Source organism: Pipistrellus hanaki (assembly GCF_964339955.1).
Source record: "Pipistrellus hanaki genome assembly, chromosome: 16".
Lineage (NCBI taxonomy): Eukaryota > Metazoa > Chordata > Mammalia > Chiroptera > Vespertilionidae > Pipistrellus > Pipistrellus hanaki.
The window spans coordinates 26,317,716-26,855,313 of NC_140518.1; the positions used below are offsets into that span (position 1 = coordinate 26,317,716).

The 537,598-nt window shown below is 42.8% G+C and overlaps 2 protein-coding genes and 2 pseudogenes across 5 annotated transcripts; 3 read left to right on the plus strand and 1 right to left on the minus strand.

Moving 5' to 3' along the window:
- Positions 1-32,849: 32,849 nt before the first annotated feature.
- LOC311611193 (elongation factor 1-alpha 1-like) lies at positions 32,850-34,732 on the minus strand (annotated as a pseudogene). The gene is made up of 2 exons: positions 34,000-34,732; positions 32,850-33,909 (listed from the first exon to the last, which is right to left on the minus strand). The product of its transcript is annotated as an elongation factor 1-alpha 1-like (transcript).
- Positions 34,733-40,250: 5,518 nt separating this feature from the next.
- CA10 (carbonic anhydrase 10) lies at positions 40,251-402,998 on the plus strand. 2 transcript variants are annotated; one of them, XM_084863086.1, is made up of 9 exons: positions 40,251-40,390; positions 109,957-110,031; positions 187,530-187,672; positions 324,091-324,276; positions 381,770-381,865; positions 385,387-385,459; positions 396,703-396,857; positions 399,107-399,281; positions 401,735-402,998. In XM_084863086.1, exons 1-9 carry the CDS (start codon positions 40,330-40,332, stop codon positions 401,755-401,757), a joined length of 987 nt encoding a protein of 328 aa, XP_084719212.1. In that variant the 5' UTR covers positions 40,251-40,329; the 3' UTR covers positions 401,758-402,998. The 2 variants fall into 2 exon arrangements, with proteins under 2 accessions (XP_084719212.1, XP_084719213.1); XM_084863087.1 differs by lacking the exon at positions 324,091-324,276.
- LOC311610478 (kunitz-type protease inhibitor 2-like) lies at positions 261,601-262,565 on the plus strand. Its single transcript, XM_084861779.1, has one exon. The coding sequence runs from the start codon at positions 261,785-261,787 to the stop codon at positions 262,538-262,540; it is 756 nt and encodes a 251-aa protein (XP_084717905.1). The 5' UTR covers positions 261,601-261,784; the 3' UTR covers positions 262,541-262,565.
- A 132,043-nt stretch (positions 402,999-535,041) lies between the features above and the next one.
- LOC311610748 (large ribosomal subunit protein uL14-like) lies at positions 535,042-535,452 on the plus strand (annotated as a pseudogene). The gene has a single exon. The product of its transcript is annotated as a large ribosomal subunit protein uL14-like (transcript).
- Positions 535,453-537,598: the final 2,146 nt, after the last annotated feature.

A 537,598-nucleotide genomic window follows, 5' to 3' on the forward strand; every position in this document is an offset into this window, starting at 1 on the left:
TCCTATGCTCCAGTCATACCCAGTACCCTCCAGGTAACTGAATCCATTCTGCTCAGTCTCCCTCTGCCAGAATACTCTTTTTTTCCTCCCACTTAAAAAATTTCCTTTTTCAATGACAGTTTACATTCAATATTATTTTGTATTAGTTTCAGGTGTATAGCACAGTGGTTAGACAAGCATATGCTACAGTGTTCCCCTCAGTAAGTCTAGTTCTGACCTGGCACACACACACATACACACACACAAACACTATATTCCCTATGTGTACTTTACATTCCTGTGATTATTTTGTAGCTACTAATGTGTACTTCTTAATCCCTTCACCTTTTTCACCCAGCCCCCATCTGCTTTACCCCCTGCCAACCATGAGTCTGCTGTCTGTATCTATGAGTCTGTCTGTGTTTTTTTGTTTATATTGTTCTTTAAGATTCAAATATAAGTGAAATCATATGGTATTTGTCTTTCTGCCCAGAATACTCTGGACCCATGGAATACCTCTTTATTTGTTAAAACCCAGCTCATGCTGTTTGACACCATTGTCTTAAAAGAAAATTGAAAACTCTTTAGAGGCACAAATTAATCTTGAATTGGTATCTGTCGGTATATGAGCAAGACGTCTTGGGCTTAAGGAGAGTCTCTTCTCTTCACCAGGAAGGCAGCAAATTCCCTAAGGCCAAGGACATATGTGTTCGGATTATTTCTGACTCTTTAAGGTCTAATGCAGTGCCTGTCACAGAATAGATGATCAGTAAATGTTAAGTAAATGAACAAAACCTACCTATAAATACTTCAGCTGAAATCTAAACTGGAATCATTTGAGATTTTTAATCTCCACTGATTCTGTCCTACCCTAATCCGGAAAAGGACCTCTCAGTCGTTTTGATCATTTCATTCCAAGACCACACGACCCCAGGGGAAATACTAGGTCAACTGTGACATGTACTATGGTGTTTCTTTTTAAATTATGCAAATAACCATCTGTTTAGATACTATTTTGGACTCATTTAATGGGTATAGTTTAGAATAAAGGGGAATCTAGGAAAAGTGCAAGTCACTTTGGACCCATAAAAATCTGAGTGGAAACTGATTGATTTCAAGTTATAAAGGGTCTCAATTTTAATGGCCCATCCTTTCTCTTTGGTCAGAATTCTAAATCTTTATAATTGCAGTTTAAGCACCTGTAGTCAAACCTTAAATGTCTTTCTCATTTAAATTCTAAACATTAAAATTCCAAACACCTCGATTATGTACTAGTAAATGGTAAAAGTAAGGGGCAGCTTTTCTTTAAGTTCTTTTTTCTCACTACCTTCCTGTGCTCCCAATTATGGTTATCTTTTATGCCTCCAACAAGGTGGCTGCTATTGATGCTATTATTCTAGCTGCTTATCCTGAGCCTTTTTAAGGTACCATAATGCTTTTACATTGTTAGAATCTTCATGTCTCCTGAAGGCCACTAAGAAAAATAGTTTTATAATAGATCTTCTTCAGTTTCTCTTGTCATAGCTATAGATGCGTGTGTACTCTTGCTGTATAATTACTAACTAAATATCATACTATTTAATGAAAAGGTATGGGCTTGGAACTCAGAAGACAAAAATACTACACAGTGATAATGTGGTCTTAAATAAATTGCAATCTCTCAAAACCTTTGTTATGCCAATCTAAATGATATCCAAATCATAGAATCAATTGAAAACCTACAGAAATAATATATAGAAAAACCATTTTTTATAAACCGCATTGCAATATACAAATGTTAAGTGTTATAATAATAACTAGAGACCCAGTGCACAGATTCATGCACTGGTGGGGACCCTCGGCTTTGTTAGCAAGTAAAATGTTTTTTTGTTTTGTTTTGTTTTGTTTTGTTTTGTTGTTTTTTTGTGGGGAATTGGGCCAAAACTGGCTCTTCCATGGGTTCCTAGATTTCAAAAGGGCACAGGCCAGGCAGAGGGACCACTGGTGCATGATCAGGACTGGAGAGGGACAGCCGGAGGGCTCTAGGGCATGTCCGACCCATCTTGCCCAGTCCCAATTGGCTGGACCCCAGCAGCAAGCTAACCTACTGGTCAGTCAGAGCATCTGCCCCTGGAGGTCAGTGCACATTATAGCGACTGGTCAAATGGTCTAATGGTTGGACACTTAGCATATTATTATATTATATAGGATTGGAGCACTAGCTGATTAATACTTGGCAGAAAAGTTTGAAATTTTCTCTAAACAAGGATATATATGTTCCTTGGCAGAAGAACCAGAAATTTTGTGTTTCTCTGTATTCACAGTGAGAAGACCCACTTCACTGAAGAAATAAATTACTTATTGCTCTAATAGTTTGCCATACTGTTGGATTTTCCCCACTTTTATAACAACTTTACTTGTGCTAGAATGTTCTTTAAAAGAGCAATTTTCTCAATTAAAAGGCCAGTAATCATGTAGAAGATTTTGTTCCCTATCAATGACACCAGTCCAAACCATGTACACTATATGAAAATGTAGTTACAAGGTGATGAATGCACTCAGCTCTTCATTCACACTTTCTTGATTAATTGGCCACTTCTCTGGGCAACTGGCAGACCCAGAGGTGAAGGCTCCCTTATGCCCCAGGGGTTTGCTGAGCTCACTCCCTAACAGTATGTTGGGAGCAATCTGGGAGCATCCCAGTAGTAACTGTAAAGCAACTGCCCAACTGATCCACAGGAATCCCACTGCCTAAGTTCAGTGAAATTCTTTCCAAAATGGAGTGTTTCTAGATTAACAGCCTTGGGCATTCCCCCACAGAAGATTACATCAACCTACAAAGAAAATAGAGAGATGGATCCATTTCCCGTGACTAGATGGGATAACATATTCAGTTTTAATTGACTCTGGAGAATCCAAGTCAATTAAACTAAGGGTACAATAGGAATGAAAAGCTGCATTATTTTACTTGCTTGATTAATTTGTAAAAATAGAGAGGAAGAAATGTAAAATTTCAATAGTCCCAGGGTATTTAGATGTGTCATGTATACCAAACTGTTTGAACCATTAGGAGTTGATTTCTTAAATCAGCTGAAAAGAGAATCTGAGTGTCCAATAGTCTGAGTATTATATTGGCCTATAAAACATTCAATCATCTCTGGTCAAATGAGCAAAGCACCGCCATGTAGGTTAAGTGTATTTATGGGAACAGAACAAAATGTCCACATATGTTTTGAGAGGATGAATTTAAAAATAAGAATTTTGAGAAAAACATGAAAGGATCAATTTGACATTAATTAAGCACCAACTAGGTTCCACAAACAGAGAGAGGGTTCAGAAAATTAAAGCACAAATAAACTTCCTAAAGAGATTCTTAAATTCTAAAGACACACAGACAATAAAGAAATATAATTTATTTGCTATGTAAACATTGTCTTGGGGGATATTGAGGAGGAAGTGGTTAATTTTGTGAAAAGAGAAAACAATTATGGAAGTTTCTACAGAGACACTGAGGTGAGTCTTACAAGTTTAATGAAATTTCAGCAGACAGAGATGAAGGGGACCCAATTCTGGGTAAGAACGCCATCATAGGGTTCTGAAAGTACATGGAATGTGGGGTTGAGAGCAGCTCTATCTGGCTAGCTTATAAGGAACATATTAGTAGAGAAAAGTAAGAAAAAGATTGTGTTTATTGATGCCATATTTAAAAAAGAATTTATCCTGTACATTTTGAGCTTTGTACTTTAAGAAATAGAAAACTAAAATTTTTAAAGAAAGGATATTCCATATCCAAGTTGGCAAAGCAAAACCAAATTAATTTGTTAAATAAAAAGAAAGGAGAAGTAGAAACACATGTCCTGAAGTACTAAGCTATCTGCATTCTGTATCAAAACTGATGATGCTTTGCTTATACCTTGCAATAATCACTGGTTAATAACTTATTTTTCCTACTTCATCATCCTTTTATTCAACAAAAACTTACTAAAATCCAAATTGTGCTAGATTTATGGGGCACAATGTTGATCAAGTCCAAAATAGTCCTGGACTTCATGGAGATTAAAGTCCATTGGGGAGATAACTATTAAACATGTCAAAGAGATCATTATAGATTGTGATAAGTGCTACTGCAATACTGTGCTAAAGAGCCACAACTCACTGGCACCGAGTTACAAAGATTTCAGATTGAGCTCATCACCACCATCCTAATCAAGCAACTGTGGAAGTTACCTTTTATAAAATAATAGAACTACGTTCTCCTTCTCATACCTCTGTCAGTGAATTTTGAGTAGCATAGCCACAACACAAACCATTATAATATCTGCAAGGATTTTTTTGCTATTTCAAGCATTTATAAATTACTGGAAATCATTATATTTTGCCAAAGAGAAACAGTCAGGCTTTTCTCAGCTGCAGTCTGTGAAGTGTATGGGTTCACTGGTGAAAGGGACAGATGGTTGAGCTAATGTTACTAATTACAGAGAGAAAAAGTCCACTGTTGTCCTAAAAATGCAACAGAATCTATCCCTTTATTGTTTTGCAGTGACTGTTTAGCTCAAGTTTTAATTGCTCCAAAATTGAGAAAAGAATAGTTTAACATCAGAAAATTTCCCTAATAACCTGAAAATACAAGACCATATCTCTATATGTGACTACTGGCCCATTTACTTAACAGCCCACTTCACCTTATTTGGTCTGTGATAGACTGAGAATTTAACTCCGTGTTCCCATGTCATACTCCAGGGATGGAGGTAAAGGTTGGCCTCAATACAAAAGTAACAACAATCTAGTATAGATTCTGATGAGATCATAATTTTCTGTGACCACTCAGATTTTAATGGAGTCGTTTTAAAGTGTATAACTAGCACTCTTTCATGTTTTGCTAACATTGTATTAGTTTGCGAGGGCTGCTATAAAAAAAAAAAGTCCCACAAACTGAGTAGCTTCAACAATAAGAATGTATCGACTCACAGTTCTGGAGGCTAGAAGTCTGGGATGAGGGTAGGGTTGGCTCCCTCTGAGGCTGTGAGGCAGAATCTGCTCCGTGCCTTTGGCTGACCTTCTGGTCATTTGCTGTCAATCATTGGTGTCCTTTGGCTTGTAGATGCTTCACCCAGATGCCTGCATTCACCTTCACATGACTTTCTCCTCGTGTGCTCTCATCTGTCTCCAAATTCTCCCTTTTATATGGATGCCTGTCATATTCAATTAGATCCCACCCTAATTACCGCATTTTAAATTGAGTGTCTTTGTAAATACCTTATCTCCAAATAAAATCATGTTTTCAGATACTAGCCATGAGGACTTCAACATATGAATCTGGGGGAGACCCAGCCTGCTGGAAAACAAATCAGTTTCACTAAAAAAGAGATGTTGACAGGAAGCCAGGAAGGCTGGTCAACAACCTTAATTGCTCTAACCTTTAGTTGAGATATTGTTAGCTGAAGCAGAATCTACCTTGTTGGTCCCATGTAAGTTTCTGTTATTTCCTGCCTAAGGGCTACATGTAAATTTCTGTTTATGTTGCCTAAGATGTTTTCCCCAAAGCCTCAATAAAAGGGGATGGCAGGGCCAGAGCAGGGAGTAGTTCTCCCACTAGAGTTGGACTACCGCCTGGCCCCCCATATTGCCAAGTTGAATTTCTTCAAGTCTCTTCATTTGTGTGCAGCCCTTCTCCAGAACCAGAACCCTGAATTGGAACTTAGGACCGTGAAAGAGAGTCCTATACCAGCCCAATCCAAAATTAACATGCTATGAGCTGAAGAACAAATTTTCCCATCAGCAACAGAAATTTAGCATCTTTGCTACAAAAGCATTAAATTAGTTTACTTTTTTTCACCCTCACATCTGTGTGTGTGTGTGTGTGTGTGTGTGTGTGTGTGTTTTATTTCCCATGCAACCTGTACTTGATCATTTTGAAATGTCCTAATTGTGAGACTGTTGGAATATGAGGTGTGTAGCATACAATGTTGGGGGCTCCCCAGCTCACCACAAATACCCCTTTTCTGATACTGACCCCAGGCCATAGGGGTATGTCCCAGAAGCCTTGTCCACATATGACCTCACCCTTCTGACCATTACCATTTAATTCAACGACAGACACCTAGCCCAAAAGGATGCAGTGAGATGTTGATATTTGAATGCCAACATTTGAAAACTGAGAACGCTTAGAACTGATTTGTTGCTACCTCAAGGAAAAGGCCCCAAACTTCTGTGGATACGGTGTCCATACTGTCTTCGTTCCCTTCCCTGTGAGCCTCAGTTCACAGGCTCAATTCTGTAAGAATCACATTATGGTCACAATAAAATGTTTTTTGTTTTTTTTTATGTGCTTAATCCTCCCAGGGTTATTTTAGGCTGCATGTGACCGAAAGAATCTTAACAAATAGAAATGGCTCTGCGGTGATCTATGCTGCATCTCTGCATTTCTGGTCCTTTAACCCATCTCATTTATTGTGGTTCATGATTCCAGATGATGCTCTTGGCACCTGTTGATCATGTCATTGGTCAATCTTGGAACTGAGAGAAAGAGTAAGAGTTTGGGGCAGAAATGTACCCCTACTACTGGAGTAACAATAACAAGTATGCATTTTACCCACGTTGGCTCTAAAATATAATCTTTGTACACCTAATTTTTTTTAATGATAGGATGGACTTCCAGGTTTATTTTCTAATTTAAAAATAACTCAAAGTAGTAACAGGCATTTCAAATACAAGTCTAAGGGTGACATAGTTCCCTTTTATTGAGGGGAAAATTCTCCATCAGAGTTTCTGCTTCTATGATCCACAGAGGTGAGAGCAATTGCTGTTGCCTGTGAGAAAGCACATACTAAATGAGGACAGTAGTGCACAGCAACCTAATCCCATGTGTTCCACTCATTCTCAGCCAAGTGTCCCTCAATACCCAGACATTGCACTCAAGACCTCTTTAAGGTTCTGTTATCATTTGTGTAAATAAAAGCCAAAATTAAAACAGGTCTTATTTTTTATTATTATATCAAGTTTCTCTAAAAGAGTTCCTAATCAGTTTGCTGCTATTTAAGACATTGGCAAACATGTCTGGAACTCTATTTGGTCCATGGAATGAATAACAAAGGGAAAAGTTTGAGGTGCATAAACCTTGTACAAGAACCATAGCTCAACAGAATAAGGAAGGATTGACTTTCAGTCATGACCCTAGTTACCCAGATGAGTCCCTACTCTACCCAACCCCCTGGGAGAGAAAGAGCTGTATCTCTAAAACTTTACAATATGTCTCTGAGAACTTATCCATGGCTTTACATCAGACAATAAGAGATCAGCCTCATTCATGATATCTCCATCAACCTGCTCTTTTACCTACAGATCTCCTAAAGACTTCTTAGCTCAGGACTGATGGAAGAAAGAAACTATGGGAACTCATTAGAGGGAGAAAAGAAAGAAGCTAGCTTGGTATGAATGAACTAATATAGAGAATCAGCACCCGATGATGGTGAATCACAGTTCAATCACAATATTCAGAGGCTGTGGTGACCTTGAGCTTATTCTAACAGTTTGCTCTGTGTCTACACCTAAGGGGAGCCCTCTGTTATCAAATGCAATGTCCACGTGGAGCAGGACCCCAGGCAGCATCAAAAGCTTCAAGTGACAATGCGCATCTCTGAAATAGGTGACTGCTAAGAGCTGGGCAAGATGTCAGGGTTTCAGCAAAGTGTCCTGGGCTCCCTAGAGAAACCAACATGCAAATCAGGACACCAAAGCAGCCGTTCAGGCCTAATGCTGGACAAACTAATGATAAGGAGAAAAACAGTAAAAGCATGGATATGGGTCTTCCAAGTAGGTTGTCTAATATGCTGCAGGACAGAAGGAATATTCCCAGGCTCCATCACCTGGAGTCGCTAATTTTGCAAGTGTGAGCCCCCTGCCCCCATCTTGCTCGCATTTAGCCAAGACCTAGGCAAGGTGCGCCTGTGATAGAAATAGCCTTCAGTGTCTGAGCTGACTCATGTCAAAGGAGGCAGAAACTAATATTTCCGAGCATGCTATATTTACCAAGACTCGTTTCATTAGTCTCTTTACCCAGACACCTACACAATACACATTTTCTCTATGTCCCCAAAATTATGTAACCCTCGCCATCCTTTATATAAGAGTGAGCTTCAATGTTACATGATAAAAGCTGTTTTATTTTAGTACCTATTCTATCACAGGTACTATGTTAAGCATTGCACATACAGTGCTGCTAATTTTCACAACATTGCAGATTCAGTGTCCTTATCCTCAGAAGAGATAAGCAACTTATTCAAGGTCAGAACACAGGGCTGAGAGGAAACTCAAGCTCGTCTCACTCTGGTGGATGTGTTTCATGCGCTACATTCCACCGAGAAATGTTTAAAAAGGATGATTCATTATGATGTGATTTTCCTTTGTGAAGTTTGTAATACAATCAATTAAACATGAGCTCTTCCCTTCCAATTGAGTTGGGTTCAAATGCACGTTTAATATATTTTAAAACATTTGTCATATTGAAAAGCAATTTGCCCAGAGCAAGCACTGATCAGAAATGAGATTTGGGATCATGTGACCTTGAAAAGTCCTTCAAGGACTTTTTGCTTGGGAAAGTGCCCTCAATGGTAAAAAGAGAGCGAAGATTGAGGGGTGGCAGTGAGGGTTCAAAAATAAAAAATTAAACTCTCTTCTAACTCCCCCAACTCTAATATCTAGCCAATACTTTAAAGTGCACCCTCTTTGTGTATTTTCAACACTATCTTTTGCAAAGCATCCATAAGGAAGAATATAATTTCAAATTTACTTTTAAAGAAAAAAAAAGAAGTCTCCACCTGCCTGCATATCACAAGTTAGTCGACTCCTTTCATTTGCACACAACTTGAAAGAAGAGCAATTATAATATTTGAAGTTGACCACTGAAATCCATTGGAAGCCTGGCGACCATTGAATATGAATAAGTGCACATAGCAAAAGAATCCAATTCTTGTCTTCAGCTAGAAATGGAGTTTCCACATCATTCCATGTAAAAAACCAGTGTCTTGATTTTAACCACAAAGAAATGTCATTAGATTATTTGAATGAGAAAATGGAGAGTAGATTTAGTCATGTCCTTCACAAAAGCCTTGGCGGCGGCAAAATTAGCCAAAGGAATGGCAGTAAAAACATCCACAGACCTTAAAATAAGGAGGCCATTGACTGTTCCGGGCAGACAGCTGTTACAAAATCACCCATCTCACTGCCTTTGTGGCCTCAGTTAAGGGCTACATAGAAGACGGAAGAAAAAAGAAGGAGAGGGAGGAGATGGAAAGAAATACATAATGGACTGTTTCCACTGGGTAATTTTTCACATGATGGTGGGTGCAGATGGTTAGAATAGTTCCCCATGACTTTGCAGTCTGGTCTGAGATTTATCACTGGAATTAATTCCTGCCTTTCTTTGAAGGGCATTACACATTCCATTCCTACCATTTTAAATAATAAATTAATTTTAATGCATTTTTGCTCGAGCTTGAATGAGAAAGATGAAGAGCAATTGACAGGCTCTGAGTTTTTAAGAGCACCTTTCAACAAGATTAAAAGCAAGAAGACATTCCAAGTTGGCATTTCTAAAAACAGAAAGTAGCCATCTGTTGGGGCTATAGAATTATCCTACTCTAATGTACTTGGTTCAGTACAGTAGACACAACTCAAGGTGCACTTGGACCTTGACCAAACTGATCCTTGGACAAAGCCACAGCCCCATGTGCTTCTAAGCAACATACATAGATGCTTAGTTAAGATTCCCCCCTCTCTCTATTTTACAGAAGAAAAAAAAAAGAGGATACTTCCAGACCTAGATGATATAAATACCTCCAGTGAGTTCACTAGTAATCTTAATGATTTTCTGGGTTTCACTAAAGTTTTTTTCCAGCTAGCAGGTGTGACTAGGGTGGGAGTGGACAGCAAGATTGCTTTGCTCTTTATAAGGTAAATGCTAGGTTGAGACTTGAGTAGAGAGAGAGCAATGATGGCCTTACCGTCTAGTTTTATTTTGCTTGCTCATTTTGTTTTGTTTGTCTTTTTGGTTTTTGCTTTCTTCTATCACCTCTTTCTTGTTTCTAAATCTTCTTCATCTACAGTCCCTCTACATTGTACTTTATTGGAAACTGTGTTGGGAAGGTATTTCTCAAAGAGCCCTTTCCTATTATTTCTGATCAGCTCCTGATGAGTGAGTTTTCTGAAGGCAAGGTAAAGAAAGAGCTAGAGTGACCTTCTCTTCCACCGAAGGCAGAGCTCTGTGATATTTACAGCAAGTTTGTTGACATCTAAAGAAGACCACTCATCTGAAAATATAAGCTGACTCTTAACCAGCTTTAATGAGGGGTCTGCCCCCACTGGAAGCAGCTCTGAGAACACAATGCTGTGCTCAATTGCTCAACAATTAATTAAAAACTGAGATGTTCAAGAAGAGATCTGGCCAAAACTGGTTTGGCTCAGTGGATAGAGTATTGGCCTGCAGACTGAAAGGTCCCAAGTTCGAGTCCAGTCAAGGGCATGTACCTTGGTTGCAGGCACATCCCCAGTAGGGGGTGTGCAGGAGGCAGCTGATGGATGTTTCTCTCTCATCGATGTTTCTAACTCTCTATTCATCTCTCTTCCTCTCTAAAAAATTCAATAAAATATATATATATATATATATATATATATATATATATATATATATATATATATATATATATATTTTTTTTTTTTTTAAAAAAAGAAGAGATCTGTGCAAACACTGTTGGCTGGCAGACCTTACCTCCATTCTCAAGCTCCTCTATTATTGTATAGTAGGGGTGTCGAACTCAATCAGAGAAGGGGCCAAAATCTAAAATCCAGCCTAAATCGCGGGCCGAGTGGTTTACTGAACAGTCATAAACTGACAATGTCATAAACTGACAGCGGAGTGCAGTGATGACAGCGCGGTGCGGGCCACATTGCAAGGCCTGGCGGGCTGGATTTGGCCCGCGGGCCTTGTGTTTGACACATGTGGTATAAAGGCTGAGAAAGCTGAATATTTCTCTAGCCTTCCATGCAGCTCAAAGTGACCATGTGAGTTCCAGACAGTGAGAAGGGAACAGAAGTCAGATGGGGGTTTCTTAAAAAACTAATTCTCTCCTAATGAAAAGAACAAATAAGGCTTGTTCCTCCTCCCTTACCTCCCTTCTCTATACTTTGGATATAGGTGTGATGTCTGCAACTGCTAGAGCTGTCTTTGAGTCAACAAGCATAAGGGCAAAACCAATGTGCTAAAAATGATGGATTCAAAATAGAAACAGACCCTGAGTCTTGGACAGCATTATTGAACCAGCAATTTACCTCCATATTTCTAATTGATAGAAAAATGGGCTTTGATTTTTTAGGACACTATTTTCCTGGGTGTTTTGTTTTGTTTTGTTTTGCAATTGAAGTCATTACAAATAATAGAGAAATAGTTATTTTGATATTGAATAAACTACTTATCTGAAATATCTCAAAATTGTTTTTTAGCACTTTTCCATATGAGATCATATGGCCACATATGATATCATTTAATCTACACAACAAGTAGATAAGGCTAAAACTGTGAGCCAATTAAAGGTGGTACAGCTTAATCTCAAAGGGTTTAAATAATTTGTCTAAACTCAGAAAAACAATGTGATAGAATTTATGACTTAAGCCCTTAGCCTCTGACTCCAATTCCCAATTGACCCTACTTTGCTCATGTTGGAACTCAAGTTCTTGTCTTCATATAGTTATTACATTTTTTAACAATCCCTGAAGAGCTTCTTTTAATCAGTCTTTAGGAGATGACAAGAAGGGATTTACATTGGTCTGGAATGAATTAAGGCACAATGATAAACCCTGTTGTTTTAAAAGTGAATAGTATGAAATATCCTATTTTGAGGATCTCATAGACCAATAGAAAAGACAAACATGAGCACCGTGAACATAAGTTACTCAAAATATGATACAGAGTGGTCATAGAGGATATATGCTTATTATAGTATAGAAATACTAATTCTTATTTTGGGGAAAGTGGGAATGAGGGGTGGGTGAAGAAAAGTGACAAGAAAACAAACATAGAGCATGTTATTAAGCAGTCTCATATGGCTGTGCACATTTCGGGGAGTGGTGACTTTGGGGCTTCGAAACTAACCAGGTCTAGATCCTAAAGATTTTTGTAGTTTCTGAAGCTTTGTATTTATACAAGTGGTTAAGACAGATTTCAAGCATGATCATATTACATGTAGGATTATATTTTTGAATACTCTTCTGTTATCAAGCAGCAAACTTGAAATAGATAAAACCATAGACAGGGAGCAGGAATACAGGACAATCTTTCTAGCAAAAGATCATAAGGTCAAAAATTCAAGTAATGTCTGTGGATTGGGTAGGAGGAAGCAGATTAGAGATATATAAAAATCTTAGCATCTAAGGGCTATCATAAACACTTAGACACAGTTGGATGGTTGTTGCCTAAGAAGGAAGAAAATGGGATTATATGGACATTTCGGGCTTGGGCTTCTAAGGAGATGGCAGTGCCATTTATAATAGGAAACACTAAAGGAGAGAGAGAGGGATAGAATGGCATAACAAATGAAATTCTATACTGCCTATATTGAGTTTGGTAGTCTTTTAGAACATCAAGATAGACATGTTTATAAAATAATTGGAAATAAAAACCTGTAATTCAATGAATAATTCTGGTCTAGAGAACTGAATTTCTGCAGTTATGGAAGTTAATAGAATCTCACTGGGATATATGTAGAGACAGAAAAGAAGAAAATAGAACTCTAGAGGAACATTCAGAGAGGGCGTAAATGCATAAGATCCAGTACTGAAAATTAAATAAGAGAAATCATATGAGTAGGAGAAGATCAAGCCAACAAATAGAAATTGTTTCCAGAATGCCATGGGATAGGTCTCAAGAAATTAGAAAGCAGACAATAATGATCTTAGCAATAATAGATGACATTATTTAGCACTTACAATACATGCAACATTGCCTTTCATCTCTGCATTGTCAATGGTTGTGAAAAGGTTAAGGAATATAAGGGCTGACCCTTTACAATTGGAATTCACCACAGCCAATCAATAGTGACCTCTGATCTTTGAAAAAAAAAGTTTCAATCAAGTAGTAAGAGTAGAAGCCAGACTGCCTTGAGCTGAGAAGTGAGTGGGAGGTGAGGAAATAGAAGACAGCAAGAGGAGTCTATGCTTTTTAAGACTATTGACAGGAATGGAAAGAAAACACCCCAAGGTCTTGGGGTCATTTCTGTCACACAGCGAAGACTCTAACTATGAGAAATGAGTGGAAAGAGAGAACTATAAGAAAAGAGAGAATGGGGTGCTTCTGCAGGGTCTCTGAAGTAAACAGGATGACATCATTGCACTCAGGGAGGAAGAATGAGCCCTGAATGGGAGAAGCACACATCTTTGAGGATGGTGGGAAGGCAGTATGTCCAATACAGAATAGTCTGGGCTTTTAGGAGGGATGTCTGATATTGGGTTCCCGTGGAAGCAGACTTTGAGATTTGAGTTTAGGTGCAAGTTTACTTGGAAGTTGATACAAGGAAGCACCAAGAGAGAAGTGAGGAAATGAGATGGGAAGAAGAGGAAGGGAGTGCAGGGTCCAGGATTAAGTGGGCTCCTGCTCTGGGCAACCAAGGTTCCTTTCCCTGTGGAGCTCCAGGAAATGGTGCTGATTAGGCCTCAGGAGGAAATGACTAAACACACAGACAGTAGTCGGAGAGGGCTTTCACCAAGAGATGATTACTGACATGCGATCTGAAGGATGAATAGGACTTCCCCAGCCATGAGAGGAAGAGGAAGAGGCATTCCAGCCAGTGGCATAGAAGGTATGGAAGCAATGAAGCACCATGATTGTGGATAGACATGAACTCTATTATAAGTGCATGGAGTTGGCAATAAGGAGCCATAGAAATTTTAAGCAGGAGAGCAATATGATGGACATATTTTTTGAAAAATCACTTTGACAACTATGTAGAGAACAGTTTGTATTGATTTTCAGCAAGAGAGGTGGAAACTGGGAACAGGAAGGCCAGTTAAAATGTTGCAGGAAAACCCCCATTTTTGAGATAGAGGTAGCAGCCTCCTTTTGGACGGGGTGGTAAGGGTTGTGGAAGGGATAAGAAAATAGAGGACAGAAGTGCTACTCCGGGAGCAGCCCTAAGGTGGGTTGAGCAAGCCCACGAGTACTCCAGGCAGTGGTCAAGGTTCAGAATTCAGCTTACAGCTCAAGAAGATGTTTTTGTAGAGGAAAGGGATCCCAAGCAGCCTCTGGGGTAAAATAAAGCCTGCACACAGCGCTTATAAATACATAAGCCATCCAAACAGTCTCCCTCATTCAGCTCAAATTAAATACAGTTACTCTTGAAAGGTTAGCGAGCAGGGCTTTGGCTGAAGTGTTCCTTCTCACACTTTGTTTTAATACTGAGCTGACAAACCGCCTTCACTTTGAGGATTTAGCTCCCTTCAGATGTAGCGCTGCGAAGTCATAACATTTCAAGGGGGTGATTAGTGGTAATGGGGAGAGGAGGGTGTGCAGTGCCAGTTCGGGGAGAGGAAGCATCTCCAAGGCCAGCTGAACGCCCCTGCAGGCCAGGCCTTCATGGTGCCGTCAGCCCTCCCTCTCCCCAGCCCCCTGGTGAGCCACGGAGTGCAATTCCACGCTGGGGACAAGGCTGGGTGGTCGCAATCACGCAGCCCAGTGGTCCGCTCTCAGAGCAAGTCTGAGAGAGATCCTCAGAGAGCAAACAGGGGCCCACAAAGGGAAAGCTGCCTTCTGATTTCGCTCTGGGCTTCCAGTGATCTTGTCCTGACAGCCACCAGGCCCTTGTCACTGAGACATGAACAAAGCAGCTTAAGGCGGAGCAGGCAGCCCCTTGGGCAATCAGACTCCTCAGAGAATGCAGCCTGCCCTGTTTTGGTGCCTGCTCTGTGTACTCCACTGGCAAGGTATTTCTGAACTCACAGCTGGCACGGGCTTTCCAGATCCATTGAGAAGGAAGCCTGCAGGAAGCTTGGGGATTCTGAGGGCACAGAGGAAGGGCTGGTGGGGGACTTAGTGAGACAGCAGCATGCATAAGTCTTTCATTCATGTTGGCTGTTCTTGTGACATGGGAGGGAGGGTAAGTTCAGGCTGTCATCATGAACAAAAAATTCTGTGAGGCAATCATGCACTAACAGAGAACAAAGGTAGAACAAGATGCTCCTTTACTTCCTCTTTGATCACCTACTAATCCATACAAGGGCTCACCTGGAGTCCCTTTGGTAACGGTTCTCTTGTCTTTACCATCCCTCCTTCTTTCTGCCCCTCGACTCTTTCCCCCAAGTTCAGAGGTTCATCCTAGAGGAGGGGTAACAGACCTCTTTTCTGAATCTGGGTAGTGACCATAGTTCCTTCTGCAAAAAAAAAGAATATCTTATTAAGATAAACTTGCCGGGACCAGTTTGGTTCAGTGGATAGAGCATATGCCTGCGGACTGAAAGGTCCCAGGTTCAATTCCGGTCGAGGGCACACCGTGGTTGCGGGCACATCCCCAGTAGGGGGTGTGCAAGAGGCAGCTGATTGATGACTCTCTCTCATCTATGTTTCTAACTCTCTATCCCTCTCTCTTTCTCTCTGTAAAAAATCAATAAAAAATATATTTATAAAAAAAAGATAAACTCCTCTCTGCACTGTATTGCCTTCCTCCCAGAGCATAACTTGAATGTATTATTATTATTATTATTATTATTATTACACAACACTGTCTCTGTTTCATCCTTTTTTCTTACTAAACACCTGTAATTCTATGAGGAATAAGAAAGGGCAGGAAAGGATGAATGGAAAAGAAAATATGTCCTACCTACCACATTACTGTTGCTGTTCTGATTATTATGATGATTATTATTGCTACATCATTATTATAGTTGTAGGTAAGAGTTCTCCACTCAGAACCAAACTCCAGAAATTGAAGGAAAAAAAATGCTTGTGTTTTTATCAAATAAACATTCGTGCCCTCACCTTTTTTTCCCAATGAAAAATTCAAAAACGTATTGGTGGTTGCAAAGTTTAGTTATGATAGAAAATAACTTTTTTAAAGTGGAAAAAATAGATATAAAAAGTATATCGTAGCCCAATAGCCAGTATCAGAAAAATAGTGGCAATGCTTTCAACAAGGTGAGGAGAATTGGTTTACAACACATTAAATCCAGGCATTAGGAGAGATTAAAAAAAAAAAAAAATTAGGAACCAGATCATTGGGAAGCTGATTGCAAAGGTGGTTCAGAACTGGAAGGAGTACTTACTCAAAGCTGAGCCAGAAAGGAAATGACATGGAGCTCTTTCTAACACCCCTGCCTGGAGCCAGGATTGGTTTTGGAATCAGGGAGTCCGTGGTTACAGGCTAGGATTAACCAGAAATAACCACCCTCCTCAGAGGCCATAGGAAGAGAGAGCTGATGTCCCTAACATCTGTTACTAAATATGTATGTTTCCCATTTGGTTGCCGGAAGAAATCTCTCAAAAACAATGAAAAATAAAACTTTTTAAATCATGAGTATCACAGTGTTTCTTGGGTGCACATTAGTATTTTATTCTCCGTTAAACTCTGAATCCTGCTTCCCAAGCCTCAGCCTGACCCCAGAGAGGGGGAAAATGTGAATTCTCACACTTGAAAATAAATACCCATCAAAATATATTCCTTCCGTGTTCAGATCATATAGCATGGTATCTGTATACAATTAGGTCTAACACAGGAGCACAAACCTCCTAATGACATTTTGGACCTGCTGTATTTTTCTTCTTTACCTTTCAGAGAAGAGACCGTCACTGATGTATTATTTATCTCTGCTCAGATCCCGGGGAGGCTTCAGCGGTAAAGCGTATGGACATCATTCTCTCCTTGCCTCACAGCCAAGGTCAGAGGGAATGGAGGCAGTGGGCATGTCTGCACAGAGGCCTCTCTCCCCTGTTCTCTTCTCCACAACGCAGTCAAGGGGATGCTTTGAAACAATGGTTCTCAACAGGGGGCCTCCAAGAGACCTCTGACCATGTCTGGAGATATTTTGTATTATGACAATGCGGGGTGGGGGAGCTACTGGCATCTAGTAGGTAGAAGCCAAGGGTACAACTAGACATCCTACAAGGCACAGGAATCTTCCCCACAGCAAACGCCCATAAAGCTGATGTTGAGGAACCCTGCTTTAAAACATGGGTTATATCATGTCACTCTTCTGCCTAAAACACTCCAATGACTTTCCACAGCACTCAGAATGAAATTACATATTTATAAGTAAATTAGCTAAATAAATAAACAGTAGCAAGATTTGTTTGCCATCCTTGAGAATCTTATTGAAAAAAAAATAGATTAAGTTGAACTGAAAGAGACTATGGGATAAGTATAATAGGATTTAAAGAGAAAATTCAGGTGTAAAGGTAGCTGGGTGTAATAGGTGTGTTAGAGGTGGAGGAAGGGCATTTCAAATAGCAACTAATGAATGCCATCAAAGGAACAAGAGTGAGAAAACACAGGGCATATGCAAGCATAGACATTCTGGGCTAGTAATTTCAGAGACAGGAGAGAATTGTAATGGGAAAGAATGAAAAGCCAGATGGACTTACTTAGAGCATTTTAAATGTAGGAATGAGGTTTTTAGTGATATGAAACCATTGAAGATTTCCAGGCCAGGTAACAAGTTGAAATCTGTGCTTTAAGTAAATTTTCTGGCCACATAGGACACTACATATTACAGAGGAATGGCTGGAGGCAGGAAATATGAGACTATAAAAATTCCCAGTCAGGGCACATGTCTGGGTTGTGGGCTCCATGCTAACTGTGGGGCGTGCAGAATGCAGCTGAAAAATGATTCATTTATATTTATTTCTCTCTCTTTCTCTCTCTCTCCATATATATATATATATATATATATATATATACACACACACACACACACACACACACACACACACACACACACACATAGTGATCTGAGCCATGGCCAGTGTGTCTCAGTTGGTTGGGCATTTTGCCGTGCACCAAAAGGTTGCCATTTAGATTCCCATCAGGATACATATCTAAGTTGTGGGCTTAATCCCTGATAGGAGGTATGCAGAAGGCAGCCAATTATTGTTTTGCTCTCACATTGATTTTTCTCTCTCAAATCAATGTTCTTCTCTCTCTAAAAATCAATAAAAATTCTTAAAACAAATAATAATAACTTGAGGGTGATATAATTTGTACCTGAACAAGAGTGAAGGCAGTGAGAATAGGCAGACAGGCAGCAAATAGTCATGATTTTTAAGGGTTTCAAAATTCATCCAGCAGCAATTAGTACATGCCTACTAGTCCAGAAAAAGACCTTGATACTGAAAACATAGAAAAGAAATAATATTGGATTCCCTACTTCAGAACACCTAGCTCAGTGAACATCATTCATTTATTCATTCATTTATCCTTCATTAAATATTTCATTCCTGCCTATATGTGCCAGGCACTCTTTTCAATGTTTGTGATTCAGCAAAGAACAAAAACAAACAGCTCCTTATAGAATGGATATTCTGGTGGGGAAGGCAGACAGTAAACAAGCATGTAATGAATTAATAATAGATCACAAATTTTAGTCCTCTGATTTTAATAAGTACTTCTTGAGAGCCTAGCATATACTCAGCATTCTTGGAGGAGGATCAAAAAATATATTTGAAACATAAGCTCCAAGTCTTACAGTCTTGCTGGCAAGACAAGACTAATGCACAGCATACAGAAAGCTATATAAGATAGCAGTTTATGAAGCATATGGCCTTAATTTAATTGACCCTAACAAAAACTCTCAGAGGCAGGAATATTGATGTCTCTGTTAATAGAAGAGGATGCAGAATCTCAGTGATTTACTAGTCTGGTAAATCAGAACTAAAAAGTGGCAGAAGTGGAACTTGTACCCAACTCTAACCATCAAGCCACTATCCTGTTCATCACCAGGAGTAGATTTAAATCTATTGTCAGCTGTGGCCTCCTGAGGCCAGATATGTGCACTGTTGAATGTGTCTTTGCTAATGCACTTTTTATTTCAACCCATATTTCAGGTGTGATCTGATGACAAGGGCCTTCCTTAATGCAGTATCTAATTGTGGATTGTGGGAGGCAAGGAAGTAACCAGCGCATGGAGGAGTGGGATTTTTTTTCATCACCTTCTTTATCATCTCAGCATCAGGGTCCATTTGGGGAGCTGCCATTTAGGACATGGCTTCCAGAAATGTATTTCATCATCTCAACCTTCGGAAGTGTTGTGAATTGGCAGCAAGTTTAAAGTAAAGTAGCTTGGAGTAGTATTGGGTGTCCTGTTGTGTAACAAAAACAGCCCAGAATTTGGAATCAGATTATCTTCATTCGACTCAAATTAAATGCTTCATAAAACGTGACTTTGGGAACCAAATAACCTTTATCAGCCTCAGTATCTTCATCTATAAAATGAGAATTGCAACCATAAAGTACCACCAATACCATGTAAATGGCATTAGATAAAGCTATAAAAAAATATACTGTCAAGGTTGATTCCCTTTGAGGCATTTTTTTCTTACATATTACCTGTATGACATGAGACAAATAAAAAGGTAAATAGATTTAAAAAATGACTTTTCCTCATTGTTGGGAGGATGAAATGAGGCAAATTTTGTATTATAAAGATTTGTATGTTGTCACCACTGTTGTTATTCTCGGAGAACCATCACCAGGAAATTCTGCCTCACAAGGTGGTGACAGCCAAGTCTGTTTTTCCAAATCCAATGCATCTGCTCAGAACCAAAGAGAGAAAAACACCTGGGGCTCAGAAGTGTAGTCTTGACACTCGTTTTATAATTATTTTCTTAATTATAATTCTAAATTCAATAAACTCATTCTCTTAAGAATCGCAAGAACATACAAACAGATTATCTACAATGCTATCATTGAAAATAGTAAGGTCCTAATATCCTAGTTAAAAGACTAGATAAAGGTATCAGGTGTCTTGTGATACACTCTCCTAAGAGCTACATGATTCTTAGATACTAGTACTGGTCCCAGAGAATAGAACCCCAGGCTGAATCCTAACAGGAAACAGCAAGTTAATGTTCATCCATTTTCCTTAAAGGTCCAAAAAATCCGTCTGAAATTATTTGCAAGTAGTTCATTCTATATGCCCACCAAAAATGAATATACACTTAACAGCTGTTAGCTCAATTTTGAAAATTAAATGCATTTTAATCAATACTGCCTTATAATCATTCAAAGTGTGTGTATACATAATTCAGGGACATCCTATATATCAAAAAGAAAAGAACAAGTCAGTGTTTGGGTAAAACACTGGCATCCCATAGGCTATATTCTATGGTAAGCTTTTCAGCTTGAGTGATTTCCCCTGAAATATTAGAAACCAATGAGCTTTGTTTTCATGTAAGAACAACTGGAATACATTTGTAGATAACTAGTCTCATCCCCAAATATTTTTGCATACACAACTGAGTCTTCAGTGCATGTCCCAGACTCCCACTTCTACCAAAATAATAGACTACATAACCAGGAAATGTCCTCATTAAACACACCTAAACAGTCCAGATAAATATATTAAATATCCTTTAAACTCAGAACTAAAATTGTGAGAAAGTAAGAGAAATTCTTAGGGACCAAATATAAAAAGAATACTGAAAATTCAAATATACGTAGGTGAGCAGAAGTTTCAACTGCCCTAGGAGATACTGTCAGTCTCAATGATCTGTTTTATATGGTTGTATTTTATTACCATGGTAGATGAAACCTGGGGCCGATGGGAAACAGGGAAATGGAACTGACGCTTGCACAGAGCTCAGACCCTTGACAGATGGATTAGTTAAATATATCAAAAATACTTTGTGTCTGCATAGTATTTGAATGAGAAAGCAGGTTTCCTTTAAAAAATTCATAATTATGAAACCTGTCACATACAAATTTGGAGTTGAATTTATACCACCTGCACAGTGTGTGGACATTAAACAAAGAAGAGAATGTTAAAATTGATCCCATTTTGTAATACCTCCAAGCTCCAGTCAGAAGAAAATTTAAAACCACCTGAGAGAAATGCCTGTTAGCCAGGTCATACAGAATTTCCACAGGGAAAGCTATCTAAGGAAGCTCTTACATTCAAAAATATGAGCACATGAGTTAACACCCCACCATGAGCAAGAAACACACACACACACACACACACACACACACACACACTTAGGCTACCAAAAAATATTTATTGTGAAATAATCTAGAATTATAAATTATTGTATTTAAGGTGATTAATTATACAAAAGAAGGCATTAGAACAAAAAATAGTCTATGAACAAGAACAGATATAATTGAGAAGCAACCACATAACACTTCTAGAAGTAAAAAAACAAACACTGATCATTTATATTAAAACTCAACAAATGGGTTAAAGAATAAATTAAATACAACTGCAGAGACCTGGAAAATGCACAGGAGAAAATTACTCATCATGAAACAGAAAAATTAAAAGACAAAATATATGAAAGGGAAATTAAGAGGCTCAGAGTGTAGATACAAGACTCACCATATATCTAGTAGGATTTCCAGAGAAATAGTTCTTTGTGACCTTATATATAGGCAATGGTTTTCTTAGCTATGATACCAAAAGTATAGCAAACAAAGAAAAAAGATAAATTGGATTTCATCAAAAGCAAAACTTTGATATCAAAGGACACAATCAATGAAGTGAAATCTCACAAAATGAGAGACCATATTTGCTAATCATGTTTCTGATGAGGAACTCTTCTTCATCATTTAGAAATATTTCTCAACAATAAAAATACAAATAACACAATTTTTTAATAGGCACAGGATTTAAGTACAAAATTCTCTGAACATGATATACAAATGGACAATAAGCACATAAAAAAAATACTCACCATTGTTACTCATTGGGAAAATGCAAACCAAAATCATGAGATACTACTTCATTCCACCTAGAATAGTTATAATTTTTAAAAAGGAAAATTATATGTATTGATGAGGATATGGAGAAATTGTAACCTTCATACATTATTGGTGGGAACTTAAAATGATGCAGTCACTTTGGTAAATAATTTGGAAGTTTCTCAAAAACTTGAACAAATGTCTACACAAAAGCTAATTCAGTAGTACCCTCTTATCCATGGTTTCACTTTCCATTCAGTTACCCAAGATCAACTATGGTCAAAAAAATATTAAATTTCCCCAACCATGGACATCTTCTGCTCCTGACATCCAACCATGGACATCATCATGACTCAATGACCCAGTATCACCCAAAGCTGGTGCTCCTTCTGAGGTGTCCTCAGAAGGCCGATGGTAGCAAGATGATAGATCAAAAGGCCTGCACCATTCACCTCACTTCATCTCATCACCTGGGCATTGTGTCATCTTGCATCATCACAATAAAGTATTTTGAGAGTGAGAGAGAGACCACATCCACGTAATTTTTATGATAGCATAGGATTATAATTGTTCTACTTTATTAGTAGTAATTAATATATAATTGTGCTTAATTCACAAATTAAACTTTATCATAGGTGTGTAGGTACAGGAAAAACATAACGTATGTAGGGTTTGGTGCTATGTGGGGTTTCAGACATCCATTGGGATATATATATAATATATGGCCATCTGTGAAAGAAAACCAAGGCACATCAAGGTTCACAGACTGGCCCAAGGTCACAACATTATTTAAAACTGTGTCTGAGATCAGAAACCACTAATCCACTGCCTCCATAAAGCCTGCAGGGAGGCCTCATCACCCGCCTCACCTCAACCTGGGAGGTTGCCTTTCCCTTGTCTCACTTTCCTGTAGCATTCAGCTTCCCATTCACTACCTGTGTTTGCTTATGAAGGGCTTTGCTTCAATGATTAAGGACCAAAAGCAGATAATTACCCTGTGATTTGCAAGCGGTGCAGTGGCTGGTATTTCTAGCAGTCCTATTGCCGAATAAATATTACCTGTGTGCTGTGTCAGCTTCTTGCCCACCTTGAGAGCAATCTCCCTGTTAGTTTTATGGCACATTAAGTCTCCTTTTGGAATGAATTGGGTTTGTATGAGTGGGATTGGTTACATCGGAATAAAAGAGTAAACAGTGGGGATGCACTGGAAAGCTATAAAAACAGAAGCATTAAGAAAAGGAAAGGAGGGAGGAGGAAGGGGAGAGGTATCTGAAGGAGAGGTAACGTGATAGAAATGGGGTGACAGTCTGGGAAGATTATATTTAATGCAGAGAGTGTGACTGTTACACCAACGGTGAGTCAGAGGATAAAATAACACTTAGCTCCACAGGAAGGAAATTCTTCGGGGAAGGGAGAGGGGAGAAGAGAAACGTTAATATTTATTAAACGTCTACTGTGTGTTTGTCCCTGCACCTTTAAGGCAGCTTTATGGCCTTATCGGACGCCCCTGAAGTCTCCTAACTTGCCTCCCACATTTTTTTTTAATATATTTTATTGATTTTTCACAGAGAGGAAGAGAGAGGGACAGAGAGTCAGAAACATCGATGAGAGATGAGAATCATTGATCAGCTGCCTCCTGCACACCCCCCACTGGGGATGTGCCCGCAACCAAGGTACATGCCCTTGACCGGAATCGAACCCAGGACCTTCCAGTCCGCAGGCCGAAGCCTTGGTATGAATTTCAGTACAAAACTGGAGCCATTCAAATGCAGTTTCATTTACTATTTACAGAATACTAGGGGGTCGCAGCAAGGTCAGAGTCCCTGATTTAAACCATCTTCTAATTTTGAAATTGTATTGTGTTATAGTTATAAAATTACTTTATAATGCTCAGTGCAAGAAATACAATGTATACTCTATTTACTGCTATGGGGAGCTTTCTGTGTTGTGTCATTAAGTTTTTAAAAATTAAACAATGTATGTATGATATACATATGTCTCCCCCCACCATTATTCTGTCCACTGAAAAGACCAGAAACAATGACCAACCCAGGAGCAATCAGCAACCCTACTCTTCAGATTATGGTCTTAACTACCAGGCCTCTGAGAGATTGTTGATTCTGATTCATGGACAGCATTTGTATAAGATGAGCCTTTAACATCTCATTATACCAAAAAGAAAGGAAGTTGCCAAAGACGACATTCCTTTTTTCCTTACTAACATATTCTGCAAGCAAATAGAAATGCTGTTTTATTACTCACTGTTTGGTGTTTATATTAGTTTTTCCCCCATTAGAATAATGCACACAGACACACATACACACACTTCATGAATTTGTGGCGGATAAACATAGACCTGATTACATTTGAAGGGAGAGAAAGAGTAAACCCATTAAAAGTCCATTTAGATAAATTAAAAACTGCCCTTTATGTCTACCGTCAGGTCTGCTGAAATCCACTCTCGCTTAGAATGCTATTATATGCTATTGATTAACTTGAAGTCTAGGTAAAAGGTTTGTGTTGCCTTTAATAGAAATTAAGCACAGAGGCAACTGGACACAATCAGCTACTAGACTATTTCAATTACACAATATATAATTGTATTAAAACCTCTCACAATTTTTAAAAAAAATTTCCTTTATGAAAAGTTACACTTCTATATCTTTGATGTTTTATTCATCGGTGCCTAAAGGTTCACAGTCGTTGTCTCTTTATTGGAGACTTGCTTTTAGTTCTATAAAATAACCAGCGTTTATCCACGTAATGTTTCTTACCTGGAGTTCTACTGGGCCGGAATAAACAGTCTCACCTGCACCTGCCCTGGTTCTCCTGGCGCAGGTCTCTGAGGCAGCATGACATTCAACTTTGCATTTTAGTCAGCCAGCAAGGGTTATGTGAGAAATAGTTCTCTGCCTATAGAATTACAGTGAGGATAAATGCGCCTGGACCAGAAAAAAAGTATCCTTTTCAGCTCAACCAGGATACAATAAAAGGGAAGAGCCTGACTACATACTCTGTTGCCTGTTAATGAACGAATATTCAAACGTGGTCTTTGGACCGTTGCATCAGAGCCACCTGGGACACTTGCTAAAAAGGGAGGCCGGAAGTTTCCACCTCAGGTGCGGAGTCTGAATCTTGGGGATGAAGTCCTGGCATCCGCGTGCCCTGCAAGTCTCACAGGTGATTCCTATGGTCATTAGCACTTGAGAACCACTGACCTGGGTATGAAAGGCATCACTAAAATGAATTCACTTCTCATCTTTTTGGATGATTTTAAAAGGACGGCTTGCAAATATGCTTTTTCTCTGTGCAGAAAGAGTTGAAGAGTTAATAAGAAGAATTTGCCACAGGCATAGAAGAATATTTTCCCTTTTCCCTCTCTCTCACTAACTTGCGGAATAACAAAATAGAAGAGGGTAGAATAGTGTTCAAATTTGCCATTCCTCCTGCTCTGGATTTTTCTCTCACTTGGCCCCAGTGTTTCCCATTTCTACCATCCTTCCATCTTTAGCTATTTTGGTTGGCTTTCCTATTTATATTTCATGATCCTGGCCTATACGAGCTTCTGTATAAACAAACCAAGACTCTTTTACAGTGTGTGTGTGTGTGTGTGTGTGTGTGTGTGTGTGTGTGTGTAAGGGAGAAAACACATCTTTGAAATTATAACAGTATGTTAACGTGCTCTGATTACACAGTTTCCTCTTTAAAAAAAAAATTCCTGTGCAATAGAGTTTCAATTTACCAGGCCAAATATTTCAGTATTTTTGCTGTCAATCAATGTAGCTGCAATATATAATTCAATCACAATGCATTTCTTTACCCACTGAACAAACATTTGCTGACTTTTTAGATTAATCTTTTGGCTGAATAACTGGAGACATTGTCAAACACCTAGTGGTGTATAATAACTAGATTGAGCCTCATCCCTCTGCCCAAGGCATTAGTGAGGCAAATTTCTGTTTATTCAGCTCTGTTTGATTAGGTCAGGTCATCAAAATGGGACTCTGGTGAAAGCTTGAAATGACATGTCAATTCATTGGTTACATTCCTAAGGAAATTCTATACACGTTTCTCTTGGGAAATACTTCCTTCTTAGGCCCCCGTGAAGCCAAGTCTCCAGCAATGTCACTAATGGGTTCAATATCTGTTAGCAAATAAAAGTTGTATTTAAGCCTTGCAGACCTATGTATATGAAGTAAATGAACTTTTAGAGAATATCTAATATATCCTTTAATTTTTTTTTGTTTTACTTATAAGGAAACAAAGGTACTCAGAGATGGAAAATTCTTGCTCAAGGCCAAATTCTAGGTGACAGGGTCAGGAAAGTATGAGTTTTTAGTCCAGTGTTGCATTGGTTACATTACCCCTTATAATGTGTCAAGGGGATATGTCAGGATGCTATTTTCTACAGGTCAATAAAACTTCTCTTTGGGCCTGTTAGAGAAGGCAGCTAGTTCATTAAGAAAGGGGGCAAGCCAAAGCCGGTTTGGTTCAGTGGATAGAGCGTCAGCCTGTGGACTGAGAGGTCCCAGGTTTGATTCCGGTCAAGGGTATGTACCTTGGTTGCGGGCACATCCCCAGTGGGGGGTGTGCAAGAGGCAGCTGATCAATGATTCTCCCTCGTCGATGTTTCTAACCCTCTATCCCTCTCTCTTCCTCTCTGTAAAAAAATCAATGAAATATGTTTTAAAAGAAAGAAGGAAAGAAAGAAAGAAAGGAAGGAAGGAAGGAAGGAAGGAAGGAAGGAAGGAAGGAAGGAAGGAAGGAAGGAAGGAAGGAAGGAAGGAAAGAAGGAAGGAAGGAAGGAAGGAAGCAAATGGAATGGGACATTCAGCCTGTGTCTGATTCACTAGGGAACTGAACCAGACTTCAAGCTGATTCATTGGGAAGCCATAGCATTCACAGGCTCACCAGGGAACAAGAACAGACAGGACAACCATGAATGGAAACAGCTAAGAGAGGGTTTCAGCATTAAACAGGTAGCTGTGGAAAATCGGTCTGAGTGGCCCCTAGCCCCAAGGTGCTCTAATAGGTGTCCCACCCGTGTTATCACTACTCAGAACACTTCTGAGCTTTACAGATCGCTTTCAAAATCTGTGACTCATTCCTTAGAATGTACTTATTAATGACAAGTTCAAGTCCACTGAAGAAAGTGAAGGATAAAGCTTGTTGATACATTTTCTTTTTTCTTTTTTTTAATGGTTGTGACTGTAATATAGCCATTTTATTTTGGTATGGCTTTTGAAATCCATTTTCAGATAAGAATCCCAGTACTATTTTGAGAAAGGATAGAATTGTTGAAAAAATTCTTTTCTGGGGGTTTTCCTTTGAAGGACAAAATTATTTGGACATGCAAACTTTTCTATGTGAATAAAAAGCACAATGAAAAATTCTAAGGTCATTGAATTACTTTGTAATCTCGCTTCTTATATAACATTCATTAACCTCCATAATATATGCAGAGTGCTCTAATTAAATATCTCTCATAACATAGTTCATAACAATAACATTTTTAGTGCCTCTATTTTTGAAGATCAGAGGAGTTAAGTGTGTTGTCCGTAGTTACATAGAAAATAAAGGACAAAGTGCTTTATTTACATAGAAAATAAAGGACCAAGCCCAAAATTATCTGATACTAGGTTCATGACCATATTTTTCACTCACGCTCTTCTGGAGTGAAAATTTCAACTGCACTGTAGAATTCCAGGCCCCACCAGAGGTACACAGAAAAAATAATTCTGGGCAGTTTACATGTCCCCTCCAGCTGTATGGTAACCTCCCATTCAGCCTCCTTGTTTGGACTGTTCAGGCCATAAAGCACAGTAAAAAATGTCGGAGATGAGTCTCCTCTCCCATAACGTGGGCCTTTTCTTGCCAGTGTGTGGAAGGCAGTGATGGATTTTTCGTGCACTTTATAAATTGTCATACCCTTGTTATTTTGTTTTCCCAAATCTATTTACATTCCGTGGTTTTATGTTAAGCTTGGGTTGCTAACTCGCACATTTATTCTCAACTTAATTGAATTTTTATTACTCATGATAAAATTGGTGTTTTGCATTTTGCACAATATTTCTCTGCTGTGGGATTTCATAAGGTACAATTATACCGGAATCTGGGTCTGGGGCAATTAATTATTAATGAGCGAAGATATTAATGTTTATCTGTAACAAATGAGAGGCTACCTTTGCCTCCCTCAATTGTCACAGTATAGCCTGGGTTTTGATGGCCTTTCTTCGCCTTAATCAGTAAATTCCTATAGATGGGCTACCATAGGTAGATTATGTAATATTAAGAGACCTTCTAAATCAAATTCTATACCCATACATATGTACATACATCCCTGCATATATAGAGCTATGCATACAAATATATACATATACATACACATATGTATACATATACATATATATATATGTATGTATACACACATATAAAAAGTGTTTTACACTGATGTTTTCCCATCATCTTCACTCCCTGTGAAATAGGGGAACTCAGTATCGTCTCTTAGTTTTAAAGATGAAGAAACTAAGGCCTGGAGATTTTAAATGAGTTACCCAAGATCACACCGTCAGTGGCAAAGCCAGGACTCAAGCCAGTATCTCACTGATCTGTCCACAAACATTGAGTGTTCAGGGGCTAACATAATGACCCCATGTATTTAGGGCTTACTCTGCACCAGGCACTTCGCATGCATTATATCATTTATTCCTCAAAAAACAGCCCAGTAGGGTAGGTTAATCCACCTCTTATAATAGTAAAGAAAAAAATATGACAGAGTCAAAAAACAAAGCAACAACTAAAATTCAGGCTGGGGAATGTTAAGTAACTTGCCCACACAACCTCTAAATGGCAGAGCAGTAACTTTGACTCATGTCTTCTGATTTCTATTTGAGTTCTTCAAATCTCATCTTCATGATGTTATTTCCTCCCTGATGACAATAAGAAAGAAAAAAGAGGTCTGGTTAGTGAATAACAAATAAGTATTGCTTAAAATAAAAATATATGTTTGTATAATTGTCTATTCCCCTTTAACTTCAACTTCCTAAGCTCCAATTCCATCCAGCCAATCAGAGATCATTGCCTTGGCTATAGGGGAAGGAATATAGAACAGGATGCATGAGAATCATAACTTGGCATATATACACTACGTGTCTGGAATATGAGGTTTTAAAACTCTTGGTTGCACAAAACACATCAGCATTTTCCAATTACAGTTCTGTATCGATTTAGGTTAATTAATAATTATTAAGTGCCCATAATATATTCAACGCTTTTTGTTATACTATTATATGTAATTATCTCAATCATTTTACGGGGAAGATGTTTTATCCTGCTTTTGCAAAAGAAATTCTAGCTTAAAGGGCTTAAGTACTTTTGAAATCCCATAGCTGGTAAATGGGAGACTCCCTGTTCAAACACTAGCCTTCTGATTCAAAGTCCAGCACCTCTTACTCCACTGCATTCTCCACAGTGCCTATGGTTAGCACTCCTTTAAGGTTAGAGAGACTCACCTCTGCCATCAAGCTTTGCCCAACTATTATGGTTCATATTGGACATTCCCTTTCTGGGTTCTCATAATGGTCTCTATGCCTGTGGGTCAGCTGTATTGTCTCTTTAGATCAAGTCTAACTCAGATTCAAGTCTCCAGACCAGAAGACATCTCTTGTCTTTTTGCATTTCCATTATTATCAGGCAGGTTCTAGGGACATGGAAGTCAGGCACCACCCTTGATGCTGCTGACTATTTAGGAGCTGGTCCCAGGCATGGTTATGAGAAATGCTCGGCTTTTGACTACAGTGGAGTCAGCCAAGGCTAGGGGTGAGGTGCCTAATTCAGAGGTAGGAAAAAAAAGGACTGTGGGGCAGGCTACTTCATTTCATAGGGCAGTGAGAGATGATTACAAAAACCGATTTGGGAAGATCTGTTACATATAAAGTTGTAGGTAAGATATCAGAACTGCTGGTGATTCAGAGAGAAAAGTACTGCTAAGTCTCATCAAGCACTGCGAAAACCAGCAGACAAACAACTACTTCAATTTCAAATCCCTTGGCTGTAACAACCGAGGAAGGTCTCAGCATCAGAGGCAAATCTGCTCCCATCGAAGTCCTGTCATTGTTTGGCACAGTAGGTGTGTTGTTACTCTCCTACTAGGGTTTAGTCCCAAATAGTTTCATACTCTTCTCTGTGATGTTATGCTTTGCCAACAGGGGGTGCTAGAGATTGATTAGAAGGCCAGAAGCTGGAGAAAGGACTCATCCATTAAGTTTAGCATCAGATTTCTCTGTCTCCTCCACAGCAGCTTTTGCTTCAGCAAGCAACATTTGGTCCACTTTCCAGTTTTTTCCAGGAGTCTCAGAATCAGCCTTCACTGCCCTGAATCAGAGACAACAGCACCAGCTGAACAATACACCTTCCTCAGAGGGATCTGAGTTACAGCACCTTCCCTTGAGAGGTCTGGCTCCAGACCTGTGGGGACCCCTTTCCCAGGCTTCTCCATTCTGATAACCACAATGTCCTTGCTTTGTCTCCCAGGTTATAATAGTGGTAGCTGCTTCAGTTACTCTCTCAGTATTAACTCAGTGTTTCCTGATGGCTTTTGGGCCCTAATTAACCCTTCCTTTACATTAATTTGTCTCAAATATCACGATTAAATAACTATGGGTTTCGTGTTCCTGACAGGACCGTGGTTAGTTCACTAGGTTTGCACTATCTAATTTAGGTTTCCATTAGAGTTACCAGAAACCTCCCACCCTACATGGGGAATGGTTAGGCAGAGGTTCTCAAGTCCCCTTACCTTTAGTTACCTTCCCTTTAAATTTGGAAATCACTTCTACACAGGGATGGGCATATCCAGGCTGCCTCAACATCGCACCCTGCTGGTTTAAAGTAGATAGCTGGTAGCAGGTGATGAGAGGAGGTTCTTCTGATATAAGAATTCAGTGGCCAAATAGTTCATATTAAAATCAGCCACTGAACCATTGTAGATCTTACTTCCTTATACCCATGAGCCTATTCAAGTTTTCCATTATTTGATTGTGTAACACTATCACTCTATACCTTCTTAAGAGTCATTGTAATTCATGTATATTAAAATCCATTTATTTTGGAAAATGTTATAAAATTCCTGAAGGTAATTGAGAAATCTTTGAAAGTAGCACTCACATTCTGCTTGATAAGGAGCTTTATTCCATTTCTTTTGTTAATTACAACTATTGAACAAACTAGCTCAAGAAGTTATTGATTGAGCCAAATCCAAGAGTCTGAAAATTATTAGGGCAACACCCCCACAATTACTACCACCTCCTTCTGAAATTCATTGATATGATAGGAGAATTTGTTCTGCTCATTTGCTTTCAAATGAAAAACCTAAAGTGAAGAGGGATGGATGCTAGTCTGTTTCCCATTTCATGACAAGGAACAGCCACCAGTAACTCTTATTTTATCATGAGAGAAATTGATTTGAAATGAAAAAAGACTCTTTTTAAAAATATATATATATATTCCACTGATCCCTTACGGAAAGGAAGGGAGAGGGATAGAGTCAGAAACACAGATTAAAGAGAAACATAAATCAACTACCTCCTGCATACATCCCATGGGGATGTGCCCGCAACCAAGGTACATTCCCTTGACCAGAATCAAACCTGGGATCCTTCAGTCTACAAGCTGACACTCTATCCCCTGAGCCAAACCAGTCAGGGCAAGACTCCTTTTTTAAAATAGTTGGTCCTTTAATATATATTTAAAAATTTTTCAGATCCATTTGAAAAAACATTTTTTTCCTAAATAATAATTTGGGGGAAATTAAAATAAAATATATTTTCCATGTAATATTTATGTCCACCTTCTCCCAAGAGGAAACTTAACATAAGGTAATATCAGCTCATAAGTGTTTTTACAGATTCTGTAAGAGAAGGTAATGAAACAAGACGAAAACCATCACTTTCTTATGTGTGATATGTTATAGTACCTGACAGTGGCATATTTCTATTTTTTAATAAAGGTGCTAGTCATACAACCTCCTTTTGGTCTCAACTGCTGTTAACTCTGTCACTGGGTTGTGGCTACTCATTCCTGTCCTGGTCCATCTGCCTGGCAGGAGGTTCTTCTTGATTTAATATGCTCTCCTCTGTCTAGCAGCAATCAGAGAACAGATTCAGAACTTTTTTTGTTTCTTATCATGGTAACTCAACTCTTCTTTCTTTATCAAATCCACATAGTAGTACTGGGGGGAAGGGGGTATCCTGCTGTGAAGTTGGATAAAAATCTGGAAATCCCATGTTCATGAAAAGAAAATAAGCTGGATGTGGAGACCTCTACAGCAGGGTTCATCCTTTGTGATGATTGAATGGGATTCCTTTTAGAGCCTCTGAGTTAAAGCATTCCTTGCTCATTAAACATCTCCAATGCTTTGAATGAAAGCAAAGTTATTTCACACAAGCATTTGATGTTTAATACCATTGGGCTGAGGGAGGGGACAGGTACTGTTTTCCCAAAGGTAGACAGCAATGCTGATGAGTGTGCACCTAGGACTGAGAGCAGGGCCAAGAAATCACTCTTTAAATAAGTGTGTGCAGGAAAATCATGGGCCCTGGAGCTTGAGGCATCTCATACCAGCATGAAGGACCCCACATGAGACCTCTGGCAGTGCTAGGCAGTGTCAAGGCTGGGCAGGGAGTGAGGAAGGTCCATGGGTTTGGGAAAGAAAGACTTCATCAGATTTACTTTTGACCTGGGCTTTCAAATATCCAGAAGGGGTCTGTCTTTCACAATCCCTGTGTGAAGATTTTCCTAATAAATGGGACATATGACTCTCTAATTCAGCATGTAGAAAACGATGAATAGTCAAGCAGAATGTGTTTTTCAAGGACAAAAGAAAAGGCAAGACTTAATACTTGTAATTTTAATGCTAATCATTGAGGAGGTAATGTGAACAAAATTCCTGGTGAATATTTTTTTTTTTCTCATTAAACTGTTTTTTTAATGCGTCTCAAAATTCTGTGACAGATTTTTGGTCATGTTGTTTCCATTAAAAAGTACTGATTTAAAAACTAATAACTTAAAAACTGCCACACACACAAAAGAACCAAATGGTCCACAAAACATTCTCCTTTCCTTCTGAAGGTTTTACGATGCATTGTAATCATTAACCAGTCTTTTACTATTAAACTTAAATGGCCAATTGAGACAAACAGTTCTGAGACCGTTCTTCCACCACTGATTAAGACTGGGGTGGCAGCTGCTGGGAATAATATTCATTTAGCCTTCTGAGCTTTCTGGGCAGACTTGGTGACTTTGCCAGCTCCAGCTACCTTCTTGTCCACTGCTTTGATGACACCCACAGCAACTGTCTGTCTCATGTCACGAACAGTGAAACGGCCCAGAGGAGGGTAGTCAGAGAAGCTCTCAACACACATGGGCTTGCCAGGAATCATATCAATGATGGCAGCATCACCAGATTTAAAAAACTTGGGGCCATCTTCCAACTTTTTCCCAGAATGACGGTCAATCTTCTCCTTCAGCTCAGCAAATTTGCAAGCAATGTGAGCTGTGTGACAATCCAGCACAGGTGCATATCCAGCACTGATCTGACCTGGGTGGTTCAGGATAATCACCTGAACTGTGAAGCCAGCTGCTTCCATTGGTGGATCATTTTTGCTGTCACCAGCCACACTGCCACGGCGAACATCTTTGACAGACACGCTCTTGATGTTGAAGCCCACATTGTCCCCAGGAAGAGCTTCACTCAAAGCTTCACGGTGCATTTCAACAGACTTTACTTCAGTTGTAACATTGTCTGGAGCAAAGGTGACCACCATGCCGGGCTTGAGAGCACCAGTCTCCACTCTGCCCACAGGGACGGTACCAATACCACCAATTTTGTAGACATCCTGAAGGGGGCAGGCACAGGGGCTTGTCAGTTGGGTGAGTTGGTGGCAGGATGCAATCCAGAGCTTCAAGCAGTGTGGTTCCAATGGCATTGCCATCTTTACGGGTGAAAGATGGCAATGCCATTGGATGCCATCTTTACGGGTGAAAGATGGCAATGCCATCTTTACGGGTGAAAGATGGCAATGCCATCTTTACGGGTGAAAGATGGCAATGCCACCTCTACTTCCATCCCTTGAACCAAGGCATAGTAGCACTTGGCTCCAGCATGTTGTCACCATTCTAACCAAAAATTGGCACAAATGCTACTGTGTCAGGGTTGTAGCCAATTTTCTTAATGTAGGTGCTGACTTCTTTAACAATTTCCTTGTATCTTTTCTGGCTGATGGGTGGCTCAGTGGAATCCATTTTGTTAACACCAACAATCAGCTGTTTCACACCCAGAGTGTAGGCCAGAAGGGCATGCTCACGGGTCTGTCCATTCTTGGAGATGCCTGCTTCAAATTCACCAACACCGGCAGCAACAATCAGGACAGCACAGTCGGCCTGAGATGTGCCTGTAATCATGTTTTTTATGAAGTCTCTGTGCCCTAGGGCATAAATGATGGTCACATAATACTTGCTGGTCTCGAATTTCCACAGGGAGATATCAATGGTGATACCTCACTCCCATTCGGCTTTCAGTTTATCCAAGACTCAGGCATACTTGAAGGAGCCCTTCCCCATCTCAGCAGCCTCCTTCTCAAATTTCTCGATGGTTCTTTTGTCGATCCCACCACATTTGTAGATGAGATGGCTGGTAGTGGTAGACTTGCCGGAATCTACGTGTCCAATGACGACGATGTTGATGTGAGTCTTTTCCTTTCCCATCTTGGGTTTGAGTTAATGGTGGTTTTCACGACACCTGTGTTCTGGCGGCAAACCCGTTGCGAAAAAAACCCTGGTGAATAATTTAAAAAGCTAATGCATTAGTTGCTAACTCCAAAATTTATACAGGCTGATATGGGAGCAGGCTGCTGTCCTAATTAAAGCCTTTCTTTAAACCGGAGAACCATTATGAAGCTAAAATCCACTATATTGATCTATAACTGCTACCCGAAGGTACTGCAGCTGGTGTAAGTTCTTGCTCATACAAAACTTCTCTGAGAAAGGTTAATGTAGAAGAAATCTACACCACAAAACCACAATACACACACACACACACACACACACACACACACACACACACACACACACAAATGGTAGGATTAAGATAAAAGTGAATTGGATAGAAAGAAAAAAAAAATCTGGGAAAACATCTTCCACTAATTTGTATGGATTTAGATAACATGTTTTCCATGATTAGCTGCTGCAATGTGTTACTCAGTAACAACAAAAGAATGACAGAGATGGAAGGCTGTTGGAGGAGGTAGGTCATTGAGAGGATGAGACAGCTGGTTGACCCAGGAAGAGGATCTGGGAAGTCAATCTCCTCACACCTCCTTGGAATGTAAGTTCTGCCCGCCATCCTCAACCTAGGATTCATTTTAAGGGCAAGCCTTGAGAGAGGCAGGTGTTTTTGAGACCATCTGGATGATATACTAGTATATTACTGAACACAGTAATTTCATTTTAGGATCTGGCAGTCAGATGCAGTGATCTACTCCTCTTGTGACCACCCAAGTTCATATGCAAGTTTCCTTGCTTAGTAAAACGGCCATCTACTACTCTAGAGCAGTCTTCCACTTTTCTAGATTGCTTCATGCTCTCCATGTACAGGGGCCAGTGTGGGAACCAGCACAGGTTTTAAAATAAATAAGTAGGAAGGCTGGAATCAAATTCTGCCTCCACCTCTACTTCTGTCTGTATTTGAACTTGGACATATCACTTAAACTCACCTTAATCTTCCATCTTCTCTCCTGAAAATTAAGGGACTTAGAGTAGATCTGTTCTGAAATTATATTAATGTGCACTTGAAATATACTACTTGACATGTACCACATATCAAAAGATTGTAGTTATTTAAATAAGCAAGCAAGTAAACCTATTCATGTTTTTTTTTTTTTTAGCAACCACTTACAAAGTGCCTGCAATTTATCTGTTGTAAACAAGTGTCCCATTTGTAAAATCTTGAGTTCAGGAAAAAGCTGGATGTTTTGTGTGTTTTTAAAAAAATATATTTTATTGATTTTTTTTATAGAGGGGAAGAGAGAGCTATTGTAGAAACAACCATGAGAGAGAAACATCTATCAGCTGCCTCCTGCACACCCCCTACTGGGGATGTGCCAGCAACCAAGGTACATGTCCTTGACCTGAATTGAACCCAGGACTTTTTAGTCTGCAGGCCAACACTCTATCCACTGAGCCAAACCGGTTTCAGCAAAGCTGGATGTTTGAGAGAGAGAGATTAACTGTAATGAAAAGAAGAAAGGTATAGCATCAGGTTCTAGATCAGAACATGCTAATGTAGAAAGTCAATGTTGAGGGACTGTTGTGTTCAGTGCTGTATTTCAAGGAGAGAATTGGCTCTTAGCAGGCACTCAGATTTTCATTAGAAATGCTTGTGACTACTTCTAATTCCCAGTGATCTTTTCTTTCTCCCATTTCTACTGTAGTTAAGCTATAAATTGCATGTTCTACTCTTACAATCCATCCTGTCTTTAACTGAAGTCTAGCTGTGTCATGTGTGGATTCTGGTTCTAAGCACAAAAGGACCTCTCAGGATGATACTTTTAATTTCACAGAGCATGAGGGGAGATGGGGTAGCGTGGCCTCTGAGTTTGGAATGCCTGGCTGTGGTTTCTACACTACGAATTGGCAGCCGTGAGGCCGCAAATAGCTTTTCTGGGCCTCTGTTTTATCATCTGTAAAATGGAAGTAATAATATTTCTCTTATATGGATGTTCTGATGATTAAATAAAGGAATCCATGTAAAGGATTTGGCAATATGCACATAGAAAACAATGCATGCAGTTATTTTTACTTAAATACTACCATGAATTAATGGTTTTTATTTATTTTTGTAAATTTTTTAAAAAGTAAAAGTGCTTGGCAGCAGATAGCCTAAATATTTTTGAGAGGGCTTGAAGGCGAGCTACATACTGAAAGGGGGAAAATGAAGTATTACTGGCTTTAGCTCTTAAAGCAAATGGAGGGAATGTGGTCTTTAGGCTTTTTGAAAACAAGGATTATGGATTTTCAATTACAAAACTCCAGCATCTTGCTACAGGGCTTGACATATATCAGGCACGCCCTTGATATTTGCATAACTCATTAATAAATAAATAGGTTGGTCTTGGTATAACAATCCAGGCACCCTGCTTCTGCTTCCAGAGAGGTCTTTCTTGCTAGCCAAACATTGGGCTCCCAAATGCAGAAGGCAGGTCAACCCCTCCCTAGGCTGGAATCGGTGCATCTTTGGCAAACTGCTTTTTTTTTTCTCTCTTCAAAAAGTCCTTTCGTGCAGTGGGCTTGCAAGGCTCAGGGACAAACAGCCCTTCTGCACCGCGACCCCCTCCCTGCCATGTTTCCCAAGTGGGCTCATTCTCACTACCTGAGGTGCTTTTAATGTTCCCAGGTCTCCATATCTTCCCTTCTGAGCCTGGAGCTCTGGAAATAAGAATCCTGGGCTCTCTCCATCTGGGTCTAGATTTTTAATGCCTTGATCACCTGGGGTCCTTGGCTGTCGCATCAGAGAGCAGATCCCTGGACCACACCTCCTTCTGAAACAGTAGGCAAAGTCTGCCAGGGGTTCTTTTCCAGAATCTCTGGAGGCAGCAGGACCAAGCAGCCCTGTCTCCCAGGGTGAGCCCAGCTTAGGAAGCTCCTGCTGTTACCTCGGCTCCCTCCCACATCCCCTCCGCCCCCGCCGCCTCCCGCCACTCAGCCCAAGGACAGCCAGACTCCTGGGCAGCTGGCATCCTTCAGTAATCCCGGGAGCGCTGCAGGGTGACTCCTTCGGCTCCCGCACCGCACCCTCCGAGGCCACACAGCCTGGGAGACTCGCTCAACTGACTCAGCGCGGATGAACCGTCCCCTCTTCTCTCCTCCGGCTTCCCTTTCACTCATCCACCCTTTGGATGCTGCTAGCAGACCAAGGCTCACATTACCAAGGCTTCTAAACATTGAAAATAAAATTGTGCAAAAAATCCCCTGTGGGTTGTGCGTGTGCGTTGTGGTGTGTGTGTTTGTGTTTGTGTGTGTGTGTGTGTGTGTGTGTGTGTGTGTCCATCCGCGCTTGTGCAAAAAAAATCTCCAAAACGTCACAGTTTGCATTCCGGAGGAGCGCGCCCAGAAATCCGAGATCTTCCCAGGGATTCCCCTACCCTGCCTCCTCCGCTGCAGTTACCCCCAAGAGGTAGGTCTGGGGCTTTCTCCTCCACCCCCTGCTGCAGCAGGAGAGGGGAGAGACAGCCCCTGCGACCCCCCCCCCCCCGCCCCAGCCCTCTTCTGGGGCGCACAGTCCCGGGTGCAGGGATCCTTTCCAGTCCCCCCGCATCCACCTGGCGAGCGGCTGAGCAGGTGCCAGTGCTCCCCAGGCCTCGGGCAGCCTGCGGGGCGGGAGACCCGCTGAGCCCGCGCTCCCGGGGGCCCGGGCGGCGGGCGGTGCTGCGGCCGCTCCCCCCTCCCGCGGGGCCTGCGCCGGCCGCGCCGCTCCGGGCGTGAGTGCGCCCGCGGGCTCGGTGGGAAGGGCTTCCCCGGAAGCGGCAGAGGGTCGGGGCAGAGAGTCTGCGGGGACCCCAGCAACAGCCCCCAGAGCACAGGAGCTTCCCGAGAGAAAGCGATTGAAAGCCAAGAAGGGAAGCCCGTTCCCCCAAAGCCCGGGGCGCCCACAGCCTCGGGTCCCCCTGGAGCCGGCGGAGGCGCGGTTGGCCGCGGCGGCTGCAGGCACCGGAGTGGGACAGAGGCTTTTCCACTTTCCGGGGAGGGAGGGACTTGCAGGCAAGAGCTGCACCTGCTCTAGGAGCTGCTGAGAGGACTCCGGGGTAAGTCGGGTCCTGGCCCCGGAGCGGAAAGGGGGAGGTGAGGTGGGGGGTGGAGGGAGGAAAGGGCAGGAGAGGAATGAGAAGCGGGGGGAGGTAGGGGACAAGGGAGCAATTATGCAAAAAAAAAGAAGAAAAAATCCCCCAATATTCCAGCGCAGCAGCACTCCCAGGAAGAGTCCCTCCCGGGGCTCCCGTGCCAAAGTGTGTGTGTGGGGGGGGGGGGGGGGGGGAGAAGGGGGCTCAAAGTTCTCTTTAAGGAGAAGAGAAACTCCCCAAACCTAGGAGGGTGACCGAGGCGAGCGGGGCGGAGTCTGAGTCGGAGCGGGGCTCAGGCCCCGGCGGCTGCCGCGGTGGCCGGCCCGCAGCTCCGACTCCCAGCGCCCCGTCCTCCTCATGGCCGCGGGGAGCCTCCCCTCCGCACCCCGCCTCCCGCCTCCCGCCGGCGCCCCCGCGAGCGGCGGGCCCCAGGACCTTAGGTTCCCGGGTGGCACGGAGGATGCTCACCTGGTCGGACCTCCCCCTCGCCCCCCTCCCTCCTCCTCCCGCCCCCACCCGCTCCCCTCCCCTCCTGGCCGGGCAGCGTCGGGCTCCGTAGGCGAGGAAAGAACGACCCCTGCAGTTGCAGTGCCGGAACCTCGGCGGCGGCGGCGGCGGCGGCGCTCATTGCGGGCGCTGGGAGCCAGGGATCCGGGAGCCAGGGTTCGGGGAGCCAGGGATCGGGGAGCCCCGGGAAGCAGCCGCGGAACGGCGTGCGGAGCCCGCGGGCCCCAGACGCGCTCGGGTCCCCGGCTCCTCGCGGTCGGCGATCGGCGCCCTGGCCACGCCGCCGGGGTCGGGCTCGGCGGAGGCGGGCTGCGCGCGGACCTGGGCGCTGGGAGGACCGGCGGCGGCGGCGGCGGGTTCGGGCACTAATCCCTGCCTCTCTCGCCTCTCCCTCTCGCCGCCTCCCTTCTGCTGCGCCTGCTCCTCCCCCCGCCCCCCGGAAGCAGGAGAGGACCGGCCCCGAAGCGGAGCGGCAGCCGCCCTCGGACAGACCATGCCCCGGTGAGCGGGGCGGACTTCGAGGGCAACTTGGTGCGGACCGCCTGCGAGCTGCCCGGGCCCCGCCAGCCGAGGAGGAGCGGCAGCAGCGCGGCCCGGCGGGGGGCTCTCGTCTATGCCTTCTTGGGGCGCCCGGCGGCGGATCGGGGTCTCGTTCGTGCAGACGGAGCCGGGCGCTGGTGGCGGCTGCAGGTGGCTGCCGCCGCCTCTGCTGCTGGCGTTGCTTCCTCCGCCGCCCGGGCCGGGAGCAGCGGAGACCTCTGAGCGGGGACACCTCCTCCGGGGCGGCAGCCAGACCTCGGACATGTGTCAGCACACCTGGGGCGCCGCGCAGCCCTTAAGCCCGAGGGGATCTTTGCCGGAGCAAGTCCAACGGCGATATTGATCTTGGGGGTGACTGTCCGTGGACCGGCCGCCGTCCGGTGGGAGTGCGAGCTTGCACACTCGCCCAGAAGTGTGTGAGTGTGTTGGATGTGCGTGTGCCTTGCCGGGCTAACCCCCCCGCCCCCCGTTTTCCCGTCGAGTGATGCACTTGGAATGAGAATCGGAGGATGGAAATAGTCTGGGAGGTGCTTTTTCTTCTTCAAGCCAATTTCATCGTCTGCATATCAGGTACGGGGACGCGCCGGAGTGGCGGGCGGGTTGGTGTGGTGTTGGGTTTGGGGTTTGTGGGGTCCTATTGTGTGCAAGGCACTGAGGTGGCCTCTCGGGCTGGGATGGGGCGGAGAGGATGGTGGCAGGGACCTGCTCAGCTCTGCAGGTTTGCTGCCTTCGGAATTATAAACCTTCTGAACCCAAGGATGGGTGTGTGTGTGTGTGTGTGTGTGTGTGTGTGTGTGTCCGGGGTAGTATCCGCATGGAGTTCTGGAAGGTACAAGGGGTGGGGGGTGAGGAAGGAAAGGCAGATGACTGTTGATTTTCAAGGCTTTCTGGCTGAGAACTCTGGCGCCGAAATCTGAGCCTTGGCCACCCCCACCCCCAACCCAGGGCTTTCAAAGTTCCCAAACTTGGTGGTTCTGGCTGGCAAAAATGGACACGGAGCCCTGCCCTGGGGATCAGAGCACTTTCAAGTGACTGCGGGAAGATGCGGGAGTGGAGACTATTCCTCAGGGACCAGAGGGAGGTGGAGGTCCTCCATTCCTTCCCCCAAACCCATCAGACACAGCGGAGATGGTCTGAACCATCCTAGCCCGCCGCCCCCTCCCCCCAATAAAAGCAAACCCCATCAGAAACAATACAGCATCATCAATGCCACTCTAAATGACAGTCCTTTGGAATGCCCAGTGGCAGGGGTGTGCTGGCTGAGACTCACTGGCCTCCGGCTACTTGTGCCAGCCTTTGGTGTTAGCAGCAGAGGGCAAGCAAGTGGAGGGGAGTGAGGTAGGGCTAGTGTCTGCCTGCACCTGTGTGTCTCTGTGTTGGAAGGGATTCTGATTGCCAAGCAGTGTCTTTGTTGGTGCAGGGGGGGAGGGGGGGATGGTTTGGAGGGGAGCAGTGAGAAAAAGCCTGGGGATCAGCAGTATTTCCCAATGTAGTGCCTCCTCCCCTTGACCGTGTCCACCCCATTTCCCTTCACACCTGTCATGGAGGTGCCCAGGGTAAGGCCCCTTTGCAGCGCTCCCCTCTGCCTGCATTCCCTCTGCAGAATTGGGGACGCAGCCAACTTGCCATGAAGTCACCAGAAGAGGAGAGCAGGAACCCTGCCCCTGGGAGCAGGCACATTTGAGCATCCCTGGGGGACGGGCATGTTTCCTGAATCTTCCTCCAGTCCAGCAATCCCCACCCTCCGATTCTGGATAGTAAAAACCCTTGTCTGCTCTAACGCTGGACCCAGATCCAAAGACCGTTATTCAGCTGCAATGTTCTCTTCATAGAACAGGAATAGGAAATATTTTATTCAAAATTGCTCCCTTTGGGGCTTGGTCACCTTACTAAGAAATCAGAGGTATACTGTGAGCCTGGAAGATAATAAACAGTGCCCTGAAATCCTCTAGTGAGACCTCTTTTACCGCATCCTACACCTGAAGGAAAATTCCTAGGTTAGGTGACTTGTAAAGGTTTATAGCTGCCATCTATCCAGGAATGAACTGGGTAGCATCTCCCAAGGCCACAGTTTGCATCTTTCTCTTCTACATGTCTATTTCATCCTCTCTCTCTCTCTCTCTCTCTCTCTCTCTCTCTCTCTCCCCTCATGCATTCCACATTTCATTGGTTATAAAACACCCTTTCCCTACCTCTCTCCAGCATCATACATAATTTTTACTTGAGACGAGCCATCTGAGTCCCTTTAAAACTTACCAAGGGTTAACATCAATGAGGCTCCACCCCCAGCATCCTTTCTTTCCAGTCCCTGCCTTTGGCCAGGCCATCACAGGAGACCCCTGAGAATGGGTCTGTCCTTAGCCTCCCCCTAATGGGATACCTGTCACAGCTCTCCATATCCTGAACCTGGTCTGATATATCAACAACTACATTATGTAAATAGGAGCATTAGAAGGAGGTTCTTCCCAACCCAGGAGGGGGCCATGGAGTACAAGGCCTTTCACATGTGTTTACTAAGTAATCGTCATTGCTCGGTAATGAGGGGATAAAAGTGTAAGCGAAATTGCCAGCTATTAGCTAAACACAGAAAACTAGGTTAGCGTTGCAAATGCCTAGTTAGGATCTGCGCTAATTTGCACTTTATGAAGACATTTAGGCAGAGAGGCACCATTATGGACTCTGTATTTACACATCCATACAATTCGCTTCCAAGGGCTATCCCTCCAGGGGCCAGGTGGCTTTCACCCTCGTAAACAGAACTGCTCACTAAGAGACGTCCCTGTGTGTCACAGGTCTGATTAGGAACATAATTACAACTCACAGTTTGGGGGGCTTTGTTTTCGCCCCCACACATCTGGCAGCTTTAAGAAGTGCAGGAATGCAATGCACTAAGGTTGAATAATTGCAGCAGGAGCATTTAGTAGGTCTTTCTTCTCTGTTTCCATGATTTGCAGTTTTAATTTGCTCACGACTGAGCTTTACCCAAAGGAATATAACCCTTATTGTAAAACCTACTAAATCTTAAAGGAGTTTTAAAAAATATTTAAAACAAAACACCTCTCTGCCATCTTGGGATGAATTGCCCTACCCTGGAAATGGATATGAATTCTTACAGAGTGATCAGGTCATCACGAATGGGTGCAATACTAGGGTTGGCATCATTCCTGAGGAATTCCAGACTAGGAAGGGCCAGCACAAGTCTGCACTGTGAACATTTTGCAGAAGGAAAATGAGGGGAGTGGATCTGGCCTGTAAAAGGTATACTGACTAAATTTCAGGCAGTAGCACTAGCTTTCAGGAATACTCGGGTGCTTTGTAGCTGAGTGTTTCGTTAACCAAAGCTGCCTACCCTCCCTCACTCCATCCCAATCCCCCAAATTAAAAGTATATACCTACAAGGAGCTTTCTCCCGAGGGCCTGTGTAGACATAGCGCTTAAAATTCAGAGCTCTGCTCTTGGTAGGTTTGATGGCTCTGCACTAGTCATTTGGTTTATGATGAAGCTGTGATACTATTTCCCAAGGCTGTTGACCCTGCAGGGTAATTGTAAGGAACAAAACACTCCTTATAAAATGCCTAGCGTGGTGTCCAGAACGCAGTCACCACTGGCCGCAAATGGGACTGAGGGTCTGCTTGGCCAGGCTCAGCTAACTAGCTGCTGAGGGAGTACCATGAGTGCCTTCCATCTGAGGGATTCTATCCATTCTGGCTACTTAAGGACAACTCAGCTAGGCTGACGAGGGAATACCAGGCCTGGGAGTTCTTGGGGCTCGTTATTAGGCTCAGATCTCATTTTATTGAAAATGTAAGGCAGCCAAGATCTCTGAAGTGATGAGGGGGAGGGAGGAAAGGCAGGAGCAAGGGAGAGAGAGAGAGAGAGAGAGAGAGAGAGAGAGAGAGAGAGAGGGAGAGAGAGAGAGCGGGGGGGGGGGGGAGATGATTTTCCCCGATGCTAGCAAGAGCTCCATTCCATCCTTACAAAAGCAGTTCACATCTGCAAAGAATGAATGCTTAGCAGCACCAGGAGAGAATTTCCTGGTCCAAAAACAGCTGTCTGATTTAATTTACTCAATGCATCTTATTTCCTTATGTGTAACTTTACTTAGGCAGCTTATTCATAATAATAACAGCAATAACGATTATAATTATGTGGTGCTTTCACATATATTATGTAATATTGCACATATTTTAACTCATCCATTCTTAGAGTAATTTTATATGTAAGGCAACCAACGCCCACAGAGGGTCAGCCTGGAGGATTCACAGCCAGGTCTAACTGAGGTCAAATCATCTATGTTTTGGTTCAAGGTTTCTTTTAAATGTTGTTATACCGTATATATTTTTTATGTTTTCAATGGAAAGAATAAACTGTGTTAAATAGATGTAAGTCTTAGAGAGTTTGAAAGTGGAAATTAGGGGGATTATAGTCTAGAGCTAGAATTAAGGGAGCATTTGAGTGCTACATGACTGCCAATCAAACCGACGAGATTATTATCCAAGTTTGCCCCCCAATGCCTTATGATACGCAACCCCTAATTAAGCAAAGAACATGTCATACATTCTTTGCCTTATCTGAAAATTCAAATGGTTTCCCTTCAGCTTCTTTACATGTAGAAAGGGGATAACAGTACATACCCCACACATTTGTATATGGATGAGACTAGATAATGAATTCAGTGATTCTGGCAGTGTCTGAGGCTAGCAATAGTGTGCTTGCCGTCATGTAAATATTTTTTCCCCCTAAAAATCTGACATTGCACAGGATTGTGAGGCCAAGATAGAACAGAGCCTTTAGTTTCCTTCCCTGCCACTTCTGTAAAAGCAAAAACAGAATCATTAGCAATCACATTTTATCGATTGAGTTTGAGTCCTCCTTTTAAGAAGGCCTTTGCTTAACAGCTTTGAAATGTCTCTTCATTTTGTTTCCCAGACAAATGAGACTGGCAGTGCTAGGTATGGGTGCTAGTCATGGGTGGCACTCCCTTTACCCCTGGGAGCCCAATATGAAGGTGGGGCTTGGAAAGTTGAATACATTGCCTGGGAACAAGGTAGTGCTTGTTAGCAATATGGCTTCTTTACACCTGATGATGTTGTTGGCAATATGGCTTCTTTACATCGAGTTTCCCATGGATGCCACCTAGCCCAGTCCCTGACAGGTGCCATCGTCATAGATGAGACTCTCTTGGCAGTGAGATGCGATGAGTCTTCCTGAGAAATAGGAAGTCCCTGGGGATGGCTTGCTACCCTGGGTCATCAGTGCCTACCATCTCAGCTTCTCACCTTAATAAAGCATTATATATTTGGGCCTGGGGTTTAAGTTAAAAAAAAGAGCTAGGCACCATAAAGTGTATGGACGCAAGCCATTGTAGAAGCAGTATGGAAGTTAGAAGACTTGACTTGCTCATGAAGTCTTTCTTAATTGTCTAGGTGAACTTTAGCCCAGTGGTCGGCAAACTGAGGCTCCCGAGCCACATGCGGCTCTTTGGCCCCTTGAGTGTGGCTCTTCCACAAAATATCACAGCCTGGGCGAGTCTATTTTGAAGAAGTGGCATTAGAAGAAGTTTAAAAAATTTGGCTCTCAAAAGAAATTTCAATCGTTGTACTGTTGATATTTGGCTCTGTTGACTAATGAGTTTGCCGACCACTGTCATAGCCCCTTAGTATCTCAGTTTCCTCATCTGTAAAATTAACTCAGCTTTGCCCATTTCAAAGAACTGTTCATAATATTATGGGATGATCCATGCTTAAGATATAGTTTTTAAATCAAAGTTGAGATATGGACACACAATAGTTTTATATTCTATATGATAAAGATGTAATATGCAAATGGTCGTTATGCTAAGGACAGGATCATGGATCAGCAGGAGGGTGGAGCTACCTGCTACAAGCAGGCAGTGGAGAACTATAAGAGGGATCAGGGCAGCAAGTTATGAGGGGGTAAAGGGGTGGAGGGAGCTACAGGAGGGTGGAACAATGGGCAAGAGAGCTATTGGAGGGCTGCAAAGAGCTACTGTCTACAAGTGGGTGGCAGAGAGCTATAGGAGGGGGCAGAGCAGCAAGCTATGAGAGGGGGTGGGGAGGGGGAATGGGAGGAGCTACAGGAGCTTGGGGCAGCTGGGGGAGAGCTACTGGAGGGCAGCAGTGAGCTACTGGCTACTGAGGAGCTACTGGTGCAAGAATTAGTGCGTAGGGCTACTAACTTCATAACATAGAAGGATAAGGCTTAATTGTTAAGATGTAGTTTATACTAGTAAAAGCAAAGTTATAATGCAGAAAATGTATCATGAGGTAAAACAATAAGAATAATACCTAATGGTTTGGTAAAGGGCTTAAACGCTACAGAACAGAGTTAAGTGGAGAATTTTGATAGATTTTGGAGGTTGGGAATAGGAGAGCTGGAGGAGACTATATTATCAAAGAGAGAGGAATATGAATGTGTGAGATATGTAGTGAGGACTGTCCCTAATGGAAAATAAAAAGGTTCACTTTGGGAGATGCTGGAAAATTGGGATGAACCCACTCAGGGACCTGTTGAACTGAGAAGCTATGCAACATCCTAATATATTTAATCTCTTGGTGGTTTTTATTTTTCTTATATGGATCTTTGCATTAATCTTATGGACTGAACTTGGTTAAATTTTGTTTGAGATTCTAATATTTCTTTTGATCTTAAATTTGTGTGGCATGTATCTAGCTACTGCTGTACTTTTCATAGGTTGGGCCCTATTTGGGATTGTAGACAGTTGAGATTTGAAAGACTTCAGCCTTTCTCCTCTGCAGTATGGAGATGATACTTCCCGAAGTTGTTGATCCTACAGGGTAGTCATAAGGAACAAAACACTGTTTTTAAAATGCCTGGCATGGTGTCTGGAATTCAGTAACCACTGACCAAATTACACATATCATGTGAGAGTAAGCATGGGCTTTGCTACTAAGATAGGCCAACATGTGAATCCTGCCTTCTATTGTACATGCACTCTCTGTGTGTGCTTGGAGAAGTCCTTTACGTTCTCTGAGCCTCTGTACCATCTGTAAAGTGAAGACTGGAGAAAAAGTACATAGGATCCTGCCACAGTGCCTGGCTTATCGTAGTCACTCAGTGAATTGGAGCTGCTCAGAAAATTATCATCATGGTCAATTATCAATAAGAGTGCTTGCTGTTGACACTTTGAACCTGTTATTGGAAATTCAAATGAATTATTCAGTCATTTCTTCAAATTGCTAGCTAACTGTGTACAAGGCAGAAGAATCACAGAAAAGAACAATACCTGGTCCTTTGTATAAAGGGCATAACACATGTTATGCCCTTTGCCCACTTAACCATTCAACATTTATGGAGGATGCCCCATGCTGAAGGTACTGGGGATCCAGCAGGAATAAGTAAGACATTGCCCTTTCCCTCCTGGAATTCATAATCCAGTAAGAGACTAACTTTTAAAATATTGATAGTTACACTAGAATGTGGTAAGTATTGTAATGAAAGGACATACAAACAGTGTTTGAGTAGCACAGAGAAGGGACATCTGACTCATTCTGGAGGTGGGAAGAGTAGAGGAAGGAGAGTAAGTAGTGTTAGTTAGAAGGGGTTTAAGCTGCCCCTGGAAAGACATTAAAGTCTGGGCTTGGAAGATTTTGGCTGATTGACCAGGAAGAATGTGATTGGGGAGGGATGATCATAGAAAACAACATTTGCAAAGACAGGGAGATCATATAGGACATGATGAATTTAGGGGACTGTCAAGAAGTCAATATGGCAACTACTGGAATGGAGTGTGATGGATGAGGCTGAACATTTACAGAATGTGATCCCAATAAGAGTAATACCTTGCATCCAATCATACTCAGTAAAAAACACCCTTTTGCCTCTTTGTGGAGGGAAGGCATCCTTTTAAGACCCAAGGGGTAGGTCTAGTTTATCCCTTTTCTTTGTTGGGAACAGAACAGTCAGGGTTAAAGCTTTTGGCGCTGGTCCAGCTGTGCTCCATTTGGCCCAAATCACTAGGTATTTTCCAGCATTCCCTCTAGTTCCAGGTGGCTTCTCAGAAGCTTTGGACATAACCCAGACACATATGACAGAATGGACCTCTTCTCGCCCTAGGAAAAGGAGCTGAGACCCCATTGGTTGGTGCTGGAGTTTGCAATGTGTCAATTATCTCATTCTGCTGGATCATTGAATCTGTCTCACAGCTTTTTGCAGTTTTCATCTCATGTAAACTTAAAACTTTAAAGGATTTCTAGCAGGGGTTGGGGTGGGTAGCTGTGGGTGGTAAGAAATGTTATGATAACAAAGAGATCATTCCTGCTTATTAGCGAGATTGGACTGGTAATGGCCAGCCAGTGTTAGGGTTGGTTGCATTCACATGAAGGTGCCATCAGGATGGCAGAGGAGAGAGGGTCAGGGAGAGGTGGGGCCTTAGTCACAGTCATTGCAGAACTCATCTTTAACTTCTTCCAATACTTCATGCCCAGTGGCTGAAGGGGCTGGGATAGGAAATGAAGCCTGTGACTTTCAGGTGAGTTTTCCAGAGCCAAGTCCTGCTGGCTTCATAGCACAGTTGGCAGCAATGCCAAAGTTGGAACGAACCCATTCACTGAAGGATATGAATCAACATATTCCTGTTCTGTGGTCCCCTCTTCTACCACACACAGACTTACCTTTCATCCTCAAGGGAAGCAGTTTTGACAGCAGCACTTACTGAATGGGCAAAGGCCATTCCTCCTCCACGAGATGGAAAGAAAAGTAAATAATCGCACGAGATTCTTGATCTAATAAAGGTACATATCTACAGATGGCTTCTCTCCCATTCCCAAAGGATTTAATGTATGCCTCCAATGATGGAGGCAATGGCCAAGCAGAAGCTAAAATGTAGGGAGTAAAACAACCATGATTTTTGCCTTGTAGAGTGTATATTTAGGGATACACACATATTGGTGTCTTTTCCCATTGCCCAGCCCAGTACCTAGCATTCAGTAGAAGCTCAATAATGAATTAATGAATTACTATGTAAATGAATGACAAGGAGTGATTTAGAATGGCTTCCCTTCTTTAGCAGGAGACTGGGAGACAAGATCTGAGACTAGGAGGGAGTGGGGATGAAAACCTCTTTGCTAGCTGCCCTCTTGCTTCTACTGCATGAAACCTTCTCAGGGAGCAACACATTCAATGGTTTTCTATTTCCTTCTCAGGCTTAATTCATATCTGCATTTGGCCAACCAGTGTTATTTGGGGACGCTTAGCAGTTGGTTTAAAATGTATTTCAGCAACTTTGTGTTCTATGATGCCATACTAAAAGCCTTGAACTAGGATGGTCAAGAATCAATGGATGCATCCTTGTTCTTTTCTCCATGTCATCTCTGTTCCTATTAAAGGAGATTGCTGAGGATAAGGTGTTTTCATATTTGGATCTAGCTTGGGGAAAACCAGCACAAGAGAAAGCTCACTGCTCCTTGGTTGAGTATTGAACTAGACTAGAGGGCCCGAGGGAAAAGCCTACCCCACTCACTCTTTCACCTTGGTGCACAAGCAATCCAGGGAATGGCTCTGGTCTCCAAGGTGTTTCAGTCTTGTGTCTGAGAACCACTTCCCCATCCAGCTGTTTGTAACAGAACTGTGGTGTAGGTCTACTAGTTCTTACCAGGGAGGAGAGCCAGGCACCTAGAAATGGAAAGAACAGTTGTGCATTGGCAGTTCTTGGCTGTGCATTCTGCCTGTAATATCTATGCATTCTGGCTAGTTGATCTTAACAACTGTGAAGAAATGGTCAGTTGGGTCTTTTCATGTTTGCTTGTTAATATAATTTCAGAGGGGAGGTTATAGAACAAAAGCTCCTATTATTAACCTCTTAGCAGGTACCGTGTTTTCCGGCGTATAAGACGACCCCCTAATTTTACAGTTAAAACATAAGTGTAGGCCTATATTCGCTGTATAAGACTACCCCCCACTTCCGAGGCAACACCAGTTCTTTTTTTAATAGACCACCTCTCTGACTCTGGCCAATATGAGCAGGCTTTTTATGCATGCAAATTATACATGTTCTGTACCTGAAGCTACACTGTGTTCTAGTAAAAAGCCTGCTCAGATTGGCCAGAGTCAGAGAGGCGGTCTATTAAAAAAAGAACTGGTGTTGCCTCGGAAGTGGGGGGTAGTCTTATACAGCGAATATAGGCCTACACTTATGTTTTAACTGTAAAATTAGGGGGTCGTCTTATACGCCGGAAAATACAGTATATGGAGATTATACTGATGATTAAAGGTGAGGCACCTGTGAGTAATGCCTTCCTATTGTGTGGCCTGGGTGTGAATAGCAGTATGTCACTGTCTGTCTAAGTCCTATAATGCACCCTCATGATACCAGCTTTAAGTCTCAGTGGCTCAAACCCCTGTAGAATGAAATATAAAGTGATGGAGTCATTATTTTTGTGTCCATGACAAGTTCTATCCTGTTTTTCTGCTGTGGTAAAGTTCTCTGTGGCCTTTTCATTTGGTGCTGCTAAATGAGAGTCCTGTGCAATCTTAAATGTAAGACTTGGTGCAGTGCCCCAATCACCCTTCCTACTTTTAGAGCCACTGAAATTAGAGCTTGACTAAGCCAGGTAATGTGCCACCTCTAAAGGCAAGATGGTTTGAACAAATTAACGAATGAGAGTTTTGTTTACCGTATGCATTTGACCTTGAGGCCAATCGTGTGTTCAAGTGAAACATTCCTCATTGATCAGAGCTTCTTGCAGGCCAGAGACTGTATTTGCGAGTGTTTAGTGTCACAAACATGAATGATGAGCCACTGAATTCATTTTAATGCTAACAATGCTATAACAACAGTATCCAAGAAAATTTGGGAAAACAAACTAATTTTTTTTTTTTTTTTTACTAAGTTTGCAGTTATAATCTGTACTTTTTAAAGAAAACTTTACATTATGTCTTACGTATTCCCCCTGTGCTGCTTCCTAGTTAAGTTTCTTCAGGCTACTCTGGACTCTATTACAGATAAAACTCATAATCTCAGTGATATAACATAATAGACGTTTATTTCTTGTTCACATTACTAGTAATTGTCTGTTGGTTGCTGTGTATGTGTGAGTGTGTACGCATACATTTGTGTGGAAGGGGCTTGGTTCGGGGGAAAGGAATTAAAGGGAAGGAATGCTGTCTTTGTAGTGACTCGGGCTTCTCAAGGCTGATGGAGACTCTGCTTGTCTTCAAGATATGGCTCCCAATGTTATATATATATTATATTTTTAATAAGTCAGATCAGAGATAGGAAGCTATGGTCAAGAACAAGCAAAATACCTTTCCTAAGTCCAGAACTTTGAGATTTCTTAAGTATTGTTTCTAGAGTTTATTTCTATAACTTTTAGAGAAGAGTGAATAAAGTGGATGGCAGAAAAAATAATTGGGATGCCAGTTAGAACATGTTCAAGTGACTGTTAGCTTTGCCACTGCTTGCTCAGTGGTGTGGAGGAAGTCATTTCACTGGTCTGGGTTCTTGTTTTCTCCTTTTATTTATTTATTTTCAGGGGCTAGCTTATTTTTATTTTATTTCAGAGAGGAAGGAAGTGGAGGAGAGAGATAGAAACGTTAGTGATGAGAGTCAACTATTGGCTGCCTCCTGCACGCCCCTAGTGGAGATCTAGCCCACAACCCAGCCATGTGCCTTGACCAGCAATTCAATCATGACTTTCTAATTCATAGGTCAAGTACACTCAACCACTGAGCCACATAGGCCAGGCCCAATTTTCTCCTTCTAAAAGGGAATGTTGAATTAAATAATATCTAGTACCCTTTGCAACTTTATAGTGTTAAGAGACTTAAAAATTTTTATCTAAATTTGCTGTTAATGCTGAACTCCAGTTTTTGAGATATGGGGGCAGCATGGTTAAATAACAGGATGAACTTTCAAGACTGAGTGAGCAGAAAGGTGGCAAATGACTTTTGAAATTGGCAAGCATAAGCTAAGGCATGATGAGAGAATGACTCAGACTGTTTGTGGAATGATGATCTTGTCCGAAGCTCTCTAGAAAAGACTCTGGGGGTCATCATTGACTGCCCTATCAAGGATTTACTGAAAACCTTGGGGTCTGTGTATTAGAGTCTTAGAATTTAATCTCAACCCTACTGTTACTTGTTGTGTGACCTTGGGACATTACTTAAGATGCCTAATCCTCCCTATTCTCTCATAAACTGGAGGTGATAATATCTATCTTTGGAGTCCAGGGAAACTGAAATTCAGAAATGCAGCAGAGTGCTTGGCACTCAGAATGGATTTGATTAATGGTGAGTTTTGCACTGTTATGACTGAAGCTAAAAGAACAAAAGACGTGTTGGACAAAATTAAGAAGGAACTTGGCAGTCTCATGTAAAACATGGGGGTTAAATGAGCCAATTCATGGGCAAGTGTTTAGCACAATGCCTGCACATAACACAGCATCCTTTGAGGTTGGTTGAATCTTATTCACTGGGGGAAGATAGGGATGTCTGGGGAATATTTTAAAGGTAATAAGAAAAAAGACAATCGTGTCTTTTGCATAAAACGATCTTCAGAGTCCATTTCCTGGGTCTGGCCCACACTTTTTAATAATTAAAAAAAAATTAATGCCACATATTTTCATTTTATAGCTGCGGTTTAGACTTATCAAGGCCTCTAATATAGGTGCATGGTCTCCTGTGACCCAGTAAGAACTTGGCTTTGACAATGGTGGCATAAACAAAACCCCGATTCATTTAATGTTTTCCCTGGTTGATATACTTTAGTAAATGATGGTTTATTGTTCAGAACAAAAAAGGAATGAGGCATTATGACTCAATTCACTTACAGTAAAGCTATAATATTTAATAGAACATGTTTTAAAACAGTCACTTGTTTGTTTTTACAGGAATTTGGTCACTCTATTTTTTTTTCTTCATTATTCAGTCTTGCCAGCTTTGCCAAAGCACTGATTTATACACATGGCAATCTTACCCATGTATCTTTTTTCAACAAATTCTCAACATGAAAAGATAGTTTTGATTTATGTTTCCTTTTCACTTGAGAGAATGATTTTTAAAATGATAATTAAATGCTAGGCTATTCCTGAGATTGCAACATGATTCCTTTTCAAATACATCTGATCTGAGGACTTCAGCAAAAGACATAAAAGGAAAACCAACAAGAAACAGGACAGATGACAAATGCTGCATGTATTGATGTTAAGTAAAGACAAGCAAACTGTGTCCTAAGTGTATTGGTCTCTAGGGAGCCAGCTTTGGAGCTTTTCTGAGTGTTTGGTATTTTTATCGGATTTCCCTCCCCCAATCACTTCAGTGGAGGCTGGATTACCACTGAGAATGCAGAGATTAATGGCCTGTTGTGACTAATCCACCTAACCCCTACTCCTGTATCTCTGAAATTGATTGAGTATAGAGAAGCGGAAGATAGACCCACACCAGCTAGCCTGATTTTAGATCCCAGGGAGTTAATGAGACCTAACAGCTCTAAGTTCATGTAACCAAGAGCCATGGAACTTGCATGGAACACAGTCACTTTCTGCATTAGGGAATTCTTTTATTCGTTGCTCATTAGATTAGATCCCAGTGCGTTGTTTCACAGACTTTTTTAAAGGCGAACATTTTCACATGATTACATTAAAAAAATTATAATACTATTATAACCCAATTTAAAGTAATTGAGAGAAAAAGAGAAAAAGGGAATCACATAACCTGAATGCAACTGTTGTTACTAGTTTGTTCCCTCTAGGTTTTTATTGGCAAGCGTTTTTATTTATTTGACGTTGCATTCCACTATTCTGTTTGGACAAAAAATCATGGGAGATAAATATATGGTTTGTGTGCAGTAAAGCAAGGCCCACCTAAAATGTAGACAAAAACAGTGGGAAAATAATTACATTCATAGATGGATAGATATGGCATTGATGAAAGCCACAATTTTATGCTAAATTAGTGAGCTCAAATTGGATGAAATCTGAACAGAATTGAAATTTCTAAATCTTTAATTATGAAAATGTTGCTCTTGAAAAAAATAATTAGTAGGAAGATAAGAAATGTAATAATAGTAGTGGAGGTTTTTTAGTAGAAGGAACACTGGAAGAGACAATTCAAAAAGGATTTTTTTTAAAGATTCATTTAACTATTAAAACACAGAAATTTGTTTAAATATACTGAGAAGCAATTTAGGTGAGTGATTAAAAGCTTACACAGAGGCAGACCTAGGTTTAAACCCACTCTCTCCCTCTTCCACACTGGATGGCTTTGGGCAAGTAAACTTCTGCATCTCAGTTTTCTAATCTGTAAAATGGGGATAAGATAGAACCACCTCAGGGATTTTTTATGTGTTCAATGACATGTGAAAGTAAGGCACTTGGTATGATATTGTCAGGCAGACAATGGTGGCTTAATAAATGTGACCCCCCAATAACACTATATTCATAACATGTAAGATGCAGCCAGCCACATCCTATTTGTAAAGGATGAGCATCCTCTGAGTTGCTTGCTTTTGTAGGGAACTTTGTCCTAGAAGCTCAGAAACCTTCAATACCTCCCTCTGACTCTACAAAAAGAGTTCACACCGTCAACACTGGTCCTCTATGATATCCCAGAAGCACCCTTTGGACATGGCTCCAATTTGCCAACTCACTCTTCTGTGAACACCTTGCACATACATACAAGGTATGTGAACACCTTGCACATACATTTCCATCAGATGGAAAACTCACTGTGATCAAGATTCATCTAGTCTGTGCTGTTCCAACTCTTAGCACAAAATCATGATTGGTTGGGTCTTACTCTACAATTTATAATGATAATTACAAGATTCACTGCAGATATTCTAAATAATACTCATTAATTTAAGTTGTTTCCTATTCCTCAACCCACCTACCCCCTCTTAGAGATACTATAGCATCTCAGGTCAAGGCTCAGCCAAATCTAGCCAGCTACCTAGTTTGTAAACACAGTTTTTTGGAGCCGAGCCAAGTTCATTCACTTACATATTGTCTATGGTTGCTTCTATGCCACATCAACAGAGTTGAATAGTTGCAACAGAGACAAAATTGCCTGAAATGCTTAAAATATTTACTGTCTGGGCCTTTACAGGAAAATTTTGCAATCCTTAATGCAAATGATTGATTTGGATGCTTCCAAGAGGTAGAGTGATAAACTGCGTTGCTAGGTAATTCATTTCTTCAATGGAAGATTGTCTAAATTTTAGGTGATATATTTTTTTATTAAATTATTATCTGTATACATATTTTAACATTGCTCCATCCCCCATACATACCCTCTCTCCCCAGAGTTTTGTGTCCATTGATTGTACTTATATGCATGTATCCAAGTCCTTCGGTTGATCTCTTATCTCCCCCAGATCACCCTTTAGCCCTGGCCAGCTTTTCTCAGTGGGTTAGAACATCAGCCTGCAGAGCAAAGGGTTCGATTCCCGGTCAAGGGCATGTACCTCAATTGCAGGTTCCATCCATGGCTCAGTGGAAAGGCATGCAAGAAGCAACCAATCCATGTTTTTCTTTCTGTGCCCTCCCCTCTCTTCCACTCTGTCTTAAAATCAATGGAAACTATATCCTCAGGTGATGATTTTTTTTAAGTGTCAAGGATTTAATAATTTCAGAATTACTTTGACTTTTGTGGCTATCTTGCCAGTTTTTACTAGCCCAAATGGGGTTCCTTATGCACCTCTCACTGTCAGGAACCGAAAAAGAAATCTTCGTTTGTGCTGGTTTGGCTTTCTAAAGCTCCCTTCACTGTCAGGAGCTTGGCATCGCTCTGGCCTTGCCCAGACAACATTCTGGGGGAGCCACCCTCCCCTAAGGGATGATTTGTGCTGGGGATGGCAGCTTGGCAGGGAACGAGCAAGCTTTCTGAGAGAACAGTTCTGCTGCCAGCCCTTTGAAAAAATAACCTCTGCGTTTGGGAATATGAAGGTCAGACCACATTCAGAAATAAGCACGTCACCTGGAAAGACAAGCAATTTTGGGAATGACAACCTGAAAAGTCAAACCTTTCCCCCCGGTGATTGAGACAGGCCAGACACGTAACCCGAGCCATGATTGGCTTCTGCACTTGGATACGTTTCTTCCCAATGACCAAGCCCGATGAGCATTGCAAAGCTCTGGGAGATGGTTGCTGGCCTCCCCAGACAGATGAGGAAATGGAAGTGGAGAGGTAGTAGCTTCCCCTGGCCACAGTGGACATGGGGTCCGTCATGGACCCCGCAGGACTTGCAGGAGCTGATTTCCAGCCCTCTTAGGCATGGCATTTGCAGTGAGAAGCCCCTAAAACAAATTTTCGAATACTGCTTCATGGAGGCTCTTCTGGACCCCAGAGCAGGGCTTGGCAAGCAAATTGTTTTTATAAGGCCAAGGCCGGGAGCTAAGAATGATCTTTACATTTTTAAATGGGGGAAAGAACTCAAAAGCAGAAGAATATTTCATGACACATGAAAATTACATGAAACCAAATTTTGGTCCATACATAATATTTTATTGGAACACAGCCACATCCACTCGTTTATGTATTTTCTATTGGCTGCATTCACTTTACAACAGCTGATGTTGAGTTATCTTCACTGAGCCTCTGGCTGGCAAAGCCTAAAATATTTACTCTCTGGTTCTTCACAAAAACAATATATTTGCTAACCCCAGCTCTAGAGGGCATGTAATGTAATAGTTAAAATCAATTTATTGAACTATAATATAGTATATAAAATGCACTCATTTTAAAATTACTGTTTAATGAGTTTGGGGGGGAAAATACAGTCATGTAACCATTACCACCATCAAGATACAGAACATTTCCATCATCCCTTTCATTTCTCTGTGCTCTGCATAGTCATTTTGAAACTGAAACCCAAGGCTTGACTGCCTGCCACCTCGAAAGCCAAGCAGGTGCTGGTGAAAAAAGGAAAGAGGTTTATTCACCTGCAGGCAACCTGAAAAGATGGGGGACCTTTGTCCAAAGTCTATCTCCCTATCTCAGTGCAGGCAGAGGTTTTTATAAGGAGGCAGAAAGAAAGCAGAACAAACAAATCAATGGGAAGGGGTTGAAAAGTTTTCTATGTGCAGGCCAACATGGTCCCATTTCAATAATGATCTTGAAATTGTTCAAGTGATTGTCCTGGTTCTATCGTTGAAGGCCAGCAAATCTCCTAGACCTGGGATGACTGAAGGTTGGAGTTTGTATCCTCTAAAGTTAGTTCCTAGAATTCTTATATAAGCAAGCTGTTTATCTATAAGCTACATATTAGTCAGAATCAGCACTTACAGGAACAATGTCAAAAGAGTGGTGAGGTGTGTTGTAATTCCCCACTGTTAACAATTTGTTCTCCCATCCTTGAATTCAGGCAACCAAAGATATGATCTCAGTCAATAGTAGCGGCTTTTAAATGTTTGTTTCTTGAGCATTTTGGACCACTAGAGACTGTGTTAAAGAAGAGTGGCTGTGGGAATGTGGGAAAATGATTTTATTATTTCATTTGATAATTCTTAATTCACTCTAAACAGCCACTTAACTGTTTGTAATATTAGTAGCTGACAGGTATCATGCCAAGAGCTCTTTATTTATTATCTTATTTAATTGCTTACCCTTATAAGGGAATTCTTATCCATCTCCCATTTTATTAAGAGGAGACAGAGACACCCAGGTAAACTTGTGAAGGGTATACAGCTGATAAGATACAACCTAAGATTTGAACTCTGATAGTATATCTGAACCCAGAGCATGAATATGCCATGCACTTATTCAGTTTTCTCTACAAGCTTACTAGGGGATGAAGTAGCAACATTTTATAGAAGAAGAAATCTCAGAGAGGTTAAGCGACTGGTTCATGCTTACTAATTGCCAGTCAGGATTTGAACTCCTAACAGCAAGCAAAAGGCACAACACAAAGAGCAACTGAAAAACATTAGTTTGAAAAATCATCCTATCCTACAGAGAGCTGTGGGTGAACAAGCTGTAGCTAATGCAGAGGGGGAGAGATGGCCGTGGGTGGAAGAAGTCTTGAGCCAGATGTCATTTTGCTTTCTAAACTAATGGATATTTCAAGACTATTTATTTCATATAAGCAACTAATGGCAGCAAAATGCTTTGCAAAACCCTGAGGGGTACGTCCATGCTGACCAGCATCAATAATCAAAGTCTCTCTTCCTAGTCCTTCACAAACAATATTATATCTACCGTGGTTTGCTTAGATTGAGCAGAAAGCGAAAATCAAAGTGAGAGGAGAGCCACATAAGGTGTCGCTTTTCCTCCTCCTCCTTCTCTTCACACCTGCTATTACAAAGGATGCTGCAGCTCACCAACCCCTAGTTTGAATGATTACCAGTAAACAGCGTTTCTTCAGGGCCTTTTTACTAAGCACTTGGCACCTAAAAGGTACTCCCAAATAGTACCAGTTGTTCTAAGTGCCTAGGAGCACCCCATCAGCCTCTATGCAGGCTTTTCTTACTACCCAGGTCAGGAGATTATGTCCACTGGAGTCCTTAGTTATATATAACAGAACCCCTTCAAGAATAGTGTCCGCAGAGAAGAAATTCATTAAAGCATCGGAGGTGCTTACTGCATCTGCAGGTGGGCCAAGGAACCAGAGTTGAAGACTACACTTATAAGAATATGCTGTGGGATTGGTCTGGAGAAGACCCCTCCCTCTGCCTCTGCTGAGGAGAGACGGCCGAATCCCATTACTGCCGTGTCACTAGACACCACTCGTGTCCAGAAAGCTGGACAGTTCTCCTCCAAACGTACCAGAATATGGATTCCACATCAGGACTACTTCCTCATGTTGTTCACTCAGAACTGAAGTCTCAGGCATGTGAGGTTGGCCAATTCCAGCCACGTTCTGTGCCCTCTGAAAAGTCAAGTTCAGGACTCTACCTGAGTGGGATTGAACACAAAAGGCAGGAAATTAATACTCCAAACATAGTGGGATGGCTGAATAATGGCCCCCTAAAATGTCCATGTCCTAATATTAGTATTCTGTGAATATGTTAAAAGGGACTTTGCAGGTGTGATTAAATTCAGGGTTTTGAGATGGGAGATTATATTGAATTATCCAGGTAGGCCCAATATAATCACAAGGATGCTTATAAGAGGAAGATCAGAACCAGAGAAAGTAGAGGTCAGAAGCAGAGGCTGAAGTGATGTTCTGTGAGGATGGAATATGGCCTGCAAGTTAAGCAATGCAGAAGTTCTCTAGTAGCTAAACAGGGCAAGGTAAGGATTCTCCCCTAGAATCTCAAGAAGGAACACAGGCCTGAGGACACCTTGATCATAGCCCCCTAAGACTCATTTCAGACTTCTCAACCCCAGAATTATGATGATAATAAATGTGTGTTGTTTAAAGCCAATACATTTGTAATAATATGTCACAGCTGTAATAAGAAATGAATACACATAGGAAAAGTGTTCAAAATGTGACGAGAAGCCAGAAAGCATGACCAATGTCAATAGAGCAGCATCGAAAGAAACCTAGAAAAATTGTTTCCTACATTCAAGTCACATAGGGTTTCATCGCCCAACTCTGAGAACATTCTAATATAATCCTGGAAGCCAGATTGGGTGAACACGCTGAGTAAGTTGCTTTTGATTATTCAGCTTGTGCACCTACTTTATTCATCCCATGATTTATTCAACAAATGGTTTACTCATTAAATAAATATTTACTGGAGTTAAGTGCCAGCCACTGGGAAAAATCCCATGGTTACAAAGGAAAATCAGAATAAGACTTAGAGCTAATAGTCAAGAAGTCCAGAGACACTGGGTTTAGATTGAACTGATTTCCAGTTGTTTGTTTATATCAAATCCCACCAAAAATCCATGTTAGGGTGGTTTGGAAGAATAGGAGTTAGGATGTCCAGATTTTTTCAGAAGAAGAGTCCTAACAATTTATATATAAATGCATATAACTGGAATAAATATATCTCAGTTGAATATCTATTATAGTAGTAGCCAACCCTTATTGAGTGCATATGCAGTTTATGTGATTTATCTATAATAATAAAAGGATGATATGCTAATTATACTGGACTTCCTTCCAAAGCTGGGGCTGTGAGGGAAGCCTGGGTCCCGGGTGCCAGAGGGAAGCCAGTGACAGCAACCAGGGAAAGGAAGGCCTACTCTTGCCTGAATTTCGTGCATCGGGCCTCTAGTTTTCTTATAATTGTCACATCAACCCCATGAGGTATGGAAAATTATTATTCCCATTATACATTTGAGGAAACTGAGCCTTAGAAAATATGATCACATTCACATTGCTAGGGAACAGAGCTGGGATTTAAGCCTTAGGTCTTTTGGCATTTGGATACTTGTTGTGTGGCTCTGCCTGCTTGTGTGCTAAGCACTGGGTTAGGGGCTAGGGATTCATATCAAGGTCCCCAAATAAGTGAATCTCAAAGTTTAATAGGTAAAATAAAATAAGCTATGAGAATGCAAACGAAGAACTACACAGCTTTCCAAGGTGACTGATTTTAAAAGGGAAAGCCCTCATTTGTAAATACAATTTCTGGTGCATTTAGTTAAAGATCTTATTAGTTTACAACTGCAGGAGAAGCAACCCCTGTGTTGCTTTGACCAAATTAGGCACAAAATACATTCTAGATTATGTCAATTTTAAAATAATATTAAATAAGGAAAAAAAAATATATAGATATAGATATAGATATAGATATAGATATATAATTATACTGTCTCCTTTCTCCTTCCATTCACCTGTAGCTGTAAGCTCAGGTCAGCGCTTTGGCCAATGGTATTGTTTACATTTATGCCCCTTGAAGCCTCTTTTCAGAATGTGTAAGGGTCAGAGCGGTAGCCCTCCAGGATCTTGTTCTTAGGTGAGTGCCTTCCCTCTGCAGCAGCTCATCAGCACCCACAGAAAACGCTGAGTCTGGGCAGAACTGTAGCAAGGACACACAGACACCACTTATCACTCCCGGGCTGAGTAGGTAGGCTGTGTAAGGTCTCTTGACCGCTGTGCCAGGAGCTATGTGTTACCCAAATGACGCCCAAGTGTTCTGTTCTCTGGGTTCTGGGCGCTGCTGCTTTGCTGAGTTACTGCTCAGCAGTCCTGTTGACAGATGGTGTGCCTTGCTCATTAAATCAGGATCCTCTTCACTCCAAGGGCCCCAGGCATGTTGGGAAATAGACTCGGTGGTGTTTTCCAGTGCTGGATGGTCTGCAGCTCAAAAGCATGAAGATAAATATTCTACTTCATTGTGCATCCACTAACTCAAGCCTTACTGAGTCTATTCCCTTCACGTTGACAGGGCACATTTAGAAGAGTGAAATGGAGTGCTCTCAGACACCCAGCTCCTCCACCCCTTACTTTCTCTTATACTATACAAGCTTGACTCTTTTCTCTGAGACTTGTCTCCACACAGTGTTTTATATCAGTTATGTATCATACCCTAAACCCAAAAGAGCCCTTTCTAATCCAGTGTTCAGGGCTTACCTTTGTTTTTGAGGCAGTATTTTGAACACTTGTTGGAAAAAAAGAGGGTGCACATTTGTAAATCAGTGTAGCTTCAGCACAGATAGCAAGCATGACTACAAAACAATCATGTTAATATGTTCTGTATTTACCTTAAGAGCGATGGGAAGTTATAAGAGGGCCTTAAGCTGGGGGCCGTGGGGGCGGGGGGTGGGTTCACAGGATCACATTTGAGGCTTAAGAAGACATCTTTGGCCACAGATTGGGGAATTGACTGGGAGTGAAGTAGTATGAGGAAGGCATGTGACCTTGAAAGAGGCTGTTGGGAGACTCTGCCAGTCTAAGTTGGAGATGGAGGTAAGCTGACAAATGTAGTGTTGGATATGGAGAGCAATGCAAAAGTCAGGAGCTGTTTAGGACATGGAGTTTAAGAAATTGCATGTGGTGGGAATGAGGGAGAAGGGGGGTCAGAACAAGACCCACTTAAAAAATATATATATATATTAATTGATTCTTTACAGAGAAGAAGGGAGAGGGATAGAGAGCTAGAAACATCAATGAGAGAGAAACATCAAACAGCTGCCTCCTGCACGCCCCCTATCGGGGATGTGCCCGCAACCAAGGTACATGCCCTTGACCGGAATCGAACCTGGGACCCTTGAGTCTGCAGACCGAAGCTCTATCCACTGAGCCAAACCGGTTTCGGCAAGACCCACGTTTTTTGCTGATGAACTGTGTGGATAGCAGTGTCATTCATGGATCTAGGTCACAATGGAAGAGGGGAGCCAGAATGCATAGCACTCACTCCGCATTGAGTCACAGAGAATTGCAAGCCACCATGAAAGGAAGAAGAAGATGTGTAGAGTTGGGGAGCAGGAGAAAAGGAGATACTAATAATGAAAGAAAGAAAACATGGTCTCCTCTACTAAAGAGTTTACCATGTAAACTAGTACTGGCCATACCACTATTACTGTTGATTGCTTAGCAAATGTCTAAATCTTGACTAGCCTTCAATTCTTACAAAAACCACCTTGATAGGTATCATTCATCATCCCTGTAGAGCTGAACAGACTGAGGCTCAGCGATATTAAGTAATTTAGCTGGAGCTAGCCATTGGCTAAGCTCTGACTTGAACCCAAGTTTTCCTGGCTCTAAAGAATTTACTCATAAAGCCTAGTGAAAACTGTCACCCAAGGGGCAAATAAGTGGGTGCAGAATGAGGGTGATGAACATTAAGAATAAAGTGCTGGGATAACAAAGAGTCTGATAGAAGGCTGTTTCAGGGATATTTCTTGGAGCAGTTGAGGTCCGCTGGTTTTGAATGGGGCTGTAGATGCCAAGTCTCTGCGTGCAAGGACATTAGTTTGAAGTAGGGAGCAAATAAATGGGATTAATAACACGCAGGGTGAAGAGGGCATTGGAGGTAGCTTTTTGAAACAACATTCTGCTTATAACCTTTGATGAGGCTACTTTGCCAGTGAGATAAATGCTAAGTTTGGCCCACGTGACTCTCATGACCTTTATAAATTCCATTCCTGTCTCCCCTCTATGTGTGCCCTATACTCCAGCCATAAACGAACTTCCCTCCCTCGCTGCTTCTTTTCCTTCTGTGTTTTCTTCATTCCTTTCCCCCTGCATTCCTTCCTTTTTTCACTTATTTATTCAATGTCCATAAATTGAGCACCCTAGGAACTATACTACACCTTGAAGGTCTTGGGGACATAAAGATAAAATCCTCAAGGAGCTCCGGGGTGGCTATAATACATTGAGTTCATAACTCGTGGTGTTATATTTTGAAATACACTATTCCACACGTTGGGTGGTATGAAAAGAGACCAGAAGGGGGTGTGGCTCTGTCTAAAAGAGGTAGACTTTGAACTGGGGATAGGAACAGGTGGAAATTGTCAGATGTACAGAAGAGTAGGGCTTTTCTGTCAAGATTGATAACATGTGCCTAAAAAGGCAGCAGGTATAGGAAACCAGTGTTCTGCAAACATCAGTCTGCCCTGTTTACCATGTGACTGCTATTTTTTGCCTTGTTAGCATCCTTTGCATTTTTCTCCCCACATCCCGAGGCCTCTCCTTTTACAGTCTTCTCTTCTGCTTCCTTTCACCCCTTTGCTGACTCTCGATTAAACTCTTCATTGTGGCTCTCTGACAATTTCTCCCCTGCTTTGCTAACCACTTTAAAAAATAGACATTTAAAAGCCTTCTGTGGGTCTCCCGCTAGGTTATGGCTGTCCTGCTGTGTGAATCGACGTTCCCTGCCCAGAGGATGCGTGCCCCACTGCTGGGGCTCTGGAGGCCGGGAGGCTTGCATAGAGGTGTACACCGTGGGCTGTGCCCACTGACAGCTTGATGTCCGCTCCCAGGGTCAGTCACCTGCCGTGTGCCTGCCTTCAGCAAAGGGCAGAGCACCAGACTGCTTGCTCACCAACAGGGTGAGGCCTGCACAGGGAGTGAGGCAGCCTCATGCCATATGGATCAGGTCCAGCCTGACTCCCAGCTTTTTTTTTCTTTTCCATCTTTGATGTCACATGATGCTTATCTGCATATTCAGCCTGACCATGGTTCTCGGGGCCACTCCAGAGCAGAGCTAGGGCTGGTTCAGCCATCTTACCCTGTGTATTGGACTCTGTTCCAAGGCACACTTGCTGCTGTCTTTCTCTGGTCCTGTGCCTCAGCTGAGTCATGAGATTGCACCAGCACCTGGGACCAGATCCGCAGTCTGTGGCTTGGTTCTGTTGGATAATTGGACTATGTGCAACTGACTCTCCCTGTCCCCAGTGCCTTGCTTCCTGCAGGCATCATACAGGGGCCTTAGCATCTCTAGGCTTTGGGCACAGTGTTCTCCCTAATTTTGGTTCTACTACCCATTGACTAAACTCGCTAGAACCCACTAGACTCAGGTTGTGGGAGCCCAGGAAAAGAGGCTGAATTCTGAATACACAGTGTGCCTTCATCCCCTATGGCTGCATCCCATATACAGGCCAGGAGCCCAGATATCAGCTGTTGTTGTTATTCATCCTAATTATTCTGAATTAGAGGTGTAGGGTCCCTATGCCTGGCCAGCAATCAGGGTCCATCTTTGGGCAACCAGCAGGGCAAATGGGCCCTGGCTCATACCCGCCTTGGCCTGGCACTGTCACTCACCTGCTCCCCTCCCCACCCCCCACTGTCTTGCTCTCAACAGGGCCCATTGGGGCCTGCAGTGCCTCAACTGTGGACCACCACCAGTGCTGCATCTCCTCACCTGCCATGTCCCGCATTGCCCCCTGGTGGTCAGCACACATCTGACAGCCGGTTAGTTGAACTCCCAAGGGTGGGGACAATTTGCATATTACCCTTTTATTATATAGGAAGGAAGGATAAGATAGCCATTAACATGTACCTCCTCTGCCCATTACTGTGCTAAGCACTGGGTAATTAGCGAACATAGTTTCACAGTGGCTCCATGAGAAGGGTGTTCCAAGGTGCTAAGACTCCAGCTCAGGCAGCCCTGCTCCAAAGCCCTTTTCTGACCCAGAGTCCACTTCACTATCTGCCTCGACTGGAGCATGTCCTCTTGTTGTCATGCTTAGAGCTTTTCCAGCCAAACCAACTTTTAGTAGCCTCTTGTTCTGGGTCTGCTTCCTCAATGCTTCCATAGCTCTTACAGACAACTCTTGTTCTAGTCTGGCCCCTTCCTCCGTAATTGGAAATGGCCAGTTAAGTAATTGGACCATGTGCAGCTGAAGCTCAAAATGATCCTAGTATGGACGTACGGATTCTTAAAGGAACATTAGTGTCAACTTGTATACCAGGCAGCCAATGACTATTTATTGTGTAATATTTCTGGGCTTAGCTGTTCCCAGTGTTTTACAGGGATTGCGTGGAAGGAGTGCTCAGTGGTTAAGCCCAGAGCCCAAAGATACTAGAACTGCATAAACTTGAATACTTGTGTCATCACATAGTATTCATGTGATCTTGTGCAAGATATTTATCCTCTGTAGGCCTCAGTATTCTCATCTGCAAAAGGGGGATAATAATAGTACCTACTTAATAGGGCTCTTATAAAGATTAAGTGACTTAAGTCTTGTAGAGCATAACTATACACAGTAAGTATTCAATAACCATTTGCTCTGATGATGTTGATGACTATGGTTAAAGAGAACATAGCAGTATTGTCCCTGTTTTAACAAGCATTTAGTCTAATGAGGCAGACCTTAAATCACACAGAACAAAATGAGACTATATATAATTAAATATTAGTATGGGTAATGAATATCAGAAATTTAATAAGGTTCTCGATAATTCTTGGGGGAAATTGGTAAAGGCAACATGGAGTAGGGACTTGACCATGGCTTTGGGGCTGAGTAGACTGGAGAGAGACATGGGGGCTGCTTCCTTTAATAGGAGCACCGATAGTCCTTCTTACAGTGTTTGTTAGCCAGATTTCCATCCAAATAAACAAAGCCCTGGATTCTAGGTCTAAGCTGAAATGTGAGGAGCTTGCATTAGTCAAGGGAGTAGAGTGTGCTTTTCCCTTGGGTAGCAGAGCATGGGATGGAAGGTGATTCAAGAGATGATGCCCAGCAGTGGAAATGGCCTGGAAGCTGGACAGTCAAATCAAGCTTCCGCTGAGCCGTTGAGTTGAAAGACAAAATAAAGGCATGGCCCCAAATATTGGAAAGTTGTTATAAATGCTAGGAGAAGAGGGCTTGGGATGAAAGATAGAAAATGGAGCATGCGGATGGAAAGGAGCAATCTGGGAAGGGCTTTAATTGATAAATTAAGGCAAATAAATTCTAATTAAGGCATCAGATGAATTAACTCAAATTAAGGCATCAGATCTTGCATCAGTGGAGTCTTAGGGGAATTGGCCATAAGGCAAATGGTTGCTAATGCTAGAGATGGGATTAGAAGAGATCCGAATCTAGAGATTTTGATGTGAGAATCAGCCCCAGGACAAACACCGCAGTAGGTGGCCCATGAAGACCATTGTCAGATTCAGCTTGGAGGACACTCAGTGATCTTGACTTATATGGGAAGAATTCTATGAGATTGAATGGTGACTATGTCTTTCTTGGAAAATATACTCATTAAGTTTTTGTTGTGTTGGAGATACTATGCTTTTTGAAACCGTGATGGAGACAGAGGTGACTTGGCCACACATCTTTCGGTCGAGAGGCTAACAGTCTAAAAGACAAGATAAATCCTATTCACAAATAACTAATATAAGGTAGGAATCAGCACCTGATATAAAGAGGGCAGAGATCAAGAACCTTAAGAGGGCAGAGAAGGAATGATTGCTGTATGGAGCCGAGCAACTCACAACCCCAAAGCCGGCATGGGAATCACCTAGCCCATGTCCAGATTTCTGTACACCACTTGACAGATGTTGTGATCCCGGGCAGGTATATGTAATCTCTTTGACTGTATCCTCAACTGTAAAGCGTGGATCAAAGTGGTACCTAACAGAGCTATTTCTAGGATTCACTGAGATACTGCATACAAAGTGTGTGCCACTTAATAAATGATAGTTGCTATTAATTCCAGTGGACTATTTCATTAGGGTCACATTCCAGAGAAATGTAGGTCCAGCGGATATCTGATATCAGAGATTGAGGGTCAGCTGAAAAGGGCTCAGTAGCACAGAGGAGGAATTAACTTTAGTGTATTAAAAAAGAGAGAATTATTGCCAGGCTGAGCTCCTTTCACTCTCAGAATTTAGTGGCTGAATGTATGTACATAACTCCCAGAGAGCTAGAAGGCACCAGCTTCTCCTTCCCCACCCACTTCCTCCCTGAATAGCACAGAGATGCCTCCTAACTGGAGTGGAACTGGTTGGTGAAAGTGTGCATTGGTGTTCCATTATCAGACATCAAGTCTGTAGCATCTATTAAAATCTAAATAAAGAGGCCCAACACTTCAACCAAGTAAATAAAGTTGAAGTGTTGTCCCAGTACGCCAAGGTTGTAGGTTCAATTCCCAGTCAGGGTACATACTAGAATCAACCAATGAATGCATAAATAAGTGGAACAACAAGTCAATGTTTTCTTTTCTCTCTCTCTCTATAAAAATCAATCAATCAATAAAAAATTTAAATACAGAAACAATGTGAATGTTCCTGAAGCCACAATCTCAGTGTGTACTATGGAGATATGCACATATATGTGCAATAGGAAGCATGTACAAGATTTTCCTTGTGGCATGCTTTGAGCATAAAGACATTGGGTACCACCCAAATCTCAATCTGCCAGATGGGATAAACTGTGATGAATTAAGAAACCACGGTGGAGCTACATCATACAATACTATGCAACCATGACCAAGTTTGGGGAAGAGCCCTTTATCAGATATGGCGGGGTCTCTAGAACATAAGTTAAGAAATAAACTTCCTGGACAATATGTGTAGTGTTCTATTTATATAAAAATACACATCGATGTTTGTGATTCCATATGAAGAAGTCTAGAAGGATGCACACTACATTGATAACAGAGATTATCTCATGGGGAGAGTGAAATTATGATCAGGGAGCTGAGAAGATTAAGAGGAACTTGAGCCCTACAAATACTGTCAGAATTACTGTGAAGATGTGTTCATATTTTATTGTATAATTGCAAAAAAAAACAAGCAAAAAACAAGTGTGTAAGTAAAATAAGCCTGAAGTATTCACTCCCATTAGCCATGTTCTCACCTCACTCCTAGGCACATTTCAAAATGGTGGCCATTAAGTTTTTTAGCAAATGCAATAGAGAAAAGTTGTGGCTTCATTTATTTTCATATACTAACCCTTTCTGAGCTGAGCTAGTTAAAAAAAAAGAGTATGTTGCCATTTTTAAAAATTTTTCAAACAGTTGCACAATTAAATTTGGTTCCTAAATTTCATGGAGAATGATTTAATGTTCTCCCACACATTGCTGGCATGCAATATGTTCTAAATAAAAATGAGCTATGTGGAAATATAAATAACATTTATGTGCAATGGACAGCCCTCTTTAGCTAATTTTGTGGCTTTGTTTTTACAAATAGACATGAAAATGCCCATTTTAAATGTACATTTAGACAGGAAAATTGCCATGATCACAATAGTATAAGAAAAAAGAATGGTCCCAAAGACTGATGCTTTCAAGTGCACAGCGAGAACTCAGGACTCTTCCAACCATGTAGATATGTTGGCCAAACATTCAGATGAAGACTCAAGCTGACAGCCATGCATTTGTTCATTTTCAAATGTCTAAATGACTGATGGACTTTCCAGATTCACATATTGACTTTTGGAAGACGTAAATAAAGACTACATTACATCCAAATTAAAATAATAATGGCCTATACTTGATATGTATTCAAAAGCACATCCATATTCTTGCATACCTGAACCTTGTAGAAACCTGGCTGGTTATTCAGAGCTGATATTATTAACACCATTTTACAAACTATGACATTGAGTTTCAGACAGATCTAATAGGTTTGTCCAGGATGGTATAGGCAATATCATAGCCACTGGTTTTCCTCCTAGTAGTGTTAATATACATTACATTATATGTTTATCTTTTTTGTTCTGATCTGACTCTCTTCCTAGAATGAAATTTTTATTAAGGACTTGGCTTTGCCTATTCTCTTCATTGTCTAGAATAGCACTTAGCATACAGATAGGAAATACTCTACAAATAGCTATTGATTGATTAATTGATTGAATGAATGAATGAATGAATGAATGAAATAAAGAAAGACCTGAGACTGAGCTAGCATCTAGTTCAGCATTCTTTCCACAATCACCCCAAACCTTTATAGAGTTGTGATAGCAATCTCCCATAAAGAAAACCCAGGAGAATCTGATCATACAATAGAATCTCTTCATGGACCCTTTCTGGGACAGACAGGAAATCTATCAAAGAAAAAAAATCAGGGGTGACATTGAGAGAGTCAGTCACAAAGGACCTATCATGGTGAGAAGGCACCAAGATTTTCCCAAAGGCAGCGTCTGGTTAGAGGTGGGGAGAAATGATGTCTTTGATAGTGCAGAGATTGGGAATTATGGATTAAAAATGACTTTGTTTTTAAAAACACAACCCCTCGTCAAACAGAAATGGAGAAATTAATGTTAAATTTGCGGCTTTCCAATTTCAGTCTCTCTTGAATAAAAGCCATGGCTTTTGAACCCAAGGGGATATTTAACTTGTTTAATAATGCTTAACTAAAAACCAGCCTCCATTCCACTATATTAATTCCGGGGCTTTTTCTCTTTTTTAATAAAGTGGGTAGCAGTATTCTGGAATGCTCAATCAGAAGCCAATAGTCTTTCTAGTGATACAAAGGTGCTTAATAATTTGAAGAGGGGCAAGGGCAAGGGCAAGGGTGGGATAAATGAGACACTTGCCTCTGGTGCAAACCAAAGGTGAGACAAAAACCTCATCAATTGAGATAAGTCATATTTTAATGAAATATTTTTAAGAAATCAAAATTAGTGTGAAAAAAAAACCCCGTGGTGAACAGAATATCTATATTTTTAATAAAGACAGGATCACTAATACTGATTTTTGCCTTTTGTCTTAGGTTCCCAGATGGTTCATCACAGCACTGTCAAATCTTATTTAAAATTCTGATATTTTGCTTACAATGGTTGCTTTGTAAACAGAAATGGATATGCATTCACTTGGATATTTTTTAAAATAGTGTGTAAAAATGTTAACCATCTGTTTTGCTGAATTTGGGGGTGCACCTTAAAGTTTGCCTCCCTCCCATTACCCTAGTCCCAGCATCTACGGGGTTCTTTATGAGTACTTTGACTCTGCAGCAATTTTTCTGGGATGTGTGTGTGTGTGTGTAACTCTTCTCCCTCTCCAAGCTGTGTTAATGTCTGTTTGGGTAGTTCTGATGGAAGTATCATATCTGTAAAGGGGTTTTTGCTTTAGAATAAAAGGCAATGGGAAGTGTATTTTTGTGGAAGAGGTTTTGGTTTGCTGATCCCAGGACTAGGCTAATAATCGCTACCTTCTGAGCGATGTGCTAGAACTGGGGGAGGTCAGGGCTGAGTAGGTCAGGGCTGCTAATGACCAGCTCTTGCCTGCAGGTTCCTGGAGGTGGTTAGAGGGGAGGGCAGCACAGGTGTGCACAGAGGCAGGCCTGTGGTTTGGGAGACAGATGGGCTTTCTTTTTGTAACAAAACTCATGCTTAGTTGAGTTCCTCATTGTAAGTCATTGTGAGAGGCCTGGTGCCTTAACAGTGATTGGAAATTAATAGCCTGCATTTTATTTTGCCTTGACATGTGTATGTAAATAAGATAGACAGGAATGCACTCAATTTTTTTTTCTCCTTTTATGTCATTGCTGGGGATGCTTATTGGGAGACTGCAATTCTTTTCTTTTCTATGAAGGTCTCTTTCCAGTGAAAATTATGGAATGAGTTCATGGCTCCCCATTGCTAAGCCTGTGGGAGTGGTCTGTGGAAGAGCCATTCGGCAGCTTTGTTCTGGGTACACAATCTGCGTTCGTTTGTGTGCTGAGCAGCAGTCATGTTCTTTGAAGCAATATCCCACATCACTTACACCTTCTCCCTGTTAATGCTGATGAACAGGTTTGCCAAAATTAGCGGAATCAGGGGGAGCTCTGAATAGTCTTCCTTGTGTTTTCATTTCATTCAACCAACCAACCTAGAGGTGATTCAGAGAATGTGAATCCTTGGAGAATGCTCCTGAGAAACTCAGTACATTCGCCTCAGGGCTGCAGAATAGTTGGTGGTCTGGCGTTTTGAGACTACCTGCTCCAAGGGAAACTCCGACAGTTACTTGAGTGGATTAGATGCCAAACCACAAACGCATAGAAGCAGAAGCCAGTCAGATTCTAGGAGGAGGCACAGACGGCAATAGGAGAAGGTCTCAACAGGACAAGGGAAGATATCTAGGTAGACATACAGTCATTACCTGAGCAGTCATCTCATAGACAAGAGCCCATGATGGGGGCAGAGTTAGTGCTAGAGGGTCCCAGAGGTGGGAGGGGCCTGGAGTGAAAAGACTGATCTAGTTCTCAGAATGACTGACATAGGTCAACACAAGGAAAAAAATCTGGGGTTCTTTGAAGCCAGGAAGTGATAGGTAGAAGGAGAAAGTTCAAACCAAGTTATTAAAACAAAGTCCTCTGGGTGGAACCAGGACTGGAGAGGATACACACAGGACCAGAACCGAGACTTCCAAACAAGTACACTCTGACTTGTCAACTCTTTCGTTGTAGGGCCAATGCTGGGCCCAGAGGAGGAGGCAGGGCTGCCCCTGTACATGGCAGGTTAAGTAAGAGAGAAATGCAGGACCGGGTATGACATCTTACTCTCCTTAGGTGCTATGTACCAGGGATGCTTTTAAAAGTCTCACATGTCTTAACTCATTTGGCTCTAATCCAACACTATGAATTCAGTATTATTATCCGCACTGGGATAAGTAACTTGCTCCAGTTCATAGAGGCAGAAGTGGCACTTGAACTCAGGCAGTTTGGTCTTGGAGCCACAGTCTTCACCACTAGGGAGTTCCTATAAGCAGGTCGTCACATCACCAGAATTAGAGCTTCCGGGGGTCTAAAAGGAAGAGACACCGGGGCATATGGTTCAACTGGCATTTGGTGACATGTCTAGGAATAAAACCCTTTCCTAAGCATCCTGAAAAATAAGGATGCCTACAGTGAAATGAACTGGTGATTGTGATGGAGAAGCTTCATTCAGAAGACTCATTCTCAAGTTTTCCAGCTTGGTCTTCCCAGAACATTCTAGAATTCAGCCAATCCTGTTTCTTTCTGCTGAGTCTGAGTTGTGCTATGTTCCATTAGCTTTGGGGTCCTTGGAAGCTGTTCAGTACCCCAACCCCTCATAGAGCTTTGGCTGTGGGAGTTGTCCTCTTTTCCAGGGCCTCCCCCAACCATGTGTCCTGGTTTCCATCTAAATCTCTTGGTCCAACCTGCACACTTCCTCCAAAAACATTGCAACTGAAATTAGACAACAAGGTTCAGTGGCTGGTTAATGCACATGGTTAGCCTGGGAGGCTAGTTAATTCCTGTTCATTTTAGACTTAAACACCTTCAATTCTCACTTGAAATGTAAATACATATTTAACCTTGGTGATTTATCTTTCTTCAGTAAGAGGAAGTTGGAGGGCCATTTTTTTCTCTTTTGTATTGGTTAACCAATGCACATGTCCTGTGGATCTTATTCTCTGAAATTTCCATAATGCTATCTGAAGAAAGCCTTTAGCAACTAATTACTGCACGGTGGTATCTTTTCCATTGTTGCCTTGTAAAGTCATTGAACTCATTAACTGCTGTTTAACTTTTCATGGACTTGTCTTGTAGTTCCAGGTGGCTTATTAACTCCCTAGGACAGACATTGTATCTTACAGGTTTCTTCCCATGGTTCCTGGGGCCCTGCTTGCACATATTGGCATTAATATAATTTTTTTTTTGCTCATGACACTTACCTTTTATTATTGAACCCTGCTAAGAAGAGAGGCCAGGTGCGCAGGAAGGAGGGGGGAAGAGAGAGAGAGAGAGAGAGAGAGAGGAACGTACTTGTCCATCTGTGTTTTTTGAGGGCTTGTCCTGCCTTCCTTACATTCCTACCTCACAGAGGCTGTGCCCTCTGTGCCGCTTGAGCAGCTAATCTGTACCCACTAATAAGCCCTCTTAGGCATTCGGGGTTGGTATTTTAAACCACAGTCCCTGGATCATATGACCAAAGACCCTAATTGATTTTAAAGGTGAGAAAGCACTGTTAGTTGGGAAAACAGACTCATTATTTTGTCAGAATTGTTAGGCTGGCCATTGAATGTCTTAGTAGGAGTCAGAGGAAGGAGATTTGAAGTCTCTACATGAGGTTTTGACTGAATTCCTCTTCCAGGAATAAAGTGAGGAAAGGAAAAGAATGTTTCCCTTCTGCATGGCTGCTATGGATTCCCTAGAAAGTGCTCTGTCTGCATTCGCAGTGAAATGATGCCTGGAAGACATTCCAAATTTACATACTGGAATTTTGTAAAATTCCAAATTTACAAACTTACATACAGGAAGGTGTCTGGTGGTCAGTCTCCTCTTGGCAGAAGGGCCACTGATGTATGTGGGAAGAGGGAGGAGGTTTGATCTTGCTGTTTATAATAATGATGGCCAACAGTCATTGATTCATTAATATATTCCAGACACTTCTAGGTGCTTTGAAAACCATAACTCATCTGATATTCACATCAACTTTATTTGATAGAGAGTATTATCCTCATGATAATGATACTAAAGAACTTCCTCAAGGTAGCAGAACTAATAAGTGATAGAGCCAGTATTAAATCCCAAGGAGTCTGACTGTAGAGCAGAGATCAGCAAACATTTTTGGTAAAGGGCGAGATAGCAAATATTTTTGACCTTGTGGGCCAAGATGGTCTCTGTCTCCCCTATCAACTCTGCTACTGAAGCATAAAAGCAGTCACAGAGGATATGTAAATGATGGGCATGGCTGTGTTCCAATACAACCTATTTAAAAAGCAGACAAAGGGCTCCATTTGGCCCACGCTTTGCCAGCCTCAACTCTAGAGCTCAACTGTCTGCTCTTCCAAAGTTAGAATCTGCCCCCCCCCCCAGCATGACTATGAATATACATGTGAGAGATCAATTATTTTGTGGGTTATCCATTCCAAAGAGGGGCTATTACTGTTTTTCTTTTTCTTCCTTTCTCAAATACCTTGTGGTCTTGATAGAACTAAGTTGAAACCGGATGAATTAGGGCAACAGACTCATTTGTTGCACATACCTGAATCTTTCCAAAGAAAACTGGTTCCAGACTTTTATTTCCTTGACTTCATGATGGTGGAGCTGGGGTCCAGAGTCCCTGTGCCCTTTTTGTATGAGGGCACTCACTCTTAAGGGTCTCCTAGCACCTGCTGGGATTCATTTTCTGAATTCAATTTTGTCCCTACTGATAGAATTTCAGATGAAAATGCAAGAAAAGAGCTGGTCGCTCAACCTGGTTGGGATCCTTTGTGTTTGTCCCAATCGCTAGAACAGAAACAAAATCTCTACAAGAGGCTGATTAGTTCAGAAGAAGATTGTGAGGGTCAGGAGATTTGGAGAACGTTGAACATAAGGTTGATGCTAGAAGAATTCATATTAATACTAATCATTGACCTTTGTAAAGCACCTTACAATTTCCAAAGTGCTTTTTCCCACTCCTGTTGGTGACCAGCCCCTTCCCTCAGTGCCTGGGGATTTGTCTTAATGGTGTTTCAGAGTGTAAGCCTGCTGATACAATATAATGTGAGCAGGTACTGGGACCTGAGCCCATTACTTATTCATGCATTTGCTGATGGAGGTGGAAATCCAAGCATGACATCAGTAGATCCAGAAGGTTATGCCTTTACATCTTCTATCTCTTTAAATCTGGGTCCTTGCATGTCAAGGAGAAGAAAAAAAAAAATACATCATTTAAAAGTGCATCTGTCACTTATGTGCTTGGAAACATGTCACAGTGCGTGGTGAAACATTATTAATTCTTTTTGCCTTCGAAGAATAATTCATGCACTTACAAGTGTAATCTGCATCACAATGAAATATTTGGATGTAAGCGTAGGTGTAATTAACGCCAGAAAAATCTCTGAAACAAGGGAAGTAAGGAAATTCACTGTTCAGTTGGCCTCAGACATAATCAGTGTGCCAAGGAGTTTAGGGATACGCCGCAGCCTTGTGTCGTCTTAGTAATTATGAGGGCCAGTGAAGGGGAGAAATGTGAGCGACGCTTCCCGAGATTTTGGACCTGTGGCTGAGACTTGAGCTGCTCACACTGCTGTTGCGTACTCTCCATAATTGGGATCCTTTAATTTAATTGAGCCCCTGTCATAGCAAATGATCAGATCTAGACATGGGATTTATAAATATAATAATAGTGTAGTGGGTGATGTTGGGGCCCTGCCCAGAGCTCCCTTACGCAGTTGCTATGAAAATTGGCTGTTGTCAGCTCACAGCTGCCCTCTTCTCCAGAGAATGTCCTTAGTTAAATGGGAACTGCTTAGCCACGGAGGATGTCTTCCGCACCCATCCCCCCAGTAGGGGGCAGTCTATAGCCAATAGATTGATATGGAAGGGGTGGATGGGCAGGAGGGTACAATAGGCTGAATCCATTCCAAGATGCATCCAACTCTTTGGTGCGATTTATACGCCAGAGTTCTCTGTGGGATACAGGCTGAAGCTAGATTTCAATTTATCTCCTCCTGCTGCCCTATCTTGCTTCCCTCATTCCCTCATTCCTGAGACCTCCTCTTCAGTGAAATCATAGGCCTTCATCACCTTATCTCAGATTTTACCTCTGGAGAGCCCAACTTAAGACACAGCGCTCCATCACTTATTGCAGTGGTCAGCAAACTGTGGCTTGTGAGCCACATGCGGCACTTTGGCCCCTTGAGTGTTTAGCAAAGGCCAGCTTAGGAGTACCTAATTAAGTTATTAACAGTGTACCTACCTATATTGTTTGTTTAAAAAAATTTGGCTCTCAAAAGAAATTTCGATCGTTGTACTGTTGATATTTGGCTCTGTTGACTAATGAGTTTGCCCATCACTGACTTACTGCATCCATTACCAGGGGCAAGGCATTGGCTAAGCAATCTACATGTATTATCTCATTTGTTCTGTACAGTAACTGTCACTGTTGAAATGGAGGTTCAGAGAGGTTAATTAGAGCACCAAAGTCCCATAGTTAGTAGAGCTAACTTTCCAGGACAGGTTTGTTGGACTCCATATACCTCATTCTATCCAGCTGCCTGAGCTGAGTAAGACACATGACCATACATGCTCCCTACCCACAGGAGCTTACAGTGCGAGAGTTGGAGAGAGCAAATGCAAAGCTATGATCAGAGAGATGCAAGAAAGGCTATGGGCATTCAGAGGAGGGAGCGCTCACATCCAGTTGAACAGTGTGACTGTAGAGATTTTATCACATGCTTACACAGACACTGTGCTGAGCTCTCCATTTTTCCAGCTGGACTCACGCTGGCATCTAGTCTGGTGTATTTTAAGCTTTGTACTTGCAGAGTAGTCGTGTGGGTGAGATGGAGGAGGTATGAGCACACATTGTTATGTCTTATGAACTCCTACATAGGCCTGTTGCAGATAAAGCCTGTGAGTGTGGTACAGAGGGGCCATGGGCGGTGTTGTCTCCTGATTCCAGAGACAACAGGAACAGGATCTCAAATTCTTCAACAGTCGGCTAGGCACAGGACCCCTCTTTGACATGCCCTTCTCTGAAACTGGCTACCTGAAGGTCATAAGACATACCTTCAATGGACCTTTTGGACCTCTAGTCTAGTATGATGATAGCAGAGATGGAAAGAGTGAGATTTGGGACATATTTTGAAGTAGAGTTGATAGATTTTTTTTTTTTTTGATAGATTATTTTAGACTTGCCCATGGGATTGGATGTGATCTGCATGAAGCTTCCTCTCCATTATTTTGTAACCCCCAGGAACTAGTAGTGGCCAGTCTATGCCCAGGCCTCATAGAAAACAGAATTTAATCTGCATTCATCTGCATAGCTCGCTCCCAACTAGGCAAGGATTGGGAAGGGACTGTGACTTCCTGTGGTGCTTCCCATTCAGTGCATTCTAGGTGCCTATTCACACTTGGGGGATCGTCACATTGAATAGAACTTTTGTTTTGGAGAAGTCAGGATAGAATCAAACTCAAAGGTTTCTTTTCCCATCTCCGATGCTCTGATTTCCCCCTGGTAACCCATGGTTTAGTTCTCTTTTTCTCTCCTTGGAAAGAAGAGACATACATACATGCATGCATACATATAATATTAACATCCTTAGAAGGACTTGCATGTTTTTCTTAAAAAATCCATTAGAACATGATTTTAAATATCTGGGAACAGTACTGATTACCTGGGTATTTTGGTTTTTAAAGGCGAGGTACATAGTTTCTTCAGTTGCACCTAAAAATAGGCCTACTAATGCTCCTATCAATCCCTTCCCATTATCCTTTTTAGACACCAATGAAAGTATGCATTTGACTGTGTCTGGTAGAATACATGGCTACTTAAATGTAAGGAAGTTATTATTTTTGTTTTTAATTCTTGTCACTTGGTGAATTTTCACTGGGCGGGATCATTGCTAGGTCAATCCGCTTTATGATTTATGTGGCATTTTCTGTTTTCCCTGTGGTACAGAAGCATTGCTTTGTTCTGATTTTCATAGATGCGCTCAGCATTTGTTGCAAAGATGGAAGATTGCACTGTGCTCACTTTGCCTGAGCTAATGTCTCCTTTGAACTGTGACCAGGGAGTGGGGAGTCCGGCATCACTGATGGAAGCAAAGGTCACTGATGACATTGCAAATCTGCTTTGTAGAAGGAAGTTGTCTAGCTTTCTTCTGAATGTTGCTATGTAGGCTCTCTGAGGCTGCTTTCCTTCCTTGGACTTGAAGGGCCTCATGACTTCATTTTCTCAAATTGTAAGAACCCACCTCTAGAGTCTAGTGCTGGATATTTTTATCTCGTTATTTTTCTAGACAATGAAAATGTTAGGATTTATTCAAACTGTCTGTTTGGAGGTGATAGGTTGTTGCAAGTATGAATAGCTATGTAAGGGAATCTATATATATATGAAAGCCAAGCAACCAGAACTCTGGAACCACCAGAATAACCAGTTGCTATGATGCAGGCCAACCAATAACTGTGGCAGGCCAACCAGCCCAATGGGAGGGGGGGGGGTGTCACGGTGGGGAGAGTGGGGAAGGAGTGGCCAGCCACTCGAAGCCCCTCCTCCCCTGGATCAGGGGAGGGACTGACCAGCCAACCTCCCATGTCTTCTCTTTCCCACTGGCCTAGCCTGATCAGCCCCCATTGGGGTGGGCTGGCCGGGCCCCAGTCATGCACGAATTCATGCACCAGGCCTCTAGTTTTCCAGAAAAACTTCAAGGGGGAAAAATAACATGTAAAAGCTTTTAACTGGAATTATTCTTGAAATAATGTTTTTCCCTGGCATTTATATGTGTGCTCAGGCTTAGTATGACTTAGGTCATAGTGTGTTAGAATTCAAAGGAACACTAGAAATTCCATTCCCTCCTTTTTTACTTTATAACAAGATTAAAAGTCAGAGCCAGGACTAGAACTCAGGGCACTGGGCTCCTAACCTGGGGTACAGGGTCTATACCGCAGTCAGAGAGACTGAGAAAGACCCAGAGGTCTGCCTTACTCAGCCCTCTCTTTTCAACAATGAGAAAACAGGTCCATATGAACTCTGGTCTCCTTTCTCCTGGCTGTGTTTCTTCATAAATCACCAAATATATGAAACCAGATGATCTCCTTTCCGGAAGCAGAAAATGCAAAAATAAGGAGACAGTTGGAGATTCAGTACCAATGGGTCTCTCTACTATTCAGTTAACCTCTAGAAAATATTTTGGATTTTAAAAGCCCAATACTTTCTAAAAAATAGTGTTAGTTTTAGTAGGACATGGTCCACACCAGGTTTATGTGCCATCTTTATGGCCAGTAGAGGGCGATCATGTTAATACAATCTTTTTTGAGCTGTTGGGCTTTCAATTAATGCATGGCTATGAATAAACAAAACAAAGAACCAAGTTAGCTTACATGCTTTAAAACAAACCCTTTAATCAATAGCCACTAACGGGGGAAACACGTTTTGCTTTATATACTGTAGTCATTCACTGTTCGATGGAGTATTGCAGAGTTATAGCACACAGCCTGTAACAGTTCAATAGTTAAGCCCCTGTAATCCGGGCAGCTTGCTCCTCCATCACTATGGGGGCTCCGATGGCCATCAAGTAGAAGACCTGGGTATGGTACTTGCCATGCATTTTGGTAACATTCATAGAATTTTCATATTGACTACAACAAAAAAAGCTACTCTCTGCCAGAGTGAAAGGACCTCATATCAAATGTGATGGGGAGCAGCTCTTAATTCATTCTTCATCCCTCCCTCTCCCTCCCTATTCAATTTTCAAGGACTCAGCGATAAACAAATCAGCAGTGTAGGATTCCACATCCCTGGCGCGCGCCTGGGGAAGCATAAATCAGGGCTGCTCTTGATTAGAGCCATGGGCAGGTTGGCAGCATTTGGAGACAGAATGAATGGCCCCGTGGCCAGTGAGGTTTTCACCATCTTGAGACATGGGCAAAATCAATGTGAGTGCCAAGGCAAATACAAATCCCCTGGTAATTCCTTAATGCCCACATTGGGGAGGCATTCTGGAACCCCCGATGTGTGCCAGCCACAGTGTTAAGCTGAAGAAACAAATATGTTCAAGTAAGACATTTAGTCTCATTTAAGGAGAGACCATTAAGGAGAGATCCAGTTGGACTATTTTCTTGGATAATAATTGTATTAAAAATCCTAAAAGAATATCCACCTTTATTGAAATTTTATTATGTATAGTTCTAATATCTGGCATTTATTGAACATGTACTATGCACTAAGTCTCTACTAAACACAATATTTCATTGAATCCTCAAGATATATTTAGTCCATTGATGCTGTTGAGCATCTCCTGTGCACAGGGGCATTAAGTAATTGGCCTAAGACTATGTCATTTGTGTGTGAATGTGCAATGCTTGCCCACAATAAGAGCCAAACTAATGCTTACAATGCTAATAATAATAGCTACCATTTCATGAGCCTTGCTATGTGCCACATGTTATTGCTAAGTGATTTTCATCTTACTGAATCCTCATAAACACGTCTGCAGTAGCTATTGTTCTTAATGTCATTATTAGGTGAGGGACTGGTGAAGTACCTCACTCAAAGTAAAATGGTAGCAAGTGCAAGAGTAAAGATGTGAACTTGAGTCTAACTCCAGAGCTGGAGAACTTCAAGGAAGCCAGTAGGGAGTATGAGAATGATCTGGGAAGAGATTCATTCACCCAATTCTAGAGATTTGACCTTGTCACTAATAAACATCACCTGGAAAGGTATTTTGTTTTGTTTTTAATGACACATTTGTCCTCATCCCAGATTAATGGGACCAGAAACTCTGGAGGTGAGGGGCTAGACTTCAGGTGAGTCTCCTGTGCAGCCAGGGTGGTGAACTAATTTCAAGGGTCTTGGGTCATGGGGCTCAGGAACTTGTAGTTATTGTTGTTAATCCTCATCTGAGGATATTTTTTTCCATTGATTTTTAGAGCGAATGGAAGGGGGCGGGGAGACAGAGGGGAAGAGATACATAAATGTAAGAAAGACACATTGATTGGTTGACTCCTGCACATCCCCTGACCAGGGCCAGGGGTGGAGCTTCCAACCAAGGTAGGTGCCCTTGACCAGAATCAAACCTGGGACCCTTCAGTCCATAGGCCGGTGCTCTATCCACTGAGCAAAACTAGGTAGGGCAGGAATCTGTATTTTTCACATTCACACCAGTGAGAAAAATTGCCCAAGCTCTACTATTAATTAACCTAAAGTACATCTACACTACTGGGAGAAAGAAAATGGTTGTTTTTCACCAGTGCAGCATATGGTGAACTGAGGGAATGAAATCCCCAGCAGGCCAAGGCTGGTGCTTAGGGAGGCCAACTTAAGGAGGTGCATGATCTCAGGATTGACAGAGAGCAGTTGTGCACCCTTGACACCTCCCTTGCCTCACGTGGGCCTACCGCCTTGGAGACATTCAGGGCAGTCACTAAGAGAAGGAGAGAGGGGAGATAAATTGAGATAATTTTAATAAGGTTTGGATTTAGGGGTGGGACAATGGATATTTTGTCAAAGCTCTCCCAGTAATTATTGTCATTTGTCTTCTTGTTTGAGGAAGAAAGATAAAAGGAAGGCAGAGCAGGTGATGTGTTCTCTGCCCTCTGTAAGGGGAGCCGAAGGAGGAATGAGCAAGTACTAAGTGCCTAACTTATGGGCCTAATCTCATCTTCTTTAATTCCATTAGCCTCCTGAGACAGGTATTATTTTATTATTATCTTCATTTTATAGACAGCAAATGGAATCTCAGAGAAATGTGGTCATTGGCCCAAAGCCATGGCACTTTAAGTGAAATGTCACACTCCCACCTCTCACCGTTATTCTTGGCATATGACGTTCTTCTTGTGTTTTTTATTGTTGATGTTTTAATTCTTGTGTTTTGGTTTTGTTTTTAAGCATATGTGGCCCATCAGAATGGAAGCTCCATGAGAGAAGGGGCTTTTCTTGGTAACTAAAACAGTGACTGAGTGCTCGACACTCCTTATCAAAGGAGTGAAGGAAACATTATGAAGGTGTGTCTGTGAACCTTAGCTCACAAGAGAATTGCTTTATTTTAGCAATGGAACAGCAGACAGGTTAGCAGAGGCTCAGGTGCACTGTCAGGAGCATGTTGGGTAAACTTCTCTCTAAACCAGTGGTTCTCAACCTTTCTAATGCCACGGCCCTTTAATATAGTTCATGTTGTGGTGACCCCCAACCATAAAATTATTTTCATTGCTACTTCCTAACTGTAATTTTGCTACTGTTAATGAATAGGTCTTACAGCCTAAGACCATCGGAAAACACAGATATTTACATTACAATTCATTAACAGTAGCAAAATTACAGTTAGGAAGTAGCAACGAAAATAATTTTATGGTTGGGGGTCACCACAACATGAGGAACTGTATTAAAGAGTCTCAGCATTAGAAAGGTTGAGAACCACTGCTCTAAACTGATCTGATTGAATAGCCACTGGGTTGCAGACTCAACAGCCTCCAGCTCACCGTGGATACAGTACAAAAACATACTGGCACAACCACAAGGTGAGGGAGAGTTGACTTTAACCTCAGTGCTTCCTAAAGGGACTTCGGAGACTTAGGTCAGCATGTGTCCTTGGCATGACATTGGCCAGAAAGCTATGTGACATTGGGCTGGGTTGTTGGCAGTGTTGTGCCAGGATTAGGGGTGATGTTAGTCCCATCATGTTCCAAGCTGTTCAGACCGTTGCTACTCAAAATATGTTCCTTCATCTGGTAGCTTTGTCATCGCCTGGCCAGTTGTCAGAAACAGAATCTCAGGCCCCATACCAGACCTTCTGAATCATCATCTGCATTTTACCAAGAACCTTAGATGTTTCATTACACACGTAAAAGTTTGACAACCACGGTGCTACTATTTCTTCTAAATATCCTTTTGGGTTTATAACTTATGAGTGATAATGACAAGCCAGAAAAAGGGTGGAACTGGGATGGTGGGAAAACCTAAAACCTGGTAACAGGTGAAGGTTGGCACCTCCTAGGGAAGACAGTAAAAATATGGAAAAGGCCTGGGACCAACCAGAACAGAGGCCTGCTGTAGTACAGGAGCAGGGCCCACCTTTGTCACATCTGTAATTAAATTATATGGTGGGGATTGTCCCTGGGAAGTGCCTCCGTGGCCAGGTATGCAAATTAGATACTCAAAGGACTTGTGGCAATAGCTGTTTATAACAGATTTTATACAAAAGTCTTAATATTTTAATAAACAGTGTGGAGAAACATTACATGTCTGTTGAAATCATCCTTATTCTGGGAGGCCTTTGTTTCTGGTACATACCCCTCTTACTGGGCTCACCATGCTACTGTGTTATTAGTTGATTCAATGTCTGCCTCCCCTACTAAACCACAGCTTCTTGAGGTCTTCATCATGTCCTTGGTGAGTAGTTAATTAATGTTTGCTGAAATAAATGAACGCATGCATGCATGAATGAAGGAACGAACACACAAATAAATATGAGAGAAAGGGAAAACTAAGTCTGTGTCATCCCAGAATGCAAAACCAGTGTACTGGATAGAAATAGCAACATATATTTTAGTTCAATCTTCAAGAAGAAATTTCTGAAAAATCGAGATGTGAGAAAATGGATTGAGTTTCTCTGGGAGGAGTCAAATTCCCTGGCACCAGAATTATTAAAATAATCTAATAAATCATTTCCTGTACACATTGTATAAACAACCCTGCATATGGATTGAGAAACTCAAATAGCCATAAGTGTATGAAAAATTTGCTCAGCCTTACTGGGATTCTGGGGGAATTAAAATCACAGTAGCATACCATTTCAAACCCCTCATGTCGGCACACATTTAAAATCTGATTACACCAACTGTGGGCACAGGATGTGGTGCTTTAAATTGTTATAAGCATTTTAAAAAGATCTAATTTAATTCAAGTTAGGCACACTCTATAATTCAGCAATTCTATTTTTTGGCTTTCATTCTAGATTTTTAAAAATCAGATATCCTAGTCAATAGGCAAGATTACACAAGGATATTCACTGTAGCACAATTTGTGAAATCCAACTGTTAGTGTGGGTTAGTGTGGGGAATGGACAAATCATTGATAATTTATACAATGACAGACTACACAGCAGCTACAATGAACAAATTGAGTCTGCAATGTGAGCAAATAATGAGAAAAGCAAGTTTGAAAGGATGGATGTGACTGGATGAATTTAATTTAATGATACCCCAAACAATAGTATGCAGGGATGAGGGATAGTATGCCAGTGACTTATATACCCATTTCAGACATGAGATTCTTTCTTGGGGTGGGGGGGGGGACGAGGATAAAGAGGAAGGATGGGGAGTGGAACTTCAGCTCTACCTGTAATGCTTCATTCTTTTATTTTTAAAGAAAGATCCTAGCTCATATAGCATACTGTCCATTTTACTTCCAAAACAGGGGTGGAGACATTGGTGTCTATTATATTATTGCCTGAGCTTTTTGGTATCTTTAACCACATAATGAACTTTAAAAATGTAAATGGAAGTTGAGGGGGTGGACGGTAAGAGCGTCAGTTAGCTTCTGTTGGAAGCTTGTTCACTCTCTCTGAGCTGGTTTCCATCTCTATCTTCTCTGATCAGACATGCTGGGGCGTCCTGAAACTTTTTCTCTAAGGGTAGAAAAAGAAGACAGACCTGAGGCTCTGAGTTCCATGGTCATTATCCAGCCAGGGCTTCTCCTTGAGTCCCTTTTCCTGGTAGCAGGTGGTCTGTTTTCATCAGGGGGAACACGCATCAAGTTGCAAAAAGGAAATGTAGGTCAGAGGAAATGTGGCAGATGGAGAGCAGTGAGGTCCTCGGGGTGTGGTGGGGACACTTGGACCTGCTTCTTCACTGACCTCAGCTCACAGGCAACCAGGTGAACCTTACCACCATGCTTTCTTTTTAAAAAATATACATATTTCTTATTATTGATTTCAGAGAAGAAGGGAGAGGGAGAGAGAGATAGAAACATCAATGATGAGAGAGAATCGTTGATTGGCTGCCTCCTAAGCACCCCACACTGGGGATCAAGCCCAGGCATGTGCCCTGACCGGGAATCCAACTGTGACCTCCTTATTCATAGGTCAACACTCAGCCACTGAGCCATGGCAGCCAGGCCCACCGTGCTTTCTTATACTTTGCACATGCATTATCCCATGAGATAGTCACAACACCTGTGAATGGCATCCTAATTTTAGAGCTGAGGAGGCAAAAAGCTTCAATAAATTGTTTGCTTAAGTTCATGCAAGTAACCAAAGGAAGCATAGACCCGAACCAAAGTTTTAACTCTGAATATTATCGTCTTTCTACCACTTTTCAGTTCTGCCCATAGCACCTTCTTCATCTAGTACATTGTTTGTGTTATGCACTTCCCTGCATCCAATGTGGTTTTGAGGGGGCAGTAAGCTTATATAAAAATATTTGCCGAATGGAAATGGGATTGGAGTTTGGGGACTGGGGAATAGAAATAAATACCCTAAAAACCCAGGCCAGGAGAGGGATTAGTTGACCTAGTATTGAATTAGAGTGTACTTCCTGGCACAAGTGAGACAGGCCAGGATATATGGTTTTATTGTCTGATAAATTGAAGCTTGACAGTGTGACTGGAGAGGATATTCTCCCTGGAACTTAATTATACAAAGGGAAGGTCACATCAACTCTTAGACAAGAGAGCATTGTACCTGCAGTTGTATTTCTCTTCCCCATGCTCTCTCCTCATTGGGAGACAGATGTTGTTTCCTTTGCTTGTTTATTGCTTTTTTATTGAGATATTGCATAGGAAATGCACAAATAGTAATTGTACATCTATATGTATTTCCATGTAACCATCACCATCATAAAAATGTAGAACATTTCCTACTAGGTTCAATAGGATCCCCCCCCCCCCCCCCCCACACACACACACACTCCTCAGTCAATGAGCAACTTCTCCACAGTTATGACTTTTCTCAATATTGACTTGCTTTGCCTGTCCTTAAACCTGATATAAACAGCATGGAACAGAATGTGGTCTTTGTATCTGGCTGCTTTCACTCAGCAGTTCTGAGATTCACCCCTACTAATGTACATACCAATTGTTCATTCTTTATTGGTGTGTAGTATGCCATTGCATGAATATACAACAACATATTTATTCATTGGACTGAGTAAAGGCATATTGGTGTTTGCAGTCTTTGCCTATCATGAATGAAGCTTCTGTAGACATCCTGTGCATGTCTTTAGGTAGACATGAACACCAGTGCCCTTTGTATATACTCCCAGGAGCGAAATTGCTGGTTTGTAGAGTAGGTGGGTTTAGTTCCAGTTTTAACTTGAGGAGATATTGCAAACAATTTTTCAAAGTGGTTTTGCCAATTTAGACTCCCAGAAGCAGCAGATGAGAATTCCAGTTGCTCCACAGCCACGCCAATACTTAGTATTGTCAGTTTTTTCATTTTAGCCATTCAAGTGGTGGCTAGTGCTATTTCATTGTGGTTTTAATTTGCTTGAGGAGTCATGACACTGAGGAAGCTTTCTGTATGCTTCCTGGCCAATTGGATGCTCACTTTTTTGAAGGGCCTATTCAAGACTTTTCCTTGTTTTAAAAACTGTGGTTGTTTGCTTTTTCCCTGTTAACTTGTAAAAGTATTTAATATATTCTGGATACAAATCATCTGTCTGGGTGCATCTTCTAATCCATGACTCGCCCTTTAGCCCTTTTAATGTCCTCAGAAAGCAGAAGTTCCTGATTTTAATGAAGTTCAACCTTTTCTCCAGTGGTTAGGCCTATTTGTGTCCTGTTAATGAAATATTGGCCTATCCTGAAGATATCTTCATATCACTTCTTCTGGAAGCTTTGTGAGGGGTAATTTTAAGCACATGAACTTTCTAGTTGAATCACGGTTTCAAATCCCAGCTTCCCTATTATCAGATGCATATCCCTGATTAAGTAATTCTGAGCTTTAGCTTCCTCATGAGTAAAAGAGATAAAACCTACTTAATGAATTCATTGTGAGAATTAAGCAAGATATGCATGTAAAGAATTTAATACACAGAAGCTCAGCAAATTTACTTATCACCCTTTCCCCATTCTGTCACATAAAAGTTGGTAATACTTTGGAGTATTTGTCTCTTGCACTAAAAATATTAATAAATTAAACACGTATTGAGGATGCCCTGTTAGAGGAGCATAGTACAGATGCAGAGAAAGACTAAGGCCCACTTGGGTGAAGAGACAATGACAAGGGAAACGTGAAATAACAATACAAAAGTTAAGTAATAATTAAAGCTCTTATTAAAGATTAAAGGCCCATTGCATGATATTCATGCAAGAATAGGCCCCAGGCCTCACTCCCAGCTGCCTAGAAGCTGGCAAGTCCCCGCTCCTCGGCCATCTGGGGCCTGGCAGCCAGCACATCCTGGCTTCTGTCTGGAGTACCACTCCTGTATCTCCCTCCACCACCCCACTTCCCCTCATAGCAGGCTTCACTCCTCTGTGCCTGCATATGCAAATTAACCCCCATCTTCCTTGGGTTGATTTGCATACTCACTCTGATTGGCTGTGGGCATAGCAGAGTGATGGTTAATTTGCATGCTCCTCTTTTATTAGGTAAGATTATTCACAGCAGAGTACAAGATAAACTGCCAAACAAAAAAAAAATTCTGTAAATATTCAGAGAGGAGCAGTTGTCTCAGTCTTCAGAAGTCTTTCACTTGGTTGGTGATAATTTAGCCAGGATGTGAACAAGCATTTGTAAAGGTCGAGGAATTTTCTCGGATGGGGTCTATTGACAGAAGCAAGAAAACACATGGCACATGGCATGTGTGGGAAGTACTTTCCTAGTTGGCTGGAGTGGGAGATTGGAGATGAGGATTGGGAAATAATACTGCGAGTTGGTTCATTCATTAAGTCAACAGTTATTTATTGAGCATCTACTTTGTGCTCTATGATGTTTGGTTTTCTCAACTGTGCGCTCACATATATCTTTAAAAAGGAAAAGACAGAATAATACATATACTAAATAATGTATATATGTGTATAAATGTATTTTACAGCCACACAGAGAGGAAGAGACAAAGACACAGAAGCGTAGAGACACAGAGAGTGGTAGCAAGAATCAAAGGAGAGAGAGAAGGTTGTTTTAATCTACCCCTGCCATAGAGAGATGCATCAGCACGTTGAGGTTTGGGCAGAGTTTTAAAAGCACCAGAATGTGAAGCACATACACAGCACTCACCTTTCACAGGCCCTTCCAGGCCACATTTCACCATGCAGCTGCCATCCTGTTAGCAAGACCTCTGCTGGCCATGGAGATAGTCTTTGGGTTTGCTGACACAGAATTGAATGCTGGCATAAACAAGGAAGCCACCCACCCCATCCCGAGTGTGGTCCCCTGTCTTTACAGGAGCAAAGTGACATTGAGTCCAAAATGTTATGGTTTCTGAATTTAGGGCTTGAAATAATACTCCATGCTGCCTTGGTTACTAATCGCCCTTCAGGAGGTTTCTCGGATTTGACATGTATCTTTTTATGCATGAGTCAAAATGAGTAACTGTGAATGGGGGATTGTTTAGCCAGCAGCACCGCGGCCAGCGTGTGAGGGTGAGCAGTTATGCTCAGCAATGAATGTCCTTTGGGCTTTCTTGTTCCCGTCTGTAGGCCTGAAAATTAAATATTAATGTTGAGGAGACTCATTCTGACCACGAAGAAGAGAAGTTGTTAGGGTCTTGACTGAAGTCTGAGTCACAGGTGCTGGGAAGCTCAACACACAGTGGGAGGTTTTGCTTTTATATTTTTAATAACTTTTTTTATTCTCATCATAAAATATATACGTTGCAGGATCCTGGAAAAGACAGACAAATAAGAGTTAGAAAATTAACCCCACTGTATAATCTTACCACCTGGAATAGCCTTGCTCAACTTTTGGTTGCATTTTCACCCAGATTTTACTGTCCCTTCTCAAAGTTAGGATCATGTTTTATATACCATGACCACCACCACCACTACAACCCCCCCTCACCCCAATGCCCTGTCCACATTTGTATTCTGCTTTTTTCACATAGTATTTTTTGGTGAGGATCTTTCTTTGTCTTCAGATAATCTCCAAAAAACATGATTTAATACTGCATTGTATGAATGTTCCATGATATATTTACCTAATGCTCTTCTGTACAACATTGGGTTATTTGTAAGTTTATTAATAAAGATGTAGTCAGAGCCCTTTTTGTTTTATATAAATCTTTGTTGCCATTGGCTCATGGTAATCTTCCCTAAGGGGCCTCTTTATCTTTCCTTCAGGAAACTCCAGCCCTTCATAAGTCTACACAAGTCTGCACCTTAGGTTTACTAGTAAACCAAGTTACAATTATCACACATAGAGGCGTGACCAACATTTGTTTTCATTTCCCTGGATGTTCTGTGAAGGTTGGGCTATTGATCTACCTAGAATGCATAAACAATGTTTAGGTTTAAGGGGAGAAAGTGATCTATACTCATTTAAAGTTATTTTATTTTTGACCCAGAAAAATTGTATTTAAATTTTTTTTTTACTTACTAGAGGCCCGGTGCATGAAATTCGTGTACTGGGTGTGGGGGGGTGTCCCCCAGCCTGACCTGTGCCCTCTCACAGTGTGGGAGACCCATGATGGATCACCCTAAAGAGGTAGGACCCGTCCACCCACCCAGGGCTCCTCGATGGATTGCCCCAAAGAGGTAGGCTGGAGTCCCAGAGGGGTCCCGCCTCTGTGGTGGGTGCAGCCATCTTGTGATGACTTGAGATCATCATGGCATGACGGTGTGAGAACCACCTAGGCTTTTATTAGTAAGGTTTTTTATATTTATTTTATATTTAACTTTTTAATCTATTAATTTACATTGTGACAAGCATATCTAACCATTTTTTGTTAGTCAATTTTCCTAGAAAATTGCCCACTTCGCTGACATAGATTTTGATATTTTTGTTGTCATATCTTATTAACAAATATGTTAGGGAATATTCCAGCACCATCAATGCTATTTCATTGCTTTGTCTGCCAGTTGCTTACCAGTAACTTATCATATTATTATAGCTTTATAAGGTGTTGATCTATGAACACGTAGATACCTAACAATATTTTAACGTCTTATGTGTTTATTCTTCCATATAAACTTTGAAAACAGTTTAAGTTGCTAGATTATTAAATTAGATTATCACTAACACTATATATCTATTTAGGAAGAATTGGCATCAGCCTCCAACTTCTGAATGATGAAAGGATCTTATTGATGTCTATGTTACTGACTTGTCAATCTTACTCATCTCTTCTGAGGTTGTTTATTTCCCAGCTAATGTTCAAAAATAGGTATTTTAAGATTATCTAATAACATGTTTATTTTTAACCATACCTATTTCCCGATACTTATTTTTAAATCATAGATTTTTTACCAGAAAAGTACAAAGAATATGTCAAATACTTCCCACTACTCTAAAATAGTAAACATTAACATTTTGCCATATTTCCTTCAGATATTTTTAATGAATAACATTTGTAGTAATCTGTGTGCCCCTTCCTAATTCCAACCCATTCTTCCTCCTTCTTTCAAGATATAATCACTTTTTTAAAGATAATAGTATCTATTTTTTATATAACTTCACTATGCACATGGGTATAAATTTTATAGTTTTATTTTATGGTATGTATGTCACATATAATCTATTTGTGATATATGTATAGTTATATGTGACTATATTTTGCTTTATAAAGTATCTATAATAATAAAAAAGTAATATGCTAATTAGACCAGACATTTTCCGGACATCACTCCAGATGTCCTTCCTGATGAAGCCAGGGCTAGAGGAAAGCCAACCCAGGTCCTGGGTGCCTGCCAGCGGCCAGAAGAGGGAAGCCCAAGTCCTGGGTGCCAGAGGGAAGCCAGTCCGGGTCCCAGGTACCTGCAGGAGGCCCGAGGGAAGCCAGCCTGGGTCCTGGGTGCCTGCCAGTGGCCAGAAGAGGGAAGCCTGGGTCCCGGGTGCTAGAGGGAAGCCGTTGCCAGCAGCTGGGGAAAGGAAGACCTCTTGCACAAATGTTTGTGCATTGGGCCTCTAGTGCCTATTATAAATATCCTATATATACTAGAGGCCCAATACACAAAATTTATGCATGGGGGGTGGTGGGGGGATGTCCCTCAGCCCGGCCTGTACCCTCTCCAATCCAAGATCCCTTGGGGGATGTCTAGCTACCTCTCACAATCTGGGACTACTGGCTCCTAACTGCTTACCTGCCTGCCTGCCCGATTGCCCTAACCCTCTGCATGCCTGCCTGATTGCCCCTAACTCCTCTGCCTACCTGCCTGATTGCCCCTAACTACTCCCCTGCTGGCCTTATCACCCCTAACCACCTTTGTCTCACCCCACACCTGGGACCCAGGATTACCTCCTCCAGCCAGTCACAGGCGCCCAGAACTCGGGCCAGCTTCACCTGGACAGGCTGCAGGGGACCATGGATGGGCAGCTTCGCCCAGGCTGCAGCCACAGGTGCCCAGGTCTGTGGGGCATGTGGCTTGTCCCTCTCCTGGGCCAGGCCACAGGTGCAAGTGCAGCCATTGGCACTCGAGACTGCAGGGCGGGCTGCTTACCCATCTTCCAGGCCATAGCCTGGCTGGTCCCCATCCCTCCCTCAAAAGCTCATTTGTGCCCGGCTGGTCCCCATTCCTCTCTCCCCAGTGTTGAGTGTCTGAACCATTACCTCCTTATGGCATTCGGGCATGACAACCATTTGCATATTAGCTCTTTATTATATAGGATACCATATATACATTTCAAGTTATCAGTGTTTTACAAATTGCTTTTCCCTGAATATAATTTTTACTTATAATTATACTTATAGATCAAATTTATTTAACTACTACACAGCATTCCTACAGATGAGCATTACTATTAACCTATTCCTACACAGATGAATATTTAAATTGCTTCCATTATTTACTTTCAATCCTTTGGTGTCATTTTATTTTAACCATATTGCTAAAATATAGAATACTTTATTTTTTGAGTTTATTATTTGAGTGTGTTTCTTATAATAGTTGAATTCAAAACATTTGCATTTACAGTGATGACTAATATATTTGAACGTATTTTTCCATTATATTTTGTTTCTATCTCTGTGGTTTTTCTTACACCTCTCTCCCTCCTTCTCTTTTTGCGTGTTCTCTCTCTCTCTCTCTCTCTCTCTCTCTCTCTCTCTCTCTCTCTCTCTCTCTCTCTCTCTCTCTCTCTCTCTCTCCTTCCTCCATTCTTGACTCTACAAAATTATTTCTCCTCATTTTCTTAGTTTGGAAGTTCTTTGTTTCATTTGACAGCTAGGATAGGCAAATAATTTTTTCTGACTTCTTTTCAGTAGTTATAGTTATTATTCCCAACCCCTGTATTGATTGTTCAGAGTTTTCAGGCATTCTAGAGAGTAAATTTATGCCCATGGGCTTTGGCATCCAACAGACTTCATTTAAATCCTGCATTTGCCATTTAATAGCTTGTGACCATGTACAAGTTATATGATGTTTTTTTTTTAATCAATCTGCATGATGTTTTCTCTATTATAGATTTATTTTTATTGAGTGGCATGGCATGGAATGTGAGGGGTGCCTAGAAGGGTGTCTGGCATGCAAAACTCACTGAATAAAGGACAGCTTTTATTTATTCATTATCATTTTAATCATCCTTGTCTTATTTCAGATTAGGATGGAAATGCCCATTGATTTATTTCTCCCCTTTAACCCCGGTAATTCAACTTCTAAGATGTATCTGAAGGAATGAACTTCACTTGCAGTAAAGCTTGATTCACAAGAATATCTTTATAGTTTTCTGAATAGTTGTGATAGAATATTCTGGTAGAAGAGTGATGGTGGAGGGGGTTACTTGGTCTTTTCTTTGAGAACCCATCGTAAACTGTCTTTACATGATGAGTTTTTTAAAGATGATCTCAGCTATTTGCTAGAGTCCTCCTGCTTCCTACTTGCCCCTTTTCTAATGGTGTCCCCAGTCTTGGTCACTTGGCTCTTAGCTCTATTGCTATCTTGAGTCCTGTTTTATGCCATTGGCATTTGATGACCTTTTTTTCTTCTCTTTTCTATCTTTTTTTTTTTTTAATTACCATTCTCTGAAGAAAAAACTTGTGTTTATCTTCTAACTGTTCAGAAGAAAGAGACATAGAGATTAAGAGCACAGATTGGGGAGCCAGACTGCCTACGTGAAAATCTCAGCTGCACCCCTTCCTACCAGGGAGACCTTGGGCAAATTACTTACATCCCTAATCGTTGGTTTCTTCACTGATACAATGGGGACTATAAAATTAACACTAAAGAGGTCTTGGTGACCTTAATGAGTCACCATGCATAGTGTTCAGTGATGCCTATGTGTAAAAGCTATTTAAATGTTAGCTCTCTTCTGTATATTAAAAAGGCTAATATGCTTTTTTAAGTGTTCTTCCCTACGTCTGGGTAATGACGTCATGTAGCCACACTGGGCTTCCTCTCCCAAGAGCCCACTAGCCTCCTTGCAGTTTCTTCAGCCCAGAAACACAACTTGCTTTATAGCCAGGTGGAAACATTTCACACTTTAACTAATGTATGTGAAGTGTTTTACAGTGCCTCATCTCATTTGATCTTCACAGAAGTTCTGGAGTAGGTAGATAGGACACTAGGTAGAATCCTATTTTCTTATCTTTATCTGGAAAACAAAGATTTAGAAAGCCTAGAAATTTGACCCAACTGAAAATAAGTAAGAAATGGTGGACCTTGAAAATGACTTCGGGTTTTCTCACTGCACAGAACATAGTAAAACACTGCTGCAGTTAAATAGCTTACCCTTTGATCTCCCTGCATGATCTACAATAATAATCTGCTTTGGGGTGATATTGACTGCTATATTGCTGACAATTACTTGAAAGAAGTTGGGGAGCTTCCCTGGGCTACAAAATAATTCAGCTAAATGATAAAGCAGGCCTAATTAAGCAAGTTTATTCTATATATATAAAAGGCTAAGTTGGCTCACTCATGCACCATACGTATAAAGCTCTTGCTGATGCCAATTGCATGCGTGTGTTTCCATCTGTCATTGTCAATCTTGAGTTTGGTTGACACTTCTATTACAGAGGAAGGGAAAATAGTGATATTAAAATATTTCTTCTACTTAATTTCCTTTCAATATGCAATTTGTTCCCCAAGCCACTAATTATTATTTACTATTTCTTCTCTTTTTAAAATCCATTTTAATTAATTTTGGATATATATATATATATATATATATATATATATATATATATGGAGAGAGAGAGAGAGAGAGAGAGAGAGAGAGAGAGAGAGAGAGAGAGAAACAGAAACATCAAAAATGAGGGAGAATCATTGATGGACTACCGGGAATCAAACTTTGACCTCCTGATTCAAAGGTTGATGCTCAACCACTGAGCCACACTGGCTGGGCTATTCTTCTCTTGCCCAACTCTTAGCTAAGAACACCTTTGAATTCAACTCAAGCTCCAAATCCTAATGTCTGCTTGTCCTGACCTGTGATCATACCTTCATACTGTACACTCACCAAGGCCAACATCTCTTTATCTAGCAGCCATGTGTGAGAATACTAGTGACACAAACACATGTACATGAACTACAAAAGCACTCAGCTAAGGTCCACACTGTGTGCTTCATGTAGAATCCTGCAATCTTCCAATCCTATCTCTTTTACCTTGAACATTAGAGCTTCGTGTTTGCTCCAGGAGCACACATACTATTTCTGTGTCTGGTTGTGCCTACCTTTTGAAATTCACAATTGGATGACCCTGGATGTTCCAACGAAAGTGGATGTAGAGTAGGGGTGTCGAACTCAATCAGAGAAGGGGCCAAAATCTAAAATCCAGCCTAAATCGCGGGGCGAATGGTTTACTGAACAGTCATAAACTGACAATGTCATAAACTGACAGCGGAGTGCAGTGATGACAGCGCGGTGCGGGCCACATTGCAAGGCCTGGCGGGCTGGATTTGGCCCGCGGGCCTTGTGTTTGACATATGTGATGTAGAGAATTGTGGAGCATTAACCTAATTAAGAAAGAGCATTTGCTTACATTCTATGCAAAATAAGGTCTGGGGAATTATGGCCAGGATGATGAAAGCATGTTATTGACTGAGCTCTATGTAATCCTTCATGTATTTTTCTAATTTTTTTGCATGGTGATTTTTTTTTTAAGCCAGTGGTGCTGTGGCTCTCAGGACTGGCATCTGCCATGGTTGGGTGATTTAAAAAGTATTTTTTTGCATGGGCTTTTTCTTTCTCTTCATTTATTGGTTTTATTATTATATACTGTGTGTAACATTTGTAACTGAGATAGGATGTTCTTGGCATTCCCAGAAATTTGAGAAAAACCTATTGTTTGAGAAAAAATAGTCATTTGAAAGTACATTTGCCTTTGTGCCTTTAGAAATTAATTTTTGAAGAGGATCTCAGAGAAAGCAGGCTCTCCCATAGATCCTCCCTTTTCATCCATAACAATCTGTCTTTGATTTACAACTGAGTAAACGTTGAGTGTGCATCACTCAGAGTTCTAGAGGTGGATGATGAAAGAACAAAAGAAGCTTTCTGGAACTTAGAATGCGGGAACTTTCCAAAGCTGTTCTTTGTCTCGGTTTTCTGGGGCCGAGAGGGTGCATTCTGTTCCTGAACCCTTTCTGCAGGCCGATAAGACAAAGTCATCCTGAACATGTTCTTTGGTGAAATTAGTACACATGTCATTAGAAAGGCTGGACTTGGCTGACTATTGAACTGATAATCCCGAGTACCTAAAGGCAGGTGTTCTGTTCAACTGACAGCTAATCTTTACCTTTACAACTCATTTAAAAATCCTTCTCTAGCCCAGTGTGGCCCAGTGGTTGATTGTCAACCCAAGAACAGGAGGTCACCATTGGGTTTCCCATTAGGTGTTGTAGGCTCAATCCCCAATATGTTGTAGGCAGCCGATCAAGGATTCTCTCTCATCATTGATGTTTCTTTCTCTTTCTCTCCCCATTTCTCCCTTCCTCTCTGAAATCAGTAAAATATGTATATATTTATTTTAAAGTTTTCTACATACTTGGAAGAGAAGTGTTTGATCAGCGGATGCCTTAAGGCACAGCTTGAGCTCCCTGCCATAACTTCCTGAAGGCTTTCATTGCCCTGGGTCTCAAATTCTCCATTTGACAAATGAGGGGCCAGACAATAGGATTTCAGAGCTCCCTTTCACATCTGCAATTCTATGTCATATGTTAATTTTTCTGAACAGGCTAGTCCATATCTAGGGGGAAATGAAATATGGTTAGATAATTTTATATGATAATTATAATTCATTATAATTAATATCTTATACTACAACTCATTCCAGTAGCCATTCTAAACCGTATAGAAAGGAGGCGAAGAAAGCCTTGAGTGTCATGTTGAATATTTACAGATGGGAAAAAGTTACTCAGAGAAGAGGGATCCTTCCCCCATGTAATCCAAGGCTTTAATACTTTCAATAAGCTTATTTAATTGAAATTTGCCTCTTTTTATCTAACATTTAAATAAAAGGAAAGGTACCTGGATCATCAGGTTGATAGTAATGTGTGTGCTTCCCCCTTCCCCTCCCCCCCCATGGTCAAATAAATTGTTGTTATTGATTTATCAGCTGGGAAATGTTGATGAGACTAGCAAAAGAAAGAGAGAGTGGATATAGGAGGGGAGGGAGAAGGTACCATTCTTGAATTAGGTTAAATAAGATACATGATGAAATAGTTATCAATATGTGAATGATCTTACATGAATCTAAATACCCTACAAGTAGGTTCTTCAACGTGGCATGGCTTTCACTTTATGTGCCCAAGACTGTGCAGAGATGGCCATATAATTTATCATTTCAACTGGGGCACCTTTGAGAGCAAAAAGCGTCCTATTTATTATTATATTTAAACAAGGGTAAACTAGGAAATCCTTGGCAAATCAGAAGTTACAGTCACTCTAACTATGTAAACTTCAAAACACATTTCTTCCTCTTCTTGGTTCATCCTAGGGAAATGGGAAGCTTTACATTTTCTTGAGCATCACTGTGGGATGTGGAAGATTCTACAGGACTTACATTCCTCCTCTCCAGCCAAACACCATTGTGAAATCCACAGCTGGGCATTGCCTTTTCCTCTGTTACATTTAATAGTAGATATAATCAGGAGATGAAGTTCTAATCAATGAAATGGGAGCAGATGTAATGAGTATTATTTCTAGGCTTAATTCCATGACAGTTACTCACCAGAGAGTCTGCATGCTGTCTTCCCATCTGCCTTGAATGGCATGGGGTTTTGCATCATATATTGCAGATAGCAGAGCCACAAGACAGAGCCTAGATTGGAGAACTGTGCAGCAATCAGGAAAAAGCAGTTTTGGGTTTTGGGGTGTGAGAAATAAGCTTGTACTATGTCATTGAGATTTTAGACTTTACTTTTTTTAAAAAATATATATATTATTGATTTTTTACAGAGAGGAAGAGAGAGGGATAGAGAGTTAGAAACATCGATGAGAGAGAATGATCAGCTGCCTCTTACACACCCCATACTGGGGATGTGCCTGCAACCAAGGTACATGCCCTAGACCAGAATTGAACCCGGGACCTTTCAGTTTGCAGGCTGACGCTCTATCCACTGAGCCAAACTGGTTTCAGCTAGACTTTACATTTAACAGCAGATAAACTAGTGTCATCGTCACTAGCATTATCTTAACTAACATATTGTATAAATGTTAGCCTCAAATAGAGTAATCACATTTCTTTTTTCTCAAACTGTGAGCCTCTCCAAAATAGAAATCCCAAATAGGTATTCAAGTACAGTGAGTACATGCTAAATATTTTTTGGACTGGATTGAATAGAATCATATTGAATTGGATTGATATGAAATAAAATGTACATAAAATGAAAGAAACTAGTCACAAGTCCACACCTAGCTTCAAGGGAGGTAGGGAGATGTAGTTGTTATTATGAGAAGTCATGTGCCTTACTAAAAAGCCAGGGATTCTCTTGTTAAAGAAAAGAGGAACCCTAACTGGTTTGGCTAAGAGTATAGAGCGTCGCCTGCAGACCAGAAACTCCAGGGTTCATTCCAGTCAAGGGCACATGCAAGGGTTGCAGACTCAATCCAGGGGGTGTGTAGGAGACAGACAGTCATTTATTCTCTCTCATTATTGATCTTCCTAATTTTCCCTCTCCCTTCCTCTCTCAAGTCAATAAAAATATTTAAAAAGAAAAATAAGAAAATGGATTTTGGGAGATTATTAACACTATCATTGCCACAGGGACAAAAGACAATTTTTGTGATCACCAAGTCCTCGAAAATAGTGAAACCCTATTGAGAGGGCTCTGGAGAATTTAAATGGGTTCTGAATGAAAAATGCAGGTAGGAAATATAAATTTATGAGTCATTCTCATTGGTAGAGTGAGATAGAACAAATGATCAACACCAGTTTCAACTCTCCCAATAATTCAAGTTCCAAACTTTACTTTCATCTTTGTTATTTAAATAATAGGGCTCTAATTTGGCTTGTCTGGACAGCCCAGCTATGCTCATCATGCACTGGCTGTGGAGTTTGTAAACTATGGGACAGCCGCTGCCATGTAGTGCATGATCAACAAATATTGAGTTCACCATAATCTGAAAGAAGGACCAAAAAAAGATGCTAAATTCATAATATATGAAAAAATAAATTGCCCTGGGTGGTAAATCGGCAGCGGGGCTGGGTTAGTCATCCCATACACCGAAAGGTTGTGGGAGTAATTTCCAGTCAGCTCAGGGCTGATAGCCAGGTTATGGGTTGATCCCTGATTGGGGCTCTTACAGGAGTCTCTCCCTCTCCCTCTCCCTCTCCCTCTCCCTCTCCCTCTCCCTCTCCCTCTCCCTCTCCCTCTCCCTCTCCCTCTCCCTCTCCCTCTCCCTCTCCCTCTCCCTCTCCCTCTCCCTCTCCCTCTCCCTCTCCCTCTCCCTCTCCCTCCCCCTCTCCCTCTCCCTCTCCCTCTCCCTCCCCCTCCCCCTCCCCCTCCCCCTCCCCTCCCCCTCCCCCTCCCCCTCCCCCTCCCCCTCCCCTTCCCCCTTCCCCTCCCCCTCCCCCTCCCCCTCCCCCTCCCCCTCCCCCTCCCCCTCCCCTTTCCCCTCCCTCTCCCTCTCCCCCTCCCCCTCCCTCTCCCCCTCCCTCTCCCTCTCCCTCTCCCTCTCCCTCAACAACCCCACCCCTAGTCCTTTCTCCCTGAAAATCAATTAAAAAACCCTATCCTTGGGTGAGGCTTAAAATTAACTACTTGATTAATTAAGCCACATGGCCTTTGCCTAAGGCTAGCATCTTGCCTGTGGCCCGCCATAGCTAATTGATTCCAGTGGGTCATTTTGTAGCTCTTTCTGCAGCCCCACTGGGCCTTGGGATTTGTTTGGCCTTTGTCCTAACAAATAGCAGAGGTTTCCTCTCTGAGTTGTGGGAATCATTTGTTTCTTGGCTCCTGGTCTTCTGTTCTATTTCCACAGATTCCTTGGTGACTATATACTTTGACTTGCAAATATCATGAGTGTTCTCAGGGGCTCCAGCACTCTCCCTTTTCAGTCAGGGCCAGCTTTTTCCTTCCTTGAGTTGGCTCAGAATTTATGGGAGGGAGTATGCAGGTTAACACTGCTTCAGGCTGTGATTTTTAAAAATATAAATATTTTATTGATATCAGAGAGGGAAGGAGAGGGGGAGAGAGAAACATCAATGATGAGAAAGAATTGTTGATTGGCTGCCTCCTGCATGCCACCTACTGGGGATCCGAGCCCGCAACCCAGGCATGTGCCCTTGACTGGAACCAAATCCAGAACCCTTCAGTCCATAGGCTGATGCTCTATCCGCTGAGCAATACCAGTGAGGGCATGATTTTTTTTTTCCATGTAAAATTTCGCCATAGCTTTTGGTTTCTTTTTCTGGGCAATTTTCTATTTTTTTTCCATACTCTCTTTCTGCCTCTTCTTGCACCCTCTATTTTCCCAATATCAATTCCACTAGCAATCAATAATAAAAGTAATGGATTTATTAAGCACAAAATAGTATATACATTAGCACATTTAGTCCTTAATGACAGTCCTTTAAGAGAGTTAATCCCAATTCTCAGATAAGGACAGTGAAGTTTGTCTTATTGTTTTTTTATTTTAACTGAGTATTTAAAAGTTGAAATAATTTGCCCAGGGTGACACAAAATTTAGTAGTACATTTGGAATTAAACTCCAGGTTGATATATACTTTCCATTATTTCACTCTCCTCGAAAAAGATACAATTCTACTTGTTTCTTTTTTTCTTTTTTCTTTTTTTAAATTTCTTTATTGATTAAGGTATCATATGTTTGTCCTCAACCCCCCATTCCACCCCCCCCCCCCCGAGTCAGGCCCCTACTCCCTTATTGTCCTTGACCACTGGTTAGGTTCATATGTGTGCACATAAGTCCTTTGGTTGATCTCTCCCTTTTATCCCCACCCTCCCTTTGAGGTCCAACAGTCTGACCCATGGCTCCTTATCTCTGGGTCTGTTCTTGCTCATCAGTCTATGTTGTTCACCATTTCCCCTAGATGAGTGAATGTCCTACTGGAAATATACTTATAAGAATCAAAAACAAGACAAGCAATAATCGTTATGCTGAAAGACACATGAGTCAGTTCATAGTGAGTTTCTTTCTGGGCCACCAGTTCTTTTGAGATCCAATTTCAATGTCAAACAGTTCCTTATGTGTACATGTCAGCAATGATATTTCAGTTGTGGAAGGTGGGCAAATGGTGTTTTTTGTTTGTTTGTTTGTTTGTTTTTTAATCATTTGACTTAGCCTTGCTGAATTCAAGCTTTCAAAAGAGGAGATTTTTACTCTCATTCATAGCTACTTGTTGAGATTGATGTTTTTGTATGAACTGAGATTAATCCCACAATTGACTAATACATTGATTTTAGGAATTAGAAATAGTTTATCAGCTATAATGTAAAATTGATATATCAATACCCTTTTAGTATTCTGAATACAACACACACACACACACACACACACACATTCTCCTTATCACTATGACTTATGAGAGTCTGAGCAAACCTGGGCATGGACTTGAATTTGGGGAGTTTGAAGTTTCATTCATCTATTTTAAAACGTGAATAGACTTTATTACAGAATTGATCTATAATACTCATGCACAATACATCTATACCTGATTCCAAGATGATAAATAATAATAAAAAACATGAAATACAAAATGTGTCCTGACTTTGATGAAATGTTCCTCTCATGAATTTGTGACAAGAGAATCATTTATTGGACAGAGTTACAATGCTTCTTGTTTAGTTGCCTGTTTCTCAGAAGTCAAAATGAATTTTTAATGAATTAGCATTCTGTCATTATTTATTTATCTTAAGGTTACCCCAATATTTTCCTTTTAAAAAATAATCACATTAAAATGGCAATGCAAATTGATCTAACCTTAAAAAAAAAATTTTATTGATTTCAGAGAGGAAGGGAGAATAGGAGAAAGAAACATCAATGATGAAAGAGATGAAAGAGAATCATTGATCAAATGCCTCCTGCATGTCCTCTCCCCCCACTTCCACTGGGATCTAGCCTGCCACTCAGTAATATGTCCTGACAGGGAATGGAACTGTGACCTCATAGTCCATAGGTTGATGCTCAACCACTGAGCCACACTGGCCAGACTTGATCTAATTTTTTTTACAAAGTAACTTAAATACAGTTATGCCTTGTCCTTCTTGCATACTTATTTTGTTATGCTGCTCTACAAAAAGATTCTAAAGGAGGTGGAACAAAAGAAATTCTAGGCTACAAAAACTAAATTTCTGTATTCAAACAACCAGACGCCCAATAGGAAGGGCATAATTGGGAAATTGTGGCATGTTTACTGAAAGGGCTGTTATATACACATTAAAAATAAAAATGGGGAAAACAACCCAGAAAGTAATGTTTGATAAAAGAAGCAGAAAACAAAATTGTAGCTACACTCTTACAATTACTTAAATTAGAGATAATCTTTTTATCTCCTGCTTTTGTGTCCTGCTGTTATTATGTAAGTTACATGATTCTTAATATCTAAGGGCTATCACTAAACTTACTTCAGGAGAAAAGTAGAGATGCGTCTAAAGGTGAGTGTTCTTATAAAACTAGTAAATAGCATTTCTAAATGGAGCTTATGCTTTCTCCCCTTCCCAGATTTACGAAACATGTATTAAATACTGTGCCTCGTGCACCTATTACATGTACTGCCTCATAGCAGACAAGACACCACATCTACCTTGAGATAGTTTTAATTTAGTTCAGGAGACAGGCTATGGGAAAATACAGATGAGAAGTATATGAAGAAATTGTTGCAACCATGAGAAGACTAGAGAGATACAACATCAAACTGCGATGTGGGATTCTACAATAGATGAAATCTTGAAACAGAAATAGGACATTAGGTTCAAAATAGAAAATCTGCATAAAGTTCACATCCCTGAGCTCTATTCGAAGTCTCTATTGGACTCTCTACACATTTTTGCATGATTCTTTTTTTTAAAAAAATATATTTTTATTGATTTTTTTACAGAGAGGGATAGAGAGTCAGAAACATCGATGAGAGAGAATCATCGATCAGCTGCCTCCTGCACACCTCCCACTGGGGATGTGCCCGCAACCAAGTCACATGCCCTTGACCGGAATCAAACCTGGGACCTTTCAGTCCGCAGGCTGACACTCTATCCACTGAGCCAAACCAGTCTTGGCTCGCATGATTCTTGATAACCTCTTTTAAGCTCATGGTTTTAAATAGCAGTTATATGCCAAGAATCATAAACATGTGTCTCATCTTGACCTTTTCTCAGAACTCATTTTAGATCCAACTGCCTACTTGCCACCACCCATAAAGTTCATGAGCCATTGGAAACAGACCTTCATGCTCCAAAGTTACTCTTCCCCCGTCTCCCTTGTCACCTCAGTGACTGTCCACATGGTCACTCAGGCCAAAAAAGGTGGAGTAATCCTTCACCCATGGTCTTAACTTCCCTCACCAGACCCATCACTGTGCCTATTTACTCTTCCTCTAAAAAAATATGTAGGGTCCAGCCACTTTTATTTTCACCATTATTATCCCAGTGGAAGTCACCACCATCTCTCTCCTGGACCACTACCAGCAGCATCAAGCCTCATCTGGAACCCTTCTACCCATGCATCTCCTGTGGCCACTTTTATTGTCCTTGAAAAAACCACACTTCTTTCTGCCTTCCTAACATCTTTGAGCTCATGTGAAATACTATCACTGTTGACCTTTATGAGGCCAGATCTTTTCTGTCATTTAAATCTCAGATCTAGTGTCATAATCTCAAAGGTCACCACTGTCACACCATCTACTGTGTCCTTCCAGTCGCTCTATAACCTCATCTGTTAAATTAATGTTCTCTGTCTAATATTCTCCTTATAGCTTAATCCATCTATTTACTTTTTCTGTCTCTAGGAGAATCTAAGTTCTTGGAAGAAATGGGAATTTTGTATTCTTAATGTACAGAATAGTGCCTGACAATCATAGGTGCTCAATAAATGCTGGATGAATGAATGTAGGTCGTACATGAGGAACAGACACTAACGTTCTGAAATTCACAGAGGCCAGGGATTACAGTGGGGCTGGAGTGATCAGAAGTTTCTTGTAAAGAGTGGTAATTGATATGGCTTTGAGAATGAGTAAGACTAGTCATGAAAAGTAGATAAAGAGGGAATTCCAGGGGGGAAAGGAATTACCTCTTCAGTGAGAAATGCAGTTCCATAGGGAAGCATCTGCTCATGGCTCCTACTGTCACGTTATAACTGAGTAACCACATGTGCTCTGACTGCCTCTCCCAGATTCAGGCAGTCCTCAGCTCACGTCGGATTGGATGAATGTCATTTTGTGGTTATGCCGCCACCTCCCATTTAGTTATATATTAAAAAAAAAAAAAAAAGTTCCGTTATCTTAACATATGTACATATCATTCTTTCCAAAAATCGGGACTTTTTTAAAATGCCGTGGGACGCAGGACAAATTGTTAAAAATCTGGACTGTCCCACCAAAAGCAGGACGTCTGGTCACCTTATACATATGTTCTTTATGTTTTTTATTATTTATTTACCACAAGTAAAGGTCAGGAATTGTTATGTTTCTTCTAATTTGTTTTTAACTGTCTCACTTCATTACTGCTGTTTGTGCTCCACGTGAGTGACATAGGTGCTTATGTAGATGGGTGCTGACTTATGGCAAAAATCAAGTTACGTCATGTTACGTCACTCCATAGGAACAGATCTCCCACGTAACCTGCTGTATTTGGCTCCATCTTTCCTTCTGGTCAACCACCTGGCACGGGTGTAATTGTACAGACCCAGGCTAGAAGCTCGTTTTGCAGTGTGTATGCTTACAGTTCGGTGCGTTTTGACGGAGGGTGGGCTTTTATTAAGCAATCTCCCTCCTTTACTGTCCCTCCTTTACTGGCTCCTCTGTTATGTCTTGCACCATTTTCTTCCCTCCCACACCAGGGTGCGCTCAGTTGTTGCTCTTGAGTGTTGTGTTGTGTTGTTGTTGTTTTTTCCCCCAGGTCAAGAGATAACTGTAATGTCCACATGCAGATGTTTCACAGTTGTGTTTTCTTCATACCTAAGTTAAGTTAGTTAACTCTGTCTTGAAGCTCATGCGTGATAGGGATAGAAATATACACACAAACACACACTGGTAAATAGAGGAGAGTTGTAAATGTTTATCTCAAAGCAGGTGAAAATATAATTACTTTATCCGTGGAAGCAAGTGAGATTCCCAAGAGTCATCCAGAAATATGCTTTATGGACTTGTGGGAGGAATAAAAGGGCTTCCAGAAATAGGTCATGTCCCTAATGGTTAGTTTGAAAAGCCCAGCGTGAGATTGTGGGCAATGTTTGCAGGAGGTCCCTCCAACTTTGGTGGTTTAACCCAGTGGTCGGCAAACTGCGGCTCTTGAGCCACATGAGGTTCTTTGGCCCCTTGAGTGTGGCTCTTCCACAAAATACCACAGCCTGGACAAGTCTATTTTGAAGACATGGCATTAGAAGAAGCTTAAGTTTAAAAAAATTTGGCCCTCAAAAGAAATTTTAATCATTGTACTGTTGATATTTGACTCTGTTGACTAATGAGTTTGCCGATCACTGGTTTAGCCCAATGGAAATGGGGGTGAGGAGGGCCTATTGAATTTTAGGCAGACTCTAGTGAATAATTTCAAGAAATCTGGAAAAGATTTCATATTACACATACTTTCTACAGTGTTTATTGTTCAGATACGATTTACATGTCATTGGAAACTCAGTTCCATTCTTTTTATTTTCTCTAAAGTAGCTTACATCTACGTATTTGAATAAGAAGCATAATTAGATAACAAAATCCCCTCGCTCTAAGACAAAAGTTAGAAAATTGTGGCTCACAGGCCAAATCCAGTCCTCAGTCTGTGTTTATAAATAAATTTTATTGGCATACAGCCACACTCATCCATTTATTATCGCATATGGCTACTTTTGTGCTGTATTTGCAGAGTTGAGTAGGTAGGGCAGGGATAGGATAGGTTTCGAAGCCTACAACATTAACTATCTGGACATTTACTAGTACAGTAGACGTTTGCTGACTCCTAATACCCCATACTTTTTAAGTGGCTTCTCTTCTCTGTGCCTCAGTTTCCTCATCTGCACAGGAAGAGATTGGAGCAACCAACTCTGTATCCCTTTCAAAATCTGGATATTCTGAGTTTCCTTTCAAAGCTCACAAGTTCCCAAATTGCTCCAATGAGAAGAATAAAATGGAAATGGCTTTTCTTTACTGCCCTTGCTGTGTGTATCGCCTCATCTGGCAGTGATGACAACTTTTATTGGCAGCATAATGTCTTTGATTAGACACCTGAGTTTCCCCAGGGGCTGGCTGCATGTGAAATGGAGAAATCCTGATCCATAAGCAAAGAGAAGCAGGGAGCCCAGCGGAAGCTAAGGCTGTTTTCCTGTTCACCTGTTAGCTTGGAGAACTCTCAAGCAGCTCCCCATTCGCTGCAAATCAGATGTAAACAAGATGACTAGTGAGGGTCTGACCAGGAATGAAAGTGGGAATCCAGCACTTCTTTGGTGCTCTGTCTCAAATAAACTGCTCCCAGCATGGCACAGAACCTGAAAGGAGGTACCTGTTCTGTGTGATGTTCTGCCTCTCCACTGGTTGAAGAATGTGAAGCCAGACTGGGCCTTGGAAAACATGTTACATAAAATGCCTTTATTTTCTCAAACTCAAGGCTGCAGGGAGCATATTTTGTAATTGATAGACATTGGGTCCCACTCAGGCTGACTGATTTGGGGAGATGGAGTTGGGTCCTTCACAATACATGTTGAAGGAGGCTGAGGAAAACTCTGCAGTTCGATCATCCTAACACACCTGATTCGGATGGTCTGACTGTCCAGCCGCTGCTAATGCCTTACATCAGCCCACTTAATGGGAGCTGAAGAGGCGATGATTGGAGATGAACAGAGTAAAGTATTCTGCAATTTTTTGAATGGGACAGAGGTTTTTGGTAAAACTTCGGTTACTTGTCATCCTCTTAATGATCCAATGACCATTTTCTTCCTTTGAAATGATGTCTCTTAAGTGGACGCTTCGCAGGCGGATAGGTCTTCCTTACAGGGGTGTGTGTGTGTGCCTGTCAGTCTGTCCGTGTGTGTAAGCACATGCACACGTGCGCGCACACGCACGCGCAAACACACACGAGAGAGAAAGAGAGAGAGAGAGAGAGAGAAAGAGAGAGAGAGAGAGAATATGAATATATCTAATGGGGTTCACGCGGCATTACAATTCAGATACATAGGGAAAGATGTATCTTATCCATTTAGTTAAAACTTTATCTTCTGATTAGTGTTTAACACGTTTCACTCTATCTCATTTAACATGGAGAGATAGTGCTATATATAGCCCCTGTAGGTCAATGAGTATCAAGAGGGCTGCCACTGGAATATTTGGAAATGGCTGAGGCAACTTGAAAATTTTCAATTAAAGAGGATCTCAGTAGCTCCAACCTGGGATGCACAGAGAATTGCAGTACAGTTGACAGTTCCAAGCAATGATAAATTGTCCCGTATCCCCGCTGACATTCAAGTGAGTGAAAGCTATGTTCTCTATCTGAGCCTACAGTTATACTTCATTTTGCATCTGAACATAAAGCATCTCTTACACAGCTCTGATATACCAGTTCTTCAGCCATGTAAATCAAGGGAGGCTGGTATTTCATCATGTCCCAAACTTTGCCAAGAGTTGGTTCACTATTTTGGAAAATCACACACACCACTGAGAGAGTGCTGCTTGTGGGTTCTGGAACCTCCAGTACAATACAACCTCACTATTCGCACCTGTTTCAACCGTACATCCAGCTGCTTCATTTTATCTCCTAGTGCATCACACCCAAGTATTTGCAAATTGAAATACATATTTTATTATGATTTATCTCTTTAGATAATAGTCAAAGCATTACTATATATATATATATATATATATATATATATATATATATGAGATTATGTGTGTAAGTTAGCAGTCAAACTTTTCAGTAAAGAGCCATGTAGGAAATATTTTAGATTTTGTTGCCAAATGGTCTCTGTTGCAACCATTCAACTTTGTTGTAGTAGAAAAGCAGCCACAGACATTATATAAATAAATGGGCATTGTCTGCGGATCAATAAAATTTGATTTTTAGACACCAGAATTTGCATTTAGTTATGATTTTTACATGTCACAAAAATTATTATTCTTTGAATTTTTTCTCAACTATTTAAAGTTGTAAAACCATTCTTAGTGCCTGGACAGATCAAAAAAAATTACTGGGACATCTTTGGCCAGCCGATGATAGTGTGCCAATTTCTCTTCTAGTGACTCATGCTAAAACATTTACATATTGAGACACACATCATTGGTTATAGTTCCTTTATTTCTCCTTTATATTTTATAACTAATGCACTATGTTAATTTTTCAAAATTAATATGTGTAAATACTATAAACAAAGATTTTTGTGAAACTACTTGATAGCCCTGGCTGATGTGTCTTGGTTGGGCATCATCCAGTGCACCAAAGGGTTGATGGTTTGATTCCCAGGTAGGGCACATGCCTGGATTGTACGCTCAATTCCTTGGTAAGGGAGGGGGGGGTAGGCATAAGCTCATCAATGTTTCACTCTCTCTCTCTCTCTCTCCTTTCCTCTGTCTTTAAAAAAATCAATTAAAAATCTTAACTAAAACTACTTGGTTTTAAAAAATGTAAAACACTTTTTGAATGCTATATAGATCTTTCCTTGGAATGATGAAATATATGCAAAAGAGTGTAGCTTCTACAACAGCTGGCTCTGAAAATTAAAGAGAAGTCTATGTTTATGGTTTCAGTTGTTCAAATGACAGGCAAAGATCCTGATGGGATAAAATTTGGTGATTTTTTACGAAATTCAGAAGTTCCTTTTTTATAAGAAAATTCATCCCGATTAATCTCTAGTGTAAAGCCATTTGGTGATATCCACAGTTCCGTGCTTTTGAGCTTTCAGACATGTGTGTCTTTTCCAGGCCTGGGACATGCTCCATGTCCAGCAGAGCTATGCTGAAATATCAGTTCTTCCCCCTGCCCCCAGTAGGATGTACTGTCTGTGAATTTAATTATCATCAAGGTGTGTGTTACAAGGTGCTTGTTTCAAAACAGGGCCACTATGTTTGAATCATTAGGTGACACCTTATCTCATAGATTTCTTAGCCTTTGAGATTCCCCTCTAGCTCCTAGGAGGACCTTCCAATGAGTTGGGAAGGAATAGAAGGGTGAATTATATGCAGTGGCAAGTTCAGTGGTAAATCAAAATCATTCTGAACTGTAGAAAAATGTCCTTTGTCCTTTATCCACCTACTTGGTGAACTTTGCAAGTATATTTTCTTGATCTGATATCTTGGTTTGGTCATGCTTAACAGCTTTCACATCTCCTCATCTTTCCCTGGTGCTACTAATACCTGGAGTCTCTGTGGACTCTTCCTCTTGGATCCCTGGCTGGACAGAATCCCTCCAGCCTTTGCTTGAAGTCACTTCTCTATTTGTCTTCTGCCCCAGAACAGATGCACTGGCTTCCAACTTTCCAGCCGCCTGCAGGATCTTCCTCAAGAGCTATGGGAACATCTGGCCACCATTCATGCCATGTAGGAAGTCAGAGTACTGGAAAATTCACTCTACTTTGATGCACCTTGAAATGTGATGTCTTTCCAGAGCCTTAAATAGAATATTTGTTTCTCTTCTATTTGTTTCTAAAATCTCCTACACCAACTACCAGCTCCAGGAAAAGTGGGCTTCTCTTTTAATTGTCCTATGTCATAAACCCACCTTCATGACAGAGCTGCATGCCTCGGGGGTCTTATTGTCATAGGCAGGAAAAGCATCTCCTCTGTACAAGGGAAGACACGGGGCTAAGCAATTGCAGCTCCTATGGGAGCTAAAGCAACTCAGCAGATCCTCCCTCTACACAAAGCATTGCTTTCAGACCCATTGTTTTGTATTGTTTTTCTCTGACCCTGAATGAGTAGTCGGAACAAGGAGACTGAAAACAGAACAAGATTTAAAGAACGGACATCCAAGCAGAGTTTTAATGTATACTATATACTAAACAAATTATAATTATGGTCTGAAATTATATTATTTTCCTCCATTGGGACTAAGCTGAAATGTGAATGTGATTGAATTGGTGAAGGGTTCAGCACAAGTGTTTGTGTCACCATACTTTGGGATGTACCCCCATATGAAATAGCATAGCCCCAATTCGCCCATCAACTGTCATGAGTGTCAGATTATTCTGAGGCCATGTCACTATGAACTCACAGATCCCTGTGGGATGTCCCATTGTATTGGGATTGCTCCTCTTCCTCCCTAAGAAGTCAAAATCCCTCACATGATTATTAACCTTCTTATCTTCATTCTTCTGGGAACTGAGGAGAGCTGGCTGATTGCACCCTTCCCACTTCTAGTTTGGCTCTCTCAGAAAACTCCCTACCTCTCCATCCCTAAGAGTTCTGTGCATCTGTAGGATTTTGTAGGATTTTTGCCTGGCTTGTGGATGGGATCAGCCTCCTCTCAGTTCCAGCAGAGGGTGTGTTGTGTGTGTGTGTGTGTGTGTGTGTGTGTGTGTGTGCAGGGAACAGAAGAAGCAAAGAGCCAAGTCGGAGGTAGAGACAAATGTCGGGGGAATTCAAATAGGCTTAAATATATAATTATAGTCTATTTCTATTAAATAGAAATATCCTGGGTGCTTTTTATAATACTCCATGACAACATATTTACAGGCTAATGATCTAATTGAATAGAAGGAGGGGAAGGGTTGCTATTGAATTTGTTAGTAGGACTTTTGGGGAGAAAAGTATTATTTTATGTTTATTCATGCTTCTTGCTTTGACAGCCAGGACATAGCACTTCTCTGCTATTATCTTAGTTTCTCTTCCTTGTTTTTCCTTTAGCTCAACAGAATTCACCAAAAATCCATGAAGGCTGGTGGGCGTACAAGGAGGTGGTCCAGGGAAGCTTTGTTCCAGGTAAAATATTTATTCTCATTTATAAGAAAAGAATTTGAATGAAATATGTTATTATTTCCAGAGTTTTATGTTTGCTACATGGCATGCGCTGTATTGCAAAAGGCAGTATACTCTGACTTATGTGTTAGAATGAATACTCCATCAAGAGAAAGTGTATTGAGCGAGTGGCTATTTAACCAAGACCACATTTTTTCCATCTGAGTCTACATCCCAAGGTCCTTCCACCTGCAAGTGGCTCTGTCAGGGAGAGGGTGATGGAGGACTGGGGGTTGAAACTCTGTCTGCTGGAATTTGGTGAAGTGCGAGAGAGCCATTTCTTAACATCAGTGAAGCAGGGAGTCTGGAAAGGATGGCCATGGCCATGTGGCCTGCTGGGACGCATGCTGTCATCGGTGTCACTCCAGGAGCATCCATGGTCAGCACTTAGCAGATTAGCCAAGCCCCAGCTAAAAATAACAGGCAAAGAAGATGCTGTCAGCATGGGGGGGAGGGAGGGAACTGGAGACAGGTTAGAGGCAGAAACATACTGTGACTTTAGTTTAAAAGCAAGGCGGAGGGTCCCTACCTTTCCCCTCTCCCCTTATCCTAGCTGTGGTCCCCATCCTTCTGCTGTGTTAATGAAGACTTTGGTGGTGAGAGAAGTATGGGGAAGAGCAAGAAAGTTCAAGAGAAGAATGGAAGGGAGGGAAGGCAGGTGAGGTATTTCAAAGAATTTTAACTGCTTATATAGGAGAGGGTAAAACACAAAGCTTTCAAGAGGAGCCAATGTGAGGTCCTCACTCAGGCACTGAGAACAGATGACCTCTAGTGTCAGTGGGGGTCTTTGTAATTGGTGGCAAGTGGAAAGAACAGTGCTCCAGGTCACCTGGCTCATCCACATGGTCAATGTGATGTCATCTTCTCCCATAGAGTTCACTACATTAGCTGTGTGCCACGCTGGCACAGCCCAGGGTGAACCTGAGTAGGGGAGGCTGAAAGGCTTAGAAAAGACAGACAAGAATGAAAGCTGGGTTTCGGTGGGATGCTGCCGCCTCATGGAGAGACAGTGCTGCACCCCACAAGCCATGTCTTTATTTTATGGCAGATGCCACGAGGCAAAGTAAGGGTGTGGTCAAGATGTTTACAACATTCTCATGGGTTTCAAATCTACTCAATTACATGCACCTGAACTCTATCAAGCCCACATCACCCAGGCACGTGGGGCCACGTGTTCGGACCATAGGTTCAAGCTGACAACTACAGCTGTTGGCTCTAACTGTGCTGGGAGGGCTCTGCCCTCCACACTGGGACTTCCAGTGGACACGAGAGGACTGTGCCCTCTCATTAATCCAAGGCTTGAACCTGTCCAAACACTGTAGCCGCGCCCCACATAGCTGTGCAGAGCTAAGCAAGTTACCAAGCTTCTCTTGTGTCCCTTTTCTTACTTGTGTTGTGTGAGTAGTGCGTGGTCTTGGAGCTTTCCAATAGGAGGAAAGCAGGCATGGTGAGGGAGAGGGGGGGCTCAGGAAAACGCCAACTGACTGCCAAACAGCCTCATCAACTGACATTATTAACTTCATAAATTCATTATGGTATGTTTATTCCTTGGCTCAGTGGGATAGGAACTGGACTTGATTAATTCACCCGGAAATGATCAGGTTTCTAATAATCTTATAACTACTTAATTAACACAAGTTATGTTCACATGGCACGTATAGATACATGATATTTTATACTACAACTGGGAATGTCCCTGTCCAATGGATGGAATGTTTATTTGTTTGTTTGTTTCCTGGAGAATGTGCTGTTTATATTCAAGATATCCTGGAAATTACATTTTTAAATCCTCACCAGAGAATAGCCTTCTTTTGATTTTAGAGAGAGAGGAGGGGAGAAAAAGAGAGAGAATCATCAATGTGAGAATGAAATATCCATCAGTTGCCTCCAATATGTTCCCCGACAGGGGATCGAACCCTCAACCTGTTACGTGCCCTTACTGGGAATCGAACCCACTGCCCTTTGGTATATGGGACAACACTCTAACCAACTGAGCCACCTGGCCAGGGCAAGATATCCTGGAAATTACATGTATAATTACCTTCTTGTTTTGGTATTATGGAATTGGAGCAGCTAACAGCATTCCTCCAGGTTATAGTAAGTCTTGCTTAACTAAACTAGGCATATTATAATGTTATCTATAGTGACTAAAATGCTCATGGACAACACTGGCTAAGCACTGCAGGCTTCTGCTTTTCTGCCCCACCTTTTTTTGATGATTTTCCCCTCTGTTGACATACTCTTTACGTGTGTTTAAGGCCATATTTTGAGTTTATTTCAAATTATTTTTAATTACAGGAAATAAATTATATTTTCCCCTTTATATGTTGATTTAAGATCGAACTTTTCCTCATTTTCAGTTTTAAATGAGATATTACATATAAAGCCCCCTGTCTGGGGTGCAGAAGGTATAGAGGTCTGAGCATGGACTCTGGGATCATACATGGAGTTGAGTACAGGTTCCAGGGCTTCCTGCTGGTGTAACTGTCAGCCTGTTGCCTACCCACTCTTAGCCCGAAGTCTTCATCTGTTGAAATGGAGATAAGGACTAAATTAGCTTCATGAGATTTTGTGAGAATTAAATTACACAAGCAGGGAAAGTGCTATTGGTGATATTGGTACATGTCAGTTTCCTTGGTATAACTATCATTCTCTTACCACCATAGCTGGATATTTGATACTCATCTGCTTCAGCAAAGGCGGGGGGCTGAACTTTGGAAAATATGATATTGCAAATGAGTGTCTCTCCTGATGCCCAGAACATGGAAGGTGCTTAGTAAAATGCTCCTTAAATTCCTCTACACAGTGGCCAAGTGAGAATTGACTTTATCATCCTCTGTATTTATCACTCCTGATGACCTTTGACTTTGTGATAAAGAAGACTGGTATCTGATTATTTCACTTTCTAAAATTTGGGAACTTTAACTCTGTTAAAAAAAATATATATATATATAGGAGTCATGAGAATATTTGAATTAAGTAATTGTACCTGAGGCTCTAAGATCAGACGGACTCCAGATGACCTATTTTATCTGAGCTTATGCTTTAGGGCAAACAATGGACCCTTTATCTCTAATTATTATTGCTGAATATAAGGCTGAGAGGATTCTTTACTTTGCCACTGGGATTTTTTTTTCCAGGTTATGGATGTGTGAAAAAGAAGAGAACTTCACACGGCTAGACTACTTGGTCAATTTTATGGTCCCCTAAGTTCTTTACAAGAATGGCCAGAAGTAATTAGCAGTTGGAATAGCAGTTGCGAATCTGTGACTTCAACAAAGATTGTGGTGGATAGAAATACACAATTTCTGTAGCAGTAGCAAGCACAAGGTTGATTTAGCACAAGAATAGCCAACTTGGGCCAAAACCGGTTTGGCTCAGCGGTAGAGCATCGGTCTGAGGACTGAAGGGTCGGGTTCGATTCTGGTCAAGGGCATGTACATTGGTTGAGGGCACATCCCTGGTAGGGGGTGCGCAGGAGGCAGCTGGTTGATGTTTCTCTCTCATCGACGTTTCTAGCTCTCTCTCTCCCTTCCTCTCTATAAAAAATCAATAATATATATATATATATGAATAGCCAACTTCGGTTAATTCAGTAGCATTTACAGAGTAGTCACCTGATATTGAGCACCACATAAGGGGCTGTTGATGAAGAGGTAACCAGTATATCCTTCTTCTTATTCAAAGGTTAACCTACAGTCTAAGGAGAAAGATATGCCATAAACCCATGACTCAGTATAACAAGGGATCTAATAGGATTGGTAGAACATGTAAAGAAGGCCATAAAGTATTGGGATTCTGCCTGCCTGGTGTTTAACAGACATTTACCCGCTTAAATTGGTACTTTCATCCAATCCCATCCATAACCACAGTCTGCCTTGCAGGCAGAGCCCCAATTTTATTTGAATGGGGCCAGAGAAGGAGCCCCTCCCCAGCCCCAGGAGATTATCCTTGGCTAATATCTACAACAATCATGTTGGCTAATTTTATATGTCAACTTGGCTAGTCCACAGTACCCAGACATTTGCTCAAACATTATTCTAGATGTTTCTGTGAAGATAGGTTTTAGATGAGATTAACATGTATAGCAGTAGACTTTGAGTAAAGCAGATTACCCTCCTTAATGTTGGTGGGCCTCATCCAATCAGTTGAAGGCCTTAAGAGAAAAGGATTGAGGACTCGCAAGGAAGAGGAAATTGTGCTTCCAGAATCCTTGGGCTTTGGGGCTGCAACATTAATACTTCCCTGGGTCTCCAGCCTGCCAACCTGCCTGCAAATTCCAGATTTTTCAATTTTCACAATTATATGAACCAATTCCTTAAAATAAATCTCTCTCTCTGCATGCATGCGCACATACACACATACTCTCTATAGGTCCTTTTTATCTGGAAAGCCTGACTAATATCCTAATATAGACATGAACATATGATAAACAGTGCTATCCATGGCTTGTGAGGGAAAGCCTGCTGATCAAACTTGAAGATAAAGCCACACTGGTGATGGCAGAACAGAAAGTTGGAAAGAACCAGCATCTTTTATGGCCTATTGAGCGTTGAATTAACCATGGCATTGCCTCGGCATTGATTTTCTTAAGTGAGAAAACAAACCTCTTATTGTTGGAGCCACTTTGAATCAGGCTTCCTGTCGCTTGCAACCCAATGCATTCTTCCAGGTTAGGTTTCTCAGGACACCGTGGAAGGAAGGAAGTTGGAACTGGGTCTTGACTGTGTTTAGGATTATTCCAAGTGGAGGAGGAGGAGAGGGTAGGGAATGTCAGAGTAAACAGCACTGGCAAAGAAGATTGAAAATGCACTTGAGGGATGGTGGGTACTTCTGAGTATCCAAAGGGCAGGGTACACAGTGGAGCCTGGCGTGTGAGAAGGCCAGCAAGGTCCTTAGAGGCAAGACAATGAAACTCTCTGTATTCTAATTTCAAGAGCTAAAATACAATCCCTTTAAAAATAGAGGTATTGACCCAACCGGCATGGTGCAGTGGTTGACATATGAACCAGGAAGTGATGGTTTGATTCTGGTCAGGGCACATGCCCAGGTTTTGGGCCTGATCCCCAATGTGGGACATCATGAGGTGTATTTTTTTCTTTTCCTGTTTTTTTTTTTGTTTTTGTTTTTGTTTTTTTTATCATCCAGGCAACAGATGGTAAACACCTATACTAAGACTGTGAAACAAACAAACAAAAACACAAAACGGGTTAATTGTGGGATTTGTTTAATAGCATTTAAAGTATAGATCTCTCACACATGTACATAACACATTTATAACTTAGCATAAATATATACATACACTTAACACATTTCAGAAAAATGTGTGCCAAATATTCACATTTCATTTATCCAAAACAGTAGGGAGATTGGGCATTCCCTCTAGTAGAGGCACCATGCTAGGAGCTAGGATTTCAAAAAGAGATGGCCACACTTTAAGTGTCTACAGAGAGATCCCAAGAACAATGGGAGGACAATAAACAGTTATAAGCAAGTTACTCTTCCTCGGAGATATGACAAACACCATGGGATCGTGACACCGAGTTTCTGTCTGAATGATGAACAGAGGAATTCATAGCTTCATTTCTGACCAGGATGGCAGAAGGGCGCTTTGACTCAGTGGCGCCATCCTCTGGTGTGTTCTTTAAAATCGCATGGGAATGTTTCGCCCCAGCTCATTCAACATGCAATTTCCAACCCTTCCTTAGTGGGTAGTTTTAAAAGCTTAAGATTGTTAGAAGATGAGGATAATTGCACCTGTTGGCAGCCACCTGTGGTTTAGCAATGATGCCTAATTACCTGTGTTGTTCAAAATGGCCAATTTTCTTTGCTTAAGAAAGGCTTATATTAGACACTGGTGAGACAAACAAGAGCTCGCTTTTCTCCCAGCAGTTCTCCCAGTAGGGGATGCTTGCTGTCTAGGATGGCTGGCCTAGGATCATGCATGACTCTCATTCCTCATGGTAAATGGTGCCTACTAGTTAGAAAACTAAATATTACTTTTCTATTGCTGTGTAACATATAGCCACAGATTTAATAGCTGAAATGGACACACATTGATTGTCCACAGTTTCCTGGGTCAGGAATTCCAAGTATGGCTTCGCTGTGTCCTCTGCTCAGGGGCTCACCGTGCTGCCAAAGGTGTCAGTGCAGCTGTCTTCTCATCCGGGGCCAAGCTTTTGCAGGTCCTTAACAGAATTCAGTTCTTTGGGGGTTATAGGACAGTGGCCCTAGGCCCTACAAGCTGTCCATTCCCCACGGGTAGTTCACAACATGGCTGATGGTTTCTTCAAGGCCAACAGCGAAGTGTGCTGCCTCAAATCTTTCCCTTCCTTTCTGGGAAGGCCTTGTCTCTCTTTTTAAAGTTAGCCCCACCCAGAGTAATCTCCATTTTGATCAACTCAGTGTCACCTTTGGGGACTTCACTTACATCTGCAAAATGTGACCAACTCACAGGGTTGAAATCCCAGCGTTTCCTAAATCCCACCCCCTCTCAGATGGAGGTTTTTCATGGGGTGTGTACACCATTGTGACCTTCCAATGTGAGTGGACATTGTTCTAGCCTAACGTCTTCAAATTGAGAAGTAGGTAATAATATTCTTTGGGTGGGATATTGCTTGTGCTGCCTTTACTTGTAAAATATCCTCAAGAGAAAACTGGAGCTGGCTTTCCCCACCCCACCTTATGGTGGTGACCACCAACCATAAAATTATTTTCGTTGCTCCTTCATTACTGTAATTTTGCTACTGTTATGAATCATAATGTAAATATCTGTGTTTTCTGATGGCCTTAGGCTCTACAACAGCAGTTCTCAACCTGTGGATCTTGAGGAACTGTATTTAAGGGTCGCGGCATTAGAAAGATTGAGAACCCCTGTGTTAGAGAGTGGTGCTGTAGTCTATTGTTGAAATGCAGAAACCATTCAGTCAGGTGGGCAGGACAAGATATGTAGAGACTCCTGTGGACAGCAGTGCTCAGGGGCCCATCCACATGTCACCCCCAAATTGCTCTTCCAACTTTTCCCCTGCCCTCCTCTCCCTGGCTCTTTTACCCTCTGGCCTTAGAACCTAGCTTCTCATATGTCTCCGCACTAGCTTCTCATATGTCTCGCCCACGTTGTTGTGCTTAGTGACCTTGCCTTTTGGCCTCAGGCTCAGACTCAGGGTTTGTTTCCTATCCTGTTCCTGACTTCTTACTCCATCTTCGATCCACAAGTTCTGTTGACTGTGGTATCAAGTGAAGCACAGGACATAGGCTCTCCCCGCTCAGGCATTCACTACCTGGCCACCCCAACCCCCACTCACTCTTCCTCTAAAGCACATGTGTCAAACACAAGGCCCGCGGGCCAAATCCAGCCCGCCAGGCCTTGCAATGTGGCCCGCACCGCGCTGTCATCACTGCACTCCGCTGTCAGTTTATGACATTGTCAGTTTATGACTGTTCAGTAAACCATTCAGCCTGCGATTTAGGCTGGATTTTAGATTTTGGCCCCTTCTCTGATTGAGTTCGACACCCCTACTCTAAAGGGAAGAGAATCCCATAGCCCCCAAGCTGACCTATCCTCCAGCATCCTTCAATACACCCCAGTTGAGAGCTATGTAAAATCATTACATTGGTTTCCTGTGGTTGCTGTACAGATGAACACAAATATATATGTAATTCTAGAGCCAGATGTTCTAACATCAAGCCCCTCTTAATAACCCACTTTATGACATTAATTCCTCTGCTTCAAAAAATATATATAAGCCTTGTTTTGTTATAGCATTTAATTTTAATTTCTCTTAGAGAGAAAACTTGCATTTTACAGAGTCCTGTGACATATTGTTTGATCAAGGGAATACCCTCTGCTGTGGGAGCCAGTCAGTTCTTACTGTATAAGTTCCTGTTTTATGTTGAATTTCCTTGAGCAGGGAGTCGGTGGGTGAGCACCCCTGTCTCCATCCCTGAACTTTGCTTCTGTCATTACCAATCTTCTTCCTCCTTTGGGCCATGGAACCAGCAAGGAATATCAGCAAGTACAAGCTGGCTTAGCTGTTCCATGAAATCGTAGGCAAGTCACTTAGTATCTCAGTGTCTTGATTTCCCCACTTACAAAATCAGGATGCTGAGTGACATGATTTTTCAAAGACCCATTCTGGCTCTAATATTCTCTCTGAGAGTTTGCTAATGCGATGCATGATTGGTTTGGGAGATATATTTAGCAGCATTAAGAAATAGAATATTGATTTTATTCACAGGATAATCGTGTTATGTTCTCAATATCAGCGTTTGGAAATGGAGTCGGTGATGTAAGTGTGTCTCTCCAGATTTCTGATCTCTCATCTCTAAGAGAAAGCAAATAAAATTTAATGGATACATTCACCTCAATATAAGAGGGTGAGGTTACACTGACTCATCACCCTCAATTATACTAGTAAATATCTCAGCTGTAGTGTTTCCCAGAAATTGGGATGTGTGGTAATGAAAATATACTCAGAGCCTGATAGGTGCCAAACACCCTGCTAGACATTGGGGACCCAAATGGGAATAACCTAATGCTCCTTATCTTAAGGAGAGCCTTGACAAGCTTAGAGACAGACAGGCCAGTCAGGGTTACCATTTACCTGGTCAGGGATGTGAGATAGGAGTGGGGAGATAGGAGAAAGCAACTAACTCTGCCTTTGGGATCAGAAAAGGCTTCGGGAATGAAAACTTCTCTTGAGATAGGTCTCTTTTGTTGTTGTTATTGTTAATCCTCACACAGGGCATTTTTTCCCCATTGATTTTTAGAGTGAGTATACGAGAGAGAGAGAGAGAGAGAGAGAGAGAGAGAGAGAGAGAGAGCGAGCGCGCGCGCTCCATGTGAGAAAAACACATTGATTGGCTGCCTCCCAATTGAGACCAAGGATCAAACCTGCAACCCAGGTACATGCCCTTGACTGGGAATCAAATGAGTGACCCTTCGGTGCACAGGCTAATGCTTTACCCATTTAGCAACATTGGCCAGGGCAAGATAGATCTTAAAAGATAGGTAAGTATGTTAGGATGGTGAACAAGATGGAAATGAACATACCTGGCAGATTAAAATTAATGGAATCTGACCTTCTGCTAACTAACATATTGTAAGCTTTTTGTAAGCAGTAGGCACTCCTATTTGTCATCTCATCTATGACAGTGCTACTCTAGAGCTGTGTGTTAGAGAGTGCACTGGGCTCAGAAGATCATGCTTTTGTGTCCCACCCAGTCATGCACCGACTGTATGTTGCTGGCAAATCACCTACCTTCTCAGAGCCTCGGTTGACTCATTTGTAAAATAAGGATAGTAAAACCTATATCTGAAACATTTTTGTAAAAATAAAATTGTGTACTAGACCCTGATGTGCCTTATGGACTCTTGAGAGTACACAAAGTTATTGCTATTTTTGTTAACATAATTTTGCATTCGGCTACTTAAGGTTGCCAGAAAGAGACTTGCTTCGTTATACCACTGCTCTAAGGTCCTGCTACCTCCCTTTAATCCAAGGAGGCCCTGGAAACCTTTAAAAGGTTAGCACATTGGACACAAAGATGCAACTTGAGCACAAATACACATGAAGCCTCCTCCTCCTATAGGCTCTACTCCAAAGAAGGCTTGTTTGTTGTCCGGTTGCAGCCATCCAATGGGGAGCATTCCTGTTGGGTGGGCTTTTGCACTAAACCTTCTCAGAGGTACATGGCTCTCCTAGTACCACACGCTAATCCCTGGTCCAGTCAACACAAGTGTCTCTAGCCAGTCCACCTCTTGGGAAACACTTCTAGATCTTGCCAGTCAGAGGTGTACCAATGGAGGCTTATTGGCAGGGGTTCCCTCTGGACGCAGGCAGAAGGGACACCAGTTGTAGAGAATTTAATAACAATGCTGAAACCCACCAAACGTTTGATCTGCTTTTTATTACCCTCCATGTGATAGAAATTCTAAGAATGCCAATGATAAAATAACCACTCCGTGAAAAAAAAAAATTGTATTGGTCTGAGCTCTAAACAATGCCTGTGGTTGTTGTGTTTTAATAATAAATGTGTAATCTTTAAATGAGTGCGTTTTTGTTACTTATTCTTTAATAAGTGCTGTGTCTACAAAGAAGTTAATTAGAGGGATTCTCCGTTATTCTATTAGCTTCTAGCACACAGGGACTCAACTGCTTGCATTGGTTCCCAGAGGGCAAGGCTAAGGGTCCAGAACTAGTGGAGTTCACTCTGGGGCAGACCCTGTCACCTTCCCCACAGTACCACGTGTTCCTTCCTGAATTTAAACGGCTGGTTCAAAATAAATGACGCCAGCACTGCGATTGTACACACAGAGACCCCAAAAAGTGGATTACTTCAATTATGTCATGCTGGGGGACTCTTTGGAGTTTTCATTTGTACTTAAAATTTAAAACACTGAAGCAGAAAGTGAACTGCGAGGCATAATATTTTTTGTTTCATAATGGCAATTTTCAACTCATCCATGAACTATTTGATTGAATCTGAAAAGAATGCTTTTATCCTTGAAATTTTAAAGTTGTTGTTTGTCTTAAAACTAAAGAAAAATAGTTGTTATTGAATGTTGTGTGGGATTATTATTGAAAATAATTATGTGGTGGGTTTGTTTGTTTGTTTGTTTGTTTGTTTTGAGAGAGGGGGCATTGAAACAAATAATCTGCTCCTGAGTAAAATACTTGAGGTACGCCACTGTATACAGCCTTATGTTTAGTAACTTTACAATCACAGAAAGGCCACCCAAGGGGTGGGGAACCCAAACGCAGAGTTCAAGGCCGCCTTCTGGCAGAGGAACACCTGGTTTCTCTGAGTGATGCTGACTGAGTTAATATCCCTGGCATCGGCCTCATTATCTCCTGGCTTCCTAGCTAGCTTAACTCTATTCTCCCCTCCTCCTGGCACAGCCTCCCAATTGAAAGACATGCCTCAGTTACCTTCAGGGCCGCAGAGACATCTTCTGTGAAAAGCAGCTCGGTGAGCTGTTGGGAGGTACCTTATCAGGGTAAACACTGCTCATTGAGTTGTTGTGTGATAACGGGGTGTTTGCAAAATTGGCAGCAGGATGCTTCACACTCAGGTTATATATTCCTTGTCAGGTGGAGGATAATCAAAGGCAGCAACTATAACCCCCAACTAGGGATCCTACTTCTTATACCTACAAAAGGATGACAGGGGGGTGCCTGCGGACTTTGTTCCAGAATGTTAGCTTCTATAGCATTCACAAAAAGACAGACTGTATAGCAAAAGCATTATGCAGCAAGTATCCAGCATGGGATGCTTTTAACTTTGCAGATTTGGCAATAGGGGGGAGCCAGTACCCCTCCTTCCATTTCAGACTAATTTTCAGAGTCCCAGTGTGTTGATAAGGACTAGAAGGGGGGCTTCCTTTACTCCTTTTTCCCCACCCCCAACCCATTCCATGCCTCCTTATAACTGGCCCCCACAACAGCTGTGGTGATTTTTGCATTCCAACTCCAAATTGCCCTTCAACCTGCCCTCTCCTTTTCAGCCCAGGCTCCAATTGTCAATGGTTCTCCTTTTTAAAACTTTTTAATTGATTTTAGAGAGAGGAAGGGAGAGGGAAAGAAAGATTGAAAAACATCACTATGAGAGCTAGCTTCCTGTTGGAGATCAGGCCCACAAAATGGGCACATGCCCCGACCCGAGAATCAAACCATGACCTCCTGGTTCATAGGTAGATGCTCAACCACTGAGCCATGCTGGCCTGGCACTCCTGGAGACTTGACTGTTTTTTTCTCTCCGGAATGATTGTTCTAACACTGTCGTGGTTGCCCAGAATTATGCCTCATTTTAGAGTGTTTTATATTTAAATCATGCCTTTCTTGCATTTATTTTTGCTGGGGAAATGCTACTCAGGTTGATCAGAAAAACTTACACTTTTATCTTATCAGTATGAAAATATGTAAGTAATATATCACAATATTATTATACATTATATATATCATTTTATAGTATATCAGTATCACAGTAGTATATTTATACTGCCTGAATTTTAATTATGCAGTTTGTGTTATGGCAGCTACTTTTTCTTGAAGTTTGGGTTTGGATAACTCAATGATTGTGGTGCCATCATCTGGATTAGTGGACTGTGATAAGTGTGGGTTTGGAGTGGGGAGAGTCCAATATTCTGTCTTTGCCATGTTGACTTTGACGTGCATGTGAAACATTCAAGAGGAGGCAAGATGGTGGCAAGAGAGTTGTAATGGGATATGCACATTGGCTTCCTGCCCACACACAAATGGCATTTAAAACCAGATCACTTATTGGGGTGATCACTTCATAAGTTGCAGAAATATCTAATTACTATGTTGTACACCTAAAACTAATGTAATATTGTATGTCAACTGTAATTGAAAAATTCTTAAATTATTTTTAAAATTTAAATATTATCCAGGTTGATTTAATTTTACTCCATTACCAACATTTAAGATTCCTACTTTGTTTATTATCAATATCCTACATTGTCTTCCATTCAAAAAATATTGAAAACATTAACCTTTCACTTAATTTTAGCATAGGTCTAATAAGCATCATGTATATCAAAAGGATGACTCCCAAATAATAGTCACCACTTTGAACACCATTGGCATTTTCTGTGTCTATTTTTAACTCTGAGGACAATCTTGACAGGAAGGCATCATTAACACCTTGTTCTAGATCTAGAATCTGGGGCTCCAGGTGACTGACATACCATCCCACCAGAAAGGAATGAAGCTATAGCAAACATGGAACTTCAAATGCTATTTCTGCCCTTTATATATATCTCTATTAAAAATTCTTAAATAGACTTTCCTCTTAACAAACAAACAAACCAGCGAGTGAATGAGATTGCTTAAAGAGAAAATATAGTTCACAAATAGATTAGAAACCAAGAAAAGCCAACATTTTAGGAGATGGGCAGAGCAGGAGGAAGTTTACCTACTATGACAAATCACGTTAACATAGGACTACATAAGCATTTGTTTGATTTAACAAACATACCACACTTAATCTCTTGCCAGGAATGATTCTAAGTATTTGGCAAATGTTAATTCATTTACTCCTCACAATCATTCCATGAAGTGGTTATGATGATTAGCCCCAATTAAAAATAAGAAATGGAGGCATATGAAAGTGTAGTGTTTTACACAATGTCACATAGTAAATGGCAGAGTCAGGACTCTAACCCAGATAGTCTGCCTCTAGTATTCTGCCTCAGTACTTCTTAGCATCCTGTGATCTCACCTCGGATTAGGGAGACCCATTCTTAATTTGGCCAGAAGTGAAAGTTTCTTCATCTAATCTCTATTATGAGATCTGCCCTCAACATCTAGAGAATGTAGAGAAGAATTTAAAAGCAAACCGAAGCGCAAATTATGATGATGGAAGAGGATCTGAGACTCCAAGTACCTCTAACATAGAGAACATCATTAGTGCAAAACAAAAATGAGGGCTGATATGTAGACCAGTATTGATAACCTTGCACTTAGAGGTCCATGGTTATAATTGAGCACTGAAAGCCACACTTTCTCTCCAACAGAGATGTAGTTTTTCTAAGCTGTTGATTTAGAAGGTCACTCAAGAATAACTCAAAAAAGGAAGGTAGGATGTTCATCTTAATGCTATAAGGAATCTTTGTTATTTCCCAACCATGGGATCTCTGATAGGTGACCATCCACACTCTGCTCACACATGTTCTGTGTTTAGTCAGTGCCACCTCTGGGGGGACCTGTTCTAATAAAGAAAAACCTGATTACTTAGAATCTTTTCTGTACCATTCAGACAACTATCTCTTTCTATTTATATATCTATTTCTATTTATGTATTTCTATTTGTATATTTCTATTTCTATTTATATATCTTTCTATTTATATATCTTTCTATTTAAATATCTCCCTCCTATTTATCTGCTTTGTCCCTCATATATATATATATATATATATATATATATATATATATATATATATATATATATATATATATATATGCCTAAATGACCATTACAATGGAACAACCAGAACAGCCAGACTGACCTGTGGACCAGATGCTATGATAAGCACTGACCATCAGGGGCCTGCCCCCTAGTGGTCAGTGTGCTCCCACCAGGGAATGCCGCTCCGCCAGAGTCAGGGTCAGGGCTGGCGAGCATAGCTACAAGTGGCAGCAGTGGCAAGCACAGCAGGCCGGAATGAGTGAGAGTGGCACAGTGCCGGCTCTGGCTCCTCCCTGGCTGCCTGCTCCTTGGCACATGGCTACATCCCTCAGGGGATGTCTGACACTGCCTGGGGATTGGGCCCAAACTGGCAGTCATATATTCTCCAAGGGGTTTCAGATTGCGAGAGAGGGCAGGCCAAGATGAGGGACCTCCCATCCCGCATGCACGGATCCATGCACTGGACCTCTAGTATGGTATTTAATAAGGTGACCAAACGTCCCGCTTTTGGTGGGACAGTCCCGATTTTTGAAAATCGGGACTTTTTTAAAACGCCGCAGGACGCGGGACAAATTGTTAAAAATCGCGACGTTTGGTCGCCTTAGTATTTAAATAATTGACAACTACTATGGGGTTCCCTTCAAGTCTTTTTTACCTGGATTAAAATCCTCTGACTTTTTTATAGAGCATGGCTTTCAGACCCTCTCACCAAACTAGCCATTATTCTTTAGAAAAACTCTAATGTGTTACTTTTACACTCAAATATGATTGCCAGAAATATTCTAAATACACAGTGAATGGGTTAATGGTTTCCCAATGCCATCCAAAACTGGGCTTCTGTTAATGCAGTGTAAACCGGTATTAACATTTTTCCTAATATGGAGAGATTTAATTTCTAGGTTTAGCTGAACCACAGGCAATATAAAACACATTTATTTCTCACCCGTTGATGTATGGGTTGCAGAGGTAATCACAGAAAGCCACGGTTCATCCATCTGTCTGACCTTTGGGTGGTTGTTTGTGCTGATATCAGATTAAAATATCAGTGTAACTTTCATTCCCTGAATCAAAGCAAGTGCCTATTGTTTAAGATGATCACTTCTCCTCTGAAATTTCCTATCAGGTGCCAGCTATAAGGGATAGAAGTATTTTTTAAACCCTATGGACAGTGAGAATGTAGAATCAATCTAATATTTAGAGGAGAAAGTTGCTCATCTTGAGCTTTAATGCTGTAATAAGGATACTTACAGACAGAGAAGTGCTCTCTATGTATGTTCAATCTCAGAATCATTTCAGGGTCAGGAAAATAAATATTTCTCCAGATTCTTAAGGACCAAGTTGGAAAAGGGGGAACGATTAAACCACATTTCACACATCAAATTGATTTCACAAGAGTAGTCATAAAATGGGAGAGTTGTGAACAATTTTAGAAATCATTTAATTCATTTTAGAGGTGAAAAAACTGAGACTGAGATAAGGAAAAGTATTTGCATATGACCACATAAATGATCTGTGGCCCAACAGGCCTTCTGAACTTCTTAGCCCCAATCCCAGCCAAAATTCTACTATAGTATTTGGAATGTTTCTTGAAAGACATCAGAGCTTTAAAATTATTTCTAAATAGGGCTTAGAGGAACACCATGGGCTTAATTGCCAGCACATTAGTATGATTAAGACAAAAAGAAAAGGATAAGCAAAAATTTGTAAGAAAAATGTCTCAAAGAGTGTAGGACAGGGAAGCAGTCAGGAGGACTAGAATTAATTATCTTTTAGTGTGTGGAGCCTGTCTCAATTTTCAGAATGCTTGCAAAATATGATGAATGCTTTGCCCCCCTGAGATAAGTAGGCAGGACAGATCTGATTTCATCCCCTGAGGAGTCAAAGGCTCAAAGTGGGTGAGTGATTTGAACAGAGTAACTCAGCTATCATTTGGCAGAGTCATGGTCAAAGTCTAGGCCAGTGGTCAGCAAACTCATTAAGCAACAGAGCTAAATATCAACAGTACAACGATTAAAATTTCTTTTGAGAACCAGATTTTTTAAACTTAAACTTCTTCTAATGCCACTTCTTCAAAATAGACTCCCCTAGGCCGTGGTATTTTGTGGAAGAGACACACGTAAGGAGCCAAAGAGCCGCATGTGGCTCTGGAGCTTCAGTTTGCCGACCACGGGTCTAGGCTATTAAACATTGTTCAGGGTTGTTCCCACACAAAGATTAATTATGATGCACCCTTTAATTACAAATTTACCTGCTCTTGCATCGGTAGTTCTGTTGCCCTTTACTAGATCAATTAATGGACACTGGGTCTCTGTTCACATCTGCTTTACATTTAATTTGCTCTACTCTTGTGCATTCTAATTCATGAAAGCAACGTGGCATCACACAAAAGCAGGCTCACCGTAGCGCTGCCACTTACTCGCTGTGTGATTTGGGCAACAAATTAGTAGCCTCACCAAGCTTCTGTGGGCTCATTCATGAACTGGGAATCATAACACCTACTTCACAATGTTTGCGTGAGGATAAGATGACTGACAAGCAATGTGTCTAGTGGGTACTTGGTGGCTTCTTTTCTCTCCTCCCACTTGCTCTCCCCAAACTTCAGTTCTGTTTATCACCTTCAACTCTCCAGAATAAAGTATTACTTCTTTTATGAATTTTCTTATATGTGCCTAAATTATATTAAAAATTCTTTTAAAGCATGTCACATCGTTCCCTCTATCTATTCAATGGCTATTGATTGAGCGCCTTCTGTATACCAAGCATTGAGATGCAGTAGGTACAAATGGATAGAATATAGACCTAGGTAAGTGTGGTCCTTCACCTTGTGATGCTTACATTCCAAAGCAGAGGCAGGGATTTAAACAGGTAAGTAAACAAATGAAGTATAATTTGGGAAAAGGTGCTGTGAAGAAGATAAACAGTGCCCGGCTGGTGTTGTTCAGTGGTTGAGCATCAACCTACGAACCAGGATCACTGTTTGATTCCCAGTCAGGTCACAAGCTCTGGTTGCAGTCTAGATCCCCAGTGGGAGACTTGCAGGAGGCAACTGATCAATAATTCTCTCTCATCATTGATGTTTCTATCTCTCTCTCCCTCTCCCTTCCTCTCTGAAATCAATAAAAATTCATTTTGAAAGGAGGAAGGAAGGAAGGAAGGAAGGAAGGAAGGAAGGAAGGAAGGAAGGAAGGAAGGAAGGAAGGAAGGAAGGAAGGAAGGAAACAGTGTTGGGGCAGAAGATAATGGTATGTGAGCAAGGTTAGAGTGTGGCATGGTGCAGAAATTAAGCTTAAAGTATGATAATTTTTTGTCATTTGGGAGAAAGTTAAAGGAATTCTAGACTGAGGGAACAGAATGACAAAAGGCATAGAGGTTTGAAAAGTCTGGTATTTATGGGCGAAATACAGATCATCAGCATGGCTAGGCAATCTTCATGGAAGGATGTCTGGGAAAAGAGTGTGGACTAGCGTCACCTAAAGCCAAATCACAGAGGACAGTCCTTGGGCTTAAAGTGAGAGTAAAGAATTCAAATCACTATTCCTTAAATTCTCAGGAGGAGAGTTTGCTGTTGGCTTGTTTTTGGGAAAATGTGTTGGTTCTTTGACTAATTACTGCCTATCACCTTTACCTTCTTATATGCAAATCAGTGGTGTTGCATGAAATGTATGATGCAGTCCACTTAGAATTAAGCAGATTTTAAAATTGCATATCCTGGTTTTAAATTCCAGTGTCACTCAGTGATCCCTATCTTATTGGATCTTTAGAGTGTCTATATTGTATCTCCTTCTTGAAACTTCCCTCTCTTAATTCTAGGATAATATCTCATAAGTCTTCTCTTTCAACTTCTCAATACTAGGCATTGGTGTACACCCTCTTCTCTACAGAATATCACTGGGTCATGTGATTCACTTCTATGGATCCTCAACTGCCAACTGGGAGATCCCAAATTGACATAGCCAAGACCTTCTTGAGCTCTAGACAGTTTCACTTACATAGATATCCTACTTATTTCCCAATCTGACCTCATCATCTTTTTTTTTCAGAATCTGCCCTTCAGTCATCCACATCATCCATCTCTATCATTCTCCCTTCCTCCATTATAATCCAAATGCTAGATTTTTAGTCTTCTTCATTGGTTATGTAAAAAGAGGCTGTTGAAGACACTTCTTCATTGTCTGGCCTTGCCTGTCACATTATCTTCACACACACCTCATATTGCAGGTCTGTTCATAACTATGAACGTATTCTGCTCTGACACCCCACCGTCACAATGCTTATAACAATCGCTCATGCTCATTAAAGGCTAGCTGTTTCAGGCACTATGCCAAAGCACTTTATATTTATTACCTTATGTAACCCATGCATCAGCCCTATGCAGCAGGCTCTTTCAGTGTCCCTGTTTTTGGGAGAGGACACTGAGGTTTGGAGGTTAGATAACTTACCCAGGCTTGCATTAAATAAAAGCCAGAGCCAGAATGCCTACTGTTAGGCATGATGCTATGCTGCTTGTCACATGCGTTACACAAGCTGTTCCCCTGCCTGGAATTTCCTCTTCCCACCTGTTTATTTTGACTGGTTGACTACTATTTATGCTTTCAGATGCCTCAGGTGTCATCTCCTTCAAGAAGTCTTTTCTGTGGCCCCACTGCTTCCTATTCTCTTAGAATTCATACACGCTCTATCATCTATTATCCAATTTTCTTCCACTAGACCTCTAGCGCATGTCACATTCTTTTTTTTTCTACCCAGAAACTAGCACAGCACCCAGGATTTAGTCCCAGCTTCCTACATAACTTTAGAATAAGTTTTTGATTGAAGCCCCAATTCCCTCTGTCACTGGCTATGTGACCTTGCATAGGAAATTGAGTCAATATCCCTGGCATTTTTCTTCTGCAGTATAAAATAAAGAAGTTGGATCAGAGCAGTGGTTCCTCAAGTATATGTCAGTATCAGTATCACCTGGGGACTTGTTGGAAATGGAAATTCTCCAGCTCTACCCCAGATCTTCTGAATCACACTCTCTGGGAGTGGGGTCCAGAAACTTCTGTTTGCAGGAATCCCCCCTGTGATACTGATGTGTGGTCCTATTGAGAACTGCTAGACTAGGGGTTGGAAACTATGACCTAGGGGCCTGTTTTGTACAGAAAAGTTTTGACAGTATCTCAATTAAATGATAGGATCACCGTGGGACCTTTTCAGTTCTACACTTAATCAGCAGTGAGTCCAGTGTGATACCCCTGATCAATAAAGGACTGCCAGTCAGTAGACTTGGGTTCTGGACTACATGGTCCTACCTTGCTGTAATGTAACTTATTTCTACTCTCCAAAGCTCAGTTTTCTCATCCTGAAAAATGACTTTGGAGTAAGGTTGCTATATAAGTCAGGGTCCAGTTAGAAAAGAAACCCAACCATGCCTGGTACCTCAAACAAGGGGAATTTAATACAGGAAACTGGGGTACACAGACATGTGAAAGGTAAAAGTGCACAGATACTTGGTTCTGGGCAAAGGGGCAAGCCAAGGCAACTTGACATGAATACATTGGGAGAGAAACTCCAGTGTTAATAAGGAAGAGGCCACAAGCAAGAATTTGGGGATTGGGAGGTGAGTCCTAAAGGACTATAACTCAAACCAAAAAGAAGACAGCGTGATGAACTAAGAAAGCATTGCCCTGTGTCTCATACTTGGATGGCCAAATGGGGCACCACCTTATGGTTTCTTGAATTAATGAAGGGCCCTGGCCCTGTAGGTGCTTGGCATATCAAAGAAGCTGTGGCCCAGCAGGAACTAGGATACTCGGAGCAATGCAGTCCTATAGTGGAAGACTGCACTGGGCTAGTACTCCACTGAGGAGTGTAGGGCCCTGCAGGCTGGTGCTGGGATTGCTAGCAAAGCTGAAAGGTGGAGTCATAGCTGTTTGTTGTTGCTGCTACAGTATAGTTGACAGAGGCTAATGCTGGAAAGGGGCCTCCTGCTCCCTCCCTCCAACTTCCAGTTTCTCACTGATACCTTTCATTGGCAGAACCTAACATGAGGCCAGAACAGGGAATAGAAATGGGGAGGGAGGGTTTTGGAGCTGAGACAGGCAAATAACCAGCAGGGTCATTTTGATGACCTTTCAGGTCTATTTCTACTTGGAGAATTGTAATACATATATTGATCGCATAGAAAAGTCATGGGTACAGTCATGCCTTCTTCACCCACCTCATACATAATAGGACGTAACCATCCTTTAAGCCTGGTATTAATCATGATCCCTGATGGCAGAACTCTAAAGGGGCCTGTTTACCTCTGGAACATTTTAGACCCAGACAAGTATAAAGCAAAGGAATGTTGTTTGTTTTGTTTTGAGCAACAGTTATGTCTCAGGGACTCATTGTTTCCCAATGCAATGTTCACCAGTAGATTGAATTTCAGTTCTCCCAAGAATGTTCTGAGTCCAGACTACTCTTTTGTCATTTATATTCACCCTCATTCACTCTGGCTTCAAGGGAGGTCTGCAGGCTTCTAAGGACCTTTGCTTCTCTCCTAAGTACCTCTCCAGCCCCATCCCAACTATCCTGTTCTCTATGGACTTGAGCTGTGCCCCAGACTAATTGCTTCTCTTTAGCAAAATATAGTTCTTACTTTGTATTGAAGAGCCTTTCAAACACTAATTCATTCAATCCTCATAGAAACCCCATGATGCAGGTGCTGCTATGAGCCATATTTTGCAGGTGAGGAATTGAGACTTGGAAAGGTCAAGTCACTTTCCTGAGGACACACAGGTGAAATGGGAGAGCAGGATTGCACTGGATGCAGACAGTTTAGCTTCAGACCCTACGGATCACCACATTAAAATATGACGGACTCCCATGTCTACCACATCTGAAAATGCTGCCATATTTGTTTTATCTCTTTCTCTTCTAAGAAATAAAGGTACAATTATAGTTAAAAGCATCTGTGAACCTCTCCCTAATCTTTATTTTCTCTCCAACCTAAAGCAAACACTGGCCAGATTTTATATACATAAAATATATATACTGAGTGGCCAGATTATTATTATTTCTGAATGCATAATACAATAATTTGGCCACTCAGTGTATATCCTATAGGCTAATATGCAAATTGTCTCCTCGACCAGGAGTTCAACGAGCAGGCAGGCTGGCCAACCGCCCATGTCCCCTCCCCCTGGCCAGGCTGGCCAGACCTAACCCCTGCACAAATTCACGCACTGGGCCTCTAATACACACACACACACACACACACACACACACACACACACACACACACACTGAGTGGCCAGATTATGATGTGTTCAGAAATCATAATAATCTGGAACTCAGTAATATTACTATGCAAAAATTTTTCCATACACATTTACTATATTTATATGTATCCTTCAAACAATTTATTGTACATTTTCATGCTGTCAATCTTTACTGCGATGGCATCCTATGATATAATACATATCCTTCTGCAACTTTTTCTGAGATTGGTTTTAGTAACCCAGAAATGTTATTCCTGGGTTTTAGGGTATACACCTCTTCAGTTTTACTAGATACTCCTGCAGTGCTTTCCAAATTGATAGTACCATATGGGAGTTGTTAACCAACATCCTTCCCAACACCAGGTGTTATCAGGCTTCTGCATTTTCTCCGTCTGATGAGGCTGAGGTAGCATCCTGTTTGTTTTCTTTGTGTTCGCATGGGTATGAACCACACGATGCAACTTTATGCTTCTCCTCTTGGTGCTTGCCATTTTGCCTGAGTTGTTTTCCTATTTCTCCATTTAGCATCATCTATTTTCCTTCATGACTCAAATCAGAAATTCCTCTGAAACCCCTGGTGGCCCTCCTACCCCAAATGCATTTTGCTGCTTTCTGTTTTTCATTCCCCAACATTAAGATCCTAACTAGAGTAATGCTTCTGTCAGTCGCCTTCAATAAGTATGAAGAGTGCCCCTTTCGTTCTCAAAAGTGGCCCAGTTTGGACAGTGAACATGTGGTGGCCTCGATGTTAACTCCATAATGGCCTTCGTTGCAGTTTATTGACCTCCCATGTTTGCCCGTTTTCTCCCCTTGCAAGTCTGAGGTGTCCTAGACCCCTGGTTTCTTCACCAAAGTGCCAGTAGTTGTTCAATAAATGGCCAGTTACTCCTTTATCATCCAGAGGGATGGTTTTCAGTCAATCATGTTTTATTTTCTTTAAATGAGGCCTGAGTTGGCCCTAAACCTTTCTTGGGATAAGCAGCAGGATTATCTCATTTCCTTACTAGCCCTCTGACAACAGGAAGGCCCCAAGAAGTCAATCACTGAAATCAAAGAAGGGGGCTGATTTATGCTTTCATTTCAGGTCCTATTTATGAATTAAATTTCATGAGATAATTAGAATAAGCCATGGTGTTTCCAGCATGTGAGAGGAGGTACAAAGGCTTATGGGTTCAAATTATTTGTGAAGCTGTCATGTAGAAGTACACAGAAAGGGAGTTGATCTTCAAAGAAGGTGCCCTGCAAAGTGAAAAAATATAATAATAATGTGATATTAATAGCCTTTGGTTGTCAAGGAAATACTAGCTTACCTGCTTCTGTTTGGTATTGTGGTTCATTTCACTGTATTAGGTTTAATAGAAAATCACATACCCCGTTGTATTTCTTCACCATAGCTGGGATTTAAAGCATTCACTGGGTGTAGCAGTAGTGGGTATTCGTAGAATTGCGTATTTGAGTTTGTGCATCGAGATGACCTCCCTGTCAGGTTTAGAAGGCAGAACAGTCAGTGCTTTTAACTTAATCCTTTTTTATTTGTGTGTATGAGATTAGACATGTTGGCTGAGCTCATGTGGTTCATGTATTTTTCAGACTTCTTCCAATTTGAAATTCCTTCCCCCTTTGTTAAAATTCTGTTGCACTGAAAACATATTCATGGCATCATAATATCTCTAAGATTCCAAGGGAGTCAGACACTCTTGATTTCTCATTTTTATCAACTTTATCAGTTTTTATCAACTTTATCCATTCAATTTTTGGACCCAGCAAAAGAATTACAACAGGAGACATTTATGATAATGATATCATTGGGAGGATAAAGTAGGAAAAAAATGGAGAACTGTAGGTACCATTGAGTAGAGGATTCTGGGATTGGAGAAAAAATAGGAGCATGTATTAAGCCCATGCTATGACCCACGACTGTGGTTGGCACACTGTGGCTCATGATCTACATGTGACTCTTTGTCCCCTTGAGTGTGGCTCTTCCACAAAATACCACAGCCTGGGCGAGTCTATTTTGAACAAATGGCATTGGGAGAAGTTTAAGTTTTAAAAATTTGGCTCTCAAAAGAAATTCAACCATTGTACTGTTGCTATTTGGCTCTGTTGACTAATGAGCTTGCAGACCACTGACCTAGGAGTTCTGTGAAGAACTTGCCCTTATTATTGTCCTTGGCCCTTAAGATGAGAGAAACCCTTGGTTTTTTATTTTGTGAAATTTAGTATTGGAGGAGGGAGGTGACTTCCAACAAACCATCATATGATCAGTGACAGAAGCCAGTGCACTTCCCAATATACCATAGTGAATTGGTGACCATTATAAACTTTTTAAAAGTGTAGACATTTGCATTATTGGATGAGGTTAAGTAAATGTGTTTGTACTTTTCACATCCAAGAATTGAAGTACTTGTCAGCCACCTCCTTATAAGTCAAATATTTTATATTTTCTTGGTACGTGCCTTGATATACACCCAGGGACTGCATATGGAGTAGACAGAGGAATGGAGTCCGTCCTTTGCTTCCATGTGACTCCTCTGGTCCCATAGGGCTAACACAAGTTTTCTGTGTCATCCTAAGCAATTTTTCTCACTTCTTTCCCTCCACTGGGACTGCTCTGAGTACACACTCCTGTCTCACTTCATTTCATGAATGTTATCCAACAGTTTTGCAGCTCATCATTAAGACAGAAAGGTCAACAGGCCCTACTCTATGATCTTTCAAAGGCTGATAGCATGATGCAAGATGAATGCATCCTCTTAAATCTGCTTTTAAAGGCCAGAAGCACTCATGCATTTCTGGAAGAGGGTAACGACATCAAAATTATTACTAGAAGCCATTCCCTGCAATCACCAGGGCCAGCTGGGATTTACTTCTCAGCTGGATAGAAGCCTGTCACCACAGCCTGTTTCCATCCTAGGTGGACTCAATTTTAGAGTGTGAAGAGCAAGTCATTCATTTTTCTGTACTTTGCAGCAGAGAGTATGCCCTCCGTGCAAATGAACAGTATGCCCTTCTTGTTTGACATAAAAAGTCTTGACCTTTGCCCAGCTGGCATGGCTCAGTGGTTGAGTGTCAATTTTGAACCAAAAGGTCACGGTTTGATTCCCGGGCAGGGCACATGCCCAGGTTGCCGGCTTGATCCCCAGTGAGCAATGTGAAACAGGCAGCTGATCAATGATTATCTCTCACCATTGATGTTTCCCCCTCCCTCTCCCTCTCCCTCTCCCTCTCCCTTCCTCTCTGGAATCATTTTTTTTTTTATTTACTGGCTTTTGAAAAAGTCTTTGTCTCCAACAGTATACATATAAAATATGTGAGATATCCCTAACCAGTTTTGCTCAGTGGATAGAGCCTGCAGACTGAAAGGTCCCAGGTTTGATTCTAGTCAAGGGCATGTACCTTGAGAGGTCCCAGGTTAAAGAGGGTGCAGGCAGGGCTGAGGGACACACACCCCGGGCCTCTCTCTCTCTCTCTCTCTCTCTCTCTCTCTCTCTCTATATATATATATATATATATATATATATATATATACACACACACACACATATATATATACACTTTATATAGGGGGAAAATACTTATTTTTATATGGTATGTATATTTTTGTTTTCTGTTGCTTCTCTGTGTGTGTCTCATTCCCTTCTCTGTCATCATCATCCTCTTTTTCACTCACAACTTGAAAAGCAATCATCAAATTCATTTGGCTCAACAGAGTGGCCTGTCACATTCCAAAAAGACTGATATTTTATCCATGTTTCACTTCTGGACAATCAAAAATATTTTAAGATAAATGAGGACAGGAAAGGTGTTCATGAATAGAAATGGTAGTGTCCTGATTTTGTCTACTCCCATCTAGGTGACTTATCCATTTAGTTTAAATGGCAGTTATATTTTTTTAAATTATCCCCTTTTAAAACATGCAGTGTGTTCAGAGCAAAAAAAAAAAAAAAAAAAAAAAACCAAATAAATAAAAATAAAAAAAAAACATCTAGGCCCCTGAGAATGAGCCTTAGGAAATTGCTTTCTATTATCAATATTTTTCAGCAACAGCCATGATGAGGAATGTGTCCATACTGAAGTATGTGCTGTTTCTCCTTTGAGACCTTGCTTATTAATCATTGTGAAATTCTGAGCCATATACACTGACATTGAATCCTCCAAGCTCCATGACAATGAATTAACTTTATTCCCTCCCCGGTACTATTAGTTATGAGGGACAAGACCATGATTGTGACATGTCTTGTGTCCCATTGAGTCTGTTTGGGGTATCGGTCCCTCTGTTTTTTCAGATGGAGCCCAAGGAACATGGCCACTTTAGATAAAACAAATATTTTAAAAGCAGTGAATACTAGACTTTCTTTTTATTGTAAACAAACAAACACAGAAAGTCAGTTGTAACATGTCAGGACCGAGTGCTCTGATATCCTCTGACTTCTTTCTGACAATAATGATAATCAGTTTCATGTCATGATCATCATCACAATCACCAATACCTTCAGTACAATTATCGTCATTATCACCATCACCATTCTCAAAGCTCTGACTTATTAAGCAATTTGCTATGAACAAGGCACTGTTCTAAGCACTCTGCATATTTATTATTTCCAATCACTACAAGCCTGCAAAATAATTATGCATAAATTTCATCATTTAAAGAAACCTGAAACTTAGCGTCAGGAAGTTGTTTGCTTTTTGAGGGAGGCCTCATCCGTATCTGTGCAGGAGAAAGAGGTTTGAAGGGGCCCCAGAGTGCTTTGGGTGTATCTGCCCATTTATCACTCTGCTTTTCCTTTGACCTGGTTCACTTCCTCTGCTTCTCTTTGGTTCGGGATTTCAGGCAGTGGCTTTGTCACATTTGACTTCAGCTGGGGATTTGGCACCTCTCTAATTCCCAAGGGTGCACAGCGAGGGTCACAGTGTCCTAGAGCCAAGAGCAACTAAAGAGTAGAACGGCAGAAGATAGGATTTTATTTAATAGGCTTGAAAGTATTGTTTTATTTGGTGCCTTGAGGTTGGCTCCCATTTCACATGGTGACTATGTATAAGTAAGACCAAACAGATTGCGTGTTCAGTCTATGACTGGGATTAGTACAGTATAAGAAATATCACCTCAAAAGGGAATGTTCTTCTGGCTATTGAAAAATCATTTATATCGGATCAGTCCTTTTGCTGAGAATTAGATAACATACCAAAACTATTTTTAAAATGTATCAGAAAGCAGCATCATAGAGTAACCAAGGTTGCCAAGACCTCAGAAGCCAAGGGCTTCAATAGCCAGAAGGAGAACACTGCCTTCTGAAGAATGTTATTGATTTGTAAGGGTTCTAGATGCTAACATTATGTCATGTCAGTTATGTGGCCAGCCAGTATCTTCTTTTAGTCTAGGACTTTTTATTTTGTTTATAGGAGAGTTTAAACTTTTAATGTCACATTTATTCATTCATCAAACTTTTCTTTTATAGCTTGTATATTTTTTGTCTTAGTTTATAAATGCTCCCCTATTTTAAGGTTATAAAAATACTCTATACTTCTCTCTAGATTTTATAATTTTGCTTTTCACACTTTGGTATTTTTTCTATTTTTGTTGTAAGATAGGAATGCAATTTTTTTCATACAGTCAGTTGACTCAGTAATATTTATTTATTAAGTAGTGACCTCTTTAGTCTATGCTGAGTTTTAATGCCACTTTCATCACTTCTAACTTCCAATATGTGCATGCATGTGGTTGTGACCATTTCCTCTGTCATCTTGGTCTAGTTGTCTACAATTTATATTTGAATTCAGTCCCAATATCTGGCTTAATGAGTCATATTCCTTATACTTATTAATTTGTCTTAGTTCTTTACTCCTTCATACATTTGGGAGTTGTAAATATTTCATTAATTTAAAATGTATGACATTGATTTTTTTAAAGAATTTTCTACTTTTTTATAACATGGAAGTTTAACTCTATCTTCATTTATTATGTGGTCATATATATGGTAAAATTTCTATCATATTTTTATTTGTTGTGTTTTATCTTTGCTTCCTCTAGCTTCCTAGAATTCTATTTGTATTCATTGAATAGTCATCCTCAAACTTGTACCATGCACACACCAAACCAAAATTTAATCAGTATAGTATAGTATAATAGTCTGTGCCTAAATATTTAAGTACCTTAGCTATTTCATACACATTTCCATTATAAAGTATGAAACCAGCCACCCTAAATTATAGACCATTGCATGAAGAAGAAGAGGAAGAAGAAGAAGAAAAAAGGGGGAAGAGAGTAGGAGCAAGAGGACAGGAGAGAGAAATATCTAAATGTACTTTGTAAGGTAGACATTTCTTCCTCGTTTGTTTTAATAGTGTCTCATGTTCTATATATTGGTTAATATAACTGAATAACATTTTTCAGCATTGTCTTCCTGTTATGATGAACTATTCCCCTTGATCAAAATCAGCTATAAAGGATAAATGCTTAAGCAATTGAGAATATAAATTTTGAAATTGCTCAAAGTATATGAACCAGAGCATACTGCCATGTTCATGACCCCAAGGACGAACTACTTCCTTTGACCTGATAATTTATAGAGCTGCTTCTATAGCCTTTAAGCCCAAGAGACGTTGCTGAGTGAAAAATGCTCATTATCGTCATTGTCACCATCATCATAATCATCCTATATGATAAAAGCCTAACGTACTAAGTGTCCAACTGTTCATTCAACCATTTGACCAGTTGCTATAATGCACACTGACCAATAGGGGGAAGATGCTTTGACCAGTAGGTTAGCTTGCTGCTGGAGTCCAGCTGACGGAGACTGAGCAAGATGGGCCAGACACACTCTGGAGCCTTGCCCCTGTTCCTTCCTGGCCTCAATTGTGGGATACCCTCCGCCTAGCCTGCACCTTCTCAAAATCCGGGACCCCTCAGGGAATGTCGGAGAGCCAGTTTCAGACCAATCCCAGGAACCCAAGCCAAGGGAACCCACCGGTGCATGAATCCATGCATTGGGCCTTTAGTGTAAATATAATGACCAATGGTCATGATAAGTGACCACAAATTATACCATAGATAGTAGGTGCATATTACAGTATTAGGAGCCATGCATACTTTTCTCTAACCTTCACTAATAGTCTGCAAGGTCTGGATTACAATTCCCAAATTTCAGACATGGAAAGCAAGGCTCCGAAAGGCTAAATGACTTTCCGAGGCTGGACAGAAAACTTGATCTTCTAGGCTCCACTACTTGTTCATTTGCAGTATTCCTCTCTGCCTGCTGCTGCTCATCATTCTCTACAGCAAATTTACTGAAACTTGACCTTATTCCCTGTTCATAGAATTGAAGCTTTAATTACATATCAAATGGTAGAATGAATTTAGCACTTCCATTTGGTGACATCAGCTTTGCTAAATCAAATTGAAACAAAACAGCATGCATTTTTCTGAAATAAAAACATGAATAAATGCTCCTTGAAAAAATATTTTAAAAAATCATATAGGTGGCTTAATGTTTTGCTTTAAAATGTGAGTTTTGGGTCACAAATTTTTCTTATCCCTTTAATATTAAACATCTCATACTTGTAAATTCAGAGGAGAAATGCTCTCAGACTGCAATGGACCATTGCTTTAGAGATCCCCTGTGGAAGAGTCAATTCTGCTTTGAAAGAAAGGAAAACATTTGATGCTCATAGGACATATTCTCTCAAGTGACATTTTAAAACCATAGTGTAGGCACCTTCATGAAGGCCTGGTGAACGTAGTGACTAAAGAGTGAATAATTGGAAAATTCCATTTTTAAGTGTATTCTTATGCTTTAAACTATTTATTTAGCAGCAAATACCCACTCCATCTTTATAATCTACTATGTGTAAGACAAAAATTAAACAGATCCTAGTCTAAGAGAGTTTTATCATCTTATAAGAACAGGAGGCACACTGGCTGATTTGGCTCAGTGGATAGGACGTCAGTCCGTGGACTGAAGGATCCCGGATTCTATTCCAGTCAAGGACACATGCATGGGTTGTGGGCTTGATCCCCAGTGGGGGGATGTGCAAGAGGCAGCCTATCAATGATTCTCTCTCATCATTTCTCTCTCCCTCCCCCTTCCTCTCTGAAATCAATAGGAATATATTACTTAAAAAGAAAAAAAACACAAAAAGAAAACAAGAGGAGATGAGATAGATGAATATTAGTGGCAGAAATCTTCACTGAGTACTTTTGTGCCAGACACCGTGTACTAAGTGCTAAATCAAAAAAAGTAAAGAGGTACTTCCTGTCCTCTAAGCTCCCTCAGTTTGATGTGTAGGTGGGGGACTGAGGAAAAGGTGAAAGAGTGTGGGCAAAGGCTAGAAGAGGCATCAACTAGTCTTTAGAAAAGGGAAGGCTATGCCAAAGCAGGAGTAAGAAATATGCTCAGATAGCCCTGGCCATGTAACTCAGTTAGTTAGAACCTAGTCCCAATATGTTGTGGTTTGGCTTTCATCCCTGGTCGGGGCACATACAAGAGGTAACCAATGAATACATAAGTCTTGACCACTCTCTTTTCCTCTCTCTTTCTAAAAAAGTAAATAAATAAAAAAAGGAGACAAAGAAGAGAAATAAGTTCAGATAGAAAGGCCACTACCTTCATGTTTAAATTCATTTTTTTTTTATTTAGTAAGTTCAAATAGCTTAATATATGTAAATTCTAATGAGCCGTGAGATGAAAGTACACTTCAAAAATTCTCTAAGAGGGAAGTACTAGAAGATCGGTAACTTCTGATTTCTAGTCAGGATGACACTGTACATTCCTATTTTGAGCCGCCTTCTGCTTCAAACACATGGAAATAACAGAAAAAAAACTAAAAGAGACATTAGCGTTCTCCCTAAATTCTTAACATACTTAAAGTGTAAATTGTTTAGTTTCTCTACCATTGTTCCCTCCAAGAGACAGCTATTAGACATTTTGGCACTCCCAACTTCCAAATAATTTTTGCCTAAAGCCTCATGTTTTCAATAAAAAAAAAGTGCTTTTTTGTATGATATTTTATCTAATCAAGGATTCTGAACATGCTCATCTTAAGTTTATTTTTAATACTCTCTATTATTTTCATTCCATCCTGTGTGTATTCAGATCTTAATTGTTGATTTTATTGAATTTCTTTGCAATAGCTTTCCTCTAGGGTTTTGGAACCTTGTTTGCAAAGGAAGCCTTTGGAAAGAAGTAGTAATGAAATAGGAAACAAACAAATAAGAGATAATCAATACTGGCTTTTTGAGAAACAAAGTAAATAAGCAGATTGATTAAGAAATAAAAGAGATTGCACAAATGAATGCTATAAGTAATGGAAAAAGTAATATGACTGTAGATATAGTGATCAATAAAAGGAATTTAATACTATTTAGATCAGTTATTTAAAATGTTAGGAGATAGATAATTTCCTAAAAATGGAGAAATAATTAAAAATGCTTGAAAAAACTGAATCAGTAACCATTATAGAAATATTTTCCGTGGACAACTAGAGATAGAAATTTACTTATGAGTAATAGTGCTCATATAATGTACACTGTATCAGGGAACAAGGAAAGCTGCCCAACATATTATCTGAGGCTACTATAGTATTAACACCCAAAGCAGATAAAAACAAAAAAAAGTATAAGCTGTTCTCTTATATGGCCCCATATGCAAACACTAGCAAATTAAATACGACAGGATATTAAAAATCTCATTTAAAACTAGTTTTTCCAGAAAAGTGACAATGGATTTTTACAATGAAAATTCATTAAAATTTTCTACATAATTAAGGGGAAAATTGCATTGTCATCTCAATGGAAGCAGAAAAAATATTTTTGAATTTTAGCATTATAAATAATGAAATTATTTTTTAATTAGGAATCAAATAAAACTTATTTAATCTATTGAAAGGTATACACCCAAACCCTATATCAAACACCTTATTTATGGATGAAATGTAAATAATATTTTCCATGAGAACAGATATGTGATAAGTACTCAGTGCCACTGCTAGCATTTGAATTTGTTACTCGAGGTCTCAGCCACAAAAAGACAAGAAAAGTAAATAACCTGTAGAAGAATTACAAAAGAAGAAAAAATGAATTGTTACTTTTTAAGTGTGATATGGTTATCTATACAGAAATTTAAATACCCTATCTAATAAAGAGGGAATATGCTAATTTACTATCACACCCTCACAAAGATGACAGCACCCACAGCCAATAAGGAGGGAATATGCTAATTGACTTCCATGCCCTCAAAAAGATGCCAACACCCACATCCACAAGATGATGGCTCCCAGTCCCCTCAGCCCAGCTGGGGTGGCAGGCGCATGGCACACCTGTCATCCAGGGCTGGCCTGACACACAGGCAAGCCTCATATGTTGGCTGCCCAGCCACCCTGGGAAGGCCCAAGGTTCAAGCAAGCCTTGGATGGCAGTTGCCCAGCTGCCCAGGGCTGCCCAAGGCTCAGGTAACCAGGGCTGGCCGAGGCTTGCTCTGCTGGCAGTGGCAGCAGCAGAGGTGTGATGAGGCCATTGCCTTTCCCTGATTGCCAGGTTGTCTTCTACTCCTGAGGGCTGCCCAGACTATGAGAGGGGGTAGGCTGGACTGAGGGACCCCCCCTCCAGTGCATGAATTTTCATGCACCAGGCCTCTAGTATATATATAAAAGAGGATTTAAAGTCAAATTGTTAGAGTACTTCACAAGTTTACTGGACATAAGATTAATGTGTAAAAGTAATGAAAGTATTTTTATACATCCCCTAGAATAAAATAGAGGATAAAATAGGGATAAAAGATTCCATTCATAATAATGACTACAAGGAACCTATACTATGTGTATAATATGTGTGAAAGTTCTTTAACAACAACAACCAAAAAGATTACTACTTGTATTTGAAATATCCAAATTACTGGGGAAAGGGAAACACTATGTACATCCGTAGCAAGAGTTCATATAATAAAGAGGCTCATTCTCCCCAGATGAATCAGCTCATTAATAGTTTAATTAAAATCCCGAGAGGATCCAAGAATCACCATGACATTTTTAGAAAAGATATGTATGCATGAAAACTTACTGTACTTAAAATAAATGAACTAGATATGCCCATTTCAACACTGATAAATCTCAACCAACTTGTGTGAATAAGCAAGTTTCAGAGTAAATCCTATATGGTTACAACTCAACAAACACTATGTTGTGTGTGTGTGTGTGTGTGTGTGTGTGTGTGTGTGTGTATATATATATATATATATATATATATATATATATATATATATATATGAAATACAAAAGCAATGGCCAGAAAGAAAATCAATTACTTCTAGTGAGAGAGGTGAAAATGGGCCTAAAAATGATGAAAATGGATCTTCCACTGTTTTTTCATAAAGAGAGATCCATTGAAAGAATAGCATATGTTAACCATTTTTAAGTGTGTGTGTGTGGGGGGGTGGATACATGGCATTTTTATATTATAGTCTGTATTTTTGCTGATATTTTATTGCAATCATTCATAATTTGGGGCACAGTTGGTTGGGATTTAAGGGTCAGAGAATAGAGTAAGTTGTACATTGTGACTCCCATCTTTTCTGCTATAGGGGGCTGCTTGGTTTAATACTGTAGCATCCAAGCTCTGTCCACATGGGATTTTATGTTTAGGTGAAAGCAGAAATTATATTAGGAGATACTTCCTTTTAGAGAAACAAAGACCAGGATCTTTGATCATTTTGCTGTTGATCGGGGATTTGGGAGTATGTGCCTTCAGCATCTTTTTCTCCCTGGGACTCATTACTTCACAGTCATGATCAGGTGATGGAAGGTGCAATTTGGCGTTACCGCTAAGACCATGGGAGCTCTTTGTGGGATAAAGATGTTTATACTTAGAGCAGTTTTTTTTGCATACTTTTTTCACCTTGAGCCCTTACCTCAGTTTCCCCTCATCTTTATCATCTCTTCATTTGTCACTCTTCTCCTTCTATATCCGGATGTTCAAAGTAAACCTGGTATATGGACTCACCATTTTCCAGTTCCTGGTTGTTTCTCATGTGACGAGTTAGTATGGGTCAGTAGAGTCAAGAGAGCAATATAGTTTAGGGGAATTTCTCCAAAACCAAGAATTTTGGAGGATATAACAGGATCTATTTGAAAAGCTTATCATTACGTCAAAATTGCAAATCAATTCCTCACCCCACCCCCAGTAGAGCTACTTTGTACATGAAATTCTGGTTAAGAGTTTCCATCCATGAAATGACTTTGACACACTGCTCTCCAACCCAGTGAAGTAGAGCTCTCCCAGACCAGATGGAACATTCATCTTGTTTGCTATTAGCAATGTGCCCTAAAGAGCCATAATGTTTTATGAATATAATGCCAGAAACACACAGTGGGTGGCTGATAGTTAAGCCAATCACTTGGCTGGGGAGTGGCCCAGTGGGCTGCCCACCCTTTTCATTTCAATGAACCTTGGAATTATAATTGCTCAGAAAATAACTCTCAAGAGGTAGGTCCTAATGGAGATTAAAAGTTTTTTTAAGATTCCAGTAAGTTCATAATTAACATTACGACAGTAGCATAGAAGCATAATGAAGTGTACAGTTTATTTTGGAAGCCACATTTATTCTTATGGCTTTATAAATTATTTTATTCATGTATTTATAGAATCATTAAGTTTTTAAAGGGTCAACTAAACTACTACATTATATTTTACTACATTTTATGGGGAGGGATGATATCCTACAGTGATATTCACAACTTTGGGGACTTATGAAGGTCCAGATTTTAATGTTTCTTGTATATACTTCAGAATAAATTGCTAATATACCAGTGAAGTTCAAAAGCATTTAAGTATTTGGGACTCTTAAGGTTTTGTTTGTTTTAGACAAGTTTGAATAAAAAAAACTAAGGGCCTTAATTTTTGTCCTGGTTTTGGGATGTTTGAGAACAATTAGTAAATTCAGGAATAGAAGAACCATAAGAGCCACAAGAAATTATCTATTGAATAAGAAACAGAGATCAGAAGAGAGAACATGATTTCCTAGGATTGCTCACATTATGGGCCAGAGTTTGATTTAAAAAAAATAAATAAAAGAGGCTAAAAATAAGTTAGTATTTTGATAATTTATACTAAAAGTAGGATTTGTTTATTATTAAAGAATGTGACATATCTGTTATTTTGTAAAACAAGAACTAGACTGGTTGGCTACTATCTATCACTATTTCATTCTTATTTATTTGAACCTTTTTGTGCCTCACTTTCTCTGAAATTTTTGAAAAATTCTTGCTAATTGTTGAATTTCTTAGATGACATAGTGTGAAAATAACATAAGTGGCATGTCAATTAATGCAAAATGTTTAACTTTATTCCAGGTCTTGGTTGTTACCTCATTTCAGTAGCCACAACTCTCTTGTTAAAGTCTGAAGCACAGAAAGGCTGTAGTAAAAAAAATCTCTATTGTCAACTTCTAGGAAACCATATATATGTGTGTCTTTTCCACAGTGTTGGTTATAAATCACAGATTTGTTGGAATCAGCAAGATATTATACACTTATTCCCAAAATATACAGCTGACTCTCTTATTAACTGGGCAGTTTTGTGGTTCAGATTCCTAATAAGGTAGACACTTCTCTTTGTTCCTTTTGATTTAAGAGATTATAATATGAGAAATGCATTTCATTCACTCTTAAAATGCACAAAAAATGCACGTGCATAGATAAAATGTATTGTTTGCAATTGACTTCTAAAGGATAACATAGAGAAATTATATACTCACCATGGGGATTTATTCTGGTGCTGAAACCAAGATATTAAATTATACCTTTAGAAGAAGCATAATTCAATGAATTTTTATGATCTGTAGAGATAGGTAAATTGCATTGCAAATGATAAATGAGTTTTCAGCATCAAGATCCACGAATAAATCATTAAAAGTAGGTATTTTGATTTATTAATATAACTAGGAAGCAGCTCCTTGGGATGCGCATGTTACTTTTGGTGGTTGTCCTGGTAAGAGACAGTTAACTTATTTATGTGTTGTTGTTGTTTTCTTCTCCTATGTGTAACTACTCCTCATATTTTTAGGGAAGAGTTTACTCCTTAGAAAGAAGGTTCCTTGCACAGGAAAGTGGGAATAGATGCCAATTTGATGGACTCAGTGTCAACACATAGTTTAAAGCTGATCAAATTCAACAGGGCAGTTGGAAGATTTTTTTCTCTGCCTTTCTCTGCTTGTTTTATTGTCTAGCTGAGATGCAAATATGAAACCCTGTCTTAAGCTTCTCTTACCCCTGTGCCATTGGAAAAAGAATGAGAACAGATGGGTGTGTTTCCTTCATCTGCTACTATCCAAAACTGTTAAAAATTATTAAACAGGAAAACAAAAGGTTTCATCTCCTTATTCCTCTTACAGACACTAACTGGCCATTTATAGATCAGGGACTATTCTAGAGTCTGATGCAAGAGAATGATCAAAATGCAACCCCTGCTTTCAAGGAGGTTACAGTAAAGTGAAAGAACCAATTCTCTAAACTGGGTGTCACCTTGTAGTGTCTGTGCACTTGATAGAGGACAAGACACATGGGAACCCACAGGTCAGGCATGTAACCAGAGGGCATCCTTCAGGGTCCAGCATGGTTGCCCAAGTTAAAAAAAAGTGGTGAAAAAAGACTTCCAGGAGAAGGTGATGCTCAAGCTGAATCTTGAAAGATATAAAGAACAGACAGGTAAGGATATACCTACAAGGGGAGTGACATGTGCCATGGTCCACAGGTTAAAAGAAGTATATTCAGGGATAAGAAAGGAGCCACATTCCTGGCTGACATGTCTCAGTGGTTGAGCATTGACCTATGAACCAAGAAGTCACAGTTCGATTCTTGATCAAGGCACATGTCCGGTTTGCAGGCTAAATCCCCAGTGTGGGGCATATAGGAGTCTTCTGGTCAATGGTTCTCTCTCATCATTGATACTTCTCTCCCCCTCTCCCTTCCTTTCTAAAATCTGTATATATATATTAAAGGAGCCACATTGTTCTTTGCTGCATATTCTTGTTTTCTTTTTTGCAACCCTTTAAAATCAATTTTTCTGGGCCTTACAGAAATAGGTCTCAATCTGGATTTGCACCAGAGAACGTTGTTTTTTAATCCCTGGCATAAGCCATAAGAGAACCAGCATTACTTAGACTCAGTATGGCCTAGTGGATGAGACTGTTAACAAAAAAAGGAGTTCTCTGACATGTCAGGAATGGTATAAGCATCTTATTTAATATTAGCTTTCAGTCCTGGGAGCAACGTTATGAGAAAGGGATGATATGTATCCACTATTGAGAATCCGAACATGGGAACACCATCCCCACTTCACCTTTAGCCCCTTGGTTATCTACTGTCTGAATTTCAGTACCCATTTACCATTTACCTGCTATGTAACATAAAGCAGATATTTTAGCTTCTAAATCTTTAAGCCTCAGTTTCCTAATCTCAAAACAAGGGATAGTATTTTTTTTTTTGGGGGGGGGGGTTACTTGTTTCTTGATGAAGATTAAATAAGCTAATATGTGTAGACAATGTCTACCATGTCACATATGCTTCATAGGTATCAGCTTTATCATTATTTCAGTGGATCAGGTTATTGGTCCTTGTTCTATTGGTCCGTGTAAGTACTTAGTAGCCATGTGACCTCAATCAAGTCATTTATATACTTTGTGCTTATTTCTTCCAAGAAAAGTGGGTGATAATAGCAAAAGATAAATCTTTTGAAGAGGAAAAACATATTGCATTCTTCAAGACAAATATGATTGAATTGGATCCAGCCATTATTTCAGATTATCCACTCCATTAATTCCCATTACTAGTAGGGAAAATGGAGTGTCAGAGACAGTATCACCAGACCAATTTCAACCTGGCTTTGGATCCAGTTTATGTGGAGTGGAAGAAACGTGCTGTTCCATATTCCATATGGGAGAGACAGGAAAGGGGAGGAGAGACTCACTTCAGTAGGCTGTGAGCTGAGAGTCTCAGCTCACAGCCTACTGAACTCCACTGGATAATTACGGAGAACTATTCTGTGACCAAAATAAATTGATTAAAACCAGAGTCCTGCCACTGAAGTGAGATTAAACTACTACAGTGTGATTTTAATACCAGGACCTTTCCCTGTGCTGTGTCGCACAATAGAAACCAATTGAAAAATATATATATTAGAACAAATAAATATAAATAAATTGATGAGCTGTAAAGAAATTGGGCCTGGGGGCATCCACAGTGAAAGAAAGTACTGTCAGAGTTGAGAGCAAGTGTCTTTTAATTAATAAGTAGGAAGTCAGAGGGAAGAGAAATACATCAGAAGAAGATGGGCTGGTGCTGTAATTTTATGAGGTTGGTGGTTTATGAGATAGAGAATTCCCAGGGAAAGGCATTAAAAGAAAGTAAAGTTAAAGGTATCCTTGGCTGACTCCCTGTATGATGGATTGCAGGAGGGGAAATATTTATATCTCATTCTTTTCTACATGCTTTCTCTCTCGTCTCTAGATATCCGAAGCTCCTGGAGTCTGTACATGTAGTTGAGCACAAAATTGTTTCACTACTTTTATTGTTTCTTCATTTTCTCACCTGGCATGTCTTTTTTAAAATATATTTTTATTGATTTCAGAGAAGGGAGAGGGAGATATAGAAGTATCAGTGATGAGAGAGAATCATTGATTGGCTGCCTCTTGCAAGCCTCACACTGGGGCGGGGGAGGAGGTCAAGTCTGCAACCAGTTATGTCCTTGGCCAGGAATCAAACTGGGACCTCTTGGTTCATACGTCAGTGCTCAATCACTGAGACATACTAGTTGGGCTCACATGGTATGTCTTTTTAATCCTTGTTCTCAAGGATACAGGCATGTAGCATGTAGAAGAAAACTCTGTAGAAGAAAAGAACCAGATTATATTAGAAAGATGACAGCAAGACTGACCTGGGAATGACTTCTAGAGAGATTTCTTTTGTCTGTTTTTATTATTATTAAGTTGAGAGAGAATGGAATAGGGAGAGAGAGGAAGAATAAAAGAGAGAAAGACAGAGCCAAACTGGTTTGGCTCAGTGGATAGAGCGTTGGCTTGCAGACTGAAAGGTCCCAGGTTCAATTCCTGTCAAGGGCATGTACCTTGGTTGCAGGCATATCCCCAGTAGGGGGTGTGCAGAAGGTAGCTGATCAATGTTTCTTTCTCATCGATGTTTCTAGCTTTCTATCCCTCTTCCTTCCTCTCTGTAAAAAGCCAATAAAGTATATTGAGAGAGAGAGAGAGAGAGAGAGAGAGAGAGAGAGAGAGAGAGAGAGAGATATCAATTTGTTGTTCCACCTATTCGTGCATTCATTGGTTGATTCTTGTATGTGCCCTGACTGGAGATTAAACCCACACCCTTGGCACTTTGGAATGGTGTTCCAACCAATTTAGCTACCCAGCTAGGGCTAGAAAGATTTCTTAAAGAGTTTGAATATAAACCAAAATTTGAAAGATAAACAAAAACCAACTATACAGAGAGATTGGAAGTCGGGAAGTTTACAGTATAGTGCACTTGTTGGCTGTGAGAAAGTTAGATATTTTGAGAAATGAATAAACATCTTTAAATCAATAGAAAATAATTGAGTACATTATAGTAGCTCTCTCAATGTGAATTTTACCATATGTGAATGTTTTGTGTTTGGCTAAAGTGTGGTCCTCAACTACTTAAGATTAATAAGTGATACTTTTTTGGAGTGAAGAGAGGAGTGGCAAAGAGTTTATTAAAGTTGTTCAGGCAAGAGCTGAAGGCCCAGTTCATTGGCAGTGAGAAGAGGTGTTGGAGATATTTTTAGAATAGAAATCACCTTTGATGTGAAAAGGTAAAAGAGGAAATGGGTATGACAAAGTGTTGGGAACATGATGAATGATCACACCATGAATGAGCCATGGGAGAATCACCTTACTCCCCTTTGAATGAGTTGCTATCTCACCTGTGGTCTTATATATCTTCCTCTACAATGAACATCTGCCTACGTTTGCCTCTCTTGGTTGACTGAGAGCTCCTCAAGGGCAAGAATGCTTCATTTGAGGAGTTCAGTAAATAATAACCACTATTATTAGGATTTCAGTAGTTGTGTTTTAGTGAATGCAAGGATGGCATGCCTTTGACAGTATAATGGTGAATTCTGAAGCCTCCAAAGAGGATGATGGGAAGGTGATTGAGGTGAATTTATTTCAAGGAGAAGAAAAGTGACAGCTCCTAAGGGAAGAGGAAATGTAATATGAGGGGACACAATAGCTGACCTAGTTTGGTTCTGCTAAAAGGTGGCCACGGGAAAGGTTTGAAAGCAAGAATAACACAGGAAATGAGTTCTGAAAATCCAACCATCTTAGTTGGGTCATCCTCGGCACTGAATAGACAGAGAGCCTTTGCACGAAAAACACATAACTTTTTAAAGAAATTTTGCTATTAACCTCAGCTACACTTTTCTCCATTTATATACTCTTTTTGTTAGACCCAATTCCCTCGGTTATGGAATTCCATAGAATGTAAGGATTGAATATCACTTTAATGAAAATGTTAATTTGACCTGTTGAGGGTTTAAGTTTTTTTAAATGATTGAACAATGCTTCCAATGATTTCTTCTTCAATTATTTTGTTAAATAATTATTTATATAAGTTTTGGGGGTTTTGTTGGTTTGTTTTTGTGGGTTTTTTTTTAAGAAATGCTAAGGCATATAAACAGAATTCTTAGTTGAAATTTCAGCAACTGTGTTTCAGGCATTTTACATCCTGAATTTATTTACATATTTGCAATAAGTGAAGCACAGCATAAAAGCAATTAACAATTTTAATTAAAGGCTGACCTTTTTCTAATAATCCAAATGCTGGGTGTTGGGCTTTATGTTCTTCTCTTGGTTGCTTTGTTTGTATTAAACAATTTATGAATTTGATATTTGAAATGTAAAATATGTTACATGGATTTATTCCTCTAAGATAGTTTTGTATATCAGCTATGAACTTGACATCAGCTTTATTCCATTTTTTTATGCAAATCTACCTGTTGTTTATTTCTGGGTTGTTATCCCATTCAATTCCACTTAAGTATCTTCTATATGTCTAAGATTTTGCAAACCATGAGAAGATAATTGATTATATATCTTAGAATTCTAGTGTTGGAATATCTAGGTGGGTAAGTACTATCAAGGAACCTCTAAGAACTTAGCTACATAAGAAATAAGATGGTCCTTTCCAACTTGAATTACCAAATTAACTCATGAACTATATTAAGAAGTAGTGGAGACTTTATTGAGGAATCAATAGTTATAGACAATACATATTTACTGAGATCTATAGGAAAGAAAAGGTAGTGATTAATGAGAATTCAGAAGGAACATTCTTGTAGGTAAAAGTTAGTAGTCTCTTTAACACTGTCTTTAGAGAGGTATTCCTGGCCCAGTCTACTCAAGAACAATTCCCCTTGACAGACAGACTACATGAAAACGGGTGCATTCAGACAGGAGCTTCCAGGATCTGGTGTCATAAAATATTTAAAGCACTCAATGCCCTTAGCTTTGAGCCCATGCTTTAGTAATCTTTGATTAAAATACATCTTTCCCTATAGTTTTTCTATAAGAAAACTTTAAGGTAGGCTGCCAATCTCTTAGAAATTTAATCTGTGTAAATTATATATTCAAGCCCAGATCTTTAGCACTGACATGAGGAAGTTTCTGGACTTGCGAAGTGAGAAGCTAGACCCTGATCTATAGTAAATTCACCAAAATAGACTGCCAGCCTACCAACCTCATTTCTGCAAACATTGAGTAGAATGTGTCCTGACCAAACCCCTTACACTAGATTTGGAAAAGATTAAAGCACAGCCTAGAGAAGTGTCTTGACAAGGGTCACTACAAATTTGGCCTCTTCCCAAGTATATGTTCCTTCCATTACTCCATGGGGCCTTGTAGTACACCATCATCCTTGGAGAAGTGAGGAAACAATTCAATAAATCTTATCTGAATCATAGGAGGAAACAAAACTCCTGAATTCTTTTAGTCTAATTCCTGCTCTAGCACTTCAGCAGATGATGGGTCGACATGCCATTTAATTCATCTTGTGCCTTTTTTCTTCTCGATGGAGTCAGGACCTGGAAAATTCCACTCACCTTTCAAGATTCATCTCATTTGTTACTTTCAATTTCTAAGTTGCTCTCAGCTTCTCCATGTAGGGTTAATTGCTTCCACTTCTGGCCCTTTCATATCTGTATTATGCACATATCACATGATATTAAATACCTATAATACATATTTTATTGCCCATGAAGATGTGAGCTCCTCTACAAATTAACGGTGGTTTGTTTACCTCTGCATACCAGTACCCATCACTGTGTCTGGCACTTAGTAATTACACACATGACTCAAAAGAAGGAGGGCAGGGCAGAGAAAAGAAACTTGAATGCATCATCCATGCAGAGAGTCTTCTTTTTTCTCTACAAGACAATCATTAGGATTACATGAGAAGAGGGAGGTGCAGAAAATATAAGCAGAACCTCACAGCCGGCTCAAAGCACTTTAATTTTCAAGGCTGATTTGGAAGACCCTGGGTTACTTTCTCTTCCTATTACCTTATCCAAAACACAATTATTAATTACTAGATTTTTTTACTTTCCACAGTGGATTTAAATAGTAATATCCTTAGAGTGGTAGGGGCTTTGCGAAGGCTTTGCTCTTGGTTTCCCAATGCTAATAAATAGCTCTCAGTCCCCCAAAGTGACCTCATGTCAGATCTGAAGGGTAAGGAGGTTCCAGGGTGACTGAGACACTCCATCTCTGGAACAGATGGGAGAGAACCAAACTGTATTCTTGAGAAGAGGTCCTTGTGACATTCAGTGTCAGAGACAACAGTGGATGCTAATCCAGCGGAGCTAATTCTGTAGTGGAGAGTGAAATATTATTTAATCAGCAGTGTTTCATACATAATTCAATTAGCTGCCTTCACTCATCAGTATTAATGAGAACGGGAGCCTGGATTAATGTGCAGGAGCCTCAGAAAGGAGCTCCCAGCCTACCTAAGTGCCAATACTTAATAAAGGCCTGCCAATCAAGCTGTGGTATCTGGACCCAATGCATCGGTGCACTGATGTTACAAATTATCCTGAGTGCTGCTCATTGTTCCCTAATTCTTTAGTTATGCTGATCTCTGCACTAAAATGTTTAATTAGTGTATAGGGGGGAAACAAGTAAGATTGCCCGCCGCTTCCCTGACGGTGGGTATTTAGCATCTATTAAACAAAATAGAATTTTATTACAAAAAAAAAAAAAATGGAAGTGGCAAGTTCTGCCTTTTTGATGTCTATAAATCTCAATAATTGAATAGGAGACAGCAAGTGGGGCTGTAGCAAACCAAAAGGCAGCTTTGATCTTGAAAGGATATTGAGGATATCAGAAGACTGGGTGCACATCTGTCCAATACCTGTCCATCTTTTAGTTCAGCCTATGAAGTTCAGGAATGCGAATTTGTCCCATTCTCCTCTGCAGTCAGGTGTTGGAGAACAAGTGATACAGACAGGTAATCAGGGCTACTTGAAAGAACTCATAGATCATCATGACTATGGATTTTTCAATGATGAATGAATACTGCCTGCATATTATGGTCAATTTCCTATTTGAGAAAAGTTATAGAGAACTTACTAGTATGCCTAATGTGGTTTATCACTATACCTGAAAGTAGAGAATGGACTGCAGTCATTCCAGCCTTTATAGTGCTCATTTAAGTTACAAGTTTTGTGTGCTGGCTATTTATCATTCTTACTACTTTTCCTTCGTTTTCTTTCTTTACTTCTCTTCATCTTCCCTACCTATAGACTTATGTGCTTAAACTTTCTCTAATTTAATAGGTCTGAAATCCAATTCTTGATTTCTATCTCTTACCCATTTTTTTTTTTTTACTTTTTTAGTTTACAAAATACATTTACAATTAATCTAAGTCCACTTTCAAATAGCAAACATTGTACCTACCACTTCATGGGCAAAGCAAGCACCTCAGAGTATTCCCAACCCTTTCCTTACAATATTGCTGTCATTCATTTCACTTATCCATTAGTTATAATCACTGAATAAATCATCGCTATTAATATTTTAACCTGTTATCTGTTAGATTGATCAAGTATAAGAAAAATAACAGATTTTATTTTACATTCATTTTCCCCCAATTAATGTGCTTCCATTCTTTCTGTAGATCTCAGTTTCTGACCTATATCATTTTCCTTCTTCTAAATAACCAAAAGAGGTTCTTGCAAGATAGATCTGCTGTCGACAGATTCCCTCGATTTTTATTTTTATTTTGGATTTCAATTTTTATGTCTCTGTGCTTTGCTTATTTTTTTTTAATTAGCTTGGTGGACATTTCACCTATTTTTGTATTTATATTATTGCTGTTACTTCCCCCCCCCCCCCCAGGGACAAAGTGTAAGATTTAGTCCACAAATTAGCAGTTTTTCCTGTCCTCTATTTTCTTATTTTCTGCTTTTATCTGGCACATTGAAGAATCTGAATCAATATTTACTGAGTAGACTTTTAAGTGAATCCTTATGCTATTTTTTATTCTTTTTGTGTCTTCTTATGTTATGAATTATTTTCTAAACTTCTTGGTAAGTCAAATAGGTGATAGTTTAGTTATTTTATAGATGCTCTTTAATTACAGTTTTATTTCTTTTTGACACAAAAATTAGTAGAGGGATTTAATTCTAAGTAGTTTGTTGTTGTTCTACATTAACACATTCTACATTATTTTTTATTTATTGACTAAAAATATATGGCATATTTTAAAAAATATTTCATGGGTAATCAGAAGCTATTTCAGAGAATTATTCAGATACAGAGAATTATTCACACACAAACACATATTAGATCAACTTTTAAAATCATATTATTTAGATCCTCCACTTTCTTCCTTTGTTTTGTCTTTTTACTCAATCAAAAACTGAGAAAGAAATATGAAAGTCTTCTCTACCACATTGTTTTCTTAACTTTCTCCCTGAAATTTCCCTGTCTTCTCCGTCATTTTGCTTCAGGTATTTCAATGCAGTAATCTTCAGTACATATAAGTTCAGAAAAGTCATGGTTCCAATTTTGACTTTACCCATGAAATTATCTTCTCTTTTCAGTTTAATGCTTTTTGCCTTAAATCCAACTTGGTTTGCTTTTCATATTGTAACACCGACTTCTTTTTTGTTTGCATTTTGCCTTGTGTATTTTTGTCCATCGTGTTATTCCCTGAGATTGTATACACAGTCATAAATGGGTAGATGTGCATTTTTTTTGTGAAAGATGTAGTGCTTGTTTTTGTTGTTGTTTTTTTGTTTTGTTTTTGGGGTGTTTTTTTTTTTTGTGTGTGTGTGTGTGTGTGTGTGTGTGTGTGTGTCTGTGTCTGTGTTTTGTTTTGTTTTGTTTTTGTGCTAACACTCACCCAAATATATTTTTCCATTGATTTTTAGAGAGAGTGGAAGAGACACAGAGAGAGAAACATTGATGAGAGAGAGACACATCGATTGGTTGCCTCTGCTAAGTACCCCAACCAAGGCCAGGAATTGAGCCTGCAACCAAGGTACCTATCTTTGACAAATCAAATCCAATACCCTTTGGACTGCAGGTCTATTCTCTACCCACTGAGCAATACCAGGTAGGCAGTACAATGCTTTTTTAAGTTAGCCATCAAATTGATCCAGAATCCATTAAAAATTGAGAAGTGTTAGAGTAAGAATAATATGGGGAAAACTAATTGAAAGTCAACAGCTGTGATATCCCTACTCATCATAGTCAACTCTCACATAGAGACTTAAAGCAGGGAGTGTTTGCCAAGTAGAACAGATTTCAAGGAAAACTCCCTCTCTGAGCCCTAGGCTTAAATAATAGGCTGTTTCTGCTTTTAATATAATTAATTCCCTCTTCACCTTTCCCATCAATCCAGTTTCTTTCTGCTAGATGTGATATTTTGCTTCACCTCCACTTACCTTCCTTTTCTTAATTATTCTTCATCATATTCTAGCCATAAAGCTCTTATCATCACAATGATAGGGGGATCATGTGACAAACATGCCCAAAAGTCCAGGGAACATAGAAGCACATGCACCCTAAAAATTGTCCCGCAAAATGTTCTTTTGACCTGCACATGGCAAGCCACCCAGGCAGTAATCGTAATCTTAAATGTTCTTTGGCCCTAGCCAGCATGGCTCAGTGGATAGAGTGTCAGCCTGTGGACTGAAGGGTCCCAGGTTCATTTCTGGCCAAAGGCACATGCCTGGGTTGCTGGGCTTGATCCCCAGTAGGGGACGTGCAGGAGGCAGCCAATCAATGATTCTCATCATTGATGTTTCTATCCCTTTTTTTTCCCTTCCTCTCTGAAAGCAATAAAGAAATATAATTTTTAAAAGTTCTTTGTTTATTGGCATAGCTTTTTGAAAACTGTATCTATATACATACATATATATATATGCGTGCCCATGTGTGTGTGTGTGTGTGTGTGTGTGTGTGTGTGTGTGTGTGTATTATCATGAAGGTATAGGTCAGTGGTCAACAAACCAGGGCTCGTGAGCCACTTGCGGCTCTTTGGCCCCTTGAGTATTCTATCGCCACTTCTTCAAAATAGACTCGCTCAGGCCAAAAACCAACTTCTGCACATGGGCCATGAAGTTTCAATCGCACTGTACATGTGTTATTTTGTGAAAGAGCCACACTCAAGGGGCCAAAGAGTCGCATGTGGCTCGCAAGCCATGGTTTTCCAACCACTGGTATAGGTGAATAACAAATAGTCATTAACTTCTGTTTCCATTGTTGAGTAACTAACCTTCCTATTGCTGGAGCTCTTTTAGCTAAAGTTTTATCTAATTACTAATGGCCTGGTGCACTGATTCATGCACATTGAATGGAAATTAATTAGAAGAAAGATTTGTGTGGTAATTACATTACTGCAAAAAATTACATGTCAAAATAGTATATATAATATAGTATTATAAAATTAAAACAGGCATGTGCTTGGCACTGGCAAGAGCTTTATATGCATCATGCATGCACCCAGTCAATGTTTATTTTTAAATTGCCCTTGCATGTCATATGTACCAACCAGTCAGATAGTCAGACAGACAGATGGACGGTCGGTCACTTAGCCTTTTATATATATAGATACAGTTCCTTACATGTTTGATAGGAAGCCATGAGCAGTGTCTTATTTTTTTTTTTGCATAAGATTTTTAAATCAATAAAAAGTAAACAAAAGGTGAAATGCATATGCATTCATCTGGCAAAAACTAGAGAAGCTAGGATCCGTGAAAACAAACAAGGCCTGCCATTTGTTTTGGAGTTAGTTAAGCAGAGTTGATTACTGCAAATTCAAAAGACAGAGAAAAGTCACTCTACATACAGATAATCCATAGAGAGTTCCACTGTACTTGCACAGTATAATGGAAGAAATCAGTCAAACAAATCAGAAAGCCTGATGTCAGGGTGTCTGTACAGTAATCCCCAATTTGTGTTTAGGAGAGAAAGAAAAGTTATTCATGATGGCAACAAGCACTGTATTATGAATATCCTAGAGAGGAATAGAGTTGGACAAGCACTCAGGTGTCCTAATGCCCAGAAAGCTGGCAGGAAGCATTAAACAAAGAGTAACCTGGACAGTTAGTTTTATGGTGGATAAATGACACACTGTATTAAGAGTGACCAGATATAAAACATGGAAGAGTTTGGAATCAAGAAAATAGAAAAAAATATATATAATTTCCAGTGTCAACATTGAAAGCCAACTCACAGATGTGAAAACAGATTAGGCTGGAGATAAAAAGCAATATTACCAGAGAACCCAATTTTTTAAAAAATCCAAACTTGCCGAAACCGGTTTGGCTCAGTGGTAGAGCGTCGGTCTGCGGACTGAAAGGTCCCAGGTTCGATTCCGGTCAAGGGCATGTACCTGGGTTGTGGGCACATCCCCAGTAGGGGGTGTGCAAGAGGCAGCTGGTCGATGCTTCTCCCTCATCGACGTTTCTAGCTCTCTATCTCTCTCCCTTCCTCTCTGTAAAAAATCAATAAAATATATTTTAAAAAAATCCAAACTAACTGATTAACTTGAGCTGAAATTATCATCATGAAGTTGACACCTGGCCAAATTATAGAGGTGACGATGTTCCCAAATCTCTGCTTCCTATAGTTCATTTGGTCATCCATCAAACTGATTTAGCACCTTTTGTGAGCTAGACCACAAGGACATAAAGATCAACATTACAAAGCGCTCCCCATTCTTTCAACAGGACAGCGATTGTGAGCCAATGCATTGAAAATACCTAAAGGAGAGGTTCTGGTATTTGCACAGCCTTGAGTGAAAAGTGGAAACTTAACCAGCAGGCAGAGGGGGAAAGAACATTAAAAATAGAGGAAAAGAGATGAAAGAGCCCGGTGAGTCTTGAGTACTATCCATGCATAGCGTGGAATGGCTTTGGCAGTTATAAATCAGTCCAAGGGAAGGTTGAACATATGAAACTAGAATCTCCTTTAGTGTATTTTCTTCTTAATGCGTTATCCATGAAGGTTGGAATAAATCAGGGCATTAAATGTCCCCTGGACACCTTTAACTCATAGATGCAAAGTGTGCCGTAACATTGGACTGACTCTAGCCGAACAAATGGATAGGCCCTGATGGCACAACTTACCAAGTAGCTGAACCTGTTGCTGAGAATAGTGATTCGGATCTTTCCTACATACTCACCTTCAAACCCATGCCTGGGGAGGTGTGCGTACAATGGCCAGGCTGGCAAATGTTAAATATTAGGAAAAACCATCACGGGAAGACACAATGCCTGTGTTATTTATGCCTGAGTTTTTCCTTGGTGTTTACCAAGCCACCTACTGTAGTTCTGAGTCACAGGTAAGAGAGAGGAAAAGTTCAAAGGAATTGTTATAGCCAGTCAGTGAAATTACAAGTTAAAATTCATGAATGGGAATCTAGCTCTACCTCTGGCGTTTGTTTAACTTCTTGCAAAGCTGAATGGCACTTTTCCAAGTGTGCCATAAGTTCAATGTCCTGTGGAGGATCTTGGGTAAGAGAGGTGATAGATAAATTCAGTTAATTTTTTAATTTCAACTCATTCCTTCTTAACACTTAAATCAATTATTTTTGTCTTAATAGATATATCCCCCCAGTGACAAACCAATTTCAGTATTGTCAAAATCTGCTGGGGTTTTTTATTATCTATCAATCTATCTATCTATCTATCTATCTATCTATCTATCTATATCTTCAAAAGGGAAAAAAAATAAAAAGAACCTAAATGCTGTTCAGGGGCAGGCTGAAGCAAATATCAGCTTCCATGACTAAGCACATGTGTAGCCCTTCAAAACATTGAAATATACAGGGTGAGGCAAGAGTAGGTTTACAGTTGTGAGTATGTGAAACATAGAAATTTGTATTGTTATTTGTTAATTATTGTGTTATTTTCCATAGAAGCAACAGTTTACCTACTTTTACCCCTCTCTGTAATCTATGTATGGTAAAATGCGCGCGCGTGCGCGTGTGTGTGTATGTGTGTGTGTGTATGTACATATCTTTAACGATAAAGTTCAGCGAGTTGTGACAAGTGTAAACATTTATATAGCATACCCTCATCAAGATGTAGAACATTTTCATTACCCTAAAATCAATCGCACTACCTCAGAAGGAACCAGTGTTCTGATTCCTTTCATCGTAGGTTGGTTTTTCCCCTTCTGGAACTTCACACAGTGGAATCATATAGGATTCACTCTTTCCTGTTTGATTTTAATGTCTTTGAAATTCATCTGTGTTGTTGCATGTACCAATAGTTATTTGCCTTTTATACCTGGACAATATTCCATTGTATGACTATGTCACAGTTTATCAATTCTCCTGTTGATGGTCATTTGGGGTATTTTCAGTTTGGAATTACTACTGTCATTTGAATCATTCTTCTAGATGTAATGTGTTGGAGTATTTATTGCTGCTTTCAAGATTTTTTTCTTTATCTTTGGATTTCAGCAGGTTGATTATGATGTCTCTGCAGGTCCCTTTTGGGGGTTCTCTCAGATTCTTATATCTGCACATTTATGGCTTATACCAAATGTGAGGAAATATGCAAGGCCTACTTCACAGCTCCCTGAGCTTCTACTCATATGTTTTTCACTTTTATTTTTGTCCCTCTTGTTCAGAAAGGATCATTTCTATTGATTTATTTTCTAGTTCACCAACTCCTTTCTCCCCTCTTCATGCTGCTATTGAGTTCATTAAGTACAGTTTTCAGTTATATTCTTTATTAGTAAAATTTTTGTTTGGTTCATCTTTGTAGTTTCTATATCTTGACTTAGAACTTCTCTCTCTCCATTTACTTTAAAAGATTTTTTTTCTCTTACTTCATGGAGCATAGTTATAAAACTACTTTAAAAGCTTTGCTCAATAATTTCAGTATATGAGTCATCTCAGATAGTGGTTTCAGCTTATTGTCTCTTCTATGGAGAGTTGGTGAGATTTTCCTTGTTTCTTTTGTTTGTTTTTTAATTTAAATCATTTATTGTTTAAAATATTATCTGTGTCTCCTTTTTCCCTCGTTGACTTCTCACTGGCTGCCCCAGCCCTCACCTAGTTTTTTTAATGCATAGTAATTTTTTATTGTATCCTGGACATTTTGAGAATTATATTTCTAACTCTGATCCTGTTAAAATCCTATAGAGAATGTTTTTCTTTGGTTTGTTTTTGTTTGTTGTTTGTATTAGCAGGTATTCAGCCTTGTGTGGTTCTTGCCACACCTGCCTTCTGTAAGCTGTGGTTCCTGTGTCAGTGTAGTTTCCAAAAAATGTAGTGTTTTTCTGTCTGCTTCATATGGACATGACTTAGAGGGGAACCTTTGTATTACAAGAGTTCAGTTCTTGAAGCATTTGCTATGCTACCTCTGGTCATTTCAATGCATGTGCAACTCAGTGGTGAGTCTGGGAATACATATTTAGAGACTTTTCTCTCTGCCATCTTTCTCTCCATGGTTTTTCTTTATTCTCCAGTCCTTAGGGTTGCTCTCCCAAGTCTTCTGTCTTAAAATCAGAGTTTGGAGTTCCCTAAGCCAATTCACACTTCACATAACTTGGTTCACCTTGAAAGAAAGGCAATGAAAGAGAAGGAAGGAAGGAAATTAATGAAGATTTTTACACACACACATTCTCTCTCTCTGTGTGATTACAGGGACTTGATTTCCTAGTTCCTCTGCTCAAAGAGTGTTTTTCTCAGAGTTTTAAGTACATGCATAACAGCTGCATTTACTACTATAACTGCAGCTTGCCTGGGACCAAGCCAGGTGAGCAGAACAAAAACAAACATAGGAAGGAATTTTCCTCCACAGCCCCCACCTAACCTGCTCTTCCTCCCCAGCCCTCTGGAAAGAAACATAGGGAATAAATATCTCTTGGAGATTTTCCTCTTTGTGCCTGATATGCCATTCTGGGATTCAGGCTGGCCTGGAGTCCAAGCTGGAAGATTATGGGGGGAAAGAAAATACCAGAAAATTCACTGCCATATTGGTCATCTTTAGTTTTTATTTCTTTCCCTAATTCACCTGCTATTGTTTACTTTTCTGACTCTTCAGATAGATGTCTTTGTGTTTTTATTGGTAATCAATGGGAGCTATAGAGGGGTGTATTCTTACTCTATCACAGCCAGAACTGGAATCAAACGTGTTACTTTTCCTTTTATTGGTACGCTCATATATTCATTCTTGTTTTGCTTTTGTTCATCTGTTTGTTTCTTTGCTTCGCTTTGTATTATGTATTTATCAGCTTTTGAGTTTTAATAATTTTTCTCAGCCTTCCTTGCTAAAACATGTTTCTCTTTTCCAAACATTTTTCTAGACAAAATGGAAAAAAATTTCCTAAGAAAAAGCTAGTCATAGTGGTTTTGAGAAATATAATAAACCATAAAATTGAGCAGAAAATAACATCCTTTTAAATTTTATCTGTAGAGCTTTTCTTCTTGCTTTCTAAATTTTATTTCCTAGGCATAATTTTGAATTATTTTTCTGCCTTTAATAAAAATAAGCATTTCAGCAAATGCAATCTAGGAAAGGTGAGGAATCTGGCAGGAAATGTTCTCCTTTGAACATAGTTTGTAAAAGAGATGAATGAGGAGTACTCTCATCCATCCACTCAAATATACAACTTAGTTTCTTTTGAACCTTGGACTTCTAGGCAGAGCTGAGGAAATAAATGCCCATAATAAAAATAATTTTTTTTAAAAGTCAACACAGTTATTTTCAAAAGAATCATATCTACATTAACTTTAAGGCAATTGTACAACCAGAATCCATTGATTACTCGCAACTACTGATGCTAAGTTTCCTTACCGGCTATGCAAGTCATTCAATGAACTTGACATTGAACACATACTATGTCTTGGCACTTTTCCAGGTACTGAGGGGACCACAAGATAAATTAGATGATCCCTGTCTTCTCAGCATAGAGGACACAGAGTCCCCCAAACTTATGAGGCCATTTGTCAGACTGTGCTGAGTGCTGCACTTCACAGAGGCCAAAGCAGCCTTCTCCGGGGGCACACAGGGATGCTGCTGGCCTCCGCAGGGGATCCAGAAAGGTTTCCTAGAGAGGTGAGGATTAAGGTGGGCGTTAAGGATGCAGGAGGCCATAGGGAAGTAGAGCACTCAGAGGATGTCATGCAAACAAGGGATGTAGCAAAAGCTTGGAGGCTGGGAATTCAGAGCCCTCTTGGGGAACACAGAGTGGTTCAATGTAGCTGGTGTGTGATACACTCCACTTTGTTTTCATTCTATTGACCCACGTTGTTTTATTTCTTCTGCATCATGGTTTTGTTAGGAGTGGAATTGACCAGACTATAGAAACCAGGACTTAGGGTCCAATAAGCTGTGCTACTGCAGGTGTTTCTTAGAGGCAGGGATAACCTGTCATTACTCCATGCCTTTGCTCACATGCTCACTCCACAGGGAATGCACTTTCTGTCTTATTTTTAGCACTGCCACCCAATCTCCTGCCTCTTCCAGAGACCATACCATCTCTCTCTCCTCTCTCTCTCCCTCTTTTCCACCTCCTCCTCTTTCTCCTCCTCCTCCTCCTTCTTCTTCTTCTTCTTCTTCTTCTTCTTCTTCTTCTTCTTCTTCTTCTTCTTCTTCTTCTTCTTCTTCTTCTTCTCTCTCTCTCTCTCTCTCTCTCTCTCTCTCTCTCTCTCTCTCTCTCTCTCTCTCTCTCTCTCTCTCTCTCTCTCTCCCATTAGGTTTTCATGTATTCAAGAAGTGACTAGATACCGTGTTTCCCTGAAAATAAGACATCCTCCGAAAATAAGACCTACTTACAGGTTTCCTTCTGAGTGAAATATAAGGCATCCCCCGAAAATAAGGCCCCCCTAGGCTAAACATGAGAGATTTGGTCCACTGATTCTGAAAGAAATGGAGTCACAAGAAATTCACCAGGAAATTCAGAAATTGGATTGTTATGATGATGTTCCAGAAGATGATGACATGATTGTCATTGAATAAATGAGTAAATTCTTGATACTGTAGGATTCACAGTTTGTCTGGTTTGTGTTGACAACTACCGTACTACCATACCGTATACAGGTAATAAATTTCCTTTATTTTCATTTAACAATAAATGTGTACCGTATTCTTCTTCATGGAAAAATAAGACATCCCCTGAAAATAAGACCTAGCACATCTTTGGGAGCAAAAATTAATATAAGACACTGTCTTATTTTCGGGGAAACAGGGTACTATCCTATTCATCCAACTATCCCCATCCTATCACCATGCCTATAAGATTGAAACTCTCATAATAAACAGAAGAAAAGGGTGATGAATGCAAATATCCCAGTGGAACCAGAGGGAACTCTTGTGTTGATACAAGTCATCCATTTTCCTGCCTGAACACCCTGTAATCACATTTCTTGCCTTCCTTGCAATTTTTATAAAATCATTAAGAAATAAAATCCAAGTTCTGCTTTAATTAGCTCACAAAATAGTTGAGCTGGCCTATCCCTCCCCTCTTTTCTGTAGGATTATTTATAGGCATATTTTAAAATTCTTTGGGGAAAAGCAATCATATCTTGTGTAGCCTGGGTTATTTTTTAAAAGAGTTTGTTATTTCAGGGGGTGATTAAAGCAAGCTGAGAAAGATCAGAGAAGTACACATAGGACTTTAAAAATAACAGCAATGGTCTATGTGCCTTTAAAGAAAAATCTGGAGCAAAATATTGAGATTTTATAAAGATGGGAGGTGAGGATATAATGTTTATGTTTATATATGTTTCTATGAAATATTTCATGATTCTAAACATTATTAGCGGGGACCCCTTTGTACTATCTATGTACCTTTTCTCCAACTCTAAAGTTATTCCAAAACAAAGTCTAAAAAAAATTTAGATCTGACATCAGTTTACAAATGGCTTTGTTTTTGGTTCTAAACAAAAGAACCAAAAACTTAGAACAGGAGGCTGTGAGCTGAATCCCAGAGAAAGAGCTGGGCTTGGAGAGTGATTTATTCTGGCCCAGAAGATCTCTGTGAAAAAAAAGAGCTTCTGAGCTGAGCCTCAGTTCTCAGGGAGAATTTAGATTAAGAAAGGAAAGAAGACAGGGCATGCACAAGGCAGTGGCAACAAGTGAGATGTCTGAGGAGTGGCAGTGACCAAGCATGGCTGGCAGATGAGTCACCTGGAGCAGTGGAACAGGAAATGAAGTGAGCAGAGACTGGGTCTCCCAGGACCTGGTCTGTGGATCTGAGCAAGGTGGACTTCACAATGTGGGATGACAAAGGTTTCCATGAGTGATAACAATACCCAACAGGTTCTGCAGTGTAGACAATGGCCGAGATGACTTGAGACCATCTAGAAAACCAACAGAGGTGATGAGACCCTGAGGTAAAAAAGATGACTCCTTTGAGGTCCAGAAAGATCCAGGAGCAGTGAATTCAGCTCCTGGTCTTCTTTGCCCCTCTCTTTTGCATTCTGTATTCCTTTCAAGACTTCTATCAAAATGTTCTAATTCTCACCCAGCCAGCACAGCTCAGTGGTTGAGCATCCACCTGTGAACCAAAAGGTCACGGTTTGATTCCCCATTGCAGAAGGAAGCTGATTGATGTTTCTCTCTCATCATTGATGTTCCTATCTCCCTCTCCCTCTCTCTTCTTCTCTGAAATCAATAAGATATATTTATTTTTTAAAATGTTCCATTTCTTTATGAAGACCATCAAATACTTCACCTATAAATGAGGGTATTTTTAAAACGAGGGGCAGCATATTCTGTGGGAAGGTCATCAATAATAAAGCCTCAAACTTCCTATCTCTTTTGTGAATCAGAAAAGAATCATACATTATTTTTCACACAGACTCCCTGGAAGGAATTAACGTTCACTCCTCTGGAGCCATAATAGGGTCTCTGAAGAAAGAAGCCTTATCTTGCAGCTTGTGACCTCTTTTCATCCCCATAGAGAGGAGCAGCTTTATGCCTGCCAAGGGCTCTAGGCCACCAATTTAATAATTTTGAATTACACTCTGGCATTCTCATGCTTTCTCTCCCATGCACCTTTAAAGACCTTTCTTGCCTTCAGAGAAAGTGGGATAAAAGCATTCTGATCATAATTTTTTTCAGCTGATCGTCCTATTATCATTGGAGCACTGGAGCATTGGGATAAGAGTCTGGGTACCGGGTGTTATTTTGTTTGTTTGTTTGTTTTGCTTGTTTTTAAATATATTTTATTGACTTTTTACAGAGAGGAAGGGAGAGGGATAGAGAGCAAGAAACATTGATAGGAGAGAAACATTGATCAGGTGCCTCATGCACACCCCACACTGGGGATGTGCCCGCAACCTAGGTACATGCCCTTGACCGGAATCGAACCTGGACCTTTCAATCTGCAGGCTGACGCTCTATCCACTGAGCCAAACCGGTTTCGGCAGGGTACCAGGTTTTTAACTTGCTCTAGGACCTAGGACCTTAGCTTCTTCGTGTGTAAAGCAGAGGCTCTTATTTGCAACCCCTCTACACCCATCGAAATCCTAAGCTTCTGTGGCTCGGTGACTCGCTGAGGTCTAAAGATTCAACTCTCATCACTTACCCACATTTCACGACCATTTGCTGAATGCAAAGCAGAGGGAGCCTTGAGTACTTGCAGGAATTGTTAGAGAGAGATTGTTGGCCTATGAGCAGCTCTCCCACAATTACATTTCAGGGAAAAATAGAAAAAACTTGAATGTACATGCTAAGACACTTATGAACTTTTAAAATGTTTAAATTATGAGGTGGCCGAGAAGGGGGCCCTAATATGAGGTAACAGAAGAAGACTTGACTTTGGGTGTTGGGCACACAGTGCTATATGCAGATCTTGTAATGTAAAATCAAGATCTATGTAACGTAGAATCAAGATCTGAAACCTCTATGTTCATCTTGAATAATGTCATCCTAGTCAATTTAATAAAATTTTTTTAAATGTTTAAATTTCATTTTGCTCAGAACAATAAGAATTCAGTAGAGAGAGGACTGGAATTTGAATCAAAATTTGAGATAATAGTGCTCACTTCGGCAGCACATATACTACAAAATTTGAGATACCGTATTTTCCGGCGTATAAGACGACTTTTGAAACGAAAAAAAGCCTGCTCAGATTGGCCAGAGTCAGAGAGGCGGTCTATTAAAAAAAGAACTGGTGTTGCCTCGGAAGTGGGGGGTGGTCTTATACAGCAAATATAGGCCTACACCTATATTTTAACTGTAAAATTAGGGGGTCGTCTTATACGCCCGGTAATACACAAGCTTTATCAAGTCTTTATCTTTAGAAAAAAAAATCACTCTTCTTTGAACCTGAGTTTCTCTTTCTGTCAAGTAGAAATGCCCATCTCAGAGTTTGCAGGGAACAAATGAGATGATGGATTGGAAAACACAATATGCCATAGAAGCACTAAACGCTTGTGAGTAATTCTTTTCGCTACTAAAATTAGTCTAACTTACTCATTCAAACTTTCTCGGGGAACAGAGGGAGAGCCAGAAACTATGTCTGCATTCAGTTGGATTTGTCTTGCAGTAATCACACCTAGCTTTCCCGCCCTTACTCCGCCCATGTAGATGACCCTCACAAGGCCAGCTGACATGGACACACTGCTTCTGCCTGGGCAGCTTTTCCAGATGTGCCAGGTCGCTGCTGCTTCCCCCTCTGTGCATACAAAGCCACTTTCAGCTTCTGGGAGAATGACACTGGAGGCTGTGTCCTGTGCTCAGGACCTGAACAGGAAGCGGTGTTCTGGGTCTGTGTTACCAACTCTACCAGGAGGCCTGCCCTGGACAAGTTCCTTCCTCTTTCTCATTCTCCTTCAAATGCAAAGGGGTTGAATCGAGTGGTCTCTTAGCTTCTTCTTGAGACCTAACATTTTGTTTTGTGTTTATCATTTTTATGGCTTATATTGTGTGTCTCCCCACCCCCAAAATAACTCAGGTTGAAGCCCTAACCTCAAAATGTGACCTTATTTGGAAATGGGATTGCTGTACATGGAATTAGTTAAGATGGAAACAGGTCATACTGGAGTAGGGGGGGGGTTTTAATCCAGGACACCTGGTATCCAACTAAAAGGGGGAAATTGGGACAGAGATACACACATGCAAGGAGAGCACCATAAAAAGGTAAAAGCCGAGCTAGGGATAGGGTAAAAAGCCAAGAAACACAAACACCAGATTGCCAGGAAACTACCGGAATCTGAGAGAGTGACATGGAACAGGTTCTCCCTCACAGTCCTCAGGGGTACCAACCCTGATGACACCTTGATCTCGGGCTTCCAGCCTCTAGAACCCTGAGCCAATAAGTTCTGTTGTTTAAGCCTCCCAGCTTGTGGTCCTGGTTACGACATCCCCAGCAAATGTCAATACAATTTTCATCTTTCCTTACGATGTGTGCAAGCGAATCCATTGTGGTTGTCATAGACAGCAGCGTTCCGTTTTAATAGCATTGGCAGTTAATTTCCTCTTCTTCCCAAGACTGTTTGAACATCACAATGTTTTGACTTGCAGCTCCAGCAATGTAAAACCACATGAGAAAATTCTTACTCATGCCGTTATATATAGAGCCAGAGATGAGCACGGCATTTAAAAATGAAGCCATGTGCACGTGGGAAGTTACTGTGTTTACAAAACAGCTTCCTCCTGGATGTAAGGTTCAGCAGTTTCTTGCCACTTATGTTCTCCCTCCCGGCGCAAGCTCAGCAGGTTCAGGAAGTTGGCTTGAAGATCAGGTTCTATTCAGTACGGTAGTCACTCTTAGCACCCAGCTGCATTTATTGATTAATGCGGAGGAAAAAAAAAACACTCAGGTGTGTGAAGAATGATCTGGTTTATCTCAGAGGGAAGTACTGGGCATGTTTGATGGGCAAAGGGTAAGTCAGTGAGTAGCAGTCACCCACATTTGTACACTGAAGGACAAATGAAAAATTTATATGTGTTTCTGATCTTTAAAAACTTCACTTGCTGTTTAATTAGCTATTTTTGCTCTAAATGGTATTGTTTCTAAACACAATTAATTCTGATGTGGGCAACTAAATTCTAGATGTTATGTTGATTAAATAACAGGGCATTGTATGCAAATTAAGTAAGGAAACTGGGGGACAAGATGTTGAGTGATTTTTCTCCTGGTTATGAATAAGAACAAAGTGGGCCAGCCAAGTCTATACTTTCGAGGAAGAGGGATCCCCAGGAAAATGGAGAACACCCAATCCAAATGCTCTGGAGAGAAGTAAAGCAAGAAGGGGAGAGGGCAGGCAAGCGGCATCATGGGGAAGGATCTTAATTATTAATATGGCTTGTCTAGGAAGGCCTTCTGGGGAAAAAAAGTGACATTTGAGCAAAGACTTGAAGAAGGTGAGGGTACAAACCAAGTGGCTAGCTGCAGAGGCATCAAGGGCAGAGACTGTGAGGTAGTAACATGCTTGGCAAGGTCAAGGTTCCCTAAGGAGGTCAATGTGGGAGAGGATGCTGGCCAATAGTCAATCTTAGAAGGTACCCAATACTAGATAATGCAACAGCATACATCTCTAACTTATGGATGATTGTTTTTATGGAAGCTTCACTTTATTTTGTCACTGATAGGGCTTTATCTTGCAAAATTTTGGCAACCACATATCTTAGACTGAGTTGCTCTGAGATATTGCAGGTGAGTGATCTCAGTATAGGGGGAGATTGCATACAGACAACAAAACTCTATTGGTCCAAAGCTCATTTCACAAAGATTAGCCCAAGGCAACAATGTAGAACAGGGCCCTGAATTCAAGTCTCTTACATTTCCTCTTCAACAATTGCTTCCCCCACTTCATGCTCCCCCACTGCTTCATCACATGTTGTAAGTCAACTATCTCCAAATTTGGCTTACACCAGAGAACATTACATCTTGGCCACATGTAGAGACCAGCCTTGTTGCCTCTGCCTTGGAACCTCACTCACATAGCTCTAAGTGGAAATTTTGACAAAGGAATCGAGGTGTGGAAATTTCAAACATATGTGCAGATACTCAAACACTGTCATTTTTCTGACAGGTACTTACGGTTTGATTGAAGGCAGAGGCAGAGAATTAAAATTAATTCATGAATGGGCTTGAAAATAGAAGTGTAAATGAGACCCTAATTGAAGTTTTTACTAATTCTTCTTCCCAGCTGTGGACTTTAATGTGAGTTGGTTTTAGCTATATTTAGCTAAAATGTTAACTTTTAGATGCAGTAGCAAGTATGCCTTTGAATTATGATTATTATATAACTGTTTTTGGCTTCAAATTGCAGGAAAAGCATCAAAAAATTGCATCTTAATTGTTTTATAGTTATTTCAATCCCAGCTAAATATGGCCCAAAAATCATACTGTCCTGATTACATATATTAAAGATACTTTAAGTTATGTTAACAGCAATAATGAAGTATCCTGTTAGTTTATACCTCTTAACCATTTCCTTGATTTTTCTCTAATTGTAAAGTTCTTATTGCCACTTATAAAAACATTTGCTTTTATTACTTAACATGTAATGGAGATATTTTAGGAAATTTATATTGACCTACCAGAATTTAACAAATGCAGTTCATTCATACATTTTTACATTTGTAGCACATGAATACACCTTCAAAATATAAACATAATATCAACAGTATTGTAAAAGTCTGTAGCTCATTACAGGTAGTAAATTATGTCAATTAGGGCTCAGTCGAGAAAATAGAAACCACGTAATTATTTCAAATCAGAGATAATTTAATATAAAGTAACTAGAGGCCCAGTGCACAAAATTTGGGGAGCATGGGAGTCAATGCCTACAAAGTGGAACCAAATGCTACTGCCAGAGTGAAGCCCCATGGCCAATAGGAACAGGATGCAAACAGGAAGGGCAGGTCCTTCATTTCTACATTTCCCTGTAGGTGGAGCCTGCAGAAGTGAACTGATAAAGCACAAATGTGGCTGTTGAGGCCCACGGGCAGCAGCATACAGGTAGCGTGGGGAAGGGCAGAGTGTATATTAGAGGCTTTGAGAACCTCACAGGGGTGTTGGTCCCCATGCTGAGTCCCAGCATTGTTGGGGTTGTTGCTAACTTCAGCATTAAAGGACATTCCACTGTGCCTAAACTCAGATGTAGCTACATTTCCTGGGTGCCTTCTATTTGAAGTTCTAAAGGACAGTTATTTCTGACTACTAGCAGACAGATGGATTTGTTCATTGTGAGTCAAAACCCCCAAGAATGAATCTAGATAGTGTGTTTGCTCTAATCCCACCCACCCTTTTACTTTTCCTGTAGTTTCCTAAGCCTTCCTAGTGTCTTTGGAAAATATGTGTTTCAGATTTGGGGGGGAACAGACTCCTACAATTGGAAATAAGTCATGCTGTGTTATTCTGTTGGAATTAACAACTAGAAGTGTTTAAAAGTTCTGAGAGGCTGATAAATATCATCACAGACACCTCCTGCATCGTCTAGCAATTGTCAAGGTCTGCTAGGTGCACCATGTCTCGAATAAGAAAGCTGAAAGTTTTGAGTCAGAAAGAGATGATGACTTAATTGGCACTACAAAGCACCACATTGTTCAAATGTGGCATACACCATTTTACTCCAGATCAAGAAGGGAACCCTGTCTCACATTAAGAATTCAGACTGTAGTGTCATATTAAGTGAAGTTAAATATCTGTCTATTTGCTGAGAGAATAATTTCCCTGAGTATAATATGCCTTTACAATTGAGTAGGAATGTTTGGACAGCAGTAATGTAGTCTGCAGAGAGACCCACAAGGTCATATCTACCCCAACGAGAACATGCATACTGTTTACAAACCTCAGGGAGGTGAACCTCCATGGGACTTCATTAGCCCTCCTGTTTATCATTACAGAAATTTTGGCCGCTGCTTCTTATCTTTCACCTCGACACAGGTAAAGGTGGTTCAGAAGGCTAGACAAAGTTTTTGCTTATTTTTTGCCTGATGATAATGCATCGAGATTTTGCACTATGAAAGTCTCCAAAGGCCTCTGTGGAACAAAGTGGATTCTACATACAGAAATTTGTAAATAATTACATTCTAAAGGCCACATAGGAAAAGATCTATCTTGTGTAATCACTATTTTTTGTCTGCTTATCATTCTTTTGTTTTTCAATTAAGATATATGAATTGCTCTCAGTGTGTGTGTATGTGTGTGTGTGTGTGTGTGTGTGTGTGTGTGTGTGTAACATGCATATGAAAGAGGAAGTGAGCGAGCCAAAGAGAAAGCTCCATCAGTGTGGTGGTATTCACTTGGAGTTTGTAGTTGAATTCCTCATTCATTCATCAAACAATTGATATTCCATTATCTACCATAAGCTATAAGGAATACTAGGACATAAAAAATGTGCTACCTGCCACTATTTATAAGAGCTATTATAAGAAGTGGCAGAAGAGAAACATTGGATACAATAGAATTTCAGAATCAGAAATGGGCATTGTGGGAAATTCCCAAAGGAAAAGATACTTGAGTCCAGTCTTAGAGACTGAGTAGATTTTAATGCATGTCAGGCAAAAAGCATGGTGTGATGAAGAGAGGAAAGTTCCAGGGCATACAAGGAATCACAGACTTCTTGTTCTGCAGAGACCAGAGAGCATGAGATTGAGCATTAGGAGCTAAGCCCCATGACAGGCAGCTGCCAGACAGTGGACAATCTTGAAAGCTACAGTAAAGGTGGCCCCAAAATTTTAGTAACAATGAGAAGCCACTAAAAGTTATTGATTCCCAAAGATGCTTGATTATCTGATCAGTAGTTAGAATTAGAGAGAACCAATGAGAATTAATGCAGAGGAAGGGAAGCAGGAAAAAGTTGTAAGACCTCTTAGTGGATGACTATCTTAGACTAGAGGCCTGGTGTACAAATTCTTGCACCAGTGGGATCCCTCGGCCTGGCCTGAGGGATCGGGCTGAAACTGGTTCTCTGAGATCCCCAAGGTGTCCCAGATTTTGAGAGGGTACAGGCCAGGCTGAGAGACCCCACTGGTGCACGATCAGAGCCAGCGAGGGATGCAGAAGTTTAACTAGCCAGGGAGGTCTCATGGAGGGCTCTGGGGCATGTCTAGCCCATCTCCCTCAGTCCTGATTGGCCAACCCCAGCAGCAAGCTAACCTACAGGTTGGAGCATCTGCCCCCTGGTGGTCAGTGCATATCATAGCAAGCGGTTGAGTGGCCTTAGTATATCATTAGCATATTACACTTTGGTTGAATGCATGACCTGATGACCAGAAACTTAATATATTAGGCTTTTATTATATAGGACTAGAGGCCTGGTGCATGAAATTCATGCATTGGGGGGGAGGGGAGTTGTTGTCCCTCAGCCCAGCCTGCACCCTCTCCAATCTGGGACATTCCTCTCACAATCCAGGACTGCTGGTTTCCAACTGCTTACCTGCTTGCTTTCCTGATCACCTCCTAACCACTCCCCTGCCAGCATGATTGCCCCTAACTGCCCTCCCCTGCAGGCCTAGTCCCCCCGCCCCCAACTGCTCTCCCCTGCAGGCCTGGGTCCCCCCCAAATGCCCTTCCTTGCAGGCCTGGTCACCCCCAATTTCTCTCCTCTGCCAGCCTGATCATCCCTAACTTCCCTCCCCTGCAGGCTTGATCACCCAGCATTCCTGCCTTGCCGGCTTAATCGCCCCAGCATTCCTGCCTTGCAGGCCTGGTCCCTCCCAACTACCCTCCCCTCCTGACCATCTTGTGGCAGCCATATTGTGTCCACATGGGGCAGCCATCTTGTGTGTTGGAGTGACGATCAATTTGCATATTAGTCTTTTATTAGATAGGATAGAGGCCTGGTGCACTGGTGGGGGCCAGCTGGTTTCCCTAAAGGGTGTCCTAGATCAGAGTGGGGGTTCCCTTGGGGCATGGGGCAGCCTGTGGTGGTTTTCAGGCTGGCCATGCCCCCCGGTGACCCAAGTGGAAACCCTGGTATCTGGGATTTATTTATCTTCTATATTGAAACTTTGTAGCCTTGAGCAGAGGCCTAGGCCAGCCAGGGTGTTCAGGAAGCTTGGCTTTCTCCATCACCTGGGAAACCCAAGCCTCCTGTTTGTTCTGTGGCTGCAGCCATCTTGGTTGGGTTGATTTGAATACTCACTCCTGATTGGCTGGTGGGAGTGGTTTGTGGGTGTGGTGGAGTTCCAGTCAATTTGAATATTATTCTTTTATTATATGGGATTGGACAGAAGGTTAAAATGTTGTATAAAAGGAATGAAAAGAGAGAGACTAAACATGGGAGAGACTTTGTTCCTCATTGTTTTGAAAGTCGTGGGTTCTCCCTTCTGTTGTTTTGAGAGTCTTATCTTCTGCAAATAACCAGAGCCCAGGGAACTTTTGTGAGCTGGTCTTGAGGTCAGTTTGTGTGTGTGTGTGTGTGTGTGTGTGTGTGTGTGTATTTTCATTTTCTGCCTTCTTTTAGGAAAGTTTGGATAGTCCTGAATTTTTGATGTAGCACAAGCTTCAAGCATTCTGCCACTCCTCCTGTGTCTGATCACAAGTACCAAGTTGTTCAGACTGTGTGATTGTGATACATTAATATGTTTTGTCAGGAGCAAAAGAGGTAGACCAAAAGAGAGTGAGAAAGGGAACCCACATTAACTGGTAATGGAATAGGGTCGGAAGGAGGCTTAAAAGGCAAGTGAAAGGATGTGGAAAACCCATTTAGCTGACTTCAAAATTTTGCAGAAGCCTAGCTCCACTAAGTGATCCTTTGATGAGAGTTCCAGGAAATGAGCATGCTAATCCCAGTGTTAAACGGCAGCACTAATTGGTGTAGGGAAAGAATGAGCAAACTCAGCTTCGATGGGTTTAACTCGTTTCTTCCAGAAGGCCCTGCCGAGTCTTCTGTCCACAGCCCAGACTGAGCCTGAATTTGCTTAAGCTTCACCCAGGATTACATGACAAACTCAAATGTGTGCAGTCCGTTTCCTGTATTTTTCTTCAAAGAGACAGGAAGGCCCGTTGTGCCCCAGCAGGAACTTCACCTAATGGAGCCCCCACTCTCCACTCTCCAGGGAGCTACTGCTCTGAGCCTCAGGACCTGAGACCTTCTGACACTTAAAAATGCAGACTCTTTGAAACATCAATCAGCAGCTAAATCCTCCTGTTATCTGTTTCCTCCTCTTTGGTTTTTCTTGATATTGGACTGGATTCATTAGCCAATTAGGATGAAAACCAGCCAATTAACAACACCTCTATTAACTTCTCATGTCCAAGGGCAGGGATGAAAGGGAATAATTCCTGCTCGGTATATTGAGGGTTTTTTGTGTGTCCTGTTTGGCAATCACTACATGTGCCCAGTTTCTCTGCTTTCTTATCTCCTGCATTTGATTCCTGGGTGTGACCACACCATCTCCATCAGCCCCTAAATTTGGAAAGTGGATGCTGGGAGGCTGACAGTTTTCCTTCAGGGTTGTAAGAAAATTAACCTCAGGTTAACAAGATAATTTTTGAAGGGTTTAAGTTGACCCAAATAAGCAGTCTTTTTTTTTTTTTCCATTGTGAAAGTACTACCTGCACATTGTAAAAAGCTTAGACGTGCAAACACACTTGCATATACATTAATATTCACCTGTGATTCTGCTATTTAGAGATACCTGTTATCCACATTTTGGTTAATTTTTTTCCCTCCAGTACACTTGTTTTGTATATTTGAAACAATATTTTATATGAAAATTTGCTCTAGAGTTAAAATTTATAAGGACTGAGCAAACATTCTTTACATGCCTACACCTAATTTACTAAATCATTCTGTTGTTGCATGCTTAGATGGTTTTCAGTGCTGCATTATTATAAATTATGTTCTGGTGAACATCTTGGTGCACAAATCATTTTTTGTTTTCAAATGCAGTTTATGGTTCCTAAAATGATGATGAGTGAGAGTTCTCTTCCGATAAGTTGCGGGTGTAAAAGTGGGGGCTGCTACAGAGACAAGCTATTGAGAGGTGTGGTCTGTTTGCTGGCAGTGCCTGTCCAAGGCCACATGTGGGTCAGAACCTATGAGCCAATGTCTGATGTGCAGAATCACAACCCCAGAAACAGGATATTCTAGGTATATCCACAGATGATCGGGCTTTTGGGGCTGGTTGATGCTCATTCTAATAGCACAGGATGGTCGATGCATCAGCCATCATGACAAGTTGCTTCTATGTTGAGGAAATGGGAAAATGTCCCCCAAATACAGCAGAACTATTTCGGTCTACCATCTAAAACAACTTTTTTCTTCCTTGAGATTAGAACACTCTTGGATGTTTTTCCGAGGATTTTAGTGGACAAGGAATTAGAACAAGAGGAGATAGATACATAGTGAGGGCTATGGTAAGTCCTAGTGAACTATTACCATCCCCACCAATTAACACCTTTCTGTGCTTCTCTCCTGTGGCAGGGCTGGAAGCAAAATGTGGATGTTTGTTTCTCTGTTTTATTCTTTGTAATTGACCTTTTAGTTCATATGCTTTTCTTCTGAAGTCTGTCATTGTTCAGGTCACATTGCTGACCTTGTGAATTTCAGACACCTTCTTTCTGCCAATATATGTTAATTTTATCAACTGGTGTTTTCCATTATCATGGTCTATGCAAATCCCACAATGGATTTACTTAATAAGAACATATTGTTGTGTATCCTTAAAGATTAAGAATCAAGATAGGATCACACAGTGTTTAAGGGATAGAGGTTCTAAAGCCAGACTTCCTGGCTTTGAATATTGGCCCAACGACTTACTATGTTGGAAACTCAATCTCCCTGTGCTTCAGTTGCCTCACTTGTTAAGTGGGGATAATAGGTGTAGCCATATGATAGGACGTCGTGAGGAGTAAAGGCATTAATGCATATATGACCCTATACTGGGGCCTAGAATGGAATTAGCTCTTCATAAAAGTTAATTATTCAACCACAGAATTAGGCCAACTCTTTGTATCCTACAAAGACCATTGATTCTTTAACCAGCTTTTTCTGTTTTCCTTTCTTTTCAAACATTAATCTACTTCTTATTCCTCACTGTACCAATATTAACTGAGTATCTTCTACGTTTATAGCTTATTGCTATGTCCAAAATTAATGCTTCATCACTATACTAAGGCTCTATTCATGAATATTTATAGTAATCAATAATCTATCACCTCTGTTGCTTCTGGACTTGGATTTTGCTCTATGCTTTCCAGAAGATCAGAGAGAAATTTTAAGAGTCGCTTCTTTCTGCTCATGTTTGGTGACCCAGATATTTACACAAGGGATTTTTATTGAACTGCCAACTTGTTTATGAAATCCTGCCTGGCAGTCTAGCTCAGTAGTTGAGCATTGACCTATGAACCAGGAGGTCACAGTTCAGGTTCTGGTCAGGGCACATGTCCAGTTGCAGGCTCGATCCCTAGTAGAGGACATGCAGGAGGCAGCTGATCAATGATTCTCTCTCATATTGATGTTTTCATCTCTCTCTCTCTCTCCCTTCCTCTCTGAAATCAATACAATATGTTTAAAACTTTATTTTTTAAAAATAAACTGCCAAATTATTGATTAAATCCTGAATAGCTATATCAGGAAGTCATGAGCTGTAGGTTTTGAAAACATGCTTTATGAACCTTTAATGAGTTGGAAAAGTGATGACTTTGCTGATTTTTCTGACTTCCTGGTGCATAGGCAGAGATAGAAAGGGAGGAGGGGGCCAGCCTTATGATGACCTGGGTGCTGAGGCTCAAGCCACTTACAGAGGAAACTTATAAGGATGTATTCAGTGCTGATTTTATTTCTGAGCCATCTCTGCTGACTCTTGGAGGCATCCAGATATTTAAAACTCAGACACTCTTTTAATCTCTTGTCACCATGAACTGGTGTTTCCTTGGGGCACTTTGACTTCTTCTCAGCTAAGACCAGGGAGCTGCCAATTATAATGAGGATACTTCAGATTCTCGCTGTTTCAAACAGAAGATGTCAAACTTTAATGTCCCAAACCATTGATGTGAGAGCATCTTCTAAGCTTTCTAAAAGAAAGCTTCCCTAAGATCAGCATGAACTTCTGCTGCTGCATTGCCACAGTTCTCCTGGGGAGGCTGCAAGTTGAGTATGATTTATTAATCACCTCACTTTTTGCTTAGGAAACAGCAATAAAGGAAAAGGCAAACATCCATGCTCTCTAAGCAAGCATCACAGCGAAGATCTGTTTCTTGTATTTAGCACATGAAATTGAGTTGTTCTGCCTGGAGAGCAAAATGGTGCTGAAATGCTGAGCTCCAGCTGACCAAGAGGGTGTTGGTCATTTGTAAGCAAATTGTAATGTAAATACAAATAATTAAGACTGTGTAACAGTTTACAAAGTACTTTTGCATTAATGCATCATTGAATCTTCATACAGAGCTGTGGGGAAGTGAGAATGTCTTTAAAAGGGGAAACATGAGTACCAGCATGGGCAGCATCCTTTTATGTTCTGAAGCCATTTTTATCAATGTCAGGATCTCCTGGGGTGATCCCATTTTACTTCTTTTTCCAATGTGATCATTTGATGCAACCTATTATCTACCTTTTATGATTAGCAGAAGGATGAATCAGAGCTATGCTTTTGAAAACTCAGAGCATACCATGTTCATGGAAAAAGAAATGAATGAAATGCTTCTCTCTTTATTGTTTGACATATGAAATTCCTTTTTTTCCTCTTCCTACTGCCCACTGCAAATCTCCTCACTTATCTACTTTTTTTCCTTTGATTTTGATCTTGAATTATTCTTTTTTCTTTATTTCATTTGGTAATCCAACTTTGGATTTTTGCCTTGGTAAGAATGCCATTAAATCCCTACTGTGGATGGTGTTCATGCTTTACAACCTAGATAAGTAAGACAATGCCCCTGAGATCAGGGCTTATCTCCTCTTTATTTGGGGAGAGTCAGGCAGGCATCAAATAAACATCCTGAGTAAATGCCTATTACTGGGCCTGTCACAAAGTAGATGTTCAATAAAATGATAGTCCTCCCCCATTCTTCATTCTTTATCTCTTCTTTCACTGGTGTGTATATGGTCTTGACTACTTTAAATTTCAACAACATTGACTATAAATTTACTATCTACTGGGCACTGTGCTTAATGATGATCTAGAGACAGAAGTCTGTTTTCACAAAATGCCAATCATAGATGGGTAGACAGGAATATATCAAATATTAACAAAATGTGAATATTAGAATAGAGAAGTGCCCAAGTTGCATGGGGGTGGGCATGTGACTACATCAGAAAGACTGGAGAGTAGAGGGAATAGCAGTAAAGCTTCTTACTTGACCTGTATCCTGAAAGATGAGGATGTGCTCTCTGTAGGGGCAATTGGGAATGATACTGTGGGCAGTGGAACCATGGCAGGCAAGTCATGTTAGTGAAACTGCAAGAAGCTTGATAGGGCTTGGCACATGTGTGGGTGCTGGGTGGTGAGGAGTATCAAAATATCACCAAATCCTTTTCATGGCTGATGTCTTTTCAAATACAAATGCTTTTCTTTAAAAGCCCCTTGGAGAGATTTAATCTAGGTCAATCACTTTATGAATCATTTTTTATAAGCCTAAGCCTTGTAATCCTGTTCTGTGTTATGTTCAAATTCTTGATCTTGAGGTACTCGCTTCTACTTAGGAAATTATGTAATGCATTTGCAAAGCACTGAACAAGGTGCCCATGCATAATTAAGTATGAAATGGTCTAGCTTCTAACCAGTTTCTCTAGAAATAGTAGAGGATAACTTAATGGAGGGACTGGAATTTAAATAGAAATTATCAGATGTGTAGGGTTTGGCTAGGGAATGATCAAGAGAAAACAAGAAAGTGTGAAATCTAAAAATTCAAGCTCAGAGAACCAAAGAGTAGAAAGGTGGTTGCCATGTGCTGAAGAGTGGAAAAATGGGGTCACATCAACCAAAGGGTCCAAATTTGCAATAAGTTCTAGGAATCTAATGTACAGAATGCTGTTATAGTTAATAATACTATATTTTATCTTGACATTTGCTAAGAAATTAGATATTATGTGTTCCCACCTCAAGACAAAAAGTTAAGAAATGTGTTTATTAATGATAATTAATGGTTGTGGTAATGGTATATTAAATCATCACATGTAGACCTTTAAAAATCTTGTTATACAGCATGTATAAATACATACAAATTTTATTTTTGTCAGTCATACCTCAATGCATCTAGGGGGAAAGAAGCACAGGAGTATGCATGAGTACACTGTGCTATTAAAGGTATGAAAATATAACAGAATGATGTATATTCATCCCACAAATTGTATTGAAAGACTATAATGGAGGAAAACATAGTATGCTCTCTCTCATCCATCCACCCATGTGTCCATTTAACTATTGGATAAATGGTTGTTAAGTGCCTACTCTGTTCCACACAGGAATGGGAATTGGGGATATAATGGTGGCATCAAAACAGAACTCTATGGCTACAAAGAAACACGGGCCTGGAGTAACCTAATTCTGACCCTTTCTGTGCACTGAATTCTGTTGTGGACCATAGATTCAACCCAACTTCCAGCCCTGACTCGTCTTTGTCTGCCAAGTGCTCATTTCATTCATGATGTAGACCTGACCCTGGAGCCGGGGAACTTATCTAAGGAAGTGTTGCAAAAATGAAGGTGTGTAGAAGTGGGAACCTGGACTAGGCCAATGGCAACTAGGCTGGGCAGGAGCATTTCTTAGCAAAGAACTCACCCAGATTTGATGGTTGATGAGATTTGGGGGATGAAAGAGATTGACAGTTAGTGAGATGCTTGTATGTTTTCTCACCTGATAATAGGAAGTGTGCTGATGCAAAACTCAAATACAAAAGTTAGGAGAAGTTAAACATCGTGGTGAAGTCGCTATATACATAGAAGCTAAATTTAGCATCTCCATAGGATATGCACCGCAGAGTTATTGGATAATCCATCCTCACACAAAATCAGGAAGAGACTAAACAGATCATGTTTTTGTTCTCTGTTTAGTGACTGATTCTTTTGTGTTTGGGCCTCAAGACTCAGTGATCACACGAAGATTATTTCTCCTAATGTATCATGAAGATAACTGAGCCCTGTTATTTTGGCAAATGATAAAGAAAATGCCTTAAATACCTGTCATACTCAAGACAGACTGGAACAGCTGGAGCCTTCTGTAGGATTATACAAATGTGAACACAGTGAGAAGTTGCAAAAGGCTGAGCTACCCACCACTGGGATGGGCTGTGAGGCCAGTGCTCAGTTGATCTCCACATACATCTGGGGAACAGAGCTTTCATCCTTTGCCTACTTTTAATATTTGTAAAAGAGGATAATTTGTGCGCACAGAGGTGGTGAGAATTAGGGAAGAGAGAGTATTTACATATTCAAATAGATAAAGGACAGTGTATTTAAAGATATCCAGGGGTTTTGCAGGATTTTAAAATGCTTCACCAGGTGTTTGAATTTGTAGGAAACTGTTGCCTGGTACTGTGTGGTGAATTTTTCAAAATTCCCGGAGGCTAAAGCAGATCACTTAGTTTCAGTGGCTATATGCTCTTCACCGAGTGTTTGGTTCTCATGTCCCAGCTGGTTCTATCACTACTGATATGTGCTTTTTGAAACCACATGGATGCAGCTTTTGTACAAAATTCAGGCCGGTGCTGTGGTTATTCAGAGGCATCAGCCTGGTCATTTTTTTCAAAGTTGGGTTGGTGGAAATAATTAACGGACTGGCCGAAACCAGTTTAGCTCAATGGATAGAGCGTTGGCTTGGGGACTGAAGGGACCCGGGTTCCATTCCAGTCAAGGGCATGTACCTTGGTTGCGGGCATGTCCCCAGTAGGGGGTGTGCAAGAGGCAACTGATAGATGACTCTCTCTCATCGATGTTTCTGACTATCTCTCTCCCTTCCTCTCTGTACAAAATCAATAAAATATATAAAAAAAATAATAATAATAATTAACGGATCGGTTTATTGACATGCGTTGAGACAATGGCCACCCAAATACAATCAGATAATGCTTAACACCACTGTTGGGCTAAATCTGAAACCTAAAGCACACACAGAGTGTAATGCCTACATAACCCAGACTGTTTTATAACTTCCTGTGTTCACAAAAACACGAGTTATCCTGATTCACTGGCATACGAATTCTGAGAAAGCAAAATAGGAAGGAGAAAGTCATGTTGGCAGCTTAGTTCAGCTCAGATCTGTTGCTGAATATGAGAATAGATGAGCAGGATGAGGATGGGAGTCAGACCTGGGTTCAAGTCAGCAACTCAGCTATGTACATTTTAAATGTCCTTGGGTAGTTAGTCAACATTCTGAGTTTCAGTTCCACCTCTATAATACCCATCTTTGAGGACTACATTTATAAATAATTTCCAATCTACCTCCAGTGGCATAATCCATGACTTGTCGGTAACTGGAACTGGCTGTGATAGTTGTTGCTAGTTTTGTCCTTTCAATATTTACTGTCACTTAGTTGGACACAAGTATCCAGGGAAGTGTATCTTCTTAAGATCTTAATTTCACAAATGACACTGAAGCTCAAGAGAATATGTGTTAGGCTCAAGTCAGTGTACCAGGATAGAAAGGCATCAAGATCAAGGATCTGGGCTAGACAGTCTGAGTTTTGAATCCTAATTTTACCACTTATGTTTCTTTGGTTGTTTGTTTAAATATTGGGCTCACTCCCTTCACTCATTTAGACATTGAGAGTTACGAACCAAAAAGTAATTGCACTTGGATCATTAAAAGTATGAAATTCAATGGTCAATCCAATGACCTAGACTGCTCCCTTCTCTGAATCCAGGTTTTGTGGGCATCTGAAAGCTATTCTCCTCCCCTCCTGCCTGGATCCTTCACCCTTTTCCTCTCTAGAATGCTACAGTGGTGGAACCACAGTACGGTAGCCACACCATTCCCCAGGGTCCCCTCACTCAACTCCCTCTACAACGTTCATTGAATACTTATTATAGGAATGACATTAAGCTGGAGCTTCTATAAACATGTTCTCACCTAATCTTCCCAACAACTCTGTGAAGTAACCATCATCCCCATTTTACAGATGGAGAAAATAGGCTATGGAAGGTTAGCCACCCATTCAGGGTGCAAACTTGGCAGCTCATGGTCTTTCTCTTATACAATAATCACTCTCCAAGTTGGAGATGCCAGAAGATCCAGTGGCTTAAACTCTCCCTGTATAACAGTTATTCAAATCCCAGTGATGGCTGATCTCAGTTGCTAGGAACTGCATGTCTCTCCATGTTGGGGAGAACTTTATAGCCTTTTAACTGGTTATAAGACTTTTACAGCTTGCAATCAGTAGTCATGCTTTCAGGCTGAACTTGAATGTCTCCTCTACTAGGAATACTTACCATAGCACTTAAGAAGAGGCTCGGGGTCAGTGCACTCCCCTCTCTGCATTTAATATTTAAAATGCATACACCTTAGTTATAACATTGACTATGTTTTGTTATAACTATTTATAGCTTGCCCACCTTCCCAATATATGGAGAGTTCTTAAGAGTGAGGCCATTTTTATATGGTTTATTGGAGATGTTCTTTTAAATTTTTTTAGATGAATGTACAAATGAGTGGTGAAATGTTAAATAGGATATCTGTAATCCCTTAAATGTCCAGGTGAGAGGGGGAGGAACCTAGTTAGCAAAGGAAGAAGAATCCAGCAGCAAAAGAGTCATGCTGAGCATTGTCCCCCTATGAAATAAATCTGAAATCATCCAGGGCCAAACACCGGCAGCAGTGGGTATTTTAAACATGCTCATTAATAATGGCTCAAAGTGGGGATCTGTTACAGTTGAGAAAAAGGAAGGAGACAGTAAATCAGCATTGGTGAGGAAAAGAGCAAGGGTAAGATATGAGTTCTTATTTAAAATATATTCATATGCTTTATATCCCCAAAGTAGAGATGGCTGTATTGAAGTGGAAGGCTTCATTTGTAGGACTGAGTTCACTGAAGATGTGTTTTATGCCAGTATTCATTTTCCCAACTTTTATTTGCTTCCCGTTAGCCAAAAGTTGGGGAGTTAAGTTTATTGCTTGAAAGCAAGAATAGATTGCCTTAGTTGTCTCTTCACGAAAATATTCCTTGCTTCAAATGATGACTTAGAAAGCACTAGTTGGATCCTAGGAAAAAATGCTATTTTATTGGCACACATGTTGAAGAGAATCGTTTTTAAAACATTCAATTAGTTCTGCCTTTGAGATAGAATTTAAACAAACCCAAAGCAATGGGATTAAATTCATGTAAAAATCTAACTGTTGCTCAGGAACCAATTCTTTTCCCACTCAAACTACTCCAAGGATAATCACGCTGACTCTTGGCTGTATTCCAGCCAAAGCAGATACGTGCTTTTAATTCATAAATCAGACCATGGTACTTCCTTGCCTAAAACTCTCAGTCTTCTCTAGCATATTAGAGTAAAATGCAAACCGCTAACCATGGTCTGCAGAGCCCTGAGCCATCTGTCCTTGGCTTACCTGGCCAACCTCATCTCATCTCACTTTTCTTCTCATCTGGTTCATCACATTCACGTTAACTGGCTTCTTCTCAGTTCCTTGGAATATTTTAAGCTCTTCTCTGCCAAGAACTGCTCCTCAATTCTGCCTTAGACATCTCTTCCTCTGCCAATATTCAGGAGAAACTCCTCTCCGTCCTTCCAGGATGTACCAGATGTCACTTCCAGACAAATTATCCTCAACCATTCTTCCTGGATTATGTTCCCCTCCATGCTTTATTCTGTAATTCATTACCATCTTAATTGTCTCTATAGCATGCTTATAGAAAAGTCCTAATTACATAGATATACATATATAAACTTGGAGATAAACAATATCTCCCATATTCCCCACTGGATTGCAACATCCAGAAGAGCAGGAATCGTATGTGCTTCGTTCATTACTGACTATCCAGAACTGATGCCAGCATCAGGCCCATAGTAGTCCTCAGTCAATATTTGCCAAAATGAATTGTCAGTGTCAAGCCAAATGCCTGGCCCGAAATAGGCTGTCAGTAAACAATGTTTCATTGAGTTTATTTTGCTCCCATAGAATTTAGCAAATTCACATAAACTGCATATATTGATTTCAAGTGCTGAACTCCCTGTCCACAATAGCACGATCTCTGCAAATTTTGCTGAGATGACAAATGACAATTCAGGACAAATGAATAAGGAGGATGGCCTGAAAGCCTACACTGACTTTGGAACATCTTCTCAGGGTGAAAATGTCATCGAGACAAATTTTAACTTTCAGTATCAGACTTCGTTCTTCTGGTCCCTTGCTCTCCTGACCTATTTCTTGTTTTGGTGAGAACTTTTTTTTTTTTTTTTGTCTTTGTCTGGGGATAACCACAATGTGTTAATAAAACCGAGCTCCTTTATTTGGTTTTAAACAAGCAGCTGATAGATTTTGCTTTGGGTTTTCTGAGACTCCTGTTGGAAGCAGCTGAAATCACAGTCACTGAGCCTCTTTCACAGTTCACCGGACCCAGCGCCAAGAGACCATGTGGGATTTAGAGTGACAACACTGTTATGGGGAAATGTTTTGGCATGAGAACGCATAGCTGTGATTCTGCCATTAAGTCCCATTGTTTAGGCTCAGTGAAAATTAATTTGCAAAAACATCTAGGTCTGTTGTATGTTCTGGTTTATATGTAAATGAGGATATTGTGTGAAATGGATGCCAGGGATGAACTCTTTCAAATATTTTCAGACCAGGTGTCCATTAATTAGAGTAATTCTCACTCAATTTTACCATACATTTACATTTTTTTGCTCAACAGTAAGTTGTATCAGTCAAGATAGAAATAGACACAGCATTAGCTGATAAGTTGCAATATCATGTTGCTTTAAAAAATGACAAGGTTTAAATTTTTGATTTATTGGGACAGTCATGGAAACTAAAAGAAAATTAATTCAACACTCATTGTCTAAAGGCTGAAATAGAAGCAGTGCCATAGCATTCTGTAAATGGCACATGCGGTCCCAGAGGAGACATGGGGTGTTTATAATCTGAAGGATCAATCATGATCATGTGGAGGAGGTTAAGTATCGGAACCCTGGGGATAACCGAGAGTTCTGCACAAAAAGGACTTCTTTAAAAAGAAGAAGAAAAAAGTTAATTTATTTGAGAGAGAGAGAAAGAGAGGAGAGAGGAGGGGGGAGAGAGAAAGAAACATTCAGAGAAAGGGAGACATTGATTTATTGTTCCACTCATTTGTGCATTTATTGGTTGATTCTTGTATGTGCCCTGACTGAGGACTCGAGCCTCTGCCTTGATGGCCTCAATTTCATGTATTTATTTAAATCAGATGATCTCTGAGGTGGCATCTATTTCTGAAAAAAAATGATTAATTTATGGCATATTTAAAACCAGCCATCCAATGGCAAATGAGCTTAGTAGCCCCTTCAGGAATGGAATAGTAAGGACACAGCTGAGCAGGGGCGAGTGTTTCTCAATTGTTCCTGAATTGGCCGAGCAGGTGTTTAGAACAGGAGACACAGGCCTTGCTGGTGGAGTGGGGATATAAAACCTGGAAACTGCTTGTCACAAAATCATGCCCAATAAAAGCCCAGGCAGATGTTCGCATAAAGTTTTTGTGGTTTGTGTTTTCATGGGGGTGTTTAGGGGGGAGGAAGTTTATTAGTGAGGCACAGCAGTATGAGCCTACCAGCATTGCCATGTAACAGTCTTGCAATCCGTTTATAGGGTTGGGATTATTTTTGCTAATGATTTTCATGGGTGTAGATGAAAGGCAATGTGCACCCAGCTGTAACTTGTTTATCATGAAGCTGCCTTCCTGGAAAGGCTCCCCAGACATCATAGATGGCCTGCTTGCCAAAGAGAGTATTGTCCCCCAGACTTTTAAAGATAAAGGGGTTGTATTAATTTCCTATTCTGGCTATATCAATTTAGTTGTTTAACACAACACATATTTCTCCTCTTACAGCTTAGAGGTGAGGCATCAGAAATGTGCCTGTGGGGTTAAAATCAGTGCCAGACAGCCAGAATCCTTCCATTTGAGTTCCTGAGAGGGACAGGTACATTTGAGAGGCTTGTGATTTGACTATTGGGCTCATCTTCTGGAGGAATTACTCCCTGGCACCATTTCCACAGCTGTAGGGTTTGGTGTCCCTCCTATAGAGTCTCATAAAACACTCCACTTAACATCACACTCTCCCCACAGTGTGGCATTGTTATTGAGTGTACCTGCCCTCCTCATAATTCGGCATAACCCAAGGTTTAGCACACAATGAGAGTTCACTAGACTGCTGTGGATGCTGTGGATGGTTGAGTGAATTATCCTATCTAATAAAAGAGTAATATGCAAATTGACTGTCACTCCAACACACAAGATGGCTGCCCCCATGTGGATACAAGATGGCCATGTGGATACAAGATGGCCATTACAGATGGCCAGCAGGAGAGGGCAGTTTGGAGGGACTAGGCCTACAAGGGAGGACAATTGGAGGTGATCAAGCCTGCAGGAGAGGGCAGTTAGGGGTGACTAGGCCGGCAGAGGAGGGAAGTTGGGGGTGACCGGGTCTGCAGGGAAGTGCAGTTGGGGGGGACCCAGGCCTGCAGGGGAGAGCTGTTGGGAGAGAGGAAGACCAGGCCTGCAGGGGAGGGCAGTTGGAGGGGATCAGGCCTGCAGCAGAGGGCAGTTAGGGGCAATCAGGCTATCGGGGGAACAGTTAGGAATCAATCAGGCTGGCAGGGGAGTGGTTAGGAATCAATAAGGCTGGCAGGGGAGCAGTTAGGGACAATCAGGAAGGCAGGCAGGTGAGCAGTTGGGAGCCAACAGTCCTGGATTATGAGAGGGATGTCTGACTGCCCGTTTAGGCCCAATCCTACTGGGATTGGGCCTAAACAAGCAGTTAGATATTCCTCGAGGGATCCCAGATTGGAAAGGGTGCAGCTGGGCTGAGGGACACACCCCCATGCATGAATTTTGTGCACCGGGCCTCTAGTAGTTATATAATCTCAGGGACATATGGAGAACATATGGATCCAGGACCTCAATGGAGATCCTGAGAGGGGCTGGAAACATCTGTTGATATAGACTTTGATGTTCACTGACATAAAATTAGTAGGTTGGCTTACTCTTGCTCTGTTTAACTTTCTTAAACAAAAAAAGTATGACTGCAAGTTGCCATTGAAGTTTATTTTAATAGATGTTTTAATGTGACACGGAAGATGGGTAGACATTTTCCCTTTGGAGATTAACACTCAGCACTCAGTGTCCTTTTTTTTTTTTTTTCATGCCTATTCAAGGAATCAATTTGTCAGCTGCTGATACATTAGTTTAATGGCACATTGTGGGACTAAACAAAGTCAAATTGCCAAGCTCCTGTCTGGCATTGACCGAGGGTCATAAAAACCATTCATTCCTTCAGTTTGATCTTGACAACTCCAAGAATATCACCTTGTCTATATCAAATGCCATGTTCTGCTATATAGGATAAGGTTGATGTTCACATTATTCCTGCCAAATGGGAAAGCAGAGCATCATCGCGGGAACTGCTAAATATTTGATGAGCCTCAGAGATGTTGCAAGTATGATGTGGTTGGACTATGCCACCTTCCTCCTGAGGCATTAATGCCAACTGTACCCACCAGAGAGTCCATAGGATGAATGGGTCTGCAATAAGAAAACCTGACCTTAAAGATCATGAAAGTAGGACTTAGAGAAATTGACTAAAATTCAGAAAAATACACCCAAGGACCTCTGTGGATGACTCTTTGATTTTACCACTTTAGTACCATAGCTCTCTCTACGTTGTTTCCCCAACCTTCTACCCAGCCTGATTCTACAATTTCTTTTTGTTTCCAGTTCCTTCTTTCTGGGGATTGGTGAACTCAGCTTGGAATCTTTGCTCCGTGGGGAAACGGCAGTCTCCAGTCAACATAGAGACCAGCCACATGATCTTCGACCCCTTTCTGACGCCGCTTCGCATCAACACTGGGGGCAGGAAGGTAAGCAGCCATGTTGCTTCCATTGTGACGTTGAGGAAGGGTGTGGGGTGATACTGATTTTGAAAGCCAATCCTCCAAGGCTGGATCTCTGCAATGAGTTTGTCTTCTCACCTAGACCCCAGGCCTACTGCCAGCACATCTAATTATGTCTAAACTGTGTAGTTTTTTTTTTCTTCCTAGCTAGTGAAGCCCTCATGTTTCTAATTACTTTGTAATCCCTGGAGGTTGTCTGAGGTTCTAGCCTTTGGTACCCTATGAAGGTCAGAACACAGAGTTGCCTCCTCTGTATATTATGCTGGGAAAATCCTTTTCCCCAGAAACCTCTTTACTGGAGCTTCTGTTAACCTGAACAAGGTGAAAATAAAATTTTTCACAAAAGTAAAATAAGACATTTATCATTTAAAAAACAACAACAACAACAAAATCACCCTAGATGATTTATAAGAAAATCAATAATTCATCTTCCTCGAAGGATCTTGCTGGCTAAGAATCCTAGCTCCTGCACAGAAATGCTGAGCTGTGCTGTGTGTGTCTCACTCCGACATCCCTCCCCTTCTCCCTCCTCCCCCTACGATGGGCTCCTCCTTGTGAAAGGACATGTAGTTATGCCCATGGGGTCTTCTCAATGCTGGAATGAAGCATTTCTCTTGCTGATTCATTTCTACTTGGCAACCTTTTATTGTTGAGTTGATTGTTGAAGCCACAAACACACATCCATAGAGAAAATTGTGTCTGAAGGTCATTTAGCTGTTGGGAATCAAGAGGAATGGGAGATCAATTGTGAGCAAGACATCGATTGGGCTTACAATTATGGACAACTTTTGTTACTGCGGGCGGCTGGTTCTCCAGGGTGTGGGCTCCTTGGACACTACTCTCTTCTCCACTTTGCGGAGTATTCACCTTACTTACCACAGACTTTGTAAGTAATTTTTTCCCTTATGAAACTGGAATTTTTTTTCTATTTCATAAATGTCACTAAAAAAAGAAAGAAAATCTAATGACTAATCAAAGTATCCTTGATTTCAGTCACAGGGAAAGTTATAAGAGACCTTGCATGTGGCAAAGACTATTTAGCCATGTAGTATTTGTGTGCTGTTTTATACTTGGAAAGTATTTCCAAGTAAAAATAACTTGGAAAGTATTTCCGTAGCAGGGTTCTATGCAGTTGGAATAGTTTATTTTTCTGGTTTCATAGAAAACTAACCTAGCCTAATTATTATTCCATGTTCAGTTTTATTTTTACAAACCCCGAAAGGAACTTGTTGTGGGTTCTATATACATCTCTCTCTAAAAAGGGAACTCATTCAAGTCAAGTCATGAGGATGGATAAGGTCACTGACCAGTATTTAAGGACAAGTTGTCCTGTTAATGAAATCCTCAATTATCTTTCTTTCTTAGAAAGGGTGATGGAGGGAATAGCTGTATTCCAGGCAATGGGAAAAGCCCAAAGTAGAATGAGGGTTGGTAACTGATGTCCAGGAATTATCTGGAAGATGACCAGCAAGACTGAAGGACAGAGACCAGAGAGAAGGTGGTGGGGGCTTGTGGATAGAAGAAGGCAGAGGGCAGATCCTGGGGCTGTGCTAAGGAACTGGGTCTTTTTCCTGAGTTATGGCAAGCATTTAAAGTGTTTTTGCATAAAGGGTACATTGAAAGTGGGATGGAAAGATGGAAAGCTAACACAAATAATGGGGATATAATTTTCAATAGACCATCTTAAAGGGAAATGTTGTGAAAAGGGGAAAAAAACTCATTTCAACATAGCTTTCCCCTAAAATTCATTGGGAAAGAAGGGACTGAGAGAGAGCCTGGTGGTAAAAATCACTCTTATGTTTTGTTCTGGTGTGTGTGTGTGTGTGTGTGTGTGTGTGTGTGTGTGTGTGTGGTTGTTGTTGTTGTTGTATTAAAAATTCTCAATTCCCTGAAGTGTACCTGATCCAAGTCAATTTTCAAATGCATTGGGGTTTGGAATTTTGGAAACATTTACTTTTGATGATGTAAATATTTATATCTGGCATGATTTGTGTTGTCAGCTGTTTGAAGAGCTGAGAGCTGTCTGATGGGTCCCTTTGCATTTGTGAATGGTAGAAAAAAAGCCACAGAAGGTTAGGAGAAGGAAAAAGCTGGTGAATGAAATTCCTAAACCTGATAGACAGTAGCAAAAACATGCTGGAGAGTGGTCTAAAAGGTGATTTTTAATGAGGTGAAGATTTATTTTGGAAGTGAGAATTCAAAGCCTTGCTCTGAATTTTGGCTGTGAGGAAATGTGTATCCAACTCAAAAGGCTTAAAAACCTTCCTGTGAGGCTGTGAGGCTTCCTGGACTTGAGCAATTTGGAGTCTGAGATCAGGTGGGTATCAGCATGTTGAATGCATCCCAGTCATTGTGTGTTTTATGTCGCATCTTTATGCATGAGCATTATTCCTGCCCACGTTTAAATGTCGCTACTTACAGACGCATGAAGCAGCGCCTCCACGGTCCTTGCCCTGGATTACTGAGTTTGTTTTAACGTGTTTGGCCTGGCACAGGCTCGGATGATGAACTGAGGGCTTTTCTTAGCGAGGGGCGAAACTCAACCTGAACACAAGAATAGAAAGAATAATAAAAGTCACATGAGCATCAAAACATGCGGTGTCATGAGTATAATAGAGGGTATTCATTTTACTTGAGCGGTGAGATTTCGTTTACCTTATGTTCCATGGAAGGTTGTAAGCTTGTGTTTGTCTTTTTTTTCATAAAGGATAATATTTTTTATCCAGTTCCTACCTGATCCATAGAACTTTTATAGATAAAATCTTAAGTTCCTTGTTTATGGTTCTTTTAAGATGTAGAACTTGGCCTATAGTTATACTTGTCTTCTTTCCCCCTGTCTTAGCTTAAGAGCTCCTCGAAATAAATATGTTTTTATATTTTTCACTAGAGGCCCAGTGTTGGGGGGTCCCTCAGCCCAGCCTGCCCCCTCTCACAGTCCAGGAGCCCTCAGGGGATTTCCTACTGATGGCTTAAGGAGAGGGCCTAAGCCCCAGTCTGGCCTCCCTCTGCAGGAGGAGACCAGGCTGATCAGGGGAAGGTGCTGCTGCTGCTGTCACTGCCGGCCATGGCAGCTGCAAGGCCTGAGCCCCAGGCCTCGCCACCACTGTGGCTTTGTCCGGATGGACATCCGGAAGACTTACCCTAATTAGCATATTACCCTTTTATTAGTATAGATTTTATACCACTGGAGTTATCTGTGATCATACTGGTTGATTTGAATTGAACCAAGATTACCCTTGATTACAAGGAAAGGGTTTTGTGGCATTAATCAAAAGTTGCATTGGCTTAAGTGGGAAAAATACAGGAAAGCCCCATGGTGAGAAAAGTAAGCTCACTATCAACAGAATCTGTCACTGGAAACCAGTGTCCTACACTAAAAACGTTTCTAAAGCATGGCTGAAATACTAAGTTGGAAACAATAAGACATGTGAAATAGTTTGTGGCTTAAAATTTTACCACTTCTCTATTTTTTTAAGTTTCCCCATGAACCTGACAGCAAAATTTTTGCAGTTCATAAGCATATTCTGAAACCTTTTCTAGGTGAGGCTTAATGTTATATTAGGGGAGAAAGCATAGAGATACAAAAGTAAATGGCAATAATCCATTTAAATAACTGTTTGAGAGAATAGTGGAATAGATACTAAGGAAGCAGTGAAACGATTAATTAGAAGATGGATCAATTTGGCATTAATTTTAATGGGGGTAAGAAGTTCGGGTGGTTGAACCAGGCTTTGCAGAGATGCTAGAATATGGGCTCCCAGGGAAAAGTAGGTAGTATGAAATTACGTTGGCAGGTAAGCCTTTGAATGTCAGATGTTCTGGCTCTACCTGTGTCATGAAAGCAAATAGTAGAGATAGCATTTTTGCCATCTACATATGTGGCTGCGGTGCTGATCTGAAACGTTCACAGATAAGTACTCTTACCATTTTGAATTTATTAGCAGTCTTGAAGTACCAGGCATGGGTCCCTTTATACTGAAGCTTTGGGATGCAAATAGTCCATTAAACTTCATGAGTATTTGTAGGACAGAGTAGGTCTTTAAGAGTCTTTCGGGGCCTGTTGCTCTCCAAGCTCAGGTGTAGAGCCTGAGATGGAAAGTCTTGTGCATACGACTTGCTGAGGAAGTGTGGCCAAAGCTAGGCCTCGAAGCAATGAGGGGAGCAGTCCAGGGGTAACCCTGTCCACAAAACCCTTTCCTTATAATCAACAAGTAAGTGAGCACGTATAATAGATAAATAAGAGGTAGTGTAATCTCTGTTCAGCAAAGATGTGGGTTCAAGTGGGATCCACCTGGAGCCTGACGCCACAGGGAGCTCTTGAGCACGAGTGAGGGCTGATTGCAGATTCTCACCCCTAGAATCTCGGGAGGCTGCCTACAAGGGAGATACCCTCCCTGGCATTCCCAGGCAAGGCACCTCTTATCCTCTGGGCTCCTGGAGAATTCCCTCATGCTGGCTTTCAAGAGCCCATTTATGAATCTCTTCCTGAAACTCTGCGTTTATTAGGTTGGTAACTTGAAATTCACCTTGGTAGGAGTGTTTACACCAGTGAAATCTGTCCATTAGGGTTTGTTTTTTTTTCCCCCTGGAAAGTTGGTTGATAAGTATTTACCGCTACAGTTCTTAGAGGCCTAGGGCAGTTCCCAGGAGGAGGGTGAGTTGAGTATTTGCAAAGGCAAGGTGGGTATATGGGTACAGAATATGCCTTGATAGTCACAAAGCACATTTTCAACTTCTCCAGTTTAAGTCACCACTACCCCAGGGGTGCCCTTGTCCCTTCCCCTCCAACCCCTCCACCAGCCTCTTGTTAATGATACTGTTACCAGCAACATAGCTTGTAACACTGTGAATACATACCATCAACATGTTTGAGAATCTGAAGGGAGAAAATATGGAGGAGCTTTTAGGCTTTTCCAAGTAAGTGATCCTTCTTCAACCCACTGCCTTTTAATGATTCTCTTTGCAGTTTCTGAATCCCGAAGGTAAGAATCAAGGGAGAGAGGGGAAAAAAATCTAAATAGGAATGAGAATATAGCCTGTGCCAGGCAGCCTTGAGTCCATGCTATTCAATCAATTCCAAGTATTACTAGCATTTTTCTCAAGAGTGTAATATACGGCAACTGCCAAGCTTTCCTTTTGCGATTACAAAAAGGACAGATACTGGAGTGAGCCATATTTCAGCTCTGCAGGGATATAAAAAATGAACCGCTGAAAACGGCCCAGGAGGAATGAATAGCAATAAGACATCAATGTCATCTGTATACTGATTTGTGATGAATTTCCAAAAGGCTTAATGGTATGATGCTATGATATATAAGGGCTTCCTGAAAGTTAATAACTGTAAGTTACCCACTTGGAAGAATGTAATGGGGAAAAAGTAAGTGATCACGTATAATAGATAAATAAGGAACTTCACTAATACTGGATAGTCAACGGTTCTTTGTGTGTCCCAGATTGCTACACACTGCGATTAGAAATAGAAAATTAAAAGGATTGCGAAGACACAAGAAGGTCAAATGTTACACCAACACCCATAATGACAGATTTAATAAGGCCTTTAATTTGCCTTTTCATAGACTTGGACTCATATAGCCAAAGAGAAAGTGTATACATTTATCACCTTTCAGAGGTGAATTAACAACACCCAGAGTCCCTTGATACAGATTCAAATGGGAGCAACGAAATCTATTTGGATGCACCTATTGTCTTTACCAGTTACCATGGGTCTAGCATGTCCCCCACGGACGGTGCGATTAAAGCACCAACAGAGATGAGGCATGGGATCTTGAATAATGGTGGCCCCGTTCAACCCTGCAGTCTGGGCTCTTCCAGCCCTCTGATGTTTATGGCTGTGGCTGACAGCTTCTGGTTTGCGGCAAAGTGCACGGCATAAAGAAAGTGCTCGATAAAGGTTTATTGAGTGAAATGATAAATAGATGAGTGGGGGAAAAATGCCCCAGATCCTGAAATCACAAATAGATGGAAGAGAAAGGAACTAAATATATTGAGTGCCTACTACCTCCATTTACACATATATATTTTATCACATTTTATTTCCCAAACAACCTGAGATGGTCAGTTTCACACACCGGGAGGGTGAAATGTGCAGTTGTTAAAGAATGCGCCTACAGTTTACAGAGATGAGAAGGAGGACTGGGTTTCAGCCTCAGATTGTCTGACCTCAACACTGTGTTCCTTTCCAGAATATTGCAGGGAAGATGAAGATGGGGGAGGAGTATTTTCCATCCATATCAAGTGTTTAGGAAGAACAGGGCATGGGGTCAGAAGCACCCTGACCTTCAGCAGGTGTTCCTCTCTTTGGCATCATTTGCAAGAATGAGGGATGGCGGTGGCCTGTGCCTGGTTTGCACCGGGTTTAGCCTGTTGTTTTCATCTCTGCGGGCTGTCTGTTTCGCTCTGGCATCGTATATGCTTTTTCCTTAGAAATGATGCCGCAGGTCTGGCTGCCACTCTCTCCCCTGGCAAGGTGGCAAAGCACACACTGAATATGGTTTCTGAATGGGCGTTTAATTTCCCTACTTCCTTCATTTAAAAAAGAAAAAAAGGAACACAAGATAGTCATTGGCATCAAATACCAGATCTGGCAGCTATGGGGTCGGGAGAAAGACATACAGTTTTAATTTCTAGGACACAAATACGTGTGTGTTCTCTCAGGATAGAGGGAGGCAGTGTAATCTCTGTCACCTGTTCTCTCTCTCTTCTGCTTGCTCGCTCTCTCCTCATGTGTGATGAGGACACACCTTGCAATGTCTGCCTCTGGGTTATTCCCCCAGAGAACATGAAACCCCAATAGGCACATGTCCAAGTTCTCCGGGGCTCAGAGCACATCAAGCACAACTTCTGAAGTCATGAGCCTCAAAGGACTGGCCAGCATGAACCCGTCCATGTGTCTCCTAGGCAGTCATCCTTTATTTTTATTTTTTTAAATATATTTTATTGATTTTTTACAGAGAGGAAGAGAGAGATATATAGAGTTAGAAACATCGATGAGAGAGAATCATTAACCAGCTGCCTCCTGCACACCCCCTACTGGGGATGTGCCCGCAACCAAGTACATGCCCTTGACCAGAATCAAACCTGGGACCTTTCAGTTCGCAGACTGATGCTCTATCCACTGAGCCAAACCGGTTTTGGCTAGGCAGTCATCCTTTAAGTTAGGGGTGTCGAACTCAATCAGAGAAGGGGCCAAAATCTAAAATCCAGCCAAAATCGCGGGCCGAATGGTTTACTGAACAGTCATAAACTGACAATGTCATAAACTGACAGCGGAGTGCAGTGATAACAGCGTGGTGCGGGCCACATTGCAAGGCCTGGCGGGCTGGATTTGGCCCGTGGGCCTTGTGTTTGACACATGTGCTTTAAGTCATTGCACAGGATGTTCCTAATTTAACAAGGGAGGACGAAGCTGCCACATCCCTGCCATTCCTTTCTCAGCCCGCCCGTACTTCTCTCTGGACAATAAGGATGATATTGGGTGGAAATTTTAAGTTTGTTCTCCACATCCAGCGCTAAGACTGGAAAGAATGCAAAGGTGACTTTCAGGTCTCGTCACACCAAAAATGGGACAATCAAATTGAATGCTTGCAGATGCAACAGTATTTAGCTCAGCGTCCCAGGTCACGACCATTGTTGGAAGCCGCTCCCAGACTCCCAGGCCTCTCCCTTCTGCATGGTCTTGGGCTGCGCATGCTTCCTGGGAGGCTGATGCCTATGGAGCTAGTATCGCTTCCCCCACCCCCAGGACTCCACCCTGCTCTCGCTGGCTCTGCTGAAACATGGAACTGTGGCTCCATCCTGGTGCTGGAACTTCTCCAAGCCTGAATGGTCTGACCTTGAAGGGAATCCATCCTTCTTTTGCATTTCCCCAGAAGATAGTATGGTTTTTCCAGTTCCACAGGAGCCTCTTAAAACAAGATCCCTGGGGATCCATCTGGAAGCCAAGCAGGTGAAGGAACCATGCCTGATGTGAATCAGCAGGGATGCTCTTACTCACCAACAAGAGGCTGTCTCGCCCAAGACATAGGTCTTGAGAACTCTCTTCCTCAGAGTAATTCACCCAATGAGCAACAATTGGTACATTTCCTCTCCTCGAGTTTCTTGAGATTCTTAAGATCCAGAATCACTGTCGGTTCCAAAGTCCCTTTTAGTGTTTCCTGAGAGTGCACAGAAACCGTTATGTAAATGGGCTCTGAGAGGCTAGAATTTATACCCTTGTCATTCTACAGAAACATGCAAATTAAACTAAGCTTGTACTTGCCTCGCCTTGCATAAGGAATTTCTCCCCATCTCTTGTTCATTGGGAGGGAGTTTATCTAAATGGATGCCCTCCCCCTGGCCCCTCAGTTGCCACCTGTGCCCTGCTGGAAAGGGTGGGCAAAGCCATGGGGTTGAGCTTTCCTCCTGAAACTGAAGGATAGTCCTTCCTAGCTCAGTCAGATGGGCTGCCGAGCCCTTGAATTTCCTTTAATGTTATTAACATGAATGCAGCATTATTAGAATGTACTTGGAGTTTTAGATAGATATTTTCTCCTTTTGTTACCAAGGCTTTTCAAAAGATAAAATATACATTTTCCTGCATGGAGTATATGAAAGTTCAGTAAAATATGATAATGTTGCTTCACATGCTGTTCTCTTGGGTAGGATCTCGGGGAAATGTTTTCCTCTGACAGCCTCTTATAATGGATGAAAATATTCCCTCTCCATTGCACACACAGTGCCAGATTTGAGGCATATTATTGGAGTCAGGTAATCTGCCTCTGAAATACTGGTATTTGAAAAGCAAATTTAAGGCTCAGGACGTTCTCACTTTATGATCATTGACACTGATGTTAGTAAACTCTTTCTCTAGCTATGAAGAAGAGAAATGGCAGGCAAGTTATTTTTCCCCCCAATTGCCATTTGCTTTATAGTGACTGCGCCATATGGAGCAGAGTAAATAAACTATGAAGGTAGCAGGATGCATAGAGAAAAGGAACGCTCTTGGACTCTGGCAGTCCTTATACAGCTTACTTTATCTCCTTCAGCCTGCTTCCTGATCTGTAAAGGGGAGTTAATATTAAAGCACTAGAGGCCTGGTCATGGATTTATACACTGGTGGGGTCCCTCAGCCTGGCCTGTGCCCTCTTGCAATCCGGGACCCCTTGGGGGATGTCAGACGGCTGGTTTTGGCCTATTCCCCACAGACCAGACTGAGGGACCCCACTGGTACACAAATCCATGCACCGGGCCTCTCGTATGCATGTAAGATCTTTGGTTAATCTCTTTCTTCCCTCCCTCTTCCCCTCTCTCCTCTGAGATTCATCAGTCTGTTTCATGTTTCTGTGCCTGTGCATTGAGTGTCTGCCCCCTGGTGGTCAGTGCACATTATAGCTACCAGTTGAATGGTTGGATGGTCACTTAGGCTCATATATATATATATATATATATATATATATATATATATATATATATATATATAGATTGTGACCCTGGCTGGTGTGGCTTAGTTAGTTGAGCATTATCCCATGCAACAAAAGGTCACCAGATCAATTCCTGATCAGGGCATATATCCAGGTTGTGGATTCAGTCCCTGGTAGGAGTGCGAATGGGAAGGCATCAATTGATGGTACTCTCTCACATCAGTGTTTCTCTCTCTGTCTTACTCTCTCTTGAAAATCAATAAAAATATATTTTTTAAAAAGAATTATGGCAAGGAATAGTTTATTGGAATGCTTACATGATTGTGCCCAGCACATACTCCTTCTACAATTTAATTTTAATTTAACAGAGAAATAGCTCACCCTGAAATATATGGTGATGGGCTTAGACTTTGGGTGGTAAGCATACTATGGTAATCCATGGATGATGTATTATAGAATTGTACAACTGAAACTTGCATGATGCTATTAACAGCTACCCCCAATAAATTTTTTTTAAAAAAATAGCTGACTATGGGAATTATGTCAACAGAGACAACCCATGTAACAATAAGCTCAGTGTTTTTATGCCAGCAGTAATAGTATACTTCTAGTCAACATGGAATATCAATGGTGCTGCATAGAACATGGTGAGATATATGGTAGGTCAGAGGGGACCTAATACATGGTGATAGAAAGATGGTCTGACTTTGGGTGGTGGGCACACAGTGCAACATATAGATCTTGTATCAGAGAAATGTGCAAAAGAACCTATATGATCCTAATAACCAATGTCATACCAATGCATTTAATTTAAAAAATAATAAAATAAAATAATAGTTGAAACTTGAAGGGAAAAAATAAAATAGTATTGTGAAAGGAATAGTAGAGTATATGGTTTGTGATGTAAGATCTCATTCAAGCTTCAAATCAAGGTCAGGTGTGTTCTGTAGCCCAAGCTGAAGGTAGTAGCAACTTCCTAAAGGGTGTCCTTCTGGCTGAGATCAGAAGCTTTCAGAAGAGCAAGTAGAAGCACACAATGTCACATGAGCCTTAGGTACAAAACTGGCCCACTGTCAGTTCCATCCATATTTCATTGGCCTCATTGCATGGCCATCTGTGGCTTCCACTGTGTTCTCTCCACTACCCACATTGGCCTTCACTTGAGAAAATTTCACATAAAACAGTCCAAAGTTAACAGAATGATCAATTGAAAGGTGATAACTTACAGGCCAAAATTTTTCCTCTCCCACCAATTCAAACACTTTTAAGATTCATTTTGCTTTATAAAACTCAAATTTATGAGCAGTTTGGAGGGAGGTATCTACCCTTTAGATTACTGCTGGCATTTTGTAAAGGACATTGTGTCATTAGGTGTCACTAAAGGAAGCCCTAGGAAAGAAATTTCTTAAACACTAAGTGCTAGAAAAAAACCTTGCTTCCCCTGTATAATTGATGTACCCCTTCCTTACCCCTACCCCCGTGAGAAGAGTGTAATTGTGTTGTCCATTTTCCTTTGAGGGTCAAGACCTTCAGAGCCAAATTTCCACCTGTAATAAAATCAGCGGGACATTATAACACACTGACTTACTCTCTGAATCCTACTTTGATTTCTTTTTTGTTATACATAATATTATATAGAATTCTTTTTTTTTACTGTAAGCCATATTAAGTCTTTTGTGGAATGAGGCAGATAGAAAGGAGAACAAAACAAATATTTAGATGAAATGGTGCGCTGTCAGGGTACCTAATTAAGAAGAGGGGAATCAGCTGGTCTATTTCTCTGCTTCCTCCTCTTCATTAATTACCATTGGTAGGAAAATAATTTATTTGTAATCAAAATAAAACTAAATCTTTGGAGATTAAGTTTCCTAAAGAGCTTAAGGGCAGGATCAAAGGGGATTTAATGCGTTGTTTCAAAGTCTCCCCATTAGAACCATCCCCCTTCCTAAGCTGATCCCTTCCCGTCCTCCATCATGAACCCACCAAAGGCCACGGGTTTCCCCTTCTGCTCTTAATTCCTGTCCCCCTGCTTCTGAATAGCCGGTCTGATTTCAGTGGCTTCAGTCAACAGTATCTATCAACACTTTATTACAAGTCTATAATATAAGTTCAAAAATGGAAGTGGGAAGTATTCCCAGCGGCACAGAGCCTGGAAGAATTTGCAGTGGTTTCAAAGACTCAGTGCAGTGAAAACAGAGGGAGGGGCTATGCGTTGGCCTGTAGAGTGTTCTGGAAAGGGGTCTTTCTCCACACTCTCTACTTTCCGGGGGTTAATTAGCATCCATGAGATGAGCACATTGTGCCAGAGTGAATTCTGCAGATCACAGAGGTACTGAATAGTCTCTTAAGAGAAGAGGATGCTTTTTCTGGGAAACCAAATTATAAAAAGCTGAGCCTCCGGTTGACTGTTAAAGCACAAGCTATTAAAAGAACATCTGTAGATGATTCCCTGAAATGGGCTCTTTGTCCATTGAATGGATGATTGGAAACGGACAGGTTCATTCTCATGTCAACACTGCAATTTTGCTCTCATAAAAGGGCTTGCTTTTCATTACTGATATTTTCCATGTTGCTGCAGTGTCTAACAAAGTCTGGAAATAATTCCCACAATAGGAAGAGTGGAGGACACCATGTTTCTCTCTTTCAAACTGCTAGTGTTTACTTCTGAATTGTACCTGCCATGCGTGGCTTTCATTTCCCGAAATCATGTTAGGAAACTCTGGGAGTGGTCTGTAGATAAAACTAATTCTGCAGCCTAATGCCCAGTCCCAGAGACATCTGACTCCCCTTCGCTGTAATTTCACAGAAACAGAGATAGCATCTAGTCTTACTAGTTGCTTTAAGTGGGAAAATGAATGTTTATCTTTAGCGGAAGCCAGGAAAGAGCTGTCTCTGTGTACCTTTCACCTTCTCTCTCACCCATGACCAGGCAGTGGCTGCACAGTTACACTGACTGTGCACAAGGCAGCGTGGCTGCTTTTTGACATCGTGTGTGCTGGTGCACTTGTTCCCTTGAGTTATGGCCTTACCTGCAGCATAAAGTCAGCTGTGTCTCTGGCTTTTGCCAAGAACCAGATGAAGTCAAGAAATGGCTCAGTGGTTGAACATCGACCTATGAACTACAAGGTCATGGTTTGATTCCCGGTCAGGGCATATGCCAGGGTTGTGGGCTTGATCTCCAGTTTAGGGTGAGCAGAAGGCAGCTGATGAGTGATTCTCGCTCACATTGATGTTTCTGTCTCTCTCTCCCTCTCTCTTCCTCTCCAAAATCAATAAAAACAATATTTTTTAAAACAAATCAGTAATAAAAGCCAGGGACAATTCATTCAGTGAGAGTATCCTATTTTCACTAATGTTCTTGCATTGATATCAGATCAGCAGAGTCAGAGTTTGATTCTCTCTGCATTTGGATAGATTTCCTGGAACATACCCTTCCTAGTGATTTGGTAAAGTATGGTGGTAGACACATCACTGGAATATGAGCTGTGATGCTGTGTCTCCTAATGACACAGCATCATTCCTGAACAGAATGGGCTTTTTTCTTTGTAACTGAATTTTTATTTCCCCAAGAGACTCCAATGAAGGTGGCCCACACACTCAACTATTTCAGTTGGCTGCCTCCCATTTCATTGTGGTGTAAAGTGAGCTAATACCAAAAAAGTGTCTCGAGTGGAAGTCAAGAATAGGGATATATGGAGTTGAATGCTCTCAGAGGAAAACTCAGATTTCCTAACAAAATCTAATATACCAGGCAGGAGCTGTCAACGTGATAAATATTCTAGTCTTTAATATCTGTTTACATAACAGGGCAGAAGAAAAGGCGAAATTACTCACATACTCAAAACTTGTTAAAATGATGTTGTTTGACTTCAAGTGACAGAGGTCCAAGGAAATTCAAAGTTAAGATGGAAACTCTGCGGCTGAGCCCAGTTCTGGACTCTCAGGGGCCTTCTCATGGGTCGGTGCCACCAAAGTAATTACCCTGCCACGCATGAGCTCCCCCAGGCTCACCATTTGTGAGAATGAGTTCCTTCAATTAATCTAGCTGCCATTTCATCTGCTACCAGGTGCATGCAGCAGCTAGAGCATAACTTCAAATTGAACTGAGTTATAGGTTAGAAATGTCTCCATGGTAGTGTATATGGGGCAGAGAGCACAACCTTGAAATCTTGCAGAACTATTTATTGAACACCTACTATGTGCCAGGCCCTGTTCGAGGCTCTGGACATGCAGCTGACAGCCAGACAGATGATGTCCCAGCACTGGTGTAGCTTGCATTTTAATGGAGGTGTTACAGATAGAGTTCCCCAGGAAGAGACTCTGAGAGGAACATTTGTGTGCAAGAAGTGTGACTTTCCAGCTTAACTCTTATGGGGGAAAGGAAGAAAGAAAGACTGACCACAGACTAAAACCTTGTCTGTGAGGCCATTTCAACAACGGGTGCAGGGACTCCATTGTAAGCTCTGAAGTTGGGATGGCCTTTCAGAATGTGGTGAAAGAGTCTTCACCTTTAGACTGGTGTACAGGGTAGTCATTGACTGTGGGTTATATGGGAAGGAGACATGATCTTGGGCAGGAGGCTCTTAGCAGCTAAAAGCAATTGTGGGAGAGGGCTGGCTGCCAAGGACTTCCAGCTGCAATGCTCATAGCAGTTGGGTGTATAAGTCCTGCAACCTTGAATGGAGATCTGGTCAGCAGATAGTAAACACACACACACACACACACACACACACACACACACACACACTTAGTAATTAGAGAGGAATGGGGATAAACATAAGGTGTGTGTGTTTTTTAAATGGGAGAATTAGGACATATTTGTATGCTGATGGGAATAATTCAATTCACTGATAATGCTAAGGAAACACAAGTTACCTGTAGGTGTCAAGTCCTCCTTTAGGTAATAGAAGATGGAATCCAGTGCAAAGGAGGAGGTGCTGGCCCTAAGTAGCTCACCCATATCACTGGAGGGATGAGGCGGGTCTGGGTGTGGATGGAGCTGGGGAAGAAGGTTTGGTTATGGGAAGATGAAGCAGTTTAAGTCTGATTGCTTTATGTTCTCAAATAATCAAGGTCATCAATTGGTAGTGAAGGCTGGGAATGGGAAATTTGAGGAGGGTGAGGAGAAATCAAAAAAGCAATATTCCCAAAGGGTGGGATTGTACCTTGACAAGAGCAATGTAGTCAGTAGCAAGGATATATTTGAGAGTTATGGTTATAAATGCAAATATATAGTAGGTGTATATTTTTATCCAAATTCATTCTGTGGATGGAAGTAGGAACAAGGTAGGCAGACAGCCACTTCCAATCAGCTGCAGGTTGTGGCAGGTGTTTGATGAAAGGAGTTGAGTTGTTGGGGAGTAGACTGACTGTGGTGAAGAACCATGGATTCTAAGCAAGGGAATGATAGAAATGCTACTGACTAGCCAGGTGACCCTTTGATTCCATTTATCAAAAGGGGGAGAAGTTTACCCAATAGTTATTGAGAGCTTACTCTATGCCCCCCACAGCCCCCCACCCTTGCACCATGATTTTAGATCCATTCTCAACTAATTCTCACAAGTCAGTGAGGTCAGGAGGAATTACCCCACCTGGGACTCGGTGCATACTATTTTCTCAAATACCTTAAGCTCAGTGTCTAAGTCCTATTTTCCAATTCTACAGCTGTCTCAGTGCCACAGGGGAAAAGTCAACTGCAATTTCTGGGACATTGATGGATAACCCTTTTGATTTCCAATCTTGGAGCAAATCTTCAACCACTTACTTGCCTTAATGAAGAAAATATAGAGAATTGACTTGCATCATTCTTTGTGGAGATTCTTGGGCCTCATAATGACCTATCACGCTAAACATGTGAGCAAACAAAGCAAGTTAGGAACATGTCAATATAACTTTCTAATGTTTTTTCAATCTCTGTGACAACATAATGAGTAAACTGAGATTTAGAGTCCTTAAGTAATTCATCCAAGCATATTCAACTAAAAAGTGACAGTCAGGATCTGAAACCAACTGTGAACAGAGAGCTTCAAAATCCATGTGGTTTTTGTTACATTTGCTATCTCCTATAGCCACAAGAAGTGGGAGGAGCCTAAGGTAGGAGCCTCTTCATCAAGCCTGCACATCAGAAGCAAAGGGGGGTTGGGGATAAGTTGGAGGTGGGATTGAATCTCTTAGGCACGCATGCAATTAGTAAATGAGGAAACTGCTCTGTGCATGTATTAGGGAATTCCAAGAGCATATTTTTATTGTGAGATTTGTGGAGCCTTTTTATCACTTTGAAAGTTTATCTCATTGTTCTCTGTTTCCTGGTTACGAATCCATGGGACATATAAAAGGAGCTCTGGGCCTGCCTCAGAGACTGGTCTCATGCCGCAGTGAACAAGTGAGTGTGTTCAGCCATAAAGCAGTGAGAGTGACAAGGAAGGTACAAGGAGCTGAGCCAGAGGATAAGATAGTGAGGGAGGAGCAGGGGATCTGGACAGGTGAGCCTGTGTAGGAACAAGAAAGATCTCCTCAGATGTTCCTCTGAACAGTCAGCCTTCTTCCTTCACATCGGTTGAAGGAGAGAGCAGAGGAAACAGCACTGGTTTGGTCAACTTGATCTTCTAAGTTTATATAAGATTTTCTTATAACCATAGTTTACATGCATGGAACACATCTCAATTTGTCTGGAACTTGCTCAGTTTTAGCATTGAAATTCCTGCATCCCAGAAAGCCCCTGAGTCCCAGGGAAAGCAGGATGGTTGGTCACGATGTGGTGCATTCCAGATACATAGGAACTGTACTTCTTTCAAATAGACCCACCCTGGCCCCCTCATGAGTACACACATTCATGCCAGGCCATGCATTTTCTAATTTTTATAGAAATGCCAACCTTACTGCATTTAGGGAACCAACACATTTTCTCCTGCTTCTGCTTATCTAAGAAATCATTAAGGCCTTGGTAACATAAAATAGCTTATTGCATTATTCTCTCTTCTTTGTGTTCTAAGAATCATCTTCCTGCCAGAATATTTTGAGCTGTTTTCTCCTGCTCTTGGAAACATAGTTTCCAACATAATGTAGATGGCATACAAGTGCTGGCTAATTAAGCTTTGACACATGACCATATTTTGTGAGGTGGCTGTAACATGCTTCACATAGGAGGGGGGGAAATTAAAAAGAGTATAATCAGGTTTTCATTTCTTCTAGCATAGGTGACCCAGTGCCATCTGTTACCCTCCGTGGAGGATGCTTCAGGTTAGCAGCCAATGCTTTACTGGGATTAATGTGGATGTGATTGCCATTTTCTCTCCAGGAGTGTGTGCCTGGCATATTGGGAAGAGAGAAATGGTCCAACTTAACATTCCATCCATGAACTGAGGACAAGAGGATAAGCATTTACTATATGCAGTCATGGAGAGGCGGAGAATGAAGCAGCAGTGTGATAAGAAGTAATAAATCTATGAAATTATTTTAACAGCACTATTGAGTAGGCTGCTTCCAACCAGCACTAGAGGACTATCCTGTGAATGATCAATCCTTTGAGATTATATAGAATTTCTTCTTTTCTAGTAGAAGGTGGCCAAGAAACTTTTCCTTGAATCAGAATTACAGATCATATGCTTTTGCAGCACTAATTATCCTTTGCCAGATTTATTCATTCTTTTACATGATTTAGGTCTGTATAATCATCTGATTAACTCTGTCTTCCCCATTAGATGGTAATCCTTGAGTATAAAGACCACATGTTTTTCTCTATGATCCTCAGAACCCAACATAAGGCATGGCAACAAGAAGGCACTCAGTGATGTTTGTTGAATGAATGAGGATCAGCATGCCCCTCCTCTGAGAGCCATGACACCTCATTGTGTCTCCTTCACAGGACTCGTACCACTGTTGCACATGCCTGTCTACCTGCTCCCTTACTATCAGCTACCTGAAGGCAACCATCATTGAGTTCCCAGTGTTCTCACAGTGTTGGGCATGCAAAGAAGGAGAGTTGCATGAATGGCTGCATAAAAGCATGTGATATAATTGGTATTACTTTGACTTTGCTTAGAGATGTAATAGACTGCATGTACAGCAGGAATTACACAGTACCTTCCACACATCAATGCTTTGGATCGCTGGTAGCCTGATAAGCTTGTCTTTCCTGCCAAGAGTGACTGGGACTTTGCAGAGATAGTCATTGTTATTGAAGACACCTATCAAAAAATGCAGAGCTGAGATCACATTCCAGTCTCAGATTTTTACCAGCTCCTTGCTGGGTGTTGGCACGTAACTATTCTCGTTTTATTGTCTATAATGTGAACATTAGTAATGCCTGATGTCCTCATCTCTTAGGACTCTTGTGAGGAATAGGTGGGGGGAAAGATAAAAATGAAGTTACTGAGAAAAGTGTAAAACACCATAGGCACCGAAAATGACTTCTTTGTGGTTCGCCAGAGGCATCTTTGCATTCCTGACAAGTATGTAACTATGCTTCCCTTTTGTTGAATTCTGATTCATACATTCAAGAAAGGACAGTAGGACATGCTTTTCTACTTGATGATCAAAATCTAACCCAGGTTTCCTGGAGCCCCCCCAAGACCCTTGGAGAATAAATATTGCCCAGTTACTCATCTCTAGAAGAGGAACTCCACATTGCTTATATATATATTAAATAAAGTTTGTATGTTTTCTCATTGTAAAAGCTTATAATATGCACTCAAGAAATAATGAAAAGAAGGAAGACAAAATACACATAGTCCAACCTTTGAGAATCAGCCAGTGTTAATATTACACTCTATTTCTTTCCAGTAGTTTTTCTCTTGTAAAAGATAAAATTTTATCCTACTTTTTTATTTCTCTATTTTATCATAAACTCCCAGTAATATTATCTTATACTGACTATATAACTCAGCTTTATTAGATGTTGTGAAGATGTAATGAAAGGGTGAATCTAAGTTGGTCCAACAGTTGTGGGTTATTGTTAAGCTGGAAGCATGAATCTATTTCAAGAGATTTCTAATGAGGACCCAATAAATGCTAGCTGCTACCATTATCAATAGTGACATCATCATTATCATCAATATTGTCATAATTTACTTAATGTTCTCTTATTTTGAACACGTAGAATGTTTCTGAATATTTGGATATTGGAAATAAGTTCTGTAGTGCTAATTCTTTCCTTCATAAGCTTCTCCAAAATGCTAAGTAGCTGTCATGATTATTTTGAACCTCCCCCAAAGCAAGGAACATAATTTTTATAACAAAACAATAACTATTCATTTCTTTTCCTCTTTAAAAAAAATTTAGAGAGGTTTTTTTTTTTTTGTTTGTTTGTTTGTTTTTTAGAGAGAGGGAGAAAGAGAGAGGGATAGAGAAATTGAAACATTGATGAAAAAGAAATCATCTATCAGCTGCCTCCTGCACACCCCCACTGAGGGTCAAGCCTGCAACCCAGGCATGTGCTCTCACCAGGAATCAAACCAGTGACCTCTTGGTTCCTGGGTTAACACTCAACCTCTGAGCCACACCAGCTGGGCTCCTTTCCTTCTTTAGTCTTTCTGTACTGAACTCAAGTAATGTGTACGCCTGTTAGAGCTGGGATCTCAGAAAACCTGTGAGAACATACCAAGTTCTTGGTGCTCATAGTCATGTCTGCTGCTGTTTGTAGCTTAGAGCATCTGTCTACCTTTAGTTGACCTTTGCTTTCTTGCCATTATCATTTCTAAGCAAATAGAAGCTGACTCTGGGCTGGGCAATCGTATGTTCATGCACAACTGCACCTGGATGGCTCCTGCCTACCTGGGTCCTGCAAGACTATTGGGCCCAGAAGAAGGAGGTGTTAGTGGTCAGTCTAAGACAGAAAGATATTCATAGAGGTACTATGCCAGTGGTTAAGCACATGGGCTCTGGGTTCATAGGGGATCCCAGTTCTGTTGCCTTTTAGCTCTATGGGGTTGAGTGTGTGACTTAACCTTTCCAAGCTTCTTTTGTTGATGTCTATGATGGTGATAACTGCAGCACTTTCCCCCCAGGGTTGTGAGGATTTGTAGCTAAAATGTATGTGAAGCTCTCGGCACAATGCCTGGTGCAAAGACATAGCCCTGTTGTTATCATCATCACTGTCATTCCTCTTCCGCATCCTTCTCTAGGTGACCCGAGGTAGCATTTATGAGACAACATCAATTACGACCAAGGAGAGGCACTGAGATTGTAGCCTGGGAAGTGGTACCAAGTGTGCAATCTTAAGGGTGAGATAATAAAAAGACATGAGTAATTAGGGAGGCATAAAGAGTAGCTCAGGTTGTGGAAAGCAGTCTAAGACCAAGTTCATAAAAAGTATGAGAACTTTCCACCGAAGGTCTGTTTTTCATCTGGCTTTTTATTTGGCCCCTGATAAAAAATCTACTTGCCAAAAGACTACTACTCTCCACTGGACATTGTCTATTTTCCACTTGAAAAAATAGAGAAAGAGAGCTAATACGAGAGGAGAGAAAGAGAAAGAGGACTCAGAATTGATAAACATAAACTATGTTACCTAAACATAAGTAGGCAGTGAGACCTTTTTATATGATACATACTAGAGGTCCAGTGCATGCAAATCGGTGCAGTTGGGCAGGGGGGTGTGAATGTACCCTTTCACATTCCAGGAGCCTTCAGGGGATGTCTGACTGATGACAAGAGGCAACCGGCAAGCCTCACCCACTACCTCAATCACCCCTCTGCCACTGCTAGTCGCCACTGCCTCCCCGTCGCTATCTCCTCCCTCGTCCCAGTGGCATGTGACTTGGCTGGCCTGGCACTGCCTGGTTGCCAGCCCCACTCGCCACCAACCAGTCATTCTGCCATTCAGTCAATTCGCATATTATGCTTTTATTATATAGGATGGATTTGAACTCATTTTGTCTTAGATTTATGAGATAGTATGGAAAATAGCACCCACCCCCTTCCCGTTGGCATCCAGTTGAACCATTTTAAACACTACCCAGAAAGTATAAAAATGCTTCTTTCCCCACATTCTACTCAAACTGGTTATTAGCAGATTTATAATCTTTTTTCCAAACTAATGGACAACTGCATCTTGTTGCTATATGCCTTTTCCTCATCACCAGTGAGAATATCTGTTGCTGTTTATTGGCCATTTCTATTTCTTCCTGGGTGAGTTTCCAGTTTCTATCCTTTACCCATTTTTCCATTGGCCTGTCTGTTTTTTATCTTTAATTTACAGGTTGGGTGCCAAACTGACTGTTCTCCTCCATTTTTAACCAATCAGTGGTGTTTTCTATGTGAAATGTTTAATTTTTTTGTTACCAACCCTGACATTCTTTATGACTTTTATTTCTCAGGTTGACTGTAGTGTTCTCATACTTCCCCTCTCTTTAAGGACTTTGCAAGGTCAGTTCTAACTTTAAACAAAATGTTGTGTAAATCAGTATTTGTTAAATGTCCAAATTTTGTATTATCCTTTACTTATTATTGTCATACCTTTGACTTTAATATTCAACTTCATGACACTTTAGTCAGAGGCTGCGATTTGGAGGGCTTAAGCTTTTGTATTTCTATTGAGAGTTTCTTTGTGGCCCAGTATAGCATCCATTTTGGTAAATAGCTCATAGTAGTCAGGCAAAAATAATGCATAGTCTGGATTCTTTTCCAGAATAAAATTTAATTTCCCCCATTACTCTTCTTTTCCTTTCTTCAACCCTTCTTCCCTCCTCCCTATGTTCCTTACCTCTATCCCTTCTTTCTCTTTTCCTTCTCCTCTCTCTTCTTCTCTCTCTTATTCCTTCTAGAATGTTAACTATGTTGTTCAAATCCTTTATATATTCTAAATTTTGTGTCTACTTAATTCAATTCAGAAATTTTCCAGTATGATATTTTTAAATAAAATTCACCTTTCATCATTAAAAAAAAAAAAAAAAATGACCACTCGGCCAGTTTGGTTCCGTGGATAGAATGTTGGTCTGCAGACTAAAGGGTCCTGGGTTCAATTCTAGTTGAGGGCACATACCCGGGTTGGGGGCTCGGTCTCCAGTGGGGTGGCATGCAGGAGGCAACCAATCAATGATTCTCTCATCATTGATGTTTCTGTCTCTCCCTCTCCCTCTCTGTTTCCCTCTGGAATCAATAAAATATATATATATTGAATGACCTATTTTTCTGAGTAGCAAGATTCACAGCTATTATAAAATATTAGATCATATGCTTTTTATCAATATAAATTACGTTTTTTATAATGCTTTTTGTCTTGAGTTTTACTTTGCTGATAACACCCAGACTGTTGTACTGGCATTGGCTTCATAAATCTTTGTTCATTCCTTTACTTTCAAATTCTTTATGTGGTTTTATTTTGGGTGTTTCTCCTAAAACAAATATAGTGACATTTTTTGTTTTCCCCATTCCAAACTGAGAATCCTTTAAGAAAAAAAAAAAATTCACCTGGCCAGTGTGGTTCAGTGGTTGAGCGTCAACCCATGAACCAAGAGGTTCCTGGTTCCACTCCTAGTCAGGACCATGGCCAGGTTACTGGGATAAGTCCCCAGTAAGGGGCATGCAGGAAGCAACTGATGGATGTTTCTCTCATTGATGTTTCTATCTCTCTCGTCCTTTCCCCTTTAAAAAAAATCAATAAAAATTGTTTTTTAAAAAATTCAACTAATGGTCATTCATTTATAATGCCTGATATTTTTGTTTTTTATATCACGTGTTTCAGATTTCATATTTTTTTATTTTACATTTACTAAATTTTAGTAGTTTAAAAGCCCATCTTATATTTTTATTCTGCTAGTGATTATCCTTAAATTCTTTGCAACCAAATTATTTTCTTTGCCATAAAAATGAAGCTGTACCTGCATCCACCTCACTTAAACAAAATAGGAGTTGTCTCATCAGGTATTTTATATCTTCCCTTTAGTTCTTCCTTCTACCTCCTCTGTACTATTAAAATTATCTTGAATTTTGGTTCCAGATTGTTAATTTTTTACTTCGCGCCTTTCCTATTTTATGGGTACCCACTTAACAATTCCATGAAATTTCACTGCCGTATTTTCAAAAATTACTTAGTATTAACTGTAAGTTTTACTGATGCCGTTACTCGTTTTATTGGGATGCTATGTATTTCTGTTTCTTGGCTTTACTTTTCTGACAGGCACCAGAATTTTTATCTTTTTTGATGTTTTGTTTTCTGAAAAGGTTATGTGGACAGTAAACATTCTGAGCTTTTGTAAATGTAAAAATGTCATCACCCTCTGCCCCACACTTGAATGGCAGGACTTGAGACTCCAAATGTTATTTCCTTAGTTTTTTGGAGGCACCGCTCTGTTGCCTTCCTGCTCTCTGGATTGCAGAAGAGAAGTTCAAAGCTAGCAATTAAGGTCATGGGTTTCAGAAATAGGCAACCTGAATTTTCAGTCCCTGTCTACCACCTATTACCAGCATAACTGCTTAACTTTAGTGCAGCTCTTTCCTCACTGGATGGTAAAAGCCCTAGTGTGGACGAAGATTAAAGTAAAATACTAAACACAAATAATGAGCTCAGTGATGAGAAAAACTTTCTTGTATATTTGTTTTCTTGTCTGGAAACTTGTAGGATTTTTCTTTGTCCTTGAGGATCCCCAATTTTTTTTTTTTATTTTTTTTTTTACAATTTTGCCATAAATTACTCAGTTGGACTTTTTTTTTTCTCTCTGAAAACTCAAATTCCTTTTCAGCTCAGAGTGATTCTTTCCATTATTTATTTAGTACATCCCACCCTCCATCCACATATCTTTCCTTCTGAACTCCCTTTCTCCACAGCTATTGGGGCTGCTGAATCTGTTCTCCACAGTGTATCAGTTTTCTAACGCTGCTGTAACAAATTATTACAAACTTAGTGGCGTAAAGAAAGCAAATTATTTTATAGCTGCGGCGGTCTGCATTGAAATAGGCTTCACTGGACTAACATCAGGAGTCAGCAAGAGGACAGTCATTATGGAGGCTCTAGGGGACAAGCCCATCCTTCATCTTCTTCAGCTTCCAGAAGCCACCTGCATTCCTTGGCTCATGGCCCCTTCCTTTATCCTCAACGTTAACAGCATAGCATCTTAAAATCTCTCTGTGACTTTGATACCCCTGCCTCCCTCATTCAGGACATCTCAAGATCCTTAATTTTATCACAACTGCAAAGCCCCTTTTGCCAGGTAAGTAAACATAGTCACTGCTTTTAAGGATTCGGTATGGGCATCTTTGGAAGGGCTTTTATTCTCCCTATCATCCCAAACTCTTTGCTTTCTTTATAAAGTCCATTTCTTCTCTAGCAATGTTATAATTTTGTTCTTACAGTATGTCACTTAATGGCATGCGAGACAGGAGACACACATAGTCAACCATCTTGAAGTACAGTATTCTTTTATCAGTTGTTTAGTCTGTTTCTATGTATATATTTCTGTAAATTGTAACAAATATTTTTGAAAATGTGTAAATAGATAATAATGATATATAGAGATGGTAAAGAGAGTGGTAGAAATTTTGACCTACTGACCTGATGTAGTATCTCTGATTTTGTCTGCATGTCCCTGTACAACTCATTTGATCATTTGCTTATTTGATAAACTCATGTATGCCCAGGGCTATGCTATACCCTGGAATTTTTTGTCGTTGTTTTCCATAGCCTTTCTGTTCTTGGTATCTATTGTTCATAGGGCTTAATTTTGTACTTTAGATTCTGAACTTTTGACATACATTATAGATTAAGACTCTACCTCATTCAGTAGTTAGCTAAAGAATTCTGAAGGTCAGAGAATTCATTTACATAGACCTTGGCTTCCCTGATTTCTAAACTCCTTAGCAGAAACCATGGTCTCTCTTTGCTAGTTTGATTTCTGTCTATCCCCAAGAACACTAAATTTAAGTCAGAGCTGCGGAATCCCTCTTCCAGAGCAGGAACACTAATTTTGTAGCCGTCGCTCAGAATTCTCCTGGAGAAAGGCTTCCCGCCCTCCACCCCCTCCATCTGTGCTCTGTTTCTGTATCTGAGCCTTTAATCCTGGATTTGAGCTGAGAGCCTAGATTTTCCCAACGTCTGTATAGACAGTATCCACCTCTGCAGAATCACATAGTTTTATGTTACTGCCAGTCCCTTGTAGTGACTTCGTTTCCTTCTTTTCATGGGGATATTGCATATTTGTTCCTGCAGTATTTTGACTACAGCCTTCTCATCTGTAAGTTAACATTCAGCTATGTTATCTACCTCTTACAATAACAATAATATTGATGAGGACAAAAGCTACTTGTGAGGAATGACAGGGCAGAGAATATAGCAAGAGCCTGGGCCTCCCGTGGCCTCGTTGAGCTACCCAATGGACTCTGGACTGCCTTCCCCCAGACTTCCCTTTGTGTGGAATAGACAGATTCCCCTCTCATTTAAACCACTGTCTGTTTGTTTTTCTGTAAAATGTAAACCCTATGAATCAGTATTGAAAATGCTCTAGAGATTCTTCACCCCACTTTCCATAGAGACTTTTCTTCTACCTCTTCCATTCCGAGACTCTGTGATTCATCTAAACCAAATTGCTTACAGTTGCCACCTCTACTTGAAGGCCAAGCTGAAGCATGACCTCTCCTTCCAACAAGTCCTCCTTATGTTACCTGACTGGGGTTGTTTCTCATTCCTAAGGACTTTGAGCTTTTCCAACCTTAGCACTTTCCCCCCTGAAATATAATTACTTGGGTACCCATTTCAACTTTTCTTTTATGAGCTCCTAAAAGCCTTATGTTATTCACCCATCCCTTGTACACACACGGAAACACACACAAACATCCACTTCAATCCCCATACAGTTTCTTGCCCAGGTGGGTCCTCAGGACCCTATGATAACAGTTGGGCTCATACATGGCATTATTTGGGATTCTTTCCTTTTGAGTTAGCTACTAAAGACAGTCATTGGCATCTCTTCTTTGTCTTCACTGCTATTTGAATCTTTGTTGATTGAAACTGTTTTTCTGTTCAGAAGTACATCTTCCCTGAACTGTTCTTGACCTACTTAGGAAAACCTGGAAGGAGGAGACGTACTTTAGATTCTGAACTTTTGACAAAGCCCTTGTTTGCAGTACGTGGCTTGCAAGGCTCTTTGCGAGCTGTCTGCTCTGCACTGAGAAGCGAGCTTTCAGTTCTCTGCTGGCATGCAGATTGATCTGTGTTGCTGGCGTAACTGTCAACCAGCTCCAAATTCAGCAATCTCTGGATAAGTAGGCTGAAAGAAGCTTTGACTAAATATGAATCTTGTTCCCTACAGAACCCAAATTCTGGTGACCCAATAAATATTTTTGATTGATGTAAAGTTGTGGTTTGAGTCCAAATTTTAGAAAAGCATTACTTTGCTTTGAAATACTGTTCACTCATGAATTATTTACAAGTATTATTCATACCCTGACTACTTCTCAAACAGATTTTCAATAACTAAAAGCTACAGGTACACCATAACCATTAAGTCATTCAAGTAAGGTTAAAAAGGCAAAAGCTCAAGCAACAAAAATGCCCCATTGATAGAAAGACCTAGGGCAAGCTCAGCTCATTTATTTCTCCCAATTGAACTATATGTTTCATATTTTTTAGCAAATTAAAAAGCCAGTGATCAAAGAGGTTGAGCAGCCCAGCCACTGTTGCTCAGTGGTTGAGCATCCACCTATGAACTAGGAAGACATGGTTCAATTCCTGGTCAGGACACATGTCTAGATTGCAAGTTCGGGGCACGCAGGAGGTTGCACAAGTAGGAATAGGTCTCACACCCTGGTGAATTTTATAGCCCACATTTCAAACCCAGCATCTATTGACTCCATGGCCTATACTCTTCTCTGCTTTGCACTCTGATAGCACTAGGACTTTACTCATCCCGTCTCCTCTATTCTAATGAATGAATCAAAAAGCAAGAAGGAGATGATGGTTTCGGAAAATGCATTACAACAACCCTAAATTAACTAAAATGTTTTGAAGTTCACTGCAAAATCTTAAGTCACTAGCATATTAAAGTCAGGAGGGAAGAGATACTAAAAATCATCTAGTCTTTCTCCTTCCTCTTTTTCAGATGAAGAAACTAGAGTAAGTGAGTTGCCCAAGATACTCAATGTAATGGTCTATCTCTACCAGCTTATGCCCTCAGGACTGCTTAGCAGCTAGATTTCAACTCCCTTTCTGTCCAGGGACTGAGATCAGAAATGCTCAAAGGATGGATGTCTCTAGTGGATCCCCATCTAGTAAAAGGGTTTCTATAGAAGCTTTAGCAAACAATGAGTGGTCATGCATTTTGTTACCTTTGATGGTTCTCATACATGCAGGTAAACTTCCATTTGAAATGTATATGAAATGGTAAGTGACCCCATTAATTATCTTATAAATGTAGAAATGCTCCTGTGAGCCAGGACATTTAACTAGAAGGTGAGTAGGTATGGCCTCCCCAGCAAAGGATGCTTCCTTCCCAGGAGTCACACTCTTTGTACTCAGGTGCTGATGCTCTGGATTCTTCACTGGCCCAGTGCAATGCAGTAGAAATGATGTTGTATGGCCTCCTAGGCCAGGTTATAAGAAGCCTTGCAGCCTCCTCCTTGGTGTCTTGGAGCTTTCCTTCTCAGAATCCAGCCATCATGCCCAAGAAGCCAAAGCCACCTGGAGAGGCTTTGTGTAGGTGTGCTGGTGGACAATCCCTTCTGAGGTCCCAGGTGACTTTTAAAATCAGCTCCCAATCTTGGGAGTGACCCTGGGAGCCCTTCAGATGATGATAGACCCCAAAAGTTGAGCCCAGTCAATCTATAGTGATAATAATAAGTTATTATTTTAAGCCACTGACTTTTCAGATGATCTCTTATGTAGTAGTAAACAATGGGAGCATAGGAAACATCCAAAGATGATTTTTTTCTCTCCATTTTCCACAAAATTCAGTAGTAAAATATAATCAATATTCACTAAGATCTAGAAGATGGTCAAATTGAAATTTATTTAAACTCCCCTCCCACCTCATCCCCCGATTATGCTGTTTCCAACTTATTTCTTTCATTCCTAAGTGAGATAGTAGAATAGAAGGATTTTGAAGGGAAAAAAAAGAATGCAATTTTAGAATATCTATTGAGACAGATATTTTGACATTTAAAGAAAGAAGAAACAATTTAAGATGCTTTAAAAGCTTTCCAATGTTTACTTTCATATTATTTCACTCTGAGCTACAGAAAATAGTCTTTTTTCTACTGTCTAGCTACTTGAAGCAATCTATAATGACATGATGTATCCTTTAAAGAATATAATTGAAATGTGCAGTGAAACATCCACAGGCACGAAACTTCTTATAACTGCCAAACTAAGCTAATTTTTCTTTACTTTGAGTATATTTTTTCTTTCCCTTTCTTTTTAATTTTTTATCTTTTCCTTCTTTTATTTCTCCCTTCCTCCCCTTTATTCTTTTTCCCCCCTCTCCCTTTCTTCTTTCTCCTCCTCCTCCTCTTTCTAAATCAATGCCAACTTCTGATGATCTCTGACTGGGACAAGGGAAATGAATCTAGAAAAAGTCTAATATTTTAAGTATCATGGTAAGTGATCTCAGACACTTGTTTTCATTTACTCTTCACAGCAGGCCAGCCCAAATGGTGATGCTGTTTCCATTGTGCAGATGGAGGAACTGAGACCAACATACATTTAATAACTTGCCCAAATTTACTTAGCCAGAAATAATTGGTGAGGCAGGAACTCATACCTTTTTCTCTCTTACACCAAATGCCTTTTATTTTCACTATACCACCCTGCATCTGAAATCTAGATCTAGTTCCAGAAACTGCTAAAAAGTATACAAAATGATTCCTAATCTCAGAATCCTTGTCTATCTTTGGGTGTGATGGCTAACAAGCTCTAAAAAACAGCTGTCTCTTCCATTCCATGGCCCAGCCCTGTAGGCCAGCTTGCCTCAGCTCACAAGCTTCATCCTGGGTGCCTGCCCTCTAAGAATAGTTCTATGTGGGGGCAGGAGAATATTTAGATAATATTCTATCCAGTCTCACCCAAAGCCTTTCTGTCTGTTTCACTCTTTTCTCTCTCCATGTTTATCAAGAATAGGGTTGACCATGTTAGCTCATGTGGACAGATTTAGAAGGTGGGTTCCTTTAAGACAGAAATTGTTAAAATTTTGTATGTGTCATATTTTCTTGGGGGCCTCATTGTCAAGGTTCCAAGGCCCCACCCCAAGATCTGATTTAAGGAGATCTTAGAGACCTAGGAATTAAATATTCTAAAAGCACTCAAGGGAGTCTAGCAGAGTGGTTCTGAACTATGTGGAACATTGCCTAAAGACCAGACAGATCAATTGCACTTTTGAGTACTTTGGGCGACAGGATTGTTACTCCAGGGCATTTTCATAGTTGGCAGCTGCAAGTTTTATAGCCACTCAGACTCATCGAAGTCGAAGACCACACTGCTAAATTCACCCACAAAGCTCAAAATACCTCTGGAAATGGCTCTAAGGGATAGGCCTTTAGGGACAAAGCAGGTGGCTGAGGGAAGACTCTATCCTCTAATCCCACTTACTGACTGGCCATGGCTGGTAGACAGTTTGGAGAGACAAAGTCCCTCTTTGGCCTCTTGTGCAGTCTGTTTTGAGTGTCCATGTTCTGATCCCAGTTCTCTCTGCCCATGACTGAGGACTTTCCTGGATGATACTTAGTGACAAAAAATAAGTAAAACCCGAGGAATCTCATCTTTCCCGCTCTACTCAGTGCTGACTCTGTAGTCTAAATGCCCTGTGGCCATGAGCCAAATTGCAAGTTTGTTTTATTTTTAATATGTTTTTATTGATTCCACAGAGAGGAAGGGAGAGCGAGAGAGAAATAGAAGCATCAATGATGAGAGAGAATCATTGGTCAGTTGCCTCCTTGCATGCCCCCTACTGGGGATCCAGACCCCTTGCGGGGAATCGAACCACCATGATCTCCTGGTTCATGGGTCCACACTCAACCACTGAGCCACACGGGCAGGCTGCAACTCTGTTCTAATTCCGTTGTTCTGCCAGCTGGTATTCAGTACTCAGCTGCCACAGTCCCAGCACTGCATGGATCTGGGAGGTTGATGTGAAGGAAAGATAAACAAAGCACTGGCCCCTTCCTGAAGGGTTTCCCAGTTTAATGGGAAGGTCAGGGTTGTCATGATAGACATTCACGTGATGGGATGACATTTCTAATGGGCAAACCAGAACAACTGGGAGGTCCCAGAGAAAGAGGCTGTTAACAGCACGTGGGTTCGGGACAGATTTCAAGGAGCTCATCTTGGAAGAAGTATAAGATGCTAACAGAGTGAGGTGTGTTTCGAAGTAGAGAAAGAGCATATTTTTGGGAGAGGGGAAAGGAAGAGCAGTTACGGGGAGTAGTAGAAGTGCTTATTTCAGGGAAAGCCAGGAGTTCACTTGGGTAGAAATGAGAGACACTGAAGGAATTGACGAGAGCTCAGTATGAAAACTTAAGGGGCAGGTTGTCCAGACGTGAACACTGTTTCCAGTGGCCTTGCCTTGATCCTCTTCATCCTGGGGAGCTTTCAGTCATCTACGTCTTTATGGATGCATTCTACCTGGGCACTGTTTTAGTCCCTGAGAGGATAACAGAGGGGAGGGGAACGGGAATCAAACAATACTGCACCTAATACTTTGCACACATGCCTTTATGCATCTGAGCAAGCATTCCAATACGATGTTTCTAGAAGTGGAATTTCCAGGACAAAAATTTATGAACTTGTCATTTTAATCATGTCCACCAAATTATCCTCCACAAAGCATTCTCTCTCTCTCTCTCTCTCTCTCTCTCTCTCTCTCTCTCTCTCTCTCTCTCTCTCTCTCTCTTTCTCTCTCTCTCTCTATCTCTCTCCTCCCTCCATCCCCCAATAATGTCAGGTGCTCCTTTTCCCCCTTATCTTCACCAACTCTGGATATTACCAGTCTTTAAAATTTTTGCCAATCTGATATGTGAAAACTGCTTTCTCATTGTTGACTGAATTTGCATTTCCCTGATTGCAAATGCAGTCCATCACGTTTTCATATGTTTATTTGCCTTTTGTATTTTTATGTAAATTGTCTATTCATATCCCTTGCTCTTTTTTTCTCTTAGATAGGCTGTCTTCTTCATATTGATTTTTATGAGTTTGTTCTACATTATGAATATTAACCATTTTTCTGTGTTAGGTGGTACAGATAGCTTTTCTGTTAGTCTTTTAAATGTGTTTATAGTGACTCTTGCTGGTGTGCAGCAACTTCTGTATATTTTTTCTTTGTGGTTTCTGAGTTTTGCCCTTGCTTGGGAAAGCCTCTTTTAGCATCAGATTATAAAAACATGATCCTATTAATACAATCACTATAGGATTATTTTTTAAAAATATGTATGTCTAGGATTCATCCCAAAGTTATTTTAGTCTATTTTTTATTTTTTAAAAATCTACCTAATGTTTTCCAGTTATTCAATTTCTAGAATAACTCATTCATCACCACAAATCGGAGACACAGCTAAGTTCCTACATGTTCATGGATCCATTTCACACTTTCTTTTTTTAGTTTCTCTCTTTACCTATTCATTTACCAATACCACAAGGTTTAATTGTTGCAATTGTTAGAAATAAGGCAACCCCCCTCCTCCAAGTCAGGTGTTCTGGTAGAATATAGAACTCTCGGGAGCCAGGCAGCAAGACAAACATCTTTACTTCTATGTAGAAGGGTGCACACACATGATCTGGAAGCACATGTATACCAAGCAGCAGGCAGTCTGCTCAGATTTATAATCCCTTATGCACATGACCTGTCCTTTGCTCTTGATTGGAGCTTAGGCGCACAGTCTTTCATGATTGGCTAATTAAAAGGGAGGGGTTGCCTTTACTGTTTCAAGATGGCAGCCCAGAGGGCAGCTGCAAGCCTTGTAGCCAACATGGCGACTGTATGAACTGTTCTTTGACAGAACAGATGACGTGCTTATTCTCACGCCATCTTATTCTATATGCTTTCACTCATAACAGTATTTTTAGCTTATTTCTTAGTAGAGCTTTTATCTACTTATTATCATTTTATTTCTGAAATTGTTACCAGTGGGGAGAGGCCCTCAGCCCCACATATGGCTCGTGGAAATGGATTTCTTGCTATATCCCACAAAAGGGGATTTTATGAGACTCTCACAAGAGGAGGTATTGTAGAAAGCTTTGTTTCTGTGGAATTACACTCTGAGTGTCCACGATCCCACTTCCCCTCACCACCACCTCTCCCTAAGGAGGAAGTGTAGCTGTGGCTGCAGTAGAGCTAGAATCAGAGCCGGCATCCAGAGTTTCCTTTCCATGTTGAAGCAGAGTTCAATCCACATGGCCGTGAGCCACACAGGCGGATGCAAAAGAGCGAACTCCTTTGTTTGGGGGATTCTGTGTCCCCAAATGTTCTCCGTCTTGCAGTGGCCCTGTCTATTTTAACCAGTTATCTCTGTTTTCAGGTTTGACTGACAGGCATCTTCCCTAGTCATACTGACTCACTGCCCATAACTTCATCTCCCCTTGTTGAACCCCTTCCCCGGTGACCTACAGGGAATGGGCCTGTGGTTCCCTGTGGAGTGTGGAATTGCAGCTTCCTGGTGAAGCTGCCCAAATGGCATGCCTATAATGCCTGGCTTTCCCCTTGCTCCTTTCCTATTATTAATAACCAGCTAATTATAATATTATAAAAACCTATTGGAGCCCTAATCAGTTTGGCTCAGTGGATAGAGCATCAGCCTGAGGACTGAAGGGTCCCAGGTTCGATTCCGGTCAAGAGCACGTAACTCTGTTGCAGGCTCTATCCCCAGCCTAGGTCGGTGCACATGCGGGAGGCAACTAATAGATGTCTCTCTCACATCAGTGTTTCTCTCTGTCTCTCACCTTCCCTTCCACTCTCTAAAAATAATTAATGGAAAAATATTCTCATTACCAAAAAACAAAACAAAAAAGGGCAAGATTTCCTATAAAAGACTGGGCAGGGAGTTGGCAGTCAATTTGGAAACACACAGTAGAAAAAAATTTCTGTACTAAAATATTGTGCATTAATAAAAAATATGAGGGAGGTACAGTAAGGCCAGCCCATCAGAAGATGATGGATAGAGCGTCATTGAAAAGATAGTTGGTTCCCAAGGGGAGGAGGCACATCACCTCATAGGGTCCACAGTGGGAAGCACTAGAGTTTGTCTGGAGGCACTGGGAGGAGGAAACTGTAGCAAAAGCCTTCATTATGATTTCCATGGAAAGGAAGAGGGAGGCAGGGTAACCTGATTTAAGATGAGCTAGTTTGAATAATTTCAGCAGGCTCTGGGATATAGGAGCTGTCCCTAGTCAACTAACTGGTACCTGGGCCAGGGTTATCAGGACAGAGAAACAGTGGCTCTGTGTGTGAGAGCCCAATACAGGAGGTGGTAGAGGTGTGGACTCTGGATTGGTTGGTTTTATATACAAAAAGCATAGTCATAGGCAAGTTGTTTACTGTTGAGAAGTTGGCTGACCTTGGGAGGGCCTGTCCCTCCAGATCAGATGTCAGAGCTTCAGGACACAAAGTAATAAAAGACGTAACTAATCCACCTCTATTCAAGGAGTGCCACTTGTCCTTGAATTCCACGCCTGGGCATGTTTTGCTGCCTTTCCTTCATAAAAAAATCCCCCTCTTTCATATGGATTTGGGAGCTTCTTTGCATTCCAACCTGTTCCGCAGACTTATTAATATCCAATAGCCATGTGAAATTTCTGCATGATCCCACTTGGAGCAATTGGTGTTCCTCTCTGAAGGAATCTTTCTTTGATAGGCTTTGGGTCTCTCTCTCCTAAAGTCTTCATTTCCTGTCAAATCTTAATTCTTCTTTATTATTCAGAAATTTCTTAAAGTTACTGTCCATTCCTATTTTCCAGACTTTTCACTGATTTAACTCTTCCCTTTATATCCTTTTGCTCATTTTTAATAAGATTGGGAGGTAGAGGGAAGGTAAAGTGTGCTGAGTACCACCCTCTAGAACAGGAATCCCATAATAGGTTTAGTAAAATGGGCGAGAGCGAGGGGACAAAGTCTGTGTGTGACAATGGTAGTCGTGACAATAGTAAGGAAGATATGTAGAGGAGGGAATGAATGGAGATAGGGAGACCATTTAGAAGGCTGTGTAACTCTTTATAGTGTTTGACTCACCATTTCTTCCAATTCTCGTGGTTTATCCTAAATAAATGAGCAGAGCTACATACTTAAGAATATATGTATGAAGAATATTCATCATAGCATGATGTTTAATGGAAAATAAATGGAAACTACCTAAAATGTCTGACAGTAGAAGAATGGCCACATAAGTATGATAACTATCCAATAAAATGCTAGGCAGGTACTTAAAGTACCATTTTTAATAACAGCAATCATGAGAAATTCTCATGTTATGGGGAACATTTTTAAAGGTTACAGAGCTATAAATGGTATATTTTATCTTAAAAATAAAATATTAACAGTGGATATTTTGGGAATGTCAAATAATGAAATTTTACAGTTATGTATTTGTGTTTCGTATACTATATAATGAGCATACGTTATATTTGAAATGATAAAAAAAATATTATTTTAAAAACAAAAACCTGAACTGATAAGGCTTTTACTCATGCATGACACCCTGTTTATCAGTGGATGGACTGTTATAAATTTGAAAAATATTGGTTGGCCCCATATCAAAAATAAAATTCTGGCCCAAACAAAGGGCCCTCCACTTATGCAACAATCAAGTTAGGTTTTCAACATAAATGTTTGGATTATAGAAAATAGTGGATGAAAGACTTTTTTCTTACATATATAAGAGATATGGACGCTGGTGCCCAGATGAAGATAAGTTTTCTGCTGAAGGTCTCTGCCAGATTAAAGACGAGCCAGGGATATATTTCAGTATTGGGCAATCACATGAAAAAGTCCCATGGCAGCTTGCAATTCTGCCCAGTGAGTTGTGTGGGTGATTGGCATTTCTAAATAGCTAGGATGGTTTCAGGCATCACAAAAATATCTGAGTCTTAACAGGATTCTCAGGGTCACTCTTCCTGCCCTCTGCAACTAATGCAGTGGCTCCCAAACTTGTCTCCTAATTAGAATTATGTAGGGAACTCTTTAAAAAACATGTTAAGTCCTAGACTTCACCCTGGATCTATTGCTTTAGAATGTCAGGGGGATTCAGCCTTTGAATCAGAATTTTCCAATTTCTGCAGGTAATTCTGATGCAACATCAACGTTGGGAACCATTGTGTTTTCATACCTCTTTGCCTCTCTTTATATTCTTGGGAAGTTGGGCAAGAAGACAGAAAATGTGAAAAGCTTAGCTAACTGAGAAAAGACCTTCAAAACATACAATGACCTATAGGAGACAGGTTTGAAAATGACTTGATATTGTTCATTGTCATTCGAAAGAATATATTTGTGACATCACAGTGATGCTTCATCCTTAAACCCTAAATAGTGAACCAGCACACCTCAGTTGCCAATGAGATGCATTCTTGCTTCACTGTCTTTTTTGGATACCTTAAAGGAGCTAAAGTAGTTTTGTCCATGCATTACAGAGAGCAAAAGCTGTGAGTACATACACAGAAGAATCACCATGGGGCAAGATGATCAGGGGAAAGTAAATGGTTATGACAGCAACCATTTACCAAGCATGTATTTTGAGCCAAGAACTGTGCTAAATGCATTCATTACATTGATCTCATAAATGCTCTCCGTGAGCCTATCACATTGTTTTGGTCTAGAGAGGCTACATATGATGGGTAGCAAACAATCCCATAATACCTATGGTTTAAAATGGCAGAGGTTTATTTCCTGCTCATACCTATGTCCACTTGAAGTTTGGCAGAGGACTTTCCTCCATTCTCACCCAAGGACAATGACTGATGAAGTGTCCACCATCTGGATTGTAACTGATTGCCAAACCTGGAAGAAGGGCAGACAGAGAAGAGTACATCAGCTGTTCTATGTGTCCAGCCTGAAGTGACCCACCTCCCTCCCACCTTTGGCCAAGGCAATTCTATAGTTAAGTGCAACCTAATGAGGGCAGGAGATGACATTTTGTCAAGTGATGGGAGAGTCACAGAACTGGAAACATTGGTGATCTGCACTATTATCTGCCATAGTATTATATTATTATCCCTTATTTTAAAATGAAGGAACTACCATTTGTAACAGCATGAGGGACCTGGAGAGTATTATGCTAAGCAAAATAAGCCAGTCAGAGAAAGATAAGTATCATATGGTCTCACTCATATGTGGAATCTACTGAACAGCATAAACTGATGAACAAAATTGATCCAGAGACATAGCAGCATGGAACAGACTAACCGATTTTAGAGGGAAGGAGGGGGTGGGAAGAAGGGTGGGGCATGATTAACCAAGAACTTAGATACATACTAGAGGCCCAGTGCACGAAATTCATGCACTGGGCAAGGGAGGGGCATCCCTCAGCTCGACCTGCACCCTCCCACAGTCCGGAACCCCTTGCTCCTTACCGCCCACCTCCTCACTGCTCCTTAGTGCTTTTGTGGAGGCTGGAGAGGCTGCCGCCACCACTGCTGCCCTCGCCAGCCATGAGCTCAACTTCTGGCTGATCAGCACTACCCCTGTGGGAGTGCACTGACCACCAGGGGGTAGCTCCTGCATTGAGCGTCTACGTACATCATAGCAACCAGTCATTCTGGTCGTTCCACCATAATAGTCACTTAGGCTTTTACTATTTAGAATATATAGATATGGACACAGATAATAGAGTAGTGAAGGCCTAGGAGGGGCTAGTGTGGAATGGAGGGGATCAATGGGAAAAAGACAACAACAAAGGGAGGATCTGTGATACTTTCAACAATAAAATATATATAAGACAGAGCAAAAATATAAATGTATAATTTTAAAAGAAAGTAAAAATTAATGATAGAATGATATCAAAATGCATCTTAAGCATAAAATTTATTGAACATAAAAAATAATATATTCAGAAACTGGGATTGCTGAGCCATTTACACTGATTAAAAAAAGAAGAAAGTTTAGATTGAAATTACTTTAGAGTTCTTTATTTAATAAAATCATATTTTGTGAAAAAATATAGAAATTTAATTGATTTCAGAGAGGAAGGAAGAGGGAAAGAGATAGAAACATCAAGGATGGGAGAGGATCATTGGTCAGCTGCCTCCTTCATGCCCTCTACTGAGCATCATCAGTAGCCTACAACTCGGGCCCTTACCTGGAATCCAACTGCAACCTCCAGTAGTAAGTACTGTGGCTCTCTGTTCATCTGTGAATACAAATCCAGACACTGACTGAAACCACCCTCCTCACTTTGACTACTCTACACCCCTCCTCCTTCAGGACTCCCAAGGATAAATGGGGAGACGTGCCACCAAGGGGTAGGCCTATCAAGATGCAGTATCCTTAGACAAACAGACATCCTCAGGGAGTGATAGACATAGACATTGAGTTTCTTGTTAGAGTGTTATTTCAACTCGACTCTACATTTCCATTTTCCAGGCCTTCATTTTGTAATCCACATGCAGTTTTTAGCTCTAGTAGAAAGCAGTTGCCTGAGGTGCCAGAAACAAAACCAGAAAGAGCTGAGTATCTATGTTTTCAGCACATTTTACATATGGAACAAGGTTAACATTATAAACCATGTTAATAATGAGGTCATATCCAAGAATTTAGCACTTTCCCTTGCTCTCTCTCTATTTCTATCTTTATATCTCTCTCTTACACACACATACACACATGACTGTCTTGGTACATGTGGTCAGAGGCTATTCTAATCAAATCTACCCACCTCCTGACATTTTAATCACTGAAACAGTTACTATTGCTTAGGAAACAACTTGAAAAGCACTTGAATAAAAGAGCAGAGAAAGGAGAACGAAATTTGGGGTTTTGTGGGTTTTTGAAAATAAGCACTCCACCTGGCTGGCTTGACTCAGTGATTGAGCATCAACAAGGAGATCAGGGTTCGATTCCCTGACTGGCACAAGCCTGAGTTGCAGGCTTAATCCCCAGTAGGGGGCGTATGGGAGCAGCCAGTCAGTGATTTGTCTCTCATCATTGATATTTCTATATTTCTCTCCCTTTTCGTTCCTCTTTGAAATCAATAAAAATATTTTTTTTAAATAAGCACTCCAGGAATAGATGCTTAGGTTGCAGTTTTTAAAAATTAAATTAGTAAGATTATATTGGAGGTTTGACACTACTTCCCCTAAATGAACACAGCACTGATTCTTAAATCTCATGGAAACTTTTTTCTATCAGTTTTTAAAAGGCATGGTCTTATCTCCCAAGGTCAGCAACTATCGTACAGTTCTGTCCATGAAGGCCACAGTCTTGAAACCTTGTTTAGCATCCTTTGAGGATATCCTATCTAATAAAAGAGTAATATGCAAATTGACTGTTACTCCAATACAAGATGGCTGCCCTGTGTGGACACAAGATGGCCACTACAAAATGGCAGGCAGAGGAGGGCAGTTAGAAGGGATCAGGCCTGCAGGGGAGGGCAGTTGGGGGTGATCAGGCCAGTAGGGGAGGATAGTTGGAGGGAACCAGGCCTGCAGGGGAGGGCAGTTGGGGGTGATCAGGCCTGCAGGGGAGGACAGTTAGGGATGACTGGGCCAACAGAGGAGAGGAGTTAGGAGCAATCGGGCTGGCAGGGGAGCAGTTAGACATTGATCAGGCTGGCAGGGGAGTAGTTAGCAGGTGATCAGGCTGGCAGGCAAAAGTGGTTAGGGGCAATCAGGCAGGCAGGTGAGCTGATGGGAGCCACAGTCCTGGATTATGAGAGGGATGTCTGACTACCCAGTGGTATTGAGCCTAAATGGGCAGTTGGGCATCCCTCAAGGGGTCTCAGATTGGAGAGTGTGTAGTCTGGGCTGAGGGACACACACACACACACACACACACACACACACACACACACAAATTTCATGCACCAGGCCTCTAGTATAGTATGGAATAGTAGTCTGACGTTTCAGGGAATGAAAATCCTATTTCTCAATCAAAGTGCAGATGTTATCTCGTATGAGATACTTTACAATCTCTATAGCCATTCTTTCCTTATATTCTCTTTTATTTTTTTTAAATATGTGTTTTATTGATTTTTAGAAAGAGAGGAAAGGAGAGAGATTTTAACATTAATGGAAGAGAAATAGCATTGATCAGCTGTCTCCTGCATGCCCCCCACTGGGGATCAAGCCTGCAACCCTGACCAGGAACTGAACTGGTGACCTCTTGGTTCCTGAGTCTACACTCAACCACTGAGCCAGGTTATATTCTCTTTTGAAGTAAATACTTTGTTCTTATTGGCATTATCATTAATTGCCTACACACAGTTATCTGACAGTCGATAGTGAGCTCTTTAAGGAGAGGGGTAGCTCATTCATGTCTGTAACTCTGCACCTCTGGTCCATAGCAAAAGTCTTGTCACATGCAAATGCACCCCAAGGAATCCTGGCATTGCTAAATACAGTGTACAGAGGGGCCACTGGTGTTAGAGGGCACTTTCCAAAAAATATAGAGGGAGGGAGTTAGAGAGGAAGGAGATTAAAAGGGAGAGAGGAAAGAAAGAAGGAGGCTGGGAAGAAGGAGTCTCTTCCTCCCAACTCATTCATTATTCCCCTTGAAGATTAGGGGTGCATTTTCCCCCATGACCTGAGATTAGAAACATGGTGATGGCAAAGAATCTCTTTAGGACTTCTGAGAGCTACCTTCCTGAGATCCTTCTTTTGTGCATCAGTGTAGTCTCCCTATTATTAGAGTAGTATTTTCTATTTATGTCACAACCTTTCTAGGGATACACATGCTCCTGATGCAAAACATTCACCAGGGAGATTATCCTTGTCAAAGCCATTGATTAGACACTAAGGCATTGTTCAGTCCATATGCCAATGCCTTCATGCTAGTACATGCTACTGTGAAACAAACACCTTAATCATGTTGTGTTTCTCCAAGTGTGTCAATAACTGCTGATGTATAGTATATGTGTGCTTACAGCATATATAATATATTTGGATGGATGTGGTGTTTGGTATTACTTGCCTGAAAGAACAGCTGATTTACTTTGTAGCATTTATGGACTGCTTTATTATTCTCAACAACATCACATCCATTATCTTTGCATGCATATTTGATAGCATCTTGATGGACTTATTTGATTTGACCCAGTGTTTTGATGACAGCAGGGCCATAGGAAGTGCACATTAACTTACACAAATCATTTGCTCAAGTCACTTCAGAGTGTGATCCTGCCCTCAGGTGATTTGTGGACTTGCCAGCCCTTTCATGATGGGCAAAATAGCATAGCATGCCCTATAAAGCCATGGCCCAAGAAAAGCTATCAGTGATTCCCGAGTCAGTAGGGCAATCTCCTAGGAGGGCTGTCAATTGTGTAAGTATCATCAGTCACTGCCAGATGATTGTATCATTGGCTTCAATTCCACGTGAGTCTTTCCTTCTGCCTTATAGCTTTCTCATAGGGAGACTGTGAGACCAAGCAGAATGACTGTAGGTCAGACTAGAGGATTATGCACCAGTGGATTGGTCTTAATAAATACTCATTAAAGAATGCTTTGGGCAGGAAGGTCTGAGGCTTGATTTTGGATAACTCCTGACCTCTTCTTCTTTCTCAGTCTTGGAGATATCACACCTAAGGCCAGTGTTTACATCCTCCTCTTTGTGTTGCTCTGGTTCTTACCTGCCTAAAGGCGAGCATCTTGTACCCTAGGACAAATAATATTTATTTGTAGTTGTGTCCCCTTCCATCCTTCTCAACATGGTGTCACCTCAGATTATCTCAGCTGGCTTCATTTAAAAGCATCTTTGGTAGAACAGCAATATATGGAAGTTTGCCTGATGTCCAGAGTAACTTGTCCAATAAAAATAAGTCATTGTTTGTGCTGGATTGCAAGATCTGAAGTGCATTAATTCACTCAGCACATGCATTCTTTTAGCATGCTTTCTTGGCAGTCCGGTACGTGCTGGGCACTTAATAAGACCTCATCTTTGCCTTTTAAACCCCTCTAGCATGAATGCCTGGCAGAATCACCAACTGGGCTGTGAAAAATATGCATTTCTAGATTCAGGAATTTGTAAATAGAGGGCTCAGGTAAGCACTAAACCTCCAGGAGCCTTGCTTTAAGAAGCATATGACCTTGCCTAGGATGTTGACATGGTTTTAAGAGATAAAAGTACAATGACAAACTTCATCCTGTTTCTTTCTACTCTGTCATAAAAGTTGCTTTTCCTCCTGCCCACATCAGATCAGCTCTGTTCAGGGTTCTGAGACCTGCCTCCTACATGACCCTCGTGAAATACTATCAAGGATCTGGAAGAGGGTCTCCTTTTCAAGTTCCAGCTGAGTTTTGCTTTGTTCCCTTTGAGCTCTTATATTACTTGGACCTAAGAACCGCACAAGTAAATTCACACATCAGGTCACTGAGACCCAAAGAGGCCTTTGAACAAAGTGAGTTCCTGGCAGAGTCAAGAGCAGATCCCAGGCTTCCTGATCTTGATGCATGACAATGGGTTCCCTTTCATCTCCTCCCTTTGCCTTTGAATATTCTCCCAGTGCATTTGAAATGGGCTTGTGGTGATCAGAGGAGTACACATGAGACTTCAATGTTCAAGATGGAAATTTTTCACAATTTAGCTTCAATGGAGAAAAACTTCTTAAGATTATATTATGATTTTGTGTCCAGCCTTAATTAGCAGACAGTAGTTCTTTTTGTTAGACTTTCTTTATGACTTTCCCCCCATTGTATTTTATGTTTAAAAACTATTATAAGCATCAAAATCACTCTATGTCACTATATTTTGAATGTCTTTAGAGGTGCACAAATCTTTTTTAGAGAACAATGTTCCTATTAAAAATTACTAACATTAACTTAGATTAAACAGTATTTTGGCTTTCAATTTTTTACACATGTATTCATGTATGTGTGTGTGTGTAACTTTTCATAGAGCTTTTTATGCCCGGATTTTTAGGCTTCCTCACTAACTTAGCATTCCTTCCTATAAGATTTCTTTGAGAATAATCGTAAGTGTCCAGCATCAGCCCTCTTGAACAAGTACTGGGGAGGGTGAGTGACTGTGTAGATACCTGCAGGGGAGGACAGTGACCACGTTCAGGAGAGTTGCTCATGGTATGGTTTGTAAAGGAGGGTCTTAATGCCAAGAAAGAGATGTCAAAACACCAGGTGGTCAGTGAGATCAGTGCAGGGGAAGGAAATAAATTTTCAAATGGGAATTAGAGATGCAGTTAAGTCAAAGTCACAGCGCTGTGCAGAAATTATTAAAAGGGAGGGCAGAAGATCAGGAGACATACCAACAAAAGTCAGGCAGAGGTTGGGCAAGGTACGCTGTCTGGAATAAGGTCAATCAGGGTAAATTTTGTCCATCTTAGCCACGAATTGCCTTTTACTTGGCTCTGTCCAGGGTTCTGAAACCTGCTTGGCACCCTCAAACTCAGGTGGGGCAGCAGCAAGCACCTTCTGAACAGCAAGTCAGTTTCTTCCAGAGGCAGTGCCGCAATGGTGCACCTATAACCCGCAGCAGTAAAAATAATTTGAGCATTATGAGAAAAAGTAGCAGAGATCCTAGTGCTTTGTGTAAAAACCTTTAAATTCCCATTTCATTAAAAATTCCTCTCTGCAGCTGGTGGCAGAGATTACCATGGTTCACCATCTGTGCGGATTAATGTTTACTAAAAAAGAGAGAGAGAGGGAGAGAGCAGCAGATAAGATGAATGGTTTCCCAGGTACAATAGAAAGCTAAAGGAGACTCTCTTTCGATGACTTTTTGTTGGTGTTTTGCTTTGCCTCTTACACCTGCTTTAGTTGAATCTTGATGGAATTGCTTAAGGAAAACTCAGATTTCTTTATGTTTAAAAGACTGAATAGTGTAGAAACTGTGAGTCATCCTTCAGTGATTTAGATTTGCATTTATGCCAACTTGGCATTGAGAGACTTTTAGAACTGGCTGGAAATAAGCAGTCACCTTTGGCACTTCCCTGTCACATTTGCCATTCTGGGGAGAATTTCCCTGCTACTTATGCCCTCAGTTCACAAGCCAGGGCCTCAGATTCTGCCCTGGGGGACCACAGATTGCCACTGGTCTGAATCTAATCAGTTACGAAAGTGCATCTCATATGCAGGCAGACTTAGACCACTGAGTGGTTGCCTTCCAGTAACTGGGGTTTCTAGTGAACTAATAAAACAATATAGATAGCCTTTCTTTTCTTTTCTTTTCTTTTCTTTTCTTTTCTTTTCTTTTCTTTTCTTTCTTTCTTCCGTCCTTTTTCTTTCTCTTTTTTGAGCACTTGCTGTGTGAGAGACACAGACTTTGCTTCACTTGCATTGTGGTTTGTTGGTATGTTTGTTTGTTTGTCTCACAATCACCCGGACAAGTAAGCACTATCAGCATCCCTATTGTATAGTAGAGGATACCGAGACTGCACTTAAAGAACTTGCTGGACACTTCAAAAATCAAATGCATGTTAACGTTGATCTTTGAAGTCAGCTCTGTCTTTGTGTGCAGCCCATGCTCTTACCCATTACACTCCACAGTCTCCTTCAATAGTTAAGTTATTTCCAATTCTATTTGGGTGCTTATACCCAGTCTTAATATGGGGCATCCCATTTCCTTGCAAATCGTGCTTTTTCCTCTCCATATGCCAGGAGCCATCGTTATGGGGAGCAGAGAGCATCTTACTTACTGCAATTACACCTGCTAATCAGTTCTGCATCACTGCCCAGTGTTATAAATGTCTAGTTACCCATATTCTATTGACATGTGGCCTCATTTCTTACTGAAATGGGCAATAGTCTCCATTTTAGAGGCTCTATTTCTAATAGCAGCAGGGAGCCAAGGAAATATGTCAATCTGATTGCCAAACAAACAGAAATAAACCATTGTAGTCATTTCTCATACTGGGGATTCATCCGCTGAATACAATCCAGGTGCGTCTGAGTCTTAACTTTGCAGACAAGGGGACTATTTCTGAGGAGCTGTGCCATTATCTTCCAATTCTCTCTTTAGCTTTTCTATTAATAGCTGCCTAGCTTGCATGCAAAATATTTTCAGTGTTTCCTCATGGGGATGAAAAGCCATTGAATGGGGCTACCTTCCTACGAAGCTTTCAGAAGTAAACAGCATCGCCATCGCACTATGTTAAAAGACATCCTGGGATCCTAGGATCCCCTGACTGTCTGGCTGGAAATAAGTGGGCCAAAATGGGTGGCCTCCTGGTGCCTCTAGAGACACAGCCATGAATTAAAAGAGATACAATTCCTTGTCTTTGTGGAGCTTACATTCTAGAGGGAGGAAGAAGCTAAAAAAAAAAAAAGGGCAGATTATTTTACACAAGTGTGTCAGATGGTGACAAATGCCATGGAGAAAAATAAAGCAGGGGGGTGGAATGAGGAATACCAGGGTGTGGTGGAATAATTGGGATCTTTGATATGCAAGTCACACCAAAGAGAAAAGATACAAGCTTCCCATCCCCCATCTCCATTGTCCCTTACCCACTAGGTTTCAGAAGGCGGGAAACTGCCTTTTCAATACTGGTATGGTCTCTTCAGCACAACATCTGACACATAGTAGGCCCTTAAGCATTGTGTTGGTTTTTTTTAACCAAACTGCACCCCTCAGACCTGTCTCAGGGATCCAGAGTGCACCTCAACACCTGAAATATCAGTTAGCATTCACAGCTCCCCACGCATGCCTCAGTGTGACAAGCAGTAAGCGCCAAGCCTGCGGGTTGCTTATTGATTTGACTAATGAAAAGTAATGGAGTGGCAACTGAAGTGACATTAATATAACGTGGAGAGGAATGAACACCAGGATTGAAATGCTCCCATGCATTAAGGCACCTCTGATTCTGAGAGAGGAATATGGTTTTCATACGCAGTGTTTTCTGTCTCACTTCCGCAGCTCTCAGTGCTGCGAAATCCTATTGAGAAGGTGTGAAAGGCAAAGGCAGGGCTTTAAGAAGGAACTCAACGTCTGTTTCACTGTAGTAAGAAATAAGGAGAGTGGGGAAAGCTTGGTGAAAATAGAAGACAGTATAGGAAGAAATAGAATAAGGGATGTGTGGGGGCTTCCAGTGCCAGAAATAAACATACCCTCTTTCCATGTGGTTACAATAGCCTTATTTTAACTTCTATGACTCATCCCATTATTTATTCAGCAAATATTTACTGACCACCTATCATAGACTCTACTAAGCACACATGGTGCTTAATCTCTATGTAATAAAATACTTGCCTGATCTTTGTTTGCCCCTGATTCCTGGAGGTAACCACTAAACCCGTGGAATTTCCTGGTGATAGGAGTGTCTTGTTCTTTATAGTGGACCCCTAGGACCACACACCTCCCCCTGACAGTTAATGGTAAGGAGCTGGCCATGACGAAACAACCAACCATGCAATCAGAGGGTTAGGGCTTTGATCCACCAAATCTCAGCCCAGTCCTGGGGAGGAAATGGGGCTGGAGATTGAATCCAATCAGCCTCCACAACTGTGAGAAAATAACTGTCTATTGTTTAAGTCACCCAGGCAATGGTATTTTGTTATGGAGGCCCAAGTTGACTAAGACAGTGTCTGGACCCAGAACTCTTGTACATAATGATTGCCCTGAATTTTGTTTGGAAAGAGCTCTTCACTTCTGAAAATGGCTATCAGCACATGGCATTCTGTCTCCTATAGAGTGCAATGGTGCACCTGGAGGTGGGACTGTCTTAGGGCTTAAGCCAAAAAATAAAAATAAAAAAAGTTCTGTTAAGTGCTGGTTCTGTCTAAAATCTCTCTTATCTGAATGACTAGAAATAAATATATATTGTAATCCATTTATGGTTACTGAACTCATTACCAAAGAATCCTGAGAATCTCTGTGCCAAAAAGGATCTCCCCATCTGATTCTAGAGTCAGGTAGTCCTCCAGCTAAAGCTTGACTATCTTTCCTGGTACATGATGCTTCCTTCATCCAGACCAGATCATCTGAACATTTCTTCAAGGAGCTAAAATGTACCTCTGGCCCAGCCGGTATGGCTTAGTGGTTGAGTATCAACCTATGAACCAGGCAGTCATGCATGGTCCGATTCCTGGACAGAGCACAAGCTCGCATTGTGGGCTAGATCCCCAATATGCAGAAGGCAGTCGATCAATGATCCTCTCTCATCATTGATGATTCTATCTCTCTCTCCCTTTCCCCTTCTGAAATCAATACAAATATATTTATGTATTTAAATAAAATAATACATTGTATCCCTGTGTGTTTTGTATTCATTGATTTTGGCTGTGTCTGTGAGAATTAAAGAAGAAATAGTGTCCATAACCAGAGAGTAACTGTTGTATATGCTCTTCTAATTGGGCCTCGTGGAATCCATTACAACTTGTTTTAAGAAAGTCTGGTTCTTAAAACAAGTTGTAATGGTTCTGGTTCTTTTCAGATATAGCCTTTAGTGATTCATCTTTCACCATGACCCTTTGAAGTGTGCAGTCATACACATAAGTCATCTTTTATTCAGCATTTATTTTCTGCGTATGTGTTCATTGTTCACACTAGGCTTCTTTTATGGAAATCAAGTCCCCCGATATGAAGAAACAAAGCAAAGCCAGATTAATTGGCTAATTTTCAAAGACTTAGTCTACATTGATTGCAACTTTTATTCATGAATTCTTTATTATGTTCTCTCTTTGCTATGCGAAGAATCGCCTTTGAAATAATACCACGTAAAGTTAGTATATAGAAAGTTGACCCAAATCATCTCTTTTTTTTTAAAAAAAAAAAAAGCACATATCATGACCTAGTTCTCATTTTTCCAGCTCAGTGGTTTAAAATATAATGGGGTGGGAGGCGGGGCACAGAGTTTTCTTCATAAGGATAGCTTTTCCTAGTGCCTTTCCAACCTTATATTCTGTGTCTGTCCAACTTTTTTTCTCCCTCCCATCCTCCTTGTTTTTCCACGTTTGCAATTTTAATCTGTGAATTAGGAAATGTAGACTGAAATCAGAGAATTAAATAGCCGTGGATTTGAAAGGAACTTTAATAACCTCTATTGCTGCTCAAAGACATTCTACTGTAGTCCAGCAGATACCTGCCTCTGATTGATCTCCCCACCTAACGGGGAACTCACTGCTTCCTAGGCTGTACGCCTTTGGATACGTCTTAATTTTCAAAATTCCTGTTTATCTTAAGCAAAAATTATTCTTTTCCTTCTATCAGCCCTCATTGGACCTCTTGAGCCACATAAATATGACTTATTTCTTCTCATCGACCTCAGCTCTCTGAAGATAACGAGAGGCTTACGTTGTTCCACTATAATGTCCCTTTAAAACCTCTCTTCTTGGAATGTCTCCTTTCTATTTTGTTAATTTTGTATAACAAAACCAGGAAAGGGATACAGCTTTCAATTTTGTCTTCCTAAATCTCCAAATATAGTGGTATCCCTCTCTAGAACAACTTTGCAAGAAATAACACATTCACTTTCCTTCCCTAAAAAATAAAAGTATTTACACATACACACACACACACACACACACACACACACACACAATTACCCAGTATTTTTGAGCACTTACAACCTGCTAGGTGCTTTATATAGTTTTCCCAGTTGATAGTCCCATTCGCTGTAGGAGCTAGGCATGTACCTCCACAATCCCAGCATGTGGCTTTCAGATGATTCAGCTTAATAAAATATGAAGAATTTTTAGGTATGAAATTTGCTATGGTTCCTTGATTATCTGTCTCAAATATCAGCTGTTTCTTATGGGCTTTCAACAGATATTATAAGTGCACTTGTGCCTTTGATTAAAACTTAATACTACTAGTTCTCACTGCCAGGCACGTCAGGGCACAGAAGTGGTGTGTCTGTCAGAGTCCAGTCCGAAGACAGAAACTACACCAGGTATTTTAGCGGAGAGAATTTAGTTAGTATAAATAGCATGGTTTACTAAGGTGTGAGACGCCTGCAAAGGCAGAGGTGTCACAGAGGCAGCAGTTGCAGGGAGCAGATACCACTTTGAGGGCAGGGAAAGCTAGAGGAATAAATAGTAAAACCTACATGCATGGGCAAGGTAGCTGGAATCAGACCTCTGAGAAATGGGTCTTGTTTGGCCAGCGCTGTTGTCCCTCAGCTGAGAGGACCCAAACCCCTCAGATGGTGCTGATGTCTCAGAAGGGCCTCTGTGACACAATATTAGGAAAACTGCTAACTGATTAAAATTGCTTCTACAAGAAGGAACTGCTGCTGCTGGCATGAAAAAGCAAATGTTGCCAGCAACATGTTGCCAAGAACACAAAGTGAACCTGAAGGTTATCCATCTCTCCTCCCTTGTCTGGCCTCCCAGTCTCCTCTGGCGCCCCCTACTGGCAAAACCTGTCCTGGTTCCAGCACAGAGCCCCAACATCACAAAACGAAGTGTGGGAAGCTAGATTTGGAGCTGAAAGGCAATTGCTTCATATATGGCACGGGAGGTGTTCTATGTTAAAATTTCAAAGAGTATAATGTTTATTCTTGGCTCAGAAGGAGCGACACAGCTTGCAGGCGGTGGCACGTGGGGAGGAGGAGTGAATCTAGTACTTAACGCAATATCTCTTGGTCCCATTCTCAGTTTCTTTCCTTTTCCTTTCAAGTCTCAGCCCATCCTTGAATTCCCTCCAGTGATATCTTAATAAGGGAAAGAAACCAGTAGCTGCTATGTTGTCTTTGGCACATACATACATCATTAAAGTGCATAGCGTGTTTCTGCTCCATGGATGAAAGTTACGAGGCAGAGGAAACCTGCTTCCCGCTGGACATTCCACGTCAGGATCACTGGGAATGACTGGGGACAGCTCACATCGGGGGAAGCATTCATCCTCCGGATTCTCTCAGAGCAGGGAGGGTGGCCAGTGGCCAGCTATCCCCCACCAGTCTGTGCTTCCCTCAGATAGTTATCTGTGCAGAGCTGCAAAATGACAGGGTAGGCCTTTGGCCTCCATGACATCAAAATGTGCATCGCATGCTTGGTCCACTCTCCTAGCCATTGCTGACAGTCAGACGTTCAGCTGCTCAATTTGCCAGGTGTTTCGGGGAAAGAGAACATGATAGTGTTGCAAACGAGGTCTCTGGGACTGGCCGGGTGGAAAGAATTGCAGATCTGGCTGCGCTCGAGCCTCTCTGTAATTGGAAGGTTCTAAATAGGAAGGAATAATGTTATGGGGTCAGTGTTGGGTCCTTTAAAAGCATTTACCACTTAAAAATTAATGTTCGATGACTGCTAAATTCCAAAGCGTCTCGAGAGATCAGAGGAGAAAGGGTTTCCGGGAATGGGATTTGGAAAGAGCATGAGGATGAAATGGGATATGTCTGGGAGGAATGAAGAAAATGGTGAAGTTTAATTCTAATAAATCAGACGTCAGTCAACCTTGCTCCCTCCCTGTCTTACTTCCCTTTCAACAGCCACGCAGTCCAGTGTGGCCTGCACCAGATCCCTTGCCTCTCACCACTGTACCCTATCTTTATCCAACTCCACTGCTTCTGACCTTTGAGTAAGAAATACAACATTTGCCCCACTGGTGTGGCTCAGTGTCGGCCTATGAACCAAGAGGTCACAGTTTGGTTCACAATCAGGGCACATGCCCAGGTTACTGGCTCAATCCCCAGTAGGGGGCATGCAGGAGACAGCCAATCAGTGATTCTCTCTCATCATTGATGTTTCTTTCTCTCTCTCCCTCTCCCTCTCTGATATCAATAAAAAATATATTTTTTAAAAAAATACATTTATTTGAATGTGATTTGTGCCAATCTTCAACCACAGAACCCCTCAGAATTCTTAACATAAGGAACCAGTCAGACTATGACTGTCCTGCTTACCAGAAGTAATAATAAGTAATATTTATGTAATTCTTCACAATTTATAATACTCTTTTGTGTTATATCCTCAAGTATTCACAAAAACTCTGTGAAGTATTTTTTTTTCCTATTTTCAGATGAGAAAACTGAGGATTCGAGAGTTTATGTAATTTGTCCAAGATCACATCATCCTAGGGAGCAGAGCTAGAACTTGAACCCATCTCTTTTAACTCCAGTATTCATAGCTTCCCAAGTGGCCTGTGAGAAATGTGGCACAAAGGCTCCTGTTCCTCACTGGGTGGGTGGTCCCCCAAGGTCACTACGGACCCAGCCAAGAAAATAATTTAGGCCACACTTCTAGATCCGATCATGCCAGTCTGAGGGAAGCAGATAACAGACATGGGGGCTGAGGACATTCTAGTGCAGGATGCTGACCGTTGTATACCAGGCCTTTGCACATTCGCAATGAGGCCAGGGAGGAGTGTAGATCTTGCATTGTCTGGAACCCTTTGAGAGAAAAAGATGGAGATCGTGATTGTTAGCCTTCAGTTCCCATAAGATGGTGATTACAGATATTAAGGGAAAGGATATGGAGGTTCCTGGGAATATTTAAAATAGAACTGCCATATGACCCAGCAGTCCCACTCCGGGTATATATCCTTAGAAAATGACATCTGGATCTCGCAGAGATAACTGCGTCCTCATGCTCATTGCAGCATTGTTCACAATGGCTGAGCTATGGGAACAACCTAAGTGTCTGTTATGGACTAAAGAAAATGTATGAGAGAGAGAGAGAGAGAGAGAGAGAGAGAGAGAGAGAGAGAGAGAGAGAGAGAGGAGAGACTCTGATTGGAATGTCATTCAGCCTTAAAATAGAAGGAAATCCTTCCATTTGCAGCAATAAGGATGAACCTGGAGAGCATTGCTAATAATGACATAAGCCAGACACAGAAAGGCAAATATTGCATGATCTCACTTATATGTGGAATCTAAAAACGGTCCAACTGGTAGAAGCAGGGAGTAGAATGATAGTTTCTAGGGGCAAGGGGAGGAGAGACAACAGTAGGGGGGAATGACGAGATGCTGGTCAAAGGGTACAAAGTTTCAGTTACACAAATGAATGAGTTCTGGGATCCAATGTACAGCATAGTTAATATAGACAATATTAACTATGTCTACACAGAATATGCTAAGAGGATGCATCTTCAACCTTTTCAAATCACACATAATATACATAAAAAATAACTTTGTATAGATGATGGATAAATTATTTAGCTTGATTATGGTGACTTTTTTCTCTCAATGCATGTTATATAGTTAACCTTGATAACCTTGAAATAGTTAACCTAGATAACCTTGATAACTTGAAATCCATATCAAGTTATATACCTTAAGCATATACAATTTTACATGTCAAAGATATTAAAAAATAATATTGTTTATAAAACAATATTATTGTTTATAAAACAATAAAGTTATTAAAAAATAAACAAGTGATTACAACAGGGGGATATGGTCATGAAATTTAATTCTGCCACCAATTCTGCTCTGATGCAGAAATAATTATATTAATTCAAAAACAATAACTTCTATTGTTCACTTAGTATGTGCTTTACATGCCTCATTAATTCCAACCACATCATCTATGGCAGGTACTACTATTGTTTCCATTTCACAGATGGGGACACTGAGACTTTGAGACACAGGGATTCAAAAGGCAGCTCTAGGATTCAAGCTGACTCCAGCACCCATGCTGTCAATCACATCACATGGCCTAGAGACGCACAGTCTGCCGTTAACTTCTCTCTAGCCACTGAAACCATTTTAATAGGACGTTTCTCTTCACAGGATTGCACAAATGATCTGGCTGTGAACTGTTTACAGCATTCCGGCAGAGGCAGGGGCCAAGACACATTAGAGCCAAGTGTTTTAATAACTTCCTGTGCTGGCAGTTATAAAAAAGGAACTGTTGCTGCAGGTTCGAAGAATTAAAACATGGCAAGGTGGAAGGAGCCCTTCCAGCCAGCGTTCAGAAGTGCCGCTTTGCTCTTGTAAACAACTTTTATATACCCCCTTTCCGGTGTGTATAATGAAATGACTAACACTGGCAGCTGCAAGCAGAGCTATTCCACTGCAGCGGAGTATTTTGTAGCTGGAACTCGGTTCGGGAAAACACACAGAAGTGGTGGCCAAGGTAGGCTGTGGGGACGCCCCATCTCTGCACGGGGCACATGTTCCACGTCCTCCCAGAGGGAATGGCCTGCACGGAGCCAACGAGGTAAGAACGCCAGGTACATGGCACCTGCCTCCTCAGGGTTACGAGGCTCCCGTCGGCACGTTCTTCTGCTTTTACTGCTCATCTCCCTTGGCTCTTGCTCACTCAGGTGGGAAGGATGGTTTTCTCTCTGCCTACCTACAATCCAGAAACTTCTCTGGTTTGCATTTCTGATAGAGGTGCCCAGAGAGATTTTTTTAAGGACTCCTTCCTTTCCTCCTCTGGTTTGTGATTTACATAATAATACTAGAGACCTGGTGCACAAAAATCCATGCAAGAGTAGGCCTTCTTTCTCCAGGCTTCTCTCTGGCATGCGGGACCCAGGCTGGCTTCCTTTGGGGCCCAGCTTTGTCAGAAAGAGCATCCGGAATGACATCTGGTCTAATTAGCATATTACCCTTTTATTATTATAGATAGTTATAGTTTTGGGTACATAGTTATGAATATTCGGAAAAGGACAGTATGGGGTTACTGAGACCTTCCCCAACTTCCAGGACGTGGGCCTTGGGCAGGGTGAGGGATGGGCACGAAGAGAAAGTCCTGAGTTTCTCTCAGGATGGTTGTTACTGTGCTTGCTCTTGCAGACTAGACCAGAAATTGTAAAATTATGGAAACGGACTATTGTGCCTGTGTCATCAGCTGTCTCTTCTGTCATTTCTGTGTAAAGACAGACTCTTCTAGTTTCAGTCCTTTTCCTGTGGGAACGGCTATGGAAACAGAACAGAACGTGGGGGTGTTGCCCATCCCCCAAACCCGACAGTAGTTTGGTGCTAGAATAGAAGAAAGTGAAGTCACATGTGGCCCGGCCATATCATGGCAGGTGAATTCGGCAAGTATGGGTGCCAGGACCACTTTTCTCTCGAGTGCCTGAGGGCGTAGCTCTTGGCATTCCTAGGAGTGAACCTTGAAGAGGTATGCTAATGATGGTGCTTCTCAACTAACTAAGGCACTTCCTGCTAAAATACAGGGTCATCGTTTTGTCTGATAAAATCAGTAGCACATGCCTGGCCAGGCTCAGTGGTTGAGTGTCAACCTATGAACCAGGCAGTCGGTCATGATTCGATTCCCAGTCAGAGCACATGCCTGGGTTTCGGACTCGATCCCCAATGGGGGAGTGCGGGAAGCAGCCAATGGATGATTCTCTCTCATCATTGATGTTTCTCTCTCTCTCTCCCTTTCCCTTCTTCTCAGAAATCAATACAAATACGGTTTTTTAAAAACCAGTAGCACATGGTGAGAGGTGTATACTACCCTTGGGGAAAAGCAGCCTTAGAGTCTGATAGCCTTTTCTTTAATTCTTCTTCTGTCACAATATGCAGATTAGGTTCCTTCTTAGGACCCCAGTGTCCTGATCTGAATTCTCTAGTTGTTTATTGGGGATTTGTGTATCATGTCATGATTCTCATGCTCCTCAGTGGCCACTTACTTGACACGGCCTTTTTCTACTGATCATCTCTACACTCTTTGTGGCCTTACAGTAAGCATTCCTGGCTTTGTGGAGTTGTCGTCGTCATTGTTTTGCTGAATGTCTCTCCTCTGTTTTTGTAGGGGTGACCCCTTAAATAACCAGGCTCTCCATTGGAGAACAAACCGAAATAGGAGGTTAGAATGCAGCGCCTCTCCCACTGCTGCTTTGGGGGATGGAAGGAAAAGCTCCACTACATTAGGGTTGGATCTGCTTTAGGAAGATGGTTCACACTACCTGTTAGTCCCTTTTCAGGAAGAAAGCTCAAAGGGCCGGGATTTTCGGGGGCCAGGTTGGAAATGCTGAAAGCACGGGCAAGTCCAGCTCCCTAATACCACCTCTGGTTTAGCCCTTGCGCATGTGCCCTGGGTGTGGACACAGACCTCATCCCTCATTGGTAGCCAGACTAATTGAGGTCCAAAGGTGGACCACACAGCCCAAGTCCTGTAGCTAATTAGGCAGGGAAGCTGGAGGCAGGGCCAGAGTCTTCAGGCTCTGAGTTCACTGCTTTTTCCTCTTTTGTCTCCAATGATCTCGTCCCATTCATGGGTTACTCATCTTGTCCAAATTCTGACATTTTGAGGGTCCGCCCAAGTGGACACCACTGCTTTTTGCTTTGAGGTAGAGCCAGGTTTTGCTGTTTTTAAACCTGCAGCTCAAAGGATGAGAGACTAGCCAGGCCTAATGGCCTTCATGCACTGCTGACCAGCAGAAAGCCCGCCCAGATGGACCCCCAGGAGTGGCCCCTCGGTTCCCTGTGATCTGGGCTCTTCTCTCCTCATAAAACCAATTGCTCTCTCTTCCTCTCTTTGCATTGCTCTCCATCCATGCTGTAGTGGTGGCTGAGGGAAGGGGACCCTAGAGCCTCCTTCGGCTGTTTGTATATATGTATGGGACAGGATTGTGAGCATTTTAGCATCACTGAATTTGAGACGTGTCTTATATTCAATGGTGTGGCAGCATTTCATAGTCACCATCCTTTTTCTTTTTTTAAATGACGGTGTGTATTACAATCTTGCCATCGTGGAGTTAAAAAAGTATCTGATAGTTCAAAGTACTTTCCCCATAATATTAAGAGCTAACATATGTAGAATGCCCACCGTAGGCTTGTTGGGCCACAGTGTTTAATCCCCTCCTCATAATAGCTCCTCAAAATGGCATATCCCCATTTCATAGAGGAGGAAACAAAGACAGGGTGATTTTGTGAAAGTCACAAGCAGCAGGGTGCAGAGTCCCAGCAATACCCAGATTTGTATGAATCCAGAGTTATGCTCTTTCCTCCTCTCCTCCTTGAGCTCGACTCTCAGTCTCTCAGGGAGCCAAATTGGGGGGGGGGGGGGGGGAGGAAGCATAAGAACACAAGTGACTTTGGGCAAGTTCCACAACCTTCCTGTGCCTCAATTTTCTCAATTGTAAAATGGGATGAGAATTGTACCTCCCATCAGCACCCGCATGCACCGCAAGCTCAGTAAATGAGTGACTGTGTCAATCCCCTGTGGGCATCGTCTGAAGCTTAGATATGGCCTCCATTCCTTCTCTCATGTCATGAGCGAGGTGCCCAGAAGTCTCTGGGATGCCCTGTACTGTGTACCTCTTCTAAGAGAGCAGGAGGGGAACCAGGGACTTGATGCCTCTGCCCTCCTGGACTGCCCTCTCCAGGCCTGAGCAGAACTTGCCTTCCTCTCAGCCAGTGTCACTAGGAAGTGACTTCTCAGCTAGCTCTTCCATTCACCCAAGCTCCCCAGCAAATGGGGGGGTCCCACAAGACCAGCCCCTGGAAACGACACACACCAGACCAATAAACCCAAGAGGTGTATTGCCTGCTGGCCATATAAAAACAGCACAGAAATGCATTCACTCTCCCCCAGAGAAACATTTTCCAGCCACAGCGCATACTGCTGTCTGCTGCTGGGGCCTAATCCTATATCTCCTGAATGGCCAGAGATAGTCTGACCTCACTGCAAAGGAACCGCACCCAGCAGGTAAAGCTGCTGCCCCATCCCCAGCCCGGCACTGAATGTAGGTTGGCCAAACTAACTTCCTTCAGGCGGACGGTGAAAGGACAAGTACCACTGAGCAAGCAGAATGTCCCCTCAGAATCCTGTTGGGGAGAGGGTGCCTCTCAACCAAGGCCAAGTGCATGGAGCAGAGGATAAATATCTGAAGTGAACCTGGAGCCAGGTGCAGACGGAATCAGAGAACACATTTGTATAACAGATCACAGAACTGGATACAGAGCCAGCGGGAATGAACCTGGGAATAGGGATTGGACAGAAGCGCTGGCTGGAGTAAACCTGCTGGTGGTGACCTGGGCTAAGGAAAGTCAAGGGCAAGGGCCAGGGGTAGGGTATGGAGGTATTCCTCTGTGGGCAGGCACATCCGCATAAAGGGCTCGGTGGGACAGGCATTGCAAAAAGCACACTCACACACAGGGAGTGGCTACTAGCTAAAGCAGGCACAGCATCCGACCCTCTCAGCCATGGCCCTGACTGGCCAGCCTCACACAGCACAGCCTGAGGGGCCCCAGCTCCGGGGACGACACCGTGGCTTCCAGCATGATTAGATTACGGCAGTATTTCATCTCCCCGCTCTCCATCTAGCAGTTTCTGTGGGTTTTATTATATAGTTAAATATCACCGGGACCTTTTTAATATTCTCCTTTTTATTAAACAACTAATATATTAGTATTCAGGCTAATGTCTGGCAGGAGTCTCCAGCTCTATTGAGCTATCTATCTACTTACCCTCGTTCCAGTTTTCCAAGGACGTAGGATAAAGTCCCCCTTTTTCTAAATGGGATACCTTTTTGCTGAAATAAAGCAGGTGAAGCAGATTAGAATTTCTAGATTAAAAATTTGCCGTGCCGTTGTTCTCTTAAAAATGAGGGAAATGGGGAACACCGGAATTGTGTAAATGGCATGATGTAGGAGTAGTACATGTGAAAAGTAGTAATGAGCAACTAAACTTGAAGAAGCACCTACTTTGTGCAAGTCAATCTGATGTCTTATCTCAGTTAACCTTCACAACTACTCTGTGAGATGAATACAGCTATTATTCTTAATTTACATGGGGTGGAAGAGTTAAGCTCTTCAGAGGTAACCTAGGATTTAAATCTAGATCCTTCCAACCCCGGAGCCCAAATGTTTAACCCTGAACACAGTATTTAGATTTATATCTGCATTTGAATTTCAGCTGTGTGACTTCAGGCAGCTTACTTGACCTCTCTGAGTCTACAAATGGAAGTTCATTATCCCTACCATAATTTCTGTGATGCCTAAGTTAAATAAAACATAGGCAAATGCCCAGTATTATAATAGTACTGTAACTGGTACATCGTACTTCAAACTATTACCCAAATTTCTAAGTAATTGAGAAAATCAATAGAGTTTTTGTGTTTGAAGCTTCTTGGGCAATCAGTCATCTCCGCTCACCACTTTAGTGGAAAGACCCCAGACAAACCCGATCTCCAACCTTCTGATTCAGTGATGCTGGAATCTGCTGGAGAGAAGCTGGACTGAGGACCTTGCCCTTACTGTGTGGTCTTGAACTAAAGAAACAGCCAACCCTTCGTGGGTTCTATGTTGAACACTGTGCTGCTAATTAGTGCCTCACTAGCCTCACCAGGGAGGTGAGTACTGTTCATCGCTCCTATTATGGGTGAAAATCCTGAGGCTTGCCAGGATTTGTCCAAGGTCACACAGTTCCCAGATCCATCTCTGCCAGATGCCAAAGCTGGTGAATATCTCCTAAGGCCACCTGCAGATCCTGCCAACAGATTATATGGAATAGCAATAGCTACCTGACCAAGGAGACGTGTCTGGAGAAGTGTGCTGACAGCCCAGGGAGCACCATGGATGATGTGGCCACCAGCAGGAACCCGGCAGATTCCTCTGGCCCAAGTGGCCCCAGAAGGCAGGGTTTTGATGGCCCCTCCAGCGATCTTTTCAGCTACAAAGAATACTGCGCTGCCAGGTGGCCACCGGACCTTGCCATGCATCCTTACCACGCTGGTACTTTGATGCCAAGAACAAGTCCTGCGACCGATTTATCTATGGTGGGTGCTGGGGCAATAGAAACAACTACCTCTCCCAGGAGGCTTGCATGAGCCGCTGCCTTGGCCAGTGGTCCCACCCGGCCCTGCCCTGCAGCACCGTCAAGGTCATGGATAAGGTGTTACTGGTGATGCTCATCATCATGACGCTTTTCGTGCAGCTCTACCTGGTCATGATGTGGTACGTGAAGCAGAAGTTTGACCTCCAGGGACGATGAGAACCCCCTCTTGATGAAGAGAACATGAAGAAGGGGTGGGCAGACAGCTACAGAAAGCCCCGATGCTGTTTAAAATAGATGGATTTGTGTTGTGATCATTAGGGTTTCGCTCTGTTTATTACTTCAGAAGTTAAGAAGGCTGCTTCATGCCACCACCACCACCAACCCCCCCCCCCCACCACCACCACCACCACCACCACCCCAGGCAGGTTCACTTTGGAAACCCTTCCCAACAAGGCTCTGGTTCGCGTTGGGATGGCCGGGCCCCAGACCAGAGTCAGTGCTCCTTAGATTTCTCTCCTCCAGGTACAGTATTCTTTGGTTATGGTGAAACTTTTCCCCTTCTTTCCTATCACAAAAGTGATGCTTAAATATTATAGTTTTCTTCGTTTTGTACATAAACAGGAACAAAAGTTTTTATTATGTGTTTTTTTAGTTAAAATTATGAAAGGAAGAGAGGAAAGTGTAGAAGTTTGATGAAAAGGGTGTCCCCTTTTAAAATGAAAAAAGAACAAAAACAATGAATGCACCCACCCCACCCTGTCTTGCCAACAGGGACATGCATGTTACTCCATGACCCTGATTCAAAGTCTGTCCCTGGAAGGTTTAAAGGCTGCATTATCCTGCGTCCTGGGTAGATAGTGTGGCCTCTATATTTCTTCTCCTTAGTAACTGTATGACCCCAAAGGAGAGCAGCAATTAAAAACTCCTTTCCAATCGGAGCCTTTACTATGTGCAGATTTCTGGCTGACATAGAGAAGGCTCTTTGCTCATTCCTCTTAGACTTAAGAGGATTTGAGTTGGGAGGAAAGGTGGGGAAGGAAAGTCTGAAGGAAAATCTGGAGACTAGTGAAATATGAACCTTTTAATTAGGACAAACAAAGAGGTGTCTGGTTGGATTCTTCCAGTCTATGAAGCAGAAGACACTTCATGATGAGACATAGTCAGAGAGACTCAGCATTTTATTTGGTCAACAGCTGGCTCAATTCAGTTCAACAAATGTTTATTAAGAGTCAGTATTAGCCCCACCCTGGGAGAATTGTAGTAGATAGGTAAGTGGGCATAGTCCTTGCCTTCTAGAAGCTTCCAATCTGGTAAGGAAAACTGACCCTAAATTAGGTTGGTTTAATACCGAATTAAAAAATGGTAAAATAACATATTATAATATAACAAAAATCATATTATTGTTAAGCCCTTCCCACATGCCTTTGCTCACTTGAGTCTCAGGTGAACCTAACAGGTACCTATTCCTTTTGTTTCCATTTACAAGTGAGGACACTGAGGCAAGACCGCACAGCCTGCAAGTGGCAGAGCTGATGTGAACACAGGTGATTCCAGATCGGGGTGTGGCTTCTTTCTCCTGCGTTTCGTCCAGGAGCAAGACTGCTGTGTGGCCACCCCTCACATTGTAGGTTACAGGTGTGGACTTGGGCAGAGCCGTGGCCAGCCTGGAAGATAACAGGATGGGTGTTGATGCACTATTTTCAGAGACAAGGGGTTGAGGTTTGGAGGGTGTTGGGATCACCCCCAAGGTTTTACCTCTAGTAAGTGGCAGGGCCGAGGCTTGGAACTGGTGCCTCTGAGCATCATGCTTATTCTAGGTTCGTGGGGCCTCCACTTTGCTGCTCTGGGCTACCGTGGGACTACGAAGTAGGGCCATTTAGTAGAGCCAGGGCTAGAGAAAAGGTCTGGGCAAGCACTGCGGGGAAGAGGCAACGTGCTCCTCAAACCAGGGGATTTCCCGAGAGGTCTCCATAACCTGCCCTCTCAGAGGCTGCAGCTCTCATTGCACCTCCATTCATTCCTCTCATCACTGCAAAGACCCTGTGAGCTGCTCCATTCATTCCTCTCATCACTGCAAAAGACCCTGTGAGCTGCTCCATTCATTCCTCTCATCACTGCAAAGACCCTGTGAGCTGCTCCATTCATTCCTCTCATCACTGCGAAAGACCCTATGCCAGACAGATTCAGCTGAACCTGGGTTTTCCATCTTCACTCACTTGCTCAACAGATACTTACTGAGCACTCACTATATGTCAGGCACTCTTCTAAGAGCTGAACGTGGAGTGCTGTACAAGACCCGTGTTTGCATGAGGTTTCCATTTGGTGCAGTGTCTGCTGCCTATGTGTCCTTGCTTATGTAACTCTCAGATGGGTCTCAGTTCTCCCATCTGTGAAATGGGGACAGTGGTAACTGTCTCATAGAATTGGGGTATGAGGTGAGGCTGAAGTGAGATAATGGGTGTAATGTGCTTAACAGAAACCTGGTCCATTGCATGTGATCAAGAAATCTTAGTCTGGCCGAAACCGGTTTGGCTCGGTGGATGGAGCATCGGCCTGTGAACTGGAGGGTTCCGGGTTCGATTCTGGTCAAGAGCATGTGCCTTGGTTGCGGGTGCATCCCCAGTGGGGGGGGGGGGGGGCGCGGGAGGCAGCTGATTGATGTTTCTCTCTCATCGATGTTTCTAGCTTTCTATTCCTCTCTCTTCCTCTCTGTAAAAACTCAATGAAAATATTTTAAAAAGAAAGAAGAGAGAGAGAGAGAGAGAGAGAGAGAGAGAGAGAGAGAGAGAGAGAGAGAGAGAGAGAGAGAGAGAGAGAGAAAGAAAGAAAGAAAGAAAGAAAGAAAGAAAGAAAGAAAGAAAGAAAGAAAGAAAGAAAGAAAGAAAGAAAGAAAGAAAGAAAGAAAGAAAGAAAGAAATCTTAGTCTGGCCCGGCTGGTGTGGCTCAGTAGTTGAGCATCAGCCTATGAACCAGGAGGTCATGGTTTGATTCTTGGTCAGGGCGCATGCCTGGGTTGCAGGCTCAATCCCCAGTATGAGGCAGCAGAAGGCAGTCAATCAATGATTCTCTCTCATCATTGATGTCTCTCTCTCTCTCTCTCTCTCTCTCTCTCTCTCTCTCTCTCCTCTCCCTCTCCCTCTCCCTCTCCCTCTCCCTCTCCCTCTCCCTCTCCCTCTCCCTCTCCCTCTCCCTCTCCCTCTCCCTCTCTCCTTTCCCTTCCTCTCTGAAATCAATAAAAATATATTTTAAAAAACCTTAGTCTGTTTCCCACCTGCCTACCATCCTATGTAATAAATGTGACCAGACCTACCCTTGCCACTTGGGTCCTTGAGAGATGGTGATTGTACTTGTTTGAGGCTTTGTAACCTTGATGGATTATTCCAAGTCCATTTGACCACCGTGGGTTAAAGCAATGAACTGGTTCTCTGTGTTCCTCTATTTTATGTACATTATAACTGTGTATATGGAACCATAAAACTCAAGGCAGATTTATACATACACTGCACTGCATATTTTCGTAGAAATGTTTTGCCAGGCACCTGTAATGCATTGATATATGTGAGCAGTTTCCTAAAGTTTATTTCTCATCGATCTCTCTTAAATTGCATATGAAGTGACATTTTTATGGTTTAACTTTTGTTTTCATGACACAGCCCCAATTTGCATCTCTGCTGTAACACTCAGGTTTCCTCACTCACACGCGTGTTTTCCTGTCACTGAAGCATGTCTCAGGCCCACAGTTCTCCAGACCCCAGCTTGGCATCTCTCCTGGAGAAGCCAATGCATTTGTGACCGTCTTGTAGAAATGGACTTGAATTATTCAGAACCCACAGCCAACTTGCTTACAAGGTTTCAGTGCAGAGAAACAGAGACTGGTTCGTTCTTGGTGTGGTCTGAGCCCTGGGCATGAAAGCGGCTGTGAGATCTCACTGCTCCCATCCCAGGTGGTTTTCTTTGCCTGGGATCGACTTGGCCTTTCTGACCTGCACCTCCAGCAAGTTCCAAAACAAAGTGGGAAGGAAAGAAATAATTCACAGAGTATCTCCTCTGATACTCCGTGGGAAGGAAAGAAATACTCCGCAGACACACTGTGGATCTGCAGGTTCGGCGCTATTAGCCTTATTCAGGGTGGTAGTTTCAGAAAGATCAAGCAAATTGACCAAGGTTGCAAAGATAATAAGTGGTGGAGCCAAGTTGAAAGCTCAGATCTGCCCACTTCAAAGCCTGGTCCTTCCATTGCACTAAGTCAAGCATCCAGGGCAAACAAGGGGAGTCCAGATGGGCAGAGTATAAGTTCATCATCTTCATCTTCCTTATGGGAATTCATCAATCTGAACGGTGATTTCACAATCATTTATTGAGTGTGTCTTAACACATTGCGGACCAATCATGAGAATTTACAAAATATCATACCTTAAAAAGATATTAGCTTGTAAGAACATATAATAAATAACTTCAAAATGCAATGGGTATTTAATTTTAAGGCACCTTCAACATTTATGTAAAATGTTTTTTGCACTGGCCACTGGGTAAAGCTAGCAATAAAACTACTGGTCCGCAGTATTAAGGTGCAGGCACTGTCCTAGGCGCTGCGTTTGACGTAGCTGTTGCAATTTTGGAATTCCTAAAGGAATTCTCATTACCTCCTCCTGGTAGGCCACTGCAAACGAGTGTTTGGGAGAAATAGTGACCTACATAGAAGTGACTCTTCCTGAACTTCCTGTTGTAGCTTGTACATATCGTGTACTCAATTAAGACTGAGCAGGTCCACTGTGGGATGAATGAATGGATGGATGCATTTGCAATACCCCTAAGGAATATATAGGGCACCTGTCTGTATGTCATTGTTCTCCACAGGCCAGTGCTGGGTCTCATCACTGTTTCTGCAGAGGCGGTCACAGCACCTGGCCCAGATCGGAGCTGGCTGAGTGAATGAGTGCAGGCATGGAAGGAGAGCTACCATCAGGCACACTTAGAAACAATCAGCACAGCATCACAGAGTCAGGACCAGGGTGAGAAAGTGAAGTGCTAGTCTCAGGTGCAAAATTTAAGGGGACAGCAGAAAACTGGGAAATAAGATATATTTTAATGCAATATTTGAAGAAAATCAAGACGGGATCCCGCAGGGCAGAGAGGAGGGTAAGGCATAAGGTGCATCATCCAGGTGAAAGGCCAGATCCTGTCTTTGTTTAAAATGTTTCCTTTTGTCTTCCTGGATTCTTTGGTCATTCATTTGACTTCTTAAAAACATTGCTTGAAAGTGTTGTGTGTCTTGATCACTGAGATTTGGATGCCCCTTAAGTTTTGTGACCAAGATAAATAAATGCCTCCCTCACCTCCCCCAAGCCCTGGCCCCATAGAACCAACAGCAGTGACTAAGATTCTCTGCTGTCATCTTCTATAGGGAGTAACTCACAGACAGCCCACAAAAGCATCTCTTCAGGAAGGTGGTGTTAGGACCACTGTTTACAGACAGGGTGGCTGAGACTGGAGGAAGCAACCCTATCTTCCTAATGTCACAAGGGAATCATGGGTGTGACCGGGACACAGGGGCCCCAGACTGGCTGTCTCCAGCCAAGCCACCTCATGAGTGTACCCTGGTGTCCTTCCCAAGCACTCTAGTCACTGACTCCCAAGGTCCCAGCCCTTATAAGAAACACTTACGGTATTTTATGTACCACCAAGATGACAGCAACTGGAAGGTACTAACAATTGAAGACACATACCAACTTCAGAGATTTTATAAGGGGAGAAGGGAGGTGGGGGTGGTGCCTCTTAAAATGGGATCAAAATGCATGATGATCATAACCCCAGCGGCCATGACATTGCAAACAGGTTGGAGAGACTCCATGTGAGGCTGTACCACCATAATAGACATAAAAGGACTGTAGTGTTCTGTGTGTCTCTGAATATTCAGTCGTCCATTCACCGCCCTCAGCTCATTGAAAGCTGTGCCACTCCCGCCACCAGGCAAAAGTGCAACTCAAGGAAAGACAGAGGGTCCCTACGAAGCCTCCTGCTTCATTTGCACTCTGCAGAGATTTCCCCAAGAGAGAAAAGATGGCAGCAGCCATTGTCTGCTTCTCGCATTCTTACATGGGTTAAGGATTTTCTCTACTCACACAATTATCTGGAGCCCCAGATGACAGAGGGAAGGGCTGGTCCAGTCCAGCTGATGTGAGACTCCGAAACTCTCCTTTTCTTAGCAGCTGACATTTAAAGTAAACCTGTGATGGGCTGCCCAGATTCCCTTGAGAATGCGCAGAGCCTGGTAAAAACAGTCCCAGGTGTGTTACATAACACTGAATGGCCCATACCACCGCACCATCAACTCGTCTGCCTCCCCTCATCTCCGCCTCCCACCCCCTGGCAATTAGGAGCACACTTAACGTACTGCATTCCAAACTATTACATTAAAATTTATTTCAGCTTAAAAACATCTGAGTCTGCCTACCCCTGATTGCCTTGTTTTTAACATATCTACCAAGCACAGATACAAGTCAGACTTGGGTTGTCATAGCAAGTTCGCCGGCATTAGAACTGTATAATTTTCTTAAAAGGCTGGAAATTCTGCTCTGTTTTATCATAATTCTGAATCATTTATTGCTGATGGTCAGGACAGGTGAGGGATTACTATGGAGAGGTATAGTCTGGAGACAGATTGTTAGGGTTTGAATCCAGCTCTGCCTCTTCTTGTGCCTCGGTTTCTTTGTTTATAAAATGGGGAAAATAACAGTACCTGCCTCTTTAAGTTGTTATGATGGTTTAATGAGTGATATTTGTAAAGCACTTAGAACATTGCGCCACAGCTGGCATACAAGATTAGCTGGCATTTCCCACCGCAGACAGCCCCCGGGGCAGGATCTTCACACACAGGTGTTCATGGAGCCTGTTCATTCACCCTGGGGGCATGAACCAAGTACAGAGCCCTAAATGAGCGTGGATTTGCCTCTCGTCCTCTGTCCCTTCTCCTCCTCCTTCAACATTGAACAGCTGCCATCATCACCTTGAAGGTGGTTCTTATACAAGTTCCATGGCAAAGAAACCTGCTGGCAAACAGATCCTAGAAAAAAACAAATAAACAAACATCTAGCAAGTTCACCTCATCTCCTCTTGGTTTCTATTGGGCATTATACGTATTTCCATTATTGTAATGATCTTATCATGGGTTTGTCTACCTGATGGACAATGATGGGTCCTTACCTTAGTCTTCTTTCCCTGCCCAGGACCTCATATCCTGAGCCCGGTGCCTACCTCAGTGCACTGCAGGTCCTGCATAAAGCTGTTAAATCAGGCAGTGACCGGTGTCACACTCTGGAGGTAGTTTTTTTCTGTCTGCTCAGTTCTCGGGGACTTCCTCCCTCCTTGGTCTGCTACTTGCCAAAGCTGCTGGAGCAGCAGAGCTGCCTTCATTGGTCTTGCCGAGGAATCGGGGAAAACAGAGACAGGCACCCTCTGAACATCCTCTGAATCTTCCTCGATAGAATGCCAGTATTGGAATCTGCACCCAAGGGCATTTTCCAAGGAGACAGGACAAGCTTTGGATCATTTTTTAGATATATAAGGTAACAAAACTAATAAATCTCATTTATGAAAATGGCAACCACCCTTTATGTAGAGTCTTACATCCCAGAGATGATAGAGCTTTGTGAATGAGAGAGTTCCATGGAAGAAAACAAGCTCATGTTTGAATCTACCAGAAATAACTGGTGGATAAGTAGTGAAAATGAAGTAATGGAGAATTTTAATAGCCTTGGGAGAAGAAATTTCTGTTCAGCTCTAAGTGTGTTTCAGTTGCTGTTGGATCTTCAGGAATTTTGGAGGTGGGGAAATCAGATATGAGGGAACAAAGGTATTTGTTGGTTGCTGCTGCATAAAAAAATCATGCCAGCCAAGCCAGCATGGCTCAGTGGTTGAGCGTTGACCTATGAACCAGAAGGTCACAGTTCAATTCCAGGTCAAGGCACATGCACAGATTGCAACTCGATCCCCAGTAGAGAGCATGCAGGAGGCAGCCCATCAATGACTCTCATCATTGGTGTTTTTTATCTATCTCCCACTTCCTTCCTCTCTCTGAAATCAAATAAAAACATTTTAAAATGATAATAATAATAAATCATGCCAAGATTCAAAAGCTTAAAACAATGAATATTTATTATCACACAATTTCTATGGGTCAGAAATTTGGAAGCAGCTTTGTTGGGGTCCAGGTTCAGGGTTTCTCCGGTAGATGAAGTCAGGATGTGGGCCAGAGCTATAGTCATGCAAAGGCTTGACTGGGGTTGGAAGGTCAAGATGACTCACTCCCATGGCCATTGGCAGGAGGCCTCAGTTGTCACCATGGGGGCCTTCCAATAGGCTGTTGCATATCTTCAACATGGCAGCTAACTTCCCCTATAGTGAGAGATCCAAGCGAGAATGAGCCAAGAGGAAGCTGTAGAACCTTATATAACATAGTCTTTAAAGTCATTCCAATCTGGTCTTCTAGAGCTGCCGTACCACAAATCGGGTGCCTAAAACTATAAGTATTCTCTCATACTTCTGGAGGTGAGAAGGTCAAAGTCAAGGTGACATCCGGGCCTGAAGACTCTTAAGGACTCCTTCCTTGCCTCTTCCCAGCTTCTGGTAGTAGCTGCCAGCAACCGTTGGCATGCCTTATTTTACAGATGCACCACTCCAGGCTCTGCCTCCATCTGAACACAGCTATCTTCCCTGTTTTCTTAGAAGGACACCAGTCATTGCATTAGGACCCACCCTATTCCACAATGACCTTATCTTAACTAATTGCATCTGCAAACTACCCATTTCCAAATAAGGTCAGGTTCTGAGGTTCTGGGTAGACATGAATTTTCTTTTTGGAGGAAGATATATTTTACCCAGGACACCCATTATCACTTCTGTTTTATTCTACTTGTTAGAAGGGAGTCCATGATCCACCCACACTCAAGAAGAGATGAATTAGACTCTGTCTTTTGAAGAGAGGAGCAGTCAAAAATATGTGGACATATTTTAACACCATCACAAGGACAAAGTTTTGCTTTCATACCATATGCTTTCTGCTGGGCACTTCCAGTCTCATATGAGATCATGTGGTCCAGTGAAAAGAGAACATTTACAGACATTTTGTCTTATTTAACACCAGAGATACCTGGAAAGGGCCATTTCCATGAATTCACTTAAAGTGAGGACCAAATTTAAAATATTTTGGCTTAGAGTTTATTATGAAAATAAGTGAGGTTTACTTAAATATGAAAAATATAGGTTTTAAATATGACTGCACTAATTCTTAAAATGAAGAATGAATTGTCTTTCCCTCCCCCCCCCTCGTTTAATTTTTCCAACAAAATCACATGATTTCAGAGCATACTTTACATTAAGTTGGACTTTTTCAACATAATAATGGAGAGCCTTATTTTTCCCAAATTCAAGGATTTTTATCAATATTCCATGAAACTTTTGGTATGCATGGCATTCTCTTCTGTAATGCCTAAGCCGAAATCCATAAGGATTTCTTCATCCTCAAATACTGTCTAGTTATGTTTCTGCCACATTATCACTTACTAATAAGTGATTATCACTTACAAATCAATTCTGCATTTGATTCAGTAGTTTTTCAACAGCTGCTTTTTTTTAACTTCGTAAAATCTTTGATTTTTTTGGAAAATTTGAAAACTTATTTTATAATCAACTTACAAAGTATATTTATAAGACTGCATTTTACAAGAATCCACTAGAGATTTGCAATTATATTGATGAAGATGCTAGCATTAAGTGGGGACTGATTTTGAATGGGGACTGATTTTTCTAAGTGATCAATTCAGTAATGAGTATGTTGGTACAGTTGGGAATTAATTTCTTTCTAAAACCTAGCAACTCTGTTGAGACTCCAGTCATGAAAAGCCAGATAATAAGGACTTTCTGACTTTTTCATTTTTCTACAATCATACCCCCATCCTGCTAAAGATGCTATTGAGATCTTTTCGTCTTTTTTAAAGCAACACTGTAAAAAATTAAATAACATTGGTAGAATCACTTCCATATATTGTTGTGGGGAGAGGATGATATATACAGCTAGAGAATGTTTCTAGGCCTGAGTTGCATCAGGAACTTTTTTATTGAAGATGGACCCTCATGTCTCAGATAAGGAGGTCAAAGGATAGTGCCTTGGCTCCTAAGAGACTTCATATGGGAAGAAAGTAAACTAGTGTTGCATGATTCTCATTTAACCTTCCCTGGAGCAGAAATCTGGAATTTGTCCTTTAAAAGTCCCTTCCAAAAAAAAGGGACATCTGTAATAGTCCCAACAATAAAGATTGAAATAAAAACAAAAGCAACACAATAAGTTGGCACTTCACACCCATTAGGATGACTACTATCCAAAAAAATGGAGAATAATAAGTTGGAAAAACAGGGAAAAATTGAAACCCTCCTGCATTGTTGGTGGGAATATAAAATGATGCAGCCACTATAGGAAAGTTTGGTGGGTTCTCATAAAAATTAAACATAAAATTACCATATGATTCAGTCCTAGGTATATACCTAAATAATTGGAAACAGGTGCTCAAACAAAAACCTATAAGCAGTATCTATAGTCAACAATAATGTATTGTACACTTAGAATGTGTTAAAAGGGTAGATCTCATGTCAAGTGTCCTTATCGTCCTATCTAATAAAAGAGTAACATGCAAATTGACCATCACTCCATCACACAAGATGGCTGCCCCCATGTGGACACAAGATGGCTGTCACAAGATGGGCAGCAGGGGAGGGCAGTTGTGAGCAATCAGGCCAGCAGGGAAGAGCAGTTGGGAGGGACCAGGCCTGCAAGGGAGGGAAGTTAGGGGTGACCAGGTCAGCAGAGGAGAGCAGCTGGGGGTGACCAGGCCTGCATAGGAAGGCCCTTGGGGGTGACCAGGTTTGCAGGTGAGGCTAGTTAGGGATGACCAGGCCTGAAAGGGAGGGCAGTTAGGGGCAACAAGGCCTGCAAGAGAGGGAAGTTGGGGGGACCAGTCCTACAGAGGAGGGCAGTTGGGGGGACCAGGCCTGCAGGGGAGAGCAGTTGGGGGCGACCAGGCCAGCAGGGAAGGGATGGCAGGAGAGCAGTTAGGTGTTGATCAGGCTGACAGAAGAGTGGTTAGGGGGTGATCAGGCTGGCAGGCAAAGACAATTAGGGATAATCAGGCAGGCTGACAGGCAGGCAGGCAAGAGTTGGAAGCCAGCAGTCCTAGATTATGAGAAGGATGTCTACAGAAGGCCTACTCTTGCACAAATTTCCTGCATCAAGCCTCTAGTATAAAAGTCCCTTCCAGATGAAGTCTTGAACCAGTGTTGAAGGCAATTTGAGTGATTAAGTAAGAGTCTTGTCTTGTTTTGCAAATGCAATAGGTTAGTCAAAGGCTATGTGGTTAGAGAGTTATCCGTTAGAGAAGTTTTCTGAGCCCAGTGTTAGGGGCCCACACACATCATAGCCTGTCCACCTCTCTTTAAGTGAATGACTCCTTCCCATAGCAACTCACTCCACTCCCAATCTATCCACTAGGAATGTGCTAAAGACTCAGAGTTTACCCAGTGCCTTCAGGGAACAGACTGCTGCTACAGATATCTCCATGGTTCCTTTCTCCTTCAGTTCATTTTATACCTTCACTTGTCTCTGGGTGAATGTGGCTGCCCATCTCAGTATTTGCATCAGCCCCAGCTTCAGTGCAAAAGCAATGGGTACTCAGCAGTGGATACAGTCATAGTAACTTACTCTTTGTATGTAAGCTGAGTGTAAGCATTCCTCTGGCTTAATCTCTGGAGATAACCTATTTGCACCTCCTACTCGGCTCATTTTTCTGCAACAGAAATGCATTTTTGTTTGTCTCTCATAGGTTTGTGTATAAAATTAGAAGACAGGATTTTGGGTTATAGGGTTCCACGTACTGTTATTCTTCTCAGACTGAATACTTAAATTTTAATTACTTATTGATTTATTGATGTAACTTTAACTAAAAACAAAAATGGTTTCAGATGCATGAAAAATAAGTGATTAGCCCTCTTTGTAAGTGCATATGTGAGAGTTTCATGCCGATAGTGCCGTATCTTTTACAGGGGTGTGTTTCCAACAAGTAAATCTAGGATCCTCAAAACCACACATCGTGCAGACCTCAGTGACTGTCATCTCTGACACTGCACACACTCCGAGAGTAGCACAGAGTTATGTGGCAGGGCTCAGTCACGCAGTCATGTCTAATGACTACACGGAGATGTTTTGATATTTCTGCAACTGATAGCCCATGGGCAGCCAGCTCTTGAAATCTCCAGATTTTCTTTATCACCGTGTCACTCTGGCCGTAACCAAAGATTCTTGCCCAGAAACAGTCCTCTTCTGAGCCTGGTCCTACTGTACACGTCATAGCATGCTTTGTGTTCATTTTGGTTCTTTCTCTTTTAAAATAATAATTAAAAAAAATCTTATAGTCAGGGAGTGGCGGTATCAGGCTTTGTTGACTGTTCCCATAAAATCTGCTCTCTACCTCATCGATGATGCAGTACTGAATTTATTCACATAGCCTCTCTCGGGAACATGGGAATGTGACCACTCGAGACGAGGGGGGTCGGGAGGGAGAGTGTGAGTCCCAAGGAGTGTAAGATTGCCATGGTCATCTCCCATGCCTTAAAGGTGACTGGCTTAGAGACAGGCACATGGCCCTATTCAGGCCAGTGAGATGAGAAGTTATTAGGGCACAGAAGGCAAATGTTCCCTTGCTACTAAACAGGGGAAGTCCCTGCTCTTTTCCCAGTCACGGGCATGCCTGCCTGTGATGTCTGGAACTGCTGATGAAGCAAAACCCGCAAAGGAAGGCAGGGCGACAGTGAAGTGGGGTCAGAGCCCTGCTGTACCCTGCTTGGAGCCTTGCCTCCCTATGGACAGTCTGCACCATGAGATAATAAATCTCCTTACATTTACGCTGTTCGAGGCCAGGTTTTCTGCTACTTGCTGCCAAAGTGTTTTGACATAGTAGCCAAAATAATAAATCAGCCCATGCTGTGTCCTTTGCTTGGAGGGAGCTTCTGCCCTTATTTACCTGGCGATTTTCAAGACTAACCAAAGTGCCCACTCTCCACAGTGGAAGGAACCACGGCCTCATCCAATTCCCCACGAAACCTTGTACGCAGATCCAGCTCGTTGGCCTCTTTCCTGGGGCTTCTTTGTGGCTGTGTGTTCTCACACTCGGATTAGAAGTTCCCCTCCAGAAGAGCCAGATCTGCCCCAGAAGCAGTACCAGTTCAGTAAAATGTTTACCAGCAAAGAAGGTGCATTCTTGTGCACATTGGTGGCTTAGAAAATATGCAGCCAGATGTAGTGACAATAAAGGTCGCATGGGTATGTGTGGAGACCATGAAGCCTGAAAGGGGGCCATGAAATACAACTGGGGGTACATACAGGGGTAGGCAAAGGCAAGTTTCCTAGTTGTTTGTATGAAAAATGACCTGCAGGTGGGTTGTTTGTTAAATTACCAGCCACCATTACCTAGAAGTAAAAAGATGAAAGAAGAAGAAAAAGAAAGATAAGACAAATAATACCAACAAATTATACAATCATAATAATAAAAGGTCAAGAGGCATCATGATCAAAATGACCAAACAACCAGTCACCATGAGCGGACCCCCACCACAATCGGGAGTGTGGCCAGCCTTCAAACTGCCAGTGGACCCCTAGCCCAGGCTGGCCCAGCACTCAAGAGGGGACCCCACCACGATCGGAGGCGTGGCCGGCCTTCAAACCACTGGCACCTCAAGCCCAGCATCTACAGGAATTGCTGCAAGTTTACTTCTCCGTGGAAGAATCTTTCATTCCCAATATAAATTACCAATTTCATTAAATGAAACTTCAATTTCTAGACTCAATATAAAGAGTGAAGTTGCTGAAACCATTGAAAATGCCTAAGTTCTCATTATTGATGAATGCACCGTGGCATCCAGTCATGCTATAAATGCCATAGACAGATCACTAAGAGAAATTATGAATTTGAATGCTGCATTAGGTGGGAAAGTTCTCCTTCTTGGAGGGGATTTTCAACAATATCTCAGTGTTGTGCCACATGCTATGCGATCAGCCATAGTACAAATGAGTTTAAAGTACTGTAGTGTTTGGGGATGTTTCAGACAGTTGTCTCTTAAAACAAATATGAGATCAGAGGATTCTGCTTATAGTGAATAGTTACTAAAACTTGGAGATGGTAAACTTGATAGCAATTTTCATTTAGGATAGTCAGTTATATATTGGACATGGTCAGTTATATATTGCTTTCTCTTGAGTTCAAAGTTCATGAGATGGCATAGCAGCAGCTGCTGTGAGGGCCGGGCCAAGGCTCAGCAGTGGCCAGCAGTGGCAGCAGCAGTGGTGTGATGGGGGTGTTGCCTCCCACAAAGAGAGGCCAGACTGGCTTAAGATATCCCCTGAGGGCTCCCAGACTGTGAAAGGGGACAGGCTGGGCTGCTGGATACCCCCCTCCCCCAGTGCATGAATTTTCATCCACTGGGCCTCTAGTCTATATATATGTGTGTGTAATATGCAAAGTGTCCTCTCAGGAGTTCGACTAGGAGACTGGGAGTTTAATTGCTTGCTATGGCATGTGCTGACCACTAGGAGGTGGTGGCAGTGGAATGAGGGAAGGAGGAGGCAGGGAGGCGGGGAACCTGATTAGTCCCGATCGCTGGCTAGGCCTAGGGACCCCACCCGTTCATGAGTTTCGTGCACCAGGCCTCTAGTAATATTATAAGAATAGACTCTGGGTTTCTCATACTCACAACTGCAAACCTACCTTTGCCCACACAGATAAGTGTCATGGCGGGCAAATATACAATAAATGACACATGACTGAAGACTTGGTTCTGGGGTGGGAGGGTGAAGCTACAGGAAAAGGAGAGGGAGGACCCAAGAGAGCATGTCCTTCCTGAGGGCAGGCAGAGGGGTCTCTGTGTTATATAAGAATCTGGTCCTCTCCGGGCGAGCAGGAGCCTGGCTGCTGAGAGAGAAGGCCATTATCATCTGTCTCTACTGCTCTCACTGAGTCCTTCAAATATTACTTCAGCTCTACTTCCGAGCAGCCACATGGGTCTCATGAAGTGGTCCCAGCTCCGTTTTGTGTTCTGTTTCTTGACATAAAGTGCGAGTTCATTCTCCCCAAGGTCTGCCTCTGCTGCTGCTTTGGTTTCGGTGTTGATCTGTGTTGTTTAAGGAATCTGGAGTAATCGCCATACATTTTGCACTGTGGTTGTTCTGATGTCTTGCCTTCCAGCTCAAAAAACCTCCTGCCTTGTCCCGGGTGTAGTCAGTTCTTGTTGACGATGCCTTTGTGATGTCTTTCCCATTTGCACTTTCCTCTGTACTTGTATGATCGCCAGGAACTCCGACACAACAGGGCCCAAACTAATGTCATCCCCTGTCTTCAGGTGCAGAATTACTCTCCAACGTCAAAAACATGGGAAAGAGCTCTAATTTATTTCTCCCTTTATCTGTCATTTACTAGCTCATTATTTTTATTACTGTAGCCACAAGGAACTGTTTTATTTATATTTATGTAAGTATACACATAAATATAGAGATAGATAGATAGATAGATAGATAGATATTTGGTTCACAGTTCAAGTTGGGATAGAAATGCCCAAATAATGTGATCACAAGAGTTGTATCCTGCCTTTTGGTCCATATCAGCTACCCAGTTAGTGTCAAATCCCTCATTTTGCCCAGAAAGGCAAGAGACGTGTAAGAGCATGAGCTTTAGAATAAAGAGGACTATATGCTGTTTAAAATAGATGGATTTGTGTTGTGATCATTAGGGCTTTTGCTCTGTTACTTCAGAAGCTAAGAGAAGGCTGCTTCCTGCCCCCCCCCCCCCCCCCCCCGCCCCAGGCAGGTTCACTTTGGGTGGGGGTGCCGGCGGCGGGGGAGGGGGGGGGCGCGGGAGGGTGAAAGCCTGCCTTAGCCCTTGCTGTGTGGTCTTGAACTAAAGAAACAGTCAAGCTTTGTGGGTTCTATGTTGAACACTGTGCTGCTAATTGGTGCCTTACCAGCCTCACTAGGGAGGTGGGTACTATTGTTCGCCCCTATTACGGGTGAAAATCCTGAGGTTTGACAAGACTTACCCACGGTCACACAGTTAAGTAATAGAGCCCAGATACATCTCTGCCAGATGCCAAAGTTGGTGGATATCTCCTAAGGTCCCAAGGTTGTATCTGTACAAGGATCCAGTGCTTATTTTTGGGGGTCCGAGTAAGGAATAAGTTATCCAGTAGAGGCCAGTCCTCTCCCACCCCTTCTGACCAGAACACGTCATCTAAATGTTAAGGACCCCACTGCTCACCAACTGTTCATGTTGCTATTTCCCAGTATTGATTTGCATGTGGATTCCTCTACCAGAGTTGAGTTGTATTTGTATACTTTTTTTTTTTTTTTTTTTTTTTTTTTTTAGTTTTCTGAGTTTCAGTCTTCCTTTGCATTTTAGTTTCCTAATAATGGGCCAGCCTCTTCCTACCAAGCTTCTAGGCTCCTCCAGGACCCTGTCCTTCCTTTCATCCCTAGTCATCAGCTAGTGCTTTGTCCAGAGTGGGGACTGGCCTAGTAGTTGCTGGGCCATTCCATGCTTTTCTTTCACTTCACTGACATGTCTCCTTGCCTCTTCTGTGAGGTAGAGCCTTTTGACCACAGAGCTCTGTGCGTGGTCGGAAAGCACTGGGAACATGGAAAGCCTGTGGCTTGTTGCTTCTTTTAAGTCCATCCTGAGCCCAGCGCCCATGCTCTGTGCGCCCCGCCCCTCTCCCTCCCCCTTCTCCCCCCTCCCCCCCTCCCCCCCCCCCCCCCGCGGGTAACCGCCACCTGTGCTGTAGCTCCTCCCAGGCGGCCATTGGCTCCACCCCCACCCAGCACTGATTGGGACCTGCGGCTCCATTCTGCACCTTGGAGAGTCCCTGAGTGTCCCTGGGGGCAAACGGACAACACCGGAGGGGCTTGCAGAGACTTGGAAGCGAGTATCCATCCGTACCTGAACTTGAGACCCGGTGGAGCCCATCATGGCGCTGCTGGCCCTGCTGGCATCGCTGCTCCTCTTTGGGGTCAGGGCGGCCAATGAAGAACGTAACATCCCCGACTTTTGCCGAGTTCCAAAGGTGGTGGGGAGATGCCTGGCCTCCCTCCACAGGTGGTGGTACAATGCCACCTGCCGGGCCTGCCAGCAGTTCGTGTATGGAGGCTGCAGTAGGAACGGCAATAACTACCTGACCCAGGAGAAGTGTCTGGAGAAGTGTGCTGACAGCCCAGGGAGCACCATGGATGATGTGGCCACCAGCAGGAACCCGGCAGATTCCTCTGGCCCAAGTGGCCCCAGAAGGCAGGGTTTTGATGGCCCCTCCAGCGATCTTTTCAGCTACGAAGAATACTGCGCTGCCAGGGTGGCCACCGGGCCTTGCCATGCATCCTTACCACGCTGGTACTTTGATGCCAAGAACAAGTCCTGTGAACCGTTTATCTATAGTGGGTGCCGGGGCAATAGAAACAACTACCTCTCCCAGGAGGCTTGCATGAGCCGCTGCCTTGGCCAGTGGTCCCACCTGGCCCCGCCCCACAGCATCACCAAGGACCTGGCGGAGCTGTTGCAGGTGATCCTCCTCCTCCTGGTGTGTTATGGGCTGCTCTACCTGGTCGTGATGGGGTGGGTGGAGTTTGACCTCACCTTCTGCAGCTCCAAGGACGATGAGAACCGCCTCTTGGCGAAGAAAACCTGGAAAAGGGGTGGGCAGACGGCTGCAGAAAGCCCCTATGCTGTTTAAAATAGATGGATTTGTGTTGTGATCATTAGGGCTTTCGCTCTGTTTGTTACTTCAGAGGTTAAGAAGGCTGCTTCCTGGTCCCCACACCACCCCCAGGCAGGTTCGCTTTGGAAACCCTCCCCAAGAAGGGCTCTGGTTCACGCTGGGATGGCCGGGCCCCAGACCAGAGTCAGTGCCCCTGAGATCTCTCCCCTCCAGGTAGTTTTCTTTGGTTATGGTGAAACTGTTCACCTTTCCTATCACAAAAGTGATGCTTGAATAGTTTCTTAGTTTTGTACATAAGCAGGAACAAAATGTTTTTTGGTGTGTGTTTTTTTTTTTTTAGTTAGAATTCTGAAAGGAAGAGAGTAAAGTGTAGGTGTTTAATGAAAAGGGTGTCCCCTTTTAAAATGAAAAAAAAAAAAGGAACAGAAACAATGAATGCATAATTAACCAAAGACTGTGAATCCCTGATTTCATATCATACATTGTGTCTTCCTCCAAAAAACCTTTTTTGCGTGCCTGCTTTTGTGCCAGGCGCTGTGTTGGGTATCAAAGTTCCAAATGTTAATTAAAAAAAGAGCTCTGCCTTTAGAAAGCACACAATTTGGTAGGATTAAAAAAAAATTCAAGACATGAAAACAAGATAACTTTCTTATTCATAGAGGTCAATAAAAAATACAGTGGTGATGGATGGGCAAAGGGATCCTGTCTTTGGTGGGGAAAGTGGAGGAGGGGACAGGCTGGGGCAGGGCCACAGAGCTCATCCATAGACTGGCTGGAGCAGAATTGTGTGTTTTCCAACATCTTCTATCTGAGAAGTACAGGGTGTGTCTGTAGAAATGTTTTCTATCTAAAGATAGGGGGTGACTTGCTCTGTTACGGAATGTTTCACTGAATTTCTCTGAAAGTTTTGATAATGCATCAAGTCATTCCAGAAAGTAATTGTCAGTATTTAAAGAAAATAAGAAACAAGACTTTTTCACTCTGAGCAATAAAGGCATTCAGCTTCACCCAGCGATTAAGCAGCCACATCCCCTGTCACTGAGTTAGTGCACAAGCAGCTTGGTGGCAGTCCTCAGGAGTTCTGAAGCGACAGCATTACTAGCAGCCATATTTCCATGGGGGTTTGGAGGCAAGTGGGAGTTGATTTAGGAGGTACTGGTTTTACCAAGATCTTTCCTACAAATGAATAAATCAGCCAGTGCATCAAGAATGTGTATCCAAATGGCCTAGAGTACAATTGAGATGCAGGCAAAACAATTTAGTGAGAAAATGCCCAGATTCAGATCCCAGAAGCCCTGATTCTAGCCTTTCATTAACTTAGAAGACTTGGAGGTTTATCAACTGTCTCTCTGGGGCTTAGAATTTTAAAGTCTGTGAACAAATATTTGTAAAATGAATGAATGGATGGATGGATGGATGGATGGATGTAAGATGAAGATGGTAATACCGGCAGCACCTATTTCATACACATTTTAAGCACAGTGATTCATTATACTTTGATAAGATGCTTCAAGAAACTTGCATTTCGATTTTTAAATCAGTGGTGGTAAATATCCCTTGAAGGGTTTCAGAGTCTGAGAAAATATAGGTTCTTTAATCATCCAAATTAGTCCTTGACCAGAAGAGAAGAAATAATAACTTGAAGAGCAGGTGTTATATTGCATGTCTGTTATAATAGATAACTAGCTGGCTAGGATCTCCAAAAAAATCTAGCTGCCTCTGGACTAGACTAAAAAAAAATAATAATAATAAAATAAATAAAAATTGGAAGTTGTAAACAACTTGTAACTCTCCCCATTATTTCAGTGTTATTGAAGGACAGGCTTCAATAACACTGAAATAATGACAGTCTAAATCCTGCCTGTTCAAGTAATGGTGTTAGCTAATGCTTTCAGGGCAGCATTCTGTAGTGGACAAAACTTACACATTGGAACAAAGGCCTGACTTATATCAGTTGCATGACCTTAGGCAAAATGTTTTAAAAATCCAAATCACTATCCAGCCCTCGTGGCTCAGTGGTTGAGTATCAGCCTATGAACCAGGAGGTCATGGTTCAATTCCGGTCAAGGGCACATGCACAGGTTGCAAGCTTGATCCCCAGTAGGGAGCATGCAGGAGGCAGCTAACCAATGATTCTCTCATCATGGATGTTTCTGTCTCTCTCTCTCTCTCTCTCCCTTTTCCTTCCTCTCTAAATCAATATAGATATTTCCAGTCAGTGGTGAACTGGATCTAGCCTTTCATACCCAATATTATAGGATGTCATAATAAATAAATGAAATTTTACATATACATAGCATCTGCCCAATGTTTGTGTTCCTGTTCTCTTCCCCAGTTGGCTTTATAGAGAAAGATTCCCACCCACCCACCCCCACCCACCCCATGTCAGGTGCTATGATAATGCTAAAAGAGGACACACATTTTCTAGAAACTTAACTTGCAAGGAAAAGTTTTACTAAGGTCTTCTCACCCTGTTCTACTTTCAGTGATTCTTCCTTGAAGAATTTTCCCAAGGGCTTGGACCTCACACAGCACTAACCTGAATCTTTTCACTGACTTTCTCCCTAAGTGTGTGTGTGTGTGCGTGTGTGTGTGTGTGTGTGTGTGTGTGTGTGTGTGTGTTTGAGAGAGAAAGAGAGAGGGAGAGAGAGAGAGATCTGACTTCAAACCAGTATATTTGTTCCATTCTTTTTTTTAAGAGAGAGAATGGGAGAAGGAGAGAGAAAAACATTGATGTGAGAGGAATATTGTTCAGCTGCCTCCTGCATGCCCCCTACAGGGGATCAAGCTCACAAGCCAGGCATGTGCCCTGACTGGGTATTAAGCTGGCAATCTCTTGTTGCATGGGACAATGCCCAGTCACCTGAGCCACACTAGCCATGGCTATCTTCCATTTCTTAAGACATTACAAATGTGTTCACACAATATTTCACTTCCCACCTCTTCTCCCAGCCTCACATCCCCCTTTCTTCCCTCATTACCCCAGGTATTTACCTCTCTGGGAAAGAACTAAATATATACAATGATAATGAAAACATAAAACAGCTCCTACTTCTCTCTCACACTCAAGTATGTTAACCTTTGGGGAGGATTTCCTGCACTTGTAACTCTCCCTGTCAATCCTCACCCCACAGGTTGTCTCACTGCTTTGTGTCCCCACACTTTTATACCATCCTGCACACGTAATATACTATTACTTTTTGCATGTCCATGCTCCTGATAGAGTGGGAGATCCTTGATCATGTTGTCCACAGGCACTGCGCATAGTGAATGAACTGAATTGATGTATTTTTCTCGAGTGTTTCACTACCTAGTGGGAATGGGTACTATGAGGAGCACCCCCTAGGCTGGTGTGGAAAAGACCTGGGTCATTCAAGTGGCATGTGCCCTGTCCTTGTTCTGCCTCATCTCTGCCCTTCAACCACCTGCCCATGTCTGTCTCCATCCTGTGAGCTCTGACTGCAAAGAAAGAACCCAAGGGACCCGACTTCTTTACAGCATCACTTTTGCCCATGTGCTAGATTCTGGTACCTTTTTCAAAGGGATTATAAGATCTTGGGCAGACAGAAAGACATTTTTCCTTTATGGTATGTTTACCTTGGCAAGCAGGAATGACAGGTGAGAGAAGGAAAGCCAACCTGCAGACTGGAGAAAGGATGCCTTGCTTTTTGGCAATGCCAACAAAGTCTGTAGTGTTCCTGTTTGTTTGCTTCTCACAGTCCCTTTTAAGTCATAACTGAAATATATGTGTTGAAAATCTGCATGATAGTTTTATTGATGGTACCTGGGAATCTAAGTCTCTTATATCTTACTAGAGGCCTGTTGCATGATATTCTTGTAAGAATAGGCCCCTGGCTTCTCTCCCAGCTGCCCAGGAGCTGGCAAGTACCTGCTGTCCCGGGACCCCTGGAGCAGGCACGTCCTCGCTTCCCAGCCACCTGGGAGCAGGCAAGTCCTCACTTCTGTCTGGAGCACCACTCCAGTAGTTCCCTCCACCACTCCCCCCTCATAGCAGGCTTCACACTGCGCTGTTCCTGCATATGCAAATTAAACTCCATCTTTGTTGAGTATTTGCATACTCACTCTGATTGGCTGTGGGTGTATAGTGGAGTGATGGTTAATTTGCATGTTTCTCTTTTATTAGGTAAGATTTTTTTTTTCTTTCTACTTCTCTTTTTCTTCCTCCTTGGGTTTGATCACCATTATTCTCAAAGCATCATGACTTGTTTGTGCTCTTCCTTCCATCCATCTTCTACCCGGCTAATCCTTACACTTGTAGCTCCCGTGTCCCCTCTTACCTTCCTCCCAGCCCTTCTCTGTGCTCTAGTAGCATTCTGTCTTTTACACCCTTATGGCACTTAATGCTAGCACTGCCCATTCAGTTGGCTAAGTGGCCGATTCCCCACCCAACTCCAATGTAGGTATTATATGTTAGATATATTTTTATATAAAATACATAAAATACTTAGAGTGCTGCCTGCAGGCAGTAAAACTCAATAACTATTAGGAATTATTGTTGTGGGTAACCTTCTTCCACTGTTACATTGCCTGGCGCCTAGGAGGTACAAAGTAAATGCTTATTTTATTGAATTGGAAGATAACGACAACAAAAACACCTTCCTCAGGAACCTAATTACATCCTGCCTCGTGTTAGTTTGATTTTAGTGCTGGTCCTGGACTCCTGGTGTGGCAGAGGAGGGAGCCTGAGAGCAGGTTGGAAGGGGCGGGCCACAGTTCCACTTCTGAGGGACCCGAGCTAAACCTTGACTCACAAAACAGATCATCAAAGGGAAGTGGCTTCTCTTCTCAACCATGTAGTTCAAGGCACAGCCTCATCCCAGGTTCAACCTCACCACCTTCTCTTCAGAGAGCCTCTATGACTCCAGCACATGTTACTCTGGGTGATTGTTTTCTCTTCCGGTGGGAGGGGCTTAGACTCCACACAAGTTGGAGCTGACATCATCCCAGGAATAAACACCCCCCTGAGAACCTAATGTCTAGCTGCACAGTGCTTATCTACAACTGTCTTGAGCCACTGTGGCACAAGACCAAATTGTTTTGAGACCTCTTTGCCTATAAAAGGATAGGGTATCAGAGGGGTGGGACCCATTTCCAGAGCAGAACCTCACACCGTGTCCAGCCGATGTGGCCCCTGACAGCACTCTGTGGCAGAGGAGAGAATGGGTGACTAGTCTTGCTAGTAAATTTTTGCTTGTGAATTTTCCCAATAAAGTCTGCTTTTGCATGACAGCCCAATGGCTGCCATTAGCTTCTGTCCCCATCAATGACAGCCTTTAATTTCCTGGAAAACCATAGGAGATGTATTTCCTCAGCCCTTTTTAGCAGTTGAGGAACCTGGAGCTCAACTGATTTAAAGTAACTTGCTCAGAGACTCACAGTAAGCAGAGAAGCAAGGATTCCAGGCCAAGCTTGTATGACACCAAAGCCTTTGGGCCTTGGCTACCGGTCTCGTGTGCAGCTAGTCCTCCCCATGAGGATGGGAGATGGTGTATTGCTACAGGAAAGGATGCTGCTCACAGCTTCTGGCCAGCCCAGGGACATAGATGCTGCTAGTCTCTGAACCTGCACTTGAAAAGGAAGTGACATATCAGTGGCCCAGCTGTATAATGATCATCTGGACAGCAAGCAGGATTCCTTTCTTCTGAATGATCGCTACTGCTCCAGTGGGGCTTTTCAGAAGTATGAACAGAGCATTCAAGGAAGGAGGCAGCTCCAGGAGGAGCATCTGTTCTCTTTCCCTTTTTCCATGAAAACCTGAAAAGGGCTACGTGCAATTTCACGCTATGAAATGGAAGTCTTGGATAATCCCTAAGTCGTTCTCATGCATCTTATGCTGTGTGTCAAAGGGAAAGAATATGCATTGAGAAGATGTGCTCAATCTGAAGCCTGCCTCTGCGCATCTGAGATCAATGTGGAGGCTGATTAAGCTGTGCTCTATAGATTTCCACAGTCAAGTTCATCGAGGCACCCATTTCTCTTCCTCTAATGATGCCGAACCCCAAGCTCTCCTCTGAAGTACTTTAATTTTCACTTGGTCACTGCGAGAAGACAGTGACTTAATGAACTGCAAACAGAAAAAGAAAGTTACATAAATCATCTTTGCATCCTTTTCTGTGGTCTTACTGTGGCTCTGCCTTCATCATTGTGGTGCCTCCAGTGGCTTCTCTTGTGTTCAGCAGTGGAAATTAAATTAGAAACCACATGTTCGGCAATGTAGCACACCAATAAAAACATAAAATGATTAGGGTAAATAACAAAGATAAATTACTGTTAACATGGCCCAATATTATTTTATCTTGTATTACAATAACTTTCTCCCAGCTGATTCTTGTTAGATCTTTTATTTTGTTTTTCTTGTTAGAACATTTAGAAAACGTGTGTGTTTTTTTTCTAAATGTCTGGGGATTGTATATTTAGTCCCAAAAAGTGTACACACACTTTGAACAATTATAACGGCAGTGTTTAGTGAAATACACTTCATTTTCAAAATTGAGCTAAAGTATATGAGTATACACTTTATGTATATACAACTGTTAAAGTGTATATACATTTTGGGGAGAATATACACTGAGTGGCCAGATTATTATGATCTCTGACCAGGAGTTCAACCAGAAGGCAGGCCTGCCAACTACCCACGTTTTCTCTTCCTGGCCAGGCTGACCAGCTGACCAGACCCCACCCATGCACAAATTCATGCACTGGGCCTCAAATATATATATATATATATATATATATATATATATATATATATAGAGAGAGAGAGAGAGAGAGAGAGAGAGAGAGAGAGAGAGAGAGAGATACACACACACACACACACACACACACACTGAGATCATAATAATCTGTCCACTCAGTGTATATACCACTGTCTATCAGGATAGCTTTTTACAAAGTCGACTTCCAGGAAGCAATGACTACCCAGAACTCTTTTTTTTTTTTTTTTTTATTCTCTGGGAGATAGTCCTGCCTTTGAAAATGATAAGATAATGAGTTTGAAGTTTCAACATAGCTCTGTGTCTTAAAAGTAGCATTGAAAATTAAAGTGACGTATTAATTAAAGATTAATCAAAAGTGCTAGACCTCTAGAAAACCCAGTACTTTCTCCTTCATTCTGAATGGCCCGATTTGAAAGAGTATTTCAATTGAACTGGAATTTTAATCAGCTGGTTGAAAGTTGGGAGAACAAAAGAGAGAGGAAGAACAAGAAATAATCCTGAGGGTAAAGGCTCAACAACACATCAAAGGCTGTTGAAAAACAAGCTCTTACTCTGTGTCACGTTGGAGGGGAAGAGTGTTGATAGGAAAAGGACTGGGTGCAATGGTTTCTCCTGACCTCTAGGGTGTTGGCATCACTGGGATCTGCCAGTGAGAATGGGCAGCCTGCTGATGCCAAAATGGGGAGCCAGCAACCCAAACACTTCATGGCACCTTGCAGTAGAGGCGCTAATGAAGGGAAAGAGGAATCAAACCTGTTTGACTCCAAATGGCCTGAGTTCAGCAGCTCTCCCTGCAGGAGGCTAGATTGTTACCCACCCCAGAACCTCCCCGGAGGCTGGTTGCACTGTAACTATCGCTCACGAAATCTTGGATCTCAGAACTGAAAAGGCCCTCAGATTCATCCAGCCTCTGTCTAGAGCAGGAATCATTGCCGGAGAAGACCCATACTGCTTGATTACCTCTAGCGGTGGGAAGTCACTTCTTACCAGCGCTACTCATTCCACCGCTGTGTAGCTCACACTGCATCTTCTTCCTTCAGATGTTCAAAACTTCTCTCCAGAAATAGGGTCCTTGTTTTCCATCTCTGGAGCCTAAAAAAAATGTAAGTGAGATGTGAGGTTGGTTGTCTCATGGTCATTGTCAGGACTGTCTATCTATGCAGACTTTACATATGTCCCTGGAAATGGAACCAGAATCTGCCAGGATATGGCTGTTCCTTGTGGAGCCGGATGGCAATGACTTCACTGGGCCGCTGTGAGAGTAGGAATGCCAGCCTGCTCATGAAAGCATCTAGCACAATGCCTGGCACCTAGTAGGCACCTGGGCAGTTGCTAGTTCCCTTCTCCTTCTGTCCCCTGTGTGGTCCTTCTGGGGTTTCACTGGTTTGCAATTGCATGTGTCTCCCCCGTGACTTCTTTTCCTCCGTGTTATTAGCATGAAGCATTTAAACGGAGCTCCTGGCTGCTGCCTTTATTTGCACGGAGCTGATTTTGCAAGATGTCTCAGGAAGAATCCTTCGACCACCCCACCTCCCTCCCCTCCCTGAATACCAACCACCTCAGCACCTCAAGGCTCTTCCCAGCCCAGCCCCTGACAGCCAGTCCCACACGCACAGAGCTGGAGTTTCTCGGGAGCAGAAATTGAGGCTTCAGCAATCATGTATATAACGAATGTGTACAGTCTCCGAAGCTATAAACTTGGTAAAGGATTCAAACGCTTTAAAAATTAAAGAGCCAACTGCAGGGAGGCTGCAATGGGCTGCTCAGAGGATTCAGAACACATCCGTGGGGGGCAGCCGATGAATAACATGCATCTCTCCTGCCTGCAGTCTTCATTGCCGTAAAATCGCTTAGACCCTCCAGCAGGCCTCCGTGTGTCGAGAGAATCTGGAAGAACCAAGAAGCGCTGCAGAGCAATTCTTGAAAAGGGGCTTGTCGGGCCACATGATAGGATCCTGGAGCCCTCCTGGGTCCAGTGCCATCAAGGGGGCTGCTGCAGACTTTTCTATTGGGCCCCTGCCAGCTGGTACTGGCACAGAGCTTGTGCTGTGCTCTGAGTCTGCAATTTTACTCATTAAAAGCAATCATTGGATTCTTGGCCCAGGAGAACAGAGCTGATAGGAGGGGGTGCAGGAGAATCAGCAGCCACTGCACTCCTAGCCTGAGTGAGGCATTGAACACCTAGACACACATTCTCCTGTGTCACTCATGCTCAAGCTAAGCAGGTGGATCCACAAGGGTCCCCTAGGAAATGACAGCACACAGTAGGGTAACTTGGAGAGGGACTACGTATATAGGTGTGTACAGGGTGGAGAGAACCCACAGGGAGAGTGCGGTGCCCAGCACTGGCAGTCACTGTCCTTGGACCTATGGGGACAACTGAAGCACAGTTCCAGGTACAGAGAACTGCCTTAAGGGGAGGAGTGACCTCAGTTGAGGGACACAGGGACCCTGGGAGTGAGAGTGAGAGATAATGGGATCAGTTCCCTGGCCTCATGCCTCTTCCTTGCTCCAGTCTCCTGCCAGGGACCCCCACTGACTACACCCAGCCATAGGCCAGAGCAGGGAAGCTGTCGATGAGCATAAGGGCCAGCCTCACAGAGCAGAGGCAGGTGGGAAAGGATGGAGGCAAGACCCACAGGTAAGCAGAGTGTCCAACACAGTGGGGCTCTAAAGATGCGAGATACAGATTGGCACAAGGAAACCCACCCAGGGGAAATGCACTCACTTCCTCGCCCCTCATTGCTTTAGCTTATGAAGCCTTTTCATACCTTCTTTCATCCGCTGTCACAAACCCATGAGTCGTTGTCCATATTTTTTACATACAATTACATACAAAGCTGCCTTCCACACCTCCAGGCTTCCCAGGTCTGGGTGAGACTTGAAAGTGGAATTTCCTGGAACTAACCTGGTGCTCTTTCCACCAGGTGAATTACACGCCTTGTTGGGTGTCCCTGCAGGGGTCCTCAAACTTTTTAAAGTGGGGGCCAGATCACGGTCCCTCAGAGAGCTGGAGGGCCGGACTATATGAACTACTAATTCCTACTGTAACACCTCGGCTGCGCTCACTGCCCAAAAAACCTGGCCGGCCGGATCAGACTCCTCTGTGGGCCGCATGTGGCCCGCGGGCCATAGTTTGAAGACCCCTGCCCCAAAGGGTCATCTCTGCCAAAGGACGCTCTCCTCAGTCACTTCCTGCTATGCTCTTCAGGAGGTAGTGCCTTCGCTTCCTCCATGTTTATATAGCACTGTATGCTGCTTTCCATCCACTGTTTGGGAAGGCCATGGCAAAGCCACAGCATCCTTAGGTCTCCCAGGAGCTCCTCTGACCCCGCTGCAGCATGCACTTGCTACTGTTTGTTCTGCTCATGCAACGAGGGAATCCACACAATCGATTAAGGGAGATCCCACATGTTAGCGTGAAAGGACAAACAAGTGCTTTCAGAGATGGAGAGAGAAACGCTGGGGGGTGTTCCCGGGAAGACAGGGTGCTGGTGGCATGTCCGTGAAGGCAACGTGGAAAGTTGCTTTTCCTCCGGGGCTTGGCAAAGGCTAGGATTGGGGCCAGCAAACAGACTACATATCATATAAGAGGTTTGCTCTATGAAAAGCTTGGGTGCTAGAGTCAGATTCCCTGGGTTCACATTCTGTCCCTGACATTCGCTAGCTCATTCTGTGACCCTGGGCAAGTTTATGTAGCTTCTCTGTGCCTCAGTTTCCTCACATATAATAGACAAGACAGGTACTATAAGAGCTTACCTCCTAGAATTGTTATGAGGATTATACAAGTTCTAAATGTAAAGAGCCTGGAGTTGAGTCCATTCTAGATTAATAATTATAATGATATTACAAAGACATTCTCAGAACAAAACAAAAAAAAAATTAAGAAGCATCAGAACCTGAGTAAACATCGTCCTTGGGCACACTCTTCGATAATATGTCTTTAGCGTTTTTCACACATTCTCTAATCCTGTTCTTCCACATGCGGACATGCTGTGGGTAGATGAGCAGCAGGAGTTTGATGGAGGCTCAGGAAGAATGCTTTTGGCCTGTCTAATGATTTCCATTTCTGATTCAATCCGATTAGATTGCAAGACTTACACTTCTAGACTCAGCTCTTTCATTTTTATGCTTTCCACTGACGTTCACAAAATATTATAATAAGGGAAATGCAACAAGAAGGTGCAATAACTGACAAGCATGGCAATGTGGAAGGTGGTTCTGACGCTCTGCCCTGGTGGCCAGAGTGATGCCAACACCCGCTTCCCTGTGGCCATTGGTCAGCCAGATGGGGAAGTCAGAATCTGTGGAGTCAGAACATGTGTGAGAGATGCCACACGTGGCCAGTCTGCTGTGGCTTCACAGAGACCTGTGAAACACACAAAAGTGCAAATGGGTCCAGAGACAAATATCCTCAGGTCCGGGAGCATGTGCACAAAGGCCCAGAGGAAAAGCATGCCTGAAGCATAAGTGAATCAACACAGAGCTGTGACCAGAGCTTAGGCAGGGGTCAGGAGAACATCAACATTTTAAATTAAGACGCATCAGTCCTGGACTGCACCCCGTGGGAGCCTGAGGCAGAAGGGAGAAAAAAGCACTAATACTGATCCTTCATGTTTAATTTTGAAGTTTTGTTCACCGTGGCTTTTTGACATTAATTTTTTTTCCTTCTTTGTATAGTGCATTAAAATATCATTCATTTTGATTACTGGATTTTTTGTGTCCCCCTTAAGTTTTACAGGAATAGGTATAGCTCTTGCCTCGCCCTAATCTCAGCCCTGCTGGAGTGTAGGTGCGCAGAAAGAATGCATTGAAAGACATGTCTTTGAAATCGCCTGACCTGGGATCGAATCCTGGCTCAGGTTGACCCTCTGCCTTATCCTGAATATGTTGCCTTAGGTAATTTACTTTCCCTTTAAATGCTTGGTTTCTTCCTCAGTAAAAGGGTAGTCAACCTTAACTCATGGATTTGTTTGTTTATCCACCAACAAATATTTATTGAGCACCTATTATGTACTTGCAGTGTAAGAGATAGAATGGTCATGAAAACAAAACAGCAGTTTCTGCTCTTCTGACATTTCATTTTACTTTGGGAGAGTAATCCCCAATAAAAAATAAATACATAATAATCTCTAGCACAATTATGGTAAATACTTAGAAAAAACATAAAGCAGGTGAAGGGTGACTTAGAGTGATGGCAGCAGAGGAGGAAGAAAGAGATGGGACTAGTTTAGAGAAGGGTTACTGAAGTGAATAAAGGAGATAATTGTCTCCAAAATGTAGCACAGTGCCTAAGAATCCTACTGCCTTAATAAGCGATTGTTGTTTATCTCACTCAAGTAGAAAAAGTTAAGTTTGGAGATGCAGGTTGAGCCCATGGTCATGACTATACTTCCACCTTGAAGCTGAGACTCCAGGATTTAGGACGATTCTACCACTACGTGCATAGACATAGCATTAAAATGTTATCAGCATCCTTATCATCTGGTTCAGCTCTGGGAGCATCAAGGTCTCTGGCCCTGAGGCCCAGAAGATGTAACTATTAGAAAGTTTCACTTGCCCCTCCCTCCATAGGGAGCACTCTTGGGCCTCACCCTGTTCCTCACATAGAGAACAGAAGAGAAAGACCAGGCGTGCTGGCGAAGTGAAAAGGATGAGCAAACCAGAAAACAGCCCCTCGGTCCCTGGTACACCAAAGTGAACATGATTCCTTTTTGTACGTCCAAGCATGGGCAGAAAACATCAGCAAAGCTGTTGCCATTGGCTGGAGCTGGAGGGTCCCCTCCAGGGTCTGGACCCCATTCACCCACTTATGGCAGGTTGGCTGATCCGGCCTGGCCCACACGGCCTTTTGCCAACACTCTGGTGGTGACTGCCCTGGCATTTCACCAGCTCATTTCATGGTGGTTGGGTTCCAGCAAGGCAACAAAACACAAGGAAAACAAAAGTAAAGAAAATAAAGGACTGCCCAGGTTGGAAAGAGCAGGGCTCGGGAAAGGGTTCTTTTAAATCTCTCAGTTAAGAAGACCTCTAGTGAATTATTAAGGAACAAAAGAAGCTGGGGCAGGGGAGGGGGAGTGGAGCTGAATCTCTTCCTTACGCCACTGTAGAAGGATTCCAGACTGCTTCCCTTCTAGAACCACTTAAAGTGCCCCAAATGCATTTGGGGGGGGGGGGGGGTCTTTGCATGTAATGTTTGGACCCTCCAGTGAATGCATACTTTCCCCCAACCCCCCTTCAGCCTAGCCAATACAACTTAGGGCAAGTGGCACCTTCTCCTAAAGGGACTTGTAAGCCCTCCTTCTACTCTACCAAGTCCTATGCGATATCCCTTCTCGGTGTTTCTGGTGTGCCCCCATTCTTTATGCACTATCCATTTATATTTATTGAGTGCCTACTATGTGCCAGGCATATATTAGCAAAACATCAGTGAACCAGCAAACCATCATGGAGCTTCCCTTCTCTGGGTGGAACCCAATAAACACCTAAACAATTGAATATAGTATGAGCAGTAGCATTAAGTCCTTTGGAGATAAATTATGCAACACAGTAACGATAGTGGGACAGTAGGGGTGTTAGCTTATATACCAGTAGAGCGATCAAGAATGGGGTTTTTAATATGAGCTGTGGCCTGGGGCCTGAAGAAAGAGAAGGAGCAAGCTCCATGACTACCTTGCAAAAAAGAATATTTTAGGCCAGGATTAGTGGCGCCATATCAGTTCCATTAGCTCGATAGCAGTTTCTTAATGAGGCTCATTAGGCCCAAGAAGCTCCCACCTCCACGGGGCTCTGCTGAACGCGTGGCTGTGTGTAAACAAGCCAGCCTGTGACCTCGGTCAGTGGCTGCAAGGTTGATGCCCATCAACCTTAGCAAAGCTTCATTCTTAAAGACATTTCACAGCTGGTAAGGGCTTGCTGAGGCCCTGGATCCAAAGCCCCCAAAGGCTGGAGACCAGCTCTGTGGTCAGAAGGAGGCTGCCACCATGGGGATCCCAGGTGCAAATTAAATCAAAAACCCAGGATAGCCTTTCGCTGGAAAGGAAATTCTCCCAGATTTACCTTCGGTGGTTCAAATTGTTTATGGGTGATTTCCTCTGGACTCACTGACACGAACGTGAAATAAATATATACTTAAACTCCCATTTAGTGATATCGAGTGAGAGGCCTAAACTCTCAGTGATTTTCTAGAATGCAATTATTCTCAGTCATAAAACTGGGCAGACAGCCATGGCTGCTAATGCCCTGTTTTTTGCATCCTTTTCATGGACCTCAGGAGGACACATGACTGCCTCTTTCCTGCCCCATGAGAGGATGGCACTAGGGTGTACCTGAGGCAGGGCCCTTACCTGGGGCTGCTAGAACAATGACTTTAATAGTTAGCATGGATCGCATCTCACTGTAGACCAGTGACTTGATTATACATATGTTCTCTACATCATCTTATTTACTCTCTCAGTACCCTGTGAATTAGGGTCTATTTTACCCCTGTTTTACAGGCAAGAAAGCAAATCTCTGCAGGAGGGGCACTAAAGGAGCCCTAGGTTTCCTAGTTTGTCAATGGCTGAGGCCCCATTCAAACCCACAACTTGAAGCCAAAACCGATGGGTTTAGTTTGCACACCTTCCCCCCAACGAAAGGAACACATGGGTGGGGACTTCTGTGCTTAAGTAACCATCATCAAGAAACTGGAGGCTCTGAGCAGGTTCCTGCTTCAAGAGTCAATAAAGTGATGTGGGAACACGGGTTCCTAGGAATCAAAGACCAGAGCTGCAACCTCAGCGCACACTTCCGGGCAACTCAAAGCAAATCCCTCTGCCTCCCGGGACCCCTTTTTCCTCAACAGTGAATAGGGGGCTTGGTTTAGAAAGATCTCATATTATTCTTCGATGTGCCAAAGAAATGCAATCAAATAAGACGTTTTTTTAAATAAAAGGAAAAGAGCCAGATGCTAATTTTGGCAGCTGTCAGTCTTGTGAGTCTTTCAAAGAAAAACACTTTTTTTTTTCTCAGTGCTGAGACTAAAAAGAGGAAAATCTACCAAACTGATTTATTGGATTTCTTCCTTAAATGAAAGCTAAATTCCCCAGTGAGGTGGGATAAAGGTTGTCATTCTGTTTTGACAGTTGAGTGGACTGAGGCTCAGAGAGGTTAAGTGACTTACTTGGGGTCGCATAGAAACTCAATAGCAGATGACAAACAAGAGTTGACCTGGTGTCAGGTGAAAGGCCACTCAGGGCTGGATTATGGCAGAGGCCTCATTCTCAGTAATCACATACACTGCACAAAAGTTGTTGATGTCAGTGTTAGTGGAACAATGAAATGATGGCAGTGAAAACAATGGTAGCATGTAGTGTTGGGCAGCGTACACTGTGCTGGGCATGGAACCAATCTGGATTAAATTCTCAGCCCAGGTGGTAAACACACAATGCAATAAATACACAGGTGATGTAGTATAGAATTGTACACTTGAAACTGCCATAATTTTATTAACCAATGTCACCCCAATAAATTCAATAACACATTTTTAAAATATATTTTATTGACTCTTTACAGAGAGGAAGGGAGAGGAACAGAGAGTTAGAAACATTGATAAGAGAGAAACATCGATCAGCTGCCTCCTGCACACACCCCCACTGGAGATGTGTCCGCCACCAAGGTACATGCCCTTGACTGGAATTGAACCTGGGACACTTGAGTCTGCAGGCAGACGCTCCATCTACTGAGCCAAACCGACCAGGGCCAATAACACATTTTTTAATCCCAGATCTACCACTTAGTAATTATATCATCTTGGGCAAACCCTGGGACTCCCCTGCCCCCCAATGCCTGCTTCTCGTAGTGGGGTTTTAAGGAACAGTATATGATGATGGAAGGCACTTATGTAGTAGTTACAACAATGGCTGTGGTCAACTTAGCATTGATGGCATCTTGCTGTGGGCCATCAATGCTAACTCGTATAATAAAATATTTATTATACATGAATAAATAGTAGTTCCCTTCCCATGCTCAGATGACAAACAAGAGTTGACCTCTCATGACTCAGTTTCTTCATCTGTAAACTGATTGGGATCATATCTTCACTGCTACATACAGATCAGGTGGAAAGTTATACCACTGAGAGGTTATGGAACTGCCCCCGCTCTCTGCCCCTTGCCTGTCTTCCAGCTATGAGGACATCAAAGGACACAACTGCATGTATGCTTTGACATATTGAACCAGTTCAAATCAATTCCAGAAGAGCCACCAGTTCTGGCTTGGAATCCATTCAGTGCCCTTAGAGGGTGGGCATGCTGTGTGGGTCCCAGTGCCCCAACCCAACCTCCCAATTGGATCTAAAGAGGATAGCATCTTCTCAGGCTTTTTATCCTATCAAGGAACCTGCAGCTCTCCCCTCCCCAGCACCACCTAAATGGGAAAAGCGGGCCCAGGGCAGAGGGTGGCAAACATTTTCTTACCGAGCTTATCTTAGTCTTGCAAGCCAGAGGTTCAAATATGCACATCCCCATGATAGCAGCCACAGGTAATACAGAAACTAACAGTTGGCCTATGTGCCAATAAGACATTACTTACACAGTTGGGTTGTCATTTGCTGACCCCTGGGTTAGGGAAAAGCCGTCTTACTTGATGATTCCTATAAGCCCTCCGTCTGTGACATATTCCATGCACTTTCTCCCCTTCAGTCCTCCCAGCCATCCTGTGAACAGATGGGATTCTTTCCGAGAAGTTTGGAAACCAGACTTAGAGCAGTTAGAATGGTTAATCAGTATGGGTCAGAGTAGCTGTAACAAACATCCCCCAACTTCAGAGGTTCCACACAAGAAAGGTGTATTCCTGTCTGATACTGTGGTCTCATGTAGGCTGGCAAGCCCCCGCACCCCCAGTGGGAGGGAAGATTCTGATCCATTCATAGCAAACGCAGTGGGTCCGAACCTTTTGGCAGTCTGGTACAGCCTGTGGACCTGTCTCTGAAGAATGTTTGTAACTGAATAAAATGCAATGCATAGGATTAAAAAGGAAACCAATTTGAAAGAGTTATCAAAACATTAAAATAAAAACCAAACCATAATATAGTAATGTGTGTGCTATTTTATTGGTGTATTATTAAATTAAGACCTGGGCGTCACTCTGGTAACGACTATAATTACAAAGCCGTGATAAGCAAAATGATATTTTGAGATATTGACATAACAATTGTAGTGTGATAGGAAAATACGTCTGATTTCTATTGGAAAAGCAGTCACAGGTAGCATTGATGCTGCATAATGGTTATGTAACTTACTGTAGCACTTATCAGAGCCTTTAATGTGCCATGCAGTTTTCACTTCAAAATGGGGAATGTAGCCTGCTGAATTTCTCACCCAATTTTTTTTCCCACAGAGCATTGACAGGGACTAATATGTTCCCAGAATACATTTAATAAAAATGCTGCTGGAGTCTCTTCAGGTCTCAGTGTCCTCACCCTCACATTGGGGCCATGCTGTCGGCCTCACTGACCTTGCAGGCCATTGGGAGAAAATGCTTGGGAAAGTGCTTTGTAAACTCTGAAGAGTTATAAAAGTTTAAGAGACCATTATTAATGCATATTTATTAATAATTTACTAATGATAAAACCTAGCCTGCCTCATTTAGATGTTGGGATGATGAATGTGATAATTGAAGTAACAGAGGCCCCAAGAGGTTAAGGTCTTGCCCAAGGTTGAGTGGCTAGAAATGGAACCTCAGCACAGATTAATTAGGATGCCAAATACAGAAGCACTCTGAGCTCAGGAAAGCCCTGTCTGTAATGTCAGTTGCTTTTGTGTTGGGTGGTTGCTATTTTGACTGTCGTAGGAAGTCTGTCATGAGCCAACCAACATTTGGAAAGAATGGGGAAAGAGCGCTAGGCTGAGTTAGAAATAGGTTTGTACTCTTCTGCCATCTACCTGGCCTTTTTGAGCCTTCGTTCTCTGCATTCTACAAAGTGAGGGTTTTAGGTAACACCTGTCTTCCAGAGCAGATGAAGAATTGGAATATTCCATGGAGTATCAGGATCGGTGTAGCAGGACTACAGTATGGGGGAGGAGGCCAGTGAGAGGAGAAAGCTTTTCCCCAGACCATGCAATCGCACACAGCTTTATGGAGAATCATCTAGGCTACAGTTCTGTGGTGGGCAGGCATATGCAGGGGCAACAGGAACAAGAGGCATCACCCAGGGGAAACATGCAAATGACCATGCAGTACAACAGGGACCTGATGGTGACCCGTGGGGTAGAGTTACTGTGGATCTGAGAAGGGCCTGGTGATCTATAAGGGCTCCATGCTGGAGGTGGCTTGGACTTGGACTGGCAGTCTCCCACTACCCATGTAAGCATAGGCCTACCCTCTCACACATCTCCGGCTTTCCCCTGGGCTATCTGGGTGAGCGGTCTGGGGAAAGAGCAGGTCAGTACCTGATAGAAGCCAATGGATTTACGTCAAGACTGTGGTGCTAACATCTCTCATTTAAGAATCCCATTGTGAGTGCGCGTAATGAAGCTCCGTGTCCTGCTATAATGGCACAATGATGTCTCCACATTGATGCAGTGCTTTATGCTTTTGGAGTGTTTTACAGCCATTAACTACCTGGACTATTAAGATGCCAGATAGTATCATTGGAGGAAGCTTCTTCCTTCGGAGCTCCGTGTTCTTGTTCCTCTCCCGGTGGTGTAATTTTTAATCTGTTATGTATGACTCTCTTTTTCATCTTTTCTACACACCCCGTCCTTTTCTATGATCTGATTTAGTCTACATGAACTCATGCTGATTGAGAAGTTTTTAAAGTAAATAAACATTTTGTGTCTTTATTTCTAAGCCACCCCTGAAATAAATTTAAGACACATGTCATGTTATTCTTAATTGAGAATGATGAGCTACTTGGGAGATGGCTCAGCAAAGTCCTCTTGTGCCAATGGCTCTTACCAGTGCTCTGAGGCCAGCAGGACTCCCGGAGCTATTTCCTGCCTTTCCTGGTAATCAAGCCAAAAACCAGAAATCAGCACGAGGGACCCGGGATGGTGTAAAGAGAATCAGGAAGGGCTACCTTGTGCCTAAAGGCAGGCCTCCTTAAGCCAAAGAAACCCAAAGCTTTACATTTTTTATATTAGAAGGTAGAGGAAAAATTCAGATAATCAATTTCTTTTTCTGCCAGCTTTCTTGTCACCTAAATAGACCTTGAATTCCATTATCTTACAGCCCTGTATGGGAAATGAATTCCTAACTAGATAATGAAGCTAAAATCTGAGACAGGTTATCTGTTCATTCAGATATCAGCCTCAAATTATCACCTCAGCACAAAGGCCCAATCTGAAGTAGCCATTCAGTCATTTGCCACTGATCTCCTGTCTGCTTGTATACCTCAGGGCATGGCCTCAAGATTTGTGAATTAGGGTAAGAGTGGTATGCTGGTTAACCAGTCAGCTGGAGGAAGGAGAGAGGCCTTGATTTGTAGTTTGCCAATTTCTATGGTGTAAATACTTCTGTGCTGGAAAATTTGAGCTAACAAAAGGACATCACTAAACATGGAGATGGGAAGAGCTGCACAGCAGCACATCATGTTTTACTATTTCCACCATATAGATAAATGCTAATCATCCGCAGAGATAATAGTAAAATGCAATAAAAGAATTAGGAGGGTAATGTATTTGAGAATGCGTTACTATTGTTTCAATATAACCAAATGTATTTTAGTGAAAGTTTATATGATGAAATTATTAATAGTGATATGTTTAACAACTGGCTTGCAGAATTCTCTGAAGGACATTTTGTTATTTTCTTTTGGCCATCATGATGATACGTGCTGTGGACATTTTTATATGTCTTCTTCTGCAAACAACAGATATAAGCTTTCAGGTGCTTTACAAATTAGTAGCAAGAACAATAAAGCAAGAGCTATAAGACCTGAATTCTTCTTGGAGCTCTGCCATTTCCTAGTTGTATAACTTCATGCAAATCATTTCATGTCTCTGGTTCTAAGTTCTCTCAACAACAAAATGAAGACTCTTCACGCTGAGAGTTCATGGCTTTCTGACTAAGTACCTGTGTAACCTAAGCGAAAGTCATCTCATTATTCTGGGCCCTTCTTTTCATACCTGTAAAATACATCAGTCAAACGAAATGCTCCCCAAGGTTCATTCTGACTGTCAATTCTATGCTTCAAACGTGTCCAACCTGGTCTGCATCTCAGAGACAATGGTTGCTTTCCATTGGGAAACACCCAAGTGGCTGTTCTTCCCAAGAGCCACTACACAGCAAAGGGACTTAGAGGAAGATGACACAGGCTTGAATCTCAGCTGATATCTTAGCTGGGTACTTCAATCTGCCTTGGTTTCCTCATCTGTAAAATGGAGATAATGAGGTTTGTCTGCCTTCCAGCCTTACCTATTGTATGGTACCAGGGTCTTCAGTTTCCTCCAGTAAGACCACACAGTTCCATGCAAGCAGACCCTTGTTGTCTTCTCCAAATCAGTACCACCCGCCAACACCCAACACAGTGCCTGGTCTAGGGCACATGCTCAGCAACTATTTTCTATATGAATGAAAGTACTTTGAAAACTACACATTATTATACAAACTTTAGCTTTCATTATTATCACACATTGTATTCCATGTGCTGATGGAACCAAGCCTCAAGGTAGATTTATTTATGCCATGTGAAGTTATGCATTGCCTATCTTGTGCACTAATTCATGCTGCTTGCTGAGCAGATTCAAAACATGAGGCATGGCTTCGACCCTTGATGAATGTATCGTTCAATTCAACAAACATTTACTTCCCGAACACCTGTTAATGCACCAGGCAAAGCGCCAGGCGCTAGGAATGGAAGGATAAATAGCACATGATTCTCTTTTTCTCATTTTTATTTGTTTGTTATATTTTATTAATTTATTTGGTGGGATTTTCTTCCCCCATGAGATCCTCCAAAGGAGTTCTGAGCCTACAGGGAAGACAGACAAGTAAACAGATATTAACAATCCCTTGTAATTGGTTTTTAATGGAAGCGTGAAGCGCTCTCATTTACTGTCTTAGTGTGTCTCCACAGAGTGAGAGCCTCGCAGAGTGGGTCACATTCAGGCTGTAAAGGATGAGTAGAGGTCCGCCACGCAAAAGTGGCCTCCCAACCAACTACCATCTTTTGGTCTTTCTGATCTCATCTCTGTAAATCTCCTAGGAATCTTTCAAAGGAGAATCATAGTATGTCACACTCCTACCTAAAACCTTCAGTGACCTCCCGTTGCTCCCAGAAGAAAACCCAAGCTCTCCACCAGGCCATAAAGCCTGGAATGTTCTGGATCCCTGCCCCCCCTTGTGCTTATGTGTAGTGGCCTCCTTTTGGCTCCTGGGCTAAGCCAAGCTCTTCCCTTCCTCTGAGCCTTTTCCTTTGCTGTTCCCTCTGCAAAGCACGCTCCTCTACACACTCCTTGCATAATTGGTTGATTCTTTGGGTCTAGCTTAGCCACTCACTCCCCTCATTTACTCCGTCTTAGCGTTTCTCCATTCAGGCTGCATATTAAAACTACCTGGTGAATGAAACATCTAGGAGAGGCAAGTCTATGGTAAATAGGTCAGTGGCTGCCTAGGGCTGGAGCAGGAATGGTGAGTTACTCCTGATGGGCAGGCGGGATCCTCTCAGGTGATGGGAATGCTCTAATACTGAACTGCGGGGATAGGTTCGCAACTCCATAGTTTACACAAAAAAAATCATTGAAGCGTACACTCGCAAAGGTGAATTTATGGGATGCAAATTATACTTCAATAAAGCTATTTTTAGACATTACCTGGGGAGCTTTTTTAAAATACTGCTACTTGGACCCCACTCCCAGAAATGGTGATTTAATTGATCTGGGGATAGGCTTTAAACTCCTGTAGATATTGAAAGCTCTCCTGGCGATTCTGATGTACAGCCACGACTCAGAGGCACTGCTCTATGTCACCACCCAGCTTATTACCTCCATAGCACTGTGCTTATCTTATTTACTCAGGGTTTACTTGGGCATTGTCCTGGTCACATGGAATAAAAGCTCCCTTAAGGGAGAGACTTGTGCTGGATCACCTTTGAATCTCCAGCACCTAGCACATAATAGCTGCTTAGTGTATGTTTATTAAGTAGGTTGATAGAAGAGTAGAGGATGGAGGGAACACCCTTGCTAAGGCACAGAAACATGAAAGAGCACAGTTTGTTACCATGGAGTGTTTGCTAAAGAGCTGCCCAGAATGGCAGATGTATAGCTGGAACCAAGACATGCTGTGAGACGCATTCAGCCAGCCAGTGCTCGGAGGGACCTCTGAGACCAAGGATTCAAGGAGATGGCCACTTAACCCTGCAAAGTACTGAGGAAAGACCCCAGACACAAGAAATAGAGGCATTCTGTTAAGCACAGAAATACAGAATGGGGAGTTCAGGGAAAGTACCACCTCTCTCCGTCCTAAGTCTATACCCTCAGAGTAGGAAATTTTGTAATTAAGGATTTTAAGAACTATGTCACTATCTCAAAGAGAGATCTGCACTCCCATGTTCATTGCAGCATTGTTCACAGTAGCCAAGACATGGAAACAAATTCAGTCTCTGCTGGCAGATGCATGGATAGAGAACATGTGAAATATAGACACAATGGAATATTGTTGGGCCATTAATAATAGAAAGATGGAAATCTTGCCATCTAAGACAGTATTTATGGACCTTGAGGGTGTTGTGCTAAGTAAAAATGAGTCAGACAGTGAAAGACAGATATTATGACCTCACTCATATGAGGGATCTAAAAAACCAAATGCATAGAAATGGGGAACAGACTGGTGGTGAGGGGTGGGGAAAATGGGGGAAGTGGTCAAAGAGTATAAACTTCCAATTATAAGATAAAAAAAGTTCTGGTGACATAAAGCAAAATATGGTGACTATATAATACAGTTAACAGTACTGCATTGTATGTTTAAAGTTGTTAAAAGATTAGATTCATAAAGTTCCCACCACACACAAAAAAAATTGTAGCTATGTGGGGTGATGAATATGTTAGCTAACCTACGGTTACCATTTTGCAGTTTACACATATATAAAACCACTATATTATACACTTTGATGATATACATTATAATATGTCAATTATCTATAATAATAAAGGTGTAGTATGCTAATTAGACAAAACATTCTTCTGAACGACCTTCCAGACAAAGCCAGAGCTGCGAGGGAAGCCTGGGTCCCGAGTGTCAAAGGGAAACTGGTGCCGGCAGCCAGGGGAAGGAAGCTACTCTTGCATGAATTTCATGCATCGGGCCTCTAGTATCTCAATAAAGCTGGAGGGGGCAGGGGAAAGAGACCTATGGCAAAAAATAAACAAAAAATTAAAGAAAGTACTCTCACCTATGCAAACTCTTCTGGATTTTTTTGTATTTGCTAAGATTAAACAACAGACAAATTACTAAGCAATAAAATATAAGTGGCATTGCGTACATATTTAATTCATAAAACTGGGCTAGAAGGTTTTCAGGCTCTCTTTCCTCCGTATCCAGGTAAATGTGTGTAACTTTATGTTGCATTGTTCCACACATTGTCCTAGGAGGGCACATTTATTTTTCCTCCTTGGTGTTTCATCCAAGTTGGAAGAGTGAACTGAGGCCACGTCTTGGGGAAGAGCGAGAGGGCAGGTAGAAACAGAGGCTTCTTTCCATAAGGAGAAACCACAATGTCCAACCTGAGGTCAGAAGTTTAACCATGAACAGGCTGCAGGGCAGACTCAAAGGGGAGGGCTGAGTAGACAGAATTGAGAGTCTAGAGCTGGAGGGATCCCCGGGAGATAGCATAAGGTAAGCAAAATGGGAGAGAACGTGCCCAGAGCTCAGCAAGAGAGTAGCTCAGCATGCCTTTCTTTCCTGCATGTGTGATTCCCTTGTAGGACCCAATTTCCTGCCTTAAAAACATTCTTTGTGCGAGTTCATGTCACTCTCTGTAGTAACTTGGGCTGAAAACTCAGAAGGAAAGCAAAAAAGGTAGCTCATGACAAAGTGATCTGCTGAGCAGACTTGATGAAAGCACTCCAGTTCTGTTTTGGAGGATGTCTGTGACCAATAGGGATATTAACTTTTAAGATAGTTGATAGTCAAGCAGTCATCGGTGCAAAGATTTATGTGGCAAAACCATTGACTAGTTTTAGCAACTCCTGGTTTGTAACATCATAGAAGATGATGCTTCTGATTTCTGTGCCTGAGGAGTTCGCATGCAGATGACCACAGAGCTACTAGGATTTACCATCATAACTATGTAAGTCAAGAAGAGGTTCCCCACTATAGATAGCCCTTTGTTACTAAATATAATGATCTGATTTCTCAAAGGAGGACACACAATGACCTCCTTTGAAATGGCGATGAAATGGAAATGAAATTGCGATGCAGATTTTGTCTGTGTCATTAACTAGGAAGCTACAGCTAAAACCCACACCAGACCAACCTGGAAGCCAAGAAATGGTGAGTGGGAGGTGCAGAGATTTTGTGTTATTTTTTTTAAGTTTTCCACCGGTAATAACAAGTGTAACAACTATCAATAGAAGATTTACTTTGCCCAGATAAAGCTTACTTGCTCCTCAAGAAAAATAACAGCCCGAGAAACCCTGGCCTGTAGTTTGTTAATAAAGAAACGAATCAAGTGTTGATGTTGTACAAGTAGACGTGCAAGGTTTATGTGTTTGTGATATCCATCCAATTTTGGGAGCAAAAAGATACCTTTTTTTGAAGATGAATAAATTATAGGCTAAATCTATTCAGAGGGCAAATAGGTTGGCAAAGGTCAAGTCTGCCAGTCATAAGTGACTTGATCTCTTCTGGGAGCCAAGGAGTCTTTACCTGTTAATTAGGTTGTGGTAGGTGGATTACCAAGCAAGCAGCACACTTCCCTCTAATGCTGGAAGGAAGCTTCTCCGTGGAAGACTGAGAAGGCAGCCAGGAATGCCCTCTGTGACTATTCCCTGTACAAGGCCAGGGGTTGCTGGCGCTAGGCACTTTTAGGACCACACGAGTTCCAATGTGCACAGCCCTTTCAAACAGCGCACTGCACCAAGCGAACAAGATACAAGAGACCACAATTGTTCTTGTCACACCCGTTTGCAAATGAGAAGATGGAGCTTCAGGGAGATTAAATAAGCTGTCCCACTGTCGTGTGACAAAAAGCAACACCAGGGCTGGAAGCAGGTGTGCTGTCTGCCAGAGGGAAACTGATGAGGTGCATTGTGAGAGACAGACCCAGCCCTACCTCCTGCCCCTGCCAAGAGCACAGGCAGGCGTGATCAATAATAGTACACTTTTTCCTATCGAAATTCTGAAGCAGCCTCTGAATCTCCCTCAGCATGCCATGCCAAGGGGCCACTTCCCATCACTTGGAATCCTGATGAAAAATGAAGCTATCTGACATGCCTGAGTTGTGAAACCCAATAGGTAGGCATCCAGACGCCATGGACCACACCCTGCAATCCTTCTCCCCATGAAGCTTCAGTGACATGGGTTGTTCCCTGAGCAGGAGGGCTGAAATTAAGACTTTAGAACAACAGACTCACACATTTAAAGTTCAAGCCCTGCCCTGAGAATGACATACCTTGGACACCATGATCAAAGGCTTCGTGGTGTCACAGGGTTAGATACCTGTCGTAAAGCGTGGGTCATCTTGCACTAGAATACCTTCTTCTTATCTTATCAACTCCATTTCATCCCAATCCATCCAACCCTAGATAACTCCTAATCTTCTTCTTAGCTGTAATTTTTGTGACGTTATACTCTAAACCTGGAGTCCTTCAGAACAAAATGGGAGGACTATCACAGTGGAAACAAGGTATTCACAGTGCTTCTCGCCACTGGTTGCTTCTGATCACTGTTTTTTTTATAGTTGTATTTCCCTAGACAGTGTTTCCCAAAGTGTAGTACGTGTACCCCCAGGGGTACGGGAAGAGTTTGGTGGGGGTACACGTTGCACCAGAGTTTGGTGGGGATATGCACTGCACCGTGCTTAGCTGCACTTAATTCTACGTTCTCATGAGTACGAGGGGTACTCAGCGTTACGAAAATTATAGAAGGGGTACACATATGTCAAAAGTTTGGGAAACACTGCAGAAGAACATTCAGAGCTCATGCAAGGTTCATGTATATGAAAGATAGGACTGAAGAGTTTGTGTGTGTATGATAATACTTGTTTCTTTCCCCCTCCTGTGTGACCATTAGGAAGTATATTCATGCTGTTAAGAAAATGCATGAGACCCAGGCTGCCAATGGGGGAGTTATTCTCCTCCCCATCCTAGATGAGACTCATAAATTGCAAGAAGGAGAAAGAATTCTCCCCAGTCCCCAAGGGGGACTGCAGATTTTCTGACAACCAAAAGACAGATGGGTGGTGCTTTTATTCATTCCATTGGCCATCACTCAACAGCTCTGACTGCTCATCACCCAAACAAAAGTGAACATGTGTGTGGTTTTCACTCCCTCCTCAGCGGAAGCTGCCACGGGAGGCCAGATGTCTCTCGCCACAACAAAACACTTTCCTTATTTATCCCAGTCACATCCCATCACAGGAGAGAGAAAAGATGCCTGAAGAGCTTCGGAGGAAGAAATGGCCTGCAGTCCCCGAGGGAAAGAGACTCATTCTATGCCCAGACCGCCCTCCCTGCAGAGAGCCAGGAGATACGCATGCAGACCAGGGATTTCTAGGGCAGTGGTAATGACAGGGCTAGTTAGACCAATAAGAGAGGGTAGGCACTTCACCTGGACATGCCTGCTAAATTTGATGGAGACCAGGAGTTGAGAATGGATACTCAACAAAAAAAAAACAAAAAACATTAATCTAGCAAAGACGTGTAAGCCTAAAATTTGAATCTGAAGACAGAATGATCTTTCTGTAGATTTCATTTCAGATTCTACTAATATTTCTTCTACATATGCCATTATTTCATTGGTTCTAAGACACACATTTTCCCACATCTTAACATCTCTAAAATTAGAATATATCTTATCATTGGTCTATCACAGTTTAGTTGGCATGGTTTTTTCCTTCTTGATGGTACATAAAATAAAGGTGCATCTTACAATCTACAGCATCATTTATTTCATAGAGTATGATTGACATGGCCAAGTACAAAATGCTAGGTACCTTTATAGGAGTTATCTCATTTAATTTACTTTATTTTGAAGCTTTTTTGAGATACCATACAATGTAAAGTGTAAAATTCAGTGTTTGTTTGTGTGTATGTTTTGTTTTATTTTGTTTTGTTTTGTTTTGTATATTCACAGTATTGTGCAATCATCACCACAATCAATTTTAGAACATTTTTATCATTCAATTCAATTTCATCCTAATCCATCCAACCCTAGGTAACTCCTAATCTTCTTTCTAGTCCTATAGATTTGCCTTTTCTGGACATTTCATATAAATGAAATCATATTATGTGTGGCCCTTTGTGTCTGGCTTCTTTCAGGTTCACCGATGTTATAATATGGTATCAGTCCTTTATTCCTTTTTGTGGATGAGTTATTCCATTATAAGGGTGTACTACATTTGACTTATCCACTCAGCAATTGATGGACTCTGGATTATTTCCACCATTTGGCTCTTCTGAATGATGATGCTATAGACATTTGTATATAAGCTTTTTGGTAGACATGTTTTTATTTTTCTTGAATATATGCCCAGTAATGAAATTGCTGTGTCAAATGGTAACTCTATGTTGAACTCCTTGAGGAACTGCCAAACTATTTTCCAAAATGGCTGCACCAACCTGTTTCTGCAAGCAGTATCTGATGATTCCCATTGCTCCACATCCTTGCCAACTTGTAATTCTCTGACTTTTGGGTGTTAGCCATCCCAGTAGGTTTGAAGGGATATTTCATTGTGGTTTTGATTTGTACTTCCCTGGTGACTAATGTTAAGCATCTTTTCATTCTGCTTACTAGCCATTTACATATCTCCTTTGGGGAATATTCAATTCACTTTTTTGCCACAAACTTTCTTTTTAATTATTTAATTTATTTCTTTTCCCATCACCACTTATCCCTCCTCTACACTCTTCCATCTCCACCTCCCACCTACCCTCCTCGCAATTACAACATTATTGTCCATATCCACGAGTTCTATTGAGCCTTTACCATATTCCAGGCATATGAAAGACTGGTTGCATTAATGGCCCCAATTCTTCATTCTTCTCTGTATCTATATCCTTTGCCAAGTAACTTGGTAGTACTCTCTCATTCAGAATCAGAACTTAGTGACATGACTTGCTTTGTCCAATGAGATGTTAGGAGATGGTGCCAAGCTAGCCTGCTGGAGGATGAACTACGTGGTACAGGGCTGAGTCACTTCATCATCCCAACCAAGACTATCCTAGGTCAGCCTAGAGTCAAGCAACTCTCAAACATGTGAGAAAACAGCAAGTTTCACAGTGCTGCCTAGATCAACGGTCGCCAACCGGTGGTCCACGGACCACTGGTGGTCCATGAGGTCCAAAAATTTGGCAACCTCTGGTTTAAGGAAACCTTTGGAGTAGCAGTTGCTAAGCTGTGGTCCGTGAGCTCCGAAAGGTAGCAACCACTGGTCTAGATGACTTGCAGCTCACCACAGACAGAGCAAATCCATCCCAGATCACCAGAGCCACAAAGATGCAGGAGCTAAGTAAATGTTTTATTGTTATCTGCCAGTGAGGATTTGTAATTGTTTTTGCAGCTATATTATGGGACTAGATAACTGATGGAAGACAGAATCCTGAGTAATGATAAAAGAGGAACGACACAGTACCTGCCAAAACCAGTTTGGCTCAGTGGATAGAGCGTCAGCCTGGGGACTGAAGGGTCCCGGGTTTGATTCCAGTCAGGGGCACTTACATTGGTTGTGGGCACATCCCCAGTAGGGGGTGTGCAAGAGGCAGCTGATAGATGATTCTCTCTCATCGATGTTTCTAACTCTCTATCCCTCTCTCTTCCTCTCTATAAAAAATCAATAAAATATATATTTTTTTAAAAAGACAGTCCCTGCACTCAGGGCACCATGTTGAATTAGGGAAAGCAGAAAAGTACCAGAGAGTGATAATACAGTTCAGTTTGTGCTGAGAAGGACATTTGGATGCCCCTTGACATGTAGCTATCACTGCCTGTGTTGCAGAAGTAGAAAGCTTCGAGAGGCTGAGTGAAAAAGCTTCCCAGCTATCCCCATCAAATTCCCCACCTGGTGCATTGGACTGGTCCCCTGGGTGTTCACTGCAGTGTAGCGTGTACCCACACCATGTTCTTCCCAGAGCCATTAAAAATGTTTGGTGATGCGCAGAGTTAGCACAAAATTTTAATTATGAATCTTGGTTGTCCAAATTAGTGCACTAGCATAATTTTAATTAAAAGTTACTGCTTCCTGTTCCTCCCAAGTTCTGCCCTGAGAAAATGGTTCATTATCCGTCCAAGTCTGTGTCTTAAGCCTTCTCTGGCTTCTCTTGCCTATCCTGGAGCCATTTGGTTTGGCCATTCTTTGGCATAACATTAGTGACAGTATAGCTTGAAGCCAACTTAAAACAAAAATTCTCAAGTCACATTCGCTTTTATGATCACGTCTTCCCTGTTGACACTTTATTAAATGCTTTTACTGTGCTCAGCACAGCGAGATGTGCCCAAAACCAGAACATTAAATAGAATCTGTAAAGTAGACTTATTTTTTTTCTCTATTCTTTCTCTGTGTGGGTGGGTTTTTTTGTTTTTTGTTTTTGTGTGTGTGTGTGTGTTTTAAGTTCTCAGTCATCTCATTCAAAATAGTAGTTCAACAAGCTCTTATTGGGGATACTATAAACCAGAGGTTTTAACCATCTTAGGGATATAGATGATGCCTCTGAAAATCTGATGAAAGCTATGAACCCTCTTTCAAAAAACAAGCACAGCTGTGTGTGTGTGTGTGTGTGTGTGTGTGTGTGTGTATGAGAGAGAGAGAGAGAGAGAGAGAGAGAGAGAGAGAGAGAGAGAGAGATAATATTCCTACATTTTCCAAGACTCAGCTCTAAAGCCTTACGTCTCTCCACAGCCTGTACAGGGAATATGAGCTTCTGAAGGCTGGCAGGGTGAGATGAAATATTCTATGGTCAGTAGGTGTGGTTGCCTCTCCAAGTGTGTGTGTGTGTGTGTGTGTGTGTGTGTGTGTGTGTGTGTGTTGTACAGGTGAACATGAGAAGAAGAGAAAGGCAGGTTTTGCCATTAATAAGGGCCAGGTGGTGTACATTGTGGGAAGGAGAAAGACATATAAAAAAGTCATTTGCTTCTAGACATATAAAAAAGTCATTTGCTTCCTTTCTCTGTCAGGGCTTTGCCATGGGTTCAAAGGAGTCACTTTCTCTCCCAGGGCTACTGTATCCTCGTCAGTAAAAATTGCAGGATGAAGAGAGGGTATTTGAACTACAATCAGCGGCTACCCAAATGCTAGTCTGTGGCTGCATGCTGGGCTGGCTACATCCAAATCATCTGGCAGGCTTGTTCAAATACAGATTTTTTTCTTTAGCTTTACCTCTAGATATTGTGATTCGTGGGATAAAGGGGTGGATGGGACACAGGAATCGTGATTTCTAAAAGCCCCCATATATACCCAGCTGGTGTGGCTCAGTGGTTGAGTGTCAACCCATAAACCAAGAGGTCACCAATTCAATTCCTTCTCCCTTCCTCTGTATCTAAAATAAATAAATAAATAAAAACTTATTTTAAAGAAATGAGCTCCCAAGGTAATTAGCATGGTCTGATGTCGTGATCACGTTATAGGAACCACGGATTGAATGATCGCTTTCTGTACCACAACTCCATGAGTCAGTGTTCATGTGCACCGCACATACTGTGAATTAGGACAGAGTAGAGTTTTCAGCTTGAGCCTTGGAAATCCACAGAAACAGCAGCAGTCTGCACACTGTGGGCCAATGCAAGTTTATTTCCATGCTGCCTGAATGCCCTCAGTCGCAATTCCATGTCTACGTTGGTTGTGTCAGCCACAAGCAGTGGGGGCTGTTCGTGACAGGCTTGCCTGCTCCCTGGTGCTGGAGATGTACTCCGGAGCTGTGCAGAGGCTCTCTGGGTCCATCCTCCACCTGATGGGCAGCTGTTCTAGCAGACACAGCTGGCAGATGGTCTGTGATTAGTAACCTGTGTACCTGGGATGCTTCTGGCGGTGGTAGGGGAAAGAGGTCTTTAAAGATGAGGATAATGACTGAATAATTTAGTGAGGTTCCTATCCTCATCTTTAAAGACACACTCATTCTATGCTTTATAGAAAAATAAGCACCAATGTCTCTGACAGCTGTGGGAGCGGGCTTTTCAGTGACTTTCCCAAGCCTTGGTGACTCTGGGGAAAGCAGCCGTGCTCTTGGCACAGATGCTGGAGGCCTTGGCAATGGACAAGACTTCAGGGAGTTGGAGCAGAAGGAGATGGAATGACAGATGCTACATTGTAATTAGGGGGGCAGCTTCCCTGATCTGAAGTGTTCCAGGCAACAAGTAGGGAAAAGCCCAGAGCCACCCAGGTTTGTGACTATTGTGAATTTAGCTTTAATCCAGGATTCATGAGTTTCGCTTGAATTATCTAAAAAGATTTAAACCAGAGGATAGTAGGTCTTCTTATCACTTCTTTTGACTCAGTCTCCTTCTAGTCTCCTACACCCCCAAAGGATATAGTTTTTTCTGCATGGTGCCCTAGAATGTCCCCAGGACAGTGCAGACACTGCACTCAAACTTGCAGTTCCTGGAAGTGATGAAAGCTTGTTGGTCCTCTTTAAAGTCTGGTTATCCGTAAGAAATGGCATTAGGCCAGTGATAGGGGAGGGGTGAGCTCTGGTCACTAATTTCCATAAGATCCTGGGCATGGTGCATTCCCTTTCTAGGCCTCAGTCTCCTCCTCCAAAACAGAGTAGAATTGGAATAAGAAATTTATAGGATGCCTTCATCTGTAATATTCAAGTCCCTGTTAGTGGTCCATGGATGGCCCTAGGAAAGAAAGTCAAGAACCAGCTCATCAGAAAGATGGTGGGAAGAACTTGAATGAAAATTTAGCAGCCCTGGTCCCACTGCTGCCATTCTACTAGAAACCTCTGTGCCTTTCCAGACTACAGCTTCTCATTCTATAAAATAAAGTTTCTAGATAAATCTCTCTGGCTTCTAGGACTTATGGGGGTGAGGGGAAGTTTTAGATTCACAGCAAAATTGAGAGAATGGTACAGAATTTTTCCCATACTCCCCCTGCCCTCACACATACATAGCCTTCCCCACCATCAGCATGCCCTGCCAGAGGGGAGCATTGTTTCCATTGATGAACCTGTCTATACGAACACACGATTATCACCCAAAGCCCATAGTTTACATTAGGGTTAACTCAAATGCTTGGTGTCATACTTCTACGAGTTTGTACAAATGTGTGATGACATGTATCCATTGTTATAATATCATACAGACTATTTCACTGCCCTAAAAACTCTGTGCTCTGCCTATTCATCTCTCTTATCTCCATCCTACCTCTGCCAATCTCTGATCTTTTTACTGTCTCCATAATTTTACCTTTTGTAGAATGCCCTATAGTTGGAATGTCATAGGCTATGTAGCCTTTTCAAATTGGCTTCTTTCTAGGACTTTTTTATGCCAAGAGTTCCTTGTGCTTTGAATTCCATCTGCCTCCCTCCCCCCCCCCCCGCCCCCCACCCCTCCCACACACACACACACACTCCCACCTAATCTCCAAATCCAGTTTGGGGAAGCATGAGGGGATTTGACGCATTCAGAAGTATCTGCATATATGCTCACCTGTGCCTTCTTACATCTGCCCAGCACTGCCCTGCCCTGTGGCCACTATGAGTGTGGCCTTGCGGAGGACACTGTGCCTCTCCGGGGTCAGCCCTGAGCACTGTAAGCACTGGTCACATCTAGGGGAGGCTATTTTTAGGGAGGGCACTCAGGTCCTTTACCTCCTGGAGGGAGCTGATGCCAAGCAGCACAGAGCTGCCTCCAAAGGCACCTTCATAAGGTTAATAGAAAACAGAACCTCAATCATCCACAGTCATGTGGCAGCCATGTTCTGGGTAGTTGACTTTACCGGTTGACTTTTCCAATGGTTAAAAGTCATCTCAGTGTCCTTTTCAATGGCCAAGAGTCTTTCCAAAATGTCGAATTCCATTTTTCTTCTTTGGTAAGTGGCTTTCTGTTTCAAGAGAACGGAGCCCATCGGTGAGCGTGGCTGTGCTCCCCTGAAGCCCTGTCTCATCATTCTGAACGTTGATCCTCACTCTTCCACCTGATGAGGAAGACACAGTGCTGGATCAGAATCACACCCTGGAAGGACCTCAGGAGGACCAGGAACATTCACTGAGCAGATGCTGTGTGCAGAGGCTGGGCTGGTCACTCCACACGCATGATGTCATGCTGTCCGCACAGTGAGGCCCCACAGGGGCCACAGAAGATGAAACTGAGTGGTAGAAATGCTGAGGTTTCTGGGAAACCTGAATCAGGACCCAGACCCTTTCCAGATACCCACCTGCCCTGTATGCCCTATGTTCTCCATGATTTGTCTCTTTCTCCCAAAACAGAACCAGCCATGGAGGTCAGAATCACTGAGAGTCCCAGAGAGTTCCCTTCTGGGAACTCTTTTAACCAAGTTTTTGCTATAAATGCTATTTAAAGAGAGGATTTTTAGATGTGGGTTTTTTTGTTTTGTTTTTTTAAGTATCAAGTATCTTGCCTTATATTCGTGGATAAATCCTTGATTTCGCAGTAATGAATACATCACCTGTATTGTGCTCTCTTCTTTTTTCTCCCTCAATTTTTTCTCTACTTTTTCACTCTATCATAATTTTCTTTTATGTGTCATTGAAACTCGATCTCTATTCCAGTGTTTGCCCAAAGGTCCCAATTAAATATTAGTTGAAAGAATGAGGACATTTATTACACTGTGTATTATATTTAGTATATACATTATACATGATACTTATTTGGTTTTATTTGTTTGGTATCAATTTTTAAGTATCATGAAATTGAAATTAAGGTAGAAAAAAAAGAATCCTGCCTGAATTGGAAAGGATGTCTAGAAATTAAAATTAATATAATATAGCAGGATGACTCCTGCTGACCCAGGGATAAAATTACCTCATCTCCACTTCCACCTCTGTCACCAATTAGCTACCTGACCTTGACCCGGCATGTAACCTCTCTGACCTCAGTTTCCTTTAGCTCTTACACCATATCTACGCCCGTGCGTGCCCAGGCAGCACAATGCCCTGTTTACAAGCTCACTTTTGTTAGCAATGGAACCAGAAACAAACTAAAAATGCTCCCTTTTCCTCTTGTGATATTGAGGAAATTCAAGGTGACTGGTGTAATTAACTTCACTCCTTGGGCCTTGTAAGACCCAACAGAAACCCTGGCAGAAAAGCAGTTGTTTTAATTTGCAAATATCTGTACTGCCTAGTTCCATTCAGCCTCCTTCCAAACAGCTACCCGGCATCTGTTGACTTTGCAGAGGTGGGTCGCACAGTCACCGTTGGTTATTTGATGTATCATGTACAAGGAAAACGGGACCCTGAGAAGCAAATCCCCATCAGATTGCATCTGATGTCCAAAATCGGAGCCAGCACAGGCCTTCCTAGGCAGATGGAGGCGCAGCAGGTGGATAAATGACAACTCTACACTAATGGACAGTTGACAAAGAAAGGTCAGGGATGAGATGGTAAGGAAAGAAAGCCCAAGGAACACCAAACATCTGTCTAAAGGATGCCAGGGGAAAAGAAATTGTCTTTCCTCCAAAGATACCATGTGGGTCTGTATACTAATTTACCCATCAGCAGCTGTTCTGCACTTCCACTGTCCATTGTACAAGAGACAAGTTTATTACCAAGTTACAGCAAATGTCCCTAAGCCCTACCGCTAGCTAAAAACCATTGGTTTCATTTTTGCATTTAGGCCAATAGTCTCAGTTTAAAGCAAAACCTGGCTGCATTTGGATAACCAGCCTCCCACGGGATATTGCAATAAACATTTACCACGGTGAAGGTTATCAAGAATTATACCAAGATCCCAGCCTTGGACCATTACTCAGTTTTGTTGCAGTCTGTAGTTTTTTTGGTGTTTTGTGTTTTATGTGTTTTTTCAGTCAGCAATGATTTCTGTGGCTAACGAATGGGTGCAGGCAAGTAATCTAAGACCCACTCGATCACATGAAGCCACAACCACGTGGTTGCTGTAACAGACATCTTGGTTTTTGTTTCTTGGAGTCATCCTCCTCCAGTGAGCCAAAGGGAGTTGTTAGAAAATCCTGACTCTGTAGGAAGTTCATGGCCCAAAATTATCGCTGCCCTCCCCCCTTACCCCAAGTTTATTTTAAACCATGAAGCAGCATTTCCTGTTGCTCCAACTTAGGTGGGCACAGATGTAAGGTGTGCTGGGTCCTCAGCAGCATGGGTCCTGGAGAGGAAGGAAGATGGAACAGCATAAGTTAGGAATAAAGTGACTGGAGTAATCAATTTCTCTCCAGGGACCTCACTATGTACAGAAAACCTTCGGAAGAAAAGCAGTTTCTTGAAGGCCTGCATTCTCTTCTTTGCTTTTCTATTAGCTACTAGTAGCCCTGTTCACGAATCTGTGTGCCAGTAGCTCACTGACGCCCTCCTGTAGCTCTCTGCCCACTGCCCCGCCTTCTTGTAGCTCAACCCCCCAACCCTGCCCATAGCTTGCTGCCCTGTCCCCTCCTGTAGCTCTCTGCTGCCCACTTGTAGTTCGCTGCCCCACCCTCCAGCAGATCGGTGATTTGGTTGTTACAATGTCGGTCGTTATGCGTCATGGGGTGACAGATAATTAGCAAATTCCTCTCTTATTACATAGGATGGGCAACCTTGAGCAAGGTGCTTAAACCCTGAACTGCTTCCTCACCTGTGAAATAGGAGTGACAATACAAACCATATAATGCTTGGATTAACATTGAGGAGGGGGTTTGAGATTATGTTGAAACTACAAAGAGCTGCCTCAACATAAGATATTGTTTTAGTTGTCATAACAATGGTTGGGAGAGACAGGATCATTCCTAACGTTTACTCACACAGGATTTATGGCTCCTATCTGCATAATCCAGACCAGCCCCGTGTTTGAGCTGTTGATCCTTGTGCTTATTTTCCTGTTTTTTTTCCAGATGCATAAAAACTTAATTAATAGCTACCAGTCAATTTGCTTTTGATTTGATCATAATTAACAGCATGCTGTAACGATGGCCTTGCTCGTGTCCTTTTGAGGCTGAGCTTCTACACTGAACTTCATCCACTAATTCAATCTTTGCTTCCTATTTCAATGAACTGGTTTCTCATAATGTAGTTATCCCGACAAACATATGCTGTTACCCACCTTCTACTTCTCTCAAGTCTTTTGAAGCCGTTAAATTGGATCTGATTATGTTTAGCTACGACCACATACCCTCTATGTTATTGGGTTTGTCAGGTCACAGTTCAACAGTTACTGAGCTTGCATCATGTGCAAAGCATTAGTAGGGACCTGGTCAAGTGGAAGAACAGACTTTGAAACTACACAGAATTGGTCTCTATTTCCAGCTCCACTGTTTCCTATCTTCATCAGCGGGAGCAAGTTGCTTAACTAACTCTCTGTGCCTGCTTTTGTCTTTGCTAAACTTGGGGAAGTCATCCCTGTCTCTCAGATGAGAGGCATCCGTGATATGTATCAAGCATGTGGCATAATACCCGCATGGAGGTACACCGTAGTACCTTTCCTTTATCTTTATTTCTCTCTCCTCTCTTTCCAGCCCCACACATCATTCATGTTGTTTTCTCTGCTCAGAAACGAACTACTCTGCCCACTGTTGCCCATCCCCACTCCTCTTCCACGGTGTGTTTTCATGAGAAAGTCCTGCCTGACCCCCAGCCTTTAATGGCTCCCTATCACTGTTTCACATGCTGAGCGCTCAAACACAGGCAGTCATATACTAACATACTCAGAGGCAGAAGACATGAGCTCAGGGAGCTATAAACCATGCCATGTGGCAGGCATATTCCATGCAAGGGCAGCATCCAACGGATAGGTGTATGCCAGGGCCTGTCTTCATTGAATAAACCAATGGCAAACAGACCTATTTTATTCCTTTAAACTACAGGCCATAGTCGGCTAGCATGAAGTGAATTACAAGAGAACATAGCACTATGGGGAAAGTCTTTAATTAGAAAACTGTAGCTGGGAACCAAATTATATGACAAATACTATAAATGCCATTGAATTTCAGAGGACAGGGAAAAAGGTGGGAAACTAAAATTATTTAGCTATTCTGCAATTGTTTCATCTATCTAGAGGTATAATACATGAGGGAGGCTTTTTATCCCAGGAGGAAATAAGCTTAGGGAGGTAGAGTAACTTGCCCAGAATCACACAGATAATTGGCAGCAGAGTCAGGACTTGTACCTGGGTCTTGACTTCCAAGCCCTGTCCAAGCGATCAGGGCAAGCTTCCTGGAGGAGGAGAAACAGGGTTTCATAGAAGTGCTCCATGGTAGATTTTGTCTTGATCCCATGGAGAATGGAGAGATAAAGAAAAACGAAGTAAATACAGCCTTTTCTTATTAGAGAAGAATCTACCATACTTGGTACCACTAACTATTGTTAAAAGGAAGATTCCAGTCCAATGTGCCTCAATTTCCATTTAACAGAGAAAGTGTTTCCACTGATACTCTGCAGAGAGAATGCACTTCTGAGCTGTCCTGTCATCAGTGATTACAGCATCCAGGTGCTTGTGTGATGGATGGCAAGCCCGTATTTGCAGGCAGCTGTTATAATGCTGCTTAGCATATAAACAGAAAAAAAATATTTCCATTCTTGCCATATGTCAAAGGAGCAGTATTTCCCAAAGGCCAGAATGAGTTAGCAGTGCATTCTTTGGAACAATCCAGGTGACCATGGGACAAAGGTCTTTGCAAGTTAAGTCTCCAAGTATTTCATAAATGTCAGCTTTTTGACATTAGATCGGGAGTTAAAGAAAAAAAAATATCAAAAGCACAATCTGGTTTGGAAAATAAACTGACTTACATGGAGTCACCTGGAACATCAGAAGATGGTGCTGGAGCTCTCCATGTCATCCCGTGGCACAGCCTCAGGCTTTGGGATCAGACAAGCCTGGTTCAAATCCCGGTCCTGCCACTTATGAGCTGTAAAATTTGGAGCAAGTATTCTGAGCACTGGTTTCCCCATCTGTAAAGTATTATAGGACTCATAATAATACCTACCTCACTGTTACATAATATTGTTATATAACACCTCATATTATAGAAGCTATAAAATTATGTACAAAAAGTGTTAAGTATACTGCCTGGCACATAATAAGAATTCAAATATATTGTACATCATCTTTGTTATAAGAGCAAAGGTCTACATGGCATCAGCATGAAGTGGGACTTAAGAGAAAGAAGGTGCCACACGCAGAAAGAGCAACAGACACAAAGTCATCTTCATGGACCCTGAATTCTGCTGTGTGCCAGGTCCTGTGTCTCAGAGATGGATGATCTGCTTGTAAGAAGCTCACAGTCTGGCAGAGGGAGCTAACAAACAGCTTTCCATTAGGAGTCATATGTATAAGGCCAGATAATAAAAGACCATTTCACCTAGAGCCTTCAGGGAGAGATCCCATCGGAGACTTCTCCCCTGGACTTATGACCAAACAGAGTCTCTCCTTGTTAATCTGCTGGAGAAAACAAGGCATCTTTCTTGTTAGTGATTCTCAACCCATGCTAATTCCACCGGCCCATCTAGAAACGTGTCCTGTTTGTGGAGCAATAGCAGCTAACATTTAACTGATATCAGCCAGAGTGGGGCCAAAGGATCTCTATAGGCAAATGGGCAAGTTTGGGAACCTCACTTAGGTGTATGATTCCAAGTGTGAAGTTCTGCTGGCTCCTAGATGTAAGAGTTACCGAAGGAAGTATGCACAAGGCCAAAGTGGTAAGGGATTATAAATTTACTAGAGAACCGGTACATGCATTCGTGCAGTGGTGGGATCCCTCTGCCTGGCCTGTGAGGATCGGGCTGAAACTGGTTCTCTGACATCCGCTGAGGGGTCTCAGATTGCGAGAGGGTGGTTCTCTGGTGACGCACCTCAGGAATAGGTTCCCTCCTCTTGGGTTCCAGGGACCTTACCTGAGACCTGCAGCTGCCAAGTCACTGCAGCTTGGCAGCTCTTGCATTGTTCATCTGCCCCCTGGTGGTCATTATGCATCATAGCTATCAGTGAGATGGTTGGATGCTCACTTAGGCTTTTATATACATACATTAGGTCATCTGGAGAACAGACGGGTTGAGGCCCAAAATGGCACCAGCACCCAGGGAGAGGGAGTCAGAGGTTTTAAAGGAGCTTTTCCTGGGGGGAGAATTCTCTGTGCAGGTCTGGAACCTGGAAAGGTCCAGAGGAGAGAGATAATGGTCTTAGCAAGTAGTATGTGCTCTTAGCAAGTGGGATGTGATCTGAGCAAAGGGGAATGACCATTGTGAAGTGGCCTAAAGTCAGTTCCCTGGAGAGGGGCATGGATTCAATTATTTGATCAAACCTAACATAAACCACAGAGATTCATCACTGTTTGGGTGAAATAGCAACTCCATTTGTCACCCAAACAAAGCACTTGCTGGTGGGAGGCATTCTTCCAGGCTTGCTGAGGTGCCTTCGGGTAGGGCTCATTTGCACACCTGCATATTTTCCCCAATTTCCCAGCATAACCCTCTGTGAATAATTGCAGTTTTGCTAATTGAATCTGGGAGCACCTGTTTCTTAATCAATATTAATGCATCTCATGGACATAGAATTTATAATGAATTGTTCTAAAGGGGAATATGATTAATTTTTAAAACATCCAGTGTTCATCTGCAGGCCAGAATCCTGTCTGGGGAGGTGGATGGCAGAATGGGATTGCTATACAGGCACAGAGCTCCAAGATGCCATACCCAACCCACAACAGGGTTCTCACTCTAGCCACTACTCTACCCACTTTTCACATGCATGGAGACAGGGAAGCATTGCCTGTAACCTACCAGCCCCCAAGCACCTGTGCTGTGGCTTCCATTACAAGCCCCTCCCTGGCTCTGACCACTTACTGGTTTTCAGTTTCCCTCAACTCCAGGTCCTGCCCTTTCTGCCCCTGACTCTCTCTTGACCTTGCTGTAGATAAAAAAATCTTCAGCCCAACCACCTTTGTATGGCAGAGCCTTCCAGGGGCAAGAAACTGGGTCCCATGACTTTAAATGAGAACGTGGGCCTCAGTACTCCTGTTCCCTCAACAGTTTCACTTCACGGGTGACTTTCTCCAGGAAGACTTCCCTGTCCTCGCTACTCCACCTGACCTAGACGCCTCATTTCTGTGCTCCCTCCATCATATCTTCTACTGTGTTTCCCCGAAAATAAGACATCCTCCAAAAATAAGACCTACCTACAAGTTTCCTTCTGAGTGAAATATAAGGCATCCCCCCGAAAATAAGGCCCCCTTAGGCTAAACATGAGAGATTTGATCCACTGATTCTGAAAGAAATGGAGTCACAAGAAATTCACCAGGAAATTCAGGAATTGGATTGTTATGATGATGTTCCAGAAGATGATGACATGATTGTCATTGAATAAATGAGTGAATTCTTGATACTGTAGGATTCACAGTTTGTCTGGTTTGTGTTGACAACTACCGTACTACCGTACTGTATACAAGTAATACATTTCCTTTATTTTCATTTAACAATAAATGTGTACTGTATTCTTCTTCATGGAAAAATAAGACATCCCCTGAAAATAAGACCTAGCGCATCTTTGGGAGCAAAAATTAATATAAGACACTGTCTTATTTTCGGGGAAACAGGGTAGCACATTCTACCCTGATGGTGTATTAACTCTCCCTCCTAGCAGGAGCAGAAACAGTTTCCTGCTCCGGGGCCTCTCCTAGCATGCCACCTGGGAAATGTGAGCACTTACAACGCCAAGTTGAATGAGTGATTGCGCACTGGATTATCTCCTCTGTATAAAGGTGGGATTTCATATCTACCATGGCTATTCCCATCTGGTTAAAGCGTGTTTTCTGCAATCTCATTTAAGCTGATGGAACAGAGCCTCCTAACAAAGTGTGAAATCCTGTTAAGACCTCACCATCTGGACCACCTAGAGTGATCCTGACTGCAGGGCACCTGTGCAATGATCATGCTCCCAAACCAGCCAAAATCCTTCCAGCCAGCTAGCCAATCTTCACTTCCAAAACATGCGAATCTGAAGGCCTTGCCACCTGTGCCACTGGTCTGCCTTGGATCCATCATTGAGTCTTGGGGGAGCCACCTGTGTGCCTAGTGCTGGGCGTGCCCCATGGACCAGGACAATCAGAGTTGGTGGGTCCTGAGAAGACTGGCCCAAGGCAGACAGATACCCACCCAGAAGGTGGCATAACGCTGAAGCCTGCTGTTAGTATTTAGAATGGGGGCGCTCTTTTCATTGAAGGTGTCCTTTGTCTAAGACAGCTTCTGTCCACTATCATTGCCAAGAAAAGGTGCTCAGAGAGCCTAAACTCAGAGCAAAGGTGAATATGCATTCCTGAGGATTTTTTTCTGCCCCAGCTGAGAGGAGCTGCATGAACCAATCCTGCCCCACAAAAAATGAGACCCCCCGACACACACACCAATGGCCACATTCTGAAAATGTTAAAATCTGCTATTTTAGCCACTGTTCCATCTTGTGCTCAGCCCGGGAGCTGTTTTATAATATTTAAGTGACTTTACATATATATCTGATCATTACCATTGTATGCTATTTTTATTACTGGAGTGCTAAACCATCATTCACTGTCCTCTCATCTTCCTTGATCTCTCAGCTAACGTATCCCAAAGCTACCTCCAACATCTCCACCTGGATATTTCTCATGTTTGAAACGAAATCGATGGTTTTATTCCCAAACCAAGGCCTCCCTTCATCTTCCCTACCTCCATAAATGCTACTGCTACCCTCACAACTGAAAGCCAGAAACTACAAATCACACTTGATTTCTTCCTCTCGCTCTCTCCTTCTCATTCTGCACAGCCTATGGACTGTTTCCAACCTCAGTCCTTTTGTAGCAGATTCATCCTCGTCCTGATCCACGTAGACTGTACATGACTACCCAGCCACCAGCCAGCCACCTGGGCTTCCTCCAGTTGCCAGAATGAACTCCACCCCAGCACAGGCAGGTGTGGGGTGTCAGGAGCACTCCTCGTCCAATGACTGACTGTAATTGACTTGCAAATAGCCCAGCTCCCCTGACTCAACCCTGACAGCAGGCTATTCTGAGGCCCAGCTGTCCAGTAGAGGCTCCTGAGCACATGTAAGGAAGCCAGTGGAACTGAGAAACTGACATTACAATGTTATTTCATTTTAATTCTCTTCAATTAAAAACCAACACTTGGCTGAAATCGGTTTGGCTCAGTGGATAGAGCGTCAGTCTGTGGACTGAAAGATCACAGGTTCGATTCCGGTCAAGGGCATGTACGCTGGTTGCGGGCACATCCCCGGTGGGGGGTGTGCAGGAGGCAGCTGGCCAATGATTCTCTCTCATCGATGTTTCTGACTATCTGTCCCTCTCCCTTCCTCTCTGTGAAAAATCAATAAAATTTATATATTTTTTAAAACTGACACTTGATTCAGTTCTTGGGAAACTGTTAAGTGCATGTAGTACAACTAAGGTATGTGACTCTACTTCTTCAACTCTAAGTTGGATGAAATGTAAACACAGACCAAAGATAATTTTCAAAGATAATTTGGTGTTCGCACTGCGATGTGCTGTAAATGAAATACACACTGGATGTTGAAGATTTCGTTTAAAAAAACTCATGTAAAATATGTCACCGATAATTTTTATTTTGACCAGTGGTTGAAATGATCGTCTTTGGGATACCTTAGGCTAAACAATATATTTTCTTAAAACTAATTTTACTTGTGGGGTGGTTGTTTTGTTTTTGTTTAATGTGACGACTGTAACATTTTAAGTTACGCATGTGGCCCGTATTATATTTGTACTGGACAAGATCTAGCTCCATGTATCCTCAGTGGCGGGAGTCCTCAGTGTTGTTATATTTTAAAACTCTACAATACATCATCAGTATACTGTAGTGTGTGTTCACCACCCCAATCCAAGTCTCCTTCCGACACCATTTGTCCCCTTTAACCTCTGCTACCTCCCCCTTCCTCCTTTCTCTCTGGTAATCACCATACTGTTGTCTGTGTCTATGAGTTTGGGGTGGGAGTCAGTTGGCTTATTCCCTTCACCTTTTTTACCCAGACACTCTATCCCATCCCCTCTGAGAGCTGTCAGTCTTTTCTCTGCATCCATGAGTCTGTTTCTATTTTGTTTGTTAGTTTATTTTGTTCATTAGCATTCACATATAAGTGAAATCATATGGTACTTGTCTTTCTCTGACTAGCATATTGCACTTAGCATAATATCTTCTAGCTCCATCCATGCTGTTGAAAAATATAAGGTTTCCTTCCTTTTTCACAGATGAATAGTATACTATTGCTAAATGATCCACAGCTTTCTTATCCACAGTACTTGGGCTGCTTCCATATCTTGGCTATTATAAATAACGCTGCAATGAGCACAGGGGTGCATGTATTCTTTCAAATTAGTGTTTTGGGTTTCTTCTGGGAAATAAGGGTGCCCCCAAGGCCTAGAATCTGCTTATGTATCTGTCAGCGCATAAAAATGAAGCCATTGTTGGGAAGGCCAGGTGAGTCAGGGTATGTGTAGTAAGGTGATACGTGTGAAAAATACTTAGAAGAGTGCCTGATATTGTAATTACTTAACACACTTCAGGTACTAGCAGTTAGTTACTACTAATACTTGGTTACTAGTATTACTATTAACTGTTACTACTATGATGCTCACACAACAAATAAAAACCACAAAGTAATATGCAAATACATGCAAATGAGTATAAGCACTTACTTATAAAATGAAAGTATTGAGTTATATAAAGTTTCCCAAGAGTGGTTGTTTTTGATACACAGTTTTAAGTGTTCATGTTTCAGTAATTAAGGCCCCAAGGGGGACTAACATATGAACTAAATCCTTAAAAAATCCACAAATAGGAAAGACAAAGAGGTAGACACAGACACAGGTGAGCAGGTTAAAATGAGGCAAGAACTAAAATTGTCAGAGAGGGTGGGAGGAGGAGGTAAGGGGGAAAAGATAGAAGTAATTTCTTTCTGCTGGACCCATTTACAAATTAAAATTTAATTTTAATCACTGTCACATGGGATTACAGGCATTATCCCCATTTTCCAAATGAGGTCATGGAAATTCAAAGAGGTAACTTGTCCAGGTCACAGAATGGAATTTTAACACAGAAATATTACTGCAAAGCCCATGCTTTTTCTACCTTTTCAACAATGTTAGGTCGAGGCTACAACAATCTCATCATCTGGGGAGCTTCCGAGGGGAGTGGCTTGTGAATTAAAGCTCCTCTCTGGAGCTCTAATTTACACTCAGGCTCGCACACACAGCATGCAGTGTTCTTTGCACACCTGAGTGATCTGTGCAATCAGCTGTAAGTTCCCTGAAGGCAGGGTCAGTCCTGAGGTTGCACAGTGTTTGACCTATGACCTTGTACATTGTCTATTGACTGACCTGGGGGAGGGGGGGCGGGGTTTGCAATGTACAGGATTGGGGAGGAGGCAAGGACTTCCAGTAGCAAAAGCTACTTTTGTCCCAAAGTAGAGCCAGAGCCCCTGGGACTGTCCTCAGTGTGCTGCACCCTCTGGGAGCCAGGTCTGAGCTACAAAGTCCCCCCTGGGCACAGGTGCTGATTGGATAAGTCTAGAAACTTTACTGAAGCTGGTGGTGGGGGTGGGGTCCAGATGCCTTTCTTGCTACTTTGAGACTAGATCTAGGAGATTCTCTCGGAGCCAGCCGCTTAGATAAAGGGATGAAACTCAGGAACTGTGGCTGGCCATCTTCTGCCTGAGAAGCCAGGAGAAGAATGAAGCAGACATTCGGAGAGAAGCCATCCTCACAGCCCGACAAAGAAGTCGCTAGATTTCTGCCGAGGATGCATCTTGGAAGGGGCCCACTGGGTCTTTGGAGCCAGGCTGCTTGGGTCTAAATCCTGGTTCTGCATCTGACAGTCAGTGTCACGGTGGGAACACTGTTTAGTCTTCCCGTGCCTCAGTTTCTCCCTCTGTAACATCAGGATGACAGTACCTTCTTCAGGATCCCAGGTCACCTGCTTCCACACTGCATCGGACACATAATTCACCCTCTTTGAACTGGAGCTGTCATTTTAAGGCTGTATCTCCATTTTATTCTGCTGGGGTTTCCATTTGTATGTTACTGGCATCTTGGATACTTTTTCTTCCTCATTTCGGAAAGCTCAGAAGCCCAATTGCTACTTGCAACACAAAGCAAATCAAAGCCCTCTCGGTTGCCAGCAGAGACCTGTCTCTGTGGCAGCCTCTGCCTGAGCATACTTATCAACCACCAGCCAGAAACCCACACTTGTCTTTTCAGGAGTGACTCCACAGGCCCCACACGTGGCAAAGCACAGAACCCTCTCTCCTCCTGGGGAGAAGGGGCTGTGCATGGCTGTTCTCTTTGATTCTTGGGGTGTCTCATTAATTTGGTGCAGGGCTGGGGATATTCATGTCCTCTTGTTGTCAAGAACATTCTCCAAAGTCATGAATAATCATGTTGCCGTGCCTGTGTGACTTAAAATACAAAAGATGCAATTTATGCAAGTTTGAAAGTTACTTTTTCAAAAGCGTCAACCAATGAAGCTGTCAGACTGTCGGAACATAAGCACCACACTGGGTCCTTGGTTGTTGCTTATGAATTTTCAAAGGACGTTAGCACATTTTTAATTGCAGTTTCCACCACCACCCCCCTCCAGCCTGCGAATCAAGGTTTGGCTATTCCATTCTGTTGAGGGGTGTGTGATCACTGGACTGCTGGGAGGTGGCAGGTGGAAAGCTCACTTCACTCGAGGCTAACCTCTAGGTCCAGGGCCAGGGGTCAGAGCTCAGGTTTCTCAGACAGTGAGTAATTGGTTCTTTTAAAGAAAGGCGAGGAAAGAAAGTCAGGTGTGTGAAGGTTCTTAATAATAGCTTATATTTTTATTGTACTTACACATACCCTGATTCACCTGACTCTGCCAACAATGGTTTCATTTTTATGCTCTGACAGATGCATAAGCAGATTCTAGGCCTTGGGGGCATCCTTGTTTCCCACACCCAGACTCAGGAGGAGGGACTCCTTCAAGATCAAACACTTCTGGTCCCTCTGTCCCCCCTCTCTCCTCCCCAAAGAAGAGGAGGCAGATTTCTCTGATTGAGTTGGAGACAGGAGTGGGCCAGCCATGGGTCCTGGGATGTCATCTCAAGAGAAGCCATCCATCCATTTAAGACTATGAACAGGCTAAATGGTAGTCCTTCAAAGAGTACTATTTTCTCATTGAGTTGCCTGAACAAATGGCAAGCACAGATGGCATTCAAGGTATGTTGTCATTGTAAAAGTGTGAAGATTTTATCTGTGGGTTTTCTTTTAATGTTGAAAAGGAGCCTGCACATCCCTGCAGGCTGTGTGAAGAGCAGCCCTGGGCAAGCTGGTGTCCGGAAACACTGTGCTTTGACTTGTCCCTCTTCAGTTGGCCATCTCTGCCATTTTCATCGTGGTCCTTTCCTTTTTGCAAACATGGCAAACTCTCTAAACTGAGCTCTGAGACAGGCTTCATCTTCTTTTGTTCTGGGGAGAAAGGGAGCAATAGCACAGGCCCCACACCCCCGTGCCCACTACTAGCTACAGTGTGGACTCCCAGGCTCCCCTGCCCCATGCCCTAATGGGCATCAGTGAAACCTTCCTATGAAGCCGAGGCTGCAGCAATGAGAGGTCACTCTGATCAGTCTGGGTGAGATGTCGTGCCAGACACTGAGATTTAGAGTCAGGGACCCTGACCTCATAAATGTCCCTACACATGTGAGCACACGACATCCTCCTTTGCAGAAAAGTCCCCACCAGCAATTCTGGCTGGCATGCCTTATTCAGAGCTGAGCCCTGAGATCAATAGAGCCATATTTTATGAAACTCAATTTATCAGAAGATTTGACGCCTTAAAGATGATAGAATGTCTTACTTATTGGCAAATGTGGAAACTTCAGGAGTGCAATGAATGCTAAAGCCAGGAGTTGATTTGAAACTTCCTGTCCTTGGAAGAAGACAGTGATGGACTGAACACAGCTTCGCTATTGAAGGCTGGGTCTCAACCCCAAACCTACACAGCTCTGGTGCCAGCAAGCCAGGATTCCCAGCCAATAGGGAAGTGGCCTCTGAAATGAGTGTGAAGCATTGCTTCTATCAAGAGCAAATTCAACTACAAACACAAAAGCAAGTATAACAAGTCTCTCTTTATAAATGCGTACAGAATCTTAGCCTTTAACCTTAATCCCTATGGCAACTTTTTCCTCAAATAAACATGCCACAAATATCAGGTCAAAATTGTGAGACACTACATGTAGTGTGGTCGCCCGAACTGGACCTTGGAACAGAAGGGGACACAAGTGGAAAAATGGATGGAATCCCAATCAAGTCTGTAAGTCTAGTTGAGAGTGATGTACCAGTGTTCATTTCTTAGCTGTGATAGACATACGATGGTTGTGTAGGATGTTAACATTCGGGGAAGCTGGCTGAGGGGGATACAGGCAACCCCTGGACTAGCTCTGCCACTTTCCTGTAAACCTAAAACTATTTCAAAGTATAAATTTTATGTAAAACACTTGAGATCAAACCCATAGGTCGCTGAGGATGAGACATGAAGTACTGAAAAGAATGGGGGACATGAAACCCATCCAAAGACGTGAAGATGGGCTCCTCTCTCCTATGAGCTGCCCCCTGTGGTTAAGTTCTTAACCTACCCGAACCTTAGTTTTTGTATCTCTAAAAGCCAGCGCCATGAAACCCTCTTCATGCTATTCTGAAGAAGATTAAATGACACAACATATAAAATAAATTTGCAGGTAGTAAATGTTCTACACACATTAGTTGAGTACAGTCGAAGGCCAACACAAGGTCAGTGTCAAAAGCCAAAGAAGAGAGTTGTTTTAACAGTGGAAAATCCTTGCCAATGTACCTCCTGCTGGTCCCCGGCCACCAGGGGTCTCATTTCAAGGGCAGGTCAAACAGATGAGCATTGCCTGCCATTGCCCATCAGGGACCTCAGTTTGCAGAAGGTTGAACGTGGCACCATCCGTATCTTACCTTAAGGAAGCACTCCTCTAATTAATGTATTATCCTCTCAGCCCTCTGACTCATGGGAGAATCCTCTTTTCACAAATTTATTTCCAAGTTACTCAAATTAGCAGAGCCTTACTTTGGTAGCTAAGTCCCATTTTAGATAAGAATTGCTTTAAGGGAGAGAATCCTGATACTGCCTGAAACTTACTCCTCTTATCTTTGATGTTAGATAAATCAAAACTAAGCAAAAGTAAGCAAACTGACATATTTACGTATCTTCCCATCTCTCTTGAAATAGAGAGATTGTCAGCAAATTAAATGTCAGTTAAGGAAACTGCAGCTCGGAGAGTTAAGCAACCTGCCCAACACCACCCAGCTAAGAGCAGAGGAGTCAGAACTTGAACCAGACAGATGCCAGGAGCTGTCCTCTCTCCTGCTGCATTGCCTACCGCTACCCTAGAGTCACGTTGAAGGATGCCAGGGGACCTCGCCTTCCCTGTTTGTTTTTCCCTCCAAAGCAGAGCTTGGCGTCATGATCGGGTAACATATTAGAGGATCATCTGTTCCCACATGGAGACTGTGAAATTCATCCCACCTACCTCTGCCATTAAAATCAAATGGTACCTTTCACTCTTGGGTGCAGATTACAGAACTGAGCAATTCCAACAAGCCTGACTATGGAGTCCTTGGTCGTAAAGGTGGTGTCTCAAGGTGCAGCCTCTTAAAGAGACACCCATGGGCTGGCTGCCTTTGGGCCCCATCACCAGGAAGTCCCCCGAGCCTCCTACACTGCACAAGGCAACCCTGAATCAGCAGGAGTTTCCCTCACCCTTTCTGGCTTCTGAGACTGGGTCCTACACGCTTCTGCTGCCCAGAACTCTCACTTTTATCAACTGAGTCCTATCTGCTTTACCAAAGGACCCCCTGCCTTTTCGGTCTGGATGTCCACTTGGTACTGCTTCCCTGCTAGTCAGCTCAGCTTCTCTTTTCAGCTGTGATGTCAGGGCTCTCAGGCTATCTACTCCTGACGTTTCCAGAAATTCATCCATCTGGCTGGCTGGCCTGAGCCATCTCAGTCCTCCAGGCCCTACCCTATCCCAGTGATCTCCCAGGTTCCTGACTGTCCTGTTGGATTGCCTGAACCCCCCTCCACCTGCTTCTCTCTCTCTCTCTCTCTCTCTCTCTCTCTCTCTCTCTCTCTCTCTCTCGCTCTCTTTCTCTCTCTCTCTCTCTCTCTCTCTCTCTCTCTCTCTCTCTCTCACACACACACACACACACACACACACACACACACACACACACGGAGCGGCCTGACTTGCTAGCACTCATTAGCATTAAATGCCAAGTTTCAGGAATAACCCGCCTTCTTGGTTACAAGTAAATCGGAGATGGCTGCATTAATGCAGGAATGGAAACATAATGAAGGAATTTATTGTCCCTGAAAGACAATATCTGCCACACAAACCCCATGGGGTGTCTCCAGACAGTGAGTGCAGCTCCGCGCCGCTAATTCCTCTGACCCGTAATGATCTCAGGAGGCCCGTGACCCTGCCGTTCTCCCTATTAAAAGTATATTTCCTTACAAAATGAACTGTGCTTTATTGAATTGCGTCATTCTGATCACTGAAAATTGACATATTGGGCTCATTAGGCAGGAAGTTGGATAGTTAATTTATGAGGTTTTCTCGCAGCCTGTCCCAGACCACTCATAGAGGGAACTAAACAGCCCGCGATGAGATGGGAGGAAGTTACTCTGGTGGTTGTGTTATTTTTCTCTCATTACAGGGATAATGAACAGAAAACTTCCCTCGTGCAGCAATGGCTCCCCAGCCCAGCCCCACCCCCACCTCAAAATGATTTTGCTTCATTGCAACCCGATGCCACTTGATGGGTACACCATCTTACTCTGCTCATTAGCACCGTTTTCCGTTTAAAATGCTTCAACTGCTGAGATGAAAAGACGATCTGAGACTTTGCCTTTATCTTTAATATTTAAAACCTCGCGCACAACCTTTTAAAAATCAAATATTGATGCTGCTACCTGTTGTTCTTCAAAGTGGAGCAATTATACTGCAGGCCCTTCATGGCAAGCCTGTGTTTATTAGAAATGAGAATGTTCCGGAGATATTTCTTTCCCTCTCCACGGCCTCCCCCTTCTGCTCAGGATGGAAAGCTGGGAAGAGCGTTGGGCTTTTATGAAAGAAATGTGCTCAGGCAGCCACTGGAAGCACCTAGTGGTAGGGGCTTGGCAAGGGATACGGGGATTCAAGGAGCATCCTCAAGGTAGAATCTGCAGAATGGCAGGAGCACCCTTAGAGCTACGGAGCCTCCTAGGCTCTCAGCCAGTTTGCCCACAGGAGGCCCAGCTTCCTTCAACCTCTGCAACCTAGATTCCTGGGAAACAGCAGCTCTGGCCACAGAATGGTTCCACAGTGCCCTCTGGTGGCTGTGCTCAGAAGCAATGAGCATCACGCAGTTTTCAGCTGTGTTCAGTGTATTTATCAAGGATGGGGAATGTCTGACCCACGGGCCATATAAGGCCCACAAAATAATTTGGTCTGGCCCTGCCAAGGCATTAAGAGTGAGTTAATTAAATGTTTGACCAAATATGGCAGGCTGATTTTTAAGTTGATAATTTTGTATGGCCCTCAAATGATGTTATAAATATCCAAATGGCCCTTGGCAGAAAAAAGGTTCCCCACCCTCGAATCTCATTGAGGACTTGCTATAGACCAGGGACAGAGATATTGAGTGAAGGAGACATGCATCCTGTCCTCATATTCCTCATAGCCCTTGGAGGGGGAAACACATAAGCAGATAATCACAAAGTAATATGTAGGTGTTAATCCACGTGAGAACGTTCAGAATGCCATGGGAGCACAGGGAAGCATCATCACCTCATCTGTGGGGTCCCCAAGGACTTTGAGAAGATGGTCAGCAAGGGTGAGAAGGGATTTGCCAAGCGGAGGAAAAGGAGCTGTAGGATGGGGCCCAATTACAAAGACCCTGCTGTGCCCATACAAGATTGTAGAGAGACGATTACAAGGTTATGTCATTGAGATACTGTGTACCATCAATGTTTAAGTTGCACAATTCCTTTTATGTTTTAACATCTCTTGAGGATGCCTCCTACAAACAATGCTGTGTCATCATTTTATTGGTAGCATTTTCTCTCTCTGTGGTGGGACAAAATCTGATAGTCTGTGGCACCTGGGATTTGAGGAGATGCAGTAACACAAGGACTTAAATTAGGCAGTGGCTGGGGAAGTGGAGAGAAGAGGACAACATAAAATAACAGGACACCTGTCCAGGTTTTCAATGGGCTAGAATGATGGAATTGGGACAAAAGTGGGGTGTATGAAAGGATTAGAATCTAATCTATCTAACCTCACGGACCACCGGTTGGCGACCGCTGGATTAGATGGTTTTTTGGATCCTCTGGGTTTAAGACTGTCTTCTGCTTGCAGGAAACAGGAGCATAGCAGTGCATTTAATTTCCTCTAACTTCTCTGGCATGTACGCTCTCATAATATCAGCTGAATCAATTGTACAAACAACTCTGGAGCCACTCAATAGTTTTGTCATGGATGGAAGGGAAGAGTACTATCTGCTGCCCCCTGCTGGACCCCCAGAAAGCTGGTTGAAGGAACCTCAGCAAAGCATCCCCCAGCACACAGGCTTCCCTGCCTTCCCTCAGTAGGCACTTTACTATATTAAGGTCATAAAGTGGCTGATGTAACTGTTGCTTTGGATCCATGAAATGGCATATCAGTTGCATAAAACTGAGCCATGTATTTCTGAGATTTGGGTTATTGTGGTATTTATCTTCTCATCCCCAAGGTGAGATTCTAGTTGATGCTGTCAGCTACTTGCTCATTGCATTGGGCTTTTGTTGATTGCTGATTTTTCCAGTTTGTTCCTATTATCAGAGACCGGGGAGGAAGAGAAGGTTAATATGGATGGCGAAGATGGTGGTGGTGGTGATGATAGGCAATAAGAGGAGGTTCCCCGATGGGGGCGCTCTCTGGTATTGAACTGTGGAAAATAGGGAGAATCGGTGTGGTAGAGCAGAGCGTGCCAGCAGGAAGTTATTTGGGGGGGGGGGGGAGAATAGTGTCCTTTTCTAATATTATAGTGGAAATAGTGGGACAGGAATGACCTAGGTAAGTTATCTAACCTCTCAGAGCCCTGTGTTCAGTTGTAACACAGAAATAGTAATATGCCCTATCTCACAGGTTTTGCTGAAAAGTAAATGAGATGAGCTATGTAAAGCACCATCCAGGGGTCCAGTACCTACTGTCTCAGTTACCTGTGCCACCCCACCCTTGGGTGCTCATGTTTGAATTACTCCAGGGACACTGCCTAGTCACTTCTACCATTTTCTTTGCACACCTTGCATTTTCCCATCCCGTCTTTTCTGAGGCTACTCCCCTAATCTAAGCATCTCTGGACATCTGCATCCTACCCTCTCCAAGGCCCATGTTCAATGCCAGCCCTTTTGGGGAAACATCACTAAATGGAAGTCATCTCTCCCTCCTCAGAGCCAATACAGCAGCTCAGTCTGCAGTCCACACGGGCTCTTTCCTGTATATTGTCTCTGACACTTATAGCTCTGTGACCTGTGTACCCTCACTCAGTCTCAGTTTCTTCATCAGGATGCTGGCAATAAAACTATCTGCTTCTTGGGCAGTGGCAAGGATCGAGTTGCTAATGCATGCACAGCGGCATTCACATAGAGTACAATAGAAGCTAGTGATGTCAACGTGGTAGCAGCAGCAGTACATCTGGATGTGACCTCTACTCAGAAAATGTAATTCCCCTGGTTGCTTGCTTCTAGAAAGGATTCATGCTGTTTCTGTAAATAAGTGTCTTTTTTCACGGTCACCCATCACTTGTTAAGGGCTGTAGTACTGAATGGCCACCGTGGTGAATCCAAAAAGATAAGTGTACCAGAGGTGGGGGTCCTGTTTGGATTTAGGTTGTGGATGATATTTAGCAGTTTAAGACCCTGAGTCTCTCTTCCAGGGCACAGGAAATGTTCATTACCCTAGAGAGCTTCTGAGACATGCACGGGGTGAAAAGTAAACAACAGTGTGACATCTCAGATGCACAGTCATTGGGGTGTCACTGAATCCTTTGCACCTACCTTGTAGATTTTGTGTAGGGATTGTAAATGTTTATAAAGCACCTAAGGAGACACAAGACAAATTATTACATTTTACTTAAATGTTAAATTATTTAAATACTAGAGGCCCAATACATGAAATTTGTGCAAGAGTAGGCCTTCCTTCCCCCTGGCCGCTGGCACCAGCTTCCCTCTGGCACCTGGGACCTGGGCTTCCCTCCAGCTGCTGGCACCCGAGGCCCGGGCTTTCCTCACAGCTTCACCTGGAAGGTCATCCAGAAGGACGTCCAGAAGGATGTCTGGTCTAACTAGCATATTATGCTTTTATTATTATAGACCAGTGTTCAGCAAACCCATTAGTCAATAGAGCAGCAAACAAACTGATTAGTCAATAAAGCCATTTTCCGACCACTGTTATAGACAATTAAATTAATAGTAAAAATCATTGGTTGGTAGCAGTGGCTTAATAGACAAGTAGTTCATGGGACTCACTCCTGGAAACCCATAATCCAGGACTATAAGGGAAAAATTCACTCCAGACACTTTTCTCTGAGGTCCCCCCACCCTGGCCAGAGACTGGGCAAGGCTGAGGTATAGGTAAAGGGCTCAGTACCAACATCTATGTTTGGTAAGAGCATGCCCAACTTATAGGCAGCCACCTTGCCCAATGGCCCCTTGAGGAAGATGGAGGATGAAGAGATTCTCTTCACATGGCCCACACCTTTGTGGACCAGGCAATTTCTTTTATACCTTGATCTCCGTTCCTCTGGTCTTAAGCACCAGCACCAATCATGGCAAGAGCTGCTTCACTGCAGTGGTACTGCCTAGCATCCCTGTAGAGTTTGCAAAGGAATTATTTGTTGTTTGAAGAGTCAGCATCGCCATACATAGGTTTAATTTTATCCTCATAATAATAGGACTAATGTCACAATAAAGCCCATGAGATCATTTCATCTGGTCTTTCGATGTTGACTCAAAAATCTTAGTCTCTTTGCATAGGAAAAGCAGGCTGACTCATATTGATGGGTTAGAGAAAGACTAGAATAAACTTGGCATTGCTAAGGAAGAAACCTCTATCCGCCCTCCAGGGTTAAGAGTGGTGGGTGAGATCTTGGAAGTACTTCTTCAACCCTCCTACACAACTCCATCTATGGCAACTCAAAGCAGATCACTCTGGTCGGGTTTTATTTTCTTCCTTACCCTCGTCTCAGCCACTTTCTTCCTAACAGCTGCAACCCAAGAGCTCCAAATATTTATCTCCTGCTTTCTTTGAAAGCTGCAGTACAAAAATGCCTTCTCCCAAAGCTCCACATCCTTTACCCCCATCTCTCTCTTCTAGATCTAATCCCCTCCATTTCTAATCATTGCTCTGAAATGTTCATAGCATAAAACATCTGGGCCCCATACCCAAATGAATCATATCAGGTAATGCTATGTCCAGATGTCAGGCTGAATTTTTTTTCTATGGCATTCACATATACACACCCTTAGTACTAGAGCATTTCTAACTCCCACTTCAGTCTGCTCTGTACCCTCAACATACAGTAATTTAAAGGGGGTTGGAGATAAGAGAATAGGGAAGTGTGATTTCTAGTCTTGGGTCTGCCACTTACTTGTTGTACAACCCTAGATAAGTCTCTATTTCTCTGGGTGTCTGTTTCCTGGTTTATTGAGTAAGAGATTGGGCTTCATTCTCTCTGAAGTCCTTTCTGCTCTAGAATCCACACTACCCTAATTTTGCCAGTCTGTGTATGTGCTATGCTGCAGTGAGGCCAATTATTTGACTCTAGTTGTTTCTCCTGGCAGTGATGCCCCTGGAGTGCCCATGGGAGCAAGCAGCCCTCTGGCTCCTTGCATTCAGCCTTTACAAGTCAACCCCTTGGCATCTTGAGCTGCTCTGCGGGAAACCAGACTAAGTGCTGTTCTTAAATCTCTTAGGCTCACTAATTATATTCAAAGAAGGCCTATTACACACCTCAGCAGAGCAGTCAGAGACACATAATAGGAAACCTCGGTCTCAAAGAAAGGATACCTAATTTATATGACATGGTTGTCGGACCTTCTTCACTAACTCCGCTAGGCGCTGAGCCAACATTATGGGCTCAGCCACCTACTTGCATTTGGGTATGTATGATCCATCTCTCAACTCCAAGCAAGTGGGGGCTGGGATTCCCCTTGCTATCCTGGATCTTGAATCCCCCAAGAGTATTGTGGCCAGGCCTGGCCAAATTTAACCCAAACGTGTACACCCATGGGCTTTAAAAGTTTAGCCACAATCCCTTATGAACTACATGATTTCCCTAACACTCTCTGCCTAATTCTGACTTCTCTTTCAAGAGCTGTAGAGTGTGAAATCAGATAGGCCTAGGCTAGAATTCTGACTCTGCTGACTTCTAACTGGAGCTTCGTGTAGAATCATTTAATCTCTCTGCGCCTCCATATCTTCCCCTGTAGAATATGAATAATAATCCCTTTCTCACATGACACTGCAAGTATTAATTGAAGCTGCAAAGTACAAGGCCTGGAATACACCACAATCACTGCTTCTCTTGTGGATGTCAGCCCATTGTGTCCCCTCAAATTGTAGTCAAAGACGATCTGCTAAATGAGCCTGTATCCCAAAGGCAAGAATGCCAGCACTCTTGTGTTGCAAGTGAACAAGGCCTGTGCCAACTCTATATAGAAAATACTGTATTTTTCGGCTTATAAGACGACCCCCTAATTTTACAGTTAAAACAGGTTTAGGCCTATATTCGCTGTATAAGACTACCCCCCACTTCTGAGGCAGCACCATTTCTTTTTTTAATAGACCGCCTCTCTGACTCTGGCTGTAGCTTCGGGTACAGAACATGTACACTGTGTTCTAGTAAAAAGCCTGCTCAGATTGGCCAGAGTCAGAGAGGTGGTCTATTAAAAATAAGAACTGGTGTTGCCTCGGAAGTGGGGGGTAGTCTTATACAGCGAATATAGGCATAAACCTATGTTTTAACTGTAAAATTAGGGGGTCGTCTTATACACCGGAAAATACGGTAAATAAAAAGACCATTATTCAATGTCTGAATTTACAAAGTCACTGAGAAATGGAAGGCAGCCTCCCTCTGGTGGCTTTGAAGTTGCTCTCTGAGACAGTGGGAAGACCGTGAACCTTGGCTCATAAAGACTTCTTCTGAGTGTCAGTCTCGTCACCTACTTCCCTTGTACCTTTGAGTCGAGTTCTTAGCCTATGTGTACCTAGTTTCCTGACCTATAAAGCGGCACGCTGGCTGACATGTAGTGAGTCCTCAGAATCTGCGGGTGCCCTCCACCCTGCCTTTCCTACCCAACTGTGCTGAGAATGCAGGTAGCTCTTGTGCAAGTCAGATGGCCACCTCTTCCTTTTACATAAGTGGGATTCTGTTTCCTCTGCCCTGAATCTCCAGACTGGAGAAGAAATGAAAACTCCTGACATAGTTTCTGTGAGCTGAGATTCTCGCATTTCTCATATCAGGCTCATTAGATGTAGAATCTGACGACCTGGGTTTACCTCACTGCCAACTGTGTGATTCGGGGAAAAGTCACTGGGCATTCACCAACCGCACTTACTTCCCTCGTTTGTAGAATGGGCATCCCATACACCTCTCTCCTCATTTCTCAGTGGATTGAAATAGGACACAAAGGAGAACTGGGAGGCAGCCAGAGGCCTCCTGGAGATCCGCTGCAGCATCAACTTCTTCATTCACTCCGTTTCCTGATCTGCATCATACAGCTTTGTCAACGTGTTGTGCACCAGCATAGTTCATTGGAAACACAGTAATTAGCATCACAGATGAAATGACACTGCTGCAATGTTAATTACTACAGTGCAGATGCACTGTTAGATATCATACATAATGTTGTCAAGCCTTTATTTTTAAATTAAAGTGCAACAAACCATACCCAAGCCGCACAGCTTTTTTTGATTAATACAAATTAATGTTATTTTGGTGTCTGGGGAAAGGGTGGTATAAGGGGGTGTTGCATCTAATTATAAGAACACATAGACAAGTGGTGGAATTTCAAATCGATTTCCTATCACTTCCTTCCCCCATTGTGGTCTCTACATAATGGAGAGTGTGAGCTCCATGAGGGCAGGGAGCATGCCCGGTTTTACTCCACACAATTCCTAGCTCCTAGTGCATAGTCACATATATTGAATATTGTATGAATTGCTGACAAAATAATGAGTGAATGAATGAATGAATGAACAAAGGAATAAACAAATGAACGAAGGAATGAATAAATATAGAGTCATGTAAGTAGAAGGGGTCTAGAAGTTGCGTCAAAAACTAGAAGGTGCAGTGTTTTATTCCTGACGACCCTAGTTTTGTTTTGCTTCATGGCCTACAAAATGATTTTGAATGCATTTCATGCCTGGAGTTTTAAAATCCGAAATGGGAAACAAGTGACTCATTACAATGCAGAACAATTAAAGTGCTTCATTGTGATGCTTAGCAAGCAGCACTGGATCCCGCCAGGCTCAGGATGTATGGAAGATCAACATGGGTCCTTCAACATCAGCTAGGCACCCATGCAACATGTCAAAATTAAGGAAAGGGGAAGAATGAAAACACGTCTTATTTATTTAATTCTCACCACAACCTCATTGGGGACATTTTTCCCAGTTTTATATGGTGATAAAATACACCTATAAAATGTACCATCCTAACTATTTTTTACATGTACACTTTAGTGGTATTAAGTACCTTCAGGTTCTGCAACCATTCATCTCCAGAACTCTTCATCTTGCAAAACTGAATATTTAAGTCTATTAAGCAATAACTCCCCATTTTTCCCTACCTCCTGCCCCTGACAACCACCATTCTACTCCCTATCTCTATGATTTTGACTACTCTAGTTACCTCACATAGGTGGAATCATTTACACATAAAGTAATTACTGATAAGGCTAGATTTACTTTTGTCATTTTGACATTTGTTTTCTACATACCTCATACTTCTTTTATCCTTTGTTTTCATGGGGGAAATTTTCTTATCTCTACCTTACAGTTAAGGAAACTGAAGCTGCAGAGTGCAGAGTGGTTCAGTTGGTTGAGCATCATTCTGTTCACTGAAAGGTCACCAATTTTATTCCCGGTCAGATCATATATCTGGGCTGCAAATTCAGTCCCCAGTTGGGGCACATATAGAAGGCAACTGATATCTCTCTTTCTCTCTCTCTCTCTCTCTCTCTCTCTCTCTCTCTCTCTCTCTCTCTCTCTCTCTCTCTTTCTCCACTCACCTTCCTCTCTCTCTCTAAGCATGTCCTCAAGTGAGAATTAAAAAATAATAATAAATAAATAAAATAATTCACTGAAAGGTCACTGAGAGACAGATTTGGAATATTTTGATTCAAGAGTCCTTGATTCTTCCATCAAATATGTGCCAATGTGTGTTCCTAAGTATTGCAAAAATGCAGACAAGTGTACGACATTGTCACTGGCTTGATTCAGTGAATAACAGTTTTCTTAGGAACTTGAAACAGACCCAGATGAAAGCATCCCTAGAAGTGCAGGGAAGCCAAGATATCTGCGCAGTGGGACAGAGCATATGTCCTATAAGAATTCAGAGCAGCTCCTCTTATGCTGCCTTGCATACCATCAGTGCCCATGGATGTTACAGGTTGAATCCTATGGTTCTGTTCTTCATGTCGTTTGAAGAGAATTAGAGAAATCCAGCCCTGCTCTGTGAGATGTACTCTCCATAGCAGATGGATGTGGCACTAGATAATAAGCACTGTGATGATGTGTACACCATTACACCCAGAATTTGCCTAATGAAATAGCACTGTTTTAGTGAAACTATTATTTATAAGTATGTTCATGCATTATTTTTGTACAATAGTGAAAATATGGAGAGGATGGAAAGCTTCAATAATAAGTTATATGTTTTATAGAAGAATATTATACAGTTATTGCAAAGTGTTATAAAGAAGAACAGTTAATAACCAGAAATATTCATGTTAGTAAAAATAATATATAATATATTTATGCTAATATTACATTAATATATTATATATAATTATATGTATTTATATATAGAATCATACATGTGAAAAATAATTTCTCTATAACAAAAAATAATTTCATTAAAATATGGGTATATAGAGTTATGAGTGTGAAGAGTACATATACTAAAATATTAGTGGTGCTTATTGGGTAAGTGGTTCTGGATGATTTTTATTTTCTTGAGCTGTTCTAACCATATGTCTGTATATAAATTCTCATTATGTTATACTGACTAAATATGTATTTATTTGAGACTGGAGAACAGGAATGGAGTGTTTGACAGGGATCATTTGGTTGCAAGGAATAGATAACCTAAGAAAAAAAATAATTTATTGGTAAATTATCTGAGAAAGTACAGCTCAGGTCTCTCTCAGGAATAAGGAGATGCCAAGAGTTTCTGAAGGTCAGGCAGTTATTCTCTCCAATTCCCTTTCTCTCTCTGCATGGTTTCCTCTCTCACTGTTGGCACATCTGCTTTTCTCTTCTCTCTCTTAGATCAGACTCCATCTGCTTAGCAGATTGACTGTCTAGTCCCCATGTGACTTTCCAGTTCTGAACTCAGCAGAGACCATCCAGAGTCTCTGTTGGTAGTTCCAGATCACAGGAGAGAGAAGATGATTGACATAGTGTGTACCAGTTAACTTTTGATACTTAACAAATGACTCAAAAACTTAGGGACTTTCAACAACCAATTATTTCATTCCCAAGGCAATAGGTCTGTGGGCCTGCTTTCTGATCTGGACCAGCCTAAGCTGATTTGGCCAGGCCAGTCAGTTGGTGGGTGATCCATAGAATGGCCAGTCTAGAATGGCTTCTCCTGGGATGGCTTCTCCTGAGATGGGTCTCACTATGGTGTCAGCCTCCAGCAGGCTAGCTCAGGCTTATTTGCATGGAGGTCTCAAGTTTCCAAAAAGGAGGGAGAACACATTTAAGGATTTACTACACTCAGAAGTAGCATGTTACATCCACTACATGTGATTGGTCAATGCAAGTGACAAAGCTTGCCAAATTCAAGAGGTAAAGAAATAGACACCTATCTTCACGGGAACAGCTACAGAGTCACACTGTTAGGTGTACAGATATGGGGAGAGGAAGAGTTCTGGCCATTTTATAATCTGCCAGGGACCCAGGCTGACACAGCCTCCATCTTGTAGTTGCACCACATTTACATATTTCTGCATCACCCACTTGGCTGATACAGCCAAAAAAGAGAGAGGCTGGAGAATCGTGCATAAGTGTTTCATTGTTTCAGCCTGGAAGTGACACTTGTCATGTCCCTTCATAGCTCATGACCAACACCAGTCACATGGCCTCCACCTTATGGCAAGATGGTAGAATAATGAGTCAGTGGAGTATTTGGCAAGTATCACTGTCTCTGCCACGGTGAGCATTGGACAGAACTAAACTAACCGATTGTTTAAAGGACTAGTGTCAGAACAGTGGAGGAGCAGGTAAGGCTAGTGCTATAAAGGCATCAAAAGTTATGTGAAGCTCTTAAGGAATCCATAGGGCTGACCCAAAGGAGCCAGAGTAAACAGGAGGAAAATATAAGTAGTCCTGCATCCAATATCCTAAAACATTCCATCCAGACCCACTCAAAGTCTTCCTTGAGCTTTTGATCTGCTCCTAGAGCTAAGTCGACCCATAAGACTAAGGCAGTTAATGTCACAGGTAAGAATCAGTGTTCTAGAACCAAGTGTTGAGAGGTGCTAAGGTAATAGGAAAATGATGCTGAGCATCAAAGTCAAAAACGAGAGAAGTAAAAGGACCACAAGCAGTAAGGCTAGCTTTTCACAAGGGCTGAAGCAAGATGGACTTGGAGTGAGGAGTGAGTCTAGGAATCTTTGAAAGCTTCTATGAATCTCTTTAGCTTTGCACTGAGGCCATCAGCTTTGAGGAAGGATCAGAGCTCTCATCCTGTGCAGTTTCTGGTTGCAGAGGTGAGAGAGGGACTTAACCAAGACACACTGGACTGGACACTTGAAACTGCAGACCTATGCCTTCCATCTCCCACTATGTTTTGTTCCTCTTCATCCATTTTGGCTTCCTTGTCTCTCATTTGGCCTTTGTAGCATGTAACCCCTACTAACTGCTTCTCCAATTTCTCACATCTGAGACTTGAACTTTTGCAGCATTTCTACATTCCAATTATTTATGGTAAGAAGACAATGTTTTATAAGGTGCAATGTCCAAAATATTAGTCATAGTTGATGAGGTCTCCTTTGAGTTCCTACCTCAAAGTCCTAAATGATAATGTGGTTTATGCTGCACAAAATGTCCCATTGAAGCCAAGTAGTGCAGGAATACTCTGGGGAGCCTGCTGCTCCCCATTCCACATGTGGATTCAACCTAATGTCCTCCCATTAGGAGGAAGCCAAAGGCATAGGTCTAAGCACCATGCTAGGTTTGGTGAGAAATGGAAGGAGGAGAGCCTTGCTTGACCTGTCGCCCGTTGCCTTGCAGGTCAGTGGGACCATGTACAATACTGGAAGACACGTGTCTCTGCGCCTGGACAAGGAGCACTTGGTCAACATATCAGGAGGGCCCATGACATACAGCCACCGGCTGGAGGAGATCCGGCTACACTTTGGGAGTGAAGATAGCCAAGGGTCAGAGCACCTCCTCAACGGACAAGCCTTCTCTGGGGAGGTAGGTGGGGCTGTCGGGAACTAAGGTTAAGTGCAATTTAGTAAGATTTGGTGCCTATTTATATCATGGTGGGATAACAGGAGGAAATGTTTCTCTTGAATCTGTGAAACAAGAAGATTGGTAGCTTCTTTCTCCCTCTGTCTTTTGCAAGTTGATGTGGAAAGCTATAATGAGCTTCCAGTGTTTACCAGGGAAGTCCACAGTGAAACGGAATATTTCCTTCCGAAACTTTGGTGCACCTTTCTTGTGACTCACGCCCTAAGTCATTTCCAGAGCATTATTTCCCAAACCTCTACCTTTCAAGCTCATCTTCATTTTCTTCTATCTGGGTACTCAATCTCCCATATGTCACATATGATAACATAGATTCCGTAATTCTCCATTCTGGTAGAATGGATCTTATTTGCACAAAAGTATAATTTGCTGTGAAATATATGCCAGGCAACTAAATAGTCACCATTAATGGTGAGTGTCGCTGAATGCCACCATCAACCCAGAAAAAAACTCAAGCCACAGCAGTGAGCCAAACCACAGTCTCAATTATAGGATGAGAGCTACAGTTTAAGCAGATGGCATCTGTGTTGTGACACTTGACAAGCAGGGTGTGTTTTATTTGACCTCTTTGATCTCTCTTGCACTTGAGAGTGATTATCAAGAAGGGGCCGGGGGGTTTACATGCTAAATATCCTGTAACAAGGTTTCTTTTTAAGAGTCCTCAATAACTGATGTCAAGACGGCTCTGAAATAACAAAAGTATATATCTCATTATTACCATAACGTGGTGTTTTAAAGTGGATTTCATCAGGAACATGTTTAAACCTGGCATTGTTTTTGATATCATAAAGCCATACACTGAGAAAGAATGCATCACCTTAATGAGTCCAGTGGCCAGATTTTAATAATTGTTCAAAAATGCATTAACTGAGAACCTTCCTAGGTAGGCATTCTGCTCATTACCAGGAACACAGAGATTAAAACAAATAAAACCACAGAGCTCCTATCACAGAGGAGCTCAGAGGGTGCTATATTCAAATCACTCAAGTAGAATGTCACGCTGTAATTGAGGTGTACAAAGGCTCTGGCCAACTCAAAGAAGAATTGGCAAATTTTACTTGAAGGGATCAGAAGACCTTTAAACTGGGCTGAGAAGAGGAGCAATGCAGAACAATTTTAAAAGTATCATGTTTGGAGTCAGAGAACCTGAGTTTGTACCTCCTGCTTTGATACACACTAATTGCATGATCGTGAGATGGCTGTTTGATCTTTCTAAGGCTGAGTTAGACAGCTCTCCAGGTTACTTTGAAAATTAACGGGGATTCCAAATGTGAGGAGCACTAGTACTCAATGGTTGATAGACAACAAAGATAAAGCAAGAAATGAGGGACAACAAAGGCACCAGATGAGTCAGAGCACTGAGTATTGAGGAAGATTTGCATAGATTCATACATCTTCAGTTAGCAATGGCTGCATAGAGGACAGGGCTGACAGGAATATGGGTCTCCTTCTAGAATGTGTAGCAGAAATTCTAGGAGTAATTAGAGAAGTCTGCCAAAGGCACTGTAATGCAAAAATCCCTAGTTGCAGATCCTAAACTAGAGTAGGGCAACAACTCATGAATTAAGAATGACTAGAGGCTGCCACTCTGAATTAGAAAATATTCAAAATCAGATAACCACATGTTATTTTAAGAGTTCTAATCATTTTAGTTGTTGAGTTACTTGCTCATTTATCTGTTTGCTGTTATTTCTTTTTTTTTTTCCTCTTTCACTGTACTGTTACATTCCAGTGCCTATCACAAGATTGCCTTAGAGTAAAAATGAATTTATGAAAGAATTTATTTAAAGAATGAATGAAAAATGTAGATGTTTACTTGGCCAAATCTTTACATTGTAGAATTCCTTAGAGTTGCTTGTTTCTTCAATATATAATAAGGAGGCTCTATAATTTATATATGAACTACAATTTTGGAGTAAATGAATGCTTCCAAAATCCTTAAGGAAAGAAAGCATATAACAATTTGATCTGTCATTGAGTTCATTTTCCTAGACCAGTGTTCGGCAAACTCATTATTAGTCAACAGCCAAATATCAACAGTACAACGATTGAAATTTCTTTTGAGAGCCAAATTTTTTAAACTTAAACTTCTTCTAATGCCACTTTTTCAAAATAGACTTGCCCAGTATGTGGTATTTTGTGGAAGAGCCACACTTAAGGGGCCCAAGAGCATGTAGCTCGGAGCCGCAGTTTGCCAACCACTGTTCTAGACCTATCCCAAACCACAGGTATCAGACACTCTAGGGAATCGTATTTTAAAAGTTCCCTGGAGAATCTGATAATGAGATTTGTGAAACACTCCCTCAATAGTTCATTCTTAAGTGTTCTCAATGAAGAAAGTATTTGCAAATCAGCATTAACTGGGAATCATTGTCAAAATATTCACATTTGAGTTCTTCTCCCACAGCAACTGAATCAGTCTACAGGAGTGGGGTCCGGGTGTGCACATTTGTACAAATCCCCCCAAGAGATTTCGGTTAGTGACCACTGTGCCAGTTTCAGCCCAGGTTCTGTCTAAATTATCTCAGTTTTTTAAACCGTCATGACTTAAGAAAGCCATACAACACAAAAATTAAGGAGGAGCACACTGAGGTAATTGGCCTCTGGAAATAGCAAAGCTGTGTGCTTTCTACACTGGTGGGGCTTGGATAACAGCTTCCCAAGCATGGGAGCCACACCCATCCATAGCTCCCAGGCAAACTTGAGCATTAGCCTCAGCAGAAGTCCAGTTAGACCTTGCCCTCGGTAGACCACACCAACTCTATCCCATTTCTTTCCGAGCCCCTCCATCTTAGTGTGAGTGGTCTTTGTATGGCTGGTCTATAAACTGGTGTACGTTTCGTTGCCAGAAACCAGGCTGTTGGAAGCACCAAAACAATCTCTTACGGAAAGCAGTTGGATAGGCATTTGGCCTTTGAGAGACCCAAAGGGCTGTAGTGAGCAAGAAGCGTTTGGCATTTTCTTTGTGGTATGAGGGAAAGAACTAGAATCGATGGGTGAACATTCCAGGAAAATGGAGTTTGGCTGAATATATGTTCTAACTATAAAAAACTATCCGTCAATGGAATGAGTTTACCTCTGACACCAGCAAATCCCCATCACCGGAATTATTAAGCATGGAATGGAATTTGAGGACTTCATAAAAGTGACTCACATCCCTTTAGCTTTAATGTGCCTTTTTATGCTGAAATTCTGCACAGTCCATGATTTCCTTAAAGAAAATGTTCTCCAATCCGATTCCACTGACGGTTAGCCCCAGTTCAAGTAAATATTTCCCATCCTGTAGGTGAACATAGTATTTTTATTTTGTGCTATCTGCATAGCCACCTTTGGCCTTTGTTTTTGGCCATCCACTGAAAGGTCCCAGGTAGACACTTCAAGCCACAGAGCATGTGTTTATTTTGTTGACAATGAGTAATCACATTGCCATCTGCCCCATCTATCATTGCTGATCGTGAGAAGTCCATTAACGCCGAGCGTTTTCCTTGGCACAGTGCAGCAGTCCTTATCTGAAGAGCTTAGATTAATTGCTATCTTGTCTAGTGAGGTTATTGTAATTGATGGTAATCATTTGCTTTGTTTTATAAAGCTGCGTGGATGTACGACACAGTCAGCAACTGCGTTTTTATAAAAATTATTCATGTCCTACACGGAGAACTCCTGAATGCCTTGTTGTGGGTTGGTGATAAATGAGCATATTCAGGGATTCAAATGTCTCCATGTTTTTAAGAAGGGAAAATTAACTGTTTTTAATAAGTAAGACCCTTAGCTTGCTAATCATGTCTAAGTAGTTAGATTAATGTCCAGTATAAAGTAGGGTGTTTATGAAAAGAAACAAATACATTAACCAGGCAGAAGATAATATTTGAAAAGAATCATTCCTGTGGATTAAGTTGCAGTTGTGAGGCCAGACAAGAAGAATCTTTCTTATTTGAGGAAAATTGGAAATATTCATTTTAAAAACCTCCCTTAGGTTCTTCTTTTCAAAGGGGTAAGGAGGAGCACTGAGAATTGCACCAGCCATTTCATGGAGCACCTGTGACCAGAGCCCGCTGTTTATGTGATCCACTCTTCACATGACCGCGGTGCTTCTGCCGTGTGCTATTTCCACAGCCCAGCTTCCTGCCCAAAGAAGCATGGACTGTACAGGAAATAGACAGCCTGGCCACTGTTTACATGCTTTGCAACTTACTTTCATTCGTACATTCATTCAGTTAAAAAATACGAGTTGAGTGTCTACCACATGTTGTGCAGGGAATAAAATAAAGTCTGCCTGTAAGGTACTTTCAGGCCAGTGAGGGTAGACAAATAATAGACATGATAAATGATATGGTAAGTTAGGATAGGATAAATGCTATGGGAAAATAAATAGATCAGAGTAGAGGGTATCATAGGATGAGGAATGGAGGTAGTAAGTTACAAGTGTAAATAGGGTGGTTGGTTTTACTCTCAATGAGAGGATGACATTCATGAAGTTGCCATGGGAATGTCTAGGGGGAAAATATTGCTGGCAGAAGCAACAGCAAGGACCATGGCTTTGAAGTGGGAAAGAGCTGTGAGCATTTTAGGAAGAGCAGGAGCAGCAAGAACACATCTGTACCAATAGGGTGTGAGAGGTCAGAGAGATATGACACGGGCCAGGGCTGCCGCAAACCATATCCTTTTTGCATGGACTTTGCATGGACTTGGTTTTCACCCTGAATGAAATCTAAAGAACAGTGATATATATTCTCCCAGTTAACCAATAAACACTAGGTCAGTGAGGTTGCCCTTAGTATTGTCTTCTTCTTACCTGGGGTAACTAAGGCCCAAGACCATCCAGACAATAAGTATTTGGGGTTGGACTTATCTCTGGTCTTCGGATTCACAACTTTGCTTAACATACGCCAAGGTTTATCCACAAGCCCCTTAGTAATGACTGCTCACCTATGCTGGGCCCTGGCCCAGTGGGGAAATAAAGACCTGCAGACCTTGGAGCCTGCCTTTAAGGATACAACAATCCAGCAGAGGATCCTGTCAGCCCAGACTGGTAACTCCCTGTAGTCACAGGCTGTGCTTTTTAATACTTTTCCATGTAAGTTTTACGCACTTGGTATACTAGTATACTGTTGAACAAAGAGATTGAATGAATAAGGGAATATAGTTTTGAAAGACTGTAGCTTTCAGAGTGCCTAAATTATGTCCAGTATATCAGTAATTAAATTATATTATCATAATGGCAAACCTAATCAAGTTAATGTCAATATTAACAGAAGTCCTAGGCATTTTATGTTAAATTATTTACAAATATAGTTAAGCAAATTCTTCAAGGTAGGTAGGAGGAGCAATGCAACAATTGATAGCTAGTGAACTGGAAAAATTCATTTAGAGTCCTCATTTCCTGCAATTACTTCAAGGGTCAGACCAGGGACCTGGTCTTTGCCAATGCTAAGAGCCAAAGTTCCGGATTCCGGGAGCCAGTCCTCCCCAGAGTGAGCACACTGGCCTTCCAGAAGCAAAGCGAACAAGTCAGAAGCCCAGATGGTGGTAGGGCAGATTATGACGATACCAGTGAGCAGGTGATGACTCTGATCTAAGGATAGGAAGTGTTCCCTTTGGACATTTTTATAATTACTTCTGGAGAAGGGCTGCCCGATCAAGTCAGCAGCTTCGTGCATTGCCAGTTTTAGATGGACACTGGGGCAGCCTAAGAGAGGAGCCAGCTTGCTGAGGTCAGCTCATTATCCCGTTGACTTCATCCTAACCTGCATCATAGTGCTGACCTGGTCCCACTTGGATTGTGTTATGACCGGCACCATCCTCCTCCACTTGACTCTGACCTCCTCCCAGTGCTTGTCCAGAGCAGGGAAGGAGGTGTTATATTGCACAGTATTAAAGACAGGCATTAACTGGAACTTGATCAAGGCTCATCCTAGAGCCTGACTGTTACCATGGAGACCATCACTGTTACAGCTTTACAGGTGTTGCATGGGCTTCCTTTATTTAGTAACCAATGACACTGCAGTTAGGTCCTACTTCTAACATTTCTGTGAGCTAGCTGTCCTTTTTTTTTTTTTAATCCATTTCCAAAGCCACAGGGATAAAATCAAATTGGAAAAGAAGGTGTGAAGTAAGCATAATCCATTCACTACTGCTCTGACCAATGTCAGCAGTTCATTAACATTTGTAGAGATTCCCCCAAAGACCACATCTCCCACTTCAAGAAATAGACCTGCAATTGGAAAGAACAAGTCTGCTTGAAGCCTCCACCTGCAGTGTCAGTGTCAGAGGCCCCATTGAGGTCATCTCTTCCAACCCACTGACTGTACAAAAGGAAAAATCAGGCTCCAGAAAAGGCAAGAGACCTGCCCAAGGTCACCAAGATTCAGTGGCAGAATTAGGACCAGAACCCAACTTTCCTGACTTTTAGTTTGGAATTTTTAATTTTTCAAATAAAATTTTTTAATTATATTAAATTCCAAAATTCAAAAGGCCATTTTAGGTCACCTGTTCTAGTTGCCTGATAAAGCAGGTGTTGCCTAATATTCAGAGTTCCTGCCTTCGTGGGCAGAGCACCATCATGAGGGTGTTTATATAGCCTCAAAAAAATAAAAGACATTGACATAGTATTTTACACATATGGGCACTGATGAGTGTCCATGGGGAAATGGACTTAGAAGGCACCAAAGCGCCCCCAATCAAAAATATCACCGATGAAAGAACCATAATAGGGCCTGGTTGCAACAAATGTGGAAATTAACGATTGGAAGACTAAGGTAGAAAGTGAAATGAAAGATCCTTTATTTGTTCTCAATATGAAAAGGCAAAATCATACTGTTGTATTAAGAATCTAATATTGTAAGCTGCTTTTCTTATAGTTTGACTTCCTCCTTCCCCCACTCTCCCCAATAATCATCTAGAACAGCTCAGTAGTATTAAATTTAAGTAATCTAGATAATAATATTGCAAAATTAAGTCATTAGATGTCTAGCCGCTCCATGGATGTGCTGCTATACAATTCAAAATAAAGCTATTTAAAACCCCCAGATTCATTTGCTCTGACATATCGATAAACTTTTGCTGAAACAAAGCTAATCATTTCAATGGTGCCGGCTTAATTGCTCGCCAGTTGACGGATAATAAACAGACCTGAGGATTAAAATATGAACTAATTACTGTACTCAATTCCATTTACTTGATTTCATGTTCCATTAATTTTTTTTGCATCATTTCTAGTGGAAGCCTTAGATTTATGATCGCCCCAAATGAATTATCCCACTTAGTTGCCTGTGGCATGCTCGTGTTCAGAATTCGTTGGAAAGGGCAGAATTCTGGGCAGTAAATATTTAGCTGAAGCAGCCTAGGATATAGTAAGTGAAGGTAATTATCCGTTCCCAAATACCAGCCAGAGCTGGCCTCTATAAATCTATACCCATTTCAGCAGTTAAAGGGCAACTCTAGGGTGGCTCTCATGGTTATTCATTGGATCAGTTTCTTAGAGGCAATCTCCAAGAACAGTAGTTGGGTTGGCCGGGAAGAGGGCTGAAGGAAAATAGAGACAAGCACATCGTAGGGATAGGATATCGGCCTAAGAATCAACCACTTGGCCACTGGGCAGGGATTAACATTTTGACTTAGAAGATCAAGACCCTGTTCTGTCTCTTGCTGGCTGTGTGATCTCAGTTAGACCAATGTGATCTCAGTGTGGGCAGAATTGGATAAGCCCTCCTTAAGCTTTTAAACTGATATGGGACTAATAATGCCAATCTTATATATGTAATGGGGTGATTGTGCAAAGAAAACACTCCTGTGATTGGGCTTTTTTTGAGCTATAAAGTGCTGGACACGTTTGTTATTAGTCAGCCTTGGAGTTCATCTAGTCCAAAGTCGGCTCATACATGTAAAAATAATTACAATGTACTAATATAATTACTACCTTCAACTCTCATTTATTGAGCATGTACTATGTTTCAGGCATTGTGATCAGTGCTTCGTTACACCCAATCTTCATAGAAACCTTATGAGCAAAAACTAATTAGTACTTTTTTACATGTGAGGAAAAGAAACTTGCAGAAGTTAAAGAATAAGCCATTGGTCACATGGTTGGCATGGGAAAGAGCTAGGATTTGAACCCAGGTTTCTGACTCCAGCTAAGTGCTGAGTGACCTTAGCTAAGTCACCTGACCTCTCTGGTTCTGCCTCTAAGTATCTGCTTAGAATGCGTAAGTCCATTCCCTCCCAATTCTGCATGAACCTTATGAATGTGAACTATGGCAGTGTGTGCCTGCTGAGGACTGCAGCTTCATGCACCTTCTGTTAGATGGAAGTTACATACCCAGCTGCTATTTCTGTTACTTCTTTGAAATGTAATAAGCAAGGTATGGTATATCTGTACATTTGCTTGTGTATAAACACATCCTTTTCCTTCTGCAAAGCATGAGAAACCATATACCTTAGCTCAGAGGTAACGGGTGAATACATTTCCTTGCTTTGGGTCTATTTGCTGAGCTAGAAATTTCTGGATTGAGCCTTGAAAAATGAATCCTGCAGGAGCTATTTGGCAAAATGAGCTGAGCCAGGAGGTTTTAAATCACACTCCCAGCCGGGAAAAGGGGGCAGGCCCAGAGATCACCAGATCTCTGTGTCAAGACTCAATGCCCTGCACCAGTTTCTTTTTCAGATCAAATAATTGTGTCTGCTTCAGGAAAGACCTATGATGGACCCAAATGGCGCCCCCAGACAACTGATGTTTCGTGAGGTTTTCTGTGGGGATCACAAATTTGCTGCCTATTGCACCTGTCCCACAGGGACTGATATGTCCCCTGCCCAGGTGAGGAGCTGAGACCCACCAGCAAGGGCAGTGGTTAATTGCAGAGGTTAAGATAGCTCATTACTTATTCCTATATTTGCATCCTGGACCCATCACTTATCAGCTGTGACCTTGAGCAAGTTACTTTACCTGCTTGTGTCTCAGTTTCCTCATTAATAGTGTCAGCGCCCTGTCTTCTTAGTTGGCTAGCCTTCTCAGTAAACGCCTTATATGATTCAATCCTGTCTTCATTTATTGGACACAGTGACAGGGAGCCCGAGCCCAACCAGGCATTTCCCGGTAACAATAGGATGAGATGAACAGGGATCCCCATGCTATCAGGCGGTTTTCCTCCGCTTTATTGAGGAAAAGTTTCTATATAATAAAATTCAGCAATTTTAACTGTTTTCTTAAATATATAATCATGTAACCACCTCTAGAACCATGACCTAGGACACTTTCATTACCCTGAAAAGTGCTCCCATGACCCTCAGCAGTCAGTGCCCTCTGGCAACCTGACCCCTGGCAACCACCCACCTGCCATCACTATTGTTTTGTTTTTTCTCGTATTTCAATCAATGGACTCCTACAGTATGTACCGGTAGTCTTTTTTTTTTTCTTTTCTTACTTTATCTCTTAAATTATCATACATTATAACTTTTCTCCTTTGGCACATAGTTCTCTGAACATATAACACATGTACAGATTTGCCTAACTCTCATTGCTATCAGGATACAGAATGGTTCCCCCCAAAGGGCTGTTTTGAGGGTGAAGAGGACCAACACATGCAAAGTGCTCAGAACATGGCAGCTTTCCTGGGAGCCACGTGCATCTTCCAGCTCCCTCTTCCAGGGTCAGCATTTCAATCCTCCATCCACATTGAACAAGAATCCAGAGTGGCGTCTATGCAAGAAGTGAAATTCTTATACATCTCACCAGCCACTGTGAGTTGGTTCCAAATACCTTTGCTCTACAAAGGTGAGCCTGGGTCCCTTTTCTGGTGGCCATTTTCTTATCACTGTCAATACTCCCTGGAATAGGGCTGCCTGGAGGAAGTGTCCTTTTTGTGTGCAAAAGGCACCATCCACTGGTCAGTGTTTGCCCTCCTCCGAATGGCACCTTTTGTAATTACTCACACAAGCACTGAAACCGCCTAAAATTGTGGGGAAATCCATCAGCTTGAGCACATACAGGAAGTTCACTCCCTTTCCTGGCCTTCTGGGAGCACCCTTCCAGTCCCCAGATAACAACTCCTTGCAGAGGGCACCAGCAAGTAGAGCATTTTCTCATTCCCCAAAGCCTTGAGCTCTCTGAATAGGATGCTCACATGCTCCAGTTTCCCGGGGACAGTCCAGGTTGGACCTGTTGGTCCTGATGTCATTGTGAGGGCACCTCCTTTTACTCTCAAAAGTGCCCTCGTTGGCACAGTGAATCATACGAGGTCATACTAGGTCCAGATGACCTTAAGCAAACAATGTAAGGTCTCTGGATCTCCTTCCCTTCATCCAGAAAAAAAAAAAAAATGAAAGGATTGGAGTAGCTCAGTAAGGGCCCTTGTAGCATCAAGAGGCCCATGGAAGTAAAATATTTCCTGCATAATTTTATCATCACAGATGAACATTGATTGAGGGTCACTGTGCTATGTCATATATATAATATCATATATAATATATATTATAGTCAATCCATAATGTAGAAGAACCAGAAACATTGATCTGCAAGGAAACCTTTTTTGTTATATTGAAGAGGTGCCCCGATGATTAAGTATATACTTATAAACAGCCACCATCCTGCCTCCTTTAGGATAAAAGCTTGGGAAATTAAATCCTTTGATTTGGTGCCACAAATTAAAGCTCAGATCGCACTTCCTGCTCATGCCCCGCCACCACCAGCCCAGGCACACACGTAGGCATGCATCCTACCTCCATTTCCCAGGTAAAGTGCTCCTGTGGTTAGTAAGGCATTTTACTAAAAATTCTGGTTTCAGTGGTTCCCCTTGAACCACTTTGCTTTGTACATTTTAATTACAATGTGAGTGATTTCTGTACTCTGAGCACCCCGAGGAAGAAACCCCAGGAATTATCGTCATTATCCACTTAGGCTTTGTTTCAGTTCTGGTCTTCAGAGAGCCAGAACAGCAAAGATGAATCTGTCACCTTAAACTCCTCTGTAAACCCCTCTTGGTGTATGGGCAGTTAGCCTCTTTACCATCAAACAAAAGGGAGAGTGTTTTGGCTCCAAAAAGCAGTTGCAGGCTTTGCTTTGAAAACCTTGGGGGCATCCACTCAGTCCCACCAAGCCCTAGTGCCTGCTTCTGGAGTATTCAGTTAGCTTGATTTGCATTATTTTAATTTTCTTAGGGGCGTTTTTTACTAGCTGGAGGGTGATTTTTCCCTTTAATTAAAGAGCAAGTTGATTCCAAAGCGCACAGAACAAAACAAACCTCTTTCATCCCCTGTCTAGCTTGTCACCCCCTCCCGCTGGCCTCTCTCTTCTGAGTGCCTGTCAGCTTTTCACCACACCTGCCTTGTCAAACTGGAAATGAGATGGAATGACAGCAAGGCATGGCCTGTCTTTCAGTGGAATCAACCAGCCCTTGGTTTAATTCACTTAACTTCCTGGAGCATATGACAACTGGGGGGTGGATCAGGGAGTGTTATCTCTATCTCTCCGCTAGAAAAGCTGTATTCATTGAGTACAATTCAACAAAAATTCCCAGGGCATCTTAGGTATATTGGTTTGGGGTGCAAATAACAGAAACTCATTCAAGCTAGGTTAAGCTACAAGGGGAATTTACTGCAAGGCCTCTGGGATATGTTACAGGACTCAGGGGAGGCTGGGCCAGCAAAGGGACCAGAGGCCAGAACTGAAACAAGGTCATGACCCCAGGAAGTACTTCTGCTCGGTTTCCTGTCTCTGCGGAGCTGCTTTATTCTCACTCACTTCATAAGCTGACCTTCTGACTCTCTGTGCACATGGAGGGCATAAGTAGCCCTTTCTTAGGCTTTCCAGTTTGTGTCCATTAGGATCAAAATTATTCTGGACTGACTGGCTGGCTGGCTCTTTATCCTAATTTCAAATTCTCCAAATAGGAATTTAATTTTTTTCCAACCAAGATCTGATGTCCTCTCTGACCCAATCAACTATGCATGTGGCTGGGGTTGTAGAGATAAACAGGTCGTAGGGGACCTGTTCCTATGGTGAAGAGAGAGTCATATGGAGAAGGCAAGGCATTGTCTTGTGAACATCCCAAGAATGTCTGCTATGTTGGGGAAGATAGATCGTTCTTTTCTGATTAGCCTGACAGAATCTACACTCTTCAGTGCTGTTGGCACATTTGGCTCAATGTTGGAAAAGGCTTTCTGACATGAGCAGGATCTTGAAAGAAAAATATAAACATGATGGAAATAGAGTGAGAGCATCCAAGACAAATAGAAATATCACTTGTTAATAGAAAGAATAACTGTAGTCAATCCATAATGTACACTCAAAGAATTTAGCATCTTGTGTTTGTCACAGCAATCTTACTCATCGCAGGGCCATCAGTGGCACATCTCAACCTTGGCATTCGTCTTACTGGCTGCTGGCACTGCATAAAACAACAGGGTGGGCTCAAATAAGTCTCTTAGGGTTTGGCATCAAGCAAATACATTCAAATGCCAGCACTGCCTCTAACAAATGAAAAAATTGATGATAACAATATCAACCTCAGAGGCTGTTGTTTGGATACAATGAGAGAGTATGAGGTTGAGAATTTTAGCACCATGTCTGGCAAAAAGGATGTCAAGAATATTTGCTTCCGGCCCCCTTCTTCTCCATCTGTTTTCTTCTCCAGTCACAGGCTAATAAGATGATGGGCGCACACAAAAAAAAATGTGAACCTGGAAGTAGATGTGGTCTAACATTGGAATAGAATAGTTAAATAAGACTCTTCCTGCAAAAAAGGGGAACATTTCTAACCTAATCATTGGACCTTTAGACATGTCCCCACCCCTTGTCTCACTGTCAGTGTCTAGATCTCAGAGCAAAGAAGAAAAAGAATACTTTCTGTTGTTCATGATTACTCATTGATTAGGCACCGTTGTTGCTTTCTCTGTGTTAAACCTATTGGTGTGAGCCATGCTGTGTGGCCAATCCCACCAGCTCCATTCTGTCAATCAGAGAGCATCTCCTATGAAAACAGTTGGTCAATCTAGGACAACTGTGTGTAATATCCCGCCCGTCCAAGGCACTGCAACACCCCAAAGACTTATTCTGTCCTTGTGTTGACTTAAGTAGGACACTTTCCAAAAACCTTTTGAATACCAAAGTCTGGGATAGTCCCACTGGGGTAGTTCTCATTATTAATGTTTGAAAATGCCAACAGGTTAGAAACACACAGTTTTCTGGGGCAGAGGCTGAGCTTGATCAACATTGCAGGTTATATTATTTAATTTTGGTGCTCGTTTTAATTATAAGTAAAGTTCAGTGACAGTGGACCTTTAATATTAAAGATGCATTTTACCCCCCCATTCTGGCATGTATTCAGTGTCTTTTTTAAAAGGAAAAGGAATGTTTGCTTGAGATAAGAGCTGGGGATCAGGGTTAAATTTATAAAACCAACTATTTCCTTAGGTATAGTGTGATTCGCTTCATTGCAAATACACTTTAATCCCTTTAACCTTGCTTAGGTCCCTGTTGATTTTTTGGCCAGGTTTACAAAACATTTCTGCTAGGAAATAATGACCAACAAGTTCAGAAAGAGAATCTGACTCAGGAGAATATATCCTCCCATCAGAAGGCTTAACAAAGTCTACCCAGTGTGTCTAATAACTTCCTCATCAAGGAAACAGAAGAATGACTAATCCAAAATGGCGAATAATCTCCCAACTCTGCTTAATGAATTCTGTTTATTCTTCATAGGTACAGAGTTGGGTTTCTGCTTTGTCAGACTTTAGGTTCAAACATGAGTAATGCACAGTCTCTGTCCCCCAGGAGCTTCTGTTCCAGAAGGGAGATGCAATCTCTACACTAGCGCTGCTGGCATGGGGTTATGAGCACACCCAGACCACATGCACTTAACTCTTGGCTCTACTTCTGGCACTAGCCTTGGGCAAGTTATTGACCCATCTCTGCCTCAGTTTCCTCATCCATAAAATGGAAATAATAATGGTACCAACCTATGACTCACTGAAACATCTCCTGTCCTTTGGCCTCTTGAGAGAGATGTCTATTCAAGATTTATTTCTCCTTAAAGGTGTTTTCTGAAAAGAAATATCACCTCAGTATCCATATGATTGGAGAAGACAGACATTTATGAGAGTTAGTAGAAATGATATGATACAGAATAACACATGCCAGCTGCCGTTCTCCATTCTCCTTTCTGGTCTGTAGAGGCATCCCTCTCTACCATCGCTGCATGGTGACTGACAGGTCAGGTGTGTCTGTCCCACTGGAATGCCCCCAGAGAGGGCTGCAGGGGGCTAGAGAGTTGGTGAGTAAGCAAGAGGTGGACCAACATGTTGACTGTAAAGGAAGTGCTAGAAATCCTGAATTATATTTATTTTAGAAATACTGGAACTTCCACTCACAGTGTCAGCTTCTCCTCCAAATAGTTTTCTCATGCATAGACTGGTGGGGACATGAGGCAGATGCCTCTTCAGTCCCCAGCAAATGAAGAGAGCATGAGAATTCACTCTTGCCTGAACTGTAGGTGGCAGTGTCTGAAGCAAGAAAAGAGGGTTGATTGCTTGGTAAACGTGGCAGTGATAACTGTCAATCTGAAAAAGGGGATGGGGGATACAGAAGGAGGCGGAAACTAGAGTGTCACACAGTTGCCTACTAGCTTATTCAGGGGTCTTCAAACTACGGCCCGCGGGCCACATGCGGCCCGCAGAGGAGTCTGATCCTGCCCGCCAGGTTTTTTGGGCAGTGAGCGCAGCCGAGGTGTTACAGTAGGAATTAGTAGTTCATATAGTCCGGCCCTCCAGCTCTCTGAGGGACCGTGATCTGGCCCCCACTTTAAAAAGTTTGAGGACCCCTGAGCAGGTAAAGAAAACGCCCAAGTCATAATTACACACCAAAGACTTTCCTCTACTCAGGATGTTGATGTCCTTATTGATGGGATAACTACTTACCCACTGGGTCTGGTGTGTGTGTGTGTGTGTGTGTGTGTGTGTGTGTGTGTGTGTCAAGTTAAAGTTAATGCAGAAAAAGAGAGCAGGGTAAGCAACTTGAAGGTACCAGCAGTGAGAGCATACTGCTATTTTTAACAAGAAGGTCAAGGTAGACATCACTGAAAAGATGGCATTTGAGAAAAACCTAAAGAAGGTGAGGGAGCTGGCCCTGAAGGTAGGTGGAGGAAGAGAATGTCCCCAGAAGGAGCAGCCAGTGTCAAGGCCTGAATAGGAAGTTTGCCTCGTGCATTTGAGGTTGTCAGTGGGGTGGATCAGAAGGGGCATGAGGTCAGAGGCAGGGTTGGGGAAAGGCAGATCTTGCTGGTTTGCAGGGCCAGTATGAGGACTTTGGCTTTCTGGCTGGAGGAGGAGTCGTCATTGGAGGGGAGTGACAGGGTGTGATAATGACAAGCTTGTTCCCGCATTAGTAGCTGTTCTCTCTTGCCCTTGGCCCTTTCATGTCTGACTCCTTGTTACTCAGATCTTAGCTAAAAGTGTCCCTAACCACCTAGTCATTCACAATCATGTCACCCTGTTTTCATTCTCTGCTCAGTATTTATCACTCATTGGTAATTTTTCTTGTTTATATATTAACTAGAATATGTTCTATGCCTTTTCATTAAAAAGCAACTCCACTAATTCCTCTTCTCTTGGGTGTGGGCAGGACTTAGTGACTTGCTTCCAAAGAAGAGAGGGAAGGGAAAATAGTAGTTCTTGAGAGGAAAAACCTGAACCAAGTGATCAAGGTTGATATCACCAGGGATATCATGTGGATATAGGTACCCAAGTATGATATAATGAGAGAGTCACTTTACCTTTGTAATATGCATCCAAAAATCCATAATCCTACTATTATGAGAATACCGGCCACACCCAAATTGAGGGACATTGTACAAAATGTCTGATAAGCGCCCTTCAAAAGTGTTAAGATTAAAACACATACACAAAAAACCAAACCAAAAAAAAAGAAAAGAAATAGACAACATAGAAGATCAATGAAACTAAGATCTAGTTCTTTGAAAAGATAAACGATATTGGTTAGAACAGTGGTCGGCAAACTCATTAGTCAACAGAGCCAAATATCAACAGTACAATGATTGAAATGTTTTATGAGAGCCAAATTTTTAAAACTTAAACTTCTTCTAACGCCACTTCTTCGAAATAGACTCGCCATGGTATTTTGTGGAGAGCCACACTCAAGGGGCCAAAGAGCTGCATGTGGCTCGCAAGCCTCGGTTTGCTGACCACTGGATTAGAACATTAGTTACTACTAAAAATTGAAAAGTGGCTTGCAGTTTCTCAGAATTTTCATGAAAATTATCAGGAAAGTCTGAAGAACTACTACAGATTAGAGAAAACTCAGGAGAGAATAATTAAATGAATATGGGCTCCTGCCTTGGTTCTGGAACAGAGAAAGGTCCACAACAGAAAAATGGATAGAATCTCAGCATAGACTCTCATTTAGTTAACAGTGTCGTGTTAATGATAAATGTTCAGTGTTGATAAAAGTACCACAGTTTATAAGATGTTTGCACTAAAGGAAGATGGATGAAAGGTCTAAACACCCTATACTATCTTTCCAATGCTTCTGAAATTATTACAAAATTTTTTTTAAAAAAAAATTTGAAAAAGGCAAACTGCAATATCAGGGACATTGTCTTCTTTTTCACTGTTGTACCTCTATCTTTAGAATGGTAATAGGAGCTCAATAAACATTATTCAATAAGTAAATAAGATAGACACGTTGTCAACTCAATAAAGACAGCTTACAAATAATTGTAGCAAAACGGTGTTTGCCAAGTGCAAAGTACTTTGCAAGTAGCTCTTTACAAACATAAGGGAATATCGTTATCATCTCATTTTGATTTTTAAAACGAGGAAAGACTGCCCACTTCCTGGGACATTGCTGCAAAAAGTAACCGCTTAGAAACCACTGTATGCAATCAGGCCGTTCCCATGTTCATGACTATTTTCCAACTCAAAGGCTGTGAGACAAGAGAAACCTCATTTAAAAGTTTTACAAAATCACTATCATTGTGACATCTCATTAATTTGGCTTCATTAAAAATGAGTGGGCTACTCCTCCTCCTCCACAGCTGATTATTACTCTGAAAACACTTGCCAAAGACAAGGGGGAAGACCTGTCCTTCTGAAAAATTGAAAGTGAAAGCAGGAGATGATGTGCCCTCCCCTGCCCCCAGTGCCAGCTGCTCTGGGAGAGGTGTCCTTTGCAGGCTCTGTTGGAAGATAGTCCATTTAGGATGAGTCTCAGCTTCTAGAAATAAAAGGCCCCTCCCCCTAAAGAGTGTGTGGGCACCGGAGAGAATGGTGAAGAGGCCTTGCCAATGGCTGAAAAGGGGATGACATGGAGATAAGGCTGCAATTGATGTATGTCACACACCCATGATATCCTTCCACCCACCCATCTATTCAACAAGGCCCAGGTTCTAATCCCACCAAATGGTTTCATAAGCATGGCCAACTCCTTTCCTGTTTCCGAGTCTCTCCTCTGTTAAAGGAGGGCAGTTCTCTGGAAAATCTCTAAGTTTTTCTGGCTCATTCCTGGTACATACTAAATATTTCTCAGTACTCTGTGCTATGCTTGTCATCGGAGGGAACAGAATATATGTAGGATATGCTCCGTGCTTTCCAAGAGCTAGCAGTATAGTTAGGGGAAAATAGGCATACTGGAAAGCTAAGTAACACTGTAAGGCACTAGATGTTCGTTTACACGCAGACAAATAAGTCCTTGGGGCTATTTCCATAGGAGGCCACGGTGTTTCCTGGAGCGGTCTAGGACAGCCTCTTACATAAAGTGGGACTTAAAGGATGCATCAGGTTTACATAAACAGAAACCAAAAGAGGAGCTTGCCAGCCACTTCTCTGCAAACGACATGTTCCTTTGCATCTTTGGGCCTTTGCATAGCAGTTCACTCGAATCCCTTTGGCCTGCTTGTCGGCCTATCCAATCCTGCTTCCCCTTTAAGATGCATTTCAGATGCCGCCTCATCTCTGGTGACTCCTCTATGCCCCCTGCTCCACCAGCATCACCACTTCCCCTCCCACAGGGTTAAAGGCGCCTTGGGGGGCTCCCATGGAAGATGTCACTGTGTCCTTCCTGCACATCAATTTTATTTTTACACTCATCCCAAAATTGTTTAAGACCCCTGTCTTTTTTTATCTATCTTCAACAAAGGACATAGTGCCCAGCAAATAGGCATGCTATAAAGAATGAATGAATGAATGAATGAATGAATGAAAAAAACAAACCAATAAATGAATGAACAGATACATGAAGAAAGGCTGTAGAAACAAATTCTGAACCAGATACAGCTAGCTGGCCATCAGCATTTTCTTCAACTCAAACGAAAGGGACAGACATGCAGAATGAATAGTAAGACACAACAGAGAAAATGCAAGAGAGAAAGGATCCCTCCCATTGAGCAAACATACCCTCTTTGATGCTAGGGAAGGAGAGAGAAAACAAAAAATATTCTTCCTCCCAGCAAGCGAGTGCCTACTGGGTACCTCCCACTGGTGTGCTCCCACTTGCGTGGACACACCCAGAAGGGCTGCGCTTCTGGCCTTGCGTGGGGGGCTCCTAAGAAAGCACGCCCTCTCCTTGTTGGTGTGCTGCACAGCAGTGCACATGTTCCTCCCCGAAAAAGCACGGCTCATGCTGATGAAGCCTTGGCATTTGGTGAAGCTCAGAAGGGGGACGATGTGCATTCAATTAATGCATTTCCCAGAGCAATGGGAAACCTAATAAATTAGACTGATTTGGTGCTTTCTCGGGAGTTATTCAAAGACTCTCCACATGTGTCAAACACAAGGCCCGAGGGCCAAATCCAGCCCGCCAGGCCTTGCAATGTGGCCCGCACCGAGCTGTCATCACTGCACTCCGCTGTCAGTTTATGACATTGTCAGTTTATGACTGTTCAGTAAACCATTCGGCCCGCGATTTAGGCTGGATTTTAGATTTTGGCCCCTTCTCTGATTGAGTTCGACACCCCTAGGGGGCTCTGGCCTGCTCATGAATCCTTGGCCTGTGTGGGTGGGTCACGGAGGAGCCCATGGCTGGCCACATGCGTCCTGCCCCTTGCAGATGCCACTGAGCTCTCCCCATAGAGCAGGGCTTTTGGAGTCTAGGGAACCTGAGATCAAGTCCCATTCCTGTATCTTCCTTACTGGGTGGCCTTACTAACTGTGGGAGGTTAAATACTTCATCTGTTTGTGCCTCAGCCTGACCATCTGTCAAATGGGACATAACCCATTGGTGTCAGGTTGTCAGGAGGATCCGAGATGATGACTAAAACTGTTCCCCCCCGCCCCCCAGCGCTGGCTTCTGATAGACACCCAACAGTGGAAATGGTTATAGTTATTACCAACTATTCCTACGCCCTCTATCTTCAAGTAATACGTACTGAGTGACCAGTAGGCTTACACCAGTGTGCCAGGAACTGAAGAGGCACAGAGATGTTTCACAGGAATTTCATGGAGGAGATGGAATGTTCTCTGGGTCTTCACAGATAGGCATGATTTACTTTTATTCTCAAATGAAGAAGGGACAGTGTGGGGCAATGGTAGGTTTACAGCTGTTCATATGGAAAATAGTGCCATAATTAATCAATAACAATACAAGAGTAAACACTGCGCATCCCATATTTACAACTGTAACCCTACTCTAGCCCCGCCCTGTATTCTCCCTAACATTGTCTTTTCAATGGCAAGCCTTCATTCTTTGAGAGAGTGGGTGATTTTTTATCTGCATTACACAGACGTCATCATAATATTCTGAGGAAACAAAAGGAAGGGAAAATTCACCCACAATCCTTCACCCCAACATGTCAAGCCTGTCTTGACTTCCCAGGTTCGGGGTGAGTGAAATTTAATTAGGCAAATTAAATTGGGGAATGGCGTTTAATGCAGACACAATGGGGCTTTTGTATCTCATCCAAACAACGGGGATTTTAGCTCATCTTGGTGGCAATAGTCATTGTTGACAGAGAAACCTTCACTCCCTGTGTTCACGTTATTTAAAAGGGCATACCCCAACTAGGGGTGTCCCCAAAAAATTGTACATACTCATTTTGAATAATTATAAAGGCAGTGTTTGTTCAAATACTTTTCGTTTTCAAAACTGAGCTATCAGCTATTAAGTGTGTATACATTTTGGGGGGGACACCCTCTGTATGGGAAATGGTTTCCTGAAGTAGAAAGTAGGCAGGGCCAGATAATCTCAACACATCCCCCACCCTAGGGTGTCGTTTATGATGCCAATATCCTTTCATCGTGTATCAATTACAGAATGCGTGAGAGTGGGTGTTCCTGCCACTCAGCAAGGACAACGGCATAAACTGCACTTATTGGAAGCTCTTTCTTGCATTTAGAGCAGCTGTTTATGCAATCTCTCCTCCTTTCAAATTCTACTCATTCCTCTCCGGCCCCCTTAAAATCCTAAACCCCAGGCCACTTCATGCTCCTGGGCCACTTCATTCACCAAGCCTGACCATCTCAGTGGCTGTACCCCAGGCCCATGCAGCCCTGGGGCACTGTTGGGAGCCAGGGTTAGGGCAGGGGTGCCCAGGGCGATGCCATTACCCTGTGGGCACCCAGTGAACACTGGCTAGCTGGCTGCAGTGGTGCCCAGCTAACAGTGCCAGGCTTTTTGTCTCTACTCAGAAATGTGAAGACAGATGGAGAGAGGGGGCACAGGGGTTTGGGGGGAAGTGGGGTTGGGAAACAGCCTCACAACCGAAGCCCAGATAGCACTGCACCAGCATACTCATCAGACATAAAAGATTTTGATTTCAACAAAAGATAAAAGGGTCAGCAAGCACCCCGTATGAATGGCAAGTAGGCTGAAAAAAAAAAAAAAAAGGTTTCTGTCTGATTCTGCTTTTCTCACATCAAAGGGAAGATGAACTGACTGAGTTTCAAAAAACTTCCCCAGAGCTACAATATACAGGGGTAGGCAAAAGTAGGTTTACAGTTGTGAGTATACGCAACGGAGTTTAATATTGTATTATTACTTATTAATTTTTTATATTATTTTCCATAAGAACAACTGTAAACCTACCTTTGCCCCAATGGACCTTGATGTTGGAGCAAAAATTTGGACTAGTAGAACCAGAACAATCACTGAAAGAGTTGGGGAGAGAATGAGTGAGAACAAACATTTGTATAGTGTCTGTTGTATTCTGGTCACTCTGAGTGCATTGTTAGTCATTCAGCCACTGAAATAATGCCATGAAGGTGCAATTGATTATAATTATTCTTGTTATTATAAATATTAGTATTATAATAATCATCTCAATGATGGAAAACCAGGGCTCAGAGATCACATGCTTATAATATTCCAGAGCTGAGAACCAAATTCCAGCCTGTGTGGTTTCAAAGCCCACTTCATTGCCTCCTTAAAAGTCTGGGAAACCCAAGTTCATCTTTACCTGCACATACTTAACCCCTTTAAGATGCCTGCTGATGGGTCTTAGCCTCTCTTAGACAGAAACAGCTCTCCTTCCCCATTTAGAAACATGCCAAAAAAAAAAACACTTACTGAGACCTTTTAGGTGCTAGGGATACAGGGGTAAACATAACAAGGGCCTTCAAGTTCCCAGTGACTCAACTTCCCAGTCTACTTTTCAGCAATAGGCTGAGTTCAATGGTGACTGAAGTCGCTGTTGCACAAGTTTTGTGAGGATCAGCTGAAAAGAAACGTAGGGGGAACCATCAGAGAGTTTAACATTTCTAGCAAGGTACCAGGATCATCCGTTTGCAGGCAATATCATGCCTCATTTATGTGGGGGTTTGGGTGGCATTTATTTTATTCAAAGCCCATTTGTCCTGGGCTTTTTCCAGTGCCCTGTGAGACTTTATGATTCATCCAATCCCTTTTCTCCATAATGTTGTTTTGCACACGTGCTGACATGTGGCGGGCTCAGATGAGCTCTCGGGAGTGAATAAGAGACTGGAAAAAGGTGTGATCATTTGGGGAAAGCTCTCACTGTTTCCAATTTACAATGCCATGGAATAACAGGAGGTATGGAAGACTTCCTCACCAAGGTAGGTTTCCAAAGATGGTAGCAACCTGTTTCATAGGTTACTCAAGTAACACTGTAATTCATTTATCCATGTCTACCTCCTACTTAAGATCTCCTTGCCTGCATAGTCAAAGCTTGAACGACCATAAATGGATGAGCAGATGCTGAGCCCACCAGGAACCCGGTGAACCATGGGCTTTCTGTCAGATGCAAAACCAGTTCTTTAGCAGCAGGCCTTGAGGCTGGAGGATGCATAAGGGAAAGGGTTTTATATTAAATTCAGCTTTTATTGAGGCCAACGATTCAGTGGAGGAGGCAAGCATATGATTCGTGCTAAGAGAGGCAAAATGAGGTTCCCAAATTCATTTAGTAAGTGCTGAGACAGTACTTAAACCACAGTACTGACTCATCTGTGGGGGCAGCCCTGCTGTTTACTCCAACCAGGGTTCAATCCTAAAGGGCTGAGGGGGGACGGAGGAGGGGACAGAGAAAGGAGCCAAGGGATGGACCTCTTGACATTGCTGTTGTTTTCTTTTTCTTTTTCCTCTGAATAAATGTACCTTTGAGGGGGCCAAAAAAGGAACTGTGAACATTTCAAACATCTTTGGGGAGGGGATAGTTTCTTACCCCAGATAAATTTCTAATCCATTTCCCTTATCTTGTCACCTCTAGGCCAGGGACTCTCCCTTCCTCCCCACCAAGTTCTTTTTCAAGGGGCCTATAATGTATTACTCAGCATGATTTGCTGAATCAAATCTTGAGGGAGAGCCCCTGAGTGAGGTAACTAAGAGACCTTCTTCCAGGTGAAGAACAAAGTAAAGAAAATGATAGCCATTTTTACGTTGTTTTTTTCAGACCCAACTCTTCTCATATGACTTATCATCACCAGTGCCCTCAGGGGCTCCCCGTTATCTCTATCTTTGATGGCTTTATCTTTTGATGGGTTCAGACAACACAAGATTCTAACTGTTCTCTTATAACTGCATGTTAGCCACCTAGTCCCGCACTTTGGTCAAGACCAAGTCAAAAAATAGCCAAGTGTAGGCTCTTTCCTCCTTCTGGCCATGCCTGAAGTCCAACCATTAGTCCAGTTCCTTAGTCAATGATGAACAATGGTCAGACCATTCAATGAGCCTAAGAAACGGTCATTTTGAGTGGCACTTCCCTAAAATCGTAAAACAATGACAACTCTAAAATAGTAAAACACTTTCTTGAGACATCATCCAGTTGGACAAGTGTAGTCCTCATATTTTCAAATAATTAAAATTCTATTTTTGATTTATTGTTTGACTGAGTCCTGCAATGATCTTCTGTTCTGGACCTATAACAAATGCCCAGCAGGGACAGGAAAGGAGAGTCTGTGAAGGCCAACATAGATCACCAGACAGCTGGAATACCACAGGACCTGCAGAACTATGTCCTATCCTGACAAGTACATTCATTTTCCCTTTGCTTTCTTGGCAAGTGGTAGGTAGTGTTTGTTTTTGGCAAACCCCAAAAAGGAGAAGTCAACCCACATTGTCAGAGAGAGTAGCAAGTGCTGTGCATAGAGACCTTGCAAATGGCCAATGCACAGGAAACTCATGCTTTGCTTACAATTCACAATTTCTCTAGTTAAGTGTTCAGACCCTAAGCTGCAAACTATGTTGGGAAATAAAACAATGAGATGCTTGTTCTAGTTCTGCCTCACCTTATGTAGTAGCTTCATTCCTCAAAGTGTGTTTTATAGATCAATATCAACTCGTGGTGCCTATTGACTTACAGCATGGTTCCGGTATCACTTTATCTTTATAGAATACATTTTTATTATTAGAGGCTTCTTATCCCTTAGCTTTAAGTATCTCTATTGCTGATCTCCAGCCTTTCTGCCAAATAAACACATTTTGGGGGGGGAGAAAAAGCCAAATTACCGTACTAAGCATTTTTATGTACCATTTCTCTTAATCCTCATCGGAGTCCTGTGGATCTATATTTTTCCTACTTTAAAGATTGGACTACTGAGGTTCAAAGCCACACAGTTAATGAGAAACTAAGGCTTCAACCTATGTGTCCTGATGAAATGGAACCTTAAGTAGCCTATTATTTTTTTTATCTCCAGTGGGTATTTGTGAAATGTTTGGAAAGAGCATGGAATCAGCTCCATGTCCCATTGATACTTGTAAGTGATCTGTTCACCATTAATTTAACACATATTTGTTGACTGACTCATTCATACATTCAGGGGATGAACAAGACAGTGTCTGAAGCCTGGAGTAGTTTCCTTTTCAGAATGGGCTTGCCCTTACCCAAGATCATCCAATGATCTCTATGAGGCAGAAGTTTCTTGGTCCAGTAGAATAGACACCTGCCCAGATCCCAAGTTCCTTAGTCCAGTAGGGTAGACAACCTGCCCAGATCCCATCTGGTAGCTGCTATCCCCATCCCCCAGGGGCTGTGACTTTGTCATTGCACACCTTCTTCCTGGGGAATTGCCAGCTATGCCCAGGAGACTATGCCCCAAACACTCTCACCCATCCCCAGCAGAAGCCCAGAGCCAATGACTGATATGTACAAGGTTAGTGGACATATCTAGCTAACCTCCTTGCCCCAGGAAGGACTAATTTTGTTATGTAATTTGTACTCCAGTCTTTCCTTAAGGGCTCAAACTGAAGCAGTCTCCTGCTGAGACAACATCCTTGTTTAGATATTTGCTCCTGCTCCGTCCTGCTTTCCTCTCGCCCTCTGTCTGGGGAACACATCCTCAATAAGTCACTTGAACTAGACTCTTGATCTCAGGCTTTGTCTAAGGGAATTCAACCAAACACACCTAGTTTGGCTTTATTTTGTAGCAGAAGTGTTACAAAATAGTGGTCTTTGAAAAAAAAAAATCTGAATACTTTTTTCACTCATTCAGATTGTAGAGCTTTTACATTAAATAAAATCAGCCAATTTCCATGGTTTTATTTATATTCGGGGTAAAGAAACAATGGTCTCACAATACGCAGGACTATTTAAAAAAACCACAAGGTCATTGCCGATTTCCCCGTAGTCTGTCTCTAAACCAGTTCTTTGTGACAACATCACATTCACAGATAGGAGTCATGAGCTTTTGCTTTTGAGTAATGGTGTTAAGTGTGAGCTGCATCGAAAATTAATGCGCTGCCTGATCATTTCCACGGAGCCTTTGGTGAGGTTGATGTTGAGTTTGTTGGATAATTATCTGGTTGTATTTTTGAATCTAAGCATCCTTTTATACATTGCGAGATTTCTGTTTGTGGGTTTAGCTTCAAGTTTACTGAACCATTTAATTAACTTAAGTGTTTAAACTTCTAGAGGTGTTGATTGATTCTAATCAGTATTTTCTGCTACCCTAATTGAAGGCTTTCTCTCATGGACTATTGTCAGTGAAGCAAAAAATAAAAAAATAAAGCAAAGTGATGTTTCATCTCTGGCATAATCTAACACAAATTCAGTTCAGCCCATAATTGCAAAAACTTCAGGGGGACAGAACGGAGCCAATTTCTGTTCCCTTTGAAGTGGGAGAGCCGGCCCCTGGAAGGGAGACCATGCAGCCAGCGCGGGGAGCAGAGTCTTACAACCTCTCACCGGGACTCTGACTTCCAGCCAGAACACTTTCAGGTTCGGCAGATTTCACTTTTCGTGGAAGCTCAGTGGGGGGATGTTTTGCAGGGACACTTGCCACCCAGAGAAAGCAATTTTCTCTTTTAACAGCTCTGCTTTTCCCAGAAAAGCAAAAATTCACCCCCAACCTCCCACTGCCTGTAGTAACACCCCAGGCCAAAGCAAACCTAAGCCCTAGGACAGGAGCTGTGCGACATGGAAGAGGTCTTTCTGCTGGTGGGGAGGATGGAAGCTGGCCTTCTATGCTCCAGGTGTTTAGGCAGCCCCGTGATTTTAGAGCGCTCTCACCGGGAGCCAGAGGGGACTGGCATGTGGAAACAGCTCTGGGGAGTGCGCAGGCCTGCGGGTACCTGAGACACAGCCCCAAGACCACTCCCCAACTTTGGTTTTTGAAGACCAGGTTTCCTGTTGCCTTCAGAAAGATTTTCTGGCAAGCTGCTCTGGGTCTCTCCTGAGACAATTCTGCTCTAGTTGACTTCCGTTCGGCACAAAATAATGTATTATGGATATTGCATTTCTCTGCTAAGAAAATGTCGGCTGCTAAACTAGATCAAACCGCCCTCCAGTTCTTCAGTGCTGACTCATTTTAATTATTGAACTTCTCTCCCTGGAAAGTACGCTCTGTGCTGTTTGCAGAGAAGCTGGCAGTTTTAACACAGTTTGGAAACTCTTCATAGATTGATCACCCCAGGAAAACAGGCAGCTGCTGATCACCAGAGAAATGCTGCAGTGAGGGTTAGCTTGCTATGTGACAGCACTGAAGAAGTGGATGTGGGGGGGGTTTCCTCCCTACCATCCTCCCTGCCTCCCTGGCTTCCTCTGCATGAACCCTTTTTCCTATGTCCTTCCGGGGTCCAGTTCTACAACTATGGCTTGATCCCCAATAGGGAGCGTGCAGGAGGCAGCCAACCGATGATTCTCTGTCATCATTGATGTTTCTATCTCTCTCTCCTTCTCCCTTCATCTCTGAAACCAATAAAAATATTTTTAATTATTTTGTGCTGACCACTCATGAATGTATATGTTCATACAGTAAATATTCATGAAGCACCTAGCATATTGCTTCTATGAGGATCTAACTACTGAGGCTATAGCATAGAACAGAAAAGAGAATAAAAGCTCCTTTGTAATAGAACTTAGTAGAAAAGATAGGCAATAGACAACTGTGTAAAATATGTAGTCACCAAATGGTGACCAGTGCTGTGGGGGAAATAAAAGTAGGAGATGGGTTATAGGAAAAGTGCTTGGGAAAGGATGGGACTGCAATAATAAATAAGGTGGCCAGCTTGCAGGTTTCCAGGTAGAGAGCTTCCAGGTGGGAGGTGCCTGGTGTGCGGCAAGGAGGCCACTGCAGCTGGAAACGTGTGTTAGGGGAGAGCGGAGAGGACCAGAAAGCGTGGCTGGGAACCATCATGAAGGTTTGGGAGTGAGATCTGGATTTGGGTTTCATTCTAAGTGTGATGGGGCCCCTGAGAGGTTTCCTAACAGAGGAGTGGCAGTATCCAATTTAGGTTTTAACAGGCTGGTTTAGGCTGTTGTGCCAGGAAAAGACAGGAGGGGACACAGGCATAGGCAGGGAGACCAGTTGAGGGGCCGCTGCTATCAGCTGGGTGAGAGATGCTGGCAGCTTAGACCAGAGCAGTAGCACTGGAAGAGGAGAGAGAGAGTTGGATTCTGGTTACATGTTGAAATTAGGGCCAACTCATAGCTGAGGGACTTGGTGTGCTGTGAAGAGAAGAGTCAAAGTGTGGGGCCAGAAAGGGGAATAGTTCCCACAGGCGCCCGTTTCTGGCAGCTGGGTCCACTCAGGAACCAAATGCAGAGCAGATGGACCCATAGAGAGCACAGAATCATGATGGAGTAACTGATCTCGCTGCTAACAGCTTCATTCCCAGAGCACCTCATTCATGCCAGGCCCTGCTGAGCCCATGTACCTCCGTCTCCTCTTCCAACAACCAGTGATAAACATCCCATTGTCCTCACAGATGAAGACATTGAGGCTTGGAGCAAAGTGACTTGCCTGGTGCTGGGACCACAACTCCAGCCAGGCCTATCTGGCTTCCAGGCTCATGCTCTCAACCACTGTGCTTGCTACCCAGAATCACATTCAAAATAGTTTTGAACCAAGTACAAGAAAATTATGAATTGCTCATCTTCCCCTAAGGCTTTTGAAACTATTGAATCCGGTTTTCTGGACCGAGAACACCCCCACCTTGGCCAGTGGTGGAGACTCCTGGTCATTTTCTGACTCTGTTCCTCTGCGTGCCTCCTTTTCTACCCTCTCTCAGCAATTCAGCAGTGGCTTCACAGCTAGTGATGTGTCACAGGTTCCATAATCCCAGCTGCTGGACACCCAGTCTGGTTCAGAGGTGTCCTCTCTCTCTTGAAATTTGAGAGACGCCCTTAATCATTGGATGGGATTTTGACAGTAATTTGCTCCTACCTACAGCAGGTTTATAACATATGGGTGGCATTCTATGAGGCAAGTTTTTTTCCAGGTGAATTAACGCATTTCCTGGCCTCATTTCCAGGCATGGGGGAATTCATATTTGTCAGCCTATGACACTAACTATATTTTCACTATTATTCAGAAAAATAGGTATTGAGCACCCCCTATTATATGTGCCAGGCACTACCTCGGGAATGCAGCTCTGAGCAAACTAGACCCAGTTCCTACTTTTATAAGGCTGATAGACTGATGGGGGATCCAGACACTGAACCAAAGGACCTATTTGTTAGGGTTTAGGACAGGGGTAGTGTTTGTGCCTTAAAGGGAAGAAACACAGTTGTGTGTGTGTGTGTGTGTGTGTGTGTGTGTGTGTGTGTCTGTGTGTGTCTGTGTGTATCAAAGGAGTCAAGCCTTGCCTGGGGGATGGGGGGAAATTGTCCCTGAAGAGATGGTGGGTAGGCTGCTACCTGAAGGATGAGTGATTCTCCCTGTGGGGAGGATGGGGAAAAACAAGTGGTCCAGAAAGAGGCCTTTGAACAGAAGGAACTATGATGACTTTAAGGGGAAAAGAAGGAAAGTCAAGACCAGATGCAAAATGAGATGAAGGATTAAGCCAAGCCACATATGTCTCCCTAAGAATATTGATTTCACCCAGCCAGCTGGTTAAGGCTCAGTGGTTGAGTGTCGACCTGAGAGAACCTATAGGTCACAGTTCAATTTCCAGTCAGGGCACATGCCTGGGTTGCAGACTCGACCCCCAGTGTGGGGTATGCAGGAGGCAACCAATCAATGGTCTCTCTCATCATTGATGTTTCTATCTCTCCCTCTCCCTTCCTCTCTGAAATCAATTTTAAAAATACTTTAAAAAAAAAAAAAGTTTGATCTCTAACCTAAGAGAAACAGTAATCCACGCCTAGAGGGACAAATGAAAAGAGGAGCATGTTAGATGTGCTTTAGGAAGGACCAGGAAAGGATCATGAACTGCCTATAATTATAGGAGGTACATTGGAGGGGCTAGGTAGTCAGAGGAGACCACATACTACATTACTGCAATATCTGCAGTCACAAGGTGATCTGGTTTACACTGAACTTGTCTGGACATGGAATCTTAGCATGACTGATCTGGAAGAGAGCTGAGAGAGCATTTCCCTCGTCCAGCTGCAATTGACATAGAGAAAGGTGACTTGCCCAAGAACAAATGGCCACTTAAATTACAGAGCATTCAAAGTTAGGCCTCCTGACTTAGACCCTCCTGACTTAGACTTAGGCCTCCTGACTTAGACTTAGCATTCAAAGTTAGGCTCCTAACCATGGTATTAGTTATCTGTATTCCCATGAAGACTGAGCTCTATCAAAGTAATAGTTTGTTATAGTTAATATTGTCTCTCCAATGTTTGATAGAAGTACTCAGCATATGATGGATGGATGGACAGAGTGGTGGGTGGGTGGATGGATGGATGGATGGATGGACATATGGAAGTATGAAAGGACAGATGGGTGAGTAGATTTGGAAAGATGCTCTTTCTTTTAGACTCTGTAAACTTCCATAGCAACAGTTGAAAGAGAAATCCTTTTTCCTTTAGTAAAAATCATATTTCATGACCTTCTATCCCCAAAAGCATGTCCTCTAGTCCTATCAACCACTCTTGGGCCATGACATCAGTGTGACCCCATAGTAAGGACACCCTTCCTTACTAAACCCTGTGCCTGGGCAGCATGGATTCCTGAGAGAAGCTGATAAACCCACTCCAGTTGTTTGGGATGGCAAGCAGCCCAGGAACACTTGGGTCATTGCACTGACTCCTGATTCCTCCTGGAAAGGAGCCTGGCTTGCTAACTGTCCAAATTGAATTTTAAAAACTTTAATTAGGTCACTATAAAGATTTGTCTCTTTTAATGGCAGAAAGCCCGGGTTCGTAAATGTTTCCTCAGGAGCTCATCCTTTCTCACCCCACTACTCCTGTGAAGCCCACACCCCATTAAGGGAGGACTGAATTAAACGCTCAGAAATATCTCAAATGGCAGTAAGTGTGGGGAGGCTCAGAAAGTGGCTCGGGGCCATTGCCAATATATATCCTTGACAAATATCCTCTCATTAATCCTCATGAAAATACTGGAGAACGGGGCCTTGTTTTAATTTACAGCTGAGAAGAGTAAGACCATAGGGCCTCACAGGCTTGCCTATTCCAGGGCCAATATTCGGACTCAGATCTACTAGGGGCATGCCCCGATAATTGTATTTCCAATGGGCTGGCTTCCTACCTGTAGTTATTTAGAATGTGACCATGATAACTGATCAACAAAGAAAATTTACATGTCATCAGCCAACATTTATTGATCACCTACTATACACAGGGTATCTAACCAGAGGCTTATCTCAGACCAATTGGGTATTCCTCTTTTCCCTCAGAGCACTAAACTTGGGACCTCATTCGAGCCCCTGGCCAACCACCTTCTCAACCACATATGACCTGGAGAACGGCATTTAACCCTCGGTCTCTTCCCCCACCATATGGGCTCTGCAGTTTGTACACAATAAATCCCCAATAGGACATAGATGGCACACCCAAATGGGAAACACTGAGAGAAGTGTGTGCAAAGGGACCATTCCTAACAGCGGGAGTGTGAGGAAGCCATTGGGGATAATACACTAACCTCAGGATAGAACATTCTATGTTACTACCCCGAGGTTCAAATGGATAAAGGCAGGGAGCAGTTCCAGAAGCTGGCATGAGAGAGATTCTTGAGGGTTGGCAGTCGTGAAAGAGGCAGTGACCTTTGAGACATGGCCAGCTTGAGACAAACTCACAGGGCAGGAACCAGGGGCATAAGGACCTGATCTCCCCCACCTCCTCCCTCCATCTTCCTCCCAAGGCTATCAGAGGGCACAGGGCCAGTCAAAGCAGAGCACACAGTCTCCCAGGGCAAGTGGAGAGGGTAGAGAGGGAGTCAGGGGGTACAGGTGGAAACCACAGGCCCTACTTGCACCAAAGTGACCTGATGAAATGAGTCCAGGGAGGGAGGAAGAGCTGTCATCAGAAGGGGATAAGATTTAGTGTGCCACCAAGAAGGGGATGAGAGCGACCTAAAAGAAGGATCTGCTGCTCTAGCCAGTTTTGCTCAGTGGATAGAGCATCGGCCTGTGGACCAAAGGGTCCCAGGTTTAATTCTGGTTAAGGACACGTACCTTGGTTGCAGTTTCAATCCCTGGTTGGGGCATACTCTGGAAGCAACCAATCGATGTTTCCCTCCCACATCCATGTTTCTCTCTCTCCTTTCCTTTCTCTCTAAAATCAATAAACATATCCTTGGGTAAGGATAAAGAAAAAGAAAAAAATGAACCATATACCCTCCTTACAGGTTGCTGTGAGGTTAAAAGAAAATATAAAAGGAAACTCATAATGCCTGGTACTTAGTAGGTACTCAAGAAATATATTATGGAGTGAATGAATGAATGAATGAATGATTTCTAAGATCCTGTCTGGCTCTCATAAGATAGGAGTCTGATTCTCTAGACTGGTTGTCAGATGCTGAGTAAGAACTCGTGACATCTGGGCAAGGTACCAAACCGAGGGCAAGATCTAGGGCAGGGTGAGGGCTTGGAGGTCAGCATGCTGACTGCAAGGTCTGAAGAAAGAAGGGGCCCTGAGTGGAGAAAGCACATCCAAGAATTCCATCCAGTCTGCAGTCTGCAGCAGCCTCTGGGAAATGAATTTGAATATAACCTGGAAACCTTGATAGAACATCCAATTTGTCAAAATAGGATTCTTCTGGCAGTACATTAGAAATGAGTATGAAATTACTTCCCAAATATGGGTGGATAATTGAGAATTAGCTGTTATGAGACTTCCATTTGGGGATATAAATAATGGCAAAAGGATGCAGAACGTGAAGGAAGGAAGGTGACATTTGGTGAATGTCTTGGGATCCAACTAGTCCATGTAGCAAAGGTCCCGGTCTTCACAGAGATTGTCTAGCAGAAGGAAACACAATAAACAAGAACATGATAAGAACAGATAAATTGTATAGTGCTGTGGGTTAAATTATGTCTTCCAAAAATATATGTTTAAGTCCTAAACCCTGATCCCTGTGAATGAGCCCTAGTTTGGAAATAAGGTATTTGCTGATGTAACCAATCAGGTTAAGATGAGACCACCAGGGTGGGCCCTGACCCAATGACTGGTCTCCTTAGAAGAAGAGGGAAATTTGGTCACCTATGCAGACAGAAGATGGCCATGGGAAAACAGAGGCAGACATCGGAGGTATGCTGCCACAAGCCCAGGGAACGCTGAAGATCACCGAGAGCCCCCAGAAGTCCAGGGAGAGGCATGGGACAGATTGTCCCTCAGAATCCTCAGAAGGCACTAACCCTGCCACACCTTGATTTTGGACTTGTAGCCACCAGAACTGTGCAGGAGTACATTTCTGTTGTGTTAGGCAGCCTTGGGAAACTAAACTTATCAGAAGATGGTAAGTGCTACAGAGAAAAGACATATACAAAACAGGGAGAGAAGGATAAGGAAGGAAGAAGGAGAGTGGGCAGGTAAGGGAGGTCTGGAGAAATTGGGACAGACATCCTCGAGAAGGTGGCATGTGTGCAAAATTTGAAGGCAGGAGGGGAGAGAGCCAAGCAGAGGTAAGGGGAAGGATGTACCAGGCAAGGAAGCGGGGATATGGAGGCCCTGAGTGGAGTGTGCCCTGTGGCAGGGACACCTAGAAGGCCAATGTGGTAGGAATGGGAGCAAGCAGCAGGGAGGAATGCAGGAAGGTTAGTGAGGCCAGACCCTGGGAGGCCATGCCAGCCATCGCCAAAACTTTCATTCTGTTTTGGAGCTGGGCAGGGAGCTGTGGGAGTGTTTTGAGTGGTCAGTACATCATCTGCAATATGATTTAAGCTGCTCAGTTTGGCTCCTGCCCTGCAAACAGATGGAAGCAAGACAAGGACAAAAGCAAGGAGACCTGTTTCAGGGGCCACAGTAGCAAACCAGCTAAGAGCACTTCCTTTACGGGGACCTTCACTGGTTTTCCCCAGGACACCTGCTGGGGAGAGGGCAGAGTGGGATTCTTGGTCCAGGAATCCCCTCCACATTGTACAGTCTGCAGACCCACCACCCACATGCAGGCCAGACCACTAGCCACAGCCTGCTGCAAACACTCTGAGACCTTTCAGAGAAGGAGGGGGAAACCTTACATGCCCTCCTGGGCTTCATTGCCCTCCACTCTAACGTCTACCTCAGAGGGGTGCTGCAAGAATTGGATGAAGGAACAGCTGTAGAAGCATTTCCGAAAAAGCATAAAGCACTAGCTAAATGCCTGTGGTTGTAATTAATACTAATAACAGTCACCCCTCTTCACCCTGCAACCATTAGCCTATAAATACCACCCAAACAGCATCTCCATGAAGGGATGATCCCCACGTGGGGATGGGACCAGTGAACACATCTGCTGGGGAGCATTTTCCATGTAATAGACTTCATTGTAACAAGGTCAGCGATGGCCCGTTACCATGGGCCATCTGTTGGGGGTGGGAAAGTAGCCTCATCATGCAGAACTGGACCTTCGGAGGGAATAGCAGCGTAGCAACACACAGTAATTTTAGGCATTGGATTCTTCTCTAATGCTGCTTTTCACATGTCTTTCTAAGGATGGCTGGTTTTGTTTCTGATGCTCTGGAGGACACTGGCTGAAGCTAAGATTGGGTCATCTGCTAGCAGACAGCATTTGCATGGATTGGGAGGCAGGCAGCTGGGCGTGTGTCTGGTTAAAGGAAGAGGGAGAAGGTTGGTTCAAAGCAAGCTTGGAGCAAAGGGAGTGGCGAGCAGGTTAGTGTCTCTTCATCAGGTGCTGGTGCTAAGTAAAAACTCTAAAGGATATCAGGGGGAACGCTTTGTAGAGTAGATGGTTGTCTAACCACTATGCTGTACCCCTGAACCTGATACAAAGCAACATTGAATGCAACTGGGGGGAAAAAATTTTTTTAAATTAAAACACAAAACTGAAAGGGACTGTTCTGCCCGGCAACCTTGACAGACTTAGAGGGGCACCAACTGTTCTGCGTCAGAGTCCAGGTGAACCGTTGAAATGGGGCAGGGAAGAGGAGCATTTATTTCCATTCAGGGGAGAGCACAGCGACAGCAGAGCTGATGGTAGAGCAGCGGCAGCCTCCAGCCATGGATGGGCCTGGGCAGTGGGCAGGCAGAAGGGATCAGCCCTTCCAGGATGGCCAGGAAAGGGGACAAAGAGGATGGAATACTTGTTCTAGGTCTGGAAGGAACATTTCTGCAAGTTGATGGGGGAAAGGATGTAGGTTTGAGCAGAGAAAGTAGTACTGCAAATTCATGAAGGCATGAAGCGGCCATAGAAAAACAATACAAAATAAGAATAATGATAACCAATATCATACATTGCTATTAATAATTCTTCTCATTTCATCTTCACAACCTAAGAGGTAACGATGAGTATCATTCCCATTTTACAGACAAGAAAGTAAAGCTTTGAGAGCGTTAGTGCTAAAACAGGTCAGTGGTGCAAACCATAGTTCAAAACCGTTTGGAGCAATGCAAAGGTCTCCAGACTCTTGGATTTGTATGAATCAATGTACCGTATTTTCCGGTGTATAAGACGACTTTTGAAATGAAAAAAAGTCAACCGAAAATCGGGGGGGTCATCTTATACGCCGAGTATACCCCGGAAAACGTCTCGATATGCCACTAAACGAATTTTTCAACTCGATCCCGCACCAATCACTGCAAGGCTGCTCGGACCACCTCTCTAACTCAGCCAATCCAAGCAGGCTTTTTATGCATGCAAATTATACATGTTCTGTACCCGAAGCTACACTGTGTTCTAGTAAAAAGCCTGCTCAGATTGGCCAGAGTCAGAGAGGCGGTCTATTAAAAAAAGAACTGGTGTTGCCTCGGAAATGGGGGCTAGTCTTATACAGCGAATATAGGCCTAAACCTATGTTTTAACTGTAAAATTAGGGAGTCGTCTTATACGCTGGAAAATACAGTATTAGTTATCCATTTCTACATAACAAATTATCCCAAAATGTAGTGGGTTAAAACTATAAACGTTCATTATCTCACAGAGTGTCCCTGGGTCAGGAACCTGGGGAGTGGCTTAGCTGGGTTGTTCTGACTAGGGATCTCCCAAGAGGCTGCAGTCACATGTCAGCCGGGCCTGCAGTCATCTGCAGGCTGGACTGGGGTGGGGAATCCAGTACCAAGATGATGCACTCATATGGATGGTGAGTTGGTGCTAGCTGATGGCTGGAGGCCTCAGTTTCTCACCACACACCCTCCTCCATAGGGCTTCTTGAGTGTCCTCGAGACATCACATCTTTTTCCCCAAAGCGAGTGACTCAAGAGTGACCTGAGAGGAAACTGTGATATTTTATCTTGTAGACTCAGAAGTCACACACTGTCATTTACTAAATATCCTGTTAATTTCACAGTTCAACCCTATTCACTGTGAGAACAGGGCTTCAGAAGTCAGGATAATTAGCTTGGATTTTATTCCACCTGGGATGGAAGCCATCAGAGTTTTTTTAAGCAGGGGTGTGACACAGCCTGGTTTTAATTTTAAGATCACTTTGGCTACCAGAGGGAAAATGGATTAGAGAGAAGCCAAATGTAAGCAAAGATCAGGCTAGACTTAATGGTAGGGTGGTGCTGGATATTTTCAAGTTAGTCTTGAAGAATTTGCTGCGGATTAGATGTAGGTACTGAGAAAGGAGATAAAAACAAGAATAAAGCTTAGATGTGGGGCTTGAGCAGAAGACTGGCGAGGGCCCAGTGTGAAGTGGAGGGAATATTCAAGTTCGTTTGGCCATCTTGAGTTTAAGGCACCAATTACACATCCAGGGAAGAGGTTAAGTAGAAAATTGGGTAAAAAAGTCTAGAGCAGGAATTCTCAAACATGGCTGCACATTGGAATCATCTGTTGAGTTAAAATTGATCTCTGGGTCCCACCCCAGAGGTGCTGACTAACTGGTCTATGGCAGTGGTCAGCAAACTCATTAGTCAACAGAGCCAAATATCAACAGTACAATGATTGAAATGTCTTTTGAGAGCCAATTTTTTTCAACTTAAACTTCTTCTAAGGCCACTTCTTCAAAATAGATTTGCCCAGGCCATGGTATTTTGTGGAAGAGCCGCACTCAAAAGGCCAAGGAGCCTCATGTGGCTCACAGTTTGCCAACCACGGGTCTATGGTATGGTCTGTATATAAGGACTTTTTTTTTAATTAAGATAATTCTAATGTGTAGGAAACTTGGAGACCTGCTGATTTCCAGGGAAAGGTCAACTGGAGATTAACTTTGGATGTCATCAGCATATAGCTGATAACTTAGAGCCAAAGGACTGTTTGTGATTCTCTGGAGAAGTAAAAGCCAAGGTCCAAGCCCTGGGGCTCCCCCAAACCCTGAGTTATCCTCAAGTTTGGAGGTTGGGAGAGCAGCAAGAAAGGAGCTGAGAAGCAGCAGCCAGCTCCTGACTCATAGAAGGGACAGCAGGCCACTCTTCTGTCCCTCTGTGGAGCGTCAGGTGTCTGTAAGGCAGGTGCTAACCTGGCCATCTCCTCCCTCTGACTTGTCTGGGTGCTTTCCCAGCACTGGAGACCAGCTTCCCCAGCCTCTCTGTCAGTTCTTTGGCTGCTGCTCGGGCTGTTACTAATCCCTGGTCAGTGCAATGCAAACCAATTCATTTAGCAGCTGTTCCTCCTTCTGAGTGTTTGTTCCAAGACATATTATTCCACATTTGTCCACATTAAACTGCATTTTATCACCCATTATGCCAAGTCCTTCAATGATCTGGGCCCCTCTGCGTTTGATTGCAAAGCTCAGTGATTTGTGGTGCCTGCAAAAGCTGTCATTTGCACATTTGAAATCCTTCTTGCAGGGCAATTAGGGGGTTATTAGCATCAATGATGTGGCTTCCCAAAGACAGAAAGAGAAAGGAGGGTCTTGGAGGGAGGGGCGCTTTGCCTGGAAGATACTGTGAGCCTAGCTCACCCTCCTCCCCTCTCCCCACTCAGGGCTTCCCCTTCTATCCTGACACCCACACTAAGAGTGTCTCCAGTGATTTGCAGACTCCCACTCTTAACTTCTCAAGTCACCCTCCCTGGCATCCGTAGCCTCCAGAAATCTCAATAATTTAATAAACTTGCTCACACCAGCTCCCCTCCGGCTATCTTTAATCAAGCTGACTGCGTTGTCCAACCACCCCTGGCCTAATTGTAAAGGACATTTCTGGAGATCAAATATATATTTGCATTTCCAGCTTGCAAGCCTCCATGCAGTCTATCTGGTAAACAACTTGTCAGGCCTGACACCCTCCTGCGAGTCATCTTTGACCTGCATGTGAGACCTAAAAGGATGTTGAAGGGGGCATTGCCTGTCTTAAGTTTCGCATTCAAGAATTCAAGGCTAACGGTGGCGGGTCAGAAACAGGACCCCAACCCTCTCATCCCTCCCACCTCCTATCCCTGGTGCCTGGGATTTCTTTTTCTGTTCCTCTTAATGAGATTTTATTTCATTATTTTCAGCTTACCCTTTTTTATATTCTAAAGCATCATAAGTCCTTCTTGGAGGCCTGAGAAATAATTGACTAAAGAACCTATTTCTTTTCTTCACAAAGACTTGGAGAGCACCTGCTCTGGGCCTGGTGGTGAGCCCTGATGTGCAGGGGATACATAAGCATGAATGAGTTGCCAGTCCAGTGAGGAGCCAATGCTAGTGAGGACCATGAGCTTTAAAGGTAGCTTTTACATACTGCTCTCTGACATCTGCTCCCCCAGCTCCTCTCCTATTGCCCATCATAGAGACTCCTAGTCAACACCATCCCCCACCCCAGGGCCTTTGGGAATGAGTGGGCAGGTACTGGGGTGGTCACAGTGACTAGGCATGGAGGCTGCGGGACACTAGATGCTCTGTGATGCTCGGGGCCACCCACATGTCAACAGCACCCCTCTGATAAATATGGAAAGAAGGGGTGTGTTAGTTTCTACGGCTGCTCTAACACATGACCACAAACTTACTGGCTTACAACAACACTCATTTACTATCTTACAGTTCTAGTGGTCAGAAGTCCAAAACAGATTTTATGAAGGACAGGCCTGGCCAGTGTAGTTTGGTGGTTGAGCATCAACCTATGAACCAGGAGGTCGAGGTTCGCTTCCCTGTCAGGACACATGCCTGGGGTTGCAAGCTTGATCCCCAGTAGGAGGTGTGCAGGATTCTCAATGATTCTCTCTCATCATTGATGTTTCTGTCTCTCTCACTCTCCCTTCTTCTCCAAAATCAATCAAAATATATTTAAAAATAAAGTAAAATTAGATAAGTAAATACATACACACACACATACATACATACATACATACATACATACATACATAAAACAGAGATTGGGAGAGGGCTGTGCCCCTTCTGGAGATCTAGAGAAGAAACCATCTTCAAAGCCAGCAAAAGGCCTGAAAGTCTTGCTCACACTGGATCACTCTAGTTTCTGCCTCCAGCATCACATCTGCTTCTCTATTCTCCTCCCTCCCTCCTTCATTTACAAGAACCATGCAATTCCCAGATAATCCAAGCTACTGTGCTCATCTCAGGATCCTTCCCTTAATTGCATCTGCAAAGTCCCTTTTTGTAAGGTAACATATTTGCAGATTCCAGAGGTCAGAACACAGACAGCTTTGCGGGCCATTATTCTACGTACTTGTGACAGTGGGGGACAAATGTTTAGGGGCACTGACAGCCTCAGCCACTAGAGGGTGACCTCACACGATGCAGGCAGCACTCCATTATCTTCTACAGTGGTGGCTGGTTAATCCCATTATCCCAATGCTGTGGTATCAGGAGTTCCAGACCACACGCACAGATGCCGTTGGAGGGAGCCTTTGAGAGGGCGCACTTTTCATGCCTTGTTGCACCTGTCAATAAGTGTGAATGTCTTGTTCTCACGTTGACCACACAATGGGAAGTGATCCAAAGGTGAGAAAGAAAGTTTAGACCTTGACAAAAGACCTACACAACATAGGAACTGGTTACACAGATAATTGGGCATCGACTTAATCAGGACTCCACAATATTATCACCGAACAGACTTTTTCTATTTGCAAGACTCTTTCACATCCATTATCTCATTCGCTCCACACTGTGAAGTCGGAGGCAGCTGGAGCAAGTATTATTTTTTTAATCACCATTTTACAGATGAAAAAACTGTGACCAGGAGAGCTTTAGTAACTCGCCCAAGGTCACGGAGCTAATAAACTCCAGTGAGTGTGTAAGCCAAGTCCTTGGACTCCCATCAGAGGTTTTGTCCTCTCCTCCACACTGACTCTCAAAGCTCCAAGCAGCTGATATGCAGAGCAGAGACTAATGGTAAGCCCATCGCGTCTGAGTCTTAATCCGACTGTCATTTCTAAGGAGGCAGCATGAAGCCATGACAAAGGTTTAGAATTCAGGGTCAGACAAAGCCCAGTTACCACATCAGTAACTTAGGGATGGTACATGATAGTTGACTGCTGTGTTTTCCAAACTAGCCTGATCTTTAGAACCCCCTGATGGTTAACAATATAGATTTTCCTGTTTCCCCAGAGAATCAGCGCGGAAGGTCTAAGGGTGGGACTCAAATCTCTGGATTTGTAATAAGCAGACATGATGGTTCTTCTATGCAGGAAATGTGGAGAGCATTGGTCCACAGGATTTTGTGTGAACGAAATGAGGTGATGTATGTATCAAGTGCCTGTACCAGAGCGGCCCTTTATAAATGTTAGATTATCTCTCTTCTCCCACCTTCATCAGGGGACAGTCTGTCATTTCTTTACTTTTGATTATTGGTGTTAAGAAGACAAGCTCCTGTTTCCAATGACAAAATTCCAGAGCTTTATCATCAACAATATGGCCCTGGGTGGGCAGAAGTGGGGCTGGGAAGGGAGGGAGGTGAGTGATAACGCCTTTGGATAGTGGCAGTAACTGATCAGGTAAGGGAGAATCCACTAAGTGTGTTGAATTCCTTTGAATAACTGTGTTTCACCACCCCCTTCCGCCTTGATGCAGTGAGCAGGTGTACTAGTAACTAGCCCAATGCATTTATTTTACTTAGCTGCTGATTTATAAAGCCCACTTTCTGCCTGGGGCTCTGCGTGCATTGCACACAGGTAAACAATACACCCACATCATCAGTGTTGTCACCAGCCCACATCCCCTGAGATGAATCCGTTCTCCCCGCAGTGGGAAGGGGAAGTTCTGTTTCACCAGTGGGTTCTGCCCGGGCCCAGCTTGCAGAGAACACCGGCATAAACCGCCCAGCTCTCACCTTCTCAGTCCAGTTGTCCCACCACGTGGTTTCCAGAGACCCAATGGCAGGCCCTGCCTGGGAAATGAATGGCCACTTGGTGGCCAGAGTTTCAAGAACCTTCTTCCCCAGATGGGACTCTACAGAACAGGTTGTCCACCCCTGGAGAACAGGGGCATGCCTTGTCCCTGTCTGTCCCCAGGACCAGTATAGTGCCCTGAGTTATAACATGGTATGTTGTGGAGTTGGGAGGTTTATGGTCCAAATTTTTGCATAGGAAAAAAAAAAAAAATCCCACATTTCTCCCTTCATCAAAAACAACTGCCACTTACTTTTCTCTTCCCTTCAACCAGTAGTTCCCAACCAAGGGCAGTTTTACCTTCCAAGAGACAGCTTTGGTTGTCATAACTCGGGGTTGCTGCTGGCATCTAGGATGTAGATGCCAGGGATGCTCTGAACACCCCACATGTATAGGGCTGCCCCACAACAAAGAATTACGCAGCCCCAAATGTCAGTATTGTACTGCCATGTGCCACGCTTGGCCAAGATCGGTTCCCCACTAATTGCCCTCTGGTCTATAATAGCAGAAATCAGCTTGTCTCATCGAAGCAAAGAGAGAAGGAAACACTCTTATACTGGGCACCACTAAGAGCCCTAATATTGTGCTAAGCACAGATTATCTTGATCAACCCTTACCAAAAAATCCTTCACCATACCCATTTCACAGGTCAGGAAAACTGAGGTTAAGAACATTTAAATTTTTTGCCAGAAAGAGACAAAGCCAGAACTATATTCAGCCCTCCCTGACTCCAAAGCCAGACATCCAGCCACTGTGCAAATTAAGGCTAAAGAGTGGCTGAGGGTAATGTGTAGTGATGGGCCTTTACGCACCCCCAAATCGTATCTTTCATAGGCACCATAAATGTCTCCTGAAACATAAATTCTCTTTGGATGTGCATGTTACCCTGGCATTCTGGTTCTCCTGGAGTTGGCTGGGGGGCAGGGGAGGAAACACAGGTGGTAGAAGCCTTTCAGTCTGTTATGCATTAGCATCAATATACCCACCTGCCTGGTCTCCATTCATCAGTATCTAAGCAGGTGCATTCCCTTCATCCAGCCTCTCATTCCTCAGTGCATGCTCATTCTGTACCGTAGAGGAGTCCCCAGCCTGACTTTAACAGGGGTGCTACTGGCTTTGAGGAGAAGCTCTTGGATATTGCCCAGAACTACGGTCCTCCGCTTCTCCCTGCCAATCCTTTTAGCAGCCCTGACTCCTGGACAGCAAATCTCAGCACATGTTCCCCATTCATTGTGGCACCCCAGCCTGATACGTGTCCAAACAATCCCTGGGGCACAGTGTCACTCCCCATCTTTGAGAACCAGTGGGTCCCCCACCCTCAGTCACATTTAATTAATGTCATGCCTGGGCTTCGGCATTGCTCAGACATACATAGGGAGTTCGCCGTCCACACGCCCAGATGGTTTCATCCAGAGTTGGGAACAGGACTTCTTTGTGGGGGGCCGTTTCTCTTTCCCATTCAGAGGGGAGCTTTGAGGAGGCTTCTATATGGACATTCCAGACACTGGTTTGTTTGTGGCTTTAAGCCTAAACTATGCTTTCACATCCCAGATTGTTCTCACTTCCAAGACTTTATACCTATTGGGTTTCCTTCTTCCCCAGAGACTGGTTCAGAACCTAACCTCTGATCAAGACACCCCCTTCCTCCTGGAGGTCTCCCCTGATTAACATGGCAGGATGTGATCTCTCTTCCTTTCCTGAAACCCTTTATTATTTTATACCAGAGGTAGACAAGTTTTTCCCTATAAAGGGACAGAGAATAAATATTTTAGGTTTTGCTGGCTATGTGGTTCCAGTTTCAACAACTCAACTCTGCCTTTGTAGGAAGCAGTCCGTCATAGATAATATGAAAGTAATAGGTATGTCTGTGTCCCAGTGAAACTTTATTTCTGGACACTAAAATTTTATATCATTCCCATGAACTAGAATTCTCTCTTTTTTTTTTCATTTAAAAATGTACAACCGCCCTAATTGTTATAACTCAGCTGGTTGGGCATCGCCATGCACCTAAAGGTTGCCGGTTTGATTCCTAGTCAGGGTACATGCCCGGGTTTGAGCTCAAGCTCCTCCAGTGGGGGGCGTGTAGGAGGTGGGGGAGACAGAGAGGGAGAAAGACAACTAGAATAGGTCCATAAACACAGCCTGGACAATTTCGGCCCCTCTGGTCTCCTGTCTCTAGCTAGACATGCATCATCCAAGTGCTCTGTCCTGGGAACTCTAACTCACTGCCGGGCACAGGTAAGTGCTCAATTTAACACGCAGGAAACCAGCTTGGCAGTTCCTCAAAAGGCTTAAAAAATAATTACCATACGCCCCAGCAATTCTGCTCCTTCGTATATACCCAACAGAAAATAGGTACAGTACTCCAACAAACACTTGTGCACATGTGTTCATAAACCCCACTTTTATAGCCCTGGTCAATCTTTTCTGTGCTGAAACCCCCAACATCCAGCCATCACCAACTTACCATTACTACGTAGGGTGGCTACAAATGATCACAGTATGTTATGTCCCTATGAGACATCTGTGGAACCTTCTAAAAAAGCAGAGTATTCCCATAGGCATGTGTATCACGTGTGAATGTCATGGAAAAAAATTTTAGAACCACTTCTCCAGACAGTTGGGACATTTAAAGAGTTATAGGTCCCTCTCGCATTGCTTGGCCATGCAGGAATCATAACAATCATGCTAATTGCCCCTGCAAACCCTGTGGGAGGTCAGGCGGACTGTGCTTACACCAGGCAAGTTAGCCAGGGATTCCCTCCCAGCAGCTGCCTCCACAGCAGTGACCTCTACAAAGCTACCTTCCTCACCTCCTTGCCTTTCCAGAGCACATCTTTTATGAAGGAACCCGAAGCCTCCTCCAGATGGCTCTCTGCTTACTTAAAGGAACCAGGCTGAGCGGCAAGGGCTGGGGGGGTGGGGGGTGGGGCAAAAGGCTGTAGCCAAAGATGAAACGGGAGTCGTGTTAATTCCATGTTAATGACAGCAGAGCAATTTTCTTACAGGAAATAACGAGTTACCTTAATCATTTTAAGTAGTTATTAGCCGCAGCCTGAAAAGGATGGTTATGCTTATCACAATACACGCACAAAGGAAATGAAGACATGAATAACGAGACCTTAAACAGATTTCTGGCGTCTTCCTTCTGGGGAGTATTAAATGGTATTAATCTTTTTAACTGACTTCAATCCTGAGACCAGAGCCACGTGAGAAAATGTGAAGTGAACCGCTGGAAGTAGAGGTGGTCCCGCCAGATTTATTGGGCCAATTTACCAACAGCAGAAGTGTGCCCCACTGCTGTGAGGGAGGCCATAGAGAAGAGAGAATGACAGGGAGATGTATGGATTAATTAATAAAATGCAGATAATAGCATCTTTCCCGATATTAACACTTCTTCAGAGGCATCTCTATCTCTGTCCCTGGGAAAGAAAAGAAGGGGGGGAAAAAGCTACAATTATACTGTTTGTTGTTTCATCCCGCACCACCCCTCCCCAAGATAACGATCCGAGTTTGGAAAATGAATAAAACTCAGGCAACTTCTCTGGACTACAGCCATATAATAGTAAAGTAAAAAAAAAAAAAAAAAAAACTACAAACGAAGAAGAAAAGTGCTTGTACAAGGGTTTTACCGTTTCCAGGCACGTGGAGTCATTTCTTTCCTGAGTAAGAGGGTGATTTTCTTCCCGGTGGCCAATTCTGCAAAGTCATCCATATCCACAAAGTGTGTTTAGTGCCCATGACGTGACAGAGGCTGCGCTAGACCCTGGGAAACAATTTCCATAGGCCACAGCCCTGCCTTCCTGCAGCTCTCATTCCAGGCGGGAGGTCCTCCTATGAACAGTCATTGTAACGTGGAGCCGTAAAGGCCTTCACAGAGATATGTTATAGATATGATGGTGGCGCAGAGGAACACATGAGCGCGTCCGCCTGGTGGGTAAAGACTGAGTAGGGTTTTGAAGGAGGAGTAGGAGTTTGCCAGTTGGACACAGGGGTAAAGGACATTTCAGGTAGAGGGAAAGGCATATTCAACGGTACAAATGTGCCAACAGTCAGGTCTGTACAGGAAGTAGCAGTGACGTGGCATGGCTGGCATGTGTGGTTGATGGGAAAGTGAAAGGGGGAGGGGGAGGTCATGAAGGCTCTCAGGTGATAAGAAAGAGCTGGGGTGCCACAGGAGTGTTCCCTATGCAGGGGGTGAAATGTTTAAACTGCTAGCCTAAAAAGGAAAGGTCTTTCGAAGTGAGAGGCAACGCATTTATTGAGATCAATAAGAATAGCTATTCCAGAATCATTAATTCAGGCAGAAGTCCAAATAACGTTTCTATGAGGAGACAAAAAGCAATGGATATTTCTGATAAGGGGAAGGGGAACAATTACAGCAATAGAAGAAAGGTATTTTTAGAGGGGCAGATAACATAACATAGTGATGTTAATTCTCAACAATGTTTTCAAGGTTCAGTCCCGGAGCCATATCTGATTTCTTGTTATCTTTGGGAAATGAGGTTGCTTAGGCTATTTTCCCCTGTTCTTAACATTCCAAGATTTGAGGTGTAAGGCATGCCAGGCAGTTTCTTGGCATGGCAGCTCTGGCTCCATTTTAAAGCGACTCTGTTTACCTTATGGTTTATAAACCTTAGAGTCATCACACGGAACGGTGTGCGGAGGCTGGACTGGTGGGACAGGAGGCTGGGAGCAGCGGGCCAGTTAGGAAGCTATGACGTGATCCAGGTAAGATTAGGCAAGGCCCTGAACTCAAGTCATGGCTCTGGGAATGAAAAGGGAGGGGACAGTTGCTGGAGCCGTCAGAAAGATTACTGAAATCCACAGAACTTCGTGGCTGATGGCCTCCCAGGAATAAAGGTGATAAGAGCCTTCCTAGGTGCCCATGCTTACAAATGCAGTGCTGGGCGAATGGTGCCCACGTTTATAAATGCAGTGTCAGGTGGATGGCATTGTTGGAGGGGATGCCAGAGGACCAGATCTGAGGGAAGTTAAGGTGGTGGTTTGGGGATAGGCTGAGATTTGAAGCATAAAATTCCCTGTGAGAGCTCGGACACAGTGATTGGCCACAGACAGTGGGGCGGCTGCGTGGGATTGCCTCGGGTCAGTGCTGTACCTCTGCCATCTGGGACTTCAGAGACCTGCTCTCCAGATGCCAAAGAAGGCGAATGAGCCCGAGAGGCTCCAGGGCTGGGACTAGGAGGCTGCGTTTGTTCCTCGCTGCCCTTCCCTGCTCTCCATGTGTGGGCCTAGGAAGCCAAGAATGGCCCTTTCGGGCACCCATCCAATTCCACGGGCCTTAAGGTCATGGCCTGTTCAACTCAGAATGAGCAGCAAGAGAGGTGTGTGTTTTGTGTCAGTCCAAGATGGAATTGAAGAGTCTCTGTCTCTGGGACAGGCATAAGGACATGCCTCAGGACAACTGAGGTGGTTGAGGTCCCCCACCCGCCCTCCCCAGGCCTCCTCATCTGCAGAGTTCACGGAACTCTCCCCTCCTCCACCCCCTGAAAAGAGCCAGCCCTTGGGATCTCACTTTAGCTGTTGAGGGACAAGATGGAAGGGCAAGGCATCTGGCCTGGTAGAAGTCATTTCTGTTCAGTTCAGCTCCACTGGGCAGAGCTGGGCGAATAGCCCTGGCGTGGGAATCGGGACATGAGCTTTATCTGGTCTCCTGCAGGATATCTGGGGTCCACTTTCATTTTGGCTTCTCATCGAGTCCAGTTCTAGAATTAGGCTCTTGGGTTCAAATTCTAGCTGTTCGGCTAATTAGCAGAGTGAGATATTGGACAAGCCACTTCACCTCTTTAAGCCTTGCGTCCCCATGCCTCTAGAAAGGGGGATGATGAAAACGTTACCTGACTTGATAGGGCATCCTTTGGGAGGATCAAAGAAGATAATGCTTGTAAAACATAAAGAAGATAATGGCACGGCATTAATTGCACAGCATGTAGTAGGAAACCAATAGATGTTACTTCTATTACCATAATGAGGGCACCAGTGCCCCAACCCAGGTATTAGTTACCCCTGTAAACAAAAATATACATTGTAAAACAATGACTTAAACAATGGGCTGCTAATGGACTTGACAGCTTCCACACACCATGATCCCGCAAACACTAGGCATCTAGCCATATCCTTCATGTTGGTAGGTGATGGTGGTGTTGATAGTGTGTGCATAAGTGTATGTGTGTTTGGGGGAAGAGGTAATAAAAGTGGAGTAGAGGGGTAAATTAAGATTCTTGAGTATCTACCTAGTACATATCTAGCATGTGTTGTGTATTGTACATGCATTAATTTATATAATCCTTTGCTAATAAGTTGAATAAGTGGGAAAATAAGTAAGCCAATTCATTGGCATTCATCCTCTCTTCCTGCTTCTTCAGTGTGGGTCTTTGTGGCTCCCTCTCTCCCCTGTGGCATGTAAGAACCCTGAACCAGATCCATTGTCCTCTGGCATTTGGCTTCAGTTTGACTTGCAATGATAGGCCAGAACCGATGAGGCCATTCCTGGGTCATTCAGATCAGTTCTTGACATAATGCTTTTGTTCTTTTCCACAGAGTATTGGGCATTTCTTAGCATTTTTTTTTTTTTTTTTTTTTTTTTGCCCTTTACAGTATTTTTCAATAAGTAGGTGACCTGTATCTAATTTCTTGGGATAAGTTAATACTTTTCTATGTTTGCCAAAAGTTGTTTTTCACTCTACTCATCTTTTGTAATCTTCCTGAAGACTTTTTCTGATTTTTTAGAAGCCTGTTGGAGGGCCCCCATTCCCTGTGTTCTAGCTTGATATATTGTTGTTTTTATTTTCTTTTTTTAAAGAAACAAAATCACTAAATAATTTGTAGTGCCTTTTATGATAAAAAATTTATAGGCAGATATCCAGTTATTTGTTAAACATGAGGTATATTATTGAATTTGAGTGATCTGGTCCCAGGGTTTGTGATACCTGGAAGAGCCAGACATCACAGTAAGCAAATGTGCTCTGTTGAAGAGTCTCTATAGTTTTTGGTTGAGTGATCTATACTAAATGCAAACTGATGTTATCACCATCCTGTCCCCCTCCAATACACACCCTCTCCTTCACCTTAAAACTTATGATTATTTTCGATTGTTCTTATGTTCAAGGCATAGTTCTTAACCAAGGTCTCCAAGCCTGGGAATGGCTTGGTCCCTACTTTTTTTCTCTCAGGTCATTTTACCTTCATCCCCCTTACCTTGTGGGCTACAACTTTTCTTTTTCTTATACATGCCTGCATAATGCTACATGTACTTCCTTCTGCCTCTAAGATTTTCATCACCTCATGCCCAGTACAGTTCCTGGAGCATGGGAGGCACAAATAAGTGCTTATTGAAAGAATCAATGATTGAAGAAATGGAAGTCAAATCTCAAGTTCATAATATTTTGTTTGTTTGTTTGGGTTTGATTTGGTTTGGCCTTGACACTGTCAAATGGAGAAAACAGAGGTCACAAAGTGGCAGCCAGGATGCCCAGAAAATAAGCTACACATATGTATTCTTTGGCCTTGATCCCTGCCTGGCCACCTTCTCTCACCTGTACAACCTACCCAGCCCCTGTCGTCATTCCATTTGTAACCATGGGCTTAAACATCCTGTCCACTGAAACTTTCATTTAAATACTTGATTTCAATTCAAGGCAATTCTAGTGACTTTGATGGAAACTCAGGAGGCAACACCCTATATACCCACCACCAGTGTGTGTTTATTTTTTAGAAGAATCACAAAACCCTGTCCTTAAAATCTCATGTTTGCCAGACGAAGACTTCTAGGTCTGAAAGGGAGTGAGGAGAACCTCACTCAACTATCCTGGCAGAACTGCCCTTTAAAATCCAATCCCTTTGACTGACAGCTTAGGGCTCTTTCTACTCTTATCCAAAGTCAACCCACCATGGATGGTGTTTGTGTATACTTAATGGCTTTGAAAGTATGTATTTCTAGTCATTAACTATCACACTTTAGGCAATTAATGTGTACAGAATCAAGCCTACTTTTATAAACGTTTTATCCAAATTGCTCTGCAGCTTGATTTACAAGAGGACAGAAAGCCCTCAGTTCTTACCTAATAGATGCTGTGTTTATATTTCCATTAATATGACAGTTTGAAGGGTACTTGTCAAGAGTGACCCTTCTGAATTAACAACAACTGAATATAGGGCTTTAGCGACTTAATAAGGGGTGTGTGAAGATTTAATCTTTCTTTCCTCCGTGGTGGGTGTTCATGGCCTCTGTAGAAAGCAGATATGATGGAATGATGCATTGTAAAAGTCATAATAGTTTCTTGCTTATAGAGTTAGAGTCTAAGAAAAATGAGGGCTGTTACTCTTGGTCCAGTGGTTCCTCTGTTCTGGTCTGAGAATCTGTCATGACAGGTTCTGCCTCTGGAATTTGCCTAATTTAACCTCTGCTATTCCCTCCAAAGGGATCTTACTGTTCTTCAGGTTTTTTTTCTTTCTAAAGAGGTCACCCAAGTACCTCCCACCCCAGCTACTCCCACCAGAAAACCGGTAGGATTTATTTATTGGAGTTCCAAAAAAGAACTGAGTATTGAGTAAGCCAATTTTAAGTGGAAAAAAAAAAGAAAGAAAAAATATATTTTATTATGCATATATAGCATTATAGTTTATAAAGAGTTTTATACATGTCTTTGTTCATTCAAGTATTTAAGTACTTGGAATACCAGGCATTGAGCTGCATGTGAAAATATAACCAGATGTATGTCCACTGTCTTTTCAAATCCTTTCCAAAGCCTAGAAGGCACAAGTGGTTGGCCCCATGTTTCAGATCAGGAAACTGGAAGATGCTAGGTGATTACCTGAGTTCACTAAACAAACAAGGAACAGAGCTTGGACTCAGGTCTAGAAGTTAAGTTTTTAAGGCCCTCAAACAATGCAGTAGCACACAGCTGCTGCTTATTAAAAGAGGATTTGGGTTTCTACTCTGCAGGGCTTGGGGGGGTGGGGCCAGCTGGGTCTGGGTCTCTCTCGATTTCGAGGTGCCACATGGATGTGTGGGGACTTGACTCTGAGTCCTACAGCAAACCCCCCACTCTGATGGGAGGGATATTTTCATATACATTTTACTAATTTTTTTCATCTCTGACACTTATATTATAGAGAAAGGGAAAATAGCAGTATTAAAATACTTCCTCTAATTAATTCCCTTTTAATGTGCACGGATTTCATGCACCGGGCCACTATGGTAGTAAGGGGATAAAATCCTATGTAGTCCCCTGAAATGTTATTCATGTTGCACTCTGGGATCCACGTTGCACTGTTGGTGCCAGCCTCTAGCGATGGAGAATGAAGTGTTCAGGACGTTCCTCAGCCTCTCATGGACATGCTTGGGTTCAGATTATCATGTGATCATTAGGAGGCTACCTTCCTTGTTCATGGCATAGATCAGACCTCAGGCACAGACATCCCAAGCATCATATTGAAGCATTGGATTTTTTTCCTTCTAAGTATCGATACAATTCAAAACAGAAGTCATTTAAACCTGAATCAACAAATGGAAGTAACTTACTAACAGTTTCCAATGAGTCTAAGAGATGCAAGAAATAGCCATCACGTCAGTGAAGTCAGATGAAAAAGCTGTATTCTCCGGCTGAAGTAAGAAGTGATTCCACTGAAATGGGCGTGAATTGGGTATAGATGTAACTTAAGTATGGGTGGTCCCTACTGAGTTGTTCATGGTTCTTTTTCCCCACCTCTTTCAACTAAATCACATTGGAAGATTTTTTTCCAATGTTGACTTACTCTGGATTCCTGATATGAACTCTACTTGATTGTAATGAAATAATAAAAACAAAAACATATAATATAAAAAGTAATAAAAAAAAAAACAACTCTGAAAAGCAATCGTGTTGTTTTTCATTGGCTCATATTCACTTGGGCTTCTTGGATATATGATTTAAGAGACATTGGCCTGGCTGGCCCTTAAAAGTCTTCTGGAACTTACTAATAAACTCATCATGACCAAGCTTCTTTGTGGGAACTAGAAGTAAGGAAAGGATTCTTTCTTGCCTTAACCAGAGGAATGGTATTGGATGACACCTCTGCAGTGATTTAGAACAAAGTAAGCTTTCATTAATACTATGTATATGGGCTCTGAATTACTTACTCAATAAGCATTTCAAAAAAGCGACCTGAACACAGCCAAACAGTGATTTTCACCCAGAGGGGTGATCATGAGGCGAGGAGAGACAGCACACAGGTAGTCTGAGACCAAGTGTTCTGTACATCTACTGTTTTCATAGCATGAACTACACAGAGAAAAGACTGGAAAAATCTTCTTGGCAATTCAGTCAATAAGATAAAGTAAGATGCAACCGTGAGTGGTAAACAGACCCTGTCCTCCAGAAATATGATCAGAAAGTGCTTCAGCCTGGCTCTGCTGTCACCCATGGAACGAACAAGCAGCTTATCCTCTCATTTCCTTTATCTGAGCCCCAGCAGCCAGACATCCCTAATAGTAATAATCACCACGGCCACTTAATGGGTGCTTGCTTTGTGCCAGGCACTGCGTCTGAATCCTGCTTCATCTCATTTATGCACTTTAGCTCATTTGTATGTTTTAGCTCTTTTAATCATTCCAAGAAGGCTTTGATGATTATGTTGGAGTCACAGTTCTGCATGTGAGGAAATTGAGGCTCTGAGGGACTAAATAACCCCAGACATTTGGCTGTAGAGCCAGTGAAGAATCTTCAACCGTGCCCTTCACAGGGAGGAGTCGGGTCATGGGAGTGTGGGAGGAAGTGGGTGAATGTAGAAAAAGAGGAGAGGAGCAATGACCACAGGGTTGCAGGATGCCAGTGAGGCAGAGAGTTAATTAACGTCACCAGGGTTCAAAACGTGCCCACAGATTCCCCGCCATCATGGCACAATAGTTGAGCATCAACTCATAAACCGGCAGGTCACAGTTGGATCCCCAATCAGGGGAGCATGCCTGGGTTGCAGGTTAGGTCCCCAATAGGGGGCAAGCATGTAGCAACTGATGGATGATTCTCACTCATCATTACTGTTTCTATCTCTCTCTCTCTCCCTCTCCCTTCCTCTCTCTGAAATTAATGAAAAACATATTTAAATATTTTTAAGTGTGTACAGAGCTCCCCTTTAAATCCTGGCAGTTAGCAGGCACTGCTCAGAAGTCACACCTGAGAGGATCAAACCTCATTGCAGGAGGCATGTCCTGCTCTGGTTTTCAGCAGGATCATAGGAGGAAAGTTAGACTTCTAGAAGCATCTATTTCAAAATGTCCCAGAAAAAAAGAAAAACACTTCAAAGGGACATCCTTACTCAGTAGTTCTTGATAAAAGTGTAAGAAATATGTTTCCTTCGAGGAGACAACTCTCTAGAAGATTCTTGGCTTGTGGCTTGTTTTGTGAAATTTTTTCAAGTCCAGAAACCGATAAGGAGGAAATATGTTCAATTTTTACATCATAGAAGGAAATATAAGGAACATTTGGTGTCTGCCTTTTATATGTGTATTCCTGTCACCCCATCTATTTCACTTGCTTGATTGAGCCCTGCCTAGTTCCTGGAAGACTGTGTGATGAGTCATCTCATTTCATCCCCAGATGATCCTTAGATTCATCCCCACTTTACAGATGAAGACACTGAGGCACAGAGGGGCTAAGCAGCTAGCTTGAGGTTACTTGGACAGAAGAGACTAGGCTCAGAGCCTTGCCTTTTCCAACATCATCCTGCACCTAAACTCATCACTCCACACATGTACAAACCACTGTGCAACTCAGAGAAAAGCACCATGCGTTAAAACCCAACTTTCATCTTCTGGGGGGGAAATACCATATTTCACTCTGGTTTTCTAGATTGCTGTGATAGCTGGACTACATTTGGGGTCTTCAGTCAATGCAGTTATAGGCACTTATTTATTTTAAACCACAATTGCATTCCATGACTTAAAATGCAGGAGCACATCAGTCACCAGGCAGACCAGTGATAATTGCCAAACCTTATGCTGGCAATGTGGCGGTTAGTACATTATCAAACCGACTTCTCTGCAGAACTTTCTGTGAGCTCTTGCACTTAAAGACAGACTTGTTAATGACTTTCTATAAATAAGTTCTAGCTTATAATTATTGTTCCTGCAGCAGCTGCTGAAATGTGACCTCTCCTCAAATATAAAACACCTTTTCTTTTCCTCTTTACTTTCTTGTGGGAAGAAAACATTTGAACACAGGAAAGTGGGCCGGGCTCCCTGTTTGGCTGTGTGACCTGGGAAGAGTTGCTTAGACTCTCTGTGCCTTCCTTTCACCCTTTCCCTATATCAGGAACAAACAGGGTGGTATGGATGAGCTCCTCGAGGATATGGACTATGTAGCATTTGTCTCTGAGCTCCTGGGGTCTAGCACATTATGGGTACTTGGGACTTGTGTGTTGACTGGAATAAACTCACTTGAGTTGACTATGCCTCGAAATGTTTAAAGGGCTGTAGAAACGTGACATTGTAATCACTATCATTTAAATGAAAGAAGATGTTAAAATATCTAGAGTCTTCCAACATGTGCTTCTTCCGAGCACTTTAGAACACGTTCTAGAAAATGAATGCCCCTGGAGTTTTTTATTCATCTCTCAAATTTAAACTGGCAGTGTTGGCTAACTATGGGACTGCCACCTGTTTTTGTAAGTAAAGTTTTATTGGAACCCAGCCACACCCATTCTTTCATATTTTGTCTATGGCTGCTTCATACACAAGCAGAATTGAATAGGTGTGACAGAGACCAAACATATAGCCCACAAGGCTGAAAATATAGGGTGTCCCCAAAAATGTATATACACTTTAACAGCTCATAACCCACTTAATTGCCATTCCTTTTTAGATCTAACTGATTTGAAATAATGGGTGAAGCCAGACTAAACTTGGAACAAAGAAAATTTATCCTAAAGTGCCACTGGATTTTTTATGAGGATACATAAAAGATAAAGTTTATGGTACAAAACTGGCAACAGTCATGAACTGAGGGCACACAAATACTGAATGAAATGACTTTAGATGTTTGTGATTCCATTGCTTCATATTATTATGGTAGCAGTGCTGAGACCAGAACAGTTATCAGTTTGAAAACAGGTATTGACCAAAAAAATTTATTTGTTTCTGTAGATTCTTTTAAATTTTGAAAATGAACTACATGTTAATAAATACTGACTTTTTAATCATTCAAAGTGTGTATACTTTTGGGTGGGGCACCCTTTGATCACTCAACATTGAATGAATGGATCTAGGAATGATTACATGATCTTGGGCAAGACACAGCCTTTCTCTGATCTCAGTTTCTTATTTTTAAAAGAACTGGCTGGCCTGGGTTTTCTCTAAGGCCCCTTCTAGAATTAAAATTATGCCCTGAGAGAGATGTAGAATTAGGATTCATTCAGCAAAAACTTGCCAACATCTCCTTTTAAGCCAAGTGCCATGACAGATACTGGGGATATGGTGATGGAGATCCCTGCCCTTGAGATGTATATTCAAAATTAGAGATCGGTCCTTGTAAAAGGTGAGGCAGTGTGTTCTGGGATGAGAACACAAGGTGTGAGTTAGCGCCACACATTGTAGAGTCACCTCAGGTCACGCAGAACTTGGATACAGAGAAAAACCTGAATCGTGGCGTCCGCCACTTCTGAGCACCGTGAGAAGACCAAAATTATGACATTTCTTCCTCTAAGGCAGCCATTCCTCAGGCTTGCATTTTCAGAAAGCTTCTCTAGGAGTACACCCATCTAAATTGATAAAGAGTCAAGATTAAAAAATAATTTCCAGTCATCTGACTTTAGCTCTTTCACATGTAAGCCTAGCAGAAGTCCTTGGGGTGTCTCTTTAATGAATAGCGAAACTTGGTGTTTCATCAGCATGAACCCCCAAGAGAGTTTGCTCTTGCAAAGCAGTATCAACATTGTCCCTCTCCCTGCAGTCTCAGTTGCTTCACGCACTTGCTCAGATGGTCAAACATTCACTAATTGATCCCCTATTTCCTGTCAAACACCTGGATTACCTTGAGTAAGCCCCCCAGTTGGGGGTCAATTAAACTGCAGTTTAATGCTTAGCCAAATGATTCAACATTCTGCTTTTGGGAGGTTGGATTTTAAAATGTTACCTAGAACTGGCAAAAAGTAATCCGCAGACATCACTTTTAGAACCCAGCTGCCAATCTGATACTCTGCCCAGCCTCTGTGTGTGGCTGTTCCCAAGCCCAATTTAAGGGCAGGATAAGCAGCGACCTCCTTCCCCCAGACCCACCCGCACCCAGGCACCTTGAGAGGGGTTGGTGGTATTGGGTTGGCACCACTCTACCCAGCTGGGAAGGAACAAAGGCAGCAGCTACAGGCAGTGCGGTTGCCCCAACGAAGACCTAGGAGACAGGCGGAGGGGAAGCTGCACCTTTTCCCAGTGAAGCCCAGCTATTGGTGCTTGAACTGGTGCAAGTCCTCAAGCGTCTTTCCGTCTTGCCCTTGATGCCAAAGTCATGTTCTGACAGGTGGGAACCAGAAGTCTGGCCATAGCCAAGCTGCCTTCTAGATGGAGTCTTCTGGATAATTTTGCTTCTTTCCCCTCCATTTGGATGCCCTTTATTTTGTTTTCTGGTCTAATTTTTCTGGCTGTGACTTCTGATACTATATTGAATAGAAGTGGCAACAGTGGGTATCCTTGCCTTGTACTGGATCTTAGAGGACACTTTTTCAGTTCTTCCCCATTGGTTATGAAGATAGCTGTGGGGTTTTCAGGTATTTCCTCTATCATGTTAACTTCCTCTGTGCCTTTTTAAAATAGTTTTTATAGTAAGTTTTGTCAAATGATTTTTTATGTTATGGTTTTTTTAAATATGTCTTATTGATTTTTTACAGAGAGGTAGGGAGAGGGATAGAGAGTTAGAAACATCGATGAGAGAGAAACATTAATCAGCTGCCTCCTGCACACCCCCACTGGGGATGTGCCTACAACAAAGGTACATACCCTTGACTGGAATTGAACTGGGACCCTTTGGTATGCAGGTAGATGCTCTATCCACTGAGCCAAAACCAGTTAGGGCTATCATGTATTTTTTTTAACATTATTTTGTATATATTGAACTATCCTTGCATCCCAGGAATAAATCCCACTTGGTCATGGTGTATAATCTTTTTAATGTGCTATTGAATTTGGTTTGCTAGTATTTTATTGAAGATTGTTGTATCTGTATTCATTAGGGATGCTGGCCTATAGTTTTCTTGAAGTATCTTTGTCTGACTTTGATATCAGGATGATGTTGGCCCCATAAAATGAGTTTGGAAGTATTCCCTCTTCTATCTATCTATCTATTTATTTATTTATTCATTTATTGGAAGAGTTTAAGGAGGATTGGTATGAATTCTTCTTTGAATATTTGGTAAAAGTCACTTTTGATATCAGGATGATGCTGGCCCCATAAAATGAGTTTGGAAGTGTTCCCTCTTCTATTTATTTATTTATTTATTTATTTATTTATTTATTCCCTCTTCTATTTATTTATTTATTTATTTATTCATTCATTCATTCATTTATTTGAAGAGTTTAAGGAGGATTGGTATGAATTCTTCTTTGAATATTTGGTAAAAGTCACCTGTGGAACTATCTGGTCCAGCTTTTCTTTATTGGAAGGTTTTTTTTATGACTACTTCAATCTCCATATTTATGTCTGTTCAGAATTCTATTTTTTCTTGACTCAGTCTAGGTAGGTTATACATTTCTAAGGGTTAACCCAAATATTTTAAGCCCTACATGTGTATGTATGTGTTTGATTTAAAAGCACCCAAAAAAAATCTAGAAAAATAAATTCTAAAGTGTTGAAAGTCATATTGTTTGAGCTAGGATTAAACAAAGGTGGAGGAGGGGGCCTATCACTTTTTTTTCTTCTCTATTTTTTATTTTGTTACAAAAATGATACATCTGTACTGTTTAAAAATCTATTTTAAAACCACAGCCCTGTCCTACTTGGTTTGGCTCAATGGTTAGAGCATCAGCCTGTGGACCAAAGGGTCCCAGATTCTATTCTGGTCAAGGGCATGTACCTTGGTTGCAGGCTCCTCCCTGGCCCAGGCCCTGATTGGAGGCAACCAATCAATGTATTTCTTCTCACATCGATGTTTCTCTCTGTCTTTCCCTCTCTCCTCTACTCTTCCTAAAAATCAATGGAAAAATATTCTCAGATGAGGATTAATTTTAAAAAAATTTTTTAAATAAAACCACAGCCCTAAGATGAGTCCAAGGAGAGAGAGTCATACCCATTTTTTAGAGGAAACAAGTGAGCCCCAATGGAGGTGGGGTATTAGTCAAAATTGGGGGAGGGGGATTCATGTGACTATATATGTATGCTGTGTTACACAACTTTTTTAAAGAAGAGGTTAAAAAAAAAAAAGGTAACAGATGGAAAACCTTACTGGAACACAGTTCCAGGAGTCTTTTTGCCCCCAGACTGCTGTTGCACAAGGTTCCAAGGCACATTGCTGATCTTCTTAGAATGAGGAAGAAGTTGAGTCCTACACAGTCACGTGACCTGGGCAGGCTGGTGCATTGGGAGCCTAAGCCATCAGCTCTGTCTCCATCAGGACCTGGCAGCTCCCTGCCCGCCCAGCAGCCTGAGGAGGATTTACTCACTGCCAGTGGCAGCTGTCGGTGCAGGACGTGGGCCCCTGCAGGGCAGTTCCGCTCCCAATAAGGGAAATTCACTTTATATGCACTTTAGGGGAAATGTCCTGAGATGGAGCCAGAGCCAGATGGGCACTGAGCTGATGAAAGGCGTAATGGTTACCAGAAAACATTTGCCAATGTGGATGGGTATTTTTGTATATGTGTGCATATGTGTGTGCGCGTGCCTTTTACGCACACACATCTCAAAGCCCCTTTGGTTACAATATTGTCTTTCCAGTTGTTCTACAATTTACCCTTATGTCCGGTGGACATGCTGAGCCTCCCACATTTTAATGCTACACTGTTCTTATTGTTTCTCCCTCCTCCCAGGTGCAGCTCATCCACTATAACCATGAGTTGTATACAAATGTCACGGAAGCTGCAAAGAGCCCGAATGGATTGGTGGTAGTTTCTATATTTATAAAAGTAAGTGTCTTGCATTCCTTTATTCTTCTCCCCTGGCCATTCCCACCACAATCAGGTTATCTCTCCTCAGTCCTGCTGGATGTGAGCCATGGCACAAAGAAAGACCTGCAAGGTAGTGATTTGCCATCCACGGGATTTATGAAAAATGAGGTCCCTCTCAGCGAGACACACACATGATGGGTTCCGTTTCACAGCACCAGGGCCTGTCCTGGAGAACAAACAGTGCTGGATCCAGGTGCCACCTTCTGCAGAAAAAGCAGAACCAAGTAATAGGAGGGGAGTGGGTAGCTCACCGACACCCCCAGGATTAAAGCCTCTCCAGTCTTTGGAAAAAGAGAGGCATGTGAGATGTCCCTCCCATTGGGTGCTGCACTGAACAGCTCCCTCCAGCTTCCCCACTATGGTTCTGGGCATCATCTTCCTCCCTTACTCCTTCCCTCCTTCCCTTTCTCCTTCCTTCCCTTTCTCCCTCCTTTGTAAGCATCCCCTGAAGAAAACTAAGCAAATATCACCAGTGCTGACTTTCTGACACTCTAGGGAGGCACCACATCTTCCTAGCAGTCAACAACAACAACACATCTCTTACCAAGCCAGTTCTAATTTGTTAAAAGGTAGTTGCCATTAACATTTTTGACAGATGGAGAGAGGAAACAGGTATGTAAATGTAAAGGAAGAAAGAAACAAAGAAATTGTCTTTTCCATTGGTGGGAGGGGGACAGGGGAGGGAAAAAGCCATGTGTGGCATTTCCAAAAGTTGGCCGCCACTGTGCCAACAACCCCTTGGGAAGTTTTGGCCAGATGGTTAGAGGAGGCACCCCAGTCTGAACTTGGACTCAGATGAAGATGATCCAGCGTTTGCTACTCTGGGCTCTGAACAGAGTTCTGGTGGTGGCATAGCATTGCTCAGAAGAATGGGCATGGGGGCACCCCAGGTACCACTCCCTGAAAGCATCACCCTCTGCAACAGGCACTTCACCTGCCTGGTCCTCCCTCTCAAGACTCCATGCCTCTCCTTAATTCCTCTCCTTCCCTTCCTGGGTGATTGATAGCAAACTACTCCGTACCCTCTGCTTAAAATCCTTTGGTCCTTCATAAACCTCATGGTTGTAAAATCACCACCCCCAGTCTTCCTGGGCACACACACCATCTTTTGTGTTATGTCTGAGACCCACTGAGGTTACTGATGCAGGACCTGGCTGCCTCTCTGTGGGGCTTTGGGAGGAACTTGTGCCCCGAACCCTGAGGGGCAGTTTGGGCCACGTTGGCCTTAGGGTGCTTCCGTTCTTCCCTGTGCAAACCTGAAGCTTTCTTGTTAGACCTCAAAGTACGCCACAGCATCCCTATATTTGTTCATTATAATCAACTTCCAGATGTTCCGTGCGTTATCCCAGCTGTGACTAGTCACTCACTCACCCCAATGCACAGATCATGTGTAGGACATGGGCCGGCCCTGTGCGAGGTGCTCGAAATAGAAATAAGTGAATAAAGCCCTTGGTCTCTAAGGACACACATTGTTACTAGGCCTCCCCTCCTTCTGATCTTTCCGCCTCCCCTTCCCAGCTCCCTGCAGGGGAGGCAGGAACGAAAATGAGAGGCCCCACATCTAGGTCAGCTGAGCCCTAGAGATGTCACTGTGCCCAAAACTGAGCCGTAGAAGGATGGGAGTTGTTTGGCTAAAAATAAGAGACTTGTTTATCTGTGGGCTTACTTATCTCTGTTCCCTCCTCATCCCCCATCCTTCCCGTGACCACGGGGAGCTGAGATTTGGCTGTAATTGCTACTCAATCACACACCATTAACTTCCCACTTAAGCTCACTTATACCAAGTACATATTTTATCCTCTCACCCACGCAGCCAACACACTAGAGCCCACAAATCATCTGTGTGCACTTTGGAAATTTTTCAGTTATTTTTAATCAGCTCCAAAGGATCCAGTCCCAATGTTAGCACTACCCAGACTCGCCAGGTACCACAAGCCCAAGGCACCGGACTGCGGGCCATGGCCCCTTCCTTACCTGCCATGACATTATAGTTTGGCTCTCCTCCTTTCAGAGGGTCCATTAGCCCCCACCAGTGGCTTCGGGCTATCTTTTAATGGCCACAGAGGATGGCAAAGCAGTAGTTGGGTTTAGTACTGAGGCTTCTGGGGTACAGCAGCGTTTCATTTGGGACTTTTCTCTGATTGTGGGTGGGCTTTTACAAACACCACAGAGCACTGCCACTCACCAAGCTCCCCTTGGTGTATGTCTCAACACAACACACCCAGTAACGGTGGGAAATGAGAGACAGATGGCGTGAAAATAAACAGTCTGTGCTATTTCCAAACTAAAAATTACCTGTTGTTTATCTAATAATAATAATCACCTGCTGAATTTTTCCAACCCTCAGAATAAATCAGATTTAAAACGTTGATGTGTCACAACATCCGATTAGTAGCTGAGGCATAAATTACAGAGCAGAGCTGAGCCAAGTGAGGTAGGAGAGAAACTGTTAGGATGAACAATGCACCTCGGAGGGAAAATGAGTAAAAAGTAGGTGCTAAGAAAACAGCGTCCACAGTCTCCAAGTGGCGGTCCCCTGGATCTAGCTCCTTGAACCTTGCTTTTTCTCCCAAAGAAGGGATTTGGAGACCTAAAGACATGGGCAACTGATCCCTAAACATCTGGTACAATGTTCGTCCCATAATGGGTGCTTGGTAAATTTTTATTGAATATATGAATGCCTAGATGTGTAGATGGTTGGATAGATGGATGGCTTACATAGATGCATGGATGGGTGGATGGGTGCATGGATAGATGGATGAATGGATTATGCATGAATGGATTATTGGATGGCACAGTGTATGATATATTCAACTTATGCAATAAAGAGCAGTTACATAATAAGGTTCTCTATTTTTCTTAGAGATTTATTTTCATTTCCATGACTCCTTTGTTCTATGTACTCTCTCTCTCACTCTCTACCTAGATTACTATCTCCATCCTAACATGTCACTCCCTGCTTCTTGCTTAAAACCCTTTGATGGTTCCCCATCCCTAGTTTAAATTTTCTAACATGATTTTCAAAGCCTGGCATAAGCTCACCTCCCATTCTCTCAGCTCCATCTACTCTGAAGTACATGCCTTAGCATGGCCAGTTCTCCCATGCCCATGTATGAACCAGATCCTCTGTAGGTAATGTGTTTCCTATCCTTCCACACTTGACCACCAAAGCATTTTGTTAATTTCTACCCATCCTTCAAGATTCAGTTCAGGTCTTAGCTCCCCAGATTTCCCAGTGGGTGACCCTCTCCTAGCACTGTTCATACAATATTATAGCCATTTATTTACTTATCTGTCTCCTTTCTCTAGACTGGGGTTTCTGGGAAATAGAGTATATTTTATCTCTGAATTTTCAGTCATCATAGTGATTGGCATATGGTAGGCACTCAAGAAATGTGAATGAACAAGTGAATTCATGGAAGCAATGTTTATCCTAAGATAGCACTATCCACTCATTAAAATTTTCTTTTTTGCCCTAGGTTTCTGATTCATCAAACCCATTTCTTAATCGAATGCTCAACAGAGATACTATCACAAGAATAACATATAAAAGTAAGTTTGGTTCAATTTCTTATACAACAGCTATTCTATAAAAGTTAATTCTGTCTGAAGGCAGAAAGCCAGAATCTATGATCTCCAAGAGCCCCTTTTAGCTTCCTGATCCTTTGGTTCTGTAGACAGTGACTCTGGAGAGTCAGAGTTGGCTAAGAAGCAGCCCATTTCAAAAAATAGTCTCTGGAGTCTTTGTCACCCAAGCCTGTCTAAGGCAACAATGATTATTATGAAGATGGTCATCGTTAACCCATGGATTGGTAATGAATCAGGGCCTTCTATTGGCTGAGAAACTCCACCATGGCAGCTAGTCATATTTGGGGCTTCGCCAATTATGTGATGGGAAAAGCATTCACATGGTGGTTTGCATCCAACCTCAGCACTCACAGAGCCTGACTGTGGGGCCAAGTCTCCCTCTCTGTGTCGCTGGGTCTCCCTTTCAGGTAGAGGCCAGATGACCTCTTTCTTCTTCCTCATGTATGACCCATTGATCCAGAGGTTTCCTTGGGATTCCAGGGTGTTTAATCCCTAGAATCTTTGCACAGAAAAGAGAGAACAGTACAGCATTGGAAGGAGAAGAGGGAAAAGGTGCTGCTGCTGTCCACAGAAATCCCAGAAATTGCTGGGTTTTGCAAAACTTATATGAAATAGTGCACATCAAGAGATGAAAGAAGTCAGTACAAAAAAAAAAAAAAAATATATATATATATATATATATATATATATATATATATATATATATATATGATTTCGTCCTTAAGCAAGGAGCTTTCTCATTTTGACTCTGTTTCCTCATTGCTAAAGTGAAGAAGTTGAATTTCAGGTGTCTGAGGCCCTTCTAGGATTCTGAACCAAGCAATAGGTAAATAATGATGTTCACAAAAGTTAAAAGCAGCATGCAAACATTTTAACATGCCACTTCCCCTTGAACATCATCTAGAATAGGGGTGTCGAACTCAATCAGAGAAGGGGCCAAAATCTAAAATCCAGCCTAAATCGCGGGCCGAATGGTTTACTGAACAGTCATAAACTGACAATGTCATAAACTGACAGCGGAGTGCAGTGATGACAGCTCGGTGCGGGCCACATTGCAAGGCCTGGCGGGCTGGATTTGGCCCGCGGGCCTTGTGTTTGACATGTGTGATCTAGAAGAATGAATGACGTCTCCAGAGCCCCCTCCCCCCCCATCTCATCAGTACCCCAGTGGAGTCCGCTCTAAGCTAAGGAGGGGGTTGCTGACTTATGTGAAACTAGCACATTAAAGATTATTATTAGTCTTTTAACTTTTTTGATTAAAAAAGCATGAAAATTAAATAAAATGTTTTCAAATAATCCTGAATTTGCAGTTTAGAGACCGTGAAAAGCTGTGAAATCACACATTAAGCCACAACACACCAGCTAATAGATTGCCAGCTGCAGAATCAATCATTAGTGAGGCTTTCCTCCCCGCCCCACCCCCAGCTCCGGTTAATTTTGAGCGATGTGGCTGCAGCTGAAGAAGAAAGTATCCACGTGGGTGTGCACTATGGGAAGGTGTATCGATTCTGGTGTAAATAGAGTCTGGAGAGCCAAGGTGACGGGACTTGTTGGGACCAATGATGGATGGTTGTTTTGTGGCTAAGGGAGACTTCTGCTTCAGCTGAGGCGTCCCCGCTGACTGCCACCCCTATCCGGTCTGCCGGAACTGAGGACACACTTTGGCAATAACTGAAGTGAATAACGATGTTAAAACCCAAGACCTTGATTCATTTGTTCACTCACTCACTCCGCACATATCTATGGAGTGGCTCCTAAGTACAAAGATATAGAGAAATCAATATAAAGGACATGTCTATCCACGGGGTCTTCGCTATTTAGTTAGGGAGACGGACTCTCAGAGTGTCTGATAAAGATTCGTGTAACAAGTTCTGTGTTAAAAATATGAAAAGAATGCTTTCAAATCATAGAAGATCTGCGTAGAATTACATAGCAAGGTTGCACAAAGCAGGCGCCATTCAAATAAGAACTGAATAGATGAATAACTGTTTGCTGGGGAAAGAGAAAAGAGAAAGAAAGAGAGAAAGGAAGAAAGAGAGAGAGAGAGAGGAGGGGGGAGAATGGAGGAAGTTGGCACATTCTAAGCCTAAAGAGCAGCATCTGCAGCAAAGAGAGCATTAAAAGGACAATAAAGCAAAGCTGGCATGGCTCAGTGACTGAGGATGGACCTATGAACCAAGGGGTCATAGTTCAATTCCTAGTCAGGGTATATGTGCGGGTTGTGGGTTCCATCCCCAATGTGGAGCATGCAGGAGGTAGCCAACCAATGATTCTCTCTCATCAATGATATCTCTCTCTCTCTCTCTCTCTCTCTCTCTCTCTCTCTCTCTCTCTCTCTCCCTCCCTCCCTCCCTCCCTCCCTCCCTCCCTCCCTCTCTCTCTCTCTCTCTCTCTCTCTCTCTCTCTCTCTCTCCCCGTCTCCCTCTCCCTCTCCCTCTTCCTCTCCCTCTCCTTCTCCCTCTCCCTCTCCCTCTCCCTTCCTCTCTGAAATCAATAAAAAATATATATTTTAAAAAGACAATGAAGAGTGCAAAGGGAAGATCTCTGTCCTCATCAGCCCTTCATCTAACATAAACCCTGTAAACATTGGTGATGATCTGAATAAATGGAGGAATGAAGGCCCCCTGACATAGCAGTGACAGGGACAGAGATAGTGAGTGGCAAGAAGGATGGTTGGGAGCCAGATCTTGAATGGTCTTGATTCCCAGCTGAGGAATGTATGCAGAAGAAGTATTTGAAGAAATGCCCTCAGCACCTCTCCAGACCCCCTTCTAGAAATGCAAATAGAAGAGAGCAGGAGCCCCTCCTCCGCTGTCCTTCATAATCTAGCTGTCAGAGCCCAGGGAAAATAAAGGAGAACTAAGAAAGATAAGGAGGCCCCATGGGGAGAGGTAACTGCATCCTGCCCCCTAATCACAGGTATTTGGTGCTCAACATTCATTGGGGGATGATGGAGGTGTTCCTGGTAGCACATTTAACATGCACCTGAAGGTTGGCACCACAGGGATAATGATGATCCCACACGTGGGAATGGCCTAGACACGCTATGTCCAGAACTCTGGCTTCAGGGATTGATTTGCTCAGCAGGAAAGCGCCAGAATTCTTCCCTCCAGCTAAACTCCCTGAGGCAGCCAGCCTGTGTGGCAAGCAGGGGAGTATCTGAAACAAGTCATTCACTAGGATACAACCAGTGGGTGGGAAGCACAAGCCTGCCAGTCTCTCCAGAGACCCAGCAGGATGCAGCAGGTGATGCTGATATCAGCCCATGAATTCCAGTCAAGACTGAAATAACACCACATGCTCCGGGCACCTCTCAGAATACTCTGCTTTCAAACTAACTACAATGCTGATACTTCACATTCCATGAAATGCATGGGGTTTTTTTTCTCTTAATTCCAACTTGGGTTCAGTTTGAAGAGCCATCTCTTTGCTTTTTGCGTTTGTTCCCACTTGGAAGGGGCATATGTTAACACAGAACTTGGGGGAACTTTGAAAGTTCAAGCTCATACCATCTAAACTCTCTGCAACTCCTGTCTGTTCCCTGTCATGGAATCATCAGTGAAAATCACTGTCATATAGAAGGACATAGCAGCACTGCCATTATTGTCACATGTAGTAACCACTTAAGTCACAGGGTCAGTCTTCCTCATCAGTCTTCCCTTGGAGACCATTGGAATGCTAAGTCAACCTAAGACTTTGAGAAGAGAGTGACATGATCTGCTGACAAAGGGATCACTCTGTTTGCCTGACTGGGAATAGACTAGAGAGGATCCAGGAGAAAGGAAATGTTGGAAGATGATTGCAGCAATCCAAATGATGAGACATTGTAGATCATAACCAGGCTAATGTGAAGGAGGTAGAGAGAAATAATTGGGCATATTTTGAGGACATTTCTTAATAGATTAGATGTATGATATGAACAAGAAGAGTCAAGGATGACTAAGGTTTTTAAGCTGAGCAACTGGGAAGAAGTGGTTTCCATCGAGTGAGATGTGAAGACTGTTGATGAAACATGTGAGTAGTGGGTGGGAAGGGAACTAGAAGTTTCAAGCATGCTAAGCTTGAGATGTCTACCAATAAGAGGAATGGAGTAGGCAGTTAGATATATAAGTCTAGATTTTAGGAGACAGAACTGAGACAGAATTTGAAAATCATTGGGCTCCAGATGGCATTTTAACTGGGTGGAATCATGGGAGTGAGAATAGATAGAGAAGAGAGGCGGACATGTCCTTACTTTTAAAAGAGCAGCTCAAATCCTTATGACTAGGGATTGCAAATCATTTCTAAAGATAGGTTTTAAATCCCACCCTCAAAGAGGCTCTTGGATGTCTGTCTCATCAGCTAGCTGAGGAGGTGTGAGGAGGCTAGAACACCATGGAAGCATGCGGTGAAGTCACCAGAAATGGCAGCCAATAGGGACACCATCCATTTGCTTGGTTTCATCAGAGATTAGATGTGTAAGAGTGAAAAAGGAATTGTGCAAAATCATCCTATTGAGCTAGTTAAAAAAAAAAAAATCAATGCCAGGCAATCCATTAAAAAAGAGGAAAGAAGGAGAATCTTGTCAAAGAACTGGGAATTTTAGAAGCCAGGTATCAAGCTGGTGAAAGTCAGCATACTTATGAGAAATACTAGAGGGTCCAGTGCACGAAATTTATGCACTCGGGAGGGGTTCCGCAGTCCCAGAGCCCTCAGGGGGGTGTCCAACTGATGGCTTGCTCTCCACTGGGAATGGGCCTAAGCTGGCAGTCAGACATCCTTAGTGCTGTCCCTGAGGCAGGAGAGGCTCCTGCCACTGCCACTGCCACTGCACTCGCCAGCCGTGAGCCTGGCTTCTGGCTGAACAATGCTCCCCCTGTGGGAGCACACTGACAACCAGGCGGCAGTTCCTGCACTCTGGTGATCAGTGTATGTCACAGCGACTGGTTGACCTGTCAACTGTCTGCTCCCTGGTGGTCAGTGCACATCATAGTGAGCAGTTGAGTGACCTTAGCATATCATTAGCATATTATACTTTGATTACAGGTCATTATGATGCCACCTAAAAAAATATGTTTAACATAAACACAATACACAGCACACAGACAGTATCTTGCTCACTCTAAATGAAGTTTCAAGTTCACAGTTACCATGTGTGAACCCATGCGGTCGATGGTAATGGTCTAGAGAGGATCCACCACTTTCCTTGGAGGTTTGGATTTCATATATCTGAGCCAATCTCTCCCTAACCTGGACCAACAATGGGAAAGACCAGCCTGAATTAATTTCAGGCTGAATTTAGACAGTCTTCTGAATGAAATCCATTTTATTAAAGTTAAATTCCCCTTCAACAGATTGGGGGTCAAGACTGAAATCATGACATTGAAAAATGGACTTTCTGAACGGATTTTCTGGAGGAGATATTGGTCATTTACTTAAAGTAGTTTAATTTTTTTTTTAATGTGGTGTTTTGGAAAGATGCCCGTATCCCTCCGTTTTCCTTGTGTTAATTAATTAGCAGGCACAGTGCCCCAATTATGTAAAACGTAACATTCCTATCGTTCTAATATCCACGTGACTTCATCAAGCTAGCATTTTTTCTTAATTTTATGGTATTTTAAAGTGGTGAAATTAGTGACTAATGGAGCGCAAAGAGCCTTCTTAAGTGGGTAAGAGGGAGTCGTTATTAGGACATTACGTATAAATGAACTATTCCAATGTCCTAGGACAGTGTAGCATTTTGGTAGTTTCATTCTCATTCAGTTTCACGCTCTCCATTCATTTCATTCACAGTAAATACAATGGTGAACTTGAGTCCAAAAAGAATCCAAAAGACCACAGATCCCAAATTTGAAAGTGTCTGGCTGTTGTCTTAATATATTTCTTCCGAGGAAATAAAGGCAGGACTGAAGGCGTTTAGAGGAGAGATTTTTAAGCATGGTGTTTTGACACACCATACGAGTCCCTTAAAACATCTTTTTCCGTCTTGCCTGTTTATAACTTTGCTTTAGCCCCAGACCCTTAACCCAGCTAAAAGAGGAATGTGTAGGCAAGGGGAGACCAACTTGTAACCGCCTTCTATGTCTTAGTTCCTCCGGAAGTGTTTTTGTGAGCCTGCTCCTCAGAGGGACAGGGTTTTAAATGTGATGAAATGTCACCAGAGAATTTAAGCATATTGTTCCTCGTGCCTTTCTCGGTACTTAATTGAACTTGTACTTTCATTTCAAAGAACAGCTTTGGAAAGGTTTTCGCAGAATTCAAAATGCAACATACCCATTCGTGTTGCAATCTGAGTAGTAACTCAAGTCGGCGAGGAACGGAGAAGGAGCAGCTTACCTCCATGAGTCCAATTCTCAGAGGCTCTTTCTTTCATTTATTGTTTCTGTAGAACAAAAAATCATATTACTTTATGCTTTGGTAATTGCTTTTTGTTTTCATTTCAGTTGAATGTGCCTCAGACTATAAGAGGAATTGTCATTCCATATGAGAAAATTGCCAAATAGTTCCATGTTGATCAGAAGGGAATCCACTATTGATCTCCAGGGCTGCCAAATCTTTTTCATTGGCATCGTTCCCTTTGGGTTTTTTGTTTAAATATATTTTTATTGATTTCAGCAAGGAAGGGAGAGGGAGAGATAGAAACATCGATGATGAGAGAGAGTCATTAATCAGCTGCCTCCTACACACCCTATACTGGGGATCGAGCCAACAACCAGAGCATATGCCCTGATCGGGAAGGAAAATGTGACCTTCTGGTCCATAGGTCAATGCTCAACCACTGAACCATGTCGGCTGGCTGGTATCATTCTCTTTGAATGGGAACTTTATAAGCTGGAAGGCAGGTGATGTTAAATCTCATCAGTGGGCCGAAACCGGTTTGGCTCAGTGGATAGAGCGACAGCCTGCGGACTGAAAGGTCCCAGGTTCGATTCCGGTCAAGGGCATGTACCTTGGTTGCGGGCACATCCCCAGTAGGAGGTGTGCAAGAGGCAGCTGATCAATGATTCTCTCTCATCGATGTTTCTAACTCTCTATCCCTCTCTCTTCCTTTCTGTAAAACATCAATAAAATATATTTTAAAAAATAAAAATAAAAAAATAAATCTCATTAGTGGTCCACACAAGTAAACACAATGCATTTAACAGAGGCTGCACTGTTGCTCAGACTAAGGCAAGATTCCCCACTGTGCAGTTCTAGGTGTTTTCGTCATAGGTGCTTCCCTTTGGAAAAGGAAAACAAAACAAAAAAGCCAACTGGGGAATTGTGTTCATGACTAAGAACTCAGCATAACATATTATAAATGATAGACTTGCTAAGAGCATGTCATAAAATCAAGAGTATAGCCATCAACTTCTACAGTAATTTGGAAGAATAACACTGAGCTATGAACCGTGCATACACATTTTATACCTATTGATAGTTCAAGGGGTCTTCCTGTACTACAAAGATGTAGACAATACTAAAAATATTACAACACTGTCATACCAAAAATGTGACCTACTTAAGATACATGTCTATGTAAACTTGTTTCTATTTAACGATATTTCAGAGTAGGGGTGTCGAACTCAATCAGAGAAGGGGCCAAAATCTAAAATCCAGCCTAAATCGCAGGCTGAATGGTTTACTGAACAGTCATAAACTGACAGCGGAGTGCAGTGATGACAGTGCGGTGCGGGCCACATTGCAAGGCCTGGCGGGCTGGATTTGGCCCGCGGGCCTTGTGTTTGACACATGTGTTTCAGAGTCTATAGAATTCTTTTTTGATTGAAAATGACTTCAGTAATATCCAGAATAATCTGGATATTTCCCTCAAGTAAGATATTACAATATTTAGCCATGATGGAAAATTAAGTTACTGACAAAGCCCACAATTAGAACTTAAACTTGAAGTCCGGGGCTTATCCTATATAAGCTATAGTCTCCTAAGATAGATAGATGGTGATGATGGATAGGTGAAATAAATAAGTAAAGAAAGAAAGAAAACCTCTCTATAAAACTATCCATGAAAATTTATTTGAACTCCTGCCATCACTTCTTCTCAGTAAATATCCTTAAAGCAAGCAGGGCCATGTATGATCACCCCACTGGCCTCAGAGCTACCCTGCACATTTGTGTCTCTCTGCTCATAAGTAACTCTGACCTCTAGATCTTTGCTACTCTTACTAATGAATAGAGCCATGAGAGTCTGAGGACCAGAGGCCACTTTCCAGCACATTAGGTCTTAGGCTCCTTTGGTCTACGATGCCCAGAGGATAACACTGACATGCACAGACCGAGTTTTTCTGCAGGCTGCTGCATGGATGCGATCGCCTATGGGTAATAATAATTAGTTCCTGGCCAGATCAGCAGTGGAGGACACCCCAGTGTTCCTTGATACTAGGGCTGAAAATTGCTGGGTGTGCTCATATTCTTTTCTCGGGTTCCCATTGCCTGCATCCTGCCAAATACGGCAAGCAAGTCTTTGTGGGGAGAAAAGAAGAGGCAAAAGTGTAGCCTATAATTCTCAAATTCCAATTTCTAAAAGAGAACACTGATTTAGTGGCAGCCTTTGAGGCAACATGGTGAGTGAAGTAGACAAGCATTACATGTTAAATGCACACCAATTTCAGCAATGCAAATACGTGGTTCAGGCCTGTTTGGTGTGGAAATATGGTCAGACAAGAGTCTCCGTCTCACCCTGATATCTTAGGATGTGATTTGTAACGAGGAGAGGGCTGGGCAGCACATATGTAAGTTAATGATATAGACAGGAGCCTCAGAGAATTTTTCCCATCATCTGGCAGATGATGTTGCCTCTTCCTCCCTTAGTTTATGACCAGCACTACCAGCTGGGCAGAAACCACTTCATTCATTCATTCAACCAATGTTTATTGAGCACCCACTATGCAGTGGACCCCCATACTGGGGCTTGGGATTAGAGATAAAAGATGGACACCAACATTTAGTCCACTGCCTATCCCAACCATCTGCGTATTATAGATGTGCAAACAGGCTCAGAAGTTGCCTGCATGTCCATGGTCACTTGGATGGTTAAATAGCAAAGTCATCTCTCACACTCAGGTCTGAGTCCAGAGCTCACACTCTTCACTCTGGGTCTTTCCAAGTTCTGTAGTGTGAGGAAATAAATAGGGCAAAAGGTAAAGTATGAGAATTAGGGAGATTCGTGGAAAGAACAAAATTGGTGAATGAGGGTGGTGGTTGGGCAGAAGCTGCCTACTTTCTCTGACGACTGTTGCATTTCTCTGGGATGTGGACAAAGAGGAATCTCATGGTGGGACCACAGTGGGTAGTCTGGAATACCATCATTACGATGCTTTGGAAGCATGTTGTTACCTTGCTTTGTGGGTTAAATCCATGAACATGCTTCATTGTGCTCTTACACCACCCTCCAACACACACACACACACACACACACACACACACACACACACACACCAATCCTTCCCTCAAATGTGAATGCAACCCAGAGCCTGATTGTGGTTTCAGAAAAACATAAATGTTCTTTTTCTTTTCTCCCAGTCATGCTTGGAATGCCCCTCATTTTACTGCCTCCTTCTTTCCCTCATTCCCACCACCACGAATAAAATAAAATAATGGCAGCATGCTTGAGTCCCAATATGCTCCACGTGCAAGCTTGGTTAAACAAATCACATTGACCTTTAATAAAGATGTGCCAAATGCTTCCTTCTCTCATTCAATATGTTAATCTTCAGCCAAAGCACTGTCAGAGCAAGCATCATTAAGTGCACATCTGATCACGCTACCCCCCTGCTTAAAACCCTTCAGTGGCTCTGCATTGCCTATGGGAGGAAGCCCAAACTCCCAGCAGCACAGAGAAGGATCTTCAGGTGTGGCCCCTGCTGACTCTCCAGCCTCATTTCTCACAACACCCTTCCCCCTGCATCTTATCTACATGCTGGCACCGTTCTGTAAGTCCTTAGCTCTTTCTCCACCATGACTGTCTACAGTGCCTTTGACAACCACCCCCCTGCCAGCCACACACTGATTAGCTCCTGTCATTCAAGATGCAATTCAGGTGAGCTCCTCTGCTAATCCTCTCCAGAGTCCCACCCCTGGGCAGAACTGACAGCTTCTCCATGTACTTGGTGCAGATATGCATCACTGTGTCTGCTGCTCCTTGATGCCTTCACTTAATTACATCCTGCTCTCCGACACCCAGCCTGACACGTACAAGGAGCTCAAGAAACAGAGCCAAGTGATGGACACTCACATGAGCTTGCTGTATAAGGCACCTGTTCTAACTGCCAAGGTTCATCATGTCCGTGTGTGCTCTAGGCATCATGACTTTGTCGTGGAAGCATATTGCAAGGGTCAGGGTGCAGAGCAGCCCAGCCGTGTACCAGTCGCTGTACACCTCTTGAACTTGTCCTGAATCTCTGATGTTTTGATGGAAAAGCAAAAAAAAATTTAAATGGAAAGACAAAGGAAATCCTTTCTCCTAGAGTTGATCTCCAAATGCAGCTTGACCAATCTCTCTCTCTCTCTCTCTCTCTCTCTCTCTCTCTCTCTCTCTCTCTCTCTCTCTCAGTTGTTTAACTTAATTTTTAAGCCTCGTGATTGGATTTGGCCCGATTATTTTTCTTTCTAAAAGTAGTTCTTAAATGTTCTTTTCATTAAGCAATGGTCAGAAACAAGAATGGTGACCAGGCAACCTTTCCACAGAAACTACAGCCTTCAAATGGGCATTTCATTGTAACTATAATACTACGATTCCAAGTCTCAGGGACTATAGCCAAATATTTGGCTCTTCTTTGTGTCCTTGTCATAGACCACATTTCTTTTCATCGATATTCAGTGTCACATCCTGTAAGAAGAATGTGCTTCCTCGCATCTATGATGTCAACCGTGGGCATGTGATTTTTTTTTTGGCTACCAATATGTTCACAGGAGTAACATACACCACTTCTGGGATGGGAGCTTCTCCTCCTATCATTGCAACTCACCAAGGTCCAGATGGCACCTATCCTAAGAGTTTAGACAACAGTAACATGGAGGAAGCCCTCAGCCAACCTAGAATGAACATGTATGACAGCAAGAAATAAACCTTTGTTGTTTGAAATGATTGAGATTTGGGAGGCCCCAAATCTGTTACTGCAGCCTATCCTGACAGATGCAGTCTTCTGGAATCAGAAAAGGAAAAAATAATCAGCAATACCAGCACTTTATAAGAAACCTAATTCTTAAGTCTTTCTTATTTCCTTCTTTAGATGATGCATATTTACTACAGGGACTTAATATAGAAGAACTATATCCAGAGACCTCTAGTTTCATTACTTATGATGGGTCGATGACTATCCCACCCTGCTATGAGACAGCAAGTTGGATAATAATGAACAAGCCTGTCTATATAACGAGGATGCAGGTAAGCTTCTCTGGTCTTAGCAAATGGGGAAGTTGATATGAAGACTGGCTGTGTTTATGAAATACCTATTGTATTAGTCGGCTAGAAATGCTCTAATAAAGTACTGCAAACTTGGTGGCTTAAATAGCAGAGAAGTATTGTCTCACAGTTCTAGAGGCTATAAATCCAAGATCAAGGTGTCAGCAGGATTGGTTCCTTTTGAGGGAGTGAAGAAGAATCTGTTGCATGCCTCTTCTCTGGTTTCTGGTGTTTTCTGGCAATTTTTGGTGTTCCTTGACTTGTAGAAGCATACTGCCACTCTGCCTTCATTTTCACATGGTGTTCTCCCTATGTCTGTGTCTCTTTGTCCAAGTCCCCCTTTTTTATAAGGACACCAATCATATTGCATTAGGGGCCACCCCAATAACTTCATCTTAGCTAATTACACCTGTAATGACCTTATTTCTAAGTAAGGTTGCGTTCTGAGGTGTTTGGGGGTTATGACTTTAACTTGTGAAATTTGGGGGTACACAATTCAACTCATCATACCTGTATTTAAAAAGTCAGCATCTGAAAAGGCTTAGCATGAACTGATTGTAGAAGCATCGACTTGTCTGAGAAAAGAATAGCAGAGTTCATTCCCAAAGTGCTCTACAGCAATAGTGCTCAGAAAGCAAATGAGCAAAATGGATGATATGGACAAATCTGTTTGAAAACGCTGGATTAAAAAAGAGTTAAATAGATTTCATTGTTGGGAGACTTCCAAGCCTTTAAAATGATAATAATTATGTCAGTCTCCAAGAGGAAGCAATAGGATATGTAGCATTTCACAAACATATTTGAGTGTGGAGTTCTTCAGAGCATCTCAGTATTTCTCAAAAATCTGGCTTGGATCCTTCAGAACTGGACGGGAACCAGGAGCTCTGGCCTCTGAGGCAAGCTTTGGTTCATTATGTGCTCATTATGTGCTCCTAGGGCTGCCACCCCCCTCCTGTGAAATAAGTATTGCTCTTTATGATGAGGGGGGAAATTACACAAGTCTGTTCCAACTCTGACATGCTCTGATTCTGGGATCCTATGACAGCTCAGAGGAAAGATGAGCAAAGGAAGCAGACTCCGTTCTCCTTTACAGGATATGTACAATTGATCTTTGAATAACTTGTTCACCTATATACAGATTTTTTAAAATAAATGCTTGTGGTTGGGAGTCCATGGATATAGAGAGCTGACTCTATGCATTGTTCTATACCATTTTATACAGGGGACTTGAGCATAGAGAGCTGACTATGCATTGTTCTATGCCATTTTATACAGGGGACTTGAGCATTTGTGGATTTTCGTATCCATGGCGTTGGGTTGGCGGGGGGGTTGGGGGGGGTTGTGGGGTCCCTATAAGCAATCCCTGGTGGATAGATACCAAGGAACAGCTAAGTTTTGGGGAAAGTCAAGTTATATGCAGATTTTCAATGGCACAGAGGGTCGGTACCCCTAACCTTCACTTTGCTCAAGGATCAGTTATACTTACAGCCCAAAAACAGTGTGAATAGTTTGAACTCCCTGATCCTATCTGTATTGGTTAGGACTCTTGGTGACAAGCAACCTCCTCCAGATAAACTCAGAGAAAGTGTTTGCTCAAGAGATACTGGGCATCTTAAGGAATTTAATATCAGAAATTGATGTCAGGAACTTGCTAGGATCAGAATCCCAGACACCCTTTATCTCTTGTTCTCTTCTGCCTCCTACCACCCATTCGCTTCATTCTTTTCTCCTGCTCAAAACTACTCCTTTGCTTCTCAGTCCTGGGGTGGAACTTGGCTGCAAACATTTCAGTCCAGCTCTTTGATTTCACAGAAAAGGAACTAAACTAATCCAGCTTAGTTTCGCTCTGGCCCCTGGACCAGTCACTGTAGTTTGGATAATACCCATGTGCAGGGAATCATTCCCTGAATTGTTGAGAATTATTGAACCATGGGGTGTAAGAGAAAGAGACCCTGAAGAACAGCTAGTTGGATTTCCTCCTTTGACAGAGGGTGTGTTTGAGGATAAAACAGAATAATCGACTTGTTCAGGGGCATCCATGAGCTACTGAGCTACAAGTGAGGCTCACTCCACACAATGGCAGCATCAGTGGGCCCCTAGCTCAGCTGAATCCACACAATCAGGGTCTCCGAGGGGCTCACATGGCCGTAGCCTGGGTTAGCCAATACAGTCTTCTCCCCTGGTTTATTTAAGAGGGTGGGTGGATCTCACAGTTGTTTCTCTCTCCTCAGATGCATTCCTTACGCCTGCTCAGCCAGAATCAGCCATCTCAGATCTTTCTGAGCATGAGTGACAACTTCAGGCCCGTCCAACCCCTCAACAACCGCTGTATCCGTACCAACATCAACTTCAGTTTACAGGGGAAGGACTGTCCAAACAACCGGGCCCAGAAGCTTCAGTATAGAGGTGGGTGCATTGCTCAGAGGGCCCTGGGCCAGGCCAGAGCTCAGTCCTCCTGCTTATACCTATCCTTGAAGGCCTGGCATTTTCTCCCATTATCAGAATCGTGATTATAAATTATAAGTAAGACCACCACCTTCCATGTGCATGGCACTTTTCTGTTGATAAAGCCTATATATTAGAGTTAGAGATCAAACTTTAAATCCCTCTGTTTTGCTTCTGGTTCAGGCAAAACAGCCTTTTCATTGCCATTGTACAGAAGAGCCAGAGAGGCTTATTTTTTTCAAGGCTAAGTGTTAGAACAGACAGGTAGAAGCATTGGAGCTTTTATTTATGTGCATGATGAGCCCCTTTCTGCTAAAAGGTGAGCAAATGCTCTGGATGCCAGGCTGTTGGGATACAAGGAGATAATGTGTGTGAATGCATCCTTTTCTGGTGCTATGTCCCTAGAAGTGACAATTATTCCTACTATGGGGGACATTCAAAACAACTCCCGCCACCTGAAACCCCCTGGTCCATACCAGCCCTCTTCCCTTCTGCACACTAAGTATGTGTTTGATCATGGTGCTCAGCTCTCAACATGGAAGGACAGTGAAGGCAGAATGGTGTCGTGGAGACGCCTTTGACCCTGAGTCAGGACACCCAAGTTCCAGACCTGGTTCTGTCACTAACAAACTATGCAAACCCAGCCAAGTCATTTACCCAGTAGATCTCACTTTTTTATGATAATCCCTATACCATCTATCTCACGACTTGTTGTGAGGAATGAACGAGAGCCTGGATGGTGAAGCCCTTGGTATCAATAAAGTGCTGCTCAAATATGGGGCTATATATATTACCAGACAGCTTCTCGAAGCAGCTACCACCACTGCCCTTGGCCCCCCCCACTTCATCTCTCCTACTTCCCCCACATTTTCCTTTCTTTTTTCAGACACATGTAGAGTGCCAAAATTAATATTCTGTTCCCTTCAAGCCAGAGCTACCGACAAATAAATACTCAACCCATTGATTAAGCCTTCTCTTTACTCAACACCTATTTATTGTACATTTAATATGTGCCAGGCACTTAGCTTGGTGATGAGGATACAGTGTGATGCAGAGAGATATGACCCCATCCATCCAGCACAAATAATCTACAGCAGGATGTAGACTTTTTGAGTCATACACCAGTCATATTGGATTCCGGCCTACCTCAATCAGTTAGATTAGGACCCACCCCAGTAACCTCATCTTAGCTAATTATATCTGTAATTACCTTATTTCCAAATAAGGTTGCATTCTGAGGTATTGGGGGTAAGGATTTTAATTTATAAATTTTGGGGGGCCTGCAATTCAACTGATCACATCTATGTTTAAATAATCAGCATCTGAAAAGGCTTAGTATGAACCAGTGGTCGGCAAACTCATTAGTCAACAAAGCCAAATATCAACAGTACAATGATTGAAATTTCTTTTGAGAGCCAAAAACCGACTTCTGCACATGGGTCACGAAGTTGCAATCGCACTGTACATGCGTGCCTGCATGTGGTATTTTGTGGAAGAGCCACACTCAAGGAGCCAAAGAGCAGCATGTGGCTTGCAAGGAACTTAATATAAAGTTTGATCTCTATCTCTAATATATAGTTTGCCGACCACTGGTATGAACTGATTATAGAATTATTGACCTGTCTGAGAAAGAACCAATCGGGTTATTCTTAAAATGCTCTACAGTGATCATGTTCAGAAAGTAATTTGAGTGAAAGGGATATTGGTCAACTATGTTTGAAAAATCTGCATTTAAAAAGACTTAAATAGATTTCATAATTGGGAGACTTCCCAGCCTTTATAATGATAATAATTATGCCAGTCTTCAAGAGGAAGCAATAAGATATGTAGCATTTCACAAACCTACTTGAATGTGGAATTTTCTGCCACACTCCGATGTTATGGTGTGAAAGAGGCCATGGGTAATATGTAAATAAATGGTGTGGCTATGTTCCAATAACACTTTATTTATAAAAACTGATATGGGCTAGATTTGATCTGTTGGCTGTCATTTGCCCAACCATGGTCTAGAGAAAAACTTTCTGTGATGATAAACATATTCTATATCTGCACTGTTCAATAGGGTAGCTACTAGCCACCTGTAGCTATTGAACAGTTGAAGTGTGACTAGTAGAGTGAGGCAACTAAATTTTTTATTTAATTTTTCATTAATTTAAATTTATGGTAGCTGCATGTAACTGGTATGGGGACAATAATTTTAAATAGAGGTTCCTAGAGAAATAAGGGGGTTCTAGGTATACATAAAAGTAAGCAGGCATTTACAGACCTGTTTTGTTCCTTCTCCTTTGGAGTAAGTCCCCCAAATTCTGTGCCAACTAATTCAATTCACTATGCCTTGTTCTTATGATATGTGTGTGTGTGTATGTGTGTGTATGTGTGTGTATGTGTGTGTGTTTCTTTCTTTCTCCTTCCAGTAAATGAATGGCTCCTCAAGTAGGGAACTAGCCCAAGAAGAATTTCATCTCAGCGAAATGCTACAACTGTGAACTGACGTAACCTGGAATGTCCCCCTTCTTTCTTCTCTCTCCTTCCCTTTTCTCAAGCCTCATTCACTCTTTGGATTGGCCCCATCTTCATGAAAAGTGTCTGCAAAACCATGGCAGAAGACACACATACGCATACATACGCACACACCTGCAAACATATCTACACACATACAGGCACAGCCTACAAGATCGGAAGTCAAGTTTTCAGAAACAAAAGGCTCATTCATAAGAGGTCTTAGAAGAAAATAACCAGTTAACCTGATAACAATTTTGATACTGTTTTCCTGAACTAATAAATCCACCCAGTGAGACTTTTCAGCCTTTGTACATACAGAATTCTTCCAAAAGAGAACGGAGAAAACATGGCTTTGACAGCATCAAGCAGACTTTGTGCTTTGCATCGAGTAATCTCAGTGTCCTAGGATCCTTGGAGGGTGCTGGTGGCAGGTGAACCAGGACAGAGTTGGCCAAGGACACTTATTTCTAGATTCTGATTCTTCTGTTTACTCAACAATTTAAAAAGGAAAAAAAAAAAAAGGACAGACATTGAAGAGATACACATTGTATATATATACCACCGCAGACTATAAAGAAATTGAATTATTTCCCCTTTGTCACATATCTGTAGTAGGATTTGCCAAGATCAGATCCATTTGCTGTTTCTTGTTTTCCAAAGGTCATACATTGTGTTTGGTTATTGTTAACAGCTCAATAAATGGGTTTAACGACTTAATTTTATTTTTCTGGCTTCGGGTCTGTTCTCCCTCCCTACAGACTAAGCCCCGGCCCCCTGCAGCTGCATTCTTTGGTTTCACGTGTTCCTTCATCTACATGTTTTGTTCATTCGCAGCCCGTTTTTTACTGAGTTTGTGGCAATCAGGAATGCATTTGCTAAAGCAAGTATAACTTTAATTACCCTCCGTGGCTCCATCATTCATCCGAGGTGAGCTCCAGCCTGAGCTAGCAGGCTACCAATTCCTTGCGTTTTAAAACTGCCACCCCCCTCCCCCTGTGATGCTCCCTTGAAGGAATGCACTTTGCCTTGTAAATTCCTGGGGAAGGGGTGTCTTTTCTCTCCGGGTGCAGCTGGATCTCACAAAGTACAAACGAATGCCTTTCTTTCCTTGTTTATAATGGTCACTCACTGTGTTTGGTTACTGTCAAGAAATCAATAAATGTGTTTAACAAGTTACCCGGGACTCATGTCTGAGTTTATCAAAGGATGCTCCCTGCCGAAGCCCCTGCGTCCCGCTACGTTCACAGGCAATTGCATTGTGGCCGGCGGGGCAGCCAGAGCCGCCAGAACGGCCTGTCCGGTCACTCCCAGAGCCAGGTAATTAATATCCTGTTGAGAAAACATATAGGCTTAGCTGCTGGAAGGGGAGGCTTGGATGTTCCTCAGGTGGCCAAATTAAAAATAGCTTTCATCTCTCCTTTTTAGCACAAGAGGGAAAGCACAGGGTATGCAGAGTCTGTGCAAATGGGACCTTCACAAGCATATGACAACCTTCAGCCAAGGGACGAGGTATATTGACAATGAAAAAATCAATAGCCAGAAATTTCATATTGGAAATAGACACTGAGTTGGATTTTTATTTTTACATTTTTCACCAATATTAGATGATGGGCTTGGCCATGGTGACATAATGCGCTTTTTTTCTGAGCAATCGGATTTTTCCAGAAAACCAAATATGTTCGCAAAGGTGTAGGCTGGGCAGCTGGCAGTCTTTCTTTGTGTGGCCTGCTGCTTCCTCTCTGAGTCTGAATCTTTCTTAGCCTGCAAGGGCAGGCAGCCACATAATATAATGGCTGAAGAACATGGATGGTCAATCAACGAGGCCTGGCTTCAGCTCTTTACTCTGCCACTTGCCTGTTTGCTGTGCGATCCTAGGCAAGTTGCTTTACTTCTCTGATCTATATCAGGGATGCTAATAACTGCCTGCACGAGTTGTGAGGCCTACATGCTCTATGGCTACTTAAAGCAGTTAAACCTGCCATGAATATTCTATAAATGGAGCCTAGGGGATGGATCTCACAAAGTACAAATGAATGCCTTTCTTTCCCATCACCAGGGAAGGATAATTAGACCGAGAGGGGACAGACCTGCCGAACCTCAGTTCCCTCCTCAGTGAAGTGGGGGGCGGGAGGTAACCACACACTGAAGAAGATTCTGGGCAAATTATTCGATACATGAGAAAAAGAAGACAGTGTGTGGAGATGCAACCCCCCTCCCCCCCCTCGCAAATACACAACTTGTTGTTTTCAAGATGATTTGGGGCCTAGTTCCCACTTCCCTTGGTAGCAGTTTGGTTGCCAAGGCGACATCAGGACAACTACAACTCACTGCACTAGATGTGTCTGAATTGTGAGTGACATGGAGTTTGGGCAGGAGAGCACACTCAGTCCCAGCCCGCAGCCACCGCTGTCGGGTGAAGAGTCTGATGGATGATCGTCAATGAACAAGTGCCAATGCCCCCAGGCTGGGCCCTTACTCTGCTGGACCCCGGAGCACTAGTAGCTCATGAGGGTACTCTGTTCCTGACCCAGAAAGCCTACAGGTAGGATGTCCAGGAGCAAAAACACACCGTAACATCATTCACCAACTAGCACACTGAACACAAGGACAGGTCTGCCAAGGCCCAGCTGAGGAATTGTATGAATAAAGTCCACCGTGGGTTGCACATTCCCTGTGGGTCAAAACTCGTGCTAAGCAGCTTACAAATATCATCTCCTTTGACCCATACAGCCACCAAGGAAGTCATCGCCATTGCTACCCCATGTTATAAATGCAGAAACGACTTGGTGGGATCAATATCATGCTTAGGGTCACGTGGCTCATAAATAGTAAAGCCAGACCCAGCTCTTTTAAGCCGATGGCTCTCAAAGTGTGGCCCTAGCTATCAGCATCACAGGGAAACTGGGTAGAAATGCAAATTCTTACAGTGAACTGTGGACCTACTGGTGCTCCTGGGGTGGAGTCCAGCCAGCCGTGTTTTAGCAAGACCCCCAGGTGATTCAAGTGTGAGAACCACTGCAAATCAACCACTCGCTCCTAGAGGTTCCCAAACTTTGCCCAGTGCCAGGCTGGACCTCAACCACTGAAGTCAGAATGTCGGGTGGCAGCCAAGTGTCTGTATTGTGCAGCCCCGTTGGGAACCACATCCTTGTCTGAAGGCCATTCTCTGAGGAGGGCTCCCCTGTAAGATGGGTCCATGGGAGCCAGGAGGCCAACGTTATCCAACAGGTCTTGCCTTTTCAGAATCACATCCCTATCTCTGGACATAGTGACAATCTGAGGTGGCCTCTCAGTGTTCCCCAGCCGCTTTCTCCTTCCCCAGATCTTCCATGAACAGTCCAGGCTTGGAATAACAAATCTTGCTTTTTTTAAATACAAGAAGCATTTGTATTTGAAGTGATGACTTGGCACCAACCTTCCAAAACCCACCCTAGGTCATCGTGCGTAATTACTCCGATTGTAATGTTTCCAAGACTTCAGATCATTAAGAACAAATGAGGGGAAAAAAAAAAAAAAAAAAAAAAAAAAAAAAAAAAAAAAAAAAAGCTATGAGTTAGGAGACCAGAAGTTCAGAAAGATAAGCTCGGTTCATAATTAAAACTTATAGGCAAATTATAGCCCTGTCAGTTCTAACTTCATGGTGTCTCTTCCAGGCAGTGCTCCCTCTCCCAACCCAACAGCCCTGTGACAAGCCCTGGTCCCTGCCCTCATTATGTCAGGCCTGACCATAGCGATATCCAGCCAACGGGTCCTCTGGCCTCCAGTCTCCAGATTAGAGAAAGACCAAAAGAGCACAAAAGTACCAGCCTCTGCTCTCAGATAAGGGCAACTTGAGCCGACCCTTAAAAGTGATTGGAGGGCCCAACAAGAGTGGCTCAGTGGTTGAGCTCTGACCCATAATCTAGGAGATCATGGTTACATTCCTGCTCAGGGCACATGCCTGGGTTGTGGGCTCAGTCCCCAGCAGGGGGCGTGCAGTAGGCAGCCAATCAATGATTCTCACCATTGATGTTTCTATCGCTTTCTCCCTCTCTCTTCCTCTCTCTAAAATCCATTTTAAAAAATATATATATTTTTTTAAGTGATTGGAGGTATTTTAGGCTGGACTGGGAGTGGGTGAGGATAATCTGAGACATTTTCCAAGGGAGAGACCAAAACGCTAAGCTAAGCAGGTCATCCAAAGAGGCGGCACTCCATGGACTTGCTAGAGGAACAGCCTCCTGGAGCAGTGCGGAGGAACTCCCCGAAGACAGAGGTGATTTCGGCATCTATCATTGTGTCTCTCCCTCCTACGCACAGAAAGAAAAACAGAAACATATCAGAATGCTTCTCAAATAGTGGGTATTCAAAACAAGTTTGGGGATACATAGAATTTTCCAGTGGAAGGGAGGGTTTTTAAAAATATATATATTTATTGATTTTTTTACAGAGAGGAAGCGAGAGGAATAGAGAGTTAGAAACATCGATGAGAGAGAATCATTGATCAGCTGCCTCTTGCACACCCCCTTCTGGGGATGTGCCCGCAACCAAGGTACATGCCCTTGACCAGAATCGAACCCGGGACCTTTCAGTCCTCAGACCGATGCTCTACCACTGAGCCAAACCGGTTTTGGCAGGAAGGGAGGATTTAATTCTTTTTGATTCAGAGTTGTTGAGTACCTTCAGTGTATCGGGTAGATGTTAGGCAGGGTCCTGAGTTCTTTTATATATTTTTTACATAAACTTTTTTTTAATTTATTCATTTGAGAGAGAAGAAGGAAGAGAGAAAAACATCAATTTATTGTTTCACTTATTTATGCATTCATTGGTTGGTTCTTGTATGTGCCCTGACCAGGGATAGATCCTGCAACCTTGGCACATGGGGATGACACTCCAATCAACTGAGCTACCCAACCTTGGCTTACACACTTTTTTTTTTTAATATAGTTCTTTATTGATCTCAGAGAGGTAGGGAGAGGGAGAGAGAGAGAAAAACATCAATGATGAGAGTCATTGATTGGCTGCCTCCTGCACTCCCCCCACTGGGGATCGAGCTCGCAACCCACGAATGTGCCTACCAAAATCGAACGCAGGACCCTTCAGTCCACAGGCCGATGCTCTAGCACTGAGCCAAACTAGTGAGGGCCACACCTTTTTTATTTGGTGCTCACAGCAGCTCTGCCAAGTAGTTCTTGGCTTAATGTTATACATAAAGAAGTTAATCTGAGAGGTGAATAAACTTACCCAAGATCACACAGTTGTTGAGCATCAGCCAGAAAGTTACAAAAGAGGCTGATACCAGAGAAGCCTCAGGTGAATGTGCTCTTAGCTGCTGCTGGAATGAAATGGCCCTGCCCCCAGAGACTGTGGTCATTTTAGTCCTATTCTTTAGAGTGGACACCAGATGCAGGCTGTCCTTCCCAACTCCAGCCCAATTAAATTAGAGTCTCTGAGAATGAGTCCAGGCCAACAGATTTTTTAAAGCTATAGGTGATTCTGCTCTGGCATCAGCCAAGAGAATCATTCTCAAAGTGTACTGCCCATGGAGTTACCCAGGGGAGCTTATAAAGGCACCAAGCATTGGTAGTTCTAAAAGTTCCCAGGTGGCCTTGGCCAGGTTGGCTCAGTGCTTAGAGCATCAGCTCGAGGACCAAAGGGTCTCTGGTTCGATTCCTGGTCAAGAGCATGTACCTCAGTTGCCTGGGTTCTCCAGCCTGCATAGGGGCAACCAATCAATGTGTCTCTCTCTCCCTCTCCCTCTCTTTCTTCCTCTCTCTCTTCTTAGAATCTAATGTCAACCAAGGCAGAGACCCACGGTTCTATCCCAAGATATTTGCCAAATGGTCCCAAACACATAGAGGCCACCTCGGATGCTGCCTGCCCCTGGGAGAGATACTCAAACAGAATGGTAGAATGGAGAGTCGATGCGAGGAAAGAATGATGCCTTTAGGATGTCCAGAGATCTGTGCTCATTGGACTTTAGAATTGACAAGGATACTCACACCTCACACCCAGTGGGCCCCGGGACCTCAGGGCTCACACTCGGTGGGAATTCAGGATAATGATCGCTTCACTTCAGGCAAGATGAGGATACAACCAGTGCCAAAATGCTGTGGTGCCCTCGTGGCGCATGAAGCTCAGGACACCTGAGTGAGTGGCAGCCGTGTCCCTGTCACCAGTGAGACAAGATTTCTGCCTCCTGGACTTAAGGTGCCTTCTGAGTGAAATAGATATAATCATTTCTTTTCTCATATTCTAGAAATGGTGAGAACAAAACCGGAGAAAGGTGAGAAAACACGCTGGAACGTGTTAAACAGTGTGAGGTACCGCTAATAGAATGGATGCAAATGCTTCTGCTATGGTGCAGAGCAACTCCCAGCAGAAAAATGGGTGCAGCTGGGGACCCTGGCTGACATCAATTCAACAGCCACTGAGTGAGTGAGGGCCTACTGTGTGCCAAGCCTAAACCCTGTCCTCAAAGAACCTGGTATAAGGGGAGAGGAAGCCCAGTGTAGTTTGGAATACATCTCCCTGATGCAAACAGATTTTAGAGATGAAAACCTGGCCTGTATCTTAAACACTTGTGAGGGTCCCGCTGGTGTTGCTCAGTGATTGAGCATCGCCCCATGAACCAAGAGGTTACTGGTTTGATTCCTGGTCAGGGCACATGCCTGGGTTATGAGCTCCATCCCCAGTAGGGGACGTGCAGGAAACAGTCCATTGATGATTCTTCTCTCTCATTGATGTTTCTCTCTCTCTCTCCCTTCCTCTCTAAAATCAATCAAAAAAACATTTGTGAGAGTCAGGGATGGTGGGTTAGAAAGGAAAGACCACCTAGAGAATTGTAGGAGGGAAAAATTGATTCCGACAGAGGCTTCTGGGAAAGAAAGCTTCCTCAGGGAAGTGGTATTTGAGCCACTTGATGAAGCACCAGGTGTGGTCGGGAGAATAGGGGAGGAGCTAGCCTTCCAGAGAGGAAGCAGCTTTGGGGAACAGGGGTGGCTCCCCAAGTCCAGGAGGTGGTCATTGTGACTGGAATGGGATAGAGCCCCAAGATCTCCTGTGGATGATAAATCTTGCCTGCCTGAGTTCTGCTGGGTCTCTTCAGAGCCCAGGGCTGACACAGCACTTGCCCCAAGTCCATGCATTAGCTGGACACTGAGGTCTCAGCCCTGGGCCGAGAAAAGTAGGGAACACTGAAGGGCATATTGTGGTTCCTGCCCTCAAAAAACTTAAAATCTAGTTGGGGGAAACAATGAATGAACATGGGACGCATGCACTCTACATGGCTGCGGATGCTTTACACTCAGAAGACTAGCTTTGAAACTGTCTCACAGGCAGGTTGGCCACATCCGGGTGCACAGTCACGGAAGTGCCCAGCTGAGAGGATGACTGGGGACATCTTTTCGCAGTTCATTAGCCTGGAGAGAATGCATGCCTTCTTGCAATTCACACAAAGACGATGCTTTTGCTCGCTGAGGCCGGAAGACAACTACTTTAAGAATGATAGAAAGTCAGCCATGAAGTACCACCTCTTGATTGAAAAGCTCAGTGGGGAGCTTTCGTGAAGGAAGAGGGTTTGAATCAGACCCCGCAAGGTGGCAGGATTGGAAAGCGGGAGGCAGGCTGGTATTCCAGATAAGCAGAACAGCTGGGGCTAAGATCCGGGGCCAGAGCAGCCTGGCGGGTTCTGCAGGCGTGATGAGGCTTCATACAGATCCGATGGAAACAAAGGAAGGAAGTATCAGCTGGGGTTGGTAGTAGGAGGCCAGAGGAGGTGGCAATGTACAAATCAGAAAAAGAAAGTGCTCTGGGTCTGGCTAGCGTAGTCAGACCTGAGCTCTGCAATTTACTCGCTAGCGACCCTTATGCCTCTGAGTCTAAGATTCCTCACCCATAAAAACAGAGGAGCCCAGCTGAGACTGATTTGGCTCAATGGATAGAGCGTCGGCTTGGGGACTGAAGGGTCCCGGGTTCAATTCCGGTCAAGGGCATGTACCTTGGTTGCGGGCATATCCCCAGTAGGGGTTGTGCAAGAGGCAGCTGATCGATGATTCTCTCTCATCGATGTTTCTAACTCTCTATCTCTCTCCCTTCCTCTCTGTACAAAATCAATAGAATATATATATATATATATATATATATATATATATATATATATATATATAAACAAAAAAAAAAAAAAACAGAGGAGCCCAGCCGGCATGGCTCAGTGGTTGGGTGTCGACCTATGAACCAGAAGGTCATGGTTTGATTCCCACTCATGCACCTGCTGGGGTTGCAGGCTCAATCCCCAGTAGGGGGTGTGCAGGAAGCAGTCAATCAGTGATTCTCTCCCATCAGTGATGTTTCTATCTCTCTCTCTCCCTCTCCCTTTCTCCTCTGAACGTAATTTCTCACGTTCCCCATCAATACTTGCTAAGCACTTTACTAGCATTCTTTTACCTGATCCTCCCACAGTCTTCTGTGATAAAAACATGTCTTGTCCCCAAGCACAGGGAGCCACACTGAGGCTCAGAACGCTTGAGCAACTTGCCCCACAGCCTACTTTAAGGAAGTGGTGGAGCCAGGATTCAAACCCAGGTCACTCCTTATTGTACTTCATCCTTTCGGTCCCTGAAGCGTCAGAGTCCCTCCGCATGCCAGGGTTACTCCAGGACTGACGAGATCGCTCCTGGAGACATCCAGCAATACTTTCTCCAGCTTGTCTCCGTCTGTCAGCTGGTGGGAGAATCGGCTCCCCACCGAAGAGAAGTGAGCTTATTCTTTCACCAGCAGTATGTACGAGGGCTCCCTTCCTGAGAGCAGTTTGAACTAGGAGTAGGCAGCTGGGCCATGTCATTTCCAATTTTCTCTCCCCATCAGATATGGACAGAAGTCATTGGAGCCCAGAGCAATTGTTTTGTTTCTGGTAAATTTGGGAGGGGAAGACACTGTCAAGCCATTTTATACTCTTAATACAGAATTTTTCAGAAGAGGAGTGTGTGTGTGACAAAGGTGCAAACCAATTATACCGAGAAGCATGGCATCCAAGAGAACCCACTCCTTCCCGCAGCGTCCGAAAGCGTGGGAATTACTAAGGATCTTTCAAACGCCCACGCTGAGGCAGAGGATGAAAAGCGAATAATAAATCTTTTCAAGAAGAAACTGGGCACTAGCAAGGAGAAAGAGGCAGAAACGACCGATTCCAAAAACTCAGACAGCTTAACCTTCCCTCAACTGGACACAACCCAGGTTTCCTAAAAAAATCAGCATTAGGAGAGAATTGATGACACTAAGAAAGGTAAAATGTAGTAGAATTTGATGGAAAAGAGGAGAAATCTGGTGACTCTTGGCACCAGAAACCTCAATAAATAACTAGTACCACACACACACACACACACAGACCCACACTTCTGTGTGTGGCCACATCATGGGTTAGTTAAAAAATTGAACAGGAATGATTCTAGAAGTTCTGACTAGAGACTGACCTCTTTCTAAGGGAACTTCAATGATCAATAGAAGAAAAGGAGTGTAGACTTTGAGCATGGGTGCCATCCAGAGCTCCATCTTACTGGCCACATGACCTGATATGGCACTTCACCTCTATGAGTTCAGTCTTCTCATCTAAGAATACAGGGTCTCCCAAAAACACTGACTCAGAAGCATATAAGCACTCCTGTGTTCATTGAATAGTTATCTGCAATAGCCAAAATATGGAAGCAACCCAGGTGCCCATCAATAGACAAGTGGATAAAAAGGTGATGGTACATAAATGTAAAGGACTATGACTTGGCCATAAAAAATGCAATCTTAACTATTTGCAACAGCATGGATGGACCTAGGGGGTATTATGCTAAGTGAAGTAAGTGAGTCAGAGGAAAACAAATACCATTTGTTTCGCTGACATATGGAATCTAGAAAACCAAATAAATGACAAACAAAATTGATACAGAGAACACTGATGGCTGCCAGAGGGAAGGAGGTTTAGGGGACTGAGTGGAGATTAAGAACTACAAATAGGGAGTTACAAAATAGTCATGGGGATGCAAAGTACAAAGTGAGAATTCATCTAATTCTCACATATAGTCAATAACATGTATGGTGGCAGGGGGGTACTGGAAATAGCGGGGAACACTTTGTAAAGTATATGATTATCTCCCTATGATGCTGTACACCTGAAACTAATGCAAAATAATATTGAACGTAAACTGTAATTTAAAAAATTTTTAAACATTTTAAAGGAAGGCAAGGTATCATCTTTATTCTCTTAAAAACTTTTTCACTGAGAATACCTGTTCTACGTGAAGCAGAGGGTGAAAAGGGTGGTGAAGCTTTTTGAATTTTCAGTCCTCCATTCTGGGTCGCCTCTGCATTAACAAACATGCCTTTCGTCTCGTGACTTTGTTCTTCTTCATATCCCATTTGGAAAGGCTTATGTTGTTGCATCTGTAGGTCACCTCTCCCCTTCGGATTATTAGTAAATTGATGGCTGCCCAGCTGTGCAGATTTCACTTCTTTGAGCCGCAGTGTCTTGTTATATAAGTCAGGGAGAATGAATGCTAAATAATATCTAACTATCATGATTTTGAGAGGATTAAGGGAATTAACATGTGTAAAAATGCCTAGCATATAAAAAACATGCCTATAAATAATGCTGTTTCCATCTTTTCCTAAGAATGGAACCCCAAAAGAGAAGTGACATCTCCTCCCATACACTAGTAGATATTTTTCTCTATTCCAAGGCAAATGAGGCATACATGTAGGACATCATCAATAGGTATAGAGGAGGGAGTATCTAGCCAGTGACTATGAAGAGTAAGATTAATTAGAGCTAGCTGCTATAATACTCAACCCCAAGACCCCACATTATCAAAAATCATGCACTTCTTAGATAGAAGAAATAGCCATAGTTAATCTTCACTCAGTCTTGTGTCATAAGGACAATTACAGTCTCTACCAACGCTTGCTCAGGGTCCCACAGCGAATGGGGAATAGCCAGGATTCATACCCAGGCAACTTGACTTCAGAGTGAGGTGCTCAAGCCCTACACGATCGCCTCCCAATCTCACCATCAGTTCCTCATCACTCCCAGGTCTCCAAAGACCTGGTTCAGTTTCCCATTCTTTTTTTCTTTTTTTTTAATATATTTTATTGATTTTTTTTACAGAGAGGAATGGAGAGAGATAGAGAGCCAGAAACGTCGATGAGAAACATCGACCAGCTGCCTCTTGCACACTCCCCACTGGGGATGTGCCCGCAACCAATGTACATGCCCTTGACCGGAATTGAACCTGGGACCTTTCAGTCCTCAGTTTACCACTGAGCCAAACCGATTTCAGCCAGTTTCCCATTCTTGCTGTGAATTACATGATGCTACCTGATCCCTTACCTGATTTCAAAAGGTCAGATCAGAGGACCTCTGATGGAGGCCTGGGGAAGGAACACTAAGGCAGACGTGTGGGCCAGAGTGACCCATATAGGGGGTGAAGTAGGCCTGCTGATGGCAGGGAGGGGCTGGAGTGGGGGCGTTGGTGGAAAGGGCTGGCCTGGAAACTGCCAGAGGCCGGGGCCCAGAATGGGCATTTGAGAAAGTAAAATTCTCCAGCCCACTTAGAACACTGTTCCCAAAGCATCCCTTTATATTTCTGCTGGCGCAAATTCCGGTAAGAAATCCACTAATTGTTTATTGCTTCTCAAAGAAAATGTCATCTAGGAGTTTGTGTCTCAGGAAAGCCTGAGCTAAAAACACCAGCAGAGTTCCTAGCCTCTGAGACCCCTCGGATATCAGAACCACATAATAAAATCTGCAGTTATCCTATGCCAGACCCCGGGAGGAGTGCTTGATATATATTCATCTAATCCTCAGAACAACCGTTCCTGCAAAGTAAGTAACATCATCCTGAGTTTTATGGCTAACCAACCTCAGGATTGGGAAGATTAATTAACTTGCCTAAGGCAACCAGTCGGTGTCCAAGCTGGGGGTTCAAGGCCATGTACATCTAAGCCCCTTCCTCTAGGGCAGGGTCAGCCTGCTGCCAACTTTTGTAAATAAAGTTTTCCTGGATCGCAGCCACACTGGCTTGTGCTGTGCCCGCTAAGGATACCACAAGGCCAAGTTGAACAGTCGCCACGGAGACCATCTGCCCTGCAAAGCCTAAAATATTTCTACTCTCTGGGTGCTTTCGGGAAAAGTTTATTGACTCCTGCCTTAGACTTTGCTGCTTTGGAGAACTTGTCATGCAACCTTTTATTTTTGAAGATTATCCAAGCGATATGCAGATATGTGAAGTGATTTCTCTGTGGCCACTCTAGCTCTCGCATCTTACCTCACTGTTTTCATTCAATAAAAATTTACCGTCTGCACCGTGCTGTTCGCTCTGAGGAACAGAAATTGGTTCCATCCCCAAGGAACTAAAAATATAGCTGCAAACACAGATGTACACACTAGGAAAAAATGTTGAACGCAAGTTTATATACACTGCACCCGGCCCCCAGGCATCTCGCCAGGCCACCTCCCCCACCCTCCGCGCCCCTCCCTGCCTTCCTTCTGTTCCCCAGCACGTTGTGCAAGATGACCGGGAGCCAGAAAATAAACCCTAGCATCCGAAGCCAGGAAATCAAGACAACTGGGCACAGGCCGGAGAGTCGGTGTGAGCGGGTCAGGTGAGTGGCCGGGTTTAAGGCTGTGAACCCTGTCGGGGTGGGCTCTGAAGTGCAGGACCGAAGCAGACATCCGAGTCAGGGGGCTGACAGCTGAGCTGCCCTCACTAGGAAGGTGTTGCTTTAGATCCACTTTTTACAAGACACTGCTTTCTCCGGAACGGGGATACAGAAAGCTCGGTGCACAGCATCCTCTGGCTTGATTGTGGTTTCCAGGTGCCTTATCTGATGTGGAAGGCCTGGCTGGGTTTCTCCCCACAGAGAGCTAAGGTCATTTAGAATTATAATAGAAACTGCCAAAAGGCCCCCAGCATCTGTGCTGGGGCAGGGCCAGCCCCCAGTGCGGAAGCAGACCTGAGTGTCTGCACTGAGTATTTCTGCAATGAGTAAATTCTAAATGACCATATTTTTGAACCTAGAAATTCCAATTTGAAATTTTGTTCTGGAGAAACACGTATGCACATGAACAAGGATCCTCCTTGCAGATGTTCAATGAACCCCATCATGGACTCCTCTGCCACTGAGTCTGTCCAGGGCCCTTGAATCTCTGGTAGCAAATCTGAACAGACCAAAATTGGCCTATGAGAGTAAACCTGTTTGCCACATCAGCTATAAAACACATGTGCTGTATGTTTAAGGATGGCCCTGTCCTCCCTCAGTCCTTGACCTCTAGTTAAATATCCCTGCCTTCCTAAGTGCAGACACCAAGGGAACAGTCTCAGTCCTGGATTGGCCCTATGTTTCTAATACAAAATAGAGCTCAATGCCAGGTTCCTTGGTCAATCCTCTCTTTAGAAGATGGTCATATCTCCCTTTGGGTGTGGCTGCACAGGTATAATGTTCCAGCTCTGTTGTTTGGTTTGTCCCAACTTCCCTCCTGGACCAGATGGGTCAGTTCATTTTTGGTTGTCAATCAAAAGCAACTGCTTCTTTCTCCTTTTCCACTAGAAATGGAGTTTATCCCAGGGGATCTCTTTGAGGCAAATAGCAATGCTTATGTAACTCCAAAGGTCCCTTCATATTAGAATAGTTTCTATCCAGTGAATAATGTCCTTTCAGGTCTGTTCCTGGCCCATTGGCTGGCCTGAGCTGGCCCCAGTATCATAAGGCTGAGTCTGTCTTGGCCTTGAACAATGTCTCTAGCAGATAAGGCATTAAGGAATGGAGGATGTGTGCTCTAAATCACAGAGCAAGCATGCAGGGACTTGTGAAGCTGGCACTGGCCTCTCCTGTTTCCTAGGAAAAAAGAGTACATGATGATTGTGTCCTTCACGGGACACAGCCATCCTAAAGCCTAAGCACCATCTCCCCCCTGACCCCTTGATCCCTCAGGAATTCCTCAATATTATAGCATTCATCGCCTTGTTCCGTCGTTGTGTTTTCATTTATCTGTGAGCTTCCTGAGGGTAAGGGTGAGTCCATATTGTCATTTATTTGCTTAAACATTTATCCCAGTGACTTAAACTCCATAGCTATTCAGTAAATGTTATGGCATTGAAGAATGAGTGCTTATGGTGCCTACTATTGACTGTATAACTGTGCTGTGTCAGGCCCTGTGCTGAGGCCTTTATATACTTCATATACTTTAATCCTCACAACAACCCTATGAAGTTATTATGCATATTTTACTGCTGGTGAAACTAGGAGTAAATGAAGTTAAATGAATTCCCTAAAATCAAATGGCTTGTAAGAGGCAGATTCAGAAATAATGCCAAGCTCGGCCTAATTCTGAAGCCCACTACTCTGACCCATGGCTCTGAATTGCCCATTAGCCAATCTCACCTGCCTCCAACCAAAGTCAGGTCCACAGCTCATGGGGTAATGTCATATGATTGTCTTTATAGTAAAAAGCATGACCACACTTTCCATATATAAAATATATTGTACCTAAAAATGAGATTTTAAAACATTTAAACAGACTCATAGACACTGAGAGCAAACTGGTGGTTGCCAAAGGGGAGGAGGGTTGAGGGAGTGAAAGAATTAAGGAGTAATTAAGAAGTACAAATTGGTAACTACAGGGATGTAAGTAAAGCTTAAGGAATATAGTCAATAATGTTGCAATAACTATGTATGGTGCCAGTTAGAATACTGGAAATAACTGGGGGGACACTATGCAAAGTATATGATTGTCTACCACTAAGCTGTACACCTGAAACCAATACCAAATAAAATTTTAAGTAAAAATAAATAAAATAAAATAAAATAAAATAAAAATAGGATGTTTCCAGTATTACAAATGATGCTAAGATGAATATTCACTGACAAGAAGGGTATTTATAATATATTACATGAAAAAAATAGAAATTTTAAAGGCAATATGCCCGGCATGTATCTTCTTGCACCAAGTTCCCATTTCCCTGCCACTCTCTCCCTTACAAGGCTAATTTATTTCGGGGGGGCGGGGGGGGGGGCAGGAGAAACACATGCACAAATAAGCAAAGAAAGATTAAAAGCTAGAAGGCAGAATAAAACAAAGGTTAACACACTAAGATCCTCAGGCAAAACCTGGCCCCGTGCCTGTGTTTTGTCAATAAAGTGTTATTGGAACACAGCCCTTCCTATTCCTTTACGTGTTGTCATTGGCTGCTTCTGCACTACAACAGCACAGGTGAGCAGTTGCCAAAGAGACTGTCTGGCCTGAGAAACTGACAATTTTTCTAGGTGATTCTTCACAGAAAACGTTTGCCAATCTGCTGATGTAAACCTCTAAGTATACGTCTCCCCCGCCCCCTCAGGTGACGCTCATCAGCAATGACCATCAACTCGTCGAAGATGCAGGGGTGGCCTGTCGAGAGTGGCTACCACGTTTCGAGAGGTTCAAGCCTCAAACTAATGAGAGGGCACGATCCTCTTGTGGCAAAGCCATGTCCAAGTCCCAGCACAATTATAGCCAAAGGTTCTAACCTGCGCTCCCATGGGGCTGAGTGATATTGGCTGCGGGAGGTGCAGCAAGTAAACAAAGTTTGATCAGGTGCATGTGATTGAGTAGATTGGAAACCCAGGAGAACGGTGTAAACATCTTGACCACGGCCTTACTTTGCCTCATGGAATCTGGCTATAAAGACTGAGCTTGCAGGCTGTAATGCTATCTCTCCATCAGAGAAAGCAGCGTCCCACCTAATGCCCAGATTTCTTCTCTTGTCTGTCTTTTCTTAATCCTTCACCGCCTCCTCTCAGGTTCACCCATGGCCATCCCGGCTTGGCACAGTGGACCTGAAGGTCACAAATCTACACCCTCCTTCCAACCCTAGCAGGGGAGATACTCACACTCCCAGATCCACTCTCACATGGTAACATTCAGACAATGGCCTCACATTGAATGTTTGTAGTTTCTTTCTTCCATTTTAATAAGAGAAAAACACAAACCACTAAACTACAAGTAAAGGTCAATGAGACAGTGAAATAAGTGTGACGGGTCAAGTCACGAAAGAAATGCTGTCAGAGCCATCTGCAGGGTTCCGACCAATCAAACAGCGCGGATGGGGAGCTTTGGGACAGCTGAAGAGCTGGAAAAGGTCAGGGAAGACTAGGCGGATGATATTAAAAAGGAAATAAGGGGGATCGGGGGAGGCAGAGTATTCATAAGTGGGGCAGGAGAGACAGATGGACTGTCACGAAGGGTAAATTGCTCTGAGAGACGATGAGAAATGTGCCAAGAGCCGAGAGAAAATCAAATCCTGGACCCACCGCACGAGGTGGGGAAGGAATAATAAAGACAAGTCTGCAAGCAAAATGATGTACAAATGGTATTTTTCCCCCCAGTAACAGACTAATAAAATGCAGATGAAGCCCATCAAATTGAAAAATGCTTTTCATCACTTGAGACACTGCAAAGCCAGTTAGGAAGGGCTTCGGATTCTGGCTCCATCGCTTACCAGAACACCCATATCAAAATACATTTTACCCCGAAGTTCTATAACTGATCAGACTGGCTTAGCATGGCTCACTCTAGGCACCAGAATCCTGACTGACCCTGATATTTACGTCAGGCATAATATTCAAAATATCTACTGACAGCCATGGTCCGGGGTTCAGCCAATCAGAACATGCCTGTTGGTGAGCCACACAGGTGTGTCCCAGCTGAGTGTGAACCCTGATAGTCACAGAGCTGCCCAGGGTGGGTTTGTGAAGAGTGGAGTCTCACTCAGGAGTAAGAACTACTTACTATATATGGGTGTAGCAAGTGAAATGGAAGGAGACATGAATTTGATACCAAGACTAAGCTTCCTCCTAAGAAGGGCTGGGGAGCACTCCCAGAGCTGGCCTGGGATGGATCCTTCTTCCTTCAGGTGTTGGACAACTTCTCCATCATTTCCCAAGCTGGCCTCCTACTAAGGGGTCTAATTAATGATCTCACCTGCTCCAAGAGAAGCCTTTAAGGATTTAGTGATTTTTAATCCATTTCGATGGAAAGCCAGCCTTCCTTCTAATGTAATCTGACAAGCACAGAATGTTGGCTGTCTGTGTTCCTATCAAGGAGAAATCTTCATATTTTTTCTGACTTTTTCAACAGTCCCCAACAAAGGAAGGGGGTTTTCGTCGCCTCAAATGGGTAAAAACATTTTCTAGTTGAGCTCTGAGCTGACAATGGGTAGAAGGCATGTAACTTTACCTTTCTGGGGCTCAGTTTCCTCACATATCATTGTAATGGAACGAAAAAATTACATTAGCAGCTCATACATGTTTGAGCATGATAAAAACTTTGATTAAAAAATACCCACCCCCTTGCCGAAACCGGTTTGGCTCAGTGGATAAAGCGTCGATCTGCGGACTGAGAGGTCCCAGGTTCGATTCTGGTCAAGGGCATGTACATTGGTTGCGGGCACATCCCCTGTAGAGGGTGTGCAGGAGGCAGCTGGTCGATGTTTCTCTCTCATCGACATTTCTATTATAGCTCTCTATCTTCTCCCTTCCTCTCTGTGGAAAATCAATAAAATATATTTTTTTTTAAATACCCACCCCCAAAGAATGCCTGTGTCCCTAACTTTATCTGTGGCAAAAAACAATCAAACAAAATAAAAATTTAGTTTTAGGTCAGTGTAGTGGGGGGGGGGGGGGGGGGGGCAGGGGGGAGAGAAAGCCACAGTCTGAAAGCCAGATCCAGAGGCCCAGGCTTAAGTCTCCCTTCCGGTGTTAACTGACCACGTACCCTTAAAATGACTATGCTCCTCACCTCCCCACCCCCCAGTTTTAACCATCTGTCAAGTGGAAAGTTCAAATCCAGAGCAATGTTTTCTCTGGGGCTCCAATGAGATGCTGCAGAGGCCACAGAGACTGGAGCTAACCATTGGAGATCCTGTTCTCTTCCCATCAGTAATCCCCGTTTACCTGAACAATTTGCCATCATCTATTTTATATAGTATGTGGCCATATCATATTTCAGTTGATAAAGGGGGCTCGCTATTTAAGGAGATAAAATGTTATTTTTTAAAAAACATTAATATCCTATGCTTTTATTACTTGGAAGATTTTTTTTAAAATCATTTTTGTCTGATAAAAATGTAATACTGGAGGTTAAAATCCAAAGAAGACAGCAGGGAATATATGGATGACTATAGTAGGTTAATTAATGCTAAATTATTGAAATATTGTATTTAATGGAGAATAATGAAAACTGATAAAAGTTTTCTCACTTCATAATAGGAATAAATACCTGGGGATTATTAGATTGATCCTATTAGTAATAAACTGCCTGTATACCGTGTCTTTTTGGAAGTGTTTGTTCTAAAGTCCATGTTACCTGGTTTTTCTGTCTTTAACTCTGGGCAGAAAAGCAAATAAACTCTGGGCAGAAAAGCACCAGAAAGCAAATAGCTTGCCTAAAAAGGCAGAGTATTCATTTCTTGCTATAACCCAGTGTTTCCCAAACTTCTCTCATGATGAGAATCACCTGGTGGAGTTGTTAAACTACAGATTCCTGAATCCCAAATAAGAAGTGCTAAACTAGAATTTTTGGGAACATATAGGTAAATTGTATATATAACTTAGTGCTCTGTAAGCAATTTTACTTAGCACTTCTTTGTTTGAGAAACACTGCTATAACCAATTACTATTCATTTGGTGGCTTAAAAGAATGCAGATTTATTTTTTTAATATTTTTTTTTATTTCAGAAAGGAAGGGAGAGGGAGAGAGAGAGAGATAGAAACATCAGTGATGAGAGGGAATCATTGATTGGCTGCCTCCTGCATGCCCTCTACTGAGGATGGAGCCCGAAACCAGGGCATATGCCCTTGACCAGAATCAAACCTAGGACGCTTCAGTCCAGAGGCCAATGCTCTATCCACTGAGCTGTGGAGAGCGGCTACAGTGTTTGGACAGGTTCAAGCCTCAGACTAAAGAGAAGGCATGGTCATCTCATGGCAAAGCCACATGCAGGTCCCAGCTTGGAGGACAAAGCCTTCCCAGCACAATTACAGCCAAAGTTGTAAGCTTGACCTATGGTCTGAACCTGGAGTCCCAGGTGATGGAGGGATGTAGGCCGCGGGAGGTGCAGCAAGTAAACAAAACTTGATCAGGTGCATGTGATGGAGTAGATTGGAAACCTGCGAGAACGTTGTTAACATCTTGGCCACGCCCTTACTTTGCCTCGTGGAATCTCGGCTATAAAATAAAGACTCGGCTGGCAGGCTGTAGCACTGTTTCTCCATCCGAGAGCAGCGTCCCGTCGAGCTCCAGCTTTATTCTCTTGTCTGTCTTCCTTAATCTTTCACCGTCCCCCTCAAGTTCACCCTGGCCATGCTGAACACGGCACACTGAGCCAAACCGGCTAGGGCAAGAATGTAGATTTATTATCTTGCAGTTTTGGAGGTCAGAAGTCTGAGAAAGGTCTCATCTGGTTAAAATTAAAAAAAAAAAAAAAATTCCTGGAGGCTCTTGGGGAGAATCTGTCCCTTTGCTCTTTCTGGCTTCTAGAGGTTGCCTACATTCCTTGGCTCATAGCCCTTCCCATCCCCAAAGCTAACAATGGCCAGTCAAGTCTCTTTTCTGATCCTACTCTCCTACCTTCCTCTTTCCCTATATGCACGTTGTAATTACATCTTGAGTTCACCCAGATAATCCAGGATAAATTCCCCATCCAAGGTCAGCTGACTGGCAACCTTAATTCCATTTGCAACCTTATTTCCCCTTTCCCATGAACACGACATATTTATGGGTTCTGAAAATCAGAATATGAAATCTTCAGGGATGGGAGAAAAGCTAGCCTTCTGCCTACCACAGGTGATTCACCTGAAAGGCGGTCTCGGGATCTTCCACGGCAGGAGGGGGTGGGAGGTGATGGGAGAGTCATTGCCAGGATTTGCAAGCAATAAAGTCAGGGCAGAAAGATGGACTGAAATCCAGGTCTCAGGAGACTGGGGTCCATGTTGAGTGCTCTGGTCAAGCAAGTTGGCGTCAGAGCTGGAAGCATTTAGCAGAAGTGAGAATGGAGAGATGACCTTTTCAAGGTCAGCAGTAAGGAGCTGGTGTGGGCAGCAAATCAGGACAATGCAGGACTGGTGCTGGGAAACCTGAGTCTCAAAAACACTAACAGCCATCACCAGTGACTGCCTTTTATTGTTTGTTACGTCTCAAATATAATTTGTGAGCACTTTGTAAGCACTCTGATTCAATCCTTATAACAATCCCAGGAGATTAGTGTTTAAAGACCGGAAACTAACGCTAAAAGAGGGGGAGTGACTTGCTAAAGACTGAATTTAAACAACATTGCGGGATTCTAAGCCAGGTCTGTCTGACTCCAAAGCTCACTAAAGCCCTGTAACCCTGTATCAAAAGCCCTGTAACATCACTCATGGCTTCTACCACCAAATTGACACGTTTGCCAGGCTGGGGAAAGGGTCTTACAACAACTTGGCTACTCAGTAACTTCAAACTTTTCACCTAAAAGGAGACCGAGGCATCAAAAACAAATTTTAAGTAATTTTTAAACATTCTCAACCTGTGATTTTTTTTTAAGTTTTTAATCACACTTTCTAATACCAGTAACTGAAGACCACCGTACATGGTACCTTAGGCTACATGTTCCGACAATGTTTTCCTCACTGACAAGCATTTTCAGCTGTCAGTTACACTTCGTTTTAAAAACTCTGCCCCAGGAGTATTGTGCTTGTGTGAGAATCCTGCCCGGGTTTCATCCCTTTTCTCTGTTCACTTCTCTTTCGCCCCAGAAGCTGTCCGTCCAGGTGTCTGAGCATGAGGCAAAATATTCAGCTCACTGTAGCTGCCAGGGGAAAGAGGGCCAATAATTTAATTTTGTCTTCCAGAGTTTACTGGATAAATTCAAATTGGCATCGATTCACCTCCAGTAGAAAACTCGCCTACAGAATGCCTTGACATTTGAGGCAAAGGCAGCCTTCCTTCTAATCTCAAGAACAATAAAATAAAAAATAAAATAAAAATACCTTTCAACACTGGGTCCTCCACCCACAGAGCCCCATTTGGACTCTGACATTATCTGTCCTTGATGTATCACCTCCCATAACAGGCACTAGGGAAGCCTGGTGAGAATCTGGTCGACTGATAAGGAGACAAGATGTTCTTCCAAATGGCAGTCCTCGTATATCTGGCCAATGATACCTAGTCAGGTCATAAGAGGTAGAGAAGATATGCAAGTATAGCAAGCTTTCCAAAATGAAGCCTTAGATTTTGGAATCACTCTTCTTGGATTCTGCAGTGATGCTCCACCACCCTTGGAACTCTTTCCAAACTATTTAGCAAAGAGCAAAAGGTTCTTCGTAACCTTGCCTGCAGACAGAACCTACATTCTGGTTTACACTAGTCTGTCTTTAAGAGCACCGCTATCTTCAGGGGTTCACACAGGCTGTTTCTTCTGCCTGAAAAGCAAATTCTTCATCTCAACCTCCACTCTGTTGACTGAGCTAGACCACAGAGAGCAGCCATCGGGGGTCCCAAATGTACACACATTAAAAGCAAGAGGATTTCAGCACTGAGAAGTTCTCTCCGATTTAAGTTTAGTACTAGCAGTTAATGCACTTGTATTTCTGAGGTCTGGGGAACTCTGCCATGTTTAGAGGAGCTACAACTATGATATAAATTGATCAATAGTTGGATGGTTCCCAACGTAGCTTGGCAACAAAACCGACCGCCTTATGCAACAAAGACTTTTCACACACACACACACACACACACACACAGCATTATTCTCATCAGAAGTCAACATTTCTCTCTAGCTTTTTCTGCCCACAGGAGACAAGTGAAGAAAACAGAGTAGGAAGGGCAGGAAATCTGAAATGAAGCACTCATGGGGTTGACCCCCCTCTGCAAAGGAAGATAAATGTTCAGAAAAGTAAGGGAAGCTGTCCTAAAACGTGCTCTTCTACCGAAAGCTTCAATATAAACATCTAATGATGGACACAGAGGAAAGAAAGGGAGAGAGGAAAATGTCAAAGCAACCTTTCTTTAAACTTCCCCAAAGCAAAAATATTTCAAGTTGAAATTACTGCTGCTCCTTGGAGACTGGGGCATTGTTGCCTATCTCTGATGGATGTCCCCTTCTTGAATTGAGAAGAAAAGTTTGTATTTCCATCTCAATTAAGATAAAATCTTGTCTATGACTTTTAATGTGGGAAGCAAAGGGCAAAAGAACAGCATTGGTTTTTTGACTAACCTACCCATACTCTGAGCTTTACAAGAAGATGCCAGGATTTACAAATTTATACAAAATACCAAGTCCTGCTGAGGGTCTTCCTTCATCCATAGTCGTTCACTTTATGTAATTACATCTTTCAGTTTGGTGGTAGGTTTAACCTCAGGGTGAGATTGTGTAGGCCTAGTACTCTGCATTGTAACTATGTCCAAAGAACCCTCAGTTCTAGCCTCCTGGGTCTATTGAAAGGAAAGGACTGAAGGTTGAACCAAAATCAGAAGGTGAACTTGGAAGTGGTGGAGACAGAGTCTTTAAACTTCATAAGGGTGCCATCTTTGTTTCCCTGGCTTGCATTAAGAGACCATGGACATGGAAACTCAGCAAAACTAAGAACTATGCCTGAATTTGGTTGCATTTCCCCCTCAGGATTCTGCGAGTTGGCAGCTTGGTAGGGATCCACAAGAAGGGCTTGTGTCTGCTCCTTATGGAGTCAGCTGGGCTTACTTCTCTGTTTGTGGTCAGTTGGCCAGTTGGCTGGTGGCTGGCTGGTCCAGATGGCTTCCCTCACACATCTGGCAGTTGCCTGGGGCTGTCAGCCAGTGTTCCATGACTCTCCCTGCTTGGCCTCTCTTCTCCCAGTAATTATACCTGGCCTTTTACATGATGGCAGATGCGTGACATAAGAATGACAGTGGCAGCTGCCAGGCTCCTTAAGTCCAGGCCTCAGGAGTCTCAAAATGTCACTTCTGCAGCATTCTATTAGTAAGAATAAGTCACAAGGCCAGCACAGACTCAGAGAAGTTGGAGAAGTAGATTCCGCCTCTGAATGAGAAGGGCAGCAAAGTCACACTGCAAAGGGAAGAGACAAGGAGGTGTGGATCATTGGGGGCCTTTATTCTAAGGAACGGCTACAGTCCTCCCTCTTGCCCCAGTGATTCACATTAAGTACATTCCCTCCCAATATTCTTATTTAGTCCCAGCATCAGGTTCTAACATGGACAAGGCTGTTTCAAGTGCTAGCTCCTCTTGATCCTGAGATCATTCTGTGGGTTGGAAATATGGGCAAGGCTCAGCTGGGATGGCTCCTCTCCATCCCCTGCAGTGTCAGCTGAGTTCATTCATGGTTTTGTGGTCAAGGGCAGGCCAGCTGGGGGCCAGATGACCATTCGCATCTGAATGCACCTGCTGACTGCAAAGCCTACTTTCTCTTTTATGTGGCTAGTCATCCTCCAATGGTCAGACCAGGCTTCTTTACATGATGACAAAAACATCCAAAGCTGGATTTTGTCATTTGATGAGTATCTCAAACCACCACTATTGCTGTAGTTTAAAAATTATCACAGTACTGTACTTGTGTATATTTGTCTGAGGCCAGGTTCTCCGGAAACAGACCCTGAGACAAGGATTTGAGTGCAAGTAATTCATATGGAATGTCCTTGCTTGGAATCAAACATTTCCACTAACAGACCGACCCTCTGCTCTTTAAAAAAAAACTGTCAACCAGCATGATACAAGGGATATGAACTCATAAATAGAAAATTTTAATTTTTCCTCTATTGTTTAACCACAGAGATGTTAGCCAAGTTTCCTCTCATTTTTCCAAGGATCTTCCAGTCAAATTCTCATCAAGAGGCAACAAACAGAATCCTGCTGTCAGGATGGTCGGTTCTGTGAAACTCAGTCATCTCCTCTAGTGGAGGAAACACAGCAATGAGGACAGGGTTACTGAATTCTGAGCTTTTTGTTTTGGTTTTGTTTTATTTCTCATTTCTTTGCTCAAAAGAAACAATCTTCAGAGGTTGGTTTGATTCCAGAAATTAAGTATAGCATATAATTATAAAACCTCCTCCTTTAGTGTGAATGGAAACCAAAACTTGACACACCTTCTACCTGCTCATGATTGCAAAGAAAATGAGGGACTGAAATGACCTAGGATGCTAATGTCTATGAGTATAATTGATTAAGAATTGCCCTGCCAGTGTGGCTTAATCTGCTCATATTGATTTGATTTGATTCAATCTAATCAGCTACATTTGATCCAATCGGCTTGATTTAAATCTGATCAGTTTGACATAATTAAATAGGCTAAATTTAATCTGATTAACTTGGTTTAATCACATCACAGGGTCACAGTTCGATTCCCAGTTAGGGCACATGCCCAGGTTGCAGGCTTGACCCCCCAGTAGGTGGCATGCAGGCAGCAGCCAATCAATGATTCTCACTCTCCCTATCTCTCTTACATAAATTAAATATATATAAGATACTAAGTATCACATCTGGAGGCACCTAAGAATGGGGCAGATAGATATCAGGTGCCTCCAAATGTGATACTTGGAGAGGGACAAGGTATCGCTTAGTATTCAAGCTGGGGTGCATAATCTAACCATGAAGAAATATCAGAAACCCCCCAAAATGAGGAACTTTCTATTAAACTCAAAAACAGGACTGTACCTTCAAAAGTGTCATAAATGACAAAGAAAGGCTGAAAAATACTCCAGATGAAAGGAGATTAAAGAGATGTGACAACTAAATGAGATACTTGAACCTACATGTGTTCCTATACTGGAGGAAGAAAAAGAAATGCTATAAAGAACATTATCGAGTCGATTAACAAAATTAGAATATGGTAGATTAGATAAAATGTTGCATTGATGTTAAATTACTGAAGTTGACATCTAAGAATATTTCTATAATTAACATTGAACTGTTTAAGAATAAAGGGGCATGATGTTTGCAAACTAGTGTTAAAGAGTTCAGAAAAAAATTGTGTGTGTGTGTGTGTGTGTGTGTGTGTGTGTGTGTGTGTGAAAGAAAAAGAGAAAACAAATTATAAAGCAAATGGGGTTGCCATATGGGAAGGGGTTTGGGGGTTGGATGAAAAAGGTGAAGGACTAAGAAGTACAAATTGATAATTACAAAATAGTCATGGGGTTGTAAAGTACAGAATAGGGAATGGAGTAAATACTACAGGTCCATCTGCCCCCTCTGCTCTCTGGGTCTCCTTGGCTCTCCCCTCTGCCCCACCCTCCCCTTTCTGTGCCATGGTGTAGCTTGAGCAATGTGGCCATTTAATTCTGCCTTCTATAAAGCCACCCTAACTGGTTTCTTTACATGCTACTTTGTATCAATTACCCTGTATGGTTCAGCTTCGCAGCCATCCCCCCACCTCCAATTCTTTCACATCATGGGCCTCCTAGTTTTACTGCCACAGACAAGATCCTATTTCACCTCTATCACTTAAACAGGATTACCCTATGTTTCATCCTAATAGCTTCTGTCTAGGCCTCTTTCTCCCTGGGCTTGCTTGGAAAGCAAGACAACATTGCTCTGGCGCACCCCATTCCTATCCGAGTCTCTTTTACAAGATTGAAGTTGGTGAAAACAATGACCAAACTGTGTAGAGTTCTGGGGTTAGGGCTACATTTAGTGGGACTCCTCAGAGTCAGGAGTTGTGGGAGACAGAGATTAATGTAAGTTAGGAGACAGGGAAGGATTTAAGTTACAATGATATCATTGGTGGCTAGGACTGAGAGAGAGCTTCTGAATCCAACCTTGGTGGCATATTAGGCTGACTAATTATTGTTGGGAGGGGAGAGTGGGTTCTAATACTGGAGGGTGTTTATCGGCAACTCTGTCTTCTGACCACTAGACGCCGGTAACACTCCCTCCAAATTGTGACAATCACAAGTGTGCCCCAGTTGGGGAAAAGCAAGTCATTCCCCATTGAGAAACACTGGCCCAGTGATTCTTTCTCATCATTGATGTTTCTATCTCAATCTCCCTTTCTCTTTGAAATCAATAAAAATGTTTTTTTTTAACTTCAGGTTTTTTGTTATATGTTATTATTTATAAGAACTAAATACTAGAAACATCCCTGATGTCTATCAACTGGTGAGTGGATAAATACCCCAAAAAAAGTAGGAAAGAAAAAGAAATGAAGAATGAAGTCCTGATACAGGTGACAACATGGATGTACCTCAAAAACCTGTGAAAGAAGCCAAATTCAACACACTACATATTATGTGATTCCTTTTACATGGAAGATGCAGTAAAGACAAATCTATAGAAACAGATAAATACTTGCTAAGAGCTGGGGGTGGGCACGGGGAATGACTGTGGAGGAGTTGGAGAGAACTTTTTGGGAAAATGAAAATCTTTTAAGACTGGATTGTTGTGATGGCTGCATACTCTGTGCATTTACTAAAAAGCATTTCATTGTACACTTAACTGTATTTTGTGGTATGCAAGTCATACTACAAGTGAACTTTATAGTGTGCAAATTGTACTATAGAAAGCTTTTTTTTTTTAAAGATAGGGGCCTCCTAGGATATCCATAACACTTAGAATGCTCTTCTTCCTCTGATGTACAAAGTCCTATCTGATGTGGCCCTGCCCACATTTCTGTCTTCATCATCTTCCAGTTTTTCTCTTCTCTTTGTGCCCCAGTCACAGTGGCCTTTTCTCTGTCCCTTGAATATATCATGCTTGATCCCATCTTAGGGCCCTTGTATTTCCCAGACCTACTCATGACTGATCCCTTCTTGATATTCAGATATTGCCTTCTTAGAGGGGCCTTCCCTGGCTATCCAATTCAAAATACCGTGTTTCCCCGAAAATAAGACATCCTCCGAAAATAAGACCTAGCGCATGGAAAGATAAGACATCCCCTGAAAATAAGACCTAGCGGAACTTTGGGAGAAAAAATTAATATAAGACACTGTCTTATTTTCGGGGAAACAGGGTAGCCTCCTATTAACTACATTACCCTGCTTTCCTTCTCTGCATTGCTTTTTTTTTTTCCTTCAGAGAGGAAGGGAGAGGGAAAGGAAGATAGAAACATCAATGATGAGAGAGAAACATTGATTGTCTGCCCCCAACTGGGGATTGAGCCCGCAACCTGGGCATGTACAGAATCAAACCACAGACCCTTTTGTGATAGAAATCCACTGAGCCAAACCAGCTAGGGCTCTGCATTGCTTCTTGTCTACATTATATTTTCTTAGTTTATTACACTATGTCATCATCCACCAGAATGTCCACGTGAACTGGAATCTTTCAATCGGGTTTCCCAGTCCCAGCACATTTGTCAACTGGTATGTTATATCAATCGATATTCATTGAATGAATAAAAGATTGAATGGATAAATAATTTAGATATCTGAAAAACCACGTGGATAAAAATGCTGAGACACCCATTCTCCTCAAGGAAGAAGACAGAAGCTTCATGTGCTTGCCTTGAGGTGTGGAAATGATGCATCAAAAAAATATTAGATGACTTCTCTTTGTCCCGGATAGTACTAGTAACCAGACCTTCTGCTTCCTAGTACCAAAGGAAACAGAGGTTGGTGAAACCTCCTTAAAACACAGAGGGTGTCTGAAATTAACGATGTGCTATTTGGAAGAATGCTGATTACACTGCTCAAGGAACAGGCAGTGGTAAGAAACAAACCCATTGCAAATGCCCCAGTAAAGGGGACTTTATTCTAAATGTAAAAACAACAATTAGAAATCTAAGGCTTCATGGAGATGGAAACCACAGCTCTGCTCTCTGCCGCTCAGGTCTGTGGTTGTATTTTAATATCTCTTGGCTACCAGCAACTTAGCTCCTGGTAGTTTTTCCATTTCCTTCACCAAGACCTCAGCCCTGTACAAATGTGACATGGGAGAGGTAGGAGTTCATAGGACAGGTCCTGAGGCCCAGAGGAGTGCTTGAATTGAGGTTCCTGAAGGAATGAGTAGGGTACTTAAGACTATGGGCAGGTTAGTGTGGAAATCAGTGCATATGGGAGAAAGAAGGGATATGAGGAAGGTATAGCAAAACTGGGTGTGGGCAATTTCAAGTTATTGGCTGGGTCTAGAGGGGGAAAGAGGGCATAGATACACAGGTGCTGCCATACAGGCTTGCAGTGTATGTGTTGAAAACAGCAGAGTTTCTGACCTCCAAGAGCTTACAGCCACGCTCACCAGAACCTTCAACTTAATCTGTGCCTACCACTGGGATTCAGAGGACCCAGGCAAGTGAAGCAAACTGGTGGCAAAGACCCACATGAAGGCTTTGTAAATGAGGATCAAAAAAATTCTCCTGACCAAGAATGTATCCAAAGGAAATAGAACCAGGAAAAAAAAGCCAAGACTCCTATGGGATCCTTAGCTTATTGAGAAAAAGAGATAGTTTGAGAGTCGGTCTAATCTCAAACTCAACTGACTCCAGCCCAGCAACCTCCCTGCCCAAACTATATATAAATCCGATGGAAGACTTGATGCCTTTTTTGACTGTTTGGCTTTTAACAATAACTATGTATTTATTTTACAGTAAAAAAAATAAGAATAAGGTTTGCTTACAGAAAGAGGGGTTATGATGGTGTGGGCTGCAAGGGGAGAAGGGGCCCTTGGTGAAGATTCTCCTGGGACGCGGAACCTCTCCTCTTGTCAGCTGTCACCGTCTCATGCTCCGTTTGGAGGCACCGCATTCAAGCTTGGAAACAGCTGTTGTCATTCCACTCCCCACATTCTGCTCCCTCAGTGACATCCTCCACGCGGGTGACAGCAGATGGCCGCCCCCATCGCGACGGCAGCGTTGCCGTCTGTCAGTCTTCTGCAACGATTTGTGATCCTCGGAAACTGGTGTTTTCAGCGCATTTGCGCTTGTTTTATGGCAACTCCCAATCCACACCCAGCGAACCACCAAGATGGCAATAGGGAGGACACCAGCCCATAGCAGAACAGCTCTTTTAATCATCACATACGTCACCTCAACCTGAGCGGGTGGAGCAGCTGCAAGTGACGGAGAGAATGACATCCGGTCCAGGCTGGGGTTCCACCGGGGAGCAGGCTGTGGGTACAGAGTCCAAAAGCGAAGAAATGGGCGCTTGGTAAGTCTGGAATCCAGGATAAGATATAGAAATGCAAGACTGATTCAGGATAGGATCCAGGGGCCAATGGTCAGTACAGAAGAAAGATCCAAAATCAGGAGAATGAGCTAGAGCAGGGATTGGCAAGCTTTTTCTGATAAAAGCCAAATAATGCATAGCTTAGGCTTTGTGAGCCATGTGGTCTCTGTTACCACAATTCAACTCTGCCTTTGAACATGAAAGCCGCCATGCACATATGTAAAAGAGTAAGCATGGCTGTGTCCCAATAAATCCTTATTTAGAAACACTGTGATTTGAATTTCATGTACTTTTCACAGGATATTCTTCTTGATGTGATTTTTTTTCAATGATTTAAAATGTAAAACCCATTCTTAACTCATAAGCCATACAGAGCCAGGCAGCGGACCAGATCTGGCTCAAGAGCAGTTGGCCAGCCTCCAGTCTAATGGAAATAAAGGGTGAGCCACAAACATGAGGCACGCATGTAAATTTAATTTTCCTTGGGTCCCCCTTTCAAAAAGTAAAAAGGAATTATCATCAGCTCTTTGAGCCTCAGTTTCTTTAACTATAAAATAATTGATAGTAGAAACACAAGAAATTGTTGTAAAGATTAAATGACTCAAATGTAACCTGCCCAGCCATTGCCTACACATAGTAAGTCCCCAATAAACTTGGTTTCTTTGGTATTTAAAAAAAAAAAAAAAAAAAAAACAGCAGATAAAGTTAATTTTAGTACTATACTTTATTTAACACAATACACTCAATAACTATTTCAATATGTAATCAATATGAAAAAATTATTGGTACATTTTCCATTCATTTTTCATACTGAGTTTTTGAAAACCACTGTATAGTTTATTCTGATATCACATTTCAAGGACTCAGTGGCTATATGTAGCTCGTGGCTACATATAAGACAGTGCAGATCTAACGTAAAGAAGAATCCATGCGTCAAAAGTCAAAGTCAGGCAATAGAGCAGATCCAGGTAGACCAGGAAGAAGTAGACTATATCACACAGAAAAGGTAAAGTCCAAGGTGGAGAAAGAAGGTACCTTACAAGCACCAAGACCAGGACCCGAGCAGACCATGGTCCAGGATGCAGGAGAACGCCTGGGCAGCAGATCTGGGCTTTAGTACAACCATTTATTTAGGACCTTCTGGGCCAGGCATTTCACATTTATTTTCTCATTTAATCTTCACAATGGACTTGTGAGGAAAGAATTCTTACCCTCATGTTAGGAGTGAGACTCAGAAGAAAATAAAATGTATTTGCTCAAAATCATATAGCTGGTGAGCAGTAGAGGTAGGATTTGAACTCACGTCTCTCTGGCTCCCACACCCACCCAGCCTTTTCATTATACTGCATCAGGGAACTGACTTTATTCCCAAGAAGGGGGTCTCATTGTGTCTGTCCTTCACTAAGGAACCCAAGCCAAGTTTTCGTCTGAAGCTGAGTTAGAAGGCAGCTGGGTGTCACTGTCTAGGCCACACAGCCCAAGTCTCTCTCCCTGTTAATAATCAATTTGATCTCAAGACAGGAAGAGACTCCCCTTCAAGGAGAAATTCTAACCCATTTCAAGAACTTCCCCCGCTCCAAAAAAAGAACTTCCCCCGAGGGTAGATAATATAGTTTGTCTCCCTCTCTCTGCTGGAGAAATTAGATTTTGGTGTCCCAAGATTCAAGCACCATTTTCAAAATATTCTTCTACAGAATCCCAGAGGTCTGTGAAATCCCAGGTAAACAGCACTCCTGGCAGCGTGTCCCCTGGGAGCCAGAATCACCGTGTAAGCCAGTGGACCCCGCTTCTCTCTCAAGCCCACCCTGCACAGGAGTTATCCACCCAAAAGAAAATGTATAACTTATAATTCTTTATTAAAGATTAAATAAAGAACAACCTAAAGCATTGGGTCTCAAAAGCGGCAAGAGGCAATTTCTGAGTTAAATCTAGGAATGAGGCAATCGCCAGTTCAGAGGTCAAGAGGGATGGCAGCAAGTCGCTACGGGATGTGTTGTCACAGGTGGTTCAGGAGCATGGCTGTGAATGGCGAGAAGGGGCTAGAAAGTGCATGTTTCCATGCCGCTGGCTGTGTGACCTGGGCCAGGCCCAGCCACCTAATGGGTCAGAATAAAGTCTGATATGGCGACCAGGGAGAGACAGCCCAGCTGGTCTCCCAGTGGCCGTGGATGTGATGGTTAAGAGTCTCTAGCTCCACGTGGAGAGCCCCTTCCTTTTCACGCCTGTGCTTACAGAGAGCTTTGCTTCCGAGCTGCCCTGGGGGGGGAGGGGGACAGCTGGGAGGGAGCTGGGGCAGGGGCACTTCAGATGAATTGGCAGCCCCTGGAGTCTTCCTTGATTGATGCTAATTAAATTCTAATTGAAACCATCCATCCAAGCCCTGAGTGCACCTGCTAGAAACTTCAATATCCGGAAGCCTCACCCCAGAGAGTCTGCAAGCATCTCTCTCATTGCACAATCCACCAAGTATGTTATTCATCTATTAAGCCTTGATACACCTTTGGAGATGCCATGGTCTGTCTCACAGAAGAAGAAAAAAGAGCACAGCCTCTATTTGGGGCTGCCCTACAAAGCTGGGTTTTGACCTGATAAGACTAGCACGGTTCATTTAGCATCATTGCCATGCACCGTGCTAATTAGGACTTGGGGACTCTTAAAATCATTAGATTATGCATGTTTCGTCCCACGTGTTTTTGCATCATGGTCCAAATCCTTGTGAAATTTGTATTCAATGAATTAGGGGAGAGGGGAAGGCTGCAGGAATAACATGGAGAGTCAATGGAATAGGTTAAAGGTGAACAGGAGCCAAAACCGGTTTGGCTCAGTGGATAGAGTGTTGGCCTGGGGACCAAAAGGTCCCGGGTTCAATTCCGGTCAGGGGCATGTACCTTGGTTGCGGGCACATCCCTATTGGGGTGTGCAGAAGGCAGCCGATCGATGATTCTCTCTCATCGATGCTTCTGACTCCCTATCCCCCTCTCTTCCTTCTCTCTAAAAAAATCAATAATATATATATATATATATATATATATATATATATATATATATATATATATTTTTTTTTTTTTTTTTTTTTTTTTTTTTAAAGGTGAACAGGAATCTTACATTGGATCATAGGGCAAACAGGCTTCTCAAGCAGCCTTTGTCCATTCATTCCCCAGACGTTTACTGAGCCCCTCCTCTGTGCAAGGCATTAATTATTCCAGAACCTGGGGATACCGACTCACAGAAGTACGTATTTTAGTGGAGGGAGACAAATACCAAACAAGTGAAAGGGAATGAATAAAATACTCTCAGAGGCTCAGTGCAATGAAGAAATCAAATAGGGCGATAAGGTGAATTGGGGAAAGAGGGGATTGGGTAGGGTTGATGGAAAAGGCCTCTCTACGGAGGTGACATTTGGGTTCAGAGCTGAAGGATGGGAAAGGGATCTGTGAAAAGATCTAGGGGAGGATTATCCTGGAGGAGGATGGCAAATATAAATAAACTAAGCCAGGAAAGAACTTGGCATGTTTGAAGGTCAGAAGGAACGCCACTGGGGATGAATAAGGACAAAATAGAGACAGGTGAGACTGGAGAGGTCAGCAGGAGCCAAATCCTATAGGGCCTTGTATGTCATGGAACAGATTGTGTGAGTGGGGGGAGCAGGGAGTGGGAGATGCTTGAACCAAGTGTTTTACTGCCTTTCAGATCCTAAACTAAAAATCCATGTTCCAGAAAAATCTTCCCTGTTTCTCAGTAAACATCCTCTACATCACTTGCTATATACCTGGCAGCAGAGTCATTGGGATCAAAGATGAAATATGAAGGGGGTTGGCACTTAGGTGCTCCTTCTTATACTATTATTATTGTTATTATTGTTATTGTTATTGTTATTCTTCTGGCCTTTATTACTATGGTGGTTATTAGCATGGCATCCATCGCCAAAGGCCTTCTCAGATGTGGTTTTATTCATCCTGCACCCTTCACCCTAAGATACATGGACCACAACAAAGAAGAAAAATAATGCAGATAACACTCATTTGCACACAAGTAGCCAAATCCTTGCAATAGCCTGCGATCTTGTAAAGCTCATTCACAATGCAGAGGTACAGGAATGCCATTCGCATCACAGCTTTCCATTTTCCCTAGCTCATTGCTCGGAGTCACACATTATAAATTGCCTTTTATGTTATCTCTCAATTGCAGCAAACCCTTCCTCTAATACTTCTACCCGGCCAGCGCCCGAGCTCTGGGCTGTCTGCTCGCCCGCAACCGGACGGCCTGTTCTTTGTAAAGCTATCGATTCCTATAAACTACTTTATTAGTGGTCATTATGACTCTGTTTTCTAATAACTGCTTTAATTAAGGTTTTATCACTCACATTAAAGAGGGCATACGACTTTAAATAGGCTGGATGGTTTACCTTCAGCCTTAAAGCTTTCTAATGTAATCGGCCAACAGAGCCCCAGTTTCAAGGACTCTCTGAAGCCCTTCTCCTTTCTGGGCACAGAGTGTTTACAGTGAGAATGGGGGCGGGGTGCATGGGCAGAGTTCCCTCCTAGGTAGCCCCCTTGTCTTTCTGACTCAGGAGCAGGAAGCACCAAACTCGGGGGGTCTCAGCATCAAAACTGTACTCGCCCATCCTGGAGGGACCACCTAACATGAATGGTCTGTAAACGCAAGTCCACATTTCTTATAATACCCATTCTAGCTAAACCTTCTCCCCTTCAAGGACCAAAAGAATAAACAGAAGCAACTGCTTCTCTGACTGAACCCAAACCCAAGTGGACTCAATTGTTAATGAATCTGCCCCACCCCCTGCACTACACTGAGTTCTTCCGGGGGAGGGGCATGTCTTGGTTGAATTTGTATCTGCAACACCAAACCGAGTGCCTAGAACACAAAGGATCTTCTAAGGATCTGAGGTAAGGGTGCTGACCCCGCCCCCCGCCCCCGGAGGGCAAACACCATCTCTCTGGCCCTGGGCTCAGATTTTAAGGGGCACCAAAAAAACAAAAACAAAAACAAAAACAAAAAAAACTCTGTCATCAAAATAAACAATGTTTTAGTGCAGCATTTTTTAAAAAAATCAAAATTAATGCAAAAAAATACCAAGATGAATAAAATACCAAATTTTAAACAAAGACAAGGTCATTAACAGGGCCAGGCCAAATCAAAAGCCTGAAGCAAAAGGATAAATCAGGAATCCTGATCCTGTCTTTTAAAATTCATTTTTATTTTTTGCACTAGAGGCCCGATGCACGAAATTCGTGCAAGAGTAGGCCTTCCCTCCCCTGGCTGCCAGCACTGCTTCCCTCTGGCACCTGGGACCCGGGTTTCCCTCACAGCCCTGGCTTCCTCTGGAAGAATGTCCAGTCTAATTAGCCTATTACAGTTTTATTATTATAGATTGCTTTATGTTTTTAAATATTTCATTAAATGTCATTTATCTTAATCACTGAGGTTTAGGGTGCCCTTTAAATTTAATTTCAACCCGGCTGGCATGGCTCAGTGACTGAGCATCGACCTATGAACCAGGAGATCACGGGTGGATTCCCGGTAGGGAGCACATGCCAGGGTTGCAGGCTCAATCCCCAGTGGGGGGTGCCAGGCGATTGGTGAATGATTCTCTCTCATCTTTGATGTCTCTATCTCTCTTTCCCCCCCCCCCCCACTCTGAAATCGCCAAAAATATATTTTTTAAAACTTAATTTCAATGTATCTGGAACAGGGCAAGGTCTCAAGCAGAGTTGTCAAACTCAATTTCATTCCTCTAAGCGCTCCTGGGAGAATATACAAACAAGTACATCCACTTGCACATTCTCTCTCGTTTGCCTCCTGGTGAGTTCCAGGACAGCTTTATAGTTTTCTTTCCCTATTTTTTTTTTTTCCAGTTCAGGCTTTGTGGAGAGGTTAAGCTGCTTTTTAATCAAATGCATTTCCCTTGCAACCAGCTCCTCTCATCTTCCCTATCCAGCAGGTCACAGACTCCCGCCTGTAATTACCCCCTTGTTCTCAGCTTTGCCAAACCTTCGCTGTGGAGTTCCTCTCCCAGGGGTAATTTTCAGCTATTCTGTGAGCTCAAACCAATCCCCACCCCAAACCCCAACAACCTCTCATAAGCACTTCAACGTTCACTATTTTATTTCTTTAATTGGATTTTAATTTGTCTCACTAAAGCCAGATTTACTCGAAAATTCCTTATCCCATGTTGAAATTGCAAATTGAAATAACACACACCGCGCAAAGGAAAGAGCAACCAGGATCCTGGGCCAGGAGGGCAGAAACAGGATGGAAAAACAGAGAGGCTCAGAGACGACCCCCTGCTCAATTCTGGACAATTCTTGCTCTAGGAAACTGTCAGAAAGCCCACCTCGCCTATTAAGAACCGAGGGGGCCACTGGGTGTGCCTTGCCTGGCCCAGATGCAATAACCCTACAACACTCCCATTGAACAGGGTCATGATGAGAAAATACCTCCCCTTACAGGGGGGAGGGGAGGGGAAATTGGAGGAAGGTAGTCAAAAGGCGCCAACTTCTGGTTATAAGTTAAACAAGTCCTGGGGATATAATGTCCAACAGGATGACTATAGCTAACACCACAGTATGATAGTGTGAAAGTCATTAACAGAGTAAATCCTAAGTAAATCCTCATCACAAGGAAAACAATTCTTTTTTTATATCTATCTTAGTTGGTCGATGTCAACTAAACTAATTGTGGTAATAATTTCATAATATATATAAATCAAATCATTAAGCTGTATCATATATACATATATATACATATATTTTTTTTCCCAAAAATGTATACACACTTTAATAGCTGATTCTATTACATCTTGAAAATGAGCTGTATTTAATAAACACTGCCCTTATATGTATTCAAAGTGTGTATACATGTTTTGGGACACCCTGTATATACTTATATGAGGTACTATGTCGGTTATCTATACTAATAAAAGGGTAATATGCTAATTAGAGTGGATGTCTTCTGGACATCCTTCCGGACAAAGCTGCAGCAGCTGCTCGAAGCTCAGGCAAGCCGTAGATAGCAGCTGTTGCTGTGAGGGCTGGCCCGAGGCTCAGGCAAGCTGTGGTGGCCAGCAGTGGCAGCAGCAGAGGCATGATGGAGGCATCGCCTTCCCCTGATCAGCTGGTCACCTCCTGCAGAGGGAGGCCAGACTGCAGCTTAGGCCCACTCCCCACTGGAAGCGGGCCTAAGCCATCAGTAGGATGTCCTCTGAGGGCTCCCGGACTGTGAGAGAGGGCAGGCCAGTCTGAGGGACCCTCCCCCCTCATGAATTTTTGTGCACCAGGCTTCTAGTATCTTCATAAAACTAGAAGAGAAAAAAATAGGAAAATACTTCCTTCTGTTACCAAATAGCCAAATTACCAGGTGACCTCATTTAACCTAATCACCTTTTTAAAGCCATTATCTGCAAATACAGTCACATTTTAAGGTAGTGTGAGTTAGGGTTTTAACATATAAATTGGGGCGGACATAATTTATTCCTTAACACCCCTCATTCCACATCCAATTGGAGTGTAAAGCGTTCCTCAACATGATGTGGGTTCTTAGTGGCAGAGAAATGGTGGGGAGCAAGAGGAGAACTTCACTTCTTTGACTCCAAACTCCTACTTTCACCCAATTAAATCCTAGTGTTAACCTTGTCTCCATCCAGCATCTATACCTTCAGTCCCAGGTCCTGTTGACAGAGGAATGAGAGCGAGCCCTGGTGTTTTCTGGGATAAAATCCTTCCCAGAAGTCCCTGGGATGTGTGTTATGTGTTACTAATGAGGCCAAGAATAGAAGGGATAGTCCAGAGTCTCTATAGACATTTCACACTGAACACCAGCCTATTCTTATGAGACCATCCTTACTACCTGGGACTCCTAATATCTATTCGCAACCAGTTAGAGCCCAGAGGGCAGGAGGGGTGGTCCCCTGATAGTTTATATCTCCAACCTTATAAGAAGGTGTGACTACTGTATCACAGAGAAAAGAAGGCAAGGAGTGAAATTCCATTACTGAAATGGTCTCTGGTCGCTTCTTCTTCCATGCTGCCAAGCCTAGCACACGTCATAGGTTCTTCCCTGTTGGTTAGCCTTTCTTGATTCCTCCTGGTCCTCGCCCTCTAGGATGGCTCCTGGAAACTCCCAATTCTTTTCACTCTGTTAGGGAGAGCCTTTCTCCAGCCCCCAGCAACTAACTCTGCTCCAGACAGACTAAGTAGCCAGCCCTCAGGGGCTCAACGGGATGGAAGGCCGTCAGTTGAACCAGCTCCACTTTCCCAGTTGCAGTTTTAAATAGCATTTGTGTCTTCATTACTCAGACAAATCCTGATGATGTTGATATTAGTGAAGATGAATTTTTACCAGCATGGGACTGAAGTGATGAAATTGCTAAATAAAGAATGAGGTCAGAGTCACTAAAATGCTTGAAGGGTATCAGCTGGGATGGATAAAAGGGCACAGTGCTGATGAGTGACTGAGGAATATGAAGCAGAAGCATCTGGGAGAGGAATTAGTGCCACGAGCGACAGTCCTAGGTGTGCATTTAGCTACCATCAATAATACAATTTAGTCCTGAAGCCACTGCTGATGACTTGGGGAGTTTGGGGAGGGGGGGTTCTGACTTTGGGGAGAGATGCTTAGAGAGAGAGAAATTAAGAAACAATGTTACCAAGTAGCTGCCTCCCCCAATTAGCCACACAGACCCAAAGGAAATGAATTTTGACTCATTGCATCCAGTGACTTATAAGCAGGAAAATAATTATAGTAAAAAATCAAAGTGTAGGGTTTATTTAAAGAGAAGACACATGAGGATCATACAGAGTGCACAAAAAGGGGGCCCCCATCTTAGCCTCCATATAGCAGCGACCATTTATTGATTACCCCCAACTCTGTGCCAGGAATCGTCATAAACTAAAAACAACCCAAATTTCCTTTAACAGGAATTGTCATAAACTAAAAGCAACCCATAAATAAACCATGCTGCATCCATACATGGGAATGTTACTTAGCAATAAAAGCAATGAGCTGCTAATACACAGCAACTTGAATGAATCTTAAAAGCGTTGAGCTAAATAAAAGAAGCCAGTCCTAAAAGATTGAATGTTCTATGATGCCATTTATCTGACCTTCTCAGAAAGACAAAACTAGAGCGATAGAGAACAGAACAGGGGTGGCCAGGCGTTAAGAGTGGGGTAGGGGTGATGATAAAGAGGCTACTGAGGAAAATGGTCTGAATTTCCTTCATAATAGGGGTTACACAAATCTATTCATGTATTAAAACCCACAGGACCTCAAAAGATCAATCTGAGTGTATATTAATCTTTTAAATACTTTTTAAACTATCAACATAAAGAATTCCAATACACACCCGTGTGTGTGTGTGTGTGTGTGTGTGTGTGTGTGTGTGTGTGATGTGATTCGATCTCTTGTTTCTCCAATCCTAGGGTTCCTCAGAAATGTTCCAAGGGTTGGAGCAGAGGTGTGTGGAAGGCCCAGCACACATGTCTTCTCACCCCCCTTCAACTAGAATGTTCCATCCATTTTGTGTATTTCAGTTTCAAGGAACATTGCATTTAAAAAAAAAAAAAAAGGATTCAAGCACTGACATAATAAAACTTAATCATCGTTCATATTTACCAAGAGCTCACTACATACCAAGCACTGTGCAAAATGCTTTTTATGTGCATCATCTCATCTATTGCTCCCTATACTCCCATGAGATGTGAATTATCTTGCTGTAGAGATGAGGAAAGATGAGGCTTAGAGAACTGACTTGACTCGCCCATAGTCACCCAGATAGTGAGGGGCAGAATAGGAATTGAACTGTGGCAATACCTCTCAGATGCCCTCGCTCCTGGGCATGTAATGGACCAGTAGCCTGGATGCCGGGCTCTGAAATCCATCACCACTTTCACACAAAGGGACATGTGCCTTGGGCTGCTCCTAGTCAGTGACTGAGTGTGACATGCCTGGTCCTGGGACATGCAGGACTCTTCTCAGGGAAACTTTGACTTGAGATTCCCCATCAATCTGGCTGAAATCTTTTTAGAATGATAATGCAGCCTTCTTCCTCCCTCCCTTCTTACCTCCCTCCCTGCCTCTCTCCCACAGGGGTCACCACAGTCTGATGGCTCTCCCAGCCTTCTCTGGCTCCCTTCCCATTTTTTCTCCTCAAGGTTTCCCCAGTGAGCCCCTTTCATGTCTAACTCATGTTGGTGTCTGCTTCTTAAAGGACCCAGACTAACACATCTTATTCCAGAAGCAAAGTTCTTACAAGCTCTTCAACCAAAGAGCAATCTGAGTCTTAGAGATGACCAAACCCAATGTATAGTGTTGTTTTAGGAATTCAACTTCCTGACACAGATGCATTGCCATCGGACACCCCTCACCTGGCTTAGAGTGGATGCTCAACAGTCATTGGGTGAAATAAATGAAATAGAGTTTGTCTGACCATTAGCTAGGAGGGACTCAATGAAGGCTTGTTCCCTGCTGTGTGTTAGAGAACAGGGAGGGAACAGAAAGCAGATTCCCTCCAGGCATCTGGCAGTCCCCACCTGAGTGTCCACACTCCACCAGCCTCTTCTTCCCTCCAAACACAGCTGGACACAGACAGGTCTGGCGGCCTCTTCCCACCCCACCAGCTTTCCCTACAAAGGAGAGTCTGCCTGCTGGCTTCCCAGATGGCCCCCCTACCCCATGAAAGGACTTCCACAGGCTGAAAAATCTCGCTCTGAAAGAATTACTCTCATAAAGTGCTGTGAATTGGATGCTGACCTGGAGCCAACCAGAGGAATTTTTCAATACCCACCTTTATATATAAAATTTGTAACCTTTCTCTTCTCATTGAAACTAGGTGGTATTGATTGAGCAGGAAATTCAGGGGAGTGTGTCTGGGGCTTAATAGGGGTGAGCCCGTGGTAATCGCGGCTACCCACAGTTCAATTAAGATTCCTAACCAAAAGAAGAAAATAAAATCAGAATCAATACTTCCTCAGGCACGTGGCTGAAGAACTTTGTGGTGATTTAAGCAGAGCCTCCTTCCGCATAGGGAGTTTTGGTTGCCACCACGGGTCTGTTTCTCTACCATTTTTCAATCAGAGGACAAAGAAGGGAGAGCTGGAAGGGAATAGATGGAAGGTGATTCCAGTAGAGAGACAAGAAATCCATCCCAGCAGGAAAAAGACGGTAGAACTAAAAACCAGCCAGAGAGCAAAATAAATGTCTCCATATAACAGAACACCAAGTCTTCCCTGTCAATAGTGGGCAAGGATCCTCGCCTCCAAAACTTGTGGGAAAATTAGAAAAATGTCAGGTCTGGAAGGGTTCAAAGGAATCTTGGTGTGCAAATAAAACAGAGGCTTAGATAGACAAAGCAGCCTGCACATGATCTTGCAGAAAGGCCTAGAGCCCGGGCAGTGTGTCTAAGTGGTTGAGCATTGACCTATGAACCAGTTCAATTCCAGGTCAAAGCCCTTGCCTGGATTTTAAGCAGGGGCATGAGGAGAATCAGATTTGTAGATTTTTAAACAATATTTTTATTGATTCCAAAGAGGGAGAGGGAGAGAGAGAGATGGAAACATCAGTGATGAAAGAGAATCACTGATTGGCTGTCTCCTGCATGCCCCCTACTGGGGATCAAACCTATAATTTGGGCTTGTACCCTGCCTGGGAATTGAACCGTGACCTCCTGGTTCATAGGTTGATGCTCACCCACTGAGCCATGCCAGCTGGGCAAACCACAGATTTTCTTTACTGCCTATCTGCTGTGTGCTGAGCATTTTATTTATGGAATTGTCTTTAATCATCACAATGTCTGTGAACGTTAGATAACATTTCTATGTAAATAAACTTTTGATTTTAGAATAGTTTTAGATTTACAGAAAAGTTACAAATATATTACAGAGATTTCCAGAACAGCCCTCAGCCAGATTTCCCCATTGTCAACCTTCTATATCAGCAGGGTGCATTTGTCAAAAATATGCATCTGATATTGTTAGGTTACTAGTAACCAAATTTTTCCACTAATGTTCTTGTCTTAGCCCATTTGTGCTGTTGTGACAAAAATATTATAGATCATGTGATTTAAGCAATAGAAATTTATTTCTTGCAGTTGTGGAGGTTGGAAAGTTCAAGATCAAGGTGTGGGCAGATTCACTGTCTGGTGAGAGCCCACGTTCTGGTCAAAGACAGCTGTCTTCTCACTGTGTCCCCAACATGTCAGAAGGGACAAAAGAGCTCTATGGAGTCTCTTTTATAAGGACACACAAACACACACACACACACACATCATGAGGGAATGGAAGTGTTGACTATCTTTATTGTATATATGTGTATCTAACCATCACATTGTACACCTTAAACTTGCGTATATTATATGTCAATAATGTTGCAATAAAGCTGGAAAATTAAAAATAAAATAAAACTTCTTCCCTGGTTAATGAACTATTGATAGTTTCTACTTCTTGACTCAATTATAATAATTTATATTCCTACAGAAAATCAGATATTTCCTTGAATTTCAAATTTGTTTCTACATAGTGGGATGTTATATCCCTTTTAATATCTGTTATTATATTCTCTTTCTAATTTCTCATTTTGTGTGCTTAGGTTTTCTCCTAATTTTTTATTTGAGCTACTAGCAAATCGTCCTTTATATTACAAAATTAAGCTCTGCTATAAGTTTTGCTTGCTTTGTATTAGGTATATTTTGTTTTTCTAATTATTTAATTTAATATTTGCATGCAGTTTATTCCTATTTAAAAGCAAGGTATTAAAAAATAAAAGAAGGATCTTAGACTATGCATTTTCTCAGAGTACAATTTTAGTCACATCCTATAAGTTTTTATATCTAGTGTTCTCAATGTCATAATTAGCTAATTAAACTCTAATTGTACTTCTTATATCCTCCTTGACCTAAGAATTACTTAGGTGAATGTTTTGCATTTGTCTTGTTTTGTTTTCATTTTCAAGTGGTTGAGTTTTATTTCAACTTTTATTTATTAATAGTGTAGTACTGGGAGAATATGACCTGTGCAATTTCCTTCCTTTGGAATTTGAGAGAGTTTTATAGCCCAGTTTTTAACCAGTCTTTCAGCGCTGATGAAGGGAAGAGAGATAAATTTTAGATTTACTGCAGAGATCCAGAGACCTGGCAGACAGGGAGGGAGGAAGCTGACGCTGTGAGATACCACAGCAGAAGTTTCATCTCTGTGTTTACCATTTTCTTTGCAGTGCTGGAGTGGCCGCCAAGAGTTGGCTGGGGAGTGCCCCCGTGTTTTGCCTGACAGAGACATCTGTGCCAAGTGCAGTCTGTGATTAGGTACCAGCCTGGCACAGGAAACCTAATGGGTTTCTCCTTGCAGGATCCAGCTGACTCTCCAACTGCCAGCAGCCCACCCTTGGTTCCAGCTGGCATCCCTCCTGCATGCTCACCCACTGAATTCTGATGAAGTCTCTTCTACTCACCTCCCAGACAAGCTGGCATTAAGCATAAAAGGAGTTGGGAATCCAATCAGTCCTTCTTTGGATCCATATTTAGCAGAAAGTCTATGCTTTCTCACATGTACAATGGCAGTTGGCCTCCCTAGAGTTCAATGCAAGTTTCTCTTTCCTTCTATCCTCTTAGCCATTGCCATGAGATTCTCCAACGGTAGGAACAAGACCCCGGGGCTGTGATCACTGGCTTGTTTAGAACTGCCCCCTTGCCTTTTGTTGTTATTGTTAATCATCACCTGAGGACATTTTTCTATTGATTTTCAGCAAGAGTGGATGGGAGGGGGAGAGACAGAGAAGCATCAATGTGAGAGAAACACACCAATTGGTCACCTCCTGCACGCACTCCAACCAGGGATCAGGCCTGCAACTGAGGTACATGCTCCTGACTGGAATCAAACCAGGGACCTATCAGTCCACAGGCTCTATCCACTGAGCCAAACTGGCTAGGGATATACCTTGCCTTTTTCCTTTCTTTCTTCCTTTCTTTCTATCTTTCTATCTTTTTTTCTTGCCACTCAGAATAATGGTCTATTGGCAAAGTACTCATTAAGATAGATTAATATTTCCTCTTCAGACATGTACCCCCCATAGGAGGATATGAAACTGAAGGTATTGAAAACACCATTTCAGAATGTGCTTCCCCTAAGAGCCTGATTTTAGCTGAGCTTCAGGATCACCCTTCACTCCTACCAGAACAGCAGATGTCCCCTAGTTACCGAGCTCACTGTCAGTAATATCTTACATCTGAAAATAAACCCAGCTTTAGGCAGCTGACCACATTTGTGCCTCTGAAACTATGGCAACAGAAAGTCCTTTTACCTCTGTGTCCCAATTAAAAATCAACTGTTGGCTGTAATTGCGATGTTTGGTCCCCAAAATGAATACATCATAGCAATCAATGTCACCATCACACAGACTGATATTTCTCACGTAGGCAGCTAATGAGTAACCACACCAAAGAACATATGTGACTGAGGTTTCAGAGATCAACTGGATAAATTCACATTGGGATCCTTTTCCCCATGTCCTACCCAACCTACCCAAGGTTTGACAACAGATTGAATGTTGAGGTGGGGGGAGAAGAGATGATAGAGATGCGGGTACATAGGGGGATACAGCGGCTTTTCATAGAAATAGGAAATACTTGAAGAGTAAGTTTCATGGAATGAATGACACCTCATGAGAAATGTGTTTGCTTCTACTCTATTAGGATAGCCAGGTGTCTGCATTTGAGTTTCTTGCCTGGTTAAAAAAAGAAGAGGAGTTTAGTAATGTGAATGTCTCTTTTGATCATTATACTTTCAGAGTTGTTTTACCTTTGTTTCTGATTGATTCTTAATCAGCAATATCATGGAACAGCTCAGCTTTTAGTTTCTCCTTTGTTAAGTATGAAATGGTCTATAAACAAACACTTAAAAAGATGCAATTTGAAAGGGATCCTGTGATCCTTTTGTAATATGAAAATTCCTCTGGTAATGTGGATAATTTTACCCTCTAGTCATCTGTTTGCTAACATTTTCAGTGCTGCTTAATAATGCAAAAGGCTATTTTCTGGGGAATTCAAGTACATAACTATATAGATTCCTTTCTGGGTCACGTTAGAGAACTATGTCTGATAGCAACTAACAGAAAGATCAACTTATAGTGATGTAATCAAGTCAGAAAGGAGGTGGTTGCTGACTGATTCAGCAGTGCAAGTGAGTCAAAGCCAAAGTCCGTGCAATTTTCTTGGTCTAATGGTCATCTCACGGTGATGAGATGCTTCTAACGTGGCATTTAAATGCTGGACAAAAAGAGGATAGCAAAGGGGAAATGACACATTAGCTGGGTCTTCCCTGCTATAAGGGAAATTCCTTAGAAGCTCTACCCAGTGACATCCATTTATAGCTCACTGGCCAGAACTATACATGTCATCCTATATGCAAAGTACTTGGAAAATGTGGTCTTTTAATGGACATACCACTACCCTCTAGCTGGAGTTCTGTTAATAATGAAGGGAGAACGGACATTGAGTAAGCACTAATCATCTCCCCTCCCCATCCAACACACCTAGAAGGTCTGGCATTTCTATGGCAACCATCAGGCAGCTTTCAATCTGGGGTTTTAAGAGGCCGGTCATGCATGATATATCATTAGAGCAAATGAATTTTAAGTCAAAAGTCCTGGGATTCGGTTCTGGCTCTGCCACTAACTCCATGACCTTGGGCAACTAAGTCATTTACTTCTGTTTCTCATCAGAAACGGAAGTAAATGACTTAAATGAGAGAGCTTAAATCAATCATTGCAAAGATCCTGAAAAGTTATACTTCCATTTTCAGCCTTACCTGGTACATGTCCAGGTTACATGCTAATGCTTTCCAGGACCCAAGGATGCATTCCTGTAGTGCTCTTTTACCAAGGACCGTGAACTGCATTACTTCAGGAATCATATTGCTTTGGAGAAATAAAAATAGCTCCTTTCATCCCTATAAAGACAAGGTTGGAAGGTCATGGTGGTTCCTAGGCTGTGCATGACCAGCACAGCTGTGTCTAAGGTGAGAGGTCGCCTAAGAATCGAAGGTGAAATGATCTCCAAGAGGAACAAGAAAGACAGGAGCAACTTCCACCTCCCCTGCTGCAGGGAAAACTGAAAGTAGGGGAAAAGAAACGTGAGGAGAAAGGAAGACTTAGAAAAGCTTAGAAAAACGTGTGTAGTCTTGCTGAGATAAACAACACGGCGGTGTTTTCTTTCCTCCCACTCTCTCCATCCAGGAACTTCATCCTCACTTAGCTAAACCCACTTTCCAATGAATTGGGAAAAGGAAGAGTGTCCTATTTGTGATGAGCAAGAGGGACGTACTACCCTCTGCATCCTCGCCCTGTTTTAATAGCTGCAGCACTGTGGGCAAACCCTGTTCAATGCAGAGAAATTTCACCCTCTACCTATCTCTTCTGGCTCTGCCTACCCTCCCTGTCACTGCATCAGATTTGCTGGCCAATAGAGATTTTCACTATCTGCCTCGAGTTGTCATATTCTATTTAACATTTCTAGGTATTTGCTAATGGGAAGGTTTTCAGACTACTGATACTATTATATTACTAGAAATGGAACCACATTAGATATATAATCTAATTTAATCCTCATCCCATTCCAGCAAGATAGATCATCATAGTTCCCGTTCACCAATGAGGAAATTGACACTCATAGAAATTAAATAATTTTCTCAAGGTCAAACAACTAATCTTGACCTTGAAGAGCATGTTCTTTCCCCTATATCCTATCACCTCCCTCAGGAGCTAACCTCTTTCTTCTCCTGTGTCTGAAAGTAGTCCAGAGTTTGTGAAGAGTTTATACTGAGTTTATGGAGAATTTATTCTCTTTGAAGAACATCCTTTAAAAAATGTATATTCTCTGGCGAAGTTCCATTATTAATTATAAGGGTGAATGGTAAGCCAAAGAATTATGAAGTCTGAATGTGGCATGACTTTGCCTTTGGGGAAAGCTTCAAGAGTCATTGAATAAGCTAGTGTCTGAGCACATGGACAGTGTGAGAGAGGCAGACCTTCTCTCTCAGGCAGCCAGCCTCATTTCATCCAAGGGTGGATCAGCAGGAGGTCTGGAGGATTGGCTCTGCCCGAAATCCTAGGAGAAAGTGGATACAGAAGAGGTTAAAGTCCATGCCTCAAATCATGGAACCAATCAACACCTGGATCATCAGGTTAGAAACTGGCCCAAAGCCAAACTCAAAATATAGTCATAATTGGAGCCTTCCCAAGTAGAAAAAAGGTTACTAGTGAAATCACATTAATCACAATGATTAATACTGAAACCCAAGATTTTTATTATGTAAAAAGCTCAGAAGAGGATATTGGTAAGGGAATAAGAGGATTTCAATTGTGGAGAAAATAGCGAATCAAAGAGGAACAGTACATAGCCACAAATTGTGATTTAAAGCTGCTTATGCAAAGAAGTTTGCCAGGAAGCAAATGTGCCTACAGATGGCCCATCAGGAGACAGTTGGGTAGCCCCTGAGTGCTGCAAGGGCAGCCAGACCAAGGGACAGGACATGGGGGGAGGATGGATGAATATGAGCCCAGAACAAGAATCTTGCCATCCACTGAAGTCCACCTGCCAAAGGCTGTGCCAAAAGTTGATCATCTGGGAAGTCCAGAGCCTTTAAAGTCTCCTATCCCACATAAGTAGGAACAGAGGGACAGTGCTGCCCAGATGCAAAGTGTGAGTTCAAGAAGAAATTGCGAGAAACATTGCTGAATCCAAATGAAAGTCTGTAGACCAAAGCCTTGCCCCTGAATGCTAGCCAAGCTAGATGAGAGGTTGGTCACTGATGAAGGAGATGCAGAAGAATGAGGCCACTTGAAAAGGAAGAAGAAAGTTGTCCCTGGAGAAAATCTCTAGACTGGAATTAGATGCTCAGAAGTCTTTTGAGCCCTGGCTTGTTTGGCTCAGTGGATAGAGCATCTGCCTGCAGACGGAAGGGTCCTGGTTTCGATTCCAGTCAAGAGCATACCTGATCCCAGTGGGTGGTGTGCAGGAGGCAGCCAACCAACAATCCTGTCTTATCATTGATGTTTCTACCTTTCTCCTTCTTCATTCCTCTCTGAAATCAATAAAAATAAATAATTTTTTTTAAAAAGCCTTTTGAGCCAAAACCGGTTTGGCTCAGTGGTAGAGCATCTGCGGACTGAAGGGTCCCAGTTTCGATTCCGGTCAAGGGCATGTACCTTGGTTGTGGGCACATCCCCGGTAGGGGGTGTGCAGGAGGCAACTGGTCGATGTTTCTCTCTCATTGACGTTTCTAGCTCTCTATCTCTCTCCCTTCCTCTCTGTAAAAAATCAATAAAAAAAATTTTTTTTTTTAAAGGCTTTTGATGATCTGATCATTATCGCTGGTATGGGCACAAGTTGTTGGGCTTCCTAAACTGAGAACAGACCATTAAATGCTTTGTTTTCTCTATAAAATATAAGGCAAGGACAATCTGGAAGAAGAGAGGCAGGCTGTGTGTCTTTTTTAATTAATTTATAACATGACTATTTCCGAAAGGGTTTAAGGTAAGTCGCAATATTCAAGCATATGCACAAGGCAGTTAAGTAAAGGTCCTTGGGCAAATCTGGCTCCCTCGTCATCAAACCCATTTCCTCTACTTCCTGGGCATAAACTAGATCACATTTCCCAGCCTCTTTTGCAATTAGGACCGACCTCTCCTGCCAAATAGGAATGCCTGAGTTCTAGTCCATAAAAAGTGACCAGACATAGATGCCATTTCTGGAGCTGACTCATGAACAACAGGCACCACCATCCCCACTCCTTTCTTCATCTTCTGAGTATACACTGAGGACTCTGAAGCCCCCAAGGGGTATGACTCTAGGTTCCGGATCTAAGCTTGTGTGAGAACCGCCTGATGATTAAGAATATCCATCTAAATACCAACTTTACATGAGAAAGGCAGAAATTCCTATTGTGATGAGCCGCTGAGATTTGAGGGCTTCTTTGTCAACGCAGCCAGCATTGCTCTACTTAATACCGAAGTTTGTAGCTTGGAGAGAAATACGAACATAATAAAAGACTCAGCTCTGGCTTAGCAATCAAATGGCAGGCTAAGAGGAATCTGTGAGGTCCATAATATTCCACAGCAAAACATTAGAACTGCCACCTGCCATAACTTGGCAGGCAGATCATTTGCCCACTGAGCCTGCAGCTCTAGGCAAGTGGTCGAAAAAAAAGACCCAGATTTTTTCCTGCTTTTAATGAGGAGCGAGAGGGAGGGAATAGAAAGAAAGAGATTGAATTCGGGGCCTCTGAAGGGCCCAGACAGTAATAGATAAGAATGAAGGAAATTTTGAAGGAAAATGACCCAGCAAGACCCTGCCCTGGGACAAAGATTAGATTAAGAAGAGGCCTTCCTCCCAAAGCTTATTGTTGCAGATGGCATCAAATTGGCACAAGGATGCAAAGAAATAAACCAGGTTTGAGAATTGTGGCTAGGAAAGGAATTGGAGCATGTTTCCTAGTACTTGGGACTTCCTGAAATCAGAGGAATCACAAGAGAACTGAGTTTTTTGGCCCAAAGAAGCCTGTGACTGTCCAGATTTGTGTGACCAGATACCAGGACAGGAAAGCTCTACAGACCCCAGGAAGGGCCATCCTCCCAAGCCCACTTACAGGGCTGTGCGGGAAAGGGGACAGGTGGAATCATGGAGGGCAGAGAAGGGTCACTATTTTGAAGAAGTGGTGTTAGAAGTTTAAGTTGTAAAAATTTGGGTCTCAAAAGAAATTTCAATCATTGTACTGTTGATATTTGTCTCTGTTGACTAATGAGTTTGCCGACCATTGTCCTAGGCCAACAAGAGGGTGGAATCTCAAGAAGGAGGGGTTCTGGGCTCCTAAATCATCAACTAAGATTTGGAATCAGGAATACCTGTGAACTTTATATGAGAAAGAGACATGTCCACTGTGTTTAAGCCCCTAATGTTTGGGGATTTATTTTTTAACAGCCATCATTAGCCCTAATAGAGACGTAAAAGAAAAATTGGAGATTACTTGGAATTAGGAGATACATAAATGTACAAAAAAAGAGAGAGAAGCATTATAGCAATTTAGCATTTGGCTCTGAGCTTCAGGAAAGGCAAAACATATAAACAAGTCTAAACAAACAAAACCTCCTGACAATACTAGTATAGTTCATGGTGCCTACGTCAGGAAGCATCTAAAGGTCATGTGGAGAGACAAACTTCTTGGCACTAAATTCAGGGAACATCTGTCACAGGGATCCATATCATTGGAAACTACAAAAAGGACTTCTTCAACTGCATTTTGGTAAATTATGCAGAGAAGGCTGGCATCTGAAAGAGAGCAATTAGAGAACAATAATAAGCTCTTAAAATGTAAGCATTGTGTCCAGTTTTCTTAAATTATTTAACAAAAAAAAAGAGATGGACATTAAGAAAGGAAAGATAATAAAAGTAGGGAATCAATCCAAGAGCTCTAATATCTGCCTAATAGGAATTCCAAAAAGAAAGAACAAGAAAAGAAAATGATGAGGAAAAAATTTTCCACGAAACACTACAAGTAAATGACCTAGGTCTAAAAAACACAGTGTTTACCTTGAAAGGACCCACTAAGTATACAACTCAATGAATAAAAATACATCACTTGTGTTTTTAGAATACCATGAAATTTCAGAATACCATGGATAAAAGGAAGATCTCAAAAGACGTTCAAAGCTTTCAAAGAGGAAAAAAAAAAAAGTCACATACCAAAACTCAGAAGTGAGAATAGTATCAGATTTTGAAACAGCAATATCAGAAGCTATAAGGAAATAGAGGAATACCTTACAAATGAGTGCAATGGTTTCCACATAAAATTCTATATTCATTTAAACTACTAATCGATTTGGAAAGTAGAATAAGACTGACAGGACTGCGGAATCCAGTTTGGCTCAGTGGATAGAGCATTGGCCTGCCAACTGAAAGGTCCCAAGTTCGATTCCTGTCAAGGGCATGTACCTTGGTTGTGGGCACATCCCCAGTAAGTGTGCAAGAGGCAGCTAATCGATAATTCTCTCTCATCGATGTTTCTAACTCTCTATCCCTCTCTCTCTTTGTAAAAAAAAAAATCAATAAAATATATATTTTTAAAAGACTGACAGGACCTCAGACAATAATCTTCCATGCTTACTTTTCTCAGACTACTGCAGGAGAATGTGCTCCAACAAAATGATGGAGAAAATAGGATACTCAACATAGAAGATAAGCAAAGGAAATGCTCAGTGTGGGAATTCATCCAGGGACCAAATAGTTATGACTAAAACAAGGGAAGGAGAACTCTAGGAGAGCAGACTCCAAGAAAGATTCAATATTAACTGATATGTTATCTGACAAGTGTGTGCAGAAAATTGAACTGAGTGCAATTTTATTTTATTTTTTTAAATATATTTTATTGATTTTTTATTACAGAGAGGAAGGGAGAGAGATAGAGAGCTAGAAACGTCGATGGGAGAGAAACATCGACCAGCTGCCTCTTGCACACCCCCTACTGGTTGTATATGTACCTTGATTGTTTCTGGAGAGATGGAGGAGAGCTGTTAAGCAAGGGACAGCTGGGTATTTTTAAAATAAGTCTTTTAGCTCTACTTGACTTTTTAAAATTATACACATTTTTTAACAAAAATAAAAATACTCTGTTAAAAAATAGGATTTCTTGCCTGGCTGGTGTGGGTCAATAGTTGAGCATCAACCCAAACCAAGAAGTCTCTGGTTCAATTCCCAGGGATGTGCCTGCAACCAAGGTACATGCCCTTGACCAGAATCGAACCCGGGACCTTTCAGTCCGCAGACCGACGCTCTACCACTGAGCCCAACCGGTTTCGGCTGAGTGCAATTTTATAGGGAAGATGTGGGAAGATTTAGCCATTCTGGGAAGTAAATTCTAGGAAGTAAAATATATAAAAGTAAATAAGATAATTATTAATTCTAGGAAAAACAACTTGTTCAAGTAGAAAATAAAATAGTACACTCAATGAAAGAGTGAGCAATATCAAATAATTATACTTTAAAAAGTAAATAATGACTTCACTAAAGTTATATAGTTCTCTATATTGTAAGCATAAAGAGAGAGAAAACAGTAGTAGAGATTTTAAATTCTCATCTCCCCATAATAAGAATACAATAAATAATGTCTAAAGGTAACTAATCAACAGAGAACAGTATATTTATATTATTTACAAATATGAAAGCAAATATCAGGATAAAAAAGATTAAAGTTAAGAGGGATTGTTTCTGGAGAGATGGAGGAGAGCTGTTAAGCAAGGGACAGCTGGGTATTTTTAAAATAAGTCTTTTAGCTCTACTTGACTTTTTAAAATTATACACATTTTTTAACAAAAATAAAAATACTCTGTTAAAAAATAGGATTTCTTGCCTGGCTGGTGTGGGTCAATAGTTGAGCATCAACCCAAACCAAGAAGTCTCTGGTTCAATTCCCAGGCAGGGCACATGCCCAGGTTGCAGGCTCAGTCGCCACAAGGGGGCATGCAGGAGGCAGTCAATCAATATTTGTCTCTCATTGATGTTTCCATCCCTGTATCCTTCTCCCTTCCTCTCTCTCTAAAAAAAAAACACACAACAATAAAAACATAATTTTTAAAAAGCAGGACTTCTTTGTATGCTCTTTTTCTTCCATCTAGTAATTTTTTAAATAATAAATTATGTGAGATAATGAGACCCTAAGGCACTAATGAGGAATAGAAGGCCTTATCACCATTTCAAAGTCATTGTTGAAGCACAGAACAGACCCCCATAGCCTGAATAGTCAGTACTAAGGATATATTTTATAATTTCTGGCACCCAGTACTGTTTGACTAGTCTCCTTGAGTTTAGGAAAGCTTCTGCCTAGAGCCACCACTTCCCCAAAGGAGAAGTGTGACCCTTGCTTTCCCAGCTTTCTTTGCAGCCAGGACAAAGGTATGACAATTCAGTGAAAACTCCAAAATACAATCTCACTAATAGGTAGTAGTGCTCTTAGTACTTGAAGGGGGACTGCATACCAAACCTTAATGACAGCTAACAGCCAAATGTGAATGAAGTGAGAATGGACATCCTCCCTGGTGCAGAATTCCATTCACTTCCTCATTTCCATCAGTGTCCATATCTGGATGAGAGAGGGAAGCAAGTGTTGCCAGCGACCTGGTCAGTGCTCCTGAGGAGAATTCAGATGAGCAGCTGCTCCATCATTCCCTCAACTTCATGCTCATGAGCGGTCCTGTGTCCACTTGGAAAAGTGCCCATGTAATTGGAACCCACAGGCATCTGCAGGGTCATCTGGAGGTTAGCGCAACTAACCTTGTTCCCGGGCAAACGGGCCCCCCAATCAGGCTGGGATTCCAGGAGCATGCTGCTGAGTGAGGGAGCAAGGTGGATCCACGTGGTGAAGGAACTGTAGAACAAAAGGAAGTGGAAAGCATGCCAAGGACATTTGGAAGCATGGGGCCTTCTAAATCAACAGTTGTAAGGAAGCAAGCAGAGAGGCCAGCACAGCATCGAGGCTTAGAGATCCAGATGCCACAGGCAGGCTCAGAAGTCTGCCAAGAGGAGTCCCCTGGGCACCCGGGCACAGAGGAGGGAAACTTTTACGGAGCCCCTGAGATCTCACTCTTGAACAGGAAGAGCGTCGTTGAGGGTACTGAGTCACACAGGGGAATAGAGTTGCTGAAGAGGCAGCTGGCATCACTGTCATCACGAGTGGATTGAGTGCCGAAGCCCATATGGACCACAGTGAAGTGGGTGGAGAGCACCAGCCTGTGATCCAGGACAAGCCAGGGCATTGGATAAACAGGTGCTGGACCCAACACGAGAGGTTTGCCTCCGGAAAGCTGCTCTAAAACTTTGTGGTCAGCCAAAGCTTTTGTTGAGTGGCTATTTCTTTGGAGCAATGATTTTCAACGAAACCTCTTACAATATAAATACTCTTTGGACTGTGCGTAACTTTCAACCTCTGAATTTTTTTATTTCTTGAAGCAAATCAAACAAGTAAACCCATACAAAGGACAGTTTCCGGAGTTTGTACCATGTCATTGGGAGGGCATAGATAATAGCGAGGCCCCCCAGACAGGAAGGATTTTTAAAAACTCACTGAAGCAGACTTCTGCAAGGGGATAAAGGTCCTCTAATTTGGTTTTTATGAGGATAGGAGTCTTGACTAGAATAATCTTTTTTTATCATTATTATTATTCATTCAGCTTGCTTATCTACATAAAACACCTAAAGAGATTTTTTTTAACATGAAAGTGACAACATAATTTCTTGAGAATGCCTAAATTCTTCCTCCATAGTGAGAACACCATCCTGTTTCCTCTGCTTGTCAACACACAACAAATGGCAGAGGACATGCAAGGGGTTCTCCCGAGCTTTCATTTCCTATATTTGGAAGCCAGTGGTAACCGTTAACCAGCAGGCTCAGGGATGTCCCTACCTGCCTTTTGTTTCTGCTTCAGGTTGCTCTTGATAAATGCTGCTTCTTATCTTCTTCCTTTGCAGCCATTCAATATAGTACAATTTTTAAGTTCAGAAGACTTTTGTCACCTACAAGCCTTTTGGATTTAATATTGACAGTGTTGACCAACTTGAATGGTACAGAAGGTCCATGGCATGTACTATTTTGTAGTATCTTTAAAACATCAATCTCAGGGTACTCTGCAGGATCAGTGGTCTAGACCAAATTACCATCTTAGCTAGTGAGTAACCCTAATGAAATCCCTGAGTCAGCATCTCAACACGATTCGGTCACTCCTCTTTGTTGTTTTATACACCAAAACTTACATGAAAAAGCTAAAGTTTTATTTCTGTATGAAAAGTGGCACCCAAAAGTCAGTCAGCTACTGGCGCTGACGATAAAAATGAAAAAGTGAGGCATGTCTGGGAAAAGAATGGTTCTTACTAGAGAATCGAAACACTACATACATTAGGGTAGAATGTCAAGTTTGGCAGCATCTATAATCTAAAGGATTCCATCATGCCTTCTATATAAAAACAATACAGACAATTTGTAAAAGTGCTCTGGGATGTGTTATAGCCAGAGTAAAAATTGCTCATTGAGTGAGCAATCAATCATTTTCATAAGAGTCACTTAAATTGTTCAGTTATACTTATGGGGAAAAGTATATGCTATAATAGCAGGGGTTCTTGTTGCTCTTGAGACATACCTTGAATAGCAAAAACATATCTCAAACATCAAGTCTAGTCGGCCTATCACTGACAGCTGCAAACCGTTTTGGTTTCCCAGCCTGCTCTGCCATATGGTGGCCCTCTCTGCCGTGTGGCAGTTCTCAGTCTCTCTGACCTGAGAACTCTGTGCCAGTGACCACCCTCTTGCCAGTGACCACCCTCATTGACTCAGGTGATGGGTGTCCTGGTTCACCCAGGCTCCTATAATAACTACCACAGACTGGGTGGCTTAAACAACAGAAATCTAAGATCAGGGTGCCAGCATGGCTGCACTTTTGTGAGAGCTTTCTTCCTGGCTTATAGACAGACAGCTGTCCTCTTGCTTCATCCTGACAGATTATTTACTAACACTTTCCTTCCTCTACACAGGAATGTCCTCTCTCTCTTGTCTCTTTTTATAAGGGCACTAGTCTCCCGCATGAGGGCTCCACCCTCATGATCTGATCACCTCCACATAGCTCTACCTCCAAATACCATATCATTGGGATGAGGGATTTAACATACGAATTTGGAGAAAATATAAACTTTTACTTCACAACAGGGAGGATAGTACCTTGGTGGGCAGTTTGTTCCTGCCTGGAATTCACTCTTGAGACAGGAAAAAACTGTCCTGACACTCCCTGGCTAACAACAATGAAGAGTTCCCAGAATTAACAATGACTATTCAATCATTTCATTTTCTTAACACTTTTTTCTTTTTTCATTAAATCCTTAAAAAAATAAAGAGTGTAGTTCTCCATCATCTTGAAAAGCACTCCTCTTTAAATTATCTGCCATCTACTATTTGTATACCCTTACATGTGTTATTACCTGGGGAAAGTAGAATCCAAAAACTTGATGAGCAAACCTTAATTCTCTGAGACCCACCAAATGGCATAGATTTTCATCTCTCTTCAGAGGAAACGTTTTCTTCCTTTTCACTATTTCCCACTGGGCTGAGGTTCACTAGTTCCATTGTCTCTAATATGAGTCATATTTTGCATATTTGGCACCTGAGGAAGATTATTTTATTGATCCCCTCTTCCACTAGACAAAAAAAAATATATTTCCAGAATACTCATAAAATAAGATAAATGAAAGTAATGGCCACACAAATGCAGACGGCCATAAGTTTCTTCTGTTGAATTCCATATGCATAATACATGTCAGTAAAATTAATAATAATAAATTAAATAAATATTACAGTATAAAAAGGGGGGAAGTAACAGATGATAGCTTTTTAATTACATGTACTCCCCGCACCAATCCATGTTCCACCAAGGCTTAGAAAAGGAGCAAAGGACCCACAGAAGGGCATCGAGGCAAGTAACTGTCTTGTTAAGATCATAAAATGACTCTCTTAGGCCACATGATCCTTGATTCAGTTACAAAAGGGAATTCTGGCCTTCACATTTTTATCCCACTGCCTTCTTGCTCTCTTCCAGAACATCTGACATGTGCAAAACTTTTTAGTGAACCTGTGCCCACCATGTCTCCTAGGACAACACAATTATCCTTCTGGTTCTTGCCTGCTTTGGGGCCAAATTCGTTCAGAATCATATCTGGTTCTCAAGTTACGATGGCTAATTTCCTAGAAACATAATGGCTGATCAAATGTTCCCATAATGTGCTAGTCATTATCTTGGCTGTGTTATCGTTTTTGAAAGATGCCTGTGTGTAGAATGAAGTCCTCAAGTCAGAAAAAAAAAAAATTTATGCACAATAAGGATTGCGGGACACATAGCCTCTTGGTCCATTCATTCAGCTTCCCTCTCAGTCTGGGTCTTTGACTTGGCATGTTTTAAACAACTGTTGACATCTCTATTTCATATGCATTGCTATTCCTGGCTGGTAAAATTCATCTCTTGCCAATTCATTTACTCAATAAATGTTTACTAAGTCCTACTCTGTGCCAAACACAGGGAATAGAAGAGTGAACCAAACACAGTTCCTGACTTCAAGGAACTTAACTTCTCGGAAAGATTCAGACAGCAGTAAATTACAACATAGGAGCCCTTGATGAACTCTCGGCTCTTTGTCACAAGACAGTATCTCTTCCCTCTGTGAACTTGGTAAACATTCACAAAAGACCAAAAAAATAGTTAATATCTACAAAAAAATAGTTAATATCTACAAATTACAATGGAACAGTGAATGGATCCCTGTGAGATCCATAGTCTTTCTTTTACTTGTTAATTTGTAAAATCTCTGTTAGAGAAGTTAGAAATACCAACTCTCAGTACCCAAAAAGAGAGAGGAAGAGCAGTACCGGATGTCATCCTTGCCAATCACCTTTGGTATATAGCAGGCAAGTTGCATGAAGAAGAAAGAGGAGGAGGAGGAGGAGGAGGAGGGACTGGGTTGTGTCGGCAGAGCTTGGTGGTAGACTTCCCTCCTTCTTTGTGACCCTCACGAAGTGGACTGGGCTAGGGTGCTCTCCAGCCCTGTGCAGATTCTGCAAATAGATCATTTCAAAGAGAGAGATCTCATGCATAGAAAGCTGAAAATGCACTGTAACCAAATTCAGATGGTTATTGAATGTTATCTGAAGTAGAAAGTGAGGGAAGTGTTTCAGGGAAATAATGAAAACCATGAACTACTTCTCATTAGAAACAGTGGAAGCCAGAGAACATTGGAATTACATATTTTAAATGCATAAAATAAACAAAAAAAAACTGAACCACATGCATCAAAAATATGCTTCACAAATGAATGAAAAATAAAATTTCCACTTTCAAGAAGATGGAATAGCCATATCTCCCCTGTTTCTCCTGCTACATATATCTAAAAACAATATGCATTATGTAAAATAAATAAAAGGTTCTGAAAGGTGGGAAAAGGCCTGACTATCTAGGCATCTCAAAACCCAAGAAACGGCACAGGGATGAGTTCCCTGTTTTCTCTTTTTGCCTCATGTGTCTCAGACTCAGAACCAAATAACTGGCAACCTAGGAATGTCAACAGGCTCAAACAACACAAACCCTAGCAAAAGGAAGAAGAAAGAGACCTCCTAGCATAGAGAAAACTTATAGGTATTAGCTGTTCTACTTCAACCAACACCACAGAAAAACACCTTGGTCCCACCCACCCACATCAGGAAAGGCCAGGTGGAGAGCCTAGACACCCACCCTCTGTAACAAAACACTCAATGCCCCTCCCAGGATAGATCAGAAAAGGCCAAGTAGAAGTTAAAACTTTATTGCTGACAAGTAGTAGTAGGCTTCCTCCCAGAGCAATGTCAGTGGGGACCACATAGAAAGCTTGGACTTCCATCCCTACTCAGCAGGAACAAAGAGCTTGCCTATCAGATGTCAACAAAGGTTAAGTATGGAACTCAGCACTACACTGCCACCTGTTCATACGAGGTGGCTCCTCCCCTTTTCCAGCCAAAGCAGTATCAGAGAAAGCCAGTTAAAATGGAGGGTTTAAATAAGACCCAGAGTCTTAGAACACAGTATGAAAATGTCCATGTTTTAATGGAAAAATTACTCATCGTACCAAGAACGAGGACTATGACAAACAGAATTTTTTTAAACATCAATAAATTCTAATGTTGAAATGATAGATGTTAGACTATAACCTGACAATGATGTTAATGCATCATGATTAAAAAAAAAAAATACTATCACCAAGCCATTATGCACATTTCAAAACTAAGAGGGGGTGGCGGGGAAGCCTTAGCAAATATATAGAAAGCTTAGCAGCCCAGCCAGCATGGCTTAGTGGTTGAATATCGACCTATGAACCAGGAGGTCATAGTTCGATTACTGATCCCGGCACATGCCCAGGTTGTGGGTTTGATCCCCAGTGTGGGGCATGCAGGAGGCAGCCAATCAATGACTCCCTCTCATCACTGATGTTTCTACCTTTCTCTCCCTCTGTTAACGAAAACAAACATTGAAACCTGTAAAGAATTTTTTAATGAGTTTATTTGAGCCAAAAACTGTCGACAATTGCCGGGAAGCAAAACCTCAATGGATTGAGATAATGCTCCGAAGAATGGCGAGTTACATTTTCTCTATTTATACACCGAAATCAAAGGAGGGACATAGGTGGGTTACATGAAATCCATTGGTGATGGAGTAAGGAGGCGGGAGAAAGCAAAGTGGTGGGAAACTCCTGGGATTGGATAAAAAGTAAAATGATGGATGTGTACTCAGGTGAGTGTAGGAACAATTAACATGAAAAAGAAGGAATTTGAGGCATCTGTCCTGGCGCCCACCACATTTGGTTGTGCTCCAGGGGCTCCGGAAAAAGGGAAGTTACAAGTTACCCAGACATCTCACAGATATGTTATCTTAGAGGCAAGAAGGCAAATGGGCTCAGTAAAAAGATCGAAGTTGATCTTTGTCTGGGAAAATATCTGGGACATGACTACCTACTATAACCTGTTAGATATTTAATTTTCAAACCATCTTTTGTGGTTATCTTAGGTCTCTGGGTTTGCAAGACTGCCATGCAGGCCTTCCCTGAGCTTGTCAGGTTAGCATGTGGCTTTTTCTTTCACACTCTCTCTTCCTCTCTGAAATCAATAAAAATATTTTTAAAAGAAAGTCTCATTAAAGAAACAGTAGACATAAAGAAGACCCTGATGGAAACTTTAGAGTTAAAGAACATAGCGATGAAAATATAACTAACGTTCAACCAATGGCAGCAACAGCAGAATAGAGAGACTTTTTTAAAAATCAATGAAAAGAAAGAAATTACACAATCTGAATATCAGAGAAAAATAGACTGGGGGAAAAATGAGCAGAACCTCAGGAACCTGTGGGACTCTAACAAAAGATCTAACCCACATATCATTGGTGTCCTGGACAGAGAGGAGAAAGAAGGCAGGGCTGAAAAAGTGCTTAAAGAAACTTCCCAGATTTTGTCAGGGGTCATAAGTCTACAGATTCAAAAAGTTGAGTGAATCCCAAAGAGAATAAACCCTAAGAAATCCACTCTAAGACACATCATAATTAACCTGCTGAAAACCGAAGACCAACAAAAAATCTTGAAGCAGCCAGAGAAAGCTTGTCTACAGGAGAAAACCTCAAGTGACAGCAGATTTTTCGTCAGAAGAATGGTTTCTTCTGGACTGGTATCACCTGGAAAGAGACAAAAGGGAACTTTATGGCGTGATGGAAATACTTTTTTAAAAAATATTTTTTATTGATTTTTTACAGAAAGGAAGGGAGAGAGGTAGAAACATCGACCAGCTGCCTCCTGCACACCCCCTACCGGGGATGTGCCAGCACCAAGTACATGCCCTTGACCGGAATCGAACCTGGGACCTTTCAGTCCGCAGACCCACACTCTACCGGTTTCGGTCGGAAATACTTTTTATCTGAGGAGGAATATAGGGGACAACCTGGGGGGTGGAGGGGAAGCTAGCAATCTGAATCTGAGCCAGTAACCAGTACCCTACCGAACAGTCTTGTTAGCCTATAATTAAGTCACTGCCCCTTCCTTAGGCAATAATCTGTTTTCCTAAATACTCCCAGTTTACAAGGGCCACAAACCAAGAATTGAACAACTTAGCCAGAGGGGAGGTCACTAGACCACCCAGGCCAGGCCTTTAGCTGTAATCTGACTTCCCCATTCTAACTAATTTAGGTAGGGCTACAAAAACCTGGAAGTTAGGAAACAAAGAATTTAGGAATATATAAGGAGTAATCTCATTGTATAGGCCACAGTGTTTCCCAAACTTTTGACATATGTGTACCCCTTCTATAATTTCATAATGCTGAGTACCCCTGGTAGTCATGAGAATGTAGAATTAGGCGCAGCTAAGCATGGTGCAGTGCATATCCCCACCAAACTCCGGTGCAACTCGTACCCCCACCAAACTCTTCCCGTACCCCTGGGGGTACGCGTACCACACTTTGGGAAACACTGGGGGGTTCAGGCTGTGGATCTTTGAATCTCCTGAGCCAGCAGCGCTGCATTGAATAAAGTGTTGTTGTTTTTTTCCCCTAAATCTTCTGAGTACCCTTTGTGTGTTTTCCGGTCGCCTGGCAAATTCTGCAACATATCGTGATCTAGGTGATGATCACGTGGTAAAAATGCCTTTAGCTGTGTGCTTAAAATGTGGGCAGTTTTGGGTATGTAAATTTTTCCTCAATAAAATACTGTTTAAAAAAGCAGATGATTAAATGTCAGCTTGGAACAAGAAGGAGAGACTGGGGAAATGAGCTATATATTGTAGTAACTCAGGGTAGCATGACCTGGGATGGGTGTTTCACAACCCTTCTCCCACCACTCAGCCTACAGGTGGAAAAACCAAATACAGCTGTCCATGCTAATAAGTCTGGCAGCATTTCAAGTGGATCCCACGGACCCCATTTAATACCTTCTTTTTGTTATATCATTAACTCCAGTCCTTGTCAGAACGAACCACTATTTTCAGAGCCCAGTAACTAATCCGGAGATTCTTAACAAGATTCTCAATCCTAGATTGCATTAGACCTATCTGGGAAGTTTCGTTAAAAAAAAATTCCAACGGTCAGGCTCCATCACAAACCAATTAAATTAGAACTCTTCAGGTGTGTCCAGGTGCAGGATTTTTGTTGGCTTGTTTGTCTGTTTTAAATACTAATGGACAGAAAAGATGTATTTAAAAACCATTGTCTTAAAATAAACTGCTTCATGCACAGCTTCTATGATGCAAATGTGCAGGCAGACCTTTTAATGTTTCTGTTTTCAAGTTTACTTAACAAATGTTGGCCTGCTTACTTTATTTTTCAGAAGAGATGTTTTCTTCATGCCCATATTAATTTTCTTATTATCTTAATTGCCAGATTATCTGCCAGCTCTCTCAGGGTAAGACTTAATAACAGCGTCCAGCTGGCTGCACTGCAGGATGTTTGCAAGTCAGGCGGATCCTTGGCTTTATGTGCACACATTCCCGGGACATAAAAGGCTGTGAAATCCTTGTCAAGACTGGGGGCAGCCCCAGCATTCCCCAGACCCTCCCTGTAGTCTAACATCAAGTCTCTGCCCTGGCCCTGGTGGAGAGGAGCGTGCTGGGGGTAAGCCCTGAGTTCCTGCATTCACCCAAGATTCTAGCTTTTCCTTTCCATTCCCCCATCTCAGCCCACCGGCTTTGGCTGGAGCTCTGAATTTGAACACCTGCTACAACTTCAAATGTGTCATAGCCATTTCAACATTGGGTGTTGGATCTCTTAGCCCTTATTGAATCTATTCACTGTGCCCTTGTCCTCTATCTCCCCCTTTATACAGCTTTCTTAAGATATATTTAATATAATATTGTGTAAGGTTAAGGTATACAACATGATGTGGTATATACTAGAGTCCCGGTGTATGGGATTTTGGCCCTGGTGGGGGCGGGAAGGGCATGGCCTGTGGGGATAAGCCTACTGTGGGACCACTGCTTAACTTGGTCAGCCAAGCAGTGCTCCCACTGTGGTAGCGAACTGACCAACAGGGGGGCAGCTCCTGCGTCAAGAGTATGTCCCCTGGTGGTCAGTGCGCATCCGAGAGACTGGTTGACCAGTCGTTCTGGTCATTCTGCAGTTTAGTCGCTGGACTTGGTGCACGAATTTGTGCATGGGTGGGGTCCCTTGGCCTGCCAGCAATCGGGGCCGATTGTCCCCATCGGGGCCAATTGGGTCCAGCCGGCTGCCGGGAGGGACCACAGGAGGTTGGACAGCTGCAGAAGGTTGGCCATGGAAGTGTACTGAACACGAAGGGGGAGCTCCTGGGTTAAGTGTCTGCCCCCTGGTGGTCAGTGCACATCATAGCAACTGGTCGACAGGTTGTTCGGCCACTTAGGCTTTTTTATATATTGATACAGCAAAATGATCACCATAATAAGGTTAGTTGATACATCTATCACCTCACAGTTTCCTTTTGTGTGTGTTGTGAGAACATTTAAATATGATCTTAGGTTTTAGACACTTAGGTTTTTCCATGTCTTGGCTACTGTAAATAATGCTGCAATGAACATGGGGGTGCAGTTATCTCCTTGAGATAGTGATTTTATTTCCTTTGGATATATACCCAGAAGTGGAATTATTGGATCATATGCTAGTTCTAGTTCTAATTTGGAGGAACCCACAGATTGTTATCCCACTAGCAGGGCACAAAGGTTCCCTTTTCTTCACATCCTCAACAACCCTTCTCTCTTGTCTTTGTGATAACAAATAGCCATCCTAACTGGTGTGCGGTGGTGTCTCCCTGAAATTTGTTTTACATAGAAAATAGCGAGCGTTTAGTAAACTGAAAGGCTGATCTGCAGGTTAATAACTACTTGACAGTGAAACCCGAGAGCAGAGCATTCAGAGTGCTCACTGACCACGAGAGAGAAATTAGCTAAAAATCTAAGCTCAGAGATGATCGTGTAAACAATGGTGAAATAAAACATCAGATATGAGAATGCCATTGACTGAACTTTTCAAACCATACTCAAATTGCGGGGGGGGGGGGGGGGGGGAGTTACATAATAATTTATTTTTAGATCTTTATAAGGTGTGGAAATGATTCTTTTTGGTATACATGACTTATAAAGTTGTACATTACCATTTTTAAAAAGAAAAAAGAATGAAGACTTTCAAGAGTACCTTTAGCCAGCAATTTTGCCAGAAGTCACATGACTATATTTAATAAATCCATCGCCTAAAAGAAGGAACCGCCAAGGGACTGTCCTCATTGTTACCACAGTGTAATGCGACATGCTGAAATAAATAGTAAATCGAGGGAGATATCCAGGGACTTGATGGACCTCTGTTTCTAGGAGGGAGTTAGAGGAAAGGGGGACGAAGGGAGCTCTGGCCCCGAAGACTTAATAACAGACTCTGCTGGGCTGGCGCTGGCCGTGGTCCTGTAGGTGGCTGAGAGACATGTCTTTCTGGTTGAGTCAATGGCATGCCAGCGATCTGGGTTCCTGCAGCACTGGCCTGCTTGACTCAAACTTAAAAGCGGGGATTTAGATAACAGGGTCCCACACCTGCCCCCAGTGGGGACACGGATCCAGCTGCCTGCTCCTGGTCAAGTTCAGATCTTACCATCACCTTTTGAATCCACAACACAATGTATAGCCACAACATCCTAGAAGAATAAAGATGCTCAACAATAAATGAATGAAGGAAGAGAGGGGTTCTACTTCCATTGCCGCAAGAGCAGCAAATTAATATTGTTTTATGATCCAAGATACAATTTTACACTGATAAACATCAGGCATTGAAACTGTATTGGGATTTCCATGTACACAAAGCTCACTGCTTTTTTTTTTTTAATCTACTTTTTTTTTTTTAATCAAAGAAGGCAAAACAAAATGATATCAACAATTCTTACAGACTGGAACTATATATCTATGTCAAGCGGCTGCCTTTGGCAATTTGTTTTTTATTTTTTTTAACAGCGTAATTACAAACCTGCGAGACGCATGGTATATAATGAAGTCGCTGGCGTAACCTCACCTGGCTCCGTGCTCAGAGGTGTCTCTCTCGTTTTGCAAATGATAACCTGCTAAGTGATGACAAGCCTGGAAAGCAGGGATGGGGACCCGGGAAGCTCAGCACCAAGAGTCAGGAAACGCCCTTAAGAAGCCATCACAGGCGGATTTATGATGCCATCAGACAATACACGGATGGCATTAATTGTACCCTCGGTGCTTTGCTAGATTGCAGCCCCAGACAGGGCAATAGGTAGTAACACCCCATCCACCAGATCTCTCAGCCACTTACAGTGACATCCTGACATCTTTGTCAAAGACGGTCTGCACACTGGAGCCCCAGGCCCAGGCCCAGTGGACAGACTCTAAGTGTTCCATCCTACCTCCGCCAGGGGAGCAGGGAGGTGAAGCCAAGCTAATGAAGAGAAAGCAGAAGCTCTCCCTCAAAAGAGACACCTCAAGATTAAGGGGGGCTGGGTAGGATGACTGAGAAGCTGGAAATAGGACTGGAGAAGATGGAGAAGGATTTCAAATTCTTTAGCTAAGGCAAGAGAGGGCTAGGGGTGGAGCAAGGAAAAAGGTAGGCAGGGAGGGGATGTTAATGTCTTTGGTGGCCGCGATGCGTAGTCAGAACCCTACAGGAGCTGGACATCAGCTCAGAGTTGATGCTCACATCGTTTCAGAGGCAGGAGTGTTGAGGGATCGGAGGGGCGGGCGAAATGCACACCTGGTGTCTGCCCCCCTCTGTCTAAGTGGTCAATCCACCAGCCCCTCCCAAACGGGTTTGAGGACCCAGTGGCTATAGGCAGGACTGTGGGACTAGTGACAGGCTGGGGCCCGGGCACAGTGGGTCCCTGAGCTGCAGGGGAGCACTGAGGGTGCTGGGCGCTGAATGGACCTCGGGGGATGAGAGATGCTGCCATGACGGTGGGGTGGCATCAGGGACTTGGACCAGGCAGCACCGGGGCAGAGCCACATCTCACAGAGCAAATGCAGGACATCAGCCAGTTTTCAGACCCCAATCAATTTCTTTTTTAGGTAAAACAAAACCTGCCAGGGGGAGGTAGGTGGTGGAAGCCAGACACTGGACAAATAATGGTGCTTTGTACTCTAAGCCACAGACGGCAAGGGGAGGGGTCGTTCTCCACACAAGCCTCGCCCCCATGCAGCGGGTGTCCGCCAGGGTGACAGCTGGGAGAAACTGTGGGACAGAGAGCAGCTGCCCAGAGGCCCTGGGCAAAGACAGGAGCCCTGTCTGCTGGGTGTGGAGGGGGCTGTGGGAAGGGGAAGTCCATCAGAGCAAATGGCTGCATGCTGAGGGGCTGCTTACCCAGAGGACACAGGTAAAGGAGATACAGGCAGTGGGCAGCCCAGGGTTCCGTTTTTAGCTCTGCCATTTTACTGCTGTGTGCCTCTGAGGAAGTTGCTCACCCTCTCTGGGCTGCAGTAGCCTCCCCTGTACAATGGGCCACAGCTGCTCCTCACAGGAGTGTGGGGTGATTGTGTGTGTGCCCACTTGCCCTGAGAGCTTTTCACTTCCTAGTCAGAATCCCTTCCCTCCTCCAGTATTCCGGGGTCTGCACAGGCCCCTTGCATGGACAAGAGGTTCTGGACCTCTTGCATCCAGAGATGGACCTCTGCTCTCCTGTCTCCTTTTCAGTCCCAGCTGTCACAGTCCCAGCAGGAAAGGGATGGCACACACAGATGATTTTCTGGGGGGGAAAAAACTCCGATAAAGGGACTGTTGACTGGTGTGAGAGCAGAGGCAGACAGTCAACCAGGGAGGCGGCACCCCATAACAGAAACCACCCAAGGTCTCAAGAGGGTGGGGCCACGGGATCACCAGAAACCAGGCACTTGAACGAGGGGGTGGAGTAGTGATCAAGCTGAAGTGGACACGTGATTAAGGAGATGGGGCCATGTGATCAACCGGAAGTGGGCATGTGAACAAGGAGGCAGGGTCAACTGAAGATTGCAATAATGGGGCATTATCATCAAAAGCAGATAAGAGAAAAATTATAAACGAAGTAGTGAATAAAATAAATACATGGGAGAACTAATTAAGAATAAACTGCTAATAATTTCTCTTCTCCCCAAAAATGTACAGCATGACTCTCCTGCAGATATAAAATAAACACACATTGAAGATTTTGTTTGAGTCTTGGCTGGGGTGGCTCCATCGGAGCATTGTCCTGTGCATCAAAGGGTTGTGGGTTCTTTTCCAGGCAGGGCACATCCTCAGGTTGCAGGTTCATTCCCTCATTAGTCAACATAGCCAAATATCAACAGTGCAACGATTGAAATTTATAATAAATAATAATAATAAATAAATAAATAATAAAAAAAGATCCTAAGTCTAAATAAGGTCACATTCTGAGGTAGCTGGGAATTAGGGCTTCAACACATGAATTGGGGGTGGGATACACAATTCAACTGGGAACCGGCTCGAAGCCCCCATAGAATCAGAATAAAATAGCCTACAAGGTTACGCTCCAAACGATATATACTGTTCCACTGAAGTACGGATTTCCTTCCTACAGAGACACCCAGAGAATTTTCATAAAACAATTTCTGGAAATATTGGAAAAGTGATACCTGGAGGCCTGGATATTTAACACTTGCCCTCAGTTCCTTTGTATGATTTGTCAAAAGAGTGTACATTCTATCTTGTTGATATTCTCCAGTAACCCAATGAATGGGAAGAAGCAGCCACAACTCAAAAAGGCTGAGGCAGTACCTGCTTGCCTGAAAATCTTGTCTTTCTAATTTACTGGTAATGAAAGCTGGTTAGATTGGTTTTTTTTTTTTAAAGGAATTTCTGTTATGATAACAATAATGCATTGATACAGTGCTTTTATAATGTGATTCTCATAATCTTTTGAGGTAGGTTGTTTGGTTTCCAATTTATTAATGACGGCACTGAAGTTCAAATGATTTAAATGGAGATCAGCTGGTGTGGCTCAGTGGTTGAGTGTCAACCCATGAATCAGGAGGTCACAGTTCCATTCCCAATCAGGACACATGCTCTGGTGGCAGGCTCGATCCCCAGGAGGGGGCATGCAGGAGGCAGCCGATCAATGATTGTCTCTCATCATTGATGTTTATCTCTCTTTCCCTCTCCCTTCATCTCTGAAATCAATAAAAAATAAATGAATAAATAAACAAAATGAACTCCCTGGAGCCAGAGAACTGTACAGGGGGTGTATGGCCAGCATCCTTACTCAGCTTCATCTTCTTATCGCCTTGTCTTCTTTTCCCCTCCATCCAAATTTCCTTATCAATTATTTAAACTGTTGATTAGTATTTGTTTCTCATGCCACATCCAAGTGCTTTGTTGACATGGAGCAAGGAATAAATAAGTTAAAAGTCCTATACGCAGGACTGAATGCAGGACTTTTGCTTACATCAGCACAGATGCTAAGGATGATGAGTCCTGGTTCTCAGCTGCTACCACATCCCCTGTTCCTCTCTCAGTGGGTCTGGGGAACAGAGCTGGTGGGCAAAACTGATGCTCAGAACCCTGGGGAAAAAACTGGCAATTGCCACAGATTGTAGCTTTAGTTAGGCAGGCTTTAGCCAAAAACATACACAAATTGCAGCCCTCTGTAGCATCCTCATGTCAACAAGATCAACCAACATGAGAAGCGTGGGATCTCAGAAATGCAGAGTACCTGGATAGATCATGTGGCAGGAACTGGCACCTGGCAGGTGCTCTACAAATATGAATTTCGTTCATTTCCTCCTTTCTGCCTCTTGGGTAAGACGAAATCCACACAGCTTGCACACTTAGCTCATCCCCTTCAGAGCATATTTTCCCTGCATTTTCAAAACAAGAAGGGATATATGGAGTTTCAGTTTTATAAGATGAAAAGGTTCTAGGGATATGTTCTATAACCATGTGACTATATTTAACACAACTGAACTGTCCCCTTAAAATGGTTAAGCTGAGCCCTGGCTGGTGTGGCTTAGTGGGTGTGATTTCTGAACAACTCTCTCCTTTCCCCTGACTTGCTGGATTGGACAAAGTTATCTTTTAAAATTTATTTTATTTTTCCCATCACCATTTATCCCCTCAATGCCCTCTTCCACCTCCTTCTACTCCCCTGCACCTTCCCTCTCCCACCCCCTCACCTTCACCCCACCCCCACCCCACAATCACCACACTGTTGCAAGTCATCTTGAAACTACAAGTTCAAGGCCTGTCTCCTTGATAAAGTAAATTCAAGGAATTGTGTCTTTTCCCCCATTATTGTCACACCAGCATCTTAATACCAGGTACATCCAGGCTTTCCATAAACATTAGCTGCATAAATGAAGGAATGATCAATCTGAGTCCAGAACACTTCTTCTTTGGCAGTTATTCAAATAAAGAAAAGAAAAGAAAAAAGGTAATAAAACAGAATTGATGAGAATGCATCACGGGCAAGTAATATTTCTTGCAACTTTTTGTCAGTTATGATATAAGATGTATTTCTTCCTCTGGGTCTCAGTCAGAGAAGTGTGAAAGTCCTCTATTAGAGAATGGAGATGTCCTTACCAGACACAGGAAATACGGGAAGATGGAGAGAGACATTGGGGACTGAGATGATAAATTGAAGTTAGTACATGTTGCTTCTGTTGTGCAAATGAAGACACTCGGCAGCTAATTGAACTTGAGAATCTAACAACAGAAACGTGTCAGGCAGGGTTACCCAGTGAGGGTGGTAAAAGGACAGTACTGTAGAATAAATATCAAGGGCAGTGCTTATTTCAATGCCAAGTTAATCTCACAGTTGATAACAGCTATAGGAGGCAGAGCAGGGAAGGACAGCTCGACTAGGGTAGAGAAGGAAGCTAAAACGAGAGCTAGCAAGAAGAAAAGATGCCCAGAGGTGGGAAAACTTGACAGTGTTCAGAACAGTAAGGAAACCGCTTGCCTTGAGCAGAGAAAGCGGTGGGGGAAGGGGAGGAGAGACATAATACTGAAAAATGACACTATTTGTAAATTATCCCAGTAGATGTAGATGTTGGTGGGCCTGATGTGGCAAGAGCACTGGGAAGAATTAGAAAACCCAACCCTTTATTTTCAAATCCAGTTAATCAGCTCCTGTTATGTTCAATCTCCATGTGTCAGCCATAAAGCCTCAACTAGTTGACCCACCCCTGGGTCTCCTCCAATGATAGCCTTAGGATGAAAAATTCCAGGAGAAAAATCCCATGATCCTCACTCCTTTATTCTATTCTCAACTGGAGGCCCCTTCCATCCTAGCTCTAATGGGAGGGACATGGGCAGGCGGAGGCCCATCTCCCTCCCAGATTCTAAGATTGAATGTGGGTTTTTCAAGCTTCTGGCTCATCATCTCAGTGCTGAGAGGTTTGTTGTCTGTCGTGTTCAGGACTGAGAACACAGATTCCAGAGCCAGGATGCTTCTTTAGGCTCAACTCCTGGCTTTGCCACTTTTCACAAGTACGACCTTGACTGAGCAAGTTACTTAACTTCCATGCTTCAGCTTCCTCATTTGTAAAATGGGAGCAGTAATAGTTCTGACTGATAGGGTTGTCATGAGGATTAAATGACTTAATATTTTAAGGTCTTTAGAAGACTATCTGGCACATGGTAAGCTGTTGTGTAAGTGCTTATTAAATAAATAGAGAGTCTTAGTGTGTGTTAACAAGCCATCTAATAGAATGTAAACTCCCTCAGGGTAAAAATAATGTGTATTTGTCTGGAGTAAATGCCCAAAATATATGTGTATGCTGATAGCTGGCAGAAGTGGATTGGTACATTCTGGAGAACTGTTGGATTTGTAACAACATTTTTAGCATGATTGCTCTTCGATCCAGTAATGTTTTCTATGAATGTTCTCTCAGAATGTTTTCTATGAACATAATTTTAAAATGTGAAAAGATGCATCTACGTAGACATTCAATGCAGAGTTTTGTATAGCAGGAAAAAAATGGAAACAATCTTAATATCTTAATGTCAGTTATATCAACTATTGGACATATATACAATGGAATTGTCATGCATCTTTGAAAAGATGGTGGTGCATATCTATATTTTGAGGACATGGAAAGAAGTCTAAGATTTATTATGCTCCACTTTAACCTGTTTGGCTCAGTGGATAGAGCGTCGGCCTGGGGACTGAAGAGACCCAGGTTCAATTCCAGTCAAGGGCATGTACCTTGGTTGCAGGCACATCCCCAGTGGGGGATGTGCAAGGAGGCAGCTGATCAATGTTTCTAACTCTCTAACCCTCTCCATTCCTCTCTGTAAAAAAAAGAAAATCAATAAAATATATTTTTAAAAAGATTTATTATGCTTCAAAAGCAGTCTACACATCAAGAATAGTATAATCTCATGTTTTACACATATACATTTGTGTTTACATATGACTAGAGGCATATCAGGAAGAATACACAACAAATGTTAAAAGTTATCATATCTATTCAGTGATATAATAGCAGATTTTTACCTTTTTCGTTTTTAAATTATAAAATGGTATGTTTATGATGTATATGTTTTTAATGCTTTCTACTTTAATGCTGACATCTAAGTAGAAAGAAAAGGTGAAGGTTCCCTCAATTTCCTAGTCACTCACATAAAGTAATGCTCCCCAGATGTAGCTAAACAGTTTGGTGTGTTATGGCCTGTTTATTATTTATGTGCATTCAAGCATACTCAGGTTGAGAAAAGGTTTTTCTAAGCTATCAGATTTAAATAAGCCAAGCCAGTATGGCTCAGTGGCTGAGCATCAACCCATGAACCAGGAGGTCACGGTTCCATTCCCAGTCAGGGCACATGTCTGAGTTGTGGGATCAATCCCCACTAGAGGGTATGTAGGAGGCAATCAGTGATTCTCTCTCATCATTGATGTTTCTATCTCTCTCTCTCCTTCTCCCTTCCTCTCTCTGAAATCAATGGGGGGAAAAAAAAAACATATTTAAATAAAATTGGCCCCAGTGCCTAGACATCCTGTGGAAGTCTGATCCTCTCCCCAAGATTTCTATGACTCCACAAAGATGAATGTTGTCATAACCGACTCCTGCTGGCTTTCAATCCCTGCTCTTACCAAATTCTCTGCCTCATTTATGAATTCCCTTCCCCACCTTCTCTTTCCTCTACCTTCACCAGTTCTAATGGGCAACAGAGTTCTTTTTCATGACCTTGCCCAAAGCCACACCTCCAGCCATGTGTCTAGAAGAGTTTACTGAGGGTGTGGTGGGAAAGGTGGGGATTTATTTAAAATAAAATAAAATAAAATAAAATAAAATAAAATAAAATAAAATAAAATAAAATAAAATAAAAACAGCTTGCAATTTAATAGTAAAAATCCCCATTCTTTGAAATCCTTTTTCTCTCCCCTGTATCCCTCCATCCCCAAGCATTCTTACCACCTTTCTCTAGAACAGGTTCCAGATTCTGGTCAGGTTCTTGAACTTTCTATACTTCCTAAGATCCTCCTCACATTAACTTTTACATATTTGAGAATTTATGAACTCTGTTCAACTAAAGATCATGTCCTATGGATCTCATCCTTATGGTGACATACTGGGGACCCCAAAACAGGTTGCATAGCTGAAGCATCCATATATTTCTCCAGGTGGCACATCAGTGTGGAAGGGGCAGCTCCCCGAATCCCACAGACCCACATCCTGGGCTTCTAAAAATGAGTCTAGATAAAGGATGAGTTTCTAACTCACCCTATGGGGACATCCTCATTGGTTAATTGTCTGTAGAGGGGTTTCTTGCTACCTCTGACCAAGCATGTTCCTTTCACTGCACAGACACCATGGTTCAAGCAACTGATTCAAGGGGCCCCAAACTTAGCTTCAGGCCATGGGGTGATCAGGAGGTATGGTTCTACCTTCAAGGGTATCACCTGCCCCTCTTTCAGACTCACTGTCCACCCCACCTAGCCTTTTCCCTCTCTGTTTGGAATATCCTCCTAGGAATACCTCCCAAGCATTAGAGGGAAGTTATGGGACTCCTTTGAGATCGACCTTACAATTTGGGGGTGGGTGCAGGTAAGCTGTTAGAGAGGCAGGCATGCATAGCATGAAGTCTAGACATTTCCCTCAGGTAAAAGCAGTCAAAGAAGGCCCCCGGAAGTTGGTTGTGAAAATCCGCATCCATAGACACAGGATTTCTTTTAAAAGTTGAAGTCTTTTCTGGAAGACACGCTTGAATGGATCAAGAATCCCTACCTGCCAAGGGCACAAGCCTGGGGGGACCAGAGTCTGCGATGCAGAAAGAAACTAAGGCGGCAATGAGCTCCCAAGTGGAAGCCATGTGCTATGAGCATGGGGGGGGGGGGGTGGAGGAGGGGAGGAGAGACAGGGAGGAAATTCTAAGGAAAGACAATGCAAGTCTGGAGAGAATCATTGCGATATGTGGTTAGACACGCTCTGTAGGTGTTGCTACAATCCTGGGGCCCCAAAGCGGAGAGTGCCTGCTGATCGGAAGTCTCCAAGGGCTCGCTTCAAAGCCAGCCGCTGCCTCAAAGCCTGGAAGGCCTGGATCCCCGGGGCTGACCGCCTCACATTCAAATAGGTGGTTTGAAATGCAGAGCAAAGAGGGAATGACATTTGACTGTGTGCCAATAGAAAGAAGAAAAGATCTCTTTCTAGGTGTGCGCAGAGAACAGAGGCTGGGGACAGCGTGGGAATTCTCTGCTGGCTCCGGGAGGAAGCCCATCCCAGACTGCATCCAAAGGCATGACCGGCCTCAGGGGTGCTGTTCTCGGCATTCAAGGTTCAGGGCCTGAGATGGATCCTCCCCTCTGTCAGAGGGATGGAGCCAGGGTCAGTATCGGGCCACCAACAGAAATGGCTACAACCTTGTTAGTTGTGATCAATAATCAAATTACCTCCTGGGGTTGCAAAGAGAATACGGCAGATATGGACAAGGACAAAGAATGTCAGCAATCCAGGCCTTGGGGACTCGGGGTCCCTGGAATGGTCTTGGAGTCAAGCAGATCTGGGTTTGAATCCTGGTTCTGTCGTGTGTTTTTCCAAGATTCGCCTCATCTCCCCAGGCTTCGGTTTCCTTTCCATGAAGTACAATAATAAAATCATGCTGTAAGGCTGGCAGGCAGATTAAATGAGAGAAGGGTTTGCGGGGCCTGTCACCGTGCCTCCCCCAGCAGGCTCTGCTGGTGTGGTCGCTCCTTTCCTGCTGTCTGAGTGAGTCAAAGGGGGGGGACCTCAGTGAGGGGGAATCCCTCCCACTCTTTGACCAGACCCCTTGTTCAAACCCAAGTTTACACCCCACATGGCTTCGGTCCATCGCTCTTGGCTGAGCCGGCCTGTGCCTAGAGTTCTGCCAGCCTTCCCTCTGGCCTTAGCAGCAGATGGCTGCTCCCTGAGCCAGCTCCCTGAGCCAGCTCCCCGGCCAGAGAGCCAACCCTCATCTCCCGGAGCTGCGAGCAGGACAAAGCACCGAAGCCCATTTTCCCATCCTATCAGTGCGCCCAGACTAAGTGGGAAAAGCTGCCGGGAATTCAGCACTTGCTGAAGATGGTCTTATTTTAACCCTGTTCACCTCCCTCCCCGCTCATCCTCCCCACGCCTCGAAGTTCAGTAATTTAATGGGAAGGAGTCAAGCTAACAGGTAACGGAACTGCCTGTTTGCAATAAACACAACGAAATCTCACTTCGTGAACAGATACAGCCCATGCCTACTGATGAGGCGGCCGCCCGCAGCCGCAGCACCTTCCCCCGAGAGCAGGGGAGGAGGCAGAGAAAGCAGGAACTCGGCGGTGCCTGTGCGATGCTGGCCGTCTGCCCAGCCTTCTCTCCATCAGAAATCGTCAGGGCCCAGCAAATGCTTCAGGGGCCCTGAGCAAGTTATTTAATGGCTCCATGCCTCGATTGCTTGTTTGTAAAGTGCAGGTAATATTAGTATCCCACCAGGTAAGGTGGTTGTGAGGATTAAATGAATTCATTTATAAAGCGCTTCGGATAGTATCTGGAACAGAATAAGTGCTATGTAAGCATACGCTGTGTTTATTACTATCATTCCCAGTCTCTGTTCCTAGTTTTTGGGGGGCCCACAAGACAGATGAAATCTGACCATGCTATGTGGCTGGCATTATTAATGCAGTAGTCCTCCCTTTAGCTGTAGAGATACATTCTAAGACCCCAATGGATGCCTAAAGCCACAGGTAGCACCAAACCCTAAATATGCAATGACTTTTTCTATACATACATATGGTAAAGTTTAATGTAATTAGGCATAGGAGGCAATTAACACAACTAATTATAAAATAGTACAATTATTACAATATCCTATGTAATAAAAGCCTAATATGCTTAAGTGTCCATTCAACCAATCAAAGCATAATATGCTAATGATTTGCTAAGGCCGCTCAACTGCTCACTATGATGTGCACTGACCACTAGGGGGCAGACAGTTGATTGGTCAACCAGTAGCTATGATGTGTACTGACCACCAGGGGGCAGATGCTTTGACTGGTAGGTTAGCTTGCCGCTGGGGTCCAGCCGATCGGGACTGAGTGACACAGGCCGGGCACACCCTGGAGCCCTCCTACAGTCCCTCCCCAGCCCAGATCATGCACCAGGGTGTCCCTTGGCCTGGCCTGTGCCCTCTCGCAATTCGGGATCCCTTAGGGGATGTTGGAGACCGGTTTCAGCCTGGTCCTGCAGGCCAGGCTGAGGGACCCCACTGGTGCATGAATTCGTGCACTGAGCCTCTAGTATTGTAATAAATGCGAATGTGGGCTCTCTCAAAATATTTTATTAGATGTACCCTCCTTTTCACTTAAAGGAAGCATTTTACGGTTTCTCTTTGGCACATCTGAATTGCCAGCATCACTATTCTTGTACTTGGGACGATTATTTCAGTAAAATAAGGGTGACTTGCACATAAGCACTGCAGTTCTGTGACAGTTGATAGCCAAGATGGCTACTAAGTGACTAATGCATGTGATGCACTGGACAAAGGGATGCTTCATCCCAGGCAGGACAATTTGAAATGTCATCACGATACTCAGGAAAGCACTGCATTTTCAAATGTGCAGGTTGTTTATTTCTGGAATTGCCATGAAACGTTTTTAGACCATTGCACGAAAACTTTGGAAAGTGAAGCCACAGTGCAGCCTACCTCTCCTACCAGAACGCAAGCTCTAGGATAGGGTTGTCGAACTCAATCAGAGAAGGGGCCAAAATATAAAATCCAGCCTAAATCGCGGGCCGAATGGTTTACTAAACAGTCATAAACTGACAATGTCATAAACTGACAGCGGAGTGCAGTGATGACAGCGCGGTGCGGGCCACATTGCAAGGCCTGGCGGGCTGGATTTGGCCCGCGGGCCTTGTGTTTGACACATGTGCTCTAGGACATAGAGAATTTTGTTGATCTTATTTGCAATTGCGTCATCAGGGGCACACAGTAGGCACTCAACACAGTCTTGTTCTCTGAGTAACAGTGATTGGTCTGAGGTGGGCTCCACAGTCTCTCCCCCTGGTATGCATGCCCTTATGCAATTTTCCCTCCTTGACTGTGGGCTGGACTGAGTGACTCAGTTCTAACCAACAGGATATGACTGAAGTGGCAAAAAGTCAATCTCAAGGTTAGGTTACAAAAGTGTTTGGGGAATGCAGACTAACTCCCTTTAAGATTACCAGTTGCCACCGAAACCAGCTATTACCTCATTTTACAGAAAAGACAGGGGCACCAAAGGCTTGAGCAATCTGCCCAGAGTCACACAGCTTCAAGCAATAGAACCAAGATTTAAACCCAGACTTTTTATCTCCAGAGTTAAGGCTTTGACCCATTTTTCTCAAGGCCTTTACTTTTTTTTTTTTTTTTTTTTTTAATATCCGCATGTTGTTGGCAAGTCTCTTTATCTCATAGTCTTTCTAGTTTTAAAATATCAAAGTGAAAAATAATCACAGCACCTGTAGGATATCTTGTCTATCTTGTTGTGCCCCATGGTAAACCTTTCTGGGGCTCCCTGCTGCCCACAGATTTTTGTGGTTAACCTGCTGCTCTCCCATACTGCCGGCAATATTGGAATAAACGCCTATATATGATTCAATCCTGACTCGGCTTCATTGACTTGAGTAGTGACAAGCAGCACAGACCCATTGTTTGTCCGGTTACACAGGCTCTACAGACGTAACCCCGCTCACCCATTTCTCCTCCTGCTAAGCACTCCTCATCCTTCACCTCTTCTGGAAGTGTCGCTGTCTCCTTCACACCAGTCAGGAGCCTTGTCCCTGCCCCACCGACTTGGGAGGCGCTCAAGGCTCTGACTCCTGCCTGAGCCCAGGGCTCCCTCCTCCATTCATTCATGCAGCTACGTTTCCACTTTGGTGTAACCCAGGCAGCCAGCCCCGGTGTGTCCCGGTCTTTGCACAGGCGAAAAGGGGCAGAAATAGAATGTAGGGGAACCAGCTAGTATTAAAAGAAATATTAATCATGGTCTATTAACCATGATTGTTTTATTCTGATTAAAGAAGGCACATTCTACCCTGGCTGGAGCTGACTTGGAGATGCAGCCCTTCCTCCCCATTTGGAGCTGCCTGTTATCATGGAAAGATGAACAAAGATTTGTTACAGAAACCAGAATGGCCAGCCCTTTGAAAATCCCCAGCCCTTTTTGCATACCTGCAGGACCTTGCAAATCTCCAGCCTGTTTGCCTGTTAACGGCCCATCTGGCACTCCCTTTGGCTATTTCCCCATGCAACCCCAGCCCTTACATATCACTAAGCCCTTTGAAGGCCCCTAGTCCTTTTGCATATCTGTAAACTGCCCTTTTGCTATATAAGCAGCTGGCTAATGGTGGGTTGCAGAGCAGATTTTTGTGGTTAACCTGCTGCTCTCCCATACTGCCGGCAATATTGGAATAAATGCCTATATATGATTCAATCCTGACTTGGCTTCATTGGCTTGAGTAGTGACAGGCAGCACAGACCCATTGTTTGTCCGGTTACACAGGCTCTACAGACGTAACCCCGCTCACCCATTTCTCCTCCTGCTAAGCACTCCTCATCCTTCACCTCTTCTGGAAGTGTCGCTGTCTCCTTCACACCAGTCAGGAGCCTTGTCCCTGTCCCACCGCACTGTGAATGTCCCTGGCCCAGCACTTGTATCTCACCTCTTCTCTTCCTCTCCCCCTGGACCATGATTTCTGCAGGGGCACAAATAGCTTATTTGTCTGTATATCCCCAGCAATATCCACAGCACCTGGCACCTATTAAGGAGCAGTTTGTTGAATGAACACAAACCCTCCAAAGAACCTAGCAACACGTTTAGTGGCTCACTCCAACTGTCTACACTAGACAGTCCTGGAGCAGAGTCATACAAAAGTCACACAGGGCCTGACCAGCAGGCTCAGTGGTTGAGCACCAACCTATGAACCAAGAGGTGATGGTTCAATTCCTGGTCAGGGCACATGCCTTGGTTGCAGACTTGATCCTCAGTGTGGGGGATGCAGGAGGCAGCTGATCAATGATTCTCTCTCATCATTGATGTTTCTATCTCTCTCTCCCTCTCTCTTCCTCTCTGAAATCAATAAAAGAAATGTATATATTTTAAAAAGTCACACTGGTAGGGCCCCAAGAGAGATCCTGGTTTAGACAGTCCCTTCAATAAACAGGTGAAGAAAATGAGTTCAGAGAAACAGCCAACAAGTCTCAGTTAAGAGCAGCCAGGGGAGCATGGCGGGCTTTAGTTTCTAGGAGTCTAAGTCCCCCTACTCCCCCCTCTCCCACCCTGCCCCAGATCGCAGAGCATGTGTATTAGCTTCCTATTGCCACTGTGATAAATTATCATAAATCTAGTTGCTTAAGAACAATACATGTATTACCTTACCATTCTGGAGATGAGAAGTCAGGAATGAATGTCACGGGGCTGCAATCGAGGTGTCAGGCATAGTGGATTCCTCTTGAGACTCTATGGGAGAATTGGTTCTCTTGCATTTCCATCTTCTAAGAAGGCATTGCATCCCTTGACTTGTGACTCCTCCTGCTTCAGAGCCAGTATCTTCAACATTCCCTCCTTCCTGACCTCTGCCTCTGTCCTCTCCTCTCCTGCCTCCCTTATTCCCTCATGAGGACCCCCAGGACCATCCAAGGTAATTGCCTCCTCTCAAGATCCTTAACTTACTCACATCTGTAAAATCCCTTTTGTCGTGTATAAAAAGAATTATTCACAGATTCTGGGGATTAGGATGTGGACATCTTTAAGGAACTACTATTCCATCTACTACAGCATCCTAATGTTTCTGGTGTAAAAAAAAAAAAAACAAAAAAAAACAAAAAAACAAAAAAAAAAAAAACACAGATTCATGATCCGACAGCACTTTCTATGGGGAAAAAAAATGGCACCAGAAAAAGAAAGAAAACTTCACCAATGTTCAAACGTATTTTGTTCTCTTTTTCTATTTCTAAATGTCTAGTTTTGAAGAACTGGTGGCAGAAGTGTTTCCCAATAGATTTATGTAATATGGTATTCTGTATTTAAAAAACTATAGTATACTCTATGTTTTCTAATATTTTAATCCTTGTGGTTGATTTCTCACAGAATTGGGAATATCTCATTTGCAAAGAGGAGTGAAAGGAAATAGTGTTCAGTGAGTGTGGCCATGTGCCAGGCTCTCTGGGGCTTATTTAATTCAAACCTCACAATAGCCTTCTGAGCTTGCTCTATTATCTCACAGTCCATAGATGAAGAAATTGATTCGGAGAGATGAGATAACTTATGTAACTCACAGAAACAGTAAGTGGCAGAATGGATTTGAAATTCATATTTATTTGGCTCCAGAACTCAAGCTCTTTCCACTAGGTCTAATTACTTCCTTTGAAAGTTCAACTTTTGCTCAGTGGGATAGAGTGTCGGCCTGCAGACTAGAGGGTCCCTGATTTGATTATAGTCAAGGGCACATGACTGCGTTGTGGGCTTTATCCCCAGTAGAGGGTGGGCAGGAGGCAGCCGATCAATAATTCCCTCTCATCATTGATGTTTCTGTCTCTCCCTTCCTTTTAGATATTTTTAAAAGTTCAACTTTTTATGCCCTGGCCAGTGTGGCTCAATTGGTTGGATGGCATCCTGAACACTGAAAGTTACTGGTTCAATTCCGTCTGGGCACATGTCCAATTTACAGGCTCAATCCCCAGTAGAGGGTGTTCAGGAAGCAGCCAATCAATGTTTCTCACATTAATGTTTCTCTCTCTCTCTCCCTCTCCATTCTTCTCTGTCTAAAATCAATAAAAACATATTCTTTTTAAAGTTCAACTTTCTTTTAGCTGCCAGGTTTATTGATTAATGTAGAGAAACAGAGAAAGTTGGGGAGGAGGAACAGAGAAAGATAGCAAGAGACCATCAGGATGGATAAATTTGGTTGGAAATTTTCATGAACAAGCAACTTTAGGGGAACCTTCTGGAGGCAAGAGAGATGCCCTCCACCAAAATCTGCAGTGAGGTCCAGGAGACTGCTGGTTGCTAGGCAACTCCATACCAATCTAATTAGCAGATGTCACCTGAATTCCAACAGTTGCTAGGTAACTCTCCAACTGGGGTCTTTTCCCCTCCCCACTAAGCCAATACTGATTCCAAAGGAAAAGGAGGGGGTGTTTATAAAAAAATTCACCGAAGGTATTTCCATATATAAAATTCCCCTTGTGGCTTCACTATATCCACCAAGAATAAGCAAGTCCAGGAAATATCATTCCAGGACACTGATATTATTTTTTAAAAAAAAAGAAAAGTGGGGGGAGGGAGCATGAAGCTGGTGAACTGATTCTTCAGGGGCAAGAAACTATGGGACCAGAAAATGCCAGAGATCAGGCAGAGCCATCTTTGGGAACCACTTCAGACAAGAACTCTTGTTAGAGAATTTGAAGGGACCGATCCTTTGAGAGATCTTAGAGGAAAGGAGACTGAGGCTTATGGAGGCCCTGCCTAAAGGTTAGATACTTTCACAAACACCTCACTTCATCTTTGTAAAATTCCAGTGAGATGGTGCGCTGTTACCATCTACATTTTAGCGATAAGAAATTGCAGTTCAGAAATAGTACGTCATTTGATCAGGATCCTTGCCCAAAGGAGCTGAGCGTTCAAGACAGGACAGTAACTAAATTCCATGCATGATCTTTCCACTACTCACTGCGTGGGGCTATGTCCACAGGATAACCAGTGTGATCACTCATTGGGCATAACCTTAGTATAAAAATACACCACCGGCAATGGAAACACAAGCTGCAAAATATGAACTCTCTTCCCCTGTTTGTTGCTAGGGATTTAACTCAAACTCAAGGCAGTAATTCTCAAACATTTTGGCCCCAGAACCCCTTTACACTTTTAAAAATTAATGAGGATTCCAAAGAGTTTTTATTTATGTAGGTTTTATCTATTCATGTTTACCATATTGGAAATTAAAGCTGAGAAATGTTTAAAATATTTATATATTCAGTAATCTCCAAAAGAACAGTAAAACCATTGCATGGTCAACATAAATGATTTGTTCTTATGTGAAGTAACTACTCTCAAAAACAAAAAACTGTAGAGGGAAGATGGCACTGTTTGACATTTTTGCAGGCCTCTTTGATGTCTGGCTTCACAGACATCTGGGCTCTCACACCTGCTTCTGCATTCAGGCTGTAGCATGATCACATGCCAGACGGTCTCTGGACCATTTCACTCCACAGTACACTCATGAGACAATGAGCATGAAATAAGCAAATAGCATCCTATATTAATAGGAAAATGGTTTTGACCTTGAGGACCCTCTGAAAGGATCACAGAGTCCTCCAGGCCACACTCTGAGAAACTCTGCCTTAAGGCACAGTAACTGGAATGCTCAGAATGCAATCAGAGTTTGACTGGATTCCTTCTGTTTTTCCAGCCAACTGTTTAAGAATATCCCTCGCCTTTCTTGCCTGTAGCAATGTATAGCCCCTCCAGTATGCAATCTTTGCAATGCTATCTGTGAAAAATAAGAGAGAGACACTGGCTCCAGACTGACGGACATGGTTAGAAACATCAAAATACAGACTTTCTGTCTTCCCAGTAGCTTCTCCCCTTCTCCCCCCGTCTTCCCGTAACTGGTGCAAAAAGAAGCATGAGATCTCTGTGATTGGTGGAAGGGATAGACATCGGACCCAGAAGGGCCAATCAGAACCCTCCTCTCGCTTGCAATTTCTTTATCTCCTGAGGCATTAGCATGTTACACTGGATCATCAACTTTATGCTGATACTTTACATTGATCCACCCTGCTCTCCCACCCCAGCCCCACTTTTACAATTTCACCTTGGGGATTCTGCCAGATGATTTCTTTTGGCTCTTTTAACACTGAGGTTTTGCTCCAGTTTTTCTTGCTGAACCCCTCATTGCCCCTGTGTATTGCCCACCACAGGCCATGGTGCTGAATTATTCCCCATGGCCTGGAACAGTGGTCGGCAAACTCATTAGTCAACAGAGCCAAATATCAACAGTACAATGATTAAAATTTCTTTGGAGAGCCAAATTTTTTAAACTTAAACTTCTTCTAAGGCCACTGCTTGAAAATAGACTCGCCCAAGCCTGGTATTTTGTGGAAGAGCCACACTTAAAGGGCCAAAGAGCAACATATGGCTTGCAAGCCGCAGTTTGCCGACCAAGGTCCTAGAACACTAATGCCCTTCCCTCTGATTTCTCTCACTCTCCCAGACACCTGCCCAAGTTCCTCTTCCTGCTTTCACAGGAGGGGTGAAGGTGAAGCAGCCAGGATGTCCTACCACCTTGCAATGAAGTGAGTGCACCCCTTTCAACACCGACATTTACTGACATCACGATCGGCCGTGGTGTGGGTGCCTGGTGTCTTCTCATGAGCTATTCCCCCTTCCTGGGATTCAGTTCAGTTCACGTCAGCAAGCATTTACTGTGCATGTTCTTGTGCCACACGCCTCACTGAGGCTTCAGTTAAAAGGACAGTCCCCGTCCCTCAAAGAGTTCCCATCTAGTAGGGAAGAGGAGGCATAGGCAATACCTACAAGAAGCGCTAGCTAGAGAAATTGATGTTTTAGAGAGGACTCTCACAGTACAAATCATAGTACAGCCTCTCCAAACTGGCTTAAACCACACGGAGGATTATTGGCTCTCCTAACTGACAAATGTAGTAGGGCATCACTCAGCTTACACTGGTTTTCTCCATCTTTCTCCCTGACCCCAGATTCATTCTCTGCCCTTCTCTACCCGAATCTGCATCTGCGAGCCTGACCTGTGACCTTGATCGTCTCCAGCCAATGCAGGTACCAGCAGAAGACTGGGAGGCATGGGGAGGGGAGGTCAGTGTATTCACTTTCCATTAGCCCATCACCATGGCCCCTCTGTCCTGACAGTCTGGCAGTAGCTGCAGTCCTCTTCTACGGCTCCAGCCCTTGCCAGGCTCTGATATCATTGTTCCCTCCCTCCACCCTTTCAAGACAAAGGGTACCAACAGTTTCTCACTGTTGCTAGCTCCTGGGCACTTCACTATGTTTTCTCAGGTTCCTTAATCTCCCCCAGTTTCTGTAAATAGTCCTGACTGTAATCGCTCTTCGCTTAAGCCTTTTTGAGTATTCCAAATCCCCTCACAGGGCAAAGTGGCTCCTGTAGTCTAGTATATCCCATCCTTCCATCACCAAGGTCCAAGACAGCAGAGGGTGCCTCTTATCTTTGTAGCTCCCGCTAAATCCTGGCCATGTGCCCACCCCTGAGCCAATCACGGTGGCTTGAAGAATTCTGTGCTCTGATTGGCCCCGTGTAGTCACATGATCCACCCCCAAGGCCAGTAATGGAGCCACCTCCATCCACAGCTGCGGCCTGAGAGTGAGGGAGGTGGTTGCACCAGAAGGAAATTCTGGTGCTGTTACCAAAAAAATAAAAGAAAGAAAGAAAGAAACAGAAATGGGCCTAAGGGCCCCAAAACAAATTTCCACTTCAACAAGTGACAAGAGAGAGAACCAGATGACAGGCTGGTGGAGTTAGAGGCGAAACAGGTCACCCGTGGCAGGGATTGTCATCCTTGGATTGTCACCCTTCAAATGCAGCCACCTACTCCACCCAAGCCCACTTCCTCCCTGACCACCACGCAACTATTTTCCCATTTCTCCAGTTCCTCCCCGATCACCAGGGAACTATTTTCCTCTTATGTCCTTCGTTAAAAGGATCACCACTCAGAGCTCCTCTCTCCATAGAAACCCAGAGAATAAATAGAAGCAGCAGGTTTTCAGTGGTTTCCACCCTGACTCCTTCAATTAAATAAACCTCCACACAACTCTCCCATCAGCATGTGGGTGGAGAAGCCAGAGATGTCTCAATGACCTCGTTTCATGGTTCGCTTAGACCTTCCAATTATTTTTTAGCCGGCATCTCATCTCCTTGGCTGGTATTGTTAAAAGCAACCTGTGCTAATGTCTGCGTGAAGAGATGTGGTTGGGACAAATCTGCTGTAACCTTCACATCTCTTTCAAGAGCTGAAATGATAACTATATTCTTCCTAAATCATGAAATTCTTTATCAAGTGCTTTTCTTCTTTCTCCCAGTGGGCTCTCCCTCCAATAAATGCTTTTCTCTGTTACCAGATCCTTGGACTTATAAAAAAAAAAAAAAAAAAAAAAAAAGTAAGCGGTAAAGACATAGAAATAGGAACATTCAGTTCCAGTACGAATGTACCAAATGTGGTGTGCACAACCAGAGCACACCATGTTATGTTGGGCACCTTAAACTAATACAATGTGATATGTCTATTATATCCCAATAAGACGTTAAAAAAAAAAAAAAAAAAAAAAGAACACCCTTCCATTGACCATACAAAACCACATGCCCATGCAAAATGAAGCAATGTACTTCCAGAGAAATGCATATGGACATGCACAGAAGAAGGTCTGAAAGGTGAAATACCAAACTATTCATCGTAGATACCTTTCCAGAGGAAGAGAAATCAAATCCCACCATTTGCAAACGTCTGCTTCAGGCTCATTCTGACTTTTCCCACTCTGTGCAGAAGTCTTTGGCCTTTTCCATAACCATTGAACACCTTTCCTTTTACACGTGGGGATGACGTCCTCTGCCACCTACTGCACACTTACGTGCACATGCATCCTGCTAGCAGGTGATTCTCAGACCCCGCCATCTGCAAGCACCATCCTAAAGTATTCTTTTATTTAACCTGGACGCTGAAGTTGAGTCTGACTTCAGGGTTTTATCAACTTAGAATCCCTTTGCTGCCTACCACATCTTCCAAAGACTGTTACTCCCAATTCAGTTGACCCTACTCATGCCCCCTCACCCCCCCCCCCCATCAGCCAGGTGAGTCTACACTTGGTCTTTTTTTTAAACCAGGACTAGCCATTTAGGCCCCAAGTGAGTAAATTAGTGCATCAACTATAGAAAACAGTGGCTGAGCGTCCAGTGCTTCCCTGTACTCCTGCCTCTGTCTGCATCCTGGCCAATCCTACTGTGTTCAAGTTGTACTCAACTTCCACCACGATTATATCAAGAGATGCCTATGTGGCCTCCCTGCTTCTGTCTAACCTACCGTTCCTACACTCCAGGGAGATTTCTCTAAGCCACAGTCATCTCGGTTACCACTTGGAACTCTTCAGTGACTCTTGTCCCCTGAAGTGACAGCTGTCAGCTTTGGTGTATACCAGGATCACCTGAGAGCTTCTCTAAAATGCCAATTTCTGGGTGCCTCCTCCAAAGGCTCTGATTCTGTAGACCCTGAATGTTAAACAAGCACCTACGATACCGAGTCTGAGGATCAACCTTTAGAAAACACTGCCTCGGAGTGTTAGGATGGAACATATTTCCTCCCAGCAACACTGTCAAGCTTCTTGTCACCCACTCAACTGTTTCGCCCTTCAACGCTGTTGTTCTCAGCTGTGCCCATAATGCTCTCCTTGCTCATCTCCCAACATGCTCATCTGGCTAATGCTACACAGCCTTCAAAGCCCAGGCCAGGCAGAACCTCCCTCAGGAAACCTCCCCTGGCACTCCCAGGTTAGGTTACATGCCCCCATCTTGTCCTTCTAATACCCAAGCTTTGTTAGAAAAAGCTCCTACTCCATTTCCTAAAAATCCCGGATTCTGAGATCCTCATGGGAAGGCCGTGTCTTAGTCATCCCCAAATCTCCAGGAGTTACCACAGACCCTGGCACACTGTAGGCAGTTACACTGGTACATTGTAGACCATGAAACTAGTACAATAGAGGTAGTTACACAGGTACACTCTAGGTAGTTTCACTGGTGCATGTAAGCAGTTTGCTGATGGTTGGTTGGATGGGCTACAGCAAAGAAAGGCTTTGTAGTTGACATTTCTCTAAAATTATAAGAGCAGTTTGGTCAAGTGACAATGCACATGCCCTCACCCTTCTTCAACATCCTTCAATTAAAGGATGTTTCTGCCCAACCTAAGATTTGATCTTTTTTTCAACCCTATGGAAAAAGAAAAAGGCTCTTACTCACTGTTCTCTAGCAGAAGGTTGGCTGCAAAAATTCAATGTCCGAGGTGCCACCCACCAAGCTCATGCCACTTATACTGCTACCGAGAAAAAGGATTTTTGTCAGGCCCCTTCAGTAAAGCCGGCAGCCTCATACTGGGTACAGACCTCATTGATCCCACAACCTTCCTTTGCCACCATTCCATCCCCTGACCACATCCTTACTAACTAATGATTTCTTAATTCTGATAAGTACTCATAAAGACCCTACTCCCTGGAGAGCAATGCCTACCCTTAGTGGGGAAAGTAAACAACACATCCTTCCCTTGGTCCTTGCTTGTACCTGGGCATGAGGTCTTTGACGAGTGACTCCATGGGTGTTCATCTTGTTTCTGGAGGATTTGTGTGAATCAGTATAACCCTGCTCAGCTCCAGATCACAATTCTTTTACTTGCTGTATTACACAGGGCATCTCTAAGGGGAGACAGGAAATGCATTTCCCAAACTTACTTCACAAGTCATTTCACAGGACTAGTGTTCCCTGAAATACATTTTGGTCAATGTTGTTTGAGAAACTATCTTCAGATGTGCACAGATACTCAGTGTCCAAGTTTCTCAGAAGCAACGTCTCAAGATCCTATTTCAAGAGCAAGCTATGGATTTATAGGAGGGGAACTGACCTCATTTCATTGGGATGATACCATTGCTCTGAGACTTCTGAAAGAATAGAGCCCCTCAGGAAAGGTGAAAACTAAGAGGTATGCTAGAGATTGTACAATATCATCCAGCACTCTTGTTTCCCAGTACATAATACAGGCTTAATTCATTTGGATCAACTTAACTGTACTGTTCATTCTCTGAGCCAAAAATAAAAATAAAAATGCTGCTGTCCACACACTAAAAGGATGGTATCAAAGCTTTCCTAAAGGTGAAATTAAAGGCATGCGGCATCTGATTTGTCTCAAATCCTGAGGTCAGGAGCGAACATATCTGAGCTCGGCACATGATGGGTCACAATGCTGCCCAGCTGTTTGGAGATCATCACGCGAAGCTCACAATGGCCATGAGAGAACAGCTTGCAAAGCAAGTGCTGTGTCAGGAGCAGATTTTCTGCTGCAGCATCTGCAAGCACCACTGAAGTGTCCGGCTGGTCATATGCTCCTTCTGAAAGAATGAGCCATCCATCACTGACTGATGACTCAGTTCTTAAACCAACCGGGCAATAAATAAATAATGATCCCCATTATGGATCCGTAGAAAGCATATATACTGATCAATAAATATATGAAAGTATTGAATGCGACAGGTCTTCATACAATAAATAGTTCCTGAGGACATGTCATCTTTAGGCAAAGAAGATGCATAAAACTAGGCTCCTGCTTGTAAGGGGTTCGTGGTCCCAGAGGAGTAACAGACTGGAAAATGAGTCAGTACAATGAACTATTGTCATTGTGATACAATAATAAAGCCCTTAGACATTTGCTTTTTCTCGTAAGCCTCAGGTTCCTCATCTTTGAAATGGGGATTATTGTCTACTTATAGAAAATACTACTTATACTAGTCGTAGCTACTTCATAGAATTTGTGTAAGATCATAAGGGTTATGCATATGAAGAGCTCTGAACAGGGTCTGGCACATAGAAAAATCTGTCAATGTTAACAATAGACAAAGTGCTGTGGGACCAAAGAGAGGGACTGGGATTCATGTGGAACTAGGGAAGGCTTCCCAGGAGTGGTGATGGAACAATAAGGAGATGCTCGCATGCCCAGAGAAGCAGGGGACAGGGAGTCTAAGCAGAAGAAATAGAAAGTTTAAAGACACGAAGATTTGAATTACAGAAACAATGCTATCTGTTCATTAAATCCATTTCTTTATCCTCTTGAGCACACAACTAAACTACCTTTCCCATACTCCTCTGTAGTTAACTGTGGCCATGGGATTGAGTTGTAGACAATGAAATGGAGCCAAAATGATAAAAGGTCTGACTCCTATCACTCCTAGCATTTTCATCCTCTCATCTGCTGGCTGGATGACTCGAGAATGAACTTCAATCACTTTTAGAGATGGAAGGAACCTGAATCTCTGCATCATTGCTTGCAGGAGAGCTGACCAGGAAAGCCATCCAACCGGAAATATGGCATTCAAGTATATATAATCAACATATAAAATTTTATTGTGTGAAGGCAGTGAGATTTCAATGTTTATTTGTTACCTCAGCAGAGCATAGCATTATCCTGATTAATATAGAATGAAACTTCATGTTGGGCTTGAATTAAAACTAGGAATTATTTGCTAAAACTTGTATTTGTGGGGAAAAGGCTGAAAATATAAGTGGGGATCCATTTGCAAAGGCCTAAATGCCTCACTAACGACTTTAGACTTTGTCCTGTAGGTAATGGGAAATTATTAAAGGGTTTTAATTGGAGGAATAGCAGAATTGAATGTGTGCTTTCAAAAGAACACCCAGCAAACAGGGAAGAAGGAAAACCTGGGTGGAGGGGAGGCTGGATGTGGAAGTCAGTTATTAAAGACCATTAGGTAATGATCCTTGAAGGCAAAAACTATACTGTGTTCAGCCTTGTGTCCCAGGGCTGAGCCAGTACTGTATATGGCACATGGCAGGTACTCAGTACAACTGGATGGATGGACAGACAGATGGATGGATGGAGGGATGGGCAGGCAGGCAGATGTTATTACAATAAGCCTAGTGAGAGGCGACAACGAGGCCTGAGCTAGGCGTGTGGCAATGAAGAACAAGAGGGGGAAATGTATATTTAAGGAGTCGGAGTAGACAGGGTTGGGGACCAATTGGCTATAGACAAGGATGGATTTCCAAGACACATCCCGTTCCAGCTCCTGAAGTCAGAGCCCAGGGGCAGGGAAGACAAATCGTAGATGACAGCCTGTTGCCAGCCAGGCTTTCGGAAGGACCATCTCGAGACCTGGCCTTTTGCCAGGCACTCAACACATATTCTCTCATAATCTTTGCAAATGGCTTTGCATCCCCCAGAGAGACGAAGGAATTAAAGGGAGCAGATTTATCTATTTCCTAATATTTCCTGGCTAGTCTTTTGGGGCTATTACCAGAGCGGCTGAAGGATTATATGCTCCCTTGATTCTGCTCCCTCTATTCCCCGGAAGCCAGTGTTTCCTCAAAAATCCTTCCCTTCTTCACTTTCCTGGTTCTGCGAGTCCCCACTCTGAAATTCCTCCCACATAAGAAGGCAGCGACGCTGTACACCAGGGACCAGCAGACTTTCTCTGTAAAGGGCCAGATGGTGCATATGTTAGGTTTTGTGGGCCAGGCAGGCTCAGCTCTGCTGTTGAGCCATAGACAATATGTAAATGAATGAGCATGGCTCTTTTCCAATAAACTTTACTTATAAAAGCAGGTTGTGGGCCTGAGCTGGACCTGTGGGCCATAGTTTGCCCATCCCCGCTCTAGACTGACCCAAGGCCATATTGGAGTGGAAGCCACAGAAGGCAAAGTGAAGACCTGAGTCATGGTCATTTAACCAGTTCCCCTACTCTTGGGCTCATTCTTCCTTTAATTACTTTGATATCCTCCGATTTTACTATAGTTTGGCCTGGGAACCATTGGGTCTCTTAATCCCTTGGCTTATTTTTATTAGTCGTGCTCTCTACCTCCCCTGCGGTTATACTGTGTCAACACGAGCAAAGCACATCATCTCTCTGGATCCAGGTTCAGGATAACAGGGGTACTTACGTCTGTTACTTCTATCCTCCCCAATATTGCAGACAAACAAGGACGAACTACTGATACTTGCCAGCCAGGTGCCAGGAACTTTGCATTCCATTCTATTTAATCTACAGAGGAACTCTGTAATGTATTAGTATGCCCACTTTCGGACAAGAGAGGCAAGTCTCAGACAGATTAACTTAATAACTCAACACACATTGCTAAGACATGGCAGAGCTAGGTTTTGACTATAGGTCCGCCCAGTTCTAAGTTCAGGCTCTTTCCAGCATATCACACCCTCTCCCAGGCAGTAATGTTGCTGGGAAAAGACCAGCTGACCACCTCTAGCCAGAGACGGCGTCAGGCCCACCACCACCTTCCTGGGTCCAGTCCTCAGCTTGCAGGCCCAAGACCTGATAGACTCCCATTAACCAACCTCACAAGGGACCAACTGTAAATCAGAATGCCAAAATGCCTGGTTCTCATGGGGGACATTGTCCCTCTTTTTTGTAACTAGACCCGCTCTAGTGCCTAAACCAGCATAAAATCCTTCCTGCTGTCAGAGCACACAAGTTCAAATTAAAAATCCCAATGAGGAACACACCATCCTCTTTTCTCCCTAATAGTCCAGCAAACATGTGGGGTCCTTGACCTTGAGGGTAGGGGTGACAGTATCTCTAGATGGGCTTGAAAGAGTTCATGAACTCCAAGACATTGTATGCAGAACACACATGCATATATATGTTGGAGGGAGGACGGTGTCCATAGCTTTAATCAGATCCTTAAAGTAATTCAATAGGAAAGCAGGGACCTTTGTAAGTCCCAGAAGTAGCGGATGTCCATAGACATTGAGGGAGCATCAGGGCCAACTCAGAAGAACCTGTTTTGGATGAGACGGGAGGCCTAGTGGCAGAACTCTTTTATCACCACAGCATGGGCCGTTCTTACTGAATGCTATTCTTGCTAAATGTGGAAACGTAGCCTGGTATTTTGCAGACAAGCTGTAACTAGGATAGGCAACTGCAAAGAAGAAGTCAACATGTAATTGACCAAATAGTGCATATGAGCAATGGCTAAGCCGCCTTTCAGGGAGGCAGCGCTTTGTGTATGAATCTCCTGTTTCCTTTACTCGCTGCAAGTAATTCAACTCCCTTTGGGGGGATGCGGGGGGGGGGGGGGGGCGGGCAGGGGAATCCTAGTGAGAGTGGAGTCATAGCCAGGAGAGTTGGGAAGCCAAGGTGAGGCCCAGCTCATGATCCATCTCTGGACACAATAGGGCCTGGACTTCTCAAGGCCCCCAAATTCTGATCTCAACGGCGAGGACACTGCTATACATTGCACCTTTTTATTCCCCAATTTTCTGGGCTCGACACTAAATACCTACCTTTGAATGGCTTCTCTTCCTTTAATAAATGTTTATTTTATTCCAACTACACGTTCATTATAGAAAACTTCTAACACACACTAAAGAAGAATATTCTAAATCATCCACAGTGCTACCATCGAGATAACCACAGTCAATATTTTGGAATACAAACATCTAACCTTTTTCTATACATGGTAATACGTATACATATCAATATGCATATAGATGCATACACATATATAAATATGTGCCTTTATATGAAGGAGATCATGTATATGCTTTCTGGTGACTTTTTCTTCACTAAATGATGTACAGCAGCCAACTTTTCGTGTTGCCAATTACTCTTCTTGATCCTTCATTTCATGGTTGCCTGGTAGCCCATTATAAGCATGTGCCATAATTCATTTAACCAGTTCCTCTCCTGTTGGACACAGTCTTCCTTTAGCTACTTTAATAACAACCAGTTTGACTGTAGCTTGGCCTGGGAACCACTGGGTCTCTTAAATCCCTTGGCTTGTTTTTATCAGTCACGCTTTCTGCCTCCCCTGTATGAACCCAGGCCTCCTTCACAGCATGCTGTGAGATCTAAACCAGATGTGTGCACTGAAGCCCTTTGTATGATGTAGATCAGGATCCCCATGGAAGGGCTGATGGAACCTGCATAGGAGGAACCATACAAGGTAGAGATTAGCACGCAGAAGGAAGGTGTGTGGAGTATGGGTAGGGAATGACCTGGAAGGTGCCTCTGACCTCCCCCTGCCAAGGGATTCCAGAAACCCACCCTAGAGAACAAGTAAGTGGGATTGGACAGACCAAGGCCAAGGTGCATGGGAACCTGGCATCCTCCGCCGGGATGGTCCAGGATGCTCCCGAGCTGACTGCAGCTGCCCTTGCAAACATGTGTGCACACGCACACACGCTCACATGCACGCAGAAGTCAGAGTGTACTGAGGACAAGAAGCGAATGTCAAAGTGCGAGTGTCCCCTTCTTCCTGTGGTTGCTGAAGAGCCGTGAGAATCCAGGCTCTGGGCTCAAACTGTCTGGGTTTGAATTCCCAGCTCACATCTTACCAAGTGTGGCCTTAAGCTTCAACATGCCTCAGTTTTCTCACCTGTGAATTAGCGATTGAATGATGTCCACCTTGCAAGACAGTTTGAGAAGCATGAACTGATGTGTTAAGTGGTAACATAGGTGCCATTATTAGGCTTAGCGGGCACCTGGTAAAGGCTGAGCAGGCATGAGCTATTCGTTGTTGCTGTTGCTGTTGTTGTTGTGTTGGGGTATTTACAGAGGTTGGGTGATATCTCAGAGTCAGGAACCCGGGCGTTGATAAATTCCAGCTCACCTGGGGCCCCGTAACAACTCCATTATCACAGCCATAAACCATGGGGGGCACCTTCAGCATGCTGGCTGATATAATGCTGTGCTCTGGGTGACAGAGACCAGCCCATAAATAAGTCAGACCGAGCTTCAAAGCCAGGATACTCAGACTCTTAAAATTTAGTGGCATGCTTCTCCTCACAGCTTACACCACTTTCCCACCAGCAGGATCCTGTTTCCTGTCACCACTCGCTGGTCTAATTTAACCGGGAGGTGGTAAGGTTTGTGGTGGAGGGAAGGGAGAGTGTGAGGAAGAGGGGACAAGTATTGGTGTGAATGTGTCCTGGGGGTGCACAGACCATGAGACAGTCACGACCAGAGCCTTTACAAGGGTAGACCTGTTGCTGTTCATGTCCTCTGTGATCTGAAACTAACCGTCCCTAGGCACAGCATGAGGGATGCAAGTCAGACCCAGGGTATAACTGTACGGCTGGAACAACAGTTAAACAGTAGGCTGAGAAGTCAAAGTCACTTTAGCCTACCTTTCCCCCAGGGCAGCATTAAAAAGAAAAACAGCTCAGTGGTTGAGCAGGGATCTGTGACAATTCAATTCCCGATCAGGACACATGTCTAGGTTGCAGGCTCTATGCCCAGTAGGAGGCCTGCAGGAGGCAGCCAATCAATGATTCTCTCTCATCAATGATGTATTTCTCTTCCTCTCTCTCTCTCTCTCTCTCTCCCTCTTCCTCTCTAAAATCAATTTTTAAAAAACTAAAATTAAATTTAAAAAACAAAAAAAACCACACACACACACACACACACAAAAAAAAAAAGACTGATTCCTATCTCAGGCCTGTCATCCCCAGGTGGGGAGGAGAGGGTGAGATCGGAAGAGAAGGCAGCGAAAAATGTCAGGTGTACCTGCTCGTCACAGTCTCACTCTGCTAGGAGATTCATTACATAACAAGTTTATATGCTCTAAAGTCAATTGTGACATTAATTCCAAAACGAGATTTGTTTCCTCTCCTGAGTCCTAAGTCCCGCATTGACACACACCTGCTGTTTAGCACCCTCCTTGTACATTCATGCCTCTCTCCCTCAGGGGCTGCATGGTGATGAGAGCAGGTGGTTTTCAGTAGCAGAATCAGGCCCCAGCTGCAGGATGTGAACTTCAACTCCAGAGTGCAGCTTGATCCGGAGCAATTCCTTTGCCCCAGGCTGATCACACACACACACACACACACACACACAGAGCCACACCCAGAAAAAACGCTCCTTACTCTCTGCTTCCTACACTCACCCCTTCCTGAGTGAACAAGACAGAGTCCTGCCCTTAGGGCACTTGCATTCAAATGGGCCCGGAGAATCCATTTTCAGCCAGAAACAGAGTTAATAAAGGGGATGAGCACATCCAAAGGGATGCTTTGGAAACAAAAGTTCAAGTACTCTCTGGGAACCAAGCAGTGTTTTTACAGCCCTTCTGTGCTAATCTGTAGAGAAAATCAGCATTAAAGAAACCAATTTAGTGATTTTAGAAAATTTCCTTGCATGTGATACAATAAATCTTTTTAAGTTTAGCTGAACACCAATAAGTTGTTCCAATAAAATCTTCATAATCAGTTACTTGTGTCACCTTTCGTGAGTTCCATATTTTTTTAATTTTTATCCTCACCTGAAGATATGTTTTTATTGATTTTTAGAAAGAGAGGAAGGGAGGGGGGGAAGAGAAGCATCAATGTGAGAAACATGGATCAGTTACCTCCTGAACATACCCTGACTGGGGGGTCAACCGCGTAATCTGGGTGTGTGCCCTGCCCAGGAATCAAACCAGTGATCTTTCAATGTACTAGACGACGCTCTAACTAACTAAGTCACACCAGCCAAGGCAGTTCCATATTTTTTAAGTGATAATATTTGAATGTACTTTGCCTATTCTGGCACCTTCCACAAATAATATCTAAAGTTGATCATTTTTAGTGTGAGTGTGTGTGCCATTTATTCATTTATGTATTGAAGAAGCAATTATTGACAGCCTGCTCGGTACCAGGCATGCAATGGTGAGGAAGACAAAGGCTTTGCCCTCAAGGGTCTATGGGACAGTGGGGACAGAGAGAAGGAGCAGGTAATGACAATGCCACATGAAACAAGGCACTGAGTAGACAAGTACCCAGGAATAGAGGACCTGGACTTGAACATAAGGGAAGACTGCGTGAAGGAAGTGACATCTGAGACTAGACCTGCAGAATGGATAGGAGCAGGCAATCAATCAAATTCCAAAATTAAAAACATGCTATCACTTCTGGAGAAAAAAGAAGGAGACACTCCAGATTTAGGAAAACCTAGGATGGAATCCTAGCTGACCAGACGGTACTGTTGGGCACATTCCTTCATTTATCTGAGCCTTTAGTGGGTGATTTATGAGATGAGCATAGTCACATTTACTTTGCAGGCTCAGCGTCAGGATTACTTGCAAATTGCCTAGCACAGTGCCTGGCACATAGTAAGTGCTTAATAAATGGGAGCCATTGCTTTAATGTTAGTGGGAAGTCAATAAACATTCATTCCTTTCAATGGAGCGCGAGTACCCCTGAACTGAGAGGCATGAGGCTGCCAGGGAAAAGAAAATAAAAACATTGCCATATTTCCTCATTAGAACCTGGCTTCGCTTTGGAAATGGGGAGATTTTTCCTCCCTCTCTCTCCTACGTGGTGATTAACTAGCCTACTGCAAAGCGGGAGAGATGCCACTTTCCCCTTCAATAAATAATAAGGTGAAATTTCCCTACACGCTCCAGGCCACCCCCGGTCTCATCTCTGTGAGCCAGCAGGAAATCTCTCCAGAGTGCTGAGGGGGGCTGTAATTGAATCATTTGGCATGAAATCGGGGAATGCACCATAATAAATCAGACCTACTCCTGCATCCTCAAAGAAGCAGGCACCTGAGGCCCTGGTGCCAGATCTAACGGGGAGGGCCCAGCCGCTGGGCCGCAGCAGGTTACAGCACTTTTGCACAAATGGCAAAAATATACTACCTGGCGCTATTGAAAGGAAAGATGTTGAGAGGCCATCCACCTATCCTCAGGCTCCAGGTAGCCCTGCACTCACCTGCTGGATACAGATCAAAGATGTGCTTAGGAAAGAAGATTTTTTCAGGCAGCAATATCAGCAAAGTAAGGAGAAATAAAGAGGCTCTGAGTCTGACAGTCTTGGGACCAAAGCTTTGTTCCATCTCTCACTTAGCTGTGTGTCCGTGGGCAAGTTATTCAACCTCACTGAGCTCCCTTGTTTGTAAGAAATGGGGATTATAAGAATATGACTGTATTATTGTCCTCTAACAAATTGTCACAATTTTAGAAACTTAAAAAAAACACATATTGACTCTTTTACAGTTTTGAAAGTCGGGAGTCTGAACTCCAATTCACTGGGCTGAAGTCAAGAAAGAAGACTGGTTCATTCTAGAGGTTCTAAGGGGAAGATCTTTTTTTCTTTTTCTTTTTTTACCTTCCAGTGGCTGCCTATATTCTTTGGCTTATGGCCTTATGGCCATTCCTTCATCTTCAAAGCATGTCACTCCAACTTGAGCTTCACCACATTGCCTTCTCCTTGACCCTGACCCTCCTGCCTCCCTTTTAAAGACCCTTGTGATTACATTGGCTCACCTAGATAATCCAGGATAATTTCCATCTGGAGATTCTTAATCACATCTGCAAAGTCCCTTTTTCTATATAAAATTATATACACAGATTTTGGAGATTAGGGTGTGGGCATATTGTGGTGGGGGGGAGGGGGGTGTAATATTTAGCCTATCTCATTTGCCCTGACCAAGGCCGGGGATTGAACCTGCAACCCAAGTGCATGCCCTTGACTGGGAATCAAACCCATGACCTTTGCTGCATGGGCCAATGCTCTAACCACTGAAAAACACTGGCCAGAGCCACCCAATAATTAGTAATAATAAACTGCCTAATAGTTGAAATGAAAACTCTGAATTGCTAATCATAAATTCCCACTTCTTTGCCCTACAGCTGCCAGCCAGGTAAAGTAAAAGGTACCACAGAGCCTAGAATCTAATGCTGCCACCTGCTAAGAAGCAAAGCTGTTCATATCCTCCGAAGATCCATGAGGTTCAAAGCATGCTTGAGAGTGCCAATCTTAGGACTTTAGGAATGTTCTTCTATACTCTTGGACCTAAGACATTCATTGTCCAACAGGACAAGGAACCTAGCCCTGCTGTCTAAGCTTTCAATGATTAATGCAAAATTTGCCCATTTGAGTCTTAACCTCAAAAAGCCAAGAACTAAAAGGCAGGCAGATAAAAAAAAAAAGAAAGAATCTAACCCGTGAAAGACCTTAGCTGCTCCCCAAAATCATGACAGTTGGAGTTACCTTGTCCTCCTAGTATCTATTGGTGTCATTTATCACTAAGATCTTGTGGGCCTCACGACCACATGACTGTCCTCCCAAGAGGGAGGTGAGACATTCCTGTGTAGATAAGCCTTCCCCACTGACCCCAGCCCATGGAAAAGTAGCCAAATAAACGTGAGCTTGCTCCCATCCAGGCCCTTCCAAGCCTAATCTTTTTCAAACATCCTGGAGAGATAGAGGGAGGTTAGGAGACTCTCAGTCAGAACAATGGGACTCCTGGCCATCAGGAAGGAGAGAAGTGATCCTTCCAGGCCACAGTTAACAGGATCCTGCCTCTCTGCTGAGCCCAGAGGAACAGAATACAGAGACAATGAGAGTAGGCTGCGTGCCGAGTATGTTTATCAGCCTGTCTCCAAATCTGGGCCTGAAATCAAACAGCCAAGGATCTGCATGCTTTGAATTTTAATCTGTCCCTTTAGGGCAGTCACAGGTTACGAACACAGAGAGAGCAAGATCTGGGTATAGTGAGCAGCTCTGTACATACATATTTATCCCTTGTGCTTTCTTTTCCCAAGGTCTGAGCATAGGGGTCCTAAGCTCTTATTTTAGCCAAAATTCTTGTGCCAACAAAAAAAGACAGAGAGAGACATTTTTATTTCCATTCAATACAGACCAATCTGACTGTGCTCAGGAGGCGACAGGGTAGCTGATGAAACCTCCATTCCTCCCTCAAACAGTTATGTACTCTGACATCTCAGTCCCCATGTGAGTGAGTTAGAAAAGGGGTTTGTTTATCGCTGGAGCTTGGCCACCGCAAAAGTAGATTCTCAGTTTCAAAAGCCCTTCTCCACGGTGGCAAAAAAGAAACCAAATGTTGGTTCCCTGAGGTCTTGAAAGCAAAATGGTAGTTAAAGTGAATATCAAAAAATAAAACACTAGAACTTTGTGAGTAGCCATTGATCTCAGATATTGTGAATTTATATGCCATTGGCCATCCGCTGCTTTCTGAAAAGTTATATATTGTCTATAGATGTTAGAACAGAGTTCTAAGCTACAAGGAGGGGGAAACGACACAGTTTCTAAGTAGGAAAAGATGATACCACAAGCAGCTCCAAACATCCCTATTAATCAGACCACCTGACACTCAACTTGGCCATGAGGAGATCTGACTCACAGCCAAGTCTGAGTCTCCATACTTGGCAAGTGTAAAATAAATGGCTGATTGGGACTTAGTCCTATTTAACTTGCAAATAGGAAAAGAGAAAGAAATTGAGATAAGTTTTTTCAAGACAAATTGGTTTTATTTTTGCAGAATCAAAGGGCAGTGCCTCTTTCTTTTCCCAGTTCAGACTCTATTAGAGATGTTCGTTGAAATCTAACCAAAGGCTTCTTCTCTTGCATACTGCATTGGTGTTTCAGGAAATTATGGCGGATCAACCACCGTACAAGTCAAAAAAATATGAAACCATGTTATTTCTCTTTAATTTAAGATCTGCTTTGGTGAATGGGTTAAATTACTGAGGGAGCCCACAAACCTCATGTCAATTGCACTACCTCAGGGATTGGTAAAGAGGGGGGAAAAAAGACTCCCCCTTCTCTGGAGGGAAATCTTGGGCCATGAGCCATTTATGCAAATACAATTGTAGAAAAGAACCCTAATTTGCACACAGACATTTATCCTTGTACCTTTTCCACATTAAATCAGTCTCAATGCTAAATGGACCCTTGCAGTTCATTGATTTCTTTCTCTGTTACCTTCAAGGACAAAATTTCCTAGAAACAGGGCTACAAGAACTCTCAAAGTTAGATGGAGAATAGCAAATATCCTCCCAGGGGTTAGGCAACAACGCATTTTTTTCTGGAGCCAGGAGGGTAGTCTCACTGGAAACTAAAGGAAACTGACAGATGTACCCAGCAGCCTAAAATTCTAAGAACATATTTGGCCTCTCTTTGCTCTGCCTCAAATGCCCTTCTTCAGCCTCTCCCTCATCTTTTTCAGCTGGAATAACTGCCCATTCTTAGAGCCCCAGCCACATTGATGCTGCCCCTCTAAACCTGTTGGCTTTATTGGCCAGATAAGGCTAACATCAGAGGAAAATTTTTTCCATGAGGATGGATGAGTAATCATCTGAAAATGGCGATGAGGATCAAGAGGAAGGCCAATAATTGCTCTCTACCCCACTGAACAGGACCCCCAGACTTCTTTCCCCCTTTCCCCCTTGGCCATGTGTACCCAAGGACCCAGGAGGTATTTCCAGGACCTCCCACAGAGCCAGGGACATCATAAGCTCTCAGGAAGCTGATGAATGGGTGAATGACGGAGGCCATCTACCCTTAGACACAATGAAAGATGGCCATAGGCGTTCTCTAAATTAGGAGCCATTGAGCATGATGAGATCCAGAGGGATTCTGAAGGCAAGAAGCCCTACAAAGGGAAGTGTTGATTGACTCCATGGGTCAGCCACAAATCCTGTGGCGTGAGCCACTCTTTGGCAACTAAGAGTGTTGTTGATTTCTTTCTCTGTTATCTTCAAGGACAAAAGTGTTTTTGACCTGCTTCTTAGAATACAATCTTCTTTATTTTCTCTCTTATTAGTGTCTACCTTTAGCTCTAGGCTCAAAATTGTGCACCCAAAAACTACCCCAAATAAACCACCCACAACACAATTATTATAGTTGAAAACAAGACCATTAAAATCTGTATGAGATGCTGACCCTTGACTGGCCTCATTATTAAAAAATCTCCAGGCGTTGGTGAGTAAGCCTGTGGTACCTTCCTTGTCCCAGTCCTCAATACATTTCACAGGCTTTGGGTGGCTCCAGCCTGAAACCAGTCTTCTGGGCTTCCAGCTCTCTAACACTATGGAGAACTTGGACTTTAAGAAAAACTGAAAGAAAACAGCGCTGATTGTCACAGTCCCCACACTCCTCTCAGGAACTACTGTTCAAGGCAGTGGGGAGAGGAGCAGAAAGAATAAGTCTCCTACCGCTCAGCCCTCAGAATAGCTCCCTCCACCTTGTGAAAGTTCTTCCCATCTCAAAGCAGCAGCCACACTATATTTTCCACTTGGAAAGTTGGGGCGGAGTCATCAGCTCCTTTTGGAATTTAGCAGGTCTACTCCCTCCCACTTTAAATCTGTCTTCCCTTCCCTTTCGAGTCAGGGCTCATGCCTTGGTTGCAAGCAAATCCCCAGGAGAGGGTATGCAGTAGACAGCCAATCAATGTTCTGCTCTCACATTGATGTTTCTCCTCTGCCTCCTCTCTCTCTTCAAAAATATTTTTTAATGTGTAAACCTTCATGGTGCGAGGATAAAAGCACCAAAATTAAAACCCAAGTTCAGATTCCATCTGTGTTCTTAACTGACTCAGTGACCTTGGTCTAGTCCCTTCCCATCTCAATTTCCCCACTGTACAGGAAGAGAACTGGCTAAATGCTCTCTTTAGCTACATTTTGCCAGGGTCGCCAAATGCTGATGTGCCCATGTTCCCTGAGATAACCTGCCAAGGTCTCCTCTTCTTGGATTTTAGCATTCAGGTTGGGTTTTCTTGTGTTTGCCATTCTCAAATTTGAAGGCACACCTCGTGGCTCAGTGCCCAATTCCTCTCTGGTGCTCCCAGTGTTCCTGGTCTTTAATTTTTCTAATCTTTAACTACTGTAACAGAACAACATTTTGATAAATGACCAGGGAGTGCCAGCTCCATACATTTTCTTTATCTATCCACAAATCTGAGCACTCATTCCATGCCAGCTATCTTAGGGGAGGAATCACATAGCCAAATACAGAGAACAGTGAGTCAAAGTGTTGGCTTTTGAACTGAAAATCTTAAATCCTGAGTGAATTTAGAGCATTGAAGACGCATGACAAAGAGCAAAGCTAGGCTGCCCGGCTGGAGATTTCCTGGAAAGACTTTTGATTCCCTAAGTGATAAAGCTGAACTCTTTCTATCCCCTTCCCTTCTCAAAAATCACCCCCAAAATAGCAAGAAGTGCAGGATACAGAAGCAAAAGCTCCATATTAATGAGGCTGCAAGTGATCTGTAAAATCAAACTGTGACATATAGAAATGGAGAGGGAAAGAGGGAGGAAAAATGACATGGCAGAGAAAGGTCAACGCCGAGAACCCGGAGAAAAAAATCATAAGAAGCAAACCTGTTCATCCCCTCAGGCCCTCAGCAAGGCAAAAAAGATGAGAGGCAACAGACACCTTGAAAAGTGGGGCGCTGGAAATGGACTTCTAGAAAACATGTATAAAGGGCACGGAGACCCTGTGATAACCAAGCTCATCAATGGCCCTCCATGATCCCACCTCCTGCTGTTCACACACTTGTATTATTTCCTCCCACACTGCACCAGGGTCAGTCTATGTGACTAATACAACATGGCAGAAGCAATGTAAGTCATTCCCAAGATCAGATTCTAAAATACATACTGCAGTGTGTGTGTGTGTGTGTGTGTGTGTGTGTTTCTCCTCCCACCCCCACCCTCCACCTCCAACACATTCTTCCTCTCCCTCATCACTAGCCCTCATCTATGGGCTATTTTAGGAGTTAACAGCAGCAATATGAAAGCCACAAGACAATGAAGTAACCGCTTAGCATTCTGACTGAAATTATTTTCAGCCAAAAGTTCTTGCCCTGACCAAGCTATCAATCAAGTGTGAGGCTAGAATAAAGACACTTTCAGACACTCATGGGCTCAAAAAGTTTACCAGCAGGACCCCTTGTCGGAAGAAAATGCCAGAATCTGTTCTCAGCCAACATGAGGAATTAAGTCATGAAAAACAGAGCCAAATGTTTTATTTTACTCAACTTTAATTAATTTAAATAGTATGCATGGCTAATGGCTACCATATTGAATGGCAGAGTAGAGTGTCCTTCCTTAAGTCAGCCTGTCATTCAATAAATACTCGTATATGGTGATGTGGTGCCAGAGTCCTGGCCTTGAGGTCATGTCATATGAGGAACCAAGTTATACATGACCTTAAAGCCACAATATGGCTGAAAGTGAGAGAGAGAAAGATTCCTTTTATAAAAGTTCTTCAAAAATTGTAAGCAGGCATTTGGCTTTATGTCCTGAGTTACTCTAAAAGAAGAAAAGATGAGTCATCACCGGGGATGGTTCAATAAATACGACAAAGTCCAGATGACTCTCGCCTTGCATGATTGTGGTCAACTGACCAAGAGACATGAAACTGGCCGAGCTCCCTTGGCTAGTGTGGCTCCGTTGGTTCAATGTCACCCCATGCTCCAAAAGGCTGCAGGTTCAATGCCAAGGTTTGAGGCTCGATACCTGGTTGGGGGCATGCAGAAGGCAGTCGATCAATGTTTTGCTCTTTCCTTCTCCCTCTCCTTTTCTCTATCTCTAAAAAAAATCAATAATAAAAAATAGTTTTAAAAAAATAAACTGGCCAAGTTTATTGAAAAATCAGCTGCTTCTATGTAACTTCGTCCCAAATGTGTGCAAAATCCTATACACATCTTTGGTGCAATGTATTTTGAAGGAGATTTATATGAACAAACTAAGTTGTAAATGTTCACTTTTACACCACATTTTATAAAATCAGTGCTTTAATACAGAATTAGGTAGATAGATGACAGATAGATAGATAGATGATAGATAGATATTACAGACACATGCATATTAAAGGTGCTAATAGAAGCAACAACAACGCTTCAGCTCTACAGAAGTTGTCAGATGCAGCTACGATATTCACTGTCCGTTCTCCAGACTTCAATCTTTTCCTCCACCACAGGGACCATTGGTCTAGAATCTGATGAGCAGCTATCAGAGAGAATAACAGACCTTGACTCCCAAAATAAGATCATTCTTTTGACACCTCCGAGAATATACCATCCGTTGGTCAAAAATGTATGAAGTCATCTAACTGTATTTCTGCAAACCAGTGGGGGTTGATTTAATCACATTTGTTTTAAAGACTTGAAGAGGAGGGGATAAAAGGAGATTGCTGATTCTTAAACCTAGAAAAGTCGTCGTTTTACTACTTGACCGCAGGCTAAGGCCATATTCATTTTACTTCAACTGTATGTAAAGAGAGGTTGTCGTGAAAGGCTTAAGTCTTAAATCAAATGTTCTTTGCAATAAGGTCATTAGTGACAGGCTGAAATGTTTCGAGGGATGTATTACATGATGGATGTTTGTCATTTAGTCAAAGGGAAAATGCTACAGTGTGCCGAAAGGGTCATTTCCCAAGCCATGAGGTATTCTCAAGGGTCAAAGCTGCCAAGTGATGAGATCCAAATTGCCCCCCTCCCTCCTCCTGCCACATTAATTACTCCTGCACTCTGCAAGGACGAGCATCCTGCCAGCACTCCACCGTCTCCCCGCGCTGCCTGGCTAAGGAACTTAGAGCAGCGTTTGAACAGATGCTTTTCGGTGAATACCCCAGGAAAGGGAGAAGGAGAGAAACCCTGTGTAGTCAGAGAGGTCCGGAGACTTTTCCTCCACAGGATCTTTACAGATATTTCTGGATATCTGTATTTGGGAATAACCAAGGTCACCAAGGGCCAAAGTTGGATGTAGATTGAAATTCCACCAGTTGCTACAAAGACCTGTCATTGGGCTTCAATAGCAGCGATGATCCAACATTTGCAGAAACCCTATGTCTCTACGAAAAATCGAAAGTTACACAAAGTTCAAAAACCATGGGTGAGTGACTAAGTTGGTTGAAATGCTATCCTGTGCACCGAAAGATTGCAAGTTCCATTCTCAGTCACACCTAAGTTGCAAGTTCGATCCCTGGTCAGAGCTCATATAGAGGGCAACCAGTTGATGTTTCTCTCTCACATCAAGGTTTCTCTCCCTGCCTTCTTCTCTCTTTCTAAAAATCAATTAAAAATATATATATATATCCTCAGATGAGGATTAAAAAACAAACAAACACTGAGTTTATGTTTGCATAGGTGTAAGCAAGGTCAAAGCCAGACCCCACCACTTCCAAGCTGGATGAGCATATATAAATGGCATAACTAAGTAAACAACCTTCCCCCTCCCAGGTCCTCCCAGAATCCTCTCTTTCACCCCCAAAACTGACAATATCCTCATTGATAAGAAATTATAATAATCAACTAGCAGAATAGCTCATGGATAGATTTATAGAGAAATATAAACGTAGACATAGACATAGATATAGAACTTTACACTTTGCAAAGCATTTTCAACACGTTATCTCACACCCTCTCCTGGCAATCTTGCACAGGAGGGAAGGAGCACATGGCTACCTCTGTATGTTATAGAGCAGGAAGCAGAAGCTCAGAGACATGAAACAACTGACCCAAAAACCACACAGCAAAGAAGGAGACGTGCCAGGACTAGCACTGGGAGTTTCTGTCTCCAGCTCCAGTGCACTCTTCCCCAATGAAGTGCAGCCTCCTCACCCAGCACCGAGAAGTGCCCATTAGTTGGCACACACGTGGGTACATCACAGTGTACAGTCCTCCAAGAATCCTGCTGTCAGTCTGTGGTCCCAGGAAAAGTGGCAGGCCATGCCACACAACTCCCTGGGCTGAGCTCTCTGAGGGCTAGAGAAGACAGACTGGCTCTTGCTTAATAGCCAAACCCAATAATTGAGTACTGCAAACAAGATTCATGGATGTCCCTAAAAATGGCCATGATATGGTGATACTGATGCCTGGGCTCCTCGGGTCACCTATCTTTGACAACATTGGATTTTCTGTTCTGAAACTACATGCAAAACTCATTATAAAAGGATAATTCTCCATACTCGTAGATTGCCAATAAGGACACATCATCTTTGATATCGTATTTAAGTGGCATGTGGTATTGAAAATCTATTTGTAATTCACAAATCTTCCTGGACTGGCAACTTCAAGCTATATGAGCAAAGCGCGAAATCTGAGAGTCCAATAGGAGGGCAGACACAGAGATAACAGTCTCCCTGCCTGAGTCTTTCCAGGCCCCTGCATTCAGAGGGCGGCATCCCTGGTTTCTAGCAGTCTTGTAAGTGGTCAGCCTTGACTAAGCTTTGGGGCACTCACGCTCCTTTCCCAGAAGACCCCAGGGCTTCCCTGCAAGGAGAAACCTTGGAGATGGTCTTATCTTACAACCTCTTTTTACAGATGAGAAACCAAGGCCAAAAGACTTGAAGCCCCTTTCCCAGAGACAGTCAGCAATTTATGGTCTGAGCAAGGACACTGATATAGAAGACACTGGACAAACCAAAGCAGCAGGTGATGGTCCTAATTGACTGTGCGATACAATAGCCAACCGGTTTAATTTTTCAGACTAAGCATGACTGCTTTGTACTGCCAGACCAATCTCTGTGCTTTAAGTGTTTTTTACATCAATAGAACCAAAGATACACGTTATTAGCCTCCATTTACAGATGAGAACGGTTAGGCTTAGTTGTCCAAGGTCACCCAACTAGCAAGAAGCAGAACCAGAATCTAAGCGTAGTTTTGTCTGGCTCCAAAGCGCATGCTCCTTCTCCTTCTCCTTCTCCTTCTCCTTCTCCTTCTCCTTCTCCTTCTCCTTCTCCTTCTCCTTCTCCTTCTCCTTCTCACCTGTGGAGTCTATGAGGCACTAAGTTGGTTTGATCTGAAGGCTGGAGCTCACCTGGATTTTTGGAAGCAAAGTTCCAGGTAGGCTGCTGAGCACCTGGTCCTTGCTCTTACCACAAAAAACTCTTTCTGCTTTGCTGTCAGTGGAGCCTGCAGCAGCTTGATGCTTACTGCTCACCTGAAGATACAGGGATCATTCTCCTGACAGTTGCCCTGAAGGTGCCTTTTATGAATGAGTAGCTATGAGTCCCCACCTTTAGCCTGTCACCACCATGCCTGAGCCCTCAGTCCCCACCTTTAGCCTGTCACCACCATGCCTGGCTCCTCTGGCAATAGGAAACCAACCAACTTCAAGGATTCTGTCAAGCGAAGTAGAAACCTCCTGGGCCAAGAAACAGAGCAAAGGTCTAGGAAGATCATGCGACTCACACCCACATGGCTCTACTGCCACCTGGCTCGAACACCCTCCGGACCAGACAGCATGCCTCCCCTGTGCCCCAGGCTCCACGCTTCAGTGGTCTGTCTACTCAGAGGAACACAGGCTGCCTCTCTGTGCTGGTGGGAAAACAAAAGCAATTGATTTTGTTTGGGAGAATTTTATGTTAGTCCTTTTTATTATCTTAAGAAGGGTCGTGAAATCCTGTAAAATCAATTACAGACGTGCTCCGGGAAGCCAGAGCAGCCCTTCAGCCTGCGAGCACCAGGCAGGGTCTCCAGATGAGAACCCTCAGCTTGGGAGCAGCCGCTGGTCCTCTCCCTGCGGGTGGGAGACACTGTCACTCTCTGCCCTCTTCAGACCTGTTCTGTCAGCCTATTGGATGGCCTGCCTCAAGCCCCTTGGTATGTGATGGGGCCGGATAATTAGTCCAAGAGAGACCCAGAGCCCTAAAATTTGCTGCTCCACTGATGTTTTCAATAATTGAGTCAAGAAATTCTTTTTTGGCTTAAGCTACTTTGAGTTGTATTCCATCACTTTTTTAAAAATATGTTTTTATTGATTTCAGAAAGAGGAGGGAGAGGGAGAGGGAGAGAAATATAGAAACATCACTGATGAGAAAATTCATTGATCAGCTGCCTCCTGCACACCCCACACTGGGATGGAGTCTGCAACCCAGGCATGTCCCTGACCAGGAATTGAATCATGACCTCCTGGTTTATAGGTCTATGCTCAACCACTGAGCCACACCAACTAGGCTCCATTACTTTTATTTAAGACTAGAGGCCTGGTGCACGAATTCATGCACCAGAGTGGTCCCTTGTCCTGGCCTGCGGGATTGTACAGAAACCAGCTCTCTGACATCCCCCAAGGGATCTTAGATTGTAAGAGGGTGCAGGCCAGGCCAAAGGCCCCCACCAGTGCACAACTGGGGGGGGGGGACTGCGGGAGGTCTCCAGGACATGTCCTGCCCATCTCACTTAGTCCTGATTGGCCAAACCCCAGCTGCAAGCTAACCTATCTGTCAGAAAATCTGCCCCCTGGTCATCAGTGCATGTTGTAGTGATTGGTTGAGCAGACTTAGCATATCATTAGCATATTATGCTTTGATTGGTTGAACAGCCAACTGGTCTACTGGACACTTAGCATATTAGCCTTTTATTATATAGGATTCTTCCCTTGCAAGAAGGACAAGAGCTGGGACAGGGGAAGTACCTGGTATCATGAAAGCACATAATAAGAGCATCTATTAGATCACAAGTGATATGAGGAATCCTGTCCTGTAATTTACATGTTATGTTCTAGATTTCAATGTTGACTACTGAACATTGATGCTCAAACTGCTGTTGCTGAATATTACTACATTATGATTTCAAAAACGTTTCATGACCATTGATGCTTGGGAAACATCATACCACAACACATGATTTCTAAGCCTTGGAAACAGTCTATAAGGGAGATGCTCCTGTGGCCTCTGTGTTGCCAGACCCTTGAGAGAATAACAGGCTGGAGCCTGACAATGGTCCTGGAAGGCAGGAAGGGCCCTCCATCGCTGGCAGCTCTGAAGAGCCTGAATTGATCATGAACATTTGGCATCCTGCATCACATCCTTCATCCCAGCAGGACTCAGGCTGGTTCCCTAGCAACCCTGTTCCCTTCCTGTCCACCACCCACAACAACAGTCCATCTTTCCTTCACAGACTACTGGGATCACTCCCTGAGGGTCTGTTTCTCCAAGTCTCAGAGAAACCACCTCTTCCCTCTTTTACTTGCCCTCCTCGTGTGACATTTACTCTCCCGTGCTCTGTCTGAACCCATGTGTCCCATCTGCTGGCAAGATGATCCTATCCTCTGCTCTGTCTCCTGGGCATGGCCCCGGGTACTTCCTCTGCTTCCTGAAGACCTACAGGACTCAGACCGGCCTGACCTGAGTTCTCATAGTAGACTTGGCTTTCCCTGGCTTCTCTCCCCTCCACAGAAGCTCTCGCCTGCCTCACCTCCTGTTCTGCCCCACCCAGTGCCAGCACACCACAGGATGGCTTTAGAGAATGTTTTTTAATATCTAGGAAATGTATCACAATGACAATGCTTGTCATGTTTATTCGGGTCTGTTCTGCTAACAATGTGGGCCATCTTGAGAAAACCTCAGGAAGGCAGCGTGCTGGGAGCCTCACGACCTTTTCTGAGAACCCAGGGACATGAACCTGGGAGCTGGAAACCCAGAAGGGAGCAGATCAGCAGAAGAAGGAGCTGCTAAAGGTTGTGAGCCCTGGAAGGCACTGGAAAGAGTCTGAGGGGTAAGATTGGGGGAGGGAAGGGGGTTCCAAGGGAAACACCATGGGGTTACACCACCTGAGGTAGGCAATGCCACCCTGGGTTTGGACATCACTGTTGATGGTCCTACAGGAGGAAAGTGGGGATGAGAAGAGGGAAAGGAGGTGGAAGGAAGGAGTCAGGAGACTAATTTTATTGGGCTTTGGGTCCGAAGACAATGGGGGCTTATGCAACTCCCTCATTTCTTACGTAATAAATCATTTCAGCAAAACAAGGATCCCCAGCTTGGTAGAATTATGTGAAAGGTACAATATTTGGGACATAGTTATACAAAAAAAAAAAAAGATTCATTGTTTAGCTGAAATTTAAATTTAATTGGGATCCTGTATTTTATCTAGCACCCCGAGGAAAGTGGGGAAGCTCCTAGAAAGAATACACAATCAACTGCCCAGCCTAGGAGACATGTCCCTCCAACCCCATAATCCTCCCCTCAGAGGCTAAACCCATATTCCTCTTAGCCCAGATGAGGGACATGCTCACCCTTCCGAGGGAATGCCACATAGATGTCAGGATGGAGCCCAACCAACTCAGTTGGTTGATGGTCATCCCATGAATCGAAAGGTTCAATTCCTGATCAGGGCACATGCCCAGATTGAGGGCTTGATCCCCAGTAGGGGGCGTGCAGGAAGCAGCCAATCAATGTTTCTCTCTCTCCCTCTTTCTCTCTCTCCCTTTCACTCTAAAATTAATAAAAACATATCTTTTAAAAAGGAAGATCCCATTGGATACCCAAAAGTAAAGAGTCAGCTTCCCTCCCAGGCCCTGACTCAGTGCTCCCCAGCTCCTCACACCCAGGCTGGGCTCCAGCCCAGCTCCCAGTCTAAGGGCCTGGGCATAAAGGATTTTCAGTAGCTCCTACACCTCACCCTTCCTTGCCAGGATGTTGTGCACAGATTCAGAGTTGCAATTCTGGTCCCTTCAGCAGCCTTTTTTATGAACAACTGTTTCTTTTCATCTTGACTATGCAAATGATAGATGTGAATGATTATATGAGCGAGTCGCTGTAAAAATATGGAAAATAGAGAAAATTCTAAACGAAAGAACATGACACAATGCTATTATGCTGATATGCTCTCTTGCAGTCTCCGTATAAACCTCTCAACTTCTTTTTACATAGCTGGCATCACATCGAATATTCGAGAGGGTTTCTTGGTATTTTTTTTCACTCAAGTTGTGTGTTTTTTTCACTTGACGTCATCCATTCCATTCAACCTGAGTCAATAAATATTTACCAAATGCCTACGATCGGCTCTGCACTGTGTGTAGAACAATAAACAAGTCTGGCATAATCTCTGCTCTGTGCAGCTAACAGTTCAGGATAGAGGTCAGACATTGAACTTGGGAGCTAATGAAATCATCTCCTACAAAGTATGCAGTATAATTCAATTGTAAATTTTGCTTTTGAGGAAACATGCTTAAAAATGCAGAGAGGATATTTTTAAAAAGTTATATTTAGCTCGGCTGGTGTGGCTCAGTGGTTGAGCGTCTACCTATGAACCAGAAGGTCATGATTCCTGGTCAGGGCATATGCCCAGATTGCGGGTTCGATCCCCAATAGGGGGCATGCAGGAGGCAGCCAATTAATGGTTTTCTCTCATCATTGATGTTTCTACCCTTCTCATCTTCTCTCTTCCTCTCTGAAATCAATAAAAATATATTTTAAAGGTTATATTTAAGTAAATGTTTTGTGTATGACTCTAGTGGCAGAACAGTGAAATAAAAATAGATGCCTTGACTCACATGGGCTTCTATTTAATACAACCCTATGATGACTGTAGGGCCAAAAAACATCCTTCTACAGCACAATTTTTAGTGGCAGTATAGAATCCCTTTGTGTGAATGGGCCATAGATTCTCTAGTCCCTTATCGGTAAGTATTTAAGTTGATCCTAAATATTTACTCTTACAATAACAGAGCAATGAACACCTTCATGCATGAATATCTGTGTATGCAAGTCTGATTCTGTCTTTGGGATAAATGCTAAAGTTTGACCTCTCCAATAATAAGTCTTGGGGCAGAGACTGGCTAGTTATGCACAAAACCCTTTCCTTGTCCTCCTGGGCACATGCTAGACTACATCTCCCAGCAGCCTTTGTCGTTAGGCATGACCATCTGACTCATTTCTGACCAATGGCATGGAAATGGGAGCAATGCCTCACACCTCTGGGGTCTGGTCCACAAAACCTCCCTGGCATGCTCTTCTGTGAGTTCCCTAAGAGCCCTTAGAAGCCACAGCAGAGTCACAAGACAGAAGGAGCTGGGGTCTCTGAATCACCACTTGAAGAAGAACTACCTGCTTGCTAGTCAGGATCATCCACTTTGAACATTAAGACACTGAGATTTAAAGTTACAGCTATCATAACAGCTCATGTTAAATGATACAGGAACCCACCCCCACTTCCCATACCTGAAACCAGTCCCTATTGGGCATCTTAGGTGGTAGAAATGCCATGTACCCTCCTACACACACATACACACACACACACACACTCCAAGTTGCCCTCCTCAGTCACCTGTGCACTGCCCCAATTTCACCAGTCTTGTTTTTGGTCGTTTTCCTTCCTGGCCTAAAAGCTTGGCCTCAACTGAAGCTGCCCTACCCAGATACTCACCTGGAAAGACCCGGGGGAAGGCTGCCAACCTTTGCCCCTTGTAGCCTTTGCTCCTGGAAGGTCAAGCATCGTTTTCTTCCCATGGAACAAAAAGGCTCTACCCACATCACAGGATAAATAACCCCACAGATTACACACAGCCCATTCTCCAGGCTCGCTGGCAGGTTCCCATGCCCAGAAACCTCTCTGCCATTTTGCCTCTGTCCCTTTCTTCAGAAAGCAAGGTGGATAATGCAGCCCTGTTCCCAGGAGAGCTGTGGGTTACTGGGAATGGAAGCATCTGAATGCGACTGCCTCGCTGCCTGTGGCTGGCGTCCTCAGGGGCATGTTGCTTTGGCGTCCTTTTCTCAAAGCCCTTCCCTGCCACTGTGATGGGAAAGCACCTCTGCAGTTGGAAGCAGAGCTCGTGTTCATTCTCCAGGCTGCAGGCTGGCTCATCATTGTGCTGTGACTGCCATCTAGTGGCAGACAGAGGCAAGACCGTGGAGTGTCCCTGATAGGCATCAGGAGTACACCCCAATCTTTCAGCCTCCAAAGAGCACCAGACAATGAAGGTCAAGATCAAAGTCGCTTCCCCCCACTCCCTCTCCAAGTCCTTTCCTTTGCCTAGCCAAAAAAAGAAAAGAAAAAGATCCCTGCTTCCTGTTTAGCCTCCTGAAAATCAGATGCTATAGGGATTATCTGCAACTAGTTCTTTTTACTTCAATATTATAAAAACTAGAGGACTGGTGCATGAAATTTGTGCACAGGAGTGGGGGTAACCCTCAGCCCAGCCTGCACCCTCTCCAATCTGGAATCCGTCAAGGGATGTCTGACTGCCTGTTTAGGCCCAATCCTATTGGATCATCCCTCTCACAATCCAGGACTGCTGACTCCCAACTGCTCGCCTACCTGCCTTCCTGATTGCCCCTAACCACTTCTGCCTACCAGCCTGATCACCCCCTAACCACTCCACTGCCAGCCTGATTAATGCCTAACTGCTCCCCTGCCAGCCTGATTGCTCCTAACTGCCCTCCCCTACTGGCCTGATTGCCCACAACTGCCCTCCCTTGCAGGCCTGGTCCCTACCAATTGTCCTCCCCTGCTGGCCATCATGTGTCCACATGGGGGCAGCCATCTTTGACTACATGGGGGCAGCCAACTGTGTGATGGAGGGATGGTTAATTTGCATATTACTCTTTTATTACATAGGATGCTACGTGCACACCATTTAAAAATTAAAACACTTCTGAAGACTTTAAAGAAGTCAGTTACAAATGACCCTGAAGTCACCACTCAGAAACAGCCAGGGTTGCTACCTGAGAGAAGGCACTGCAGGCAAGTCCCCCACACCAGCCATGGGCAGAGAAGCAGGGTGGCTTCCAGTGGCTCAGGGCTTGAGCACCAGCCGGCAGGGCTTCCTGGATGGCTCTGCCACTTCCTTGGGGGAGTTACTAACCCTCTGCCTAAAGACAGGGATACCAGTGTTACTGTGAGAACTCAACTCTCAAGTATTTAGCTCAATGTCTGGCCTAAAAGCTTGGGTCCTGGTCTCTAGTGAAATTGGGGCAAAGAACAGGTGATTGGGGAAAGAAGTTCAGAGTGTGTGTGTGTGTGTGTGTGTGTGTGTGTGTGCATGTGTGTGTGTTAACCACTTCACAGTTAACCACTGTTAGAATAGATGGATGCACAGGCAGATAGCAGATACATAGAGTAGTTAACTGTGCCTATGATATTTTACATAAAAAAGAGAACTAGCATATATATGTGATCTCACTTATAGTGATGCTATGTATTCAATTGCACCACACACACACACACACAAAAAAAAAATTATATTGAAGTCCAAACCCCCAGTACCAGAAAATGTTGACCTTATAACACAGGCACCTGAGTGGAGATGACCGTGTGGCAAAGGAAGCGGAGACTGGAGTGATGGCTGTGAGCTGAGGTGCACCAAGCACTGCACACAGACACTAAGAGGCCGGGCAGGATGCTCCCCTACAGGGTTCAGGGGGGTGTGGCCCTGTGATACCTTGGGGAGTGTGCAGGAGGCAGCTGATAGATGTTTCTAACTCTCTGTTTCTCTCTCATCGATGTTTGTCACTCTCTCTCTCTCCCTTCTCTGTAAAATACCAATAAAATAAATTATTTTTAAAATTTAAAAAAAAAACTTTCTCCCCACCTGCATCCCTATGTTCATTTCAGCATTATTCACAATAGCCAAGATATGGGAGCAACCTACATGCTTGTTAATGGGTGAATGGGTAAGAAAATGTGATTTTACACACACAATGAGATATTGTTCAGCAGAAGGAAATCCTGCCTTTTACCACAACCTGGATAGATCTCAAGGAAAACATGCTCAGTGAGATGAGTCAGAGAAAGACAAATACTGTATAGAAGGAATCTACAAGAACCAAACTCAGAGAAACAGAGACTAGAATGGTTGTTACCAGTGGCTGCAGGTGGAGAAAATGGGGAGATGTTGGTCAGACTTCTGGGTTTAAGAGAAATGAGTTCTGAGGATCTAATGTGCCGCATGATGATTATATGTAATAATATTGTATAATATACCTCACCGTAACCCTAACCATCAAAAAAAGGTCATTGCTGAAACTCGTTTGGCTCAGTGGATAGAGCGTCGACCTGCAGACTCAAGGGTCACAGGTTCGATTCTGGTCAAGGGCATGTACCTTGGGTACGGGAACATCCCCAGTAGGAGGTGTACAGGAGGCAGTGATCAATGTTTCTCTCTCATCGATGTTTCTAACTCTCTATCCTTCTCCTTTCCTCTCTGTAAAAAATCAATTAAATATTTTTTTAAAGGTCATTATGTGATGTGGAAGAGGTGTTGGCAAAAGCTACAGTGATACTCATATTGCTGTTTAAGTATCAAATCAGCACATTGTACACCTTAAACTTACAAAAAGTTATATGTCTATTGGAATAGTGTTATATCTCAATAAATCGGGGAAAAGTGTTTTTTTAAATCACCTTACATTTTTCTCTGCTGAGAAGGCAAAGAGCTCAGAAATCATTGTACGGATGGGGGACTGAGGCCCAGCGCCAGGAAGCGCTGCCTGGAACGGTGTCGGTGAGTGCGTAACAGAGGCTGTCTTTCCCAAGGCTGTCACTCCTGTCACTCCCAGCAAGTCTGAACCCAGTTCCTTGGCGGGAGCTGGGAGGACAGCCTCGGGGAAGCCCAAGAGCAGATCCTAGAAATAAAGGGTGGGGGGAGGATCCTCTAAAAATTCACTGAGTCACTGCGTCTTCACCCAACACATTTTCACATCTCTGGGTACCACCTGGAAGCCCTGTCCTAGATGGCATCCCAGGCCCCTGGCATCATAGCCTTGTTCTCAGAGGCCCGCCTGGCCCGAGCCGGATGGAACACTGTCTCTCTTGCGATGCCAGAAAGAAAACTATGGCACCCCAGAGCCCACTGGGGTGCACACGGAAACATAGCCGCATTGCTGAAACAGAAAAAAAAAACAAAAAACAGTCACCAACGGACTCATTATGCACCCGGGATCTAGAAATGGGAGAGGAAACCAGATGGAAAGAGAGATGGAAACCCTTTACACCTCTCTCTACCACCAGGTTCAAAATCAAGTTCAAACTCATCCATCAAACTCCTGAGAAGAGCCTGTGGCTGCAAGAAACCCTGCTGGAGTCATCAAGTCCTTCTCCTGCCTCTCCTTCCCCGGAGCAGAGGCTCGCCTCAGCGGGACCCACTGGCCGCCCTGAGCCTTGCAGAAATGCTCTTTAAAATGAAAGGATGACTTCGGCAGGTCCCTGCTTTCCTTGGTTAGCGGCGCATGGCCAGAAGGGAGGCTAAGCTGCAACAGTCGGGTCCAGGGGCCCGCCTTTGGTTCAGCAAGTCTATGTGTGCGCCAATCGCTGGCAAATCTGTCCCTGCAGCCCAGAGGTTCCCTGCAGCCCGGGGTAGAATGCCCAGGGAGTCAGAGCCGGGCAGTGGCCATTCCTGCACGAGCAAGCAGGGAGGAAGGAACGGACAGAGGACGTGATGGTCTGCGTTGAGTCAGGGTGGCAGGGAGGCAGCATGAATGGGGCCAGTGAGACACGCACAAGTGTCTGGATTTGCACCTCTGCTCTGCCAGCTGTCACCGGTGTGCCCTTAAAAGCAAGTTACCTCACGTCTCTGAACTCCCCCTCCTCACCTACACAGAGGGATCGTGGTGCCTTTTTCCCCGATGTTCTTTCAGGATTAAAGATTCTGCGTGTAAAGGGGCCTGTCCGGCAATCAATGGAAGCTGTCCTCGTGGACATGAGGCCCAGCGGGGGTGCTAACACTGCATCCCTGCTCCGTCCCCGGCTTCAGCCCTGCCCAGGCTGAGGCTCTGAACCCCCTGCAGGCTCTGTGCCTCCCTCACTCCCCGGAAAGGCAGCCCCAGGTTGAGAATGCAGCTCAGCACCAAGCCTTCCTTCCTGCTACCCACCCTCCTGGGGTTGCCAGAGGTGGGCCTTGTTCTCACAAACCGCTCAGTGTTCTCACTGGAAGTTACTGACCACCTGCTAACTCAGGTCCCTCCTCACATGCACATCCTGCTTGGCTCCTGCCTGGCTCTGGTGGCCCCTCCCCCAGAGGCAGAAGCCCCTGTTTGGTGGCAGATGCTCTGCTATTCAGAGAGAGAGAGAGAGCTCCGTGCCAATCCTGCAGCTGGACTCCGCCCACTTCAACCTCCATGGCTTCACTCCAGCCCCACCAGCTTTGGGGTGCCTGCCAGAGCTCAGCAGTCGCCTTCCTCCCAAGTCTCCCCCTCTGCAGAGCCTGGCTTAGTGGAATAGACACAGACTGTAGAATCAACTGCCCCACACGTCTACTGTGTGGCCTTAGGCAAGTTGCTTAACCTCTCTGAACCTCAGCTATAAAATGAGGAGAACAACAGCTTCCATGAGCCATGGAGGAAATTCGAGGGAGGGACGGTGTGGATCCTGAGCCACCACAGTATCCAGCACATCGAAATGCTTTCAAAGGCCAGCTCCCTCCCTTCTGCCTCCTCCCGCCCCAGGCAGCCCAGAACCAGTCTTACCTAGATAAAGCCAAGGATATGCCAGTGGTCATTAAAACAAATGTGTCACTTGATTCTACAGCCAGGTGGCACATGACAGCCATTCATTTTTCACATGAAAAATGGCCTTGCTAATTGAAAAAACATCAAAAAGATTGAGGTTTACACAAATGTTCAGCTCTGTTTATTTTTTCTAATTTACTTTTCGGCACTCAGTAAGAACTTAATGACTCTCGTTTATGGCTTCCTCCCTAGTCCTGGATATGAGTGCCTGTGGGGTTCGAGATGTATATGCTGAGAGCGCTCAGCCTAGGCTCCAGGGCCAGCAGGGAACAGTTACAGCCCCTGAGGGAATGCCAGGTTCCTCAGAAGCTTCGCTGACACCCTCACTGTTCGTTGGGAAAACACCTTGGCTAGGACTTTTCGGGGGCTGGGTTGTTTTCCTTTCCCTAGCACAGATTTTTCTGTCTTTGTTATTGTTTTATTTGGTATTACATAAAGATAGGCAACAGTTATGGAGTAACTACTCTGTGCCAAGCACTGAGCATGCACTTTAAGTGGATCATCTCCTTTCATGCCCATCAAGACACCATGAGGCCGAAACCGGTTTGGCTCAGTGGATAGGCCTGCGGACTGAAAGGTCCCAGGTTCTATTCCGGTCAAGGGCATGTACCTTGGTTTCAGGCACATCCCCAGTAAGGGGTATGCAAGAGGCAGATGATTGATGTTTCTCTCTCGTTTCTCTCTCATTGATGTTTCTCTCTCGTTTCTCTCTCATTGATGTTTCTAACTCTCTATCCCTCTCTGTAAAAACTCAATAAAATATATTTTTTTAAAAAAAAATTTTTAAAAGACACCCTGAGGAAGGTACTGTTATTAACCCCGCTCCAGAGGAGGGAACTGAGACCTGGCGGGGGGGGGGGGGGGGGGGGGGGGGGGGCAGGAGGAGGGATTAGAAATGCAGACACTCAGACATTTGCATTGTGAAGTGGTTACTAAGGTGAAGATCATTAGCACATCTCAATCCTATATTGCCAACTGAACCTATGAGGTCATGCAACCCGGAAGTAGCTGAGCCACAAGGGATGTGGTCCCAGGCACCCCTGGGTGGGGGGTGGAAAAGAGCTTTGCCAAGGCGGGATATTTAGGCTGAGCCCTGAGAGGTGAGTAAGCAGGAGTTCCCTTGGGGGAGGGCTGGCGATGGTTTCCTCCCAGGAGGAGAAAGCACTTTGTGAGTCTTACAGTGAGAGAGCCTGTGGTGTGGCCATTTGCCTCGCAAACGCTCATTTACATGAATGAAAAGAGGACTTCTCCAAAGCAATGATCGTGGGCCATATCCATCTAAGGGAGCTAAAGACAAGACTGAAACTCATTCCATTTCATAAAAGTGTATTCTAAGAGAAAGAGAGAAAGAGAGAGAGAGAGGAGAGAGAGAGAGAGAGAGAGAGAGAGAGAGAGAGAGAGAGAGAGAGAGAGAGGTGGGGGGGGAGGTTTGGCTCCGTGAATAGAGCATCGGCCTGCAGACTGAAAGGTCCCAGGTTCGATTCCGGTCAAGGGCATGTACCTTGGTTGCGGGCACATCCCTAGTAGGGGGTGTGCAGGAGGCAGCTGATCGATGATTCTCTCATCGATGTTTCTAACTCTCTATCCTTCTCTCTTCCTATCAAAATATATTTAAAAATAAAAAATAAATAAATAAAAACAAGAAGGAGGAGGAGGAGGAAATGAAGAGAAATAAGTGGAGGGTGGAAAGGAAGGAATGGGGGGACAGGAGGGGAGATTTAATCCTTCCCCTTTCCAACATTCCAAAATTCTGTTCTGCGATCACTAATCACGAGAGACACGCCATACAAACAGAGCTCTCAGAACAAATAAATTTGAGGAATGCTACATGCTACCTCCTCCTCTTGACAGCTCACACAGTTTTTTACCAATGTAAAGGTCTTGAGGAGTCCTGCGGTGAGGAACCTGGGTTCTCCTTGCATTGACCACTTTTTCATGAAATGCCTGTTTCATATTCCACAGCACCTACGTCAGGGAAACAGGGCCATCAATTCATTTCCACAGCCACGTGGAAGTGCTGACTCTGGCAACAGCCCCAAGGACGGAAAGCTCTTTAATAGATCAGTCTCTTGCTGCAGGTTTTCTATGCAGCCCCGTGAGCATCGCAAACGCCCTGGCGAAGCCCCGGGCTTAAGGTTCCCATCCCCAAGGCGAGGGCCGGAGAAGCGCAGGCTCCGGTGTGATCCCTGGGCAGAAGGGGGAGGAGGCATGGCCGGGGCTGGCTTAACAGAGATTTACTTCCCCGGCATCCTTTGGAATGGATATCCTGCATGATTGAGCCGGGCTTTGTTCAATTCTCAAAGCAATTTGCCAGGAGTGAGGAAGGAGTGCTTAGTAAAGCAAGTTGGTCAGTCCTGGATGATTACTTCTTATTCCAAAACAATTACTATAAAGGTAAAATGGCTTGTGTTGCCGTAAAAAAAAAAAAAATATATGACTCTCTCCAAACAGTGACATGAATTCCCAACCGGAGCCATCAAGGCCATGGCCAAAGGCAGGCCAGGCCCGAGAAGATGTTTCTGCCCTGCCTCACAGTACTAGTTTCAAACAATTCAAAGGACAAGGGAGGGCTAGATAAGTGGAGGTGGTGGGGACGGATGGGGTGCCCTGGACAGGTACCTGCTTAGCGGTCAGAGCCCATCCCTAAAGAGAACACGGGGAGGTAGCAACGGCCTTGTAGCTCCCTTCTTTCACCTGGACCCCCATTTCCGTCAGTCCCCTTAAAGCAGGGGTCTTCAAACTACGGCCCGCGGGCCACATGCGGCCCACAGAGGAGTCTGATCCGGCCCGCCAGGTTTTTTGGGCAGTGAGCGCAGCCGAGGTGCTACAGTAGGAATTAGTAGTTCATATAGTCTGGCCCTCCAGCTCTCTGAGGGACCGTGATCTGGCCCCCACTTTAAAAAGTTTGAGGACCCCTGCCTTAAAGGAATAGTGCTGAGCAGGGTTTCTCACCCTCAGCACTACTGACATGGGGGAGGGGGTAATTCTTTGCTTTTGGGCTGTCCTGTAGGATGCTTAGCACATCCCTGACCTCTGTCTACCCAATAGATGCCAGTTCCAAACCCTCTCCTCCCCCAAACTATGACAATCTAAACTATCTCCAGGCATGGTGGAAGGTGCCCGGGGGTAGAAAGTGAGGCAAAATGACTCCTGGTTGAGAACCACCAGACTAAAGCACAATGGGCACGGAGGACAGGTCCCACCAGGCCGCTGGACCCAGTACATCTCCAAGAGAGAACTGCTCTGGCCTGGCCTCTCCTGGGGAGCAAAGGGGAATGCATTCAGAAGCTGTTACTGTCGCCCTTTTCCGGGCACTAAGGGAGCAGGGCGGCCTGAGGGCCTGGGCCTGCTGACGGGTGGCTGGCATCACAGCGACGGGCCTGCTCTGCAGAGGACACCAATTATGGGGGGCAGAAGCCAACAGACATAAGGGAGCCTGCCCGACAAGCCCGGAATCCATCTGGGCTTCTAGACAGCCTCTCCCCATCCCCTTGCTGGCTCCCAGCCGTTCCTCTGCTATCTGAAGGGAACGGACTTAAAATAGGAAGGTGTCTGGAGTGGCTCGGTGGTTGAGCAACGACCTATGAAGCAAAAGGTCACAGTTCGATTTCCATTCAGGGCACATGCTTGGGTTGTGGGCTCAGTCCTCAGTGTGGGGCATGCAGGAGGCAGTCAATCAATGACTCTCTCTCATCATTGATGTTTCTATCTCTCCCCCCTCATCTCTGAAATCAATAAAAATTTATTTTTAAAAATAGAAAGGTATCTTGTAAGACTCAGAGGCTGGTAGAGTTTAAGAACACTTCCCCAGTGTTCCTCCAGTGGCAACCACAGGTGCTGTTGCTATACAAGGACCGGAGTCTCTATCCTGCAATTTATCAACAACCTCCACTGATACCCTCCCCCGATGGAGGGCAGAGCGGGGAGGGACGGAGGAGGGCCGGGGAATGCCTGGCTTAGAGCTGGAGGCCGTGGGATTGGCTCCCACGCTAACATCTGCTCAAGATTGCTTCACTTCTGTGGGCCCTGGTTTTCTCTCCACCAGAAAATGAAGACAGTAGTGACACCCACCTCACCAGGTTGTTTCGAAGCTCAAAGTTCGAAGCGGACCATGTTTACAGAAGCACTTTGCAAATGTAGAGCACGGGGCAGATGTGGGTTGCTTTTCTTCACTCAAGAAGAATCACAAAGGTTGCAAAGCAAATCCATTTTAATTCCAGAGAAGTCGTTGCTGCACAGACATAGCGGAGAAAAGGACTAGGAAGAAATACCTGCTTTGAATTCGTGACTAAACACAGCTAAGATAGCGGGAAAGCTAGGACAGGGTTTTTAAGATTTTACAAGTGAATATTAAAACTCTTCTAATTCTTAGGTACAGTGAGGAAAAAACAGCATTGCTCTTCACCAAGGTCCTTTCTGTCTCTTCCCCCCCCCCCCCCCCAGTTCATTAGACCTTGAACTTCTCCCCCCCTCCCATTCCCCATTCACCTCATTCCCATTGCTGCTCAGTCCCCTCAAGTACTCTTTCTTTAAAAATTGATTTTACAGGAAGGGAGAGAGAGAGACAGATAGAAACATCAATGATCATTGATTGGCTGCCTCCTGCATGCCTCACACTGGGGATTGAGCCCGCAACCTGGCATGTGCCCTGACCAGGAATCAATCCGGCGACCTCCTGGTTCATAGGTTCACACTCAACCACTGAGCCACACCCGGCTGGGCTTAAGGACTCTTAATTGTCATTGCTAGCCCCATCCAGAGCCCCTACAAAGCATTTAACCGCTCATGGCACCACCCCAGCCACTGTACTGAGAAAAGCATTTACTATTGCTGAAGCGGGGAGAGAGGGAAAGAGCAACAGAGGAAGAGGTGGAGGAGTGAACAGCAGGGGAGAGTCGGCCTGACCTCTCTGGGGTTTTACATCTCAGACTGGACACACTGTACCACTTAATCCTCTTAACAACCTCATCTTGTTCCTCGGGTGAGAAAACAGAGGTTCACAAAGATAAGGCATCCGTTCAAGGTAAGGACGTAGAAGTTGGATAGAAATCCTTTTGCCTCCGTTTGCCTTTTACATGAAGGTGACGAAACATGGACGTTTTAGCCCTAACTGGTTTGGCTCAGTGGATAGAGCGTCGGCCTGCAGACTGAAAGGTCCCGGGTTTGATTCTGGTCAAGGGCATGTACCTTGGTTACGGGCACATCCCCGGTGGGGGTTGTGCAGGAGGCAGCTAATTGATGATTCTCATCGATGTTTCTAACTCTCTATTCCTCTCTCTTCCCCTCTGTAAAAAATCAATAAAGTATATATAAAAAATTTATTTAAAAAAAAAAACAGCAAGAGAACATGTTGCCTCATCTGTGGACAAATGTAGAAAAGCACCATTGGAGTTCGCCTAGGAAATGAGTGTTAGGTTTTCTTTTAATGGCCATTTTTACAAATAAAACGAACTTCTGGAGATAACAGAGAGGGGATTTTGTAACCACGACGTCTCAGAAGCCTCGTGGCTCACACAGAGCCGAGTGCATCCGAGGCATAGGCTCTGCCTGTACAAGGCATCGTGATGTTGGTACGTGGCCGGCATACCAACAAACAGCCCGCTGTGCAGACGAGCTGGAAAAGCAGGCATCCCCGTTAATATTCCGCCCGGCTGCTCCCGGGCTCACACTTCCTTCCGAGTGTGTGAGGGAGTGCTTTGTAAGGATCCATCACCCCTAGATGGGCGAGTAACTATAAATCACTCCATGCATTCACTCAAGAACATGGGAGAGGAATCTGCATAGAATGAATGACCCCCTCAACTTTGCCCCAAGTACATTAGCTTGTGTAAGGCTCAGCCTGAGAGCGGGGCCCTCACCCACGCGCCTTCGCCTGTTTGCAGATGAGGAAAGGGAGGCGCTGAGAGGGTAAGTTACCTGTGCAGGACCACACAGCACATCCACGGCCAAGCCAGGATCTCACCTTTGCTGCAAAACGTATGCTCATCCTCTGCACCGTGCTACTTCCTAAAGCAGAGAGGAAGGAGAAGGGGAGGGTCCCAACCACAGGCACGGTGTCTCTGCTGGCCACTTTGCACAACTGATGCTTACAGCGGCCCTGCAGGCAGATCTTATTATACTCACTCCACAGGTGAGAATGAAAATGAGAAATTGTGCCCTGGCCAGGTAGCTCAGTTGAGTGGAGCATCGTCCTGTACACCAAAGAGTCTTGGGTCCGATTCCTGGTCAGGACACATACCTGGGTTGCAGGTTTGATTCCCAGACAGGGTGTGTACAGAAGGCAACTGATCGATGTTTCTCTCTCACACCAATGTTTCTTTTTCTCTCTTTCTTCCTTCCTCTCTCTCTAAATATCAATAAAACATATCCTCAGATAAGGATTTTTTTTTTTTTAATAAAAAAGAGCCGAAACTGGTTTGGCTCAGTGGGTAGAGCGTCGGCCTGTGGACTGAAAGATCCCAAGTTCGATTCCGGTCAAGGGCATGTACCTTGGTTGCGGGCACATCCCCAGTGGGGGTGTGCAGGAGGCAACTGATCAATGTTTCTCTCTCATCGATGTTTCTGGCTCTCTATCCCTCTCCTTCCTCTCTGTAAAAAGTCAATAAAAAAATATTTTTTAAAAAAGAAGAAGAAGAATGAGAAAATCAATGGGGATCTGAACCAGGCTGTATCTGATACCAAATTCTGGGAAATTTGCACCTCACCAATACTCACTGACACACTCTGGCCCTGTTTCTCCCCACCCCCACCTCTCTGCTCTCATCCCATCCCTCTCACCCGGCTCCTGACTCACTGCTTCAGGGAGGCAGGAAACAGGGACGGGAGCTGGTCATTTGGGCACCAATACTCAGAGAGAGGTCGAAGGGTGTTTGTCTCCACCAGCAGTGGTGAGAAATGATGGATTCCCAGCTACAGCAAAAACGCTTTCCATTTATGGAGTGGCACATACGCACTGGAGGAAAGGGGGCTTGGGCTAAGGAAAAAGCATGTCTTTGTTGCCTCTGGCTTAGTAACTGTGGTCACTTAGCTTCAGTGGTCCCATCTGGAAAGGGTGGTCAACTCGACCAAGAGTCCCTGAAGGCAATAACCCCGGAAGGAGATGTTCACGTTGGAAAAGCTGTGGCTTCTGTGGAGAGCAGCACAGGAAGGCAAGCACCTTGGGTCCAAAGCCAAAATCATCAAGCACCAAGAGGCCAAAGGACGTTCACATTAGACTGTGCAAGTTCATCTTTTATACTTGCCTGTCCTACTCCACTCACCCTCCTCTCGGTGCTCAAAGATCCATGAACGATGTATTATAATTTCCGGTCTGTTTAGCTTTGCCTTAGACAGGAACCAATTTGCTTTAATTTTTGTCAGATTGTATTTTGTGATTCCCAGTTTCGGTTCTCTACATCTATTTAGGGAAGCATCTTTAGAATGATGACACACGTTTCTAAGTAAGTGTTTCCAACATGCGTCTTCATCTTCTTGCAAGAAGCAAGAGGTCTCAGCCCACCTTTCTGTCCTGGTCTGTTTTCTCCTGGATACGTGCACAGCAGGCTGCCTCGGGCCATGACCCCTTGTCACAGCAGCCATCCGTTTATTTGTTAATTCTTTCAGTCACTAGAATTTGTTACTTAGTTATTTATTTAACAATCACCAAGTCACGGAGTGTGTTGGTTGCTTGGGAAACAAGGTCACAGATGAGAAGAAAAAAAAAGAAAAGAAAAAAAAAACCACTGTCCTTCTTGTAGAATTTAAAGTCTAGTGAAGGAGAAAAATTAATCACATGCAAAAAAAAAAACCAAAAAAAAACCTTACAATTACAATTAAAAACCATAATAAGGAATAGTCCATGATGCTTTAAGAGCAAATAACACAAAGACCTGGTTGAAGAAAGTGATGTTTGCTATGAGTTCTAAAGGTGGAATCAGAGTGGTTCCAGGACAGCTAGATTTGCATTTCAAGAAGAACCTTGAATCCCAGGCGGCGTGCCTCTATGGTTGAGCATTGACCTATGAATCAGGAGGTCACGGTTCAATTCTCAGTCAGGGCACATGCCCAGGTTGCAGGCTCAGTCCCCAGTGTGGGGCATGCAGGAGGCAGCAGGTCAATAATTCTCTCATCATTGATGTTTCTATCTGTCTCTCCCTCTCCCTTCCGCTTTGAAATCCATAAAATATATTAAAAATAAAAAATAAAAAAATAAACCACCAGTGACATGTCAAAAGGACTCAGGAACCGATATGAAGAAGCTTCCACTAGCCAAAGATGGGGCAAGTTAAGCTTCAATGATAATAATTGCAATAGATTAAAACCCATCTAACATATGTAAATCCATAGGTTTGTAATGATATTTTAAAAATAAAAATAAAAAAGATCGGTCACCCTCAGAGGAGGATAGAATGCTAACTTGTCATCTTGGAAACTAGTAGGAAAAGGGAAATAAGCCAGCATTTATCCTGTCTTTCCTATAAGACTGTGCCACTGGGTAGTCAAATGATAAATGAGAGTATCTCTTCTTAAAAATATTCCAACTAGTAAATAGGAAAATAATGGTAGAATTCGAAGTTTACCATTCTGCAATCCCATGAAAAGAAAAGCCACCTCTTATAGTCATACCTAAGACTTATCTATAGTCATACCTGAGATAATTTCTTGCATGAGAAATTAACCTTTGTAGAAAATGCAATAGTGTAAAAACTCATTAGTATCTTGTCGGTGATATCATATCTATTGATACAATAATAAAAATGTAATATGCTAATTAGACCAGATGTCTTCCAGATGACCTTCCAGACAGAGCCAGAGCTGCAAGGGAAGCCCGAGTCCCAGGTGCCAGAGGAAGCCGGTGCCAGCAGCTGGGGGAAGGAAGGCCTACTATTGCATGAATTTCGGGCAGCTGGCCTCTAATATATACATATATCTGAGGTCACAAATCCAGTAAAAGGCAGTCAGAACCACAGGAGTCCTGACTCTGAGTCCAGTGCTATATGTACATTACAATGCCTGTTATAAGAATTAAATGATTCTGCCTTTTCAAAGGTCTAAACTTAGGATACATCTTATTTCAAATGAGAGGGACTCTAAGTAATTCCACTTAATGGACAAGTAAGTGAACCCCCAGCTGAAGGCTCGGGGCACCCCCTGCACGGATGAACCTTGCGGCTTCCTGATCCCTCCTGAGACAGACCTGCATCCCCCCGGCCTTTGAGTGACAGGGAGAGGTCTGGTCCATGGGTTTCAGGAGACTAGCACCAGGCAGAATTCTGGCAGGAGGAGGAGGAGCAGCAGCAGGAAGGAGAGAATTTGCAGACATGAAAGTCAATCTCACCCGGGCAGATAGATTCCCAAGGGAAATACCACTCATTCCAGAGAGCACTCCGAGGGTGGAAGGAGCACTGGACTCAGAGTCAGGACACCTGGGGTTCTGACTGCCATTTACTGGATTTGTGACCTCAGATCAAGTCATTTAACATTTCTGAACTCAGCCTTCCCAGGGGCTTAAAAGGGTTAATAACACCTGCCCTGCCTCCCTCCACAGGCTGCTGTAGGATCGGATGAGAAAATAATAACAGCTGGCATTTATCGAATGCTTGCCGTGTGTCGGCAATGGGCTACATGCTTTATATGCTGTAGTGCCTCTTCATTCTCCACCAGCCCTTTGCAGTGGCCTCTATTGTCCCTCTTTTACGGGGGAAGAAGCTGAGACTTAGAGAGCAGAACTTGTCCAAGTTAAGACCCTGTTTAAAAGCAAGTAGATTGAGCCCTAACCAGTTTGGCTCAGTGGATAGAGCATTGGCCTGCAGACTGGAGGGCCCCAGGTTCAATTCTGGTCAAGGGCATGGACCTGGGTTGTAGGCACATACCTGCAGGAAGTGTGCAAGAGGCAGCTGATCTATGTTTCTCCCTCATCAATGTTTCTAACTGTCTATCCTTCCCCCCTTCCTCTCTGTACAAAATCAATAAAATGTATTTAATAAATAAAAATAAAAGCAAGTAGATTGACTCTGAGTTCTGTGCTAGGATGTTCTGTGCTAGGATGGCGGGCTGCCTCCTGGAGCATGTCGCTAAAAGGACCCCATGCCCTTTAAGACTCTACAACAGAAGAGGCACAGTAGGTACCAACTGGCACCCACAAGGCAAGTCTCCACAAGCAAAGCAGAAGGGATGCTTCACGGGCATCTCCAAGCAAAGACTGAAGGAGGTAGGGAGATTCAGGAATATAGATCCTCCAACCCCTCAAGATAGGACAGCCGGGGAGCAAAGGAGATAAGAGGGGCTGAGAGCACAGCCTCAAGGCCTTCGTCACCCTTCTGGTGATAAGAGACAGTGAGGGTCCCCTCAGCAAGTGGAGAGCATGCAGTCCTGTCGTAGAAAGCGTATTATAGTTCAAGTCAGGAACATTTGGGTTTAAGTATCAAGGCCTGGATTTCAAGTCTAGCTCTGACACTGACAAGTTGTGTGACCTTGGACAAATCATCCCACTGTTGGGACCGGATGGCCTCTGAGTTTCCTACCAAGCATGATTCCTATGGTCCTCCCTCCTCTGCCCAGCGCAGGCTAGGGCCCTGGAAGGGACCCAGCACTTGTGAAGTGCCTATTATGTGCAACATACTGTCAGAGCCTTTAAAAAATAATAATAGTGACATGACATAGGTGAAGACTTTAGTCTGTGCTGGACCCAGTGCAGAAGTGCCTTATAAATATTATGGTAAGAAAATTGACCCAAATCTTGGAAATGAGGTAAAATGATTTCTCCAGGCTCTTTCAAAGTCATATTAGAGGACTGCCGAAGAAGAAAGTGTCACTGTGTCATTCTCTCTCCCCAAGCTGAGAGGGGGGAGGGGATGGATGGGGCAGAGGCATCATGAGAAGAGCGAGGTCCACTGGGCATGTGCCCTGACCAGGAGCTTCAGAAAGGACCCGGGGTTCCAAAGAGAAGCCCTCAGATGGATGCCCAGGGCATTGGCACAAGGCATATACATAACAGGATGGGTAACTTCAGACAGCACGGCAGAGGGCATGTCTCAGGGAGAAACGGGCAAGGTGGTAGGACAGACTGGGATAGGATACTCCTGGCTAACTCCTACTCACCCCTCTAAATGCAAGTGAAAGGTGGTTTCCTCGGGGAGCCTGCCAGGACACTCTGAGCCAGGTCAACTTTCCCTGCTCCATGTTCCCAAAGCACTCTGCCCTTCCCCCACGCCACACTTATTGAACTATCTAATGTGTGACTTCCCCTCCATGTGGGGAGGGACTGGGAATGCAGCATGAGCAACATAGTATCTGCATACTCAGGCACTCAATTGATATTCATTGGGTGGGTGGGTGGATGGATGGATGAGTGGATGGATGGATGGATGGATGGATAAATGAATGGATGATTTGAAAACCCAGATAAGGGCAATAGAAGGAAGGTGCTACATTTGAGGAAGCAAGCAAGGGTTTGAGAGAGAACAGAAGCATATAAAAATATCAGTATATCATCTTACTGGAATTCCTGGGAATTTGATTTCATTGTACCATGTCTGATTTTCTGAAGGAAAATCAGGACTTAACAATGAGAGAATTTTACCACCGATTAGCTGTCAATGAGAAAATGCATTTGCTGGCTGCTAGCTGACTCAAAGTTTCATGGTTTATTTTCAACTCGTCATCTATTTTAAAAACGACTAACTCGAGTTTTGCCTCTGGCTGCCTACAGTTCACCTTTCCTTGTGCCTCACTCGGCGTTCCCTCTCAGGCTCTTCTTTGCAATTTATCTCCAAAATAGTCCCAATTCCAGATATTCTGACCCAGATAAGCCATCAAAATACCTCAGAAGTCTGTCATTTCTACATTCATGATGTACCTGAAGTCCCACATCCTCACACATCTAGTCAACCTGTGTGTTTTAATGAGGGATTCAGAGACTGTGCTCTTAGCTGTTACCCCATATTTAACCTCTGTTTTCTCTGTTATCAAGTCAGTTCTTTTAAAATATATTTTTATTGATTTCAGAGACAAAGGGAGAGGGATAGAGAGATAGAATCAATTATGAGAGAGAATTATTTATCAGCTGCCTCCTGCCCGCCCTACCCTGGGAATCGAACCCCCAACTCGGGCATGTGCCCTGACCAGGAATCAAACCATGACCCCCTGGCTCATAGGTCAACGCTCAACCACTGACTCGTGCTGGTGGGGCAAGTCAGATTTTTTTTAAGCTCATAAAATTTTGTATCTCGTATATGGAGCAAGCATTAAACTAGATGCTGGAGGTACAAAGATGAAAAAAATACTAGCAAGAAAAGAAAAAATGTCAACAAATCCTGTCAAGGTTGGGAAGTGGAGGGTGATGAGAGGCTGCTTTCCCAGGGGAATGAGTATTCACTTCTCTATGGAAAATGTGAATCATATAACTTTGGTTGTCCTTTTCTCAATGGGAGGAATAAAACTCAGAGTACAACCAACTAAAAAGTAATAGATATCATTTTTCTCTCATTAGGTTATAAACGGTGGTTTCTAGTGGTGACATTTTGTCACTGCTTAGCTGGCATGGCCTCTTTGAAGAACAATTTTTATCAAGTATTATAATAAAATGTTTCATTGTGGATATCCAGCAATTCTGCTTTCAGATAACTCCCCCAGAGAAATACACATGTGTACAAAGAGACCTGTATAAGAAAGTTATTGGCCACATCCTCTATAATAGTAAAAGACAGGCCGAAACCGGTTTGGCTCAGTAGATAGAGCATCAGCCTGCAGACTGAAGGGTTCCAGGTTCGATTCCAGTCAGGGGCATGTGCCTTGGTTGCAGTCACATCCTCAGTAAGGGGTGTGCAAGAGGCAGCTGATCGATGTTTCTCTATCATCGATATTTCTGACTCTCTATCCCTCTCTCTTCCTCTCTGTAAAATAAATAAATAAATAAATAAATAAATAAATAAATAAATAAATAAAAATATTTTTAAAATAGTAAAAGACAGGAAACCACCACATACTATGCAATAGTAACAAAGAATGAGATAGATCTCTATGTACTGCCCTATCTGCTGGATATGTGAAAATACTGAGTTGGAGAATAATACAATTTCAATCCATTGCTGTTAAAAAATAAGACCAAGATAACTTTTCTCAATGCACGTATGTACCTGTGGTAAGCACAGCTGGTTTTTCCCCACAGCCACTCCCCACCCCCACTTCCTCCTGCAAACAGAATGCCCAGAGTTTTTTCAAGCAACAGCCAGATAGTTTTGGGCTCAGGGCCAGCAGGCCCCTAGGATGAAGAGTAATTAGTTTTATGGAAAATTGGTTCTTTTTGCCAAAGAAACATGAGGGTAAGTCTGCAGGGTGACTCCTAGGACAGACTTTCTCCTTTGATCAAAACAAAAAAAGCCATGCTTGGCAGGCGTGGCTCAGTGGTTGAGCATCGACCCATGAACCTAAAGGTCACCGGTTTGATTCCAGGACAGGACACATTCCCTGGTTTAGGCTTGATCCCTGACAGGAAAGAAGCTGTTTTTCCCCATCCCCTTCCTTCTGTGAGGAATGCTCTCGTGATTTGTGAGGATGTGGGAGTGGAGGTGCAGCAGCCATCTGTAACCATCTGTAACACCGGCAAAGAGAACCGCAGACACACAGACCAGAGGAGATGCATTGTTGAGCCACCAAATGGATTCTGAAGCCACTCAGCTACCTCTAGACTTCTTAAGCAATAAATGTCCTTATGATTTAAGTCACTATTTTTCAGTTCTGTTTCTTGCATCTGAACACATAATTGACTCAACAACAACGGGAGAGGGGGAAAACTACTAAAAGATATACATCAAATTGTTACTAGAGATCCCATGGAGAAGGAGGCAACAGAGGACTTTCACTTTCTAGAAATACATTTTTCCAAATACTCTATTTGAGTATTGCTGGGGGGTAGGAGGGTGGGGGTGGGGTGGGAAGCAACCACGTATATGGCCTACGTATCTGGGTTCTAATTTCCCATTTTCCCCAGGCCCTGGTTCACATATATTATCCCCTTTTTACTGTGTTTTAGAAAGCCACTTCCAATCTTACATGGAAAGACAGTATAAGCAAACAATGCGACAAAGGATATAAACCCTATCACAGAAGTGCATCTCAGGCTTACTAGATGTGCAGAATTTGAAAGGCACAAAAAGAAAGGTAAGGAGGGTCCTAACCTGTTTGGCTTGGTGGATAGAGGGCTGGCCTGCGGACTGAAGAGTCCCAGGTTCAATTCCGATCAAGGGTATGTACCTTGGTTGCGGGCACATCCCCAGTAGGAGATGTGCAGGAGGCAGCTAATCGATGTTTCTAACTCTCTATCCCTCTCCCCTCCTCTCTGTAAAAAAATCAATTTAAAAAAAAATTTTTTTAAAGGCAAGGAGGAAGCGTCAGAAAAACAAAGGCATTGGGGAGAAACGTGGCTGACTTCTCAGGGAACTTCCACAGAGCTCACTTTCTAAAGCATAAGGCTATCTAACCACTGTGCTACACACCTAAAGCTAATACAAAATGGCAGTGTGAACTGCAATTGAAAAATAAAGTTACAAAGGGTTTGCACAGCCTTTTGTGAGGACCACTCGTCTTCATAAGGATGATGACTTTAAGATTGGGATGTTCAACCTCTCTGAACTGCGATTTACTTCCCTATAAAAAGGGAGAAAGAACAATGAGAATTTCCTGAGATAACGTATATCACGATATCAGCACAAGTACAGCACCAGGGGCTCATAAATGCTGTCCCAACCCCCCATTCTGCCTCCTCCCCACACCTCTAACCTCAGCCCCCACTTCCTCCAAGAAGAATAACAGAACAGACGATGCTTTTTGTTGTGTGTGACGAATTTGGAAATGGATTCAAGTGGCATCCCAAGTAGCTTAAGAGCTGGCTGCAGGTGTAAGGAAGCACTTCATTTCCACAGGTATCTGCCTGCCTCCACCCCATTCCCAAGCTCAAGTGTAAAAATGCTGGTCACAAACCCTACAGCAGGTCACCTGACCCCGTGCAGGCTTAGAAAGGCTTATATATCCTTACCAGAAACACACACGCAGGAATGCAAGAGACGTCTCACCTGTAATTTGTTCAAAGAAAGTCCATAGACTAATAATCCGTTAGTTTAATGAATAGTAATGGGAATGGGAGGAGGAATGAGTGGGATATGCCAGACTTCAACTTGCCAATTCATCACTCCAAATAAACCCGAGAATAGCCTGTGTGGCTCTGGATAGCAAACTATCACCTCGTAGCTCAAGACAGCCACACACACACACACATACACACACACACACACACACACACACGCACACACACAAAGAGAGACAGAGAGAGAGAGATGAGCTACATTCATTTTAACTTAGTCACTGCCAACAGAGAATTGTGTAAAGGAGTTCGTGATTGTGGTTCTCATCTCTTTGAAGAGTTAACTGAGCACTGGTTACAAAGAAAAGCAGTAAGAACCTAACTCAAATTCCCAACTCCCTCAGAAAGTGAAGGGGGGGAAAAAAGCACTAAAAGATAAGATACAGGATCGATAGCATCTCTGTCTGTAGAACAAATAGCACGTTTATCTCTCCAGGAGATTGAACTTGGCTCTGCCCCTAGGAGATTATAAAAATGACCCAGGATGTTAGCATTAAAACTTAAACTCTGGCCGAGACCGGTTTGGCTCAATGGATAGAGCGTCGGCTTGGGGACTGAGGAGTCCCGAGTTCGATTCCGGTCAAGGGCATGTGCCTTGGTTGCGGGCATATCCCCAGTGGGGAGGGTGCAGGAGGCAGCTGATCGATGACTCTCTCTCATCGATGTTTCTATCTCTCTCCCTTCCTCTCTGTACAAAATCAATAAAATATATTTTTAAAAAAACAAACCTTAAACTCCGCTTCCATCGTTTTCTCTAGAATAACTTTCTATAAGTCTTCCAGCCTCTGAAAACCATATGCAGAATAAGCACATATAAGGCTTAGTATCCATTTCTGAAACAAAATGGTTTGGCTGAAGCTAAAGACAAGGTGGTAAAAATCTACAAAAAGCCTTCTTTCCATTATTTCATAATCCGATGCTGTCCTCTAGTGACTCAAGAGAGAAATAACACTAGCAAGCCAACAGGAGTCGGGAATCTGAAAGGGTTAGGATTAGTATCTACTTTGAAAACCGTCGCTACAAGAGAAAGGGTCTCCACAACGGTCCAGCAATAGCCCATCTCAACGGGAAATTTCCTTTTAGGAAGATGCTGGGGTATGTTAACACGATCCGCACCGACTGGGCTACTCTACACACTGAAAAGGTCTTAAGACACCGAAGATACCTGCCCCTGGCCTTTCTGTCTGAATGCAGTCACGTGGGATTTATTACTTCCCTGGGTAGATCCGGGTTTTGTCCCTGGAAAAACTCCCCCCTCTCCCCTGACTTCACATTTTAGCAGGGAGGCGGGTTGAAAGCTCTTAGACCTACTTGATACTTCTTACAACCAATACTTCATAAATGCATGGTATGGTGTCAGTTTTTCTTAAGGAATGTAGGGACTAGACTAAAACAAAGCTATATTACAATTAAAGAATTATGGAACCAATTGTCAACCTTGGAACTCAAAGGGGACACGTAAGTCTGGGTAATGAGTATTTCCAGGAAGGGGAGTGTAACAGGTCTCCATGTGCCTCCTCTCCCATGAACACGCACAATCACTTGAAGTGCTGAGTCCAGAAAAGGCTTTTCATTCCCATAACTCATTTCCAGGACGACTTGAAAGTTCGAAATCCATTCTATGAGATCTCATCGCTCTCGTGTCAAGCCGATCAGAGCCTCTGTTAGCTGTTACCTTGAAACATGGAGAGATCTGTCATGGGAAAGGAGGACTTACTAATCAGGGTTAAGTGCAAAATATGAGGACATCTGCCTATGTGACTTCTGGCCTCAGGCAGGTGTTTCCAATTTCTCAGGTTTGGTCTTAAAAGAAATGCATCCAAGTTAGTGCATCTGTGTGTAGGTGGGAAGAACCACATACATTTTTTAAAATCTTTATTGTTGAAAGTATTACATATATCCCCTTTTCTTCCTTCCTTGACCCCTTCTAGCCCACCCCTGCTATCCCACATACATTTATTTACAAACAAAGGTTGTCATGTATTTATTATACATTTCTATTAACTTAAATATGGACAGCTGGCTCAAAAAATTGTTATTCATACATTTTCACACATTCTGGAAACTTTCTCAGATCTATCAGGATGGGCTTCTCTTGTGAGTCAACTGAATCTGAGGAAAGAACAGAAGAAATCACACACCTGATTTGTAACTGCTGGTCATCAACAAACATGAAAAAAAACAAAGAAACAACATGTAATAACAATGTAATTTTCAGGGGCAAGAAAGCTGGAGTGCTTCCCTCTCCCCTGTCTCCCGGCTAATGTTTTGCTCAATATTATTTTCCTTTCAAAAATTATTTGCTCTATTTAAATCTATATGCACTTCCAGTCTCTCCTCAACATGCATTCATCTCAAAGATCAAATCAGCCCATTACAATGAATAGGCCCACTGCAACACTCAGCCTCAGAGCTACCACCATGTCTCATTTCAAAGGGCAAGCCATGGGCGAAGCAGCATGTCCTACTGCCTTAAATTCTGGGCAGCAAAACTAATGACCAGACATTAACTAGGTCTGTGACAATCCACTATTAACTAGCTACAGGGCAAGCACTTAATAATCTCTCAAAAAACATCTATATATATAAAAGCCTAAGCAACCATTCAACTGATAGCTATGACATACACTGACCACCAGGGAACAGATGCTCAACCCACAGGCATGGAAACATGGAACAGACTGATGAATCTCAGAGGGGGAAAGAGATTAACAAAAGACCTTATATGTATACTAGAGACCCAGTGCACAGATTCCTGCATCGATGGGGTCCCTTGGCCTGACCTGCTCAGACCTGGCCTAGGGACCCCACCAGTGCACAAATCCGTGCACTGGTCCTCTAATACAGCATAAAATAAGAGGATTTGGAGCTCAGGGAAGCTTTCATTTTATCTGAAGATAGTTATCTCTCACTGTTCAGTCTATTCTCTTTTGTGGATTAAATGTTCAGTAATTACAACATTAGAGAGCTGACCTCAGAAGAACCAGATTGTTGTGATTTGGGATAAAACATTCCCAAGGACGCTCTGCCAGTGTGGCTCAGGGGTTGAGCATCAACCTATGAACCAAGATCACGGTTCGATTCCCAGTCAAAGCACATACCTGGGTTTTAGGCTCAATCCCCAGTGTGGGGCATGCAGAAGGCAGATGATCAATGAGTCTCATCATTGATGTTTCTATGAAATCAATAAAAATATACTTTAAAAAAAAAATTCCTGCTTTCCATCCCTTTCCGGCATCCAAGATGTCAAAGAGAGGACGTGGTGGGTCCTCCGGGGCGAAATTCTGGATTTCCCTGGGTCTTCCAGTGGGAGCCGTGATCAAATGTGCCGACAACACAGGAGCCAAAAATCTGTACATTATTTCTGTAAAGGGGATCAAGGGATGACTGAACAGGCTTCCTGCTGCCGGTGTGGGTGACATGGTGATCCAGCGGTGGTAATTAGACAACAGAAGTCATACCGGAGAAAAGATGACGTGTTTCTTTATTTTGAGGATAATGCGGGGGTCATAGTAAATAATAAAGGGGAAATGGAAGGTTCTGCCATCACAGGACCCGTTGCAAAGGAGTGTGCAGATTTGTGGCCCAGGATTGCGTCCAATGCTGGCAGCATTGCATGTAAAGGAAAAACCATTAAAAATTGGTGACATGAAAAAAAAAAATTCCCAAGGAAGATTCAAGCCCAACCAGGCTCTTCCTGATCTACCTTCCATCCCACTCCCCTAAATGAATATATAGCAACACAGGGGCAAAGAAACAAAGATCAGCTAATGTGGTCCTTCTGCCACTGACAGCAATGGATGTAACCTTAAAACCTAAAGAAGCAATTTAAAGGATTTTCTTACTTCAAATGATCTCTTTAGAAGTTCGAGTAACAATGCAACCTGAAAGAGTAAAGGACAAATCATTTAAACAACTTTGTGATGACTCAGAGTATTGCCAACCAGATCACAGAAGGACACTTAGGGATATTTTAAGGAGGGAAAGAGGGTGGTGAATAATCACAGTCATTCTCATCAGGCAGCTAGACTAAGACTTCTCAATCTGACATTTTGGAGGAGTCTAATGCTAATACCTCAGATTTTAGATAAAAGCTTTAAGTTTGTCCCAAAACATCAAATTAGGTTCTAAGAAATACCTGACCAGCCATACCCCATAGAAATGTTGTCAGTCCATCCTACTTGTTAGAAACTATCACTAGAAAGCAACGCTCTGGTTTACTTAAAAGAAAATTTCTGTTATGATAGACCAAAGCTTTGGAAGAGAATTTCTACGTGCAACAAGACTCTGTATTCTTTTATAACATCCAAACTGAGAGAGTTACCAAAAATGATCTGAAATGAGAATGATGGGCTACATCCACTTTTCTGGTATAACCCATTTTCCTTTCAGAGTAAGTTGAACTTGAAGCCATAGTACTGTTTGCTCTATTCTCTTTTCGCAGAGATATCCTCAAAATCAATTGACATGCCTCCTTTTCTTCACTCCAGATTTCATTTTATTTCGAAAACAGACCTTCCCCGACGCATATAAACATACACACAGGCTTCTGCGCAGCACCCACTCCCAACGCGAGGGAGCAAGGCGGCGGGGCTGCGATTGAAGTCACCGGTTGCCGGTCTCCGGCTCCATGGTTCTCCCTGAAGAGCCACCAGTCACCGAAACCTCCCGGCAACAATGCAATGAGATTGCACGTGTTCCTGCTCCATAGCCAAGTGTACTGAGTGCAGAAAAGACCCTGGACAGAGCACAACTGTTGGACATCTTTGTGGTCAACGTCCTTATTTATAGCTTACAGCTGCAGGAAAAGAAAGCTTTTGTTTTTTGGTTTTTTTAATCTAGTGGAGTAAATACCAAATTGCCAAATCCGCATAAGGCACAAGACAATGGCAATGTTATTAAAGTGGCTACTTTTCCTCGATTTGGCATTCTCAAAATACAGCTTACTCAAAAACAAAATATAAAAATCTGCTAGTGCCATTTTATGGTTTTATGGTAGAAAAATGCACAGTTTGTTAGATAATAGAGATGAGCTGTCAAGCTCTACACTCTACTATGTATTCATTAATAACTTATTGTAACTGGTTAAAAATTACAGATTTATTAGCATCTCTTCATACTTTCAAAGGAAGACTATAGACATTTCTGACTTTTACACATAAATAATACCTACCTCTACAGTAGGCCCTGCCCTTTCATTCCCAAAAGCAAAATATTCACTTCTTGGAGAAAAATCCATCATATGAGCAAGAGAAATATTCTTCTGCTTAAAGACTGGGAACTTTGAAAACACTGTACAGGAAGGAAGGGGAACCTGCAGAAAATAATTAAAAACTTTAAATTCCAACAACTGGGAGCTCAGCTTTCTAAAATGTTAATTTTCACTTTATCTTTTAGCTGAAACAAACAAACAAAAAAAACCTTATTTTGACTGTAGTACACATTAATGTAGCAAAATATTCCCAAAATAAAATTTTATTTTCGCCAAAACCGATTTGGCTCAGTGGACTTAAGGGTCCCAGGTTCAATTCCAGTCAAGGGCATGTATCTTGGTTGCAGGCACATCCCCAGCGAGGGGTGTGTGTGTGTGTGCAGGAGGCAGCTGATCAATGTTTCTCTCTCATCGATGTTTCTAGCTTTCTATCCCTCTCTCTTCCTCTCTGTGAAAAGTCAATAAAATATATATTTTTTTTAATTTGATTTTCAAATTTGAGAGGGAAGAGAATAAAACATTTTCTTGATGTTTTTAAAGCTGCATCTAGCATGGTGCCTGGGAGATTCAAATGCTTGCCA

Bases quoted from the DNA above. Each gene is read 5' to 3' on its own strand.
- CA10 (XM_084863086.1), top strand. From the start codon at position 40,330: ATGGAAATAGTCTGGGAGGTGCTTTTTCTTCTTCAAGCCAATTTCATC. The intron at 187,673-324,090 runs GTAAGCAGCCAT...GTTGCCTTGCAG, and splicing joins TCAACACTGGGGGCAGGAAG to GTCAGTGGGACCATGTACAA. The intron at 381,866-385,386 runs GTAAGTGTCTTG...TTTTTGCCCTAG, and splicing joins TAGTTTCTATATTTATAAAA to GTTTCTGATTCATCAAACCC.
- LOC311610478 (XM_084861779.1), top strand. From the start codon at position 261,785: ATGGCGCTGCTGGCCCTGCTGGCATCGCTGCTCCTCTTTGGGGTCAGG.